Source organism: Labeo rohita, chromosome 12, assembly GCF_022985175.1.
Source record: "Labeo rohita strain BAU-BD-2019 chromosome 12, IGBB_LRoh.1.0, whole genome shotgun sequence".
NCBI lineage: Eukaryota > Metazoa > Chordata > Actinopteri > Cypriniformes > Cyprinidae > Labeo > Labeo rohita.
In genome coordinates this window covers 17,850,092-18,269,997 of record NC_066880.1, presented here as the reverse complement: position 1 = coordinate 18,269,997, position 419,906 = coordinate 17,850,092, and the positions used below count along the sequence as shown (strand labels likewise).

Here is a 419,906-nt window from a genome sequence, read left to right as displayed (position 1 = left end):
CATCAATAATCAAAAGGTGAACATTTATTAATAAGCAATTTAATGAAATGTTTATTATTTAAGTATTATTTATGCAATTTAATACATTTTCATGTCTCATGATGAAAGCGTAACTTTAAGAACTGTTTCGCAAAGTGTGAAATACGTACCACCATGTATGTTTCATCACATATTCGATGTGAAATTTCCACTGGGTGGTGCTTAAAGAGTGTCATTTTTTTTTTTACATATGGTTCGTTTTATGTGATGTTGGTTTTGTACGTGTCACGGCAGTTCTCACTTGAAATGTCTGTTGAGTGACGTTTTAAAATAACATACCATCTGCACTACACCTAAACCTACCTGATACTATGAACAACAGCAAATGTGATGTAAAAACGCAATCGCAAGCATGCTGTCTTTCATCGTGAGTCATGTTTTTCACGGGATTCGTACCCAAGGATTCCGCATCTTAAGTCCAATTCTGTGCTGGCTGGGCTACTGGGCAAGCTTGTTACATCTGGAAAGTGAAACTTATGGGGTGCATAGTGGCTAGAAGGGATACAGCTGTGGCCAGAATTTAACAATAAATTAAATTTCTGTCAATGCCTACCCCTTACAATAATGAAAAAATAGTAATTATTCAGGTAGATCAGGTAGACATATTAATAAATGTTGTTTTACAACCTATATTGGGTTCATTTTAAGCAAAAAATATAGTAATTTTAAGTAATAGTTGAGGTAAAACAACCCAGAAGGTTAGGTTAAACATTTAACCCAACCACTGGGTCAAAACAACCCCAGGCGCCACGTTTTTCCATATTTTGCCTAGCACTGTTTTTAATCCAGCATTTTTTTTAGAGTGTAGGTTTTTAATACAAAATCAAAGAAACCTCTCTTTTCTTCCTGGAGGTTTCAGTTTCCATCGTCAGTCACTATATGATATAATTATGAAGTTCAGTTAGGTTATATTCCTAAGTGCACAGCAGAGCGTTTCGTGGCCGGAGCACTTTGATTCTGGAGAGGAACATGAAGAAATAACACGATGTACCTGTCAAAACACTTCTAGACCTCCGGAACCATGGGGTGTAAAAGAAAGCATCTGGGCAAAGGGAAAAGTTGTCATACTTTTGACTCCAGTGACTACTTCTCAGGTTTATTTTTGAACATCAATTTCTGTATAGTCAGTTGTGACTACAAAAAAGCGATTAAACATTTTCACTGTTATTGCTCAGGAGAAAAGGTACAGTTTTACACATTATAAACTAAAGGCCTGTTCACACCAAAAACAATGACTATAAAATAAAATAACTGTTCTAGCATTTACATCAATGGCTGATGATGTTCTGTTTATTCATGTTGTCTAATGCTTTAAATGGTTGAGCTCTTTAAAACAAGTTGGATTCTGATTGGCTGTCAATGTTTTTATCGTTCATAAACTGGAAAATATTACAACGATGATCAAAACTTAATATTTATAGTTATCACCTTTGCTGTTAAGGCGCAGTTCACACCAAGGACAATAACTATAAAGATAACTACTGTATAATGACAACTACATTATTGCTCACACCAGCAGATGATAATATTGGGTTTGTTATGAGCTTGAGCTGCAGTTATACTGTCTGCTACTTTAAATGCTCAAGCTATGGCAATGTTTTATTGTTCATCAGCTAAAAAGGGTGTTCTGAAAGTGATTTCAAAGATGTGTTGTTATCGTTTTAGCTGTGGTGTGGACTTCCCTATTCTCACAGAGTTGGAGTGATTATTAAAACTTTATAGTTATCGTTATCATTATAGTTAACGGCCATGGTGTGAACCAGCTTTAATAGCAGGGTAAGTTCACAATTAAACTGCCCATCATGGAGCTTTTAGCAAAATGTAAAACCCACAGATTCTTTGGTTTTTCAGCATTTTCGTGTATTTTAACCCTTTCCAACGACTGTATGATTTTGAGATCCATCTTTTCACACTGAGGACAACTGAGGGACTCATATTTAACTATTACAGAAAATTCAAACGCTCACTGACGCTTCAGAAAGAAAAACAATGCATAAAAAACATGTGAACGGAATGAGGATATATATATTTTTCTCATTTTGCCTAAATATCTTTTTTTTTTTTTCATTTAGCACTGCCCTACAGAAGATACATGTTCTCCAGAAGACAAAAAAAGTTAAATTTACCCCGATCTTCAAATTCAAAAGTTTTCACCCCCCGGCTCTTAATGCATTGCGTTTCCTTTTGGAGCATCAGTGAGCGTTTGAACCTACTGTAATAGTTGCATATGAGTCCCTCAGTTGTCCTTAGTGTAGAAAGATGGATCAAAAAGTCTCAGGATGGATGGATCAGTCATTGTTGGAAATGTTTGTCACGATTTAGCTCAAAAGGGAAATGTATATAAATAATTACAATTAATTATGATTAATTACAATTATTTATATCAGCCAGTAGTAACTGTAGCAGGATTAATTTTCCGTCAACTAATCTGTTTGTCCAGTGAACATTCAGTATAATTTTTACATCAACTCGAAGAAATTTTATGTTCTTGGCCACAGCAAATAAATTTCCATTGCACTGAAGCATGTAGCCCGAATCAGAATCGCAAAGAGACATTAATTTACAAGGCAGAATCAGAATCAAAAATCATGTAATTTATGCACAAGAGTTTTATTAACGAAGGACTAACACATAACTAATCTAAACAAACAAACATGAAATCTCTCATACATGGGGGAATGGTCAGTGAAAGTCTCGGGTGAAAGTCTTGATGGTTTGGAGCAGCGGTGATCTTGGAATTGCGATCACTTTCTTCCCGGTCCGAAGAGTGATGAACTATAAAGATGTTCTGACTCGATGGTGACTGGGAGTTTCTTTCCATGTGAAAAGTGAAGAAGAACCAAGAGCTGAGAGGGACCTAGCTGAAGTTCTGTGATCTTTGGGGAATAGAAAGACAAAGCCACAAGGCCTGGCACATGCTTAGGGAAGTCCTGAAGAGTTCTAGCTCATCCTCCTCATCCTCTTAGGTTCTAAAAGAACCAATGGCTGAGGCGAGTCATGAAGATGAATTCCAGGGTTGAGTGAAAATGTCTGGCTCTTTGTGGAAGAGAGCCACAGCTCTATATGTTGGGGCCTGTCGGGCCCACCAGCCACGCCCTGTGCCAGCTCAGGCTCCCCGTGGGTTCCTCCACATGGGTAGCAATCGGAAGATTTTGCAGAAGAGCGCAAAGAGAGAAGAGAGAGGGGGAAAGAAGAGAGAGATGCATTTAAGGCCTCTGGAGGCTGTGCCTCCAGGAGGTACAAGAACCAATGGTAACTTTCACCTTTGGAGGAAAAGTTTATGACTCTTTGTCTGTGAGCATGGTATTTTGCATATGTAATTCGAATGGGTGTTGATGCAAAAACTACTAAGGATTTTAAAAAAAACTCATAAACTTGATAAAAGGTATCAACATATAATATACACCATCATTTAGATGATCAAAATACAAATTCAGAGACCAAACATGCCATAGGTAAGTTATACTACACTAGAGATCAATCATAACAAATGCATACAACAGAATACAATGAAAAACACAAAACTACAAGGCAATAATAGTAAAACTATACACAGTGACCTGGGGCTATGTGTGATAGGAAGGTCAAGGATAGGTTTGTCTGTGAATGAATAGGAAAGAGTATATTTCTATATACAATAGGCATTGTGGCTTTCCTATGGGCAAATGTAGCATGGGCAAATGTGCATTCCTTTGGGGCAATAAAACCCATATTATCAGATGGTCGCCCTGGCAACTGAGCTCTTTTGGGGTGTTAGTTGCTTTAGGGGGTTGTCTTCAGAACTCCAACATATAGCTGGCTTGTTGGTTTTAAAGATTTGTTGTTAAATGTAACAAATAACTGTATGTCTGATTGGTCCAGATGCTACATGTTTTATATACACAAAAACCAAAGAATTTGTTGGGACCTGAAGGATTTTTCTGAAGAACAGCGGGCAGTTTAACTGTTCAGGACAAACAAGGTACTCATGTGCAACTGTCACTTAAAAAAACAATGCTGTGGATCATTCAGGTAGCAACACATTATAAAGAACCAAGTGTATGTAAACCTTTATTATTATTTTTTTTTTTTTTTTAAGTACAATTAGATGTTTGAAACCAACAAAGACCAAAAAAATGCAAGTAATTGGATTATTAATTTAAACCCTTCAAGTTACTGAGATATACCCACTCTCCAATGTTACAACTAGTCTTGGTTTCCTCAATTTGAGATCATGTGAGGCTGGTGTATAGAAGAGGGGCCTCAATTCTGGACCCATGGCAGGTTAATCTGGTGTTATTGTGAGATTGTGTGGTCATTCCGCCATATGTGTGAATAAATGGAAGCAGCATGTGCCGTGCACTGCCAAAAATCATCTCCATATCATTTGGTTTTGAGCAGACACGTGAGCAAAGCCAGGCTGATCTACAAAACTCACCTAGCAAGTCACTTCCTGTTTAGTTATAGGGAATGCGCTGAAGGATCCACTTCCTGTGGTTGCCAAATTAGACACAGTATGCTTGCTTTCCTTCTCCAAGTACCTGCTCTTTGTTGTTGAGTGTTTTCGTGTCTCGCTAAGACTTGTACACCCCAGATTAGCATAATCACAATAATTGAATCATAATTACATTTGCAATAAACACAAAGGCTCCATGCAAAACAGCATATAAATAGTGTATTTCTAATGGGGCCAATCTTCTCATGCTGGTACCTCCGGTTTCCGTTTTGAATCTTGATAGGCTTGTTGGATAGGGACTCAATTGGGATGTTGGGTGACTGATGTTGTTTGTGTTCCTCAGATAAAATGACACATACTGTGCCATGTTTTCTTATACACAAGGCCCCTCTCACCTCACTCCCAGATGGGCCAGATATGACGTCTCCTCCCAGCTTTTCCATCAAAGCAAACAGAGCCAACAGCAACAGATGATCCCCAACCAAAGCAAAATTACCATCTAAATCTGGCTTGTCTTCCAGCCCCAACTGTTTATGGAAGCAACACATGTTGTATTTAAAACCTGTCGGCTGCTTCTGCTCATTAAGCATTCGATTTGGAATTGGGTCTGAATTTTGCGGCGGTTGGCGAACAGCAGTCATTTTCATGACTGTTACGCTTATGTATCCACAGTAGGTGGACCCAGTGTTCATTTTTTATATTTATTTGTTTATATTTGTCTGTTTTTTTTTTCTTTATTTATCATGACGATTACATATTTCATAGTCTCGTTAAAAGAAAAACTTTGTTAACAAATAACTCAGTAATTCATTCAGGTTGAAAGTAAAAGTACACACGTTCTGACTGCATGGAAAAATATAAATGTAACAATTTTTAAAAAGAAACAGAGGGTTTAAAATATATTTCCGTAGTTCAAAATTCTTCTTTTATATATCCACAGGCAGAGTTTTGAAATGCAAATCAATTATATAAAAAGAAAAAAGGGAAAAGATAAGAATACATGCCTGTTGTATTTGGATTCCCTGTAAAATACTCAGGACTGTTTATACAACAGCCTCGATTTAACTAAGGTCACTGCATTCTGCGGAGAAATTCATGGAAATCATATTCAGCTGAACAATAAATGTTAGGATGTATCATATGAATAAAACAGCTTATTTAAACATAACATAACTACACAGAGTGCTAAAGGTAAGTACTTTAACGTTCAGCTCACAGAATAACTACATCCTCGTAATGCAGATTTGACAAGGACTTTTATAGTGCCTCCTATAAAGTGAAATGAATTACCTGTGTTTTTCTGTTTTAAATGCTAAGCTATGACCAGAAGCACAAGTAACATTATCTAAATGGCCATCCGAGTGGAAGTGCACAGATTGTCTGGCCTGTATTCACTCAGCTGTGAATACTAGACTGGGATGAGCAGTGATCCACTTCTGACTGCCAACATGGGACACCGGTGCTAGTTGACACAAGGACTGTATCTCAGTAATTACGATATAAGGTTTGGGGACTAAGATCCAATTACATAAATGCTTGTGTTTTCTAAAAATGGTGTTATATGTTGGTTTTCAAGAATGTCTTAAATTTAAAAAATGTTTTAAATGGGTAGTTCACCCAAAAATGAAAACTCTGTCATTAATTACTCACTCTCATGTCGTTCCATCCAAACCTGTAAGACCTTCATTCATCTTCAAAACACAAATTAAGTGATTACTTTGTATGCCGTTTTTTGCTTTTTTCCGTTGACAGGACAGTGGAGGTACGACAGGAACTGAGTTGGAGAAAGATAGGGGGGTGGGGTCGGGAAAGGTCCACAAGGCGGGATTCGATCTTGGGACACCTGAAGCGCAACTGCGCCATATGTTGGCACCAACATGAAGAGATTTTTGATGAAATTCGAGAGCTTTCTGACCCTGCATAGACAGCAACGCAACTACCACACCACTGAAGAGAAGAAATTGTTGCATGTTGTTATTTTTTTAAACTTTTAATTTTTGAACAAACTATCCCGTTAAAAGCTAGATTTTCTATATAGTGTGACAACATGCCCCACTACTGGTCAGAGTGTTATTGTGGTGTGTGTGTGTGTGTGTGTGTGTGTGTGTGTTTTAAAAAGCCAAGTCTTTTAGGAAGCAGCTCTCAACTAGAGGACTAGGGCCCATTAGGGTCTTCAGCAAAAAAGGCAATTTGCAATTTAGCTCTATTAACATAAAATGCTAATAATAATAACATTACAAAGATGCACAACATTAAACTGACATCATATTTTTGAGGGATTACTTTGACAGATTACACTGAGGATGATCTATAACTTCTAAATGTAATTCCACCCCTGTCTAGCTGATGGCGATTGCGCTCCAGTGTGGCAGCAGAGCACGAGATACAGAACAAAAACGAAACTGTCAGGAATCTTTTGCTATGCGTTTGGTTACGCACAGACGAGTACACAGAAGCTACAACAATCTATCACACCACATTAAAGAGTGCCAAAACAGTATTTATTGTTTGAATTTCCTAATGAAATTGACAGAATTTGAAATCCTGAGACTTTTCCATATCAAAAGTAACAAAGCACAAAGCTTAGCTTATTGCGATTTTTTGGATGGGAGGCACACTATGTACTGTTCATTCATCAACTGAAAACAGCATAGACCAAAAGATCATCTGGGATTTAAGAATCTACATTGGTTCATAAAAATGAAAATCTTATTATCCTTTTTGTTTTAGCAAACTTACATTTACATTTAAAAACTTATGATTGAATTTTTGTGTTTCTATATGATTACACAGTTCTGTTTGCAAACTGAATTGTGAATGGACAGTTGACAGTAGCTATTGACTTCTATATTAAGGAAAAAAATACTATGAAAGGCAATGGCTACCAGCAACTGTTTGTTTAACTACGTCGTCAAAGTACCTTCTTTTGTGTTCAACAGAAGAAAGAAACTCATGCAGGTTTGAACAGCTTGAATTATCATTTTTAAAACCTTTTTTGGAATAAAAAACCACATGTGACAGACACTTTGCATCACTCAGGGTGACAGAAAGGACAAACAATTAGAGACAATCCATTTATTTCTTAGTGACCTGGAGGTGCTGTGTAAAATTCTCCTGATTTTGTTTCAAGTCTCCATGGAAACAGTTCACAATCAGCTTTGCTGACCACTTTTTAATGTACGTTGAGCCTTTAGAACACTTAATTTGTTTACTCGAAATGGAGAAAAGGTAGTATGTGTCATTGTGCTAATCTCCAGTTACCTTACAAATCTCACACAGAAAACAGATTGTGTGTTGGTACTTGTGTTTATTCATGTATTCATTAAGCTCATGTACTCTTAAGGCTGCAAAACAGCTGCTTCCTGTCACATTTGGGACAGAAAGAAACTCTGTTTAAGAAAAACCATCATATACAGTTGCTTACTAGTACAAAAGGTTGCAAAGAGACACATATGCAAAGCACACAACAGATCTTCTACTGTATCCGTTACAGCCGGACAGAATCTGATGGCAATTCTACATCACATTCAATTTAAAGCAGACTATTTATTCATTTAAACACATCATGGTTCCTCTCTATGATCTCCATATACATTATAACATGTTAAAACCATAAATACTAATTACTTTATTAGTAATGAATTCCAATCATAGTTGTGCTTGTAGTTAAAATAGGGCAAAATGATCTCTCACTCGTTCATTCGGTGGAGGTTCCCCTGCTACGAAATTCTCTTCTGTTCAGTCCACACAATGTGATACGCCCCACCCGTGCCGGTTTCTCTGTAACAGTACTCTCGAGGTCATACAGGATAATGGCAGCCCGGGAAATTTCCAGTGAAAGGTTTTCAGGAACAGGCGACAAGGGCTCTGGAGAACAAGAGCCCAGACCTGACTACCGCTTCACATTCTGACCACCACCAGACATTCAACTGAAATTTGAAAATCTAGGTTTACTGTGAACAGGAAGGTGAAAAGTGATTGTTTTGTATATCTATTTTAAGTGCAGTCATAATACAATTACATCTAACTTTGTGCCTCATACATAGCAGAGCATGGTAACAAAATGTATACAAACAAAAAAAAAAATTGAGTCCCATGTGTCGCAGTCAAATAATATGATGATGTGCAAATTATTTCCAGACGATCTCACGATTCTCATCGCAGTCTCATAAAAGTTTCATGTCGCTGCTGTTAGTCAAAATGACATCCTGGCTTTTCCCAAAAACAACATCTGTTATAAATCACTAGGCACAATAGTAACTGAAAGTTTGCAGATTCTGTTCAGCGTTTCTAGACCCAGCTAGTCTCCAATAGTGGCGGTATGTACATCCATAATAGAAGAGAAGGTCCTTGGCTTGGTACATCCATACTGATGAATTCTGAGGATTGCGCTCAGAGGTTAAAGGTCGCCGCTCTGGGGTTCAGGATTCCGGGATTCACGGCCCGAATTGCGGCCTAGTCTAGGAAACCGGCTGGAGGCTTTGGATCGGGCAGTTTTGGCTCCACTCTCATTAGCCGTCGGGCTGTCCCTGTTAGAGAACAAACGCAAACATCGGTGAACCCCCTGGGCGCTTTGCTCTTTCTTCTCCTGCCTGACTCCAGGTGTTCATTTGTGTTGTAATACCTTTGGAAAACAGATAGTTCCCACCAGGCACCTAAATGCTTAAACGGAGCAGGAAACCACGGTTCGAAGATGTTGCATTTACAATAACTAAACGCTCCTGTGTGTCAGAGTCCCCACTGTAGGTAAATAAACAATGAAACAAGCTCTTCGTAATAACGTTTCGTTCCTTTCATCCTCACGGGCCACACACTGACATCACCCGTAACTCAAGGCTAACAAACTGAAATTGAAAGATGCCTGCGAGTTGAGCACCGAGCGGAAAGCCCTCGAGGCTGAGTGTGTGTGTCAGAGACAGTGTGTGAGTCCTAAGGGAGGGCTGTATAGACATCAGCTGCAGTTGAGGGTTAGACTCTATACATACACAGCTGTGGCTCACCGTACAGAGACAACTCCAGCCTGGATAGCTTGACAACTATGTCACTCATGAGCTGGAGGAGTCTAGAAGCCAGTGGCAGTCCTGGCTCACATGGTGCCTGCTCCCAAACTACATATAAATATAAATAAACAATGTAAATAACGTAACACAGTACTGCATATACTGTGCTGTACACCTCTGTGCACTATACAGTAAGATAAATGATCAACTAAAAAGAATTCAAGATTTAAAAAAAAAAATTAAAATACAAATTTAAACAAAAGAGTAAAAATAAAATAAAGTTTCAGGGTTTTGAAAATAAACCAATCAAAATTGCTACTGTATATTACTGAATACGTATTAGTAACAGGGCCACATTTTAAAGGGAACATAAACTGAGAAACCAAAATATAAGAGGTCATTGTACTGTAAAAAGTTGTGGAAAAACAGACACATTGCCTTTCTTCTGATCTCAGCGTTAGGAAAGTGTGGATGAACTTTATTTTTAACGAAGTCAGTAAGAGCTCGGTCCTTTGTTCACTTCATTTTACCACACATTTTTTTTTTTTTTTTTTTTTTTTTTTTTTTTACAAACAACGTACAATTCGACATGGGATTTTCAGATAGAATGAAACTAAAAGAAGATGCTGTGCTGACTATATTGAATCCGACATGTCGCACCGCACAAGTGTGAGTAACTGTTTTTATTACATGGTCACTGTTGCGGCCGGTCAGTCTGCCGATTCCGAGCTGGTCCGCTTTGATGTCACATTTACGGCAACTGCTAATGTATTTACGTCGTGCCAGATGAGGCTTGCACAGCCTGAGTGTGTGTGTGAGAGACACTCGTGCAAAAATGAAAACAAATGAGTGCAACAGCTCTCATAGAAAGTTACGATGCATTGTGCAGTAGAAAAAAAAACTATTTACAATATATGATTTAGGTAAGCAACATTGCACGACGTTTCGCTGAATATCAATACAACTGCAATGTGACAATGATTTTATACAGTAGTTCAATAAACAAGACGGTAAGTGATTTTACATTTTAGACACAATATTGACTGTTTTTGCTCAGTTTTGCTGAGGAAAATAGTTCCAATCAAAGCCACAGAAGAACTGTTGTGTGTCTCCAAGCAACACAAAGTGGTGTTTCATTACAAATCCACGTTTTTGAATTAATCGAACAAATACATTTCGCAATTTTACGGCAACTTAGCTTCATCCAACAGTCTGTGCAAATACATATAATGCCACTTCAGATGCAGGTTCTGTTTCTTCTGCAGTGGAAAGATGAAGTTCGTTGATACTGATTTCATTTGAACAGTAACAACTCTACAGTTTCTTATTACTTTAACTGAATTAACTGAAACAATGTAAGAATTTGATGTGAAAGATGACACATTTAATAAGGTTAATGAAAAAATACCATTTATAAACCCAGTGGTAAAATTACATGTTTAGTTAGAAGTGAGAGAACATCTGTAACTTTGGGGTAATGTTTAATATTTTTTTATTATGTATTTTATTTAAAAAAAAAAAAAATTGCATTGAAAAAAGTATAGATTTTTGTATATAGAAAGAAAATTGGAATTAGCAAAAAACTAAAAAATTTTAATCGGCCAAGGTCAAACACACATGTAAGCCAATCATAGCAGTGGGCGTTCACTTCAGAATTTACAATCTGCCACACCTATTAAAAATGGACCGTCCTGATGAGGGGGGTTAAAAACAGGACAGAAAACATTTAATTATTATTATTAATAACTATAATTATGACGTTTTTTTCATGTAAAAGTCATTGGTTACATTATAAGGGGACCTCAGAGAACAGTACAAAATAAAAAAGGCAGTTCATGACCCCTTTAATTTGAAACTTAACTAAATTGATCTTCAACAGAGTGGAATGATGTATTTTGTCTGCCACAACCAGGTAACAAGTCAGTGGATTTTTTGAATGTGTTTTTAAGTTAAATGCATGAAATAAGGCCAAGAAGGTCAAGACATTTCCATGTTTTATTTAACAACATAATCAATATAAATTGATTTTCTTTAAGCTTTTAATTGTCTTGAAAAAGGATGTTTTTAACTAAAGACGTTGGACATTAAACATCACATTGAACAGGTAAACTCATCTACTCATTTAGTCCACTTTATAGCCTAATTGTGTTTAAATGTCTTTTAAATAAAGACTGAAAGAGTGGTGTAGTTCATTTACAGCCTACATTTAGCTTTTTACTTCTGCAGACTGTACTTAGCATATTTTTTGCAACAATCCAAAAGCCAGTTGGAAATATAAAAAAAAATTGTCTAGGGAACCAGTGATGTGAACTTCTGGGTTGTCCTACAAAATGACATCATCACTGTGGCGCTTTAAAGATAAGGAGACTTATTCTATTTTATTCTATCCACCTTATTTTTCAACGTGGAAGTAACCAGAGACTTCCGGTTCATTAGCCACTGTAGGGACATAACGAGAAGAATAACAACGTGCAGCAAACAGTAAAACCGTTTGCACTGCAAACCTAATTAAGATAATACATTAAAAAAATGGTAAGATACACCAATTTGCAATGTAAAGCAGCAAAACGAGTTGTTTTGTACAGCTAAAAATAGCTACAAGAGGATGAGACTAGTAGCCAGACACATTAAAGTGTGACATTAGACCACAAAACCAGTCATAAGGATACATTTTTGTAAACTGAAATTTATACATCATCAGCTGAATAAATAAGCTTTCCATTGATGTATGGTTTGTTAGGATAGGACAATATTTGCCTGAGAACTATTTGAAATTCTAAAAAAGTAAAGCTAAGCACTTTAAAGTTGTCCAAATAAAGTGCTTAGCAATGCATATTACCAAATTAAAAATTAAGTTTTAATATATTTACAGCAGGAAATTTATCTTCATGCAACATGATCTTTACTTAATATTCTAATGATTTTTGGTATAAAAGAAAATTTGATCATTTTGATCCATACAATGTATTGTTGGCTATTGCTACAAATATACCTGTGCTATACTTAAGACTGGTGGGCGGAAAAGATGGAAGGTGCTTGGAAAAAAAATTGGAGGTGTCAGGAGGAATGGAGGGCAGTTGCAATGTCGGGAGACCTATAGATGAGTGCCATAGATGAGTGACAGAGAAGTGATGTGTATGTCTGAGAGCTGTGTGCCTGTACCAGCTATGTCAGAATCCAGCGCTGCACTGCGAATCATGGTTTTTGTATATTTGTGGCTAAAATACAAAGGCAAGACATCATAAACTTGGCGCATATTGGATGGAAAGGGTGTGACTGCATCCAATTGAATTTACACAGTGATGGTGTGTGCTTTATACGAGTGTGTAAAGCGAGAACCAGACATTTTAGGAGCACAGAACCACAGAGAAGAGCAAAAAAAAAATGGGTTTGTCGAAATAAATGCACCTACGACTGCAGAAAAGTGTGTGGATTTGCAATGGATTTCTACCAAAGCTAAAATTTGATCTGATCTTCAACCAAGTCACAACAACAGACACCACAGTCTGCTTAAAGGAGAAGTCCACTTCCAGAACTAAAAAGTACAGATAATGTGCTCACCCCCTTGTAATCCAAGATGTTCATGTCTTTTTTTCTTCAGTCGTAAAGAAATTATGTTTTTTGAGTTAAACATTTCAGGATTTTTCTCCATATAATGGACTGATATGGTGCCCCAATTTGGAACTTCCAAAATGCAGTTTAAATGCGGCTTCAAATGATCCCAAATGCAGTTGTAAACAATCCCAGCTGAGGAAGAATGGTCTCATCTAGCGAAGCGATTGGTTATTTTCATAAAAAGAAATACTTTTTAAATACTTTTTAAATCTCAAATGCTCGTCTTGTCTCGCTCTCCCTGAACTCTGTGTATTCTGGCTCAAGATAGTTAGGGTATGTCGAAAAACTCCAACTGTATTTTCTCCCTCAACTTCAAAAATCATTTCAAAATCATCCTACACCACGCAGAAGTACCGACCCAGTCTTTGGAAAGTGAACATGCAAAGAAGATCAAACACCCTCAACAAAAAAGGTAAAAGAGCGATACAAGATGATTTTGTAGTTAAGGGAGAACATGAGATGGGAATTTTTTGACATACTCAAACTGTCATGAACCGGAAAAAAAACAGTTCAGGCAGAGTAAGACAAGACGAGCGTTTGACATTAAAAATATATAAAAAATTGTATTATTTCATTTCGCTAGATAAGACCCCTCTTACTCGGCTGGGATTGCTTACAACTGCATTTGGGATCGTTGAAGCTGCATTTAAACTGCATTCTGGAAGTTCAAAAACGGGGCACCATATCAGTCCATTATATGGAGAAAAATCCTGAAATGTTTCCCTCAAAAAACATAATTTCTTTATGGCTGAAAGAAGGAAGACATGAACATCTTGGATGACAAAGTGTGAGTACATTATCTGTCAATTTTTGTTCTGGAAGTGGACTTCTCCTTTAAAGCATATGTTTTCACATCAAAATGGAACAGATTAATGACTAACTTAATTGAAGTCAGAGCTAACAGAGCTTAAATCAGTATAAAATAAAATAAAAAAAATCTAATTTAATAACTGAATGTTTAATATTAATATTTACTTTTTAATCAAATAAAACCCAATTTTATAAATGCATAGAAAATGCACATTGTTTCCTAAAAATGTAAGTACATCAGATGTGCTGTGTTGTGGTACTATACTTCTATAATGTCTCAGTTTACACAAGCATAAAACACAATATCACTGTGTGAATTTGATCGGATACACCCTTTCTTTTCCATTTTTCCCATTTTATGACCAATTCATGCAAAAATCTATGTTTCCTGCAACTGGATATCTTAAAGTGGGGAGGAAACCATGAATTTCCTTCTCTGTTTTCAAAAAGATCCAAAAAACAACCATTTCAAAGCACCTTTGTGCGGGTATGATGAACAGCCACTTATGAAGCCGTTGTTCTGAGAGCTGGCTAATCTAGCTGTACTGATTACATAGAACTAATAACTTTCAAGAGGTTTCAAAGGAAATGAAATTTGAACAGTAAGCCAGAAGTGTGGTTACGCAACATACAACACACCATGATCAGCTTCTCCTCTGCTGTATTGCCGCTGTCAGATCGGCACAGGGCTGAGCGAGAAAAGAGAGAGCTGGGCGAGGGGAAAGAACGAGGGAGACAGCTCAAAAAAAAAGAATGAAGTGCTGAGCAGCTTTCAATCAACCTGGAGCAGCAGGGAAGAAGCTGGATGCAGGTAAGTGGGGTGCTGCGATGCCCCCCCACTAGTAAATCTATCCATCTCTCCATCCAACCATCCTCAGCTCCTCACAAAGCAACACACACACATGCACACTCACATATATACTATTGAATGGGTCCATGCGGCAGAAGGCTGATCTGCAGTCTAAACAGTAGCCGCTAAAAAAGCGTCCTCATGTTATATAACCTCTAAGAACAGAGATTCAGCTCTTCATTTAGCCATGGAACAAACCCTCCTTATCTGTCTGTCCCCTGCACCTCAGCTGGAGAGGATTCTTGTTGTGGATTTAGGTGGTAATATCTATGAAGCAAATTTTGAAATGGCTCAACCACATTGAAACAGAATCAAGCTTTACTGGATGTGGCCCCTCTCAATTGGGAAAACACTGGGATAGTCAATAGTCCTTGGGTGATACTAGAAGCATCATGTCTAATTTCATGCCCATACCCTTTTTCCCTTTATTTTTGAGCCAATGGATTTTAAACAATAAAAAATAATAAAATAAAATAATAACCTTAACATAATATAATAGAATATAATAACAAAATATCTTAATATATAGATAGGTTATTATATATACTTACCAATGACGGTCCAACTTAAAAATCTGCACAAATTTCAGGATGTGGTGCATCCTTGGGAATAATCACTTTGGATCTAAAACAAACAGTTTTTTTAAAATATAGATTACCAAAAAAAAAAAAAAAAAAGTGGTTTCTTGGTTCAGCTTGCCTCCAGTGAAGGGTAAATTGAGCCTAGGGAGAGGGTAAGCAGAGCCACATGGAGCTAAACTGTGCCATTGATTATGCTGAAGAAAAATGGAACATTTTCACCTTTTGCTATATCAAAGGAAGAGAAATTCAATAAAAAAATACTTCTATGTGTTAGCCTTGTGATGGACTGACCACCCATCCAGGGTGTTTCCCTGCTTGTGGCTCAAGATGCTGGGTTAAGCTCCAGCTCCCCATGACCCTAATAAGAATAAATCAGTTTGGATAATGCAACGTATGTACGGATGACTTACTAAAAGTTTTATTTAAAGATACGGTTCACAACATTGAAGGCATTTTTTAAATTGTTAAAAAAAAAAAAAAAACAATCGGAGTGTCTATTTACAGTAAGTGCAAATAGCCTGACTTGTTGGCAGAGGCTATTTACACTAACTCCACACATCAACGTGTGATTGCGGTAGTCAAACTACAAAAGACGGTTGCCAGATGTCAGCTCCAGTTGCACAAATGGTAAAGCACGTGCCATAGTATTTTCAATGCGATCAGCCCAAGTTTGATTCTGCCATTTGCCGCTATTTACACTTACACAAGTGATGCAAATAGCCACTGCCAAAAAAAATTCAGAACAAAATTAAAAAACTGTTTTTTGAACCTTAATGTAGTAACCAATTATTCCATGGGCCTCTCTCTATCACAGGGATAGTAAAATGGTTAACTATTCAAATGTGTGTGGTCATATCACCAAATTTGTTTACGGTTGCCTAGAAAGAAAGGGTGGCTCAACTTCCCCACAGGCTCAAATCACTCCGCTCTCTCTTACACTACTGTTTTTTTTTTCTTTAAGTAATACTTTTATTCAACAAGGATGCATTCAATGAATCAAAAGTAACAGTAAAGACATTTCTAATATTATAAAAGAATTATGAACATTTCAAATGAAATCTTTGTATAATCAGAGATTCAGGTAATTATGCAACTCTGATTCTATTGGACTTGAGTGCAGCCTTTGATACAATAGATCATGTGGTTCTCTTGAAGCGTTTATCACATCTAGTTGGGGTCCGTGGTACAGTTCAATTCTCATCTTGTGAACAGAGTATTTTCAGTGAAGTATGGTGACATTGTTTCAACAACAGCTTCTATTACCTGTGGGGTTCCTCAGGGTTCTGTCATTGGCCCTGTAATAGTTTCCTTGTACATGCCGCCTCTGGGCTCAGTTTTTTAAAAATATGGCACGTCTTACCATTTGTACACTGATGATACACAAATTTATCTCCCTTTGAAATCTGGAGAGAACTGAGGTTCAAATTTACTTTTGGCATGTCTGGAAGAGGTGAAGAGCTGGATGGTTTACAATTGTGACGCTGGACCACAAAACCAGTCATAAAGGTCAATTTTTAAAAATTGAGATTTATACATCATCTGAAAGCTGAATAAATACGCTTTCCATTGTGGCTTGTTAGGACAGGACAATGTTTGGTCGAGATAAAACTATTTGAAAATCTGGAACCTGATGATGCAAAAAAAAATCAAAATATTGAGAAAATCGCTTTTAAGGTTGTCCAAATGAAGTTCTTAGTAATGCATATTACTAATCAAAAAGTTTTGATATATTTATGGTAGGAAATTTACAATTATCTTCATGGAACATGATCTTTAATTAATATCCTAATGATTTTTGGCATAAAAAATAAATAATTTTCACCCATACAGTGTATTTTTGGCTACTGCTAGAAATATACCCATGCTACTTAAGACTGGTTTTGTGGTCCAGGGTCACAATTGGGTTCATTTAAACCAAAGTAAAACAGACACTGATATTTTTTTTTTATTTCTTTAGCCCCACCAGAGGATGATTAGACATTGCCACTTATTTTAGTTATTTTAGCCTACTGTCATGACCGAATAAGGAATCTAGGAGTTGTGTTCAACCCGGATCTAAAATCTGAAAAGCAGATTAATGCTCTGGTTAGGATTTGTTTTTTCCCAAATTAGGTCTCTTGCTCACTTTCTGTAAATAAAAGATTTAGATACCTATGTGTTGCCTAGTCTGAAGTATTATAATGTTTTGTAATTATTTCATGTTTGCAATTAGTTCAGAATGCAGGAGCTAGGCTGCTTTTGAGTTCTAAGAAAATTCAACATTTCTCTTCTATCTTAGCCCCTCCCAGGTGGCTACCAGTGGTCTTCTGGATAAAATATAAAGTTCTGGTTGCATGTGTTTAAGGCAGTGCATGGAAGCATTTCTGCTTCTGTGTCTAAGCTTATTACTTTTAGCCGACATCTATGTCTTTAAGATCAATGAATAACTTGTTTCTTACTATCCCTCAAACTCATTTAAAGCTGAAAGGGGATCAGCCCTTTGCTGTTATGGGTCTGAGGCTTTGGAACAGTTTGCCATCTAAGATCACAGAGATTACATCCATGTAGGCTGTTAAGGAGTTGGGCTAGTTTGTGTACAAAATAACCTGACTGTACCTGTATGCTACATAAAAATGCACTAGTAGACCAACTCTCACACTTACTTCAAATGCTAAAAAGTGTTTTTGTCTTTGGTCGTGTCTAATCTTGCCTAAAGCACCAAGTGAGTTAAGACTGCCACTAGAGCTCCATCAAAACCAAAAAGATGACACTGGGTGAGACCATCTTTGCTGGAAGCTCTCTGAAGCAGCCCTGCACCGTAAAGATGTATAGACCTCAAGTGTCTTTCATTTCAAAGCTGAAGTCCCTCAAAGTCTGAAAACGCTTTTTGTTCCACAGAAACCCTTTCACAAGAATGTCTTTTAAAAGCCCTTCGTCATTCCCACTCGAAACTGACAGTGACAATCAGGAGATGCCAGGAACAGGCACACAAGAGCTGTTTTAACATGAAAGGATTCCCTCGTTGGCAAAGCGAGCTCACTATAACCTCTGTGTGACAGCTTTCCACTCTGTCTGTTTGCCAGGAGGCGGCTTTATTGGCATGGAATGGATATGTAATCACCAATGTGTTTAATGTGGCTGTGAGCAGCTACTCCAGGTCTGAGAGCTGCTTCCAGAGCACAAGAACCGAACTGTTAATCACATAAATCACACTGGCAATTTTATCGAGAACAAACACAGTTCCTAGACAGCTTGCTTGGAAAAAACACAAGCAACTGGTGGACGGTGAACTGCATCTACACAAAGGAAATCCAATCTACATAGAGAGTAGACTCAAGGAGCCCCAGAATGAGTGCTTTTGTGCTAAAAATGTGATGTATTCGCTAAAACATCACTGCCTAATCATACATCACATCCAGATCTCTGCCCAACTAAAAAAGCAGCTGGACTCATCTGTCTTTAGCACTCAAATTATCTCCAGTCATGCCAAGCAAAGAGCCATTATCGTCTCACAATGTGCCAAGGGTCTCTTTTAATTAAATCAGATTTGATGTGGGGGTAAAATAGGTTTTTTTAATATTAATTTCCTGTTTGAAATCGTGTCACGCTGCCAGACCAAGCGCTAACAATAAACCAATGAAATGCAGCGTGTGAAAGGAAGTCTGACCTGATAAATCAATGAGCCAATCAGAACAGACAATTGGACGGTAAAACTCAGGATGCGAGTCGTCCGGTTAGCAAATCAAATTTCCTGTTAAAGAACAGCTGTGAGATGATTGGTGACGCAATTTGTTTTGTGCAAAATGCGCAGTGTGCGATTTCAGTGAAGAAACCTTTGTCATATTCACTAACTGTCGTAATCTAGCTTCACCAGGTGCTGAAAAAGCGCCTTGGGTATTTCAATAAAGTCACAGTCATTCTTTTCAGCACAAACACACCTGTCTATGTAAATAAGGCTTTAGAAAGTTTGTAAAAGTGAGCGCTATTTGCTTGCCATAATTAACGCTGTGCTATTACCGCCCACGGAAAGCAGCCGGTAAATAGGGTTTATTAAAAAGTGAAGTTTGTGTACATTTTCTACTCATCGTGGCAGTAGTAATTCATCAAATGGTGATTAAATAATGGAGAAAAGTATTGTAATGGGGCATATATCCAGACTGTGTGCAGTCGAGTACACTTTCTGCATTTTAAAAAGCCAATCACAGTGGTGGAATGATAGCGGTAGTTCTACTAAAGCAGTGGTTTTCAACAAGGGGGGCGCAAGATGATTATCTATACTGAGCAACAAGCATTAAAATAAGCTAAAACAAGTAAAATTCAAGGTATTTCTTATTTTAGTTCTCTAAAAAACTGCAATTTCTAGACTTGAAAAAGAAATCTGAATCAATAAAATAAAACTCCCTAGGCATTTTTATAACAAATATAAATTTTTTCCAAGGCACGCCAAGCTCTAAACATTTTTACTGCGTAAAAATATATATTTAAAATCGTTATCCTTCATCCCTATCTAGTAACTTACAAACAAGTCGAAAAGTGCTATAAACTCACTGTTTAAAAACAGTTGGAACCTTGAAAAACATTCAGCTTGTAAAACTTCTGACATTCTTATATTTAGTTTACAGAAACAGAGTGTCTGGCCTTCAAATGTTGCTGTGGACAACAGGGTTGAGAACCACTGCACTGAAGTACACCACATTATGTCTTCTGCATCTTTAACAACCGAACACTGAGACGTAAACCAGAAAATTGTGAATTGCAGCAAGCAAGCTCCATTCAAATCAAACTTTTCACAGCCTTATAGCTTAATTCCTTTAGCGTATCATGTACAGCACAATTGGTGAGAGTAAATGTGGCACTATAAGTGGGTGCAATTCATTCTTTGTGTGTTACTTCTTTATTCAGCGTGCATTTGTGGCATTTGAAAGTTTGATTGCATTGGCCTACTTGAGTGACAACTTAAAATGGCATGTTTCATCCGTTGAGGCACTAAAATACAGTGTCATATAGAGTTCACGGAGCAGAATTACATACAGCTGATGGTTACTGCATGTGAATTATTGTGTCAGTGTGTGTATGTACTCACTGGCAGAAAGGCAGTAAATGCAGTAAAGTCTCCTTTGTGGGCTGGGCAGTGAATTCAGGCAGTGTCTGGATCAGTTTATTCATCACCATACGCAGGTACGACTGCAGCAGTTTCCTCCTCTCCTCTACAAACTTGGCATCCTACAAATTGATACACAAATCAAAATGTTTTAAAGGGATAGTTCAGCTATAAATGAAATTACATTATAAATAAATTACAATATAAAGATGTACTCCTACTAAAACTACTAAAGTAAGTCTAAAAGCACTAATTCCATTAACTGCATTTAAAATTTGATACATTTTAATTTAATTGTATATCACAGTCAATTAAGTGTCCAAAAAATATTACATTTTTAAGTATAGTATTTACATTTTTTGAAAGTATGCTACAGTGTACTTTTTTTCACAAGGACCACCTGTATGACGAAACATAAAACATGTTTAGGAAGATGCTCATGCAGCTCTTTTCTATACTGTTCACTGACCGAAAAACAATAATGTTCTGCATCATTGATGTCAAACCTGGTGTAACATCTAAAAATGCCATATTTGAACATAAATGTGAATGAGATTTGAGAGATTTAGTGGAAGAGAGCACAATGACACTTAAAAATGGGTCTATTCATCACATAATGCTATTGTATGACTTCAAAAGATTTAGAATAGAGCATGAATGTTGTATAAAGCTACTTTTTGGGTACCTTTAAGGTGCTTTGAGTCCTTTTCAGAGCTTGACAGGCTTTGGTCACCATTTACTTGCATTATATATACACATTATATATATATATATATATAAAAGGTAGCATGAACATTCTGCTAAATTTCCCCTTTTGTGTTCCATATGAAGGTGAGATGTTGACTATGATAGATCCAAACATGATAATGTGCCTCTAAAAAATCTTTTTCATCAGAACTTGCTTTGAATTTACAGCATCAAAACATCACCATCACGACTGTACCCAGCATATCAAGCTGATGGATAACCAGATCAAAGTCAGAGCTCTGGCGGGGGTGACATCAAAAGCAAATGAGATAGAACAAGGGACAGCAGGAGAAAGATTGAAATGTTATTAATGTCCCCTTGATGGCTGATTAATTGGCCCGGATGCTCCAGTTCTCTCATCTGTACGTGTGTGTGCATGTGACATCAGTCAAGTCTCACGTGCCGAGGGGAAGTGCACCACTCTAAATGCTCTGGCGTCACCCACTTCATCAGAGGCCAACGGCTCAATCACCCAACAATAATAAAGAGCATTAGGAAGTGTGTGAGTGTTTGGGTGCCATCTGAACCACTGTCACCCCGCATTTCAGCATTAGTGTGTCATCAGGGCATGAAGTTCTAATAGTGATCTATCTCCAACAGGCATGAAAAGGCATAAAAGTTGATTATGATATGGGATATGTGGAGGAGATCACTGCTGTCAGATTAGCTTACCCATGAGGGCTGTGCCTGCCAGGGCTAATTTAATGCTCCGGCCCACGTCATCTCAGAACTCTCTTTAAAGGTGAGAACCATGACACCAAGTATGGATATTTGTTCTTTGTGCACTTTACAACAGTGAAATCAAGTGATATTCACTATGAAGTTTATTTGGGGGGTCTTTAAACCCCTTAGTGGCAACGGACACAAAGCAGCGATCCCCTGTTTCATATTATTCTTAAAATTGAGAGTTACTTTTTATGGTCTGTATTTGATTGTGTTGTGAGTATTTGCTGCATGTTTCTGTTTTTTTTTTTTTGCAAGTGTTTCTGTATTTGTTTGTGTTGTGAGCTTTTGAAGCGCATTTCTGTGTTTGGTTGTGTTGTGAGTATTTGCCGAGCATTTCTGTATTTGGTTGTGTTGCGAGTATTTGCAGTGTTTCTGTATTTGGTTGTGTTGCGAATATATGCAGTGTTTCTGTATTTGGTTGTGTTGCGAATATTTGCAGTGTTTCTGTATTTGGTTGTTGTGAGTATTTGCAGTGTGTTTCTGTATTTGGTTGTGTTGCGAATATATGCAGTGTTTCTGTATTTGGTTGTGTTGTGAATATTTGTAGTGTTTCTGTATTTGGTTGTGTTGTGAATATTTGCAGTGTTTCTGTATTTGGTTGTTGTGAGTATTTGCAGTGTGTTTCTGTATTTGGTTGTGTTGTGAGTATTTGCAGCATGTTTCTGTATTTGTTTGTGTTGTGAGCTTTTGCAGAGCATTTCTGTATTTGGTTGTTGTGAGTATTTGCAGTGTGTTTCTGTGTTTGGTTGTGTTGTGAGTATTGCAGTGTTTCTGTATTTGGTTGTTGTGAGTATTTGCAGCGTGTTTCTGTATTTGGTTGTTGTGAGTATTTGCAGTGTTTCTGTATTTTGTTGTTGTGAGTATTTGCAGCGTGTTTCTGTGTTTGGTTGTGTTGTGAGTATTTGCAGCATGTTTCAGTATTTGTTTATGTTGTGAGCTTTTGCAGCACATTTCTGTGTTTGGTTGTGTTATGAGTATTTGCAGTGCATTTCTGTATTTGGTTGTGTTGCGAATATTTGCAGCGTTTCTGTATTTGGTTGTTGTGAGTATTTGCAGCATGTTTCTGTATTTGTGTTGTGAGTACTTGCAGTGTTTCTGTATTTGGTTGTGTTGTGAATATTTGCAGCGTTTCTGTATTTGGTTGTGTTGTGAGTATTTGCAGCGTTTCTGTATTTGATTGTTTTGAGTATTTGCAGCGTGTTTCTGTATTTAGTTGTGTTTTGAGTATTTGCAGCATGTTTCTGTATTTGTTTGTGTTGCGAGTACTTGCAGTGTTTCTGTATTTGGTTGTGTTGTGAATATTTGCAGCGTTTCTGTATTTGGTTGTGTTGTGAGTATTTGCAGCGTGTTTCTGTATTTAGTTGTGTTTTGAGTATTTGCAGCGCATTTCTGTATTTGGTTGTGTTGCGAGTACTTGCAGCGTTTCTGTATTTGATTGTTTTGAGTATTTGCAGCGTGTTTCTGTATTTAGTTGTGTTTTGAGTATTTGCAGCGCATTTCTGTATTTGGTTGTGTTGCGAGTACTTGCAGTGTTTCTGTATTTGGTTGTGTTGTGAGTATTTGCAGCGTTTCTGTATTTGACTGTTGTGAGTATTTGCAGCGTGTTTCTGTATTTAGTTGTGTTTTGAGTATTTGCAGCATGTTTCTGTATTTGTTTGTGTTGTGAGTATTTGCAGCGCATTTCTGTATTTGGTTGTGTTGCGAGTACTTGCAGTGTTTCTGTATTTGGTTGTTTTGAGTATTTGCAGCATGTTTCTGTATTTGTTTGTGTTGTGAGCTTTTGCAGCGCATTTCTGCATTTGGTTGTGTTGCGAGTACTTGCAGTGTTTCTGTATTTGGTTGTGTTGCGAATATTTGCAGCGTTTCTGTATTTGGTTGTGTTGCGAATATTTGCAGCGCGTTTCTGTATTTGGTTGGGTTGCAAGTATTTGAAGTGTGTTGCTGTATTTGGTTGTGTTGAAAGTATTTACATTACATTACATTACATTAAAAACGTAATTTATTCCTGTGATGACAAAGGTGAATATTCATTAGTCATTACCCCAGTCTTCAGTGACAAATGATCCTTTACAAATCAATTTAATATGCTAATCTGGTGCTCAAGAAGCATTTCTTCTTCTTATCAATATTCAAAAAAAATTACTTAAACTACTTAATATTTTTTGTGAAAACCATGCTACATTTTTTCAAGATTATTTAACGAATATGAAGCGAAAAAAAATGGTCACATTTTAAATGCCTTTACTGTCACTTTCGATCAATTAAATGCTTAAATCCTTGCTGAATAAATGTATTAATATCTTTCAAATATATCTGCCCTTAAACTTTTAAAACAGTAGCGTATCAATCAATTAATGGAGAAAGCTACATCTAATAGGATAAATTGGCTCAAATATGATATTGTTTCCTTGAACAGGAAAAAGAATCACAAAGCCTTTGGTTTTCTTAGTAAAAAGGAAACCTTATTTCGAACACATTTCTAGTTTGAGAATGTATTATGCTACTAATTGGATTCTATCAGGATAACAAGATACTAAAACACCTTTTCACTGAGGGACCATTAAGGTCCAAACACCTTGATAAACAAGCCAAGCACATGCACACGCAGCATTATGGCAAGTGCATCTAATAACTGATGTTTTAAGCTGTTTATGCGTGCAGCTTCAGTAGGACCTTCAGACAATCTGTTAACACAAACACCCGCCCGCAATTCACACAAACAACTCGTGACAAAACCAACAAAGCACTTCGCGATCTCTTAAGAAAACGAGAGTGTTTCTTTGCATATTATTTTCTCAGGCTTCTGTCTTTGGGCCAGTTTTGTTTCTTTCCTTAAACGGTAGGCTCTGCTCCAAATTCCTCAAAGCACAGTTCTGCTGATCGTCTGTGTCTGACAGCGACAGGCAGTGAGACAGAGAAAATCACTGCCAGACGCTGCCATTATAGCCAATAAAGACTTGCTGGAGTGCTTCTCCATCTTCACAGGCTATTGTCTGGACCAGGAGATGGCTTTAGCCAGCTGGTGCTACACAGGGAGTTGTGTTTGTGTTCGCTTTTGTTTGATCGCACGTGCGGCATGTATGGACACGTGCGCAGATTTGAATGAAGGAGACACGTCGTCAAAATGACAAAGTGTGAGGGTGATTCAAGCTGGTACAGTGATGCACAGCACAACCCATCATACTCTCCCTGAGAATTAAACAGTTATGACTGAAAGAGGTGATTTATCACGCTGACCGTCCCACTGAAGGTTGCTGTAAAAGTGGTTGTACATTGCTTTTCCAATGGGGAAATAACCTCATTCATCCTACAAATAAAATCTGATGGTACATATTTGCTCTAGTTTATCTCCACTCTGCCCGCAACTGTTTGACAAATTGGATTTACTGTATAAAACCACATCAAGCCAATCAATCATTCTAGGCATATCTACAGTAACTAATCAGGTGTGATGTGAGGTTATTTACAATTATGCATTTGCCTGATGGTTTATCCAAAGTGAATCAAACTTTTGACAAAGTCATTGTAAAAGCCATGTTACAAAACCAGGGCTGTGAAAAAATCAGAAATGAAGAATATGAATTAAAAAACTGGCCAAAGAAGAACTGAGCTTTGTTTCTCCATTTCTATGACCTCTGATGAAATTTGGATTCCTTGTGACTGTTTCCTTTGGCTTGCTTAGTTAGAGTTTAATTTTCATTTAATATTCAGTAATATTATTGATTTAGTGCACTATTGGGTGAAAACAAAGCTTGAACTGAGCTGAATAATAGTACTGCCTTTTGTAGAGCAACCTAATAGCTAGAGAATCTGTTCATAACCGACAAATTTTGCAACATCAACTCTGTTATTGAATCAAAATTGAAATCAGCATAGTTCTGATGTGCAGATCAAGATTGTTGAGCTTCACAAAATGGAAAGTGGCTGTTAGAAAATAGATAAAGCATTGAAAATTCCCATTTCCACCATCAGGGCAATAATTAAGAAGTTCCAATCAACTAAAGATGTTACAAATCTGCCTGGAAGAGGATGTGTGTCTATGCCATCCTAATGGTGAGGTTCAGTGTGGCATGGTAAGGAGGAGAGTTTGAGTGGCCAAAAACTCTCCAAGTATCACATTTGGAGAACTGCATTGATTAGTTGAGTCTTGGGGTCAGAAAGCCATGTTGTTCAGGAGGGTTTCAAGAAAAATCCTTCTTGCTCATCCAAAAACAAACGAGAAAAGAAACTTCAAACGGGACTGGCTTCTATGGTCAGATGAAACTAAAAAAAGAGATTTTTTGGCAGCAAACCCACCAGATTGGTTCGGTGCAAACAGGGATAAAAAGTACCACACGCCCATGGTTAAATATACTGCTGGATCTTTAATGTTGTGGGCCAGTTTTTATGCCAGAGGTCCTGGACATCTTCTTCAGATAAATGGCATCATGGATTCTATCAAATACCAACAGATAAAAAATCTAAACCTAAATGCCTCTGTTAGAAATCTTATAATGGGCCACGGTTGGGTCTTGGAAAACAAAACAAACATCAAAATCAACACAAAAATGTGCCACTGAGCACAAAATTAAGCTTCTGCCATGGTTGTTCCAGTTTACTGACATGAACCTTATAGAAAATAAGTAGGGTGAACTGTAGAGAAGAACCACCAACATGGAGCTGGGAATCTGAAGGATCTGGAGAGATTCTGTATGAAGGAATCCAAACTCATCAGGAATTATAGGAGAAAACTCAGATCTGTTGTCTTGCAATAAAGATGTTGCAATAACTGGGTGCCAATAATTGTGGCCAATCTGAACTAGAGAAAAACATTTATTTCATAATGATATTTCCCCCCAGTTTTCATTGTTTTACTTCAATTTATAAACTAGAATTTCGTATAGTTTTTGAATGAATTATCAAAAGGACAAACAATGCTGATTTATTTTCACAGCCACCTTTGTTCATATTTGTTCATGTTACTTTCCTGATAAATAAATACTGTTAAGATAAAAAATAAAGATGACTTGACACCCTAAAAAAAGATGAATTGTAATTTAATGAATTGTAATTTACATGAATTTAACAATGTTCTTTCACCCTGGAACACAAAAGCGAATTTATTAAATGGAAAATTAGACAATGGAATAGTTATTATTGTGCTTTATCAGAATAGACAATTGGATAATGAGTACTGTATGAAAAAAAAAAAAAAACAAGCTTAAACGTGTTAGCAATGAACAGATTTGATTAAGCTCAGAACAGTAAACAAAAGGTGGGAAGAACTGATGATTGAGAAAATTCTGAGTAGGAATCCCCAAGCTGCCTCTTTTTTGTTGGATAGTTAAGGGAATTATTACATAGACTGTGATCGTAGAGACAATCATGCTGATGATCATCTTTTTTAGCATTTTTCTGACCTCTAGGCCTATAAACCTTCAAACGTAAAGCCTTAAAATGATTTTCGAAAGCCTTCAACCAAGGCTTTGCAAAGCCCGTATTCACATTCTGTCTTTACAAACTTTATTTTCAAGTTAAAAATGACATGTCGGTGTACTTCAATTTATTTTAATTCAAACTTCTTACATTTACACTCGAATTGCAATTCTGCACTTTGCCTGCAACCTCATTTTAAATTCCAATCAAATTTAGGAACTGAACTGGAATTTTCAAAGCAATTCTGAATGGTGCAAAACTTCCTAAGAACCAAGCAAGTCATGAGAGATCATGTGTGTTTCCTGTGTGTTCTCTGCACATGTTTGGCTACAGAAAAAACTGACACATGCATCAGGCATGTTGCATATGCATACAAAATCCAGGAGTCATAATTTATTCACTTTGAATAGCGAAAGCAGAAATGGCAAACACTGCATTAATGACAACAGGGCAGATTCTCCTGGGGCTGTCATCTTTAATGCAAAGATAATGTGGAGTTCAATTAAAGCTGCGCCCAAGAAGCCCGAAGAGACAACAGACTGTCTTCTATTTTCTGTGCCTCCCTCAACCTTTTGTTTAAGCCAAATGGTTGGAAATCAATAATGTATGATGCAGGTAGCCAGTACCATAATGACCATGTGTTATGAACCATTAAAGAACCTTCCAGACTCTTGCACTCAAGAAAATATGGATACTAATGTCTCAAACCAGGTGTTGGGAAAGGCCAATGATGAGAACAAATGGGTCAGTAAATGTACGAGAACATGCAGAGACTCAGTGAATTATTCAGCACACAACAGAAGGTGGGTCAGAAGAGGAAGTCTCAACCTCCTCTCTGGTGCTAGAAACAGTCAAATGATTTAACACATAGTTCACCTAAAAATAAAATTCAATCCAACCTAACCTATGTTGCTTTTTTGTCCTCGAGTTGTTTGTCAAACACAAACGCAGTCACTTTTTTTCTTATATATGTACAGTCATGGCCAAAAAAAACTACAAGTCCATCTCCAGAGATCTTAATGTTCCTGTGTCCACTGTGCGCAATATCATCAAGAGGTTTACAGCCCATGGCACTATAGCTAACCTCCCTGGACGTGGATGGAAGAGCAAAATTAATGAAAAATGACAACGAAGGATTGCTTGAATGGTGGATAAAGAACCCCGATTAACTTCCAAACAAATTCAAGCTGATCTGCAGACACAGGGTACAACAGTGTCAGCTCGCACTATCCGTCACCATCTGAATGAAAAGGGACACTATGGGAGGAGACCCAGGAGAACACCACTGCTGACACAAAGGCATAAAAAAAGCAAGACTGGAGTTTGCCAAAACTTATGTGACAAAACCACAATCCTTCTGGGAGAACATACATGTGGACAGATGAGACAAAGTAGAGCTTTTTGGTAAGGGACATCATGGCACTGTTTACAAATAAAATAAATGAGGCCTTTAAAGAAAAGAACACAGTCCCTACAGTCAAACATGGTGGAGGTTCAAAGATATTTTGGGGTTGCTTTGCTGTTTCTGGCACTGGATGCCTTGACTGTGTGAACGGTATCATGAAATCTGATGATTACCAAAGAATTTTGGGGCGCAACGTAGTGGTCAGTGTCAGAAAGCTGCGTCTTCACCAGAGGTCATGCGTCTTCCAGCAGGACAATGACCCGAAACACACTTCAAAAAGCACTCAAAAATGTTTACAAACAAAGGGGAGTTATGAAATGGCCAGCAATGAGTCCAGATCTGAATCCCACAGAACATCTGTGGAGAGATCTCAAAACAGCAGTTGGGAGAAGGCATCCTTCAAATCTGAATGACCTGGAGCAGTTTGCAAAGAAGAATGGTCCAAAATTCCAGTAGAGAGGTGTAAGAAACTCATCCGTGGTTACAGGAAGCAACTGATTTCAATTATTTTTTCCAAAGAGGGGGCTACCTAATATTAAGTTAAGGATGCCAATAATTTTGTCCACTGCATTTTTTGGGTTCTGTGTGGAATTGTATCAGATTTGACTTTTCTTTTCTGTTTTTTTTTGTGTTGTTCCAATGCAAACAAACAAAAAAAACATGAGTACCAAAACATTTGCAACTGCAACAATTTTCTAAGAGAAGGATTGCATTTTCTGACAAAACTGCAAGAGTGCCGATATTTTTGGCCATGACTGTATATAATAAAATAGTTATCTTTAACCACAAGGAACAACTTACTACAGCAGATTCTACATATTATATTTTATTTGCCATCCAAAACATATCACATACTGTTTTTGCATCCTGTTTAACAGGGCAGAATGTATATTCGGACATGGGCTGTGCAACATCTAAGCATTCCCTCAAAGTACCTCTGAAACTCTGCTCTCATTCTGGCCTGTGGCTATGTAGTACAGTATCATCTCTCTACATCTGTGCAACCCAGCTGCAATGAAGATCACACTGTATGCACCAAAGCGTGAAAAAAACATGAACATTTGCTCATTTTAATCTTGGTAAATGTGGGTCACAGGGATGGTCAAAGGTCTGTAATTGTTCCCCCTGGAGACAAGAAATGTAATGAACAATATGAGCAAAATGTGAGTGCACAGATCACCTAGATAAAGGTTATTCTTTCATAATGTGACGTTAGCAAGGTCCTCTAAAAAAAAAAAAAAGTGCAACTAGAGTTGCTTTGCCCTTTTACAGAACTCATTATTCTAATAAGATTAATATTCATAACCAATGTTAGATTAATTAATTGACCACATTTCCATACACTTTTTCAGATTAAAGACCGTATTCTTATTAAACCTTCAATCTGAAAAAAGCCCTAGACATAGATTTCACTTTATAGTGTTTAGCTATTTTATATTTCTGTGAACATGGAAAACACTGCATTTTGAATAAGCTAAGACTTACTCTTTCCATGTTATTCTCTTCTGTGTCTCTAGCCACTTATTATTCAACATTTAAATAATTTAATCAAACAAATCATTTACATTCACATTCGCAACAATAGGATAAACTGAAAAGGTTTTTGAAAGAAGCCTTCTATGGCCATCAAGGCTGCATTTATATGCATATGAAAAATACAGTAAGAGTAGTATTGTGAAATATTATTGTCATTTTAAATAGTTACCCCAGTCTCAGTCTCACATGATTATTTAGAAATCATACTAATATGCTGATTTGTACATATTAGTGTGATGAAAGAGATAAATGTTGTTGTGCTGCTTAATATTTTTGTTGAAATTGTGATGCAATCTCTGATTAACAGTTTGAAAGAAACTTTAGACAAATTTTGTAACAACGTAAATGTCTTTACTGTCACATTTGATTGATACTTGAAGAAAAAAAGCATTACACTGTACCATAAGAGTACTGTACAGTACATTCTGACACAATGGCATGACACATAATAGGAATATGACTAATTTCGCATTCATTTTGGAATATTATTGTGCATTTCAAATGTAGTCTCCATTTTTTATGTCTCTTTCCGCATTGATAAATTGCAATCTCCTTGCTTGTAAGTTTAGGCTGATATGGTGTAGTGGTAAAATGATGGTATTTAGATAGATCTGAATTTCGTAAGCAGCAATCAATGAACTAACGCCATTGTGCCCTTGAGTAAAGCACTTAAGACATATAGTCCCTGTGACAAGTGTACTATAATAACTGTACCTTCAGATTAAAGCATCAGCTTAATAACTACTATTGTTGTACAAATCACCTCTGCTACTTTCTGACAAGGAGTTTTTAAATGGCAATGAGTCATAATAGCAGAATAAATAAATGGTTCCATTAAACAGTCCCTAGCGCCGTGTTCTTAATACACAGAGCTGGGTTAAATGTGTGACAAGGAAGTATATTATGCTCGAAACATCAATATACTATATGCGTTTACTGCAAAACACCCAGGAAAAAGTGATACATCGCTACACTTATTTGTCTGCATATGTGGGAAAAGCAAGCAGGTATTACACGCTGATATTGTCCTGTTTTGCTGTGAGGCTATCAGCTGAGAGCAGGGACAGTGAGCACAGTGTCTGGGGAGGCTGTGCACATTATCTCTGTACTGACACCCTCTAAACAGCCAATCCCCAGACTGCAATAGGCCTCAGATAGACTCACCAAATCCCTCCATCAGCCTCTCAACCTTTGAGTGGATGAAATAAACCTACCGCACAGGCACACACACATGAAACAATAAAGTCTCTTGGACGAACACTCAAATGAGTGGAAAAGATCAATCTGGAAGCAAATACAAATGCACAGATACACACAAGAATACTGAAACTCTGTAGTGACGGGCATGGAGAACGCTTATTGTTATATTTTCCAGCCAAAGACGAGATTTTTTTCACTGTTATATGCTCAGGGACACTATTACGCATCTTTTGAATGAGACCAGAATCTCCCAAACAAACACATAGGTGAGGGACATGCAGAAACGAGCAATCTCATATGTTAGCGGTTGCAAATGAAAAATAATGCGATCGTCAACAATAAACAGCATATATATCAAAACTGCCTAATGTTACAGAGTGAAATGTCAATTCAGGAAGTGGTAAAGAACTGTAAAGCTTAGGGGGTGCTGATGGAATCTTTTGCATCTATGCTTCATCGTACTGAATGTAATCCAGATGTAGTCTTCAATAAAAATGCTATTTTCTTAGCTTTTTGTTCAAAATGTTGCTTTTTTTTCTGAAACTCATCTACATCAAAGAGCTGATTAAAAAAAAAAGAATGTTTGAAGCTTGAATAAAATGGATTTTGTTCGTTTAAAAGTAGATGCTCTGTTGTTTATTTTGATGTACTGCATGTACAACAAAATAATCTGGGGGCCATGAAAATTTTGTGAAAATAATCATAAAACACTGGAATTGGCGGAAACTTTTTTCAAAAACGATGGTGGGGAAAGAGATAAGAATATATTAATTAAATAAAATTTAATATTTGATTAAAAATTAAAAAGACGACCAAGAAAGCGACAACAATGAGGAAAATAAACAAAAAGACAAAAACAAAGACAAAGACAAAAAATAACAACATATTGCTATTATATCAGCAAGAAGAAGAATATTATACCTAAAAAAAATCAATAATCATCATCACAATTACTTAATACTTTTTTTTTACTATTATTAAACTACTTTATATAACTTACCAACACAAACATAAAATTTATATTATTTTACAGTATCATATTTAATAGGCTCATAATTATTAAATTATTATAAATATGTATTTTATTTTTACACTGTTTATTTAATATCAAATAAAAAATTATATTCTTCAAAAAATAGTTTTCACCACTGAACAAAAAAAAATTCAAAAAAGGTTATTGCAACTTTTTATTTCACAATTCTGACTTTTTCTCCGAGATATAAACTTATAAATTCAGAATTTATTTATATGGAAAATCATGAATATTTATTCCGAGTTTATGTCTTGCAATTCTGACTTTATAACTTGCAACTGAAAGTTTAAATGACACAATTCTGACTTTATTACTCAGAGTTCAGAGTTTATATCTAACAATTCTGACTTTTTCTCAGAATCGCAACTTTATTTCTCAGAACTGCGAGTTTGTTTCAAAATTCTGACTTTATTCTGAAAAAAAAAAAAAGGCAGTTTATAAGAAAAAAGTCAGAACTGTGAGATACCTTTTTTTATTTTTTATTCAGTGGCGGAAGCAGGCTTCCATAATAATAACACCTAATTATACAACTATAAACAACAGCTAGCTGAAATATTTTACCTTTAAAGGAGAAGTCCACTTCCAGAACAACAATTTACAAATAATGTACTCATCCCTTTGTCATTCAAGATGTTAATGTCTTTCTTTCTTTAGTCGTAAAGAAATTATGTTTTTTGAGGAAAACATTTCAGCATTTTTCTTCATACAATAGACTGCTATTGTGCCCCGATTTTGAACTTCCAAAATGCAGTTTAAATGCAGCTTCAAACGATGCCAAATGCGGTTGTAAACCATCCCAGCCGAGGAAGAAGGGTCTTATCTAGCAAAATGATCGATTATTTTCATTTAAAAAATGCAATTTATATACTTTTTAATGTCAAACGCTCGTGGTGTCTTACTCTGCTTGGACTGTTTTTGTTCCAGTTTATGACAATTAGGATATGTTGAAAACTCCCATTTCATGTTCTCCCTAAATTTCGAAATCATCCTATATCACTGTTTTACCTTTTTTGTTAAGAGTGTTTGATCATCTTTGCATGTACACGTTGCAAAGACTGGGTTGGTACTTCTGCAGCGATGTAGGATGATTTTGAAACGATTTTTGAAGTTGAGGGAGAAAATACGATTGGAGTTTTTCGACATATCCTTACTGTCTTGAGTCAGAATACACAGAGTTCATGGAGACAAAGACAAGACGAGCGTTTGAGATTAAAAAGTATTTAAATTGTATTTTTTAAATGAAAATTACAGATCATTTCGCTAGATAAGAACCTTCTTCCTTGGCTGGGATCGTTTACAACCGCATTTGGGATTGTTTGAAGCCTGTTACTGAAGATTGTTTCAAACTGCTTTTTGGAAGTTCAAAATCAGGGCACCATACCAGTCCATTATATCAAGAAAATGCTAAAATGTTTTCCCAAAAAAACAATTTCTTTATGACTGAAGAAAGAAAAACGTGAACATCTTGGATGGCAAGGGGGTGAGTACATTATACGTGAATCTTTGTTTTGGAAGTGGACTTCTGCCTTGAAATATGTTACTTGACATATTTCCCCAAAAAAGGTAAAAAGCATCCACAAAAAAAAACAAAGGTTTATGTTTAAAAGGTCAACAAAAGTAGACAACTGACCAAAATCCCTGTCACTCTAGCCCTGAACCACTGGACCGTCGTGGAGCTCTGAGAGTTTGACCTAAAACTATGCCAGAAACTCCACCTGTCTCAGTGTGAATACAACTACTCATCCCAGGAGTTTTTAACAGGATAACACTGGTTACTTTCCATGATCTCTCAATTACTGTCTAAGACAGCTTCCTTTAAGATTAACTCCCCTTTAAAGTTCTGAACCGTGAACAAGACTCAAAATGGAGCCTGTAAATGGGATCCTGATAAAAAACCTCAGCCATAAAAAATGTAAAAAAAAAATCAAAACACAGCTGAGGAGCTTATGAGGTGACAGTTTGACTGGAGTGCTGACAGTCGCCTCTCTTTGATGTCATCATTCTTCCTGTGGTTGGCTGGGTTCAGCGCGGCTCTGCTTGGTATTCAGGGCACATTTGACGGGTAGGCTGGGGAGCGTTTAACGTGTTTGCCCGGCAAGCCTCTGACAAATCAGCTGTTTAGGAGCTGTCAGTATGGTTGAGCAGCAAGGGGCCTGACATGGCCCAAGCAGATGGAGTCATGGACACAACAAGACACCAAATTCATATTTCATCACAGCTTCACGATAATTAGAAAAGGACTGGAATAAAGTTACAGGCTCACAGGCGGAAAAATATTATACACACCAACATAAGCTATGAGGAATCTTTTATATTTATATTTTCATGCTATTACTTTTCTAAGCAGTCAGACTTTGCCTGGTGGATGATGAAAGGGACAAAAAAAGTGTAATAATCTAGATTCTTCAACAATTCACTGGTCTGAATTTTTAAAAAAAGCATCAACCCAGAGGTACAAAACAAAGCGACAGCTGAAAGAAATTCAAGATCTTTCGACCAAATATCAGAGATGCAAGAGCAGGCCTAGTGTTGCACTGGTTTGAGCGAGGCACATGAAAGGTCTGGATGGGTAATTACACAAGCTGCTGTCTCAAGATGAATGATGAGACTAGCAATGAGAGACTCACAGATGCAGATTAGACAGGGCAAGTCCTTCATTTCATCCAGCAAGTGCAGATGATCAGGAGCACACACTTTCAAAGGGATATAAGTTTCCTCAACCGAGGCATTATTTGCATTTCCTCATCATTACTCTCGCTGAAACTGGCGGCAGAGATTTAGGCCTGAAGAGAACACAACCATGTTACACAGTTCAAAGTTAGCTTTCAGTTCAAGCATGATTAGAGGATGGACTCAAGAGAGATAATAAGAGAGAGAAAGTTTTTATATACATGTATTGTATATGCTCTTAAAGGAGAAGTCCACTTCCAAAACAAAGATTCACATGTAATGTACTCAGCCCCTTGTCATCCAAGATGTTCATGTCTTTTTTTCTTCAGTTGTAAAGAAATTATGTTTTTTGAGAAAAACATTTCTGCATTTTTCTCCATATAATGGACTGCTATGGTGCCCCGATTTTGAACTTCCAAAATGCAGTTCAAATGCAGCTTCAAACGATCCCATCCGAGGAAGAACCGATCGATTATTTTCATTTAAAAAATACAATTTAAATACTTTTTCATCTCAAACACTCATCTTGCCTTTCTTTCCATGAACTCTGTATATTCTGACTCAAGACAATTAGGGTATGTTGAAAAACTCCAATCGTATTTTCACCCTCAACTTCAAAAATCATTGAAAAATCATCCTTACATTGCTGGAGAAGTACTGACCCAGTCTTTGCAACATGAACATGCAAAGAAGATCAAACACGCTTAGCAAAAAGGTAAAACAGCGATACAGGGTGATTTCAAAGTTGAGGGAGAACATGAGATGGGAATTTTTCGACATTCCCTAACTGCCTGGACTGTTTTTTCCGGTTCATGACAGAGTAAGACAAGACGAGCGTTTGGCATTAAAAAGTATATAAATTGTATTATTTTTATTAAAATAACCGATTGTTTCGCTAGATTCAGACATCTTCTTTCTCGGCTGAGATCTTTTACAACCGCATTTGGGATTGCTTGAAGCTGCGTTTAAACTGCTTTTTGGAAATTCAAAATCGGGGGACCACAGAAGTCCATTATATGCAGAAAAATGCTGAAATGTTTTCATCTAAAAACATAATTTCTACACTATCCACTACCACTTATACACTACCATTCAAAAATACAGTAAAAACAGTAATACAGTGAAATTTTATTACAATTCAATATAACCGTTTTCTATTTGAATATATTTTTAAGTGTTATTTATTCCTGTGGTGGCATAGCTGAATTTTTAGCAGTCTACAATCTCACATGACCATTCTAATATTCTTATTTGGTGCTCAATAAAAATGTCTTATTGTTATCAATGTTGAAAGCAGTTGTGCTGTTTAATATGTTTATGGAAACTATTCATGAATTCTGTTTAAAAATGTAAATGTCTATACGTTTGATCAATATGATGCATCTTTGCTAAATAAAATAATTAATTTTACTAATGTATAAGAAATGTATCTGCAAAAAATATATTTTGAACAGAAATCATATTTTTTTCTTTTTTTTTTAGTGAAAAGTTCAAGTTAGCTCATATGAAACAATTATTGATGGTTTTTAGGAATATTTTATCTTAACAATATAAAATTAAACAGTTTACTTACCACAAACACACAAATAATTTGGAATAAAAATAAGATTATAAAATAAGACAACTATGAGATTGTCTGAATATCCATCCACCTATTTCCTCATATACAGTGGAGGTCAAAAGTTTACATACACCTTGCAGAATCTGCAAAATGTTAATTATTTTACCAAAATAAGATGGATCATACAAAATGCACATTATTTTTTATTTAGTACTGACCTGAATAAGATATTTCACATAAAAGACATTTACATATAGTTCAAAAGAGAAAATAGTAGTTGAATTTATTAAAATTACGCTTTTCAAGGGTTTATATAAGCTTGATTATTAATACAGTGTTGTTACCTGAATGATCCACAGCTGTTTTGTTTTTCCATTTGGTGATAGTTGTTCATGAGTCCCTTGTTTGTCCTGAACAGTTAAACTGCCCACTATTCTTCAGAAATGATCCTTCAAGTCCTACAAATTCTTTGGTTTTTCTGCATTTTTGTGTATTTGAAACCTTTTAAACAATGATTGTATGATTTTGAGATCCATCTTTTCACACCAAGGACAACTGAGGGACTCATATGCAACTATTACAGAAGGTTCAAATGCTCACTGATGCTCTACAACAAAAAAACGATGCATTCAGAGACAGGGGTGTAAACTTTTGAACAGAGTGAAGATGTGTACATTTTTCTTATTTTGCCTAAATATCATATTTTTCATTTAGTACTGCCCTTCAGACGCTACAGAAGATACTTACATGTTCCCCAGAAGACAAAAACAGAGTTAAATTTACCCCGATCTTCAATTTCAAAAAGTTTTCACCCCCTTGGTTCTTAATGCATCGTGTTTACTTCTGAAGCATCAGTGAGTGTTTGAACCTTCTGTAACAGCTGCATATGAGTCCCTCAGTTGTCCTCAGTGTGAAAAGATGATTTCAAAATCATACAGTCATTGTTGGAAAGGGTTCAAATACACAAAAATGCTGAAAAACAAAAGAATTTGTGGGATCTGAAGGATTTGTCTGAAGAACAGCAGGCAGTTTAACTGTTCAGGACAAACAAGAAACTCATGAACAACTATCAGTAAAAAGACAAAAAAAAAAAAAAAAAATCATATTATTCAGATCATCAGATCAAATCATTCAGATTATAATTATTTTCTCTTGTGGACTATATGCAAATGTATTTTATGTGAACTATCTTATTGAGGTCAGTACTAAATAAAAAATAACATGCATTTTGTATGATCCCTCTTATTTTAGTAAAATAATGTAACATTTTGTAGATTCTGCAAGGTGTATGTAAACTTTTGACTTTAATTGTATGTATATATACAAACCAAAATATATTTATCATGGCCACAAATTAATAACTCATTCCCTCGTTTTAAAAAAATTGTGGCCATATTGTACTTATTCGTTATCTCAATTTAACACAATCAAAATGAGGCAACAAATTAGTATGACCACAATTTGCTAAAATGAGAAAACAAATTAATTCAACATGGCCACGATTTACTAAAATAAGGGAACAAAGTAATAAGCTGTGGGAATGAATTTCCTAATTCATAGCCATGATTGAACTAAAACAAGTGAATGAATTCCTAATTTGTGGAAACGACAAATATATTTCATGTGCAGGCTTTGTATTTTTAAGAAGGAGCCACTCAATAAATTTGAAGTACCCTGCTAACCTTCGATTTATCCACCCAAATGGATCCAGGATGAATGATTCTACAGGCACTTTTAGAATACCCTCAAAAACTCGGTTCAAAGCTCAGGGCTGCGGAAGATCAGATATCATACGTGCACACGTGTGCAATGACACGTATCGCAAGGAAAATGAACGGAGCCCCTTTTTAACAAACCACCACTGAGCTCCAGCAAAATAATAACAGAATTAACGATTACATGACAGCTAATCTCAACGGGCCGATGATTACCAACAAAAGCCCTGTCGCCATCAAAACCCTCCACAGTTGCAGCCATTTCAACTTTAAAAGCCTGCTCTCGACGCACCCTTTTCTCCCTGCTTTCTTGTTCTAACTGAGCCCTGAGGGTTTCCACACTCCAGTTGAATTTGCATGTCAAAGTTTCAGCAAAAACTTCAGCGGAAGGCAGTTAGCAGCTCGAGAACTGAGAACAGAGAGGCTCCTTCTGCCCCGTGTTCGTATGTGCGCAGCTTCTGCACGAAACCCGCTTCCCTGAGAGGTCAGGAACTTATCACTGAGCAGAGCGAGTATCTCGAGGACAGATGCAGACATGTCTCCTAATTGACAATTGCTCAGCTGTTTTCCACTCCTTGGTGATATGTTAAGAGCAAGATGGCAAAATGTGGCGCGGGGTTAAAAATAACCCCGTTTTTGAAGTCCAGACCAACAACCGACTGCTGGTAGTGCAAAACTAATGTGCTCAGAGCAGGTACAAAGCGTGCTGTCTTCACGCCAGCCCTGGGGTTGATTGACTCTTTTGATTGGCCGTCCTTGAGGTGGGACGCAGGCTGGCAGTGCCTGTCTGGGTCCCGGTAAATCAGGTCTGTCTTTCACGCTCTAAAAAGTCTACCTTTGAAGGGCCGCGCGGGGGCCGGTGGCTCTGCCTGGCACGCTCTCAAAAATCACAGGCAGCGAGAGGAAGCGGTGCCACAAGCCAATTACCTGCCCATGGGTGAACAGAGTGGGGGAAAAGGGAGGAAAATGAAAAGACAGGTAGGGAATCAGGAGTGCTGTCAGAGTGGACTATCCTCATTAGTGCATACAGTGCTGCCCCACTGATGATGCTGATAGGCACTGGGGCAGAGGGCAGGACCACATGACATAGCAATCTTGCCCTTATACTCACTGCATAGCAGCCTTGTAGATGAAAAGCTAGGAAAAATGTGTCAACACCTCCAAAGTGGCAAAATCAGTGGTGATAGAACTGGAGTTGGCCACCAAAACTCCACATATCAGTACAGCGCAGGGTCAAAAACGAGTGCTTGGTACCTAAAATAAACCAAATTTCAAGAAAAGAGGGCAAAGAATAACCCTGCCAAATAAACTAAATCTATTACAGCAGTTGTGATTAAAGTGAAATGTGAAAATGACTGACAAGTGTCAACCACGTTTACATTACGCTTTGATCTGTTGCAATAGATTTCCTTTTACACATTTTTGGCTGCGCTGAGTATTATAACCAATAATTTTGCTGTGTAGACACCTTCACTGATTAGGATGGGATTTTTTGCAACAGTCCAACTCACACTAGAATGAAGTCATGGACTATTTTAGTGATGGGGAATGTTTTTTGCCCACTTTCTGTATATAATTTAATCCCAGTTTGAACAAACATTTTGTTTTAACCAATAATCAATGTGAACCAATGTGTTAAAATTATACAAGACTACAGAACGTGACTAAACATATTAATTTGCGAGTGATATTTTTGCAAAGATTGCCATTCTGTATGTTATGGTCTTTGACCAGCAACATGACCAGCTAAGGACCAGCATAAACCAGCTAAGGACCATCTTAAACCAGCATCAAAACCTACCTAACCAGCATCCAAGCATCAAAACATACCTACCAGCAAATGCTGTTTTTTCACCAGGGAACATTATATCGAACATTTATTGAACTTGTGTTATCGTTCATTGATTAAATTTATATCACACGATAATTATCATTAACAGCCTTGTAAAGATGGCTTTTGTTGATGCTGACAAATAATACTGGTCTGTATTCTGTAGTATTCTTCCATTGTCTTCATTTGTAAGTTACTTTGGATAAAAGTGTCTACTAAATGACTAAATGCTAAATCAGTAAGCCCCACCCCCCCCCTTAGTTACTGTTGCTCACTCGAACAAACAAACGGAGAAGCCAACTGTCTTACAATGACAGCTGTTGATGTGAAAGCCTTGTCCCAAGATGTTTTTGATCAATTTTGTACACAGAAGGATCACCTCTCATTGAGGAGCATTCAAGTGGGACTTTAACATGCCATGGAGGGATATATAAAAGTTTTTAAAATAAATAAGTTGTTTAAAAAGATTAATTTGGAAGCGAGGGTTTACAGTTCGCAATGCAAGTGGGAGTACGTTGAACGTTGAATAACAAGATAAATTCGAAATTCCATTGCCTATCCTCTCAGGATACCTGGAATCAGTGTTACAATTACCCCAGGCACATTGTTTTAACATTTTTGTAGAATAAACAAAATCAAACCGATAAAAGCGCTGGATTTTCCAATGTTTCTCTATGGGTTCTGGTCCCTGTGCAATTGATATTGAACTGCCATTGGCTCATCTGCCATTGGAGGGGAGGGGCTTACCGATAGGTCAATTGTCATGTAATGTAAACATGTGTCTTAAAAGAATACACAGGTATATTTAATAAGGCATTTTCCCCCTGGAAATTATAAATATTGCCTCTTAATGAAAAAGTTGTTTTCTGACCCTGGTACAGCCTGATTTGTTGCGTGGCTCAGTCAGATCAGTCAGAGAACACTCTGTCCAGCAAGTGCTGAAGAAGTAGCTCAAAATACTAGATTACAGCATTGCGACGACTTCTGCAGGTTTCAAAACATCAGTATGCACTCTTATTATTGCAAAACTACCTTACTTCACAAAAATTGTGAGGGTGACACAGGGGGCCCAGCCACTAACAGTAATGTCATGCATGCTGGTTTAGTAGCAGGTGGTGATGGTGGCATTGGATGGAAAGTGCTTTTTGGGAGGGCTCTGGGTCTCTTTTTAGCAACATTCTCTTTATTTTGCCTTTTTGTGCTCTGCTGGCATGTTTTCCTCTCATATTTTTGGATTACTGTCATTTAAAAAGTTTAAATGTTACGGCCTACAAACTTTTGCTTTCTGGCGGCTGTGCACAGAATCAGCAATCAACTTTTGATTGCGTGATACATTGTTTCCCACAACTGTGAATCCTTTGAAAATACATTTATGTCAGATTACAAGTTGGTAGATGCACCTTGTCATGCTGCTTTGGATGCAGTTTTCTTTGCAGTACAGTGTCATGCTAAATTCTGAATTTAAGAAATGGATTCACAAGCGTGAATCTAGATTTCAACTTTCACACAAGGCTTTGTCTAGTTAACATTCAAAGTACAGTTTTAAAAATAAAGATGCTTTAAAGGGTTCTTCACAGCAATTCCATAGAAGAACCATTTTTGGTTCCACAAAGAACCATTGAGTCAAAGGTTCTTTAAAGAACCATCTCTTTTTTTATCTTTTTACGATCTGAAGAACCTTTCACCACAAAGAAGCTTTTGTGAAACAGAAAGGTTCTTCAGATGTTAAAGGTTCTTTATGCAACCATTTAGATTTAAAGCACCTTTATTTTTAAGAGTGTATGTCATTAATAGTACACTGACCAAAATTATAAATGCAACACTTTGAACTGAATGTTCATTTCTCTACCATAAGCTGTTCCCAAAGGTGTTTCAGAGAATTTGGCAGTACATCCAACCGGCCTCACAACCGCAGACCACGTGTAACCACACCAGCCCAGGACCTCTGCATCCAGCATCTTCACCTCCAAGATCGTCTGAGACCAGCCACCCAGACAGCTGTTGCAACAATCGGTTTGCATAACCAAAGAATTTCTGCACAAACTGTCAGTAACCATCTCAGGGAAGCTCATCTGCATGCTTGTCATCCTCATCTGGGTCTCGACCTGACTCCAGTTTGTCGTCGTAACCGACTTGAGTGGGCAAATGCTCACATTCGATGGCGTCTGCCACTTTGGAGAGGTGTTCTCTTCACAGATGAATCCCGGTTTTCACTGTACAAGGCAGATGGCATACAGCGTGTATGGCGTTGTGTGGGTGAGCGGTTGTTGTGCCATTCATCCACGACCAACATTCCACAGGCCAATCAACAACCTGATCAACTCTATGCGAAGGAGATGTGTTGCACTGCGTGAGGCAAAAGGTGGTCACACCAGATACTCACTGATTTTCGGACCCCCCCAATGCAGTAAAACTGCACATTTTAGAGTGGCCTTTTATTGTGGCCAGCCTAAGGCACACCTGTGCAACAATCATGCTGTCTAATCAGCATCTTGACATGTCACACCTGTGAGGTGGATGGACTTCTCCTCGGCAAAGGAGAAGTGCTCACTAACACAGATTTAGACAGATTAGTGAACAAAATTTAAGAGAAATAGGCCTTTTGTGTACATAGAAAAAAATCTTCGAGTTCAGCTCATGAAAAATGGGGGCAAAAACAAAAGTGTTGTGTTTATAATTTTGGTCAGTGTAATTACAGAAATTTCTATTAAATTGAATCCTTTTTTAATGTTTCTCTTTTTTCACCTCAATTCAGCTAAAATTCAAGAATTCTCAATTTAACTTTGAAAGGTGCATAGAAAATAAATATATAAAACAATAAAGTAAATATATCAAAGATAAAAACACAATTTAAATCAATTAAAGTGATTAAATGAATGATAATATAAAATAACTCAATTAACGTTTGCATATTTAAATAGTTACCCATTTAATCTACTAATCTGCCTACTAATCCTGTATTTTCAGGTGAGTCAAGCAATAGAAAGACAAGCGAAAAAAGGAAACCTGCCATTATAGAGAAAACCTGCAGTACATACCTTGTTGCCAATGGCTTTTTTAGGTGGGAAATTGAACGTGTCGACTTGTGGGAATTGTGGCCGCAGGTAATTGTGCAGCGTCCTGAACTCAGCATAGCGCCGATACACATTCCACTCATTGTCCAGGATTCTAATGTACACCTGAAAGAAATAAAATGCATAAAATGTCACGGGTTACGGTGATGAGTATCAGATGTGTCATTTTGCTCTTGTTAGTCTCATTATTATTTGCATCTGCTATAAACCAGCTCTCCTGTGGTGCCGAAGCCAGATAGACACAAGGGACTGTATCTAAAAGTGCACTGCAGGGACAACAACACAAGGATGAGGAAGGAGATAGAAGGAAAGGGATGCTATTTTCACGCCTCGCTTTCTCCTTCAAAGCAGGACAGAGGAGCCTGGCTCGAATTACCCAAGCAAGACCTCTGATCACAGCAAAGTGGCACGCTTAAGTCTCTTGAACAGACAGCAGCGAGTCCACTGGGGATGCGGAGCAGAGAGTGTGCACGCCTGGCTTTAGTAACAGGAACTTATGAGAGGTTAGACTCTTCTGGCATGTTAACACCTGCAAGGCCACGATGACAGTGTCAAACCCAGGCTGTTTTGAGACTACTGGTGTCACAGCGTCAGTGCAATCACAACCCGAAAAAAAAACATGCAAATTGCCTTAAAAAGTTCAGCGTTCTACATTGCAAAATTTCAACTGATGAAAGTATACTGTCATTGGGGATGGTGATTTTTTTATTTTCAAATCTTTAATGCTCACCGAGGCTGTTTACTTGATCAAAAATACAGACATTACAATTTGAAATTTTTCTATTTAAATACATTTTAAAAACTAATTTATTCTTGTGATATCAAAGCTGAATTTTCAGCATCCATTACTTTAGTCTTCAGTGTCACATGATCCTTCAGAAATAATTCTAAAATGCTAACTTGGTGCTCAAGAAACATTTCTTACACTTATCAATGTTGAAATCATTTGCTCTGCTTAATAGTTTTGTGGAAAAAGTGATATCAGGATTCTTTGATGAATAGAAAGTTCAAAAGAACAGCATTTATTTGAAACGGAAATCTTTTTAAAATTATAAATGCTTTCACTGTCCCTTTTGAACAATTTAATGAGTCCTTTCTGAATAAAAGTATGAATTAGTAATAAAGTGTGTATATATATCAAAGAAGGTAACTTCTGAAACAGCATGTTAATTAATAAACCTTTTCATATAAACTACAAACAAGATTTTATGTTACATGAATTTTAAATTGTTTGCATCTGACCACACATAACCAAATATGGTGATAAAAAACATCTCTTGTGATCCATGATCCAGAACAATAACAAAAGGGTACCCACTTTTTCCCATAGTGCACTGGGAGAACAGACGTGTGAAAAGCGGAATGACTGTAAAAATCACATTAGAAGGACTTGGGTGGTGAAGATGAGAGTGAGCAGAATAACAAATAAGGCTTAGTCACAAGCAGCAGGCCATTACAGTTTCACTCATAGCCATTATCTTTAATAGCCCGTGCTCCGTTTGAGTTCAGTCTGGTTTGGCGCGTTCATGAATATAGGTTGTTGATGCTTTATAAAGTTTAATTTAATTCTCTTTACAAATTAGCTCGATAGCAACTGCTTTATGCAAATCTTATTTATGATTAAACCCTGAAATTCTCAAAACAAATTAATCAGAGGGATATTTCAAAGAAGCCGCCACAATCACATTAAGACACAGAGTGATGAACACACACACTGAACCGCACAAACACACACACAAGAGAGGTTTTATGGCCTTAACTAAAGGAAATCAAAATGACAAACTGACGGTGTATTAAAGCTATCATAATCCCATAGAGGCGGTCTCATTAGCATACATATTTATGGCAACAAATCATCCTCTAAAGAGCAATCACTTCCCCCTCAATAATCACAAATTAATACCACGAAAAAGTGTTTGAGGAAATCCAGCTCACTTAAAACTCTTTCGTGACAAAAATAAAACCAACCTCAATTAAAATGAAAGCTTATGGCAGCATGTCAAGAAATTCTGGATTTAGCCCAATCAAACAAAACAACATTCTCAAAAAAACTAAGCAAATTTCCCTGTAGTTCATTCTCAATAGCTATTAACCATTAAACATTACAACCTAGATTTTAATTTGTGTTAAGAAACTCTCCGTCATGATGCTCAAGTGTTTCTAGACAGTTGCTAAGGTATTCCGAGTGGTTGCAGCACATTGTTATGCACAGGGTGCAATTTGTGAAAAAAGCAGAGGGGGGGATGCTTTTGAAAATTTTTCTTTCTCCATAGGCGGAGGTTGATCCAACTCCAGTCTAGGGCTGCACGATAAATTGCAATGAAATCGCAATTGCGATTAATCAAAAGCTGCGATTGTCATGCGTATCTTTCAGTGAAGCACGGTTCTGTGATCAGCACTAAATCTCCATCTGAAGGCCAGAGGGCGCTCTCGCGCAGAAACTCCAAATACGCCCGAAGGAGACACCCAGGAAATCACGATCGCTGCAGCTGTATAAATAGGAGATTAAACAGCTTTCATCGATTCAACGTGACTAATAAACACACGACTACGACAATGTACAGTATATAATAACGCAATGCCTTTATCACTGCTTAGAATACAATGAACACTATGCGTGCCTTATTCTATATAAAAAGCCACATAATCTCACCGAAGGATTCATTTCAAACACCCGATTGATGTTATGAAGTGACTTTGGAGTAAAAACGTTATTAAATGTGGTATTTTCACATGATTTCAGATGTAGCAACATTTCTACACTGAGCTGTAGCTCACTGAGAAGCTACGCAAATAGCTGTCATTATCGCAAACCATTTTCTTTCAATTTAATAATTGCACGAATAAATGGTCTGTGATAATGAATGTAATATAGCGTAGCTTTTCAGTGAACTACGGCTCTGTGTAGTAAATGCTGCTCCATCTGAAAGCACCTGCTGGAGATTTACTACTGATGAAAAAATGTGCATGACAATCGCCTTCGATTAATCATGCAGCCCTTAAGGCTATAGCCTAAGTAACCTAATGTTAGTGTAATCTGTTAAAAACGCACATTATAAACCCATCTTTTTTGGCAAGAACCACATAATGAGTGTCATGTCATGAAATGTTTTTAAAAAAATTGTGGCAGTCTGGGAATTCAATCTGCTGAAGACATGAATACTTAGAGACTAGCAAAATGAACTTCATTGTTGTTTAGTCTTAGTACAAGCAAGGCGTGAAGGTTGGTCGATGTGGTATTAGTCCTGCCCCTCCTCCACTGTGATTGGTTAGATGACCAAAAAGTGACAGTGATGAGTGCTGCGTTTCACCCGTTGACCATTCTTTAACTCTCGGTTCTGGAAAAAACGCAGAGAGCTGCAAAATAAACGCTCAGCACCTTGTCACGCTCCTATCGTTTAAAAAAAAAACACGGCACTCCCACGGAAAATAATTGAAAAAATATGCTAGCCTCGGGAAAAAACACTTTGGTGGACACACGGCTTTAGCACACTGCTAAAGTGTTCTGATAAGAACATTACTAGTGTTCTGAGTGGTTGTTCAGATGTTGGTGGTTTTATCACACTAATAAAGTGTTTTGGTTGTGATGTGTTTTAAATGGTTGCTAAATGATTTTAAATCGCTCCATTCACACCAAGAGCGATAAGGCTAACTACAAATATAACGATAACTATATTTGCATCCACACCAATGGACAATATTGTAAGTTTACTTTAGGTGGCTGCTTGTCTGCTGCTTTAAATTCTCATTACAACTGGAAGAAAAAAAAAGGTTCTGTTCTTACCTGTAAAAGTTTATCTAGTTTATTCAGGAATTAAAATTTAGACAGTTTTTTACAACCAGATAGGACACGTATGTCTGCAAGATGTCTGTTAAAGATCACTTGATCTGGAAAGCATGTGCTTGTACAAACATCTGACAGGCGTCTGTAAGATGTCAGTTTTACATACATTCTAAATCATAAACATCTTAAAGACATCTAATAGATGTTTATTTGACATCTGATTGGAGACGTTCTATAGACATATTGCAGATGAGCACACACTATAAAAGATACGTCTTGTAGATATAAATGCAGACGTCAAATAGATGTCTCCATGATGTTACGTGTGCTATCAGGGCAATGTTCCCAGATAGCACACGTATGTCTGCAAGATGTCTGTTACAAATCACTTGATCTGGAAAGCATCTGCTGTGTACAAACATCTGACAGACGTCTGTAAGATGTCAGTTTTACATACATTCTAAATCATAAACATCTTAAAGACAACTAATAGACGTCTGATTGGAGACATTTTATAGACAAATTGCAGATGAGCAAACAATACGTTTTGTAGATGTAAATGCAGACACCAAATAGATGTCTCCATGATGTACGTGTGCCATCAGGGTTGTTGCATCTTGAAATTCATTAATTGTCATTGTGAGTGACAACATAGACCGTTCCAAGTTGCCGGACACGTCAAGGAATGTGACGGGTGGTCAAATGTGGCATCTATCTACAGTATGCATAACTATGTATGGATGCTAGGGTGTTTTAAGGGATTTTAGCACACTGCTAAAGTGTTCTAATTAGTGTTAGCATATTGCTAACTGGTTTCCTAGGGTTTTTCAACAATGTTCTGAGTGGTTTTCAGATCAGTGTTAGTACATTACTTAGTGGTTGCTATATGGTGTTTTAGGTTATCACTATGTGGTATGTAAAGTGTTCTGATTGGTCTTAGCATACTTCTAAGGTGTTCTGATTGGTGTTAGTACACATTGCTAAACAGTTGCTAGTGAGTTCTAAGGGGTTGCTATGTGGTTAAGATGTTCTGAGTGGTTTTAGCAGACATCAGTTGTTCTGATTAATGTTACTATATTGCCATGCATGTCTTTATGCTGAAATACACAAAAAATTGGTTGTCTTTTCAAATCATGTGTCATTATATTTATTGAGTTGGCTTGTGTCGATGCTCCTTAGATTTTGCAGTGCATTGTGGGATTTTTCAAGAAGCGAATGTTCTCAATGGTGTTATAGCACATTGCTTTACATTTGCAAGTCGTTGCTATATGGTTTGGTTAACCTCAAACTGTACTGTACCATTCAAAAGGTAATATCAAGTAAATAGGAAGTATGGGGAAATTAAAAACAACTACATTAATCAGCTCTAATTAATATAGTACTGTAATAGCACTGTGGATAATTCATAACAATCTGCATGTGTCACTGGGGCACACCAAGTCACTGGTCTATTCATTTGGACATTACTGCAGTATGTACTGCAGATGTGTATTACTTCCACTATGGGCAGTATAATGGAAAAGACATTTATCTTTTTTTGAGAAACAATGAAAGGAGAAAGAAAAGAGCAGCCAGTTTATGATTCACACTAAAAGCAAATGTCAGCCTGGGGGAGGATGCTAATATTTAGCCCAGATATAAAAGCATTTACAATATCTCATTATATCCACATTGAGAGAAGAAGTGTTCCTTATGGAGAGACGACAAGACGCCGAGAAAAGGCATTTTGTGGTGATTTACAACTTGCGCACACACACATAAACACTCGTCTTTGTTCCAGCTCACACACTTCACTCCATATTCGTCAGTGCTGTAGCAGCGGGCAAGCATGCAATCTTGTCTAAAGATGAAATGCAGGGAATTAATGTCGGTTTGGCAGCATGTCTAATTGGAGATGCCCAGCTGTGGTAAAAGCTGTGGTTTGACCCCTTCTATTTCGGGTGGAAGCATATAAGGAGACCTCCTCCTCATCTCACGGAGCGAGCAGCACCCTCTTTCTACCTACAGAGACTCCACACATACTCTTTACTGAGCTATTCAGCTTAACTACAGCTGTCAGTGCACAAATCACTGGCTGCCGGAGTGCCGAGGTCTCTTCCTGCTGAGGGCTCCCCGGAGAGATTTGTCTTTTAGTCGATCCTAGAATTATGTGCATTATTCTAATTTGCCCACTAAGGGATATTTTGAGCAAAATGGAAATGCACAAACGACCCGCAGGGTTCATTTCACCCATTTTCCGTCAACAAGCTTCAAACTTGCCATTCATGAAGCTCCTCTCACTGGCGTCTACCCACATCTAACTGATAGCGATGCATTATCGTCGGAGCAAATGTGCTGTTGTATATAATATTAGATTGGCTGTGAATCGCCCACAGGCAAGAGCTTCAGGGTGGGACAACAAGAAGTACTGGGAGACCCACTAAGGTTTTTGACAACAGCAACAGATATTTAGTACAACTTTGAGAATGCGAGTGTGTGTATAGTAGTAAATGATTACTTAATTTTCATTTTTGGGTGAACTATCTCTTTAACATCATTTATTTTACATGAAATATAACCAGTTATTTAGGTAATTTATACTACTCCAAAAAATAAATAAATAAATAAATAAATACAATACCTCCTAAGAAAGTCAAAAAAGGATCAACTGTCACAAAGATATTCAAAGATATCCTTACATTTTAAACTATGAGCAGAACAAATTTATTATGAATTATTGTTTGAAAAAAATGACTGCAAAATATTTTAAAAAATTTAATAAATACACCTTGTAGAATCTGCAAAATATTAGTGTTTATCAAAATGTTAAATGTTATTACTGACCTGAATAAGATATTTAATATGAAAGATGCTTACATATAGCCCACAAGAGAAAATAATAGCTGCATATATAAAAATGACACAGTTTACATACAAACAGTAAGCTTAATTCTTAATACTGTGTTGTTACCTGAATGATTCACAGCTGTGTTTTAGGTTTTTTTTTGTTGTTGTTGTTGCTGTTGTTGTTTTTTTTTTGGTGATAGTTGTTCATGAGTCCCTTGTTTGTCCTGAACAGTAAAACTGCCCACTGTTGTTCTTCTCCTAAAAAAAAAAATCTTTCAGGTCCCACAAATTCTTTGGGTTTTTAGCATTTTTGTGTATTTGAACCCTTTCCAACAATAACTGTACAATTTTGAGACTCACCTCTTCACACTGATGACAACTAAGGGACTCAAATGCAACTCTTATAGGAGGTTCAAATGCTCATTGATGCTCCAAAAGGAAAAACGATGCATTAAGAGCCAGGAGTGTAAACTTTTGAACACAATGAAGACATATACATTTTTTCTTATTTTGCCTAAATACCATATTTTTGCCCTTCAGAAGCTACAGAAGATCCTTACATGTTTCCCAGATGACAAAATAAGTTACATTTACCCTGATCGCCAAATTCAAAAAGTTTTGAAGAGTCCCTCAATTGTTCTCAGTGTGAAAAGATGGATCCCAAAATCATACAGTCACTGTTGGAAAGGGTTCAAATACACAAAAACGCTTAAAAACCAAAGAATTTGTGGGACCTGAAGGATTTTACTGGGAAATTTAACTGTTCAGGACAAACAAGGGACTCATTAAGAACTATCACTAAAATAAATAAAAATTTCCTTACGACTGAAGAAAGAAAGACATAAACACCTTGGATGACAAGGGGGTAAGCAAGTTATCTGTACATTTTTGTTCTGGAAGTGAACTTCTTAAAGAATCAAGTGTATGTAAACTTTTGAACGGGGTCATTTTTTATAAATTCGCTTGTGGACTATATGTAAAAGAATTTTTTTATATGAAATATCTTATTCCGGTCAATAATAATTAAAAAACAACATGCATTTTGTATGATTCAACATGAATAGAAGTTATTTAATGAACTGGAACAGCTTGACAGCAGTTTTCTTCCCAGAGATTCCCACAGATTCCCACTGACTGACCTGACATTGAATAAAAAATACTGTATACTGTTCTTATCCTATATAAAACAATAGTGTGCATTTTTGTTATCTAAAATGAAAAAGCTTCAAATTGTTGACTGGCACAGCACTATGTCAAAAACAACTCAGTGAATGGGTTAATGTATAAAAACCTAACAAGCCGGTTTAAAATAACTCAGCATGTGTTCTGTCTAACATTCACCCAGTGCTGGGATGCCAAATAACCCAGAAAAAGTTGTTTTTAATCCAGTATATTTAAGTGTAATTGTATTTAGGGTACATAAAATGCAATTAATTTTAAAAAAGGCACAAACGTAATGCCCACCACTGTTATTCTCATCACAATGTTATTAAACACATCATGTGATAATCTAAATGCTAAAAATTACATTGTCTTTTTCATTACTAAAGATGGCATCTATCCTGAGACTCACCCACTTTTGGACACTCTCAGTAGACAAATTAAATAAAATGGTGAGAGCGTGAAAAGTGCATTTTAAGAAGGTATCTAAAAGTCCAACAGAGCCCACACTGGAGGACCGGAACTATCTGTTCATATTATATTACACAAAACTGAATTTTGATGGCGTGTCCAAAACCAGGTTACACTGAGTAGTGGATCTTAAATAACTCCATTCACAAGTAAAATTTAATTATTCAGTTTTGAGCCCTAATTCTGGAAAGCACACTCATCATGGTACACGGCCCTACAATTTGACACCCACCCCCAAGTTCACTCTACACTCCAGCTCTACCGAGACAAAACATTTGCCAAATTAGGCAGAAAATAGAATCCATTTGGAAGATTGCTGTGCCAGAGTCATGGTGTAAAAGGAATGACAGAGCCAGAGAGAGAAATGAAGAGAGGAAGGAAAAGAGGAGACGGAGCAATAAGGAGGAGTGAGAAGAGTTTTTCATTAGGAACATTCAGCCGCAACATCTGTCACCTGTGTGCAGAGTGCAAGCAGGTGTGTGTGCGCATGTCATGTTCAAAGCGTAACCATTATCCTTCCAGATGACATTTAAGAACCTCAAAATACAAGTAAAATCCAGTAAGCACTTGTGGTAAAGCATGGTTGCATGCATGAATGGTCAAATTCGCTTAGCTTTAATAAGCTCTCTGCAATCGAACAGGAAAACAGTCTTGAAGAAACAAAGCACAAATACAGCAGCTAAAAAAACACCACTGAATCAGTATAAGACAGCATTGAATCATTATGTTATTACACCTACTGTAATAATGAACTCATTCAAAAGTTTGGGGTCAGTAACTTTTTTTAACATAACATAAATTAGTAAAAACATCTGTAATGTTACAAAAGATTTCTATTTCAAATAAATGTTCTTCTTTTTAACTTTTTATTAATCAAAGAGTTCTGAAAATGTGGAAGCCCATTTCTGCCACTGAATAAAACATTTTTTAAAAAAGTAATTGTGAATTTTATCTCACAATTCTGACATTTTTTCTCAGAAATGTGTGATACAAACTCGCAATTCTGACTTTTTCCTCAGAATTGTGAGATGTAAACTCACAATTGCGAGATATAAAGTCAGAATTGCAGAATATAAACTCACAAATCTGAGACAATATGAGTCTGAGGCTTTTTTCACCTCAGAACTGGACTTCATAACTCACAATTCTGAGAAAAAAGTTAGAATTGCAAAATACAAACACAATTCTGAGGAGAAAAAAGTCAATTCTGAAGTTTATATTCTGCAATTCTGACATTATATCTTGCAACTCTGACTTTATCTCGGACTTTATCACATAATTCTGAGAAAAAAAGTCAGAATTGCCTGTTTATATTTTGCAATTCTGACTTAATTTCTAAGAAAGAAGACAGAATTTCTTGTAGTTCTGACTTCATTATTCATAGTTGTGAGTTTATATCAAAATTCGGAGTAAAAAAAGTCAGAATTTCTTGTAATTCTGACTTTATTATTCAAAGTTGTGAGTTCATGGCAATATTCTGAGTAAAAAAAAAGTCAGAATTACCTGTTTATATCTCGTAATTCTGTATTCATTTCTGAGAAAAATCTGAATTTCTTGTAATTCTGGCTTTATTATTCATAGTTGTGAGTTAATATCAAAATTCTAAGCAAAAAAGTCAGAATTGCCTGTTTATATCTCGTAATTCTGACTTCATTTCTGAGAAAAATCTGAATTTCTTGTAATTCTGATGTTATTATTCATAGTTGTGAGTTTATATTAAAATTTGGAGTAAAAAAAGAATTTCTTGTAATTGCCTGTTTTTCAAAATATAAAAAAGTCAGAATTGCCTGTTTATATCTCGTAATTCTGACTTCATTTCTGAGAAAAATCTGAATTTCTTGTAATTCTGATTTTATTATTCATAGCTGTGAGTTAACATCAAAATTCGGAGTAAAAAAGTCAGAATTTCTTGTAATTCTGACTTTATTATTCATAGTTGTGAGTTTATATCACAATTCGGAGTACAAAAGTCAGAATTGCACATTTGTATCACACAATTCTTTGAAAAAAAATAATAATTGCGAGATATAAACTTGTAATTGTGAGAAAAAAGTCTAAGATAAAAATGTCGCAATTACCTTTTTTAAAATTGTTTATTCAGCGGCGGAAATGGGCTTCCATAGAAAAAAATTTATCACTCTTTCCAACAAAAATATTAAGCAGAGAAACAGTTTTCAACATTGATTATAATAAAAAATGTTTCATGAGCAGCAAATATTAGAATGATTTCTGAAGGATCATGTGACACAGAAGACTAGAGAAATGATGCAGAGAAAATTCAGATTTAATGAAATCAATTTCATTCAAATAGAAAACAGTTTTAAATTGTATTAATATTTCATAATATTACTGCTCTTACTGTATTTTTGATCAAATAAACAGCTTTGGTGAGCATGAGATACTTAAAATTCTTACTCATTCTTAATGTTAATCTTATGTAAGAGCCAGCAGTGAAGAGAAATACATAAATAAAATAAGTTGTATGCTGCTGAAATAACAGAATAAATAAATAATCTAGGCATTGAGCTGGTGTGCCATCCTCAGCCTGACCTTTCTGTCCAACATACATCGATTTCATTTGGTGTAAGATCTGAGGCGTGATGCCCTCTAAAATTCTAGCCACTGTGGGTCGAGTCAAACAATACCAAGAGCCAGCGTAGGCGTGAGGGAGTGATACAGGCAGGACGGAGGAGACAGCAGCAGATGGGCCCATAAATACTGTTAGTCTGGGTTAGTGCGATCACACGGCAGCATGCGAGGAAGGCAATTAGTGCTTGAGCTGCACTAAGAAGTTTATTAAAGGTGTGATTGGAGCTGATCACAGCTGGATTTTCAGGGAGATGTAAAATGATTCAAAAGGAAAAATAACAGATGGGGAATAGTGGAAAAAAGCCAGTGGTGCACAACCAGTGGGTTACAGGTCTGTTCCGACTGGACAGCGAAAATGAAAACAAAACCAAAGCTAATGCAAATGCAAATCATAAACTGTAACAAAACAGAAGATCATGCATTGTTAGTACAGCAAACTCAACTCAAAAAAAAGGAGGTGAAAATCATCCCAGAAACCAATTAGTCCCAATCAAACTAAGTTAACCAAATTTGTCTACAGTTAGATGCCAATATGGACAGGTTGCTTGACCCATGTTTACTTCAGCCTGGGTTAATTTTACACTAAACATGAGGGGATCATCTTAAATATTGCTTCACTTACAGCTAGTATAAAAATGGTTTGTGCCAGGCTACATTTGTTAAAGTTTCACTTAAAGAAGTTCACTTCCAGAACAAAAAAATTACAGATAATTTACTCACCCCCTTGTCATCCAAGATGTTCATGTCTTGCTTTCGTCAGTCGATAAGAAATTGTTTTTAGAGAAAAACATTTAGGGAATAATCTCCGTATAGTGGACCTCAGTGGTTTCCCCAAGTTTGAACATCCAAAATGCAGTTTAAATGCAGCTTAAAAGGGGCTCCAAACGATCCCAGCTGAGGAACCTTTATCTAGTGAAACGATCAGTCATTTTCTAAACAAATTGACGGTTTATATACTTTTTAACCTCAAACGCTCATCTTGTCTATTCTCTGCGATGCGCATGTGAACTCCTTGTAATTCAGGCCAATACAGTTAGGGTAGGTTGAAAAACTCCCATCTCATTTTCTCCTCCAACTTCAAAATCGTCCTACATCGCTGCAGAAGTACCGACCCAGTGTTTCCAAAGTGAACATGCAAAGATCAAACGTTCTTTACAAAAAAAAAGGGTTCACATGTGCATTTCTGAAAATAGACAAGAAAATAACCGATCATTTCACTAGATAAAAGTCGGCTGGGATCATTTAGAGCACTCTGAAGCTGCATTTTGGAAGTTCAAACTTGGGGGCACCATTGAAGTTCCTGAAATGTTTTCCTCAAGAAACCTAATTTCTTTATGACTGAAGAAAGAAAGACACAAACATCTTGGGTGACAAGGGGGTAAATTATCTGTAAATTTTTATGCTGGAAGTGAACTTCTCCATTAATGGCTGCCGAAGGCATGAAACTATGGAAATGCAAGCATGAAACAACCAAAATTAAAAAAAAAACATTATCTTTCAATTTTCCCATCAGTATATCTGGTTCCTGGTAACATTAAAGAAGAACTCCACTTCCAGAACAACAATTTACATATAATGTACTCACCCCCTTGTCATCCACGATGTTCATGTCTTTCTTTTTTCAGTCGTAAAGAAATTATATTTTTTGAGGAAAACATTTCAGCATTTTTCTCCATATAATGGACTGATATGGTGCCCCGAGTTTGAGCTCCCAAAATACAGTTTAAATGCGGCTTCAAGCGATCCCAAATGTGGTTAACGATGTGTGTAAACGATCCCAGCAGAGAAAGAAAGGCCTTATCTAACGAAACAATCGGTTATTTTTATAAAAATAATACAATTTATATACTCTTTAATGCCAAACACTCACCTTGTCTTACTCTGCCTGGACTGTTTTTGTTCCTGTTCATGACAGTTAGGGTATGTCAAAAAACTCCCATCTCATGCTCTCCCTCAACTTCAAAATCATCCTATATTGCTGTTTTACCTTTTTTACCTTTACGATCTGAGTTTTTCGACACTCCCTAACTGTCTTGAGCCAGAGTACACAGAGTTCAAGGACTGCAAGGCAAGACAAGCATTTGAGAAAAAAAAAAGTATTTAAATCCTATTGTTTTATGTAAATAACTGATCGTTTTGCTAGACAAGACCCTTCTCCCCTTGGCTGGGATCGTTTACAACTGAATTTGGGATCGTTTGAAGCCGCATTTAAGCTGCCTTTTGGAAGTTCAAAATTCGGAGCACTATATCAGTCCTTTATATGGGGAAAAATGCTGAAATGTTTTCCTCAAAAAACACAATTTTTTTACGAATAACGAAAGACGGACATAAACATCGTGGATGACAAGGGGGTGAGTACATTATTTGTAAATTGCTCTGGAAGTGGACTTCTCCTTTAATATATTAATTTTGTTTGATAAGAGCGTTAGGTCCAATATATAATTTGGGTCTTAGCAAGACCATCTGAGAGTCACTAAAGTAAGAAACAAGGTTATATTACAACAAAAGTCAAGTGTTCAAACAAAGAAGAACTTTCTAACACTCTCAAAAACCTGGACCGATACTGACCATACAGTCCATTCGTACCCAGATTCATTCAGCAAGAAAAGCAGACAGGTCATTTTACCTGTTGGTATTGCCCAGTTTATTTTCCTAAATTAGCTTGCTCCTAATATGCTACTATACATATAGATCTCTCTCAATTTCCCAAGCCCCATCCCAGTTATTACCCAATCTGCTCTAGGTGCATTGCCTTAAAGGTTAAGAGAGTGTGATAACTATAAAGATGCAATCTGGACTAGTATGAGCACAGGCCACCACACAAACCAATACAGCCAAAAAACATTTTGATTCTTGTCCATTTAACTTGGCTAAATTGCTTTTTAAACACCTAATTCAACAGGAGGTTAATGTTCTATAAATGCTACAAGTATATACTACCATTCAAAAGTTTGGGCCAGTAAGAAATTGTGGTAACACTTTGCGTTAAGGTTCATTAGTTAACTACATTAGTTAACATGAACTAAGAATGAACTTCTACAGCATTTATTAATCTTAGTTATTGTGAACTTCAGCATTACTAATGCATTATTAAAATCACAAGTTATGTTTGTTAACATTAGCTAATGCGCTGTGAACTAACAAACAAATAATGAACAACTATATTTTTATTAACATGAATAAAGATGAATAAATAGTGTACTAAATGTATTGTTCATTTTTCGTTCATGTTAGTTAATATATTAACTAATGTTAACAATTGACACCTAATTGTAAAGTGCTACTGAGATTATTACATTCATTTAGGAAGGATATATTATATTCATAAAAAGTGGCAGTAAAGACATGCATAATGTCACAAAAGATGATGTTTTATATAAAATCTGTTCTTTTTGAACTTTCTATTCATCAACAGGTGCTTAAAAATGTATCACGGTTTCCACAAAAATATTAAACAGTACAAATGTTTTTAACATAATTAGAGATGTTTCTTGAGCACTAAATCAGCATATTAGAATGATTTTCGAAGAATCATGTGACACTGTAGACTGGACTAAAAATGCAGAAAATTCAGCTTTGCCATAACAGGAATAATTTAGTTAATAAAATGTATTAGAATAAAATATATACACACACACACACACACAAGTATATAGTATATACTGTATACATAGTAATTAAGATACATTCTATTCATGTCACATCCTGAAAATAATTGAAACATTCAAAAAGTTTAAACAAGCAGCAGCAACTACTTTATATGGGTATGTGTGTCTCAACTGAAGCACAGAAAACGATATCAATGCAAATGCAGTCATAAATGAGAAACACAGATTCTGTATTTCTCAAACATCACCAAATGCAGAAGGAATGCAAACACTGAGCTCAATGGAAATCTGCAATAATGGAATATCATCACATTTTTCCTCACATTTTTCAAACTTGCTATCATATTTTCCCCCACATGTTTCTGTTCCTGGTCTCCAATAGTCTTCTCATTAAAAATAAAATTGAACAAATGATGCCATCTTTCATTTGCAGGTTACATGTCATGCTTGTTGAGCCTCAGTGACACTCAAATTATGATTCTTTTTTTCTGAAATGTCCCATCTGGACTTCATTTATAAATAATTAGCTGTCAAGTCTTTCTGCTCTCAAAACTGTCAAAACTTGTAACAGGCAAACAAACAATAATAAGGGAAAGGAAGCTACTTATTGGCGAGTCTGTTTTTCACCCACAGTATCGATTGCTTCAAAAGTGAGTTTAAAAGTGCATCACTGCAATAATTGGCCAATTTAAGTGTGTGTTCACACTTGTCATGTTTGGTTCGATTAAAACGAACTCTGGTGTGATTGCTCTGTTAGTGCGGTTCAAGATGTGACGCTACGCAACATGATTTCGTGAAGGAAACAAGCAGTGCATCCAAAACAAAATGAGCAGAGGGCAAACATGGAGCAACAAGGAGGTAAAGTGCCTTTTATGAGCTTTTTGCGAGTTCACAGGTGGTGAAAATAAAATCATATACTGTACACGCAACAACGAGCGCATTTGGTCCAACTGCATTAGATGGGTCATTCTATAATTGTGAGTACATCTCATGTTCGTGAAGTATATTTTCATCAATGCAAAGCCCTGAAGCTTCATTCTCCAGTACACAATTATGTTTTTCCCCAATCACACTACTATGTTGAAAATATCTTTTGTTAAAAAATGATGTTAACATTAAATACAACCCTGGTATTCAGCCGTATTTTGTAAAGCTACTCATTCTACTCTGCTTTTAAGCATGAAAATAACCTCAAATATAAATTAATTTCATAGTTCTGCCTTCAGCTATATTAGGTTGTCAAGACATTTGGGTGTGCGCTTCAAAAACAATAAGTGTTTATTGTGACATAACTTGTTTTATTTGTGTCCAAAAAACCATTGTCAGCTAAGTTACCCACAAAAATGGTTTGTCCCATTCTCGCATAATTTGCACAGTACGATGATATTTCCTCTAGAAGCACATGGATGAAACACTAGAAGTTATGTTCTCTCTCTTTCCCCTAATATTGGTTAAACTAGCACACCTGTGTCAAGAGTGGATTAAATGTTACACAAGTATTACTGCTGCAAATTTTAACAAGATAATTTAACTAAAACTTAATGTTTTGTTTATGAAAATATATTTCTAAACATACCATATGCTCAGTAGTTCTAGGCTTCTATGTTGAGTATAGGCCCAAAACACTAAAAATGTCAACTAAGTTACCTGTCAACTGTGTTACTCAGTAAAGGTAACAGGGTGGACAGTTCATGTTTGGGTTTTTTGGAAAAAGGAAAACTTTTTTCTTCACATACCCCTAATTATAGAATGACCCAGGTGTATTCGACTTAAAGCGGCACTGAGTTACAGTGTGAACGCACCCTAAATCATGCTTAAATTCTTCAATAGTACTTTACACTTTTTGTGTATGGTATGATTAGATTAAAAAAAAAAAGCTTTGGATACGCCAGTTTAGGAGAACGTATATATATATATATATATATATATATATATATATATATATATATATATCCAGATAAGTCTCATTATTTTAAAATGAAATATTCAAGAATGTGACACATATTGCTTGGGGCCCAAATCAAGCATTCATGAAATACTGATGGCCACAATATTGCTCTCAAATTTATTATATTTGTGAAAGGATTTAAAACTTCACTTGAGCAGACAAGACAGAAAAGCAGAGAAGGGAAAGGCAGGGGAAACTGAGAAAAGAGAGTTTCAGGGAACTGACATCTTGTCTCCTCATCCAGCTATGATGAAGTCATTGAACCTACCCAGCGTTCAGTGAGGTTCTGGCCCCAGTGAGCTCTAGCGGTCCACTTTGTATGAATTAGTCATGAGTGCAGCTCCACAGCCGCCATAATGAGGATGAGTAGGAGATCAGTTCTGCTTTGTAACGAGCACCGTTCTAAAGGTTAAACATATACTCTCACACCTTCACCCTTCCCCAGGTGTTAACCTAATAATCAACTATTCAGACATGAGCAAATACCACAGCAATAAGTGACCTGCCATTACCTATGACCAACTTCTGGAAATCTCTCAGTGTGATTGATAATACATGAAATAAAACTAGTATTGTAATGTCTACACACCAAAATATATTTAGGCCTACATTTAAGATTTATGTATTTAAAGGGATAGTTCACCCTAAAATAAAAATTCTGTCATTAACCTTCATATCGTAACAAAACTCAGGGCTCCAGACTAACATTTGAGTGTAGGGCTACAACAACTCCTCGATTCTATTCGAGAATTCGATTAAAAAAAAAAAAAAAAAGAAAAAAATCATCGATTGCATTTTGCCCATGACGAGTCATTGGTAAAATATCGGAAGTATCCACATATTAAACCTATTTAAGAATCATAATAAAGCATAACGCTATTAAGAATCATCAAACGCTACGATTTATTTAAATAAATATATACAATGCAGGATTAATATACGCACTTTAATTATTTACATGCATGGGTTAGGTAAGTGCATTTTAGAGTGGCTCTTTTACTCGTTTTGATGTCCACATATTCTAGATATTACAGTGGCTGTAGCATTTCTATTATAAAGAATTGCCAAATATTAAAGATTAAGTGGACATTTGAATTAAATGTTGTTGAGTCAATATTAAACAGGGACTAGATTGCGCAGTAAAGTGTAATAACAATTGTCACGCCATTGGCGCCCTCTGCAGGCATTGGATATAATGCATAATGTACATTAGCTCTATTGTTTATAATACGTTATGTATTTTAACATTAGTTTTATTCAAAAAAACATGAGCCTCATTGTTATTACACATGTATTTGAAGTCATTTTACAAGCTATTGTTCACTTACGTCTATTTTTATTACTACAAAGAAATGTATTCGAATTATCCAATTACTCGATTAATCGTCAGAATAATCGTCAGATTACTCAATTACCAAAATAATCATTAGTGACAGCCCTATTTGAGGACAGTGGCACCAGCGCCATTAAGTTCTACAGATGGTGGCGCCAGAAGCAGTTTTAGTATTAAAATATAGATCATTTAATCATAAAATTATTTTGCATTAACAAGTACAGTTACTGATAATATTGGTCACACTTTATTTTAAGGTCAAGTTCTCACTATTAACAAACTGTTAACTACAGCTTTTGCCTCAATAAACTCCTAATTTGCTGCTTATTAATAGTTAGTAAGGTAGTAGTTAAGTTCAGGTATTGAGAAGGATTAGGGATGTTGTATATGGTCATGCAGAATAATTGCTTTATAAGTACTAATAAACAGCCAATATGTTAATAACAGGCATGCTAATAAGTAAATAGTTAATAGTTAGAATTGTTTCTTATGCTAAAGTGTTACCATAATATTACTTGTTCATTTCTTGTCTAGTTTATGTTTATACAGATTTGACAGTAAATCACTAAGCTTATTGGGAAGCATACAAAATTTACTTTACAGGTGAAAAATCAAATATTTATATAGAAAATGTATATATTCTACTCTTATTAAATGTACCATTGTTCTTCTATAGTATTATATGGAACTGACCAACTTCAGTGATTATGTGTGATTTAGATGCAAATTGAAGAAAAGCTTGTTTTCAAGGCACTCTGCGACTTCTCTTACTTCATACACAAAAATGTGCAAAACTTGGACAAAATCTTTTCTTGATGATTTTATAATAGTGATTTTATAATTTCAAAATATAAAGTAAAAAGTAGAAATTAATGATTAAGAAGCCAAAAAATGCTCCTCTGCTGCCATCTACTGGTTATAATGGTGATTGTATGTATTTTTTGATTTTACATAAACATTTGTTTACAACAAAGAATAATTTGGACATCTCATTAAAAATAACATTCAAATTGGATCATTTTAGAGCTTTAAAGTGCTGGTAATAGTTGAAAGTCACTGAAAAGTGCTTGAATTTCTCTCTCAAAAGGTTGTACAAACCCTGAAATGAAAAAAGTAATAACATTCGACTATTTCTGCCACAACAGTTAGCGTTAATATTTCTGGTTTTCTGACGTATGTCAGCACTGTTTGATCTGTTTATAACAGAGAATTCTGTGCAGAATTTGAATAATTCTAACTAGATCTCGCAGCAACATTATTCATTCTGCAGCGAATTCAAATGATTCTCAGTGGATCTTGCAGCACCTTGCAGTAACAATGACTCAAAATCAACTTTGGTTCCCGAGTAAGGCTGTTGTGGGCTCGAACAAATTTGTTTGTGTTGCGGTGATAAATGGTCCATGCTGTGCAGCTCAAACGTAGCGCTTCTTTTGTTTTGTTGCTGTTTGATGTTTCACATATGCAACAGAAGTGGCAGTGCTTCCGAGCTGAATAACTCAGGGGTCGCACCAGTGAGACCACTTACAAAATTTAGTCACACCGGCAGAAAAAATAATTGCAAAATGCGACCATTTGGTTACAGTCTGGAGCCCTGCAACCTGTAAGACATTAGTTTATCTTCAGAACACAAATTAAGATATTTCTGATGAAATCCGAGAGCTTTTTGACCCCGCAAAGACAGCAACGTAACTACCACGTTCAAGGCCCAGAAAGGTAGTAAGGACATTGTTAAAACAGTCCATGTGACATCAGTGGTTCAACCATAATTTTATGAAGCTAAAAGAATACTTTTTGTGTGCAAAGAAAACCATGCGACAGAAAACTGGAGCTTCACAATTGAATTACAGGTAATAATGTTCAGTTTCTTGCACAAACTGATCGTTTCACTTCATTTGACCCTCATTTTGACCCTGAATTTTGTTTCGTGTACCTGCTTTTTTGGCTTTCAAAGTAAAGGAACCCATTGATAAAATCTTCTTGTTTTTTTTGAAGAAAAAACACACATCATCTAGATGGCCTGAGGGTGAGTAAATTAACAGCTAATTTTCATTACCGGATGAACTATTCATTTAAATTCATGCCTAAACATTTTTCAGTGTAAGGGGCCGAATGAAAACAACAAAACTTCAGAACAGCTGGATACTTTTCCTATATATAGATGTCGTCTTGTAAAATACAACCAAGAAAAATGAGCAACGATGCATTTAGAGTGCCCTCCCTGCCAGATTTCAATCAAATGGAGTGGCACAATAGCCGGCGGGCAATTTTTAATGTCGACGTGCAAAGTACTTTGCAATTAATAACGGCCCGGCGATGATCTGACTGCAGTGAGAATCATTATCTTACTAACCGTCATCGTGATTCTCATTATAATCATAATCACCGGCTTCACCATCCTGATCATCATTACACTATAATCAGCGTAATATCCTTCAAAATACATATGCAAGGTTCAGCTTTGCGCACTGCGCCGTGCTCATGCATGCAGCATCTGTCATTTTCCTTTTTAAGTCAAGCAAGATCCAGTTTAAATGAGACTCTTTTAATGTGCAGGCGACTGGAGGCTGTGATATTGATATTAGAGACTTCTCTGGGGAGAGACGATGACATGAATTATGGAGATGTCCACTTTTCCACAGATTTATACTAATTCAATAGTCACTTATGTGTGCATATTCAATGCTATCACTAGAGGAGTCATTTAGCATGAGCTTACATAATACCAGCGCTCAGTTACTGTAGAGCGTTCACGTTAGAAGACACGAGTACAGGCACATCTTTTGGTTGTGTTCCCATCCTAATCATTAGCTATAGGAAATATTCAGAATGGAAATAAAAGGGAGAGGGGGGAAAAAAAACAAGAGTTATCAAATCTCATTAGTTCATAAAAACAAGAACTTTGTGGAGTACGGAGGCACTGGGCTCAGCTGGTTTTGCTGATCAAAGGGAATAACTCATTTAAAAAAAACTGAATTCTGAGTGAGGAGTTCAGTGCTTGTATATGTGCACTTCAGAAAGCTAAGAGCAAACCCAAAGCACTGGAAGAGGAAAAAGTACAGCAACACCAAGGAAAGCCTTGCAAAGGAAGCTATTCCAGCCCCTTTTTAAGTATTGAGGCAAAAACACTATTACTTTGTAGAAGCCTTCAGAGTGCGTAAAACACAGGCCAGAGTCAGTGCCAGGATGATCTTAACAAATTGTCACACTTCTAAATAAGTAACATGAAATTTACAGCTTTGTCATACATGCATATGTAATCTGTTCAAAACGCACATTTATAAATTTCAGATTCTGTCACATCTTGGAACCTCATAATCTGCAGAGATAAAATGGCGAATGATAGATTTAAAGGCATCAAAAAGGAATGTGAGATATAGTATATTTATTCATGTTCACTGTCAACAGAGCTGGGTAGTAACTAATTATTTGTAATCTGGATTACATAATCAAATTCCAAAAATTAAGTACTTATAATTAGATTACATTATATTTTAAAATACTTGTGATAGGACTACAGTTACTTTTTTATTGATTACATATCATTCCCACAATATCAATAAATTATTCATAATATATGTTGGGATTGCTGGGATTGAGATCTGAACCTCTTTCACCTAATATATTCACTTAAAGTACCCCTGAGATATTAAAATAAATATTTATAAATATCACATTTTCATGGTTCTCTGATACTGGTTAATGGACATGTGACATAAAAACAAAAATAATATTACATTTTTTTAGCAAGTGTTTTATTTTGATTGGTGTTATTTTTAAAAAAATTTTTTTAATAATTTATTTAACATTTTAATGACAAAATTAATGGAATATATTTTCTTACTTTTTTATTATGATACAAGACTATCCTATTTAAATCAATGTGATAAATGAGCTGGGAGAAACGTAATCTAAAAGTAATCTAAAAGTAGTCTAATTATACTACCTAAAATGTGTAATGTAATGGATTACATTACTAACTACAATTTTTGTCATGTAATTTGAAATCAGCAATGGACTACAATTTGATTGCAGCTAAATCGTAGGTACAAGTTATGTAGCCAGTTCTGACGGTCAATCTTCATATTATAAGATATTTGGGTAAAAAACAAACAAACAAAAAAAAAAAAACAATATTAATTAGGCCTGGCAAACGATTAATCGCTTCCAAAATAAAAATTTGAGTTTGCCTAATATATGTGTGTGTACTGTGTGTAATTACTATGTATATAGAAATACACACAAATTAATGTATATATTTAAGAGAAATATGTTATTTATGTGCAAAATATTTTTATTTACATATAAATTCTATAAACAATTCTTAAATATATACATGAATGTGCTTGTGTTTATATATACATAACAATTACACAGTACACACACATATATTGGGTAAACTCAAACTTTTTTTTTGTATGCGATTAATCACGATTAATCGTTTGCCAAACCCTTATATTAATAAATATTATAAAAAAATATTGTGACATTTAGATGTGGTATTTATACATTTAGACCTATTTATAATTAAATAAATAATGTTATGAGATTAATGTTTAAATACAAAACTCTAAATGTAGACCACCAACTCTAAAACCACCAGCAGGTGGCAGCAAGTGTTCATGATTGAATCACTGAGTCATTCAAACGATTCTTTCAAAACAGCTGAATCCTTCAGGAGCGAGTTTTTATGAATGGCTTAGTGATTTGCCCAAGCCAACATGGATTCCTATTCGAAAACAAAAAATTTACAAAAACAGCACTCTTAACTCTTGCTCGTGTCATATTGCTGAATTGTCAGGAGCATTTTTGCTCGCATATCTTGACTTTTCCAAGTTAGCAGCTTGTACATTAAAACATATTCATTTAAAATGTTAAAAAATGTATATAATGATCAGAACCAAGTGCAAAGCCGCTATGTTAATGAATGGAATTTCATTCGTGATCGCAAAGATGCTTCCAGAAACGAATTATTACACCTGTTCTAAAAGTGGGAAAATGAATAAAACTGCAAGAATACTTTCTTGTAAGATATTATGATGTTGACTAAGTGATTCTTGAGCTGCAGTTTTTTTAAATAACATTAGACAGTCTGAATCAGACCCTCTCTTCTGATAAACTGCAGCATGAACAATGACGTGCAAGTGCAACGTCTCATTTCAAACTGAACTGAAGTATCGGGAAATACTGAATATCACATAAAGCATATACACAGCATGTACTACACAAAGCACAGAAGAAAGACATTTTGGCAATCAACATTTTGGCAAGTAATGTTTCTGCTGCTGTGCATTTTCAAATGAACGTTTAAAACCGTGTTCCTGCCGTGCATACAACATCTCTTACGGTACCACCATATGGCCCTGGTGAAAAAAACAGCATATGCTGGTAGGCATGTTTTGATGCTAGGATGCTGGTTAGGTATGTTTTGGTGCTGGTTTAAGCTGGTCCTTTGCTGATTTATGCTGGTCCTTGACCATCAACACAACCAGCATAAACCAGCAAAAACCAGCAAAGGACCAGCATAAACCAGCTAAGGACTAGTTTAAACCAGCATCAAAACATACCTAACCAGCATCCCAGCATCAAAACATACCTACCAGCATATGCTGTTTTTTTCACCAGGGGGACGATACTACCATTTAAAAAATGCAGTGGCACCGCCGGTACTTTTAAGCTTTAGTATCGCGATACTACCGTAGTACCGGTATATTGTGCAACCATATTAGGAGGTAAAGTGGCTTTTTATGAACAGACTACTTATCTTGTTTATATGCAGACAGTAACTGTAGAGAGAAATATAGGGGGCAGTATGCCCCCTGGAAAAATTGCTTGGAAAAAGTTAACTACTAGGTCAACATTCATTTTCAACCAGAGGGATGAGCAGAACAGAGAGGGGGTGTGATTCAATGAAACTGACCTAAATATAAGAGCAGCATCTGCACACACCGCCCCACAACCTCTTATATTGCATATGTCAAGATACCCTACTGCTCAGAGTAATTTTTTTTCCACATGCAATTTAATTTACTAATGCATATGTTTTCAAATGTTGCATATAAACGGGAATATATAATAGTTATGGCTGACAGAGTGGGGCCAGCCCCTGGAGGGCTCGCCGTTTCGCCAATCCTGTCTATGTGTATGGAGCAATGCAAGGTTGCACTTCTTTAGTCTCCACCTCTGATGTCTTTGAAGCAAGCAGATATGAGGGAAGGGTAAGGAAAAAGAACAAGGAGATGAAAAGAGAGAAAGGTGTATCCTGTAAACGCGTGACCACTGATGAGAGCTGCGATTGCTGCCTGCCACCATATAAAATTCCTTAATAAGACACCATCACCACAGCAACACTGATTTACAGCGGACATTTACAAAGGCAGAGCAGCACCATTAACACATGAGAATGAGACCGCAGATCACACATACACCAACGGGCAAACCGCACACAGAATACAGGCCATTTCTGCAAGATATCACCAAGAACGTTCGCACTGAAAAAAACAAAACAGCAAACCGACACAGCCCCTGTAAATCCACATTATAACAGTCATTACATTCGCTTTTTTAATAACCCTTTCCGGCGGAATTGTGTAAGGTTGAATGAGTTGTTTTAGGCAGCTGTTATATTTTTTCATTATGTGACATGAAACGGAGGAGGTCGAATTCTTCACAGCAAAACAAAGCTGCGGTAATATTAGTGAAGATCAATTACATTCTTTCTATGGAATCCAACAGCAGTCTGATTTATTTTATAGAGGGTAATTTCGAAGCACAGACAAGAGGCAAAAACACGAAAGTGGGAAATGGAGTAGCTGCAATTTTGGACGGTGGTGGTAATGTGCCATAATCTGCTGCCAGGAAAAGTCTGATGCAGGACCCCAGACTAAAAAATTGACTCTGGAGCCACTAAGTCATAAAATGAAACATTCAGGAGCCAGATGAATTTTTTTGTTGCTGAATTATAGAATCATTCAATTTAGATCAGAATGTACTGTCATCCATGCTGATGTACATCACACTCTGTACTTTTCCACTTTGGCATTGTTAGAAGACCAGTTAGCATGTGGAATGGCTGCAGAAGTACATTCATAAAAAAAGGGTTTTGTTCTTGGAGCTCATAGCTTGTAAATGTGCTGCCTTTCAATCAACAAATACTGCTGCCGACTGTGATAAAGAGACATTTGATTAGTTCAGCAGCAAGACCAAATAAATGAAAACAGCATGATATAATGTCCAATTATACTCTGGGGCTGTTGAATGCTTGAATATGATTGGCTGATGAATGTTCTAAGGTGTGCAATTATTTCAGGGAAATGCAGGGCTAAAGTACTTCCTTACGGCCTACAACAGCAAAAGAACCAAAAGCTGCAACAACACTGAGCAAGCAAATAAATTTAATAAACAACAAGATAAAAACGACAAATAATTTCCATGTTTTTGCCACAAAATTAATTTTTTTTATGTATGGAAAGCACATACTCTCTTCTTTCCGCTCTCTCTTATGAACAAATGCACACACCCACAGTATGAACATACACTGACACAGATACATGTTATCAGTGCTGTCCTTATGATTTTTATTAGTAAAACAGTTTAGCAACATTTCTCACAAGCAAGGTAAACAGCACTGTTCTTGAAGAAGATAAACTAACATTTTCACTACTGGTTGAGACGCTGTTGCCAAACACTGCTGAGAGATGCACTCAGGTAATTTACACATGCTTAATATATCTCTAACTCTAATAACTTAATTAATAACTGCTATCAGTGGCTCATGCCTCCGTTACTAACAACGTTTTGGAATTAGCAACAGAGGCGTGGGATGAGATGCATTATAAATTAATGCTATACACAAGAGCATTTTAAGGACAAAAACCTGATGAATGTCTTGAAAGTCATCATTTGAATTATTAGAAAATAATGCATACCGGGGGTGGTGATGAGGCCATGACACAAAGTGAAATAATTGACAATGGGCTGTTGAATTATTAGAAATTAATGAACATCCGAGGTGGTGATGTGGCCACGACACAAAATGGAATAACTGACGACGGGCTGTTGAATTATTCCAAAATAACGCCCACCTGAGGTGATGATGCGGTCACAGTGTGAAGTGGAATAATTGACGACGGGGCATTGAATTATTCTAAAATAATGCACACCCGAGGTGGTGATGTGGCCATGACGTGAACTGGAATAATTGACAACAGGCTATTGAATTATTGGAAAATTATGAACACCCGAGGTGATGATGCGGTCCCAGAGCAAAGTGGAATAATTGATGACGGGCGTTAAATTATTAGAAAATAATGAACACCCGAGGTGATCATGCGGTCCCAGTACGAAGTGGAATAATTGACGGGCTGATAAATTATTAGAAAATAATGCACACCCAAGGTAGTGATGCAGCCACAAAACGAAATGGAATAATTGATGACGGCCCACTGAGTTCTAAGAAAATAATGCACACCCAAGGTGGTGATGTGGCCACGACGTGAACTGGAATAATTGACGACAGGCTGTTGAATTACTGGAAAATAATACACACTCAAAGGTGGTGATGCAGCCATGACACGAAATGGAATAAATGATGACGGACTGTTGAATTATTAGAAAATAATGCACAGCCGAGGTTGTGATGCGGCCACGATGAGAAGTGGAATTACTGATGATGGGCCATTGAATTATTAGAAAATAATGCACACCTGAGGTGGTGATGCAGCCACAACGTAAAGTGGAATAATTGACGACGGGCCGTTAATTCATGATTCATTCAGTAATAACACAAATTCTTACAAAATTAATTTACAACAATTACAAATATAATATAATATAATAATATAATATAACTGTGTGTGGGGGGGGGGTGGAGAGAGGGAGAGAGAGATGCTTACAGATGCTTATCTATGCCATAATAGCAGGGGTTAACAGGTTAACCTTGGACCCTTGGTGCACTCAGCAACACTCAACCTCATTTTTCCCCCGCCTTCTCTCTTTCAATGTACCAAAGGCTTGGTTAATGAACAGACCCCGGACAACAGCAGTAAGGGTTGCCTTGACCCTTACACTGCACTCTTCCATTACTTTTCAAGAACACATTGTTGTAACAGACATGTAATAAGAAGTATCATATTTGGTTAGAGCCTAGTTTCCCTTTGCTATTCCTGTCAAAAAAACCTAATTTCTTGACCAATGGCTCACTGGATATCAACAAAAATCATGCCAAGCTCTTAAAAAATGACAGAGCTTTGCTACATATAACCACTAGTGGACATCTCTCTGTATAAAAGATAAGATGAAAGCAAGTATATTCTAATACATATAAACATGCTGATAACATTAGCGCTCACGTGGAAAGCACACTGTTTGGAGTCATCAATCATATCAGGAAATGAGAATATACTGGGTTAAACCTAAAATAATGGAAAGCATTATCCATCAGTCATGCCTTGAAAAAAAAACAATGAATCTGTTTCCACTGGGATCCATTTCAAGGCCAGACTCAAGGGAACACTCAGAGAAAATCGAAAAACACTGTCAAAACCAATTCACTCAGCAAAATCAACTAATACGTGGGGGCACTATTGCTACTTAGTAGGGTCTCTTGGTAATCTATACTGTTACAGGAAGTGCATAGGTCACTCTTGTATGAAAACAGAAAAATTACAAAGTGTCATATCGTCGTATCACCCGTGTAAACAATATGTCAACATGCTGGGTTATTTTTTCAATAACTGAGACCGGGTTGAGACTGTCAGGTAAAGAAGCTAGGTTAATATGACCCAATTTAGGGTGATAATCATTCATAAACCAACAATGCTGGGCTGGGAATGCGGACGTGAAAGAAGCTATGTACGCTGATACCACTTCACAAATCCAAGTTCGTAGCACTTATAACAGAAATATGAAAAATGTAAGAAAACTAATCAAAATAGAGAGGAGATAGAACTTCGATATGGACTGCACCAAGAAGCATGTTTTATTAAAACTGGAAGGTTTTGTCGAAGTGTTTTCTCTCATATTCAGATCACTTCAGCAGTGACAGGTGAGCAGGAACTTTACAAGCTGGAATGGTGCTTAAGGGGACTGATTAAGTTTTCATTGGCGAAAGAAAAAAAGAATGACAAAAACTGGTCAAATGCATTCTTAAACTTCAGCTATTCAATAATACATTTTTAAAAAGCAATTTCATTTTAACTGTATAAGCTGCATAACTGTTGAGTTGCTGCATACACATGCATATGTTGTTTTTGCTCAATAAATTTTCACCTTTTGATTATTTCTGTTGCTGGGTTGGGTTAAATTGTCCTCTTTTGACCCAGTGCTGGGTTGCCAAAATTAATTGTTTTTACACCCAGCATTTTTGTGTATTGTGGATGATACACTGTTCTTCTGTTTGGGGCCATTCTAATATGCTGCTCTTCTCATTTACTGTGATCTACACCTCACATTCACACTTTGTATTTAAACCGTCTGTGACAAATATGTTGTAACAGTTGTAAATGCAATAAAAATGTGACGGATTATATACAGATTACATAATGGTTAACAGATCATTAAAATACCATGTCTGTATTAAAAGCTGCTTGTCTAAACAATCCGGAAACAGTTTCAGCTTGTGTCATATCACAGTAAATATATGTATTTAAACCATTTTGACAGGCATTTCTGATTTAGTCTTAGTCTTTATCTTGAGACTAAAATGCTTAATAGTCGCATTTTAGTCATTTGAGTCCTTCATAGTTTTTGTCAACTTTTAGTCATTACTTTTAGTCAAACTGCAGTTACCAACATTTATTTTGGGAGCTATTTTAGTCTTCAAACAAAAACAATCAAGTTTTTTTTTCTCTAAAGTTTACATAACCCAAGAAGTATTAAAAATACCTTAATGCCCTTTTAGATATTGAGTCTTAACCGACTTTCCTTTGGGCATTTTCATTTTTAAGGCACTATATGGTTCAGTTCCAGAGATATTGCAATTTCAGTATGGCTCCAGGAGTAAATTGTTAAAATTTGCAGTGCACATTTTCAGTGGTCAAAAACCAAAAGTGGGTCAGTTTGCAAAAATAGGATACTTCTTTTCTTTTAAGAGGAATGTCTGAAGAACAAATAATGCTGAAACTAGAGATGCACCTTGTTTCCTTCCGTCAAGACAACAGCATTGAATATACCTGAGTGCCATAAATATTCTTTTTCTAAAGCTTGCATGCCTATAACTCAAGAAGTATTAAAGATATCGCAATATGATTTTAGATTCTAGTTGTTAATAAACTTTTCTTACATTTATTTAAGTTTACTTTAATTTTCAAGGCCCTACATTGTTTAATCTCAGAGATATGGGGATCTCCATATCCAGATTGTTAAATATTACCATTTTCAGTGGTTGAAAACCAAATGTTAGTCACTTTGTATACAGCTGATACTTATTTTTTTTTTAAAGAACAATGTCTGAAGAAGAAATATTGTTGAAATTAGAATTGTATCTTGTTTCCCTTTATCAAAACAACAAAATTTGAGCTGGGGAAGTTGTTGAAATGTGGTTGATTTGACACGGAATGACCCAGTAGTTAACAGACGTGGGTAAAGATATAATTGCAGTTTACATCTTGACTTTGTGTTTTTTAGCATTTAGATTAAGCTTAATATAAGTATAATATATTAATAATTATCTATTCATTTAATTTAAAGAAGACCTATTATGCCCTCTTAGGTGTCCCCAGAAGTTTCAGCTCAAAATTTTGAAAATGCAATTTTGAAAATGCCTAATTTAAGTGGAAGCAGAAACACGCTATTTTCATGCATGTCTCTTTAAATGCAAATGAGCTGCTGCTCCCCGCCCCATTTTCCAAAATAGGGCTGTGCCTTTACAGCTTGTAGCTCAGATACATCTGTTTGCTTTTGATTATCATGTCTATCGTGCTGAAATAATGAATTTTAAACAATATTAATTTAAACTTTTGATACAGGGTTTTTTGAATGCACACATCTGAAGCCTTTTTCACGTTTTATCAGTTGGTAAATGTACTGGGGACCCGAATATAGCACTTAGACATGGAAAAAGTTAGATTTTTACGTATGTCACCTTAAATACTTTTAAGTCATCCTGCAACCTCCCTAGAAGTTTGCTGAGGCCCCCCGGTTGAGAACCACCGTTCTTAAGGACTTAAGTAAGTTAACTTTCTGTACAGTCCAGCTGACAGAGCATTTCAGTACATACCGTGAGGAAAAAGGTGGTTAAGAGAAGATTAAAAAATTTTCCGGAGTAAATGGTAGATTAAATTCTGATTAAAAGAACTACCTGATATACATGATAGGCGTTGGCAGCCCGACCTTGAAGGAACACAGAAGGGATCCACACGTTGACAAGGGCACGTTGAGTTCTTAGAGAGACAGGGAAGGAGAAAACAAAAGGGGAAAGTCTAATTAGACAACCTAGCTACAATCACTTTTTCTGCCCAAGGGTATGAGAAAGAACTCCCTTGACAAAGAGAGGAGAAAAAAAATGACAAATATTGATGCCTTTAGCCATTAATGGAAAAAACTTCCTTTTACTTTACTCACAAGCTCAACATTGTATGAGTTGTTTTTAATGACTGACATCTTCTCATGTACAAAGGTTACAGCTATGTGAATAAGAGGTGCGTGAAGGCTCTAAATGTAAAAACAGAAGCAGCATTCAACCTCCCTATTTTTAGCACAATCTCCTCCGTCAGATCGGAGGCATCGCGTTATGGAATTCCATACCATCGATTTGATTCTCAAAAGAGGCTCGCTGTACACCACCTCCAACATAAATACATACAAATATAAAAAGAACAGCGAGTAGGAGGCCACTTACGTCTCGAAGTCAGATAGGCTGGGATCGTCAGAGGTCTGGCTCAGGTCCCCTGGCACCTGTCCAAAAGCAGAGTGCATGAGGCAATGGTGAGCATTTCTTTTTGCATCCAGCTGAGTTTGCTGATTAACACTGTACTGTTGCATAAACTTGCAAACCAGCTACATTCTGTAGCTTTTTTTCCTTTTTGCTAAAAGCACGACAGTCCAGCAATATTCACGGAAAAAACGGATTTGGACCCAAGGAAAAATTTGCGGTCATTTGCAACTAATTTTACTTTCATAATATAACATTAAATTCTACAGGAAACAAGATATTCAAGCATTTAAAAATAGGACAGCACTGAATTGTTAACAGTAAAAAAATCTATTCATTGTAATAATCAACATGTTCACCCCATAAGGGCCTATTTATACCCACCTTAATAGATTGATTTAATTGATGCATCTTAAAAAAAACGTATATGAATGTTATTACTATACTTTCCTATGAATCAGTCTATATCTACTATACTATAAATCCATTATTCCTGCATTATAAGAAAATACAATATAATGAATACAGGCAAGGAGTGAAAGAACTGTTAAATAAATTGATCATTTAATTGATTAAAAGTGACAGTAGGAAAAAACCTATTTTAAATATAAGCAGGTGTTTTGAACTTTCAAAAAATGCTGAAAAATAATGTATAAAGGTTTCCACTAAAAAATTAAGTAGCACAATTCATATTGATACGAAATGTTAATTAGCATTATATCACCATTTCAGAATGATTTCTGAAGTATCATGTGACACTAAGGACTGAAGTAATAGTTACCTTTGCCATCAAAGGAATAAATTACATTTTAAAATATATTAAAATAGAAGTTAAATTGCAAAAATATTTCACAATATTACTTTATTATATTTTAGATCAAATAAATTCAGGCTTGATGAGAATAAAACACTGAATGTACATACAGCTTTAATAAAACTACTTTCCCTAAACAAACTACTTGCCCTAAACAAACTTAAAATCTAAAATCACAAAGCTATTTTAGTATACCGTGATGCTGCTGGAAAATTACTGTGCTACAGTAACCTATATAAAGCTCTCAATGACTGCACATTTACCCTTCATTCCTGGAAACACTGAAGCCCAACCAGGAATAACAACGCTTTAATCCTATTTGAGTGTGTATCTTATCTCGTGGTGAAACTGTGGTAATGTCAGCATTTACAGTGGTCACAGGCTACTGCATCTTGGCAGGCAGTGGCACCAGAGAGGAATGGACACATGAGGCATGGAGGCTAGATAAACCATCCACCGTATACAGTTCAGCACAGTTACAGAAGGCCATGGTTCAAAGCCACTGCCGTCAGATGCATCAAAAAGTAATCAGTGGCCAACAGATAAGCAGTGAAGAGGAAAGAGCACAATGTGGCCTAGTGTGCCACTAGAGACAGACTGGTCAAATTAAATAGACACTTCATCCAAAAAACTAAAATAGCTTTGTGGGGGGAAAAAATATATTGGTATTTCCCTGCCAAAGCTCTTAAATCTCACTGAAATTAAAAAATAAATTAAAAATCTGGTCTGTTTTTCACACAAAGCTATCAAATGGTTTCAGAAGACTTGGATATTGCAAATAATATAATATAATATAATATAATATAATATAAGGTGTTTTTGGCCCTTTTTTAAGTTTGAAAGCTTTCTTAATATTGTTGTTTGGCAAGAGCAGTCAGTGTAACGATTCATCAGCAATTTTGTGTCCAATGAAAATAACAACAGTGCATAGATGTGGAATGACCTGAGGGTAAGTAGTAGGGTTGACAATACCAAATAACAGATGTTAAAAGAGAAGTTCACTTCCAGAACAAAAATGTACAGATAATTTACTCACCCCCTTGTCATCTACGACGTTTGTGTCTTTATTTCTTCAGTCGTAAAGAAATTATGTTTCTTGAGGAAAACATTCCAGAATTTTTCTCCATATAGTGGATTTCAATGGTGCCCCCAAGTTTAAACTTCCAAAACGCAGTTAAAATGCAGCTTCAAATGGCTCTAAATGATCCCAGCCGCGGAAGAAGGGTCTTATCTAGCGGAACGATAGGTCATTTTCAAAACAAATTGACAATTTCTATACTTTTTTAACCTCAAGTGCTGGTCTTGTCTCGTCTCTGCGATGCACATACTGTGTAATCTGGGTTAATACAATTAGGGTAGTTCAAAAAACTCCTGTGTCGTTTTCTTCGTTAATGTTAACATCATCCTACATCGCTGTTTTACCTTTTTTGTAAAGGGCATTTGATATTCCTTGCATGTTCACTTTGTAAACACTTGGTCAGTACTTCTGCAACGATGTAGGATGATTTTAAAGTTGGGGAAGAAAACAAGATGGGAGCTTTTTGACTTACCCTAACTGTTTTAACCGCATTGACCAAGAAAAAACAAAAAATAATTCACGCAGACCTAGACAAGTTGAGCGTTTGAGGTTAAAATATATATAAGTTGTCAATTTATTTGGAAAATGGCTGATCGTTTTGCTAGATAAGACAGTTCTTCCTTGGCTGGGATCGTTTACAGCCATTTGAAGCTGCTTTTAAACTGCATTTTGGAAGTTGAAACTTGGGGTACAATTGAACTTCACTATATGGAGATAATTCCTGAAATGTTTTCCACAAGAAACATATTTCTTATCGACTGAAGACAGAAAGACACAAACATCTTGGACGACAAGAGGGTGAATAAACCATCTGTACATTTTTGTTCTGGAAGTGAACTTCTTTAATCAATCTTTATTTTGATGCACCAATATCAATTAAGATGTTGAAATATGAACAAATCTTCACTAAAGATTATTTGCACCATCATTTATCTACCATCAAATAATCACATTAAGCTTTTGATATGATTTAAGTTCTAAGCTTTCAAAATCTGTCAGTTTTATCAAACGGTTCAAAGAAAATGTACTCATTTTGACGCTATTTAGTGTGGCGTGACTGATCGATGTAGTCACCTCAGATCAAGCGGCACATGAACAGATCATCTCTTTGTCTTTGCTACTAGTTATAGCAAGAAAAAGACATTAATGAACATCAGAAGGCATACTGAAATAACTATTTGTTGTACTGTTGTACCTGACTGTTTGTTTCATGTTTCATACACACAAAGACATCAGTAAAACAGCTTATAAACAATATGTCATGTAACCTCAAATCAAGGAAAGCTATTCAATGCCCACAGCTCATTAGCCAAATTAGATAAATATTTACTACATTACATTTATTTTTACATGTTTAATTAACCTGTTAGTGATGCCTTCATTCACATGGACTATTTTAACAATGTCTTTACTAGCTTTCTGGGCCTTGAATGTTGTATTGCTGTCTATGGAGAATTGAAAAGCTTTAGGATTTCATCAAAAACATCTTAACTTAATTTAAGATGAATGAAGGTCTTACAGGTTTGGAACAACATGAAGGTCAATAATTAATGACAGAATTTTCATTTTTAGGTGAACCTTTTAATGTATGTTTAAGTAAATCAAGTTTTTATGACTGGCATTGTTAAATTTGTATATTTTAACAAGAATTTGGAGTAGGAACGATTATGTGCGACTGTGATTATTAGATATTAAAATAAATAGTTGAATTGCATCTTTTGGATTCTGTTGTTAATTTTAACCTTTGACATTAATGCCACAACTGACCGTGTTCCCTGTATAGTTTATTGTTCTTGATGAAAGACACTGTTTCCTTATAAAATCTAACAGGTACTGTCATGTACATCCAAACTAACAGACATTGAATCAAATCGAACTGAACCAAGAATTTGTGCATCAGAATCAGTTAAAGGAGAAGTTCACTTCCAGAAAAAGAAATTATGTTTTTTGTCCCTATAGTGGACTTCAATGGTGCCCACAAGTTTGATTGTCCGAAATGCTGTTTAAATGCAGCTTCAAAGTGCTCTAAATGATCCCATCTGAGGAATAAGGGTCTTATCTAGCAATAATCTGGGTAATCTTTTCTCCTCCAACTTTAAAATCATCCTACATCGCTGCAGAAGTTCCGACCCAGTGTTTACAAAGTGAACATGGAAAAGGGGCAAACGGCCTTTACAAAAAAAAAGGTAAAGCAGCGATGTAGGACAATTTTGAAGTTGGAGGAGAATATGAGATGGGAGTTTTTTTGACATACCCTAACTGTATTAACCCGGATTACACAGACTATGCATGCGCATCGCAGAGCTAGACAAGACAAGCATAAAAAAAAAGGTTAAAATAGTAATTAGTATATCTTTTTTTTTTTTTTTTTGACCAATCATTTCGCTAGATAAGACCCTTATTCCCTGGCTGGGTTCGTTTAGTGCCCTTTGAAGCTGCATTGAAACTGCATTTTCCTTTAAACTCAAAGGAACCATAGAAGTCAACTATATGGAGATAATTCCTGAAATGTTTTCCTCAAAAAACATAATTTCTTTTTATGAAGAAAGAAAGCCATGAACCACGCCATGCCATTTTGGATGACAACGCAGTGAGTACATTATCTGTAAATTTTTGTTCTGGAAGTGAACTTCTCCTTTAAGAAAGATTAAAAGATTAGTTCACCTAAAAAAAAAAAAAAAAAAAAAGTATCATCATTTTGTCAACTTGATGTCATTCCAAAAGCACAAAAAAGTTTATTTCATTCTAAAACAGCTGTATCTAAAATGCAGAAAGGCTCTATAGTATGCCCTTGTTTATCTAGCTAAGTAAATGTGTGTGTTTGGGACACAAGAAGGTAATGGTGTATTGGCACAGACAGACAGTTAATGATGGAAGAGGGGGCAGACCTAGGAAGCAGACAGCGATCTGCCCAGAGTGCCTGGACTGCAGAGATAGAGAAGAAAGAACAACCACTCAATGAAGGTTCAGTTTCACACACCCACAGAGAGGAGTGTGTGTGTGTGCACTTGCATCTGCTTACCGGCCCGCGCAGGTCGATGAGTTCCTGTCTCATCTGTCCGATCAGGTTGTCTTTGGCCATGAGGGAGCGGTACAGCCTCTCGTTAAACTCTATCAGCTCTCCGTGCATCTCAGCCACCTAAAACACACACATTGACAAACTCGCATCAAACTCCCACCGAAATAGGCTGTTTTAAAAAGCACTAGTGCTCGGCAGCTGTCGCGAAGCAGGTTGTAGTATGTGACATTTCTTAAAGGCATGTGAATATGAGTTAGCTCAGTTTTGACTCTCAGGTGTGGAAGTGTTCAGCCGGTGAGCGTTAACTGCTCGTTACAGCGAGTCCCACACCTGCCCGGCGACTCGTCAGCTGTCACTTAGAGTAAGTGACACAGACGTGGAGGCAGGCTCCTGTCTGCTATTCAGAACTTGCATTCATTTGTTTATGGAAATCATATGTCAGGGTATATTTGGGTTAGCGGCGTTTTGCCTGACAGACGCATCATGTCACTTTTTGACATGTTTGTCCTGGTTGCAAGGCCGCACCTGGACAAAAAAACAGGCATGAATGAGTCAAAAAAAAATGAGTAATGCAAAAACCTGACCTTGAAAGTGAATGCGAAGGCCGAAAGATTACAAATTCGAATGCATTTTTGGAAAAGGATGGACACAAAAGTAAACAAAGAAATATAAAGTGAATTTGTGTTTTAGGATACTCTATTCACATATGCTAATGCAACCAAAATTAAATGAACCTAAATTAACCAAGTCTTGATCATTTAAACTAAACTTTTACAGTGCATCCTAACCAGATGCAACATGTTACGTCTCATTAATGTAAATGGGATTTTTTTTTTTTCCCCCCTGACATTTTGTCAGTTGCTTGGTTTCTATTCTGAATCTCACTGGTCCAAAATCCTGCTACATATAACATTTGTATTTATTTTTTGTTAGAGTGAAAAGACAAATTATGTTGCATTAATGCTGCTTTCAAGTATACCAGGAAAGGTATTTGTTATTATGACATGTACTGTATTGCATTCAAGATTAAAAAAAAGTGCAGATGTATTTTTTCTATATCATTTTTATTTCTGTATCTTTTTTTATATTTTCAGGTCAAATAAAAAAAAACTATGCAAAATATAAATATTTTTACATAAATATTTTACATGTATTTTATATTATTTACATTTCTACATCTAATTTACTATAGGAATGGTATCCCACACAATTATTTATTCTGCATATGTTTTTAATTTTTTTTTTACATTTTACATTACATTTTAATTTCTCTATTATGGTATGCAATACTAAGCAAATACTTTTTACATATTTTATATTTTTACAGCATTTGAATTTCTAAATCTTACGCACAGTGGTGGAGAGTAAGAAGTATTTTTTATTCATTACAGTACTTAATTAGAATTTTCAAATACAGAGCATAAATGAGTACACCCCTATAAATGAGTACACCTAAAACTTAAATTCAGCAATTACTATATACTTAGAAGACATGTCAGGGCTCTTTGGAGATATAATGTTCCAAAAAGCCTGCTTGGGAGCCTGCTTGCCAAGAAACCACTTGGAAGAGAACTGCCAGGTGACTTATTTCTTAGCATAAAAGAGGACAATGGCACAAGAGGACTACCAAATTATTGTTTTAAGTGTGAAAATATAGCAGAAGTAGCACCGACATTCAAAAACAATGGATGTGTGACAAGGCTCCTGAAATAATCAAGTCTTCACTTTAAGTTTTCATTTAGTGATGAGTGAGCCCAAGAAAAAACATGCAAGTGTCTCAGAGCTGGCAAAAGCTACGTAAAGAGTAACACTTTATCTCACAGAGTACGACGCAGCATGCAGAAGTGACATGCATGGTTGTTGTTACCACTAGAATTACCTACTGTGAAGCAAAATAAACTCATTTAACCTCTTCCAAGGCCAATATTTACAAAATATAGACTTCTGGGATCCATACTCTGGTCTCAAAAGACCAAATCAATCATTTCGGATCCAAAAGCATCCAAAATGTTCTGGTGTTGCTAGAGGAGGAGTACAGTGAGAAGTACCTGGTACCCACAGTGACGTTCAGTAGTAAAGCTCTTATATAGGGATGTATGTGTGCTGAAGGTGTGAAGGAGTTGCACTTTATCAGTGCTGTCATGAATTCACACACCACTATGTGATGTATACAAAAAACTGAAACTGAAGATGCTACCCTCCCCCTCATTCCCTGCATTATTGGCCATTTTGTCAGCATGACAATAAAGATATTCACTCTCCCAAGGTGAAAATCTTTCAGTGGACATGTATGTATCTTAACACTTTTGAGCAGAGTTTTCAGTTTTTTCCCCAGGACAGATGAACATACATATGGTGCATTTCATCTGACGCTGGTTTTGTACGTGTCCTCGCAGTTCTGACTTGAAGTGTCAATTGAGTGGCACTATAACTCTAATGCTCTGTGAAGTTGTAAAATAACGTCGTGTTATATTTTATATAACGTTTGATCTTTTTTGCACATTCACTTTGTAAACACACTGGGTCGGTACTTCTGCAGCGATGTAGGACGATTTTGAAGTTGGAGGAGAAAATGAGATGGGAGTTTTTCGACATACCCTCACTGTCTTGAACCGGAATACAAAGATCACACACAGAGCTAGACAAGACCAGCATTTGAGATTAAAAAGTATATAAATTGTCTTTTTTTAGAAAATAACCAATCATTTCGCGAAATAAGACCCTTCTTCCTCGGCTGGCATCATTTAGAGTCCCTTAAAGCTGCATTTAAACTGCATTTTGGGATTTCAAACTCGGGGGCACCATAGAAGTCCATTATATGGAGAAGACTCACAAAATGTTTTACTCAAAAAACAATTTCTTATTGACTAAAGAAAGACATGAACATCTTGGACGACAAGGGGGGTGAGTAAATCATCTGTAATTTTTTGTTCTGGAAGTGAACTTCTCCTTTAACATTACATTTCTTGTCTGTTCATCTGTACACAGTTTAATAGTACCAATTTCCTAAGCAGCATTACTTCACACTAAAAATCCATCACATTGCTCCTGAAGTAGACATGGTGTCTAGTCATTCCAAAAAAGAAACTTCCCACCAAAAATGAGTTTCAAACAGTGCTAAACGAGTGGGTAGCAGTTTCAAAGAAACTCACAAAGCAGTCTGAACCACAGGAATAGCTTCAAAACTTTTATAATTGATTGTCAGACATGGTCCTCTATCTGGCTACTTCACTGCCTAATGTAGTGCTTTATATAGCACCTAGCTGTTTCACAGCATAAAATCCATTTCTCCAAGTCTTTTTTTAGTAGCTTGTGTGACAACTTCAAAAATAGTGACCCTTTCAACATGTTAAAAAACGTCAAGCTTCAAAACATGTTTTACAAGAGAAGTACAAACATCTTCTGTCATGAAAGTGATTGTGGGTACTGTAACACAATCACGTACAACAATCAAGCAAGCACAAACATACACTACTACACCATGCCAAAAGAGTGATTAACCGTCAAGCTGAATACAAACAGGGGAAATTATGCCAGTTCTGCCATATTTACACACCCAGATCGATACACACTCCCTGAGCCTATTCGTGGTTTCACGTTTCATTCATCTCACTGTGGCTCCGCGTGGCACACCGCTCGTAGTATTCCCATTCATCACATTTATTTATCTGCGGACCGGCTTTCGAACAGGACATTAAAAAATGGAAATGAATTTTAAGCGTCAAGGAACCCAATTAATTTTCTGCTAGGAAGCGAGCTAATCAGTTTGTTGTTCAGTAAGCAATAAGCTGGTTACGTTCTTCCAGCTCGCTGGGTGAATTTTCCGACCTGTGCTGCCGGGTGTTAGCACTTTGGATTTATCTAAATAGACGACAGGTTCACGCACTTCAGACAACGTATCAAACCTCATTACTGGGCCTTAGCAGGAATCCGAGTGTGTGACTGTATCTGTCTTCGCTCATTGTAATTACGGGCCGCCCTAGTGCTCCAGCAGAGATATCAAGAACACTGTATTCCACAATTATCCCTAGTCATTATTTCCATGAAGGAAAGAAAAACAATTGTGCAGAACACAAACACCACACATCGCTGAAATAAGTCAAAGCCGAGGTGAAACCGAATAAATGTCAAGGAGGATGAAAAGCACGTGTGCGTTTTCATAACATGCTTCTAAGCAGAAGTAGATGGGAGCATATTAATGAAAGGAGAGTTAGAGGAGTTGATTTTTCATTTTTTAGATGCACAACCAGAGAGGATATATATTTTGAGACTGATGTGTTTGCCAGACGCTTTTTGAATAAAATAAATTTCAACTGATTAAAACTGCCTTTAAATGGATTTAAACCACCAACAAAAATACCAAATGAAAAGGAAAGGTTCTGATTCTTTTCACTTAATGGTTCCACTAACAATTCTTGTATAGGCATCATAAATGTAAATATACATACATATATATACATACATAGGGAATTTCCACTGCTTAGTCCTATCTGAAGTTATCCTAACAGGAGTAAAAAGGCTGTTTTTAAGCATATTTCATACATTTGTTGTATTCTGAAGCACAGTTTAAAAAATTTAAATGTGACATTTGAAAAAGAACTCTGATCAATATTAGAAAACATTTTAAGATACCTCCTATTTATAGTTCAAATCCAGAACAAAAATTTACAGATAATTTAGTCACCCCCTTGTCATCCAAGATGTTCATGTCTGTCTTTCTTCAGTTGATAAGAAATTATGTTTTTTAAGGAAAACATTTCAGGAATGTTCTCCATATTGTGGACTTCTATGGTGCCTCCGAGTTTGAACTTCCAAAATGCAATGTAATATTCTTTTTTTTTTTTAAATCTCTATTTTTGGCCTTTTTGCCTTTATTGTGATAAGACAGATCATACAGGACAGGAAGCGAAGTGGGAGAGAGAGAAGGGGGCGGGATCGGGAAAGGTCCTCGGACCGGGATTCGAACTCGGGATGCCCGTAGCGCAATGGCGCTGCATGTCTGCGCACTGCCCACAAGCCTATCGGCGCTGACACAAATTGACAATTTATATACTTTTTTTTTTTTTTTTTTTTTTTTTACCTCAAACGCTCGTCTTGTCTAGCTCTAAGCAAACTCTGTGTATTCTGGGTCAAGTCAGTTAGGGCATGTTGAAAAACTCCCATCTGATTTTCTTCTCCAACTTTAAAATCGTCCTACATCACTGCAGAAGTAACAACCCAGTGTTTACGAGTGAACATGCAAAGAAGATCAAATGCCCTTTACAAAAAATGTAAAACAGTGTTTTAGGATGATTTTGAAGTTGAAGAAAATGAGATGGGAGTTTTTCTAACTACCCTAACTGTCTTGACCCAGAATACACAGAGTTCACGCAGAGCTAGACAAGTCGAGTGTTTGAGGTTAAAAAGTATATAAATTGTACTTTTTTTTTTTTTTTAGAAAACGACAGATCACCTCGCTAGATAAGACCCTTCTGCCTCGGCTGGGATTGTTTAGAGCCCTTTGAAGCTGCGCTGAAACTGCATTCTGGAAGTTTAAACTCACAGGCACCGGTGTACACTATTTGGAGAGAAATCCTGAAATGTTTTCCTCAAAAAACATAATTTTTTTTACAACTGAAGAAAGAAAGACATAAACATCTTGGATGACAAGGGGGTGAGTAAAATATCTTTAAATTTTAGTTCTGGAAGTGAGCTTCTCCGTTAACCTCCAATTTTCACTGAGATTGAGAAGGCGGTCGCTCTAAGTTGCCAGAAACCCTGCGGCAGCAGGTTGTTCAGATGAAGACCAAAGGGATGATCTTTTCAACCATTGCAAGAGAAACTGTTTTTTCAAAATACTGCAGGTTTACAGTGGCACTAATTCATTCAAGTCCCCCCAAAAAGTCTAGTCGTCCACATAAGAAAATCGCATGAGAAGACAGGATAATGCGGAGAATCGGTTCAACACTGCAGCTGGAATTGCTTGCCAGTTCAGCGCTGAATAGGGTAAGGATCTGCCTTGGCACGTTTAAGCCGGACTGAAAGTGCACTCTGCAGTGACCAAGCCTCTCATCAGCAGAAAGAATCAGAAGACTAAGCTCATCTTTGCTGAGGAGCATTTTGTGTGGAGAGAGGAGAACTGGTCCAAAGTTCACTTTAGCGATGAGCGCAAGTTTAGTTTATTTGGGTGTGATGGGAAACACGTTGTTTGGCATTAAACTGAGGAAAAACTGAAGCCCAAGTGCATAAAGAAGTCAGTGAAAGATGGAGGAGGAAGTGTCATGGTTTGGGGGATGTTTTCTGCAGCAGGAGTTGGGCCTCTTATACAGATACATGGCAGAGGGACTGCAAATATTCATCAGAACCTCCTTAAGCAACATGCAGTTCCTTCCCTGCAAGTATTTCCCACGCAGCCTACAATTTTCATGCAAGACAATGCCCCGTCACACTGCAAACCAGGTAAAACAGCTCCTTGAAGCTAAGAACACTGGAATAATGAAATGGCCAGCCCAGAATACTGATCTAACCGGACTGAAAATCTCTGGAAAATTCTTGGTGACAAAGTTATGGCTAAGAAACCCACTACATTTACCGAACTGTGGAAGAGAGTGGAAGAAGAGTCAACTAAGATCATACCAGCGCAGTCTGAGAAACTAGTAACGTTCTGTGGCCGTATGTATGCTGAAGTCATTCAAAGCAAGAGCCTGTACACTTCCTACTAATTTGTAAATAGTTATTTATTAAATAAAATACTAATACAAAAAATGATGCAACTGGGTTCAGTCCATACAACTGAAAAGAATAAGAATGTCATGAAAGTTTGGTTGCACGGTCATTTGCTTAAAATAACAAATAAGATTTACAGTATATTTTTATTAGATGTCTGAATAAGAATCTGATTCTTGGTTCCCGATACTAACTTCCAACTTAAACAAGATGGCTGTGTTTGAACACTAAAAAAAAACTTGCAGGCAGTATATAAGGGAACAGTAGGAGGGCAGCAAACCTAAATCCAATCTTTGTATCACATCCTGTCCATTATTAAGACGCCTAGTCAGATTCTGAAGGCAGCAAAGATGTATTTATATTCCCCAGTCCTGTGCATGTGGCTGGTGGAAAGAATAAGAAAGAAATTTGAAGGAATGGATGAAAGCAGCAAATTTATTTCATGGTTCTTTTTTATTCTCTACTGAGTGAAAAAGAAAAAAAACATTAAATATTCACTTGGCTATCTTTAAAGCTCAAACTTGAATTTGCTTTAGATCATTAGACATGAAGGTGTTCTGGAAGCCTGTCTGAAACCAGGGGGAACCTTCATACATAGTCATTGACTAACAGCAGCGAGACAGCAAGGCGTCTTTCGGTTTCAAATTCAATGCTTTGTGTGTGAGGAGCTTCAACTCATCCAATGAGCCTTAGGGTTACGTGAGACCCAAAAAACAAAAACCAAAATAAATCCAAAAACGGTATGTTACATTACAGGTCTCTGGTCTTCTGAGGTAAAGCTGTTGCTAGCACTTTGGAGCAGTGCTACTTTCAGAAGCAGGTGCTGCTGACAGCTCGTCTGCATGGCTGTCAGCGCGCGGGAACGAGTGCTGAGCCAGGTGTCCTGAATGAAAAAGACTTGGTCAAAGCAGAAGGGGGAGGGGAGCGTGGCCCGCTGCAGCTCTAATGCCCGTAATTGGATGTGAAACAAGTTTGAGAAGTGAGCTTAGAAGACAGGCTTAGCAAACACAAACAGACTTGAAGTGTCAGAGGAAGAGCGAGGGACTGGGGCGGGTGTAGAGACGGAGGAGGGGGGATAAGTGTGACAGTGAATGTGCTGCTATCACTTTCTTCCCCAGGCAAACACTCGCTGACAGAGGGAGAGTTCGGCCTGGAAAAGAAGATCCAAACTGATGGGTAAAAATGCAGTGGGTAAAAAACAAGAATGGAAAAACCTAGCGAGGATTTGAGCTTTAAAATCTGTTAAGTGAGAAAATGATCATTATCATCATTAGATACTGGAGTTCATTATACAAAGTACATCAAACCAAGTAAATGAACATCATATCCAAATCTAAATGACTATAACACATGATTAGAAGCCTCAATGAATAGACTACATATTGATTTTTACTATATTAGCAGTCATACTTCATTTATACAGATCATCTGCATACAGTAGATAAATGCATACATAGATACAGTGCCTTGCAAAAGTATTCATACCCCTTCATTTTTTTCACATTTTGTATTGTTGCAGCCTTATGTTAAACTGCTTCAAATAACTTTTTCTACCACATCAATCTATACTTCATACACCATAATGACAATGCAAAAACTGATTTGTGACAACTTTGCAAATTTATTAAAATAAAAAATGAAATAAGCACATTGCATAAGTATCAATGCCCATAATGCAGTACTTAGCTGAAGCACCTTTACAGCCTCAAGTCTTTTTGGGTATGATGCAAAAAGCTTTGCACATCTACATTTGAAAGTTATCTGCCATTCTTCACCTCACTGTCAGCTTGGACGTGGGCAGACGCACATTTTCATTCTTCAGAAACATGTGATTAGGTTCAAGCCCAGGCTGTGGCTGGGTCACTCAAGGACATTCACAGAGTTGTCTACAAGCCACTCTTGCTGTGTGAAAAACAGCCCCACAGCATGAGGCCACTACCACCACACTGTACTGTTGGGATGCTACTGTGCAGATGATGAGCAGTGGCTGGTTTCCTCCTTGCATGAACTTGAAATTAAAGTTCGTCAGACTCGAGAATCTTGTTTCTCATAATTTGAGAGTTCTTTAGGTGCTTTGTTGCAAATTCCAAATTGGTTTTCATGTGTCTTCACTGAGGAGAGGATTGGTTGAGTGTTGCAGTGATGTTTGTCCTTCTGTAAGTTTCTTCCATCTGCATATATAATCACGGAGCTCAAACAGAGTGACCATCGGTTTCTTGGTCACTTATCTAACCACGACCCTTCTCTATCAAATGCTCAGTTTGGCCAGGAGGCCAGCTCTATGAAGAGTCCTAGTTGATCCAGACTTCTTCTATTATGGATAATGGAGGCTACATGCTGTGAACCTTCAATGCAGCTGAATTTTTTCTGCACTCTTGGCTCATGGCTTGACACAATCCTTTTTCTGAGCTCTACAGGCAGCTCTTTTTTTGACCTCAGGGCTTGGTTTTGCTCTGATATGCATTTTCAGCTGTTAGACCTTTTATTGAGAGATGTGTGCCTTTCCAAATCCTACTCATTTAATTGAATTTGCCACAGGTTAACTCCACTCGAAGTGAAGTAACATTTACATGCGATATGAATGCTTCTGAGCTAAATTTGAAGAGTCCCAGGAAAGGGTATGAATACTTATGAAATATAATCATTATTACAATTATTTCTAATAAATTTGCAAAGTTGTTACAAACATGCTTTATACTTTATCATTACAGTGTATGGAGTTCAGACTGATGTGGAAAAACTATTTAAAGCAGTTTAACATAGGGTTGCATAACAAAACACCAAAAAAAAAAGGGGGCGGGGGGTGTTGAATACTTTCACAAGGCAATGTATACAAACACTTTGGCAGGAAAGCATTAAAATGATCAAATGTGACAGTAAAGCAGTAAATGATTTCTTTCAAACAAATGCTATTGATTTATTCATAAAAGAATCCTGGAAAGTGTAAAACTGTTAACATGTTTTCAAAACTGACAAGAAGAAATTTTTCTTGTGAAATGATTTCTAAAGCATCATGTGACACTGAAGACTGAAGTAATGGTTACTGAAAATTCAGCTTTGCCACCACAGAAATAAAGGACATTTTAAAATATTATTATTATTGGATTAAATTGCAATAATATTTCACAATATGAATGTTTTACTGCATTTCTAATCAATTATAGCCTTGGTGAGCATAACAGACTTTTTCAAAAACACAAATCTTACCAACCCCAAATTTTCGATAGTATATTATGGTGTTTATGTACAGTATGCATGCATGGATATATATTTAAACAACAATGGTTAGAACCAAAGACCATTTAAATTGCAAGGCCAAAGAACAGATACACAATAAAATAAAAAATCAGATGGATAGAAAAAAATAATGTAGCTTTGGAGTGTGTCAGGAGTTGAAGTGTAGACGGCTCTGTTGATTATAATGGAAGCAATCTAGTTTGATCACGTCACAATGTCTGATTGCTGCAGTAGTATTTTACATATATCATATCTAAATGCCAGCCATGGCACATAGCAACCAAATCTGAACAACATTAAAACCAGAGCAAAACAAGGACTGAATGAAGTCCACCTAGTGACAGAATCAGATGCATTTACCAACGCAGAGAACACTGCCAACAACAAAACATTCCCAATGTACTGCATTTCTCATAATATTGTCAGTGTCACGACCGGCCTATTGTCCCAAATCCAGACGGTATAATGTGAGCAGGTGGTGCTACGAGGTGGGTCACAGCTATGAAGTTCTTAAGTCAGATCGCCCCCGTGCACAAGGTGTCGTGATAGACACAGGTGGTGGCTACACAGACATAACACCTCCACGGCAATGACCTCCCAGCCCAGTGTCTCTGGGTCTATTGCACTCAGCATGGCACAACCTTTAGTTCCACCACTACTACAAGGACGCCACGCCACATGGACACGTTAATCCCTTTTAATTTGTATTTGAAATAAAAGACCCTGAGAGGCACATCCACCCCTGTCCCACTCTATCCATCAACATGTCAGTACTTAGAACTGCCAAAATGACAATGGACTCTTTTCACAGACTGTCATGATGTGTTTCCACAGTTACCAATTACAGCTAAAGAAAAAAAAATGTTTACTATAAGCATTTTAAACTATAATCACCTAGCAGTAATGACAAATTACTTAATTATTAACATGCCACATGCTGTTCTAAAATGCAATCACTGAAAGCTTCCACATAAAAAAAAAATCAATTTACAAACAAACCACGAGTGAGAATCAAATACATAAAAAACAAGACAAGACAAACAAGCTGGTCTTCTTGAACTGTGTGAGTCAGTGAAACAGTAAAGCAGCCTCAACATGATGCCTCAGACAGTCTGACATGACACTGGATGAAATTCACACAGTTCTTTAATCACTCCTGACTGGAGTCATTAGCCTATACTCACTTGGAGTGGTGAAGCAGTGGCTGAGAAGACATTCCTCTGCCACCACCACACTAACCGCCAGTTGTCATAACCTTTAAGAGACCTCAGGTGTGAAGACTGTAGACCAGAGGTTCAGTAAACATGCTAACCCTGTAGAGATCATGCATCACATCCCTAATGAAGACTCAGATCAAAGAGGGATTTTCAGCAGTTCTTGCCATTACTAGGACCTTTCCTGCTCCAAACAGAGCAGTTCTCTAGACTTCAAAGCACTTTGAAGAGGTGGGGATCATCTTATTCATCACAGATTGTCAATTCAAAATTATTGAGCCATAAAGAAAGAGAACAGTTTTTTTAAAACCTGAGGCTGGACTCTTAATTTTCTTCTTAAAGTTCTTCTAAAAGTCACGATGAAGCTGCTGACAGATTTCTTCTTTTGCATTGTGATGTACACTGCCATTCAAAAGTCTGGGATCAGGAAGATTTGCAATGTTTTTTTTAAAGAAGTCTCTTATGCTTATCAAAGCTGCATTTATTTGATTTAAAAGAAATTAATACTTTTATTCAGCAAGCATTACTAGTTAAATTGATGCAAAGTGGCACTATTTTGAATAAATGCTGTTCTAACTTTTATTTATCCAAAAAAAATCTGTATCAGTTTTTTGATCAAATAAGTCGGATGAGACTCGGACCTTTGAGTCTCATTCAGCAAAATGAACTCTTTTTTCGAGTCATTTTGTTCATTTCATTCATTTTAGCAAAATATAATTAAAATATTACGTTACTTCCCTAACACATCTACTGCTTAAACAAGCATAGATCACACTACAAACAAGACAAAACTATAATGCTATAAGAAACAGAAAAGATGAATTCATTGTTTACCTGGGTCTTTAGTCTATGATTAGCTCACCTCACCTCTTATCTGACAAGTTTTCGAGTTTGAGTCGCTCGTTCATCACGTGACAGTCCCATAAGCTTAACCAATGCAGTGTGAGCCAGAAAAAGAATTGATTAGCTCATCTCTCGAGCTCATTAGCTCATTCGACTCGAAAAACCCGAAGACAGGTGAACTAATTCCAGTACAGAACCTAACAGGATGTTGCGCATGTGCGACTGAACGAATCACTCCCCGAGACAACTCGTTCTTCCTGAGTCACATTAAATATTCATTCAAAATGAACGATTTGTTTAAGAACGACCCATCACTAATTCGTAGCATCGTGGACACACATCCCAGAGCCTGTGCTACACGAGCTTTTGTGCTTGAAATGCATACAAATTTTCATTTTTAGAAAAAATGGCCGATTTCTCGGCTGGGATTGTTTAGAGCGCTTTGAAGATGCATTTAAACTGCATTTTGGAAGTTCAAAATCAGGGCACCAATGAAGTCCATTATATGGAGAAAATTCCTTAAATGTTTTCCTCAAAAACCATAATATCTTTACGACTGAAGACAGAAAGATATGAACATCTTGGATGGCAAGGGGGTGAGTAAATTATTTGTAAATTGTTGTTCTGGAAGCGGAGTTATCCTTTAAAACCTGTAATTTCTGTGAATCCGGTAGTTTAGTACTAAAGAGTCATAAGCTGTGTTTCCATTACTCTTCAAATTGTGAAGTGAAAATACGCCTAATAGAAACACCTAAATTTCACAAAAAAGTTTTTTAAATGTAAACGCTTCTGTAAAGATAAGATGTCTACGTTGCCTACAATTCAAATTCATTGCTAGTGCGGTAGCTGCAATATACATAAATCCACCAACATCCATGGCCACGACTTATCACGCGATGCCGGTGGAGCGGCGACAGTAGAAGACGAAAGAGGACCAGGCCTGGACTTTATTTTGTGTTTCGTGTGGGGCTGCTGCTTTACTTTTGTGTTTGTTTACTTTATTATTAAAGTCTTTAAATGTTTGCCGGTTCCCAACTTCTTCCCAACAGGTTTTTTATCAACATTTCCAAAATATCGCAAACGTTCTGTAATGTAAATGCACCTAATGTTACTGTACTAAAGAATTTAACTGCTCTTAACGTAAATTGTTTATCTGTTCATGGTTATTTTTTCTATGATTTAAAGAGATAAATCACCCAAAAATGATTCTGTCATAATTTACTAACCCCAACACAAATTTTAAAGAAGGTTAGCAATTAAACGGTTTCAGTTCACAAAAAAAAAAAGGTCACTAAGATATTTCAAAATACTGTATCTTTTTTTGTGTTCAGCAGAATAAAGAATGGATACAGGTTTGGAACAAACATGATGGTGAGTAAATGATAACAGACCTTTCATTTTTGGGTGGACTATCCTTTTTATTGTCCTTTTTCAACTTTTTTTGTCCTTTTTCAACTGAAGTATATAGTTTTTCTTCACTTAAGGCACATTTTTGGTGTGTTCATGAGTGTGTTTCTTCCCGATATTCCCACCCATAACAGTCGACTAAATGTTTGAAACATGTTAGCGTTTATTACATGACACTGAGGTGTTGGCACGATTTGCTCATACAGATAACTGTCACTATCATTAGATAGTGTCAAGGATCTGCTTTTTGTTTGCGGCAAGCTTTATGTGTGTGCTTGAGTGCGGAATACGCTGTATATTAAAGGCTCATTATGATTTAGTTTGCCTGCCCCAGTATATATTTAATTAATAAATTAATATAAATAGTTGACTAATCGCACATTTAACTGACTAAAGAAATCTTCAGCCACCAGCTCTAGTAATCATTTATTTTATCAGGCTTACACTACTAAAAATTAAACTTAAAGAAGAACTCATCAACCTTAGAAAGTTATCCAACATGTAAAGAATAAGAGAATAAAAGATTATTATTAACTGAATTTATTTTACTTATACTTCATTTTAGAAACGTTTTTAGGAACTTGCATGCTTGTCTATGTCAAACTACCTCTTGCAGTACGTTTCATTCTTTTCCACAGTCCATCTGAGGTCACAGCGCAAAGAGCTCACAGCAAAACAGGCAGTCTGAACACATTCTGTGCCTGAAGTCCCACAGGGCCATTAACTGGTGTGTGATAGTATTACGACAGCTTCCAAGACAGAGGAAGAGTATTCCACAGTGATAATTTGAAAGAAGACTGGGAGAGGAAGTGTGTGGGTTGCAGAGAGAGAGAGAGAAAGAAGACGTGAGGCTCCTTTGGTGTTACTTCAGAAGAATGATGACATCTTCAAATCATCTGATGTGTTTAAGATGATGTAAGTGCACACTTACAGTGCTTCTGGCATACATGAAACATACCAGTACACTCACCGCAGAAATGGACAGCGAAATCAATAATTTAAACAGATTTATAGATGTACACATAGGTCTTTACAATATATCATTTCACGTAATAACTCAAAACTGCAGTCGACACACCATTGCTTTTACTTTGTGTAGCAGCAGAAGTTTAAAAATATTAATTTAGCCGCATAAACAGACCACAACTGCAATAAAACGTCCATATTTGGTCCATATTTTTGTGGAAACTCAAATAAATATGCTAAATTTGTCAATTGCCAAAGAAAAATTGCAACTGTTTTACATATCCAGGAGGGAGCAAAAAGGAATGCCTAGTTGACAAGCAAAATTGAATAAAGCCTTCAGAGCTCTGTATGTAAATTTAAAAACTACAAGGAAGTAGTACTCGCACCCATGTTTTAAAAAACTTATTGAGGCCGACAGCTAAGCAAAAGTACCCATAAATAAATGACATGCTTAAAAATACACACTCCTGTAAATACATAAATAAGTCAAAAGATACTCCCCCAAAAACATAAGCAGAATATGAAGTTAATACAGCAGAGATATATATGAATTATTCCAACATCCTCCCTTATATATTGTCCAGCCAGGTCAGTCCCTTTCAAAATGAACCTACACTCTAAAAATGCTGGGTTATTTTTTTTTAACCCAAATGCTGGGTTCAGCCCATTGGGTCATTTTATTGGGTTATTTTTAATATTTTTACCCAATTGCTGGGTTATTTTTTAACCCAAATGGCTGGGTTCAACTTGTTGGGTCATTTTATTGGGTTATTTTTAATATTTTTACCCCGGTGCTGGGTAGATTTTCAGTAACTAAGCTGCTGGGTCATTTTTTCTACCCAACCGCTGGGTTAAGCCTGTCTCTGACAAAACAACCCAGCTGCTGAGTTACAGTCAGAATGTTTGTATACATTTAATTTCATTTATTAAGTCTTTATTAAGTACTGTGCTGTAAATTATATTATTTTATGCAACGCAACATAAGGACGAGATGTCAGTAAGCTAATTCAGCAGCGGTTGTTTTGCGGGATGGAAATGCCTTTTGCTTTGCATAAAATAACGTTACATGGGCAGGTTTTAGAGTCAGTCGCAGCATCTTTCAAGTACGAGTGAAATGCAAGACACAATGGCATGAGAATTAGAGCAATTTCAGTACAAATTATTACAGAGAAAGGTTGAATACATTAAAATTAAAATGCTACTTTTAAATATTACGTTTATGTCTAAAATTCTTGTTAAACACATTTAAATATATGCAATATTGTAAACTATGCTGTATTTACCCAAATAAATTCAATTTGTCTTGTATTTTGTCATGGTTAATAATAAATGTTCACCTTTTGATTATTGCTGTTGCCTCTAGTAATTCTCTCTTTTTTTTTTTTTTAAGTTCCAATCAATTTTAAACCAGCAATATAATAATTTATTATATTGTTGACGTAAAATAACAATAGTTGACGTAAAATAACCCAGCATGTTTGGTAAACACATTCAACCCAACCAGCTGGGTCAAAATAACCCAGCATGTGTTCTGTCCAATATTTACCCAGCGCTGGGTTGCCAAATAACCCAAGTTGCGTTGCTTTTAACCCAGCATTTTTTAGAATGTAGACAGCATATAAAGTTTGTAACATTCAATCTACACATTTCGCCTTTCATAGAAATCACACATCATCACTGATGTTATTGAACCTGTTTACTGAAATTTGTAATGGTAAATGTTGGTTTACATGACATTGAGGTTAGAGAAGGAAAGGGCTAATGCTGCTTGCTTTGGTAGCTCCAGTACTCACCTCAATGAGTTTACGCTCATAGTTGGAAGCTAGTTCCTCTATATCAGCCACAGACCGGTTTTGCGGAACAGGAGGGGGACCGTCACAATTCCTTTGAACGGTTAATGCTGGGAAAGCAAAATGTAACACACATTAGGAACTGCAATCAAATGAAAAGAATTCAAAACAGTCCTTAAATAAAATAAAATAAAAACAAAAACAACGTTTAAATATAATCAAACATTTAAAGGATTAGTTCACTCCAGAATTAAAATTTCCTAATAGTTTATTCACTTCTATGTCAACCAAGATGTCCATGTCTTTCTTAAAGTGGTCATCAGATGCATCAGAAGTTGATATGATTCTTTAGGGTCTTAATTAAAAGTCTATAATATACTTGGGTTAAAAATTCTCAATAGTTGTGTAAAACAACACCCTTTTTACCTTGTCAAAATGAGCTCTGCAAAAATCAACCCATTCTGAGGGATTGTTCCTTTAAATGCAAATGAGCTCTGCTCGCCCCGCCCCTCTCTACTCTCTGTGAAGTGAGGAGCTGCTCTAAAAGACTGTTTACTTCAGCTGCAAAACTTGACTAATCGTTACCAATCGCGTCGGCGCCAACAGCCTTGTGGTTAGTGCGTCGATATATAGCGCAACTGTGCTCACAGCGACCCGAGTTCGATTCCCGTCTCGAGGTCCTTTGCTGATCCCGCTTCCTTCTACCCTCCCAGCTCTGTCCTGTCATCTCTCTACTGTCCTATCACAACAAAAAGGCATAAAAAGCCCAAAAAAGAATAAAAAAAAAAAAAAAAAATAAAAAAAAAAATTAATAATCATTTTGCTAGATCAGAATCTTATTCCTCAGCTGGAATCGTGTAGAGCCTTTTAAGCTGCACTGAAACTGAAATTTGGACCTCCAACCCATTGGCACCCACTGAAGTCTGCTATATGGAGAAAAATCCTGGAATGTTTTCCTCAAAAAACTTAATTTCTTTTCAACTACAGAAAGAAAGACATGAACTATCTAAATGTCAAAATACTTTCTCCCACCCCCAGTTTACTGTGTACAGTCAAATAAAAAGAGTCTGAATGTTGTGACACTTTCAGCATTGCTCTGTTTCAGTGGTCAACTTCCATGCAGCACAACCAGGCTATCTGTTTGATGAACACAGAAGACAATGCAGTATAAGATGTCTGGAAACAATTATTTTTGCAATCTGAAGTTTATTACACTAAAGGTAAAGAAAATACACACTTCAGCTTTACGGCAAGTTACAAAGACTCAGTAATTTCTTTTATATAATTATGTCTTGTAAAGGTTGGGAAAAACAATAAAATCTGAGAGCTCGTTGTTTGCACCAGCAAACTTGGGCTTCCTCCAGTGCTGCGGAGCTGTAGCCTTTAAATCTGGTGTAATCTAGTTTCAGTTGAGCCGCCTGTGACAGCTGAGATCCGCGGAGTTCATAAGCAGCAGAACTGAATCTTTTACCAATTGAAAACTCAATTAAAATCTGCAACTTTTCACAACACAAACGTTGCTTGAGGCACCACAGGACAGCAAAGACGAGGAAAGCAATAAGAACATAAACGCAACCCTGGACCTGGCCAGCTTTCAGCTGAACAGCTGTTAGATTCTCTCATTTCTTAATTCTCAAAGGAGAAAGAAAATTCAGATATTTCCAGCGGCGGAAACAAAATTACATGCAAAAAGTTTTCTTTTGTGAAAAGCCAAAAGATGTTTTTGACCAACAGAGGATGTAAAAGTCACAAATTGACTGTCACTGATGTTCTTTGTCGGGTCAGAAGCAATTTTGCATGCTAAAAGCCTAGTGTGACCACATTTTAACACCAGCTGGCTGATAAAGGGTGGCTGGATCATCAGAATGGTGGAGATACGCGCACAAAGGGTCCGGAGGGCACGAATCTGCTGGGGTAAAAACGATGGCGATGAGGAGGTGGTGCTCAGCTGAAAAGTTTGTCATAAAGCCGTGAATAAGTCTATAGAGTACAAGTCAACAATCCTGAACATTATCAGCTCACCCGCACACAGCCGCCCGCCACTTCAGCGCTGAGTCTTATCAGCGCTTTGCCAATAGTCTACGCGTCCCACTAACTTACACACCACTACTGTCAGCAAGAGTGGACTGCACTCAAATTACTGCCGATGTGTGGCTCAACCTTGATTTCAGTCCACCACAGTCATGCATGAATGTATTAATAATAAATACATTAATATATAATTGTTGTGTGTTAAGTTTATCACACTGTGGAAAACAGGGCATCTACGCACAATATATATAATTAGACGCGTCACAGCAGATTTTTTATCACATATGGCGGCAAAAATGTGACATTCAGTAATCAGCTGGGAAACTGATAATCAATTAAGAAAAAAAAATTAAATAAATTAATTGAAAAACTCAGTCACATGATCCTTCAGAAATCATTCCATTCTGATTTGCTGCTCAAAAATCATTTATTATGTTGAAAATCAGGTTTCAGAAGAGTTCAGAAGAACAGAAAAGTTCAGAAGAACAGCATTTATCTGAAACAGAATTTTTTGTAACATTATAAATGTCTTTATCATCTAGTTTGGTCAATTTAAAGCATTGTTGCTAAATAAAAGTATTAATTTCTATAGTTTCTCCACCCCTCCCTCCCAAAAAAAAAATATTCTAAAAACTTTGGAATGGAATAGTGTATATTTCAGATAAATGTTGATCTTTGGATCTTTCTAGAGTCTTTCAAAGAATCCTGAAAAAAATGTACTCGGCTGTTTTAAATATTGATAACATAATAATAATAAAAACAATTCTTGAATAGTAAATCAGCATATCAGAATGATTTCTGAAGACTGGAGTAATGATGCTAAAAATGTAGCTTTGATCACAGGAATAAAATACATTTAAAAATATACTCAAATAGAAAGCAGTTTTCTTAAAAGTAAAAATATTTCAAAATATTACTGCTTTTGCTGTATTTTGGATAAAATGAATGCATGCTTAGTGAGCAGAACAGTATTTTAAAAATAAAAACATCTTACTGTTCATATAAAATAATTAATACAAATGCAACACCACATTAAGTTTGGCAATCACTAAAAGAAATAATAATTAAAAATAAAATTTAATTTGTGATCAAAGTATTTATTCATTTTTATTTTATTATCAAACTCTCTATAAACAATTTAAACTCAAGGCAGCAATCAATCTACTTTCAATCACTGGACCCATGTTACACAAGATGACAATTGTTAAGACTATTTCATGTGTAAGGCTTAAAAAACAATTTGGGTCACTAAAATCATTAAAAAGGTTCTAAAACTTAACTGCAGATGAGATCTGTGAGTATATAAAGGTAATTTATATGAAAGCAAAAGTTATATTTCATTGTTATGACAAACAGGAGGACACCTAAAAGTGGTGAACCTCATTTCTGTTGTCTTCATATTGACTAGGGCATGTTGAGAAAATTGATTTGTTTTCAGGCATTGAGAAATTTTAATGACTGTAAAGAAAACCATCAACAACAACTCCCTGAATTAAAGAATAGATCATTCCGGTGTGGGCTGCCCCTGTGAGACTCTTACGGTTATGTGAATTATCATTACATTTTTAATTTTTCTTTATGAGTTCAGACAGTATCAGACACTTTTTTAATCTCAGTATCTAACAAAACATTCTTAGAGAAATTGCATCTCCCAGGAGAAAAAAATCAGTCTTACAAGTCTACTATGTGAGTAAGTGAGCGAGTGAATGAACGTAGGTTTGACAGACATATGCAAAATTAGTGTCTGTTTACGTGCTGAAGAAAAAAAGAAAAGAAGAGAGTTAATGAGAGTGTTGATCAAAGTAATCTCCATCCATTTTCCCATCATGCAGCAGTCGCTTCCTGCGAGACAGCTTGAGATAACAACAGCGTATCATTCCATCAGCGAGCGATCGCTACTAAGTACAGGACGCAGTCAATTTGACGCCCAGACGTGAAATTGCATACCAAACACTCGGCGCACCTTACAGAGGGCAAACGCAGAAGGTTCTGAAGAGCAAGTTTGCTCTATATATAATCTTCCAACTTACACATCAAAACCCCTCATTCCTTTATCAACATCTGACCTCAATCTTGACACTTGAGAAATTAGCCAACAATAGATGATTTAAAAGACAGAAGAGGCACAGACTGAGTTGTTCTGCTTTTCTTCAATATAAGGACCTCAATAAATCCCGTGTATCTTATGTTTCAGTTAAGGTACTTCACTGGGTTAATCTTTTTGTCCGGTTTGGAGTTTGTCATGGCTGTTGTTACCACTTTTTCCCCCTCTACTTCACTATTTATATCACAAGATAAAATCCTTAAGGCAATTTCTAAATCTTAATATGACGCAAACTGTTGCATCACTGGCTGCTTTTTCCTCCATCAAAAAGGGCATCTGCTGTGTAGTCAGGCCCTTGAATAAAGAACAGACATCTGAAATGTATAATATATATGATAACACTAGTGTCACATGTCTTACTTTATGCAGAAGTGATTAAAGGAAAAGTCCACTTCCAAAACAAAGATTCACATATAATGTACTCACCCCATTTTCATCCAAGATGTTCATGTCTTTCTTTTATCAGTCGTAAAGAAATTATGATTTTTGAGGAAAACATTTCAGCATTTTTTTTTTCATACAATGGACTGATATGGTGCCCCGATTTTGAACTTCCAAAATGCAGTTTAAATGCGGCTTCAAACGATCCCAAATGCGGTTGTAAACAATCCCAGCCAAGAAAGAAGGATCTTATCTAGCAATATTATTTTCATAAAAATAATACAATTTTTTATATACTTTTTAATGTCAAACGCTCGTCTTGTCTCACTCTGCCTAAACTGTTTTTGTTCCGGGTAATGTCAGTTAGGGTATGTCGAAAAACTTCCATCTCATGTTCTCCCTTAACTTCAAAATCATCCTATATCGCTGTTTTATCTTTTTTGTTAGAGGTGTTTGATCTTCTTTGCATGTTCACTTTGCAAAGACTGGGTCGGTACTTCTGCAGCGATGTAGGATGATTTTGAAATGATGAATTTGAAGTTGAGGGAGAAAATACGATTGGAGTTTTTCGACATACCGACAACTGTTCGACATTTCGACAACTGTTTTGAGTCAGAATGCAGAGAGCTCAATGAGAGCAAGGCAAGACGAGCGTTTGAGAATAAAAAGTATTTAAATTGTATTTTTTTAATGAAAATAACCGATCGTTTCGCTAGATAAGACCCTTCTTTCTTGGCTGGGATCATTTACAACCGCATTGGGATCGTTTGAAGCCGCATTTAAACTGCATTTTGGAAGTTCACACTTGGGGCACCATATCAGTCCATTATATGGAGAAAAATGCTGAAATGTTTTCCTCAAAAAACAATTTCTTTACGACTGAACAAAGAAAGACATGAACATCTGGGATGACAAGGGGGTGAATACATTATATGTGAATCTTTGTTTTGGAAATGGACTTCTCCTTAAATCAAAACTAATAGACACATACATACATACATATATATATATTTTTTTTATATAGTACACAAACCCATGTTATATCGTGCTATATCAGCTGCTGTGGGCAAAATCATTTATATCCAATATTTATATCCAACATTATAATTTTTAATTTAGAAATTGAAAAAGAGATTACCAAGCAACATGGTAATGCTATGCCTTACAATTTTTCATAGGGAGATGGAAAGCGGCCAGTGTTTGATCAAGGAATTCCTTTTTTAGCAATATGGTTAAAATAACCAGACTTGATTTAGCTTGTAATCTGCCAATGGCTCCCTTGTAAAAATCCTCATGCTTCTCTGGATCAGTAAGAGAAAATTTGCAATGAATAAAACAAAAATAACCTCATTTCTGGTAAAAACCAAATAAACTGATGTATTAGCTTGATCATTTGCATAAACCTGACCATCTATATATCTCAGAATAAGTTGTTATTCTAAAGTGTACAGCACAGTAAAAAGTAAAAGGCTAGGTAATATCACCCTCAATTTCCCAGATATAGTTTTACAGTTCTTTAGTGTAAATTTAAAAGTGTACACTTATCTGTATATGTATGTGTGTGTGTGTGTGTGTGTGTGTGTGTTAGAAATGAAATCCTCATTATTCACATTAAGATCAAAGCTATTAGCTTAAGAAACTTGACCTGATAACGTCGTCTACACTGAAAACATGGAACCAGCCTTGTTGTGGCTCATTAATCGTGAAATTCTGAAAACATCACAGGCTAGAAGCCATAATGAGGATTCAAACCATCCTCCCCTACGCTTCAGTAGCCTTAATATAACCCATGAATGACACATTCATTGATGGCCAGTTATTAGAGTCGCCACAAACGCCACCTCGCCTTGAAAGTAGACTCGAGGTAGACAGAGTGCCCCTAAACCAGTGCTTTTGGGTTATTTAGCTCATCCTGTGCTGTTTAAGAGAGAGGGGTGGTGGGGATGCTTGTTTTTATTAGCAGAAAGGTACATTATCGGACACTCAACAATCTAGTTCCAGTCAGTGTAATTGACTGCCATTTCTAAAAGTCAATCTAATTGCTTTTTCGTTATTGTGTTAATAGTCCTGACAACAGTAAAGGGAAATCCCCCTCCCCATGAGAGGGACCAGACGATTAATTTGCCTTTTCGCCATAATTAAATGCACCGCGGCTGATAAACTTGCAGATGACTAATGACAAATGTTAAAGTAGGTCAAATCAATTATTTCAACATCCAGCCACCAAAAAACAAAGAGTAAAAAAGCAGCATTCAAGCAGTCTCAAGAGGCAACATTAGGCAAGTTCTTGAATGTGGTTGGGGGAGCCCTACACAACATCAGAATATTAATCATGGTATCGTGCCTGGATAGTCCTTTTTTTTTGTTTTGTTTTAGTCTGTCAGCCCCAAGGACGGATCACATGAAGAGTATGTGGGACTATACTATGTTTCTTCCAAGAGACATTCCAATATTTAATAATTGTTTGGTTATAATACAGTGGTAAAAATAATTTAATTGAAAATATTCTGTCCTTCTGGATCATCAGTGAATGTTTGAACCTTTTTTTAATAGTAGTGTTTGAGTCCCTCAATTGTCCTCAGTTTGAAAAGATGGATCTCAAAATCACACAGTCATTGTTGGAAAGGGTTCAAATACGCAAAAAAATGCTGGAAAACTGAAGAACATTGCTCAGTTTAACTGTTCAAAACAAACAAGGGACTCACAAACAACTATCACTAAACAAAAAAAAAAACAGTCGTAGATCATCCAGGTAACCACACACAGTATTAAGAACCAAGAGTTCTCAAACATTTGAAGGGGGTTGTTTTAATAATTTCAGCTATTTTTTGGTCGTGCAGACTATATGTAAACACTTTTTCTGTAAAATATCTTACTCAGGACAGTAGTAAATAAAAAAATAACATGCATTTTGTATGATCTCTTATTTTGTTAAAATAATTCACATTTTCAGATTTTGCAAGGGGTTTCCAAACTGCAAACCAAATGCAAATTGGCAACAAATTGGTGATTTCTGCAAAATGAAGTTGTTTCTTGCACATTCTGTGAAATTTGCAAAGTAAAATGTCCAGTGTCAATAACAGTGTGTTCACTTTTATCCAAAACAAGATTAATTTGAATCTGGAAAAATTTTATTACATTGATTGTTGTATGTATTGTGCCAGTTTATAAATCAAGTAAACCTAAAAAAAAATTCTCAAGAAATTCTCAACAACTTTTGAAAATAATGTCCCACCTACACTAAACTCTACCTTGAACCTAACCCATAGCAAACATGAGGTAAAAAAGCATTTGCTGAAGCAACCATATCGCAAGTGCAATGCTGTACCAGGTGAGCTACAAAACAAGCTTACTACGTTACACAAAAACAATAAATATTTTAAAAATGTCCATTTCCCACTAACATTTAAGCGCTGTTGAGTAGGGTTGGGTATCGAAAATCTATTTTGATTCCAGAATTTGATACTTAAGGTCAGGAATCGGATACTTCTTGTAAAATTAAAATTTTGATTCCGCCTATCGATTCCTATATACGGTATTTTCTCTTTTTTTCCATTTATGAGGACCCAACCTAGTGATCTGCCAGGACCTTGCTCGCTAATCTAAGCGCATAGCGCTTGAAAAAGCAAAGTAGCCTATAATATTTGTGATAAGCTAAACATGTCTTATAATGCCAATATGACAAAGCATTTTAATTTAACAGATCGTTAAAGATCACAAACACTATTCAAATACCAACGTGATTCTGTTCCTAAATTACAATGATTCATCTGTACAACTGCTTCATCTGATTCCTCGACCTTTCACCCATGCAATGTACAATTATACAAGTGTGATTTGAACATTCAAATGCGTTCGTGCTGCCGCTGACCTAAAGAGAGCCACATCATGTATATGAATGAAACAGTTTCACAGTCTTTTCAACCACACAGTTCATCATTTCTATTACAAACATTCAAATAATCACAGAAGTACTAAGATAAAAGTTCATAGTCTGGATATAAATTCTGGAGGGACCAAAATAGAGTAAATCATCCTTTTGAAAGTTAATTTGACATTCCAAGTTATGTTAAAGATTTATCGATTACATTGTTATGCCAGTAGATGGTGAAAGGGGGCTGTTAATAATGTATTTGTCTTTGATCATTCATTCAAAAACACTGATTCATCCAGTAATGAACCAAGTAAATCTTGAGTGAATCACTGAATCATTTACTTATAAATTAGGCCTACATGTCATTTTGTTTAGTTATCTAATGTTTTTTTTTTTTCTTCAGAATCATAAGAGAACCACAACTTCCATTTAAAACAACAACAACAACAACCCAATTTATCCACAATCAAGCAGTTCTATTTTGCAAACAAGTGAATCTTGTTTTTATGTAGCCTGTTGATTTTTGTTCATGGTATTCAGCTGCAACTAAATGTTTAGCAAAAAAAGAAACAGAATAAATATGCTTGATATCATCTTTTATTCACACTGGAATCGAAACTAGGAATCGAAAAGAATCGAAATCGATAAGCAGAAACGGAATCGATAATATTCTAACGATACCCAACCCTACTGTTGAGCGGGTTCTTAAAGGAAAACTCCACTTCCAGAACAACAATTTACAAATAATTTACTCACCCTCTTGTCATCCAGGATGTTTATGTCTTTCTGTCTTCAGTCGTAAAGAAATTATGGTTTTTGAGGAAAGCATTTCAGGATTTTTCTGCATATAATGGGCTTCATTGGTGCCCTGAATTTGAACTTCCAAAAATGCAGTTTAAATGCAGCTTCAAAGGGCTCTCAACGATCCCAGCCGAGGAAGAAGGGTCTTATCTAGCGAAACGATTGGTCATTGTTTTTGAAAAATAAAAATTTGTATACTTTTTGAGCCCAAAAGCTCATGTAGCACAGGCTCTGGAATGTACATTCTTGAACGATTCATTCATTTTGAACAAACCTTTAATGTGACTCGGGAAGAAGGAGTCGTCTCGGGGGAGTGATTCGTTCAGTCACGCATGCACAACATCCTATTAGGTTCTGTACTGGAATTAGTTCACCTGTTTCGAGTCTTCGGGTTTTTCAAGTCGTTCATTCATCTTATGGGGCTGTCACGCGATGCTGATTTTGTTAAAATTAACAAATGACTCGAAAAAAAAAAAGATTCGTTCATTTTGCTGAACGAGACTCAAACATCCGAGTCGAAAAAATGATCCGAACTTCCCATCACTACTACGAATCACATCTTCGAACCACCACAAGTTCATTGTCTGTGTACTCTGGCTCAAAAAGGTAGAGTATGTTGAAAAACTCCATGTTTTTTCTCCTACAACTTCAGAATCATTGTATCTTTTTGTTTGTAAACAGTGTTTGACTTACTTGCGCTTTCTTAGTCTTTGCACGTTTGCTTTGTAAACACTGGGTCTGTAGTTCTGCCTACGTCCACGTGACCTTCCGACGTGATTCAATAGTACGTGAACACACCTGTGCTACACGAGCTGTTGTTCTGGAAGTGGACTTCTCCTTTAAACACCGCTCATTTGCCATAGTGTTCACACGCTAAACAGATATGACTGTGATTGGCTACAATGATCAGCGCTTCACGCTGTTCACAAACTTCCAAGGACATCAATGTATTCATATTAAAAACATTATCTACTTAAAACATATCAACCTTAAAAGAATCCCTGTTTCTGTTAATAAAAAAGTCTGAAAACAAGCAAGACTGACATAATTATAGCAGAAATACCAGATGAAATATCTTTGGACAATGGGGGGCCTTAGATTCAAAAAGTTTGAGAACTGCTCCATTACACGACCCTTTGCAGCCATAAATAATAAAATGCCAAGATCTAAGTCCGATTTTGCCTTTGATTAGTATATTAATCAGTTCCTTTAATCATTCAATGATGGCAAATGGGGTGTGCATAAAGTCCTGATATCCCCATCTGTTTATATAAAGACAGAAGGTTGGGTGTCTGCGATGTGGCCGCATTCAAAAGTCCTCTCCTGCCCCCCGCTGCTCTTCTTTTCAAAAAGTTGATAAGACAAAGCCTTTCATTTCATATCAAATGAGATGTGCTCTGTTCCTGATATAAAGGGAATTAAAAACAAGCGACGGGAGGGCAAAATAGAAGAATCGCCATCTCTCCATGCTATTAGCAAGTGTAATTTAGACATTTCCTATTTTGAGGTTTGAGGGAAAGAGTGCAGAGGAGGCCATATCTTGTTTGGCAGAGGGGCCCAGTGCTAGTCTGATGCTATCATGCTCTATTATGAGAGCTAGCTGCCTGACACTGGCTACGATACTCTCCTCACACTCCCAGCATTCATCAGCAGGGACAGAGAGCACGTTCTTCTGGAGGGAGCTGAAATGAATCCCGCTGGAGAGGACATCAGTGCACCACCTCTGACCCATAGTAATATCCGATGAGCAGAGGACAGCTACACCTCAGTCTCCGGGGGATTTGGAGGCGGCTGGCTACAGGTTATGAGATACGAATTAATCACAACTCACATGCGTCCAAATCAGTTGTGCACACTGGACACAGCACCGACTAGAGGAATTTACAACCAGGGCTAATTAATCACTGTGATTATTACAATTTACAGCTCTTTTCTATTTGAATATTTAAAACACAATTTATTCTTGTGATGCAAAAGCTGAATTAGTCCAGCCTTCAGTGATTAATTTGATTAATTTAAAGCTGAATAAATGTGTTAGAATAGTGAACACTGCCTCCAAATACAGTAAGTACTGTGACATTTTGAAGAGTGGGCAACATTTCTTCAAAGAATCTGAGGGAGCTCTGACAAAGAGAAACCCATCGTTCGAAGAAAATGATCAAGGATTTTTTTTTTCCTGCCCCCAAAAAAGTTAAAGAAGCTCCTTCAGCCTCTCAAAGTTTGGAAACTGCAAGAAGGAAGCAGTAACATTTCATATTTCCCTGCAGCACTGACGGTTGGTACTGTGTGTGGAATAATAATGTGCTAGTTTGATCAGTCCAGTTTTTTTTTTTTTTTTTTAACTTTTTTCCCCCTTCAAGAATTTAACATTGTTTCTAAAAAAAAAAAAAGAAAGAAAAGAAATTCAGTGTTAAAAATTGTTTCACTATTTTTTTTTTAATCTGAATATTTCTTTGCCAGTTTATGGGTATTTTAAGAAAATACACAGCAAAGTAAGACTCTACAATGGGATTATTTGTAAATTATTAAAGGGGTCATCGGATGCCCATTTTCCACAAGTTGATATGATTCTTTAGGGTCTTAATAAAAAGTCTACAATACACTTTGGTTAAAAATTTTCAATGGTAGTGTAAAACACCCTTTTTACCATGCCAAAATCAGATCTGCAAAAATCATCCTATTCTGGTCGAGGCTGCTTTAAATGCAAATGAGCTTTGCTCGTCCCGCCCCTCTCTTCTCTCTGTGGAGTGACCAGCCAGTTTACTTTAGCTGCATTTAGCTGCTAAACTTGTTAACTAGCACGTTATTAGGAAAGGCAATCGCAAAGATTCATAAAAAAACCCTTATACTCACTTCTGCTGTAAATGAAGCTGGATCATGAATGATTCGCGCGAACATAGACGGATATATGTAGATCGGGAGGTGCATTTCCTTCACAAACAAATGTAATCTACTGCATCTTCAGCGGCTCAGATGTTGGGAGTAAATGACGACCACTACGTTCATTATTACATCCAGCAACACAACACCTCAATTGCTCAATTCTTGTCTAACTTACATCCCTGCTCTGGCATCAAAAGATGGAGGTCGGACTGTTACAGCTGATCTGAGGTAAGACGCTCATGTCAATCAACTATCGTGGGAGTGGCCTCTGTGGGTGTGACGCCACAACAACAGGCGTCTGAGAATAGCTCGATTTGAATAAGGGGATATTATTTTTACAGATTAATTAAAAACCACTGCATGGATTTTTATCATTATAGGGTAGATTTGTACATACACTGCCAACACACATTAATGTTCAAACAACATGTAAAAGTGAATTTAGCACCCGATGACCCCTTTAAAGGTCATTGCATAAAATATAAATCAGGTAATCCCTAATGGTTTAAAATTTAGTCTTAAAGGCTTAATTTAACCAAATATGAAAATTCTGTCATTAATTACTGACCTTCATGTCATTCCAAACCTGTAAGACCTTTGTTCACAAATTAAGATATTTCTGACAAAATCCGAGAGCTTTCTGACCCTGCATAGACAGCAACCATGTTCAAGGCCCAGAAAGGCAGTAAGAACATTCTTAAACAAGTCTGAAGGTTTCGACAGAGAGAATGACTTGCAATATTTTGCACAGCATTACTTATTTAAAATCAGACGAGGAACTAAGAGAGATGAACATTCTACGTCAGCATCATGGTAATCTTGTGAATGCACGTCGAAAACTGACACAAAACAGAAGAAATTGTTGAATAAAGTCATCGTTTTTATTTTCTTTGCGCACAAAAAGTATTCTTGTAGCTTCAAAAAATTACAGATGAACCACTGGTGTCGCATGGACAATTTTAATGATGTCCTTACCACCTTTCTGGGCCTTGAACGTGGTAGTTGTGTTGCTGTATGCAGGGTCAGAAAGCTCTCAGATTTCATCAAAAATATCTTAAATTGTGTTACAAAGTTGAACAAAGATCTTACGGTATTGGAACGACATAAGGGTGAGTAATGAACTATCCCTTTAAAACAGGACAAGTCGTGTCATCTCATTATAGAAGCTTCAAATTTTCCATCAGACAGTTCTCATCGCTCTCCCTCCTTTTCTCAATATAGTACTAGAGTGCTTTTTTTAAAAAGAAAAAAAAATACCCCAATCTCACCCATTTACATGAGAGATCTCATAAACACCTATAGGGTTAAACATAGTGATCAAGAAACCCATTAAAGGATGGGTTGTAATTACTAAACGAATTGTGTCTCCCCTGAAGCAAATGACAGTCAGTGTGTAAATCACACTGACCACAATCAAGGATAGAATTTAAAAGTATTTCTCCATTCCAACAGGTGTTATATACGATGCTGTGGGCTTTTTCATCTTGTGCAACCTGAACTGAGACAGCAGCATATTAAAAATGACACCTTCACTAACCGAATCTGGTCTCAAATACTCACCGCACAAGCATCCACCTCACGTCTAATTTCCAAGCAGCTCGTAATTTAAATTTCACAATCATGTTCAATCAAAGGTGTCATGTAGCCATTATTTTCCCCAGCTTTAGTTAGAATATTAATATAACTAATAAAAACAAAACACGTCAAACAAAAATTCCCTGGTCTTGTCAGCAGATTACTTTCCTATTGTTGAAAAATAATGCAGAAATGAGTCAGACAACACCTTCCACTATCCATTAAAACATTTCCTGACAGCAGATGGCAGAGTGATTTTCCCTCTTTAAATCATTACGAATAAAGGACCGCAAGGTTACCACAAAGCGACTCCTGGGGAAGATGTTATTCTGTGCAATTTCACTGAGAATCACTTTCTCCCTCTGGGCAGATTACAGTCCATCCACACTAGGATGAGCAGTAAACTCATAGCTGCTTATTTCTCAAAGCATCTTTATGTGATAAATCTAAACATCCAGAGGCTTTCAGCACTGAACAGTCAAATCCAAAAATATCATCTAGAGGAAACGTATGGCTGTAGAAATGACGAGGCCTGTGACGTTATGACTCCATATGTCGCACATATTTTTGATGCAGATTAATGTCTGCGACACAAAACAATTCAGGGGATCGTTCACCCAAAATGAAAATTATGTCATTATTTACTTCAAACTGTATGCTGTATTTAAACAAGGTCTACAATGCTTTAAAATAGTTACACTACCTAGTAGGACTAGTAATGTTTTTAAAGAAGCCTCTTATGCTCATCAAGACTGCATTTATTTGATCAAAACTACAGAAAAAAACAATAATATTGCAAAAGTTTATTACAACACAAAATAATGTTTTTATTTTAATATACTTTAAATATAAATTATTCCTGTGATGCAAAGCTGAATTTTCATCAGCTGTTACTCTTAAGTGTCACATGATTCATTCTAATATGCTGATTTATTATCAGTGCTGGAAACAGTTGTGTTGCTCAAATTTGCAGTATTATTATTTTTTTTTTTCTGTATATTTGATTAAATAAATGCAGTCTTGATGAGCATAAGAGACTTCTTTAAAAAACATTACAAGTCTTACTGATCCCAAACTTTTGAGCAGTAGTGTAAATGTCTACCTAAAATATAAATAATTAATAAATAAGTCTTCAGTTTCTATGATAATAATGCCCTTCTCATGACAAAAAAGCTGAAATTCCAAAAAACAGATAAAACAACCAAGATAAAAACAAACAAAACCAAAAAGAAAAAAATCCAAACAAAACTATATAGCTGCAAGCAGCAATTATGGGGCCAAGCACTAGGCAAGCAAGGCAGCAAGCATCAGAACAACTGAAGCAATCAGTAACAAAAGCCATTTTAGGACGATATTAGTCAAAATGGCTGAAGTATCATAAAAACAACCACTAGTAATATGATTTATTGAGTCATCACTTTGACCAACAGGTGGCGCTGTTATCAAATTGATGTGGTGCGTTCTGTGCGTGGTGACAATGCCACACACAAAGTTTGGTGTCATTATGTCAAAGCTTTCCAGGGATACAGCCTCAGAGTCATTTTGGCATCATGCCTCAAATTTGTAGTGCCGATGTACAGAAACAGCTTCATCTAGCAACACAAAATCCATAACTTTTCGTCAGCACAGTCTGAAGATGATCAACTGAGTCGATTTTGGTGAAAATCAGACAAACTGTTTAGGAGGAGTAGGTTAAGTAGGTTTTCAACATAAATCAAAATGGCAGACAGGACGTTCAGCCAACTATGGCATAAATGGTATGCAAGTTGTCGCATGACCCAAGGAATATTTTTAGGTTTCACTGAAATAGGCTAAAGCAAAAAAAGTTCTTAACATTTTTGGAAATTTCATTATTAATGTTTAATGAATGGTGTATTACTTCTGACCAATAGGTGGTGCTGTTACCAAATTGATGTAGCGTAGTCAGTGTGATATGACAATGGCACAAAAAATTTGGTGTCAATATGTCAAAGCTTTGCAGGGATACAGCCTCAGATGCAGTTTGGCTTCTTCCAGCAAGTCTGTTGATATGCTAAACAGAAACTGTTTTATATATATATATATATATCGCCACAAAATCCATAACTTTTTGCCAGCATGGTCTGAACATAAACTGAGTCAAATTTGGTGAAAATCAGAATAACAGTTTAGGATGAATTTGAAAAAGTAGGTTTTCAACATAAATCAAAATGACGGACAAGAAGTTTATCAATATTCTTGGCATTATCCAAGGAATATATCAAGACCAGTTTCATTACAATAGGCTAATTTAATTCAAACTTATTAGCATTTTAATACATTTCATTATAACTTGAACCAATAGACCACTGCCTCTAAACTTTTTGATTACTGTCAGGGCATGGTGCCGAAGACACAAGTTTCATAACGATACGTCTATGCGTTTGTAAAATATAGTATTTTACAACACAATTCAAAATGGCTGATGCCCAAAATGACTGACATGGTTTGACTCATCATGATGCACCAAATCTAACAAGACCAGTTTTGTGAATTTTGGCCAAACCATTGAGAAGTTATAATCAAAAATAGCCATTTTTTATATTTCATGATCACTAGGTGGCAATGTGCCGTCATGCTTGTTATAACACACACCAAGTTTGGTCTCAATACGCCAAACCGTTACAGAGATATAGCCTTACATCCATTTTTACATGCTTTTCGTAGAATTCATTCGCACGTTATTTAAGAATGGTTTGACGAGCCAACTTGAATTCCATAACTTTTTGCCAGCATGGTCTGAAGTTGATCTGAGCAAATTTTGGTGAAAATCAGATGAAAAAGTAGTTGAAAAAAATAAAAAATAAAAAATAAACCTTACAATTTTCGAATTTTGGAGTTCTTTCGACTCGGCATGACCCAAGGATTCAGAGGAAAAAAGAATTTTGCTTCTAGACCTTACGGTTATTAGCAAAATGTATTAACATAAACATAAGTGAAAGTTTAGACAAGTGGTGGCGCTAGAGAGTTTGAGTTAGAGACTCTAAATTTGCTGTGGTTAATGATGAGACTGTCCTCTATCTGTGTGCCAAATTTCACAATTTTCCCACAAGCGGTTCTATGGGCTGCCATAGACTTCCAGAGCGGAAAAGAAGAAGAAGAAGAAGAAAAAGAACGCCAACGGATACAATAGGTGCCATCGTACCTTTGTTGCTTGGCCTTTAAAAACCAAACAAACAAAACAAAACAATAAAACCAAAACATTCTCTGAAGTCTAAAGGAATTTAAGTCCAATAAAATTGTCTCAAATTGTTCACAGATATTCAACTAAAAGGAAGAACCTGAGTTGCTGTATTGACGGGGAACATCAGACTTTACTAAGAAGCTCTTCAAGGCTGAGGAAGGACATTCTCTTGCAGGAAATTGAGGCAACCTCCTCCCCTGGCATCCATGCAAATACACAAATAAGCTTCAACATGCATATCCGATTTAATCAGCCAGGCATCTACAGTAATTACTGTTCAGATTAAACTGCCATTAGATCTTAAGTCACCAGTGGCAAAGTGTTAATAAGATTGAGTATTGTGATGCGAACTTTAGATGGCTGTTCCCTCACAGTCATATGGCACGTATTTCTGATAAACCCGTCTAACACGAGCCGGGCGTGATTAGTCATCTCAAACGCTCCTCGGCACAACGTGATGAGTTCGAACCAAACTGACCCCAAGCGTTTCAATATACAAGCTGTCCTACATGTTCATCTGATTTGGCAACCCATGAATATTTTCCTTTGAAAACTCATTATAGTCCAAAAATTAGCGCAAGGAGAGAAGCATGAATCAGAAATAATACAGTCATATTTGGAAAGCCTGTAGGTCTAATGATGCTGGAACAATTTCTTTTCTCTGTAATAGTGATGGCAGCTGCTGTTTGAGACGTTTATGAGGCGAGCTCAGCTGGAGCAAACAGATGGTCCAATAGTTCCTGGTTTTGGCTAAATTTATATCAGATGTCACATTGATGAACTCAGAGATGCAAGGAATAATGTAAATCAGCTCAGTTTGCTGCAAGAAAGAAGGGAGGAAAACATTTTACCCTCTCGCATCTATTGTGCTCTGCATAAAACATTTCAGTGTGTCAGCAGAAAGGAAGCACTAAAATCCTAAAACGCTTACAGATCATGGGGTCAGCTGCATCAAAATGTGCATGGAAAAACTATGTCAAAATGTCGGTTTGCATAATTAATGCACAGACACCATTATGCAGCCTAAAATATGAGGGCAAGGGTACCGCTTCACGTTACGGACAAGGGCAACTGGAAATCTGGTAAATGGAAGCTTATGCAACCCCAAGACAGGGGAAGCATTTCTAGTGAGCATCAGGCTGCTTTGAGACAACGTGAAGAAGTATCTTGAAGATGGGCTCACTGATCTTTCTCAGCCTGCTCCTGCATATTTTCCATGAGAAAAATCATTAAATTATTCTTAAACAAGAGTTTTTACGGCAACACTGCAAATTATTATATTAAAAGCAGCACACAGAACCAATTAGTCTTCAAAGGTTAACCTAAGCCTTATTAAAGTTCTGTCATAATTAAACCATAGACAAAATGTTCTCATTACTTATCACAAAAACTAAGAAATGTTATATAATTTTGCCGAATCAGTTATCACAAATCGATACATTCAGATTTGTCTTGTCCCAGCAGGACATACTGCATCGACAATCTAGTATTAATGAGTATTACCTCTGAAACTATGTCTTCAAAAAGTATGTTACTTTTAAATATTCTTACCATGCAAAATTTATTAGCAGCCAGCAAAGCTATAAAATATTACACTAAAGCTGCACTGCATCACTGCTGTATTAATTAATTAGTAACACTTTACAGTCAAGCGTACAATAAACTTCATTAGTTAATTCAATGGGGATCATAAACTAATAAAAAAAATATATTTTTTAAAGTTTTTAGGCATCTACATTAATCTTAACACAATAATGCATTTTAACATTTAAAATTGTAAAAATTAACATTAAAGGGACTGTTCAGCCATAAATATAAATTCTGTCATTAATTACTCACCCTGATGTTGTTCCAAACCCGTCCTTTGTTCATCTTTGGAACACAAATTAAGATATTTTAATGGCAGATCCTGCATTAGCAGCACCACATGTATGCGTCGTGGTACTCTCGTGAATGTGTAGAGAAGAAATTGTTCAATAAAGTCTTATTTTTGTTGTCTTTGCACACAAAAATAGCTTCACAGCTTCATAACATTACGATTGATTTACTGATGGACAAATGGACTATTGTAAGATTGTTCTCACTACATTTCTGGGCCATAAAATGTTTCAGTTGCATTGCTGTCTATGCAGGGTCAAGAAAGCTCTCAGATTTCATCAAAAATATCTTCATTTGTGTTCTGAAGATGAACGAAGGTCTTGCAGGTTTGGAACAGTGACTGGAACAGTGGAACAATGAGTGATAGGGCTGTCAAACAATTAATCGCGATTAATCGCATCTAAAATAAAAGTTTGTGCTTACATAATATAGGTTTGAGTAGCTACTGTGTATATTTATAACATACATACACATACATGTGTATAAATTTCAAAATATTTGTTATATATATATATATATATATATATATATATATATATATATATATATATATATATATATATATATATATATATTATACACACACACGCATATAACAATTATATATACTGTACATATAAATGCATAAAATTTATATCAAAGTGTGTGTATTTATATTTACATAATAAATTTGAACAGTAGTTACTCACACATATATTATGTAAACAAACTTTTATTTTGAATGCGTTTAATTGCAATTAATTGTTTGAAAGCCCTAGAGAGTGAGTAATTAATGACAGAATTTTCATTTTTGGGTGAACTATCCCCCTTTAAAGTATTAGAAACAAAATAAATTTTAAAAAAGAACAATTTAGTATACAGTCATGTGAAAAAGTAAAGACTGAATTCTATGGTTTTCCATATCAGGACATAATAAAAAAAAATATCTCGTTCTTGGCAGATTTTAAAATTTGGAAAATAAAACCTCAGATGATAAACATCACATGACATATCACACCATGTCTTTATTTATTTAGCCAAAATAAAGCTAAGATGGTAAAGCCATGTGTGACAAAGCTAGGACACCCTATGATTCGACTGCCTCTAGATTCACTTTTAGCAGCAATAAATTGAAGGAATAATTTTCTGTATGACTTTTACAGTCTCTCACATCGTTCTGGAGGAATTTTGGCCCCCTCTGCTTTACAACGTTGCTCCAGTTTATTGAGGTTTGTGGGAATCTGCTTATGCACAGTTCTCGCCACAGCATTTCAGTCAGGATGAGGTACGTACTTTGACTGGGCCACTGCAACACCTTGATTCTTTTCTTTTGAGCCGTTCTGTTGTAGATTTGCTGGTGTGTTTGGGAACATTATCTATCTATCTATCTATCTATCTGTCCGTCCATCTGTCCATCTGCCTGTTCGTCCGTCTGTCTGTCCGTCCATCCAGCCGTACGTACGTCTGTATGTTTATCTATCTGTCTTTCTGTCTATCTGTCCAATTACAGCCCAACTTTAGCTGTCGGACAGATGGCACAATTGACTCTAGAATACTTAGTATACAGAGGAGTTCATGGTAGAATCAACAACTGTGAGGTGTCCAGGTCCTGAAGCTACAAAACAAGCCAAAAATCATGTGACTTTTGGTATGAGGTGTGTGTGCTGATATGCTCTTTAGGTTTTTTCTCAAACGTGGTGCTGTGCATTATAGCCAGACATCTCCACTTTGGTCTTGTGTGTTCAAAAAACATTGTTCTAAAATTCTTATGGTTTGTTCAGACGCAACTTCGCAAATGTAAACCATGTTGCCATTGTTTTTTTTTTTTTAGATAGAAGAGGCTTTCTTCTGGCAACCCTTCCAAACATGCCATACTTGTCCCATATTTTTCTAATTGTACTGTTATGAACTTTATCATTTAACATGAGGCCTGTAGAGTCTGCGGTGAAGTTCTTTGGTTGTGTGCCATTTCTCTGAGTGCTGCATGGTCTGATCTTGGGGTGAATTTGCTAGGACGCCAACTCCTGTGAGGACTGGTGTCTGCTTTTATGTCTTCCACTCGTGAATAATCTTCCTCACTGTAGAATGATGGACTTCAAATTATTTGGAAATGGCCGTATTACTCCTCTCAGATTGACGGCAGCAACAATTGCTTCTCTAAGATCATTGCTGATGTCTTACCTCCTTGGCATTGTGTTAACACACACCTGAAGTCTTTAGACCAGTGGTTCTCAACTCCAGTCCTCGGGGCCCAATTCTCTGCACATTTTTGTATGTTTCTGAATCTGACACACTCAGTTCAGTTCACGGATCTTTCTCCTAATGAGCTGATGATCTGAATCAGGTGTGTTAAATGAGGGAGACATACAAAATGTGCAGAGCAGTGGACCCAGAGGACTGGAGTTGAGAACCACTGCTCTAGACCAGCAAACTGCCAAAACTTCTGATTTTATAGAGGTGCTCACACTTGCTGATGATCAGTTAATCAAAGGCATTTGATCAGCAGTGCCTGACTGCTACTTACGCTGCAATATGTCACATGTTGTTGTTTATCTGAGGTTTTATTTCAATAGAATTCAATAGGGTGTGAAGCCCAAGCTTAAAATGGCCAAACACTAAGCTTTTAATTGTCTTAAAAACAAATTATTGGTCAGTAAATAAGCGAAATCTAAGCAAGTGCACTACTTAAAAAGTAACTGCTATCTCAGAAAAACATCAAAGACAGAATTAAGTTTTTGGCAGAATATGGAAAGTTTGATTTTGTGGAGTGGTGAATCACGACAGAACATGAGCTGCATGGTAATGCTCTAGAGCGGTGTCTCTGAAGATCTGATGAGAAATATAATAATAAATGCATCTCTACCACGGTGAAGCTTGGATGAAGAGGTGTCACTGTGTGGGGGAGCTGCTGGTGTTGGTGAGCAGCTTCACTGTGAAAAGTCAATTAATGCCTGGAGTTCAGGAGAATATTGCACAATGGCCTTGCTTCCCACGGTTGAAAAGTTATTTTCTAAAGAGGAATGATGAGGTGTTATTTTTCAACAAGACAAATTGCAAAAACAATCAAGAAGTGGTTTAAGAACAGAGGCTTAGGCCTGGTAAGAGTCTAGATTTGAACTCTACAGTGAATATCCAGGGTTTCTGCAGGATTCAAATGTAAGACTTTTTAAGATCTTTTTTAAGGACTGCACAAATAAATTTAACACCATATTAGCGAGGTTTGGGCAATGTCTATAGTAGTATTAAACTGTAAAATGACTGTGAAAAGTATGATTTACAGTTCAGATACAGTTGTTTTTATAAAACGATAAACTTCATATTTCAGCCTTTAAAGTCAAAAGTGTAAATTATAATAATAAACAATTATTATCAATAAATTATTATATTAGTTAAATAACATTAAATACATTTTACTGTTTAGATTTTTATAATGCATTATACCAGTTCACATTTACAGCTCTGTGTGTTTGCAGGGTAAAAACGTGGGTCAAATTTCACATTGATCTTAACAAAAACAACAGGCTTATTGAAAATCCACATTCATTCTCTGCCAGCAGGTGGCGCTTTTGGGACGGCTGAAATATAACTTTCCTAGGTAGCAGCAGTACACAAAGCAAAGCAGCACTGGAATTTGAAACGTGCAGGGCTTGCATTAAACTAAATCACTGCCTTTTGAAATTTAATCTTCACGTTAAGCCATACTGCAATTCTGGTCCTTCCGTCCCCAAATTTAAGACTTCTTGACATCACAGTTAAAGAAGAACTCCACTTCCAGAACAACAACTTACAAAAAATTTACTCACCCCCTTGTCATCCAAGATGTTCATGTCTTTCTGTCTTCAGTCATAAAGAAATTATGGTTTTTAAGGAAAGCATTTCAGGATTTTTCTCTATATAATGGACTTCAATGGTGCCCCCGATTTTGAACTTGCAAACTGCAGTTTAAATGCAGCTTCAAAGGGCTCTAAACGATCCCAGCCGAGGAAGTAGGGTCTTATCTAGCAAAACGATCTGTCATTTTTTTCCAAAAATTAAAATTTGTATACTTTTTAAGCAGTTTTTAAGACTTCGTATGGCCTTAAATTCAATACAACTCAAAGGCTTTTTAAAGACCCCCGCAACCCTGATATCTGCTTTCACATTAAACAAACTGGGAGATATTTTACAAATACTCATGAACAGTTTAAAGCCACTAACATTTAGGGGAACAACAATGACACTTATTTCTGTAAAAACCTGTCTGCAAGTTTACTCACATTGCTTCAGTGTGTTGTGCACCCCTTGCTAATTTCCTAAGACCATTGCTAAGACCTTTTAAAAAAAATACTAAATACTTCACTATTTTTAGCTTGACCAACTTTTTTAGTGCTGTAAAAAGTTTTGTTTAGTCTATGATTCCTAATGCAGAGAGGAATAATTAATTGAAACTTAAAATAAAAAAAAAAACAGGGTATGGTGACTCAAAAAAAAGTACATTAAATTAAATCTGATCCCATGTATTTTTATAATACTACAGGTTTTTGGCGTTATTGTGCACCAATCATCAGCAATTGCCATTCCAAAGAAAGCCAAAGAAACAAAAAAAAGTCCTCATAACATTTAAGGAAAATACTATGTTTCAGCTATTCCTGATGGACTGTGTACAGCTAATTTTAAATTCAGGCTATGGTAACCCACAAACCATTTTTTTTATTTTGTCTGCAGTTTGACGTAGCTATAACGCAAAAGAACTCTCATGCTTATCAGTTTACAATTAGTTATGCATAAAAAGACAACAAACACAAAAGTTCTGGCTCCAAAAAGCTTATCAAGTGCAAAAAACTTGCCCGCAGCTATCACCTCCTCAGTCTTGCTGCTAGGTTAACAAGAAACGGTTCAATTAACCACGATAACCATCTTGCATGTTGAAGAGCTTAAGTCACCACGCTGAGAGGCACATTAGCATGGGCCAGGTACAAGCACCTCCTGCGTTTACTCTTCATCTCCTCACACTTTTTTTGAAGCAGGGCCTGGGGACAGGCAGAACGGCCGGCCCCGCTTTGATAAGAGCAGAAGCGCCAAGCTGCTTCTCTGATGAGCGCAGGTCTGTTCGAGCGCAGAGCATTCCTGGAGGGCCTCAGCATGGTATAGGCCTCTGAAGTCCGGCTTCATCTGAATAATGTCAGATAAGCAGCTGCTACTCACCAGAACGCAACTGTTGCATTGGTTCCTTGCACTGCTTACAATCTGTTGCCCTCTACTTCACCCTCACTGTATAGCTGTCATTGTGCAAAACGAACACAAAGTCAGCGATGCTACAGGGAGAAAACAGCCAAGTCATAAACACAACAACTTTAAGTTCTCATTCATACTAGATAGTTTAGAGAGAAGGGATGAGAACATGCCACAGGCGAAACTCCAAACCACACAAGCAACGCAAAGAAGAAACACATTTAAAACGGTACGTTACAAATATTTTGTACATTTCGCCTGACTACAATTTACTTTGTATGTAAAGTAAATTGCTGTTATCTTCTTCCACAATTACAATGATCATGTAAAATGATCATGTCTTCAAATATCTGGATAAATGTCTTGAAATACATGCACTGAGATCTAAATATAAAGTCTGGAGCCATGGGTATTCATTTTGTACTCCTTGATATGCTTTTTCTGTTCTCAGATATGGACAGCCACTAACTTTTTTTCTACTTAAGAAAAAAAGTAATCTACATCTTTGATAGCCTGAGGATGAGTACATTTTCATATCTGGGTGAACTGTCCCTTTAAGCATTTCTCTAACATTTTCAAACTCATTATATACTCTTGGAGAAAGCCTATGTTAACCTGTTAATATTAAGGTTTACACGCAATACAGACACAGATTTTTGCTGTCAATCGATTAATAAAAATGTACTAATTAAACACACATTTTTCTGAAATTAATCACGATTAATCCCACCTAACATTAAAGTTTTTAAAGTTTTTAACAAATAAACCCATTATAATAAGTGTCATATTTACCTGTGCCCTTCAAGCAAGTAGAAAATATATATGCGACCCTGGACCACAAAACCAGTCATAAGTGTAAATTTCTCAAAATTGAGATTTATACGTCATCTGAAAGCTGAATAAATAAGCTTTCCATTGATGTATGGTTTGTTAGGATAGGACAATATTTGGCTGATTTTTATATTTTGGCCAACTATTTGAAAATCTGGATCTGATGGTGCAAAAAAATCTAAATATTGAGAAAATCACCTTTAAAGTTGTCCAAATGAAGTTCATAGCAATGCATTTTTACTAATCAGAAATTAAGTTTTGATATATTTACAGTAGGAAATTTACAAATTATCTTCATGGAACATGATCTTTACTTAATATCCTGATGATTTTTTTTTAAAAGACAAATCAATAAATTTGGCTATTGCTACAAAAATACCCATGCAACATAAGACTGGTTTTGTGGTCCAGGGTCACATATACAGAAACAATATATACAGAAACTGAATAAAGTTATCAAACACTAAATTCTAAATTAAATACAGTATGAATCCTTAAACCTACAAAAGTTATTGATTTCCTCTTTTTTCTATTGTTTTTTATTAAGACATCAGCAGCTGGGTTATTAGGTTTTTCTGGCTGCTATTACTTTAGGAGCTGCTGCCATTTAATGAAATGTGGATCTGACACCATACTTGTAGTTTCATTCGCTGTAATACAAAATGATACGGCTGCAGCATGCCGTAGTCGTGCGTGCAACTTAAGAGCACATGCTATGAACACAGTATAATTGCTGACAGGAAAGGACATGCATTTACTGACATGTGACCTGACAACATCTCAATTCATGGATGAAACTCTGATGAACCTACTGAGCACCCTCGACACCTGTACGATTTCCGAGCTCATTTGACTAGCGCCTGGCGCTGAGGTGAAGTGGAGTGCGGCTCTGAAAAGTTTCCTGTTTGATGTTTACATAAAATTGCTTTAAGTGGGAAGCAAAAATGGTGCATGTATATTTTAAGTAAATCCAACACATCATTTTTACTTGTGAAGGTTTTGTGATAACGTTCAAAGTTTTATGCCCTAGCAATAGATATTCGTATAAATTCAGGGTTATTAGAGCTGGCATCAAGCAGAAAAACATTTTAGCGTGTGAAAAAATCCTGCTACACTACTGCTGTAACAACTCAGACAAAAGAGTTTTCATTCTGATGTCTTTATTTACCTGTCTCGCCTTGTGATTTTTATTGGAGATTGAACCTCACCGAGATAACGGCTTGAGTAATGATGGGCAAATGTAGTCCACCCTCTGCCCTTTTTACTCGCCTGTCTGTTTCTCTCTCTCGCTCGCTCTATCTCGGGTGGCACGGCAGGACCTGAATCACAAATTAGTGCCGGCATCACACTCTGACTGTCAGTGGAGATCTCGAGGTCCACCATAGCCAAGAACCAGTGCGCCCGCTCTGTCGCCGGAGGGGAGCATCTGTGGAGATGTCGGAGGATGGCTTGACAGTAAATGAAAAATAACCACAGGCAACAGAAGCCATCGTCATCTAGGTGCTCCCACCGAGCTATCTGGCGTACACCTGCCCGGCCTCTCTATCTTCAGGCACGACGGCCGTGCAATAACGGTCAAAACTTGAGCCGAGAATTATGAGGTGCCTGTTTAACCTGCGGGCGATGATTAAAATGTTCATTAACACCGTTCATTAACAGGTGATCAGGTACGTCATCCCCCTTGCCGGAGACCACCTGGCCCCACCTACGCGGCCGCTCGTCTCCGCTCTGCTGTGAACGCACCCCTCTGATTAATAAAGACCAAGCTCTCTCACACACGACGGGGATCCGCATTAGTCAAAGTAAACACAATAACCCACATTACCCACACACGGCTGCACACTCATCTACACCTCTCCACCGAAGCAGAGGCGCGAACAACAAAACGGCTTCACTTCCAGAGCCCAACAGGGACGGGTAAATACAATCCGCCGTGTAATGAATTTGAAACATGAAATTATTAACGCTTTTCTGGCTGCACTAGTGAAGAATGGCCGTCATTGACTCATTAACTGTGGCTGTCACTGTAGAGAGGCGAAAGCCCGGCACGTTTATTCATTTTTAAATAGCACCCTGATCCATTTCCTGAACTAAGATTCATTTAGCCTGTCACAGGCTCTGTAATGAATGCATTACAAGTCATGGAGGGCTGATGAAGCAATGAATCCATCGCAATTTGAGTGCCAAAATCTCACACTGTCATAAACCTAGGCGGGGTATGAATAGTTTGAGAGTGTAGAAGAACTAACTTACTACTTATTGTGTAAAAATAATCTAAATGACTGGGTTAAACTGAAAATTATCAGCCTAAAAATACTGAATTTACAAGCAATCTTTTTATCAACTTCTTTTCGTTCAATTAGCACAGGTTTGGTCTTTTTTTTTTTTTTTTTTTTTGGTCATTTTTGACTGGGAACACCAAATTAGAAGGGATGGACCGACAGGTTTTTTTTCTGCTAGATACAATACTGATTTTAACAAACAACTCTTGGCCGATTCCAATAATGATTTTGGTCAACTGAAATGAAAGCAAGGCTTAAAAAATAAATAAATAATAATAATAATAATAATAATAATAATAATAATAATAATAATATCGATCATCGATCATTGATGATCATCGATCAGTTCACTCCAAGCAGAATTGGTATTTGAACGTTTCTGTTCCTGAGTTTCAATCTATTATTTCCATTCTGAAACTGGTTTGAGCAGAAAAAAATAGCGGTTAAAGGAGAAGTCCACTTCCAGAACAACAATTTACAGATCTCATCCAAGATGTTCATGTCTTTCTTTCTTCAGTCATAAAGAAATTGTGTTTTTTGAGGAAAACATTTCAGGATTTTTCTCCATATAATGGACCGCTATGGTGCCCCGAGTTTGAACTTCCAAAATGCAGTTTAAATGCGGCTTCAAATGCGGTTGTAAATGATCCCAGCAGAGGAAGAAGGGTCTTATCTAGCAAAACGATCGGTTGTTTTCATTAAAAAAATACAATTTAAATACTTTTTAATCTCAAACACTCGTCTTGTCTCGCTCTCCCTGAGCTCTGTGTATTCTAGCTCAAGACAGTTAGGGTATGTCGAAAAACTCTGATCGTATTTTCTCCCTCCACTTAAAAAAATCATTTCAAAAACATCTTACATTGCTGCCAAGTTTTTGCAAAGTGAACACACAAAGATCAAACACCCTTAAAAAACGTAAAACAGCGATATAGTTCAGGCAGACTAAGACAAGACGAACGTTTGACATTAAAAAGTATATAAATTGTATTATTTTTATGAAAATAACCAATCGTTTCGCTAGATAAGACACTTCTTCCTCGACTGGGATCATTTACAACCCCATTTGGGATCGTTTGAAGCCGCATTTAAACTGCACCACAGCAGTCCACTATATGGAGAATAATCCTGAAAAAAAGAACAATTTCTTTACAACTGAAGAAAGAAAGACATGAACATCTTGGATGACAAGGGGGTGAGTACATTATCTGTAAACTGCTGTTCTGAAAGTGGACGTCTCCTTTAATAATGTTTTTTTTAAAACTTGTTAAGAAGAAGAAGAAAGTACAGCATTTTCCTTACTCAAAAAAAAAAAAACAAACAAATCTGGTAGCCTATCTTTTGCATAGTCAAAGCCAGACCCATTGAGAAACATGGCTCTGGTCATAGCCAATGCATAATCTTTTCTAGATTTTGACCAAATGTTTTAAACGAAAGAAAAAATAACTGTCAACGCTTTAAAAGCATGTATTTTTTCAAGATATTTAAAAATGTTTGCAGCATGGATTAAAAACCCCTCTACTCTAAGCATTTTGAGAGGAAAAAACACCTAAATTATAGGCTATATGTCGCATTTTATTATTACATTAAGAAATGCAGTCTAAAATACTGGTAAATAAAGCAAAATGTTTATAAACATTACAAACACAATTAGGCTATTTTAGTTTCCTTCTCTCCGCAACAAATCTGCTAAAAATATATTTCATGTTTTTTTTTCCATTCACAGAAGCGCTGCAAGTGCGTGATGTGAATCCGTGTTCAACACTATCCTGTCAGTTTTGCTGGTTTCAAACACACAAAAGCTGTATATTACCTGCCATTCATTTTCACTGAAATGTAGGCCTAATGTTCGGAGGTTCATGACATATCCTCGGGTAAATTAACACTGGGGAATTGACACTGCAACTTACCTATGATAAATTTTCAACTGAGCATTTCACGTATATTTTGTACAGATTGTGTTCTGTTTTGTTTTGACGAGTATTTAATTATTTTGTCCAGAGAAAAACTTTGGATTATGCAACAGACATGCAACTCATTGTCTCCATGCTAATTAATAAACAATCGGTATCAGCCCTTTTCAATATATCTGTTTTTCCCTACAAATTAGGTAACAGATTTTCAGCACAGTATAATTTAACCACATGAAAAATAAAAGTCAAGTAAAAAAGGAAAGTAAAATTTTCAAATGTTTCTGAAAGTCTCTAATGCTCACAAACGCTGCATTTATTGAGTAAAAATAATACTGTGAAATATTATTACAAATAATATTACAATTATATTACAAATATATTTTGAAATGTAATTTATTCCTGTGATGGCAAAGCTGAATTTTCAGCAGCCATTACTTCAGTATTCATTGTCACATGATTCTTCAAAAATCATTATAATATCCTGATTTCCAAAAAAACATTAACATATTAACATATTACCAGTGCTGAAAATGGTTGTGCTGCTTAATATTTTTTGCTTAGATGAACAAGTTGAAAATAACAATAGAAAAGCCATTACTTTTACTTTTAAATCACTGTCACTGCTGAATAAAAATTAATTTCTTGTTGCTAAATGGCAAATAACACTTACCAATAGCAAAAGTGCTTAATAAGGGATGTGTTCTTGTGTTTAAAAAAAAAAAAAAAAGAAAAGAAAAGAAAAAGTGCTAGACTTACAGAATGGAAAAGTATGAAACTTTTCTGAAATGGTGCAAACTGTCAGCTAAAAAAAAAACAGCACAGAGTTAGAATGCTAATTAGAGCACCACTGCTAAAAATATTTAAAACTAAAATAAATAAAAGGGAAAAGAATCTATGAAAAAATTGCTGACTACACTAATTGACTAGTTGGCTGTTGGACAACTAGTCAACCAGCGTGATCCATTCCTGTAGCTTCTTATTTCCCCCTACATAAATACAGATTTATTTATTATAACAAGCTGCAGAACTACCATCCATCATCTGAGACAAATGTAGGGTTTTCTCAGCTCGGGTTTCCCAGAACTGATGACTCTCCCTTTGACCCACATTTCTGGAAAAAAGAAGACCAAAAAAAAAAAAAAACGAAAACTCCAGCTCTTTCTGCTCTCTTTGCTGCCTCTGCAAGCGACAAGACACTTAACCTCTCTCATTAACATGATTTCCTGTGCACTTCCAATGCCTAATAAAAGGATATTTGATATGGGAATGAAAAAGACCCTTCATTTTCACATTTTGGTGGAGCAAGGCATTTATCTAATTGCGTGCTGTAATCCAACACTTGCAATAGCGTGATAGCAGTTCAACTTTGGGGAATCACAAGAAATTCTTTTAAACATATCATGATCTCAAAAGCGTAGGTTCACGCAAAATCACATTGGGAGAACACTATCATTAAAGCAAAAATTTCAAAAGAGCTCATATCATGTGTGCACAGTTAGACGGAACATGAAAAAGACTCGTATTGTACGCTTGTATATCAATTTGATGTGTCCCTACCATGCTTTCCAGTTGCTGCTCAACATCAAAGTCAGAGTACAGTACGGACACATCATTAGCCCAGAAGACATGGAGGGAGGAATCATTTAAGCCCTGTTCAACAATTCAGTGCCTCACTGTCTACAGCCTACACAGGCAGAGTCCTAACAGTTACTGAACCTCATATGTGAGCGCTCTACATAGGTAGTGCACCATACAAATAGCACTGCATGCAGAAGACTTAAATAGAAGAGTTCGATGCCAGTATTGTGCAAAGTTAAGAAAGCTCAATAATTATGGAGCTTAAAATATGAATTAGGGATGTTCATTTTGGTTATTTTTCCTAACTGAAATTACAATTAAATTATTTTAGAAAGGGTAAGTGTCTGTGACCCGTTACAAATACCTAAATTTGTTCAGGGATTCATTTTACATGTGCAAAATGTAGCAAAAAACAAAACATGAGGATTCACATGGACACATCATATCACACACCTGCAGCGCTTCTGCATGCGAACAGAGAAAAACGTTATCAACGTACTGCCATGATAATATGCCAAAACCTTTTGTTTTATGTGGATATTGGAACACGAGTGAAGTACAAAACCTGGTTTACATAATAAATAATATTTCAGCAATATAGAAATCTTTGGATTTGTGTCATGAGAGACCCAATGCTTCAGTTTCACTTTAGCCTAAATGAATTTTTTTGGCTTGTCATTTATATAGCCTAGCTTCTTATATTTTTCATTCTTGTTCTGAATACTGTTAAATAGAAAGGATTTTTTTATGAAGTGAGGGGAACTAAATAGCCTAGCTTATGTTTATAGTGTTTGTAAACATTTCACGTTGGCATCAGGTCTATTTCTGAAGGCAATAATAAAATATGACAACGTTATAGACCTACGCGATTTATCTTTTTTTTGTTTTTTTTTCTTAAAAATGCAATTTTAGGTCGGCGCCGATAGCCTCGTGCTCAGTGCGTCAGCATGCAGCGGCGCTGCGTTTTGGTCGCCCCGCGTTCGAGTCCCAACTCGTGGACCTTTCCCGATCCTGTTTCCCCTCTCTCTCCCACTTCATTTCCTGTCTCAAAAACATCAAAAAAATTACAATTTTATTTTATTTTAACCATCCAGCAAACATTTTAAAATATTTTGATAAATTACTGAAAAAAAATTAAATGACCTTTTGTATTACATTTAACCGATTGTATTAATTGGTCAAAATTCTTTCTGTCGGATAACGGTTAACTGGTTAAAATGAGTATCCCTAATTTGAACTTCGTAAATTTTAATTGACAAGTGTCATATTACGTCAATTATGTCAATATTACATAGCACTGAACACAGTTTTTAATTAGCTTTTTTTTTTTTACTTGAATATTGAACATTTGAAATTTACCACAATTCAACGGCTTTTTACAATACTTTGTACTTGAAAAGTTTTCAAGACGAAAAAGAAATCCGGAACATCAAAATCAATATTCAAAATTCAAAACGCTGAAATTCGACTTTTCGGATATAAGAATTAAGAATTAAGAACCAAAAAAACAAAATCACTGTTTGAAAATACAGGTCTATTAAAAAAACTGCCATAAAAAATGCAATTGTATTAAATTTCAAATGTTCAATATCCAAGTAAAAAAAAAAAAATTAATTCAAAACTGTTAAATGGCACATAAAATTCTGTTTTGGTAAATGACACTTGTCAATAATTAAAATCTACAGAATACAAATTCAAATAGTTTTGTCATATTTTAAGGTCCATAAATAATAACCATTACAACAACAAAAAAATGAAATCACCTAACAATGAAAATTATTTACTTAAAACTGTAAATGAAAAAAAAGGCAAATTAGAGTGACCAAGCATGAAAGCTTGTTTCTGCCAAAGCATAAAAAAAATTAAAAAGATCTTTTTTCCCCCCCTTGCAACTGGGAATTGCAAGATATATAAAGTCAGAATTGTGAGAATAAGGCCTGATTTCACAGACAGGGCTTAGACTAAGCCAGGATTAGGCTACAGTTCAATTAGGACATTTTTATAAGCATACCTGACATGACATATTTTAAGATCAATCAGTGCAAGCTTATTTAAGTTGAAACAGCTCAGACTTACATTTTAGTCTGGGACTAGGCTTAAGCCTTGTCTGTGAAACCAGGGGATAAACTTGTTACTGCAAATAAAAGTCACAATAACCTTTTATTTATTTATTTATTTATTTATCTATCTATCTATCTTTTGTGGATAGAAACACAAAATCTGAATTGAAAGTTGTATACTTAGAATTCTGAGGTGGAAAAAAAATCATGCAAGATACAAGGACTTGCAAGATACGAACTCAGAATTGTGAGAAAGTCAGTCAGAATAGAGCTCTGCACGGGCTGCACTCACAATATCAACAAAACGTTGCAAATGGTGCTTTTATAAAATAAAGAAAACAAACATGATGCACTTTCTGTCATCTCAACAGGAGCGCTTCACTAAAATGAATCAAAACTCAGTGAATACATACCTCACAGACATATAAATAGAAAATTATAAAATCTATAAAGTTATAGAAAACTTTAAATTATTACTTAATGAAATAAAACAAATCAAAAACAAAAACTCTTTCATTATGTAATCTGTAAAGATGCATTTCTCTCTAAAGGCGCGTCCAAAGAGGAGATGGCGAGTCAGGATCGGAAACTTCATCCTTGCGACACTGACTCAGAAAACACTAGTTTATTAATAAATAATTCAAAAATTTCCCTACTATTTCCCTATCGCGTGCGTTTGAACATGAAACTGCTCACTGCTGCCGCCTCCCGAGCCGGTCTCGAAAGTGAAAGTGAAGTCTCGTGTTTCCACCAGTGCAGAATTTTTTTTCATCACCATAATTGGTGGATGTCTAAAATATAAACAAAAAAAAAAAAAAAAGGCTCCAACGCCCGGCCCGCATCTGAACTATGATGTGAAAATTGGCCCAAAGCCCATCCCTAAGGGCGTAAAAAAGTCAAGGCCCATTGGGCTTGGGCTGAAATGCAGGGCTCTAAGTCAGAATTCTGATTTCATATATTGAAATTGTATGACTATATCAAAGAAAAAGAAAATCAAAAAACTAAATTAAACTAATTTTTAAATGATTACTTTTTAATTATTAAAAGAAGTTTAATTTAATTTTCAAAAACATTTGAAAAACAGTTCATTCACATGGAACTCGTAAATAAAAAATGACAATGGCATTTCTCTTGTCTGTCAACCTGGATTCATCTTTTCACTTGAGCTGGTCACAATGCATTCTGGGATGCATATTCCATTAAAGACACATGGAAAGCTATCATAATATGTGGCTAAAACTGCAAAACATCTAATTAAAGAAGGCAGGCAAAGAACTTGCCTAACTGTAGGGGGTCAGTTGTGGCCTAATGGTTAGTGAGTCTGACTTAAGCTTGTGGGTCGAGTCCCAGTACTCGCAGGAGTTGTAGATGTGGGGAGTGAATGAACAGCGCTTCCACCCTCAATAGCTGCCCACTGCACAGGGTGTGTGTTCATGGTGTGTGTGTGTGTGTGCATGTTCACTACCCACTGCTGTAAGTGTGCACTTAGATGGGTTAAATGCAGAGCACAAATTCATGGGTTATGGGTATGGGTTACAGTATTTGGCAAATGTCACAACTTTCACTTTTTCACTAACATCAAGTTGGGATCACATCTTCAATGCTTTAAAATGCAGCCTCCATAGGCAGCTCACTAGGTATTCGAATGGAGCATTAGACTCACATGTGGTTGCCTCTATTTTTCTAGTATTATTTCGGAGAGAGAGAAGGCAAATGGGGAAATTTGCATCAAAAGTGCTGCTCGGTGCATCCAACAAGGAGCCATAATAGACCCGGCACACACAGCATGATCCGGCCGTATAAAACTCTTTATTAGGCATCCATCTGGGGTTTCTCTGAGACTTACTCTCCTGTGGGACCGCACTTCCACACACAGATGTGACTGATACTGTAATACCACAGCGCAATGACGAGCTGGGAAAGCTGATCTGTGAAGATGAGCATGTTTGTCAAATCCATTAAAAAGAGGCAGGGCGCAATCATAAAGGTTCACAACCAATTGTTGCTGGGTGTGCATCACCCAGTTAGTTGGATTTATCGGCGAGCTAAGACGCAAACAACCCACACAGGAATTTTGATAAACACTTCGCATTTCAGCTCCTGTAAGGCATACTTTTACTTTGCATATGTGTGCTACCACACTAAACTTACTGCATGGAAAAATCTTACAATGTTCATCTGATGCAAGCTGTTGATGAAATGATGTAGAGATAATTGAAATTCCCACCAAATCGCAGAAAAAACTGTGAAATTATAGACACAGGCTGTTCAAACATATGACAGCATCCCACGGAGAGATGTCATGTCATTCATCACACACATGCTAATAGTCTGCAGAAGCGAAGAAACAACTGCAATGCAATATTTCAATATATTTTTTTAATTAGAAAATTTTGGGGTCCATTCTAAAGCCTCCAGGTGCTTGGAATGTCTGCAGATCCAACGCATCACTGCACAGATAACTGTGCTTTTCTTTTTACACAAAATGTAATTAACAGTCTTTCTCCACAAAATTGTTCACGTTATCTGTCTGACGTTGATAAGGTGGTTTTATCTGGTTACAGGTTTTAAAAAGTTACTAACCAAGTATATGAAAATGGCTGCATGTTATGAGGTGGCCACATTTCGTCAAACATGCTATAGTATGGTAAAACCGCCTTACCGTCATTGCCTTGGCTGCCTTCCCTTTTCAGCATTTGAACAGCTCCAACATATTTCTTCAACTGGACCTTCAGAACCTCATTTTCTCTAAAATAATAAAAATAAAATAATTATAAAGAGATAGAATGTGCATGGATGCTGATGAGTTCAATAAGAATCTATTTGTGACCCTGGACCACAAAACCAGTCTTAAAGTAGAATGAGTATATTTGTAGCAATAGCCAAAAATACACTGTATGGGTTAAAATGATTGATTTTTCTTTTATGCCAAAAATCATTAGGATATTAAGTAAAGATCATGTTCCGTCAAGATATTTAGTAAATTTCCTACCCGTAAATATGTCAAAACTTAATATTTGGTTAGTAATATGCATTGCTAAGAACTTAATTTGGACCCTCAGATTCCAGATTTTCAAATAGTTAGTAGTACATATTGTTCTATCCTAACAAACCATACATTAATTAAAAGCTTTTTTTATTCAGGTTTCAGATAATGTATAAAACTTAATTTCAGAAAATTGACCCTTATGACTGGTTTTGTGGTCCAGGGTCACATTTTATGTAAAAATAAAAAGTTGATTTAACATAAAATTAAAAATAAAGCCTCTCAGAGAGAAACATCATGTGGAGAAATTTTACAATAAATAAAGGCAAAACTAAACATGCTATGAATTAAAATAGTCTGAAATTCTTAAATGGACAACATTTTAATTAAAAGTTATAATTTTGATCATGTTCTGTAACTGTTAATAAATTACTAACAAAAATATTTTAAAGTTTTCATTAGGGATGCCCCAATCAGTTTTTTTTTTTTTTTTGTGCCTACAATCCAAGCCGAATCACTAAATATTGAGTATACTTGTATATTTCTAGTGCTTGGTGCACACTTCAAATATAATAAAGTTATTAAACTCAATCCAATTTAGACAGGAATCTGCAGAGAGTTTCTCATGGCCAGGGGCTCAAATGTAAAAAATAAATTAAAAACACAGAAAAGAAGAAATTGTTGAATAAAGCAGTGTTAATTTTGACATCAAACATTGATTTAGTCTTAGTCATAGTCTTTTGACTAAAATGTAATTTAGTTTTAGTCATATTTAAGTCATCCGAATTGTTTTAGTTTTAGTCTAGTTTAAGTCGACTACAGTAGATTTAGTCTGCTAAAATCAAAGGGGTTTAGTTACAGTGTAATGCATATAGGTTTGATATTAAGGTTTTATGGTAATAGACACAGATTTAACTGCTGTGACATGCAACATGCCTTTATATTAAAATTAAATAAGGCCACTTCTCATAAAGAAACAACAACATGGTTTTATTTTTAATGAAATACCAATGGTTATACAGGCTAATTATGCATTCTTTATAACAACTTGTTTACCACATGCTTTCAAACAGACATATTTATTTCTATAACTAAATTTATATCAATTTTTATTAGGGCTACTAAAGTGATTCAGTCAAGAGCAGAGAGTGATTTTCTGTCTTTCTTTTGTTGCTTGATTAACATCAATGCCACAGACAATAGCAACTAAATTAGGCTGCTGTCCCTTTAAAAACCGAACACACGGATGCAAAATACTGATACACGTATGATATTCTACCAACTGTTTACGTTCACCTAAGACATATCCTAGTGTGTTTACATGAATACTCATCAAAACGGACAATTCAACATAATTGTGTGTGTATTTATCCGTTTATGCGATGCAAAAGAGTACTAGTGCGCCGTGTGAGAGGCGCTGCATCGGTGTGTGTGCTCAGAAAACCGGTCTGAGTTGAATTCTCTTTTGCGTCAAAATTTTTTAGATATATCTGCTGTTATCTTACTCCCAGATATTACAGTTTTTGAATGTTTTATACAATGTGCAGCAAGTGTATGCTATGCTATTCTAGATCAATAGGCAATGATACAGATCAAATGTACGCATCTTACCTCCCTACCGTTCTTCCTAAATCGTCCCTCCCAAACATTTTCATCTTGTTTTTATTCATTGATGAAAATGTCAATACATTTTTGTCAAAGTTTTTGTCATTTGAAGCAAGTGTTTGTTTCTTTATCATCTCATTTAAAATTATTCGTCAACTAAATTAATGCTGGAATAAAGTTATTTTTGCTTTCTTTGCACACAAAAAGAATGCTTTTAGCTTCATAAAATTAAGGTTGAACCAGTGGAGTCACATGAACTATTTTAATGATGTCCTTACAACCTTTCTGGGCCTTGAAATATCTAGTTGCATTGCTGTCTATGCAGAGTCAAAAAGCTCTCTGATTTCATCACATATATCTTAATTTAAGTTCTGAAGATAAACAAAGGTCTTGCGGGTTGGGAACGACATCAGGGTGAGTTAATAATGACAGAATTTAAATGTTTGAGTGGATTATTCTCTGTGATTAAATGTAACTCCACCACTATTTGTAATAACAGCTTGCATCTTCCATAACATTAAACAGAACTGCACCACTGAAACAAATTTAATTCAGTTAGGAATTGCATGAAAATAATGCATGAAAGGATATACGAACATCATCCAACACTCTCCTGACATTCAGGATGTATGTGCAGTACGCATGAGGAGCCCACTGAGAGACTCCCACAGCAAACCCCCCACTGAATTCAATTCCAGGAACTGCTTTACACAAAGTTTAATAAGGCTGTTCTGGGGAGCGAGATGTGTGTGCGTGCGTACGCGTGCTTGCTTACAAGTCTTGTTACTGGTGGTTTGGGAAAATCAATCAGAATCAATCCAGGTTGTGTTACTGTGAAAAACATCCCTTCCTATTCCTCCAGGATGCCTTTTGTAACTCGCTTATCACTGCCCATTTTATACCCTTCAATAGGCGGAGAGAATGAAGGAGATCCAAAGGCGTCTGGCAAGCTCTCAAAGGAGGGGACTCGGCCGTTTTTCGCACCGGCGAGCTGCGCACGATTCCGCTGCGATTTAATTAAAGTTAATAAGCGACAGCTTCTCTATAGGGAGGACTCGGCAAGTCAGGTGTGCCACATTGATCTTTTCCACTGCCCCTGCAGCGCAAGCCACAGTGTGCACACATGCTAGTGTATTCATATTATAAAACTAACATCCAGCACAAGAGGGGGGACCGCTGGTTTCCCTCTGAAGGGCTTATGGGTCATATAGTGGTCTACTTAACGAGTGCCACCTTGAACAGACAAATAAAGTCATTCTCTCCAAAGTAATAGTTGCATTAGTCTAAAAGGTCTAGAATTAATGCGCATTTATAAATCATTTATCCATGACACCATTCTTAAACACCAGGTCAGTGTTTTCTCACTTTAAAGCCCTGTAACATTAATTTGAATTAAACCATTTAACTTTAACACACTTGTGACATATTACCTAAAACTTTATTTTTGTATTCAAAAACACTCTGTTATGTTCCCTATAAATGTACTGATGATACACAGGTTTTCTTTAAAAAAAATCATTCTTTCTTAATGAATTCCATTAGGGAAATTGGATCATAGAAAACTATTAAAAGAATCAGCTACAAAGAATTTGCTATAAAACCTGGTGACAAAACTCAAAGTGCCTAACATTCATAAAATTTAATGTATTCTATAAAATTATATTTGCATTTGTAAATGTATTTTGTTTATAAACACAGCAGAAAGTTCCACAGAACTATAACATACATTCATGAATTTCTATAATGTATTCTATAAATGTAATAACTTTTTGTTAAAAAATTTTTGTTTTATTTAATCTTTTATGCAGGAATTATAAAAGATGAACAGATGGCAGATGAGCAATTCATTATGTAATCTTAAAAAGTCTTATAATTTGCATAATATTGTTTAATTAAAATATGCTCTGCATCAAGAGAATTTAATCACTATTTAATTAAACAGTATATTTAATAGATATTTATTTTAATAATTAAAAGTTACCATAGACCTGAAAAAGACCTGCCCAATGAACTAGTGTTAATTTTGTTAACCAAAACTGTTTGTTGACAAGCTTTTAAAACAAGATGATGATGAGACAACAATAAAAAAATAAAAATAAATAAAAAATAAAAACTATACTGTAACCTCTTCTTATCTTCGATATTGTTCAAAATAGTATTGCAGACTGTTGTACATGCCTCTACTATGTGAGCTTTCGTGTGTGGTTGCCAGATATCAAGAGTTTGAATCCCCAAATCAGACCTTCTCTGTTAAAAGGAAACATTTTCTGCCCAGTTTTTAGCTCAATTTTTGCAATCTGGCAACCATGTGCACAAACACTCTCTTCATTACGGAAACAGCGATGATGATCTGAAAGCACTGCCAAACGAGTAAGCTGAAGTTTAGCTATCTCCATGTGAGTTGTTTAAATGAGGCTTAAATGAAACTGTCATTCAGCCAGTCCATGTTCTGTCATGAGATCTAGACTATTTTGTTTGTGATTGTGGTTGCTGAATAAATGCACTTACTCAACCACTGTTGTTTTATTAGAGAGTCAATATCATTGTAGGGTGCCTTTTGGTGTCCTGTACATAAATACTCATTTGCCATGATAACTTCATAAAAATGAAAGGGTGTGTTATATTAGGCTAAGTTAATATATTTAGAAGCATTACTTGGCTCTTTACATACATTTTCTAGATTTTTTTTACGTTTTGTGTAGGAGGATGTGTGTTATTTTGCTATGTCCCATGCACTGCTCATTATATTTGAATTCACTAGAATATAGTAAAATCATAAAATTGTTAAGTTTTGTTCTCCTATTAATATTTTGTTAAATAAGAGATTACTCAATATGACCGTATTGACCATTCGGTAATAAACACTTTTTCTTTTAAAACGTTATTTAATAAAAAAAGAAGAGTTTGTCAATGACCCTTGAATAGTTGTCCACCCTGTTGTACTGGGGAAACCACCCCTTTAAGAAAAGGCCATCCCCTTTAGTGACATCTGGACAACAGATTTTTTTGTCTCTTCAGCGGTGGGAATTTCACCAGCTGAGGTGAGTAAGTTTGTGACTTTTAAATTGACAAATTTTCTTTGTATGAGTTCGCTTACTTGTTTTTCCTAAGCTTAACATGTCCACCCTGTCGGCACAAAATATGACGGAAGTGATTAGAATATGGTATTTTCAAAATATGTACGTTTAAATATACCAAATTCTCTTCAACAACCAGACTATTTAGCTAGTCACAGTTTGTTGTAAGCTAATATGCTAATCGAAGCTCAAAATGTCCACCCTGTTGTTGTTCCAAAATGTCCACCCTGTCAGCCACTTGTGGACATACACATCGCAGTGTGGACATAGCATTCATCTGTAGTTAATTTTGCTAAATTATATTATTTAATATATTCTTTTTTTCAAAGTTGAATAAATGTTTCATTATCATATTTTGTCATGCTTTGTGTGTTCTGCTATATGTGTCCACCCCGTCATGTGCTGGTCCGCCCTGTCATCTTGATATTTTGAAGCAATGTTTTAAATAACAATTCAATCATATCTATATAATCCAGTGTGTTCAATAGCTAGGTGTGGGGGCAATAACATGCAAACAAAAAAATGCATTCAAATATCACAGTTTTCTCCAAATAAGCAAAAAATTAATGTGCGAATTATATGAGTTTCTTTAAAAACACATGGTTTACAAAAAATCTTTTATGCATTTATAAATTGAAAGCAAACAAATAACCCTGTTTAGGAAAGGGACATTATACCTTTCATAAAATACCATCTGCATCCTAATATTGCAAAGAAAACGTATTTAACAGCAATATATAAGTCCATGACAGGGTGGACATATCTTATGGTTTATGCTTCGAATAATGGCCCATTATTATCTAACAAAATGTGTGGGAGATCAGCTAATATGTTTCTATAGTACTTGAGTGTCTACTATGTATGACATGACATAAAGCAAATGGGAAATTAAGACCAATATTTTTGAGTATTGTGAGGGTTGAAAGGCACTCTATGGTGATACTGACCCTAGAGAAACATTATTGCAATTTGGAATTATTGGAATTACCATTAGGAAAATACTGTTTGTTTTTACCAGTGTTTATAATGTAGACAGAGAGAGTGCATAGAAGGATGGAAGGATTATATTAAATAGCCTATAATAAATCATGTGGAAATTGCAACACCTGAAGCATCAAAACAAATTTTTCAAATGATCATTGCAATTATATTTTTAATCAAAAAATATATTTTTAGCAGTTTAACCAGTATACAGCACAATGATAATGTGACTTTCATTGACTAAATCTAGACTAAAAGTTTCAGACATTTGACACAGGACCAAGACTAAGACTTATTTAAAAGACTAACACTAAGACTAAATTAAAAATGGCACTACAATTTTGCACTACAATGAACAATAAGCCTTTTAGATTAAACTACCATAAAAACATTAAATCAATAAATCTGCATTAAAAGTGTTCCTTATTATCTTTTTTTATATTTTTCTTTTTATTAAATCATAAAAATGAAAAATAAAAAAAAATAAATAAATAAATAACTGTAAAATAAAACTTCCTACAGTAGTAGTAGTTTGGGAATCCCTATTGAATCCATGCCGAATATAAAATCACCTTTCGCAAAAATCCACAGATGCTCCTTCAGCATTGCAAATATACAACTGGGACATGACTATGCATGACAGCAGACGAGACGCCCTTCCCAGGACCCATTTCCATCTCCCTAAGGCTACAGGTAAATAAAATGTCAACCAGCATTATGCTGCAGCTGCTATTATCTTAAGTGTTACAAAATGTGACGATTACCGAGCCAAAACGGAGGTCAAATACATTTCAGTGCCAATCAGAAAAGAGCGCTCTCCAAGACTAAAAACAACGGTAAATACAAAAGGGTCGGCTGGCAGCCCCTTCAGATAGATTACTAAATTGACATGTAAACAAGGCCAACCCTGTGTCAGTTTATCTAAACAGGCTGATGAAGAGCAAGCGGAGGGATGCGCCATCCAGACACGGTGCAGATGTCACCAGCATGATACCGAGTGTGGTATTCACCCCCATAATCCTCTCTTTGACACAGCGTCATACTGACAAGCCTGCCTCCTGCTCTCGGCCGCTGTCCTCCTACTGAGCTAAATTAATTTGTTCATTCACTCCCCACATTATCCCCCTGAGGAACCACTACATTAGAGCTGATGAAATGCTCACAAAAGCAAGACGTCTCTCCCAATAATCCAGCAGCACTTCAGGAAGACAAAAACCCTGGCAGCTCCGCAGAGTTCGGTAAAGTATTATTCTCACTGTCAGACGCTGCCACAACCATCACTTCGTCTGTTTCTGCTCGTCCGGCTGAACCTGGACGTGGCGGCGCAGGAGAGCTTTGTGTTGACAGGAGTGCGAGTGTGAGAGCATTTTGGCCTCTTGCTGTATGGATCCTGCTTCTTAAATACTGCCCACTGAGCCAGGCTGAATCAATGGAGCTTAGCCCAAGAGCACGGCTCATAGTTGCTTCCTCTGAGCACACAGCCGCACCGAGCATTTCCACACCTTATTTTTAGTCTCTATTGACTAGGACAGATTAGGTTTGAGCCTGAAAAACTGACTGGACTCTTAACATTTGAGTTTGCAAGACTCTAAGACAGGAAGCAACGGCAAAGACCTTTTAGAAAAACATGTTTTACGTAAGCTCATACTTGAAGTGAATTAATACATGAAATGCTTAATGGGTTCTGATTATCACATTGTGAATAACTGCAACAGTGTTAACGTATGCCATTCTTCGGTTAGTCTCTGCGACAGACCTTTTCTGACATTGATTTTCTCCACAGGTATTTAAAAAATGCTTCAACAAAGAGTTAGAAGCCTTACTTAAAAGACCTGACAGTAGAAAGTGACAGCTATTTATTTCTATTTCAAATAAATGTTGAACTTTCTGCTCATCAGGAGAATTCTGAGAAAAATGTATGATGATTTCAAAAATTAAAAGCAATTGCAATCAACTGTAATCAACATGATAAAGTATTTGTCAATTAGTTTTTTGAGCACCAAATAACAAGAATGATTTCTGAAGGATCATGTGACACTGAAAACTTATAAGAGGTATATATATTAAAACATCCTACAAGTTTCATAGCTTAAACCGTCCTGCTCTTTATAAATAAAGCATTTATTTAATCAAGCTCCAAAAACAGCTCATTTGGATCTGAGATGCAAGGTGATGTCACCCAGGCACAATGCGAATGTCGCATTGTGTCAAAAGCAAATAGAAATTACAATCACTGTTGCTATCTTGTCTACACTGGATACAGTATACAGATGTGTGTTAGCCTTCTGACACAGTCCACACACTTAAGTCTGTCGTCAACAGGACAAATGGGGTAAAAGAAAGTTTGCTTTGACGTGTCTGGTTTAAACAACTCGTTTGCACCTTTGTACAGATCTCAGGAGGATCCCAGCATAAGGAACAAGTGGATAGTTTATTTTTAATGGCATCCCGGATCGTGTCTGAGGCTTTATCGGAGCATTTTGTTTTGTAAACAAAGCACAGTGTCGTGCAGAGTTCACAAAGAGACAATTGCTGAAAAGATAAAGCGGTACTACATCTGACTGCAGCTGCATCACAAGCGGTAGGAAAATTATTTCAAAATGCTTTGTCTGAAATTACCAGGGGGGTTTTATCATGTTGTCAAAACACTCACATGCAATAGCGAGGGGGCGCTGATACGGTTTCCTATGCCATGATGTTAGCCAATCATAACAGTAGCCAATTACTGACAAGCCTTAAAGGGGTCATCGGATGCCCATTTTCCACAAGCTGATATGATTCTTCAGGGTCTTAATGAAAAGTCTATAATATACTTTGGTTAAAAATTCTCAATAGTTATGTAAAAAAACGAGCTCTGCAAAAATCATCCCATTCTGAGGGATTGCTCCTTTAAATGCAAATGAGCTCTGCTTGCCCCGGCCCTCTCTCCTCTCTGTGGAGTGACAAGCTGCTCTGAGAGATTGTTTACTTTAGCCGTATTTAGCGCATTTACCCGCGGAACCTGCTTACTAGCACGTTATTGGGAAAGGTGATTGCAGAGATTCATAAAAAAAACCTTATACTCACTTCTGCTGTAGGTGAAGCTGGATCACGAATGATTTGTGCGAACATAGTCGCATTTATGTAGATCAGGAGGCACATTCCATTCACAAACAAACGTAATCCACTGCATCGCAAGCGGCTCAGATGTCGGGAGTAAATGACGACCAGTATGTTTACTATTACATTCAGCAACACAACAATTAGAGATATTCTTGTCTAACTTACATCCCTGCTCCGGCATCGAAACAATGGAGGTCAGACTGTTACAGCTGATCTGAGGTAAGACGCTCATGTCAATCAACTATCGTGGGAGCGGCCTCTGTCATTGTGACACCACACCGACAGGCATCTGAGAATAGTTCAATTTGAAAAAGGGGATATTATTTTTACAGATTAATTAAAAACCACTGCATGGATTTTTATCCTTATAGGGTAGATTTGTACATACACTGCCAACACACATTAATGTTCAAACAACATGTAAAAGCCCCTCTAAAGGACCCACCCTTAAAACAGGTCATTTTAGACAAAGTGTCAAAATGAGGGTTGAAAACAATCATTTTTCCACATATTTGTTTGTTAGCAAGGCTAGCAATTTCACGGCTAAATGCAGCTAAAGTAAACATTACGGCTCGTCAGCCCACAGAAGAGAGAGGCGGGGTGAGCAGAGCTCATTAGCATTTAAAGGAACATGGAAATGAATGTCTCTCTCTAAAAAGAGCTGATTTTGATAAGGTAAAAAGGGTGTTTCTTACACTACCACTGAGAAATTTTAACCAAAGTATGTTATAGACTTCTTATTAAGACCCTACAAAATCATATCAACTTGTGGAAAATGGGCATCCGATGACCCCTTTAACATTATAAGTAAACCTCACGGAACATATAAAACTAATTTAAAAAAAATCCATGTCATGTCCCTTCAACATATTTTCTGAAAACACAGCCAACCTCTATGCTCTAACATTACAACATTTCACATTAATGTTAATGCAATGTTAACATTAGCCAGCTAATTGCCTGTAGTTAGTTTCCACAACACACAAAAACTCTGCATGCACTGATTCCATTTTTCACTCCAAACTTCTATAACTGGTATTTCTCTCTTTGGGATCATGATACATTATTGGAAATTCAGAGACTGAACATACATAAATCAAAACGAAGTGACTTATTTCCTCATATACTGTTGTTCGGCAACCTCAAACTCAAGTCTGTAAAGTTTGTGGTATCTAATGTGTTTTTTTTTTTTTTGTTTCAAGTTAGTGAGATAACAGTTTAATTCTCGCTATTATCAAAACATTAACTATGACTTTTACCTCAATAAACTTCTAATTTGCGGCTTATTAGTAGTTAGTAAGGTAGTTTAGGTATTGGGTAGGATTAGGGATATAGAATATGGTTATGCAGAACAAGTGCTTTATATGTATTAATAAACAGCTAATATGTTAATAATAGGCATGCTAATAAGCAATTAGTTAATAGTGACAACGTAGTGACAAAGTGTTACCAAGATAACTAAAAAAAAAAAATGAAAGAAATGGGCTATATTTGGTCAGATGGAAAAACTGGCCACAAAAATAAAATGTTCAATTATTTCTTTGCTATTATTGTGCAACAATTGGACAGTGAATGACTGCTGAACAATTACCTGAAGTACCTAGGGTCTATTACTGTGGTATCACCAATTTCCAATTTTCTCACCCCTGAACTAAAAAAAAAAAAAAACTACAGCGCTTCACATGTAGGTCAGATAGCTGCTTTCTGTCTAAGTAGGTGGGTGTTTGGATGCAATGTGGACTAGACTTTAGCCTGATAGTCGGCCTATATGAGACTACTGTTCAGTTAGTCTCCAGTGACATTACCTCATGAGAGCTTGGACTTTGGCTGCATGTCTCTCTTCTAGTTCAGCCAGTCTCTTCTTCAAGCTGTCCACCTCCTGCCTGAGCCCAGCAGAGTGCTCCATCTCTCCATCCAGGAGACTGCGCAGAGACCTGTGCCAAAGAGTATAACAACAGTAAGACACACACATACACACACACACACACACCTGACCCATTTTTCCTTAGCTGTCTTTAATGACTACAAGTGCACATGTTAATTACCCAGCTGCACATTACTGAATGTGCACATCATGGTACTTTTCATAAAGAAAGGTCTGACACTCACTGCAACTGAAAGGGTTTTTTTTTTTTTTTCCCAACAAAAGGGTCAGTGAAATCTCAATCTTATATATTCAGGTTACGATGAAATTTTTTGTAATACTAAAACCAAAAATTAGTTGAATGTAGTAAAAATCCCTGATATATGCCAGGATTAATATGAAGAGTTCAGATGCAAAAAAAACAGCTAAAACCACCTCAGTCAAAAATGAGATAATGATACTAAGTGAATGCCACTGACACATAGTATACACCCATCAAATACTTTTACTTCAAACTCGCTAAATTCCAGCCTCAGCCCAATCAGAAGTATTAGTACTTACATTGAAACCTATACAAAGTAGCCAGAAAGAAATGCTAATTTAAAAAAAAAAAAAAACATGTCAGATGGATTTAGAGCCCTTTGCATCTGAACTCTATAAGATACAATCCATCCACCTCACAGGTGTGTACATCAAGATGCTGATTAGACAGCATGATTATTGCACAGGTGTGCCTTAGGCTGGCCACAATAAAAGGCCACTCTAAAATGTGCAGTTTTACTGTATTGGGGGGGGGTCCGTGGGGGTCCAAAAACCAGTCAGTATCTGGTGTGACCACCATTTGCCTCATGCAGTGCAACACATCTCCTTCGCATAGAGCTGATCAGGTTGTTGATTGTGGCCTGTGGAATGTTGGTCCACTCCTCTTCAATGGCTGTGCGAAGTTGCTGGATATTGGCAGGAACTGGAACACACTGTCGTATACGGGGATCCAGAGCATCCCAAACATGCTCAATGGGTGACATGTCCGGTAAGTATGCTGGCCATGCAAGAACTAGGATGTTTTCAGCTTCCAACATGATTTTTTTATCATGCTGCAACATGATGTGATGGTCATGGATGAATGGCACAACAATGAGTCTCAGGATCTCTTCACGGTATCTCTGTGCATTAAAAATGGCAACAATAAAACGTACCTGTGTTCACTGTCTATAACATACGCCTGCCCATACCATAACCCCACCGCCACCATGGGCCACTCGATCCACAATGTTGACATCAGCAAACCGCTCACCCACACGATGCCATACACGCTGTCTGCCATCTGCCCTGTATAGTGAAAACCGGGATTCATCCATGAAGAGAACACCTCTCGATTATGACAACGAACTGCAGTCAGGTCGAGACCCAGATGAGGACGACGAGCATGCAGATGAGCTTCCCTGAGATGGTTTCTGACAGTTTGTGCAGAAATTCTTTGGTTATGCAAACCAATTGTTGCAGCGGCTGTCTGGGTGGCTGGTCTCAGACGATCTTGGAGGTGAAGATGCTGGATGTGGAGGTCCTGGGCTGATGTGGTTACACGTGGTCTGCGGATGTGAGGCCAGTTGGATGTACTGCCAAATTCTCTGAAACACCTTTGGAGAAGGCTTATGGTAGAGAAATGAACATTTAATTCACGGGCAACAGCTCTGGTGGACATTCCTGCAGTCAGCATGCCAATTGCACGCTCCCTCAAAACTTGCGACATCTGTGGCATTGTGATGTGTGATAAAACTGCACATTTTAGAGTGGCCTTTTATTGTGTTACTGGGTAACACAGTTGACAGGTAACTTGGTATATGGTATGTCTAGAAATACATTTTCATAAACAAAACATAAGTTTTAGTTAAACTGTCTTAGTGAAATTTGCAGCAATAATACTTGGGTAACACTGTTGACAGTCAATTAATCCGGCTAGTTTAAACAATATTAGGGGAAAGAGAGAGAATATAACGTCTAGTGTTTCATCCATGTGCTTCTAGATGTAATATCATCATACTGTGCAAATTATACGAGAATGGGACAAACAATGACAATGGTTTTTCAGACAAATAAAACAAGTTATATGACAATAAACACTTATTATTTTTGAAGCACACACCTTCATGTCTTGATAACCAAATCTAACTGAAGGCAAAACTATGAAATTAATTTATATTTGAGGTCATTTTCATGCTTAAATGCAGAGTAGAATGAGCAACGTTACAAAATCGGACAGCTGAATACCAGGGTTACTTACTGACCCCAAACATCAAAAAAAAAAAGTGTTGATTTTGTTACTTTAACAATACATATTACATAAAAATATTAATATCAATGAATTACAAGTAAACTTAAATAAAATAAGTGAATAATTAATATTATAACAGTTTTTAGTGCAAGGAATTGAATAACAACACCAACACCAAAGCAGGACAGGCCACAATCATCAGAATTTCTGAAAAATGTTAAACTCATTCAAAAGAATTCTTTTAATAACAGATTTACCCACAAATTTCTTAGGATTGTACTTCATTAATGAACAAAAACTGTCTGTCCATAATGATCACTGCAATCAGTGAATTCTTACGTGTTTTGCTCTGTGAGTTCATCTTTCCTGTTCATCATGGCCACAATGGCTTGCCGCAGTTCAACTAAGGAGAAAAAAAAAAAAAAAAAATTTATAAGGGTATCAAAACCTACTGAAAATGAACAATGGCTTTTGTCCTCATCCGACTCAGAAAAAAAACATGACTTCTGAACAATAAGACTCAATATCTCAGTGGGATTTAATGTCCCACACCTGTCTTCATTCTTTCAATAAGGGTTACTGTTTTATACCGCTGACATTTTCATTTGTGTAGCACCACAGAACTAATAAAGAGAACTATGCGAGGCTTAAAATACCAGCACGACATTAATTTCTTTAAAATGAAGGTGACGTGAAAGGGTAAGGCATTTATAACACAGCCGTAAGGGGAGCCTCTGCAGATTTTGTCTCAAAACACATTAGCCTGTGAATAATCCGAGTGAAACATAAAGCTCTGACTAGGAAGCATTATTATAGCACTTCAAAACACTACGGAAGAAACAGAAACACTCAGTGCTGGCAAGCAAAAAGGAGAGAGAATCAGTTTCTTTGTTGTTGCACTCTGAAAGCTGGATAACCTGGCACTGGGTAACCTAGATAACCCCAACAACACGGCTCCGAAAAGACAAAGTCTGAACGCTCCTATCAGTCCATTATCATTTAATGAATCTCAGAGGAACCGCAGGCTTGGACGGAGCCATCTATATGAACCTGGCTGGTCTGATCCACATTTAACAAGCTTAAAGTACTTTCAGCCAAAGAAAGTCAAAGATGTCTTTGTTATTTTTTTGAAGAACAACAACACTGGTATCTTTGAACAGCAATATAGCTCAATTACTGTCTCTCTAAGAGAAAAAGCTTATCAGACCACCAGAGATCAATTTGGCAGCCATGGGCGTAATCAGAAACTGCTTCACTTATGTGCAATGTCCCTTTCAAAAACTAATTCCAGAAAAAGGACAACATTTGTTTTAAGGAGTCTTTTTTCCAGTCTGGTTACTGTAATAAATCTGGCCAAGTGATACACTCAAGACATGAGTTGTTGAAAAAGGGATATAAATTAGACTATTAAAAAAAACATACTAGGGTAGGCATGCATAATATTGTCCCAAATGAATAAGTAAATTAACAAAACCATCCTGAGGCAAAAAACAACTCATGAAAATTAGAAATTACACCTCTCAACAAAATATATCTTCAACCCTTGAGGAAGAAATACACCCAAAGGCAAAAAAAACATCAATTTAGTAATAAATCCAAACCAAGACAAACTCAGAAATAATAACATTTACCAAAACATACAAATGTACCCAAAATTAATATGTAAATTAATAATCAAAACTGTTGAAAAAAGATCTCCAGAGGTGAATAAAGGACCCCGTTGCTGACTGAAATGAAACAGTTTAATTTTCCGCTCGATCAACGGATCACAAAACTCACAGTTCGGACCATATTACATTTGTTGAGACATGGATCAGATCATTTTTCGGATCAGCAAGGAAAAAATATTTCAGTGTAACTTTGCTTTTCATTTATTACTGAAAGCTAAGTGTTGTTTCATAGCACAGCAAAAACTACTAGCCTAACTAAGAAAGCTCAAACATGATTAAAGACAAGTGAACAGACAGTAAAAAAAACTAAGAAAAAATACACAAGTTACAAGCATAGATATACAACAGAACAAAGTTACAACTGAAATAAGGTCAAGTAGTATTCAGTAGGGGTGAATAAATCGGATGGATCGATCCATGGATTCTCCAATTTTCGCAAAATATCTTGCAATTCTCTCTTGAATCAATTCTAAGCTTAGTTTTTAAAAGCAGATGGCACTGCGTGCTTTAGAAACAGCCATACTCCGCTTGCGGACACCACTTGAGCCTAAAATAATCATTCATAAAGTTTGAAAAGGTTGAAGCAAAAAAAAAAAAAATTGTGTGTTCACTGTGGGCTCTGTTTACATTAAGGCAATAGCTATTTGCACTAAGTGTAAATAGCGATAGAGGCTATTTAAACTAAGTGAAAATAGCATTTTTTCTTAGCGATATATCCTGTTTTACACTATAGATTCTGTTTACACCGTTAAATGGGTTTTCTGCTATTTTTACTACTTATGCAAGCAGTGGCAATCATCTGCACCTCAGTATTGTAGTACATTATAAAACACTATGCAATAATAAGGTATTAAGTGTAAATTAAATATGTAATTTAAATTAAACAGATGCCACCTTATTGGGACAACATAAGCACTCCCTATACCTACCCTAACCCTACGCGATTCTTTATTTACAACTTTTCGATTGTTTCCTTAATTTTTATTGAAAATAAATGCCTTTCCAATCTGATATGAGATTTGAAAAGAGAGAAAAAAAAAGTTTGGCAATCCCGGGTCAATCGTGTCAAAAATGACTACGGCACGTTTTATCATCTACACCACAGGAGCTGCTGTTAGACTGTTGTCTTTTGTAGTGTTGACTAGCCCAATCACGAAGTTAATGTAGGCGGAGTTAGTGTAAATGGCCTCTGCCAACAAGGCAGGCTATTTGTACTTAGTGCAAATAGACACTCCATTACATTAATCTTGCATCATAAAAGCATAAAAGGTGAGGTGCAAGTACATTTAACCACTTACATTACTCAGCTAAATGCACAAGTGCTCTCAGAATCGATTCCAGAGACAAATCACGATCCATTCGGAAAACTGAATTGAATCGATTTATCGTCACACCCCTAATAACACTAAAGAACGTTCACTGTATCAATTAAATATAGATTAATCTTGGTTAAAGTTGTTTTGTTGTTTGATTAGCATTAATGACAGCAGCAGCTGGTATTTATAGGCTGCTGTCCCTTTAAGACCAAATGCACAGATCCAATATAATAATACATATCCCATTTCTTTTTCAGCTGTTTTTGTTCACTTAAGACATAACCAACTGTGTTAACCAGAATGACTGTCAAGATGGGTATTTTGTCATAAATTTGTGTATGTGCGTCTGTTCAAATGCAAGGAGATGCGAAAGAGGATCCACTCTGGTATTTGGTAAAGTGCCGAATCAAGTTCTCTTTCACCTCTTCTTGCGCTGGAATGATTTAAAATCGCTTGAGTGTGGAAAGACGTACAAATGATAAACCTGATGATACAAATGATAAACTCATTCTATTATGGTTATATTTTGCAATTAATCTGCAGATCACAACCATTCCGAACCATGGGGTCTAGATCACACGGATCACGGATCAACTACGAACTTCTCAAGCCCTACAATGGGCATTATTAAAGGAGAAGATCACAGGACTGAAACTGCCTTACTATCTTTGTTAGCTAAACTTTTAACATCATCACATAATTCATAACATCCCCTAATTTTAATTAGATACTGCAATAATATGGTAATGTTTAATGCATCAATCACCCAGCCCTACCACTGAATGCTGCAACTGACCAATCAGAATCAGGTATTTCATTGAGTACATATTTTCTAATAAAGACTGTTTGCAAGCTGCTTCATCCTGTGTGCTTATTAGACAGTTGAGACATAACAAATATTACAGAACAAATCTGTTGATAAAGCTGTTTTCACCCACACAAAGAATTGTAAATATATGCCGCACTATGCACTTGTCACGGTAATGCTACACAGCAGCACAGAGTGTGTGTGTGTGTGTTTGTGTGTGTGTGTGTGTGTGTGCGCTGGGGAAGGATCTGGAGGAGAAATCTTCCATAAGAGCCCACTTCCTCTCCCAGAGCCCCTCATCTGGAGGAGGAGAAACACACCAGAGCGAGATGGTCCAAGTATGTTTGTAATCCTGAGAGGAAGCAGGCAAGTACAGGAGGCGAAGCTTTGACTTCCTTCCCAGAAAGCCAGGTTCACAGACAGCAGTCTGAGACACCTGGCACTGGTTCACATTTAGCACAGGCTTTTCATCAAAGGCTATTTACGGTGCATTATCTACATGGAGATTCCCTCTGGAGTAACCTGGGATTAAGTGTCTGCTTAAAGGCACAACGGGGTCACCCCTACTTGGGATTGAACCTGTGGCTTTGTGTTACAAGTAGGAGTGTAACTATACACTCATGTCACTATTCGGTTCAATACAGGTAATGATCTCATTCGATACCGATCTCACAAATGGGTTACTCTCATGATAACAACTGGTATTCAAGATAAAACTGGTATTCCATCAGGGGTGGATTTTAACAGGCTTGGACTTGGTCCTGGTGCTGAATGCTCAGGGCAATGGTAACACCAAAATAGAAATATTCATGATTCTGCTTAGCTGAAAATACAGAATTATGTTAGAATGTCACTGATTACATTATTATATGTTTAAATTTTACATACTTTTTCAAATCCTTTATTTTAATGTATGGTAAAATCAGACATTTTGTATTATCAAGATGAATTTAAAATTTTTATGATATACAGTTGAAGTCAAAAGTTTACATACATTGCAGAATCTGCAAAATGTTAATTATTTTACTAAAACAAGAGGGATCATACAAAATGCATGTTATTTTTTGATTTAGTACTGACCTGAATAAGATATTTCACACAAAAGATGTTCACATATTGTGCACAAGAGAAAATAATAGTTGATTTTATAAAAATTACCACATTTAAAAGTTTACATACACTTGATTCTTAATACTGTGTTGATACCTGAATGATCTACAGCTGTTCTTTTTGTTTGTTTGTTTGTTTAGTGATACTTGTTCATAAGTCCCTTGTTTGTCCTGAATAGTTAAACTGCCTGCTGTCCTTCAGAAAAATCCTTAAGCTCCCACTAATTATTTTGTTTTTCAGCATTTTTGTGTATTTGAACCCTTTCCAACAATGACTGTATAATTTTGAGATCCATCTTTTCACACGGAGGACAACTGAGGGACTCGTATGCAACTATTACCGAATGTTTAAACGCTTAATGATGCTTCAGATGGAAACACAATGCATTAAGAGCCGGGGGTGAAAACTTTGTGAATTTGAAGATCAGGGTAAATTTAAGTTATTTTGTCTTCTGGGAAACATGTAAGTATCTTATGTAGTTTCTGAAGGGCAGTACTAAATGAAAAAAATATAGGATTTTTAGGCAAAATAATAAAAATGTACACATCTTCATTCTGTTCAGAAGTGTTCGACCCCCGGCATCAGTGAGCAGGGTTATTTTTATAAATTCAACTATTATTTTCTCTTGTGGACTATATGCATACGTCTTATGTGAAATATCTTATTTAGGTGACTACTAAATAAAAAAATGACACACATTTTGTATGATCCCTCTTATTTTGATAAAAAGGTGCATGCAAATATTTGACCTCAACTGTATCATGGCATGACACTATCAGTTAGTGGAGTGCAATATACAGTATATCATCTACGATAATACCGTAATTGTTGTTTAAACAATATGGGATTTACCATTATCGAACATATCGCAAAAAAACAAACAAAACACCCAGAGGGTGCACACTTACACAATGAGATGTAGGTTAGACTACTGTGCGTATACATTTAGAGTTCACAGTCTATTAAAATACATGTAGAATTCCCACATAATTCAAGACAAGGGGGCAAATATGCCCCCATATGACTTTTATGTCTTTTATACTTATCATTTGATATAGTTATCACACAGCGTACATTTGTTTTCTCCAAATAGCAGCATGATTGAAAATGTTAATATTAATTGACTTACATTTTAGACACACGTTCCTGTTTTTAAACAGTTTTTAAACAAAGCCACAGCCATAGCCTCAGAGTTTCATTACTGAATCAGTCTGTCATTAGAACGAATTAGTTGAATGAATGACTCAATGACTATATTCTATACTAAATGAATATAGTATATTTTCCCTTTCCCCCCCAAATCATTTCAAATATCACTACTGAATGTTTTGTTTTTAAAAAAATCAAAACATTATTTGTGACTTTGTAACTGCAGGTCAACTGCATTCATGTCCTGCATTAAACAGCCTGTTTATATGCACCTAAATGCATCTTCAAATGCAAATTCTGTCCCAGCTTTGCATTGCTAACACAAATTTTGATGATACTGAATTCATTTGACTGGTAACAACCCTATAGTATCTTACTATGTGAATTTATTGAATAAATGTAAGAATTTGACACAAAAGATGATACTTAATATACTTAATTAAATTGGTAAAAAAAAAAAACTTATAAGTGTAAAAATGCCCAAAAAAGGTGAAAAGTTCACTTCTGTTACTCCAGCAAACTGACCACAAAACAGAATCAAAAGCTTTGGAAGTCAGTTGTCTGTGGCAGTCCTAAACCTGTCAACATATTGTCTAATTATTATTATCAACACAATTCCAGAAAATATCGAGATAGCAATTTTTGTCACTATCGTACACCCCTACTATCAGTACACCCATAGTTAGAAGGCAAACAGGTATTGCCATCAATAAAGTCAATGTTTTCAATGTCTTCAAAGATGCTTTAGAAACTCAATTTAACATTACAGCCAAAAAATGAGAACTCTCTCATCATTTATTCACCTTCTTGTCGTCACAAACCTGTTTGACTTTCTTTCTTGTGCTGGAAAATAGAATAGAATAGACATTTTGTAGAATGTTGGTCTCCAAACCATTTTGGTTAGCCTAAACTTTCAATGAATGGACAAAAAAGTGTTTTGCAGAAGAAAGAAAGTCATCCAAGTTTGGAACAACGTGTTGGTTATTAAATGAACAGAATTTTCCATTTTAAGTGGAGCATCTCTTTAAGAATGGCTTACTCATACAAACTATAACGATACCACAACCCCAATTCTCTTAGCACTAAAAAAAAGTGTAAAAAAAAAAAAGAAGAAGAAGCTGTCTACTGTATAGCTCATAAATACAAAACTGAGCAGAAAATATCATTTTAAAGCCTTAAAGGTAATGTTCATTGCATCCATAATTAAATAGCAGTTAATAGGTTATTAAGGCATACTGGGAAAGCCATGTTTGATCTGAAATTGAATTTTACTCCTGTCTCAGAGCACAAGCAGATCCGGGAACTCTGCATGGAACATTTTCTTGCTTTCATCTTTTCTCCTTTTTATTTTTGAAAGCTGAAGTATAACTGGATCAGTCACCTCCAGCCCCATCTCAAAGTTGTGTTTTGTCCAGACAAAAGACAGAGAGTGAGAAAGCGGAATAACATGAGTGTTTCACACTGAACCAACAGTGCCCTCATCTGGAAAGAGGAAGTATGCCGGTGGTGCATCAAAAGAATGATGTCTGTCTCTACAAGCATAACATGTCTCAACAGCACAAGAACAGTCACCATCATAATTTCCAGTTTCAAAGTCATGTTTTTAAAGGCAAAGTCATATGGCCAATATTTAAAAGATGATTAAAACGGCCTCACATCTGTACCAAACCACTAGATAACAGAGCTGTAGTCGAGGCAAATTACCTCAATGATGCCATCTGTCCACAGCCCAAATCCTTAAAGACCTAAACGCTTTAGATGAAGCTCAAATACACGAAAAGTGTCATTAAAGGAACAGTTCACTCAAAAATGAAATAAAATCATTACAATCATTTAAAGTAATTCTATCACTACTCATTCACCTTTATGTTGTTCCAAAACAGTCTGCGGCAGTTTTTATTTTCTGTGGAACACAAAAAGTTCATTTTTGAAGAATATTCATCCAGATCTTCATACAACAACAAAGTTCATAGTGACCACAGGGTGTCAAACTTAAAAAAGTTTGTTGGCTTTTAAAATTATACGGCTTCTGAAAACTACTATTCAAAAGTTTGAAAGATCTCTTATGCTTTCACCCAGGCTGCATTTATTTATTTACATTTTTTAATACACTTTAAAATGAAACTTTTTTTTTATGGCAGCCACTACTCCAGTCTTGAGTGTCATGTAAGTCTTCATAAATCTAATATGCTTATTTACTACTCAAGAAACATTTCTTCTTATTATCAATCTTGAAAACAGTTGTGTTATTTAATATGTCTTTTTCTTAAAATAGCTTTTATTTGAAACAGCATTGATTTGTTACCATGTAAAAGTCTTTACTCTCACTTTTGATCAGTTGCATTTTTGCAGTCGCATTTTACTGATTATTAATTCTTCAAATAAAAACAAATCTTACTGAACTTTTAAACATTTTTAGAGCTTGGCTGTTGTATTGAAAAGAGCTATGTGAATATCTAAAATCACAACTTAAATCAAATTGTGTTCTATGGAAAAACAACAGAGTTTTGAAACAACATGAGGTAAATAAATGAGTTAAAAAATACAGAATTACCATTTTTTGGGTGAACCATCCCTTTAAATTGGTATAAAATTTATACTTTTAAAGGTGTAATCTTCAAAAATAAAACTAAAAAGAACTAAAGACCAAAGGAAGATCTCTGGAAAATAACAGGGTTTATCTTAGGTCGACTCACCAACGGTCATGGACTCCGGAAGGCCAGGGGTCGGCAAAACAGTGGTCACAGGCGCATTCTGTGCTGGTACGTCTGGCTCCATGCTGAGACAGCAAAAGTTAACACAGACAATAAGCAACAGTCTTCAAAGCAGAAAATTTACCAATAGAAATCTTACAAAAAATGTGTTCTTTTGTATCACACACCTAAACTGAAGTTGGCTTCGTTTTTCACTGTCAGTTGGTGGGCTTGAGCTCTCCTTCTGTCCATGAAATTCGACATTCTCAACTGAACTGCCAGCTGTAAGCACAAAAATAGAAAATTTCTTCATGCCAGGACCGTCGTTACACATTACGCACTCAATTACGCAGCATTATATTTTAAGTTAATTTTTACATTTGCAAAGCCACATCTATGTGGACAAGACCATGAAAACATAGCAAGATGTCCTTGTATGAGGACAGTGTCTGACAAGCTGTGGGTCTGACCTTGATGTGTGTAGGGCTCGCTGGAGGCCAGAGGTATGAGAATGTGTGAGTTGTCAGTGTCAGTGTCAGTAATGATTTGCCTTGGACTCCATGTGGAAACACTGGATAAACTCCCCACAATCATCCTATGCAGAGCAGAATGCTATGGTCACACTTTATATCAATGTGTCTTTGTTATAGTGTGATTCCACACGTAAGTTCTATTAATATTAAGTTAATACTTTCTTAATTTAAATTGATTAATTAAAGTCAATTCAATTTAAGTCTCACTACATCCTAGTGTTGATTAATAATAAAGCAAGTATTCAAGTCAACTCACTGGTCCCCATTCCCATTATCCTCTTCTGTGGGTTCCGGCCTGTTTTTTCCATAAATATCATCCTCTTCCTCCTCTTCATTGTCAATGCTCTTGGTATCAGGCAGTACTCCGTTCTGCGGGGGTGTTTCAGCCCAGCTGACGATCCCAGGCTCAGTCAGGCCGTTATGAACGGGAGAGGTGGAGTCCGGAGGGTTCAGAGCCTCCTCAGAACTCACATGACCCACCGTATTTTTCCTGAGACTCCTCACGACGTCCTCACCAGCCTCATCCTCATCTTCAGCACCTGCGTCCAAGTCGTCATCAAAGGAGATGATGTTTGTGATCTTCTTCTTACGTCTGCGCTCTTTTCTTAAACCGGAATCTAAAATGCAAGTAATAGGAACAAGAGGGTGATTAAATGAAGACAGTTAAATCTCAGTTATCATTAAAGCTGCAAGCAGCGTTGAAAGGGCCCTCGCACACGTGCTCACCGCAACCCGGCGGATTTAGGAAGTCAGCGAATGGTGGGCAGTATGCTTTTAAAGTGGTAAATATAGGAGGACTATGTCAAAGTGAATTATATGTGCCAAACTTCCTGCTACCAGGTGGTGGCGCTATGCCTATAACAGAATATTGACAAGTAGATGTCTTCAGGCCAGCACTTTTATAAAACATAAAGTTTGGTGCAGATTGAACACGGTTTGTCTAATTTAGTGCAAAGCATGATTTTTCCATTTGCCAGTAGGTGGCGCTATGATTATAACTGAATAGTGGCCTTTTGACATGTCTTCAGGCCAGGATCTTACCAAACATGAGAGGTCTAGTACAGATTGGACATTGCATGTTTAAGTTAGTGTAAAAAAAGTCATTTTGTACTGCCCACAAGTGGCGCTATGATTATAACATAATATTGGCCTTTAGATGTAGGGGCAGACTGGACTTTGTATTGCTTGAGCTACAACTATTTCCATGGCGAAACATTGAAATTGGTCAAGTCGCCACGGACACACCCTTCAACGAAAACTCAAGATCTTCACAATTTAACGTCACAAAGGGCTTTTGATTACACAGACCAAATATGGTGTTGATCTGTTTAAATCTCTAGGAGGAGTTCATTTAAACAACGCTTGAAAATGGCAAAAACGACACAAAACTTGCAGAGAAAATTCAAAATAACAGACTTCCTGTTGGGTTTCGGACTTCATACCAGAGGACTATTTTGTAGATATTGGTGTTACATGTATCCACCGAATTTGTACAGCTTGAGGGGCACTTAGTTGAAATTTTATTGGTGGCGTTATCAAGCCATTTTGCCACACCCGCTTTTGAAATCTACATATCAAATGTAAATGTTCACCACTTTTGACGTGTGTGCAAAGTTTCATGAGTTTTCGAGCAAAATGCTCAAAAATGCAATTCATTTTGATGAAGAAGAAGAAGAAAAGAAGAACCTGAGCAATTCCAGTAGGGTCCTTGCATCACCCAATTTTGAACTTTCAAAACGCAGTTTAAATGCAGCTTCAAACGATCCTAAATGCGGTTGTAAATGATCCCAGCCGAGGAAGAAGGGTCTTATCTAGCGAAACAATCGGTTATTTTCATTAAAAAAATACTATTTAAATACTTTTTAATCTCAAACGCTCGTCTTGTCTTGCTCTCCCTGAACTCCGTGTATTCTGACTCAAGACAGTTAGGGTATGTCGAAAAACTCCAATCGTATTTTCTCCCTCAACTTCAAAAATCATTTCAAAATCATCCTAAATCGCTGCAGAAGTACCAACCCAGTCTTTGCAAAGTGAACATGCAAAGAAGATCAAACACCCTTAACGAAAAAAGGTAAAACAGCCATATAGGACGATTTTGAAGTTGAGGTAGAACATGAGATGGGAGTTCTTCTTTCTCAGCTGGGATCATTTACAACCGCATTTGGGATTGTTTGAAGCCGCATTTAAACTGCATTTTGGAAGTTCAAACTCGGGGCACCATATCAGTCCATTATATGGAGAAAAATCCTGAAATGTTTTCCTCAAAAAACAATTTCTTTACAACTGAAGAAAGAAAGACATGAACATCTTGGATGACAAGGGGGTGAGTACATTATATGTGAATCTTTGTTTTAAAAGTGGACTTCTCCTTTAAAAATGACCTGGCTCTTCAAAGCTTTATAATGGCAGTGAATGGCTGTTAAAATTTTGAAACAAAATAAAATGCATCTATCATAAAAAGTGCTCTACACAGCTCAGAGGGGTTAATAAAGGCCTGTGTATAGAGGATCCCTGCTTTAAAGGAATCTATTGTATAAAATGCTGTACAAAAATAAACATGACATGACTTGACAAAGTGCCGAATTGCAGAGCTTGTCTAAATATATCCACATCGCTATGATCAGATGCTAACTGCTGTTTACACTGTCATTTGTTTATTGTTATTGAGAGATTACATATTCACCTAAACACCGCTCTCACCAGATGTTCAGTAAAAGCATAGTGCTGCTCAGGTATTTCATGTATAACCTCTTTTTACCCCCAAGCAGAGAACAAAAAAGAACTTTGCTGTGAGTACATCAGGGCCTTAAGGGTACATTTTACTACTCTATAATACAAATATGCACCTTTTAAGTGTAGATAAGGTACAAAGTTGTCCCTTCAGGGTTTACTGCCAAAATGACAAGTTGTACCCCTAGAAGTACTGTGTTAGCACTATATTTCTGACAGTTCATGTGGAATTCGGTTATGGTATGTGACACTAGTACCTGCAGAAGTGCTGCGAGGCAGGACAGGCAATGGGTCTGACGGAGCATCCGAGCGAGGGATGAAACCAGGAACAACTGCAGTGGCAGTACCAATTTCCCGCAGAAGTGTGCTGACACCTTGAGTAGACTCTTTCCACAAACTGCTCATGCCCTGTGTAGACTCCTTAAGCAGGTCGGACACAGACGACCCACCACGGACTTGGCCATTTAGGTCCGTGTTGTCGATGTTGATAGCAAACAGTATGGAATTGAGCCCTGTTGACACATAAACTGAGTTTACACCTGCACAGGGAACGATGCCCAGCTATATAAGACTTCTAAACAGGAACTAGCAAATAACTCATTGAAATATCACCTGCAGCCATGGTGGGCAGCATACTGGCTCTCTCCTCATCCAGGACAAAAGCCCAGTCTTCATAGAAGGCACTAAATTAAAACAATTTACCAAAGAACCGTGAAAGAATTTTGAATAAGTTAAAAGAGTCTGATAGACAAAAACAACAAAAAAGATAAAAGATGAAAAAAGTGAATCATGGGAGTCTGCACCTAAGTCTGGCATGGTCTGCAAGAAGCATGTGAAGATAACGCTCTAGTGAGTGTTCGTTCAGGGCACAACGAAGCCATGCCCGGCCCCGGCCCTGCTCAGATGTGATATTCCGCAGAGAGTAGAAGCGCTGCAGCTCATGACGGTTGAGGTGCTCCTTCACATAAAACCAGAACGTCAGCTCTGCAACACACAACATACGACTGTATAAACCGCCACATTAATGTTCTCAGTTCCTCATAATAAAAAGCACAGAATATTACAAAGTTATATAAAAGGAGGCTATTTGTGAACCAGAATTTAGGAAATACTAGTCTGAGGTAGAGCTTGGTCAGCTATGTGTATGTAACACTTTTTCAAATCGGTCACTTGGGGTTCAGGTGGTCACACTTGACTAGGCTCTGTGACACTTGTATTGCAGGATACAGGGTGGTGTGGCCTCATGGTTACTGATTTGGACCGGAAAACTAAATGTTGTGGGTTTAGATTTGAACATTTTCACAGAGATATTCTCTTATGCTCTTCACGGCTCCATTTGTTTGATCAAAAATACAGTAAAAACAGTAATACTGTGAAATATTATTACTATTTAAAACAACCATTTTTTAGTTTAATATATTTTGAAATATTATTTACTCATGTGAAGGCAAAGCTGATTTTTCAGCAGCCATTACTCAAGTCACTTAGTACATAAGATATCTATATATTTGGGGCTCAAGTCATGTTGAAAACAGAAAATAAACAGCGTTTATTTGAAACACAAATCCTTTGTAACATTATAAACGGCATTATAGTCACTTTTGATAAATGTAATGCATCCTTACAGAATAATATATTTTTTTTTTTTTACATACAGACAAAATGGGGTTTTCAAGTATCAAAACAAACTTTAATACAGCTTTTAATTCAATAGTTTTTAAATAAATAATTAAATAACTGTAATTAAATATTTAAATAATTTTAAATAGTTTTGTTTTTTGTGCATTAGGATGTGTCCTGTTTATTTTTTTCTGACTATGATACATTTTTACTATGATTTACAGAACACACCCACTAAAATGTCATTGAGTGTAATAATAATTCATATACTAAAAAAAATTTGTCAGGCATATCCAGAACAATAATCATTAGATGCATTTACAAGGTGGACCACAAAACCAGTCATAATTAGCATGGGTATATTCGTAGTTTTAGCCAACTATACTCTGTATGGGTCAAAATGATTGATTTTTCTTTTATGCCAAAAATCATTAGGATATTAATTAAAGATCATGTTCCATGAAGATATTTTGTCAATTTTGTACCGTAAATATATCAAAACTTAATTTTTGATTATTAATGTGCATTGCTAAGATCTTCATTTGGACAACTTTAAAGGTGATTTTCATAGTATTTAGATTTTTTTGCACCCTCAGATTCCAGATTTTCAAATAGTTGTATCTTGGCCAAATATTGTCTTATCCTAACAAACCATACATCAATGGAAAGCTTTATTCAGCTTTCAGATAATAAACCTCAATTTTATAAACTGACCATTTTTTTGGTTCAGGATCACATTTGTCAAGTTTTCATTCATGTAAAATATAATAAAATTTAGTATAATCACTTTTTCTGTGATATATATTTTAAGTATAGGTCAAAATAAGTATGTTGTTTCATTTTTACATAAATACATCTGCTAAGCTAAATAATGATGGAACGTTATTTGACTAATATTTTGACTTTTTATTTTCACAAGTTATTTAAAACATTAAAGCTGACACTTTACTTGCATTTAATATGCTTTCTATGCATATAAAATCACTTTTGTAAATTTAGTTTGGTGCAGACACCTCCTGCAGATGCCGATATATATATCAGCAAAAACATCTGCAAAGTAAAACTAGGCACAATAGTTACACATATGAACTCATTCAGCTATAAATTTCTTCAAGTATGTTTGTTAAGGACTTCGAGTAGAGTTCGAGTAGAGTTCATCAAGTACATTATTTACAATAGAAACTCAAGCTTAATGAACATTAGTCAAAATTCCCACTACATTCTGAGTCAACTTTCTACTCTACAAAAGCTAAAAGTACAAAGCATTGATTCATAGTATCACTTTTAGTTGTGCTGTTAATTTTAAACAGCTCAAAACCACAGCAGGTGCACAGACTAACCTCAGAAAAACCTTGTTTCTCTTTTTTGCTGTTTTACAAGGCTTGTTGCATAACCATCTGGTTTCATAAACAGTATCAGCACCTGGTTTTCCTGTATGAGCACTCATGAGCATCTGTTTTCTCTATGGACAACCCCGAACACCACATGTGTTCTTTGTTACTAGGGAAATCTCTCCGGCAATGCCTCTTAGGGCTACCAACTAAGATAAACTCATTAAGTAGGGCAAAGAATTCAATGAGTAAATACTTGGAAAAACAACTCTTTTCAGCATGGTCTTTCTGAAAATCGATTAATATGGCTGGCTAAAAGATGAACGACAGAAAGTAAGTTCTGCATTTCCATTATTTAATGGAACTGGTTACAGTACCTGCTTCGGTTTTACTGCTAAATCCAGCAGCATGTTTAATGGCAGCTGCTGTGAGAGCTAAGCCACGACTTTTCCTCAAGCCGTGTTGAAGTACCGCTTCAAACTGGGCACACAGGCATATGACTCTGCGACAGCAATAAAGAAAAAATTATCAATTAAAGCACACCAATTTGATCACACAATTTCAGATTTATAAAATAAATAGGTAATAATGTTATGCCTTATTCTTCTCACCTGCTATCAGAATCTGAGGCAATCTCCTTCCTGCCACCAAAGCGAATTTGGCACTGAGGAGAAAAAAATCAATTAGAAAAACGCATGTTCAGCCCTTAACTAACATTATATAACAGTTGGATATGTCATAATTTTCTTTCAAACTTTTATATGCATAATACATTTTCCTCACAGACCCCTGCAGCACCTTCATGGGCACCTGGATAAATATTAATATTTAATAACCTAATCCAACATTGTTACTAAATGCACTTACTAAATAAAACAGCTGGTAAATGCAAGAAGCATAAACAGTTTCCTGCACTCAAAATAAAATGGCATGGCGGTGTTGACAGTGTGTTTATAAAAAGGCATCCTGACATCCTTTTTTTAAACCAAAATATTTGCGGATTAACTGGCAGATATTTGGACAATATTAGTACACCAGTAGGTGTAAAAAGTAACAAATAATAATAATAAAAATGTTCACTACTTTCATAAATTATGTGTCATATATAGTATAATTAGGGCTGCAAAATGATTAGTCGTGATTAATTGATTCAAAATATCTATGTTTACATACTGTATGTGTGTGCATTGTGTTTATTTATTATGTGTTACATATATATATATATATATATATATATATAAATACACACATATACATGTATATATTAAGAGAAAACGTTAGATTTATATGTAAAATATTAATATTTATATATAATATAAATTAAATACAAATGTTTACATACAAACACATACAATACATACACATATTGTTTAAATATATACATATGTGTGTGTGTGTGTGTGTGTGTATTTATATATACACAATAAATATGCAAGTATGCAAACATAAACTTTTATTTTAAAATCGATTAATCGCGCATAATCTTTTTGCAGCCCTAAGTATAATCTGCCAAACTGGGCACTTAAAAACCTATTAATCACTTGTTTTAAGCCAGCACTGTCAAAGAGGAAATGTTTTGTGTTAGTAATGGAAACAAATAAGTTATCAAATAGTCAATGAAACAACTCGATGTCACTTTACCTGTTTAACTGCATCAAGAAGTCTCTCTAACAGGTTTTGTCTTTTCAGGTCATTTTGCTGCGTGCCTGTAAGGTACAGTGTCCTGAGATATTACTGGTATTAACAGCATAAAAACACTTAAAAAAAACACACACACATAAAAATCACAGAGCATAATATGAATAACAATGATTAACAATTTGGTAAATGACTGACTGCACAGAAAAGCACAAGCAGTACTTAGTGTAGTTTGAATTTACTCATTATATATATTTACAATTATATATACACATATATTTACACACAGAGAGAGAGAGAGAGAGAGAGAGAGAGAGATACTACTATATGAATGCAGTCAATCTTTTGCTATAATGTTAAACTGTTATTCATTTCATGCACTGTGATTTTTGTCCTGATTGAAACCCAAAACAGTCACACATTAGACATGACCTGTCAAAACAACAGACAAAAAAATTAGGAAGTTGTTGAAGTAGATACGAAGATACTCTGATATCGTCAAATTTATCACATTTCAAGTTCAAATGTCCTCTATTTTTATTCCATTTCGAACGCTCTTGTCATTTAGTTCTTTAAATAAGTATGACATTCTAGTATCTGCATATTCACACCACAGACTAAATGTTTTGAAACCTCTAGCTGCCTCACAAACAATACTTAGATAACAACTGCATGTGTTGCATATACAAATAAACCACGTAACAGCATGAATCCATCACCTCATATTTACATATAACTCACCGTTCATTCTGAAATTCCAGATCAAACGGTTTAGCAAGCGACATGAATCGCGATTGTGTACTTCCCCAAAAGTATCAGATTAATCCCAAAAGATGTTTAACACTGTTGACATTTTGGGTCGTTCTCCATAGGTTCATTTGCAGAGCAGTTAAACGTTACAGTGCAACCGAGGCCTAGCTTGGACAACACTAGCAGTTTTTTAAAGCTGTTTAATGCATCACAACTATAAATACCCTGTTTTATGAAGTATAAGGGTTTACTGTTTAGCATGAGTGAACTGTTTCTACCGAGTTAAACTGTATCGTTGTGCTAACGAGAGCCCGCTAATACCACTGTACACAGCGCTCGTGTCAGTCACATGACATTGCCCTGGTGTCATGTGACAGCAATATTGTCACGTGGGTCAAAGCTACATAGCTTAATAAATCATTCAAAATGTAAATAAAAGCATTTTTTACGTCACTGGATTCTGAAAGTCTAATTTAAAGGCACAGTTCACACAAACATGAACACTCCGTCATCCTTTACTCACCCTCGTGTCGTTCCAAACCTGTATGACTTTATTTTTTCGGTGAATAACGAAAGGAAATGTTAGGCAGAATGTTAGGACAACTTCCGTCAACGTTGTTCACGTTCATTTTTTTCGTACAGTGACAGTAAATGGTGACTGAGACTATCATTGTGCCTAACAGATCGTTTTAGGGGCATGATCCCATGGTTTTACTACAAATAAAACAAAAAACATGGTTACTATAGTTAAACCATGCTAACCACAAATTAAGCATGGTTTTCCTACACTAACCATAGTTTAACCATCGTATTTGTAGTAAATCTGTGGTTATACAAATGGTAATCAATATGCCAAAACACATGGCTCTTAGACTTTTACTATAATAAAACCAGTAATGATTTTCATAAGAGAAATGTCATACATCGTTTGGGAAAAAAATTAAAGGGTAAATAATGGCAGATTTAAAAACAAGAAATGGGTGAACTATCCTTTTAAGCATTTATTACATAAATCTCATGTCAGTTTTTGCTTAAGTATATTTACAAAAGGTAGCTAAGACTTTTATAATTGAAGTAACACATTTTAATTTAACAAAGATACAACATAAATTTAAAAAAAAAAAAAAGTAAGGGTGGCCTTTTGGACAAAGTATGGTTTCTAATGTTTGTAATATTGCAGATAATACATGTAAATAACACTGAAATGTTCACTTCTGACAGTCAGATACCATCTTGTGTTGAAGTTCAAGTCCTGTGTCCATTATTAGTGCATCCATCAGTCATGACAGTTTTATCCAGTTTTATGCTCGCTATCACTGTTAACCAGACGATGTGCAGTGTTTTCTGGGTCTGCTGCTGTTCATATGACAGGTGTACAGTGGTAAGCTTGCACTGTCTTTGTTGTAACCAGCAATGTGGTGCCTTCCTCAGTGGACGGAAGAGGAAGGCTGGAGTTGTAGTGATCCTGGTTCAGTCGATCTGACAAATCAGTCGTAGTTTCATCCATGTCTTCAGATTGCTCTGTGACATTTGAGCCTCTCTCGCTGTCAGACGTCTTTTGTTCTTGACCTATCACTGTGTGACATTTCATTGACTATGTAAGAATTTGTTTCCCACACTATTGATGTCACTATAAAAACACTGATTACTAGAATAAGCATAGTTAGACATACAAATCATATAAAATGAAATAATATATGTGATCCTGGACCACAAAACCAGTCATATTTTTTTGAAACTGAGATTTATACATCATCTGAAAGCTGAATAAATATAAAATAGCTTTCCATTGATGTATGGTTTGTTAGGATAGGACAATATCTGGAAAATCTGAAATATAATCTATAATCAATATACTGAGAAAATCGTCTTTAAAGTTGTCCAAATGAAGTTCTTAGCAATGCATTACTAATCAAAAAATTAGGAAATTTACAAAGTATCTTTATGGAACATGATTAATGATATTGATCATTTTGACCCATACAATGTATTTTTTGCTACAAATATACTTGTGCTACTTAAGACTGGTTTTGTAGTCCAGGGTCAGATATATGTTATAATAATGCCATACATAAAATCAAGTACAGTAAACCAATGATATAAAGCACTAACATTTCAACCAATGTACTATTCAACAATTTGAACAGTACTGTCTACATTTTTGTTTATAATCAAAGGCCTTTCAGCAGTATACCTTTTTTCATGATGGGCTTACAGGTTTTTCTGCGTATAACTCGCAGAATAATGGTCAGTGCTGTGAAAGCTCCCAGGAACACAAAAAACACGATCAAAATTAAACGAATATTTTGATTCTTTTCAACTTCGTTTTCTGGGACTGAAATAGACACAATGAAGCACTGAATAAGAGACTGAAATCATAAGACATTGTGGATTCATGATACAGTTCTACTCATAATCAGTCATACCTTTTCAAGAGTTTAAATAGTTTTATTTGAATAATAGCATTTAAATAAAGATTGCATTTGGTATTTAATTTTGTACTGCCCTAAAGAAACTCACGAACATGCATTTATATTACACATATTTCACAAAACAAAAAAAAATACTTTTTATAACATTTTTAAGTTTATTTTTTAATGGTTTTTATACAACATGATCATTTGTTTAAATCAACGTAATTTGTCTTGAAGAATATATGTTTATATTAATAAATATTCTATTATATACTGAATGCTGAATATTGTTATGTAGCTTCTTTAGGGCAGTAAACATAAGGCAGTATTTTAACTTACCATAACTGTAACTAATACATTGGTAACACTTTACAGTAAGGTTCCATTAGTTAAAGTTAGTTAACGTATTAACTAAGATGAACAAACAATGAACAATACATTTCTTACAGTAGTTATTCATCTTTGTTAATGTTAGTTCATGAAAATACAGTTGTTCATTGTTAGTTCATGTTAATTCACAGCACATTAATGAATGTTAACAACTTTTGATTTTTATTAGTAAATGCTAAAATTAACATTAAGATTAATAAATGCTGTAGAAGTATTGTTTATTCTTGGTTCAAGTTAACTAAAGTAGTTAACTAATTTTATCCAATGAACCTTATGGTAAAGTGTTACCAATACATATACGCATAAAATGACTAAATGCAATGTGTTTGAATACAAGTATCATATTCTTCGTCAAAATATAAAAAACAATACTTACTTGAGGTACAAAACGTTTTGCAAATATCTGGTGGGGAGTTGCATCGAATGGAGCAATGCTGACATTCCTCAAGAAGTCCATCGTAATAATAATTCTTTGCACATTTTCCCTCAGCATAAATAATAATGTAAAGCAGCAATATAAAGAGAAGCATCTTCCGCTGAGGTACTAGGAGTCACTGAACTTACACAGCAGCCAAATATTTATTATGCCCAGTATGTAAATATGTCTTAAGAAGGGGATGTCCCTGGGCCATCGACACTTTTGTCTTTCACATGAGCATAGCCACATTTTCTCAACAAAAAGTCTTCATCAAGCAAATTTACATTGTTTTTTTTAAATAAAATAAAATAAAAGTTCTATTTTACTTTAACTATTTATGTAAGTACCTTGCAAAAAACAGGAATGAAATAAATGAAATAAAATAATAAAAATCCTGTAGCTTTTACAGACAAAAACTGTCAGCTTCCAGAATAATTCTGTAAAAATACAGTAAAAATGTAACCGCATTTACAAAACAACCCATAAATATTACAGTTTAAAACATTACAACTTAACATTACTGTTTTGTACCTTTAACATACTGACAGCCAACATAATAACACAGGTACACTCTTAAAAATAAAGGTTCCAAAAGGGTGTTTTGTCCGTGAAGAACCATTTTTGGTTTCTCAAAGAACCTTTCAGTGAACAGTTCCTTAAAGAAGAACCTTATAAAGAACTTTTTCTGCATTTGAGAGGTTCCATGGATGTTCAAGGTTCTTCAAGAAACCATCAATGCCGGTAAAGAACCTTTATTTTTAAGAGTGTAGTAAAGAGAAAGCCACATGAAGTTCATCCCAGTCTTTCCACAAGCTGAGGTAAATACTAATATGTAGACGGTGTACAAATACATAAAACCATCATGGTAACACACGACACTAAAATAATGCAATAAACATGAATTAAACAACATGAGCTGTAGCATAAACCCTAATTTACATAACTGATAACAAAAACTACTAAGAAACACAATTATTTGAATGAAATACTATCAAATGAAGTGTCAGTATACAGTTTTCACTATAAATTATAAAATAACTTGTCCTTTTTTACCGATTTTACTGTAAACTTATATTAAATGTATATTACAGTTTCCGCCCATATATAGGGAACTTACTGTTCACCAGTTAAATGTAAATAATAAATAACAAGTTTTTACTATAGCATTTTTGGTAACACCTTACAATAATGTTAGCGTTAGTTAACTACATCAGTTAACAAGCTGTGTTTGGTAACATTAGTTAAAGGAGAAGTCCACTTCCAAAACAAACATTCACATATAATGTACTCACCCCTTGCCATCCAAGATGTTCATGTTTCTTCAGTCGTAAAGAAATTATGGTTTTTGAGAAAAACATTTTTGCATTTTTCTCCATATAATGGATATCGTGACCCGATTTTGAACTTCCAAAATGCAGTTTAAATGCGGCTTCAAACGATCATAAATGCGATTGTAAATAATCCCAGCTGAGGAAGAAGGGTCTTATCTAGCGAAATGATCTGTAATTTTCATTAAAAAAATACAATTTAAATAACGTTACTTTTTAATCTCAAACGCTCATCTTGCCTTTCTCTCCATGAACTCTGTGTATTCTGACTCGAGACTGAAAAACTATAATCGGATTTTCTCCCTCAACTTCAAAAATCATTTCAAAATCATCCTACATCGCTGCACAAGTTCCGACCCAGTCTTTGCAACGTGAACATGCAAAGAAGATCAAACACCCTTAACAAAAAAAGGTAAAACAGCGATATAGTTGAGCGAGAACATGAGATGGGACTTTTTCAAAATACCCTAACTGTCACGAACCGGAACAAAAACAGTCCAAGCAGAGTAAGACAAGACAAGCGTTTCGCTAGATAAGACCCTTCTTCTTCAGCTGGGATTGTTACAACCGCATTTGGGATCGTTTGAACCCGCATTTAAACTGCATTTTGGAAGTTCAAAATCAGTGCACCATAACAGTCCATTAGCTATATATAAAAAAAAAATGCTGAAATGTTTTCCTCAAAAAACATAATTTCTTTACGACTGAAGAAAGAAAGACATGAACGTCTTGGATGACAAGGGGGTGAGTAAATTATTTGTAAATTGTTGTTCTGGAAGTGGAGTTCTGTGAACTAACATGAACAAACAATGAACAACTGTATTTTTATTAACTAACATTAACAAAGCTTAATAGTTTAATAAATGAATTGGTCTTTGTTCATTCATGTTGTAATTTGTTCATTCATATTGTAAAGTGTTACTGCATTTTTAAAGTCTTTGACAGTTAATATTTAAAGGGGTCATCGGATGCTAAGTTCACTTTTACATGTTGTTTGAACATTAATGTGTGTTCGCAGTGTATGTACAAATCTACCCTATAATGATAAAAATCCATGCAGTGGTTTTTAATTAATCTGTAAAAATAATATAATAATATCCCCTTTTTCAAATCGAGCTATTCTCAGATGCCAGAGGCCGCTCCCACAATAGTTGATTGACATGAGCGTTTTACCTCAGATCAGCTGTAACAGTCCGCCCTCTTTGTTTCATTGCCGGAGCAGGAATGTAAGTTAGACAAGAATAACTCTGATTGAGCGATTGAGGTGTTGTGTTGCTGGATGTAATAATGTACGTAGTGCGCGTCATTTACTCCCGACATCTGAGCTGCTGAAGATGCAGTGGATTACGTTTGTTTGTGAAGGGAATGCGCCTCCCGATCTACATATATCCGTCTATGTTCGCGCGAATCGTTTGTGATCCAGCTTCACTTACAGCAGAAGTGAGTATAAGGTTTTTTTATGAATCTTTGCCATTTGTCTTTCCTAATAATGTGCTAGTTAGCAAGTTTAGCGGGTAAACGTGGCTAAAAATGCGACTAAAGTAAACAGGCTCGTCACTCCACAGAGAGAAGAGAGGGGCGGAGCGAGCAGAGCTCATTTGCATTTAAAGCAGCCTCCACCAGAATGAGATGATTTTTGCAGAGCTGATTTCGGCAAGGTAAAAAGGGTGTTGTTTTACACTACCATTGAGAATTTTTAACCAAAATATACTATAGACTTTTCATTAAGACTCTAAAGAATCATATCAACTTGTGGAAAATGGGCATCCGATGACCCCTTTAAAAAAAAATTACAGCGTACCACGTTTCAGCTTTGAATAGAGGCCTTTCAAATAAATCAATAACAGACTAATAAATATGTTTTAAAATTATTTTAATTGCAAGTTTGTACATAAGACAATATTTTCCTGATACTGTTGTAAACACATAAAAGTAAGCACTGCTTATTAGGTAGAGAGGGACAACATATTAGTTTATTCTGTAATAATATTATCACATTATGTTAAATAATACAAATACATTTCGTTAAATTGGATTAAAAAAACAATATTTAAAGCTATTTAAATATAAACAATTACACAGAAATGTAGCCGAAAACACTGATGATCTTAAAGATCTATAAAGCACTTTAAAAGGCAAAGCATTTCTAGGCAGCATGAATGCCGATGTGAAGAGGAGGGTCTCTCCGCAAAGCACTGTGGGAATAAAAATGCAAATCAGAGCCTGACACTGAATGTCGAGCAAAGTTTGCCATGTGTGGTACAAAAGATAACTTTTATTTGATTATCCCTCCTGTCCAATAGGAGTCCTCCCAAAGACCAGAATGCTATAAATGATTAACAAGACCACACGTTGCACGATCATTAAAATAAAAAAAATCATGCTTGTAGTTTATTGAATTCTGTACTGATTTAAAACTGTTTTATAGTGTATTATTTTTGTTACCTGTAGGTTAAATCACTAAAGGATCTCGGTTCAGGTTGTTGGTCGTCCCAGGCGGTTGTGCATTTATATAGGAGCTCATGGCAATGGAAATAGGTTGATCTGATCTGGCATTGCGGCTTGCCTGAGAGCCTTCAGCCTGAGTGTTGAACCTTCCACTTCTCCTAAAGGAATTCCTCAGTCCGTTAGAGAGACTGCTGGAGACTTTACGCATAACGCCTGAAATTCCTTTAGTGCGTTTGTATTGAGCAATGTCGTCCACCAGCTCTTCAGGAGGCACTTCAATATTACCAGTGTACCAGAACACCCACCAGATAAGACTTAGGAAAATAATCACAGCTCCAGCGTAAATTAAAAAGTCATGGAAAAAGATGTCCCAAAATACACCAGCAAGAAGGACAAAAAGTCCAAAAATGTCATGAAAAACAGCAAACCAAAATGCACATTTGCAACGACCAACTCCTGGATATTTTTTCTCCATATCCACAATCATATATTCGTATTCGTGTCCTTTTTTATTGAATTGTATCACAAGACTGCAGCTTGTCTGTCCAGAAGACTAGTGCTAAAAGCACACACTGCGTGAACCTTTACAGATGATGTTCAAAGTACACTTAAGTGAATAAACCTGTTGAGCAGTAAAGTAACGCTTTTATCAAGATCACAACCATGAAGATAAATGACCATCAAAACACACTACACGTGAGTTAAAATGACAACAATTGTACATCAAATAAAAAAAATGTACATAAATGTTTTCCACATGACATTGTTAGCTGCCTTTGATCTAATTTTAGATCATCCGCCTTTTGTGTTTCACATTTTCTTTTATGATCAACATCCACACCACGCCGAGCACAGCAAACATCAGCCCGACTGAAAGACACAGTGGGCCCAATTCATCATCCGCAGGCATTGTGTGTGTAGAATTACTATTGAATAATCCACTAGAATTGAGTATTATCACAAAACCAGCAGCTAATGCTAGCCCACCGGCGATCAAGATAAAAATTGGTTTGTGGTAGTAAGTCCAGCAGTTGGGGTTTCTGGGTACAGGGTCCCGAAGTGCTGTTGAAACATCTTCACTTAAATCACATTGATGCACAGAGTCCATCCTGACAAATCTAAACTTGCACAAAAAAGGAAGATGCCACTTTGATTTGGTCTGCAGAGTTACATTTTAAATACTCTAAACATATTTCTGAATAGGATAGTTAAACCAAAAATGAAAATTAAGTCATGTAATTCCAAAACTAACATTTAACTTGACATTTAACAATATCATTATCTAAGCCCTCTATTAAGACTAATTTATATCATCAGAAATGAGTTTTTTACTTGCCTTCTGTTTGGTTTCTGAGAACACTCTGTTGATTTTGTTGGGATCAGCCTAGGATGTACATCCAGGAAATGTAATTTTGTCAGAAAGGGAGAATGATCAAGCTTGTCTCAAAAGACGATTCTAAATAGGAGGTCTTTCAAAAGATTTTTTTTTAAATTCTAAAATTTTAAAAAACAGCTAAACGACATGATGACCATCATCAATCCAAATGGAAGAACGCAAGCAAACCCATGTAACATATACCAGTGTAAGCAGTAACAACAGCACAAACAGAAGAGCAGCTGGTCCAACATATCATCCAGCTCATCAAATACATGTAATATAATATAGCTGCAAGAAGCAAAGGTACAGTAAGCGCAATGCAGAACCGGAAGAAGACAAAGAGGAGAAAGTGAATATACATGAATGACAGATACGTTTCAGAAGTTAAAAACAAAAACGTCCACTGATGCAGCATGACACAAGGAATCCATAAACATCTAGAGATCATGATTTTCTAAAACATTGAGATAATGATTTATAAGCAAAAAAGACATTTTTTAGATCTTGTGATCTGTAGGTGGCGCTGTTCCCAAATTCGCCATGAACCCTCAGATCATGCTGTTGATGAAGAGTACCAAGTCTCATTTCAATAGATCAAAGTATTTCTGAGATACAGAATACTATGAGAATGCTTTTTGTGCCGAAGAAAACAAAAATAACGATTTTGTTCAACAATTTCTTCTCTTCACAAGGTGCAGCGCATAGTGAACGTATGTCGAAGACTGACACGGAAGAGAAGAAACTGCTGAATAAAGTCGTTATTAGGGCTGCCCCCTAATAGTTGACTAACCCTTAATCGATGTAAAAAGGCTTAGTTGACCAAAATTTTATTAGTCAGAAAAAAAACCCACAGGAAGTGGTGAAGTCATGCAGTCCGTGATGGACAGATCATTAACGGCTGGTTTATGTGGTAATGTAGTACATCAGGCAGGACATCCAAATGCTCACCTATCATTCATCGACCTCAAATATGGCGTTTCATCTGAAAGATGTATGTAGTAGCAACTTCACGTGGCAGCTCAATTTAATGTTAACCTAGAAAAATGTGCGCTACTGAAGTGTGGAGTGCGCTCACTGCATGACAGATGGAGGCGCCAGTGTGTCACTTGCTCTTAAAATACTCCGTCATTTTTGGTAATACAGATAAAAATCATAGATCTTTCAAATCTATAAAAACTCTACATTTAATTTTGCACCCTCTCAGTAAAAACTAAATGTGCTTTTGTAAAATAATTAAAGCAAACAGGATGCACTTTCTGACGTCTCGGTCTCTGTGAACTTGAGTGCGAAACTTCGAATCTCTGTGTATACTTATCCTCAGATCATGCTGTTGGCAAAGAGTACCAAGTTTCTATTCAACAGATCGAAGTATTTCTGAGATGCAGAATACTATGAGAATACTTTTTGCGCAGAAGAAAACAAAAATAACGATTTTGTTCAACAATTTTTTCTCTTCTGTCTTCAATGCATGTTCACGACAGCACCACAGCGCATACGTGTGCATTTGCTTGTAAACAAGGTGCAGCGCATCTGGGTTCAACGTCAGCAGCACCCAATGTATGCGTATGGTGAACGCATGTCGAAGAGAAATTGCTTAAAGGAGAAGTCCACTTCCAGAACAACAATTTAGAAATAATTTACTCAGCCCCTTGTCATCCAAGATGTTCATGTCTTTTTGTCTTCAGTCGTAAAGAAATTATGGTTTTTGAGGAAAACATTTCAGGATTTTTATTCATATAATGGACAATTGTGCCCCCCATTTTGAACTTCCAAAATGTAGTTTAAATGCAGCTTCAGAAGGCTCTAAACGATCCCAGCCGAGGAAGAAGGTTCTTATCTTGTCATTTTTTTTGGAAAATAAAAATTAGTATACTTTTTAAGCACAAAAGCTTGTGTAGCACAGGCTCTGGGATGCACGTTCTTGAATGATTTGTTCATTTTGACGGATCTTTAATGTGACTCAGGAAGAACGAGTCGTCTCGGGGAGTGATTCGTTCAGTCGTGCATGCGCAAAATCCTGTTAGGTTCTGTACTGGAATTAGTTCACCTGTTTCGAGACCCAGGTAAACAATTAATTAATCTTTTCTGTTTCTTTACATTACAGCATTACAGTCTTGTCTTGCTTGTAGTGTGATCAGCGTTTGTAAGCAGTAGATGTGTTAGGGAAGTAACACATAACATTTTAATTATATTTTGCTAAAATGAACGAAATGACTTGGGAAAAAAAGATTTGTTCATTTTGCTGAAAGAGACTCAAAGGTCCGAGTTGGTAAAATGATCCAAACTTCCCATCACTACTACGAATCACGTCTAAGTTCACCGTCTGTATACTTCGGCTCAAAAAGGTAGATAATGGCAAAAATCTCCATCTTGTTTTCTCCTACAACTTCAGAATAACAGCGTTTGACTTACTTGCACTTTGTTAGTCTTTGCACGTTTGCTTTGTAAACTCTGGGTCTGTAGTTCTGCGTGACCTTTCAACGTGATTCAATAGTACGTAGTGTCATGAACGTGCATCCCAGAGCCTGTGCTACACAAGCTTTTGTGCTTACAAAGTATACAATTTTTTATTTTTTGAAAAAAATGATCGATCATTTCGCTAGATAAGACCCTTCCTCCTCGGGTGGGATCGTTTAGAGCCTTTTGAAGCTGCATTTATACTACATTTTGGAAGTTTAAAATCGGGGGCACAATTGAAGTCCATTATATGAAGAAATATCCTGAAATGTTTTCCTCAAAAAACATAATTTCTTTACGACTGAAGACAGAAAGTCATGAACATCTTGGATGACAAGGGGGTGAATAAATTATTTGTAAATTGTTGTTCTGGAAGTGGACTTCTCCTTTGATAAAGTCGTTATTAGGGCTGCCCCCTAATAGTCGACTAACCATTAGTCGATGAGAAGAGTCTTGGTCAACCAAAATTTTATTAGTCGCTTAGTCACAGAAAAAAAAAATCCACAGGAAGTGGCGAAGTCACACAGTCCGTGATGGACACATTGTTAACATTGTTAATGTTAACCTAGAACGTGCACTATTTAAGTGTATGTGTGTAGTGTGGAAGCTGAAAAATATTGTGCACTAACTGAATAACAGATGGAGGTGCCGGTGCAGCCTCTTGCTCTTAAAATACTCTCATTTTTGGTCATACAGATAAAAGTAATACATCCTTCGAATCTGTAAAGACTATGTTTATTTATGCACACTCACAGTAATAATGAAACATTGCGCTTCTGTAAAATAATTAATGCAGATGTGCATTCTGCTGTCTCAGTCTCTGTGAACTTGAATGTGAAATTACGAAACTCCATGTATACTTGCCTTACAGACATAAAAATATATCTATAGAGAGTGAAATATCTACTTTTAAATTAACCAATTCAAATAGAAAACAACTATTCTCAGATTATGTTATCCATATGAAACATGCATACATGCGTGTCACTGCTGTGGAGAAATTGCATTAACAGATACATTATCTTTAAATAATTCAAGCACTTTGCAAGCACCTCTTCAGGAACATTGATATTTTCAAGGGTTTTCCAGGCCTTAAATTTCAAAGTCAAATTCATGCATTTTATAGGGCTGCCATAGACTCATTGGGGAGGAAGAATAACAAAACCAACAGCTACAATAGGGGCTACAGCACCTTCAGTGGTTGGCCCCTAAACACCTCTATTAGCTGATTGGCTTCATCACTCACATCTCCTCTCCACCAATAAGCTGGTGTGTGGTGGGCATTCTGGCGCAATATGGCTGCCGTCGCATCATCCAGGTGGATGCTGTGCATTGGTGGTGGTTAAGGAGACTCCCCCTTCTATGTAAAGCGTTTTGAGTGCCCAGAAAAGTGCTACATAAATGTAAAGAATTATTACACAGACCTGCTGTAAAAAGAACATTCTATCATCAAATATGGCATAACCAAAGTCTAGTTTCATTTAAATAACTTTAGACTAGTCAGATTTAGTAAACTTTTAATTCATTGTTTACATGGATTAGAACAAATGCTTTCACATGAACCTCATAAACAATGTGTAATACAAATTCTTGCTCCAAATATATTGACATACAGGATGAGAAAATTGAACATTAAATGCATTTACAATTTTATTTGTTTTTAGCTTTTCTCTTCAGATCACGTGCTGTGGCTTTTGGTGTTTTCTTGATCAATTTTGTGTCTTTTACGGTTTTCTTTAGTTCTTTGCCAGCAGCAGGCTTGGGTACTTTTTTCAGTCCTTTTTTAGATACGATCTGCAAAAACAAAAATTCATTACAAAAAAAACACACACACACACAAAACACCATTATGACACTGACATCAGTGCAGTGTAAATATATGTTTTATTAACTGTCCCTTGTGAGACAGACACTGACCTCCTTTTTTGGCTTTTTGGTTGGTGTCTCAATTGGCACCAGCTGTGGTATCTCCTCCTCACTGTCTCTCTCTTCCACGGTTTTTTTAGTCGTCAACTCTGACACTTCTGTATTCTCATTTTCTCTCTTCCTCTAAAAACAAAAGAATAAAACCATGACTTCTCATTTTACATGAAACTATTTTTGGCCATGTTTTGCATTTAAGCATCTTCCATCTTTAACCTTTGTTAAACGGGCGTTCTTGCGGGCCTCCTCAACCAGCGCGAGATGACTCAGGTCAGAGGTGTAGATGGGCAGCGCAACTGAAGTCTGACTCTTCAAATGGATGATTTTTATGTTTTTTCCTGTCTGAGAGGGAAACAGATTAAAGGTTATGGGTTAAAACTTGAGGAACAGAAACAAAACATCATCCTGTTACAAGAAAATGCAGTGAAAAAGGTGCTGGTTACGTACACAAAACTCTTACTCACCGATGATAATTTTGCTGAGATTGTGGAAACCGCTGACATCACATTCTCAACCGTCTCATCTGCTGTCATGCCTGAATGTGCAACACGTACTGTGCTGGAGTGATAAACCATACAACTAGGTCAAAATATTTTCTAAAAATTATTTGAAAATTACACCAAAAAATAAACCGACATGTATCATAGTTTGTAGAGACAAGCTCCAACAGATGAGGAGACCCGTCTGGATACACTATGAGTTACTATAGCACATTTTTAACCCACTACCAGCTGTGAAGAAGCAGGATGTGGTTTGCTGTTGTGCATTACCTACTGTACCACAAAAAATAAACAATGTTCATACCAACAACAGCCTTTGTTTGAGACAGTAATGCTGGTGCCCTGAATGAGGCGCTCCATGTCTCTGGCTAGATGTTTACTCTCTAGATCCACCGACAGAGGAGCCCTGAAACAGAGAAAAACGTTTAAACCAACGTCATTCACAATGACTGACAAACCCTGTTAGATACTGAAAATCTGCACGAATAATCCACTAAAAGCTTTCATTGATTTGTCTCAGAGAACATTTTCGACAAGGTTAAAGATGTGGTTACATTACCAGTTTTAATTAGTATTAATTATAGATTTACAGTATATGTGTTTACATGAACTACTTTTTAAAGCTCTAAATGAATGCAATTATTTTCAAATCTTGATTTTTTTTTTTTTTTAAGAATTCTGTTATGCTCATCAAGGCTGCATTTACATGATCAAAAATACAGAAAAAAAATAATATTGTGAAATATTATTACTGTTTAAAATAATGGTTTTCTATTTTAATAGATTTTAAAATATAATTTACAACTGTGATGCAAAGCTGAATTTTCATCAGCCATTACTCCATGCATCAAATGATCCTTCAGAAATCATTCTAACATGCTGATTTATTACTTTTATCAACATTGGAAACAGTTGTGCTGCTTAAAGGAGAACTCCACTTCCAGAAAAACAATTTACAAATAATTTACTCACCCCTTGCCATCAAAGATGTTCATATCTTTCTTCAGTCGTAAAGAAATTATGTTTTTGAGGAAAACATTTCAGCATTTTTCTTCATATAATGGTCTGCTATGGTGCCCTGATTTTGAACTTCCAATATTTTTGGAAGTAAACGTTTTTTTCGGTTGTAAACGATCCTAGCCGAGAAAGAAGGGTCTTATTTAGCGAAACGATCGGTTATTTTAATTTTTAAAAAATACAATTTATATACTTCCTAATGCCAAATGCTTGTCTTGTCTTACTCTGCTTGGACTGTTTTTTTCCAGTTCATGACAGTTAGGATATGTCAAAAAACTCCCATCTCATGTTCTCCCTCAACTTCAAAATCGTCCTATATCACTGTTTTACCTTTTTTTTGTTAAGGGGGTTTGATGATCTTTGTCTTTGCAAAGACTGGGTCGGTACTTCTGCAGCGATGTAGGATGATTTTTAAATGATTTTTGAAGATGAGGGAGAAAGTACAATTGGAGTTTTTCGACATACCCTAACTGTCTTGAGTCAGAATACACATTCAAGTTCATGGAGAGAAAGACAAGATGAGCGTTTGAGATTCAAAAGTATTTAAATTGTATTTTTTTAAAATGAAAATAACCGATTGTTTCACTAGATAAGACCCTTCTTCCTCGGCTGGGATCGTTTACAACAGCATTTGGGATTGTTTGAAGCCGCATTTAAACTGCTTTTTGAAAGTTCAAAATTGGGGCACCATACCAGTCCATTATATGTTTTTCCTCAAAAAAACAATTTCTTTATGATTGAAGACAGACAGACATGAACATCTTGGATGACAAGGGAGTGAGTACATTATATGTGAATTTTTGTTTTGTAAGTGCACTTCTCCTTTAATACGTTTTTGGGAGCCTGTGATTCTTTTCTCAGGATTCTTTGATAATTAAAAAGTTAAAAGGAACAGCATTTACTCAAAATAGAAATACTTTCTAACGATACAAGGCTTCGCTATCACTTTTTAGCAATTTAACATCCTTGGTGAATTAAATTCTTTCAAAAAGAGATTAAAGAAAGAATAAAAATTGATCAAAACCTTTTAAAAGGTAGTTTATGTTGTTACAAAGGATCTCTATTTTAAATAAATGTTAAAGATTCCTAAAAAAAATATCACAGGTTCCAACAAAATATTAAGTGTTTTCTAAATCGATAATAAATCAGCATATTAGAACGATTTCTGAAAGATCATGTGACACTGAAGACTGGAGTAATGATGCTGAAAATGTAGCTTTGCATCACAGGAATAAGTTACATTTTAAAATGCATTCACACAGAAAAGGGTTATTTTATATTGAAATAATATTTCACATATTACTTTTTTTCTGGATTTTTCATCAACTAAAAGCAGCCTTGATGTGCATTCTTTAGAAGAAACTTCTTTAAAAAACAAAAAAGTTATTTTTTTTATTATTATTATTTGGAATTTGTAAATTGAATAATCAATTAGTATTGAAGTACTATACCACTACAACATTACAAAACTATAAAATGTCTCTCTATTGTGCACTTGTGTGTGTGTTTACAGTTAAAAACAAACTTACTTCTTCCTTTGATAGAAATGCTTCCCAATATGTGAGGGTAACCTGCGTCGGATACGTGCGTCTGACAGAAACAAATCAAAGTTGCCCAGCAGTTTCCTTTTGGCTTCAAACGGCTTATACTCAGTTTTCAACATGTTGAACGGAATCACCTAACAAGACGAAATGTGTGTAAACAATTAAGATGACGCCATATTTCATAATACATACTGTCACATAAAATCATCCTGCTTGGGAGTCATGATTGTTTCAAAGTTTGTAGAGACGAGCTCCAATAGAGAAAGAGACTCGTCTGGATACACTCCGAATTACTCTAGCACTTTTTAACCCATGACCAGCACTAAAACAGAAGGAAAGGGGTTGCTGAAGCGCATATAAATCGAAAACACTTGGTCAAACTAGTACCTCAATGGCATTTTTGACACCTCTCTCTTTGAGTAACTTATTGTAGAATTTCACTGCCTGTTCTGAGGTCATTTTGGGTTCATCTCTGGTGAAAAGACACACGTCCCCTGATTCAGTCCTCAGCCCATGGGGTAAAGGACTGTGAGGAAAAAACACACTTGGTGAGAAACACAACATACTTAAGTTTCTCTAAAGCAATTATTCTTCAGATTGAAAGACTTACATGCGAATGGTTTGCTCCTTTTTAGGGATTTTCCATAAAGTTAACTGTAAAAAGATGGCCTGACCATCATTCTCGAACAGCTTTTGGGATGAGGAGCTGCTCTTTATATATGCCCGTAACGCCTCTACAGCTTTCTTTACCTGTAACACATGTTATTAACTAAATTTCATGTTTTTCTATCGTAGCTTAAAAACCCAACACGTTATTAGCTAACATTAAATGTCATGTTTTTCTGTAGTAGCAAAGTAACAGCCATAGAAAATTTCACAAAAACAGTAACCAAATCCTAACTATGCAACTACATCAAAAACACATTTAAAATAATAAAAGCAAAAATAACATACATGTTTAACATCTAAAACACTTCGAGATTTGAGTTCTTGGCTACAGCAGTTAGCCAACTTGCAGCCTGGTTTATAACTAACGTTACATTCTTACAAGGTTCCCGCACAAACGTAAATATACAAACACACAACACAAATACTAAAATTTACCAAATATGTGAGGGGGACAACTATCAAATATTTATAATATACCTGAGACCGATCAAGATCCAATTCATCTCGTGGGGACTCCATGGTGCACGTGTGTAGAGAAAGCGTAAAGGCGCATGCGTGTTTCCGAACTAAACGTCACAAGGACTTTTATTTTGAAAATATATTTGTGGCTAAAGGGGATACAGCTTAGACCGGAAACTAACAATGAAATTAACCTATAAGATTGTGTTTTATTAACGTTTACACCTACCCCAACCCTAAACTTAGCCCTTAATATAGAAAACAGTATTATTGTTGCACAGTGTGACAAAAATAACGTTAGATTGATGTGCGCATGCGCAGTAGCGAGAGCTGTCGACCTAACCTTTACCACGGAATGCTTCATGAGTAACATTATTTCATTTTCCTACAGCACAACATAGCGTTTAAATGCGTAACGTGCTTTTATTTTTGAATCCAGACTTGCTAAAAAATATAATTTAATATTATACTTGTTTTATTATATTATTTTGTAATCTTCATAACATTTATATATTAAATATCATATATAAAAATAATTATTTATAATTTTATCATATATCAGATGTTATATATTATATATGTGACCCTGGATCACAAAACCAGTCGTAAGGGTCATTTTTTCAAAATTGAGACTTATACATCATATGAAAGCTGAATAAATAAGCTTTTCATTGATGTATGGTTTGTTAGGATAGGACAATATTTGACCGAGATACAACTATTTAAAAATCAGGAATCTGAGGGTGCAAAAAAATCAAAATATTGAGAAAATCACCTTTAAAGTTCTTCAAATAATGTTCTTAACAATGTATATTACTAATTAAAAATTAAGTTTTCATACACTTACAGTAGGAATTTTACAAAATATCTTAATGGAACATGATCTTTAATTTCCAAATGATTTTTGCCATAAATGAAAAATCAATCATTTTGACCCATACAATGTATTTTTGGCTATTGCTACAAATAAAACCCAGCGACTTAAGACTGGTTTTGTGGTCCAGGGTCACATATATAAAATAATCATCGTTTAAATTTCTTGCGGACGTTTACAAATACATAAATATATCAGTCAATTCAAAATGGGCAAAACATAAGTGCAACTTAATACATGAAAAAAATGTACCATTATTAATCAAACGGTGTTGCATTATTCTCTGCCTTAAAGATTCATGAAATCCTGAAACACAATTTCTGGGATAAGCATATATGTACAGTTTGCTTATATAATAGCACTCATTATTTTTATTATTAAGGGAAAAGTGGTTATTTTTTTTGGAGCCATTTCGCTCTCCTAATTAAAAAAGCAAAGTTAAACCTATGTTACAAAAAGTACCCGTTTTCAAAGTCACTTTAAGAGATATTCTATAGTCTTTGTGTAAGTTCCAGGACATGAAATACACACACAAAAAATCCATTTTTATTTGAAGTCATTTTAGCGTTTTATTTTTTGGAAGTTTGATGTTTACATCCCCAACAGGAGTGTACAGAATTTACACCAGCTGATGTGACAAGTTACTTTTTTATTTTAACCACATGGGTGCATTTGTCATTTGTTATGTAATGACATCACAGTAAACAAATTCATCTGTTCATCTTGTGCATGATTACATCTCTACATAAGTGTCATTTTAGTTGAAGGACCAAGGCCTCTTTTACGACCTGATCTTGACAGTTACGTCTCTTGGGGACTTGCCAGGTAAAAAGCAAGATTTCTGGCAAGCTTAGACCCTGTATGGAACACCTTCATGCCGTAATGAAGCAGTCAGCAGTCTGTAACTGCCCAGGTAATGCTTTAATAATGTGATATGAAATCAAAGACCCTGCATTCTTATGGGGGAGAAATGATCTGAGTGTTATGTTTTTCGAACGGGGCACAGTAATGACATTAACCTTTCAAACAGATGACATCGAGACTCCCTTATATTTTAGTGTAGTATTTAAAAGCCAATAGCTTAAAAGAAAATTGCATCCATTTTAAGATTGAATAATATGTACCAGTGGAGAGAAACTGGCTTTAAAAATTGGGCTACATGAGTGGCATAGCTGAGCTCTCAATATGAGAAAGCTGTCACACTGAGCTTGTCTTTCTATATTAATGTTCTTCCTAAAATTGATACTGTCACTTTGATAATGTCCTTTTCCAAAGTTATTTTCTTAGACTGATCCACAGTGGGAAGATGGAGCAGTTTGGAGGACATCTGGCAGGCACACGTCACTGCATCCTCCTCAATCCCAGAGTGCACCAGGGAAGTCCTTCGATCTGCATTTAGTCCTTCTCAGGTACCAACTTCAGCACCTTGCCAATTGCGATTGTCTTACCTAAAAAATGAAACGTCCTTATTTTCAGTATTTACATAGAAATACTATTATAGTATTATATCTGTCATTGCTGTGAAAACAGCCAAAAATGTGATGTTTCTTAAAATCTTACCCTCATCCCTCAAAGTGAAACGTCCCATCTGAGGGAAGTCTTTGAAAGTCTCTAAGCAGATAGTTCCTGCGGCCCTAAGACGGGCGATGCATACTTGGTCTTGTTTGACAAAGCGTGGACGAGTCTTGCTCTTTTCTCCTGTCTTCTTGTCCACCAGACAGATTAATGCCTAATAGTGGAGGTTTTTGGGAACATGACGGTTAAATATTTTAGGCTACCAACACCTTTTTTTGTCTGAATGTTTTAGGAGAGCACTCAAATAACTTACTGTTATCTGCACTTCTTCTATGCAGGTATGGATGTGTAGTACTGCATTGTAACCTGGGCATATTATGGATTTGTGTTCAATAATAACAATCTGTAAACAAGAACAGAAAAAAAAGCTATTAGATTATGCAAACCAAAAATTCTCCCAGTCAGTGTCCTAAATCCTTACCTGGGCATCGAAAGTGCGTCCTGAGTGGCAGAGGTTCTCAGCGTTGCATAGGATAAAGCCTGGGAGAATCTCTTCCTCCTCAATGCCTTTGAGACGGAGCTTCAGGTTTTCACCAGGTCCAGCGTATTCGGTCTCCACGTCATCAGAGAGAAGGCTCAACACTTCCACCGTGTGCTGGGAAATTAGAACAATGTTTCAGATTTTTTCATTGAGTGTGAAAATTTAAGGCAATGCCTAAGAATCATAATGGCTGAGATAATAAATTGTAATGTTTTGTACAGTCTTACCCTATTTGGCATCATAATTAGTTGTTGTGCTTTCATGATACTTCCAGACTCCAGTTTTCCAAGCACCACAGTGCCCATGTCCTACACAAAAGATTATAAAAGAGCATTATGGACTCTTTCTGCTGATATTAGAGGTTTTTTTAGTTAAGCAGTATCGGACATTGTTTACGCACCTTTGCCATTAGTTAAAACACCAATAATCTCCAGCAAATTTCAAAGTGAATATAATTTTTTCTCACTTTATAACTCACAATAGCGAGCTTATATCATGCAATTCTGAGGAAAAAGTTTATATCTCGCAATTCTGACATTATAACTCAAAATTCTGGGTTTATATCTTACGACTCTGAGAAAAAAAGAAATGCGAGTTTATATTATTTTGAGGAAAAAGTCCGAATTGCGACTTAAAGTTAATCATAAGACACCAATAAACTTTAGCAAATCTCAACGTGAATTAGGGCTGCACGATTAATCGCACGATATTGTGAGGCGCGCTTAGTCAGTGAAGCCGGTACTACTAATCAAAGTACCGGCTTCATTGACTAAGCGCGCCTCACAATATCGTGCGATTAATCGTGCAGCCCTAACGTGAATATCCCTTTTTTTTACTATAAATTTTACTGTTGTAATGCCTGAATTCACTTGTAGCATTTAAACATTTTTCATTTAGAAAAATAGTATAGAATTTTAATGCATGGAAACAAATATCTCAGAGAGAATGTAACTATTTTTTATTTTACATTTTGAATATGTATGAATTCGTACAATTTACTTTGTAAAAAGCATACAGTTTTTAGGAATATGTTAGCATATTATCAGAGTAATAAACTCAGAATTGTGATATATAAACTGCCTTTTTTCCCCAAAATTGCGAGTTTATACCTTGCAATTCTGACTGTTTAACACAAAATTGTTATTACGTGAGAATTGTGAAATATAAACTCGCAATTCTGAGAACATTTCACTCTTTTTCCCTCAGAATTGGATTTTATAACTCACAGTTGCAAGTTCTAGGAAAAAAAGTCAGAATTGCAAGTTAATATCTCACAGGTCTGACTTCACAACTCACAACTGCATGTTTATATCATGTAATTCTGGGAAAAAAATTATATTTCGCAATTCTGACTTGATTAAAAAGTTTATTTCTCACAATTTTGACTTTATGACCCAAAATTGCTTGTTTATATCTTACAGTTCTGAGAAAAAAGTCAGAATTGCAAGTTAATATCTTGCGATTATGACTTTATAACTCACAATTGCGAATTTATATCATGCAATTCTGAAAAAAAAGTTTAGATCTTTCAATTCTGACTTAATTTCTCATAACTGCAAGAGTATATCTTGCAATTTGTTCATATATCGCAATTTGTTCAATGTATAGCTCTTAAATAGTCAATATCTCGCAATTCTGACTTTATAACTCACAATTGCGAGTTTATATCATGCAATTCTGAGAAAAAGTTTAGATCTCTCAATTCTGACTTTATTTCTCAGAACTGCAAGTTTATTTCTCGCAATTTTGACTTTATAACCCAAAATTCTGTGTTTATATCCTACAATTCTGAAAAAAAAGTCAGACTTGCGAGTTTGTGTCACACATTTCTGAGAAAAAAGGTAAGAATTGTAAGTTAATATCTTACAATTATAACTTTATAACTCACAATTGTGAGTTGCTATCATGTGATTCTGAAAAAAAAAAACGTTTAGATCTTTCAATTCTGACTTAATTTCTCAGAACTGCAAGAGTATATCTCGCAATTTTTTTATATATCGCAATTTGTTTAATTTATATCTTAAATAGTTAATATCTCGCAATTCTGACTTTATAACTCACAAGTGTGAATTTATGTCATGCAATTCCAGGAAAAAGGTTTAGATCTCTCAATTCTGACCTAATTTTTCAAAACTGCAAGTGTATGTCTCGTAATTTGTTTATATGTCGCAATTTGTTTAATTTATATCTTAGTATCTTGTAATTATGACTATAACTCACAATTGTGAGTTTATATCATGCAATTCTGACTTAATTTCTCAGAACTGCAAGATTATATCTCGCACTTTGTTTAATTTATATCTTGAAATTGCGGGTTTATATCTCACAATTCTGAAAAAAAGTCAGAATTACGAGTTTCTATCATGCAATTCTGAGAAAAAAAGTAAACACACATTTGTGAGAAAAGAAAGTTAGAATTCTGAGATAAAAATTTGCAGTATCTTTCTTACTTTTTATAGGCTTCCATAATAAGCAGATTGTACTAAAAAAGTTTTCTTTTACATTTTCATTTATAAAAATGTAATGTACATTACGTTTATAATATAGTACAACACTATACTTTCTGTTTTCTTACCTTGGCATTACATCACAATTGGAGCCAATGGTAATGCAGGAATTATATTTGTTATAGTCATCATTCAGAATTTGAATATTGGTGCATATTCATTTTAATATTGGTACATTTTAACGTTCTTTCTCAAAATTAAAACTAAATCTTTTGGGGTTTCAAATGCTTATTTGAAGATCTTTCTATCCAATTACTGACACTTCAATCTGATGGTAACCCTCAGCTCTAGCAAGGCTTTAATTATCTTAATGAACTTAATCTCATTACATGTGCTAAACACAGGACCTAGTTTAGCTTATTGCTTTCATAATACCTCACACATTTACTCTCAATGGGAAGAGAACCGCTGAGAAAACAATTTCCTCCTTCCATTATACTAGATAGTTTCCTGCCAAAACACTCTCTCATGCTGTGGTATTAAAATAATTGGAAATCATCAGCAGAAACTGAGACAATAGCAGTATTTGGAGCAGTGAGACATTCTTGATAGACTCTCAGCATAATATTACAGAGCAACAGATGTGGTTTTTGAGAAGTGTGTTGCTTATGCAAATATACTGAGATTGTGTATAACTGTTTTAGCATCTACCAGCATTGTAAAGTCATTTACCTTGTATTTATCCACAATAGGCAATCGGATGGGGCCATCACTTGATCTGTTAAAGTTTGGCAGACTGTCCAGATGTGGAATGAACGGTAATCCCCTATACAGAGTTGAAGTAGTTCAAGAGTCAAAGTAAACTGCCAGTTGTCACTTTCATTTATTCACGATAGCCTGATAAATGACATGCTGTACTTACGTGTACCAAGGGCACAGCTCAGAAGATTCTTTCAGGTTGGCTCCAGTCAGTCCAGAGCAGGGCATGAAGTGAATGTCTTTCTTTGGATTAAAGCCCACCTTCTTCAGAAATGGCACTAACTTCTCTTTACATTCCTCATATCTGTGGGAAAATGTGAGGTAATTGGTGAAAGATGGACAAGAATAATAATGTTAAGAAGTCAAACTAAGAAGTATTTTCTTCACCTATCCAAACTCCAGTTCACAGTGGGATCGTCCATTTTGTTGATGAGGACTACCAGATGTTTGACTCCAGCTGTTTTGGCCAGCATGGCATGCTCCCTGGTCTGGCCTCCTTTTTCAAAACCGGTCTCAAACTCACCCTTTCTGGCAGAGATGACCTGTAGAAAAGGAAAACAATGTTTTCTTACACGTTCCTCAATAAATATAGACAAAATAAAATCTAAAATATTTTAAAGAAGAACTTCCAAAAACAAAGATTCACATTTAATGTACTTAACCCCTATGTCATCCAAGATGTTCATGTCTTTCTTTCTTCAGTCGTAACGAAATTATGTTTTTTGAGGAAAACATTTCATGATTTTTCTCCATATAATGGACTGATATGGTGCCCCGATTTTGAACTTCCAAAATGCAGTTTAAATGCAGCTTCAAACGATCCCAAGTGCGGTTGTAAACGATCCCAGCCGAGGAAGAAGGGTCTTTCTAGCGGAACGATCGGTTATTTTCATTTAAAAAATACTATTTAAATACTTTTTAATCTCAAACGCTCGTCTTGCCTCTTAGTCCCTGAACTCTGTGTATTCTGATTCAGGACAGTTAGGGTATGTTGAAAAACTCCAATCGTATTTTCTCCCTCGACTTCAAAAATCATTTCAAAATCATCCTACATTGCTGCAGAACCCAATCTTTGCATCCTACAGTGCTGTACCAATCCAATCTTTGCAAAGTGGACATGCAAAGAAGATCAAACACCCTTAACAAAAAAGGTAAAACAGTGATATAGGATGATTTTGAAGTGGAGAGAGAACATGAGATGAGAGTGTTTCGACATACCCCAACTGTCATGAACTGGAAAAAATCAGTCCAGGCAGAGTAAGACAAGATGAGCATTTGACATTAAAAAGTATATAAATTGTATTATTTTATGAAAGTAACTGATCGTTCCGCTAGATAAGACCCTTCTCCCTCAGCTGGGATCGTTTACAACCACATTCGGGATCGTTTGAAGCCACATTTAAACTGCATTTTGGAAGTTCAAACTCGGGACACCATATCAGTCCATTATATGAAGAAAAATGCTGAAATGTTTTCCTCAAAAAACATGATTTCATTACTACTGAAGAAAGAAAGACTTGAACATCTTGGATGACAGGGGGGTGAGTACATTATATGTGAATCTTTGTTTTGGAAGTGGACTTCTCCTTTAATGCTTTTGAAGTAATCTCTTATTCTCATCAAAGCTGCATTTAATCAAAAATGCAGTAAAAGCAGCAATACTATGAAAATTTAGTACTAAATATTTTATTTTAATATATTTTAAAATTTACTTCATTCTTGTGATGGCAAAGCTAAATTTAATCAGCCAATACTCAAGTGCTAAATATTTTTGTAGGAACATTTTGTGATACATTTTTATGAAGGATTCTTTAATAAACAGGAAGTTCAAAAGAACAGCATTTACTTTGGCAAAGACTTTCACAGCTTAGCTACAGAGCTATAAGCAGCAATCGGTCCTGCTGGAAAATAAAAGAGGCGTTTGAAGAGGAACTCACCAGCACTGCCAAGTCAGCTTGGGATGCCCCTCCAATCATGTTGGGTACAAAGCTTTTATGGCCTGGGGCGTCTAGAATAGTAAAGTGCTTTTTCTCAGTTTCAAAGTAGGCTCTTCCAACTTCTACTGTTTTCCCCTTGTCTCTTTCCTCTTGGTTTGTGTCTAGAGCCCAGGAAAGATACCTGCAGGGACAAACAGATGTATGAGATATCATTTCAACCCAGACTCCATCATGAGAGCAAACATTTCACTCAAAAAGACATGAATTTTTGATGTGCTCACAGAGACATCTATGAGTGCCTATGCCACAAGGTTTTCTTAGCCTAAACAAAGATTTTTAACCAGATCTCTGCCACATGATGTACTGAAACCTACTGTTCAAAAATTTGGGGTCAGTAAGAATTTAGTAAAGAAATGAATACTTTTAATTAGCAAGGATGCATTAAACTGATCAAAAGCAACAGTAAAGACATACAAAAGATTTCAAATAAATACTAAGTGTCAGTTTTCTCAAATATATTAAGACAGAACAATTGTTTTTGATATTAACAATATCAGTCAATTACAAGAATCAATTACATTTCAAATTGTATTAAAACAGAAAATGACTATTTTAAATTTGAATATTAAACTTCAGTTTAACATGTTAACTTAATAAGTTATGAAAAATAGCACAATTAAAATATTTTAACGCAGTTAACATGCTGGCCTCGCCCACAGACCTGTACCTCATCTTATATATCAAATATGATGTAGGGCAACAACTCCACAAATGCAGTTATGCCCTAAAATTCAAGATATTGGTGCAAAAAAAATGCCCCGTATGTGTTTTGTCTGATATTTATATATCACACAATATCACATATGCAGCAAGAGCAATATGACACCAGTGCAGATTTTGTCCCGATCTATCATGAACTTAAACATGACTTTATATAACAGTTAAGTAAATAAGAAGTTGATATTGTGTTATATTTTAAACACAATATTATGTATTTTTGATCAATTTTGCAAAGAACATATTACCTTTGATGAATCTGTTTTGAAGAAATAGAGTGAACGAATGACTCAAAAGCCCATTTATAAAGAGAGCCATGTACTTCATTCCTGAATGAATCAGCCGTTTGAACGAATTGAATGAATAAATGAATGACTTATAAATACATTTACCACCACCTGCTGGCAGATTTAGTTTCTTATTTAGAGTATCATTTCATTTAAAACAAAAAAGAAGAAAAATAAAAACATTAAAGGGATAGTTCAACAAAAAGATTAAAATTCTGTCATTTACTCACCCTCATTTAGTTTCAAACCTTTTTTTTGTGGAACATGAAAGAAGGTATTTTGAAGACTGTTGGTAACAAAGCTGTTTTGATTACCAATGACTTTCATTGTATGAACAAAAAATACTGAGATGTTTCTCATATTATCTTCTTTTACGTTCCATAGTTTATGTTAGGCCATTGCAGTCTAAATGTTTATGTTTAATAAATTCCATGTTGAATCAAATAAAATATTTCTTTGTAAAGCTACAATTTATAATGCCTACTTGATACTTTCTCATTTAACACAAAATAGCTTTAAATAATATTTTGTGGGTATTTTCACAGTCAAATTTATTTTGTGATTAATTAGATTAATTAACATCATGAAACATCATAATTAATTAGCCCTAATTATTTCACAATATTACTGTTTCTACTGTATTTTCAAAAAAATAAATACAGCTTTGGTGAGCATAAAAAATGTTCCATAGTCGGCACTGCGTATTATGTAAAGACTTGAATAACACAGTCTGTTTACCAAGTCTCTCTATTCTTCTCTTTCGCCTCCCGTTCATATTTCTCCAGCGTTCGTTTGTCCACCATACCAGTTAGATACCTTAATGAAAAACAATTAAATGTGCATTTGTTATATCATAGGTCACAATGTATAACAGAAAGTTATGTCGGTCACGACTTCATTATAAGGAATCACGGTTGACTCACATAATTTGCCCACCAATTGTAGATTTGCCTGCATCTGTACAAAAAAAATAAATCAATCAGACAATAAATCAATCAATCACACAAAGCAGGTGAAATAAAACTGTATATTCCAACACTAAATGACGATATAAATATGTTAACATACCCACATGTCCAATGAACACAACATTCACGTGTTCTTTCTTGGGGGCATCCGGTGGAGGAGGAGGCAGCTTGGGAGTCGGCATCTCCTCATCCTCCTCCATCATTTCATCCTGTGCCTCATCCCCACAAAATCCTGTGTCTGCTGGGGATCCACCTCCTGGTTCCTCCTCATCCGGCTCACCTTTCTGCTCCCACGTCTCCACTGCGCTGGCATCTGTCTCTCCATTCTCAACGGCAGCTGCAGGGACAGTCACATGAATATGTTTATTAAGACTTATTAAAACACTGACCTGTTCCTGGAAGATACAAAAACAAGCCAACAAAAATGCTTCTTGAAATGATTCAGTATCTAACACGGCCCTATAATCAAATCCTGTATTAGTTTAGTTGTGTCAGCTCAGCTGTATATTAAAACGGATATTTAGCTACATGTTTTAATGAATATATAAAATGAAACATTTCTGATCATTTACTTCTCATTCATTATGATTTGTTTAAAACCCATATGACGTTTTACAGAACACAAAAGAAACATTTTGAAGAGTGTTTATATGCATGACAAAGATGAAAATTTTGTCATCATTTACTCACCCTCATTTCATTCCAAAACTATATGACTTTCTTTCATCTGTAAAACATCAAGGAAGATTTTGAAAAATGTCTTTGTGTTTTTGTCCATACAATGGAAGTTCCGTCAGGTTTCTAATTTTGTTTTTGTTAAGTTCTTTAAAATGTCTTCCTCTGTGTTATGAAGAACTAACAACACATTCAGGTATGGAATCAGGGTGAGTGGATGATGCTATAATTTTTGGGTGGTGTATTCCTTTAAGAAATCAGAGTATTTATTAAAAAATAAAAATGTAAATAAAGCACGTTTCCAACTGACAAATAAATCGAGAGACCAAAAACTGTTTATTTAATTCACATTTAATCCATTTTTAAAAGCAAGACATAAATATAGCTGTAAGCAGCGATTACAGGGGTTTAAGCGCTTTTGAGCACATATGAAAAAAGATATTATTAAGCTTGTAACCAGCTAAATCAATTATTTAAAAAGGAAAAACCAGGTAATTTACCATAGAAATATTATGTTTTTATAACATTTATGTTATAAGGCCTTCTTAAAACATTGCATGCTTGTTTAGAATTACCTGTTGCATGTGCTCAGCAGGTTTTGTGAAGTTTTGAGTTTTCCTTTAGGCTTTATAGGATTTTGGTTAAACTTGGACAGGCCCCTTTTCTAAATTACCCCATCATAGCTTCCCAAATGGTAAATTTCAACATTTTTTTTTATATTTATTAGTCTAGAGAGTCCACAGAATTGTACTGCAGTGCTTTTTTGTACTGCAGATTGAGTGAAAAACCTAGGACTAGTTCGCAAAGGTAGGTTTTTTACATATCAATCATTTAACAAACGATTTGATTGACAGCAGTGGTTCTAAAGGCAAAGTTGTCTTGAATGAGAAGTTCTATCGTATGATATGAATATTGTGCATATGTGTGAAAAAACGCGCAATGTAAAATCATTTATGCCCTTTTTGTAAAAAAAAAGCCATATCACCCCCCCAGTGGCCCCAGAAGATCTCTGGGGCTGTGAGTCGAACAGGCCCACTGAGTTTCATTCTGATCAGCCTCAGTTAACCTTGTCTAACAGGTGCTCAAAATTCATCAGCCAATAGTGGCCAGGTTTTTTGAGATACGCAAATGTCCTTGTAGACACTTGTGGCACTTCGGACCAAGACCGTGCACACCAATTTTCATGTTGATAGGACAAATGGTGGCGCAGTTATAGTTATTTCTGTGTTTTTTTTCCTCTTATAGTGCCACCAAGTGGCCAAGCTCCACAATTGTTTTCCTGTGACCTCAGATTCAGCTCTTACATAAGTTTTCTGAGTTAGGTGGAGATATCTCATTCTGTTCAGGAGTTACAGGTATTTTACTAAAAGTGGCCGCGCCCCTTTGGAACGTATTGGCGTCACTTTGCGACGATGAATCGAAAGTTCACATTTTTTTGATAATTATTGATATTCACTCTCCAGAGAATCTTTCTGCACTGGTTTGGTTTCGATCGGGCAAAAAAACTAGGACTAGATTGCAAAAGTAGGTTTTTCAAAAAATACAAAATACCTGAAAATTTCGCCAGCCTCACGACTAAAAGTGAGACGGATTCCAACGACATAAGACACTTGAGCCTGCGATTGGCGGATTAAGAGTTATGAGCGATTTCGTACTTTTGATCGCTGTAGCGCCCCCAGCAGGCTGATTGGGGTGAGCCTTGGTCACGCTGTTGGTGGTGTGAGTACTACCATCCCTCCAAGTTTCAGGTCTCTACGACATACGGTTTGGTCTGCACGATCAGTTTTACGTGGAGATCGCTGGTCTGTGACGATTCTAACAATTACAATAGGGTTTCAGCATTACACGCTTGAACCCCATTGCATACTTTTCTGAAGCTTGAAAGCTTCAGTCACCTTTTACAGTTGTATGTAAAAGAGTGACCAGCACGGGGTGTTTCCTTTTGGGTTCAGCAGAGGAAAGTGAGTCATATGGGTGTGGAACAGCATGAAGGTGTGTAAAAGATTTCAGTTCTGCAGAATTTGCATTTTTTGGGTAAATTATAAGCCAGTAGTTCTCAACCAGGGGATCGGGGTCCACTAAGAAGCCCTTATTTGAGTCAAAAGGGTTGAGAAACCAAAGATTCAAACGTCAGCAGAGGACAAGAAAAGAATTTCAATGAACTGATTTATATGCCACTACAAATATTGTACTGCATAACAATTTTCAAAAACACAGTAGAGCATTTTGCTCACCAAGCTACAACGACAGACTACTAAGAAATGCATTCATTGTTTTGACAGCTCTATTACACAGGGCATTGAACACATACAATGCAGTCCTGGCTACTTTCAACAGTTGCAGAGGATGAGTGAGATAACAACTGATTCACAAGACTCTGCAGCTGTATGAAAATCTATGCTTTACATAAAGTGTACAGCTGGAATCGGGGCTAAATGAGTAAGCACTACTACTCCATTCATGGAAACATTGTCATCTGCTTCTCTGGGTCAGTAGCTGTGGCTGGAGGTGTAAGTGCAGAGATAAATACGGCCTGTAATATGAGCACACGCGTGCTGATGTAACAAGCCTAAGTTGCCCTCTGTATGGCTGATGAAGCAGCATTACCAGCAGTGCAACAGTATATCAGAAACCCTAGCAGAAAAGCAGTCTAGATTGACACACAGCTATCCGAAAAACATGAACATACCCACTGGTTCTGAGATCTCCATGCTGGCCACTGCATCAGTGCCTGTAAAGAGAAACGGAGGGGGGATGTCCGGATAACATTAAATTATAATGTTGTAAATCTGTTTTTAAGAATATCCATAGACAACTTAATTGTTTAAATCTCCATTGTGACATAAGTGGAACAGATATAATTTCAATGCACAGGTGAAAACAGATTTTCTCAAAGTTGGTGTGCACTTTACCCCCTGTCATTCACAGAATACACTACATGAACCTGAAACAGACAGGTGTCACATATTATCAGCAGGTCATCTGTCTGTTATTATTAGTAGTATTCACAATTTTACGACAGTTGGTCATGTGACATCAACAATGCAGCAACCTTACCAGGGGCGACCCGCTTCTATATAGAATAAAACAGCTAATGTCTTCGTTTCATGTAAATATACATAATTTTAATGGAGTCATAAAGGTTGCTAACTTATTTAAGTGTAAAAGTTTTAATAAAGTAACAATTAGTCGCATATTAGCGATATCCCGGTGTGAAGTGGGTTGCTAAACCGGCTACGCAAGGCTAGCCGGGTATTAGTTCTTGACAGATCCGCAATGTGCACTAAATCAACATTTTATGAAGTAGTAACGTACAACTAAGTGCAATAAAAAAATATCTTGACTTGACTATGATAAACATATCGCTCAAATAACCACTATCATCTATCCGGCTAGCCTGCTATAAACATTTCCAGCTAAAAGCCCTTTTATGGGCAGACCTTATCAATTCTGTCAGTCGTTTATTAACGCTGTCAGTTTACCATCAGATGTGGCGTTTTCCGGTGGACCCCGGGAAAGAAAGGACGGTACGAATTCCGGAGCGTTCACGTTGAGCCCGGTAAAGGCGGACTGAAGTTCGGTATCAGCCGTGGCCTCAACATCGTCCTCCTGTTCCCACGAATCAGGGGCTGTGTCTCTCGAGTCCATAGTGGCTTTAACTCGAATAGCTGACGTTTCTAGCGGGTTGCGCTATAACCCACAAGGCGGGTTTGACCAAAACCAAGTCTGTTGTTTTTTCAGTATCTATTCCAGGTAAATTGAGGGATTGGGGAACTCGTAGATGTGCTGAAATGGTGCATGGGGCGCCTAGTCTTCATGCGACACCATGGACGTGTAGCTAGTTAGCTGATCCTGGATCTTGCATGCGCGCAGTGCAGAAACGTGGACTGTGAAAGCAGCGACCATGTGTGTATTAGCCACATCAACAGCTTTTCAAATTAAGACCATTGTGGTAAAGCTACAAGTGCAACGTTCAAAAAGGCAAATTATAAGCATTAAATATGTTACTAATCAGCGATAGTTTTTATTCTGCCGTTTTATGTAATTTAATTTAATTCAAATATCTTTGCATCAATAAACAATACTGTACCGTTCAAATTACACAATATATAAATAGATGTGTAGTGTATAAACAAAGTTTAAATACAATGCATGAACAGATAGATAAACGTATATAAATAGGTACAACTGGTTCAACTGGAACAGATTCCATCATGAACAAACTGGAGACATTAGTGATTGGGAAACTGCTATGTAACATGTTTTCCTAGTCTTTGGCATCTGTTATTCCTCCAGCTGTGATGGCAAAAGTTGCCTCATTTTCCGGCATGTCTGGGCTGTAGAAAAGCAGAGGTTTTGTTGATGCAAGCATTTCATTCAAAGACAATTATATACTATAACTGTCTAAATATACAAGTATATTTATATAACAGTGTTAATGTACGGATAAATGGACCTTTTTCACATTTCCGGATTTCTAATCAGCGGAAGTTGTCATAGTTGGGTTAACTTTGAGAGCAGTGAATGGGAGAGTACCACAAATATATTTTTTGCATTCCCATTTACTCAAATAGCAAAAGAAAAACTCGACAGTGTTTTCACGACTTTCAAAAAAAGGAAAAAAAAATGGAGAAAGAGAAAACTATGTCAAATTTACTGTCCTTCCCACAGACATTAGAAGCAACCTTGCATTAGCATTAACTATTTTTTTGTAATTTAATGCAAAGGTGATATAATACAAATTATAGTGTTAAATGCACATACATTTTTTTAAATCAAAATATAAAATTTTTAGAGGATTTACGATGGTGATGATAAAACGCGTCATCACATTCTTGTAAAAAGAGTCCATTGTGCATTGTATGTGTTCTTGAGAAAATGGTAAGTGTACATTGGTAAGGTTCCATTAGTTAGCATTAGTTAACTACATTAGTTAACATGAACTAACAATGTAATAACAAAAATACTTTTCAAGTTGCATTTGTAAATATTATTTAATGGACCGTGAACTAACAATGAATAAATTATATTTTTATTAACATTAACAGACTAATAAATACTGTAACAAATGTAAATCTCATTGTCAGTTAACGCATTACTTAAAGGGATAGTTCACCCAAAAATGAAAATTCTGTCATTAATTACTCACCCTCATGTCTTTTCAAACCAATAAGACCTTTGTTCATCTTCAGAACACGTTAAAATATTTTTGATGATATCCGAGAACTTTCTGACTCTGCACAGACAGCAATGTAACTGAAATGTTTCCAGGCCCAGAAACGTAGTAAGGACATCAGTAAAACAGTCCATGTGACATCAGTGGTTCAGCCGTAATTTTACGAAGCTACAAGAATACTTTTTGTGTGCAAAGAAAACAAAAATAATGACTTTATTCAACAGTTCTTCACTTCCAAGTCATGTCCTCCGCCATTCAAGGGATAGTGCACCCAAAAATTAAAATTAGCCCATTATTATTTACTCACCCTCCAGGCATCCTAGGTGTATATGACTTCCTTCTTTCAGGTGAATCCAATCTTATGAGTTATATTAAAAGGCCTCCTGTAGCAAATCAATGCGTTTTTGTAAGAAAAATATCCATATCTAAAACGTTATAATCACTTTAATCTAGCTTGCTCCAACTGGTCATACACGGAAGCCCTTCGGGCGGATGATGTAATACTTTTTGTTTTGCTTTGCTAAAGTGGATGTGAATATTTTTCTTACAAAACCGCATCGATTCACTACAGGAGGCCTTTATTCACCCCCCGGAGCTGTGTGAGGCACTTCTTATTATGGATGGGTGCACTTTATTGGACTTGTTTTGGACTGATGAAGAGAAACACCCACCTATTGCCATTCTAAAGCTTGGAAGTGTCAGGATAAATTTTAATATAGCCCCGATCAGATTCGTCTGAAAGAAGGAAGTCATATACACGTAGGATACCTGGGGGGTGAGCTAATTTTAATTTCTGGGTGAACTATCCCTTTAGTGAGTTATTCTCGTTGCTTTGTAAAATTACAGTTGAAGCACTGATGGACTGTTTTACCGATGTCCTTACTACATTTCTGGCCTGGGAACACTTTAGTTACATTACTGTATATGGAGGGTCAGAAAGCCCTTGGATTTCAACAAAAATATCTTAATTTTTTGTTCTGAGGTTGAACGAAAGTCTTACTAGAGGTCTTCTCCTAAAATCCGTACACGACAGGAATCGACCCGAATCACTTCTTACCCGAACCCGACGTGCATAAAATATTACATTTAAATAAAAAACCCAACCTGAGACAGACCAATCAAATTAGACCCAAATCTGACCCGATACGGAATAGTTTAAAAGAATTCGGGTCCATTTAGAAAAAGCACATTTATTTTGATTACCCGAGGCCCAAGGCCAATAATACTGAACCCGACCCGTGTTGAGTCTCAGGTCCGACCTCAGCTTTTTGGAATTAAGTGGACACATAAAAGCCTCTAGGTCTTACGGATTTGCAGAGACACGACTATCTCTTTAATGTTAAGTAATGGGACTTTATTGTAAAGTGTTACTGAGAAAATCTTGAAATTACCTATCAAAAATTTTGGCAATTCTCAATTCAGCACGTCCTTTCCTCAGGCTGATGCGTGTTGTGGAAGCATGTGCCAGTATGTGCCCTCCAATAGGCTTTTTGGGATCCGCTTGAAATCTAAAATCATAATAATCAGTTTAAAATTCCCCAGCATTCTCCTTCCGATTTGTTTTGTGTTCCTGCTTACGTCATTCCAGCTCCTGGATCTGCAGTCATCTGGTTGGTAACAAACACTGCAACGTTGTACTCTATATCCAACAAATGACAGATATTACTAATTAAGTAAAGGTCAGAAAATGAAATTCACATGTCAAAATCATGAGCTTATTTAACTAAAGATAAGACTGACTACCATCAGTTTTTAATTGTCAGGTCCATTATACGAGCAGTCTTTTATCTTATTAGCATAGAAGATGATTTTACAGACCTTCAGAGATTTTCTGCAGTCTGGAGAGCATCTGTGCAAGCTTCTGCTGTCTCTCAGCCAGCTCACCTCTTCCAGAGAAGTCCACCCGGAACAGAGCCATGATTGAGTCTATTATCTGTGGAAAATTTATTGTCGAGGGCCAAGTAAAATCGATTCTAAAAATCTAATCCTTAAAAATGTCTTTTTTATATCTTACCAGAAGCTTAAAGACACCTCCTTCTTCATGAAACTTGGCTGCAACAAAGTCTAACAGTTCCATCTGATGCTCACCTGTGAATGACAGACAGAAAAAAAAACACTTTTTGGAATCTCACTGGCTGGTGTGGTAGACTCCAAAGTAAAACAACATTTTAAAACTTACGTAAAAAAGTTCTGAGAGGGCAGTTCTTACTTGTATATGCACGTGCATACAGCACATTATCCAGTACAGCTTCATGATCCACATTGAATCTGTCAGCTATGTCCTTCAGCCTCTCCGGCCGACTGATGTTCACAATTATTAAGGAGAAAAGAGTTCAATATGGTTTCTCCATACTGAATAGGTTTAGTCAAAATAAATGTCACACAAAGCAAGCAAATGCAGTAATGATACAAGGTGTTTTCAGAATCGATGAAGATGACCTTTCCTCCTGTGTACCCATATTCACCAGGAAGCTGAGCGGTTACTTGAGAAAAAGAGAAATGGAGTGACGTTAATGATTTAAAATGACTTAAATTCCACATTTAACATTTCCGCAGGATCCATTTTTGCCTTACCACACAGTGTATGAGAGAGTTGAGTTTTTCCAGTTCTAAATTCTGAATAAGGGATGGGAAATGATTTATAAAAACATGTCATTTTGGCAGAACAAAAGTACAGAAAATGCATAACATATAATTTTGGTTTGTAATCATAACAACACCTTACCACCAAATGCCTCAGTAATGGCCATACTCTCCACACCTCCTCCAAGAAGTTTGCTAAACAAAATATGAATAAAGCATTTCTGCTTTCATTTGACTTTCAGACAAAATGTTAAACCATTCTTCAGTCAAACCCCATAGGTGACATAGGAAATATGGATTAAGAATTTGTTCCCACTTCCCACAACTTATTTTGTGGCTGTGTTTTATTAATTCTATCCTTCAATATCTAGTTGTTTCCTCCACATCGTCTGTGGGGCTTTGTATTTCAAGGCTACATTTTCTTACTCAAACTCCAAACTGCCTGTTGTGATGTGAAACACTTGCTTCCTTTTAATACTGTATTCAGATGCTGTCTGAAATCCACATATCTGCATACAAGAAGACGAAATATAATGAATGTACAATACATAAATTCAATCTCCTAATTCCAGGAAGTCCCATCAAATTACCAGCAATTTTCCAGCGGCTTCCTTTATTTTGTCGACTTTAGCTTCAGACAGTCCCTTTACATTACAGAGAGCCCGGCGTGTGGTCATTTGGATGCCTTTCACGGTACAAATGCCTACAGACTTCAGTTTCTTAATGTCTGCCATGTTCTTAAGAGAGAGGAATATGAATCAGAGTCACTGTCATGATGACATTTTCATACCTGTAATAACTTCATAATAACATTATTACTTACAATTCCATGCTTTTGTAAGAGCTCAATGTCTTGAAAAAAGGATTCCTAAGAGGGGAATGTATAGGACATTTTTGTCATGATGTTATACACAACATAAACAAGTTTTAAAAAATGAAATTCTAATTTAAAAGTTTCATATTTTCCTTAAATGCACTTTGAAACAGGTATAAACACAAGTCCTCACTAACACGTTTGAAATTGTATTGGCTGGCACGTAGAAATGAATGTAAATCACCTCATCTTCTTGGTACCCCGACTCATCCTCCAAAGCCTGGTCCTCTAAAGCCTTCATACTACGGATGTGTTTTAAAAAATTGAGTTTACAATAAAATACATTTCGGGTGCCAGTTAACAAATCTTTACATTTGGCTTATATTTTTATCAGCTGCCTGATAACTACGTTAACGTTAGCTGTATGTTTCAGAAGAGTTTATCTTTACGCTGGTTGTAGCGGTCATATTAACAGTTAGTGTCATGTTCGTCGTAAAGGTGTAAAATAATTATTTTGATAAAAATAAAATAACATAAACGACATTTTACCTCACGTTTATCTCTCACAGAAAGCTGACAGAAAACAGATTTCGCGCTAAATGACACTTGAGCGCGCTTATCTGTCACGCGCTCTGACAGCTGTAATGAATATCACACATATTAAATTTCAGCTTTTTTAATAGTTGTGATTTTTAAACTACAATAAATATATGAAATTTATCTACGTGGTTTTGTTTTTCTCTGGTTTACCCAAAACCGACATGTAAATGTAAAAAATTGTATTTTTACAGCCCTAGGCAACAGACTACGGACACCGTTGCAGAATTGTATTAAAACGGTTTACTTTTCCATCTTTTTCTGTCAAAACAGTTTTGAAAATAGTTTTACCATGCCTTCATTTTTAAAGATTTCAAATCCCTTTAATGCCGTCTACAATTTACCCCAAATATTTCATTTTTTTATTCTCCAGAAAACTATGATAATCTAACCAAACGGTGAGATAATCTTAAAATATTTCTGCATCTCTTTTTTTTTTTTTAAATATAGGCCTTTTAAACTGGCATTATTTATTTTTGTGACGTCATTCCATCTATGAAAATTGGAAAAGGGCACAAAAGTATTTTTATGAGGAAATAGTTTTGTCTGGGTGTTATTTTATTCCTTATTAACTGGCTGTTGACGTTAGGATTAGGTAAAGAAAAATAGCTACTTTGAGTTGAATCATTACTGGTGTCCAACTAAATATAACTTTTATTTTGCATTAATTTCTGAGGCCTACTTAACCAGTTCTGGCTCTTCTTTTCTATATCACTTAAGCATGAGAAAAACTCAATTTAGTCATTATCCGATATAAAGTAAACACAAAGTACAAGGACAGAGGAGGACCTGTTTTTATTCCGGTCAGGTGGAGCAAACATAATTATTCACTTTTGAAAGTACAATGTTTTGAAACATTCTTTCTTAAACATTTCACAATGGTTCTGCAAACTGTATGGCTTTTGTCTGAGGAATAACATTGCAGAAGCTTTGCATGATATTAGTTCTACCTGTAAAAGACACTGTTGGTAGAGAACCACTTTTTTAATTTTAATCAGAAATAACCATAATTTGTAGACAGAGAAAATTTCACAATCAATATTGGCCTTGTGTGCCCTCATAAATACTACAGATTTTGTTGATCCGGCATTACAATGGCCAACATTGCACCTCTCTTAAAAATACAATGCACCCACAACACAGTCAAAATATTCCCCAACAGCTGCTATAGTTTCTTTCTGAAAGAAATGTTAATTGAATAGCTATAATAAAAAAGTAAAAGATCAGAGCTTGGACGACAGTCTATGCAGAATGTTTCTGGTAGAAAGGCAGAGAGAGAGGGAAGTTCATAAAAAGTCATCAAGGTCTCCACTGATGACTACACAGAAACTATACAGGGTAACGACTTCTTGATGTTGACCAACCATAGCATCTTGTCACATCATTCTCCTGTTCCCGCTCCCTCTCTCTTTCCCCTTCTTCTTCTACAGCTAATGGATGTTACATTATATACATCATCACAGCTTCCCAGGAGCAGGAGGCATCATTCCAGGCATTCCTCCAGACATGCCAGCATTTGGACCCAACAAAATCTATTAAAAGCAGAAAAATTACAGAAGAAATGAGAAATGAATCCAGATTTCAATGAAAAATACATATAAAATGCATGCTTTTAAATATGGTAAATCACAATAGTACACACTCTGATATGAGGCAAAAAAGCATCTGAAAATCAGACAAGAAGACGTACTGTGTACGAAAGAACTACAATGCACTGCAAATATACAATTTAAAAACAATGGAATAAGTAATTCGTAGTGTTTTATGTCAGTGTACAGCTCTTTTGCTTTTCATGTTTCTCTGATTGGTAGAAATCTAAGCAGAATCATGGGTAATGTAGTTTTCCACTAGGAATTCCTTTGAAATAATGTAGGTTGATGGCTTTAACAAATTCATGTTTCTTTGATTAAAAAACTCATAGCTTAAAGTAAATTTAAAGTCTCCTTGAAATCAAAATGGAGGTTTTTGGATTTTATTTTGAATATGTTAAACTTAAGGTTATCTATAAGCTAGCGTGTTCCAAAACAATAACAAAATTTGCATTTATAAGTTATTAGCATTCAAAACTATCAGTCTCTAACTTCTGCCAATATGGATCAATGATTTTTATCACCCTCCACTTAGCTTCTCATCAAATTTCTGTCCAATCAAATGCTCTCTAGAATTTGATGCGCCCCACCCCCTACACTATAAATAGATGCTGAAGCTGTGGCTGAAATCGGTCACTTGCTCACAGAATTAGTATTTTCTTTATGAAAACAGTGCTCTAGTAGGGGATAGGGAATGATTCACAGTGTAAATAGGCTTTCCATTAGGGCGAAAAAAGGTTGGTTTTGCGCTATGTCACATGAACCGCCACAGTGCGTACACGGTCTGCTCCAGTCCAGAGACACGATAGCACGGAGTAAATCATAAGTGTGAACTCTACACAGAAAGCTATATTTTATTGGGATATGGATGACATTGTGGCTGTCATAGGCGGCTTTACCAAGCTCAATGGCTCTGGCCCAAGCTAATATAAAGAAAACACTATTGCCATTTAAAAAAGGGGACGGGACTGCTTGATATGTCCCAACTTCTCTTCCTATTCCAGTTCTGTAGACCTTTAAAGGTGTATAAGTTACTGGAAAAAAAGACATTTTCTTAAAGGTCCACTGAAGTGCTTTGAAACAAGCACCATTATTCTGTACTGACGTAATTTTAACCGAACAGGAAGACAGCATGGGACATATCAATAAGCCCCATCCCCTTTTTTTTAAACAGCCAATAGCATTCTGTTTATATCACAGCTTGGACCAGTGCCACTGAGCTCGGTGAAGCTGCATTTGATAGCGTATGACAGCCACAATCTCATCCATATCGCTATAAAATATAACATTCTGTGCAGAATTCAAATTGGTCCAATATATATTTTGTGGTCTGCACCGATTCGCATATGAGCCATTCCATGCTACCGTGTCTCTGGACTACAGCAGACTGTGTGTGTGCACTGCGACAGTTCATGTGAAACAGCACAAAATCAAACTTTATTTGCCCCAATTGAAAGCACGTGAAGTGTTCAGACGCAAAACCCTCTGAAAGCCATCTCGGTCAAAAATGAGATAATGATACAGAGTCAATGCTCTCGACACATAGTATATGTCCATCAAATACTTTCACTTCAAACTCGCTAAATCCCAGCCTCAGCCCGATCAGAAGTACCGGTCCTTAGGTAGAAACCTATACATAGGAGCCTGATATAAATGCTTATTTTAAAGAAAAATTTCAGACTGACTTAAGAGGCTTTTGCACCCAAAATTCTGTGAACAAGTGACCGTGATTTCCTTCTGTAAACAAGTGATTTCAGCCACAGCTTTAGTGTCTATTTATAGTGTAGGGAGCGGGACGCGTCAGATTCTAGAGATGCAGGGTGACATGCACGGTGATGTTATCAAAATAGTTAATCCATATTGGCGAAAGTGAGAGAATGTAAGTTTTGAATGCTTATATCTTGTAAAAGCTAATTTTTTCTTTTGTTATGGAGCACACCACCTTATAGATAACCTTAAGGCTAACATATTCATACTAAAAGGCAAAATTTCCTGGGCACTTTAAGGAGAAAACGAACAGGAATTTTACTTCTAAAACCCATAGCTTTGAATATGACTCATCCAATCAAATTTAGGGTCCAAACAACCTATTTTATTGTATCATTAGTACTATTTTGAGTTTGTTTCAAACACATTCGTTACATAATGTGATGCTGTCTTTGCAGAGATTCCATAAGACTCTTTTATTTGTATTCATAATCTTTTGATGTAACATTATTCATACTGTTATAGAAGATTTTGGTCATACAGCTCATCCCTATTCAGGTGGGTATGATACTGCATATTTATGCAGGATTTTAGTGCTACTTACCTGTCTCTGCTGTTGTAGTTGTTGCTGTTCCAGCTGTAACCTCTCAGTCTCAAAGACAACCGGCAGAACCAGAATCATAAAGGAAGTAGTACCAACCCATAGAGCTGAGCGGGAAAAACTACAAGAAAGCATTATATAAAAAAAAAAATTATACTTAAATGCATAGCTCATTCCTAGCGTTAATGTGACAGGATGGTTTTAAAGGGGGTAGTTCACCTAAAAATGATAATTTTGTCATTAATTACTCAATCTCATGTGGTTCCAAACACGTAAGACCTTCGGCTTCAAAACACAGATTCAAATATTTCTGATGAAATCAGAGAGTTGCGTCGCAGTAGTTGTTATTTTAATTTTTTGCGCAACAAAAAGTATTCTCATAGCTTCGTAAAATCACGGTTGAACCACTGATGTCACATGAAATATTTTAACGATGTTCTTGGTACCTTTCTGGACCTTGAACGTGGTAGGACCCTTGCTGTCTATGGAGGGCCAAAGAGCTCTAGGATTTTATTAAAAATACCTTAATTTGTCTTCCAAAAACGAACTAAGTTATTACAGGTTTAAAACGACATGAGGTGAGTAATTAATTACAGAATTTTTATTTTTGGATCAACTTTCCTTTTAAGTGGAAGATACAAATGCCAGCACCCTACCTGTACAGTTTTTTGGCTACAGATAGCGAACACTGTGCGGATACTTCAGCTGCTGATCGCAGTGAATCTGGAAACATCTCTGTGAGACCCCACAACCTCTCCAACAGTGTTTCATCCAACTGGAAGAGAATGGAAAAAAACAGGAGCCATGTCAGAATATTAAGTCTCTAAACTTAACACCACCAGTCATGGGACAGAAGTCAAAATGTCTTAGGACTCAATGGAAAACCTTATACCTCGTGTGCAGGTAAGCAGGTACACTGCATTTGACAACTGGTTCTGTTAACATTGTGCAATGTTAAAATGTGATATACTTTGTGTATGTGAAAAATTAAGATATTAAAATTAATTATTATATAAATTTCTAATTATTTAGTAGAGACAATTATTCAAGTGACACTTGTGAAGAGCAAAGTTAAGATGAAATGTCGTCACCTGTGCAGAACAAGTCTTTGAAATATGATAAAATAAAAAACGTGAGACAAATACCCAAACATTTTAAAAAGCATTCATTTTATCCCAGGTTTAGCCAGCATGGCTAATACTGGGTATACACGGACCAAACGAGCTAATAACTTTAGGCTGTTTCCTTACATTATCTTCACAATTTCATAAGGTCAAGCAAAATTGTAGAAGCAGTCAAGTACCTCTTCATCCTCATCATCACCCTCAATCTCGTCTTCGGGTCGTGTCTCCACACGCCCAGACTCTGGAGAGAGCTCCTGGATCGTAGCCATTTAAAATACGACGCTAGTCGCTTTTAGCTATAAACGTTATATTATAAAATACCTCGGTGGTGTTTACAGCTTCACAATGACTTAGAACCAAAGAGCACGCATTGAAACCTGAGGTCACTTGGGTTACATGTGAGACGGATTTACTTCCCCGGTTCCTTGTAAGGAAGCACAAAGACATATTAGGACACCTATCGACAGGGAGGTCTTACTGCAGATGGGGATTGCGTACTACTGGATGATGAAATAGTGGAAGATTGCTTTTATTCATTTTAAGTGAAGGAGGAACCCAAATTACGTACATATTTACGTCACTTCATAAAAAACAGAAAATGCGGCTACTGTGGGAGTTTCAGACAGCTGTTTCGAATCAAGATTGTTTATTTTATTATTCTATTTTTATTTTATTAAATATTTATTTATTGCATAGAATACTTGGAACAAGCTGAATGTCTTTTCTTAAAAGTTTTTAAGTTAGTAAAAGCATGTGTTTTATTTTTGGTCACAGTTGTAACTGATGGGAAACTATTTGTAGTTAAATTTAGTGTACACTTGTATTACTATTGGAGGGGAAAATAAACAAGTTTAAAGTAAATAAAGTTATTATTTATTAGTTACTAATTTAAAATAAGAGTGTTCCCCAATAATCATAAATGTGATCAAATACATGTCATATACGAGAAAAAGCAGCTTACCTTAATAGCCTTAAAATATTATTTATAAAAAGTGGCAGCTATGAATTGTGTTTTACATATGGCTTCCTTTTATGGAGCTTTGACAGAGACATTGTCTTTTCATAAATTTTAAGTTTTTAAACACTTCATTGAACCATTTTAATTTACAAATTTAAGTGGCATAACACAATTACATGGACACAATTATATATTTATCTGAAAACATATTAAATTGAAACATTTAAGTGAATTTAAGTGTTGAATTTATACAACACAGGGTGGATTTGTGTAATGTGGGACACTGACTAATGTTTCAGCGCTTTTATCTCTTCTTTTACAACATTAAACAATGAGATCCTGAACAATGATGACTCCATGACTGGCAAGGACTGCTTATTTCTATTATGAAGCATTTTAACAAAACATTTAACAAATTTTGCTTAATAAATGCTTTTGAAAATACATGTTCCATATTCTCACCGTTTTAAAGACATTCCATGTTCCATCTTTTTTTTAAATAGTTTATGAAATTATTTTGCATTTTAGACTTCCTTACATGGTTATTAATATTCGTTGCTGCCAGAAATCTGACACATTTCTAATGAATTATTTTAAATAGTAGATTATTTCTGTTATGTACACTACCAGTCAAAAGTTTTTAATGTTTTTTTTAAAGAAGTCTCTTTTGCTCACCAAGCCTGGATTTATTTGATGCAAAATACAACAAAAGCAGTAATATTGTAAAATATTTTTACAATTTAAAATAACAGTTTTCTATTTGAATATATTTAAAATGTAATTTATTCCTGTGATTTCAACACTGATTTTTTTAGCATCATTACTCCACTAATAGATCCTTCAGAAATCATTCTAATATTCTGATTTGCTGCTCAAAAACATTTATTACTAATATTATATAAAATAGCTGAGTATAATTTTTTTCTTCTTTTTTTTTTGATGAATAGAATGTTCAGAAGAACAGCAATCATCTAAAATAAAAATCGTTTGTAACATTTTAAAGCATCCATGCTAAATTAAGGTATTAATTTCTATAATTTCTTCACAAAACAAACAAACAAAAACAAACAAAACTTTCTATTCATCAAAGAATCCTGAAAAAAAAATGTAGTCAACTGTTTTAAATATTGATAATAATAATAAATGTATCTTGAACAGTGAATCGGCATATTAGAATGATTTCTGAAGGATCATGTGACACTAAGGACTGGAGTAATGATGCTAAAAATTTAGCTTTGAACACAGGAATAAATTACATTTTAAAATATATTCAGATAGAAAGCATTTATTCTAATAGTACAAATATTTCACAATATTGCTGCTTTTGTTGTATTTTGGATCATGTAAATGCAGGCTTGGTGAGCAAAAGATACTCCTTTAAAAAAACATAAAAAAAAATCCTGTTAATTCAATAAAACATTAATAATCATTTGTGAAGTTTTCTTGGTAAAAATGTAACTATTTCTAACCCAAAACATGTGACCCAGATTTGAGCATGAAACAAGATAATTTGATTTATTGTTTTGACTTTATATGCATGGAAATATGATAAGTCAAAACTAAATTTGACACATTACCCTAATCAACCCCACTTAAAAATGAATAGCATGTACTAAAACGTAAAATTAAAGACTTACAGTCTATTAGACAGACAGTTATTGTCTTTGGACACATTTATACTCGTTCTGGATGATCATTTTTAATCATTGGGAAAAAAATGGCTGTGTACATGTACTACACCAGCCATGTAAACATGTTTACATCAGTCTACACTTTCGTTTACAGGCCTAGTTGACAGCTATGTGTAAAGCACATAATCAGCTCTTTTAGGCCTTATAGACTTAACTATAAATGTCGGTGGGATAAAATGGGTTAATAAAAAGAAGTTTCACAAGGTTGTTGACTGATATTTTTGTGTGTGAGGAGGTCCCGCCCTCATTCTTAAAGCCTTGAGTCATCGTGTGTGTGTTTTTTATGAATGAAAGGATCCAACCCGCTGATGGTAGACTGATTCCGGGAAAAAGGCGTTTAGCTCTCCAGTCCGTCTAAACACGGGCCGTGCTGCCATAACGTATGTCAGTCGAAATACCGAACCAGCGGTGAGAATCGTGGACTGATCCGTTTTCAGCTTCGTGTGAAATCAGCAAAGAAGAGAAATCAAAACCAGGCAAGATTTTCTATTTTTTCTCCTTTCAACATTTGTTTACACTAAGGAAACAGAGGGGTGTTAGCTAACGTAATCTGCTGTACATGCACTCAGTGTTTGTTTTAACGTAATATCAACACTACTGATACTGTAATGCTTTAGATTGTTATATAAAGATCATTTAGAGTCATATTTTATACATTTTTAATAGTATTAGTCTTTGGGAGGGCGAACAGCATGTTTATATCACGATGTTAACATTAGGTGTAGCAACAAGCTAACGCGTAATAAGGAAATAGCTTCTTGGATGTTGTCGATTCACACCGTTAAACTATGTATTTGTATTCGCATAACTGTATGTATTATGTTCAGAACTACACAAAACGTGTAAACATGTATGTTGTTTTCGATAAGAAACGACTAGTCAGCAAAATCTTGGTTTGGTTTGAACTAGTGTGTAATATCTTATGTAATAAAGCGATTGTTACGTTGTACGTTCTAGAGATTTATTATGTTTTATATATAATTAAAGATTTTTATTAAATTGTCGCTTTGTTAGTAACGTAATTCTCATTTTGGAGCGCTCAAGACGTTTCAGGGAAAACAACAGCCCGTGTTGTTGTTTACTAAATTTGCGTTTTATACAAACCGTTTATATGTAAGTGGTAATATCTGGCGTGACTAAGTAACTGGGAATTTTACAAATGATGTCAAATATGAAATGGGAAGGGAAAGTAAGGAGCTGCTGTTAAGTCAGGAATGGAGGACTTGTGCTGAATCACTGTGACTCTGTGGAAAAGCTGGGTCGGTTATTTGAGGCAGCAGCTCGCGGATGATAGGCGCGCTTCCCACGCATGACGGGAAACTCATGGTCAGCACAGCGTTCACTTCTTCATCTGGACTTTAACCAGTCATGATTCACCGGCAAGAAAAAAGGGCTGCTCTTTGGATGAGGGAAGCCTAGATTTAGAAAAAGTAAAATAAGAACTGGAGGTTTATTGTCTTTAAATGGTCTTAAAGACTGAGTATTGGCAAGCTGACCACACAAACCATATTATATATTGAATATACGCATAGTTTCTGTCTTTAACTTCCTTATTATGTGCTGAAAGTTATGACGCGACACACCTGGTCATAATGGTCAACCGATATTTACTTTTGTAACGCTTGATGCCCATATCTGAGAGAGCATGGTGGCCGATATAAATTTCCACTTTACATATTTACAAATACTGATACATACTTCAGATATCAACTGATTCTGTAACCCTATTATAGTATTTTATTTTAGAAATATTATATAGAACTGTTAAAAAAAAAACTATGCTGGTAATTAAAAATGGCAACTAGTCAAGATATATCGGCTGATAGTAAATCACTGCGCATTTTGCATAGCAGATCTTTATTTCTGTTGTATAACGTCATTCTGTTATTATGTAAAGGGTTCTATGCCTTCTAAATGATGTCACTTGTTAAAACATTTTAATGGAATGAGTCCTTAATATCTGTATTATTCAAAAAGCAAGGCGCTCGAGAATTTTGCACTATTGTGAATAACCTCATTTTGCTGTGTCGAGACTAAAAACGGCCTTTGACATTGACTACATTCACATTATTCCATGTACATTTTTCACTTAATCGGTTTATTTGACATTTACAGGTTTTAGAGACACATAAATCCAGACGATGACTTCAGACGGCAGAGCTAGTAAAGCCCTGAAGGTAAATATCATTTTACTGAATACTTTGTCACACACTGTAAAAAAAGAAAAAAAGTAGGTAATTTTTATAAAAGTATACTGTAAAAATACTACAATAAAACCTATGTAAGTTGTTCTGATATATATGATGAGAAACTGTAAAAAGTGTAACATCACTATATGTAATTTAACTGTAAAACACTGTCAAATTTATGGTATATTTGCTGGTAAAAACTATGAATTGCCATAATGTAAGGGAAAAAAAAGAAATTCCCCTTAATTCACTAAGTGACATCAACATCACATGGTTGTATTTTATTATTGTCATGATCACTAGGGTGTTTTCTGTTATTTAGTTTAGATTTCATTGTATTATTTTAGAGTTGTGTGTTACTCTAATGGTATTTATGTATTGCCCTGTGAACTGTTTACATATGGAGTATTGGTCATGTTTTATAGATAAACCACTTATGATGTACTTATTCATCATGGGGCTTTCTATTTTACCATCTTATTATTAGGTGGTTGTCAGTACATTTAGGTAAAAAGCAGATTTTAGTATACATTATGTAATTTAATTACATATATAGTTATGAGCAGAAACTTACAAGCACCAATATTCCATCCAGTAAACATTTTTACAGTGAATTTTCTAATTTACAGTAAATTTAACATACCAAGAATATTGCAAGATTGTAAACATTGTTTATTTGACAGAATTAGTCTAAAGTCAGAATTGAAAATGCAATTGCAATTGAAATTGTAAAATATCCAAGTTTATCCAAATTTCTAGTAATTGAGCAGTTAATTCTCATTTTGTATTTTCAGAAAGTTTTGGAATATTTATTCTCTTCTCACATTTGTCACTACCGCAACACAGTAATATATAATTTAATAAGAAAGGGTTATATTGACCTTTTAAGATTTTGCTTACATCTACATTATAAATATATTGTTTGCTATTTCATTCTTTTTTTTTTTTTTTTTTTTTTTTCAGAGGTAAATAATTACATTTTTAACAATATATCAAGTGTAATTCATTAGATTTGTTGTATTTTGAATCCAATTTTTCTTTGTAAAAGGCAAAAAGGTGATCATATTGATTTCAAACTCATAAAAGTAGCATGTAGCTATGAGAGAGAGTGACACATAAATATTTCCTGATCATAAATGTAGGAGTGTGGTTAAAATGCAGACTCAGCCAGTGGACTTTTTCGACTTTGTTTCGATAGTGACAAAAATGTGGGACACTTTTTTTTACATGGAGTTTCATAATTTACAAAGATCTTGAACTTCACTTTTTTTACAGAATCAAAAAAAGATACTTTTAAAAACAAAAATGGGAAAAATATACAAAAATAATTTGCGTAAGTCAAAATTTAGGGGTTAGCAAGGCTCAATGCTAAGGATTTTTTCTACTGGTGGTTCAAATTTTCACTGGCCCTACCACAAAAAAATTAAACAGTTGCTGTTATCATTGTTTTTGACTTACGTTATCTTTTATTTTAATAAATAAGCTTATATGACACCAAAAGTTTACATACCAAAGAAAATTCAAACCTAGTAGCCTAACTGAAGTTCAAATATTATTTGTTTGTTAAAAAATTATTTTATTATTATTAATATTTTATTACAAATATAAAGATGCTTTAGGGAAAAACATCAGACAGACTGAAAGATTCGTCAACTGCCCCGAGTGACTTTCACGCTGGCCCCGGGCCATCGGGCACTCCTTATTGTCGAGCTCTGGATTAGGTTTCAGGACAGCCACCTTCCAACTGAAAGTACCTAATAAATGATGATTTTATATATTAGGCTTACTAATATTTTTAATATTATTGTGGGGTTCAATAGATAATAGAAGGTAGAATGTAAAATGCCCTTATAAGCAGTGCCAATCACATAAAACAGGTTAAAATTACATTTACAGGCCTAAAAAAAAAAATCAATGGTAATAAGTCAACCCTAAAAACCCATCAAACTATGCTTGACTTATAAATTGTTTGACCCTGATGTAGCTGCTTCATAACTATGTCCCATTATTTCAGGTGAAGAGGGAATGCGGGGAGAACGTCCCAGTGCTGAGTGACAGTGAGCTCATGTCGCTGTCGGTGCGCGAGCTCAACATGCACTTACGCGGTTTGTCACGTGAGGAAGTGCAGAAGTTAAAGCAGAGGCGGCGCACGTTGAAAAACCGCGGCTACGCGGCGAGCTGCCGGGTGAAGCGCGTGTCCCAACGTGAGGCCCTGGAGCAGCAGAAGAAGGAGCTGCAGCGAGAGGTGGAGCGGCTGGGGGCCGAGAACGCAGGCATGAGGAGGGAGCTGGAAGGGCTGGGTGCTCGTCTCGCTGCCCTGCAGCGCTTTGCCAGAGGTTTGGAATCTGGAGGAGGCAGTCTGCTGGCCACCACGCCCCGCCTAAACACAGCCTCCGTCATTACCATAGTGAAGACACCGCAACAGGTGCACACCCCTAGAGAGCAAGGAGCATCCTAGGGCACCACATGGATGCGCAGACACACATAGGTACACAGACAGACCATGTATACTCACATATACAGGAAGAAAAACAAGTCCCAGTTGGGAATTACAGATTCACTTACGTATATAAAACACACATAGACTGTGTATACAGTCTTATAAATGTCCAAGAATAATCTCAGTACTGTTGTTGTGGCCTTGAATATCATGACAAGTGTATAAGTCTGCACAAAGCTACAGCGTTTATGCTATTTATGCCCATTACTGTGCTTTATGGTAAATAGTCCTAACAACTTGTCTTCATGTGGGACCACCAACATTTCAGAAGCTGGTTAGTTTTGCTGGAATATCTCCATGGTATATAATAATGAATCGTGGGACTAGAGAACGTGCAGATCTATTGATACATGCCATTTATATATTTTAATGTTTGTATTAAAGACAAACGCTCAACAACAGACATGAAAGCTATTTTATTTGTGTTCGAAATAATGTTTGAAGGTAATTGTGCTGTGATTGGTCTAAATACTACTTTTGATTGACTAGTTTGGGGTCATTGTTTTAATTATTGTTCTTGTTTACTTGTTGTAATGAGTTCGTAGTTTAGTGATGGTAAGGTTATACGGCCTTATTACTTGTAATATGATTCAGTACGTGTGAGGGTCATATTTGTACTAATTTTAGAGCGACTTGTTTGTAGTGGTATTTTTGTATTTAAAACCAAGACCATATATTATTTGCTATTTATGATTCAAACGTATCTGAATATTTTGGACAGCTGGAATATTAAAAAAAAATACCATTTGAGGGAAGGAAGGGGAATCTGAGGAAGATGTGAAAATAAAGGACAAAGGGGAAGAGAGCAGCCAGAAGGAGAAGTGAGCGCTTGCAACTCACATGGGAGGGGGGAAAAAAAAAGGAGGATAAGAAAGTGTCAGAAGGAAAGTGAAAGACAAATGATACCACATGTGCATCACGTTAACCCGTGGTCGTCAGAATGACTTGCCGACTACAAGCCCGGTTTACTGCAGTAAACGGGGTGACACTGTATGATCAGGTAATGATCGGCCATGTTAAACGTGGATATCTCTGGTGATTTTTTTTTTTTTAAATTGTGTAGTTAGCAATGTCAATATCAGTACTGAGAACCTAACCTGGTAATATGCCCACAATACTTGTGCTTCAGAACAATGTGCCGACTGTTTTATAAGAGGGCAGAGCACAAAAAAAAAAACTGATGTTTGTATTTATTATCTGTATTTTTCTATGGTAAATTCATTGTCTATTTTATATCATTTAATTGAAATAAATGTTGTATATATTGTATATACAAATATGTGTGTGTTCACTGAGTAAACATACGTTTACAGACAAAAATCTTTATTGTTTTCTAGAGCATTGAGGGAAAAAATAGAAGCAAACTCTTTGACATAGTAATACATAATGCTCTGTTTAAAATAACATGACGGTACAAAGTCTTAGTGTAACTTTTCACAAAATATATATATATTTTTCAAACGTAACAGCGCTTCCTATGTTAAACCACTCTTTGAATAACAACATATAGAAATACCTTGCCAAAATGTTCTAGGATATTCCAATTCTCCTAAATATACAAAACTGCTTAGTGCAAGTTACAATAAAGTCGTCTATATTATTAAAAGAAATCCTCCCCTTATAACAAATACACTGCAAAACACTAACATAGTAACTATAAGCAGGTACCATACATATTCGTACATGGTTCCAGCTGCATTGTGTTTATACTGGCCTCTATTGTACCAATAAAAGTATAGGGCAGTTAATAAGTAACTTCAAAGATGCTATCTAACCAACCGCAAGCTTCAAGCTTGGTCAACGAAGGCCTAGTGCTTTCTGAAGAGGTAAAGCGCAAATGGCGGATGCTTTTAAAGAATGGGAGAGACTTTGGCGTGGCTCTCAAAAGATCAGTGATAACAGGCGTGTCCCATAAAGATAAAGGGTGTGAACTGGGAGATATGCCTCCCTCTAGTGGGATATCTAGAAACAATGCCTATGAAATGGATAGCTCACACAAAACTGAAATGTTGTGATCATTTTCTCACTCTCATGTTCGTTCTAAAATGTATGATTTATATCCAGTTGAAGTCAAAAGTTTACATACACCTTGCAGAATTTGCAAAATGGTAATTATTTTACCAAAATAAGAGGGATCATACAGTTTATTACTGACCTTTATATATTTCACATACATATAGTCCACAAGAGAAAATATTAGTTGAGTTTATAAAACTGACCCTGTTCAAAAGTTCACATACACTTGGTTCTTAATACTGTTGTTACCTGAATGATCCACAGCTGTTAGTTTAGTGATAGTTGTTCATGAGTCTCTGAACAGTTAAACTGCCCACTGTTTTTCACTAAAATCCTTCAGGTCCCACAGATTCTTTGGTTTTTCAGCATTTTTGTGCATTTGAACCCTTTCCAACAATGACTGCCCAATCTCTGGAGCTTCAGAGGGAACACGATGCATTAAAAGCCGGGGGGGTGAAAACTTTTGAACGGAATGAGGATGTGTACATTTTTCTTTTTTTGCCTAAATATCATACTTTTTTCATTTAAAACAGCCCTTCAGAAGCTACAGAAGATGCTTACATGTTTCCCAGAAGACAAAATAAGGAAAAATTACCTTGATCTTCAAATTCAAAAGTTTTCACCCCCTGCTCTTAATGCTTTGTTTTTCCTTCTGAAGCATCAGTGAGCATTTGACCCTTCTGTAATAATTGCATATGAGTCCCTCAGTTGTCCTCAGTGTGAAAAGATGGATCTCAAAATCATACAGTGATTTTTGGAAAGGGTTTAAATACACAACAGAATTTGTGAGACCTGGAAGATTCAGTAGGCAGTGTAACTGTTCAGGACAAACAAAGGAAAAAAAAACACTGTGGATCATTCAGGTAACAACACAGTACTAAGAATCGTATGTAAACTTTGAACAGGGTCATTACAAATTCAACTATTATTTGCTTTTGTGGACTATATGTAAACATCTTTTATGTGAAATATTGTATTCAGGTCAGTACTGAACAAAAAAAATAACATGCATTTTACATGATCCCTCTTATTTTGGTAAAATAATTAACATTTTGCAGATTCTGCAAGGTGCATGCAAACTTTTGACTTCAACTATCTTGAAACATGCCTTTGTGGTTTGACATGAAGGTGAATAAATGATGACAGAACTGGGTGAATTGTCACTTTAAATTTCCAAATTATACAAATTTCCATTGTCAGACAACAGAATACAATTAAACTGATGGTACTTGACTGTTCTTTCTCAGTGAAAGTCTAGCATACGCTAAGCAGCGTAACCTAAATCAGCTAACCTAGATGCTTTTTCTGCAGCGGTCCAGGACAGTCACACTTTTCTAAAAGCCTGTGCTAATCTGCCCAGGCGAGTAATGTCCCAATTACAGCCTTATAATCCAGACCGCCTTAATCTGTAATCTTATCGTGGACCATCACCCTCTTCCCATCCCCTGATTCATCCGTCAAAACAAACAACGGTGTGTTTGAACAGCTGGTACTCCCTCTACCGTCATTTATAGCCTTTAATTCACTGGGGAAGCTATAAACACTGTTGAAATAGAAGCAAAGGTGCACTTGAACTTGTAAATCAAAAACGGAAACATTCCCAACAAACGTGGGCCATCCAATACACTGCTCTTTATAAATATTCTGGGATGTCCAAACACCCCCTATTTAAAACAAGCATAAAAAATACATTTGAAATATCAGACCATGTGTGTTTTCAAAATTTGGCTAGGATGAATGCATTTACTCTTTGTATAAACAACAACATCAGAAAAAAGCGCATTGAGATTTTTCCACTAAAGACGTAAGTATAAGCAGCTTAATTTCATATTCTACTGCACTACGTGCTTAAGATGGTCCTTTAATAACCTGTTCCTATGTTAACGTAACCTCATCATTACACTACCGCAGCAGTAAACGGTCCCTTACGGAGTACCTTTGCTCAAGACGACGGGTGAGCGAGTTAAAATTCATCATCTGAGCTAAGCAGCAGGGTTTTCTCATTGTCCCGGGCGCTCATGCAGCTGTGATTGCGGGATATGGGTGGTGCGGTGACCCCCTGCTCCAAAGTGGACTGTTGGGTGTACTGTTGGTAAGCTGGGGAGAAATTGTGGATGGCATCTTGAACCATGTCTCCTGGGTTCATGGTCTCTTTTAAGCTGCTGGAGATGCTCTTCATGGGGGCACAGCGACCTTGAGGAAAATGGAGAACTTAATTAGAGATGGCATGAGAGAAGAGATGGAAAAACACAAGATTGCGTTGTCATTTTTGGGTGAACTGTCCCTTTAAGAGTCTACTGTCCCTGCACATTCAATTAGAGAGGAGATGTGGTTTAAAATCAGGAACTGTAACCTACCATACTGTCCATATGTAGGAACAGGGCCTTTAGAGTGCAGCGTGAAAAGGAGAAACAAAGAAAAGATGGAAAGGGGCGGAAGGGTGGATGTGTTGCATGGTATGAGCAAATAAAATAAAGGGAATTAGAAAGCAAGATGCGCACGGATAAAACAAAAAGCATTGAAAGAAGAGATAACAATGGATGAGTTATGGAATGAATGATTTACAGAATAAAAGCAGAAGAAGAAAAGAGAAAGTCAGCCATGACTTCTGAGCCATTATGATTGAGACAAAATGTTAAATAGAGAATGACTGTTCTTCAAATTTCAATAAAACATTCCTCGCTTAAAGGAGAAGTTCACTTCCAGAACCAAAATTTACAGATAATGTAACCACCCCTTTTGTCATCCAAGATGTTCATGCCTTTCTTTATTCAGATTTTTTGAGGAAAACATTTTTAGGAATGTTCTCCATATAGTGGACTCTCCATATATGGTGCCTGCAAGTCTGAACATCCAAAATGTAGTTTAAATGCAGCTTCAAATGGCTCTACATGATCCCAGCCAAGGAATAAGGGTCTTATCTATCAAAACAATTGTTTATTTTCTAAAAGTTTTGTTCTGGAAGTGAACTTCTCCTTTAAGGAAAAAAATAAGTAAGGGTTCAGTAAGTTTTTGGGTTTTTTTTACTTTTGAAATGAATACTTTTATTCAGCAAGGATGGATTAAATTAATCAAAAGTGACAGTTATAAAGTTAAATATATATTTAACTTTAACAAACAATCATGATTACTTGTTCTTTCTTCTTTTTCTAAATGCAGCCTACTTTCAAAAACCTAAAGGGGTCATCGGATGCCCACTTTCCACAAGTTGATATGATTCTTTAGGGTCTTAATGAAAAGTCTATAATATACTTTGTTTAAAAATTCTCAATGGTTTTGTAAAACAACACCCTTTTACCTTGTCAAAATCAGCTCTGTAAAAATCATCCCATTCTGAGGGGATTGCTCCTTTAAATGCAAATGAGCTCTGCTTGTCCCACCCCTCTATTCTCTCTGTGGAGTGACGAGCCTGTTTACTTTAGCCGCATTTAGTCATGTTTACCGGCGTTTACCCGCTAAACTAGCACATTATTAGGAAAAGCGATCGCAAAGATTCATAAAAAAACCCTTATACTCACTTCTGCTGTAAGTGAAGTGATTCGCGCGAACATAGATGGGTATATGTAGATTGGGAGCCACATTCCATTCACAAACAAACGAAATCCACTGCATCTTCAATGGCTCAGATGTCAGGAGTAAATGACGACTACTATGTTTATTATTACATCCAGAAATTGCTCAATTGGAGATATTCTTGTCTAACTTACATTCCTGCTCCGGCATCAAAACAATGGAGGTTGGACTGTTACAACTGATCTGAGGTAAGATGCTCATGTCAATCAACTATCGTGGGAGTGGCCTCTGCCGGTGTGACGCCACACTATCTGAGAATGGCTCGATTTAAAAAAGAGGATATTATTTTTATAGATTAATTAAAAACACTGCATGGATTTTTATCATTATAGGGTAGATTTGTACATACACTGCCAACACACATTAATGTTCAAACAACATGAAAAAGTGAACTTAGCATCTGATGACCCCTTTAAAAAAAAAAAAAATCTTACTGCCCCCAAATTTTTTAACTGTAGTGTAAACTAATTTTTAAAAGTGTTTTACTATATCAGAGGGAAAAAAAAGTCATATGCTTCTGAACAAAGGAACAAAGGTGTAAATCTCACCAAGGGAATCCAGTCTTTTGTCCATGTAGACCTTGTAGGTAAACGCATGTCGCAGGGCCAAGGCGGCAAAGAACATTTCGATGCAAATTATGAAGTTCTGGTATCCAGCTGCAACGGTTCCCTCGCCGACAGAAACCTCAGGAGAGCTGATCTTAGGAATCGCACCACATTTCTCCAAGATGGCCAGCAGCATGCCTGAAAGACCAGCAAGATCACATTTTACCAATAGCTTTAAATAGTTAAAAAGTAAAAATGAAACTATTCGCAATGCATTTAACAGAAGATTCAACAAGAAGAAGAAAAAAATAGGACTTGGATTTAAGCATAAAGAACTGACATTACATACAGAAGCCAAAAACAAAAACAATTTTGTTGATGTTCATGGTACCTTCCTGGGCCTTGAACACGGTAATTACATTGCTGTCTGTGCAGGGTCAGAAAGCTCTCGGATTTCATCAAAAATATCTTAATTTGTGTTGCAAAGATGAACAAAGGTCTTACGTGTTTGGAACGACATGAGGGTGAATAAAAACTGACAGAATTGTAATTTTTGGGTGAACTATCTCTTTAATATTTCTTTAGCAGTAGATCTTACCTTGCCAGAAGGAGAGAAATATGACAGATTTGACCATGAAGAACTTGAGCATGGGCCTGTAGGGGCTGAGAAGGTCTCGGGTGGCGAAATAGAAGAGAAAAAGAGCGTAGAGAGACAAGCTGACTGAGATGTTGTAGATGATGGCCACGTACAGGTAACCACTTGCGACACTGTGGGATCAGAAATTCAATTCTAGAATCAACAAATCAGTTGTGAAACTTTAAATCTTGAGTATTATGGTAAAACAAAGCCATAGATCAGACATCACATGAGAACCACATACTTGAAGTCCCCATCACGGTATTTCCCAAAGGCCTGCAGGATGACTGTAATCATAGCCATCAGGGGTTTTACCACACAGAACTGCAAAGTGGCCTGTGAAATGAATTAATTAAAAAATTACTCAAAAATATCTAAAAACAATAGGAACAACTATTCCTCAAGGTGTTCAATAAGCAAACCTGTTTGCAAAATCGAAGGAAGCCAATGGAGTAGGTCTTGCCCCAAAGACAACATGTTCCATATATACAGCTGGACCTGCGGCAAAACAAGATCGGTTTCACATCATTATGTGAAACTATTCTTAGACGGCACATGTAGGTCTGCAAGATGTTCCACACTTGATCTGGTACATCTGCTATGCACAAACATCTGACAGACGTCTGCAAGATGTCAAATTTACATACATTTTAAATCAAACATCTTAAAGACATCTAATAGACGTATATTAGACATCTGACAGGAAACATTCTATAGACGTATTGCAGATGAGCAAACACTAAAAAATACATCTTTCAGATGTGACTGCAGACGTCAAATAGATGTCTCTGTGATGTATGTGTGCTATCAGGGTTACTTAACTTATGCATAGTGGTACTGTGGTGAACCAGTGCCGACTGACACGAAAGAAGAAATTGTTAAATAATAATGTTATTTCTGTTTTCTTTGTGCACAAAAAGTATTCTCGTAGCTTCATAAAATTACAGTTGAACCACTAATGTCACATGGACTATTTTAATGATGTCCTTACTACATATCCAGGCCTTAAATGTGTCAGTTGCATTGCTGTCTATGCAGGGTCAGAAAGCTTTTGGATTCCATTAAAAATATCTAAAGTTGTGTACTGAAGCTAAACTAAGGGTTTATGGGTTTGGAACAACATGAGAGTGAGTAATTAAATTCTAACTTTTGGGTGAACTAACGCTTCAAGATGTGGTTACACTTCTCACACTGACATTTTTAACACAAACCTTAAAGGAACACTCCACTTTTTTTGAAAATAGGCTCATTGTTCAACTCCCCTAGAGTTAAACAGTTGAGTTTTACCGTTTTCAAATCTATTTCAAATCCATTTCGAATCAAAGTTCCTTGATTTTTACGCCGACCCGGAGATCAGCTGAAAGGATTCCAAAACGGTAAAAGTCAAGCGTTTAACTCTAGGAGAGTTGTAAAATGAGCCTATTTTCAAAAAAAGTGGAGTGTTCCTTTAAGATAAAGAACAATAGGCATAAGAATTTGGTCACAACCTCTGTGCTGGGCTAAACACGTTCATTTTATGTACGTATTTGTATTTTTTTTTTAACTGATAACTCACAGAGAGTTTATAAATATGTCAAGAAGTCAAAACAGTGTCCGGCTCAGGTCTCTGTCTCGGCTCACTTGTTTGCGCACCAAAGTTCGAATGGCAGCGTTCACATTTATTCAAATAAGCCACAATAACAGAGTAATTGTTCCAGAGTTCATTTTAATCAAACCAATCCTGGCAACGCCCTTAACAAATACACCTGCAGTCTCAAAAGTCAATGAGAACTTTGATTTGGGGCATGTATTAAATAATTCTCACACAAAAGAATAAGTGGAACATGACACTCACTCAATGGGTTTTCCTCTGATCTCAGCCATTATAGCGCTCTCTCCTCCAAGGTATTCATAACACAGGCTCAAGAAGTTATAGATCACAAATGCTGCAAAAAAGACAAATTGAATTAGCACCGTTATTATATTTTTATTTTACATGGGTGATTCAAGTCTTAGTACAAACATTTGGTAGTACTATAGAATGTTGTAGATTAAATGATCAGAAGAACCTCAATAGTTTAATCTCATACTGTGACACTGGCAGTCAAGCACAGACGACCTTTCTGACTAAATCTCATCATCAGTGTTTCACCTAACACCAACAAAAGACTTTTGCTAAACAATAGCACAGTGGTGCATGGCAAAACATCCCTCGTGATGGTCTGGCCATGCCAAAAAAGAATTACAATACCAGAATCCTTCATCCTTTGAGTAGACCATGTGCTTTTCTACACCAGAGATTCAAGGACAGTCACAAAAATTACATAGGTTCTAAGCAGTTTTGTTATTTTTACCATTATTTTCTTTCATAAGTATTTCAGGCATGAACCAAACCAGCCAGATTCAACACAAATCACACTATTACAAACTTTGATTTGAAGTAATAAAATACCATTTTTGAACCAAGATGTTTCTAATGCTTTTCAAGTCTGCATTTATTTGATTAGAAATACAGTAAAAACAGTAATATTGTGAAATATTATTAACATATAAAATAACTATTCTCTGAATATATTTTAAGATGCAGTTTATTACTAGCTATATTTATTTTAAATAGAAATATAATTACATTACAACTTTGTAAATGTCTTTTTCTGTCAATTTTGATCAATTTAACACATCCTTAGAGAATAAATGTACAGATTTGTTTTTACAAACCTGACCTTAAATCATCTATGGTATTTTATATACCATTAACTATATTTTTAAATTTAAGTTACAATTATTTTTGAGTTACTATCGTTTTCAAATGGGGGAAAAACATTTTTAATTTTACCTGAAGTCACATAAAACATTTCTATATTATCATCTAAAATCTGTATCTTTATGTAGAAAATGCAGGGGACATTTACTTTCATATCCTGCCTGTTGCACACTATTAAAGAGGACATCGGATGCAAAATTCTCGTTTACATGGTATTTGTATGTAAATGTATCATAGCAGTGTGTGGAAACAACCACCGTGCAATGATAAAATCCATTCACTCTTTTTTTTATCCCCCAAAAAAAGTCTCAATTATCAAGGTGTTTGGATTTTCTGAGCAGTATGATGTCATATTGGTCACGCCCCGCCCACAACAGTTTCCGGACTGTCCTGTATTAGCATATTTCTGCCCTCAGCCAGTCGTATGCTATCCTACACTTTCTCCACGCTCGAGCAGCTGTAATGACAACGTTTCGTAAACAATGCAGGTGTTTTATAGTTGGATGTACGTGAACGTGAACATAAGAGTCTTCATTTTCTCCCGACATCAGAGTCATTGAGGACACAGTGGATTAGTTTTGCTTTTGATGGTAACGCACCACTGAATGCACAAAAACCGCAAGAGAGGGGCGGGGTGAGCAGTAGCTCATTGTCATTTAAAGAGACATATTTAAAACAAACAAGGAACCAAAGGCATAGTCTGATGATGCCGTGATTGTGTGTAGAATCAAGGGAGTTTTAGTCTTCATCCCCACAACTGATGCAATATCAGAAATCATGTCCATGGATGTGCTAATGTATAAAAGACTCATTAAGGTCGCTGCAGTATGAAGCAGGGTGGGGCTAAAAAAATTAATTACGCCACAGTCAAGCGCTTCCGCTTCTTCCGGTCACATGTATGTGAGGTAAAACAGGGCTGTTTTATCATACTAGATACATTTGAGTGTGTTGAAATTTCTGTTATAATGCTACTCTGTGCATTCGTCACCTGTCTAATAAAATGCATAGCATATTACAAATTTCTTTGGGGTTTCCATGTTTCTAACAAAATCAAGAAAATCAAGGTTGTGTGACGTCATTGGCAGGCGATGCAATGACACAGCTCCGTTACACTAGTTAAAATAGCTTATTTCTCTGGATTTAAACATTCTTTGAAACATTCAGAATAATGTACAGGTAATTAGTCACAAAATACATAACACTGTTCTAATTGTTTTCAGATATTAAAAAAGGTCACTGGATGGCCATTTTCCACAAGTTGATATGATTCTTTAGGGTCTTAATGAAAAGTCTATAATACACTTTGGTTAAAAATTCTCAATGGTAGTGTAAAACAACACCCTTTTTACCTTGCCAAAATGAGCTCTGTAAAAATCATCCTATTCTCGTCAAGGCTGCTTTAAATGTTAATGAGCTCTGCTCGCCCCGCCCCTCTCTTCTGTTTCTCTCTGAGCCTGTTTACTTTAGCCGCATTTAGCCACTAAACTTGCTAACTAGCACATTATTAGAAAAGGCGATTGCAAAGATTCATAAAAAAAAGCTTATACTCACTTCTGCTATAAGTGAAGCTGGTGTGCGCAAACACAGACGGATATATGTAGATCAGGAGGCGCATTCCCTTCACAAACAAACGTAATCTACTGTATCTTCAGCAGCTCAGATGTCGGGAGTAAATGATGATGTTCATTATTACATCCAGCAACACAACACCTGTTGATATTCTTGTGTATCTTACATCCCTGCTCTGGCATCGAAACAATGGAGGTCAGACTGTTACAGCTGATTTAAGGCGGGTCGGAGGTAAGACACTCACGTCAATCAACTATCCTGGGAGTGGCCTCAGGCTTTTGAGAATAGCTTAATTTGAAAAAGGGGATATTATTTTTACAGATTAATTAAAAACCACTTCATGGATTTTTATCATTATAGGGTAGATTTGTACATACACTGCCAACACACATTAATGTTCAAACAACATGTAAAAGTGAACTTTGCATCCGATGACCCCTTTAAATAAAAAATCTTACATGTTGTGCCTTTAAATCAAGTAAAACAATATGAAACTTGGTCGTGAGACTCAGCTAGATGATTTCAAGAACGGCGCTTACGAAGCAACTGAACTGTGCCAATATTCACAGCATCCCCAGCGGAGGTTAACTTGTCCTTTTCCCTTGCTCTGTGTACGTGTGACAGTGGAGGTTGGAGCTCAGCTCTATATATAGGATGTGCACCCTGCAGCCACAGCTGCTCTTCACTGTTTGCTGCTGCTGCTGAGTCGGGAGACAGACAGCAGTGCAGCTGAAGGTCTAGTTAGTGTTTCCAAACCCTCCCCTCTTCCAAACATATGGAAGCCTTACACCCAAGAAATCAAAACTATCCAAAAGATATCTGCGAATGAAACATTTTACCACTTGCTCTTTGCAACCAAGCAAGAACCAAAATAAATTCATCATCATTAAAAAAAAAATACCAATTTGAATATTGCTGTGGCACATTGCTGTGCATTTTAGACCTTCAACTTATTGCCTTCCATTGAAGTCCACTATATGGAAAAAAATCTTGGAATGTTTTCCTCAAAAACCTCTCTTTGACTGAAGAAAGAAAGACATGAAGATATTGGATGACATGATGTTGAGTAAATTATCAGGAAATTTTAATTCAGGAGTGAACTAATCCTTTTTTTAAGTAATGAAAATATTTTTAGTCTTAGTCACCAATAATAACCCTGCACTAGTCTGGTGTCAAATAAGCACCTGGTTTATTCGTTTATCCATGTGCATCCGCTCCACTGATGTGCGATAAACACGGTTACTACGCAACAATTGCCTCTGGAAATCCCAGCTGACTAAAAATCCAAAGAGCCGCTCTAGCAGGAGACGGCTATTAAACAGGCCGCAAAGGCGTCATTTGTAAAACTTCATGTGCAAAGACAGCTGAAAAGAAAGCCTACCCTCATAGCAATCCCTGACTGTGTCGAAGTACACGTAGTACTGGTCGTTGGTAAAGAAGAGAAGGCTGAGCCAGGAGTCAAAGGCGTAGATGGGTACGATGAAAAGGATGCGCACTATGTGCCTCTGCTCCTTGGGAGAGCTGTAATAACGCAGATGCATGTAGATCTGCAAAAAAAACACCACAATGAAATACACTGATTAAATTTCGATTCTCAGTCACACTTGGCTTAGGGGTCGTTTACCTGATGGCAAGTGAGTAGAAGTGCCGTCCACACAAAGAACCCTGACAATGCCTGTGCTGTGGTTGTCATGAGGAAAATGGGCTGTTCTGGAGTCAGCAGAGGGGCTTTTGGAAACCAGGAGATGTTGGGCCCAGTAGGGGCCATTGTGGCTAGCGAACCAGGAGCCATCCCGACAACTTCCTTCTCGAAACGATCAGACAATGGCACGTCGCGTTTCAAAAGCTGTGTTGATAGAGATCGGGATGTTCAAATCAGTGGGGATCGAAGATGCTAAAGAACGGTGTGTAAAGTAGAAACGTAATGTACTGGAATAATGTTTAGTTTAAGTAAAATGCCATGAAAATGAATCAGAGGAAAGGAAAGGAAAGGAAAGAGGCGTGTGAAACATTATGACGTCAACATGAGTCATTTCACAGTAATATGGTGCAAGATAATGTGGGCAAGCAAGGAATTGAAACTAAAAATCAGATCAAAGTCGCAATGAAACGGAAGAAAAAAATAGATCTTTTCTCGATATTGTGATGTACATCAGAGTGACATGGGTTATTGAAAAAAAAATTACAGTAGGGTGGGGACTTCTAATCATTGTTTTTGATTAGACAGAGGCAAATCTGAATGCAAACTTGAAGTTAATTGTAAGAAAAGGTCAGGGTTTAAGCAAACTAAACACCAGAGAGAAGTCTATGGTTTCACTGAAAGATTGCGTTATAATATTTTGATAAAAAAAAATTACAATATCAACTTCTGGGCTTTTGGGCTTTTTCTCTTCTGCTCACCAAGCCTGCATTTATTTGATCCAAAGTACAGCAAAGGCAGTAATATTGTGAAATATTTTTACTATTTAAAATAACTGCTTTCTATTTGAATATATTTTAAAATGTAATTTATTCCTGTGGCCAAAGCTAAATTTTCAGCATCATTACTCCAGTCCTGTCACATGATCCTTCAGAAATCATTCTAATATGGTGATTTGCTGTTCAAGAATTTTTATTTATTTTTTATTCTAATCAATATTTAAAATAATATTGATTTCTGAAGGAGCATGTGACTGGATTAATGATGCTAAAAAAATCAGCTTTGAAATCACAGGAATAAATTATATTTTAAAATACATTCCAACAGAAAATGGTTATTTAAAATAGTAAAAATACTTCAAGATTGTACTGTTTTTTTTGCTGTACAATGGATCAAATAAGACTTCTTAAAAAACAAGGGAAAAAAAACCTTACTGTTCAAAAACGTTTGACTGGTAGTGTATGCATGGATAAATCATTTACAGTAAGATCAATAATATGCATTTAGAAAACAGACTGACTGAATTTTCATATGCCAAATTAAAATTAAATGGCATGCATATTTTTTATCTCCCAATTACCTTGAAAATCTGTGGATTTCGGAACAAAATTACTTGAAACACAAATTCATAATTGTGGCAGTATTCAGACATGAATAACAGTAACACCACTGTGCATAAGCACTAACTGTAAATAAAACTCAAAACAGGTCAAGGACAAAATTAGGTTTTGCAGAAATTGTGGATTTGTGTATTTACAAAGTATATATATATATATAAAAAAAAAAAAAAAAAAAAAAAAAAAAAACAGGAAAGTGAGTTTATCCAAAGTTGTATCTCACACCTTGATAAATGATTGGCAATCTTCACTGTTTACACCAACTTGAAGCTAACTACATGATTTTTTTTAAAAGATAATATAGTGTTTTGTCACAATTACTCAATGTTGTCAAAAACTGTATGATGTTGTTTACTTGTGTTCCGCGGAACACAAAAATAGATATTAAGACATATTAAGAGTATTTCATTGTGATGGTATTGAAAAAAAAAAAAAAAAAAAAAAACACACCCACACAATGAAAATCAACACTGACTGGTGAGGGAAAAAAAAGTCAGTCAGGTCTGAATCAACATAAGGGCGAGTAAATTACACAATCTTAATTATTGGGTGAACCGTTAATCATACGTTGAATGCATTCAGCGTTCACTTTTCGTGTTATACGTTTACCTTATTTGGAAGAGCATCATAAATTTAGTTGGGTCACATAGTTGAACTTCGTCGTAAAATTAGTAAGGAAAAAACAAAGTATCTACAAACTAGACAAACGGGCAACTCACCAATAACATAAACGCAGATTTAAAACCATTCGCCGTGCACAAAGGAAAACAAATGAGAAGCAATTCGGCCTTAATTCTTCAAAGCCATCGTTGCTGCCCGTCATCCATGTTTATATTCCAGCGCCGTTGATCTCTGCTGGAAAATCTGCGCTCCGTCCTTTTATATTTGTTCCCATGTAGTAATTCACCACGTCTTTAGACCTTTTACAGTGTATTCACGACTGTTCTAAAGGATTGTATGTACAATCGTAGTTGGATTGCCAATGAAAGGCAGTTCCGTCTTTCCCAACTCCGTTTGCTATTGAATAAAATCTCTTGCGGATTAGTTTAACGGGGATAAAAGTGGAAAGCGGCTGTGAAGGCTGCTACAACAAGCGACTTCTTTTATTTTTTTCTAAAATGGGTTGAAACTTCAAAATAAAAGTCATTATTCCAGTGACGCAATTTACAGTAAATAATGCATTTTTTAAAGAATTATGTAATACTGAAGGTAGTCTGCTAGAATTATACAGATTAATAAAAATAAATGTGTAGTATTGTTTAAAAAATTGTATTTACTCAGTTATTTAAAACTTATTCCCAAGCGAATGAGTTCATGTACATTATTTATTGGATAAAAACACTTAACGTTAACTGTCTTCAAACTAAACTAATTTGAATTAATAATTAAAATTCTGTGTGTGTGTGTGTGTGTGTGTGTGTGTGTGTGTGTGTGTACTTTTTTTGCTACATTTTGGGGACAAAATGTCCCCACAAGGATAGTAAAATCTGAAATTTTGGACATGGTGGGGACCGGCCTGCGGGGACATTTGTGAGGTCCCCATGAGGAAACAGGCTTATAAATCATGCAGAATGAGTGTTTTTTGAGAAAGTAAAAGTGTGCACAGTCTCCTGTGAGGGCTAGGTTTAGGTGTAGGGTAGGTGTAGGGCGATAGAAAATACGGTTTGTACAGTATAAAAACCATTACGCCTATGGAATGTCCCCATAAAACATGTAAACACAACATGTGTGTGTGTGTGTGTGTGTGTGTGTGTGTTTTAGTTTAGTTTGCAATGTTCGGTCGAGTCTTACTGAGCAACTGAGCAATTTTTACATACAGTTTATATATTTACTTACGCAGGTAGTTGTTGAGAAAAGGGAATGATAATGAATGATTTTACTTTTACTTCGTTTTATTTAATACAATAACACTTTGAAATGTAGTTTTATAATGTGAATCGATTCAGTTATTTATTTAAAATGTGTCTGTTTCCACACTTTTCACGTTAACATACATATAAAGTGTTATATAGCACTTTTTTTTTTTTTACATTGTTTACATGTATTGTGATCTTGATTTATAAGACAACCGCTGCAATTTTAATAAACCATTCATAATCCATTCAGAAGGGTAAACTGGAATTAAACAGCTATCGCTGTGACTTTTTACACCAGCTGTGTAAAATAATGTTTAAAATAGTGAAATAAATTTACAAAGTTTAGCAAGCTGAAACAATCATACTTTTGATATGTGTGTTTATTTATAAATGAGGTTGTCATGGCTAATGTCAATGCAGGAGTCTTCATATCAAATTACACCACACTGTTCAGCTGTGTAATTGTAAGAGTGGAATTCAGGCCTTTAATTATGCTCAAACTGATCTTTAGGTTAGTTCACTACAGCCCATATATATATCAATATCTCCCATCTGTTCAATGTACAAACTTGACACATCCATTCAGTGATGTCTACAGGCCAAACACCAGTCTGACTGGAAACAACATTCTTGGAAATTCGTTACTTTTGCATATTTAATACTTAACATGGAAAAGATGGTTCCACGAAACCTCATACATCAGTAAGGTGTCAACATACAACACTTTTTGTGCAAGGGATACATTTGTTACACTCTATCAATATTCAATTTTAACTTTACAGTCCAACAAGCAAGTCCTTTTTTTTCCCAGCGTTTCAGACAAACAGAGAACAACCAGAACCTTCATCGGGTCGCAGGTTTAAATTCCCTTTTCCACTTCCACTGTTTGAGTCTTGTGATCCTCTTTAAACTGTATCTGCCCACTGTCCACATGCGTCTGTATCTTCGATGTCTCATTCCAACAGCAACAACCTGCAGTGCGTGAGGACGGGGGAGCACTTTGTCCGTTACAAAAATGTGGTTCCTTTCTTTCTGCTTCTTGTCTCCGTCGCACTCCCGTTTTACATAGAAAGATGAATATAAATGCTTTAGGGGAGTTGTCTGTTGTAATCCTGCAAAATGAAGTAAATGTAAACACACTTTAGCAAGTTACATTACATTAAAATTTTGGAAAAATGTACTTTTGTAGTACTGAAACCTATTTATTATGCAGTATAGACTGTTTTCAAGACGCGTCAGCAATCGGCCATATTGGTAACACAAAATGTAAACAATGCCACTGAACTGAACAAAACTTGCATATTTTGCTGATTATTGCTGCTGAAAATGATCAGTTAGTGTCATGTTTTGGGCTGTGCTAATCATTTGGACCGGGAGAAGAGTGCAAAAAAACTGTCCGAGGAACAAAAGGCGTTTGTGGCTGGCCCAACTGAACCAAACTGGCCAAACTGAAATATTAGGCTAATATCTTAATTAATACTGCTCGTACAGATCTTTACCACCTATTAACTTTAGTTTGTAAAAATATTGCGCCTTTTTTCTGCTAAGTCCTAAGTGTTTTATTATGTTGCAGTCTTACGTTAAACTTTACTTTTACTTTTTTTTTGCACGTTAATCTACACCATAATCACAAAGTACCAAACAGGTTCGTAACAACTTTGCAAATTTATTAGAAATCAAAAACTGAAATAATTCCATTGCATAAATATTCATACCCTTATCTGGGATGCTTGAAATTGTGGTCAGAAGCATTCATATCGCTTGTAGATCTTACTACACTTCGACAGGAGTTAACCTGTGGCAAATTTGTTTCAATGAGTATGACTTAGAAAGGCACACACCTCTCAATAAAAAGCAAAAACCAAGCCCTGAGGTCAAAAGAACTGCCTGTGGAGCTCAGAGACAGGATTGCATCAAGTCACAGATCTGGGGAAGAGTTCAGAAAAAAATTTTGCTGCATTGAAGGTCACAGAAGCATGTAGCCTCTATTATCCATAATGGAAGAAGTTTGGAACAAGTAGGACTCTTCCTAGAGCTGGCCTCTTGGCCAAACTGAGCAACTGATGGAGAAGGGCCTTGGTTAGAGTGGTGAGCAAGAAGCTGACGGTCACTCTAGTTGAGCTCCATGATCATATATGCAGATGGGAGAAACTTACAGAAGGACAAAAATCACCACAACACTCCACCGATCCAGACTTTATGGCGGTGTGGCCAAACTCAATCCTCTCCTCAGTGAAGACACATGAAAACACACTTGAAATTTGCAACAATACACCTAAAGAGCTCTTGAATTGTGAGAAACAAGAGTAGCATCCCAAAAATTAAGTGTGGTGGTGGTAGCCACATGCTGTCAGGCTGTTTTTCAGCAGCAGGGACTGAGGGACTTGTCAGAGTAGAAGGAAAGTTCAACACAGCAAAATATAGAGATAGCCTTAATGAAAACCTAATCCAGAGCATTCAGAATCTCATGCAGGGCAGAAGGTTCTCCTTCAGCAGGACAATGACCCTAAGCACACAACACGAGTGGCTTATAGACAACTCTGTGAATATCCTTGAGTGGCCCAACCACAGCCTGGGCTTGAACCCAATCAAATATTTCTGGAGAAACCTCAAAATGTCTGCCAGCTCACATCCAAGCTGACAGAGCTTGAGAGATGAAGAGGTGAGGTGAAGAATGACAGATAATTGCCAAATGCAAATGTGCAAAACTTGTCGCATCATACCCAAAAAGGCTTGAGGCTGTAGAGGTGCTTTAACTAAGTACTTAGTTCAGGGTATGAATACTTATGCAATGTACTTATTTTAGTGTTTTATTTTGATTAATTTGCAAAGCTGTCACAAATCTGTTTTGTGCTTTGTCATTATGGTGTATGGAGTGTAGATTGTTGTGGGAAAAAAGTACCTTAAAACAGTTTAACATAAGGCTGCAACATAACATAACGTGAAAAAAAAAATATGAAGGGGTATCTTAGTTATCTTAATTAATTTTAATTCAAAATTTAAAAATGTGCTATATAAGAGGTGTACTGTGTGTATAAAAAGTCATTATGTGCATTTCAGTGCATTTTTGGATACATTTAAAGGTCCATATTGGATAAATGACAAATATCAAGAGCAAAAAAAAATCACTAACCTCCTAAAAACAGTAAATGACAGAACTTGCAGAGCTCATTTCCCCATGTGTTCGAATGGAACGCTGACCTGTGTGAGAGAGACAAGACAGGTCAGAGCAAAAACAAATATCTGGGAATTAAGCGAAAGACCAGTACGTGAACGGAAACCTGTGGGGGAGTGATGCGGATCTGATCATGACGGAGAGGGAGGTCAGGGGAGGCATTGGCAGGAGCACCGCGGTGCAGCCGTAAACACACTCTCCTTTCCCGCTCAGCTCCTCTGCCTGCTCTTGGAGATGCGTTCCCTGAAAGACAAAATAACAGGTAAGTTATAAGTGCTGATTTTAATATCCAACAACACAGAAGGTCAGGCAGATGCAGTTTCATAAGGAGGAGAAACCACATACTTCAAAAATAACCTGCTCATAAATAGATCAGACATCAATAACACCTCCAGTCATCCTTAGACTTACCAGACTGTGGCACACGGGAGGCAGGTGTTGAGCTGGCGGGGTCTGGGCCGTTGCGCACCCTGTTAGGGGCCGGGAGGTTGGGGCCCGAGGGCAAAGCACGAGCCGCGGATCCAGGCGGCCCGCCTCCGGTCCTCTCATCCCTCTCCTCTCCCTCTCCCCTCTGCTCCTTCTCTTTATCTTCTGCTGTCCTGCTGGAGCCCTGAAACAGTCAGAAAAACCCATAAGGTGAGCAATATAGTTCATATTTGAACCACACCGCAGAAAAATAATGCAAAATGCTTAAAGAACATACAAATTTCAGCATGTTCCAGTCAAACACATAGTCGTATGAAAATCCCTGTCTGTGGAAAAGATTCCTGAACAGCTGTCTCAAATAAGAGTAGTCAGGTTTGTCATCAAACCGGAGTGAGCGGCAGAAGTTCATGTAGGTTGAAAATTCAGCTAGAGATGTGTTAGAAAAGAAAAGAGAGTTAAATGAGACATTTAATTTCATATAATCTTCTAATCAAAGAGCATCTACTCACATGGATAGCCCTTGCAAAGAACCTCAATGGGAGTTGACATCTTTTTCTCACTGATTCGCTCATACTTTTGTCTTTTGGTGGCTGCTTTGAGGCCTTGCCAGGGCAGTGAACCCAAGTTGAAGTACATAAGAACATAGCCAAGGGACTCGAGATCATCCCGTCGAGATTGCTCTGTGGAAACAGAAGGTAAATTTAGAATAACCCAAAATAAAGAGTCAATTTTTATCAACAGAATGCATTTCTCTAGTGCCCTTACCGATGCCCAAATGCGTGTTGATAGAGGCATAGCGGGCAGTGCCAGTCAAGTTCTTATTCTCACGATACGGAATGTGCTGATGTGTGCGGGCGTCACGGTACTTTTTGGCCAAGCCGAAGTCTATGATGTAGACCAGGTTTCCCTTCTTGCCAAGCCCCATCAGGAAATTATCAGGTTTAATGTCTCTGTGAATGAAGTTCTTGGAGTGGATGTACTCGATTCTGCTAATCTGGAAAGAATAAAGATAAAACAATTGGCCCAAATGTATAAAATCTATTTTAATTTATAATAATTCTATGTTTTAGCACTACATATTTACAATTTGATTTACTGAGGATAGTTTTTCTTATGAATATTGCCTTACATTACATAAGCAAAAACAAATTCTGCAGACAGGCTATTCAAATGATAATATATGACTACATAACTATGTAAAAAAAAAACTAAACTACCAGTCAAATATTTTTGAACAGTCAGTGTTTTAATGTTTTTTAAAGAATTCTCTTTTGCTCACCAAGCCTGCATTTATTCCGCAAAAGCAATAATATTATGAAATATTTTTACTATTAAAAATAACTGCTTTCTATTTGAATGTATTATAAAATGTAAATTATTCCTGTGATAAAAGCAAAATTTTCAGCATTATTATTCCAGTCTTCAGTGTCACATGATCCTTCAGAAATCATTCTAATATGCTGATTTGCTATTCAAGAAACATTTATTATTTATTAGGAATAGTAGTAGTAGTATCAATATTGAAAACAGAGTGCATTTTTTAGGATTAATTTATGTATAGAAAGATCCAAATATTAGCATTTATCTGAAAAAAAAAGCTTTTTTAACTATACACTATACCACACAAAAGCTTGGAATCAGTATAATTTTTATTTATTTTTTCTTTTAGGGGAAAGAAATGATAAATGAATACTTTTATTTAGCAAGGATGCAAATTTATCAAAAGTGATTATAAAAAAATATATATTTAAATTGTTTAAAAGTGATGATGAAGATATTTATAATGTTACAAAAGAATTCTATTTCAGATAAATGCTGTTCATCAAAGAAACCTGAAAAACTCTACTCAGCTGTTTTCAACATAATAATAATAAATGTTTTTTGAGCAGCAAATCAGAATATTACAGAACTGAAATTACAGGAATACATTACATTTTAAGAAAGCAGTTATGTTTTAGTAATATTATTGTTTTGCTGAATTTTGAATCAAATAAATGCAGGCTTGGTGAGCAGAAGAGACTTCTTCAAAAAACAAAAATCTTACTGTTCAAAAACTTTTGACTGGTAGTGCATATAGGTTTTAAATTGTCTTTTTTTATATCGCAAAAACTTGCATTCATGACCCTTGGACATTGAATATAGTTGCCTTTGTGTTGCTAAACAATTGCTATGATATTTTTGGGGTTTTGAGCATACTGATATGCGGCTGTTAGGGTTTTCTTTATGATATTCCGATCCCTCGATACAGCTCACGTCCCTCTTTCAACATATCTATATAGGATTTTTGTTCATTAATTTTTATCACTTATGAATAATAAATAAATAACACAACACTCCCCTCAATAAGACACAAAGTGTCACGTCTGTAGCAAAAACAGTACAGGATGAGGGTTCGTGCATATAATTACCTCTAAGACTTATAACATGATTCTTGTTTATATACTTTCAATGCAATTACCATCTGGTCTGCCAGCAGCAGGACTGTTTTAAGTGTGAATTTCCTTGAGCAGAAGTTGAACAGGTCTTCCAAGCTTGGTCCCAGAAGCTCCATTACCATGACATTGTAGTCCCCTTCAGCACCACACCATTTGATCGAGGGAATCCCCACTAAGAAGATTTAAGAGACATGTCTAGAAACCCATTCGCAGCATGAAAAAGCAAACCAAAGGAAATCCGTTCTCACCTCCACCCTGCATCATCTTATAGAACTTGCTCTCAATATGTAACTGTGGGTGCTTAGTCTTCACACTCTCCAGTTTAATGGCTACCTCCTCTCCTGACGTGATGTTTGCACCTGGAAGATTTTATTTTCACATCATCAGGACACACCACTTCCGTAAAACCTACATCAGTAGCGAATCTGTGTAAATTATATAGTTTTTACCCAAGTAAATGTCACCAAAGGAGCCACTTCCAATCTTTCGCCCAAGACGGTATTTACTCCCAACACGCAACTCCATGTTTCCTTCCCTAAAATCAGCCTTAGAGTCATACAAAATGTTAGTGTGATGTAAACCAAATACATTAGCCTCAAACAATTAGCCAGATCTGCATTTTAGCACACAGCAGATATAAATAGGATGCTCACTTCAGCATTTCTTCCAGTTTAGATTTAATTCACATTTCAGATTTAAAAAAAAAGCTGCAAATGCAGTCAGCACTGGCAGTCATGCATCTAACATCTGACATCTGAGTCATGTGATGTGATCCGAACACAGTTGCTGTTCAATTCCTACGAACTTGCAACGAACAGGTTAATGTTTAATCTTAGGCACCATCGCTGATTATCAATGTGCAAACTATAAACGTTAGACTAAGGAATCTGTATAAAATAACCCATTTTCGTGAGTGTTTTACGGCGTTTGCCTAATTGAACACCCAAGACGTATCTGTCTTCAGCGATTTTCAGCCAATTTTGTAGCAGCCGCACCCAAGACCATGTTGATGCCGAGATTTCACGAACTGGTGCTGACATTTACATTTATTCACGACAGCTAAACGAATCCTCAAGACTCATGTCCTAATATGACCTTAAAGCAGGAACATCTTTCTTACCTAACGTGAGGGTGGTGGAAAAGTGAGGCTGGTCGACAGGCTTGCGCTCGTAAGACAGGACCCTGGACAGCGAAGAGTGCAAGCGTAATTTAAAACGTCTCATCACAAATGTAATTCCAACCACTGCTTTCCTCCTCAGATTTTTAAATCCTTGATTTCATATCTCTGCACATCGATTGACCTACTTGCATTAGCGGGCTAGCGAGCAGCAGCCTCCCTTGTTTGTATCCCAGCGCACTTCTCACAGAAATGATGTCATTCACAAACTAGCGAAAGGACCCGGATCACTTCAAGGGGCCGCGCGCTTGACGTGCGTACGCAGCCTCTCCTCCATCCACAGTGACGAACTACGACGCTCTATTTAATCAGCGAAACAGTCTTTTTTTATTTCTAGTAAAAACAACGTTTCGACATAAAGAAAAGTAAAGGTAAATATGTGCTACTTAAAAATATACAATCATAGCTTATTAAGAAATAGATTTTGATAACGCTGCTGGTATTTAAACCTGTGATAATTTGGATAATGTACACGTCATTATTGCAAAAAAAAAAAAAAAAAAAAAAAAATCTTTAACACTGATGACATCGGTCCTCAAAATGACTTAAAAGAAGACAAAACAAGCATTATAAGACGCCAAAACAATTATATAACAATATTAATTTAATTCACCCGCTTAATTGTCTTGAAAAACCTGGATATACCAGGAAGTCTTATTTCAAAAGTAAACGTGTGATTTCCAGACCTGTAAAGTCATGTAAAATTATAAAAACTCTACAGGCGTTTTTATAAAGAATATATATTTTTCTGGTTATGCCAGCTCTAAAATATTTCATCAGGTACTTATGAAATACACTACTGGTCAAGTTTTTGAACAGTGAAATGTTTTTGTTTTTTAAATAAGTATCTTCTGCTCACCAAGCCTGCATTTATTTGATCCAAAGTACAGCAAAAACAGTACAATTCTGAAATATTTTTACTATTTAAAATAACTGCTTTCTATTTGAATAATGTTTTTAAAATGTAATTTATTCCTGTGATCAAAGCTAAACTTTCAGCATCATTACTCCAGTCTTCAGTGGCACATAATATTTCAAAAATCATTCTGATTTGCTGTTCAAGAAACATTTATAATTATTATTATCAATATTTAAAACAGTTGAGTACCTTTTTAGGATCCTTTGATGAATAAAAAGTTCCAAAGATCCATTTATCTGAAATAAAAACCTTTTGTAACATTATACACTATACCATTCAAAACTTAAAGTCAGTATTTTTTTTTTTTCTTTCTTTTTTTTAGTGGGGGAATTAGAAATTAATACTTGTATTTAGCAAGGATGATAAAGACATTTTTAATGCTGCAAAAGATTTCTATTTCAGATAAATTCTGTTCTTCTAAACTAGTAATGGTGCTAAAAATTAAGATTTGAAATCACAGGAATAAATTACATTTTAATATATATTTATAGAAAGCAGTTATTTTAAATAGTAAAAATATTTCAAAATTTTACTCTACTTTGGATCAAATAAATTCAGGCTTGGTGAGCAGAAGAGACTTATTTAAAAAAACAAAATCTTGACTGGTGGTGTACATAATCCTTATTTAAAAAATAAAAAAAATAAATAAAAAAAAAATCCTGGAAAATTAACAGGGCCCAGGAGTCAAAAAGGCTGAGAACTATTTAACAAGGACCTAATAAAGCAAGTATATCTATGAAACACAGATTCTAAAGAAACAAAGTGGATTCTAGGTGTGAGAACGTTAAACAAAAGTAAAACCTAAATACTGAATAAAAGGAAAATACACACAATTGACAACAAAATTAAATTCAACCTTTATTAATTGTCTTGTTCTTTTTTTTTAAATTAATTTCTTTTGTAAAATCAGAAACAAAAAACCTGAACACGAGTGATAAAGCCCGCCTTAATTTATAATGGTACACAACAACAAAAATAAACAACTGGTAACTTTAAAGTGTTCCTAAAACACCCATCCAGCTCAGCTTGGTACAATAAGGTTTGGCATGTTTCATGTTTCAGTATGAATGCCTTCAGTTGGTTGCATCTTCTAAAAAAATCTTTTTTCTTTATTATAATTATTGCAATTCAGACAATATATAAAACAAAAAAAGGCTGCTAAAACCACAACTTAAGAAATATTCATTAGTGCCAATGTTCTTGAACTTGCCGTCTACACTCACACGCACAGCCACACCTGCATACATATATCATGCACACATAGACATCAAACACCTGAAATAAGCTGTCACTCATACATTTACTCACCGCCCTAATCCAGCACTGATCTTTGTAAATACACCACGCTTGTTAATCTCTGGCTGCCACACATTCATCGATGCCTCACAAACACTCTGAACGTCGCCTCCATTAGCTGGGACTTCACTCATGCACGCACAGGCAGAAAGGGCACCTTGTACAGCTAGGTAACATCCAAGTGATCGTCATATGACAACAAACTCAATTAAGAAAAAAAAAATAATAACGAGGTCAGCGTTTGGGAAAAAAAAAAACATTTCTGGATTTCACCATCATTTAAAACAAAAAAAGACAACGAGATACAGTTTGTCAGACATCAGAACAGTGTTTGAGTAATTTAAGTCTGCATGAAAATGGAGCCGTAACAACGTGAACATTGTATGATGCATATTTTTGTCCTTTTTTGTCTGGTTTCTCCTTTACAGTGCACGCCTGAGTGAGAGCGTCTCAGTATGCGAGTGTGATCTTTATGACCTCAAGGTTTAGGATTCATCCAGTTGAGTCAGTATTGAAGTCCAACTGTTTGCATGTCCTGTTCAAGTCTTGCCGAAGTCTTCATTTAAGGGTAAGAAGAAATGGGATGTGTTTGTGTGTGCGTACGTGTGTATCAGTACTGACTACCTTCCACACACTGCTCCTCCACGTTCCCATGTGGTGAAGATCGGATTATGGGGAGCTTGAAACACTGCTCGGGTAAAAATGACAGTGTGTGTACATTTGTAACCAGTGTCGCCTATATAATTTCGTATTAATGCATTTTGCTAGTTTTCGTAATGCAGTCGGGTCTGCTTCTCAGCACTTAATAAGTGTTTATCTGCATCTGATGTTTGAGTGCTTACCTTTGAATCTCGTCTACATAGGTGTTACGAATGTATACTAAATACTCGGATGTATATTTATGCATTATGCGCCCATCTGAGTGGCAGAGGGCATGTACACAAATTGCCTGTATTCAGATTAATGTTCCTATATTCCTGCGTCTGTGATAATATAGGAGGATAGCTGTTCTATTTATATATCTGTTGTATGTATAACTGTGTGTGTGTTGCTGCATGTGTATTTGTCTGTAAGTGGCTGCATCAGTCTGCACCTCCTCCCAGCAGGTCTCCAGGCAACAGCGCCGCGGGGCTGCTCATCTGGTGCCGATCTTCCATGGCCGGAGACCCCCACAGACTGCTGCTTGTGTACCCTGGAGTCATGCCGCCCCACAGCCCCACTCTGCCGGGCTCAACGCCCCCCGTGTTGCTGCCCACACTGCCTCCAGCACCGTTGCTGCTCCACTGGGCAAAAATACTTAGGCCCGCTCCCTGGGCAGAGGCTGGGTCAGGGGAGCTGCCCGTACCTTCCAAACTCTGCCAGGTAGAGCCAGTGGGCCCGGTTCCGCCGCCGTTGTTGTTGCTTCCTCCTGTTGTCAAGCTTCCCACTCCGGCCCGTTCTCGCTCGCCACTCCCAGCACTGATGGTACCCACGGCACCGGCCCCCGATGACCCCGTCACGCCTGCCTGACCGGAGACGGCCACACCACCGCCTCCGCCACCTCCACTGCCGCTTCCACCAGCTCCAGCCTGGGAATGTGCAAAATAGCGAGCAACCTCCTCCTCACTCACAAACTCGGCAAGGATTGTGGTGTTACCTAAAACACACCTGGGAGGAATTTTCAGAGATTACAATTAGGAAGAGGTCTAATATAAAAAAGGAAGCCTGTTTCTGTCAAATAAAATATATTAAACGGATCATCTCACATTTTAAATGAATTTTAGTCTGTAACTTAATTTTCTCGATACCAGTCAAAAGTTTGTGAACAGTAAGATTTTTCAGGTTTTTTTTTTTTAAAAGAAGTCTCTTCTGCTCACCAAGTCTGCATTTATTTGATCCAAAGTACAGTAAAAAGTCAAATTTTGAAATATTTTTACTATTTAAAATAACTGCTTTCTATTTGAATATATTTTAAAATGTAATTTAAATGTGATTTCAAAGCTGAATTTTTAGTATCATTACTCCAGTCACATGATCCTTCAGAAATCATTGTAATATTCTGATTTGCTGTTCAAAAAACATTATTATGATGTTGAAAACAGCCGAGTAGAATTTTTTCAGGTTTCTTTGATGAATATAAAGTTCAGAAGAACAGCATTTATCTGAAATAGAATTTTTTATTAACATTGTAAGTGTTTTCATCACTTTTGATTAATTTAAAGCATCCTTGCTAAATAAAAGTGTTAATTTCTGTAATTTTTTATTTCAGATAAATGCTGATCTTTGGATCTTTCTATTCAAAGAATCCTGAAAAAAAAAAAACGTACTAAACTCTTAAATAAATATAATAATAATAATAATAAACGTTCTTAAACAGACCAGCATATTAGAATGATTTCTGAAGGATCATGTGACACTGAAGACTGTAGTAATGATGCTAAAAAAGCAGCTTTGATCACAGGAATAAATTACATTTTAAAATATATTTAGAAATAGAAAGTTATTTTAAGAAGTAAAAATATTTCACATTTTTTGCTGTATTTTGGATCAATTAAATGCAGGCTTAGTGAGCAAAAGACAATTCTTTAAAAAAAAATTTAAATCTTACTGTTCAAAAACTTTTGACTGGTAGTGTAAAGTAATTGAAACCGAAATTCAGAACCTCTTTAACCGACAATTTTCCCATATCAATTATTTCTTTTTTTTTTTTTTTTAATCCTGTTAATATTTTCCCCTTAAAAACATACTACCACGTGTGTAGCCATTGCTATAAAAGACTTGGCACATGAGTGGCCCTTTTAAGATGCTGTGTAAAGTTAACAGAATTTGAAACGCAGGGCCACTCATCAATGTCAATTCCAAAACTGTGGACCAATCAGAGGACCCCGGAGGCGGGGCAAGCGTTGCAAGCTTTGTTTACAGTAGAAGGTTAGCATGGCAACGTTTGTATTTGATGACAACATGACAAAATATGCATACTCCACTGAGCTTTTTTTTTTAACCATTCCTGAGGTCTCCATCTTGCAGTAAATAATCGTTCTTTAATTGTAATCGAGGTGAAATGTTCACTTAATTGAGATTTTGACTTTAGGTCATATCGTCCAGCCATAATATCACACAGCGTTATTATTTCTCATAATTGCATCTTTGTTTATCATAATTGTGACATTACAGCTCACAACGTAACTTTCTCACAACTGCGCCTATGTATATTAGCAAATCACAATACAAGTTATTTTAAATGCTCACAAAATAACCTTTTTATGTTTTACACTGTGGTGGCTTGATGAGGTGCCAAAATGTGAGCATTACTTTGATCTGGGTCAGGATGTAGATTATAGACACTTACATGTGAAGTGCGCTCTGGGCTTTGGCTGCTTCTTGGCGAGTACTGTAGCGAATCAGAGCACTACCTTGAGTCAAACCGAGGTGAAAGGTCAAAAGCGGCCCATGCTGCATACAGATAGTCCTCAAAGTGGAGCCATCAATCTGCAGAGAACAAATGACACAAATCATCGCAATGAAATATAAAAAAAACCAACAAAACTATTAAAAATATGAAAAAACCCAACATAACTCATAACATAGATACCTGAGGGGTAAGATTACTCAACACCAGCCAGCAGCTCCCCTTAGAGGCTCCTCCATCACTCCATGCAGAACCTACACAGATTAAGAGTGATACAATTTGAGTGAATGTCTAAACAGCGTTTCATTTTAACACCTGTGATTTTGTTGAATTGTGTGTTTTGAATGTGAATTGTGAATTGAATTATGTGTTAGAGCTTTTATGCTTTCTAAGGTGTTGTATTACCAGGCCCATATCTGTTTTCTTGGCCGCCTCCAGAGCCACTCCAGCTTCTGCCCAATCGTGGGCCTCCTCCCGTCCAGGGAGAAACGGAGGGCTGTTTCTGATGGGTCAGTCCGGGAGGTGGGCGTGGCAGATGAGAGCTGTTGCGATTGGTCTTCCAATGCTTGTTGTGCCCTATAGGCTCAAGTGGCCAGCTGGGCTTGTAGTCTGTGTACTTAGCTGTGAGAACAGGAAATTAAGCACAATATATATTTAGAGCATTCATGCTGGGGGAAAAGAAAAACAAGAAATAATGGAACTCTAATATAAAAGTTAGAACAGTGCTTTGTTGTTACCTTGGTGTGCATTGTTGAGGGGGCTCTCTGAGGCACTGTAGGGCCAGGCACCAGGTGAAGGCAGCAAGGTGTTGAGGGAGGGATTTGATTCTATAAAAACACATGCAAAGTACAAGACTTGTTTGTTAGTATTTACATGACTATGTAAATGATATTTAAAATTCAAAACCTAGTGCTCTGTGTGTTTGTGGTAGAGGAACTACCTTTGAAAGAAGATGTCATAAAACATCAGTCAAATGTTTGAATCAAAGATTCTTATAATCTTAGAAAATGTTTTGATCTGACTAGTTTTGTAGAAACAAGCTTAAATGTGGTTGATATGCAAGAACAAACCTCATGTATCCTCTATGTTTTTTGATCGATGTTTGTTGTTCACTAACAACTAATTATATTAAACATGCACTTCCCATTCTAAATCATTATCTGTAAGTGTAGAAGAGCTGTACCTGTGTTGTCTCTTAGCAACTGGTGCTCGGTGTCGTTGAGGCTTGACATCGATGAGCCCAGCATACTTCCAGGAGTCATGTAAGGATCAGATTCAGGGTCCACACTCTGAATTCCTTTCCAAGGCACTCCTGGTTGGAACTCTGAAGAGATAATTATATTTAAGTTCCAAATAGATATATTCGCATGTAATAAAGATTAAAAAAATCATTGTTTACCTGGAGGCCAGCTGGATGTGCCAGTCTTGGCGCCCATCTTGTTTCCAGGACTTCTGTGCCAGTGATCTGACGGCCCTTGTGGAGGCACACCCAAACCATCACCTCCCAGCATCTCATACTGGGAATATGGAGAACCGCCTCTCATTTTGAGAGGAGCAGCAATGGGACCTATATATCGAAGGAGCAAGGCAAGAATCAAAACTTGTACCAGTACATTCACACTCTTCTGTATAACCCAAACTTGTAGTTGTCACGAAAAAGGTATTGCACCATTTTTATGCAGAGTGCTATCAGGAGGTGAGGGGGCTGGGGAATGACCTTCCATCATCCACTTGAAACGAGATTGCTGCCCACCACTGTCTTTCAGCCCAGCTGGGCCACCAACCATGGGACCCAATTCCAGACCAGAGAGGCTCACTCCAGGCCCGAACCCTTCAAGACACATAATAGGACAGGTATGTCACAAAAACACAGTTACATCAAGTTCCCAACATGACAAAATAAAAACAGACTCACCAGAATAAGTTCCTTGTGTTTTCTGATGCAGATCTGCTACAGATCCTGCCAAGCCAGGGTGTGAGAGGGGGTCTGACATTGGCATCTTTGGGCCACTTCCACCAAGGTGAGAAGGAGAGAGTTTGGAGCTGCCTCCTGTGCCTCCCACGTGCTGCTGCTGCTGTTGTCTCTGCTGCTGAAGAACAGCCATGATTCTGGCAAGCTGGAGAAAAAAAACACCCACAACATCAGTGATTCAATATAACAGCAGCAATTCAACAGGAACTCATTTTGCCCAGAAATTCACAACTGCACAGGGTTAAACCCCAATCCTCATTTCATCTTCACATTACAAAAACAGACAACAAACAGCATTTGTTTGGCTACTGACTTCAAATGACAGCATCATCTCCTGTGGCACATCTACACAAACATCGAGTCTATTTATATGTAAGTAAGAGGGATGTTTGCCAGTCTGCTTGTTTCATAAAAAGTTACTTGAATAAGTAATATAATAGCAAACAAGACACGATAAGTCAAAAAAGCACAAATTGAGATTGCAAGCTATTTTGTCACCATATGTGACCCTGGACCACAAAACCAGCCATAAGGGTCAGTTTTTTTTAAATTGAGATTTATACATCTGACATACAGCTGAATAAATAAGCTTCCCACTGATGTATTGTTGGTTAGGATTGGACAATATTTGGCCGATATACAACTATTTGAAAATCGGGAACCTGAGGGTGAAGAAATAAAATAAAATAAAATAAATAAACCTAAATATTGAGAAATTGCCTTTAAAGCTGTCCAACTGAAGGTCTTAGCAATGTTTATTGCTAATCAAAACGTACATTTTGATATAATTACCGTAGGAAATTTACAAAATATCTTAATGGAACGTGATCTTTACTTAACATCCTAATGATTTTGGCAGATAAGAAAAATCTTAATTTGACCCATACAATGTATTGTTGGCTATTGCTACAAATATACCCGTGCTACTTAAGACTGGTTTTGTAGTCCAGGGGTCTCATATGAATGCTATAAAGTAATAATCGTTTTGAACATACAGGTTATTGAACAATATTAAGTCACTGACTATACAGAATGAAAGCTATGATAAGCAGGGAAGGGAAACTAATAAAAAAATAATTCTACCATATTTTTGAGATATATTAAAGCATCTTACAATATTCAGTCTGGCAAGAAAGACTGTTGCACACTAAACATACTTTCCAGGTTTAAAAAAAAAAAAAAACGGGAGCAGTAATATTTTAAATAGAGAATTATGCTAGATGAAGCCATTAAAGGATCAGTTCACTTCTAGAACAAAAATGTAGTTAATTTACTCACCCCCCTTGTCATATAAGATACTCACGTCTGTCTTTCTTCAAAAAAATAATTTTTTGAGGGAAGCTCAAATTTTTTTTTTCACATAGTGGACTTCTATGGTGTCCGCGAGTTTGAACTTCCAAAATGCAGTTTCAATGCAGCTTCAAAGGGCTCTAAATGATCCCAGCCAAGGAAGAAGGATCTTATCTAGCCAAACAATGTCATTTTCTAAAAAAAAATAAACAAATAAAAATGTATATACTTTTTAACCTCAAATGCTCATTTTGTCTATCTCTGCCATGTGCATACGTACTCTGTGCACTTGGTTCAAGACAGTTAGGGTATGTCGAAAAACTCCCATCTCATTTTCTCCTCCAACTAATCATCTAACATCGCTGTTTTAGCTTTTTTGGTAAAGGTCGTTTGGCCTTCTTTGTACATTCACTTTGTAAACACTGGGTCAGTACTTCTGCAGCGATGCAGGATGAATTTGAAGTTGGAGGAGAAAATGAGATGGGACATACCCTAACTGTCTTGAACCGAGTGTACAGAGTACGCATGTGCATGGCAGAGCTAGACAAGACAACCATTTAAGATGTTGTTAGATAAGATCCTTATTCCTCGGCTGGGATCGTTTAGAGCCCTTAGAAGCTGCATTTTGGAAGTTCAAACTCACGGGCACCATAGAAGTCCACTATATGGAGAGAAATCCTCAAATGTTTTCCTCAAAAAAAAAAACTATTTCTTTATGACTGAAGAAAGACAGACATGAAAATCTTGGATGACATGGGAGTGAGTACATTATCTGTACATTTTTGTTCTGGAAGTAAACTAATACTTCAAATATAAGAAACCAGGACAAAGAATGCAATTTCTGAGAGCATCTGATCACTGCAGAATCATCAGGAAATGTTCAAAATTGCAACAGCTTTAACAGCTGCATAGTAATTTAGCAAAAAAGAGGTCAAGATGGTACCTGTTGGGGGTCTGCTTGTTGACGTATGTTTGGGGGGAACTTGCGCTGGTTCTGCAGCAGCTGCTGCTGTTGTTGTTGCTGTGGTTGCTGTTGAAGTAGCAGCTGACAGGCCTGCAAGAAAGCACGAGTCACAGGGTCAAAAGAAAAAACAAAAACTTGTAGTGAGTGTACTAAATCAGACCTGCATAGATAAAAGTATTGAGAATGCAACATGGAGTTACCCACCAGTTGGAACTGAATATGAGGGGGGTATATGCTGCTAAGCATGGCAATGTGCTGCGGGGAAAGCTGTGGAGGAAAGATGCCTCCCCCAACACCTCCAACACCTCCACTGGGAGGAGGCATCTGCTTCAGCACAGAGCCTGGCACCTACAGCAGAAATAAGTTTGTCTTTTTACCAAGATCACATTTGACTTACATTTTAGACAGCTGCATTTCTGTGGTTAACAAGAATTTACCTTAAAGACAATGTGAAATCCGACTGCACATAATTAGTGCATAGTACTTTGAACACGAAAAACAAAAAGTCTGCTTCTGTCAACATAACATTTTTGCAAACTACTGAAGTAAGATTAACCAGTATATACAGTATATTCAAGTACCTGCGGTGACAGGAACTGATGAGGCACTTGCGCTCGTACAGATGGGTTGATGGGAGGCACCCCTGGTTGGTGCCTGGACTGTGCCATCCCACCTCCGCTACTAAACAACTGACCACTCGCCTGAAGAAAAAGGATAGAAGATTAGAACTACACAGAAACCACTATTCACAGTGACAGCAGAGGTTCAGATATCCATTTTCAGACATGTAAGAAAATGCAAATACCTTGTCATAGTAAGGCCCAGGTTCACATGCCCCCACCTCTTTGGAACCAGGTGATCGGAAGACTGCTCCTGCACCCCCTCCACGTCCCCCTTTACGCATCTCTCCATTGTACTCATTTAAGCCCATGCCACGCTTCTCTCCTTCCATCTTTTTGTCCTGCGGAGGACCAGGGGCCAAATCCAAAGAACGACCACTGTGGTCCTCTCCCTATTAACAAATCACTGCATTTGTAAACCTCACAGACCAACCTTTACTTAAACATGTTAGTACTGATGGAATTACAACTGATTGAAGTCAATTCTTTTAGCATTTCTTACCAGAATCCCCATGTTTGAAAACTGTCTTGTCATTGGGTTCATCCATGAGTCTCCTGCACCCTTCAAGGAACCCTGAAGAAAAGTAAACGGAAAGCTCAGTAACTAGTAATCAGATTTGCATGAATATTGACCCTAGCCTGACCATTGACTTACCTTGTTGCCCTTCTTGGGTCCCCAGCCTCCAGAGTTGTAGGAGGAGCTGCTGCCTTGGGACCCAGCGCTATTCCATACACCACCACTCTCATCCTCCTCCTCCCAGCTGGAGTGACGTGAAGCACTGACTGAGCCCTCTCCTTCACCCCAACCTTCTTGCATAGACTTTGAACCTGTGAACATAAAAACATTCAGAAGTATGAATACAATTGGGTACAGTTTTACATTTCCATTGCTGCTAGCATAAAATTATCCAGACTCACCAGACTTCACTGGATTGGGAGAGGGGTCCCCCCAACCTGATGCCTTGCCAGTGTCATCGGGGTCCCAACCAGTGGATGGATCAGTAGGTTTACCCCAGACTGCAGTACCGTTGTCCACAGATGGACTAGAAGGAGAGCCATTACCTCCCCATCCAGTAGAAGCTAACAGATAAACAAAGGAAATGCTTTAATAAACATGCTTCTGCAGCAGCAGTGAACTCCCATTAAAATAGAAACTTTAAAGGAAAGCACACATTATTACCTATTCCAGGCCCCTTGTTTGTTGGATGTGCAAGGTTCAAGTCCCTATTCCCGAGGCCTGTTGGCATTCTTCCAGGCGGCGGCGGCTGCTGCTGCTGTTGTTGAAGAGTTGGGGGTCCTTGCTGAGGGGACACTGATTGTGCCTGGCCAGATGGGGCATTGTTCTTATCCCACAAGTTGACATTTTTGTAGTTGTATTTGTTGGGGTCACCCCAAGCAGCTGTTCCATCATCAATCTCCATTTTCCTGCTGATGGACTGTGGAGAAGGCTCCTCCCAACCACTAGGCTCTGAAGTTTCTCCAGGGCCACTGGAAATTTGGGGTATGGGCCCTGAAGTCCACCCTGAACTTTGGCTCTGGGCTGAAGGACCTGCTGGTCTTCCCCAGCCCCCTTGCATGGCCCCTGTGTCCACGGACTGACACTGCTGAGGCTGTGATTGTTGTTGCTGCTGCTGTGCCGGGCCCTTCTGCGAGGACGATTGGCTGTTTGGCATCTGTGACGGGTGCATCTTCCCACCCCAACCTTGGTGAGATTTGCCACCCATGTCTCCACCCACTCCTGTACCTCCAGTTCCCCATGTTCCTCTAGGAGTTCCCTCATCCCAATTACCCCATGTACCCACTTCTGAGTCCCCACTAGTACCTCCACCACCCTTCCCATCCCCCCAACCCCCACTGCATGATCCGGGCTCATTCTCTACCCAGTCGCTGCTACCTCTCGCTCCCCAATTGCCTGCATCCCCCCGTCCCTTTTCTTTCCAACCACCTGTTCCTTTCTCCTCCTGACTGTCTCCCCAGCCACTTCCTCCAGTTGATGGAGTACCCTGTGTTTGGAAATCTCCCCACCCGCCTGACGAGCTCCCTGCTCTACATTCTCGCCACTCATGTCCCTCGCTGTCCCAACCTTTCCTTTGGCCTTCTGATGAAGCAGTCCCTCCCCAACCCCCGGATGGCTTGCCTTGTCCACCAGCTGAACCACCTACTCCACCTACAGATTGCGAGACGCCAGGGTTTTGGATATTGACACCCGAGGGTGGAGGGCCTCGGGCATGCAAAGATGAACTGCTGTTGCTACTACCGTTATCCCAACCTTCCCCAGGTGAAACAGCGGGTGGCCCGAGGATGGAATTCGAGTTCAAGTTGGCATTCAGAGCTGCACCTTGGAGCACAGAGGAGGAAGATGGATCAGTAGTTGTGGTGCCAGAAGAACCAGAGTATGGTTGAGCGTGGGCAGGTGCACTCATTGCAGAGGAGGAGTCCACTCCACCTGGTGCCGCTGCTCCGCCACCTCCCTCCAAATCCCATGCCACATTCTGACGGATTTGCGTCTGACCCCAACCAGAGTTGGACAGCACTCTGGGGTCTAGGTCAGACCGGCTAAGCAGATTCTGTAAGGCCACTTCAGGATTGGGAGGTTGATGAGTGCGGTGGTGGCCATGACGCTGATTGCCACTTCTGGAGTTTCCTCCACCACTGGAGGATGAGGTACCTCCCCCACCTCTGCTACCCTGGCCTCCCCACTCACTCGAGTCTCCTGCTCCCACATCCCCAACTCCTTTCTGATTGTCCCAAGCTCTTGTCATAGTTGAAGGTGTGGAGGAGGAAGTCGTCGGGTTACCGACACTACCGCCACTGCTGCTGCTGTTACTGCTCGAACCGTCTTTCCCACTTGGATTGCTGACACCCCCAACACCACTGGACGCCCCCCACTCCCCCAACAACATATGGTCCCCACCCCACGCTCCCTGAGATACCCCGGGGGTCTGACCCCCACTTCCTGTTCCCCACGCACTTGCCCCCGTCAAATCTCCTCGATCGTCCTGACCAGCAAAACCCCACGCTTTCCCACCTTCAGCAGACACTGAGCTCCCTCCTGCTCCATCCTCCCAAGATTCAGTCCTTGAGGCACCCGTTTTGGAGTTTGCAGGGAAAGGCTGAGCTCTCCACAATGATGAGCTGGTGGAGGAGGAAGAGGAAGAGGAGCCCTCCCCTCCACCTGTGCTTCCAGAGTCCATATCAGCCCCCTCTGCCACCCCTGTGTTTTTTGGTCCTGCTCCTGGTTCCAGTGCTGCACCACCCCACTCTCCACAGGATGGCTCTCTGTCTCTGGATTGCATTTGGTGAAGTTGGTGCTGATGAGAGGCTTGATTCACAGAAAGAGGGTTGCTGGCAGACAAAGATGAGCTTTGGAGGGAAGAGGAGCCACCCTCTGTTGCAACTGTCCCAGCCCCTTCCTGTACCAGGGCTGGCCAAGCAGAGGGATTGGCATTAGGGGTAAAATTGGCACCTGGAATCCCACAGCTGACACCAAGGGAGCTATCGGAGCTCCCTGGGAGAGGGGCAGCTTTGGATATGGGGGGCAATGAGCCTGCTGCTACTGCATTCCCCCCTATGAGTTCATGGGAGGATGAAGCCCAAACACTACCAGACTGCATACATTCATTGGGTGAACTGGAGGATGTAGGTGGGGAGGGGCTGCCGGAATTCATTCCTTTCCTCCCGTTTCCTCCTCCCACAACTTTCGCTTGCTGCTGGAGATGCCTCTCACCCCACGAGGCGCCGCAGTTCAGAATTCCGCTACTGTCTGCACCTCCGGTACCTGCTGTATCCCCCACCTTTGACCCATCCCCAGCAGCAATACTGGGCCATTCCTCTAAGTCTGACCGGTCCACTATCACCTTTTCTCTGCCCTGAGAGAGGGGTTGGCTGCCAGAGCTGGTCCCCCACATGGAATTTGCATAATTTGAAGAAGAAGAAGCAGCGATTGATGAGGAGGATGACGTATGGGGCAGTGAGGGAGCAGCTGGACCCACAGGGCCCTGGCTTGGATCTGTAAACAAAATACCAAACTCTTCATTAACCTCCAAGAATACCTCCAAATATACAGGAGAGAATGCGTATTCTGAAATTTCGATGTTCTTAGATGATTTCACTAAAACACTTGCTTTTACGTAAAGAACTGGTTGTGGTCTCTTTCACATATTTCTCTAAAAAGAGAGGCTTAAAAAAAAAAAAGTTTGACTTTTTACCTGAGGCAGAAGCCACTGTTTCATTGGGGCTGTCTCCCCCGCTGTTGCCTCCCCCCAGCAGCATGGAGGACAGTGGTGGCTGGCCCCTCTTCAGTAGCACTTTATGGTCCTGCTGGCAACGGAATCGAGGGGGCACTTCACGGGGCATGTAGCGCTGAGAATTCTGTGTGCCGGGGGAGGGCTGTCCGTTGGCCACCGCCGGCCGCTTAGCATTGTTCCCACCCTGAGGGAGGGCGCCAGCAGCCGGGGTGGCAGCGGATGGGGTTGAAGAGGGGACGGGGCCAGGGCTGGGGGAAGCTGAGTTGGGGGTGGCAGGAGACTGTGCAGATGGAGGCTTGGTCAATTCTGGCACTGTGTAGTGGAAAATTTAGGAGCAAATGAGAGCAGAACGGCAGAAAAGCTACATTCAGGTAAAGGAAAGAATAAATAGATTATACACATTAACACCGTGACACACTTTTAATGTGTTTGTCAGCACAATGACACATCATCAGTACACAGTACAAACATGAAACTAGTATAAAACACTTAAAATGTAGTTACCTTTATTTTTTTGCTCTGCAACCTAAAACAAGGGAAACAGGAGTCAGTATTGACGACAATGGATATTTAAATTACTCAAAGTACAGAACAATGTTTGCTAGGCCAATGCCTGAGTTTTATTACTCCACAGATTTGTGCCAAGCAGTGATATCTTCATGACAGATATCACAATGCTGTTAAATGGCTGATTCTGATTAGCTGTTGGTTATAGCTGCACTGTTATGTAGTTGTTCAGGACAATAACTATAGAGTTTAATTGATCGTTCTAAATCTGAGAATAAGAAAAACCACACTTTTCCAGCTGATGATTAACAGTCAATCAGAATCCACCAAACTTCAATGAGTTTGAGCATTCAAAGCAGCAGAAGACATAATAGAATACTGTCCGTTGGTGTGGACACAAATAAAGTTGCCGTTCTTGGTCTCAATGGTCCTTTACAGCCAACCACAGCAAAAGAACGAGAAAAAACAGACACTGGCCAAGCAAATAAATAACAGAACAATAGAGTAAGATGACAAAATATTTTCTTTTCTTTCAAATATTACTTTTAGTATCTCGGATTTCAAATTATTAACAAGACGCTCAAACAATTCTACACACATAAGCCAAAAAAGTGAATGTTGAAAATGAATTTGCATCTACACAGAGGCCACATTTATGACCACAGGGTGTGCATTCATTTACTAGAATTTACCAATTATATTCCACATAACATAACATGATTACCTTCTGTGAGGTTTCCCGTTTCCTTTTATCTTCCTTTTTCCTTTTCTTGTCTTCCATGAACTGCTGTTCCCTTTCCTGATGCTCCTTTCTGCAAAAAACATGAAACTCATCATACTGTTTAACAACAATATCGGTCAAAACAAACATGCTCGACTGTAAAACCTTCTCAAGAACATACAGTCCAATTTTTTGTCAGAGTATGCATTACCAAGTATCTCGAAAATGTACAGTTTGGTTGAGTATCACCTTCAACCAGTCCAGGCAGGAGGTGTTGCCTTGTTACCAAACCAAATGCATAACAGACAGAGACACAACAGCGGCACCCAACACATGATCATGATATCACAAATCACTGTATATGTAACATCAATGGTATGCTGTTTTAGGCTCAATCTGAATTTGCATATGTCATGCATTTAAAGGGATGACGATTAAATCATACATGATCTTCGTAATGGGAGAAACTCTTGCTGCTATCTGTCTGGGAGCCTGCAGTTGGCAGGGCAGAGTTGTCGGACAGGGGCTCCGTTCACCCGCCCATTTCCTCCGGTGCAATATACGATATATTATACATACAATCCAAACGTCAGCTATTCGAACGATTTGAGCAAAAACAATTATTAAAACGAGTGTTTTAACGGCAATAACTGTTATTGTGCGTTAATACGTACGCTTTAGTGGTCCTGCCAAACTCGGATGCATGACCGAGTTAGCTAGTTTGTTAGCAAGCGAAACTGACACTTACTAAACGTAAATATCAGATAGTTTCGTTAAATACCCCTCAGAAGCCGCCGATTATTTGCATACGGATCACAAGAAAAATCAAAAGGGTAAGCAACTGTCAAAATCAGACATGCATAAACATGCATTTGGTCAAATACTGAAAGCAGTAGCGAGCCAGGACTATGAGTCGGGATACATTGCCCACCAAACCATCAAGCCACCTCACATTTGTTTTCATTTAACGCAAATATTGTTTAGATTAATCAGTAAAGTGCTAAATAAGCACGAGAATGTTTTTACGACCGTCCAGCGGAAAGCTAAAGTTGCAACCAGACAGATGCTAACTAGCTGGCTGGCTAATTTAACTAGCAGCCGAGCTAGTGGCTAACAGATGTCGACGAGGAAAAACTGTCTCATACGTAAATGCGTTCCCACCACTGCAGTTTTTCAAATGCATACTACTGTCATTAGTAATAAACAACACTGTATTTGATTTGGTATTTAAAACAAAGCACTTACCTCAGGAATTACATGCACCGCAGCTAGTCTTCTAGCTACAGCTAAAGTGCTTAAGTGCGAATTTCTGGGTTTTGAGGCAACGTGAAATACAATACTCCATCAAAATCTAATAGCTAGTCATGAAAACACTCCTTCTGTAGTTTTTAAATATGAAATACGATAATGTAAACGAAAGAGGCGGAATCTATCTTTAAAGCGCTGTAAAGTCAGTTGGTTGACGGTCGGCCATTTTACTGCTCGGTGTGAATGTGTGTGTCTGGACAGATCTGACGGAAGGGGGGCAGCCGAGGGAGATTTTTGACCTTCAATATTAAAAGTCCAATAACTCTTTAATTGGCAGTTTCTATCATAATAAAAACGACCTGTTTATTTTGAGGTCTAGCACCTTTTGTATGGTTGTTCATTGAGCGTAAAGTACAAAAGGTACGAAATTCTCATGCTACATTAGTTAAATGGCTACCTACGTTTGGTATGTTAAGTTTCACGTTATTTGAATATGATTAATGTTTTAGTGCACATTTAAATCATTTAATTTAATGTTGGCATTGTAATAAAGCTATTAAAGACAAAAATTTTATCTGTAAAAATGCTTATTTAATCCTTTGTTTACCCACTGCATGAAATTGTCCATATAATGAAGTAATCATGATTAATTAATGGTTTTCAGTTATGTTTAGAATGCAAAATGAACCAATAATGACACATTTAGTAATGTTTATTTTTACACTTTTCTTCTTAAAAAATTTCAGCTGAATTTGTACCTCTTGTCGTACTCCCCGGGGTAGTTTGAAGTTTGTAAACTATCATCTTAAGTATAAAATGTTGTTTGAAATATGTATGTTGTATGTCAGATCACAAATGACCTACCAATAAATTTACAGTATTACTTTAAATCTCTAAGGTAATAAATCCACACCAATTTTTAGTTTGTCATTAGCCATGCTTTCATCAGTACAGATTATTATCATTAGTAATGTTTTCATGGGTGTTTTTCATGGTGTTCAACAAGAATGTCTAACCATGTTTATTCTTGGCTCAGAAAAATATGGCCTCACAAAGAAAAAGCCAGAAGAAAAAAAGGACAGATGAGGTTACCGAAACAAAGGAGCTACAACATTCTGATGCAGAACCATCAGATGGCAGCAGCAGAGAAGAAAAAATGGCACAGAAAAGGAAAATAAAGCCAAAGAAAAAATACATAGGTGCTCACGTCTCAATATCAGGTGAGCGAGGATGTTTTCTTCTGAATGTAGTGTCTGTGCTGAATGCGTATCAATTGTCAAATAATTTTTAAGGAGGAATATGGAAAGCAGTCGAATCCAGTGTGGCCATGGGAGGTCACGCTTTTGCCCTTTTCTTGGGCTCCCAGCGCTCCTGGACAAGACCAGCCCTTGATACAGCAGCTGCAGTTAAATTTCAAGAGGCCTGTGGTCAACATGGCTTTGATCCCGTACACATTCTGCCACATGGATCTTATTTGATGAACTGCGGTTCCCCCAAAGAAGGTTTGTGCGCTGACTGTACACGATGTGGTTCTGTGCATCCACCAAATACTGATTATTTAAAGATGAAGCCACAAAGCTGGCATATTTAAAATCAGCTCCGTTGATGTAGTCAATATCCATTACAGTAATTAATACTTTAGCCTGCATATGTTTTGTATATGAGACTGTATGTCAAATGACTTTGCATTTTGTAATCCAGATGTATTCAGTAAAAGCCAGGCCATGCTTGTGGATGAACTGAGTCGCTGCAGTGCACTGGGCCTCAGCCAGTTTAACTTTCACCCTGGAGCTTCTATAGACTCCACCCCTGAGAAATGCATGGAGAAAATTGCCCAAGCTATTAACCACGCACACCAGCAAACCCCTGCTGTCATTACAGGTCAACTATACAATCCTGATGATTTTTGGAAAATGTGCAGTTGAGCTCATGCTTTCTGGTAAATTTAGCTGGATTATGTTTTTTTATTTCTTTTGTTCTTTCTTTTCTCTCAATAGTACTTGAAAACATGAGTGGTCAGGGCAGCACTATAGGTGGGCAGTTCAGTGAACTGAGAAGCATAATAGACAGAGTGTGTGACAAGACACGTGTTGGGGTGTGCCTGGACACTTGTCATGCTTTTGCAGCAGGTATGGTGAGAAGTCCCATAGACATTACCACAAACGCTTGATTCTTAAAACTGTGTGATGTTGCCTAGATCCTCCACGACTGTTGTTTTTTGATGGATGCTCATGAGTCCCTTGTCCTGAACAGTTAAATCACCCAGGTCCTGCAAATTCGTTGGTTTTCCAGCATCTTCTGCATTTTTGAATCCTTTCCAGCAGTGACTATATGATTTCAAGATCCATTTTTCACACTGACAACAACTGAGGGACTCATAAGCAACTATTTCAAAAGGTTCAAACATTCACTGATGCTCCAGAAGGAAACATGGTGTGTTAAGAGCCAGGGGGTAAAAACGTTTGAACATGATTTTTTAAATTTTGTTGAAATATCATATTTTTTCATTTAGTACTGCCATTCAGAAGCTACAGAAGATACTTACATGTTTGCCAGAAGACAAAAATAAAACTTAGGTTTACCCTGATCTTCAAATTCTAAAAGTTTTCACTCTCCAGGTAAAGGAGAAGTCCACTTCCAGTACCACAATTTACAAATAATTTACTCATCCCCTTGTCATCCAAGATGTTCATGTCTTTCTGTCTTCAGTCAAAAACATGTTTTTTGAGGAAAGCATTTCAGGATTTTTCTCCATATAATGGACTTCATTGATGCCCCAATTTTGAACTCCCAAAATGCAGTTTAAAAACAGCTTCAAAGGGCTCAAAATGATTCCAGTCGAAAAATTCCATCTTTTTTTCACCTACAACTTCAGAATCGCCTGACATCATTGTACCTATTTATTTGTAAACAGCGTTTGAATTACGTGCACTTCCTTAGTCTTTGCACATTTGCTTTGTAAACACTGGGTTTGTAGTTCCGCCTACGTTCCGCATGACCTTTTGATGTGATTCAATAGTATGTAGTGTCGTGGATACGCATCCCAGAGCTAGTTTAAATTTAAACTGCATTTTGGAAGTTCAAAATTGGGGCACCAATGAAGTCCACTATATGGAGAAAAACTTCTCCTTTAATGCATCATGTTTCCTTCATGAGCATTTGCATATAAGTCTCTCAGTTGTCATCAGTGTGATCTCCTAACATTTTGCAGATTCTGTATATATAATTTATATATATTCCAGGCTATGACATTTCACCACCTGGAGGAGTGAAGAATGTGCTTGATGAGTTCGACCGTGTGGTTGGGTTGCATTACTTAAGAGCCGTTCATTTAAATGACTCCAAAGGTATGCAACATTCATTTGAACTTATCATAGTAGAGTGCTGCAGGAATTTGTAGGCTAAAACCCAGAAATAAGTTAGCATTTTATCATGTCCTGTTCCATTGTCCTGAAATATGTATTTTTTTTAATGGGTTTTTGGTTAAATGCACACGTACATAACAGAGACATTTATTTGACGTCTGTATTGGCATCTGCAAGATGTATTTTTTAGTGTTTGCTAATCAGCAATACATCTATACCCTGATAGCACATGTACATCACAGAGATGTCTATTTGATGTCTGCATTTACATCTACAAGACTATTTTTTTGAATGTTTACTCATCTGCAATATGTCTATAGGATTTTTTCTATCAGATGTCAAATAGATGTCAATTAGATGTCTTTAAGATGTTTGTGATTTAGAATGCATGTAGAACTGATATCTTATAGACGTCTGTCAGATGTTTGTACACAGCAGATGCTTTCCAGATCAAGTGATCTTTAACAGACATCTTACAGACGTATGTGTGCTATCTGGGTAGGACATTTCCTATCACATGTCAAATAGACGTCTATTAGATGTCTTTAAGATGTTCATGACTTAGAATGTATGTAAAACTGACATCTTATAGACGTCTGTCAGATGTTTGTACACAGCAAATGCTTTCCAGATCAAGTGATCTTTAACAGACATCTTACAGACGTACGTGTGCTATCTGGGTAGGACATTTCCTATCACATGTCAAATAGACGTCTATTAGATGTCTTTAAGATGTTCATGACTTAGAATGTATGTAAAACAGACATCTTATAGACGTCTGTCAGATGTTTGTACACAGCAGATGCTTTTCAGATCAAGTGATCTTTAACAGACATGTTGCAGACGTATCCCTGATTGCACACGTACATTTTGGACAGTCTATTTGACTCAATAGATTTTCACATTTCTACATCATATAATTTTTTTTTTCCAGCTAAAGCCAATGGAAAAATCCTAATGGATTTTTGTTGAGAGAGGGTGAAGCTAACTTCTTGGTTGGCCTACAAAAATATGTCATCACTGCAGCACTCTATTGCTGTAATTGTTTGAGAAATTACTTAACTTAAATGCAAAACACTGACAGTTAAGCTTACATGTACTTCCCGTATTAAGTACCATTGTTATTTCTTTTGATATTGTGTAATTTTTCTGAAAAAGGAAAATTAGGCTGCCATCTGGACCGCCATGAAGATATTGGACGTGGCCAAATAGGCATTACCGCTTTCCGAGAAATTGTAAATGAGCCTCGACTGGATAATATCCCTCTGATTTTAGAAACACCTGGTCGGTAAGTTTCAGGTTGGAAAACAACATTAAATGAACAGGCAACATTGACTTAAAATTGCATTTAATCTGCCTTCTCTCTTTATAGCCCCGGTTTTGAGTATGCTGAACAGATAGAGCTCCTTTACTCCCTTTGTGGAAAAAAGATGAAGAATTAAACATCTGCATCTGCTTGATGCCAGTTATTATTGCTGAAGCGTAATAAATATTTCCCTGTTTATGACAGTCTGGGTCTTATTCATTGAGCATGCTTCTAATATAAATACTGTTTGTTTTTATGACAGTTTTTTTCTTTGAATTAAATAAGTGATCAATTTAGTCTTCACACATGTTAAAATATAAGCATTTCGAACATTTTATAGGACTCTGCCAATGGTGTGGTGTTATAAACAACATTTTGACCATAAGAGGGAGCCAGCACCCAGCATATGGACACATGTACGTCAGGAGCAGCAACTGTAAGCTTGTTCGTCGTGTCTTTTTATCGTTTTAAATATTTTTCTTATTCTCCCTCATATCTTTCTTGTCAGTTCGAGCTGAAAGGAACTACTTAACTTTGTTGACCATCTTCATCCTAGTCCCACCTCAGGTACAGCTGCTTGCACAGAGGGTGCAGTCCTGCACATTCACAGCCCATCATTAACTGGACCACACAAGAATGCCACATGCAGTCTTGCAAAAACACATTTTTAGTAAGGCTGCCATCTGTAAGCATGAAAATGACATTTATACGTTGACATTGGCAAAGGTAGGACTTTAAAAAGTTTAACATATTTTGCCCACGCCTATAGAAGTTGGTTTAAGGTAGGAGTAGGGAGGATGTTTCAAAGTGTTAATTTATACAGGAAGACAAAAGTGCCTTGCACTGGAATCTGCTACTCTGTGCCAGCCAACAGGAAATATCATTCAGGGAGTTAATAAACCACAGGGCAAACCAGAGGTTTTGAAACTTATAAGTATATGAATGAATATGTAGGCTACTCATGTCTATGGTTTTGGCCTTGTTGTGTGTTGTTTTGGTTCCTTTTTGTTTCACTTAGACACATATGGCACGAAAAATGTTTCCAGGTCTCATTATGTTTTACCACTTAGACTTTACCTGAAACGATTTGGCATTATTAAACGTAATTAATAGAGCCTGAGGTTTAAAACTACTCAACTACTTAAATACTCGATTCTTTATAAAAAAAAAAGGGCTATAATTTTCGATTTGTATTTAATTTATTTAGACGAACAAAACAGCTAAAGGCAAAGTCAAAGAAGAACTGTTTGGAAGCTGCAGGACTCCTGCTAAGCATGGGTTGGGCCTTCACATGATATCGGATGTTACTGTTTGAACAGTAGTTTACCCCATGTTGCACATTTGTTGGGATCTGTCAGAACAAACCTTTTTGGGTTAAAAAAATATTTGAAAACCCTTTGGGGGCCTGTGGCAGTTTTCGTTGGCTGTGTGAAATGAACAGCACAGTTGCTGAGTGTCCTTAAGATCTCCAAATGCCAATGTTTTGCTAAGCGCATGTAACATCAGGCTTAGCAAAGCCTCACATCAACAGAGCCAGATGACGCAGTGCCAGATGAGGAAAATCGATGGACCACACAGACTTTTTTTTACTGCGTTTCTCACAAATCACAAACCGAATGCAATTCCTCTAATTTAGATTTTGTGTTATGTTTGTCAGCAAGAAAAGACAAATGTAAGATTTATTCAGAATGCTTAACCACATGAATTTGCATCCTTTTTTGACTAGTATTCTTCAGCAAACACATTTAATGAGGTAACCATTTAATGGTGCAGTTAGTAAAATGGCTGTATATGGCTTTGACTGCATCTCCGCTGCTGACCCTTACCAAAGAATTTTCCAGAGTGGTGGCTGGGCATAGAGCCACTGAGCGACAGACCTTCTCACACAGCAGCCCAGCGGCCACAGGCTCCAGCTTGGTCCTCCAAGAGTCCTGTTGCTCCGGTAACCACATAACAACCAGATAGTCTTCTCCTGCCAATGAATATTTACTTCACTGAATTTTGGCTGAAGGATGCAGATGGATATTTGGTTGCTGTGCTAATGAGGCGATAGATTTGAAATGCATGAAAACATGTTCAGGTCACTTTTTTACTCTAAATCGATCAATCAAAAAAGTAAAATTAATTAATTAAGTACATTTCCCACCGTAAACATATCAAAACTTAATTTTTGATTAGTAATATGCATTGTTAAGAACCTCATTTGGACAACTTTAAAGGCGATTTTCTCAATATTTAGGTTTTTTGCACCCTCAGATTCCAGATTTTTAAATAGTTGTACATCTGACAAGTTTTTTTAAGCGCTCAATTATTTATCATAATTGTTTAAGTGTTGTTCCTAGACCAGTGACTCTCAACTTTTTGCACTTTCAGACTCAAACATCCTAGCTGTTGTTTAAGACATTTCTGCTGTAATTTGACATTATGCCTCTTTTTCAATTTTTTTTATTAACAACTTTTTAATTTTTAATTTTTTTTTTTTGGATATATCAAATTCATTAAAGAGTTTATTTTGTGATTCTGCAAGTTTTTTCATAAAAAGAATAGTTTGGTTTGATTTCTTGTGTTCTGGCATTTTAAGTAAAGAAACATGTTTTAAATATAATCAAATTATTTTAAACTTTTTTTGTAATTCCATTATTCTTAATGGTGATTCTTATTTGATTCTTTTTAATGAATCAAAATATTTTTATGCTGCTTTTTACAATATGTAATAAAGGTCTCAGGTGTCCCCAGAATGTGGCTGTGAAGTTTTCAGCTCAAAATACCCCACAAATCATTTATTATATCATTTTGAAAATGCCTATTTTGAGTGAAAGTAGGAACACACTGTTTTCAAGCATGTCTCAAGGTTCATCGGATGACCATTTTCCAAGTTGACATGTTTTGTTATGGTCTTAATGAGAAGTCTATAACATACTTTAGTTAACATTTCTCAGTGGTAGTGTAAAAAACACCCTTTTTACCTTGTCAAAACCAGCCCTTTTCAGAGTGAGCCATTTTATTGCATTTGCCTTTAAATGCTAATGAGCTTTGCTCACCCCGCCCCTCTCTTCTGTGGGCTGACAAGCCGTTTTTTTGGTACTTTAGCTGCGTTTAGCCTTGAAACTTGCTGACTAACACTTTATTAGGAAAAAAACCCTCATACGCACTTCTGCTTTAGATGAAGCTGCATCACAAATGATTCACGTATACATAGACGCGTTTAGGCAGATTGGGGGATTGGCGCAATTCCTTCAAAAATGAAAGTAACGTTAAAGGAGAACTCCACTTCCAGAACAACAATTTACAAATAATTTGCTTACCCACTTGTCATCCAAGATTTTCATCAACATGTAAAAGTGAGTGCATCCGATGACCCTTTTAATTAAGTAAACTCGGCTAAATGCGGCTAAAGTAAACAGACTCGCCTCTCCACAGAGAGAAGAGAGGGGCGGGGCGAGCAGAGCTCATTTGCATTTAAAGCAGCCTTTGACCAGAATGAGATGATTTTTGCAGAGCTTATTTTGGCAAGGTAAAAGTGTTGTTTTACACAGCCATTGAGAATTTTTAACCAAAGTATATTATAGACTTTCCATGAAGACCCTAAAGAATCATATCAACTTGTGCAAAATGGGCATCCGATGACCCCTTTAAATGCAAATGAGCTGTTGTTCCCCGCCCTCTTTTCTAGTAAAAGACTGTGCCTTTACAGCTCCTACCTCAAATTGCTAAAAACATCTGTTTGGTTTGATTATCATGCCTATTGCACTGAAATCATGCATTTCAAACCATAGTTACAACTTCTGATACACATTTTTCTAAGTGCACACATCTGAAGCACGCGCACAGAAAGCGGCTGTCACACGGCACGTGAGTACTAAATGCAAGTACTTCGCTTTCATGTCTTATTGCGCTTAAACTGCCAAGTACACACAAGTTTATGTTAAAAACACAGGAGTTACAAAAACAGTCAGTTAAGTCTGTAAAGGTAAACAGGTGAGAAAGAAATCGCATGTTTAAATTAGTGTGGCAGCACCGCAATTCTCATAAAAAACCTCACGTTCATTTATCCACCATACTAGCTTTCCCTTTAAAATGCAGCTACTGTATAAAAACACAAATGACTTAGAGTGCCATGCTTTATGCCCTCCTTGACACACTCTACCATTAAGATCCCACCCCTACCACACCACAAGAGTAATTACACTGAGATATGCGCACAGACATCAAATCCACAGGCAATAGGATCCAAGAGAAACAGACTAGAAACCCCAAGTTTGCTCAGACAGACACAAACATTTATTGGCAATAATCACACGATGCTAACTGTGAAAGAATGACAGATACGTGAGGATACAATGGCTCATTTGTTTGTTTTAGGAAGCGTACACTTTCAGGTGTTTTTCTTTGACTATGTGTCTAGTCTTTGTCAAAGGCCAAAGGGAAAAATTTCAGATCTTTTTAAGCGTGTGTGTGCATGAGTGGAGACAAGCAAGGCGTGGACACACAAACACACAGAGGGGTCAGAGGTCAGACTAGAACATTCCTCACAGCTCTGGACACACACACACACTCTCTTGACCTGTGTGTTTGTCCTTGGACATAGTCTAAAAACAGGCTAAACTAAGTAAACACACACACCGTTATGTAAGTTGTCCTCCAAAGTGTTATCACACCAAGCAGATAGATACGGGATTAGGGAACGAGATGACATTTTCCATGAGATCCTCATCAGTCTTTTCATATCTCATACAGCCAAGGCTGTTAATAGTGCTTGCAGAATGATGAAAGAGACAAAGAATAGTTTTGGATTGGCTAGTTTGACTTCAAGGGACTGTTTTAAGTCACAAAAGTTGATTTTGACTCTGTGGGCATATGTGTGTGTGTGTTTTGAGTTTCCTGCAAGCTCAGGTCCAGCCTCACAATTGCCTATTGTCTGGGCCGAGTCACACTTCCTGACAGGGCAGAATTCACGGAAGCAAGGACATAGTCCAAACAAATTCTTTGGGCTACACCTCCACCCCAGTTTCATCGCACCCGCCATTCCAAGGAGCCGTGTGCCAAGAAAGGGCATGTTCCCAACAGGAAGTTAATTAGCGTCAAGCTCCTCAGGAAAGTGGGGGGAAGCAGGTGGAGTCAGGAATATGACTGGCTTCTCATGTACTCACTAAAAAAAAAATATGGATGTGTTTATCCTAATTATGTGTTCATAGTCTATAAGGTCATGAAGATGCTATGTTTTTAGTTTCTGGGTTAATTTTAAATGCTAAAAAGTCTCTAACAGCCCCCGAACCACACATTAAACACCCCATCCTCCATCTGACCCACACGCACACAGACAAGAAAAAGCGCTTTCCTTTTCAGACGGCAACATCTGGCTTTCATAACCCGAGTCAATGCTCCTTTCCAGCTACTAATGGACTTTAAATAGGAGATCTGACCACTGCGCTCTGCGTCTGTGCCTTGGCGCAACAATTAGACAAATATTTGCTTTTAGGGAAAAAAATTGGATGAAGAAATATGAGGAAAAATATGTTTGAGTTTGTGAGCATGACATGTAATGGCAGATGCTTGTGTAATTGACAGTTTCTGAACCCCTCCATTGTTATTGTCAGTCACTTTATATCCATGCATACATACAGAGTATCCCACATAGTGTATACTTCAGAAATGGAAAGGAAGGTGTAGATCAGGAAACGGACCATTAAAACAAGACAGATGGAATTCTCTGATAGTTGAGCAACATTCGGCGAGTTAATAATTCACTGCATGGAATCCAAAGTCCTACATTTCAAGTGCCAAAATGGCAAAAAGACACTGAACACATTCTCAGCTGCTTGATTACTTAGAGATCAAGAGATCAATCAAAACAAACCTTCCTGTGATTTAAAATCTGATTAAAATCTGATTTTTAATCATGCGTTCAAGTGCTTCCGTCACATAACAAGAAAACACATACTTGGCAAATTTTGACAAAAAAAAGGGTAATAATTATGAGAGAAAAGTACAAACCGTGAGATACGAAGTTACAATTAAGAGATCAAAAGTCAAACTTACGACATACTAAGTTTTAATAATGAGATAAAATGAAAAATGGCAAATTTTGACAGAAAAGGTAATAATTATGAGAGAAAAGTCCAAATTGTGAGATACTTAGTTACAATTAAGAGATCAAAAGTCAAACTTATGACATACTAAGTTTTAATTATGAGATAAAATAAAAAAATTGGCAAATCTTGACAGAAAAGGTTATAATTATGAGAGAAAAGTCCAAACTGTGAGATACTAAGTTATAATTAAGAGATCAAAAGTCAAACTTATGACAAACTATGTTTTAATTATGAGATAAAATTTTTAAAAAAGGCAAATTTTGACAAAAAAAGGTAATAATGATGAGAGAAAAGTCCAATCTATGAGATAGTAAGTTACAATTAAGAGATCAAAAGTCAAACTTATGACAAACTAAGTTTTAATTATGAGATAAAATAAAAAAAAATTGGCAACTCTTGACAGAAAAGGTAATAATTATGAGAGAAAAGTCCAAACTGTGAGATACTAAGTTATAATTAAGAGATCAAAAGTCAAACTTATGACAAACTATGTTTTAATTATGAGATAAAATTTTTAAAAAAGGCAAATTTTGACAAAAAAAGGTAATAATGATGATAAAATTTTTAAAAAAGGCAAATTTTGACAAAAAAAGGTAATAATGATGAGAGAAAAGTCCAATCTATGAGATAGTAAGTTACAATTAAGAGATCAAAAGTCAAACTTATGACAAACTAAGTTTTAATTATGAGATAAAATAAAGAAAATTGGCAAATCTTGACAGAAAAGCTAATAATTATGAGAGAAAAGTCCAAACTATGAGATACTAAGTTACAATTAAGAGATCAAAAGTCAAACTTAGGACAATCTGTTTTAATTATGAGATAAAATAAAAAAATTGGCCAGTTTTAACAGAGAATGTAATGATAATGAGAGGAAAAGTCCAAACTGTGAAATACTAAGTCACAATTAAGAGATAAAATAGTTAAACTTATGACATACTAAATTTTAATTTTGAGATAAAAAAAAATTAACTCAAGGAAGAAGACAAAATAATTAAATAAAAACTCATAATTACAAGAAAAAGATTTTTTTTTCACAAATTTTTATTATCTCAATTTTGATTGTTCAATTTTTATGACATAGTTATGATTTTTATTACATAAAGCATCATTGTAATTATGTCACAATTACGACTTTTAATCTCATAATTATGACTTAGTATCTTATAATTCTGGAATTTATGACATAATTGTGATTTACTAAAGCATGCTATTTTTTTTTCTTTCATATATAAATGGGCTTCCACAGTAATGGTCAGGTCAGATTTCATGTTTTTTAAAATTAATTAATTAATTTATTTATTCCTCTCATTATTAATGCATTTTCTGTCAAAATTTGCCAATGTTTTTTTTTTTTTTAATCTCATAATTAAAACTTAGTTTGTCATAAGTTTAACTTTTTATCTCTTAATTGTGAAAAAAAGGTACAAAAGCTGTCACTGGGGTGGAAACCCTTTAAAGGGGTACATCTTTGTACCTTATTTACCCTTAAAGGTACATATTAGTACTTCTTAAAAGGTTACCTCAGCAGTGAAAACTTTTATACATTTTTTTCTAGGAGTATAGAAAATATTACCAAAAAAGAATATGATATTTGAATTGGACTTGTCCTTAAAAGACTTGAATTGTACACTACCTCAGAGAATTACAAACATGCCTGTCATATGCCTGACAGCACAGAGTGGAAAAAGAGCATGACTGTGTTGCTTTGTGAGACTTAAGGAATTTTATTTCACACCCAAACAGGAGTAGCTAATCTAAAGTCACATTCTTGGTTTTCTGTTTTTATAAGTTTACTATGTGGATTAAATAGTTCAAGCATTTAAAAAAATGAAATGCTGACAGAGTTTAAATCCTTGGCAGGCTTTATAACCTATGTGAAAGTAATTTCCTGAGGAGACATCCTTTTTGACCGGGAAAAATTTCCCCAGCCGCCTTCTCCCTTCCTCTACCCCCACTACTTTAAAGTACTCTTGATCCTTATCCCTTACACTGCATTATCCACCTGCTTCTTGAAACCTGAAACATCTGCTTTCTAGTGATATCCCTGTCTGTCTTGTCTTTCAAATGCATATTTACATGTAGGACTTAACCAAAGCCCCGTCACACTGATCCAGCAAGATAACATTATTGACATCTAATGGCCTAATGGTATTTTGCTGTAAGCAAGAAACACAGTCACATGGACAAAACACAGGGCGAAAGATCCATATGATAACACAAACGTGTCTACTTAAAGGAATAGTTCTCCCAAAATGTACTCACCCTCAGGCCATCCAAGATGTAGTTTAGTTTGTTTCTTCATTAGAACAGATTTGGAGATCAATTGCTCACCAATGGATCCTCTGCAGTGAATGGGTGCCGTCGGAATGGGAGTCCAAACAGCTGATAAAAACATTACAATGACACACAGTGTGACTCATGTGAAAGAGGATGGACTTTTTTAACTGGAGGAAGCATTATTATGGATTATAAACACATTTTGGCTAGACGTTTTAAGTTAAAATGCATTAAAGATGCATCTTGCAAACATGCAGATTTCATGTTGTGGGTTATTGTAATCAGTGTTGGGGGTAATGCATTACAAGTAACGCAAGTTACGTAATAATACTACTTTTTTTAAGTAACTAGTAAAGTAACGCATTACTTTTTGCACTTCTAAGAAAATATCTGAGTTACTTTTTTCCCCATTTATTGATTGACAAGTCTCCTGTTGGGAAATTGTGAGTAAACATGATATTATTGTATTCTAGACTAAATGTGAACATGTGTTATCATCTCACTCAAAAAACAGATTAGGTATTGCTCAAAATGAATAAAAACAAAACTCAAACAATGCAAACTCAGAATATGACGTAACCCTGCAATATGTAAATATGTTAAATAAAACAAATATCCTTTACGTATTTAATCAGATTTAATTAACCAGTGTCTTTGACCTTTGATGATGCAATTCAACCATACTAATAAGCAAAAATTACTTTAGATAAACTAACACTTGTGCTTCATTTTTTTATACCTGAGGAGTGACCTCTTGCATAAATGCACTTTTTTTCAGCCAGGGGTGAATTCATTTCACTTTTGGTGTAAAAGGGCTTTTACATTAGAATTGTTTTATATTAAATGGGTCATCGGATGCCCATTTTCCACAAGTTGATATGATTCTTTAGGGTCTTAATGAGAAGTCTTTAATATACTTGGATTAAAAATTCTCAATGGTTTTGTAAAACAACACCCTTTTTACCTTGTCAAAATGAGCTCTGCAAAAATCATCCCATTCTAAGGGGTTGTTCCTTTAAATGCAAATGAGCTCTGCTCACCCCGTCCCTCTCTTCTCTCTGTGGAATGACGATCTTGTTTACTTCAGCCGCATTTAGCCGCTAAACTTCCTAACTACCACCTTATTAGGAAAGGCGATCGCAAAGATTCATAAAAAAACGCTTATACACACTTCTGCTGTAAGTGAAGCTGGATCATGAATTATTTGTGCGAACATAGACGGATATATGTAGATCGGGAGGTGCATTCCATTCACAAACAAATGTAATCTACTGCATCTTCAGCGGCTCAGATGTCGGGAGTAAATGACGACCACTATGTTCATTATTACATTTAGCAACACAACACCTCAATTGCTCAATCAGAGATATTCTTGTCTAACTTACATCCCTGCTTCGGCATCGAAACAAGGAAAGTTACTGGACTGTGACAGTTGGTCTGAGGTAAGAGCTCATGTCAATCAACTATTGTGGGAGCGGCCGAGAACGGCTCGATTTGAAAAAGGGGATATTATTTTTACAGATTAATTAAAAACCACTGCATGATTTTTATCATTATAGGGTAGATTTGTACATACACTGCCAACACACATTAATGTTCAAACAACATGAAAAAATGAACTTAGCATCCGATGACCCCTTTAAAATCAAAGCAGCAAGCCCTGCCTAGATTTAAAAAGTAACGCAAAAGTAACGTAATGCATTACTTTTCATAAAAAGTAACTAAGTAACACGTTACTTTTAAAAGTAACTTTCCCCAACACTGATGGTGATCGGTTTATCATCGGTTTTGACTTCCATTCTGACGGCACCCATTCACTGCATTGGATCCATTGGTGAGTAAGTGATGTAATGCTAAATTTCTCCAATGAAGAAACAAACTCGTCTTGGATGACCTCAGGGCAAGTAAATTTTCAGCAAATTGTAATTTGGAGGTAAACTATTCCCATAAAGACATGCCCTGGAGTTTCACTGTGGACTGGGGTAATTAGTCTCTCATCAGGCTCTCATCATGGAAAATAGGATGATCAGTATCTCTACAAAGAGATGATGGCCTAGACTAAACACAGTGAATATTGTAAGAGGAAGGGATGCAAGAAGACACACTTCTAAAGGAGAACAGCTCAAGAACAGGATGAGGCTGAAGTGAGTTTTGAGTGCACAACATGTCTAAAGTCAAAAAGGAAATAAACAAAAAAGCCCAAAGCAGAAAATAACTCAAAGCACAGGAGGGCGGAAACTCTGATAACATTAGACCTGCAACGCTGTGTACACTACACTCAATTGCAAGCTTATCTTACATTTCTTAATAATCACCTCACTATCAAGAATAAGCATCAAGTGTGGGAAAGAAAGAATCACACTGTTTTCTCAGAGGCATTTGTCATCATCAGATCATGTGTGAAAATAACTCGTCATTTGTTTAAATGCCATTGTGGACTGTTTGATGCTTTTGAAGCGAAACGTGATATTACAAACTTCAACACTCGCTATTTGTTAACCCAGAGTTCATTACGGGGTAGCATAGAGGAAAGCCAGCCCCAGGACATCGCTCAAATCTGAGCTCCGTAAACATTGCCATGATAAGCTAAGAATTCTCCGCTGGATCCGTTCCCTTTTTGGCACTGATCTCAAAACAGGAATCACAGTTAACGGGCCTGAACACCAGCAGTTTCATAATCATGGGAGACTGCAGAAAGAACGCAGGAAGACAAAGAACATGGACATGGTAGACAGAGCTATTTACAGCTATTTGTTTCATTTGATTTTTTTAAGGAAAGACCTTACTGATTAATAAATGTAAACTTGTACAGACAAAAAAACTTTAAGACATGGGACAGTTTTGGTGCGATAAGGATTGTTTTGTAATTTCTACACTTTACAATGCTTCAACTAACATTAACTAACAATGAGCAATACATATTTTTACAGTATTTATTAATCTTTAAGGTTAATAAAAATACATCTGTTTATTAATACTTCATAAACTTAGGTCCGTTCAATAATATTAACAGATACACTACTAGTCAAAAGTTTTTGAACAGTAAGATTTGTAATGCTTTTGTCCAAATGTTTTAATGTTTTGATGCAAAGTACAGCAAAATTGTAAAATTTAGATTTTTTTTTACTATTTAAATTAACTGTTTTTTATTTGAACATATTTTAAAATGTAATTTATTCCTGTGATTTCAAAGCTGCATTTTTAACATCATTTCTCCAGTCACATGATCCTTCAGAAATCATACTAATATTCTGATTTGCTGCTCAAAAGCTTTTTTTCAGGTTTCTTTGATGAACAGAAAGTTTAGAAGAACAGCATTTATCTGAAATAGAAATCTTTTGTAAAATTATAAATGTCTTTGTCATCACTTTTGATTAATTTAAAGCATCCTTGCTAAATAAATGTATTCATTTCTATAATTTCTTCCTCCCCCCCAAAAAAAAACAAAACAAATAAACATTTTATTAATCAAAGAATCCTGAAACAATGTACTCAGCTGTTTTAAATATTGCTAATTATAATAATACTAATACTACTACTAATAATAAATGTTTCTTGAACAGCAAATCAACATATTAGAATGATTTCTGAAGGAACGTGTGACACTGAAGACTGGAGTAATGATGCTAAAAATGTAGCTTTGATCACAGGAATAAATTACATTTTAAAATATATTCATATAGAAAGCAGTTATTTTAAATTGTAAAAATATTTAAAAAGTTTTACTACTTTTGCTGTATTCTGGATCAAATAAATGCCGGCTTGGTGAGCAGAAAAGTCTTCTTTAAAAAACATTAAAAAACTCACTGTTCAGAAACTTTTGACTGGTAGTGTACAACATTTCATTTTAATCATGTATTATTAAATACTGAAATTTACATTAAATATTTTCATTAATAAATGCTTTAGAAGTATTTACATTTTCACTTCAAGTAGTAAACTTAACAAATAGAACCTTATTGTAAAGTGTTATTGTCATTTTATTAGTTATTAGTTATTTAATGTTTAATTTTAAAAAATTAAGTTATTTGGGTTTTAGGTTATCGTTTTATTATTGTCTTTGAATTAAAATAATATGTGCGTATGAAATAATAATAATAACAAAGTACTAGGCACGGGACTTGTGTGAAAGGAAGAGGATGAATTGGGGGAAACAGATTGAAAGACAGACTTGGGTGGACAAAAAAAGGAAAGATAGACTGTTGTGAAGTCAGAAAGGGGAGAGAAAGACTAAAATTATATCCCTGCCTCCCTTTTGGGACCAACATCTGAAAAGTATCCAAAAGCTACATGTTATTCGCAGCAAATAGCTGGCATGCTTGAGCAGAGGGGATTGTTTACTCTAGGAAGAACAAGATAGAGCAGCCGATGGGACAATAAAGGAGGACAGAGAAAAACAGAGAATGAAGATGAAAAGATATATGACAGAAAAGATCAGACCAACAGACATAGACAAAAACACACTGTCAAACGTCTTGTAGCTGTTGATATTAAAAGCAAACAATGCAGTTATTATCTCTGAAGTGGCTGTTTTATAATCCATGATGACTTTAGAAGCTTCCCAAATGGCTTTTTTTCTTTTTTTTAACAATCCATCTCTCATTTCTAACAACAGCAGCGGTTTTGAATGGATCAGTGTGCTATTCCGGGCTATTTTCCCTCTCAATACATGAGAGGCCTGTTCTGAATCCCAATCAATTTCCCACTGATGCTCATACATAGCTCTTGGATACGAACTGTAGGACTTTCATTGATCTACTGATCTGCTTACATCAACAACACTGCTCTGGGTTATGAATTATTTTGACCCAATGGTGACACCAAAACTAAAGCCATCTAGACTTTGATCAAAGGCCTCTTTTGCAGTTTATGCAATCCCTGCTGAAAGCAAACATCCTCAAACAGGGATGCATTATGTAAATTTGAAAACTGAAGACTTCATAATTACAGTTCCTGAGCAGAGCAAATGTTTTCATCAAAACATGATAGTTAAAATGGAATCTTTTTGCTGAGCTGAACTATTAAAGGGACAGCTCACCCAAAAATAAAAATTCTGTCATTAATTACTCACCCTCATGTTGTTCCAAACCTGTAAAACCTTTCCCTGGTGAAAAAAACAGCATATGCTGGTAGGTATGATTTGATGCTGGTTTAAGCTGGTCCTTTGCTGGTTTATGCTGGTCATGTTGCTGGTCAAAGACCAGCATCAACCAGCAAAGGACCAGCATAAACCAGCTAAGGACCAGGTTAAACCAGCACCAAAACATACCTAACCAGCATCCCAGCATCAAAACATGCCTACCAGCATATGATGGTTTTTTCACTAGGGTTGTTCATCTTTGGAACACAAATCCGAGAGCTTTCTGACCCTGCATAGACAGCAACGCAACTACCATTTTCAAGGCCCAGAAAGGTAAAAGACGTCATTAAAATAGTTAACAAGAATACAAAATTTCTTCTCTTCCGTGTCAGTCTTCAATGCGCGTTCACAAGAGTTCTCTTAGTTTATCATCTGTAAATTCTGGTTCAAATTAGTAAGGCTTGGCAAAAACTTACAAGTCAAGCCTCTCTGTCAAAATCTTCAGTCATATATACATAGACTGTTTTATACAGTGTATGTCTTCCTCTGCTTGTAAACAAGGCACAGTGCATCTGGGTTCCACGTCAGAATGCCGCCGCTTGCCAAAAAATAGAAATAGTTGAATAAAGTCGTTTTTGTATTCTCGTAGCTTTATAACATAATGGTTGAACCACTGATGTCACATGGACTATTTTAACAATGTCTTTACTACCTTTCTTGCTCTTGAACGTGGTAGTAGCATTGCTGTCTGTACAGGGTCAGAAAGATCTCGGATTTCAGCAAAAATATCGGTCTTACGGGTTTGGAATGACATGAGGGTGAGTATTTAATGACATTTTTGGGTGAACTAGCCCTTTAACCTTTAAATTTGTTTTCATTACTATTTAATGTTTTTATTATTAAATGAATTTATTATTATGACTATAAGGCATTATATGTTTAAAAAACAATATTATAGACACATGACAGAGCTGGTCATGTGATTTTAACATGGCTGCACCCATGAGGGTGTAACCCATTTGTAACCCTGGACCACAAAACCAGTCGTAAGTAGCACGAGTATATTTGTAGCAATAGCCAACAATACATTAAATAAAAGATCTTGTTCCATGAAGATATTTTGTAAATTTCCTACCTTAAATATATCAAAACTTAACTTTTGATTAGCAATATGCATTGCTAAGAGTGTCATTTGAACAACTTTAAAGGCGATTTTCCTAATATTTAGATTTTTTTGCACCCTCAGATTCCAGATTTTCAAATATCTCGGCCAAATATGCCCTATCCTAACAAATCATACATCAGTGGAAAGCTTATTCGTCTTTCAGATGATGTACAAATCTCAGTTTTAAAAAATTGACGCTTATGACTAGTTTTGTGGTCCAGGGTCACATATCATGTAGACTAAAAAGCTTTTTCTAGAAGACTTGGAGTTAATATTTAAGTGTGCATCACTATAATGGCATTAACCAATCCCTGGTGAAAAAAACAGCATATGCTGGTAGGTATGTCTTGATGCTGGTTTAAGCTGGTCCCTGGTTTTGCTGGTTTATGCTGGTTCTTAGCTGGTTTATGCTGGTCCTTGACCAGCAACATGACCAGCATAAACCAGCAAAGGACGAGGTTAAACCAGCACCAAAACATACCTAACCAGCATCCCAGCATCAAAACATGCCTACCAGCATATGATGGTTTTTTCACTAGGGCTGTTCATCTTTGGAACACAAATCCAAGAGCTTTCTGACCCTAGATAGACAGCAACACAACTACCACTTTCAAGGCCCAGAAAGGTAAAAGACATCATTAAAATAGTTAACAAGAATACAAAATTTCTTCTCTTCCGTGTCAGTCTTCAATGCGCGTTCACAAGAGTTCTCTTAGTTTATCATCTGTAAATTCTGGTTCAAATTAGTAAGGCTTGGCAAAAACTTACAAGTCAAGCCTCCCTGTTGAAATCTTTAGACATATATACATATAGACATAATCTTTAGACTAAAAAGCTTTTTCTAGAAGACTTGGAGTTAATATTTAAGTGTGCATCACTATAATGGCATTAACCAAACCCTGGTGAAAAAAACAGCATATGCTGGTAGGTATGTTTTGATGCTGGGATGCTGGTTGGGTATGTCTTGGTGCTGGTTTCAGCTGGTCCTTTGCTGGTTTATGCTGGTTCTTAGCTGGTTTAAGCTGGTCCTTAGCTGGTTTATGCTGGTCCTTGACCAGCAACATGACCAGCATAAACCAGCAAAGGACCAGCATAAACCAGCTAAGGGCCAGCTTAAACCAGCATCAAAACATACCTAACCAGCATATGCTGTTTTTTCACCAGGGAAGTGCTATTCATTTTCAATTAATACATAAATAGGCCTAAATAAGCAGTTTTAAACGTCAGATATGTTGTGTCAGACTTTACACACATTAAGCAAGTTTAAATATCCAAAAACTGAAAACTACTCGAGAGGCATACAGTCGTGGCACCGAACACACTGGGAACATGGAACTTGTCCAAGTAGTGTTCGAAATGCCCGCCCCCGATTCTCCCCAGACCAAACGCGCTTCCAGCAGCGAGAGACTGACACGGAGCTTCGAACTGACCGTTGCTTCTCAAACAGAAGACCGTACATAAGAGAAAAGTTTTATGGTGGGCTACGGAATCTTATATGTGGAGATAAATCTCATTCATCACTTTTTGGGGCATGATAAACTTGTATTCATCAACCCACGAGGTGAGCTGTACTGGTTTACTCAATTGTCCCATTAACGACAGATTATTTTTGCCTCAGCATTTTAAATCGTGTCGACTTATTTAAGACCACACCATATTAAGTATGCTAAATTCGCGTTTTGTTTAGTGCGTACTATTAACAGCACATGTTAATTTAGTCAGCAAGTAGGCTACCCTGTGGCATAAAGACAAGACTAGTCGTGTGTTATTGTGTGCATGACGGAGGAAACCTAATCTGTGCTGCTGTAAAATTAGTATGCGCGCTCCACTTCATACTTACAGTTCATGCCCGTTATGAACGGCGGATTTTGATTTATTTCATTATTTAGGATAAAATAATTTAATTAGATGTTAGAATTCAATGTTTAAACACTAGTTAATGAACTTTATTTAAGAGTTAGTTTTGTGTCTGATCAGGAAACATGCACTTTTGTTTGCAACTATACTTTTTATGTGTTAGGTTTACCTTTAAAAAATATAACTATAACTATGATGACATTTCTATGAAGCAGTGAAATCCAAAGTTCACAAATGACTGGATCAATAGACTAGTGAAAACTGTTTTAGCAACATTGATCTGTCCTTGTCCTATATTTTCAGTTACTCTGATTTGCCAGTTTCCTTTGTAATTAAAAATGAAAATTTACTTCGCAATACAGAGTATTAGAGGTTTGTTAACTAGTATTCATTTTGCTGCTGTGCCTAGTTTAAATTAGGTAATTGTTCAGTAGATTTCTGATCAAAGATAAAGTGTAAATTAGATAATAAAGGGAATAAAGACATGAGTAAAGCAGACAGCCAGTTGCTGTATATTTTCACGCAAAAACCATTGAGATTGTGTTTGCATTGGTGGTATTTTCCATAATGGACTCACTCTGCCAGACGGTCATGCTGAGTGCTTTGAGTAAAAATAGGATATGTTCAGATGATGAAATGAGTATATTTGTAATCATGATTTACGCCTTGGCAGCCCCTTTTTGAGATGACCACATGAGATGAGAGAAAAAAAAAAACTGTAGGTCATTGGGTGAAAAGGAAAAATGAGGCCTTATCTTGAATGTTTGTTCACCTAGTTAGCTAAGTTATACAGTCTAGCTGATCTAGTTTCGGTGGAATGAGTGAAATGTGTTAAGAAACACCTTTTGAGCCATTTTTCAGTTTAAAAGAACAAACGTTCAGTCTGATCACTTATTTTAATGACGTCGTATGAATCTGCAGTGGATGGAAGTGCTGTTAAGATCAACTTTATGCCCACATGAAGGAAGGCCGACAGTCCCACAGAGGGAAAGAAGAGAAAAACCCCAAACATGTTTCCAATCTGGGATGTGGGTACTGTACTGGATGTCTGTAATAGACAGAGATGTTTCCCCTAGGAATGCTTTCACACACACGGGATCTATTAGTCTGCGGTTTTCGGGTTGATGTGCGCATCTCCGTTTCTCAAACAATGCACAGACATAATTGCATTGTTTGCATCCACTAAAAACGTCCGAATAATGAGACAGTGTGTTTTGGTTTATTGCCGTTTGTCATGTCAGAAGGCAGCAGCAGCCCTGCTGAATGTCAGTGTGTTAGTCGGTTATGGTATGTTTAGCACATTACACAACATTTGCCACCAACTTTTTCCATTTCTCAGAAGATGTTGGGAAAAAAACACTTATAAAACATAGGCCCAAAATACGTTTTAGATCATAGATCTCATTATGGACACGTGATTCCATTTGACCAATTCATATAATTTTTTTACTTCAAATTTGAACTCAAATTGTTATGCTGAGAATATCATTTGTATTGCAGATATGTATCAAATTAGAAACATTTTCACTAGTGTTCTTAGACTTACATATCCACCTGTTTTACTCTCTCATACAGGACGTTTGTTGATGTTACAAGAACCCCTTCAAACTGGGACGCCTGAGTGGAATAAGCCAGCAGAGGGGGAGTCGGGGTGAAGGAAGGGAAGCAGGATTAGGGGCTTATCCTGGACATGACCAATCCTTAAGGAGCCTCCGTCAAGCCATACTATTGCCCAGATTATTACATTTAATTTATTGCCTTTTAAAGACCCTTTATCTCCCCCGGAGGATTCCTGGCGAGTGGGCTGCTGGATTTGAGTATCTTTAAAAACAAAGGATCAGGAGCAGAGGCCGGTGGGAGTGGAGGAGCATGAGAAGAGCATACATGCAGGGATAAAGCAACAAGCCTCCCTGCCGCCTTACACATCAGCAGGGTGCAGGTCAAAGGTCACTGAATGAACTTGGATTGGGAAAGCACGCGTTCACATTAATTACGCAAATCTGATTAAGGTATGTGGCTTCTGAAATTTTCAACGTTATATTTGAAATAAAATTGTAGGGTTTCTCCTAGGTCCAAACAGCTGAATGTACATGATTTATGACCTGACACTAATCAGGTAGAGGGTTTGGCTAAATGACTTGTGCTTATCACACATGGTGAGTGTTTACCGGTAATTTAGCATGAAATGTGCAACAGCCAAAGCAAAGCTTGTTGTGGTTTGATGGAATAAGACATGAGACTTTGCTCCTTTTAAAATAATTCTCAGGACTTTAACTACAGTCAAGCACAAATTTAAAGTCTGAGCTGATCCAATGCTACAGAAGATCAAATAAACTACTAATGAAGTCAGACTAAATGTTGGTGGTCCTTACATCTTAATTAATAATAAAGTCATTTTTATTAGCTTAACTGTTAGTTATTAATAATATACCAAAAGTTTTTATCTATTCATTGAATGTTTTTCATGTGGAAAATGAGAGAAAACTATTTTAATAGAAAATAGGGCTACATTTTTACTTCTTGTCATTGTGAAATGTAGCCTTAGCGTCTTTTTGCGTTTACAATCTGAGAGTGGAAAAATTCTTTGGTAAATGCACATACTTTGGTAACAGGATACCCTTTAAGTGAACGACCGAAATACTGTCCAGTGCAAGTGAATGACTGAGGAGTCAAAGCTGCATTTAGGCATTTAAAGGGCACTACACTCAATAATTAAACAGAAGACTTATTAAAAACGTATTAGTCAATTTTAAATATACACTACCAGTCAAAAGTCTCTTCTGCTCACCAAGCCTGCATTTATTTGATCTGAAGTATGGCAAGAACAGGAAAAGTTTGAAATATTTTTTACTATTTAAGTTTTCTATTTTAGTACATTTTAAAGTGTAATTTACTCCTGTGATTTCTTTTTTTTTTCCTGTGATTTCTAGAATTTGTAATTCTAAGGAGAATTTTAGCATCATAGTACCAGTGACATGGTCCTTCGGAAATCATTCTAATATTCTGATTACATTTATTATTATTATGTTAAAAACAGCTGAGGGATTTTTTCAGGTTTCTTTGATGAATAGAGAGTTCAGAAGAACAGCATTTATCTTTTATAACATTATAAATGTCTTTATCACCACTGTTGATCAGTTTAAAGTGCCCTTGCTAAATAAAATTATTCATTTCTAGAATTTCTTTCCCCCTAAAAATAAAAAATTATACTGACTCCAGTATAGGGTATAGTGTTGAATGGTATAGTGTATAATATTACAAAAGCTTTTTCTTATAGATAAATTCTGATCTTTAGATTTTTCTGTTTATCAACGAATACTGAAATAAATGTACTCAACTGTTTTAAATAGTGATAATAATAGTAATGATAAAAACAAAAAAATTAGAGCAGCAAATTAGCATATTAGAATGATTTCTGAAGAATCATGTGACATTGAAGACTGGAGTAATGATGCTGAAAATTTGGCTTTGATCACAGGAATAAATTACATTTTAAAAATATATTCAAATAGAAAACAGTAACAATAGTAAAAATATGTCAAAATATTACTGCTTGTGCTGTACTTTGGATCAAATAAATGTAGGCTTGGTGAGCAGAAAAGACTTATTTTAAAAATCTTACTGTTGAGTAACTTTTGACTGGTAGTGTACATGTCACATACATATTGCATCAGTTTTTTTTTAGGAACTGAATTGTTTACAGATATTTTGTTAATATTTGCATCTTCCAGACCGTGCAGCAGCAGACTCTCTGGACTTTACTAAAGAAGGAGCACATGGTTTCAGTCCTAAACCACAAAGATATCTGCAGCCCGAGTTGAATTTATTTCTGAACTGATTTTTTTTTCAGAAGCACAAACCCAGAACAACTGTGAAGCCCAGAATCTCTGACCACATACGCAGCAGAGGTTTTCAGGAATTGGAGTCATGCATATTTTCAGCTCACATTTATCTTCACAGAATCTTTCTGGATATGAACAAAGACCGATGGCCAAAACGGGACATAGCTGAATGCGTCTGCCTTTTGAGAAACTGTGCGAAGAACTTTCCATTTAACTGCGGTTGTTATTCTGCAGAGCTATTTTGAAGCTTGAACGGTGATACGTGTATAATTTGCTTTCTTACGGTGTTCTCGCCATTTTTTGTGGATTTTTTTTTTTTGGATTCTGGAAACAGTTTGTACCTGGAGAAGCCATGAACTTGGGAAAGTTCGCTAGCCTAAAGGGCCTGGTTTCCCACTCCTCAGGAAAGCGTCGATTTAAAGGTGACCTCACCCCGGACATGATCAGCCCCCCATTGGGCGACTTCCGCCACACCATGCACGTGGGCCGTGGAGGGGATGTGTTTGGGGACACCTCGTTCCTCAGCAACCATGGTGGAGCAGGAAATAACGCGGATGGAGACTCCTCCTCCACTTCAGAGAAGAATGAGGGATTCTTCTCCCGCACTCTTCGCCATGTCCGCAAGACCCCCGACAGGCCCCGCGGCGGCTCCAAGGACCTTTCACCCCCACCTCCACCCATTTCTCCAATCATAAAGAATGCCATTTCCCTTCCCCGGCTGGACGTGGACTCACCCAACGGCTGTCCTGTGAAAGTGCTTTTCCCCAGTCCACCCAAAACACCAGAGAGCTCCACATACCTGTATGGTGAGTCCGTTAGTGTCAGATTCAGATTAAAATGTAGAAGCGAAGGCCAGAATTTCTGGGTGTTCTGTGTGTACAGAAGTCACTCCAAAAGTGATTAAAACTGCAGAGCTGATGGAAGATAATTCAGTCAAGTTTCTGACAATCAAAGAATTTTAAATGTGACATATCTAGGCTTCGAAAGGTCATGAAAATGAATGAAATCCTTATAAAACTTGGAGAAATCATGAACGTTTCCACATCTCAGACGAAAGAACAGCGTCTGATAGGATATTTGCGTCACTGCAACAACTAATTCAGTTCAGTTCTGTAGACACTACATGGATTTAATGTCAATAAAGTTGTGAATGTGTGTTTTTTGTAAGCCAATTCTGTTGTAGAATAAACAAGAACAGGGTTAACCAAGAAATTATTCAGCAAGGACACATTAAATTGATTAAAAGTGACTGTAAAGACACTTATGATGTTACAAAAGATACTCTATTTACTAAATAATCCCCAAAAAAGTATTCATAGCAGAGTCCACAAAAAATTAACCATTATAAGTAGGGCTGCCCCCTAATAGTTGACAAGAAGAGGCTTGGTCGACCAAAATTTTATTAGTCACTTAGTCGCAGGGAAAAAAATCCACAGGAAGTGGCGAAGTCATGCTGTTTAACGGACAGATCGTTAAAGGCTGGTCTATGTGGTAATGTAGTACATCGGACAGGACATCCAAACGCTCGATCATTCATCAACCTCAAATATGGCTTTGCATCTGAAAGATGTATGTTGTAGCAACTTTACATTGAAGTGTCTGTGCGTAGTGTGGAAGCTGAATAGTAGCGCGCTTACTGCATGACAGATGGAGGCGGCCATTGTGGTCAATAGCTCTTAAAATACTCCGTCATTTTTGGTCATACAGACAAAAGTCTGAATCTGTAAAGACTCTACGTTTATTTGTTTGCACTCAGAATAACAACGAAACGTTGCGCTTTTGTAAAATAATTAAAGAAAACAGGATGCGCTTTCCGTTGTCTCTGTGAACTTGAGCGCATCACTTTGAAACTCTGTGTATACTTGCCTTACAGACATGAAAAATCTATAGAGAGTGAAATTTTTACTTTTAAATGAACCAATTCAAATCAGAAAACCAATATTCTCATGTTATGTGAATATGAAACGTGCATACAAGCGCATCGATCACTACTGCAGAGATGACGAGTCGCTGACTTCATCTCTTAAGATGAAAACAAAAAAGTGCTCATTTATCAATAAGTTATTAAAACATTAATGCAGTCTCGCTGTTTTTCTCCTGACACATTCATAATCATTACTTCTGCCAGTGCGCTATGGCAAGCTTTTTTGTGTGCGCTTGAGCACTTATCAGGCTATGTAGGCAATTAAAGCCTCAATATCAGGATTTACATGGTTTATTAATAATAATAGTCAACCAATGCTTAAAATGAATGACTACTAGTCGTTTGCAGCCCTAATTATATCAGTAAACCAGTATAAATATTAATCAGTAACTGTTTTAGTATTGGCAATAAATAAGGAAATTTTACTTGAGCACCAAATATTTAAAATATAATATTTTATAGAAATATACATACTGTTTTAGTGTATTTTTGGTCAAATAAATGCAATACTGTTAAGCATACAAGACTTCTTTCAAACTTTTGAGCAGTAGTGCTACATAGCCACTGTGTCTGCTCTATGTTTTGTCTGAATTAAATATGTTTGTTTACTAGTTTTGTCTCCTTCAGGGAAACGTGAGTCAGATCAAACAGAAATTGTTTGATAAACCATCTAAAACACCTGTGGCAATCCCAGACTCCTTAGACCCAGACATTACAGTTCAGTGATCAGCGTCTGCCTCACCCATTCAAATACCTCAAACATGCCTCACTGGCTGCACTACAGAAAAGCCTGTTTAAAAATAAACCCCCGCATGCTCAAAAAAAAAAAAAAAAAGAAAACATACACCAAACGCAAACCCAAACAGTCTGATTAGATTAATTATCAGTGGAGAGTTCTAGTAAGCATACTAAGTGTTTAATTCAGCTGACTGAATGACTATCAGACTTTAAAGGCTATAATGTTGTTCTGACCGGGAGCTATGAATGAGATGTTTTAGCGCTGAGCGCACATCCCGTTTCAGAGCCCTGTTTTCAATCATGTGAAGAGTTTCGGTATCCACAGTTTTCCTGTAATTTGTAATCGCTGCCCTTTCTGTGCCAAGTGTGCACTGAGCTCTATATGGTTAGAATCACAAACCTTAAAATGAACATTTTGTCATCATTTAATCATTTTCTTTGTGTTATTCTAAACTGTAGGACATACTTTTTTCTGTGCAACACAGTTGTCCATATAATGAAAGCCAATGGGGTCCAAACACAGAGACATTAGGATGAGTAAATAATGACAAAATGTAAATTTTTGGGTAAACCTTCCCTTTAAGGGCATCCAAGCATATGGGAGAAATTTTTGCTGCTCTTTGCACAGCTGTGGTCAGGAAGTGCTAAATGCAGTGTGTTGGTTCTCACTGCCCTCTGTTGGTCAAACAAAAGCGTGAACATTTTTGTTCTCCTTTGTTTTGCAGGTTTGGAGTCTGGCTTTGTGACCTTGCCGAGACTGTCTCGCACTGAGCGTCCAGCCCAGGGCAGTTCTCCCTCAGCCCGTCCGCCTGAAATCCACAGAGGCTCGCTCACGGATATCCCGTCCTTCCCATGTTCAGACTCCATCAGTCCTTCTGACTCCATGAACTCTTTCACTCTTGATCTGGGCCCTTCCCTTATGTCTGAAGTCTTTGCCATGATTGACAGCCCTGTGTGTGAAAAGGCCGATCCCATCATTGAAAAAGCACAGTCGACCGATGATAACTCTGAGGTGGACTCGGACGCAACCACGTCCTTGGTGGACTCTCTCCTGAGAGAAGACGATGACGGTAGGACGCGCTTGTATGGAGGAGAGTGGAAGCATTCAGACTTTGTAAATGGTGAGTCACCTAAAAAATCCACGTTGGGGGATCGGATGCGCTCTTACTCCATTGAGGATCACGGCATGGAGCCGGAGAGTTTCCAGAGGGCTGCTGATGTGCTGGCACGTCATTACGGGAGTGGAGGACTCAGGAATACAAACACCAACAACTCTCATAGGAGAGGACCATACAGCTATGCTGATGAAGAAGAAGAAATCAAAGTCTAACACTATGAGATGCCTAAAATCCAAATCGTGCAGCACTAATAAAGGGATAGTTTAGCCTGTTATTAATTACTCACCCTCATGTGTTTCCAAACCCATAAGACCTTTGTTCATCTTCAGAACACAAGTTAAGATATTTTTGATGAAATTGTGGTTGAACCACTGATGTCACATGGACTATTTTAATGTCTTTACTACCTTTCTGGGCTTTGAATGTGTTGTGTTGCAGTCTATGCAGAGTCAGAAAGCTCTCGGATTTCATCAAAAATATCTTAATTTGAGTTACGAAGATGAATGAAGGTCTTGCGGGTTTGGAAAGACATGAGGGTGAGTAATTAATGACAGAATTTTCATTTTTGAGTTTAACTAACCATTTAAAGAGATAGTTCAGACAAAATGAACATTCTGTCATAATTTACTGTTCCAAACCCATTTCTTTTTTTTGCTAAAATGAAATTTCATTAGAATTTAATTGAATGAGGACTGGGCCTGTCAAGCTCCATAATGATAAAAAAGCACCATGAAAGTATCATAAAAGTAGTCCGTAGATTTCTCAAACCATTTTTTTTAGCATACTGTGAGGAACAGACCAGAATTCCCAAAAGTCATTATTCAGTTCCTTTGGTCTGTGAACTGGTTCATTGAGTCACTCGAGAATCAAATCAATTCTAGTTCAATTTCTGAATGAATCATCCAGACTGGTTTAATTTGAAAAGATGAAAGAAGAAAAACAATTTGTTCAGGAATATGACATTGCTGCATCTCCCATGAACATGCCAAGGAGAGCTAAGACAGCTGTTAATAAATAACAAAAATAATTCATTATTTAAAAGGATATTCCTCTCCAAAATGAAAATTCTGTCATATTTTATTCACCTCATTTAATTTCAGAAACTGTCTTTCTTTCTTCTGTGGATCACAAAAGAAGATATTTTGAAGAACTGTTTTTGTCATACAATGAAAGTCAGTGGAATTCAATGTTGTTTGGTTTCAGGGTTGCCAGGTTTTCACACCAAAACCCATCCAAAATTGCTACCCAAAACTAGTCTAAAACTAGCCCAATTGACCCTTTGCAAACACCTTGATTGACAGTCGATCTAACCAATCATAACGCTAAATCCGCCATTCTGTCCGACAAACAAATCAGACAGGAGAGTAGATTAATTTTGGTGGACTTAAACTTGAAAATGTTAATAAAATACGTTCTGATGTTCATTCATGTTTTTGTCATGCTTTAAGTAAAGAAAAAAAGACGATCGGTTCATGTGTCGATTGATCTAATAAGGCAACACAGTGATCTGTCAAAACACATTAAAGAGCCACGAAACTGTATTTATTGTTTGAATTTCTTAAAAAATCAAACATTTTAAAGCTGACACTTTGTTTCATACCAGACATAATCTGCTCTGTCTTGTTTGTCGGCATGTTGTCAGTTTCCTCTTTGCTCCACGATGTATTTTTGAGAACGGCATTGTTTGTTGGACACAGCAACAGTAACTAAGGAGGGAGGGTTTTTGCGAAGGATAAGTTGTGTTTTGAGGGGGGTGCCCTGTTAACAATCGTGTTCTGGGGGGTAAAAAACAAGTTTTTTGGCAGGGTTCCCCTGGTAAAATTCGCATTACAGGAACTAAATAGCAGGTTATTAGGATCACTTCAACCCGCAGACATGAAAAACAACCTGCGGCATTAGTGTTAAATTAGTTCAGTTCCACAGAAAAACTGCAGGACTTGGCAACACTGTTTGGTTCCCAACGTTCTTCAAATTGTTTTCTTCTGCAGAAGAAATGCTTGGAGTCAAAGAAAATGAGATCAGGATTTTTTTTGGGGTGGAGTGTCCATTTAATAACTATTAAATATGTTAAAATGTACCGATTATGAAATCTGGTCTGTTGTATGATTTGAGAAGACTGCCCACAACCCACAAGTCACCTGGATTACTTTTGTTAAACTTTTGGTGCTTTTTTGTCATTTTGGAGTTTACAGCCAAAGTTCTCATTCAGATTCATTATATGAAAAAGAGCACCAACGATATTCAGTTTTTGTTCCACAAAAGAAGCTGATACAAGTTCATAATAACATGAGAGAATTATTATTTTTGGATGAACTATTCTTTTAAAAATATTTCTACATTTTGCAATGGGGAAAATGAAAGCTAATGAACTGTTATATACCCTTACGCTCACGGTGTTTCAAAGAAAGTATCACAAACAAACAAGAACAGAACAAAAAACAGAATTACACTATCTGTCAAAAGTTTTTGAACAGTAAGATTTTTAATGTTTAAAGAAGTCTCTTCTGCTCACCAAGTCTGCATTTATTTGATCTGAAGTACAGCAAAAACAATAAAATTGTGAAATATTTTTACTATTTAAAATAAGTTTTCTAATTTAATATATTTTAAAATGTAATTTATTCTTGTGATTTCAAAGCTGATTTTTTAGCATCATTCTCCCGTCACATGATCCTTCAGAAATCACTCTAATATTCTGATTTGCTGCTTATTATGTTGAAAACAGCTGAGTAGAATTTTTTTTCAGGTTTCTTTGATGAATAGAAAGTTCAGAAGAACAGTATTTATCTGAAATAGAAATCTTTTGTAACATTATAAATGTCTTTATCATCACTTTTGATTAATTTAAAGCATCCTTGCTAAATAAAAGTATTCATTTCTATCATTTCTATAAAAAATGATACTGACTCTTTTGAACAGTATAGTGTATAATGTTACAAAAGCTTTTTATTTCAGATAAACGCTGATCTTTGGATCTTTCTATTCATCAAGGAATCCTGAAAAAAATTTACTCAGTTGTTTTAAATATTGAAAATAATAATAAAATGTTTCTTGAACAGCAAATCAGCATATTAGAATGATTTCTGAAGGATCATGTGACATTTTTGATCACAGGAATAAATTACATTTTAAAATATATTCAAATAGAAAGTAGTTATTTGAAATAGTAAAAGTATTTCAAAATGTTCCTGTTTTTCCTGTATTTTGGATCAAATAAATGCAGGCTTGGTAAGCAAAAGAGACTTCTTTAAAAAACATTAAAAATCTTCCTGTTCAAAAACTTTTGACCGGTAGAGTACATGCAATATGAGTAGATCTATATTTTTGCATCTCAAATTTTCACCTAGGGTTGATCCTACCTTCTCATCCCTAAAACATTACCTTTGATCCAGGAAAATAAAACCTGCCACAATTGCTCTGTAATGCACGGTAAACAGCTAGCTATTCAATGGCAACAATATGCCATTAAATACGCAATATTTTAGTTTACAATATTTAGATTTCAATTAAACCTCTATCGTATGTAATGTACAGTGAAACCATGTAGAATTACAGACATGTATGTGCTAGCTATCTTGTATCTACTAGCCAAAACACTTTGCATTTGCATTCATGTAGTTTTAATAGCTCATATTCCCAGTGTGAACATTGTGTGGCAGTTTAAGTTTTTTTAAACAATAATTTCCTAAGAAACCAGCAATCTTAAAAGACGAAGACCTACTGGTCACTGAGATGCACAAAACTGTGATGTGCTTTGTTTTTACATGCACAAACAAAACAGAAAAAAACAACTATGACTGTCATTTTTCTTTCTTTTATTACATGATAAATATCTAAAGATCAACACAGTATACAGTAACATTATATGATGCCCACCAACATATTATGAAATTGTGATTAAATATTAATATTAATTTTGTCTGAATTTAAATTTTTTTATGACAAAGGAGTTGTCTCTCCCTTCCCTTTAATCACACTATAATATGTACATACTGTACGTATGTGCGGCTTTGCACAAGAAATGTACAAAATAGCAATGTATGTTACCTATCAATGACAGCAATAAAGTTTTCAATAAAAAGAAGCTATGAACAACATCAGCCTTAAAATGCTTTAGCAAGTGTGAGCATGATTTTACTGTTGTTGCGTTTCAAATGTCATGTTCAGAATAAGCTTATGTATAAATAGCTGATGTGAAGCGTGTCAGTACGGCCCAAACTAAAACCAAAGGAAGTCAGATTGTACCAAGTTATATTTGTGTTCAACAGTTTTTAAACTTGCATCTCTACAGCAGATCTTCAAAAGGATCTATTAAGTTTAAAAAGCTTTGGAGTCAAAGGTTTGGGATTTTTTTAAAGAATTTATTTTTACATTTAAGTTAGTTTAACACTGCAGAGAAACGAATGAGTAAGAAATGTTTCTTGAGCACCAAGTCAGCATATTAGAATGAGTTTTGAAGGATCACGTGACACTGAAGGCTGGAGTAAATTATGCTGAAAATTCAGCTTTGCCGTCAAAGAAATAACAGTGTTTCCCCTGCCATTATATTAGGGGGGCGGCACGCGGTTCTTTTATTAAACAAACTAAATGGTCTTGTGTTGTTTATGTTATTTACAGGACGGCATGTCATTTCTGTCTCTACAAGAACGCGCGTCTACAATTTCTCCTCAGCGAAAACGCGGGGGGAATGGCGCAGTCCATTCATAAAAACACGGTTTTGTTACTACACAAATACTGAAGCACACGTACGGTTTAACGTGTAACAGAAATGTATTACTTTTGTACAGTATAATGTAGGTCTTTATATATTTCTATTTCTGGCCAATTTAACCCTTTAACTCTCACCGTCCTCCCAGTGGGATGCCTAAGTTTACTTCACCATATTACAAATAAATCCTAATCTAATCATGACAAACTATACATCGTTAAATAGATTTTTTTTTTTGACAGAAATTATGTAGGAAAAGTAATAGATTCATACATATCAAGAGTGCAACTTAAAAAAATCTACATCATAACATGAGTTCTGACCTTTGTCCAAAAGACTTTCTTAGTTGTCTTTATCACGTTTTAGAAATCATAAGAAATTATATATCAATGGAAATCTTAAAATCTCAAAATTCATCCTTTGAAAGGCATTTTAAAATCAGACATTACATTACCATGAAAAATGTACATCAAAATCATATTACAAAAAGTTTTCATTCATGAATTATACAAATTTAAGTCTGGATAGTGCATTTTTATGTCTGTTTTAAAAAAATGGGAGTGACAGTTAAAGGGTTAATAAACCGTTTAAATGTTAAAAATAAATATTACAACCAGATTAACCACTTAATTGTGGAAAAAAATCTAAAATTATTATTAAAACTTTTTGAGCAGAATATTCACACAAATTTTCTTCCACATATTAATTTTAACAGCAAACCTCTGTTTGATGCCAAAAAATAAAAGGGTTTCATTTTCATTTGATTAAACATAAATAAATGTTTAATGCCTATATTTGATCATAAGAAAAATTAAAACAAAAAATGTCCGGAAAAAAAAAAGAAAGAAAAAGATTGTAGGGCCTTATTGTTCAAAATGTTGAAACTGAGAACTCTGGATGCTTTCTTTCACTGAAATAAATGTTTTTGTTATTATACAGAGAGTAAAGTACCAGAAAAAATAACGTTGAGTACCGGCACCCCCGCCCCATCCATCCCCCCCTTAAAAGCTGTGAACCTAGGGGAAACCCTAAATAAATTACTTTTTGAGATATATTAAAACAGAAAACGGTTATTTTAAATTGTAACAATATTGTTTACAACATTACTATTTTACTGTATCAAATAAATCACAAAAATCTTACAAACCTCAAACTTTTTGAATACTAGTGTATTAAAAACACTGCTGTTAAAAGCTTAACCAGAAGATACTGCACAAGAAAGTAGTACAAACTTTTAAATGTCGACTTCCCTTTCCAAGACTCACTGAGCTGGAAAGGAGAGTTGCTTGTTCAGTGCTTGGGGTGGTTGTGGAGGAGGAACTTTAGGTCTTCTGCCTTGGGGTTTCTTTTGTGGTCCTGCTTCAGGCAACGTGGGCAATGGAGCTTGGGTGGTTTCGGGCTTGGGTAAAGGGGGTGGTTTTATTTCCGAGCTTCTCGGCAGAGGAACAGGGAACACTCTGGTCGGGGCTGCTGGGAAAGAGCCTGGCTGACTCACAGAAGGGCCTCTGGTGAGGTTTGATGCCTTGTGTTGAATGAAAGACCTCCTTGCTACAAAAATCAATCGAGAATTTAGTTTGTACCACAATAAGGCAACACAAAAAAGCTTCTGTGATCACCAACATACGTTTATAGGGACCCGCGATCTTCAGTGTGGGCTCTTGAGAAGCCAACTCCTGAGTTGGCTCTGATTGGCTGGAGCACTGCGTCTTAGTCTGCGATTGGTTGTGGGTTTGTACCGGAGTGTAACGAGGAAGTGCTGAAGGCATGTGATTCTGTGTGGGTGGTTGAGCGATTGGATTAGAATCGATGTTGTCCCACACGACAGCATCACGGTTCACCTGAGATTTGACAACTACTGTCACCCCAAGGTCCTCAGATGATGCTGAGCTGAAATAAGAAGCACAGCCAAAATAAAACAAGACTTACTTTAACTTAGTCTCATTTAGTAGAAAGTCTTGATCTTAAAAACTACAAAGGTGGTTGACTACCTGTCAGTTTTTGTTAGGGATTGTCGACCAGAGGAGAAAGGGGGAGAAGGTAAGATGGGGTCAGAAAGAGGTCTTTTCGGGGACGGGCTTTCAGGCAGTTCTGGGACCTCAAAATCAGCCTCTAAAAAGAAGTTAAGGACATTTGCATTTGAGTATTTTTATTTGGAATTTCACTAAATAAAATTCTTTGCATGTCAGTATTTTGATTTAGTTGGCTTGAGAAAGCCTACTTACTGAATCTGTAAGTATGTAAGCTGCTGCCTCTTCTTCTGAGTCAAAATTTAAAGCGACAACCACCAAACTCAGGTCTGACCTTCAGACTGATCTGAAGTTAGTTGCTATATCTTTTTTAGCTGATCCGACTTATGGTTTTCGTAAACCAGACTATCAAAACCACCAAAGATCCTATTGATTTACATTGACGGAATGTTCAAATAAGCCAAGACTTCAAACTCCCAGAATCCCTTGAGATTAAATATAAATCATGCTAGCAACATGCTAATCATGCTAGAATCATGCTATAAACTTGCTAACTATACTAGAATTAAGCTAGCAACATGCTAGTAACATGCTACTCGTGACAGCATCATGCTATAAACTTGCTAACTATACTAGAATTATGCTAGCAACATGCTAGTAACATGCTAATCATGCTAACAACACGCCAGCAACATACTAGTAACTTGGTAATCACGTCAGAAGCATGTTAGCAAGATGCTAATCATATTAAAAAAATGCTAGCAACATGCTAATCATAATAAAATCATGCTAACAACATGGTAATAACTTCTTAACTATACTAGAATTATGCTAGCAACATGCTAGTAACATGTTAATCATGCTAACAACACGCTAACAACATACTAGTAACTTGGTAATCACGTCAGAAGCATGTTAGCAACATGCTAATCATAATAAAATCATGCTAACAACATGCTAATAACTTCCTAACTATACTAGAATTATGCTAGCAACATGCTAGTAACATGCTACTCGTGACAGCATCATGCTATAAACTTGTTAACTATACTAGAATCATGCTAGCAACATGCTAGTAACATGCTAATCATGCTAACAACACACTAGCAACATACTAGTAACTTGGTAATGACATCAGAAGCATGTTAGCAAGATGCTAATCATAATAAAAACATGCTAACAACATGCCAATAACTTCCTAACTATACTAGAATTAGGCTAGCAACATGCTAGTAACATGCTACTCGTGACAGCATCATGTTATAAACTTGGTAACTATACTAGAATCATGCTAGCAACATGCTAGTAACATGCTAATCATGCTAACAACATACTAGTAACTTGGTAATCACGTCAGAAGCATGTTAGCCAAATGCTAATAATAATAAAAACATGCTAGCCACATGCTAATCATAATAAAATCATGCTAACAACATGCCAATAACTTCCTAACTATACTAGAATAATGCTAGCAACATGCTAGTAACATGCTACTCATGACAGCATCATGTTATAAACTTGCTAACTATACTAGAATCATGCTAGCAACATGCTAGTAACATGCTAATCATGCTAACAACACGCTAGCAACATACTAGTAACTTGGTAATCACGTCAGAAGCATGTTAGCAAGATGCTAATCATAATAAAATCATGTTAGCAAGATGTTAATCATAATAAAATCATGCTAGCAACATGCTAATCATAATAAAATCATGCTAACAGCATGCTAATAACTTCCTAATCATGCTAAAAACAGCCTCACAACATGCTAGTAACACGGTAATCATGCTAAAGTCATGCTAGAAACATGCTAGTAACTTTATAATGATGCTAGAAACAATCATGGTAGAATCATGCTAGCAACATCCTAGTAAATTGTTAATCATGTTGGAAACATGTTTGTTAACAGGCTAATCATGGTACAATCATGCTGACAACATGTTAATCATGCTAGAAACATGCTAATCATGCTAACAACATGCTAGTAACTTGCTAATCATGCTAAAAACAGGCTCACAACATGCTAGTAACATGGTAATCATGTTAAAGTCATGCTAGAAACAGGCTAACAACATGCTAGTAACATGCTAATCATGCTAAAAACATGGCTAATCATGTTAGCAACATGCTAGTAACATGCTAATCATGCTAACAACACGTTAGCAACATACTTGTAACTTGCCAATCATGTTGGAAACATGTTTGTTAACATTCCAATAATACTAGACTCATGCTGACAACATGCTAATCATGCTAGCAACATGCTAACAACATGTTAGTAACACAAACCTATAAAAGATTTCCGTTATTTAAAAAATACACAGCATTTAATACATATTTTGGACTATGGGAGGCACCATTATTTTGATGATGTAAAATGGTTACACTCAGTGACCTATTGGTGCTACCTTTTGCTATTTTTACCGCAACACAATTGGAAAATAAAATACTAATACAATGCTACATTGTGTGGCTCTTGGTTGTTATTTTCAGTCGAAGGGCAACAAGAGAGGCGAAGGAAGTCTTCACTACCTTCCTAGCGATAAGAAGAGAAAAAAAGAATAGGAAGATGCCTGTATAAAATTAATAAAAACTTTCTAAAGACAAACGTCTTTGTTCTCTTCACTTTTAGTAGACCACAACTACTGAAAAAGCTTACAATTGGCAGAAACAAGAAACGCTAGATGCCATCCTAGCAGGGTGTGAACATGCCAACGTTTGTCATGACGCCACAGCCACCGATGGAGTTTCTCAACACAGATTTCACTCAATATCCAGGGACGTTTAGACTCCTTGTGGAAAATCGATGGTACGGCATTTGGTTTAAGCCTATGCTTATATCCCTCACCACCTATAGGCTCTTTCATTAAACTGTGGTCATCATATCAGTATTTTGTTTTGGCTGTGGTAAAAAAATAGCAACACGTATTCCCAGTAGCTCACTGAGTGCAACCATTTTACATCATCGAAATAATGGCACCCCCCTCCCATGGTCCAAAATATGTATAAAACAATGTGAAATAACGTAAATCGTTCGTGTTTTTTTTTTTTTTACTATATATTTCAGTAAGAGACATAACCTTTAATACTTAATAAATAAGCAAAAATAAAAACATAAAACTTCTGCATTAAAGGATGAACAGAAATTAAATTCTGGAAGTAATAAGGTAATTTATTGCTGTTTTTACCTCATTAAACACAACAATGGACCATGCCTTATTTAATGTTATTGTACCTTCAGGAAAGAGGCTCTTGGAATACTGTATAAGCGGCTCTATGATCGTCACAACTTGTACCGAAGAGGCAGACGCCATGTCCAGCAATGACGTCTCTCTGAAAAAAAGGAGGGCAGAGTGATATTTTAGGAGGTTATGTTTTAAATGCATACTTTAGTCTAGACTTGTGGTTGTGTGTGCTATACTGACCCCTCACAGCGAGGCCACAGTAGATTAGGCCCAAGCACTATGGCTATATTACTGGGTGTCATCTTATTCACCGCTTGCTGCTCTGACAAATGTGACAGGAACTGTACAAGGTATCTGATGGTAAGAGAGATTCAATACAACACACATAGATTGAATTTGAGGTGTGAAAATGTGCATTAATAGTTTATGGTCGATATGTGACATTTATACCTGAGGTTGTTATAGTTTTCTGTGGGAAGTTTTTGCAACGCTGCGCGCAACTGCTTTAGTTTTTCATCTGTTTCTTTTTCTCTAAAAAAAAGATGTCAAAATACAAGACTATTTAAATACATTCAAACTCAATATCTAAGGTGTTTCAACACCATCAATACAGAAATAAACAAGATGGATGTACAAACTTACGCTGCTGCTTTGAACCAGTCATTATATAACTCAAATGTCATGAGCGGTTCAGGCAGCTCTCTCAAGTAACACTTAAGAGCCCCTGTAAAGACAGTACAAACAAAATAACATTAAAAAATTTGTATATAAATATAGCACGCAGATGTTTAAGCTGCATTTTAGTCATTTTGCTATTAGTGTATAAAAAAAGAGCAGCTTGGACATTCTGCTGAAGTTCTCCTATTGTTTTTCACAGAAGAACATCATAGTTTGAGTTTGAAACAACATGAATAAATGATGGCTGAAATGTTCCTGTTATAGACAATGAGATCCAAGCAACACATCTCTTTTTTTTCTTTTTTTGTTATGCTGTAGTTTGTCACCTCAGCCACACACTGCAACCACATTCATTGTAACACAAAGCACTCTTCCCATTATTGTCAGTTAAGGCATCAGCTAATACCTTTAAGTTACTGTCACACAAAACACACAAAAAAGTTACTATGGCCTTTTACCTGCCACAGCATGTGGGTCATAGCTGAACTCATTCTGATCAACAGTTCCTGAATCCAGACAGCTTTTCAGTTTTTTTACAACAGATGCCGCAGCTGCTAGCCTGAACAAACCCTAGATCACAGTTGTGAAGACAGATAGTGAGAGATAGCACATTTTCATGAACTGATGATACTGGGCATGCACTTATGTGGGTGTGCAATTATTTGTGTGTAAGTGCATATGTGGCTTTTAAATATGTGTGTGCGCACCCACCTCTTCCCTGAGTCCTGTTCGTAGCAGCATGCTGACACACTCCTCAATAGGGACAGCAATCTGTCTTCCACAACTCTCAAGATGAGATAGCAGAGGCTCTCCGAAAACCTTTCTCTCTGATGAACTCACTAGGGGCTCTTCAAACAGACAAATATACATTATAAACTCATGATATTGCTGCTGTCCGTGTAAAATATGAATGTTTAGATGTTTTAAACCCCACTAATCACCCTTGTACTCTGCTCACCTGTGTGGCTGTGACTCTCTTTGAGCTCGGTTATGTTTTTCTCCAGGAATTCATATGAGGCCTTGTGATATTCTGATTGCAGTTCTAGAAGCTGTCAGAAGGGCAAACAAACAAGCATAAGCATCTTTTTTTCATAATAACATAAAAGGGACAGATAAATACATACATATACAGCGCCTTGCGAAAGTATTCATACCCCCTTAATTTGTTCCACATTTTATGTTGCAGCCTTATGTTAAACAGCTTTAAATTACTTTTTCCCCACATCAATCTACACTCCATACACCATAATGACAAAGCACAAATCAGGTTTGTAACAACTTTACAAATTTATTAGAAATAAAAAACTGAAATGATTCCATTGCATAAGTATTCATACCCTTTTCTGGGACACTTGAAATGTAGCTCAGGAGCATTCATATCACTTGTAGATATTACTACACTTCGAGTGGAGTTAACCTGTGGTAAATTCATTTGAACAAGTATGATTTGGAAAGGCACACACCTTTTAGAAAAGGTCTAACAGCTGAAAATGCATATCAGAGCAAAAACCAAGCCCTGAGGTCAAAAGAACTGCTTCTAGAGCTCAGACAGGATTGCATCAAGGCACAGATCTGGGGAAGAGTTCAAAAAAAATTCTGCTGCATTGATGGTTCATACAAGCATGTAGCCTCCATTATCCATAATGGAAGAAGTTTGGAACATCTGGGACTCTTTCTAAAGCTGGCCTCGTGGCCAAACTGAGCAACTGATAGAGAATTGATAGGCAACCTAAAATTGTCTGCCAGACCCATCCAATTTGACAGGTGAACAGTTGAGGAGAAGAATGGCAGATAATTGCCAGATACTTGCCAAACGCAGAATGCAACACTTGTTGCATCATACACAACAAAACTTGAGGCTGTAAAGGTCCTACAATTAAGTACTGAGTTAAGGGTATGAATACTTATGGAATGTACTTATTTCAGTGTTTTATTTTTAATAAATTTGCAAAGTTGTCATAAATCTGTTTTGTGCTTAGATTGATGTGGAAAAAATGTCATTTAAAGCAGATTAACATACAGCTGCAACATAAAACGTGACAAAAATGAAGGGGTATGAATACTTTTGCAAGGCACTGAACATTCATACATAAAAGATATGTTTAAAAAGATATGTTTTTTTTTTTTTTTAAAGGAAGTGAGTCTCTTTTCAATAACTTACAGTATTGACTATTTGTTAATTAAAATCTAATTTCTGTAATAATGAACTTTTTCATAATATTAATGGTAATGATCAATGATATCTAGTGTAATATAAGTTATAAGGAACACAATCTGACATGATATTGGAGAAAAAGGGAACTTGGGCATTACTAATGTGGGGCTGTAAACGGTTGAGAAACACTGAGCAAGGACATAAGAACTCACACGGATGAAGTAGCTGGCGTACTCATCCTCTTTAGTGGCAAAATGATAGAGGTCTGCAGAGTACTGATCCTGAGAGAAAGAAAATGTGTTGTTTTATTGACTGTGTACTTCTTGACCTGAAACCACACATTTCATGTTAACTTGTCAAAACTTAAACTTAAATACTTTTCACAGTATAACCAGAGAAAGGAAATGAGATAATCAAGTGATGTGAGATAGATTTTAACAAGCTGTAAAGTTTTGGTTGCTAGCCAAATGTTTTGCAACCATTTGTAAAAACACCCTAGGTTAGAACAATCTGAAGAGATGGTCATGGTGGTCATGATCTTTCATGGTTCTGGTTTGAGATCAGTTGTCAGGATGTAGTAGGTTACACAATGAGAATGACTATATAGTCCAACCATGACAGCTCTCAGAATAGCTTTAGCATGGTATATATCAATGCTAATGAATTTGGTCAGACTAGATCTGCTAAGCATTTCTGGTACAGAACAAGTATGGACTTGCAACTGCCAGTAGATATACTAACATGCTCCTGTGAATACTGCTGCATGAACAGGCATATATAAATCCTGTAGCAAATCTAGACAGGTGGAGCTGGGGAAGGAGGAGGTTCAGAGTAGTGACTATTTAAATGTTGAACAAACAGATTGATTAGGTGCAGAAAAAGGTCAGTCAGTTTGCACCATCTAGATTTTCATAACTTAACTGGATATTTCATTGGCCATAATAGCATAAAAAATCTGTGACACTAGTGAAGAAACCAACTTTATCCAAGTATAACCTTAATAGACTCCAGTCTCCTCCAGGCTTCCTCTACATCCTCTCTTAGTCCGTCTTGCTTGGCCTGTGGGGCTGTGCTGGTCTGAGACCTAAAAGCGAGACCCACATTGCATAAAAAATATGAAGGTGTGATTTATCTTAAAAGAGAAGTTAAGACATACAGTACTATTATGGAAACCCATTTCCGCCACTGAATAAAAAATTTAAAAAAAGGTTATGGTGACTTTATCTCAACATTCTGACTTATTTCACGCAATTCTGACTTTTCTTTCTTCAGAATTGTAAGATATAACTCACAATTGCAAGTTATAAAGTCCAATTTTGAGGAGAAAAAAGACATTCTCAGAATCACAAGCTTCTCCAACGCTATCTAACAAACAATTTGTACATTTTACGAACTGGTGGCTAATTTGTACAAATTTGTACAATCTCGCTCACACAATTATGTATGATTTGTCTAGACCCCAGGGACAGTTAGGTTTTGGGGCAGGGTTAGGGGTAGTTCATTTGTACGAATTCTTAAATTGTGACTATTTTTTCAGAATTGCGTGATACAAACTCACAATTCTGAGTTTCAATTCTTTCAAACTTTTTTCTCAGAATTTTGACTTTATTTTTCAGAATTGAATTTTATTTCTCAGATTTGTGACTTTATTTTTCAGAATTGCAACTTTATTTCTCAGAACTGTGTGATACAATCTCGCAATTCTGACTATTTCTCTGAATTGTGACTATTTTTCTAAGATGTGACTTTATTTCTCAGAATTGTAACTTTATTTTTTAGAATTGCGACTTTATTTCTCAGATTTGTGACTTTATTTCTCAGAATTGAGACTATTTTTCTGATTTGCGACTTTATTTCTCAAAATTGTGACTTTATTTTTCATAATTGTGACTATATTTTTTAAAATTGCGACTTTATCTCTCAGAATTTTGACTTTATTTTTCAGAATTGTGACTATTTTTTAGAATTGCAACTTTATTTCTTAGAATTGTGACTATTTTTCTAAATTGTGACTTTATTTCTCAGAATTGTGACTTTATTTTTTAGAATTGCGACTTTATTTCTCAAATTTGTGACTTTATTTTTCAGAATTGCAACTTTATTTCCCAGAACTGTGTGATACAGTCTCGCAATTCTGACTTTATTTCTCAGAATTGTGACTATTTTTCTAAACTGTGACTTTATTTCTCAGAATTGTGACTTTATTTTTCAGATTTGCAACTTTATTTCTCAAAATTGTGACTTTATTTTTCATAATTGTGACTATATTTTTCAGAATTACGACTTTATCTCTCAGAATTTTGACTTTATTTTTCAGAATTGTGACTTTATTTTTAGAATTGCAACTTTATTTCTTAGAATTGTGACTATTTTTCTAAATTGTGACTTTATTTTTCAGAATTGCGACTTTATCTCTCAGAATTTTGACTTTATTTTTTAGAATTGTGACTTTATTTCTCAGATTTGTGACTTTATTTTTCAGCATTGCAACTTTATTTCTCAGAACTGTGTGATACAATCTTGCAATTCTGACTTTATTTCTCAGAATTGTGACAATTTTTCTAAATTGTGACTTTATTTCTCAGAATTGTGAATTTATTTTTCATAATTTTGACTTTATTTTTCAGAATTGCGACTTTATTTCTCAGATTTGTGACTTTATTTTGTAGAATTGCAACGTTATTTCTCAGAATTGTGACTTTATTTTTCAGAATTGCATTATACAAACTCGCAATTCTGATTTTTTCTCTGAAATTACTTCATAACTGTGTTTATACCATGCAAAAAAAAAAAAAAAGACAGATCTGCAATTTTATATCTTGCAATTTCTCCGAATTGCGTAATCTCACAATTGCAAGAAAAAAGTCAGAATTGTGAGATAAAAAGTCGCACTAACCTTTTTTAATATTTTTATTCAGTGGTGGAAACAGGCTTTCATATATTTTAGTCATAATGTTGAAAAAAAAAAGAAAATCACCTGACGCGAGCATTATTCCAGTCTGTTGTAAGTTTTGCAAACTGTTTCTTGTTTTTCAAGATCTCTGGTAGGTCCTCCTGCATAGGTAACATCGTTCATGAATGGGTTATGATGAATACTGCCTGTTTTAGTTCATATAGTTTGGTAGTAAGAAAAAAACTACCTCACTGAGCTTATTCAGAGGCACAAGAACTTCTTTTTCCAACTTCATCTCAAAGTCAGCCAGAGTCCGTGCCAAGAAATTTTGCATAAAACAGCACATTTCCAGAACTTTTCTGCAGGAAGATTCAGGTGTGCTTAGAAATAGACTGTAAGGGTGTATTTCCAAGGCAACTCTGCTATATTGACATTTACTCTTAACTCTGCCTGAGATAAATTAACATATTTACAATGTTAAAACATTAAAATATTCACCTTATAGAGGAATCGCCATCAAAATCCTTAAAGCTCTCAGCCATACTGACAGACAGCATCATGAGGGGTAACTTTTTCTGTAAATAATGAAAAGTATGAATGAGTAATGTGAGTGAGGAAATTAGGAAGTATTGCATGGCATGTTTTTTGATAGTTCTGCTTTAGAACTATCTATTTACATTAGTTTACATGGGTGTCACAGATAAGGGACAATGTAAAATAACAAAACAAGATGCAAAGAAAGAGGGCAAACTGAGCAAAAATCTGAGAAACTAAGCAGATTTTCCACACCGAATCCTGTTTTACAAAGAAAAAAAATGAAGAAAATTTTTGAGGAAAAAGAAAATGAAAGCTTGCACTTAGCACTTACGAGCAGCTGCCACACATTCGAAGCATATCCAAAACTTTTTGTCCAGACATAATCATCCATACAGACAAAACGAAAACCTCAGAAGACAGATTCAGGGACTCTCCATCAGCAATTTGGGATTAGGTTTCTTAACAAAATGGTAAGCCAAGATAGACTATCCACTGTGATGGTGGTCCATGTAGACGATCTTCACAGCCACAGCATTTCATCATATGACCATTTCATTTGTCTTTTTGAACGTTGCTCATTTTTCATATACAGCAAGTGCTTAATCTGCTTCAAAATCTCATCCAACACACTTACAGAACACATGATTGAATAGGGGGTCAACTTACCATCCGTCTCTCTGAGTCCAGTCCCTGCTGACTCTGCAGGCAGCCTACCAACTTCTTGTAGATGATCTGGGCAGCTTTCTTTGCTGGCTCCACACGTTGTTCAACCTTAAAGCAACCAGATGGAGCATTCATTTACAGGGCCCTGTATTCATATTCTATTAACACAGCATATGTGTATGTAGGCATCTTAAGAACTGTGCCTTTTGTAGATTTATTAGATAAGGTATAATATTGGTGGAAATGCCTCACCAAAACAAGATCCTCTGAGAGAAGGTCAGTTGCATCCTGCGACCTAAGGTCAAGAAACAATTACATAATACAGATGCCAAGCTCAATGATGCTGCAGCCATGTTGATTTTCCAACCAACAGCACGGCTACAATTGCAATATTGCTTAATTATAAGCAACAAGATGTTTACTGTGTAAATTTGTTTAAATTGGTTCAGTAAATGATTCAATGACTCACTTGTTTTGTTCCTCAAAGAATCAGTGTTTTTGATTGAATCGAATGAATGAACGATTCAGTGACTCCATCATACAGACAGTGGATGCATCTTAAATATACTTAAAAGCAACAAGTTGTTTACTGAGCAAATTGGTTTGAATTGGTTCAGTGAATGAATCAACGAATCACTTGTTTTGTTCATCAAAGAATCAACGTTTCTGAATGAATCAGATGAACGAACACTTCAATTACTCACTCAAAAAGACAGTGGCTGCAACTAGTTGTTTACTGAGTAAATTGGTTTGAATTGGTTTAGTGAATGAATCAATGATTCACTTGTTCTGTTCATCAAAAAATCAACGCTTTTTGAACGAATCAGATGGATGAACACCAATTACTCACTCAGAAAGACAGTGGCTGCATCTTATATTTATAAGCAGCAAGTTGTTTACTGAGTAGATTGGTTTGAATTGGTTTAATGAATGAATCAGTGACTCACTTGTTTTGTTCATCAAAGAATCAACGTTTCTGAACAAATCAGATGAATGAACACTTCAATTACTCACTCAAAAAGACAGTGGCTGCATCTTATATGTATAAGCAACAAGTTGTTTACTGAGTAAATTGGTTTGAATTGGTTCAGTAAATGATTCAATGACTCACTTGTTTTGTTTATCAAACAATCAACATTTTTAAACAAATCAGATGAATGAACACTTATATTCTTGAACACTGAATATACTTATAAGCAACAAGTTGTTTACTGAGTAAAACGCCTTTGAATTAGTTCAGTGAATAATTCAGTGACTCCTCAAAGAATCAGTGTTTTTGACTGAATCGGATGAATGAATGATTTAATGATGCACTCGTAAAGACAGTGGCTGCATCTGAATATAAGCAACAACTTGTTTACTAAGTAAATTGGTTTGATTCACTACAGTAAATGATTCAATTAGTCACTCCTTTTTGTTCCTCAAAGAACCAGCGTTTTTGATTGAATCGAATGAATGAACGATTCAAAGACTCACTCAAAAAGACAATGGCTGCATCTGTATATAATTATAAGCAACTAGTTGTTTAATGAGTAAATTAGTTTCGAATTGGTTCAGTAAATGATTTAATGACTCACTCGTTTTGTTCCTCAAATAATCAGTGTTTTTGAATTGGATTAATGAATGCTTCAATAATTCACTCATAAAGACAGTGGCTGCATCTTATACTTATAAGCAACTAGTTGATTACCAGTGTTGGGGAGTAACTAGTTACATGTAACGGAATTACGTAATTTAATTATAAAATAAATGTAATTGTAATTAGTTACAGTTACTGAGAAAAAAATATGTAATTAAATTACAGTTACTTTTGAAAAATGCCAGTGATTACAAAGGGGATTACATCTGAATTTTTTCAGACACCCACCCCCACTTACAGATTTAATTGACTTATTTTAAATTGCATTGATTGCTCTAAAATGAAACACCAATGTATCAGGAGTTTAGGACACAGAATAGGACACGTGCTTATTCGATAACTGTTTTATTTCCTATTTGGGTTTATGCATAAACTTTATTTTTTAAGATTGTTTTTTCCAAGGCATTGTTAGATGCTAGTGTTTTCTGTCATAACTATGCAAACATTTGATTTCAAACCCAGTATCGTAGCTATTAAACTATTTCTTGTTATGATGTTATTTATGTTACGATCTTGTTATGACATATAGAGCGGTGACCCAAGTTCGATTCCCGTCTCGAGGTCCTTTGCAGATCCTGCTCCCCTCTCTCCTCCCAGCTCTTTCCTGTCATCTCTCTACTGTCCTATCACAATAAAAGGTATAAAAAGCCCCAAAAAATAAGTACAAAAAAAAAAAAACAAAGTCTGAATTTGTGGTGGCTGTGCTTTAAATTAAATTATTACACAGCTCAGACTCTTTCGGGGTACCTTAAGTCAGCGCTATATGCTTGATAATTTTTCTTGGCGGAAACTTTGCGTTTGGTTAGCTCATAAAATATTAAAGCTTAATTCAATATTATGTGGACAATTTCTTAATTCTGTCATCCTGGTATCGTGGACTTGCTCTATTGTTTTATACAAACGCAGCTGCTGCCATTTTTTTTTTTTTTACACTGTAATGCATTATAGCAAAATAACTAGGTAACTAGCAAACTAGTACTACTACTTAATTATTTATGTGGTGAAATGTTGTGTAAGAAAACTGGTATGACTGCACTGTGTCCCTAAAATGTCTAGTTTGAACCTGTAATGTACATTCAGCCAGTTGTTATTGCAAAATAAAGATGTATATTATTACTTATTATAATCTTAATTCAAGTGAAAAAGGATTTAGAAAGTCTGACAGTAATCAGTGTTGAACGCTACTGTAAGGTTAACTCTGCCTGGTTTTAATGTTTCAAAATGATTAACAGTTGAAAATATTAGAAATTTAGAAAAGTAATCAAAAAGTAATGCTACATTACTTTAATAAAGTAATTGAAAAGTTACACTACTTATTACATTTTAAATCAAGTAACTTGTAATCTGTAACCTATTACATTTCCAAAGTAACCTTCACAACACTGTTGATTACTGAGTAAATGGGTTTGAATTGGTTCAGTGAATTATTCAATGACTCACTAGTTTTGTTCCTCAAAGAATCAGTGTTTTTGATTGAATCAAAAGAATGAATGATTCTAAGGCTCACTCAAAAAAGACAGTGGCTGCATCTGAATATATTTCCCTACAGTTTAGTAGCTGAAAAACAGTATGTGTTAAGTGTAGTATGTCTGAATTCACAATTATCATAAAACGGAAGGCAAAAAGTACACAGATAACCCACTAAAATACTAACCCACAAAATATTGAAATTCACATACAATGGACACTTTACTATCCCATAAGGCCACGGGAGAGTGTGAATGGCAGTGACGCTGATGTTGATAGGTTACATGATGATACCAACTAACATTCCTACTACACACATTCATATAATTTTTTTTTTTGGTCACAAAGTATTTACTTAAGTGATTTTTGACACAGCCAGTGTCTGAATGAATCAGTGTGTATAAACAAATCCTTTGAATTAATGACTTACAGTAGCTTTTCACCAGCTACTGCTAATACACAAACTGACAGTGATGCAAACAGTAAAATAAAAATGCCAGTTTTTGTGTATCCATACTTGAAACGCTGCTCGGTGATCAAATTCAAGGGCCGGAATCAACTGTTGCAAATATAGTGGATTCATATAGAGAGTGTTCACATAATCAAATAAAGAAATAAATGAGGGTCAGTTTAAGTGTTAGCTAGCTAGTATTAAACATCTAAAAACTCATTCTGATTAAGGTCTGCGTTCTCTATGCTTTCATTTTTCCTTATTTCCTCCTTGTTCTAGCTTGTACTTTTCTGAACGATGTCGGAAACGGATTACCAACGCTTCTCGTGTTTATTACCTCTGCTCAATGAATAAATGTAAATGTAAATTCTTAAATCGCAAGAAACTGAAAGCTTTTATGAGCAAAAGCTGCCAACCACTGTGACCCAAAGCAGCCAAAAATAAAATTAGAGAGCCAAGGCTGCTGTAGAAACAGGCCATAGTGGGTAGAGGGGAAGTGGACTGTAGGCTCTCAATTTTAACCACAATCTGTTTTGCAGCATGTAAAATATGTGTAGATACACACAACACAATTTCTAGCATGAAATATCATCACAGAGATAAATGAACCGTCATTTCCGATATTTGCAATGTTACTAAAAGCATCCAAGAACACAAAAAATGAAAGCCATATTCGTGTTATTGAGGTGGTTGACTAGGTTATACTGCGATTGCATCAGATATATAAATCTTATTAGTCAGTGAAAAGGGCATGACGTTAGTCATCTTTATTACAGTGTAGACAATTTTGTAACTTTAGAAATATACTGTCACTCTTGATAAATTTGAATGCATCCTTTCTGAATAAAAATATTATCTTACTGACCCCAAACTTTTGAACACTAGTGTACATTCAGTATATTAGTTACAAAATACATGGCCTCTGTAGTGCTTTATTGTATTGCGGATTGTAAAGGCTGTTCCATAAGACCAAAACAAGCACATGCGGTACGTGGTATACAATTTCAGCTTCAAAGGTCACACAAACAATTTTATCAGCGTGGTATTGTCTCAGCTTTGAGTCTTGAGCTAAGAAGTTTATTAATATCCTCTAACGTCATATCAGTGCAACCTGCAAAACTAGCATCTTGCACTGTGCAACCTGCAGATGTGCTCTCCACCCTCAAAATTGACACCTTTTATCATGACCTTTTTTAAGACAATCACCTAATCACTGTCAAGTTATTTACACTTAATAAAATAATAAATATATGTGAAATAGCTTCTGAAATCATATTCTAAGCTAGTCACAGAGAGCGGAGAGGTCAATGAAATCTTAAATCTAATATTGTTACACATTGTTTCCATGACATTTTATTTATTTTCAGGCTGAAACAAGGCTTGAACCAAAATAAATGTACCGGTCAATGTAAAAAAGATGTGCTAAAGTTATAAAAATCAATTAATCAACAAATGTACTGTTATCAGATGAATGTTTTCACCACAGCAGACAATGAAACAAACCACCTTCTTCATTTTAGCCTACCTTACCACAAATGGCTCGTGTTAGGAGAAATAAAGCAGCTCTCAATAATATTAATTTTATTTTGTATTTTGGTTTTGTTACAAAAGCTACTTGGTCACATGTATTCATTCCAGTAACACTCTCACATAAAACACCACAAACATAGTCTGAAAGCAACAAATGAAAGTACTTACTTCCCCCCATTTCCAAACTGTTTTAAGATGTTAAACTGCTTTAGCATGATTGCGAAGAATCTGTCGCCTTCAAGTCCTTGTTTCGTACATGCAGGTCAAGTGTATATTCGTTTCATTTGATGGAGAATAAAGCTCTCTGAAGTCAGTAAACAGGCATGTCATTAAGACTTGTGTCAGCAACAGTCTCAACTTAACTGTTTCGCATTTGTGCACACACCTCATCGACTCAGAGAAAGAGGAAGTTACCAAATGCATAAGAGGAAAGACATTTTCATATCATGCTGTGAAAGTCATGCAGTCCTCCCTGGCCACAGAGAACACTGAAGTAGATTTGCAAAGCACAGAACATTCATTTGTTCTAAATATACTACCAGAATTGAGGTGGATGGTGTAGAGAGGCTTTATATACTAAAAAAGAATATGAATTTAAAATTTAAATATTTACTTATCTGCTTTAATTGTAAACTGGGAGCTGCTTTACCATAGTTAACTATGTGGCGTTAATAAAGGTTCCCTTTCCTTGCCTTACCTTTGGCAGTCAAGTGTCCATCAGATTACAATTATTAAAAATGCACTGTTTGCGTGTGCAATCAGCAGGATGTGAAAGAAAGGTGAAAGGGGAAATTCTTTTTTATTTTTTTATATCATATATGGTGTGGTGTCATCACAAATAGTCACCTTGGGAAACACTGTGGTTAATACAATGAACTGAAACCAGTGGAATGTCCCAAGTAAACTGGCTATGAGGGGGGGAGATGGAGCCTCCTACAGGGGGCCCACTGCAACGCAGAAAAATACAAAATGGTTTCTAAAGTAAATAAATAAGCAAGCAACCAAACAAATAAATGAATAACTTACGTAATCGTGGCATACACGGCACGCAACCTATGGTTAGCTATGGTGTTGTTGTTAGTTACAATATTAATCCGCATTGGACGTTTTTTGATTCACCAGCGTCAGAAACATTGTATTAAAACGCATATTTTTATTTTTAAATAACACGGATTGATCTCTGAAATGTACATAAAAGAATCCTATTGATTCACTTTAGAATAATAAACTATCGCTCAGTTATTAGATAAAACACTGGAAATTGGAAAACGTTTATTGGTGTAACCACAGTCGCATATAATTGGTCCTTTCACATCAGCGTTGAGAAAAACAACGCGAACACGTGACGTATGCTGCTTGGCTTGACATGAGGTAGCTTATGCTAAATCGAAACAATTTATTAACAAACGCTAAAAATACGCAAATAATCGCTAAAAAAATGTCACTGGCATGCGGCCCTAATCCATTCAATCATTTTCCACCTTCTAGATTCTTAACGTCAAGATTTATCATAGACTATATATAAATATAAGCTTTTCAATGAACCTTAGTGTGTGTGTATACACTCAAAGTTAGAGACTCCTTTAAAAGAAAATAAAAATCTTAATGATCCCAAACTTTCGAAGGGCAGTGTATATATATATATATATATAAATAAAAATAAAAATAAAAATAATAATAATATATATATATATATATATATATATATATATAGTTTCATGTCATACTATCACTCCATCAGTAATGTGAATATAATATCCCTGTGTTACGAACTGTTACCAACATGAAATATAAAAGTACTGACTGACAAAGAGAACACATTCATTTACCAATTTATTTATTTGTATACAACAGTTTCAAATAAGGAATTCCACTGATTTCATATCAATACCCCATGTAAATACTTATATTTCAGTACTGGTGAAAGTTTTACAAATGTTAAAATACTTTGTAAATAATTGTGTTTAAGAACTGGAAAAAAAAAAAAAAAAAATGTTGCACCATCAGCATCATCAAGGTAATATTGCTTTCCTTAAACGGTCAAGGCAAGTCAGGTCCCAGCAATGGGCTAAAGCATAAAACTCTTCCAAATACTATGAAGACACACCAGTGAGTCTGGTAGTGACAAAAAACAATGGTCCCACCTCAAGAGAAATGAAAAACCCCTGAGTAAAGGGGCATTATAGAAGACGATGTGGTGAACGCAGAAACATGCAACAGCTCAATCAGCTGTGTAGAAGCAGCTACTTTAATACTGTCCTGTTTATCACGGTGCCTTTGTCTGAGATTGCATTATACTGTGTTTAAGTACTTAAAAACAATAACTCAATTTTAAATGAGGATGTAACCTGCAGCATTAAGTTCCAACATGCCCTGATTTCACCCGATAACAAACATAATGCCTTTCTATTAACCTTTAAATGACTACAGATGCATGTTGCACTTAAACAGAATGAGGCCACAAAGATTGACAAAAGACAGTACAGTAGAGGGTTGATGTCATTCTTTACATAAAAAGACAAAATGTCTAGTTAGTGTTTGACTGTTCCACATTACATCCTGCTTCTTTCTTTTCTATCCGCTCATGTGAGCACACCTGCAACCCTACCTCACTCTTCCATAACATCCCAATCTAATGTAATGGTGATAACATTGTAGAAATGTAGAAATTGAGAGTAAACTCCAGCAGCTTTAGAGTCTGAGCACAGTGAATGTGTCAGGGGAGGAAAGAGGTGAGTGAAGTTTGGTGGTACTGAAAATTAAAAACCCAACAAACTCCAACATCATACTCCACCTCCCATTTGACTTCCTATAAATGTCCAAATCCTCCAACCTTGAATAGATGGAAGGATGACATGTATGGATTCCCCTGAGCTGTTTCCTCCAAGTAACTAGACCCCTTCCCTCCCGCCCCAGAAAAGCCCTGTCCTGTGTGATGATGCTTGGATTAGCGTTTTGACTTTGCCTCTTCTGCTTCTTTTTCTGAAAAAGCAGACAAGATCAGTCTCATTATTAGTTCACCCAAAAATACGTTTTTCAATAGACTATCCCCTGAACTAGTCTATCAGTATTACAGTTGAAACCAGAAGTTTACATACAACTTGCAGAATGTGCAAAAAGTTAATTATTTTACAAAAATAAGAGGGATCATACAAAATGAATGTTATTTTGTATTTAGTACCAACCTGAATAAGATATTTCACATGAAAGACGTTTACATGTAGTCCACAAAAGAAAATAATAATTGAATTTATAAAAATTCCCCGTTTTTTTTTTTGGCCTTCTGGGAAACATGCAAGTATCTTCTGTAGCTTCTTGTATGTATACATCTTCATTCTATTGAAAAGTTTACACCCCTGGCACTTAATGCATCATTTTTCCTTCTGGAGTGTCAGTGAGTGTTTGATCCTTCTGTATTAGTTGCATACAAGTCCCTCAGTTGTCCTCAGTGTGAAAAGGTGGATCTCACAATCATAGGGCAATTCCAGCATTATGGATGTGACATAAATGCTTAGAGAATGTACGTGTTACCAATATAGCAAACCATCGGTTTATATTTTAATAAACCCTTGCTGATAGAGTCTAAAAATCTCAGTCTATGCACAAGTTTTCTATGTTAAAAAAGGGAAATAATGGGTTTATGGGAAATGGATGAGACAAAAAAGGACACCGTTTTTGAGAGACTACATACTTTGTAGGATTTCTGCAAATTAAAATGCACAAACCAAACGCAATAATACCCAACAAATAGAGAAGCGATGGCTCTTCACAGAATATATAACAGTTACTTAATTTTGATGTGTCGATTTATGAGAAATATGTACTGTTATGGATGTGACAAGCCTGAAAACAGCACTTACCAGACTATGGAAAATCATGCACTAAAAATAAAAAAGACCTCACATGGACTGAACCACCAAATGTTGACATCTGTGCTTTCAGTATAGTAAAAACCTTTGGTAAAAACTATTTTTTCATGGTAAGGTTGACCTTTGCATGGAATTACCACATACAATCATCGTTGGAAATGGTTCAAATACACAAAAATGCTGAAAAACCAAAGAATTTGTGGGACCTGAATGAGTTTTCTGAAGAACAACGGACAGTTTAACTGTTCAGGATAAAAAGGGACTCATGAATAACTATACATAAATAAAAACAACAACAACACAGTATTAAGAATCAAGCGTATGTAAACTTTTGAATGGGGTCATTTTTATAAATTCAACTACTATTTTCTCTACTTTATGTAAATGTCTTTTATGTGAGATATCTTATTCAAGTCAGTACTAAAAAAAAAAAAAAAAAAAAAAATCTAAATAGAAAAGCTCACCTTTTCTTAGCTCTTCTCTCTTTCTTGCTGCCTCCTCCCTCTGCTTTTTTATAATGGCCAGCCTGGCAAGGTCTGCCCTGGCCTGCTCCGTCTTCCCCTCTAGATGCAGCTTCATATATCGCTCCTTAGCCTTCTGCTTTTCAATCTCCTCCCTTCACAGTAAACACATATATAAAGCAATGAAACAACAGTGCATTTGACTCCGAGGTTCTCAAGTATATGCTGTCCCACGTACCTTTCCCGACGTGAGAGCTCTTTAGGTGCGTTGACATCTATTTCCGCAACCTTCTTGCTCTTCTGGGAAACCCTATTCGGATTCTCGATTTCAATTAGTCCTTCAATACCACCTTTCCTTTTAGGCTGCTTCAAGAGAGAACAAATCAACTCAGTTTAAAATTAAAAAAAAAAAAAAAAACAGAAACAGCCTTTGCAACACCATCCAGGGCTCGTACAGATATTGAAAAATGAAATTCCAGGACTTTCAAAAACTTTAAGCACGACTTTTTTGATTTTCAAGAACTTCAACCATAGATCTTACTTTGAATAATGTCTTCCATTTCAAACGATTTGTGATCCACGCTCCAAAGTTCTGATGTAAATCAAATGACTCGCAAACCACGCTCTGAAGTCCCGATCTGAATTTAGAACGGGACTTCAAATCGCATATCGCGAATCATTTGATTTGAATCATTCAGTTCGCAAAATGATTCACAAACCCATTCCGATTGAAATCAAAGGATTCACGATACGCACTCCGAAGTCCCTATCTGAAACAAATGATTCGTGAACCGATTGGAGCGCTTCGAAACAGTGAATTATTTTGGTTTAACTGATTCCGAGTTTTGAAAAGCTCCATTTCACCCGACACTATGTGCTTTGTAAAACTGTTACGAGCGATGTCTAAAGTCAAAAATGAATGGCTCTTTTAATTCGGTCTGGTTTTTGCTACTGAATCACTTGAAATGAATGATCCAAGTCATGAGTTTGAATCAATCAGAGCAGTTCCAGCGTAAATGATTCAATTAATTTCGTTCATCTCTTCCTTTTTCACATCTTCAGCCATGTTTATACAACACTGTCAGTATTATTACTTGCTTAGCTCGATTGTTTTCTGACATTAACTGAAATAAGCAAAAAAAGTATGATGTTTTTCGAATTACATGAGTTTTGTGTGAAAAGATGTGTGAAAAAATTAAACACTTTTTTTTTTTTTTCAATAATTCAAGCACTTTTCAAGTACCTCTTCAGGAATATTGCTATTTTCAAAGGCTTTCCAGGCCTTAAATTTCACAAAGTCAAGTACTTCAAGCACCTTGTACGAACCCTGACCATCTTATATAAAACAATTTCCCTATTAAAACAAAAAAAAAAATCATAACATTGTAAGAAGACTTTACCCAAAAATGAAAATTCTGTCATTGTAATTACTCACCATTCCAAACCCACATGATTTATATTCATCTTTGGAACACAAATTAAAATATTTCTAATATTCCCTCATCATTTTTGTCAATCCAAATTTTGCTTAGGTGGAATTTCAGCGGAGAGACTGAAATCTCCAGGATTTTATTTAAAAAGTCATCATCTGTTTCAAAGATTAACCAAAATCGTATAGGTATGAAATGAGGGTGAGTAAATAAAAACAAAAAATCCTTTCTGGGTGAACTCTAAGTGAATTTAATTCAAATCTCATACTTCATCATCACTGCTGCTCTCCTCTTCAGATTCTGATGAGCTTCCACGTTCAGCCCCTTCATTCTCTTCCTACACCCAAAAGAATCACAGTTTCCATTACACAAACTGATGCTGAACAAACATCACCTTTACTGCATCACCTTTAGGAGTATGTATGTGACAAAAGATCAAAGGTAGTCTCACCATTTCCTTCTGAGCTCTCATCTGCCGATCAATCTCTTCAGGGTTGCTGAACTGCTTCCCACGGCCTTTATGGCCCTTTTTGCCTAAGGTGGTGGGCAAGGTAAAATAAAAAAAAATAAATACAATACAATAAAAAAACTCGAAGAGGCAATGAAGATACATGCAGTTATGTAACACCATAATTAGGCCAAGCATGAATAAGAATCGTCGGTGAAACTGTAACGTTACACTTATCAGACAATCCATGTGGCTGCACTGGTCCAGCATGGCCTGAGTTTGTACTAGGGTAACATTACATTCACCGTGATTTACCCATTATAGAATATAAAATCTCTAACCATTAACCATAAACCTTCACTTCTAATCTGCCTTTTAAAAGTTTTTTATCACAATACTGGCTCTACCGGTATGTTAGAAACCGTTAAATAGCGATGAAACAACCACACGACACTCACCTCCTCTCGGCATTGTTGAAACACTCTGTGACGATGAACACCCTCAACAGAAAAAAATTACTTCTGGTCCTAAAATTAAATAAACCTGTAAGGATTTAACAACTTTACTGTGTTCTCTGAACCTTTTAAAATGGTTTTAAGTTAAATGCGACGCGACCCCGCCGACTCAAAACGATACTGCTGAAAGCACTATTTTGCCGCTTCCTGAGAGTGACGTCAGGCGACCGTACTGTCGATGATTGACTGCTGGATTGGCCAATCAAAATTCTAAACAGTCTCTACGACAGAGACAGATAGCCAATGCGATGTTACGCAATATTCGTGTATTTTATTACGTTTCTTATTATATCCAGTGGCGTTTTAACATTATTTATGTGACTCTAGACCGCAAAACCAGTCTTAAGTAGCACGGTTATATTTGTAGCAACAGCCAGAAATACATTGTATAGATCAAAATTATAGATTTTTATTTAATGCCAAAAATCATTAGGATTAAGATCATGTTCCATGAAGATATTTTGTATTTTCCTACCGTAAACATATCAAAACTTATTTTTTGATTAGTAATATGCATTGCTAAGAACTTCATCTGGACAACTTAAGAGGATTTTCTCAATATTTAGATTTGTCTGCACCCTCCAGATTTAAAATTGTTGTATCTCAGCCAATCAGTCAATTTAAACAAAAACAAAAAAAAAAAAAAAAAACCCTTATGACTGGTTTTGTGGTCCAGGGTCACATATATAGTTATAGAATTTATTAATATTTTGATTTATCTTTTCTTTTTGTATTTTCAGTTTTCACTTTGTTTTAGTCATGTGCTTTTTTAAATAGTTTTGTTTATCTTTATTGTTATTTCAGTTTTTACATTTAGACAAGACATTACATTTTCTGAACACATAATACGCACATAATACATAAAACCAACATGAATATAAAATAACATTTCCCACATGGTCAAAAAAGTGGTGCTGATTGTGGCATTATGTCATTTATATGCAACAGAAATTAGAAAAATCTAAACACACTCACACACAATAGTGTATAAGACACTAATATGAATAAAACTAAATAAAACATAATTAATCGAAACAAAAGTGTCCCATTTTTGTCTCCGTTGTTTATCTTTTAGGATTGATTTCCACATCACCGTGATGTTTCTGCTGTGCGTCTTTGTGTTTCTTCCAGCTAATAAAGAAGAATGATGCAAGGGCAAGAAATATTCCAGCAGCGATCAGCTCTCCTCCAGCCATGTAAAATATCAGTTCATAGTTCTTGTACTTGTCCACCAAAAATCCTGTGGGAAAAAATACATGAAAGCAAAAATTATTTATTACATTTATCATAAAAATGACCATTTTATAACAGACGATTCAATCTAATATTTGTTTTCATCACCACAACTCACCAGCAGAGGGAGGTCCGATCAGCACACCCACTGCCTCAAAAAGAAGCACTAGTCCAAGTGCACTGGAAAAACTGCTTTTTCCCACAATACCCATCAGCACTTCAAATTGTAGAGCACCCACCATGCCATAAGACAGCCCAAAGAACACACAGAAGATAACCAGCCCCTTATAGTCAGTGCTTGTAGCTGAACAAACATCTGTTAGGCCATTGAATAGCAAGGCAAGGCTAAAGAAATAAGGCATCTTGGGTCGGATCCATTTTAAACCGGCCACTATGCCGCACGTGGGACGAGCAAAGATGTCAATAAATCCTATAATAGATAACAAAAAGGCAGCATCCTGGTCAGGCACTCCTTGGTCCTTAGCGTAGTTGACTAGTAGAATAGTTGGAACAAACAGGCCGAGGACAACTATAAATTTTGCAATAATATAGATAATAAGCCCTGAGTCAGCAAGTACACTGAAGTCCAAAAGCTTCTTTTTACTGGGTTTTTTGTCATTGTTGTTTTCACAAACGATATTCTCTTGTCCAGCCTCAGGAGGCAGCATTTCCTTCAGCTCTTGTGAACTGGCTATCACTTTCCTTTCTTTGAATATCAGAGGTCTCATAACTGCTCCACAGGTGCAACAATTGAGCAGAAGACCACCGGTGATGAGAAAGCCTCCTCTCCATCCATAGTTGTTGAGCAGCACTTGTCCCAATGGAGAAAGAGCTGACAGAAATACAGGGCTTCCAGCTGCCGCCAGTCCATTAGCAAGTGGTCTGCGTTTGTCAAAATAAGACCCCAGCATAATCAGTGATGGCTGGAAGTTCAAAGCCAGTCCAAGACCTTTAAAGAGACAGAAGCATTATTCATTTAAAATGTGTATTTTATCAACTCTGCCATTAACTATTTAAGGATTTGGTTGTAAAATAGTATTTTTTTTTTATTAAACAAAGGTTTGTGTTGTGCATAGTAATATCATTACCCCCAATGTTCAGTTCATCCTTTTTAAAAATGTAAATTTGATTTTTCTTTTTCCTCAGAATTGTGAGATAAAACTCATAATTGTAAGTTATAAAGTCAAAATTGCATATATAAACTCACAATTCTGACTTTTTTCTCAAAATTGTGTGATACAAACTCACAAATGTGAGAAATAAAGTCAGAATTGTGAGATAAAACAACTTAAGGAGGGAAAAAAGACTGACATTCTCAGAACTGCGAGCTTGAATCTCACAATTCTGACTTAAACTGAAAACTGCAAGATATAAACTCGCAATTCTGAGAAAAAAGTCAATTGTGAGTTTATATCTCGCAATTTTGACTTTATTTCTTAAAATTGCATGTTTATATCTTGCAATTCTGACTTTATAACTTGCAATTGTGAGTTTATTTCTCAAAATTCTGAAAAAAAGTCAGAATTGCGAGAAATAAACACAATTCTGAGAAAAAAGTCAATTGTGAGTTTATATCTCGCAATTCTGAAAAAATAGTTAATTGTCAATTGTTTCCATCTTGCAATTTTGACTTTATTTCTCAGAATTGCAAGTTTATATCTCAAAATTCTGGGAAACAAAAGTCAGAATTGAGAGAAATAAACTCTATAAAAAGTAAATTGTGAGTTTTTGTGTCACAATTCTGATTTTATTCCTCAGAATTGCAATTTTATTTCTCAGAATTGTGACTTTATATCTTGCAATTCTGACCGTATAACTCGCAATTTTGAGTTTATATCTCAAAATTCAGAATTGCAAGATGTAAACTCACGATTCTGAGAAAAAAGTCAATTGCGAGTTTCTATCTTGCAATTTTGACTTTACTTCTAAAAACTGCAAGTTTATATCTCAAAATTCAGGGAAAAAGTCAGAATTACGAGATATAAACACAATTCTGAGAAAAAATCAATTGTGAGTTTTTATGTCACAATTCTGATTTTATTTCTCAGAACTGCAACTTTATTTTTTAGAATTGTGAGTTTACGTCTTGTAATTCTGACTTTATAACTAGCAATTGCGAGTTTATATCTCAAAATTCAGAATTGCAAGATGTAAATGCTGACAGAATTGTAATTTTTGGGCGAACCAATCCCTTGGGATCCCTTTAACCAATATTTCTCATACTAAGACTAACAGAATATATGCATTTATTTTTTTTTTTTAGATAAAATGTCTTTTAGTCACCTGTAATGACACCTGCAGTGAGGTAAAGCTGGATAATGTTAGTAGTGAAAGATGCAATTATCATCCCTGCTGAGGCCAGCAATCCTCCAACCAACATGACTGGGCGGCATCCAAATTTATTAACCATAATGCTACAGATTGGACCTGGATTAAATGAAAATGAATATACTCAAGATTAAAAAGAAAAATACCTTTTTAAAACTGAACTAAAGTTTTTACAGTATCTTACCTGAACCATACAGCATTGCTAATATTATAGATGAAATCCAGGCTGTGTCACTGTATCCACATTCGAAGTCCTTCATCAGTTCTTTGAAATACACACTTATAGCTTTCGGGAAGGCATATGAAAAGCCAGTGACGACAAAACATCCAAGTAGAACGATCCAGCCCCAGCCACCATCTGGGGCTCCTACCGTCTCTCCACCCTCTACAACAATTCCCATAGTTGCTCAGGCCTCCAAAAGAGAAAACATAAAAGGTTATTGATATACTTATATGTAGAATCCAAAAAACCCGTGCTCAGACAGAACAATTTCTCTTCAGCTGATGCTCTACTGAACATGTGCTGCTGTTCAAGCACCTGCATCACATTTACAAAGGAAGTTAGTTAGTTACATGAGCACGCGCCACAAATTTCCCTTCACCCCCCCGGGAAACACAGTCATAGGCCGACTTACTCATTATGTGGTTGCAATGACACATATATAATGTATCATAATGAGTAAATCTTTTTTTTTTTCTTTACCAGTAACGTGTGTTATAAGTGATTAACTCTTCACTGCTCTCAAATGCCAAGTCCCTGGTTACACCTTACATTTTATTCTTGCTTGTATGTAGCATCATAAAATGTATGGAAATGTGATTAATTTAACAGCATGTACTATTTGTACAATGATGAGAGAATACATTCAGGGTGTGGATATTTAGTTTTCATTGAAAAAGGTCTTTTATTCTATTTTTGTGTATTACTGTAATATAATCTGATTAAAAATGTCTGGCTTTGATGTAAACAGACATCTGACAGATTAGCCTACAATTAGGACAGACTTAAAGTTACTACTTTCAAATTTTACATTACTGAAATTCATCAATATACTGTTATAAAAATTGTATTTGAATCTAGACATAAATCTCTAAGATGTGTTTTACTCCTCTTCTTTGTATTGAGCAAATGTGTAGTGCTCGCATTATTTAAAATCATTTTCATTAATTTTACATATTCATTGTACAGAATCTCTAAATAGTTTGAAAATATTTAGGCATGCAAAAGTTTTGGACCCCAACAGTTTAGTGTAACCATACAGACTCTAAATGTAACATTTGTATATCATAATCAATTAAAACACCAGAATGAGTGGTCATAAGCACAAGTGAAATCCAGGTGCTCTTCAATTAACTGAGAGATGTAAAATCTTCTTAGATAAATAAACATAAATATTAGCTTGAGAACAATTATTTGATTGTTAGACACTCAAAACACAAGTAATTGTCTTACCTGGCTTTTAAAATGACAAAAATAAATCTCTTCAAGCAGGTGTATGATCTACCTGGCCTTCTTAGTAGACATAATGTATATAATCTAGATACATAAGGCACTGTCTTGTTATCAAGCGATCCCCATTGCACTGTAGATATGAATTATTTTAAAAGATAATCTGCTAAATAAACCTGCTGGCGCACCTCCTTCCTTTCCTTGTACTTCCTGCTAATAATCTGTAAATAATCTGCCCACAAAGTCTCTTATTTATAGGTAACCGGGTGAAATTCCCGGACAGGACAAATGGTATTACAGAATTATTGTTTGGTTGTTTACTTGTTTTGTCAGTACAGTAAATTGCACAATGTGCTTTCATTCTAAAAACAACACAGCGTCATTACACTGATGTAAGTAGTTTGGATCTGTATTAAAAACCAAATGTGATACAGTAACAAATGTTCTTTAATTGGTTTGGAAATATGGAGTTTAACAGCAAAATATTACATGAAATGCGTTGACATGTCCACTTGTGAAAAGTCAAATCACATAATAGAAAAACTTAGAAACGCTTTGGCATAAAATTGGTACAAGATTCACTATAACTAAAATGTATTTGATTTATTATTATTACTAAAAAATAAAAAAAAACGTCAGATCTAGAGTTTGCTAACTTAGGCGTGTAGTACGTGCCTCACACTCCATATGAAAATCCTCTTAAATCTGCATGTACATGTTTAAACCTTTACAGCTCTTGGCTAATCTTCCTGTTCAACCAAAGAAAGAGTGTAATTGTTTTCTGTTATTTGAATGCACATTCAGATCTACACATGCTGAATGTAATCTAAACATATTAGAAATGATCTTTAGCTGATGCTTTATGTAATCTGAAATGTTTCAGTTTTTTCAGCATGTTTTTGACAATGGTAGTTTTGAGAGTATTTTCTACACAATATAGACGTTTTAAGGCAAAATAAACAGAAAATGTAAAAAAAACAAACAAACAAACAAACAAACAAAAAAACAGATGCTTACATAAAGATGACCTCAAATTATTAATAATATAATTATTTGCTAAAAATGAAATATACAAAGTAATATAAAGTGTCTTAAACAATTAATGTAAGTGATATTTAAATATAGTCTTTAAATACACTACCAGTCAAAAGTTTTTGAACTGTAAGATTTTTAATGTTTTTTAAAGAAGTCTCTTTCGCTCACCAAGCCTGCATTTATTTGATCCAAAGTACAGCAAAAACAGTAAAATTTCCTGTTCGAATATATTTTTTTAATATAATTTGTTCCTGTGATTTCAAAAAATATACTCAACTGTTTTAAATATTGATAATAAAAATTATATAAAATGTTTCTTGAACAGCAAATCAGTATATTAGAATGATTTCTGGAGTAATGATGCTGAAAATTTAGCTTTGATCACAGGAATAAATTACAATTTAAAATATATTTAAATAGCAAACGATAAAAGAAAAAAACAAAAACACTTAAATAGAAAAATGTCAACATTTTATTGTTTTTGCTGTACTTTGGATCAAATAAATGCAGGCTTGGTGAGTAGAAAAGACTTCTTTAAAAACATTAAACATCGTACTGTTCAAAAACTTTCGACTGGTAGTGTAGTTCCACCAATTTCATTGTAAAAATCCTATACTATACACACACACACACGTAAAAAAGGCTGCATTCCCATTTATTTCCTTTCGTCATTTCTTTTTCCTAGAATTACTCTTCACATCTTCAAGTTCCTTCTGTATTAGATGTGTTTCTGCTGTTGACTCTGAAAGCTTAAAGGAAAAAAATAAATCACTTTGCAGTTTGCGCAATTAAATTTATAACTGTAAATCGATTTAGCCTACATATTTTTCAAGCAATTGTGGCTTTGAGCATTATATACATTAAATACTCACCATATCAAGTAAAACCTCAATCTTTAGCCTGAGTAGATTATTCTCCTCTTCTAACTGTAGATTCCTCTTCTTTAATCGCTGTACCTCTTTCCCCGATACATTACCTCCTGACTCTGTGATTGACAAAGACATTCATTACATTCCTTAAACATGCTACTGTTATTAAACTGAACTGGTCTTTTTTAGTGTAGAAGGCCATACCTGAGATCCACTGGCCATCTTCAAATTTTAAGCTCTGGCCGCCAATATTCATCACCGGGGATCCATATTCCAGACCTAATTCGATCTCCCGTGTTGACCGATCCAGCTGATAAAAACAAATGATGATTTAGCCTCTTAATATATATTATTTAATGTGAATGTGAAATGCATTTTACTAACAGAAACTTGCACTTACTGTATGTAGATTGGAAAGGGATGCAGACTTTCGAGGTGGTGTTTTTTTGGGACTGAAAATGTTGCCAAACAAAGGCATTTTGAAGAGTATATCGTCAGACCTTCTAACCTGCATCAAAATAACACATTTCAATACATGGTCTTTTTAGCTTTTTAGCATTAAGCGCAGTAGCCAACATATAACTGTCCACTCAGGCTAATTACAGTTGTCCGGTAAAGCAAACAAAAGGCAAATAATCTTAATTTCAAAATGGCAATTACGTAAAGTGATAATAAGATAAGATAAGATAAAATGAGATATAAAACAACAACAAGGTGACTCCCGTTATCTTCAAGAGACTAATAACAGAAAAGAAGCTAGTTATAAATACACATAGTCTTCTATATATCGATCGAGCACAAATGATTTTTGGACATAAAAATGCATGTAAAACGTAGGGAAAAATGCTTACACGGTTAATTTAGTTTCTCCTCACGACTGCTTCAACAATGCTCAAAGAAATGTGTAAACAAACGGATAATTCCGGAGGAGCCTAGCAACGCCGGAAATTCAATTTTATAAGTTAAAAGTACCCTTCCAAAAAATACCCTACACTTACATATGAGACATTTTTAAGCATATTTTAATTTGGGAGAGAATTTTTAAGAGAGAAAAATGCATACCACTATCTTTACACTATTAAGTACACTATGCTTTGACTTTTTGATAAGCCTTCCTAGTTACCTATAACGCTAAAATCTGCACATATTCATGTCAGGCCAGCCCTCTGACAGTCTGTAAAATATCTAATAATAATAACAATAATAATAATCCTGTGGTATTCCTTAGATCTCTTGTAAAGTACATAGAAATGCACATTTGGAGGCATAACGTGCCCATATAGTGCCATTGCTTTGACCTTTATAAAAACGTCAGCCCTCTTCTACTTTTATTAGGTTACGTTAAAACAATATTGAATATTTAATGACATGGTGAATGAGTTACATTGTGTGAATAATAGTACAGTGCAATATAGAGGCACTGTTGCATTTAGACTACACAAAATGAATAGTTTTGAAGATGTAATGGTTTTTAATCACTAAACATGTTGGGAATATAATCTAAATCTGTTTTAAAACTACAGACTTTGATAGATAAACTATAATTTATGATAGAGAGATAATATCAATATGTATTTGTTTTTCTCTGTTGACGTAATACAGTCTCAGCAACTATTAATTGTAATTTTACATTTTTAACTAAAAAAAAAAAATATATATATATATATATAGGTGATTTATTTTTTTCATATAATCTAAAAGGTAAAAATTGCTAATATAAATATGCAAAGATACTATAATATCTATATAAAAAAATCGACCTCCAAACCAGAGACTGACATTCGTACCTGAATTAAATGAATAGGCAGACAATATTTTTATTTATTTATTTATTATTAAACGCGAGATAGCCTTCTGAAAGAGTAGCCACGTTTTTGTAAAGAAAATCAGCCATGCCCCTAGTGGCCGAGTGCTCCAGTTTGAACAAAAAAGGCTCCATCTCTCTGCCTTTAGGACCTCACAGCCTGGACGGTTTAGTTAAACTTGAGAGCAACTTGGGGAAAACGACTCAAGTCGCACATCTTCTGTCCGTTGATTTGGGGCAGGCGAATGAATTAAAATTATGATTTTGAAGGAATAAAACACCCAAACCTTTTACCTGATAGTTAAAGGGATTTGTTGCTATAACAAACAGTTCCTGGTGGAAGAGAAGACCTAAAGTCTTAGGTGGGTTGAATGTCCTCCCAATAAGGCTCTCTTTTAGCTTGCTACATAGCTGACTTTTGAAACGAAGACTAACTTGTATTTAACATTTTAGTAATCAACCCAATCTAGGGTTTACTTTATCCTCCGGTGTTTTATACCAGTTATTATTAAGGTTAAAAAATAGCGTCCTCGCTGCAGCAGTTCGGTAAATGTAGCTTGCTAATTGGCTACCAGGAGAATTTTAAAGAGATTTTTATACGACATTGTGCAGAAAATCTTTGTTAGAATTTAATTATAAAATATTAGACTGTAGTAATATGTTTTGGGTGTTTGTTGGCACCGTTTTGTGTCTGTATGTGAAACTCATCATTGATATTAATTGGTGTAAACAAACCTGAAGTTGACAGCATTAGCGGGCTAGCCGAGCGCTAGGTAGCAATGCTAATGCTAAACCGAAGCCCGTGCAAGTTAACTTTCTCGTTAGTGTGCTCCACTGACACTACCTTTCAACGTTAAATCGGTAAAATATGTAATATATTCTAAATTATATTTAGGAGTGTTTTAAGCACGGCTAAATGATGGAATGATGGTATTTGTTTTTGATTTCTCAAGTCCGGAGAGAGTTGCATTAGTGGGTGTTTTTCCTAGACGAGCCCGGGGATGTGATACGAGTAGCTCATCTCAAATTTTAGGCCTTGGATATTATATATCTGTATTATCTACTCTTTGTGCATAAAATGATGTGTTGAATTACTTAATTGTGCTCAGTTATGTCTAGAAAAGTTTGAATCTTTAGTTTTTTTCCCTGACTAATTACCACAACTACATTTTCTAAATCAGTATATCAGTTTCAGATGTTAGCTAGACTGTTAAAAACACATGTAAATAAAATGTTTTTATATGCAACTTTGTTATTTTTATAATTTGTAAAACCACTTGCAGTAATTGTATGTTTTGTCCTTACAAAGTGTATTTTTATTTTGTTACACCATACGTTGTTTACATGTAATAAAATATTTAAAATGTTGCTTGTTGGTTGTTATATGTTACAGCTATGGATCTAGAACGACAGAAGCGCAAGGAAGAAATTCAGAAAGCCTTGGGATTCATTCAGTAAGTGTGTAGATGTGCTGCATTTTAATAATGCATATATAATATTAGCTGCTTCCCCTCTGCTCTGTGTTTATGTGTTTGTCATCCCATAATTGCTACATTTATTTTTCTTTTTGGCACAGGTCATCTTTGCCTTTTCCTGAACCTGAGGGTTATGAGGTATGATTTATATGTAATATCTCTGAAGAAAAATGGCTCCGCTTAGGTAATCCATATTTATTGTATTTCACGAGCTTGTTTTAAATAGAAACTCTCTTGCTTTGTTTCCCCAGGCATTCCTGACTCAGCTAGTATGTAATTTGCTGGATGAAGGTAACGCAGTGTATCGCGATGGAGAGTGGAGACAAGCATCAGTCCATTACAGCGAGGGTGTGAATGTAGCTCGCTATGCTCAGTCTGAAGCACTGGTCATTCCCCCTGAGCTGTTAGAGAGCCTTTATGTGAACCGGGCAGCTGCTCATTATAGTCTGGTAAGTTGGATTTTTGGTCAGTTGGCTTTTGAATCTGTCGTTGTAAACTGAGGATTTAATGGAATTTTAATGTGCAAATTATGTAGTAGTACAGCAGTTAGTGTTGCAAAGACAATTTCTGCAAATCTGACTTCTCTTGTGTGTTATGTTTAGGCGGAGTATGAACGGGGCGTCCAGGACTGTGATAGTGCACTGTGTGTATCGGAAGGCAGTCGCAGGGCACTCTACAGGAAGGCACTTTGTCTGAGGGAGCTGGGCAGACTCAGAGAGGCTTATGAGTGTGGCACTGGATGCCTATTAACGGCCCCTCATGTATGTTTTCATAAGCTGAAGCAATGGCATGTTAATCTGCAATTTGTATTATTGTTTGTATCATTCAAAATTTTGAAGTCAGAAAGTTTTTAGTTAGCCAAGATGCATTAAATTAATAACAATTTTAAACAAATCACCATTTTCAACACTGATGACAATACAGAATGTTTCTTGAATACCAAATCAGCATGTTGAATGATTTTTGAAGTATCATATGACACTGAAAACTAAAAAAAAAAATCAGAAATTCAGCTGTACCATCACAGGAATAAATTGCATTTTAAAATATATAAAAAAAGAAAACATCTATTTTAAATTGAAGTAATACTTTACAATATTTTTTACAAAATATTTTACTGCATTTTTTTTAATTAAATGTAGCCCAAGAGATTTCTCTCATACATTTAACAAAATAAAAAATCGACCCCAGACTTTTGGATAGTAGTGTATATAATTTGGTGTGTACAATTTTCATTTAGAGATTTGTATGACTTGTCTTGCCAGTTCATGTGATGCTTAACTAACAAAACATTGGTTGTTTGCATGCTTTATTTTAAACAGGACCGGCAAGTCAGTGAGCTTGCTCAGGATCTAGCTAACAAACTTGGTTTGAAAATACGCAAAGCGTACGTCAGCCCACAGGTTTGTCTTTTAGCTTAAATTTAAATATTGATAATTTACACTTTATATAATTGTACTCATCCTGACATGTCACACCTTTTCAATTCAGCTTGATTCTACAACATCTGCAGCAGACAGCAATGGAGAAACTAATTCTCCTACAGGGGAGGCAAGTTTTACAAAACCAGACCTTCCCTATATTGGTCATGAAGTTGCTTTATGAAATAAAAAGCTGTTTTGTAAATTAAGAATTGCATGGTTTGAGTTACATTAACAAATCTCCTTGTTTTTCTTTTCAGACTTCCTCAAATGGTCTTGAGTCTTTGACTGATATTGGATCAGGTATATTATATAAATATGCATATGCAATTATTTCAGAATGTAATTAAAATATACAGTGGTGGCCAAAATGATTAGAACACTAGTATTTTCAATAGCTACAAAATGTTTTTAAGTTGGTTGTTTCTATCTTTTGCTGTAGTGTGACCGTAGGAAATATCAGTTTACATTTCCAAACATTCATTTTGCCATTAATTGTAATAATCCAGTGAGATTTTTGTTTGCACAAGGAGTCTGACAACAGCTAGTGCTCCACACAGAGATCTGATGTCATCATCATCCAATCCATCTGGAATTAAATGAAGAAACAGAACAAACTGAAACCAGAAGAACTGTGGCAATGTCTCCAAGATGCTTTAAGAGACCTAACTGCATAGCTACCTGAACAACTATGTGCAAATGCACCTAGGACAAAAGCTGCTTTAAACGCAAAGGATGCTCACACCAAATGTTGATTTAATTTAGTTAACAGAAGTTAATTGATAAAGAAAATCTATTTATGACATTATTTTTGACAGCATCCTCATTTTACAGCATTTTTACAGAAGTGCCTAAAACGTTTAACAGTACTGTAGCTTTGCAAGTAGTTTTCTTGAAGCATTTTGGAGACGCTGCCACAGTTCTTCTGGATTTAGTCCATCTCAGTTTATTCTGTTTATGTCATTCTAGACAGAATGGATGATGATGAGATCAGATCTCTGGAGCACTGGCTGTTGTCAGACTCACAGGATTATTACAATTAATGGCAAAATGAATGTTTGGAAATCTAAACTGATATTTCCTACTGACACTACAGCAAAAGATAGAAATAATTTAAAACCATTTTTAGCTAGTGAAAATACTAGTGTTCTAATAATTTTGGCCACCACTGTAAGTACATGAAATGAAAAAAAATGAATTGGGTGATTCAGTGTTCTCATCTCTATCCCATAGATTTAACAAGTGCCCAGTGCATCCCTGCTCCTTTGGCTACACCAATCCCAGTAAGTGATGACCCACAGATGCCCACATTGAGCCCAGTTGTGCCCCAAGACATGCCAGAAAGCCCAAGCCAGGAGCCATCGGGGCGGGTGCCGTATTCTGTGCCTGTATCTGAACACATGGAAGGATGTGTGATGAATGAGGACAACTCATGCCTGGACACTTTGCTAGAAAGTATTCCCAAAGGAGCCGAGGTCAGCGTGGTGAGTGAAGTAGAGAGCAGTAGGGAGGGACAGTGGGACATAGTTGCTCAATACTGGATTGTACTGGATCAGTACTGATTTTCTTATCTCTCCATCAGAACCCAGTTCAAGGGGTCATTCCCACTAACCTACCAAACACTGCTGTGGGTTTGAGGCCTCCATACTCTCCAGGTCTCACACCATCCTCCGCTCAGCTCTCGACTCCATATTTCAACTCTGCTGTCAGTCCGCTCCCCCCACTGGAGTCGTCCTCGGTTCTAGGTCAAAGCGAAGCCTCGTCCCAGACGATGGACTCCCTCGGTTCCTTTAGCTCTGGAGCTGGAGACACTGCTGGGAAGGGGGGGTCTGGATCACTAAGCACAGGAGGACTGGATTCCCTCTCTGAGTACACACTTCCTGGTAAGTGTTTTAACTTGGAATATGATACACACTGTTGTTTTGAGAAAAAAAAGAGTTTACTGTTATTTAGCGAGAATGCATTAAATTGATTAAAAGTGACAGTAAAGACATTTAAAATAGAAAATATGCTGTTGTTTTGAACATTCTATTCATCAAAGAATCCAGAAAAAAAAAAAAAATGAGTTTCAGTTTCCAGAATATTAAGCACCACATCTGTATTCAACATTGATAATAATTAGAAATGATTAGAATGATTTCTTAAGGATCATGTGACTCTGAAGAATGGGGTAAATTCCACTGAAAAATAAGTTTGCAATTATAATTTTATTTTAAAATATATAGAAAAACAATGTTACTGTTTAACTGTATTTTGATCAAATAAATGCAGCCAGGTGAGCATGAGAGACATCTTGGAAAAACATTAATCAAACCATTTATAGCTGTATTTGAATAATATATCAAATGTCTTGATGTGACAGTAATTTAATATTGAAAACTAATATTGAAAAATTTCATTCATTTTCCTTTCTTTATAATCTTAGGTGGACGAATCTCTCACAGTTTCATCCCCAGTTTGCGGAATCATAATGCCACCAATGCAGTGAGTTTTACCTGTTCTGTACCTGTAAACTGCTCAGTTTTAGCTCATAGTCTTACTCTTCTACCTATATAACTTTAAATGTTTATAAAAAATGGTTTGCTATCAAGTGGTCAGAGAATTGTTCTTGCTTCCAACAGAATGGACCAGTTGGTACCAATCTTTCTCTGCTGTCACGAAACCCTCTGGCTGCCACACATGAGTTCAGACAGGCCTGCAATGCTTGTTACAGTCGCATAGGTATTGTACCTCTTAACAGTGTGATTTGATAAATAGGTACATATCAGAACTATTCCTAAACAAGTTATACCTGTCTGAAAGAATTGTATCTTTTCTGAATTAGGGCCACGAGTCATGGACTACCATTATCAACCTGATGCAGCGCATCGCTGTAAGAGAGATGTGCTGCTCTGTCGCCTCAAATCCTCAGATGACCCCACCTGGAAGAGGGTGCGCCCCCGTCCTGCTCGTAATAACTTCCTTGGGGCGTTTGTTCTCTGCAAAGGTATGGCCAAGAATAATTTTAAAATAATAAAAATTGATTTAAAGGATTCGTTCAGTTCCAGAATAAAAATGGAATGACAATTTACTTACCTCCTTGCCATCCAAGATGTTTATGCCTTTCTTTTTTCAGTAGAAAAAAATTAAGGTTTTTGAGAAAAATATTCTAGGAATTTTCTCCATATAGTGGACGTCAGTGGGAATTAGGGTTGGGTATTGTTTGAATTTTATTGATTCCGATTCTTAACGATTCCTAGTTTTGATTCCAATAACATTAAAAAGTCAATAAAAATTAGGTCAATTGTTTTTATTCTGTATTTTTACAAAGCTTTCTGCTGCAGCTGAATAACATGAGCACACTTAGAACACTTAGGCCTTAAAGAGAAACTTTTGCCTATGGTTTTAATAAAAAATACCATGGTAAAAACAACTAATAAATGACTAATATAAATTTCAAACATTAAATTGTTAAAGGCAAGTAAACGGTGAGTAATAAAATAGGAACAAGCAAAAAAATTAGCAATAGCATAAGTAAATACAATTGAACAAATTCTCATTAGTTGCGAAAGATGTTCAGTCAAGATCAGTGAATTGTTTTTTGTTCTTGCATTAACATTAATGACGGGCAGTACGTTTATTAGACTGCTGTCTTTTAAATCGTTAAGCGGAACCAAAGTGCACATTCTTATCGAATATCCGGTTTGTGAAAATTTGGAATCGGTTCTAAAATGGAACTGGTTCTCTACCCAGCCCTACTGGGAATCAACGGTTTGAAGGTCCGAATTGCAGTTTCAATGCAGCTTCAAAGGGCTCTACACAATCCCAGCTGAGGAATAAGGGAATAACGTGAAGACGTGCATCGCAGAGTTAGTAAAAGATGAGCATTTGTGGTTATATAGTATATAAATTTTCATTTAATGTTTTTTTTTTTTAAGAAAAATTACATTGTTTTGCTAGATAAGACCCTTATTCCTCAGCTGGGATCGCGTAGAGCCCTTTGAAGCTGCATTAAAACTACAGTTTGGACCTTAAACCTGTTAAAGTCCAGTGGAGAAAAATCCTGGAATGTTTTTCTCAAAAAATGTATTTTGGACTGTAGAAAAAGACATGGATGCCTTGGATGACATAGGGGTGAGTAAATTATCAGGAAATGTTCCTTCTGAAAGTAAACTAATCCTTTAATTGTGGTTCAGTAAAGTATTATTCAATATTTTAAAATATATAAACATTAAATTACTTGCATGCACAGATGATTGTGGATGTATCGTGGCAGATTGACATCCTCACGTCTCTCCCTTGCAAACACGTGCTGCACTCTAATCTTTTATCTTTTCACTGGATTGTGATTGCTTTCCGTTCCATCAGTAACTCTTACTGACATGATTTCAGAGAAGCTTTACAAGCATTTTATATTTAATCTTTCCTCAGGCCTGTTACTGGCTATCACATGAGCAGATAACAGCTCTTTAACAATAGTGCTATGGTTTTAAGTCAAATGCGCACAAACCAATAAAAACTTCCAGTTTATTGCATGGCCACTACTAAAACATAAAATGCTTTCATATGGTAGAAACCTCACTGCTATTTTCTGTAAGATAAAATACTACTGTTTATGGGTATAATTGTTTATATGGGGGAGCAAAACACATTTAAGTGGTCTGGAATTTTAAAAATGTCATATCCAGAACCAGAAAACTCATGGGTAACTCATGTGTTCCTAGGTTTACTTGGCTTAAAAATATTTTGTCAGCACACTGCACTCTTTGTTTTATTTCAGCCTGTGTGTACATGTGTTCAATAAGTGTAATAATCTTTAGTTGTTTTTATTTATTTATTTTTTTAACCTAAGACACATTAGGAGAAACATTTGCGTAATCCAGTGAATGCACTAAAAATATAAAATCAAATCTAGAATTTAATTGAATCTCAATTCCTTGAATTTAATTTGTAAAATCATAATTTGCAAATCAAAAACCTGTGGATTGAATTAATTCGCTTTTTACCCAAAGCTTAAAGGATAAATTCACTTTCAAAATGTGATCCAAGATGTTCATGTCTTTCTATCTTCAGTTGTGAAGAAATTAATGTTTTTGAGGAAAACATTCCAGTATTTTTCTCTATATAGTGGACTTCAATTGTGGCCAATGGGTTGAAGGTCCAAATTGCAGTTTCACTGAAGCTTCAAAGGGCTCTACAGAATCCCAGCAGTGGAATAAGTGTCTTATCTAGTGAAATGATCAGTAATTTTCTTAAAACAGTAAAAACGTATGTACTGTTTAACTACAAATGCAACAGCCTGACCTCACGCATTACATAAGGTTGGAAAGGTCACACGTAACCTAGGCAGAAGTAACAACCCAGTCTTTACAAAGTAAACATGCAAAGGAAGTCAAACGGCCTTTACAAAAAAGGTAAAACAACGATGTCTGACAATTTTCAATTTGGAGGAGAAAATTAGATGGATGGAGTTTTGAACCGAAGTATTCGAAGTGATTTTTGTGTGCCATAATGCATGAAGAGCTAGTGCAAAACGAGCATTTGTGTTTTTTTGACTGGTCGTTATGCTAGATAAAACCCTTATTCCTCCATTGGGATCATATAGAGGCCTTTACAAACCTTACATTTACAGTTTAATAATGATATCATTTAATAATTGAGCTCATTGATCATTCTTTCTTTGCAGAGGTGCAAGAGCGTCAGGAGTGCCAATATGGTGAAAACTGCACTTTTGCCTATTGCCAAGAGGAGATCGACGTTTGGACACAAGAGAGGAAGGGAGCTCTAAGTCGTGAGCTTCTGTTTGACCCTTTGGGCACCAACGAACGACGGGCCCTCAGTGTCACCCGTCTCCTTCAGCTCCATATGGGCATGTTTATGTTCCTCTGTGAGGTAATGTGCACCTTCATATTTAATGCCTATCTTGGAGCTAGAATTGTTGCGTTCTTGTTTTGATATGTTGTCTAAGTGATTATTCTGACCTCTGCCTTCCTGTAGGAATGTTTTGACAGTAAGCCTCGTATCATTAGCAAGCGAAGCAAGGAGAATCTCGCTGTGTGTTCCAACCTCACTGCACGACATCCCTTTGATGATAACAAGTGAGTCTTTTTTATCCCTTGCTGCATTAAGACTTGAATTACTAATATGATTTTGCAGCACTTAAGCAGCCATCACATCATATCCCCTCTCATATGTTTGTGTCTAAACCGGACAGGTGCCTGGTGCACGTGGTTCGCTCAGCAAACGTGCGCTACAGTAAAGTACGCCCTCTTCACCCACTCTGCCAGTTTGACGTGTGCCGCCATGAGGTGCGGTACGGCTGTCAGCGGGAGGACAGTTGTTCCTTTGCACATTCAGTCATAGAACTCAAGTGTTGGGTGCTTCAGCAGGACACAGGTACGTAAGACATGCAGTAATAATGTTTGTATGTATTGCTTATAGGGTAAGTTCACCCAAAAATGAAAGTTATGTCCTTAATTACTCACCGTCATGTCGTCCCAAACCAGTAAGACCTTCATTCATCTTTGGAACACAAATTAAGATATTTTTGATGAAATTTCAGACTCTTCGTAGACCAGAAAAGTAGTATGGACATCATTAAAAAAATCCATGTGAAATCAGTGGTTCAACCTTGGTACATTTGTGAACACGTGTAGAAGACGGACACAGAAATTAAGAAATAGTTGAATAAAGTTATTTTTGTTTTCTTTGCACACACAAAGTATTCTCGTAGCTTTATAAAATCACGGTTGAACTGATGTCACATGGAATGTTTTAACAATGTCCTTACATTATTTTCATCAAAAATATCTTAATTTGTGATCCGAAGAGGAACGAAGGTCTTACAGGTTTGGAACGACATGAGGGAAAGTAATTAATGACAGAATGTTTATTTTTGGGTGAACTGTATCCCTTTAAAAATCTTTTTGCCCCTAAATGTTTAAGGGTTATTCCTGGGATTCGGATTTCGAATCATTTTACAGACCTTTGAGTCTTGTTCAGCAAAATGTACGAATCTTTTTTCCAAGTTATTTCGTTCATTTTAACAAAATAGAATTAAAATGTTACGTGTTACTTCTCTAACACATCTACTGCTTACACAAACGGTAATCACACTACAAACAAGACAAAACTATAATGCTATAAGAAACAGAAAAGATTAATTCATTGTTTACTTGGGTCTTTAGTCTATGATTAGCTCACCTCACCTCTTATTTGACAAGTTTTCGGGTTTGAGTCGTTCGCTCATCACGTGACAGCCACATAAGATGAACGAACGACTCGAAGAACCCGAAGACTCGAAACAGTTGAACTAATTCCACAGAACGTAATAGGATGTTGTGCATGCGCAACTGAACGAATCACTCACCGAGACGACTCGTTCTTCCCGAGTCACATTAAAGATTCGTTCAAAATGAAAGAATCGTTTAAGAATGACCCATTACTAATTCGTAGCATTGTGGACACGCATCCCAGAGCCTGTGCTACACAAGCTTTTGTGCTTAAAAAGTATACAAATTTTTATTTTTCGAAAAATAAATGACAGATCGTTTCACTAGATAAGACCCTTCTTTCTCGGCTGGGATCGTTTTGAAGCTGCATTTACACTACGTTTTGGAAGTTCAAAATCGGGGCACCACGCTTTCCTCAAAAACTATAATTTCCTAAAAAAACATAATTTCTTCACGACTGAAGACAGAAAGACATAAACATCTTGGGTGACAAGGGGTGAGTAAATTATTTGTAAATTGTTGTTCTGGAAGTGGACTTCTCCTTTAATGACTGAGGTGGGAAAATATGATTTATTTATTTATTTTAGAAAATGAATTATATGTAGTTGAAAACAATATATTTTCCAAGTTGAAATGCTACTGAATACCAGGAATGACCCTTAAACAGTAGTGTAGGGCATTACTGTCACTTCTGTACAGTTGTTTTGCCCCATGCTCTGGTTCATTACGGTCTTAGCATTTTTAGTCTTTAAAAATAAGAGTTTTTGTTTGTGCTTATGTGTTGGGTCAGGTATTACCCATGAGGAGATGGTCCAGGAGTCTAAGAGACACTGGCACAGATTGGAACAGAATGCACAGCGACAGAAGGTGAGGCCGAACAACAGCACTCTGCTGTCTCACATATGCTCATCTTTGCTGTAGTCTTGTCCTTTTATTTGATTACTCCTGCAGCAGATTTAACTCTATGTAAATGTTGTTGTTTTAAGTCTAGTAAGTCTTTCTTTTTTCACCCACCCTCTTCAGCCCATGCTCGGGCCCCACCAGCCCAGCGGAAGCAGCAGTAACAGCAGTGCTGTCAGCAGTAGTGCTGTGGTCTCTGGAGGAGTTGTCAGTGGAGGAGGAGATGGCATCGGGGGCGGAAGCACAGGAGGAGGTGGAGGAGGACTTGTGGGATGCGGTCGAGGGCGCGGCTTGAATCTGAAAATGAAGTTTGTGTGTGGACAGTGTTGGAGGGAGGGCCAGGTCAACGAGCCAGACAAGTCCCTTAAGTATTGCACTGCCAAAGCCAGGCACAGGTTAGCTTCCCTCATTCAAGTAGGCATCATCTTACCACCAGGATGGACAGTGTGTGCTCATTAAAAATTAACGTACTTGTAATGTTTACTGGAACAGTCATGTGACTGTTTTTATTGGATAAAGTAGACAGCAGCTTTGCCTGAGGTCTATCATAATGGTATTTGGTGTAATATCCAGTGTGATTATGGTATAATGCTGCTTTCTGCTTTGTCTATTCTTCTTTCCAGCTGGACAAAGGAGCGCAGGGTGTTGCTAGTGAAATCGTTTGAGAAGAAAAAGTGGGTTGTAGTGCGACCGCTGCCTTTTTCTCGTACCTACCCACAACAATATGATGTGAGTCAGTCCTTTGTTGATTAAATTATTGTGACAGCAAACAGAAACTGTTCTGTGAGTTTCCTCAGACAAGCAGGTTTTAGTGTTGACACTGAGCAGCGGTGCTGTTTTCGTGATCTGTTAAACATCATGCAGTGTAATATTTACGGTAATGGAAGTTACGGCTATGGTTAATTATGAAGAAATACAGTTTCTTGTCTAATGTTTCAGTATATTATCTAGTATTTAATTCAGTATATTATGTTGATCATTCTTTTTAGAAAGATGACAGGTTGAATACACATTTACAGTAAACGTTAATATTAGTGCATCTTAATATTATTGTAATTATTAGGGTTTGGTATAGGTATAGATTTCAAGTTATTGATTCGATTTGTAAATATTTCAGGTACATGGTAGTTTTTCTTAAAATAAAAAAAGCCTCTACCATCTAATGCTGTTAACTATAAGGGAACTTTCTCATTACTATTATATTAAATGTTAAAATGAATGACAGCGCCAAATCTGTTCTTCAAAACTGTTATCCGAACTGCTGTTCAATTACTGTTCATTTGTAGATATAATCATCAATGTTTGGATAAAGAGTAAGAGTACAGAGTAGTAGTTAGTACAAAGTGCTTGAAGTACTTGAACTTGACTTTTTGAACTTTAAGGCCTGGAAAACACTTGAAAATACCAATATTCCTGAAGAGGTTGAAAAGTGCCTTGAAGAAAGACAATGCATTTATTAAATAAGTGTTTAATTTAAGCACATAATGTTTTCACGAAATTAAAACAAGATCATACTTTCTTTTTTCTCGCCTGTTTCATTTAATGTCATAAAACTATCAAGCTAAACCAGTAGTAGTACTGACAGCGTCATGCAAACATGGCTTAAGATGCAAAAAGAGGAACAGATGAAACAAATCAATTGAGTGAGTCATTTAAGCTGGAACCGCTCCGATTGACTCTTGACTTCTTTTGATTTCAAGCCATTCACTAGCAAAAACAGATCAAATTAAATGAGGCATTCATTTTCGAATTTCGACATTGCTTGCAATGATTTTTAAAACCATTGTTTCGCAACATGATTCACTGTTTCAAAGCTCTGCAACTGGAACGCGTATCACGAATCATTTGATTCAGATAGGGCCTTCAAATTGTGTATCGCGCAATTGGTTTAGATCAGGACTTCGGAGTGGGTTCGCGAATCATTTGATTTAGGTCGGAACTTTGTGTATTGCAAATCAATTGAATCAAAAGTTGCATAGTGTGAATCATTTGATTTAGATCGGGACTTCAGAGCAGGTTCTTGGATCATTCCGTGAATTGAATGATGCACGTTCCACGCTCCGAATCCTGATCTGAAATGCTGGTTCGTAATTCATTATTGAGATCGGGACTTTGGAGCATGGATCTTGAATCCTTTGATTTAGATCGGAACTTCGGAGCGGGTTGGCAAACTTTTGCTTAAGATCAGAACCTAGGAGCATGGATCCCAAATCATTTGGTTCAGTTTGGGACTTTGGGGCAGTTTTGCGCACCTTTTTTTTCTGTTTTTTTCTTTTTTTTAAAACAGTAGAAAACATCAAACCACAAGTGAGATCTCTGATTGAAATCCTTGAAAATCAAAAAAAGTAGTGCTTGAAAAGTCCTTGAAAGTCCTGGAATTTTATTTTACAGTATCTGTACGAACCCAGCGTATACAAACATTTAAATTACACATAAAGCCATTTTTATATCAACTTTGTAATGATATCATTGTTTCTACTTTAATTTGTGTTGAAAAATAATTATTTAAACAGCTGTCGTAACTAGTTTTCATGAGAGTTTTCTTCAAACAAACATATACATACATTTATGTATATATACATAAATAATTAAGACATCACTAACACTCAAAGATCCTGCATAGACAGCAACTACTACGTTCAAGGCCGAGAAAGGTAGTAAGGACATAATTAAAATAGTCCATGTGACATCAGTGGTTCAACCTTAATTTTTTTCTTGCATGTGGTGCTGCTGACGCAGGAGCTGGTTTATTTTTTATTTTTTTGGTCACATTAAAGTATGTCAGAATTTCATGATAAAAATATACCATTTAACCATATAACCATATAACATTTCAAAGCTGAGACTTTCTCTTATCAGAAAGTAAGAACACAAAATCTTTTGAGATTATTGGATGGCTGGCAGCCTACAAATAATGTTAATGAATTTTTATTCACACATGAATAGGCGTAGACAAGATTGATTGAAAGATTGATTCTTACTCTACTGTATCTTTGTTAAATCAGGAAATTTTCAACCCAGGCCTCTTAAATAACATTAATTATGTAAAATATTACATGTATCATGAACCAAAGACCACATCTTTAATAGTGTTCTGGAAATGGAAACATTTCAGCCCCCCACGCAGTGCATTTTGGTCATTTTTAGCTAAAACTTCATGACACTGATTGTAAACACATCTTTTCAATGGCTTTGAGCCAGAAAGAATTGCCAGCAAACAGCTCAAAATAAACTGTTAAAAGTTTAAATGTTTAGTTCACAAACAAATTTTAACAGAAGGTTGTTTCCTATTTAATATGACTTTTAAATAAAATGGAAATTTAATTTAAATGGGGGGTGGGGTGTGTATGAGGCATGTATGTTAGTCTCTATGCAACGTTTTTGCATTTTGTTTTTTTTTTTTTGACTCTCCATTTGTTTGCAGATGTGCGTTCATGTCATGAAACAGAAGAAGTGCCACTATATTGGGAACTGCTCTTTTGCACACAGTTTGGAGGAGCGAGATGTGTGGACCTACATGAAAAACAACAGCTGTGAGAATCCATTTCCTTCAACTGAATGATTTATATCTTTATCTTTTATGTATTTTTATGGGTGTGATTCAGTGATGTTTCCTTAACCCAAGCTGTGTATCTCTCTGTGCTCTTTAAGTGAGAGACATGCAGCAGATGTACGAGATGTGGCTTTCACTGACCAATCAGAACCGGCGTGCAGACGGCACCTTAATGACTCCACCCCCAGAGGAAAAACAGATCGCCATGCCAACTGACTATTCTGAGTCAATGGTGGGTGTCTGCCGAAATAAATGATTTGTTTGTGTGATTAGACCTGTTGTTTTTGAACCGCATTTATCCATACTTTATTTTCACAGGTTGGGCGACGGATGTCTGGTGGCGGAGGGGATCTGTGACCTGGGCCCGAAAGTGTGTGGTTACAGGCGGTCTGGATGAGTCTTCCTGTTCAGATGTCAGCTTCTAAAGGCGCCCTTTCCCACTCTTTCAGTGCCACTCTGGGAAGTACCAGGCTCTGATGCCCTTCAGGGCAGAGCGCCTGATTGTAGAACTAACAGCGATTGTTGCCACATACACACACCCCACATGCTTTTTCACCCATTATCAAACACATTCGCCCACTCGCTGACGGGACACTTCATGTGGTGTCACGTGAGTGCACACTGGTACTTTCACAGCTAACTCTAGTAAAGGCGGTTTGTTTTTACGTTCCCCAAACATGTCTAAGGAGTTGAAGATCTGTTCCCACAGTGCTTTTTAAACTCAAAACCAAAACAGACTGGTTCTCCCCGTATCAAATCAAAGCACCTGTCTTGAACGCCACTCGTGTTTCACTCAACTATGTGGCGTCAGATTGATAATTTTGTCTTAAATGGTGCTTAACTCTGTGTTCCTGCCATATTGGTAGAAGAGTTTGAATGTACAGCCAAAAGTGGCCATTTACAAGAAATTTGAGATTTGTTCTGATGACGAATGTATTTGATACGCCAAGGCAATTAATAATGGACTAACTAAGTAAAAGCCACCCTAACTTGCATAAAGCCAGTCACAGATCTTGCACTGACATGCACTCTTTCCTCATTCTTTTCCTTTTGCACTGAGTGACACTTTGGCAGTGCTTGATTAAAGAATAGGACAGAATGCACACATTTCTTTGGGTTGAAAATACAGTTTGTATTATTATTATTATTAGTTTTTTTTTCTTCAGAGATTGGCGATTGAACTATGCTTCCGTGTTTGTTCATTCAAGCTCTTAGATTGGGATTTGAAGTGCGTTACCTGTACAACCCATTAAGTACTAGGAGACTCTTGTTCGCCGCACAACGCGGGCCAGTACTCATATGTACCTGTATTAATTTCTTAAGAGCATGAACGGAGATGCATTATAAGGCAAAAGAGCTGTACTTGCCCTGCCTATTTGTAGTAATATTCATAATATACTGTCAAGACATGCAGTGCTACCCTTAGTACGCCTCGTCCTTACTTTAAGTGGACATGATATATATATAAATATATACACAAACACACGCACACACACATATATATTTACTATATTGGCATACTACTAATGATTATTGATAACTTAGCAGTTAAGCTTAATTAAGTATAACCTTACCTTGTATTGATTACATAGAACTTCTTGTTATTGAGCTATGCTATGACATGTATTGCTGATTAGATGGTTAGTGATTTTTTTTTTTTTTTTTTTTCTTATGAGCCATTCCAGACGTGTCCGATTTGCGAGGATTAGATGAGAATTTGCTGCCCCGAACTGCCTATAAGTGATATGGTAATTGAAGCACCCTGATGGTTTGTTATAGAGAATAGAATCAAGTACTTTGTTGCATTGAATTTCAGGGTTTAAAGACATGTGAAGGAGCAGATTTGGCTTGGTAACAGATTCCAGCTTGTATGGAGATTGAGAGGGACGTTCTGGAGTGACCTAGTACGCTTTACCGAGGGATCATATTATTACTACTGCTATTATTATGATGATGACAGTGATGATAATGATTGCCATTATGACTACTTCTATCTTCCTATATGCTATTGATATATGTATATGTTAATTGCTATGTATAACACTTTAAATATATGTATCCATGTATGAATATAATACTTAACAGTGAATTATGTCTGTGTATGCTTGGTGAGCTGTCTGCAATAGAGGAATTGATCCTAGGTTAGTTACCTGTCTGTTTTCTAACTTGAACACAATGAAAGGCAAGTTGCACCTTGTGTTTTAGTTTGTTTTTTGAAGCCTGGGATCTCTTATAAGGATTTCTAGAGTGGTAGTGAAGAGATATTATGCCTTAGCAAACTCCTTCAACACCATGGTCTTGATTGAGGTTTGATTTGAGCACTATACTGTGATGGATCACGAAGCATACATGGATATTTATGTTTGTCTGCATAGCGCCTTATACTATACATTTATATACAATTATAAATACCTTAACAAATAATCTTACTCTTTCAGTATAATGATATATACACCGTTAGACAACTTGTTTAAAGAAATAGGGGAGGGAAGTGTATCGTAAATGTTCTCTGGTTGACAATGGAGACTGGTTTTGCACATCTGAAAAATTGGCACGGTAAAGCTGAGGTAGTGTGCATAACCGTTGAGAACACAACCTAAAAGCTGAGACGCTCATTAAACGGTCTCTGTTGTTCAAACATGGGATGGAGTTTGCAATCATTCATATTCATATCAAAGGGTTAGTACTGCTGGCCATTGACTGTCTGAAGGCTGCAGTAATGGTCATTTACTCCCCATCATCCTCATTCTCCATTTGAGTTTATTTTATCGCAGAACTGGAATGTTCTGGGCTCTCTGGACTTTGAAAACCGAGGAAGATTGCCCGTTTTAAAATGACCTTTGTGTTGCGCACTTTCTAGGCGAAGTGTAAAGCAGAAATACGTTCGTAATAATTCATGTTCAGCCTGAAAAGACAATGTGGGATTTAGCGAATGTTGGATTATATCGGTTGAGATGTTTCTGTTGAGATGGGTTTATTTTTCACCTGCTTAGATAACCAGTAAAAATCAGGGTTTTTGAAAAAAAAAAAATGAAAAGGAAAAACAACAATGCCTCTTTTTGTACTGTATTTTTACATTCGTTTGTTTTGTTTTCTCCTTTTTCTCCCTGGTTGGAAGTGAAATACTGATCACAGTGGACCAAATCTCATGAAAGTGTTTAACAATAAATAGACTGTTTTAGAAAATGTGTCTGTGTTTGTTCATTCAGTTGTGAGAGATTTGATTTAGATTACCAGTCAAAAGTTTTTGAACAGTAAGATTTTTAATGTTTTCAAACAAGTTTCTTCTGCTCACCAAGGCTGCCTTTATTTTATCTACAGTACAACAAAGTCAAATTTTAAAGGAACTGTTTTCTATTTGAATATTTTAAAATATAATATATGTCTGGGATTTCAAAGCTGTTTTTTTAACACCATTACTCCAGTCACATGATCCTTCAGAAATCATTATAATATTTTGATTTGCTGCTCAGATAACACTTATGTTGAAAATAGCTGAGAAGAATTTTATTTCAGGTTTTTTTGATGAATAGAATTTCAATTTAAAGCGGACATCAATTTAAAGCATGCTTGTTAAATAAAAATATTAATTTCTATAATTTCTTTCCCCCCAAAAAAATATAATACTGACTCCAAGCTTGTGTATTGTATATAGTAACAAAGGCTTTTTATTTCAGATAAATGCTGATATTTCGATCTTTCTATTCATCAGTCCTGAAAAAGTACTCAACTGTTTTAAATATTGATAATAATAATAAAAAATGTTCCTTGAACAGCAAATCAGCATCTTAGAATTATTTCTGAAGGGTCATGTGACAATTTAACTTTAATCACAGGAATAAATTACATTTTAAAATATGTTCAAATAGAAAGCAGTTACTTTAAACCGTAAAATATTTTGCAATATTACTGATTTAGCTGTATTTTGGTGAGCAGAAGAGAATTCTTTAAAAAGCATTAAAAATCTTACTGTTCTTAATGTATATTTTTATCCAATCAAATGCTCTCTAGAATGAGAAGTCATCTCAAAACCTGACTAGCATGTAGACTACTGAATGGTATGCAAAAAGCAGTATAGAAAAAGAACAGTCTGCCTGATTAGGTCGTATTCATTGAACAATGCCTGGATAGCCTTTTAACTTCATTATTTTTGCCTCAGTGGTTAGTACATCGCAGGTCAAAGAATATAGAGGTCAAAGGTGGCAGATGTAGTGTGCTTGGAAACTTGCCAATACTACACACCTACCTGAATACAGGACATATTCTATAAGATTTCAAACCTAGCTAGCGTTTAATTTTCATTTAATCTGTTATTTCCGAAATTAAATGCCTTTATTGCGCTTCTGTAGAAATGGATAATTATCATATTTCAAAAACACGACTAAGTCGCTGGAAAGTGAGAGCCACTGATAACGCAGCTGAACTAAATTTTTGCCCTCACTTTCATAACACTGACACGCAGATGTTTCAGACTTAGATAACTTGTCTTCATTCTTATTGGTTCGCGAAGTGAATACAGACACCTAGACTGACCAATAAACTACCGCCCCTCATTGACTATTAAACAGCAGACGCACTGAAACGACGTTCATTGGTCAAACTCTTTATGCCGCTGGAAATAAGGCAACTTGAGGCGGGACTAGTTAAGTAACTTTGTGGATACGACAAACCTTGTGACCGCAATAAAAAGTTTCAGAATTCTTAGTGGTGCATCAAATTACTCTTCATGTGAGAGACCGTCTGATTTAGTGAAGGGTCTGATTAAGCGTCTCCTGCATCCTGCTTTTTCCCAAGTGTTTGAGAAACTGACACTGTTTTAAGATGTCTTCAGACATTCCGGAAATATTCAAATCCTTGCTTGAGTATCCCTTCTCTGTCCCTTCGATTGATGACAACGGTAAGAATTTTCACTATTGGCTCAGTTGAGGTAAACTGAATCACAATAGTTTTACATAAATTACCATTAATTCTGCAACTGACAGAACTGTTACGCTGCAGAATTTGTGACATTAGATACTACGTCATGAATTAAGTAACAGTTAGATGGTACGTACTTAGTGGTTCAAAATAAGACGCACGTTATAGCACTAAAAATGCATAATTTTAGATGAACGTGATCTTTTTTTAATGATTAGTAAGTGTCAGCAGCAAATATTGTGTATTTTTATAATTGCTACATTACTAAAAGTCTCAAAATAGACTGTGTTTGCAATTTAAACAATATGATTTTGTCATTTGTATTAAGTAAAACAGATATAAAAATTGGTACAGATATTTTAAATGTGATGACACAGATCCTGTTATATGTTAAAGGTATGCAACCGTAAATTTGATGTGCAAATACTATACAAAAACATAGGCTACACTCTGCAATAGCTGTTTATTTGTAATTGTCAAATACAATATATAACATAAAGAATAAAATATGAAATTTGACCAAGTAACATAATTTGCGTATCACCTGTCGTAAACCCAAGGGCAAGATGTTTGCAATCTCATAAAACCTGCAATGTTTTCTCTACACATTTGCTGCTTCGTGATTGGTTGGTATGCACACTGTGCGTGCCATGACTGCACGTGTGAGGCCATGTGCCAAAACCCGCCGTAGACTGCATAAGTTACGGGTACACACAACCGGTTCTCTCTCGGGACATGAGCTAGTTAGGTGCGATGACGAAGCATATTATTGTTTCAATCCCTGACCCTGTTGTGTTATTAGTGCTGATTACGTTAAATCTTAATAAGAAGTGGCTTTGAAGGTCACTTGTACTATTAAAGCAGATTTATTTGGAATAAATTGGTAAGGCATGTGATTTAAAGGTTTTATATGGTACATACGCGCACAGTTTGAACCAGACGGTGTCGATGTATCTCTACGCGGGTCTCGTTTTTCTAACACATTTGTGAAAAGATATGTAACCGTTTGACCGACCAATGAGGAGTCGCTTTTTTATTGTCAACGACCCTTTAGTTTACATACTGACACACCTTTGTGTAGTCATGACTAATTGAATATTCATTAGTAGAGCGCAACCAACCAATCCGGATCTAAAAACCAGTGTTTTTTTCTTTAAAGGGGGCGTGGTTTATATAAATATTAAAACACTCTTCTGTAGCTAACTGGGAAATCAGGTCAAATACAGAAGTAGAGTCTGAATAGAAAGGTGTGAACCGGCGAGGTGATTTCAGATTTGATTTTCACTGCATAAAGCATTAAAGACAATATCCTTTCTTGATTAAACTAAGGATTTCAACTTAACGTTGCCTTTAAAGTTACGCTATTCTTACGCGCGGCACGACAGCGTCGGTCAAAATGGACGTGGACACTGTTTCCGTCACGATGGACGCACGCTCTGATAGTCCTTCTCCTGCTTTCCCAGTAGTTTTAAAGAAAATCATGGAAATTCCGCCACCGAATCTTCTCGAAGGCGATGACGGTAAGTGCCTCTGCACCAGTAGCGCGCTTGTTGGCTGCGCAGAATCTTGCGGTCGGTGTTCGCCGTACTGCCGAATTACTACTATATTATGTTGTCAAATGCATCCTGTATGTTAATATAACAACAGACCGAGAAGCTTTTCGGTTGTTTAAATACAGAACATGTTTATTTGTGTTATTTATAACATGCTTCACGGGGTCATGCGTGTTGGTTCTCGAAAAACTGGATTGAACTAGTGATGTCCGCTTCGTAAATGAATCGTTCTTTAGCGTCCGATCTTTTTTAGTTAGTGCAAGTGATTCACAATAGCAATTACATTATTTTAACTCTGTTTAATATACATGCACGTTATATTGTGGTTGTAAATATTTGTTTTTGTATTGCCTGTCACATACTGAACTGAGACGTGAAAAAACAAAACGCGTTATTATATAGTTTCAACAAAAACTCCTTGCAAGAACCGAGCATTCCAGTCAGATGAAACTGATGCAGTTTGGGTTTTATTTTTCCCAAATTTGCATTTTGTTCTACCAATTAACAGAACTTTTAAATCTTATTACATTTTTATTACTAATAAAATATGACAGTCATATTGTTAACTTGATTTTATCAGGTGAATTTATTTTGTTGACCATTTTAGACACTACCAGTCAAAAGTTTTTAAACATTAAGATTTGTAATGTTTTTAAAAAAGTCTCTTCTGCTCACCAAGCCTGCATTTATTTGATTCGAAGTACAGCCTAAACAGAAATATTTGTACTATTTAAAATAACTGCTTTCTGTTTGAATATATATTTAAAAATGTAATTTATTCCTGTGATTTTAAAGCTGATTTTTATACCATCATTTCACCAGTCTTCAGAGTCACATGATCCTTAAGAAATCATTCTATTATTCTGATTTGCTGCTGCGTTTTATAGATTTGGGATTTGAACGAAACATTTTGCCTGTCGTAAGTTGTGTGTTACTGTGTTTTCACATTGCAGAAAATGATAAAGAGAAACTCTTTGAGGATGTGGACTCAGGAGGGGTTAGTGGAATGGGACCGTCGGCTGCCTTAACACCTGCCATCTGGGAAAAGACCATTCCCTATGATGGCGAAACCTTCCATCTGGAATACATGGATCTGGAGGAGTTCCTCATGGAGAATGGCATTCCTGCCACAGGGGATGAGGATCAGCAAAAGAGTCTTGCAAAGGAAAACATCCAGCTTTCAACTGAAAAACCATCCGCAACAACTCCAGCAGTCTCTCTTATGCCAGTCATGGAACTGGATCAGTGTGAGGAGGAAGTGGTCACAATCACGGAATCCAGCTCTAGCTCGACAGACGGCAAATCAGGTCAGCAGAGAAAAGCGAACACAGTGTACTTTCTGTCACAAAACGCACTTTACACAGTCATGCCGTTTATCATGAAGATCTGAGTCAACAACAATCAAGTGATATTAAAACATATTTAAATGAAATAGCAAATTTCATTGTTGGAATTCAATTTTCACAGATGAGGACCGTGTGACGCCAGATCCCATCAATCCAGAGGATATTGAGATAGAGGTCAACTTTGAACCCGATCCCACAGACCTTGTGCTCTCCAGCATACCTGGAGGTGAACTGTTCGACCCTCGCAAACATCGCTTTTCTGAGGAGGAGCTGAAGCCTCAGCCGATGATCAAGAAAGCAAAGAAAGTATTTGTGCCTGAGGAACAGAAGGTAAACACACAGTCACACCTTCATCTGAATTATTATATTAATTTAAACAACAACAAAAAAGTCTTATTTGAAATAAAAGACACTTTTAGAAATATCCTTAAAGGTATTTTATTTCAGCTGGTTGCCAAGCTTATTCTTATTTTAAATTAGTGCTGTCAAATTGATTAATCATGATTCATTGCGTCCAAAATAAAGTTTGTGTTAACATAACATGTGTGTGCTGTGATATTTAAATGAACATATAAATGCACAAATGTACATTACAAATAAATACTGCACATGCACATATATTATGTAAACACACACTTTTTAAAAATGCAATTAATTGCGATTAATCGATTTGACAGCATTGCTTTAAATTAATGTACTAAAATAAATTAAAACTGAAATAAATATGAAGTCTATATAAAAAAGAACTAATAAAAAGGACAAAACACACAATAAAATTACTATTATTACAGAAAACAAAAATAAAGATCCTAAAATAACACCTGAAATTACCTTAGTGTTGTGTAACATTATACCCGAAGCAAGATCAAGAAAGCCAAGCAGGCATTTGTGCCTGAGGCCAGAACTTAATTATACAGTTACACCCTAAATGTAAAGTCACAATTTCAGAACGTGTGTCATGTAAAACTAATTTCTAACAACAAAGTGCCGTTCTCGAAACAGAGAAAAAATTTCATTCCCTAACTCCCTAAATTTGATTATGCCCACTCACTGTTTCAGGACGACAAATACTGGCAGCGGAGGAAGAAGAATAACATTGCAGCCAAACGTTCACGAGATGCCAGACGGCTAAAAGAGAATCAGATCACAGTACGGGCAGCCTTTCTGGAGCGAGAGAACTCTGTGCTGAGGCAGGAAGTGGCAGAGTTACGCAAGGACTTTGGGCGCTGCAAGAATGTTGTAGCACGCTATGAAGCCAAATACGGACCGCTGTAAGGGACAAACGTGCATACAGACAGCACATAAACACACAATCAAAACAGCCCCACTCAGAGTTAAGCAGCACTGTTACAAATGTGGTGATTAACAACCTTTTCTCTTCTTTTTCAAGTGGACCGGCTGAAGACCTCTAAACAATTATTGATTTATTTCCATTTTAAAAGGCAATAAATTAATAATGGTATGGCATGCAGAGGAGAAAACAGGAGATAAGTGAATGAATGATACTGTAGAGCTAAGTGATATTCATATTCATAAACCATCTTGTCAGCTACTTTTATCAACATATCCCATTCATTTTAATCTTACTTTAGTGCAACAGCACATCCATGTATATTCAATAGAGCTTTTAACTGTGTTTTTTAACTTGATCTCATGACGAAAATGTACCTGTGGGAAGTTTTTTGCAAGACATGAAATCACTTAACAATCAATTTCATACACAGTTATGATAACAGCTCCACATGTTTTGCTTCCTGAACGTAACAAGCTTGCTCGGTAGATCAGCCGGCATGGAATTGGACGTAAAATGCAAAATTGCTATAAAAAATATGACTCAGAATGAAAGAGCTGAAAGATGAGAGAGCGAAAACAAGCCAAAACGGCATTCTTGTGATGGACCTTTCTCACATTTCCGGGTTACTCATAGCGGAGGGTCTTCACAGTTGGGTAAAATCCAAGAGCTGTGAATGGGAGAGTACCACAGATGTATTTTTTGCATTCCAATTTGCTCAAATAACAAAAGACAAACTACACGACTTTCAATCAAAGAAAAAAAACTGAAAGAGATTGATATCGGCAGTCAGATGAGAGAACAATGTAGGGCTGTCAAACAATTAATCGTGATTAATCGCATACAAAAAAGTTTGAGTTGCCTAATATATGTGTGTGTACTGTGTGTAACCATTATGTATATATAAATACACACAAATTAATGTGTATATATAAGAGAAATGTTATTTATGTACAAAATGTTTGTATTTATATATAACATAAATTATATAAAAATCATACTAAATACATATACTTGTAGATTCCTAAAAATTTATACATGAATGTGTTTATATATACATAATAATTACACAGTACACACATTAGGCAAACTCAAACCTTATTTTGTATGCGATTTATCGCGATTAATTGTTTGACAGCCCTAGAACAATCAAATTTACCATCCTTCCTGCATTAGAAACACCCTCGCATTAAACTTAACTATTTTTTGTAACTTGATGAAGAAGTGATGTAATACGAAGTATAGTGTTATAAATGTAAATACATTTAAAAAATAAAAATATGAAAAACTTTAAAGGATTTATGATGAGGATGACCGTTCAAATGCGTCATCACAGTCTTGTGAAAAGGGTCCATTGCATTGTTCACTCTATCGGGTAGGTTTACTCAGGGTTGCCAGGTATTCAGAACAAAACCCGCCCAATTGCTACTCAAAACTAGCCCAAAACTAGTCCAATTATGATTACACGTTATTTGTCGGGGTTCCTCTGGTAAATAAGCATTTCAGGGGCTAAATACGATTCAGCTCGCGGACATCAAAAACAACCCGAGGCAACAGTGGTAAAGTAGCCCAATTCCGTGGGAAAACCGCAGACTCGGCAACCGTAGGTGTAGTGCAGATAGTATGTTATTTTAAAATGTCATGGAGCAATAGAGTAATAGTGCCACTCAACAGACATTTCAAGTCAGAGCTGCGGTAACGCACAAAACCAAAACGTACCATATGTACGTTCATCTGTTGAATGTAACGAAACACGCTTTTAGTGCCACTCTGTGGACATTTCACATCGAGTATGTCACAAAACGCATATGGTGGTTTGTATTTCACGTCTTGCGAAAATGTTCCTACAGGTACGTTTCCATCATTAGATCAGGCTCGGTTTTTTGTCATGCACCAAGGTAGAAGAGGTCTTCCCTCACCTAAGTTTTATAATATCTAATTAGTTTTAGAAAATAATGTACCTTGGAAGTCACTGGCCTTTATCAACTTCCATATACTTTCTTATATATCTTCAGTATGTTTATCTCTGACTTATTTGACATTAATTCTAAGAATTCCATTGGCAAACTTGGTACAATGTACCACTAAGTGGTACATTACATCTGCAACAGTAAATAAAAAAGCCATCTTTGAAATAATGGAGGAATGTATCACATTAAAAATTTATAATTACGGATACCTGGAGGAAAAAAAAAACTGTAAGCAGGAATTGTATCATGTTTTTGTGCTGCAAAAAACATACGTGTTTTGTCTTACTGTCTGCGAGTGCTAGAAAAAGTACTGAAAATGTGCTCTGTATATGTGCAAAATGTATTTAGATAGTGTCTCTCATACTAACTGAGTAGATCTTCTAAAATCATATCTTGTTTACTTCACCCATGGTAGTTTGTCCTTTCCGGGACTCATGGAGGTCAGTTTATGTACCGAAATAACACTCTGTACATGTGACGGATCTTGTATCTGCTTTAACTTAGAAAAACAAATGAAGTGCTGTTTGTTTGTTTTTTCATATGTATCATATGATATATTTTTTTTTCAAATAACTTCAGATATTTTACAAAAACGGCTTTGCAGTGTGAACCACACCATTCACACACAGCTCAGAGTCAATATGAATCCGTAAGTGTCTTCAGCAGAACGCCTGTTTATAAAGCGCACAAGTGTGTTACATATCAGAAACCAAACTCAAACCTCTCGTAAGGGCAAAAGCCCCCTGCTTGCCACTTCTCTTCATTTCAAGCACTTTTGTGCAACCTGTCTCTGTCATTTGGAAACATACATCATCAGGGAAAGAAGATTAAGGGTCAATTCACAAGTTTGACAAACTGTCAGTATCTTGTGCTTTCCGTTCAGTGTTGTGAAGTGGAATTTAGGCTGATATTTATTACCAAGTTTAATTTTGCAATACGCACACGTGACCACATTGTCCTTTTTCAGGTGTTTTGTGAAAAGGGAATCTGATATGTAACGTAATCTTGACCAAAGCTAACTTTGATTGAATGCTGAAGAACACGAATTCTTTAGCAAGTACAAAAAGACTCCACTTAAATCAGGTGTTGAAACTTTACATATCTGTGGTCTGTAGGTGCTTTTTAAAAGCGCACCTACGGTTTGTCATTTCTCCTTGAGCTTCCTTTCTGACGAGTGTGTAATGTGAGATCAGAGACAATAAAATGGACTCGAGTTTGATGGCTTTTCTGAAAAGAAGAGTGAAAGCATTTCTTCTGTTCAAACTCAAGTCGCATAAATGAGATGCAGTAATCTTTGTTTGAATGTTTTTCTATTTGTTATTGTTCTTTTGGGAGGAATGAATTCTTTTTGTAAGTCTTATAACTTTTTTGACTTGTAAATGTTGTCTCGATGTCTTGGCTGTTTCGTGTTGTACATATTATTAAAGAATTCAAAAATGTGTCTTGCCTACATGTCATTTATAACAATATGTTATAGTACATTTGATCACAAAATGCTTTGATGCCTCAGAGAATTATGACTAACTGAATCTCAAATTTCAGATGAGAGAGGAGCGTTGTATAACACAGACAGATGCCAAAAAAAAAAAGTTGCATAACACAAAGAGGGCGGGGCTTAAGAAGGCAGTGTGATATGCAGATATACTGAGCTGAGCCAAACAAAGAGACATGGAAAATTTTCGACAATTTGTCCTCTCCTCTCACTACTGAAACAGTAATATATAATTTATAACATTATAACAATAAGAAGGGTAAGATTTGACCTATTAAGATTAAAGATTAAAAGTAGGATAGAGACGAGGCTTCACTATACAGGTATTTGCAGCAATTTTTGGTAAACATTACAGCATATTATGCCTTGATTTTTACGTCGATGACATTTACAGTATAATTTTATTCTGGAGAGTGATGGAGAGGCAACCCTTACGAAATTTAAATATAAAACCAAAAATTAATTAACCACAAATTAACCATGGTCTTGCTACACTAACCATAGATTAACCATGGTATTTGTAGAAAAACTATGGTTATACAAATGGTAATCAATGCGCCAAAAAACATGGTTACTACACTGTTACTATACCATGGTTAAATTTCGTAAGGGTTAATATGGTTTTCTTGTACTTAACCCTCAGGTATTGCTAATGTGACCATACAGTTTAACTATTTTTCAGTTAAACAAATGTTCTATATTTTAGTTCAATAATATTCATTTAATATTTTAAGGAGATCGTTTAGTACTAAATACTATTTGTTTAATAATTATGGTCCATTAATGACATAATATATATATTACTTATATTAAAATTAGTGTAGTATTTAAGGTTAAATAGAGAAAAAGGTTTTAAATTCCAATGCAAAGAGGCAAATTAGAGTCATTTAGTTGGTCGGGGAAAAAAAACATTTTCATATGTAATGCCATGGTTTACCCAATAGGTACCTGCATGGCTCTTTACCAAATATACATGTATCTAAAATATTGCAGGTCATACTAGCTTACTTATTTTTAAGTTTTTCATTTGAATAAATATTTAGAAATGATTAAACACTATATTTTTAAATGTGAAATTGAAAAAGTTAATACCTTACATCCTTTTTTTAATGATACTTGTATAATTACACACAATAAATGCAAGCAAATACTGAATTTAAACCAAGTTTAAATTGGTGCTAAAAAAAGCATTCAGCTGCATTTTTACCCCCTTACATGTACAGTATATACATATAACATGTCTCAGTCGTGACTGTTACGATAGTGACAGTTTTATGGAATAACATTCAGAAACCAAAGATATCAGTACCGAAACTTCACCAAATGTTTTGGTCAAAACGGTTTCAGTGGTGACGATTTTAGATACTTTTGAACCCAGCTCAAAGAAGCTAATCAGCACATGATTAGCTAGCACAGTACAAATATAAAAACTAAATGTTATGGAATAACTCCCAGTGTTTAATTATAGAAAAATGGTGTTTGGTAGTAAAGTTACACACAGATTTTCAGACTTTTGAACACATATACCTCAACATGATGGGGCCTATCTACACCATGTGGTTATTAGAGAGAGGGACACATCAATATTTGAAGAGTTCAGACACAAAACCCTCTAAAAGCCATCTTTGTCAAAAATGAGATAATGATACTGAGTGAATGCTCTCGACACACATACGTCAAACTCACTAAATCCCATCGTCAGCCCAATCAGAACACCTGTACTTAGACAGAAACCTATACATAGAAGCATGATAAAAATGCTTATTTTAAAGGAAAACATCAGATGGACTTAGAGGCTTTTCCATCTGAACTCTTAATTTCCTGATCATAAATGTAGGGGTGTAGTTTAAAACAGTCTCAGCCAATGGACTATAGTGACATGAAAATGCGGGACACATTTTTTTTTATATATACAAAGTTTCATAATTTAAAAAAAAAAAAAATAATAATAATAATAAAATATTTTTACAAAAATCAAAAAGATATTTTAAAAAACAGCAATGGAATAAAACGGAAAAATTATTTTAATATCATTTTCATAAGTTGAAATTTCAGGTTTAGGGTTCAGGACAGCCACCTCCCAACTGCAAGATCCCACCAAATGATGATTTTATATACATTAAGCTTACTGATATTTTAAATATTTTTTTAGTTTCAATAGATCATAAAAGGACCTTAGTAAACATCTATAAGATTTGAATACCTAAAAGATTTTTAAATGTGTATTTTGGTTGTGGGACAGAAGTTTGCACCAGTTGTCTAGAATAGCCCATATACATATGATTTGATGACTGATCGATATTTGGCTAATACGATAATGTGTTTAAAAAAAGATTGCACTTATACTAGTAAAATCTATATATTGAAGATGTTCTTAGTCTATCCTTACTGTGATGCTGTGTCCCTGAGAGAAGCCACAAGAGTTATGTTGAATAAAATACCAGATAGTTTATCATGTAGTCAAAGCACCAATAATATTCATAGATTTTATGCATAATGAATATTAATTATAAATAAGCCCAAAATACACAGGTCTCTCATTTTGAAATCTCTATATTTCTCCTAGCTGCTAAGTCCAAAAAAATGATAAAATATTCATTCTTAGAACCAAATCTCCATTCTTAAAGAAGTCTGCAGAGTATCAAATCAAACAAAACAGAATAATCAGCAAAACAACATTAAAAAAATTTATTGTAACAACATGTCTGATACCAAAATGGAAAACTCTTGCATGGAAAAACAACTGTAATAAGGCAAATCCCCGTTTCTTCACCTCTTCTTAAAACCATATTTTTTTCTTTCATAGAAAAGATCAGTCTTGGAGCTGCCGAGGTTCACGATCTTGGGGCAGCCATCCCTCTGTGTAACAATAAACCAAATAGCTCTTTAGAAACTTAACCGAAAGCATGCATGTAAAACCACATCATAATTACATTTAACATTTTATTCAACACTAGATTAAACACCAACCCAAGTACTAAAAAAGAAAAAGGAAAAAATGTTTGCACTTCACTAACACTGGGCAACACAGACATACAATACTTTAGCACTAGATCAAATTTACTCACGTCTTTCTCTTGGATGGTGCACTCTTTGCAGTAGTAAGCGTCAGATACTCCAGGACCTCCACAAATGACACAGCGCCCTTGGTAAGACCCATAGTTGCATTCATCACAAATACGAACTAATGTACAAGGCCTGACATAAGAGTCACAGATAACGCATTTGCCATCACCTTAAAAAGAAAACAAACAGACATTTAAATTAAAGAGCACAACACTGAAGAACCACCATTCTTTTTACAGAATTGTAGCATATATGTATCACTTAACAGCCTTGGAGCTCATTGTAGTCATTTTAAAATGTTTTTGTGGCATTGTTAATAAATTTCTACTGTTTTTTTTTTTTCTACTGTTGGGACACTGTTTAGTATGCATAAAAGAGTAATTAATTGTACTTTAACCAAACGTCAAAAGAAATAAATGTGAAAATTAATTGAATATTAAAAAAAACACTGAAAACGAAAAGGTTTGAAATTTGAAAAAAACGAAGTCAAAAACTTACATTTTTCACACAGTCTTCCAATGGCTGCAAAGAAAGGAAAGATCAAATTAGTAATTCACACTTGATCAAACTGAAAAATTACAAATAACAAAACAACAAAGAGGTTAAAAAATGACGACAATACTGCCCTCCAACTACTGAGGACGCTGTAAACAAACGACCAAACACGTTTCCATCTGATGCTACGATACCTAAACAGATTTTTCTCAAAATAAATATCTGGTAAAGCCGTTAACTACCACCTAGAGCAATACATTAATCTCCTCCAATTTTATTTTAATTTGACTATTCATTCACCCGATTTTAGCGCTAGCAAACATCCTCACTGCGTTGTTAGCTATACGTTATTCATTAAACAAACATACTGAATAGCTATTAAACATATGTATTCAACGCTAAACCTAGATCTAATAAACAGAAACCTTACCAACTCCAGCCTGCTTCCTGCAAAAAATCAAATCTGGGTGATGTTTTGCCATTATAAAAGAGCGAACACACACTGCTAGTAAAACACTAGCGGCGGCCCAAGAAACGATGACCTCCGAACTTCTTTCTTCTAATGTTTTGGACTGAAGGCTCCGAAGAATCTTACTGCCACCTACTGGACACAGCAGGCTACAGCATGACCATAAGTGACAAATGTGACCCTGGACCACAAAACCAGTCACAAGTGTCAGTTTTATAAAATTTTAATAAGCTGAATAAATAAGCTTTCCATTGATGTATGGTTTGTTAGGATAGAACAATATTTGGCAGAGATACAACTATTTCAATATGTGGAAACTGAGGGTGCAAAAAATCCTAAATATTGAGAAAATCGCCTTTAAAGTTTTCCAATTTAAGTTCTTTGCAATGCATATTACTAATCAAAAGTTTTGATATATTTACAGTAGGAAATGGAGCATGATCTTTACTTAATTTCCTAATGATTTTGACCCATACAATGTATTTTTGGCTATTGCTACAAATAAACCCCAGCGACTTAAGACTGGTTTTGTGGTCCAGGGTCACAAATGTGTTTTGTATTAAGTTTTTAGGATAGACGATTAAAAAACATGTAGTTAACCAATGTTAACAAACAGACCTTGCTGTATCCAAGTTGGCTATAAATAGATCACAGGTTTCAGAATCATTGTTAGAAATGTTTGTAATTTTAAGGTCCTAAAAGCAAGAGAGGACCACCAAGACAATCAGGGAACACCTTTTATTGTACAAAGTCTGATAACAAAGTGGAAAACTCTCACTACGAATAATATCCCTCTGTTTCTTCACCTCTTCTTGAAGCCATATTTTTTTCTTTCATAGAAAAGGTCAGTCTTCGAGCTGCCGAGGTTTACGATCTTGGGGCAGCCATCTCTCTGTGTAACGATGAAACAGACAGTTTGACATTTTTGCTTTGACATGAGATTAAACAGATGTCCAAGGATTTAAGAAAGAAGTAATATAGGATTATAAATCCCTGATAATGGGCAATCTAGATTTAGCAGCAGTCAAACAATACCTAGCAGATTTACTCACGTCTTTCTCCTGGATGGTGCACTCTTTGCAGTAGTAAGCGTCAGATACTCCAGGACCTCCGCAGGTGACGCAGCGCCCTTGGTAAGACCCATAGTTGCATTCATCACAAATACGAACTAGTGTACAGGGCCTGACATAAGAGTCACAGATAACGCATCTGCCATCACCTTAAACAGAAAACAAACAGACATTTGACAGATCCTAATTTAACATCTGCTAATTGTCACTAGTTTGAGCAGTGTTGGCAAGTAACTGGGAGAAAATGTAATTGTAATTAGTTACAGTTACTGAGAAAAAATGTGTAATTAAATTACAGTTACTTTTGAAAATGTTAATGATTACAAAGGGGGTAACATCTGATTTTTTTTCACACACACGCACATACAGATTTAATTGACTTTTTCAGGGGTTTAGGACACAGAATAGGACACATGCTTATTTGATAACTGTTTTATTTCCTATTTGGGTTTATGCATATACTTTATTTTTTTAAGATTATTATTTTTTTCTATAGCATTGTTAGATGCCAGTGTTTTCTGTCATAACTGTGCAAACATTTGATTTCAAAACCAGTATCATAGCTATTAAACTATTTCTTGCTATGATTTCTAATCTGTATTTAACCTCAGAATGATCTCAAAGCAAATAAGAGGTGTTAAGTCTGAATTTGTGGTGGCTGTGCTTTAAATTAAACTATCACACGGTGCTGTGGAATGCTTGATTCTAAAGCTAATAAAAGCTAATAACACGCTATACGCTATAACCCTGGTGAAAAAAACAGCATATGCTGGTAGGTATGTTTTTATGCTGGTTTGAGTGGGTGCTTAGCTGGTTTAAGCTGGTCCTTTGCTGGTTTATGCTGGTCATGTTGCTGGTCAAGGATCAGCATAAACCAGCAAAGGACCAACGTAAACCAGCATCGAAACATACCTAACCAGCATCCCAGCATCAAACCATACCTACCAGCATATGCTGGTTTCTTCACCAGGGAAGTTTGAACTATACACTTGATAGTTTTTCTTGGTGGAAGCTTTGCGTTTGGGTAGCCAGTGTTGGGGGTAATGCATTGCAAGTAACGTGAGTTACGTAATAATATTACTTTTTAAAGTAACTAGTAAAGTAACGCATTACTTTTTGCATTTTTAAGAAAATATCTGAGTTACTTTTTTCCCTGTTTATTGATTGACAAGTCTCCTGTTGGGAATTTGTGAGTAAACATGATATTATTGTATTCTAGACTAAATGTGAACATGCATTAATTCATCTCACTCAAAAAACAGATTAGGTATTCCTCAAAATGAACAAAAAACAGTGAAATGCAAACTCAGAATATGATGTATATGTACATATGTTAAATAAAACAAATATCCTTTATGTATTTAATCAAATTTAATTAACCAGTGTCTCTGCTGCTGACCTTTGATGATGCAATTCAACCATACTAATAAGCAAAAATTACTTTAGATAAACTAACATTTGTGCTTCATTTTTTTTATACCGGAAGAGTGACCTCTTGCATAAATGCACTTTTTTTTCAGCCTGAGGTGAATTCATTTCACTTTTGGTGTAAAAGGGCTTTCACATTAGAATCGTTTTATATTAAAAACAAAGAAGCAAGCCCTGCCCAGATTTAAAAAGTAACGCAAAATCGTAACACATTACTTTTAAAAGTAACTTTTCCCAACACTGTGGGTAGCTAATAAAAAAATATAAAATTAAATTCAGTATTATGTGTATGATTTCTTAATTCTGTCATCCTGCTATCATGGACTCGCTCTATTGTTTCATACAAATGCAGCTGCTGCCATTTTGTTTTGTACACTGTAATGGATTATATTAGATTATATAAGGATTAGTACTTAATTATTTATGTAGTGAAATGTTGTGTAATTAAAGTGGTATGACTGCAAATGTCTGTCTAGTTTAAGCTTTGCGTTCAAATATTTCAACTCAGATCAGTGTTTCGTGTCTAATTATTAACTTTTGTGGCAAGCAGCTGTGTAAGTGGCATAATGTACATCCAGCCAGTTGTAAATAAATAAAGATGTATATTATCCCTTACTTATTATAATCTTAATTCAAGTGATAAAGGGTTTTTGAAAGCCTGACAGTAATCAGTGCTACTGTAAGGTTAACTCTGCCTGGTTTAAATGTTTCAAAATGATCAACAGTTGAAAATATTACAAATTTAGAAAATTAATTGAATGTAATAAGTTATATTAATAAAGTAATTGAAAAGTTACACTACTTATTACATTTTAAATAGAGTAATCTGTAACCTATTACAATTCAAATGTAACCTTCCCAACTTGCTTCCTGAATGCATAAATGTAATACAATGAGTTAAAGAGCCCAACATTGTAGCAGTAACATCCTGATCACACAGAACTGTGAAAATGCTGTGACATATATTAATCACTCAATAGCCTTCAAGCTCATGGTAGATCAGTCTTGAAGTGTTTATATTTTACTTATTATGCACAGTTATTATTTTTTCTTTAATTAAACATCTCTAAAAACAAACAAGTGTGAAAATGTATTTAATATTAAAACATGAAATAACTGAAAACTAATATGAATTGCTTAGTATGTTTCACATGTAACATTAGTAAAGCATCAACATAACACAATAAAATCCAAGCCTTACATTTTTCACACTGTCTTCCAATAGCTGCAAAAAACGGAAAGATCAAATTAGATTCAATGCAATTTACACATAATCAAACTGAATCAATGCCAAATACATCTGCAAGCCAAGTACAGGAGGTACAGCCAGAACAGCAATTATTGAAAGTACAGTACTGCAAACAGTTGAAAATATTAGAAATTTCCAACCAACAGATACAATACGCTTGGCCCATTAAAAATAAAACAGCATAAAGGTTAAAAATAGATAATGACAACACTGCCTTCCAACTACAGAGGACACTGTAAACAAACAACAAAACGTTTCCATCTGTTACTACACTTAACACTTCTGCCGGTTTTTCTCAGAATAAATATCTGTTTAAGACGTTAACTGGTGACCAAGGAGGCCTATATATTTGTTTGTTAAACAACCTAGATCTAGATTTAGAGTTTAGTACATAAGAAAGAATAAGTATTACCAACTCCAGCCTGTTTCCTGCAGAAAATCAAATCTGGGTGATGTTTTGCCATTTCAAAAGAGCGAACAGCCACTTAGCAAATCACTGGGCAAATTCCAAACAAACAGTCCAGTCATAAAGAAGTCATGCGTGTCATAGATTAGACATTTGTAACATACTTGGCAAAGGGAGCAGTCAAAGACAAAGCCATTTTCATAGATTTTATCCCATAGGCCTAAATACAACTATTAGTAGCCATTCCACCGAATGGGTGCCATTTCTGTCCCCAGGGCATAACATGTACAAATATGCATAAAAATGAACTACAAAATACATTTTATTATTAAGCAAAGTACAAAGCACATTAATCTGACTGCAAAATATTTAATTTGAAAAATGATTAAAAACTACCTAAAACACTGAAAATATAGCATTTATGCATGTCCCCAGTGTCTAACACTACATTTTAACATGAAATATAATGTTAAAAATCCTTCAGAAATAATTTTTGTTTCGCATTTTTGTGTACCTCCATATCCCATCTGTGATTTAAATAAATTTATTTCAAAATAAATGTATAATAGTTTAGAGAAAATACACATTTTAGTCATGTCCCCAGGTTTTCACTCAGTCCTGTTGCCCTAACACATTCCCCCCTCTAAAAAACTGGGAAAATTCCACAAGACACTTTTTAAACATAATATTGCAACATCTGGATCTTCTGAAGGCAATGAAATGATCAAAAGCATGTGGTCTTATTTTCTTTTCTGTATATTTGATGATATTGTAACTGTGGCAGGGAGCGTCATTATAAATATTCAGTCCTGTTACCTAAATTAGTTCTTAGATGTTACTTGTTTATTTTAAAAATACAAATCTTTGATAAATCACTATAAATTGCTGAGTGTCCTCATAATATTAATTTGTACTCCATGTGGTTATATTTTATGTATTTGCTAATTTTATTCTAAAATCTCAGTCCTGTTACTTTTAGTCCTGTTACTCATATACTCATATATCCTATACTCAGGTATAGTAACTGAGTAATAGTAACAGGAATGAGTGATTTATTAATGTAAGTATTAGGCTACATCCATATTAATTTAGATACATTTAAAAACGCATCTTTTTCTCAACGTTCTGGCCTTTTATGCACAGTAAGACAATGTTTTTGCCCAGAGAAAACTTATGGTTGTTCCAGCAGTGTTGTTTGATATTATGACAGAAAATGCACTTGCAATTTCTGTCCTGAGGCAATTATGTATTAGACCCAAACATGGAATGGCATTTGAGTGTGACCTGCGCTGTAAGAAAACAATATCCACAGAAAAACTGAAAAGGCATTATTTGTTACGTTTATTATTTTTAATATCATTTTTTACTTAATATTTTATATTTATTATTTTCCATTATTTATATCTTATCTCATAACCCATCCTCTACTCCTAAACATAACCCTAATAGATTAAAGTAGCCAAACATGATTTGGCCTTTTTTTAGCTGTGAGGTCAGCTCACCAGTCAGTGTTGAACACTCTTGACTATATCAGTGCAAGCATTAATACCTCACATATGCAGTCAAACCTATATAGTAATATAATGGATATTCAATCCTGCTACCCAGATTCATTCCTGTTACTATTAATTTTTTCTTAAAAAAAAAAACAAAAACAAAAGTTAAACCACAATTTTTTAAATTAAGTTTGATCCATCATTTGTCCCATTGTTTAATAAATTGCATCACAAAAAATGGATAAACTTGAGGTTTGAGTCACCTTTAAAATGAAAAAAAAAAATGGGTTTGTGTACTTTAGAAAAATACACCTTATGTAGATACACTGATTTTTTTTATGATAAATATTATTTTTTTTGACCATGAAACCAACCATTTCTTTAAAATAAACACCTGTCTGGGGGGGAAAATAAAAGAATTTGTTGACATTTTTAAACATGCTTTTTAAAAGACATAAGAGTTTTGGTAACAAAACTATTTAAAAAATTAAATAAAGTTACCTGAGATGGACCAATACAGATTTTGATTAGTTACATATATGTATTACCTGATTCCATCTGAAAAAAAAAAAAAAAAATCTAGAAAATTATTATTTATTTATTTATTTATTTTGGAAGAGTTTTGGAAGCAAATGGCACCCATTTGGTGGAATGGCCCAGAAACTTTGTTTGTGATTAATGTATTTTTTGCAACATATAAACTGAAGATGTTGAAAAATTAGATTGAACTTTAAATGGTCATGACAAAAAAATAATTCTTTTATTTTTACAAGACTTGAATAACTCAAATACTGTCTTTTGTAATACTGATCTCACAGTATCCTTTGAAACCCTTTTAAACATGAGAATGTAAAACAAGAAATTTATAAAAACAATATAAACTCTAAAGAGCTTTAAATGTGATGACCTTCGAACTTCCTTATTCTCATGTTTTGAATTTGACGGCTGCGCAGCATTTTACCAATTACTGCCACCTACTGGACACAGCTGTACAACATGATCATAAGTGACGAAAAAAGTCTGGAAACCTTATCTTACATGCAACTGTAGAAAATCTATAGAAAGAGTGCACATTTTCTCTGTGAAATATCATTTATGTATGATATTAGCTTAAAATAAAGTATAATAAAAATTTCTTTATTAGGCTTTTTATAACGAGCTTGTCTCTTTAAAACAGTCTCTTAAAGTAATCAAACACACGAAAAAATAGGCTGCTATTATTTTTCAGTATGGCAACACTTTACAATAACGTTCCATTAGTTAACACTAACTAACATTACAAAGAGCAATGCATTTGTTACAGTATTGATTAATCTTTGTTAATGTTAGTTCATAAAAATACAACTCATTATTAAGTGACGGTGCATTAAATAATATTAGTAAATACAAAATTAATTAATATTAACATTAATATTAATAAATGCTTTAGAAGTATTTTCATTGTTAGTTCATCTTAACTAATGTAGTTACGAAAATATTCAACGTTAAAATGAACCCTTACTGTAAAGTGTTAATTAAATATCGTCAATCTATGTTTGTCATTATATTTTTAATAAATGTTTGTATATTTTATGTTGCCTGTTATTATATTGCTTTTATGGTTACGTTAAATAAACTAACAAGTTGGTACATAAATAGAAATTTAGAAATGTTCGTGTAATTTTAGACAAGGTCCTAAAAGCAAGAGATGAACACCTGGACAATATATTACTAGAATTGATCACTACTATTATTCTCTCTGTTTGTTGACATATTTTGTGTTTAAAAATAATGAGGAGAAAATATGAGCATCTTAAATTGTTGTTTTTTAAAAACTAGACACAATTAGATCCAAACATTTCATCATCCTTCCAAGACAATGAGTTCTTATATCGTCACGTCATCTTCTAGCGTCACATCTTTGTCAGTGAACAAAATGGCAACCTACTGCTTAACCGTCGCCCGGCTTCAGGTACATGAAAAATTACATTTGATTTTGTCAGCACGCATGGTTTGCATTTCTTAATTCATTTATTAATGGCATTCACAGCTGTCATTGAAAGTTTGAGCTGCACAGATTGAGTGAACTGTCTGTTTTCGTGCTGAAATCTGCTCACAGGTCATTGTGGCCAAGGATGTCATAGCAGACGCGTTTGCGTCGCTGTGCTTCGCGGATGGCGTATAATCTTTATTTCCAGCTGTTTGATACAGGACAGCCAAAGCACGAAATCAGAAATACTTATAAATGTTTTGTCGAATCACCTATTGTGGACTTTTCATGTCTGGCTGTTTGGTTTTAGTCGCAAGGTGAATACAAGGTTAAAACAGCGCAGTGAGGATAACGGTGCCGCCGATGAAGATTAACCGCTGCTTACACGACAACACCGTATCTATAAATCCAAATGTTAATATTTTATCTATATAGCGTTATTATATGTGTTTCAGAATTATCATAGCTTCACATATGAGGTTTGATCATACTGAGCAAAGTGAGCTGTTGTGATTTCACACTATGATTTACACCTGTAATCCATATTAATGTCATTTTTAAAATATGTGAGTTTACAAAACATGTAGGCAGTATGTACAATTTAGAAGCATTTTCGTGTAAATGGTTTTTTGTAATAAATTAGGTTGAAAAACTGCTTCAGATAACCTTGGTACTGTCTTGTTTTATCGTAAGGCATAACAGGTACACTATCAGTCAAAAGTTTTTGAACAGTAAGGTTTTTATGTTTTTTTTAAATAAATCTATTCAGCCCACCAAACCTGCTGTAAACTGTAAAACTGTGAAATATTTTTACTATTTAAAATAACTGATTTCTATTTAAATATGTTAATTGTTCCTGTTATTTCAAAGCTGAATTTTTAACATCATTACTCCAGTCACATGATCCTTCAGAAATCATTTTAATATTCTGATTTGCTGCCCAAAAAACATTTATTATTATTATTACGTTGAAATTGAGTTTTTTTGGGGTTTTTTGTCAGGTTTCTTTGGTTAATAGAAAGTTCAGAAGAACAGCATTTATCTGAAATGTCTTTATTATCACTTTTGATCAATTTAAAGCATCCTTGCTAATAAATGTATTAATTTCTATACTTTTTTTCCCCTAAAAAATGGTATAGTGTGTAATGTTACAAAAGTTTTTAATTTCAGATAAATCTTTGAATCTTTCTATTCATCAAAGAATCCTAAAAAAATGTACTCCACTGTTTTAAATATTGATGACGATAATGATGATAATAATAATAATAATAATAATAATAATACATGTTTCTTGAACAGCAAATCAGCATATTAGAATGATTTCTGAAGGATCATGTGACACTGAAGACTGGAGTAATGGAGCTTAAAATTTAACTTTGATCACATGAATAAATAATGTTTTAAAATGTAATATACAAACAAAGCAGTTACTTTAAAGAGTAAAAATATTTCAAAATTGTAGTTTTTGCTGTAAGAATGTACAAATAAATGCAAGTTTGGTGAGCAGAAGAGACTTCTTTAAAAAACATTAAAAATCTTACTTATCTTGTGGTCAAGGTTGACTACATGTATGATTAATTGCTGTGTATATCAACTGAAATGTATTTAAAGAACTACTAATATACAATGTTATCACTGTCACATGGAAATTTAAAATATTAGGAATTTTACAACTCATTTCCAGACCTGAAAAAGGACTGGGAAATGAGAGCAGTGTCAATAAAAGGAAAAAAAAATACTGGAAATTGGGTCAAAGGTATTGGAACCATGTTTATAGTAGTTTACTATGTGATTTCTCAGTTTGTGTCCCAGTTCTTTGTGCAATGATTCTCTCTTTGTGTATTTCAGCTTGCTCTGGGTCAGGGTGCCCGACGCTTTCATGTGGCGGCAGCTCTCAACGCCAAGGCCAAAGTGGCCATGAGCCGCTTCGAGCCAAACTCTTATATCAACTATGACAGGCTACGCTCAAATATTGACATCGTGCGCAAAAGGTCAGATAGTGTTACAGTATTTTACGCTTAATTTTATTTGCCCTCCTTATCTTTTGTAGAGTTGTTTATTTATTCTTACAGACAAAATATGCTCATTTAACTATTGTTGCTGCACTTGGTCAGTTTTTAAAAATGTAAGTCTTGAGTTTTTACATGCAATTCTGCATCGTTCAGACTCAACCGGCCACTCACTCTGTCAGAGAAGATTGTCTATGGCCACCTGGATGACCCATCTGGACAGGAGATCGTTCGAGGACGCACATACTTGCGCCTGCGACCTGATCGAGTTGCTATGCAGGATGCAACAGCGCAGATGGCCATGCTGCAGTTCATCAGCAGTGGACTCCCAAAAGTGGCAGTTCCATCCACTATCCACTGTGACCATCTTATTGAGGCCCAGAGCGGAGGAGCCCAAGATCTACAGAGGGCAAAGGTGAATAATGCTATATAGTGATATTGTTAAAAGGGTACAGTGTGCACAGACTTATTAGCCTCACAATTTAGCTTAAAGGGTTAGTTTACCCAAAAATAAAAATTCTGTTATTAACTACTCCCCCTTACGTGGTTCCAAACCCGTAAGACTTTGTTCATCTTTGGAACACAAATGAAGGAATCTTTGAGAAATCCAAGCGCTTTCTGACCATATATAGACAGCGAGGGCTCTACCATGTTCAAGGCCAAGAAAGGTACCAAGAATATTGACAAAATAGTCCATGTGACATCAGTGGTTCAACCACTGTTTTGTAACACGTACTTAATAACAAGTACTCTCGATAATGGTGGATGATTCATAAAATTGCTGTTGAACCACTGATGTCACATGAGCTATTTTGTTGATGTTCTTGGTACCTTTCTGGGCCTTAAACGTTGTAGGACCCTTGCTGTAAGAAAAGGTCAGAGAGAGGGTCAGAAAGCTCTCGAATTTCATCAAAAATATTTTAATTTGTGTTCTGAAGATGAACGAAGGCCGTATGGGTTTAGAATGACATGAGGGTGAATAATTATTGCAAGAATTTTCATTTTTGGGTGAACTATCCTTTTAGTTGACATTTGTAGTACTATATGAATGAAAGTCACTTTCTTCAATGTTTTTTTTTTTTTTTCTTTTTCCCCACTGTGAACCAGGAAGTGAATCATGAGGTTTACAACTTCTTGGCTAGTTCTGGGGCTAAATATGGCGTTGGCTTTTGGAAACCTGGCTCTGGGATCATCCATCAGGTACTGGAGAAAAAAAATGTTGACTCTTTGTCAACTAGTAGCGGTTTTGTTTTGGACACTTGGTCTGTAAAAATTGTAATGCTTATTATATATATATATTTCTTCTTTTTTGTACTTAGCTGATCACAGAATCCAGTATGTTCTTGTTACTGGCAAACAATATGGATTTTTAAAAATCTGTTTTTCAGATTATCTTGGAGAACTACGCGTACCCTGGAGTCATGTTGATTGGTACAGACTCTCACACCCCTAATGGTGGTGGTCTGGGTTGCATCTGCATTGGAGTTGGTGGAGCTGATGCTGTTGATGTCATGGCAGGAATCCCCTGGGAGCTGAAGTGTCCAAACGTGAGTTGCTATTAGAGGCTTTCAAGTACCTACTAGTTCCTGCTCGCACAGCAGGAACTACAAACGTATTTAGTTCCAGGAGCTCCATTTGATGGAACTAAATTAGTTCCTACTTCTGGTTTAAAACAGTTCTATGTCTGCTAGTGACAAGTGTAGGCTGATTGGCCGAATGCATATGAAACACCGGTTAAACAACATTTTTAAACAGCCATGTACACCACAAAAATGAAAACCGCAATTACAGCCGACTTTCTTAGCCTCGGTGATGTTTGTAAATTCCGTGCGTTAAGATGTCGCTGTTGGCTGCTTTAGAGTTCCTGCTGCCAGTGTGAATGTGACCAGGAAAATGGCCTGAAGGAGAAGTTGGTTCTCTACACTCTTAAAATTGCTGGGTTAAAAACAACCCAATTTGAGTTATTTGGCAACCCAACGCTGGGTAAATATTGGACAGAACACATGCTGGTTTATTTTGACCCAGCTGGTTGGGTTAAGTGTTTTTACCCAACATGCTGGTTTGTTTTATTTAAGTCAGCTGTTGTATAAAAATGACTATATTGCTGGCTTAAAATAGGCTGGAAATTAAAAATCACACACAGAATTATACAGGCAACAGCAATAATCAAAAGATGAACATTTATTATTAAGCAAGAACACCCATGGACAAAAATATAAGATGGATTGAATTTGTTTGGATGGATACAGCATAGCTTACAATATTACACACATTTAAACTCGTTTAACATTTAAATGTAGTATTTTAATCTAAGTGTATTTAACCATTCTCTGTAGTCACTTTTCACTGAAATAGCGGTAATTCTTGTGCTGGTGTGTCGCCAAAATCTGACCCGGCGATAGGCTGCTGTTCGCCGGGGGAATATGAACCTCAGACCGCAGCCTCACGTTTCACTCGTAGCTGAAAGATGCTGTGACTGACTTTATAACCTGCCCATAAAGAAACAGTACTGAGATTAGAGAACATATTTCAAATCAAATTAAGTTACATTAAGTTTTATAATGAATAAAATTCGGTTTATGTAATGCATGGTAAAAGGTGTTTCCATCATGTAAATTACTGACGCAGCTGACTGACATCTCGTACTTGTATGTTGCATAAAATGATAGAATTTACAGCACAGTATGGACTTTATAAACTAAGTAAAATGTATACAAACCTTTATTTCGCTGAAGAAGTGTACCAAACCGCTGTAGAGGACAAGGGAAAAAAAAACACGCTGTGACTGTAACTCAGCAGCTGGGTTGTTTTTTCGGAGACAAGCTCAACCCAGCAGGTGGGTAGAAAAAAAAACAGCATTAAAAATGACTCAGCAGCAAAATGTTAAAAAATAACCCAATAAAATGATTAAACAGGCTGAACCCAGCATTTGGGTTAAAAAAAAAAAAATAACCCAGAATTTTTTAGAGTGTAGGAACGACCCTGTGGGCTAGTTTCTAGAACTGTGCGGTGTGAAAACCAGTATTGCCACTTTCTTTTTAATGTTTGTGTATTAATTTAAGAACATGACACTTGTTATCTAATATAAGGCAAATTGAAGTGTTCATAGGTAATATCTGCTTTTCCAGGTCATCGGTGTGAAATTGACTGGCACATTATCTGGCTGGACCTCACCAAAAGATGTCATCCTAAAAGTGGCTGGTATTCTGACAGTGAAGGGTGGCACTGGTGCCATTGTGGAATACCACGGCCCTGGTGTGGACTCCATCTCCTGCACAGGTAACAACTTGCTTAAGCAATATTTGGACTTGGTTAATTTTCTAAAAAGATTTTTTTGTTAGAATGACACCTAACTTTTATGTTTTATCATGTAATTTAATACATCAATATTTGTATAAGCATGATGAAACTTATTGATGTAAGTGAATTGTTGCTATTATAGAAGTTAGTAAAGGATCATAATTGTAGCTGCTCCCACAGTGACCATTTTGAACTATTTTGGGATTGAACTTTCTTTTTTTATTTTGGTCAGATTAAATACTAGCAGTACTTAAACTACTAACTGTGACTTTACACTGAAATTCTACATCCATAATGAAAGGTCTACATACATAATTATAGTGCACCAGGGCATGCGATGATAAATTTAGCTTTAGTTATGGTATGCAGCAGATGTCATAATGAATGAGAAGTGTTGAGACATTATTGTCCAGATGGAATTAAATTTTTCAGAGGATGGTAGTTAGCTGGCAAACAGTATGTAACTTGTTTCAAATACAGATGAGGTTAAAATCACTTGTAAATCTGTGAACCACATATGTACAAAGTCCAGTTTGACTGTTTAAAGCTATAGCATGACTGTAGTGAATAGTTGACTTTCAAATTGCTGTTCTTTTAACGCTACACAACTGTTGTCAGTTTTACTCAAAACACATTTTGCATTACAGGAATTGGAAAGTTAGAAGGCTTAGATATTTAATCTGTTAACTCATCAGTTTGCCTCCAATTTTGAAAATCAGGGCTAAAATTGTATGTATGTGAGGGCCAAAAAGGAGGTGGACGTATTATGTTTGTCATTGTAAAAACAGAAAATTACTTTGGGTTTTCTAATCAGGAATGGCCACCATCTGTAATATGGGTGCTGAAATTGGAGCTACCACTTCTGTGTTCCCTTACAACCACCGTATGAGGACATACTTGGAGAAGACGGGTCGTGGAGGTAAGCAGCAGTGATAGACTCCCATCGATGGATAATGTAGCTCATTGCTGAAAAAAAGTTTGGCCTCTCATTTCATTTATCCCTCATAGAAATCGCTGCTCTTGCAAATGAGAACCAAGATCTGCTGGTGCCTGACTCGGGTTGTCATTACGACCAGATAATTGAGATTAACCTAAGTGAGGTAAGAGCAGGTCAATGTATCTTACAGTTACAATACAGTGTTAATGATTTTTGCACTCCAGCATGTTTTATTGTACTCCCTTACAGCTGAAGCCTCACATCAATGGCCCATTTACTCCTGACCTGGCCCACCCTGTTTCAGACATTGGCTCTGTCGCTGAAAAGAACGGCTGGCCTCTGGACGTTAAAGTTGGTTAGTGATCTAGTGTCCACTTCATTTGATTTTGGCCATTATTCACTAAAACGGCTCCCTGTAATAAATGCACTCTGAACATTACAGGCCTGATTGGAAGCTGCACCAACTCCAGTTATGAGGACATGGGCAGAGCTGCCTCTTTGGCCAAACAAGCACTGGACAAAGGACTCAAATGCAAAGCCCAGTTCACAGTCACCCCTGGGTCTGAGCAGATTCGTGCCACAATTGAGCGCGATGGCTACGTGAGTCTAAATTGGAGAGCCTTGGCATTTTATTATTCAAAATACAGAAGAGGTCAAAAGTTTTCATCCCCCTTTCAGAGCCATTAAAATGGTAAATGTTTTACCAAAATAAGAGGGATCATAAAAAATGCATGTTACTGTTTATTTAGTACTGACCTGGGTAAGATATTTTTCATAAAATATGTTTACATATAGTCCACGAGAAAACAATAGTTGAATTCATACAAATGACCCGTTTACATACACATGATTTTTAATACTGTGTTGTTCCCTGAATGATCAACAGCTGTGCTTTTTGTTTAGTGATAGTTGCTCCTGAACAGGTAAACTGCCTGTGTTTTTTAGAAAAGTCACCATAAATTCTTTGGTTTTATTGCATTTTTGTGTATTTGAACCCTTTCCAACAATGACTGTATGATTTTGAGATTCATCTTTTCACACTGAGGACAACTGAGGGACTCGTATGCAACTATTGCAGAAGGTTTAAAGGCTCACTGATGCTCCAGAAGAAAAAAATGTGCATTAAGAGCTGGGGGGTGAAAACTTTTGAACAGAATGGAGAAATGTTTCTTATTTTGCCTAAATATCATATTTTTTCATTTAAAACTGCCCTTCAGAGGCTACAGAAGATAGTTACATGTTTCCCAGAAGACAAAAAGTTTTCACCCCCTGGCTCTTAACGCATTGTGTTTCCTTCTTTAGTATCAGTGAGTGTTTGAACCTTCTGTAATAGTTGCATATGAGTCCCTCAGTTGTCCTCAGTGTGAAAAGATGGATCTCAAAATCATATTTTCCCTTGTGGACTATTTGTAAATGTCTTTAATGCGAAATATCTTATTCAGGTCAGTACTAAATAAACAACAACATGCATTTTGTATGATCCCTCTTATTTTGGTAAAATAATTACCATTTTTAATGATTCTGTAAGGGGGATGCAAACTTTTGACCTCAACTGTAACTTCATTGTGTTCAGTGTGTAGGTCCAAATAACTTGATTGTTCTGCATTAAATAATTGAATGTGTTTCTTTACCTGCAGGCTAAGGTGTTGAGGGATGTTGGTGGAATTGTCCTGGCTAATGCCTGTGGACCCTGCATCGGTCAGTGGGACAGGTAAAGCATTTGTCATTCAGCATTGCAGATTTTCTTTTATGTTTTTGAAAAGCATTTTATCCTCACCAAATATACAATAAAAGCAGTTATATTGTGAAGTACTAATAACATATAAAATTAACATGGGGCAAAATTGAATTTTCTGCATGTATTACTCCATTTTTTTCAGTGTCAAATGATCCTTCAGAAATCATTGTGATATGCTGATTTGGTGCTTGAGAAACATTTAGTTTTATTATCAATGTTAAACATTGTGTTGGTTATATTTCTGTAGAAAACAAATAATTTATTTAAGATTCTTTGATTAGAAAATTCTAAAGAACAGCATTTTCCTAAAATAGAATGTCTTTACTGTCACTTTTATTTATCAAGAATACATTAAATTAATTAAAATTAATCATTTCTTTCAAAATTGACACAAAAGTCAGAAATGTATTGAAATGTACAGCTGACTGCACAATTTCCCAGTCAATAAAGGGTTACTCGTTGGGTAAGAAATCGATTTGTGAGAAGAGAGAGAAGGTGCTGAGTCATACAAGAGATATAAACCTAGCAAAATCAGAGTAATAGAGTCCTGGAATAACAGTCATACAGGTTTATGCAAAAACATTTTACCATAATTCCATTATTGACCAATCGGAATCAGGCAATTCAAAGAACTGTGTAAAAAAGCTATGTAATAAAGTCATATCATAAACCAATAAAATCTTTCTTGCAGACGTGATGTTAAAAAGGGAGAGAAGAACACCATTGTTACATCATTCAACAGGAACTTCACAGCCAGAAACGACGCTAACCCTGCCACTCATGCTTTTGTGACTTCCCCAGAGGTACTGTGACCTGTTTTTAAATGTGCCACACTCTCTGAGATCCTTTTTACAATCTTGCAAATGCATTTATTCTCTCCCTTTTTCATATAATTTTTGCCTTGTAGATCGTCACAGCTCTTGCCATTGCAGGCACACTGAAGTTCAACCCTGAGACTGATTTCCTCACAGCCCCCAACGGAGAGAAGTTTAAACTAGTGCCGCCCACAGGGGACGAGCTTCCTGCCCGTGATTTTGACCCAGGTCAGGATACCTACCAGCACCCACCAACTGATGGGTCTAGCCTGAAAGTAGACGTCAACCCTCAGAGCAACCGGCTGCAGCTGCTCGAGCCATTCGACAAATGGAGTGGAAAAGACCTTGAGGACCTCCAAGTGCTCATCAAGGTAAGTTGTAGTCATGGATGTTTAAAATGTAGGATTTCAGTATAACTCTGAGTAATGCAACTTTGTTGTCAGGTGAAAGGAAAGTGCACCACTGACCACATCAGCGCTGCCGGACCTTGGCTGAAGTTCCGCGGCCACCTTGATAACATTTCCAATAACCTGCTCATTGGCGCCGTTAATATTGAGAACGATGCCGTCAATAAAATTCGCAACCATCTGACTGGAGAGTTCGGTGGTGTCCCTGATGTTGCCCGCCATTACAAAGTAAGAGCTGGTTTAGCGCTCCTATTGTTTTTTTTCCACTGCATCTTGTTTTTTTTTTGCCTACCAGAAGTATTTGTATTCATAACGGTTTCTGGATGTCCTGTAATATCCCACTTGCAGAAGCACAATGTTTCTTGGGTAGTTGTGGGAGATGAGAACTACGGTGAGGGATCCAGCAGAGAGCACGCTGCTCTGGAGCCCAGACATTTAGGAGGGAGGGCCATCATTGTGAAGAGCTTTGCTAGAATCCATGGTGAGTGTGAAATATTCCTCCCCCTTGAAGCTAAGCGTCATTTAGAAATTGATTTTAATTCTTCTGTCATGTTTGTGAACAGAAACTAACTTGAAGAAACAGGGTCTTCTGCCCCTCACCTTCTCCAACCCTGCTGATTACGACAAAATCCGCCCAGATGATAAAATCTCCATTGTAGGGCTTAAGAGCTTTGCCCCTGGAAAGGTAAGAGCTGTTCTGTTAATGCATGATTCTACTTTATATACCTCTTTCCTGTCTGAGTTATAGGATAGAGCCTGTTTTATAAATCAGGGTTTCCTAAACTGTTTTTTTTTTTTTTTGACTCCAAAACATAACATAAGGTCCACTTATGTTATCAAGATTTTTACATCAAAAAACATAATTTAAAAGTTATAGGCTATTTTCTGTCCTGATTTTAAAGAAGTCCACTTCCAGAACAACAATTTACAAATAATTTACTCAACCCCTTGTCATCCAAGATGTTCATGTCTTTCTGTCTTCAGTCAAAAAGAAATTATGGTTTTTAAGGAAAGCATTTCAGGATTTTTCTTCATATAATGGACTTCATTGGTGCCCCAATTTTGAACTTCCAAAATGCAGTTTTGGACTTCTCCTTTAACCCCCCTCAGCAGAATGGTCCGTTTGAATAGGTGTAGCAGATTGTAGACTCGGAAGTAAACGCCCACTGCTGTGATTGGCTAACAGCGTACATTCATCATCATGCGCATCATAGATGGACGCTGCTGTAATTATGTTTAAAATACAGAAATAACTCAGTACATAGCAAACGATCTGTAAGAAGAGACAAAGCAATAGTGAAACTGTGAAAACAGTGATTGTAAATGAATCAGCAGTGAAATGAAGTGAACAAAGGACCCGATTTCTTGCTGACGCAGTCTAGAACTTCTTTAAAAATAACATTCATCCACTCTTTCCTGACGTTGGGTTTGGAAGGAACGTGATGCAAAGACAAATTGGCACTGCAGAACGACTTGATCTTAATCATTTGGTTACTGCTAAACAGGCAGTGATGTCAATCTTCTTTTGTGGAGATTACATCGAGTAGAACATTCCAAAAGCTGTCGTTTAGCAGGCCACCTTCAATATCAAAATTTGAGTAATGACAAATTCGAGTTCTCACACCTATAGGATGTTTTTATAGTACAGTGACCTCTTATATGTCAAAAGATCTAGTGAATTTTGGTTTCTCAGTTCATGACCCCTTTAAAGGAGTAGTTCACTTCTAGAACAAAAAATTACAGATAATTTACTCACCCCCTTGTCTTCCAAGATGTTCATGTCTTTCTTTCTTTAGTCGATAAGAAATTAAGTTTCTTGAGGAAAACATTTCAGGAATTATCTCCATACAGTGGACTTCAATGGTGCCCATGAACTTCCAAAATGCAGTTTAAATGCAGCTAGTCTTAGACTTATAAGGGTCTTACCTTTGCAAAACGATCGGCCATTTTCGAAACAAACTGACAATTTATATACTTAACCTTAACCTTAAATGTTTGTCTATGTCTGCGTGAACTGTTTTTCGGTTCAATACAGTTAGGGTATGTCGAAAAACTCCCATCTCATTTTCTTCCCCAACTTCCAAATTGTCCTACATCGCTGCAGAAGTACTGACCCAATGTTTACAAAGTGAACATGCAAAGAAAATCAAACACCCTTTACCAAAAAAAAGGTAAAACGGCAATGTAGGACGATTTTGAAGTTGAAGAAGAAAACGAGATCCTGTGAAGCTGCATTTAAACTCTATTTTGGAAATTCAGATTTGGGGGCACCATTGCAGTCCATTATACGGAGAAAATTCCTGAAATATTTTCCTCAAAAACACTATTTCTTTATGACTGAAAAAAGAAAGACATTAACTATGGATGACAAAGGGGTGAGTAAATTATCTGTAAACTTTTGTTCTGGAAGTGAACTTAATGATAGTTCACCCAAAAATTAAAAATCTGTCATTACTCACAGTCATCGTAACAAACCCGAAAGATCTTCGCTCAACTTTGGAACACAAATTAAGATATTTTCCCTGCATAGATAGCAATGCAACTGACACGTTTAAGGCCCAGAAAGGTGGTAAGGACATTGTTAAAATAGTCCATGTGAAATCAATGGTTCAACCTTAATTTTATGAAGGTAAGAGAATATTTTTTGTGTGCAGAGAGAACAAAGAGGATGATTTTATTCAACAATTTCTTCTCGTCCGTGTCAGTCTGTCTGCGCGTTCGCGAGAGTCTTTGTAAACATGTCAGAAAATTTCGTCAGAGGGTGACTTGCAATTTTTTGCCCAGTCTTACTTATTTGAACCAGAATACACAGACAGTGAACTAGGACAGATGAACGTTCTGCATCAGTGCATTGTGGTATTCTTGTGAACGTGTGGTGGACACTGACACAGAAGAAAAGAAATGGTTGAATAAAGACACTATTTTTGTTTTCTTCTTCGTAGCTTTATAAAATTAAGGTTGAACCACTGATATATCACATGGGCTATTTTATCGATGTCCTTAATTCTCTTAATGGGCTTTGAACATGTCAGTTGCTTTGCTGTCTATGCAGGGTTAGTAAACTCAAATTTCATTAAAAATATCTTAATTTGTGTTCTGAAGATGAGCGAAGTCTTTTGAGTTTGGAACGACATGATGGTGAGTAATTAATGACAGAATTTAAATTTTTGGGTAAACTACCAAAAAAGTCTGACATAATAAAATAATAATTTTATTTTTTTAGTTGAATGGTTTATTAAAACTTTATACAAAATCTTAAATAAGGTTTATTGTTTTTCAAAGGCCCAACCTGAGCAAAAATATGCAAGTTGGTGCCATTGCGGATATTTAAATGGCCAAAACGTTAGGATAATGATAGTTTGAAGTGTATATTAATTATCAGTATAACAGACTACTTGCATAATATGCACAAAAACATCAGTTGTCACTCTGTATTTCTTAATATGTAATAAGATGATATTTAAAAGTTCAGTTATATGTCTGGTAAAAAACATAATGCAGTGCAATACAATAAAGTTTGAGTATAAACCATCTATGCCCCCTGTTGTCTGGTTGACAGTTTTGATCAAGTTGTGATCATATTGATATTTTAGAGGCCTTAGAATGGTTACATGATATGCAAGTAAGCTAACTAAATTACTTTAAAAATTAAAGTAACATTAGTTTTAAACTAAAAAACAAACTGCAGTTCCCTCATGGACCCCAGTTTGGTAAACCCTGCTGTAAATGTTTGCTTTTTTGCTTAGTTTTCTTAACATTCCCAGCAATTTCCATAATAACTGTAATTTGTTTCATTAGCCCCTACAGGCCGTCATCAAGCACAGTGATGGAAGCTCAGAAACCATTGAGTTGAACCACACCTTCAACGAAACCCAAATCGAATGGTTCCAGGCTGGCTCCGCCCTCAACAGAATGAAGGAGCTGCAGAAATGAGCGTGATTGGCTATAAATATACATATTTGGGAGGGGCAAGGGATTATGCTTCAAACAGGAGGATTTGGTTATGTGTATAAAAGGTTTAAATACTCATGTAATTATGAACTGAAGTATACACAAAACATAAAATACATTTTAAAACCGTGTTGCATAGACAAGTCGTGTCAGTACTATTCAAAGCTATCTAATACATTACAGGGCAGATAAAAGGTATTAAGTTTAGCAACTAATGCTTATAAACTTCAACCTGGGTCTGTGTGTATTACAGAATGGATAAGTAAAAAAAATGTTAGACAACAAAAGATGCTTGTTAGTGGGAGAAATGAGTGTTTAATTTATAAAATCATCCAAATGTGTGTTCAGGCAACTGTTGATTATTAATTTTTGCTGTTTGCAATATTACACTGAACTGTAATAAGAGCTGCTTGTGAATTTTTCTGTCCTGTAATCAGCTATTAATGGATTATCTTTTACTTCACATGATTCTTTTAGTGGCGATTATCAAGCACTCATGATAATTGTTCTTATTCACGCAAGCTTCGAACTTGACCGACGTTCATGTAGCTGTTCTTACTGTGAGTCAGAGTGACTTGTCTATGCCTATTCTTCAAACCCCGGCAGATCTTGTCATACACACCACCGTTATCAAATTTGTCTGGTACTGAGTTCACCACAGGTCAAGTTTATAAACATTTTAAAAAAGAATGCTTATTTATGAACGTGCAAAGAATCTCCAATGTGCATTATCTTAAGTGTTTTGGATGAGTAATGGATCAATAATCAGAACTCCAACCTCTTGAGCACTTTTCCTGTATATTCGAGTGCCCTTTTTTGCAGGGTTGTATTTTGCTTTTCCTTTCAAACAGAGCCATACCCATGTCAAAGCAGTGACGTCAATCACTCTGATCAGCAGACTACAGCAGCTGCTTTTAAGATACCAAGCAGTAAATGACTAGCTTTGTCTGATTCAACATGTACATCACATGAACTTTTACTGTTGTATGAATGCTAGCCAGTGCAGTAAATGTAAAGAATCCTGTCTGGATGTATTGCAGCTCTATGGCAGAAAGGAATGATGGGTTTTGTGCTGATTGTAACACCCCACAAACACATCCTCTTGATTATGACTCCATTCTTTTCATTCTCTTATTTTTGTTCTTGAGGAATTGAATGCTGATTGGTCAAAGTGGGTTATAAAATAAAAATCATTAAAAAAAATCTGTCCTTTGTTTGCATGTGTAAAGATTGCTATTCTGTTACGGTCAGTCTACATTACCAGTCAAAAGTTTTGAACAAGTCTCCTCTGCTCACCAAGCCTGCATTTATTTGATCCAAAATACAGAAAAACAGTAATATTTTTACAATTTAAAATATCTGCTTTCTATTTCAATATATTTTAAAATAGAATTTATTCCTGTGATCAAAGCTACATTTTTAGCATCATTACTCCAGTCTTTAGTGTCACAGGATCCTTCAGAAATCATCCTAATATGCTGATTTGCTGTTCAAGAATAACATTATTATTATCAATATTTAAAACGGTTGAGTACTTTTTTTCAGGATTCTTTGATGAATAGAAAGGTCCAAAGATCAGCATTTATCTGAAATAAAAAGCTTTTTTAACACTATACCATTCAAAAGCTTGGAGTTGGTATGTTTTATTTTTTATTTATTGTATTAATACTTTTATTTATCAAGGATGCTTTAAATTGATCAAAAGTGATGATAAAGACATTTATAATGTTACGAAAGATTATCCGTTTCAGATAAATGCTGTTCTTCTGAACTTTGTATTCATCAAAAAAACCTGAATAAAAATCTGTTCAGCAGTTTTCAACATAATGATAGTAATAGTGTTTTTTTTGTTTGTTTTTTTTTTTTTTTTTTGAGCAGCAAATCCAGAATATTAGAAGGATCATGTGACTGGAGTAATGATGCTAAAAATTCAGCTTTGAAATCACAAAATAAATAACATTTTAAAATATATTCAAATAGAACACAGTTATTTTAAATCCTAAAAATATTTCAAAATTTTACTGTTTGGATCAAATAAATTCAGGCTTGGTGAGCAGAAGAGTCTATAAAAACATTACAGATCTTACTGTTCAAAAACTTTTGACTTGTAGTGTATGTTTTCTACTCACTGTAGCACTGTACTGTTTAAATTACTTAAATCATTTCTATTTAGTTTAATTCTTTTATTTATTTTTACATTTGTACATCCTTGCGACGCCTGGTGGTCCCCTGAGGTACATAATATGTATAGCCACGCGGTTAAATTCTTCTTAATCCCCTGTTTTATAAAGTATTTGTCCATAAGAACCGCTGACTCAAATACTACAATATTTTAAAACATCACGGGAACGTGAATAACAAGCACCACATCTACGCTGCGTCGCGTCAAATCTAGAACGCGTCTGTGTTACATTATGAGCGCTCTGATTGGTCGTCACAAGACTGACGTCAGGATTCTATCGCTTGCAGTGTAGTGTCGTTGATTATAATTGGAGCGTTTTTGTTTTCTCGCGTCGCGTCGCGTCTCCCGCGTTCAATTTTGATGGGGTGTCCCTCCCTCTCCTCCCGTAACCTCATTTATTGTGTGCTACGTAAGGGTCCCTTGAATATGTGGACCACGAATGATAGTATTCAGGCATTTAATACTGGATTCTAATGAGGCTATGTAGATACATTTGTTTCTGCAGCGGTCGAGATATCAAACGACAGATTGGTATCAACTATAACGTACAGTACGGTAAGAATTTCATTATTTTTTTCCTGTCCGTATATATTACCGTTGATTGAATACGCCTTTACTGTTATGGTGTCGCATACTGTGAACTACGTTTGTCAACAACCTGCGTTGTTAAGCGCATATGATAATAAAACACACGTACTCACAATTTAATCACAGTCACTGTCGATTGGGCTGATATGGAGTTTGCGGTACACAGATGCTTGGACTACAGGGAAGAAACCCTTGGCGCATTGGAAAACAATGAAAGGGAAACAATATGAAAGGGGAAAACAGTGGCCCCTAGTATTAAGATATGATGTGGTCCTGATGCAGCTGATGCATCCAGATTTGACTTTAGAAATAACAACAGAACACAGCACAACACATAAAAATGTCTCTTTAGTAAAAGCAGGTCAAATCAGGCAGGGTGGATTGTTTCAAGCAACTGTTTAATGTTTTATATATGACATATAATACAAATGTTTGTTTTTCAAAATCATTTTTTTGCAAACCACAGAGGCCTCATCTCATCTCCAGTAAACTTCACACCAATGGCTGATTCAGACAGCACGTCTACATCTGATCGAAAGCCGCACTGCCCACATACACCTGTCTCACTTTCATTACCTTTCCTGAGAGAGGGCAGTAATGTCTTTGAGAGGAAACCGCCCCAAACAGGGGAACCTCCTAGTCCACTGCCAACCAAACGCACACGCACATATTCAGCGTAAGTACCTGTGTTAAGAGTAATTTCATGTACTTTGTGTAAATGTGATACAAATAAAATTTTGACTGTTTTTTTTGTCTGACTTTAATGTAACTGATGGATATTTTGTACGGATGTAGACATTTTTCTGCTTTATTCTTTAGTATCAGGGCTACCGATAAGGGCCAAAGAGAGTGAAAAAGCCAATTTAAGACATTTTAGAGCAAATAAATAAAATAAAACAAATAAATAAAATTAAACATTAAAAAATTATATACTTAATGTGATACAAAAAGAGTTTTGACTATTATTTTTAGATGTCTGATTTATTTTTTTATTTTTTTATTTATTTTTTTACAGATATTGACACTTTTCTGCTTTGTTTTTCAGTTTCAGGGCTACCAATAAGTGCCAAAGAGAGCGGGAAAAAAGCAATTTAAGACATTTTAGAGCAAATAAATAAAATGAAATGTATAAATAAAATTAAGCATAAAAATGCAAGTCATTGCAGAAAAAATGTTGACTTGATTGTTATGATTTTATTACATTTTTTATTTTACATGTTTTTTTACATTTTATTGTAATGATTTTATTTAATTATATTACAATAATAAATAAAATGCATTGTAAATTAAGTCAATTTTAAGTATGTGTGTGTGTGTGTATATATATATACTGCATATATATACATTCACAGACACACACATGCACACACATACACACACTTTATTATTTTAATATAATTATTATTTATTATATTATTATAACAATAGTTAGAAATATTTAGGTTCTGCATATTGGCTAATGGATGCTAAAATAAATAATACTAATAATAATACTACTACTAATAAAAATGTTATTGTATTATAAAATAGCATAGAGAATAGATGGATGCATTGGAAAAATTAATATTGGTCAATCTCAATTAAAAATGATGAACCATATATTGTTGTGTTAATAACAATGAAACATAACTAGATGTTTTGTTCTTCTTATTTACTATATATATATATTCATATTTACTGAGCCTCTTTACTCTGTTATTTTGTCAGATCCGTAAGAGCCAAATCTGGACCCGTCTTCAAAGGCGTTTGCAAGAACTTCTCAAGGTCACAAGGTCACGGATTCATTCGGCCCTCCCATGGAGGAGAAGACATATTTGTTCACATCTCAGAGTAAGTGTGAAAATAAAAATGGTAAATATTAAATTGTAAAAAAAAAACAAATATTATAAAAAAAATAAAAAAAATGTAAAAAAATTTAAATATTATATTAAACTCTTTTTAGTACTGAGGATGAATATGAAAATTTTAAATTGTAAAAATGTAAAAAAAAAAGTTTTAGTTTAGCATCTGCTTTAAAAATATTATTTAAAAAATTACATACAGAAGTTTTTAAATATTATATTATATTATACTTTTTTATATTATTTTAAAAAATATGGAGAAGTTTTTATATATTATATTATATTATAATATATTATATTATATTATATTATATTATATTATATTATATTATATTATATTGTATTATATTATATTGTATTATATTATATTATATTATATTATATTATATTATATTCTTTTTTTTAGTATTGAGGGTGAATATGTGCCAATGGAGGGGGATGAGGTGACCTACAAAGTGTGTCCTGTTCCTCCCAAGAACATAAAGTTCCAAGCCGTTGAGGTGGTCATCACCAACCTGTCTTCCGGGAGGAAGCACGAGACCTGGTCTGGGCAAGTTATCAGCTCCTAGCTCACACATTCAGAGCCCAACAGGAGAATAAAAGCAGAGAGGGAGAAATAAAGTAAGGGTTTAACTCGAGGTGCTCATGCTGGCGTAAAATGGTGTTGTGTGTAAGTAGGATAGGGATGGAATAGCAATTAGGGTTATGCAACTGTTGTTTTCTCCGGCCTGGCAAATAAGCAACAGGAAGTTGGTGAGATTTCTGTTTGGAAAATGTTTTGGGATGCAAGTCAGCTAAGCTTTAATATAGCATTGGCAGAACATAACATAACTGTGAAACAAAAAAGCAGCAGTGTTGCCCTTGTTTGAAATTTTGTCATTCATATGTAATTAATTATTTATTTTCACTTTCTGTACAGGGACATTTGAGTTTATTGTGATGTGTATGTTCCTGTCATTTATGTAAAACAGATTTCCTAAAACACATTAATGCACATCAGTGGAGACTTCCATTTCTTGAATTGTGATTGATAGGACTGATATTAGTTTTCTGTAAGAAAGCTACAAATCCCAAAATCACAGTAGCTCATTTTGTCAAGAACAATGCTTCTTATGATAATTCTAATAAAACTGAAATAACATAACAGTCCGGTGTTTTTTCTCTTTCTCTTTTATTCCTTAAAACATATTTTAAGGTATACTTTCAGTTTTTCAAATTTTTAAATCCATTCAGGTTATGTAACTGAAGTGCTTATAAAGATAAAATTGAACTGTGAGAATATGGAGACTCACAAAGTAAATGGGTCATCAGGAATTAAAATAAATATTAAAATATGACCAATTTTTTATTATTTTAATTACTGTATGGATATCAACAAATATACTCAAATATCCACCTCATGTTAAAAAGGTAGATATTGAACTGTAAAAATTAAAATAACAATTGTTTCAATTTAGCATCTGCTCTAAAAATATTATTTTAAAAAATTACATAGAGAAGTTTTTAAATATTAAATTGTAAAAATTATTATTTTTTTATTTTAGAATCTGCTTTAAAAAATATTATTTTAAGAAATTACAGTTTTTAAATATTATTATATTATATTATATTATATTATATTATATTATACTCTTTTTAGTATTGAGGGTGAATATGAAATATTAAATTGTAAAAATTACAATAAAAATTGTTCTAGTGTAGCATCTGCTTTGAAAATATTATTTTTAAAAAATTACATAAAGAAGTTTTTAAATATTATACTTTTTTTTAGTATTGAGGATGAATATGAAATATTAAATTATTTTAATTATGTATATCAACAAATATACTTAAATATCCACCTTATATTAAAATGGTAAATATTGAACTGTAAAAATTAAAATAAAAATTGTTTCAATTTAGCATCTGCTCTAAAAATATTATTTTTAAAAATTACATAGAGAAGTTTTTAAATATTATATTATACTTTCTTAGTATTGAGGGTGAATATGAAATATTAAATTGTAAAAATTAAAATAATTGTTTTATTTTAGAATCTGCATTAAAAATATTATTTTAAGAAATTACAGTTTTTAAATATTATTATATTATATTATATTATATTATATTATATTATATTATACTCTTTTTAGTATTGAGGGTGAATATGAAATACTAAATTGTAAAAATTAAAATGTTTTATTTTAGAATCTGCTTTAAGAATATTATTTTAAGAAATTACAGTTTTTAAATATTATTATATTATATTATATTATATTATATTATATTATACTCTTTTTAGTATTGAGGGTGAATATGAAATACTAAATTGTAAAAATTAAAATAATTGTTTTATTTTAGAATCTGCTTTAAAAATATTATTTTAAGAAATTACGGTTTTTAAATATTATATTATATTATATTATACTCTTTTTAGTATTGAGGGTGAATATGAAATACTAAATTGTAAAAATTACAATAAAAATTGTTTTAGTTTAGCATCTGCTTTGAAAATATTATTTAAAAAAATTACATAAAGAAGTTTTTTAAATATTATATTAAACATTTTTTTTTTAGCACTGAGGGTGAATATGAAATATGAAATTATTTTAATTACTGTATCAACAAATATACTTAAATATCCACCTTATTTTTCCGTAAGAATGGGTGAGGCCATTTTAAAACTTTATAGGTCAGGGTTCCACTCTCATTCACGTCCATGTATTTTTACCTGTACACAACAGCTTGATATTGCAAATTACGTTATTTTAATATATCATTTTAATTATGAACACACTGGTTTTTACCGTTTACTATGTTGTTATTCTTCTCGTTGTTTTGGATAATAACCGGAAGTCTCACCCATAGGTTTACTTACTGCACTACAAACCAGTGTGTGTTCATAATTAAGATAATACATTAAAATAATATGGTAAGACACACCAATTTGCAATATCAAGCAGCAAAACGAGTTGTTTTGTACAGCTAAAAATACCTGGACGTATATGAGATGGAAGCCTGACCCAAAAAATGTACAAATGGCCGCACACACTCTGGAAAAAAGTGGATAACGGAAAAAGATACAGACATGTTCCAATGTAAAACTTTCACCAATGTCAAAGCATAACGTTCAATATGTGATGTATTGCCATCTATTGGCGGAAGGGAAGCTAGGGGTGGGGTGGGGTGTTTAGTGGGCGACATGAGTAGAAATGACCACTAGAGAGAGCAGTACATCATAAAACTAGAGAATGGGTTTATGTAAAAATGATTTTAAGAAGGACTGAAGTCTCATTATAAACCATTATGTGAACTGTACTACACGTGAAACTAGTAGGGCTATTTGCATTTTGAGTGGGGAAACTATAAACAGAAGGCAACATAAAAAACTATAAAAGGGTAATAAAATCTTATTCACACATTTTACTCTTAAAATACATTTTATTTTGCACCCTCAGCTTATAAACCAGCTAGTTACAGGGCAGGTCTACAAAGAAACAACTACTTTTTATTTATCACAGTATATAATCACATTTATTTATGTGCGTTAGAACCGCTTAGGGGAAAAAATAGATTTATGATGTATGCTGACGTCTCATGGCCCAGATTACAATAAGATTTACATCAAACATTGTTCTCAGAAGTCATAAATTAATCCGAGTCATAAATATAGGCTTACAACTGCAAATGATAAATCATTATTGAGGGGAAGCACCAGGTACATTAACGTGTTGGAAAAAAATATGTAATCACCATTCAAGTACATTTAACAAGATAAAAAGAGATAAAGATTATAATAAAGTACATTCATTTAGTTGCCATTTTTATTTGGTTGTATGTAGAAAGGACACCAAGTACACAATCCTGGGTATAAATTAAACTTTAAATATATATTTACATAATATACAAAATAAAAAATGTAGAGGAGAAAACTAACGCATAACAAATCATAACATGCATCAGAGTAATTGATGTATTTTCCCTGCTCTCAGCTGGGAAAACAAACACGACAGGTGCTTCATTTTGATTGCTTTTATGACGGATCCATTTATCAATGGAGATGGTTTTATGACTCAACCTTTGTCCTTCACTCCTCTTCTCACCGTCACTAACATGTTGTTTCCTTTACAATATTGTTCAACAGGCCCTGAGAGCTTCTGCTTCATGTGCTTTGACAGAATTTGATTACTTATCCATATATACACAGGCTATATGTATATAAGAGCTGAAGGCCTGAACTTTCACTCTCACTGACAGTCATTACCTGAGCTAGTCTAGTGAACTAGCTACATAGACAGCAAATAAGCCGTCTCTCTGGAAATGTGCCCACACATGCTGTCTATGTAGGCAGCACACTAGGTTTTGAGACACGACTAATGACTATGTTGTTCATTAACACGCTGAGGTGAGAGTAGAGTGATCAGTCTGAAAGTGTGCTTGTGTAGAACAAAAGACTAGCTTGGCTAAAAGTCTTTTTAGTTCTTCCTCTACATCTTACATTCTTGGAATATTGTCTTAAATATGATGAAGGCTGCTGGATATAACTCAGAAGAAAGCCGGACAACTACAAACTACTATGAACTGAAACACATTGCAATGAAAATCATTTCTAACTAAACATTGCGCTGACCTCAAAGGCTGAGAGACTGCATTTTCTTCTTAACATTTGAATATGGATTACCGTATCTGGTTATTTGCATGTCTATCATGGACACTCCTAAAGCAAAGTTACTTGATGAAAGAGTCTTGCTTTAATGGAACACTTCTGATGAATGTTGTTTTATTGGATGACGATGTGTCGCCCTGGAGTATCAATTTTGTAAAGCCAGCGGTGATTAGAGCTGCTGAATCTGATTCTGAAGACGGTAAAGTATGATCCTAACAACGTTTAATAGAATATAAGGAGACTGTTTAAAGTGCAGTCTTGCAAAGCCATAATTATTATGATAATAATGATAGTTCGAATCAAATTTGTTTCTTTTTCTACATTTTCTAGAGGTGAATCGCCAATTAGTGGTTAAGTTTAGAGGGTTTAAAACAGCTTACTACTTGAAAAAAGGCTGCAGCAGTAGCGCCTGTGAGGGCGTTGGAATTTTAAACGATCTTTCGGTCAGTTCTGGTTTTGTTTCCTTTGAAATACTCTTTATATACGTGAATTGTCGTCCCACTGATCGTTGTGATTTTTTTCTAGAATGCAGGAGAGGAGGGATGTGCTTTGCTGGGACCAACATGCACTTATGCCACTTTCCAAATGGTTGAGTAAGTTAGATTTTGCTTTTTGTCTGTATTGTAAGTTTTACTTGTTTTCTTGCTTATTAGATCATTAGAAATCACTTTAAATCAGTTATTGTATGCCTATTCATTCCTTGCGGAAAAAGAGGTGTACCTAATTGTATTAAATGTGCACTTGTAGTGTATTTTCAAATCTTAAAACTTGCGGATGATATACATAAAATGAAAGCACACTTTCATGAGTTTTGTAATAGTGTTAAATTAAAAGTTTTACTTAAAGGAGAAGTCCACCTCCAAAACAAAGATTCACATATAATGTATTCACCCCCTTGTCATCCAAGATGTTCATGTCTTTCTTTCTTCAGTCGTAAAGAAATTATGTTTTTTGAGGAAAACATTTCTGCATTTTTCTCCATATAATGGACTGATATGGTGCCCTGATTTTGAACTTCCAAAATGCAGTTTAAATGCGGTTTCAAATGATCCTAAATGCAGCTGTAAATGATCCCAGCTGAGAAAGAAGGGTCTTATCTAGCGAGACGATTGGTTATTTACATTAAAAAAATACAATTTAAATACTTTTTAATCTCAAACGCTCGTCTTGCCGTTCTCTCTCTGAACTCAAGACAGTTAGGGTATGTCGAAAAACTCTCATATTTTCTCCCTCAACTTCAAAAATCGTTTAAAAATCATCCTACATCACTGCAGAAGTACCAACCCAGTCTTTGCAATGTGAACATGCAAAGAAGATCAAACACCCTTAACAAAAACAGTAAAACAGCGATATAGGACGATTTTGAAGTTGAAGGAGAACATGAGATGGGAGTTTTTCGACATACCCTAACTGTCACGAACCTGAACAAAAACAGTCCAGGCAGAGTAAGACAAGATGAGCGTTTGGCATTAAAAAGTATATAAATTGTATTTTTTAAAATGAAAATAACCGATCGTTTCGCTAGATAAGACCCTTCTTTTACAACCGCGTTTGGGATCGTTTGAAGTCACATTTAAACTGCATTTTGGAAGTTCAAAGTCGGGGCACCATAGCAATCCATTATATGAAGAAAAATGCTGAAATTTCTTTACGGCTGAAGAAAGAAAGACATGAACGTCTTGGATGACAAGGGGGGTGAGTAAATTATTTGTAAATTGTTGTTCTGGCTTCATATAATGGACTGATATGGTGCCCCTGATTTTGAACTTCCAAAATGCAGTTTAAATGCAGCTTCAAACAATCCAAAATGCAGTTGTAAATGATCCCAACCGAGGAAGAAGGGTCTTATCTAGCGTAACGATCGGTTATTTTAATAAAAAGATTACAATTTATATACTTTTTAATGCCAGATGCTCGTCTTGTCTTACTCTGCCTGGACTGTTTTTTTCCGATTCATGACAGTTAGGGTATGTCGAAAAACTCCCATCTCCTGTTCTCCCTCAACTTCAAAATCATCCTATGTCGCTGTTTTACCTTTTTTGTTAAGGGTGTTTGATCTTCTTTGCATGTTCATGTTGCAGTGATGTAGGATGATTTTAAAAAGGTTTTTGAAGTTGAGGGAGAAAATACGATTGGAGTTTTTCGACATACCCTAACTGTCTTGAGCCAGAATACACAGAGTTCAGGGAGAGCAAGACAAGACGAGCGTTTGAGATTAAAAAGTATTTAAATTGTATTTTTTAATTAAAATAACCGATTGTTTCGCTAGATAAGACCCTTCTTCCTCGGCTAGGATCGTTTGAAGCCGCATTTAAACTGCATTTTGGAAGTTCAAAATCGGGGCACCATACCATACCATACCATATGAAGAAAAACGCAGAAATGTTTTCCTCAAAAAACATAATTTCTTTATGACTAATGAAAGAAAGACATGAACATCTTGGATGACAATGGGGTGAGTACATTAAATGTGTATTTTGTTTTAGAAGTGGACTTCGCCTTTAACCAGATTTCAAAGACAATAGATTAAAACTGAAAAGACTGAAATTCCTTATAAAGACATACTAACATATTTTTGAGTAGGTATTCTTTTTAAAAGTATATGAGTAATGATACGAATTATGCATTAAGCTTTGAGTCATTAACTCAAACCATTTGAAGTATTGGATAATGTATGTTTATGTCTATTTACCAGGCAGGTACTGTTGACCAACAAAACTAAAAATGAAAGTTAGTGTACTTTTTGTGAGTTACTGTATTTAGAATAAAACATGATATGTCTGTGACCACTTTTGTAGTCTGGAGATTGGTCTGAACCTCAACATGCCCATCATCTCTGCCGGAAGTTTTGGATTGTCTTGTGACTTTAAGAGAGATCTGACTCGACTTCTGCCTCCAGCAAGAAAAATCTCCAGCTTCTTCTTTAACTTTTGGAATCACCAAGATCATATCAAGCCTAAATGGAAAACAACGTATATATACAAGAAACTGAATAACACAGAGGACTGTTTCTGGTGTGTACAGTATGTAGTGACTGTATGAAATATTGTAGAAATGTTCCCATATGGTTCTCTGTATGATTTTGTGTCTTGTCTGCAGGTACATAAATGCGCTTGAGGTGGCTTCAGGCAACTTTTCCGCCAGTTTAGAGAAAAACGTGATTCTGCGAAAAGAGGAAGAGCTCAGTGCGGCTCTGGCAAACCGTAAACGGGACAGTAACTGTGAGACCTTGTTTTATTTGAATATTAAAACAACCTTAGTTTGTAAATGTTTTACTTATGGTAATTTATGCCTTAATGTGTGTGTGTGTCTCTGGTCAAAAGACTCCACTGTTACATTCAAAAATCTTGCAGAGGTCTGCAGCGTAATTTATTTATTTATTTTTTGTTACTTTATTTCTGTTTCACAGTGTTTATTATATGTGGAACACCTGATGACATCATGGATCTAAAGAATGGCACTATGGACTCTAATAGTGAAGTTGCTTTTCTTCTGATTGACCTTTACAAGTCAGTCAACTCTCGTTTTCTTTTATCTAGAGAGCTAGTAATGTATTTATATATATATATCTAAATATTTAACTACAAAGACTAGAAATCCAGAAACAATACTGACTTTCTCTCACAGTGACAGATATTATAATGGGCCATCTAACGCTGCTATGAAAAATGTCCTGGTGCTAACAATGCCCAACACGAGACAATACACCATTGACACTTCTGGTAACAACACGGTAGGTAAATCTCCTGACATGTCAAAACATATTCTGAAATCTCAAAGAGTATCTCAATCACCATTCATTCTGTGCCAGAAATGACATTTTCCTTGGTATTTTAATTTTAGCTTGCATTTTACATACACTATCCACCTTTTTCTTTAACGCCGAAGTAATGGGTAAGACTTCTTGTGCATTAGAACGAGAAGAACTACAGTGTGCAGAAAACAGTAAAACTGTTTGCATTACAAACCAGTGCGTTCATAAATAAGACAAGACATAAAAATAACATGGTATGACACACCAATTTGCAAAATGAGTTTTGAGTTTTGTACAGCTACAAATAGCTGGATGCAGATGGGACCAGAAGCCTGACCCATAAAATTTACAAATAGCTGCACCAATTCTTACAAGAAGAAAAATATATATATAGACAAAAGTACTCGCCTGACCATTACGCCAACTCTGCATTCTAAATGCATAGACATTAAGTTGGTCCCTAGTTGCAGATATAACATCTTCTACTCTTCTGGAAAGGTTTTCACACAATTTTGAAGTGTTTCCATGGGAATTTTTGTCCATTTATCCAGTAGCGCATTTGTGAGGTCAGGCACTGATCTTGGATGAGAAGCTTACATTCTCAGGCTATGTGCAGGCCAGTCAAGTTCTTCCGCACCAAACTCATTCAACGCATTAGACTTACACATTAGACTGCCAAACAGAGATGTGTGATTCATCACTTCACAGAACAGGTTTCCACTGCTCCAGAGTCCAGTGGCGGTGTGCTGTGGAATCAGAAGAGCACTGGCAAATCTTTAGGCATCATGCACCACTTTACATGGACTTCTGCTCCTTGGCTGACTTGCCGCTGTTCCTAAATGCTTCTACACTGTAAAAAATAAAAAACACAATTTGTTGAGTCAGCTTAAAATAATTTGTTACCCAGCTGCCTTAAAATTTTACGTTCAGTCAACTAAAATAAGTTTAGTCAACTTGAAATATTAAGTTGTACTAAGTAACAACTTAGATATTTGTGTTTGCTAAACTTAACAGATGGGTAACCCATCTGCCTTAAAATTTTAAGTTAATTCAACTCAAATATCTAAGTTATCACTTTAACATTTAACATTTCAAGTTGAATAAACTTTTTTTGAGTTGACTGAACTTAAAATTTTAAGGCAGCCAGGTTACAAATTATTTTAAGTTGACTCAACAAATTGTTTTTTACAGTGTACTTTCCCATAATACCACTTACAGTATAATTGACTGTGGAATATCTACCCTAGCAAAAAATATCTACCCATGTTTACTGACATAACTCAAGACTTACTGATAAAAATTTTAAGTAAACTTTATTTTTTTTACTGTTACTTGTGCACAATGCACATTTCTTAATATTAAACCTAAAATATGTTTTAGTGTCACTGTTGATAAGGATTGTATGATCTTTAAATATTTCACATTTAAAGACTGATATTATTTAAAGCGTACCTAAAGTATACTTGCAATTGTTCTACTTAAGCACAATCACTATACTTAAGTGTATCTTTAGTTGGACTTCAGCACTACGTCCGCACAATTAAAGTGCATTAAGTACAAAATTAGTTGTTTCAGTTTAGCAGACTTTAAATATACCAGTTTAGTATACTAAAAGTACAATTGCCGGGGATTTGTATTTAATACATAAGATTTAAATGTATTTGTAGTATACATAGCATAAAATAAATGTATTTTAAGTACATTTTAGTATATTTATTTTTTAGTAGGGTAGCAGAGATGAAATTTCACAAACTGGCTTATTGCAAAAGTTCACTGAGCTTTTCAGAACTGTCACAGGAGGTTGTTGCAGGAGAATGCAGGAGTCATCAAATACCATAAACAGTCTTTACTAACCAAACGCAGGGGAATGATCCAATATCCTGGAGAAAAGCAAACACATGTAACCTACAAGTAGACCCAATAAAGGAGAACAGAACAAACAGGAACTAACACAGGTGCATGGGATCAAACAATCAAACTAAACAAGAACAGGAAGCCAAATAAGGAAAACTAGGAACTGAGACAGGGGTAAAGTAAGGAAAAACAGGTCACAACACTGACATGGGTGCCCTGGAGGCTGGTACTTGACGAAGACACAGGAGGCCTCCAGGGCAGACCAGGGAGCTCAGGGGGCCATGGCAGAACGGGGAGCTCAGGGAGCCATGGCGGAGCAGACAGTCCAGGGGGCCATGGCGGTGTAGGAAGCTCGGAGAGCCATGGCAGAGCAGGTAACACAGGGAGCCATGGCAGAACAGCCTCCGTGGCCTTGACCTCAACCCCCGGCCCGACCACTACGGCCAGGCCCCTATAGCGTCCCCCCTGGATGTGGGGATAGGAGCCCTCACTGGAGTTCACGTTGGAACAGAGTCTTTCTCTCGGCTGGACGTGGGGCTAGGAATCCTCTCGGGGTTGAACTTAGGAACGGGAGAACTCACTGGGGCTAACATGGGGACAGAGTCTCTCTCTGGGCTGAATGTGGGATCAGGAGCCCTCACTAGGTTTGACGTGGGAACTGGAGCCCGCTCTCGACTCTGGTCAAGGGCTGGAGCCATCTCATGAATGTGGTCTGGAGCCTTCTCATGGCTACCGTCTGGGGCTGGAGCCTTCTTACGACTCTGGTCTGGGACTGGAGCCTTCTCACAGCTCTGGTCTGGAGCCTTCTTATGACTCTGGTCTGGATAATTTTGGTCCCAGATTTGTATTAATTTTACTTGTAGTCCAATTTATGAGGAATTTTTGGGTATAATATCTCACAGTTTGCTTTATTTTGCTATCCTCACTTACATAAATGAACTATAGTGGCTTGCACCCACTAGTGAAAAAAAACAAAAATTATATCTGGTGTATGTCTGGTGACTGTAAATGATGGAGGTGGAGTTTCTAAGACAGTTTTAAATGTGATCTTGCATGTTAGTTTTGTCGTTTTGTAGTGTGTAATTGCACATTTTTCACATTCACATACTGATGTTTCCCTGTTATGGATCTAGAAGTACTAATTCTCATTTTCTCATCGTTCTGTATGCAGATGAATGACTATATTGCAGCGTATCATGATGCAGTGCTGATGTTCAAACAGGTGATGAGGAGCATCTGGAACATGCCATCCTCAGAAATTGAGGATATGGAGTCTGTCAGCATGAACTACTTCAGAAATGTGTCTTTTACAGGTAAAAATCTTGTCATTTTTCATAATATTGGACTTAATTTAGTAGATCCACTGGATAATATAGCTATGAAAAAAACAATACCACAGGTATAGCTGGAGATTATCAGCTGGATGAATATGGTGACCGGGATCAGACCTTTTCTTTGATCTACACTAACAACAACAATGAGGTATGCCACAAATTTCAGACATACAGTTGAGGTCAAAAGTTTACATACACCTTGCATAATCTGCAAAATGGTAACTATTTTACCAAAATAAGAGAAATCATACAAAATGCATGTTATTTTTTATTTAGTACTGACCTGAACAAGATATTTCACATTAAAGACATTTACATGTAGTCCACAAGAGAAAATAATAGTTGAATTTATAAAAATGACCCTGTTCAAAAGTTTACATACACTTGATTATTAATACTGTGTTGTTACCTGAATGATCCACAGGTGTGTTTTTGTTTTGTTTGTTTAGTGATAGTTGTTTATGAGTCTGTTGTTTGTCCTGAACAGTTAAACTGCCTGTTGTTCTTCAGAAAAATTATTCAGGTTCCACAAATTCTTTGGTTTTTCAGCATTTTTGTGTATTTGAACCCTTTCCAACAATGACTGTATGATTTTGAGATCCATCTTCTTACACTGAGGAAATTGAGACCCTCATATAACTATTACATGAGGTTCAAATGCTCATTGATGCTTCAGAAACACAATGCATTAAGATCAGGGAATTTGAAAATCAGGGTAAGTTTAACTTATTTTGTCTTCTGGGAAACATGTATCTTCTGTAGCTTCTGAAGGGCAGTACTAAATGAAAAAAATATGACATTTAGGCAAAATAAGAAAAGATTTACACATCTTCATTTCTGTTCAAAAGTTTACACCCCTGGCTCTAAATGCATCGTGTTTCTTTCTGACGCATCAGTGAGTGTTTGAACCTATCACTCTATCACTCTGTGGAGTAATTATTGGACAATAAAACTGATTTCTTTTGTACTTTAGTACAAGATTCTTTATGAGTTCAACACGGCCACCAATACCACACGGCTAAAGGACAGGAATCCTTCCTTCATTTGGCCTCAGCTCCATCTGCCTAAACACCGTCCCGCAACAGATCCCACTGGTATAGAGGAATCTATTAAGATCATACTGTTCAAGTTTTATTGTATGATGTTGTTTATATAAAAATATTATTTATTTATTTATTTAGGCTTGCAAATCATTGTCATAGTATTGTGTACTGCTGTTGTGGGGATCATGGGTACACTTGCCTTCATCTTTTTCTGGTTAGAGCAATCATTTTTTTCACTTTTATTCTCTGAAATTGGATGTAGCAAGATATTTACTATTGTTTATGTATATACTTTAAAGGCAAAATAGATATTACCGTCACATGCAGAAAAGATGGTCTCACATTTCCTCCGAGCTCATTACACCTTTAGAGTTGAATGAGCGGAATATGATCAGTCTGAAGGTAATGCACTCCATCATTTTATAAAATGTTATTATAAAAGTAAATGTTTTTATTCTTTTTTTTAAAAAATATTTTATTATCTCGTCATTAGATTGAAGAAGATTCTACAGAGAATAGTAGCTACATCCTACGCCGTGCACGCTATGATAAAAAGGTACTGTACAAATCACTTTTATCTAAAATTATTCCATTACTTTTAGCTTTTGTAATAAGGTGGTTTCTTTATAGATTGTTGTCCTTAAAGAATTAAGGCTCACAGATGAAAGCTTCACTGAAAGACAGAGGATAGAGCTCAACGCGGTACTGGGATTTCATTCTTTTTTGATCATTTTAAGATAAAAACTTTTATCGTAAGAAAGAATAACTTCCTTATGTTCACAACCGATATCATAATGCCACTTCCATTTCAGCTACTGAAAATTGATTATGACAACCTGACCAAATTCTATGGGACAATTAAATTTGATAACGAGTATTTTGGCGTGTTTGAATATGGAGAGAGAGGATCCCTTCGAGTGAGTATTACAGTGAGCCTCATATGTCTTAAATTCTGATGTAGTACATGAACACTATAATAAGTTTTTATTTATTCTTTCAGCATGTACTTAATGATAGGATTTCATACCCAGAAGAGACCTTCATGGACTGGCAGTTTAAAACATCTGTCATGTATGACATTGCAAAGGTAACGGAATGATACAGGTGTTTATATCTTCATTGAAAATGTAGAATTGATTTATTTTTTGTATATAGCTCTGCCTGGAGAAATTGTTTAAAGGAATAGTTGAAATTAAATGAAAATTTGATGAAAATTGACTCACTCTCTGGCTGTCCAAGATGTAGATGAGTTTGTTTCTTCATCAAAAATTCAGCATTACATCACTTGTTCACCAATGGATCCTCTGCAGTGAATGGGTGCCATCAAAATGAGAGTTCAAACAGCTGATAAAAACATCACAATCTATAAGTCTACTATCCATAATATTGCTCTCACCAGTGAAAAGTTATCTCTTCTGAATCACGAGGGAAATATCAGATCAAGCAGTGTTTACAATTTAAAACCATCCAAGACAGAACTAAAAAAAAACATGTCAGTGGATTTTGATGTGAGAGGACAATAGGGGATTGACTTTTTCACTGAAGGATGCATTGTTGTGTATGGAAGCCCATTTCTGCCACTGAAAAAAAAAATTAAAAAAGGTTATTGCGACTTGTTATCTCACAATTCTGACTTTTTTTTTCTCAGAATTGCAATTCTAAGAAATAAAATTGCAATTGCATAATATAAACCCGGAATTGCGAGTTAAAGTCAGAATTCCAAAATATAAACTCATAATTCTGAGAAATAAATTGCAACTGCATGATATAAACTCGCAATTCTGAGAAATAAAATCGCAATTGCATGATATAAACTTGCAATTCTGAGAAATAAAATCGCAATTGCATGTTATAAACTCGGAATTGCGAGTTAAAGTCAGAATTCCAAAATATAAACTCACAATTCTGAGAAATAAATTGCAACTGCATGATATAAACTCGCAATTCTGAGAAATAAAATCGCAATTGCATGATATAAACTTACAATTCTGAGAAATAAAATCACAATTGCATGATATAAACCCGGAATTGCGAGTTAAAGTCAGAATTCCAAAATATAAACTCACAATTCTGAGAAATAAATTGCAACTGCATGATATAAAGTCGCAATTCTGAGAAATAAAATCGCAATTGCATGATATAAACTTGCAATTCTGAGAAATAAAATCGCAATTGCATGTTATAAACTCGGAATTGCGACTTAAAGTCAGAATTCCGAGATATAAACTCGCAATTCTGAGAAATGAAGTCAGAATTGTGAGATATACACTCGCAATTCTCTAAACACATCAGTCTTTTTTTCTCCTCATAACTGGACTATATAACTCGGAATTGCAAGTTTATATCTCACTATTCTGAGAAAAAAAGTCAGAATTACGAGTTTGTATTACGCAATTCTGAGGAAAAAAAGCAGAATTGTAAGATAAAAAGTCGCAATTACCTTATTTTTTATTTATTGGCGAAAACTTCCATAGTTATTATGGAATTATTATGACAGTGTAAAGTTAAAATACCTTAGTAATTCTTTTACAAACATGAATTGATGGATTTGAGTCATGCTGATTGTGGATTAATTTTCATTTTTGGGTGAACTATTCCTTTAAATTCAAAACGTATGATTTAGTGCTTTACAGCATGTCTTGATGGATGGCCTAATATAGGCCTCATAAATATCTGTGTAAAGGTACGGTACTAATATAGTTTCTCATATGAACTCTTTGCCCTTCTGCAGGGCATGTCTTATCTCCATGCAAGCAACATTGTAGTCCACGGACATCTTAAATCGACTAACTGTGTGGTTGACAACCGTATGGTAGTGAAGATTGCAGACTTTGGCTTGAAGACAGTTTTCACTCCCAGTAAAGGTGAAAGGGTGGTTTATTTTTATCCTGAAAGAAATGTTAGCAGTAGTTATTTGGTTAACCATTTCCTTGTATTAATTTCCCCACATTTGTCTTTCCGCTTGTCTCAGATCTGTGGACAGCCCCTGAACACTTGAGGAAGCAGGGGATCTCCCAGAAAGGAGACGTGTACAGTTTTGCTATAATTTCCCAGGAGATCATGATGAGAAAGTGCACATTCTATACAAGTGCCTGCTCTGATCATACTGGTGAGAGAAAGATTTATAGAAAGCTGCATAAAAATACACAATCACCAGTGACACCTACTGGTGATTTCCCATCATGCATGCATTTGTTTGTGCTACATGTGATGTTTAATTTTAAAAGGGTGATTCAGCCAAACAAGTATTACAATATTAAAATTTTATTTTGAATGAAGAATAACAAAGACTAAAATAGATTATAACTATTATTGCGCTTGTCTCTGTGACTGCATGAAATGTGAATAATTTGTTATTATCAATATCTGTTGAAGTAACAGCCTACATAAGAACATAAAATAATATAGAACTATAAGAAAACACATCCAATCCATCTTTTAAATCCATTCACTGACGGTTTCTTATTTTTTATTTAACATTTGTATATATTATAACTATTCTTATATATTTACTTTTCCGCTTCATTTCATGAATCTCTGCTCAGTAGTTAACGTTCTGTATCATAAAAGTTTTGTAAATATTATAAATAATACTCATCAATCATGTCAATAAAGCTACGTCTATTTCTGTAGACCTATGTCAGTAGGTCGCAATAAATGAGCATCTGTACTACGTATTAGCAAGTTATTAAATAATTGACTCAAATCACTGAATCATTAACAAATGAAACAGTGGACTTAAACTAAATTATTAATTCACGTAGGCCTATATTTCTTCAGAAACAATGATTCATTCCTTAATGAAACACCACTAATTATTATATCTTTATAATTACACTATGGACTATTACTGTTTTTAAATTTACTGTAGTGATTAATACAGAGACACTAATTTGGGCAAACAGCACTAATGACTTGTTTACGACTTGCAACTCGATTTGGACTTGTCTGTCTTGACTCGGGACTTGACTCGAGATTTGAATGCAAAGACTCGAGACTGACTTGTGACTTGCAAAAGAATGACTTGGTCCCACCTCTGATATTTTCACTCCATCAAGTGAAGTTTGGTATTCAGGCTCCTCCAACTGAATCATCAGTGGTTCTGTTGCAATCTGGCAATATTTCCAGTTTAATGAGAGTCCTCAGAGCCTCTTGTTTCCGTCTGAATGCTGTAACATTCCGGTTGCCATTACTCTCTTTGTGGTGTCATTGCAAAAAAAAAAAAAGAGAATTTCTCAGCAATGTCATTTTCACAATGGATCACAACAGATTGCAATAGATTGACAATTTGGCACAAATATCACTAACACATAACAATGTCTGCCGATGATGTAATAGATGGATCAAATTTCCAAAGGTCAGATAACTAGCAAATATCAAGACTGATGTCACTACTAATCACTCACTCAGTGTTTTCCTCCTAAACTGAACTGCACCACTGACGCTGTGTTTCGTAATAGAATTCCAAATACCAGTAGGAATTATGCCAAAGAATCATTATTTTAAGTCTGCTCGTTTTAGTGAATCATTTGATTCACTGGAACGAGCCACCAGGGTATTTGTCCAAAAATTCACAATTTGTGTTTCAGACAGATTTGGAAATTGTTTTCTAGTTTAGGTGAACAATTCCTTTAACAAATCCACTTTTACCACCAATCCATTATTTTAACAGAGAAACTGGCCAGAGTACAGTTCCCTAGTATGACCTCCTCTTTCTTCAGACCTGATCTAAACTGTGAGAACGCTAGTGAAAGAGAACAAGAGGTATGTATTAGTGTGTCTATGCATGTGTTTGACTCATACACAAATTGTTATTTGTACTAATGGCAGCCAAATAGTTATGCAAAGCAGCCAAAATGTACAGGTAGTTGACATAATAGCCTATAGCTGGAAATGCACAATAAGCATTCTTATATTATTTGAAAGCCTGCTTGGAATATTTATGCTTCTAAATCACACCACATAAGTCACACCACAGTAGGGATGCACAATTAATCGAATTTCTAATCATGATTATAATTACAGATGCCACAATTATGTAATCATTCAAAAAAATCCACATTATTCCACTTGCTTAAAGGGGTCATTGGATGCAAAGTTCACTTTTACATGTTGTTTGAACATTAATGTGTGTTGGCAGTGTTTGTACAAATCTACCCTGTAATGATAAAAATCCATGCAGTGGTTTTTAATTAATCTGCAAAAATAATATTCCCTTTTTCAAATCGAGCCATTCTCAGGTGCCTGTCGGTGTGGCGTCACACGTTCAGAAAATTGACCCTTATGACTGGTTTTGTGGTCCCAAATGTTGATAAAAGATACATATGTCATCTACTTTACACAAGTTTTGTCAGTGAAGTCAGGAAACGATAGGTCCCATATTACTTGGTTCTCTACTCAGTAATGTGTTTCTCCAGGTGTGCATGCTGATCAGAAATTGCTGGGACGAGGACCCGGACAAAAGACCAGACTTCAAAAAGATAGAAAACACTCTATGGAAGATTGTCAGGTCACTGTTTATATGCTTTTGTTCAGCAGTCAAAAATTAAAGAACCGCATTAGACCATTAGACTGTATGAGGACCATCTAAAACTTGCATTAATTAATAAATCTTTATTCTAATAAATGATTTCCTGATTTGATTTTGAATAGTCTGGACAACCAGGAAAATGCGAGCTACATGGAGAACCTGATCCACCGGTTACAGACGTATTCCCGCAACCTGGAGCGGCTGGTTGAGGAACGTACAGCTCTGTACAAGGCTGAAAGAGACAGAGCGCACTGCCTGAACTTCATGCTTTTGCCTGGGTCTGAACAACACATAACAAACAGGAAAACACTGCAGAATCTTATTAGAGATGCCTAAATGTTTTTGTTTTATTGTTATTTAGACATAATTAAATAGACTTGTAACGTCATTACGGCCAGGTAATTAATCAAATCATTAACTCTCAATGTTTTGGATCTGTTGTAGGCCAGTTGTACGCTCTTTAAAGGAAACAGGAAAAGTGGAACCTGAGCTCTTTGACGAGGTCACCATTTACTTCAGCGACATTGTGGGTTTTACAGCACTGTGCCACTTCAGCACACCTATGGAGGTAGTGGACATGCTCAATGACATCTACAAAAACTTCGACAGCATCCTTGACAATCATGATGTCTATAAGGTATTTCAGGCAAATGAGCAGTGGGTTTTATTCACTATAGTAATACAGTAATTCCGAAGTGGCATGTTCGTGTATCTGTTTCAGGTAGAGACGATTGGTGACGCATACATGGTGGTGTCTGGTCTTCCTCGACGCAATGGGAACAGGCATGCAAAGGATATCTGCTGCATGGCACTGGACATCCTGGCCTTCATGGGCACATTCCAGTTACAACATATGCCTGGAATACCTGTGTGGATCCGCATCGGTGTGCATTCAGGTAACGGCCAGTCATTTCACTCAACTCCGCTCAACTGTGAGTTCTGATGAACTTATATTTCAAAGCTGTCCAGTACTGCAGAGGGCATTTCTTAAAGGGATAGTTCACCAAAAAATTTAAGTTTTGTCATTAATTACTCACCCTCATGCCATTTCAATCTTGTAAGACCCTTGTTCATTTTCAGAAGACAAATTAAGATATTTTTGATTAAATCTGAGGGCTTTCTGACCCTGCATAGACAGTAACGTAAATGACACATTTAAGGCCCAGGACATTTTTAAAATGGTCCATGTAACATCAGTGGTTCAACCTGCAAGGAGAATACTTTTTGTGCACAAACAAAACAAAAATAATGACTTTATTTAACAATTTCTTCTCTTCCGTGTCAGTCTTCGATGCACGCTTTTCAGAGTACTATGACGGATGCGTGTGGTGCTGCTTACAGTTGAGGTCAAAAGTTTACATACGCCTTGCAGAATCTGCGAAATGTTAATTATTTTACCAAAATAATTTGAAGATCAGGGTAAATTTAACTTATTTTGTCTTCTGGGAAACATGTATTTTCTGTAGCTTCTGAAGGGCAGTATTAAATGTAAAAAATATGATATTTAAGCAAAATAAGAAAAATGTACAAATCTTCATTCTGTTCAAAAGTTTTCTTTTTCTTAATCATGGCATCGTTTTTCCTTCCGAACCTTCTGTAATAGTTGCATATGAGTCCCTCATTTGTCCTCAGTGTGAAAAGATGGATCACAAAATTATACAGTTATTGTTGGAAAGGGTTCAAAAACAAAAAAATGGTGAGAAACCAAAGAATTTGTGGGACCTGAAGAACAGCGGGCAGTTAAACTGTTTAGGACAAACAAGGGACTCATCAACAATTATCACTAAACAAAACAAACAAACAATCAAAAAACAGCTGTTGATCATTCAGGCAACAACACAGTATTAATAATCAAGTGTATGTAAACTTTTCAACCAGGTCATTTTTATAAATTCAACTATTATTTTCTCTTGTGGATTATATGTAAATGTCATACGTGAAATATCCTATTCAGGTCAGTGCTAAATAAAAAATAACACGCATTTTGTACAATTCCTCTTATTTTGGTAAAATAATTAACATTTTGCAGATTGTGCAAGGTGTATGTAAACTTTTGATATCAGCTGTATATAAGTAGACCTCCTGAACCCCTTAGTTTGTAACATTCATGTCACATGTGCACAGGGCCCTGTGCTGCTGGTGTAGTCGGCATTAAGATGCCCAGATACTGCCTGTTTGGAGACACTGTGAACACAGCATCTCGTATGGAGTCCACAGGTCTACGTGAGTAGTGCTGCTTTTCAAAGTTTTACTCTACCATGCAAAAATTACAGTGACAGTTATATCACCAAAAATAGTGTTTTAAATAAATGCAGTTATTTTTAACTTTCATTCATCAAAAATTTTAAGCAGCACAACTGTTTTCAACAATAATAAGAAATAAAAATCAAATCAGCATATTAAAATAATTTCTGAAGGATCATGTGACACTGAAGACTGGAGTAACGGCTGCTGAAAATTCAGCTTTGCCATCACAGGAATATATTACATCTTAAAATATATTAAAGGAGCAGTCCACTTCCAAAACAAAGATTCACTTATAATGTACTCACTCCCTTGTCATCCAAGATGTTCATGTCTTTCTTTCTTTAGTTGTAAAGAAATTATGATTTTTGAGGAAAACATTTCTGCATTTTTCTCCATATAATGGACTGATATGGTGCCCCAATTTTGAACTTACAAAATGCAGTTTAAATGCGGCTTCAAATGATACCAGCCGAGGAAGAAGGGTCTTATCTAGCGAAACGTTTGGTTATTTCCATTTAAAAAAATACAATTTAAATACTGTTTAATCTCAGACGCTCATCTTGCTCTCCCTGAACTCTGTGTATTCTGGCTCAAGACAGTTAGGGTATGTCGAAAAACTCCCATCGTATTTATTCCTTCAACTTCAAAAATCATTTCAAAATCATCCTACATCGCTGCAGAAGTACCGACCCAGTCTTTGCAAAGTGACCATGCAAAGAAGATCAAACACCCTTAACAAAAAAGGTAAAACAGCAATATAGGGCGATTTTTAATTTGGGTGAACATGAGATGTGAGTTTTTCGACATACCCTAACTGTCATGAACCGGAACAAAAACAGTCCAAGCAGACTAAGACAAGACGAGGGTTTGGCATTAAAAAGTATATAAATTGTATTCTTTTTTATTAAAATAACAGATCGTTTCGCTAGATGGTCTTATCTAGCGGAACGACCGGTTATTTTAATAAAAATCATTTGAAGCCCCATTTAATCTGCATTTTGGAAGTTCAAAGTTGGGGCACCATAGCAGTCCATCATCAAAAAACAATTTCTTTACGACTGAAGAAAAAAAGACATGAACATCTTGGATGACAAGGGGGTGAGTACATTATATGTGAATCTTTGTTTTGGAAGTGGACTTCTCCTTTAAAATAGAAAACACTTCAACCAAAAAACATCAAATTGCATTAATATGTCACAATATTACTGTTTTCACTGTGTTTTTTGAAAAGACATTTTACAAAACTTTTGAACGGTATGCTAAATCTGTTCTCTAGCTTTCCCTAACCAAAGCATTGTGAGTAATTCCTCTATTGCTATTCTGTATTTTATTCTATTTTCATCTCTTCACCCCAGCACTACGAATCCACGTGAGTCAGCCGACTATCGACATCCTCCAGCGCACAGACTGCAAGTTTGAGTATGAAAAGAGAGGAGAAACTTACTTAAAGGTGTGACTGAATGTCTCTTTTGTAAAAATTTTAATGACTGTCCTCATCAGTATTATTTTAGCATTATTTATATACTAATATGTTTATTAAGTTGGCTTGAGAAAGCAAACTTACTGATCTACTATTTAAGATTCTTATTCTTATTCTGAACCAAATTTCGGTATCTATCTCCTCCTAGAACTTTCAAGCTAGAACTCGGCCCAGACCTTCAGACTGGTCTGACTCGGTGTGCTATATCTTTTTAGATTGATCCGGCTTACAGTTTTCATAAACCAGACTATCAAAACCACCAAAAATCCCATAGACGTACACTGACGGAATGTTCAAATGAGCCAACACTCTTCAAACTCCAATTGACAAAGTTCAAATCTAAACTCCCAGAATCCCTTGAGCCTCAATCAAGCTTCCCTTCTATGTACTATTTCTAATCAATTTAGACTCATTTAAGCTTCCACTCTAATATTTCTAATATTTCTAATCTATCTAGCTATCTAAATCAAGCTAGGAACATGCTAATCATGTTAGAAACATGCTAGTGACATGCTAATCATGCTGCAAACATACTAGTAACTTGCTAATCATGTTAACAGCATGCTAGTAACATGTTAAACATGATAGAAAAATGTTAACAACGTCCTAGTAACATGCTAATCATGCTAACAACATGCTAGTAACTTGCTAATCATGCTAACAACATGCTAGTAACTTGGTAGTCATGCTAACAACATGCTAATCATACTAGAATCATGTCAACAACATGCTAGTAACATGCTAATCATGCTAGCAAAATGCTAGTGACATGCTAATCATGCTAACAACAAACTAGTAACTTGGTAATCATGCTAGCAACGTGCTAGTTACATGCTAATCATACTAGAAACATGTCAACAACATGCTAGTAACATGCTAGCAAAATGCTAGTGACATGCTACTCATGCTACAAACATACTAGTAACTTGCTAATCATGTTAACAGCATGCTAGTAACATGTTAAACATGATAGAAAAATGTTAACAACGTCCTAGTAACATGCTAATCATGCTAACATGCTAGTAACTTGCTAATCAATGCTAACAACATGCTAGTAACTTGGTAGTCATGCTAACAACATGCTAGTTACATGCTAATCATACTAGAATCATGTCAACAACATGCTAGTAACATGCTAATCATGCTAGCAAAATGCTAGTGACATGCTAATCATGCCAACAACATGCTAGTAACTTGGTAATCATGCTAGCAACGTGCTAGTTACATGCTAATCATACTAGAAACATGTCAACAACATGCTAGTAACATGCTAGCAAAATGCTAGTGACATGCTACTCATGCTACAAACATACTAGTAACTTGCTAATCATGTTAACAGCATGCTAGTAACATGTTAAACATGATAGAAAAATGTTAACAACGTCCTAGTAACATGCTAACAACATGCTAGTAACTTGGTAATCATGCTAGCAACGTGCTAGTTACATGCTAATCATACTAGAAACATGTCAACAACATGCTAGTAACATGCTAATCATGCTAGCAACCCCTTAATCATGCTAGCAGCATGCTAGTATCATACTAATCATGCTAGCAACGTGCTAGTAATTTGGTAATCATGCGCGAAACGTGCCATCAACATGCTAATCAGGCTAGAAACGTGATAGTAACTTGCTAATCATGTTAACAACATGCTAATTATGCTTACAACATTGTAATCAGCCTATAAAAGTACAAGCAACAAGCTAATCATACTAAAACATGTTAAATGATGTAAGCAATGTGTTCAATTATGGTAGCTGCTTTCATACTTTTACAACTGCGTCAAACTCTCAGGCTAGGCTTTCTCAAGCCAACTTAAAGTTTGTTCTCAAACTTTACTCATCTAGTTAATAGTTCGAATTAGCTTTTATTCTTATATTTAGTTTTCATTTTATTTTTTTAATTCTAGTAATTAGTATTTACATTTCAGTTTTAGTAATTTTAGTACTCAACTTTAGTGCTTAGAGTAAGTTTTATATTTATTTTATATCAGCTTTATTTCAATTATCGAAAACCATTTTCAATAGTTTAGTTTACAGTAACTGCACTGACACTGACCCTTATATACACTACAGGGTAAAGGAAAAGAAACAACATACTGGTTGACGGGAGTTACAGGGCAAAATTATAATCTGCCAATACCTCCAACAGCGTAAGTTTAACATTTTATTAACATATTAATTCTCATAACTTGAAACGACTGAGATTTCATTATTGTGAACGTTCCTCTTGGCAGGGAAAACTTCCAGAATCTGCAGCAGGACCTGTCTCAAAGGATAAAGACGTGCATGGAGAAGCGGCCCTCCAGCTTGTGGAAGAGAAAGACCCTTTCAACACGTCACAGGAAGCTCATAATGGATTGCGCAGAGCAGCCAGAGTATCTCCATCTGGCCACCGGTGACATTTTTAGCACTTACCTGTAAACCCAACGCTGAACACTATGCTAACACGCTGCCACATGTGCATTTGGACCAAAAAGCCTTTTCTTGCTGACAGAACTGGATCTTGAAGTAAATCACTGCAAAATGTAAATACTGTATATTTGGATTTATTATAAAAAAATTATATTTAGTGATAGAGTTATCTAACATTATTAGCTATCAAGTGTTGTAAATCTTAGGCTTTTCTTTCCAAAAAACTTCTAATTGTCTTTCTGAAACTGAACTGACACAGCAATAAACTAAACTTTATTAACCATGCGGTGATACTAGTGTGAGCATGTGAGTGTAACAGAATGTCTCATACATAAAATGTTTAATTTTCATGTAAATATTATATTAAACATGACAAACACACTTCAGACACAGCTGGATATTTCTTGAAAAAGACTAAACTTTATTTAAATCATTTTGATAACTTTTTACACTTGGACATCTAATTCATGATTGTTTTCTGTGCTAAAAGATTTTCTGTCAGCTGAAGAGACAAACGTTAATCTAATTTTCTTTGGCATACATACACTACTAAGGGTCTGTGTCTGGTTGCACCAAAACCCTTAAAGTTAAAAAAAAAAAAGCATTAGTAACTATTACTAAACATTTTTTTAACTCAAGGGTTTTGTTTCAACAGGCAAATGTGCTTTTAATGATAATCAAAACGTATTAAAAATCCATTGTATGAATTAAAGTACATTACAGCTAAAGTACATTTACAGACAAAAAGTAAAATAAATAAAAAAAATTCAATAAACTTTCACACCAAGAAAATTAAATAAATTATAAAGCCACTACACATCCCATATTTAATAAATAAATGATATGTGAGAGCTCAAAGTGGAAATATGGTATACACACTGCCTATAAATATAAAAATGAGAAAGAAAAAGACTGGAAAAAACGTAACGTAACAAAAGCCTAAAAAACAAAATGGCAATTGTGTGTACAGAATACAATTCAATATAAACCAAAATATTATCTGTGCCCTGACAAGCAACATAATCTGACATTTATTAGACTAAAAATAAATACAGATGAATGGCACAGAATAATTATAAAAAGGCCATATAAAAGGATGCTATTAACACACGCAAGATGCATTTAAAACTAAAACATACTTCTGAAATTCAATGCAGTGATACGATTTGTTCAACACACCAGTACAAAGTTTAAAGAGATTACAGCACTGACACGCTAGTAAGATATGTTCTATCAAAACTTTTGCTGCTTCTACATCAGTTGCATCTACGCAGTTGTAGTCCTGTTTCATATAATTCACTATTCTGTCTAGACACAGTTATTATGCTCACAGTTCTACAACACAGTGGCAGCTAATGGGGACAGAATAAGAATTGATTGACCCAGTAACGCACTGAGCTACAAAATTGTGTTTGCAATGCCTCTTTCTTCTGTATAAATGCATCTGTATAATAATAATAACAGGTCTTGTTGCGATTATAAACAGATTGAACGTTTACAAAAAGACTATTTCTAGTCATTTTTGATTGGTAACGCTGTCATCAAACATGACAAAAAATGATTTTACCCATCCAAAAATAGTTTCTTACAAAAGGCTGTTTCCGCCACTGAATAGAAAATAAAGGTAATTGTGACTTTTTAATCTCACAATTCTGACTTTTTTCTCACAATTGCGAGTTTACATCTTGAAATTCTGACTTTTTTTCTCAGAATTGTGGGTATTATTATAACTTATATCTCACATTTCTGACTTAACTCGCAACTGCAAGTTTATATTACGCAATACTGAGAAGTCAGAATTGCGAGATGTAAACTTGCAAAATATGAGAAAAGGTCAGAATTGTGAGATATAAACTTGCAAATATGACTTTTTTTCTCAGAATTGCATGATATAAACTCGCAATTGTGAGTTAAGCCAGACTTGTGAGATATAAAGTCAGAAGTCCAAATTGTGTGAAAAAAGTCAATTTTTTTCTCTTGCAATTATGACTTTATCGCAGTTATGAGTCTACATCTCGCAGTTCTGACTTTTTTCTCAGAACTGTGAAATAAACTCGCAATTGCAAGTTATAACACAATTCTGAGAAAAAAAATCAGAGTTCGAGATGTAAACTCGCATTTGCAAGAAAAAAGTGATAAATGAAGTCAGAATTGTGAGATATAAATTCGCAAATATGTATTTTTTCCTCTGAACTGCATGCTATAAACTCGCAATTGTGAGTTATTCAGTCAGAATTATGAGATACAAAAAATTCTTCGATCATATTAGTCTTTTTTCAAAACTGCACAAATGTCATAATAGCATGGAAAAAAGTCAGAATTGCAAAAAATAAATTCGCCATTACGATAAAAAAGTTTTACTTTATTTCTCACAATTCTGAGTTTATACAGTATCTTGCAAATCTTGCTTTATAACTCACAATTGCGAGTTTATATCACAAAATTCTGACTTTATAACTTGCAATTGTGAGTTTTTCATGCAAATTAGTTTTTCCTCAGAATTGATATAAACTCGCAAGTCTGATTTTTTTTTCTCAGAATTGAGTATAACTCACAATTGCGAGTTTATCTCACAATGAGAAAAAAAGTCATAATTATGAGATGTAAACTCACAATTGCGAAAAAGAAAGTCAGAATTGTGAAAAATAAATGTGCAATTCTGATAAAGTCAGAGTTGCAAGATATACACTCATAAATATGACTTTTCTCAGAATTGTGTGATATAGACTCGCAATTGAGAAAAAGTCAAAACTGGACTTTATAACTTGCAATTGTGAGTTTATATCACGCAATTCAGAGGAAAAAAAACATTTGCGAAAAGTAAACTCGCAATTGCAAGAAAAAAGTTTGTTTTTTTTGTGTTGCAATTCTTACTTTATTTCTTGTGATTGCGAGTTCATAACGCAATTCTGACTTTATAACCCGCAATTGTGAGTTTCTATCAGATAATTTTTATTCAGTAACGGAAACAGGCTTCCATAGTTTCTAAACACTTAAGTCACATTTAAAAATATTTTACATTTTACTGCATTAAATAGGAAATATCAAACCAAATGGCATCTGCAAACAAACCACAAAAACCTTTGCAGAAATGTTTTATTTAAAAAGTGTGCTTGTGCTATCAGCCACTTGGTTTGCTATTCTGCTATATAATGCAATCACATTCATCCATGTTTAACTGTGGCTTAAAGGAGAAGTCCACTTCCAGAACAACAATTTAAAAATAATGTACTCACCCCCTTGTCATCCAAGATGTTCAAGTCTTTCTTTCTTCAGTGGTAAAGAAATCATGTTTTTTGAGGAAAACATTTCAGGATTTTTCTCCATATAATGGACTAGTATGGTGACCCGAGTTTGAACTTTCAAAATGCAGTTTTAAATGTGGCTTCAAATGATCCCAGTCGAGAAAGGAGGGTTTATTTTCATAAAAATAATACAATTTATATACTTTTTAATGTCAAACGCTTGTCTTGTCTTGCTCTTCCCGACCTCTGTTTTTTCCGGGTCATGACCGTTAGGGTATGTCACTGTTTTATCTTTTTTTGTTAGAGGTGTTTGATCTTCTTTGCATGTTTACTTTGCAAAGACTGGGTCGGTGCTTCTGCAGCAATGTAGGATGATTTTTAAATGATTTTTGAAGTTGAGGAAGAAAATACGATCAGAGTTTTGACATACCCTAACTGTCTTGTGTCAGAATACACAGAGTTCAGGGAGAGCAAGACAAAACGAGCGTTTAAGATTAAAAAGTATTTAAATTGTATTTTTTTTTAATGAAAATAACCGATTGTTTCACTAGATAAGACCCTTCTTCCTCGGCTGGGATCGTTTACAACCGCATATGGGATGCATTTAAACTGCATTTTGGAAGTTCAAACTCAGGGCAGCATAGCAGTCCATTATATGGAGAAAAATCCTGAAATGTTTTCCTCAAAAAACACAATTTCTTTACAACTGAAGAAAGAAAGACATCTTGGAGGACAAGGGGGTGAGTACATTATCTGTAAATTGTTGTTCTGGAAGTGGACTTTCCTTTAAGTGTCCAAATATGTTTTGTGGGCACTGTCTTTTTAAATTTGTGCAAAACTACAGCATATTTAATAATAAACAAGCTCAGGCATGCAAACCAACCCACAGCACATAAAAATCCAAAAGAATGCTAATTTGCACAGCTGTAGGCTAAAAGGAAACAAAAGGTGCTTGATCATTTGTTGAATTGAGGCATGTTGATTTGAACGATTTTAATTACCAGGCTTTGATCCTTTGAAAGAAATCTAGCCTTCACACAAAACACATTAACAAGTGACACAATATCATATTCCAGCACATTATCTGAACTTCATCTGAAGTGAACTGTGCCCACAAACTATTAGAAATCCAACCAGAACCACAACCAGAACCCTGTAATATCCCAGTGACCTCTAATGATACCCTGACCTTCTAGCTGGCGCCGTCGACTATCAAAATTAACTGCCGCAGACTGTAAATGGGGCTAAAGTGCACTGCTGGTGGTCTGCCAGGGTGACACTGCTGGCACTTTACCCACAGCTGATGCTAAATGGAACAGGACGTGACCCGTTCATGTAGCAGAGCCGCCCTTCTGCTATAGCAAATATAGTGCAAAACCTAAACTCTAAATACTAAGTAACTAATTACAGTCTCATATCCACAGTCTTTCCATCATTCCTGACTAAATCAGACTAGTTTTTGTTTAAATGTGTTATATTTACTAAAGTATCCCAATAACTTTGCACTCTTTGGTAACAGGCCATGTACTAAGATAGTAACTGTAAGTAACTGCGTCTTTCTTTAATACCTTAGGTGCCTTTTGCATTCATGAACATTACAATTCTCTAAACAATAGCATTTTTTGCTGCTGGATGTGAAGTTCTTGTCTCCCGCTAATACCCGTTGTTCAAGTCAACAAATCTAAAAAAGTATGGCTATAAAAACAGCATCATGAGCACATGATAAAATGGATATCTAGAAAAATAAAATTCTTTGTATCCTACATCCGAGACCCATGGATCTGGAACAGCTGCAAGAGAGTTAAAAAAAAGATTTTATAGACACAGAAATACGCTACCGTTCAAGTGTTTGTGGTCACTAAGATATTTTTTTTTTTTGAAGGGAACCCTAGGTAATAAGACTTGTATAGCTTAATATAACAAATGATGTCTCTTACTGAAATATGTAGTAAAAAATCATTAAAGATTTACGTTATTTTTAACTCGGAATAAAAAAAAATACGATGCCACATTGTGCGGCTTTTGGTTGTAATTTTCGGTTAAAGGACACCAAGAGAAGTGATTTAAGTCAGCTTTCCTAGTTATGAAAAGAGGAGAAAAGACTAGGAAAATGCCTGTGGACCAATAAAATTTCCTACTTTAGCCCTGATGTCTTGAGGCTTTCAGTAGATCACAGCTACTGAAAAAGCTTACAAATGGCAGAGACAAGAAAGGCTAGATGCCATCCTGGCAGGATGTAAACATGTCGACACTTGTCATGACGCTGCAGCCAATGAAGGAGTTTCTCAGCATGGATTTCACTCGATATCCGGGGATGTTTAGACACTTTGTGGGCTCTTGCAGTAGCTGTGATCATCGTATCAATATTTTATTCTGTTGGAGTTGCTTATTCTGAGTTGTGTTGTGGTAAAAATAGCAACAGGCAGCTGCAGTACCTCACCGAGTGCAGCCATTTTACGTAATCGAAATAATGGTGCGCCCCAACAGTCCAAAATATGTATAAAATTACGTTTTTTTAAATAACATAGATATGTCATGGGTTTTCTACTACATATTTTAGTAAGAGACATTATTTATGTTACATTAAGCCATACAAGTCTTAATACCTGGGGGCAGGGTTCGTACAGATACTGTAAAATTATAAAGTTTTATAAAATTATAAAATTCCAGGACTTTAATTCCAGATTCCAGATTTTCAAGGACTTCAATCAGAGGTCTCACGTATCAATGTCTTCTCTTTCAAATTATAAAAAAAGATAAATAAAAATATAATAAAAAAAAATAAAAAAAAATGGCAAAAATAAAAAGAAGCACATGCAAAGTATCACTACTAAAGTATTACAAAGTGTACTACACTTTTAGTATAGTAAAGCCATGGTTAATTTTTCTTTGTTTTGTTTTTATAACTGTACTGCCTTAATTCTTTGATATTTTCTACTGTTTAAGAAAAACATCAGAAAAAAATTAGTGAAATCGCTCTGAAATCCTGATCTGAAACAAATGATTCACCATACGTGCTCCAAAGTCCCAAACTGAATCAAATGATTTATGAACCCACACCGAAGTCCCGATCTGAATCAAACGATTCATGATTCACACTCCAAAGTTCCGATTTAAAGCAAAAGATTCACAAACCCACTCTGAAGTTTCGATCTTCTGGGTGCGTATCGCAAATCAAATGATTTGAATCACTTAATTCATGAAATGATAAACAAACCCGTTCTGATCTAAATCAAATGATTCGCTATACGTGATCTGAAGTCCTGACTGAAGTCAAATGATTCGCAAACCCACTCCGAAGTCCCAATCTAAATCAAATGATTTGCAATACGTGATTTGAAGTCTAAATCTAAAACAAATGATTTGTGATACGTGATCCAATTGGAGCAATTCGATGCTGTGGTTTAACTGATTCAGTTTCGAAAAGATCCATTTCAACCATCACTATGTGCTCTTTAAAATCATTACAAACAATGCTGAAATTTGAAAATGAATGGCTCTTTTAATTTGATCTGGCTTTTGCTAGTGAATCACTTGGAATGAACAATTGAAGTCACAAGTTTGAATCAATCGAAATGGTTCCACTGTAAATCATTCAGTTGATTTGGTTCATCTGTTCCTCTTTTTACGTCTTCAGCCATGTTTACACAACATTGTCAGTAATACTACTGGCTTAGCTCGCTAACTGAAATAAGCGAAAAAGGTATGTTTTTTGCATTGCGTGAATTTTGCGTGAAAAGTTATGTGCACATTGATACAAATTAAATGCTTATATCATACAATGTCTTTAAATAATTCAAGCACTTTTCAAAGAAATTTGATATTTTCAAAGGGTTTTCGAGGCTGTAAGTTTCAAAAAGTCAAATTCAAGTACTTTAATCACCTTGTACGAACCCTGCCAGGGTTCCCTTGAAAGGAATGAATTATATTATGTTCAGAAATTATGCATCACATTTTAAATTGTAATATTTCCCATTATTACTGATTTTGCTGTATTTTTAATCAAATAAATGCAGACTTGGGTGGGCATATAACTTCAAAAACATAAAAAAAATATTACAGACCCCAAACGTTTGAACAGCAGTGTATATACAGAAATATAAAATGACTAATAATTTCTCATATGGATAGTGTAAAGTGTAAAATATGCCTCCTTGTATATTCCATGTAATACAAAGATAATTTTTGCTGAAGATGTGGATATGAGTGGAGATGGCAGTGACTCAATGGCAATTTATGGAACAGACGCTGTGCTAAATATTGAGGAGTCATTCAGTTGAGTCATTCGTTCATCATTTCTGTGCTAAAAATCCCATTTTAAAGCTATATTTATTCATGTTGCACAATAGTTTGTCTGCACACTCTGAATTGTGTTTACAGTTACTTACGAAGGAAAATCATGCTTGGGAATACTAGGAGGTGAAGGCTATTGCATTTCAGTGCACTTTTCTCATAAAGGCACGTAAAACTACAACCATACGTAACAGGACTATTTTTACAGCAAAACAATTTAATATAGATTTGTTGTTGTTTCTTTGTGATAGTTTAATTTGGTGCGCTGAAATGCAATTAATCCGAAACCCTCCGACTACTAGAATTGTGTACCACTAATACAACCAACATGACGGCATTTCCTCACCAATTCCTTTTGACACAAGTTTCTGCTAATCTCTAATCCACTCATTGGGGGTGGCATTTCTCTCTCCCTCTTCCTCCTCATCCTCCTCCTCCTCATCTTCCTCCCTCGCTCCATCCTCCTCCTGTGTGTCCGAGGTCTAGTTGTGTTATGAATGGACAACAGGGTGAACAGAAACCAGAGGGATCGCAGCACGACAGATGATGGCATAGCAAAAAAAATGAAAAAGATTTATGAATATGCGAAGAGTAGGTGTGCGAATGGATCTCAAGGCTACTGACGTGAAATGAGATGAAAAAGATGCAGATTTTGTAGATTGTAAGCATGTTTTTGAGGAATGAGTCACTGGAACTGTGCCTTACGGTGTTTGTGAGATGGCACGATTAAAAATGGATAGCGTATAGTGGGTTTATGTGTCTGTGGGTGCTCCAACCTTAGTCTTGTGGCTCTGCTCTGTCCCCAAACCTCCACTTGAGGTATGCAGCTCTTTTGACACCACACAGAGAAATTCAGCCTGGTCCTCTGTTCCATAGCTGTAAGATGAGCCAATGTTCACCATCTTGAAAAGCAAGGAACAGCGAAGAAAGAGAAAAAGAGAGAGAGAGGGAGGTCTTTCATCATGAGAGATACTTGAGATTGGAGGAAAGGGGTAAGGAAATCGAGGAGAATATTGAGATGGATCCAATGTCTGGTCAGCTGTACCAAAAACATCTTAATTGCTTTCAATAGAGAAAACAGGTCAGATTGGTCAACTACTCTTCAGGCAACAGACTAATCCATTGATGAGGTTTACCATGTTTTCTTTTCAGTTTGATTTAGCTGCAGTGTTTTTTATGGCTGTGCTTGAAAGCTAAATATTTAGGAGACACTTCAGGAGTCCTTCTCAAAGAGAAGATGATAGTGCTGATAGTGTGTTGTGCTTAAAGGTAAAATTCAGGGAAAATGTGTCAGTTGCATTGCTGTCTATGCAAGGTCAGAAAGCTCTCAGATTTCATTAGAAATATCTTAATTTGTGTTCCAAAGATGAATGAAGGTCTTACGGGTTTGGAACGACATGAAGATGAGTAATTAATAACAGAATGAACATTTTTGGAGGAACTATTCCTAACTATTTTTGCATGGTTATTCACAATGGATGCATAGGTTTTGTGTAAACCTATTTATCCTTAAAACCTTTTAAATGTTAGTCTATAAACACATGCAGTTGGATGTTTTTTGATGTTTTGATTATGTCTCATGCTGTTTTTCAGTATCTCACTCCATGAGCACTGCATTGCAAGGGGCTAGTTTAAAATGGATAATTCGCCCAAAAATGAAAAAAAACAAAAAAACATAATTTACATAATTTACTTGTTCTAAACCTGTATGATTTTCTTTCTTCTGTGTGGTACAAGATATTTTAAAAAAACATCTGTTTGTCCATACAATGGAATTCAATAGGCACCAACACTGTGTGGTTACCAATGTACCTTAAAGGAGAAGTCCACTTCCAGAACAACAGTTTACAGATAATGTACTCACACCCTTGTCATCCAAGATGTTCATGTCTTTCTTTCATCAGTCGTAAAGAAATTGTGTTTTTTTTGAGGGAAACATTTCAGGATTTTTCTCCATATAATAGACTGCTATGGTAATACAATTTAAATACTTGTTAAGCTCAAATGCTCGTCTTGTCTTGCAACCGCATTTACAACCGCATTTGGGATTGTTTGAAGCTGCATTTAAAATGCATTTTAGAAGTTCAAAATCAGGGCACCATATCAGTCCATTATATGGAGAAAAATCCTGAAATGTTTCCCTCAACAAACATAATTTCTTTACGACTGTAGAAAGAAAGACATAAACATCTTGGATGGCAAGGGGATGTGTATATTATCTGTAAATTGTTGTTCTGGAAGTGGACTTCTCCTTGAAAAATTCTTTTGTGTTTCACAGAAGAAAGAAATGCATACAGTTATGGTACGACATGACATTGAGTAAAATGACAATTCTCACTTTTGGGTGAACCGTCTCTGTAAAGGGTTAGTTCACTAAAAAAATTTAAATTCTGTCATCAGTTATTCACTCTTACATTGTTCCAAACCCGTAAGACCTTTGTTCTTCTTCAGAACACAAATTAAGATATTTTTAATGAAATCCGAAAGCTTTCGGATCCTCTATCAGGGTTGCCAGGTTTTCACAACAAAACCCGCCAAATTGCTACTCAAAGCTAGCCCAATCACATTCCGAAGTATAAAATCCACTTTTTTTGGTGCAGTTCCCCTGGTAAAATTTGGATTCCAGGGGCTAAATATCACGTTATTGGGGTCAACCCGAAGACATTTAAAAAAAATATATAACCCACGGCAACAGTGTTAAAGTAGCCCGGCAACGCTGTCCTCCATTATCCAGCAACACAACTACCACGTTCAAGGCCCAGAAAGATAGTAAGGACATTGTTAAAACATGGTAGCTGTGTTGCTGTATATGCAGGGTCAGAAAGCTCTCGGATTTCATCAGAAATACTTAATTTGTGTTCCGAAGTTGAACAAAGGTCAGCTGGTTTGGAACGACATCAGGGTGAGCAATTGTTTAGTTCTGCCCTTGACTAAAGGTTTTTCTGGTCAACTAGTAGTTGTTCATTTAAAGCATTAGTCGTCTATTAGTCGCACATTTATTAATAAACCATTTAAATCATAATAATGAGCCTGTAACTGCCTACATAGCCTAATAAGCGCTCAAGTGCACACATAAAGCCTGCCACAGCACGCCGGCAGATATAATAATAAATGTGTCAGAGAAATACAGCAAGGAGACTGCATTAACATTTTAATTATTTCTTTATAAACTAGTGCTTCTGTTGTTTTCGGCTTTTAAACTAGTGCTTCTGTTATTTTCGGAGTCAGCAATCCGCAGTAGTGATCGATGCGCCTGTATCATATTACATAATCTGAGAATATCTGTTTTCCATTTGAATTTGGTTTTTGAAAGTAGACATTTCAGACTCTGTATTTTTGATGTCTATAAAGACTTGGTACACAGAGTTTTGGCTAATTTGTGCTCAAGTTCACAGAGACCAAGACGGCAGAAAGTGCATCTATTTTCTCTCCATTATTTTACAAAAGCGCAACGTTTTGTTGTTATTGTGAGCACACACAAACAAACATAGAGTCTTTACAGATTCAAAAGATGTATTACCTTTATCTGTATGACCAAAAATGACACCGGCCTCCATCTACTATTCAACTTCCACACTCAGACACTTGAAGAGCGCAAATTTTTCTAGGTTAACATTAGATTTAGCTGCCATGTAAAGTTGCTACTACATACATCTTTCAGATGAAAAGCCATATTTGAGGTCGATGAATGATAGGTGAGAGTTTGGATGTCCTGGCCAATGTACTGTATTACCACATAGACCAGCCGATAGCGATCTGTCTGTCATGGACTGCGTGACTTCGCCATTTCCTGTGGATTTTTTTTTCTGCGACTAAGCGGTTAATACAATTTTGGTTGACTAAGTCTCTTTTTGTTGATTAACGGTTAGACGACTATTAGGGGGCAGCCCTACAATTAATGACATTTTTGGGTATACTATCCCTTTAAGAAACACATCTAATTGCTATATAGTGGACCATAAATTAGCCTTATTACTTTAAAATCTGTAGTTTTTCTCATGTGTAATTATCATTGGGGATATGCAAAACTACACACTGACAAAGCTGGAATAATATCACATAATTTGTCATATTACAAAAACAAATGCATAATATGATTACGAGGGTTTGGTACAACTGACCATGTAAAATCCAGTTGAATACAAATAGTAAAAAGTTTAATTTCACACTTTAGCTACATTACTGGACTCTGAATCTGAGGGGAGAATTGGACACTGGGAGCATTAGGATCAAGGGAAGGAAAATCGACTCAGTGTCAGTCCAACCCACAGTCCAGAGCAGTCCGGGGCGGGGTTTTCGGCAGGCGCGCACGCTGACCTGCTCAAACTTCCAGCCGTCCGACATGGTGGACACCATCTGGGTCAGCTCCTCTTCCTGACACTGCAACACCCGGTACACGTGCTTTGGTGGTACCTGCTGTTATGAGAGACAGAGAGAAAAAGAGGGAGAGAGTGAAGGCTGGTGAAGTGTAAAAAAGGAATGTGGTGGGAAGTAGAGGATGATGCCAAAAGGCAAGTACAGAAAGAAAAGCAAGAGTGGGCGGGAAACTGACGGCTGTTGCATAAGCGCACAAATATAGTCATTAATGTACAGTAGTAACCGAGATGGACAGAAATACAGTGCTGAGAAAGTGAAGGAGCTGAAAAATGGATACTAATGCAGGTTTTTTTTAAGAAAATTAAACTATGTTGAGGCATGATAGAGGCTCTTTACCTGTGTGGCCTTGGAGTCTCGCTCAAGAATTCTCTCTTTGATTAATTTAATCAGCGGTGTGATGTTATAGAATTCTGCCTCCTCCAAGACACCTAAAGGCACAGACACAGTTTGCTTTTACAAACTGAACTTGGATTTTGTTAAACGTGTGTGTTGTTCAAACTAGATATGCTCCAATATTGAAATTCCAAGTAAATAAAAAATGAAATACTAAAAACTAAAATTAATTGCTGTAAATTCTACAAGTGAATTTAGGTATCACTACATAATAATGTACAGTGTGAAAAATTACTATCTATTTTGAGATTTGCTAAATATTACATATAACAGTGTTTTTTTAAATTATTAGTGTTTTTAAGCATCAAATGTAAGTGAGTCATTGTCAAATTTAAGGAAAAGGTCATCTAAATGTAAAAAATACAGGAAACGAAAACGTACAATTAAATATCCAAAATTGGCTAATAGTGCTTTTACCTGAAACCTAAAAAAATATCATAATTTGAAATAAAACTGTAATAAAATTAAATAAAATTAAATGTCATTGCAACTAACAAACAACTACATGGCAAATAATTACTAAAACTAAAAAATAATAATTTATAAAATCTAAACAGTAATATAAAAAGATAATGTACAAAAACTCAATACAAAAATAAAAACAAATTCAAAAAAAAAAAAAAAAAAAAAAAAAAAAAAAAAATCAGCCAGGAGGTGAAAACTTTTTGAATTTGAAGATTAAGGTAAATTTAACTTATTTTGTCATTTGGGAAACATGCAAGTATCTTCTGTAGCTTCTGAAGGGCAGTGCTAAATTAAACAAAAATATGATATTTAGGCAAAAAAAAAAAAAAAAAAAAAAAAAAGTACACATTCTGTTCAAAAGTTTTCACCCCCCTGCTCTTAATGGATTGTGTTCCCTTCTGGAGCATCAGTGAGTGTTTGAACCTTCTGTAATAGTTGCACATGAGTCCCTCAGTTGTCTTCAGTGTGAAAAGATGGATCTCAAAATCATACAGTCATTGCTGGAAAGGGTTCAAAAACACAAAAATGCTGAAAAACCAAAGAATTTGTGGGACCTGAAGGATTTTTCTGAAGAACAGCAGGCAGTTTAACTGTTCAGGACAAACAAGGGACTCATCAACAACTATCATTAAACAAAAAAAAAAAAAAAAAAAAAAAAAAATAAAAAATAAAAACACAACTGTGAATCATACATTTTGCATATTTTGCAAGGTGTATGTAAACGTTTGACCTCAACTGTATATTGCCATACATTTTAATAGACTGTCAACAGTTAAGAAAGTGAATTAACATACCTTCTTCTGCCAACTCCTTGTTATAAACCAGTTTCCCATGTCGCAGATAGTTGAGTATGGGTCCAAAATAGGTGGGATCTCGGTCAATCACATAAGCACCAGTTTCATCCTACACAAAGAGATCACAAAATGTATAAATATCATTCCATCAAATATGTAGGCCTAATATGACTTAAAGATAAACACACATTGTTTAATCATGATGTATTTTACTAAAATCTGATATGGTTAATATTTAATATTGTGGCAACTGTTAGGAAATCCCCTATGTAAATGAAACACTGCCTCAGTGCTGAAGCTGTTTAACAGATGTACAGGATGCACTGAACAGTACAGAACCACAGGGGATAAAAATGTGACTTGGCACAAAAAAGAAAAAAAAAACGTTAAAGGAAAGGGCATGTGGAAAGTGGCAGTGAGCACAGGTCACATTAGCATGGCCTCAGTCATTGTCCCCGAATGGCTGAGGGTTTCCTCTCTGCAATGAATTAACCTTAAGAGCTCGGCTCTAGCAAGAGCAGGACATCATGTAGGCTACAACATGCTCAACAGAGAACATTACACAACTGAGCCCAGGGCATGAGCACTCAAAACCCACAAAGAGCAATAAGAGAAAAAGGGAGTGCACAGAAGCGCACAAGAGTGAAAAAGGTAAAAAGAAAATGAAAGATGTTGGCGCAACAGAAGGCTCAAGACTGAATAGAGGAACAGCAATCGTGCCTCTCACGAACACGTGTCAAAGACTGACACAGAAGAGAAGAAATTGCTAAATAAAGTCATTTTTTTGTTTTCATTGTGCACAGAGTATTCTCGTAGCTTCATAACATGGTTGAATCACTGATGTTACTGATGCCCTTACTACCTTTCAGGGCCTTAAAAGTGGTAGGTGCGTTGCTGTCTATGCAAGGTCAGAAATTTGTGTTCCAAAGATGAATGAAGGCCCTATGGGTTTGGAATGACATGAGGGTGAGTAATTAATAACAGAATTTTCATTTTTGGGTGAACTATCCCTTACTGTAACCTTGCTAAAGGTCATTTTTATTTGAACAGTAGTGTATAGTTTAAATATATAATATAAATAATAATTTCATTCATTTTGGACCCTGCAAGTGACTCACTCCAGATTCACAACATAGACGCGAACAACATGCACAGACAATTATCACATACAGAGTTGAAAAAGCATCAACAAATATTTTCATTAGCTGCACAGACAATAGTAGCACAGAACATCATTTACACACACATACACACAAAAATCCCATTTTCAAAACAGCAAGTGCAGCAGACAGCCTCACATTAGACATGACTAGACTTGACAGCAGGCATGACAACACCTGCGCATGACTCCTGCAGTGAGTCAGAAGAGACACGCTGTCCTCCCGCTCGGGATTTCACAAGAACAAGAGAACGCACAGAGGATTTTACACATAATACTACTGTATATGCCTTAAATGCACAGAATTCAAACCAGACGTTTCCGCTATCTATCCGTGCTCATCTTGTGTAAACGTTTAACTCTGCGGTTGCACAAGGAAGTATAAGAACCAGGTCCCGATGGGGAACTAGCTGCATCCCATGGGAAATACCTGGTAGGCAAACAAAGAGCTTATTAATTTCAAAACAGAACTGCACAATAACCTGTGCCACGTAAAGCCTCACAGCATGCTGTAAGCCGAAAAACGATTTAACCTTAATCAATTCTGGCTTAGGCACATACACATTCAAAATGTTGAACTGGCTAATAATATTCACTATAATAATAGTCAATGACAAAAAAAAAACAAGACACGTCTTAAAGGGGTAGTGCACCCAAAAATGTAAATTCTGTCTTCATTTATTCACCCTCATGTTGTTCCAAAACCACATGACTTACTTTCTTCTGTGGAACATAAAAGAAGACCCTGGACCACAAAACCAATCCTAAGGTTACATTTTTTTGAAACTGAGATTTCTATCAATATACTAAATGAGCTTTCCATTGATGTATGGCAGTTTAGTTCCAACCCTGACCAAACACACCTGTCTGTAATTATCAAGTGCTCCTTCAGATCCTACTTAGTTGGTTCAGGTGTGTTCGATCAGGGTTGGAGCTGAACTCTGCAGGAAGGTAGATCTCCAGGAGCAGGATTGAGCACCCCTGATGTATGGTTTGTTAAGATATGACAATCAAAAATTACATTTTGGTATATTTATTTACGGTAGGAAATGTACAAAATATCTTCACTGAACATGATCTCTACTTAATATCCTAATGATTTTTGGAATAAAAGAAAAATCGATAATTATGACCCAAACAATGTGTTGTTGGCTATTGCTACAAATATACTCATGCTACTTAAGACTGGTTTTGTGGTCCAGGGCAGGGGTTCTCAACTCCATTCCTCAGGGCACACTGCTCTGCACATTTTGTATGCCTCCCTCCTTTAGCACACCTGATTCAGATCATCAGCTTGTTAGGAGAAAGATCCATGAACTGAACCGGGGTGCGTTTCCCAAAAGCATCGTTCCGTCGTTACCAACATAGTTCAACGATTCAGTGTTTCCTGAAACCATAGTTCAAACGAACATTCGCAAACAGCGTCACAAACTTACGTGGTTGGAACTACAGCTCTACAAAAGTGTTTTATAACCAACATCCTTCACAATATCTTCTTTTATGCTCCACAGCAGACACAATTATTAATTACAATTTCTCAACACGATGATTACAATCATTTAACTCTATAGGAAAAGGATAAATGCATGTAAACTCCCAATGATGGACAGACCAGACCAGGAATAGAACAGAGAAGCCTCCATAGATATTTTTGTGCAGAGGGCTGGGAGTCTTCAAGGTGCCATGACTCTAATCTCATTAGAAGAGTGACATGAGCAGTGAGAGAGCACACAACACCGCAGCAGCCAGTAATAACTGAGCTGTGATGGGAGATTGTATGTGCCTCATCACTTACTGTGGGGATGGAGGTACTTTGAGTGTGGAATAAGAGGGAATATAAGAGGATAGCTTGAGAGTGGGTGGATACTGCACCATCTGTTAAGTCAAATAGTTTTTGTATGCCTTAGTGCTGTAAGATTAAAAGAGTAAATGGGAGCTAAAAAAATAACATGTATTTGCGCAAAGCTCAGAACATTTTTTAGAAATGTGAAAATCGGAGTAAAAAAAGAAATTATACTTGCTTAAAGAAAATTAAGCTTACAATTTTGACATTTTCATGATAACGAAGCATGTTTCTAATCCAATTCTCATTAACATAAATTTTAAAAAACACTAATTCTCAATAGTGTAATGTGAAGAAAAAAACTATATATAAATATATAATATATAATGTATAATTAAAACTGTGTTAATGACATATGGGAGAACATATGGTACCATAATATAATATAAATTTTATATTAATATAAAATTTATCCAAAAAAAATCATATATTCCCCATTTGCTGGTGTTTTTATTCTCTCATTCTCATGTGTTTAACATGTAAAACAGAAATAGGTAGCTTAGTGCAGCGGACAGGTATTGGAAAAATGATATTTGGCATCCAACTAGAATTACATCCAGTTTTATTAGATTTGGGCCTTCCAAGCACACATAAACACATCTGCCAACAGGAAATTATGCAATATATTAACCTTTGCTGCCAGAAGAAAACATTTTATTGTAGTGGGTCAGTGATAAGGCCCCCTTCACATAAGAGTTGGCGTAAGGTGATATTTGCTGTGGTCCCATTGGAACTCCTGGCATGTGCTCTACATTCTGACAGATCAGTTTTATAAGATATGGATGCTTTATTTGGATTACCTTAGGCCTCATTTCACTTCGGTCAAGTATCCCAACCTTAAAGAGATACTCCAGCCAAAAATGAAAATTCTGTCATTATTCACCCACCGTCATGTTGTTCCAAAACTGTACAACTCACTTTCTTCTGTGGAGCATAAAAGAAGATATTTGAGGAAATGTTTAAGCGTCCATGCAATGGAAGTCAAAGGGCTCCAGTGTGGTCTGGTTCATCAAAATATCGTCTTTTGTGTTCCACAGAAGAAAGAAATGCATACAGGTTTGGCATGACATGAGGTTGAGTAACTACATTTTAATTTAAATTGTATTTTTAATATTAAAAATGTTACTGTTTGACTGCTCCTGAGTTTACATGCTTAACTGGCTGTATTGTTGCCCACCAATTTCATAAATATAATGTAAGAAAAAAAAAAATTAAATAATATATGATTACTTTTACCTTTAATATACGTGACCCTGGACCACAAAACCAATCATAAGGGTCAATTTTTAAAAACTGAGATTTATACATCATCTGAAAGCTGAATAAATAAGCTTTACATTTTTGTTTGGAAAGGACAACATTTGTCTGATACAACTATTTGGAAAAAAAATCTAAATATTGAGAAAATCACTTGAAAGTTCTTTGCAATGCATATTACTAATCAAAAATTAAGTTTTGATATATTTACAGTAGAAAATTTATCTTCATGGAACATGATCTTTACTTAACATCCTAATGATTTTTGGCATAAAATAAAAATCGATACCTTTGTCCCATACAATGTATTTTTGGCTATTGCTACAAACATACCCATGCTACTTAAGAATGGTTTTGTGGTCCAAGATCACATATTTTGATGCAAAAAAAACACTGTAAGATTAAAATGAAATTAAAATTATATTGTCATTTAAACAATAAATAATATTAGTTATTATTTTAAAAATAAGATTCATTATCTACATGTAAAACATAATTTCATGAGATTCAACCTTGTATATTAAGGATGTGCTGATGATATAGTGATCAAGGGAACTTCCTTCTGTACAAAATCAGCTTCAAGTGGATCACATTATCTCGTAAAGGCATCATGGAGTAAAATATGAATATTTCTGGCTAATAACCGCGATGCTGCTCGAATGCACAAACACTTGGGGTCCGCATTACTAAGCAGCGCAGCACGTGTGCATCCATCTGACTGAAGACCCCCGCTGCATCATTAATACACAGTCATACACACACCACTCACTGCCGTCTTACCGTGTCAGAATGTAAGTCCTGCTGCTGACACAGTCGGTACAGAAATGAAGTTTGTTCCTTTAGCAGCGTCTGTCGTGTCGTTAGAAACACCGTGCCCCCGACGTTGAGACGGACCCATTTGCCGTTATTGCCTCCGGTGGAGTTAACAGCTGAACCGTTTCCTATGATATTTTCAGCGCCACCAGATTCAACAGCAGTAGATGTGGCTGTTGTGGCTCCTTCGCTTCCCTCGTTGTCTTTGTTGTTATTGTTGTTGTTGTTATTATTGTTCAGATTGCTGTGTGTTGCTAATAGGGAACCCGTTTCCGGTAAAGCCTGAGGCGCCGCCGTTTTTCCTTTGTCCTCCGTTGCCATTAGGGTACTGGCGTGCGATGCGTATGCGGACTGTCGGTGCGGCTCGGATGCTGTTCTGATACCGTTCTGTCTCCCGCGGTGAAGCGGCGCGCTGCTGATTTTGTTCGTATCATAAGAAGTAGAATAAGCGCGGCTGTTGATTGGCTCGTATCCTGCGATGTGTTCGTCCCGCCCACTTACCCGTTGATGCACTTTTGACGCAGAAACCTGCGCACATTCTAGGATGCTGGATGTATTTACGCATTAACAGCAATGAATATTTAAGATTCTGCACTATGTCTAAGACATTAATCGAGTTTGTGACTTGCTCTTTGGTACATTCTCATTTATTCTGATTGTCAGGTTTTATACAAACTTAAGTAGGCTTGTTGAATGCAGATCCTGCTTTTATAGAAGCGGAACAAGTCAAATACCGTTTACTCAGTTTGTTGTGCTGATAATGTAATTTGTAACGAGCCTGTAACGAAATATACAAGATTGGGGGAGTTACAGATATAAGCTCTAAAAGTGGCCTTTAAAAACCAATACGAGCGATCTCTAATCTAAATATTAAAGTGGATTAGAAGAGTATTAATCAGTTTAGGCCTTTTTACTAGTGGTTTCATACTTTCGACCCTTTAACACAATAAAATTAGCCATTCATTTATGGTGTAGATATATGCTGTGAATTCAGCATATTTCAATCTGTATTCATTCAACCTGCAAAGATAGAACATGTATTTATATAAATAACATAAAATTTACATAGGCTACTTCTGTATAATTTATACACTACCAGTCAAACAGTAAGATTTTTTTTTAAGAAATCTCTTTTGCTCACCAAGTCTGCATTTATTTGATTCAAAGAACAGAAAAAACAGTACAAATGAAAATTCACTATTTAAAAAAAAAACCTGATTTTTATTTGAATATTTTAAAATGTAATTTATTCCTGTGATTTCAAAGCTGAATTTTAGCATGATTACTCCAGTCACATGATTCTTCAGAAATCAATCTAATATTCTGTTTTACTGCTCATAACATTTTTGGTTATTATTATTATGTTGAACAGCAGCTGAGTAGAATGTTTTCAGGTTTGTTTGATTAATAGAAAGTTCAGAAAAACAGCATTTATCTGAAATAGAAATCTTTTATAACATTATAAATGTTTTTATAATCACTTTTGGTCAATTTAAAGCATCCTTGCTAAATAAAATCATTAATTTCTATAATTACTGACTCCAAGCTTTTTAATGGTATAGTGCAGGGGTGGCAAATGTCGGTCCTGGAGAGCCGCAGCCCTGCAGAGTTTTGCTTCAACCCTAATCAAATGCACCTGAACAAGCTAATCAAGGTCTGAAGAGTTACTAGAAAGAAACAGGCAGGTGAGTTTTAATTAGGGTTGGAGCTGAACTCTGCAGGGCTGTGGCTCTCCAGGACCGGAGTTCGCCACCCCTGGTATAGTGTATAATGTTACAAAAGTTTTTTTTCAAATAAATGCTAATCTTTGGATCTTTCTATTCATCAAATAATCCTGAAAAAAAAACTGTTTTAAATATTGATAACAATAATAATAATAATAACAATAATAATAAATATTTCTTGAAAATCAGCATATTATAATGATTTCTGAGTCTTTTACATTATACATTTTAAAATATATTTAAATAGAAAACAGTTCTTTTCAATTGTAAAAGAAATTCAAAATTGTACTGTTTTTGCTGTACTTTGGATCAAATAAACACAGGCTTGGTGAGCAGAAGAGACTTCTTTAAAAAATATTAAAAATATCCTGTTTAAAAACTTTTGACTGGTAGTGTAATTTTATACTTTATAATTTTAATAACACATTTGGTAAAAATGTATTCACCCTCATCTAAGAACCAGAGAAGTGTTTGCTTATAGGAAATTCAGAGAAATTCAGCGTTACAGTACGTGCTCACTTGCTCACCAGTGGATCCTCTGCAGTAATAGCGTAACAAGTCAGCCCTGGACCCATAAGCAAAAACATTTGTAGGGCCCACCCAGGCATTATAGGTTAATGTGGGCTCCAACGCTTCCTACTGTTGTCTTTTCTGAGATAAATCACACTACATTACCAATTACAAGCTGTTTTACTGACAGTAAGTGCTTGGAAATAACATTTATTGTACTTGTAGCACGCCAGCCACCCAATAATTTGGAGAAAAAAATTCAAATAGCTGTGGTGCAGTAACACTGCATCTTAAGAACATTTTAAAAAAAAGTATGTAAATCACCTTCCGATAAATACAGAAATTGTGTACTTTAGATCATAATTTTAAACATTCTATAGTTAATTGAAAGTTTGAAGAATAAAGAGCAGAATAATAAAAACTATAGTAGGCTATGCATGAATGGCATTTGAAAAGTAACAAAACAAATGTGGTAAAAATGTTTATCATAAAACATAAATAATGGAATTTATTACTTTTAAGAAAAATAAACTCCCGAGGACCCCCGTGTTTTTGATATTTCTGACCAAAAAAAAACAAATCAAAACAAAAAACGTCCTTCCGAGACGACTTAATATGACGTCATAAAGAGCCTTTGAAGCACTCTGTTCTAGAAGTGTTCTAAAAGAATCTTGGTAAATTCATAGTTGAGGTTTAGCGGGATTACGGACACGTTTCTCTGTAGTAACTCTGTGGTACTTTACCTGCTTACCGGTACGAGTTTGTATCCAACTTCACGTGCAGACAACCTGTGGTATGTAAAGCACGTAAAGTCGGTATAGTTGCCCCCCCTGCCGGGCTGTGGTTGTCTGTAGGTGTGCAGGGGGGGCCGTGTAGAGTCGTAAATGACCGGTGTGGTGTAGTGCGTTGTGTGTGGTGGGGGGTGTGACACAGTGATTGACAACAGAAGGTCGGGGTGGTTATTCTCTCCAACCAAATGAGCTTTAATGGTTTATAGCAACCCCACCCGACCCCGTCCTTCATTAGTAATGGTTGTTAATCACTGTTAACACCTGCTATGAACCATATTTATGAGTAGATAGAAAACAAATACATATTTAAAGTAATGAGGAACATAAATTACCAAATATTTCAAAATACATTAAATGATATTCAGTGAAATGCAATAAACTCAGAGCTGAAACTGAATGATTCTTGTGTTGTTGTCTTGATTTAAACACTTCACCGATTCAAATCCAGCAAGATATGATGCAGCATCCGAAGATTTCAGAGCATGTTTTCATAAACTTGAAAATATAGTAGACAGAATACAAAAACAAATAAATCTTCCATGGACTGGACTGCTGTGGACTGTAGGCCAGTGGTAGGCCTATGTTCAATAATATGGAAATCAGTAGCACAGCAAGTCAGTCCCAGGCCCATATGCAAAAACATTTGTAGGGCCTCCCCAGGCATTATAGGTTAATACGGACTCCAACGCTTCTTGTTGTCTTTTCTGAGGTAAATCACACTGCATGATTACTATTCAAAAGCTGTTTTACTGACAGTATAAATGCTTGGAAATAATATTTAATGTTTTCAAGTCTATTATTTGTAGCACGTCAGCCACCCAATAATTGCAATAAGCGTTTTGTTTCCTTTAATATAACACAAATTACAGCTTTTAAATTCTGTCAATATTATCAT

General features: G+C 36.0%; 24 protein-coding genes, 1 long non-coding RNA gene and 2 other non-coding genes across 41 annotated transcripts; 8 read left to right on the top strand and 19 right to left on the bottom strand.

The window, feature by feature from the left end:
* Positions 1-2,556: 2,556 nt before the first annotated feature.
* Positions 2,557-161,154, bottom strand: snx29 (sorting nexin 29). Of its 2 annotated transcripts, none has more exons than XM_051123893.1 (21): positions 160,791-161,154; positions 160,053-160,117; positions 159,023-159,075; positions 158,789-158,913; positions 156,264-156,444; positions 156,073-156,143; positions 155,718-155,972; positions 152,987-153,347; positions 152,668-152,792; positions 152,386-152,479; positions 152,201-152,283; positions 143,791-143,854; positions 141,121-141,249; positions 130,227-130,312; positions 94,988-95,094; positions 78,826-78,942; positions 73,879-73,934; positions 73,339-73,420; positions 43,288-43,428; positions 20,393-20,532; positions 2,557-3,164 (listed from the first exon to the last, which is right to left on the bottom strand). In XM_051123893.1, exons 1-21 carry the CDS (start codon positions 160,795-160,797, stop codon positions 3,146-3,148), a joined length of 2,361 nt encoding a protein of 786 aa, XP_050979850.1. In that variant the 5' UTR covers positions 160,798-161,154; the 3' UTR covers positions 2,557-3,145. The 2 variants fall into 2 exon arrangements, with proteins under 2 accessions (XP_050979850.1, XP_050979849.1); XM_051123892.1 differs by lacking the exon at positions 2,557-3,164 and adding an exon at positions 7,364-9,003.
* A 670-nt stretch (positions 161,155-161,824) lies between these two features.
* Positions 161,825-164,138, bottom strand: LOC127173783 (tumor necrosis factor receptor superfamily member 17). 2 transcript variants are annotated; one of them, XM_051123739.1, is made up of 3 exons: positions 163,980-164,138; positions 162,994-163,134; positions 161,825-162,374 (listed from the first exon to the last, which is right to left on the bottom strand). In XM_051123739.1, exons 1-3 carry the CDS (start codon positions 164,131-164,133, stop codon positions 162,160-162,162), a joined length of 510 nt encoding a protein of 169 aa, XP_050979696.1. In that variant the 5' UTR covers positions 164,134-164,138; the 3' UTR covers positions 161,825-162,159. The 2 variants fall into 2 exon arrangements, with proteins under 2 accessions (XP_050979696.1, XP_050979697.1); XM_051123740.1 differs by having other exon boundaries at positions 162,994-163,062.
* A 3,067-nt stretch (positions 164,139-167,205) lies between these two features.
* On the bottom strand, positions 167,206-168,522 carry LOC127174289 (uncharacterized). Its single transcript, XR_007828865.1, has 2 exons — positions 167,795-168,522; positions 167,206-167,544 (listed from the first exon to the last, which is right to left on the bottom strand). It is a non-coding gene; the product is annotated as an uncharacterized LOC127174289 (long non-coding RNA).
* Positions 168,523-173,132: 4,610 nt separating this feature from the next.
* rsl1d1 (ribosomal L1 domain containing 1) lies at positions 173,133-177,856 on the bottom strand. The gene is made up of 9 exons (XM_051123562.1): positions 177,763-177,856; positions 177,227-177,366; positions 177,004-177,142; positions 176,602-176,750; positions 174,360-174,461; positions 174,020-174,113; positions 173,772-173,897; positions 173,550-173,681; positions 173,133-173,426 (listed from the first exon to the last, which is right to left on the bottom strand). Exons 1-9 carry the CDS (start codon positions 177,802-177,804, stop codon positions 173,283-173,285), a joined length of 1,068 nt encoding a protein of 355 aa, XP_050979519.1. The 5' UTR covers positions 177,805-177,856; the 3' UTR covers positions 173,133-173,282.
* On the bottom strand, positions 174,190-174,320 carry LOC127174634 (small nucleolar RNA SNORA55). Its single transcript, XR_007828891.1, has one exon. It is a non-coding gene; the product is annotated as a small nucleolar RNA SNORA55 (small nucleolar RNA).
* On the bottom strand, positions 176,841-176,970 carry LOC127174632 (small nucleolar RNA SNORA55). Its single transcript, XR_007828890.1, has one exon. It is a non-coding gene; the product is annotated as a small nucleolar RNA SNORA55 (small nucleolar RNA).
* Positions 177,857-179,356: 1,500 nt separating the features above from the next.
* gspt1 (G1 to S phase transition 1) lies at positions 179,357-192,401 on the bottom strand. Its single transcript, XM_051124724.1, has 14 exons — positions 192,007-192,401; positions 191,214-191,255; positions 187,950-188,186; positions 187,805-187,838; positions 187,620-187,697; positions 185,818-185,998; positions 184,268-184,422; positions 184,044-184,184; positions 183,854-183,947; positions 180,902-180,982; positions 180,615-180,788; positions 180,447-180,536; positions 180,179-180,347; positions 179,357-180,066 (listed from the first exon to the last, which is right to left on the bottom strand). Exons 1-14 carry the CDS (start codon positions 192,170-192,172, stop codon positions 180,014-180,016), a joined length of 1,695 nt encoding a protein of 564 aa, XP_050980681.1. The 5' UTR covers positions 192,173-192,401; the 3' UTR covers positions 179,357-180,013.
* A 220-nt stretch (positions 192,402-192,621) lies between these two features.
* On the bottom strand, positions 192,622-197,690 carry dmc1 (DNA meiotic recombinase 1). The gene is made up of 14 exons (XM_051124664.1): positions 197,647-197,690; positions 197,342-197,399; positions 197,107-197,151; positions 196,874-197,020; positions 196,710-196,792; positions 196,426-196,478; positions 196,275-196,316; positions 196,111-196,183; positions 195,910-196,001; positions 195,715-195,788; positions 195,519-195,633; positions 195,279-195,339; positions 195,092-195,208; positions 192,622-192,861 (listed from the first exon to the last, which is right to left on the bottom strand). The coding sequence occupies exons 2-14, from the start codon at positions 197,396-197,398 to the stop codon at positions 192,792-192,794; spliced, it is 1,029 nt and encodes a 342-aa protein (XP_050980621.1). The 5' UTR covers position 197,399; positions 197,647-197,690; the 3' UTR covers positions 192,622-192,791.
* Positions 197,691-198,474: 784 nt separating this feature from the next.
* tomm22 (translocase of outer mitochondrial membrane 22 homolog (yeast)) lies at positions 198,475-203,155 on the bottom strand. The gene is made up of 4 exons (XM_051125118.1): positions 202,895-203,155; positions 202,248-202,366; positions 201,595-201,712; positions 198,475-199,226 (listed from the first exon to the last, which is right to left on the bottom strand). The coding sequence occupies exons 1-4, from the start codon at positions 202,982-202,984 to the stop codon at positions 199,152-199,154; spliced, it is 402 nt and encodes a 133-aa protein (XP_050981075.1). The 5' UTR covers positions 202,985-203,155; the 3' UTR covers positions 198,475-199,151.
* A 2,469-nt stretch (positions 203,156-205,624) lies between these two features.
* Positions 205,625-211,322, top strand: maff (v-maf avian musculoaponeurotic fibrosarcoma oncogene homolog F). The gene is made up of 3 exons (XM_051124062.1): positions 205,625-205,840; positions 207,480-207,541; positions 209,568-211,322. Exons 2-3 carry the CDS (start codon positions 207,506-207,508, stop codon positions 210,009-210,011), a joined length of 480 nt encoding a protein of 159 aa, XP_050980019.1. The 5' UTR covers positions 205,625-205,840; positions 207,480-207,505; the 3' UTR covers positions 210,012-211,322.
* Positions 211,323-212,336: 1,014 nt separating this feature from the next.
* On the bottom strand, positions 212,337-225,264 carry tmem184ba (transmembrane protein 184ba). Of its 2 annotated transcripts, XM_051124060.1 has the most exons (10): positions 224,892-225,264; positions 222,761-222,982; positions 222,518-222,683; positions 218,659-218,749; positions 217,247-217,322; positions 217,069-217,160; positions 216,786-216,955; positions 216,191-216,385; positions 214,427-214,453; positions 212,337-214,262 (listed from the first exon to the last, which is right to left on the bottom strand). In XM_051124060.1, the coding sequence occupies exons 1-10, from the start codon at positions 224,898-224,900 to the stop codon at positions 214,033-214,035; spliced, it is 1,278 nt and encodes a 425-aa protein (XP_050980017.1). In that variant the 5' UTR covers positions 224,901-225,264; the 3' UTR covers positions 212,337-214,032. The 2 variants fall into 2 exon arrangements, with proteins under 2 accessions (XP_050980017.1, XP_050980018.1); XM_051124061.1 differs by lacking the exon at positions 214,427-214,453.
* Positions 225,265-226,390: 1,126 nt separating this feature from the next.
* On the bottom strand, positions 226,391-233,513 carry csnk1e (casein kinase 1, epsilon). Its single transcript, XM_051124860.1, has 12 exons — positions 233,370-233,513; positions 233,185-233,246; positions 232,514-232,610; positions 232,313-232,423; positions 232,088-232,236; positions 230,395-230,623; positions 230,139-230,309; positions 229,907-230,055; positions 229,615-229,813; positions 229,310-229,446; positions 229,162-229,229; positions 226,391-227,140 (listed from the first exon to the last, which is right to left on the bottom strand). Exons 3-11 carry the CDS (start codon positions 232,587-232,589, stop codon positions 229,197-229,199), a joined length of 1,254 nt encoding a protein of 417 aa, XP_050980817.1. The 5' UTR covers positions 232,590-232,610; positions 233,185-233,246; positions 233,370-233,513; the 3' UTR covers positions 226,391-227,140; positions 229,162-229,196.
* A 1,492-nt stretch (positions 233,514-235,005) lies between these two features.
* On the bottom strand, positions 235,006-250,558 carry tnrc6ba (trinucleotide repeat containing adaptor 6Ba). The gene is made up of 21 exons (XM_051124022.1): positions 250,411-250,558; positions 249,169-249,256; positions 248,442-248,463; positions 247,899-248,249; positions 244,871-247,699; positions 244,609-244,770; positions 244,346-244,518; positions 244,193-244,264; positions 243,876-244,082; positions 243,652-243,771; positions 243,275-243,418; positions 243,050-243,160; positions 240,760-240,961; positions 240,514-240,675; positions 240,244-240,411; positions 240,028-240,168; positions 239,582-239,671; positions 239,250-239,465; positions 239,028-239,098; positions 238,785-238,924; positions 235,006-237,103 (listed from the first exon to the last, which is right to left on the bottom strand). Exons 2-21 carry the CDS (start codon positions 249,223-249,225, stop codon positions 236,539-236,541), a joined length of 6,003 nt encoding a protein of 2,000 aa, XP_050979979.1. The 5' UTR covers positions 249,226-249,256; positions 250,411-250,558; the 3' UTR covers positions 235,006-236,538.
* Positions 248,196-255,275, top strand: si:ch211-141o9.10 (probable endonuclease 4). Of its 4 annotated transcripts, none has more exons than XM_051124024.1 (8): positions 248,196-248,308; positions 251,450-251,633; positions 251,706-251,915; positions 252,115-252,294; positions 252,411-252,542; positions 253,656-253,760; positions 254,937-255,066; positions 255,151-255,275. In XM_051124024.1, the coding sequence occupies exons 1-8, from the start codon at positions 248,276-248,278 to the stop codon at positions 255,218-255,220; spliced, it is 1,044 nt and encodes a 347-aa protein (XP_050979981.1). In that variant the 5' UTR covers positions 248,196-248,275; the 3' UTR covers positions 255,221-255,275. The 4 variants fall into 4 exon arrangements, with proteins under 4 accessions (XP_050979981.1, XP_050979983.1, XP_050979982.1 ...); XM_051124026.1 differs by lacking the exon at positions 248,196-248,308 and adding an exon at positions 249,582-249,998; XM_051124025.1 differs by lacking the exon at positions 248,196-248,308 and adding an exon at positions 250,693-250,833.
* A 15,815-nt stretch (positions 255,276-271,090) lies between these two features.
* cdc42ep1a (CDC42 effector protein (Rho GTPase binding) 1a) lies at positions 271,091-280,500 on the top strand. Of its 2 annotated transcripts, none has more exons than XM_051123918.1 (4): positions 271,091-271,262; positions 273,134-273,567; positions 275,409-276,206; positions 278,788-280,500. In XM_051123918.1, exons 3-4 carry the CDS (start codon positions 275,753-275,755, stop codon positions 279,390-279,392), a joined length of 1,059 nt encoding a protein of 352 aa, XP_050979875.1. In that variant the 5' UTR covers positions 271,091-271,262; positions 273,134-273,567; positions 275,409-275,752; the 3' UTR covers positions 279,393-280,500. The 2 variants fall into 2 exon arrangements, with proteins under 2 accessions (XP_050979875.1, XP_050979872.1); XM_051123915.1 differs by having other exon boundaries at positions 275,290-276,206.
* A 2,886-nt stretch (positions 280,501-283,386) lies between these two features.
* On the bottom strand, positions 283,387-301,562 carry sh3bp1 (SH3-domain binding protein 1). The gene is made up of 18 exons (XM_051123914.1): positions 301,225-301,562; positions 296,222-296,264; positions 295,973-296,077; positions 295,268-295,344; positions 295,017-295,128; positions 294,854-294,930; positions 292,873-292,960; positions 292,089-292,157; positions 290,680-290,770; positions 290,433-290,569; positions 290,180-290,291; positions 289,686-289,767; positions 289,494-289,574; positions 289,284-289,397; positions 289,094-289,191; positions 285,877-285,997; positions 285,513-285,775; positions 283,387-285,436 (listed from the first exon to the last, which is right to left on the bottom strand). The coding sequence occupies exons 1-18, from the start codon at positions 301,269-301,271 to the stop codon at positions 285,150-285,152; spliced, it is 2,004 nt and encodes a 667-aa protein (XP_050979871.1). The 5' UTR covers positions 301,272-301,562; the 3' UTR covers positions 283,387-285,149.
* Positions 301,563-302,876: 1,314 nt separating this feature from the next.
* On the bottom strand, positions 302,877-307,954 carry pdap1a (pdgfa associated protein 1a). 2 transcript variants are annotated; one of them, XM_051124978.1, is made up of 6 exons: positions 307,723-307,954; positions 307,268-307,350; positions 307,085-307,153; positions 305,625-305,749; positions 305,390-305,541; positions 302,877-304,038 (listed from the first exon to the last, which is right to left on the bottom strand). In XM_051124978.1, exons 1-6 carry the CDS (start codon positions 307,733-307,735, stop codon positions 304,004-304,006), a joined length of 477 nt encoding a protein of 158 aa, XP_050980935.1. In that variant the 5' UTR covers positions 307,736-307,954; the 3' UTR covers positions 302,877-304,003. The 2 variants fall into 2 exon arrangements, with proteins under 2 accessions (XP_050980935.1, XP_050980934.1); XM_051124977.1 differs by having other exon boundaries at positions 305,625-305,752; positions 307,723-307,952.
* A 619-nt stretch (positions 307,955-308,573) lies between these two features.
* slc16a8 (solute carrier family 16 member 8) lies at positions 308,574-313,524 on the bottom strand. Its single transcript, XM_051123559.1, has 5 exons — positions 312,794-313,524; positions 311,525-311,753; positions 311,296-311,439; positions 309,131-309,961; positions 308,574-309,019 (listed from the first exon to the last, which is right to left on the bottom strand). Exons 2-5 carry the CDS (start codon positions 311,739-311,741, stop codon positions 308,844-308,846), a joined length of 1,368 nt encoding a protein of 455 aa, XP_050979516.1. The 5' UTR covers positions 311,742-311,753; positions 312,794-313,524; the 3' UTR covers positions 308,574-308,843.
* A 940-nt stretch (positions 313,525-314,464) lies between these two features.
* cby1 (chibby homolog 1 (Drosophila)) lies at positions 314,465-315,663 on the bottom strand. Its single transcript, XM_051123560.1, has 5 exons — positions 315,546-315,663; positions 315,095-315,202; positions 314,899-315,004; positions 314,698-314,810; positions 314,465-314,574 (listed from the first exon to the last, which is right to left on the bottom strand). Exons 2-5 carry the CDS (start codon positions 315,170-315,172, stop codon positions 314,494-314,496), a joined length of 378 nt encoding a protein of 125 aa, XP_050979517.1. The 5' UTR covers positions 315,173-315,202; positions 315,546-315,663; the 3' UTR covers positions 314,465-314,493.
* Positions 315,664-316,617: 954 nt separating this feature from the next.
* On the top strand, positions 316,618-334,244 carry zc3h7bb (zinc finger CCCH-type containing 7Bb). Its single transcript, XM_051123693.1, has 22 exons — positions 316,618-316,860; positions 317,892-317,952; positions 318,075-318,111; positions 318,225-318,422; positions 318,576-318,734; positions 319,296-319,376; positions 319,465-319,524; positions 319,655-319,697; positions 320,628-320,878; positions 320,977-321,277; positions 321,820-321,878; positions 322,016-322,115; positions 322,219-322,380; positions 325,060-325,265; positions 325,371-325,471; positions 325,588-325,769; positions 327,396-327,472; positions 327,629-327,900; positions 328,129-328,234; positions 330,930-331,038; positions 331,157-331,290; positions 331,377-334,244. The coding sequence occupies exons 2-22, from the start codon at positions 317,894-317,896 to the stop codon at positions 331,413-331,415; spliced, it is 2,736 nt and encodes a 911-aa protein (XP_050979650.1). The 5' UTR covers positions 316,618-316,860; positions 317,892-317,893; the 3' UTR covers positions 331,416-334,244.
* Positions 334,245-335,702: 1,458 nt separating this feature from the next.
* tefa (TEF transcription factor, PAR bZIP family member a) lies at positions 335,703-343,574 on the top strand. 3 transcript variants are annotated; one of them, XM_051123696.1, is made up of 5 exons: positions 335,703-335,955; positions 338,482-338,835; positions 338,996-339,204; positions 339,934-340,145; positions 340,265-343,574. In XM_051123696.1, exons 1-5 carry the CDS (start codon positions 335,880-335,882, stop codon positions 340,284-340,286), a joined length of 873 nt encoding a protein of 290 aa, XP_050979653.1. In that variant the 5' UTR covers positions 335,703-335,879; the 3' UTR covers positions 340,287-343,574. The 3 variants fall into 3 exon arrangements, with proteins under 3 accessions (XP_050979653.1, XP_050979652.1, XP_050979651.1); XM_051123694.1 differs by lacking the exon at positions 335,703-335,955 and adding an exon at positions 337,166-337,495; XM_051123695.1 differs by lacking the exons at positions 335,703-335,955; positions 340,265-343,574 and adding an exon at positions 337,164-337,495 and having other exon boundaries at positions 339,934-340,149.
* A 2,726-nt stretch (positions 343,575-346,300) lies between these two features.
* On the bottom strand, positions 346,301-347,760 carry LOC127173637 (PHD finger-like domain-containing protein 5A). The gene is made up of 4 exons (XM_051123536.1): positions 347,619-347,760; positions 347,192-347,215; positions 346,696-346,862; positions 346,301-346,486 (listed from the first exon to the last, which is right to left on the bottom strand). Exons 1-4 carry the CDS (start codon positions 347,668-347,670, stop codon positions 346,397-346,399), a joined length of 333 nt encoding a protein of 110 aa, XP_050979493.1. The 5' UTR covers positions 347,671-347,760; the 3' UTR covers positions 346,301-346,396.
* On the bottom strand, positions 347,689-351,903 carry phf5a (PHD finger protein 5A). 2 transcript variants are annotated; one of them, XM_051123534.1, is made up of 5 exons: positions 351,817-351,903; positions 351,357-351,380; positions 348,710-348,876; positions 348,464-348,549; positions 347,689-347,792 (listed from the first exon to the last, which is right to left on the bottom strand). In XM_051123534.1, the coding sequence occupies exons 1-5, from the start codon at positions 351,866-351,868 to the stop codon at positions 347,780-347,782; spliced, it is 342 nt and encodes a 113-aa protein (XP_050979491.1). In that variant the 5' UTR covers positions 351,869-351,903; the 3' UTR covers positions 347,689-347,779. The 2 variants fall into 2 exon arrangements, with proteins under 2 accessions (XP_050979491.1, XP_050979492.1); XM_051123535.1 differs by lacking the exon at positions 347,689-347,792 and having other exon boundaries at positions 348,382-348,549.
* A 3,247-nt stretch (positions 351,904-355,150) lies between these two features.
* aco2 (aconitase 2, mitochondrial) lies at positions 355,151-369,217 on the top strand. Its single transcript, XM_051124208.1, has 17 exons — positions 355,151-355,257; positions 357,124-357,266; positions 357,441-357,699; positions 358,392-358,484; positions 358,673-358,831; positions 360,413-360,563; positions 361,399-361,503; positions 361,593-361,684; positions 361,771-361,876; positions 361,964-362,121; positions 363,159-363,232; positions 363,951-364,062; positions 364,167-364,445; positions 364,518-364,709; positions 364,830-364,962; positions 365,045-365,166; positions 368,280-369,217. Exons 1-17 carry the CDS (start codon positions 355,165-355,167, stop codon positions 368,412-368,414), a joined length of 2,406 nt encoding a protein of 801 aa, XP_050980165.1. The 5' UTR covers positions 355,151-355,164; the 3' UTR covers positions 368,415-369,217.
* Positions 369,218-370,933: 1,716 nt separating this feature from the next.
* Positions 370,934-374,187, top strand: csdc2a (cold shock domain containing C2, RNA binding a). The gene is made up of 4 exons (XM_051124209.1): positions 370,934-371,169; positions 371,669-371,878; positions 372,910-373,032; positions 373,450-374,187. Exons 2-4 carry the CDS (start codon positions 371,703-371,705, stop codon positions 373,610-373,612), a joined length of 462 nt encoding a protein of 153 aa, XP_050980166.1. The 5' UTR covers positions 370,934-371,169; positions 371,669-371,702; the 3' UTR covers positions 373,613-374,187.
* Positions 374,188-377,434: 3,247 nt separating this feature from the next.
* On the top strand, positions 377,435-397,981 carry gucy2cb (guanylate cyclase 2Cb). Its single transcript, XM_051124283.1, has 27 exons — positions 377,435-377,887; positions 378,019-378,131; positions 378,214-378,281; positions 380,487-380,702; positions 380,788-380,909; positions 381,098-381,197; positions 381,316-381,421; positions 384,468-384,609; positions 384,696-384,778; positions 385,604-385,724; positions 385,812-385,887; positions 385,973-386,075; positions 386,167-386,229; positions 386,304-386,375; positions 386,486-386,590; positions 386,674-386,760; positions 388,405-388,537; positions 388,645-388,782; positions 390,346-390,437; positions 391,091-391,182; positions 391,326-391,481; positions 391,648-391,840; positions 391,925-392,099; positions 393,328-393,426; positions 394,806-394,900; positions 397,009-397,085; positions 397,170-397,981. Exons 1-27 carry the CDS (start codon positions 377,695-377,697, stop codon positions 397,354-397,356), a joined length of 3,207 nt encoding a protein of 1,068 aa, XP_050980240.1. The 5' UTR covers positions 377,435-377,694; the 3' UTR covers positions 397,357-397,981.
* On the bottom strand, positions 397,746-416,447 carry kctd17 (potassium channel tetramerization domain containing 17). Of its 4 annotated transcripts, none has more exons than XM_051124284.1 (7): positions 415,954-416,447; positions 410,915-411,023; positions 409,599-409,690; positions 409,155-409,301; positions 405,662-405,787; positions 405,232-405,367; positions 397,746-402,382 (listed from the first exon to the last, which is right to left on the bottom strand). In XM_051124284.1, exons 1-6 carry the CDS (start codon positions 416,305-416,307, stop codon positions 405,257-405,259), a joined length of 939 nt encoding a protein of 312 aa, XP_050980241.1. In that variant the 5' UTR covers positions 416,308-416,447; the 3' UTR covers positions 397,746-402,382; positions 405,232-405,256. The 4 variants fall into 4 exon arrangements, with proteins under 4 accessions (XP_050980241.1, XP_050980243.1, XP_050980242.1 ...); XM_051124286.1 differs by having other exon boundaries at positions 409,203-409,301; XM_051124285.1 differs by having other exon boundaries at positions 409,155-409,298.
* Between the last annotated feature and the right edge of the window lie 3,459 nt (positions 416,448-419,906).

What these genes read in the sequence shown, in the direction of transcription:
- snx29 (XM_051123892.1), bottom strand. An exon ending in GATAATGGGAATGGGGACCA is followed by an intron (nt 152,793 to 152,986) that starts GTGAGTTGACTT and finishes TGCTCTGCATAG; the next exon opens with GATGATTGTGGGGAGTTTAT. An exon ending in AAAGTCCAAGCTCTCATGAG is followed by an intron (nt 130,313 to 141,120) that starts GTAATGTCACTG and finishes TTATTATTTTAG; the next exon opens with AGAAAATGAGGTTCTGAAGG.
- LOC127173783 (XM_051123739.1), bottom strand. Translation starts at nt 164,133, where the DNA reads ATGCTTCTCTTTATATTGCTGCTTTACATTATTATTTATGCTGAGGGA. An exon ending in CAAAACGTTTTGTACCTCAA is followed by an intron (nt 163,135 to 163,979) that starts GTAAGTATTGTT and finishes TGTCTATTTCAG; the next exon opens with TCCCAGAAAACGAAGTTGAA. An exon ending in TAAGCCCATCATGAAAAAAG is followed by an intron (nt 162,375 to 162,993) that starts GTATACTGCTGA and finishes AATGTCACACAG; the next exon opens with TGATAGGTCAAGAACAAAAG.
- rsl1d1 (XM_051123562.1), bottom strand. Translation starts at nt 177,804, where the DNA reads ATGGAGTCCCCACGAGATGAATTGGATCTTGATCGGTCTCAG. An exon ending in TCTCAGCAAAATTATCATCG is followed by an intron (nt 173,898 to 174,019) that starts GTGAGTAAGAGT and finishes TTTCCCTCTCAG; the next exon opens with ACAGGAAAAAACATAAAAAT. An exon ending in AGAACGCCCGTTTAACAAAG is followed by an intron (nt 173,682 to 173,771) that starts GTTAAAGATGGA and finishes TTTTGTTTTTAG; the next exon opens with AGGAAGAGAGAAAATGAGAA.
- gspt1 (XM_051124724.1), bottom strand. Translation starts at nt 192,172, where the DNA reads ATGGACTCGAGAGACACAGCCCCTGATTCGTGGGAACAGGAGGACGAT. An exon ending in GAGAAGAATAGAGAGACTTG is followed by an intron (nt 185,999 to 187,619) that starts GTAAACAGACTG and finishes TTGTCCCTGCAG; the next exon opens with GTATCTTTCCTGGGCTCTAG. An exon ending in TAATTATGATGCCAAATAGG is followed by an intron (nt 180,789 to 180,901) that starts GTAAGACTGTAC and finishes CTAATTTCCCAG; the next exon opens with CACACGGTGGAAGTGTTGAG.
- dmc1 (XM_051124664.1), bottom strand. Translation starts at nt 197,398, where the DNA reads ATGAAGGCTTTAGAGGACCAGGCTTTGGAGGATGAGTCGGGGTACCAA. An exon ending in CGGGGTACCAAGAAGATGAG is followed by an intron (nt 197,152 to 197,341) that starts GTGATTTACATT and finishes TTCCCCTCTTAG; the next exon opens with GAATCCTTTTTTCAAGACAT. An exon ending in GTATGCACGTGCATATACAA is followed by an intron (nt 195,789 to 195,909) that starts GTAAGAACTGCC and finishes TGTCATTCACAG; the next exon opens with GTGAGCATCAGATGGAACTG.
- tomm22 (XM_051125118.1), bottom strand. Translation starts at nt 202,984, where the DNA reads ATGGCTACGATCCAGGAGCTCTCTCCAGAGTCTGGGCGTGTGGAGACA. An exon ending in GTGATGATGAGGATGAAGAG is followed by an intron (nt 202,367 to 202,894) that starts GTACTTGACTGC and finishes ATTCTCTTCCAG; the next exon opens with TTGGATGAAACACTGTTGGA. An exon ending in AACTACAACAGCAGAGACAG is followed by an intron (nt 199,227 to 201,594) that starts GTAAGTAGCACT and finishes TGCTTTTAATAG; the next exon opens with ATTTTGTTGGGTCCAAATGC.
- maff (XM_051124062.1), top strand. Translation starts at nt 207,506, where the DNA reads ATGACTTCAGACGGCAGAGCTAGTAAAGCCCTGAAG. An exon ending in GAGCTAGTAAAGCCCTGAAG is followed by an intron (nt 207,542 to 209,567) that starts GTAAATATCATT and finishes CCATTATTTCAG; the next exon opens with GTGAAGAGGGAATGCGGGGA.
- tmem184ba (XM_051124060.1), bottom strand. An exon ending in TCCTTCGATTTTGCAAACAG is followed by an intron (nt 217,161 to 217,246) that starts GTTTGCTTATTG and finishes TTCATTTCACAG; the next exon opens with GCCACTTTGCAGTTCTGTGT. An exon ending in TACCGTGATGGGGACTTCAA is followed by an intron (nt 216,956 to 217,068) that starts GTATGTGGTTCT and finishes CTGATCCCACAG; the next exon opens with TGTCGCAAGTGGTTACCTGT.
- csnk1e (XM_051124860.1), bottom strand. Translation starts at nt 232,589, where the DNA reads ATGGAGTTGCGTGTTGGGAGTAAATACCGTCTTGGGCGAAAGATTGGA. An exon ending in CTTTGGTGACATTTACTTGG is followed by an intron (nt 232,424 to 232,513) that starts GTAAAAACTATA and finishes AAAATCTTCCAG; the next exon opens with GTGCAAACATCACGTCAGGA. An exon ending in CAACACGCATTTGGGCATCG is followed by an intron (nt 230,310 to 230,394) that starts GTAAGGGCACTA and finishes CTGTTTCCACAG; the next exon opens with AGCAATCTCGACGGGATGAT.
- si:ch211-141o9.10 (XM_051124024.1), top strand. Translation starts at nt 248,276, where the DNA reads ATGAGAGCAGAACGGCAGAAAAGCTACATTCAG. An exon ending in CTGCGGTTCCCCCAAAGAAG is followed by an intron (nt 251,916 to 252,114) that starts GTTTGTGCGCTG and finishes TTTGTAATCCAG; the next exon opens with ATGTATTCAGTAAAAGCCAG. An exon ending in TTGTCATGCTTTTGCAGCAG is followed by an intron (nt 252,543 to 253,655) that starts GTATGGTGAGAA and finishes TATATATTCCAG; the next exon opens with GCTATGACATTTCACCACCT.
- tnrc6ba (XM_051124022.1), bottom strand. Translation starts at nt 249,225, where the DNA reads ATGGAAGACAAGAAAAGGAAAAAGGAAGATAAAAGGAAACGGGAAACC. An exon ending in AAACAAGGGGCCTGGAATAG is followed by an intron (nt 244,771 to 244,870) that starts GTAATAATGTGT and finishes TTTATCTGTTAG; the next exon opens with CTTCTACTGGATGGGGAGGT. An exon ending in TAGCACTCTGCATAAAAATG is followed by an intron (nt 240,412 to 240,513) that starts GTGCAATACCTT and finishes TTCGATATATAG; the next exon opens with GTCCCATTGCTGCTCCTCTC.
- cdc42ep1a (XM_051123918.1), top strand. Translation starts at nt 275,753, where the DNA reads ATGAACTTGGGAAAGTTCGCTAGCCTAAAGGGCCTGGTTTCCCACTCC. An exon ending in GAGCTCCACATACCTGTATG is followed by an intron (nt 276,207 to 278,787) that starts GTGAGTCCGTTA and finishes TTTGTTTTGCAG; the next exon opens with GTTTGGAGTCTGGCTTTGTG.
- sh3bp1 (XM_051123914.1), bottom strand. Translation starts at nt 301,271, where the DNA reads ATGCTAAAGCAGTTTAACATCTTAAAACAGTTTGGAAATGGGGGGAA. An exon ending in GGAGACTGGAGTCTATTAAG is followed by an intron (nt 292,158 to 292,872) that starts GTTATACTTGGA and finishes TCTTTCTCTCAG; the next exon opens with GATCAGTACTCTGCAGACCT. An exon ending in GAACAGGACTCAGGGAAGAG is followed by an intron (nt 290,292 to 290,432) that starts GTGGGTGCGCAC and finishes ACTGTGATCTAG; the next exon opens with GGTTTGTTCAGGCTAGCAGC.
- pdap1a (XM_051124977.1), bottom strand. An exon ending in AGAGCAGCAGTGATGATGAA is followed by an intron (nt 305,753 to 307,084) that starts GTATGAGATTTG and finishes TCTCTCTTGAAG; the next exon opens with CAGCCTAAAAGGAAAGGTGG. An exon ending in GAGCTCTCACGTCGGGAAAG is followed by an intron (nt 305,542 to 305,624) that starts GTACGTGGGACA and finishes TTTACTGTGAAG; the next exon opens with GGAGGAGATTGAAAAGCAGA.
- slc16a8 (XM_051123559.1), bottom strand. Translation starts at nt 311,741, where the DNA reads ATGGGAATTGTTGTAGAGGGTGGAGAGACGGTAGGAGCCCCAGATGGT. An exon ending in CACTGCAGGTGTCATTACAG is followed by an intron (nt 309,962 to 311,295) that starts GTGACTAAAAGA and finishes GTCTCTTTAAAG; the next exon opens with GTCTTGGACTGGCTTTGAAC. An exon ending in GATCGGACCTCCCTCTGCTG is followed by an intron (nt 309,020 to 309,130) that starts GTGAGTTGTGGT and finishes TTTTTCCCACAG; the next exon opens with GATTTTTGGTGGACAAGTAC.
- cby1 (XM_051123560.1), bottom strand. Translation starts at nt 315,172, where the DNA reads ATGCCTTTGTTTGGCAACATTTTCAGTCCCAAAAAAACACCACCTCGA. An exon ending in AGATGGCCAGTGGATCTCAG is followed by an intron (nt 314,811 to 314,898) that starts GTATGGCCTTCT and finishes TGTCAATCACAG; the next exon opens with AGTCAGGAGGTAATGTATCG. An exon ending in TTGAGGTTTTACTTGATATG is followed by an intron (nt 314,575 to 314,697) that starts GTGAGTATTTAA and finishes TTTTCCTTTAAG; the next exon opens with CTTTCAGAGTCAACAGCAGA.
- zc3h7bb (XM_051123693.1), top strand. Translation starts at nt 317,894, where the DNA reads ATGGATCTAGAACGACAGAAGCGCAAGGAAGAAATTCAGAAAGCCTTG. An exon ending in CTGAACCTGAGGGTTATGAG is followed by an intron (nt 318,112 to 318,224) that starts GTATGATTTATA and finishes TTGTTTCCCCAG; the next exon opens with GCATTCCTGACTCAGCTAGT. An exon ending in GCCTATTAACGGCCCCTCAT is followed by an intron (nt 318,735 to 319,295) that starts GTATGTTTTCAT and finishes TATTTTAAACAG; the next exon opens with GACCGGCAAGTCAGTGAGCT.
- tefa (XM_051123694.1), top strand. Translation starts at nt 337,372, where the DNA reads ATGGACGTGGACACTGTTTCCGTCACGATGGACGCACGCTCTGATAGT. An exon ending in TCTTCTCGAAGGCGATGACG is followed by an intron (nt 337,496 to 338,481) that starts GTAAGTGCCTCT and finishes TTCACATTGCAG; the next exon opens with AAAATGATAAAGAGAAACTC. An exon ending in CTCGACAGACGGCAAATCAG is followed by an intron (nt 338,836 to 338,995) that starts GTCAGCAGAGAA and finishes CAATTTTCACAG; the next exon opens with ATGAGGACCGTGTGACGCCA.
- LOC127173637 (XM_051123536.1), bottom strand. Translation starts at nt 347,670, where the DNA reads ATGGCAAAACATCACCCAGATTTGATTTTTTGCAGGAAGCAGGCTGGA. An exon ending in TGGAAGACTGTGTGAAAAAT is followed by an intron (nt 346,863 to 347,191) that starts GTAAGTTTTTGA and finishes TTTCTTTTTAAG; the next exon opens with GTGATGGCAAATGCGTTATC. An exon ending in GCACCATCCAAGAGAAAGAC is followed by an intron (nt 346,487 to 346,695) that starts GTGAGTAAATTT and finishes ATTGTTACACAG; the next exon opens with AGGGATGGCTGCCCCAAGAT.
- phf5a (XM_051123534.1), bottom strand. Translation starts at nt 351,868, where the DNA reads ATGGCAAAACATCACCCAGATTTGATTTTCTGCAGGAAACAGGCTGGA. An exon ending in CAGGAAACAGGCTGGAGTTG is followed by an intron (nt 351,381 to 351,816) that starts GTAATACTTATT and finishes CGTTTTTTGCAG; the next exon opens with CTATTGGAAGACAGTGTGAA. An exon ending in GCACCATCCAGGAGAAAGAC is followed by an intron (nt 348,550 to 348,709) that starts GTGAGTAAATCT and finishes ATCGTTACACAG; the next exon opens with AGAGATGGCTGCCCCAAGAT.
- aco2 (XM_051124208.1), top strand. Translation starts at nt 355,165, where the DNA reads ATGAGTTCTTATATCGTCACGTCATCTTCTAGCGTCACATCTTTGTCA. An exon ending in AAGATCTACAGAGGGCAAAG is followed by an intron (nt 357,700 to 358,391) that starts GTGAATAATGCT and finishes ACTGTGAACCAG; the next exon opens with GAAGTGAATCATGAGGTTTA. An exon ending in GAGCTTTGCTAGAATCCATG is followed by an intron (nt 364,963 to 365,044) that starts GTGAGTGTGAAA and finishes GTTTGTGAACAG; the next exon opens with AAACTAACTTGAAGAAACAG.
- csdc2a (XM_051124209.1), top strand. Translation starts at nt 371,703, where the DNA reads ATGGCTGATTCAGACAGCACGTCTACATCTGATCGAAAGCCGCACTGC. An exon ending in CGCACACGCACATATTCAGC is followed by an intron (nt 371,879 to 372,909) that starts GTAAGTACCTGT and finishes TTATTTTGTCAG; the next exon opens with ATCCGTAAGAGCCAAATCTG. An exon ending in ATATTTGTTCACATCTCAGA is followed by an intron (nt 373,033 to 373,449) that starts GTAAGTGTGAAA and finishes TCTTTTTTTTAG; the next exon opens with TATTGAGGGTGAATATGTGC.
- gucy2cb (XM_051124283.1), top strand. Translation starts at nt 377,695, where the DNA reads ATGGATTACCGTATCTGGTTATTTGCATGTCTATCATGGACACTCCTA. An exon ending in GTGCACGCTATGATAAAAAG is followed by an intron (nt 386,230 to 386,303) that starts GTACTGTACAAA and finishes GTTTCTTTATAG; the next exon opens with ATTGTTGTCCTTAAAGAATT. An exon ending in CTGCCAATACCTCCAACAGC is followed by an intron (nt 397,086 to 397,169) that starts GTAAGTTTAACA and finishes TCCTCTTGGCAG; the next exon opens with GGAAAACTTCCAGAATCTGC.
- kctd17 (XM_051124284.1), bottom strand. Translation starts at nt 416,307, where the DNA reads ATGGCAACGGAGGACAAAGGAAAAACGGCGGCGCCTCAGGCTTTACCG. An exon ending in CAAGGAGTTGGCAGAAGAAG is followed by an intron (nt 409,691 to 410,914) that starts GTATGTTAATTC and finishes CTGTGCCTTTAG; the next exon opens with GTGTCTTGGAGGAGGCAGAA. An exon ending in GAGACTCCAAGGCCACACAG is followed by an intron (nt 409,302 to 409,598) that starts GTAAAGAGCCTC and finishes CTCTCATAACAG; the next exon opens with CAGGTACCACCAAAGCACGT.